Consider the following 576,716-nt stretch of genomic DNA (forward strand, 5'->3'; position numbering starts at 1 on the left):
TGGGGTATATCGATGTGCTCCTCAACATCTTGTGGGGTCTCATCATCATGCTCAACCTCCTCCTCAGGCTCATAATATCTAAATCCAAGTCCTCACCAGCAAAAGCACTCCTTGGTCTCACTGTCTAACTATCTCTGTCTTGCTTGCTCCTTTTCAGGAGATTTAGTCCCCTAATTTGGCCGACTTTTCCCACATGATGTAGATGGCTACATCCCCACGACTTGCTAACCTCTAACGTATTTATTCTAAGGGTGAGGATGGTTTTGGTCTATCACCCTCCTCAATTGGGCTAACCACTCATCATCCCAATGAATTCTACCATAGAATATTTGCATATTAGATTTCACCTGAGCCATGGATTTGTCTTTGATTTCACCTGTCACTGTGCACTCATACCAAAATCTTCCATGATCTTCTAGTTACTTTCCCACAGTTGGGCTAAGCTCATGCTCTGATACCATTGTAATGTTCCAAACTTAAACAAATAGTGATATGCAAAGCAAAATAGAGTTATAGCACAAATTTTTTAAAGAATTAGTAAATGCTCATAAAAGCTCTGGAATTAAGAACCATCTGAGCCATTTTATTAATGGAGTGGAGCAAGTACAATAGTGCAGAAAATTCACCTAGGCTTGCCACATGGGCAAGCTTGACATAACTCAGGTGTCAAATAGTAATCTCAATGTTCAAAAGAACTGCTCCTCTAATGCTCTACAATGTCTTCAGTAACTACAACTGCTAGCTGGAAAGGAGCTGCAAGAAACCCTGCCTCCAATGCCCAGAAAGTAATGAAAATTCAGCCACAAATGCCTTGGCCAAAACTGACCAAAACCCAGAAATGGTTTGGGCCGATTTTGGCCTCCCAAAATTTACCCCCAAGGGCACTCTATAATCTCCAACAATTCTACGATGTTTGTTGCAAAGACATGGCTATAAACCCCACTTCTGGTGCTTAGAAAATTTTGAAACTTTAGATCTAGGATCCTTGTCAAAAACCTAGAAATGGTTTGGCTGGATTTTGACCTCCCAAATTCGACCTCTTCTATGGCCCACATGCTCCAAACAACTCCAAAAATACAACCTGCAAGGAATGACCACAAAGTCCTCCTCCAAGGTCTAAAATGGAAGCAAACACTACTCCAAATATCTCCTCTAACTTGTATGTTAAAGCTCAGCCTCAAGGACTGATAGTCCTACTGACCAAATGAGCTCCCACACACTGCCTCTGCGCTAGCCCAAGTAGTGTGAAAATCACACTACCAAGCCAGAAGCTCAATCAAGTCCCAAAATCTCCTAGACACTAACAATCCTCCCTAGCCTCCTTGCTGGAAAATATCATGTCAAATCTCCACTACTAGTCACCACCAATGAACTCGACCTCCTCTCCACTGTGTCCTCCAGTAATACGCACAAACTGGAAGGGAATGCTACTGCTGAGAATCACAACGTGATCCTCCTCCTGAAGAAATGAATAAAACCTTCCTAGGGTGGCACTCAAAGTTCCTTGAAGAAAGGGTGAGCTCTTCACCTGATGAACTCATGCTAAACAACCAGTGACTCAACTAAGCAGCTCGAGCAACCAAAGAGAAATCGATATACTCCAATAAGATGATTGAAATGAGGAGAGGTAGCTTCCTTATATAGATTTCATGGATAACTTTTCCCTCCAATTTTACCTCAACCATGGGTCCTCACTTAACCACATACATACAAAACTAACCACCTTCATGCAAACCGAACTAGGAAGTGCATATTTCCCTAGTGTGGGTGGCCCCTGGGTGTAATTTAACCACAACAAAATAAATTCTCCTTAGTCTAATCTCCTAATAAAAATTAATGGGCCCGTCACCTCCAAAATTAGCCCCAAAATATAGAAATTAATCCTATTCCAAAATAATTTAGGAAGGGACATGAAATTCAAAATCTCTACAGCAACTTTTGCGAGAAGCAGACACTGAGGATACAAGATTGGATTGTGGAAGCATTAGTCACAAAATTCACAAGGAAAATAATTTTGGCTGCAGGTGTGGAGGTAGATGGATTAAATGTAGCATTCATTGGTACAATTGTTGGTGGTGTTGGTGTTGCAACATATTTGGTTTTGATAAGTTAGTTTTTGTTATAAAAGAGGGTAAAAAAAAACAGAATAAAAATGAAAATGTAATATAAAAAAGAACGATCAAATGAAACCCCATCAAAAGAAAAAAATTGTATAGGTGAGAAAAGTTAAATGCCACTGGAAAAGATTAAAATTACATTGCAAATAAAATAGGGTCTTGTGTGCAGTTTGTTTAAAATTCCACAACCTCATGTTTCAATTTGAATCATATAGCTTAACCATGATCAAATCATTTAAATTTATGTCTCCGGATTAGTGAATAAGTTCACCAAATTGTTTAATCTTGGTAGAACATGATTAGATAGGATAGAATAGAATAAAATTTGGCCTCATTTGCTCAAAACATGGCCAAATGATGTATTACAATAGGATTAGGGGAAAAAAATGATGTTAGATCAAATGCGCCAATTCATAGATAATTTTTCTTTAATTAGGGTTAATTACCTTTTATAGGTGATTAATACTGTATAAACAAAGCTTTATAAAGTTTACATTAAAGTCATAAAATGACAAAAGAATTTTGTCGTGGAGCACTATCAAGTCGAAACATTTTGAAGGTGATCCCACCCAGATCAATTTTGGGGAAGCCATTTCGCACCGCCTTCTACCATTTCACGTTAACGAAAAGGGGGGCATCCGAAAAGTGTTTTCGTTCTTGGCAAGCCCATTGCATTACAACGTGTCACCCCCTCATCACTTCGCACCCCCCAACCCCCCGTGCAATACTATTTACCACTACCCCCCCTCCAAAATCCGCTCATCCCATCTCATCCATACATCACTCCACTAATGGATATCCCCGTTTCTTGTGCTCTTCCTCTTGCTAATCGTTTTCTTACACATATCCCTATCTGTTACACCCATATCTGTTAATCTCATCCCTACTCCTCTTACTCGTTTCTTGTACTCGTTACCTACCTCCTGTTGTCCATTTAATGCACACTAATCATGTAGGATAATGGTGTGATATTAACGGTAATCGCTAGACTATTATAAATAAGCTTTCCATCCCTTTCACACAACTCCATTGTTTTCATTGCCACTATTTCAATTGCAGGTTTTTGAGCTTGGCTTTGGTTAAACAATCCCACAGATTGCACCTATAATTCAAGCTGATAGTGCACTCACCAATTGTTTTTACAGTGGCTAATCTATATTTAGGTACCCATTCATTAGCATCTTGTTACTCTTCTTCCTTATCTATTATAATATGGCACCCAAAAGAAAGGACCAATGCTCTGGTAGCAAGTCCCCTGATTAGGAAAATCCAAAAGCCACTGATTCCCTAGACCTTGACCACATCCCCTTAGCTGACCAATTTTTTAAAATTGTGGACATAAAGTGCAAATTCGATATTTTCGAATTGCACCATTAGTTAAGATAGACCTATAAAGACTCAGAGGATGAAATTAACCTATGTGAATCCCTATTTCCCATGTTCTTTTTCCCTCAAACTCATTCATTTCCTAATTTAGTTATGTGGTGTCAAGCTAGGTATAATCCCCTATAGAGAACCATGGTAGCTCATAATGGAGACATTTTGATATCTATTGCACCTGAAACCATAAATAAAATGCTTTTGATTCCTGAGAATGATTCCCTTTGTCATTTTTTTGTTGTTGTCCTCATGGATCTATACCATAAGCTTACATGCCCCCAAAGAGCTTAAATTTTTTATATCTTTCTTCCAGAATATGTTGATTTTCCCAAAAGGAACCCTCCATTTCCAGCCTCAATGTTCCCAGAAAGAGCTAAACACATGATCTCTCTAGTTTCTTTCCTATTAGGTTACCAGACAGACCAATGGGTAGATGAACCTATCCTGGGTTATCTATCCATCTTCTCCAAAGAACACAAGCCAACATTCATGTATAATTAGAGTCAATTTTTGGTTGAAAATATGCATGGATAGTTAATGAAAATCACTACTGAGGGTGTATTCATGTATTCTTCTGTGATAGTTTATATGTTCCTTTTTCAATGGGCAGACATCCTACCAATAACCTTACATAAGAAGGATGATCAACAAATAAGTCAATTAGTTACACAGTGGAATTCATTGGTCAGGAGAAACTCAACTGAGTTTAAATTTTCAGATTTCATTGACTATTTTATTTATCCAATTGCACAAATTCTTAGTAGCCAGAGTGAACCAAGAATTATCCTAGAGATAAAAAGGATCCTGCACCTAAGCGACCAAGCTAAAACTGGAGACTGATATCTTTACAATAATTACATGGAGATTAAGGTATATGGATATGAGTTAGCTCCATATAAATTGCCTAAATATGTTCCAATGAGAAATTTCTCTTTGGAATATATAAGGAAGATGATCAACATGGACGAGCTACATTTTGTTTCAGGGAAAAGAAAATCTCAACCCAAGATCAAGTCCTGAGTGCGACCCTTTATTTGTAATACTAGAGCAACAGGAATTGAAGTAGATTCAATTTTCAAGCAGATGGGATTTCAACCAAGTTTTACCTAGTCTTATGACACCTTCAATATAATCACTAATTTAAGGGTGAAACTTAAAACCACACCTTACAATCACACTCCAAGACCAGAAATTGAGAAATACAGGAATCAAGAACAGTGGGAGGATACCACACTTTAGGAAGCAGAAGAGAAAATTCTACTTCCTTCTACCCTCCAGACTCCCACTTCTCAAAGTAAGTAAGATAAGAGGCCGAGAGAAGAATCATCATTTTCAGCAAAGGGTGCAAAAGAGTTTCTCATTTATCAAAAGAAAAACAAGACTGACTCTAAAGTTACCACTGTTCAGGGTTAGAAAGAACCCATAGTTATTAATCTAGATGATTCATAGGTTTCTACAGGATCAGTGGAAATTGTCCTTAACACTCCATCTTCCTCTTCTGCTTCACAAAATTTATTGGAAATTACACAGTCAGTAGGAGAAGGTGAACAAGAGGAGCCAAACATTTTCACAAATTTTCTTGAAATTAAGCAAAAGAATGAATCTTTGAAGGCCAATGCCTATGCTCAATTGTAGAAGCAGACTTCTACTTCACAGCACATATTTTTGAGAGCATTTGATGGTGAAAATGGAAGGATGCAAATGACATTCTTACAGGCTCAAGTGCCCTTCCCAAAGGCTTCTTCAAACTATAAGAAAACCATATATTATTTTGTTACAAATCAAATGCATCCTATTGACCAAATGTACATGCATATATAGTCCGGGGAGATTCTTTTCTCTACCATCACTAACACTGCCATGGCATTGTCAAAATTGAGAACAAGTCTTTCAAATGTACAGTCACAGTTGCAGATAGAGAAGATATCCTCCTTAGCAAAGGATAACAAAGTCAAATAATTAGAATATTTAGTGATCAATATTAGATATGATCCTACTGATATTAAAGTTGCAGAGGACATCATTAAGAAGAAGAATGCAGACATCGCAACACTAAGGAAGTAGCTTAAATTACCTTCTAGAGAGGGTCCCCAAACCAAGGAAATTGAAGAAAGTGAGCAACACAAAGAATAAATGCTCAAACTAATCGTTGAGTAGAATATACAAATAAGGAAGATGGAGGAACATATAGAAACTTTTCTCAAAGAAAAGGAACAGTTTGCAAAACTCTCCATAGCTCCAATTATAGCTATACCAATCACAGTGGCAAGGACAACAGTGGAATCGATATCAAAAACAATAGAGTCTACATCAACTACAGGTGATCTGAATAATGTTATGCAGGAATTGTGTCTCCACAAACGGGAAAATGAAAATTTTTAAAAGAAATTCAAAAACCTGGAGACACAAAAGATAAAGAATGATACTCTTTATGTTGAATAGATGCAAAAAACCCACAAACTAACCAACAAGATTCAAGAGTTGGAAGATGAGTCATTAATGGCTCCGAACTTGGCCCAGGCCAAGGAAAAAATTTAGGCAAATATATGTCAAGCTATAATTGAAATTTGGCCCTCTATACAAATTATCTTTGAACATGAAGAGTTTATTACTAGATGCCATGATCTAGATTTAAACAGGAACGCAAAAAATTACAGATATAACCATAAATACAAAGATGCAGTAGAAATAACACTTCTTTTCATTAATATCAAATACTAAAATATGCTTACAAATAGAATGGAAATGAGACTAGCTTGAGCGATGGTATCTTATCTCTAAGAAGAGACGTGGCAATTACATGCCTCTTAACTGCATTACAATGAGGCTCAAGAGCCTTCTTATTATTGAAAATAAAGAGAAAACCCTAAACAACCAAATCCCTAACCCGAGGAAATGTAACACCAAGAGTTTATCGGCCTCGTTGGGATTAGTTGGACAACCAACTTCCCGAGGTCATGACTTGCTCATATTATCTCCATTTGATGTGCATGATACCCCGTTGGAAAGATCTCTCCGAGGACTATGACAAGAAACATTATTTTGGGTAGTGAATCACTGGTACAAGATTTAAAAAAAAGGTCGTTTAGGGCCTCAAAACGGATCGGGAAGTTTAGGACCTGAAAAAATGCTAAAAATAGTAAACTATGCTACAATTAAGGAAATTGAAAAATTGAAAGAAACAATGGTGGGGGTCCAAGTGAAACTGGTGGGTGGCCACCAATATCCACCTGGATCATTCCTCCCCCCTTAGGAAGCGATGGTCCCCATCGTGTTGAGTTCCTCCATGAGATGGGTAAACTTTTGCTGAACTTGGTCCCTATTGAGCCACTTGCCTTGCTGAAGGAGTTGGCCTTCTTTGACAACTTGATACAGTTGGATCTTCTATTGGTGAGTGTGCTTGATCTGTGTGTCCATGATTCAATCATTTGTGGCTTGTTCCACGCAATCTGGATTCAACTCTGTAGGTGTGAGTTGTTTTGTAATGTCTAATGTGTTAAGCAATGGTGGGAAGTATGGTCGAAGGCAGTCCACATCAAACACTAGGTGCAGGGCAAGGAATGGGGGAGTGTTGTGCTCAAATGTATTGTCTCCCACAACCTTGGTAATGGTGTAAGGACCATATCAAAATGTTCTCAGTTTCTGATAGGCTTCGGTAAGGCATTCCTTTTGCAAATGAAACCAGACTTTGTTGCCCACCTGAAACTTGTGTGGCACCCGATGTTGATCATGTCGCTGCTTGTACTTGGCATTTGATTTCTCCAGAATTTCATGGACCTACTGGTGGATATGTTGGATGTGCTCAATGAATTTTTTACCTTATTGGCTTCAGGCTGGACTTGAGCCAAATCTTCCTAAGTAGTTGCAAATCGCATCACCACATCAATGGGATAGAGTGGCTAGAATCCTAAGCCCACCTGAAAAGGGTTGTGGCCAGTTTAGCTATGGAGAGCTCGGTTATAGCTATGCTAGACATACCGAAGGCTCTCATCCCATGTGTATGGATGCTTTGAGTTGTACATCTGCAAAATGTGTATGTTCATCTTGTTGACAACCTCTGTCTGGCCATCAGTTTGGGGATGGAAAGATGTGGACTTAGTGAGCTTGGTGTCTAGCATTGAACAAAGACTAACCAAAATGTACTAAGGAGCCTACTATCCTGATCTGAGATGATAGACTGTGGGATCCCAAAGTGTACCCACACTTGTTCAAAGAAGAGTTTAACAGTGGCTTCCCCTATGATATTCTTCTTACAGGAAGCCATAATGGCCATCTTCGAGAATCTGTTGACGACCACAAAAACACAGTCATTGCCATGATTAGTAGAAGGAAGGTCCAACATGTAATCCATGGAGATGGATTCCCAAGGTTGACTAGGGGTAGGTAGTGGAGTATAGAGGCCTTGCTTCTTGATGGTCAGTTTGGCAATGTCGCAAGCAATGCAGGATCTGATGTACTTCCTAACATCCTGTCGAAGATTGGGCCAATAGAAATTATTTTGCAATACTACCACCATGTTCTCGACCCTGAAATGCCCAGCAGACCAACTGTAGTATCCTTCCCAAATCATCTTGGCACGCTTGCTTGAAGGAACACAAAGGTGTCCCAAGTGGCATAATCGAGCATCCTGGAGGTGAAAATATGGAACTTGCTGACACTCCAAGAGTGTCTATTATGTGTGGTCAAATTTTGTGTCACTTTTGTAGAGAAGTGGCCAATCAGAAGTCTCATGCCCATAAGAGTTGAACACAATGGTTAACACCATGATCAGTGGTCTGCTGAGGCAATCTGCAACATTATTAGTGATACCCTTCTTATACTTGATATTCAAATGGAATTGTTGCAGGTATGTGGACCACTTCTGATGGTGATCATTCTACAACTTCCCCTACATCTATATGAACTGCAGAGGTCAGTGGTCTGTGTGGATGATCGTTTCCTTCCCCAAAATGTAATGCTTCCATTATCTACAGGCCTACACAATTGAATACATCTCTTTGTCATAAGTGGAATACTTCCAAACTATGTCTGAAAGTGTCTCACTGTGATATGCCACTGGATGCCCCTGTTGAGTAAGGACTGCCCCAATAGCATATTCAGAGGCATCTGTCTTGATCTCAAATGGTTGTTGAAAGTTTGGCAATGTGAGCACTGGTGCAGAGTAGAGGCAATGTTTCAACTCTATGAATGCCTCTTGTTGAGATTCAGACCAAAAGAATTTTTCTTTCGCTCCCCCCTTGGTGACTTGACTCAAGGGCCAAGTGATATGAGAGAATCCCAACATGAACCTACAGTAGAAATTGGCAAGACCTAGAAAGCTATAGAGCTCTGTCATAGTGGATGGAGCTGGCAAATCCTGAATGACTTGGATCTTGGCCGGATCCACATGCACCCCCCGTTCATCAATAATGTATCCCAGATACTGAACTTGGGTCATGCCAAAAGTGAATTTCTCCAAATTGGCACATAGCTTGAGTTGTGACAGTGTTTGGAGAACCTGCCAGATCTGGTGGAGGTGCTCTTCCTAACTTTGGCTAAAGATCATGGTGTCATCCAAGTATACCACTACAAATGAGTTGGTGAATGGCCACAATATGTCATCCATTAGCCTCATGAAGGTTGTAGGAGCATTTTTCAACCAAAAAAGCATAACCAACCATTTGAAAAGGCCCTCCATGGCTTTTAAGGCAATCTTCCACACATCGAAGGGTTTGATTGGTACTTGGTGATATCCTGATTTCAAGTCCATCTTGTTAAAATATTTTCCCCCCTTCTATTGGTCCAGAATGTCATCAATCTGTGGGATCGGGTACCTATTCCAGATATTGATCTTGTTCAGTGCTCGATAGTAAATATAGAGTCTCCAAGTCCCATCCTTATTTTGTACCAACACGATCGGGCTCCCACAGGGTGATGAACTCAGACGTATGTGGCCTTCCTGTAGCAGCTCTTGAATCTGCCTCTTGATTTCATCATTCTCCATAATGGAGCATCGATAGATTGGTCCATTGGGTAGTAGCGCACCTGGGGTCAGATCCATGGAGTGCTTGACCTGACATTGTAGAGGCACTCCTGCGAGGGAGGTGAAGATGTCCACTTACTCCTCCACGACCTTGTCCATCTGTTGTTGTCATATGGAGGGGCCCTGTCTGGAGGTCGTGGTCACCTTTTTCTTCTTTCCCTGAGGGCATATCATTAGGAAAACAAATTTCCTAGTTTTGGAAATGAACTTATTTCATTGTTTTACAGTAACCAAAGAGATGGCGGTAGGTGGTGCTACCTCCGCTATCCTAGACAACATATTTCAAAAAGTAACAATAAGAGCATGAGGCATTGATTCATATGTATCATGTCACTTGCATAAGTATGGTTGTGTTAGCTCTGCTACATGTTGCTGCTATTCAAGGGGCCTAAGCAAGCTGTTTTCCTCAGTTTCTGCACAGAAAAGGTCTATACCGATCACCTTCCTTATTCCCCTTGATCCCCGCTTATGTTTTCAAACCCGCTACCTGCATTCTACCTTTGAAACTCTGTGTAATTCCGTGTTTCCTTTGACCCCTGAGCACTAAGTTTTAGCCACCATACAACCATATTCACGTCAATGAACGCCTTTACCTGCCATTTCCCCATCACATCAATTAAAAACATGCATAATCAACCTCCACTGTCGATCGCATCCACAGTCATATCCAACGACGATCACATGTCCTGTGCCCGTAAGCTGCGCACACGTTAGCCAGCGGGGGAAGCGGTTTTCCGCCTATCCAATCGGCCATGCATCAACTAGTGAATGGGATCACGTGGGTCTGTACGAATACTGCCATTCTCTCGTAAGCGGTGCGGGGAATACCGCCCGCCTCCAAAACTGCCATCCCTGCGTGTTATCTCCCCCGTTATTTGTTCGCCCGATAACCGTGAGATTTGTGCGACCTCGATCCGATGGCCCATGTTTATCCATCCACATACCTCTCGATATCCCCTGTAAGTCAATCTCCACCGTCCATCTGCAGGATCCCATAGCTGTTGTTTACTCCCGAGCCCATTCATTTGTTCGCCATGCAGTCTTCACGCCCATAACCATTCTATACACCCGAAGGATGAAATCATCGGCTACCCTATACCCGGCACAGTCACTCTTCAACCACCACATTCAAGGAAGAATGGCTGAGAAGAAAAGGACAACCTCGAGCAATTAAAGGCATTTATTAGTTATGGAGCTTCTTTCTGTACAACACTCCACCTGTTCAGGAAGGACAACTGAGCACCAGAGAATGTCAAATTCACTCATTGAAGTAGCAGATTGTATCAGAGACCCATATTAGATAGTTAATGTGGTTGGTGGTCCATTATGACCCCTCCACACATAGCATAGCAGAGATTTTTGTAAACAAACTCCATATATACCCAAAAAGACAATGTAATGGGGGTTGATGGTTGTAGTTTTGATGTAAGGTTCAACTTTTGGAGACTGTAACTACTATGATACTTGCAGCATCTGGTCTTTATTTTTAGCTAATACAAGCTTCTTTTGCTGTTAATTGCTCACTTTCCATTTCTACTATGTTCTAGGTTGTGCCTGTTGTGCATTTTTCATGTGCTCTTGATGTTTAGCATTAGAGGGGCTATCATCGCACCTCTGTGTTAGAATATGGTATGTATCATTGAATGTGTTATGCAAGTTTCTGTTTACTTAGTGCCAGAGAGCTATCATCCTATATGTGCATTAGGAAATAGATTTGCAGACCTCTTTACTGCTTGCAGCCGGCCATCACATGGTCTTGTGCATCTGCTGGTGTGGTCAATATTCTCCATGTTCACCTAATCCTCAAACTATGAGTAATTGGTGGTCTAAAGCCTTGTAGTCTGGGGGTGTTCACTCATGTCTAGGGTTAAGCATAGTAGAAGTGGTTATCTGGCTTGAATATACATCATTCCTTCCATTCATCCACCTATTTCCAACATTTTTGTTGAGTTTGTAATGTTCCCGAGCATCTCTAAGATACAACCTAAGATAGTTTCTTGGGGTGATAATAGGTTGGCCTAATAATACATCACAAACATCAAGGGGAGCTCTTATGGAACTCACACCACTTTCCCATCTCCTTCTTCTGATTTGCGGTGTTGTTCTTTGTTTGCAGCTTTGGGGGCTTTTGTTGGGCTGCCTGGCCTTGGCTTTGTCCATTTTTCTATGGTTTGGGGGCCCCTTTGCCTTGCTTTAGATTCGCAGATACAAAGTCTTGCTTCTTCTGTTTAAAATTTTGCTCGATCTTGACGACATATTGGTATGATGTGCTGAGCGAGGAGATGTCCAGGAATTCCATCTTGTCCTATATGTACCTATGTAGGCATTTGCGGTACTTGAGAACCAAATGCTTCTCAGAATCCTTGATACCAAACTTCGTGTGAAGGGTATAAAAAACATTGGTAAACTCTTGCACATCTTGGTCCCTTCCCTATCGTAGCATTGTCCACTTTATGTATTTATCCTCATAGCTCATGGCAGGGTAGTACTGCTCCTAGATGTCACCTTGGAATGAGTTCCAAGTGGGTGTGGCTAAAAACAGTGACTTTATACTTTCATCCTTTTGCTCATAGTAGGTTTCCCACCAGTCCTTGACATGGGGAGCTGCTTTGAGAAGTGCAAAAGTGATCTTTTCTCTGCTGGAAAAGTCATGAATGGAAAAATATCCTTCTAGCAGATTTAACCATTTATCTACAACGTCTGCATCTACCTGACCCTCAAATATGGGAATGTCAAAGTTAACTTGTACGTTAAAGGGTGTAGCACTTCCAGATTAGCTATCGAAAGTAGATGTGTCACCCTTGGGTAGCCGTTGAACGATCTGGGAAAATTTTTCCATCATCACGTTCCTTTGTCACTTGAGGGCTTCTTCAAGAAATATTTTAATAGGATATCTTGCCCCCTCATCTTTATTTTCATCTGCCATGGGAGGTTGTCAAGATTTGTGAGGCTGGTCTTGTAAAGGTTCGACCAGTTCAAGCCCTAACTCCTTATATCCCGACCTCATTGGGGACATGCAAAGAAGAACAGAGAAAGAGAAAACCCCTCTGATACCATTGATCCATATTAAATAGGAATGCAACAAATTACAGATATAACCATAAATACAAAGATGCAGTAGAAATAACACTTCATTTCATTAATATCAAACACTGAAATATGCTAACGAATAGAATGGAAATGAGACTAGCTCAGGTGATGGTAGCTTATGTATGAGAAGAGATGTGGTGGCTACATGCCTTTGAACTACGTTACAATGAGGCTCAAGGGATTTTTTATTATTCAAAAATAAGAGCAAACCTATAAACAACGAAAACCCTAACCCGAGGAGATGTAAAACCAAAAGTTTATGGGCCTCGTTGGGGTTAGTTGGACAACAAACTTCTTGGGGTCGCAAGTTGGTCATATTATCTCCATTTGATGTGCATGACACCCCTTTCGAAAGATCTCTCCAAAGAATACGACAGTAAAGATGATTCTAGGTAGAAAATTGCTAGTACAAGCTTTCCAAAAAAAACGTCATTTAGGGCCTCAAAACGGCTTTGGAAGTTTAGGACCTGAAAAACTGCTAAGAATAGTAAATTGTGCTACAATTAAAGAAACTGAAAAAATGAAAGAAACAATAGTGGTGGTCCAAGTGGAATTGGTGGGTGGCCACTAATATCCACCTGGATCATGTCAAACATATATTGAAGAGGTCAAAGAAGCCCTTAAAGATAAACCAATTGAGGCCACATATATGATTAAGGTGCTCAATTCAAAAGCGAGAGCTGAATTAGAATAAATTCATATTGCAGTTAGGACAGAAACCATTCTTGAGATTAAGAAAGTTTTGCAGAAGAAAAATCTCATGGCTCAGTTGGAGACAAAGTGCTAGACTTTGAAAACTGTTGTTCAGAGGTTTCATTTAAGTTAAACTTGTTCAACCAAAGAGGATTGCTAGGACTAGTAGCACCAAATGATAGATTGATCAGTTTGGAGGAGTATTACCAAAAGCTTTACACAATTGCAAATGATAATACTAAATTTGTTGGTATCAAAGGTCATCTTACAGGGAAGGATTTCGTAGAGGCTTTGAATTTTGATTTAATAATCAAACATAAAATTAAACATATATTTGTCAATAAGCCTACCTTTGAAAACTATACCATGGTGGATGAAGTCTACAGGAAATTAATTAATCTTTCTATACCAATTGAAGATAGATGGGATCACTTGTGTGAAATCATTGAGTAACTTTCATCACCAACTAAATGACAACGAGGCAACACACTTTGGGGGTGAGATCATCAACAACTTCCTTGAAGATAGTGCCACCAGCTTAGTAGTTTTAGGATTCCTATATTTTTGTAGTATTTTTATATTTTATTAATGGATATTTCTATAAAATCAATATTTTGTATAAATAACTCTTCCTTCTAGTTATTATGGGTTGAACCCTTGGATGAGATTTTCAAATCAGAATTGTAATCAACTAAAGATTTGCTTCAAATTAATGAAAAGATTATGGATTTGCCTCAAATAGTTTGTCTCCTTGTGGGTTTTTCTCTTGTTTTCATTTCATTATGTTATTCTTTATGTATTTAAGTTTTAATGGAGAACCTTGGGAAATATTAAACTGAATATCAGTTTATCTAAAATCCCGGTGAAGTTATAATCAATAATTAGAGATTAGTTTATAGAACTATCTGTTATTATAAACTCCTCTATATCTATAAATTTTCACACCCATCTTCAAAAAAATTAAATACATTTTGTGAGAAGGTAAACATTGTTTACCTGCACTCTATCTTATAATTAACTAAATACTCATTTTGTATATTTAGTAAGTTATAACCTTTTCAACTTTGTAATTCATTCAACTAAAACTCTATTAACTCTTTAGAGACAAACAAACAACCCTTTCATTAAATTCACAATTGTTAAGGTTTAAGAACCCGTCTTTAATTGTTCAGAACATTCGTCATCTAAAAAACCTTAAAACAACAAAACATTTATATGCTCTGGCACGATTAATTAACCTAGAATTATCTCATAGGACAACATCAGATTGGCGTCATTACCAGGGATCTAAAATTGAAGTATTTTTCCTTCGGACAATGATAAAAATTTTCCTTTAAGGTGAATAAGGGAATAGTAGGTTAAAATCTTTCACCTCGTGACTTCACAAATCCAAACTTGGTCCTTCAAGACATACCAGGTCTCATTATGGCTCTGAAATAGCCTCTCCATTATCTTACCTAGAGAGATTGGTAAGAGAAGACTCTTTAAGAAGGATACTTGAGGCTTCTACTTCTTCTTATGTACCCTTACAACCTGAAGATAATTCAGTTTCCGATCCCTTTAGGTCTATTCCATCTCCATTAGATTTTACTAATTTAACACCTAGGGTTTTAGAACTGCTATCCAAAGGAGTTGATCTACAGTTAACGCTTTTAGCCCATTCTTTGGAATCATATAAAATCCCTAAAATATTTTCATATTCACCCAAGTCAGAAGAAGAATTGGATGTACATTTACTAGAGTTAAAATCTACTAGTTTTATATCCCCCACTAATTATACATTTCCATGTACTTCTACCCAACCTCAAGAAACATTTTCTCTATATTCAAATCCTTCGTTTGAAAAAAAGAATAAGTTGAAACAGAGGTTTAGAAGTTAGTTATCAAAACACTTTTTAAAACTTTTAGAGATCCTCCACCCTATTTTCCTAATCCTCCTACTTTTACACCTCCATCTTCACCTACAGCTTCATTATCCTCTACTTCATCATTTATCTCATCATCTACCACATCTTCTACTGATTCATCTTCATCTTCAACTATGGCTTCTTTTCAACCTATTATTCAAGCTAGGTATGCTGATTTACAACTTCCTAATGTACTCAATAATTTTGTTGATGGGTATTTAAAACACCTATCAAGGTTTAATGGAGAAACTGGTTTGTCTGCTAAGGATCATTTAGCTGCCTTTTTTTATTTTGCTGATAACATGAACATAGAACATGAAGATGTATATATGAGATTGTCTATTCAATCACTAGAAGGGAATGTTAGGATTTAGTTCAAACAACTGAGAGCTAATTTAATTCGTTCTTGGAATGAATTAACTAGCATATTTAAGAATAAATGGGGGTTAAGAAGGATCCTATTTACTAGATTCAGTTTTTAGCTTGATTGTGGATGATATCAGGGATCTCTACTGGTTTTTTTGTTTCAAGGTACACTAATAACAATTTTTTTTCCACTCTAGATGTTGGTCTACTATGTGGTCTATTTGAGACACACTAGATGTTTGTTTACATGATCTTTCTTCTGAACCTTTTCTCCTCTTGATCTTCTTGCTCCTTCTCTCATTTGGGATTGGTCGATCAGGGGATTTTTGAGGATCTTTGATCCAGCTCTGGGTGTGACAAAGGACCCTTACAAGACCTTTTAATTTCGTGATGTGTTAAATTGTATTTTTAAAAGAACATAAATTAATACATCTGCATTGTGTAAAGAATAGGAATGTGACAATCATCAGCACATGAAAACATAAACCATTGATAACGGAGTTCGTCCAGGAGGGACTACGTCTCTGGGCCCCAGTGTTAAGATGGTGTAGGCTATTGCATTAAGTGCTATCAATAGTGATGATGTACATAAGAGATGATGTCGCTATTAGACAAGGAAAATGCCCTCACGCAGGAGTGACAACAAGAGATATTCTACTACAAGAACTCTCAGTCAAAAAGGATTCCTATCAGTATGACACAAACTCATGCATGATGATAATGAGCATCCCACCAAAATTGCATAAAAGGGGTCTTAATGCAAACATGAATGGTGACACATGAGTATCCGATCAACATACAACAAAGGGATCTCAAAAAAAACATGATGAATCATGACAATGAGTACATCACACAGCTGATTCTGCGTCACATTAAGTAGGAATCATGAGACAAGTAAGAAACATGATCGCACATCAAACATCAAACAGGGATCTGTGTAGCAAAATGCATAGCAAAAGAAGTACATGAATACACTGCATATACCTCACATCCAGGGGCCATCTGAAGAAAAGGATGTCAAGCTGTTGAAGTTGGTCGCACGTCGAATCTTGGGGCGTCGAATCTCATGGAAATGGTTGCTCGCACATGAATGTTGACACCTGTACTCCACTTAGAAAAGTGGCAGGAAAATGAAATGAGAAAATGGAAAATCTGAACACACCATCAGATTTGTGGCATCAAATAATGCAAAATCAATTGTCAAATTTCTGAATTCTAAGAATGTGAAAATCTGGGGCTTAAGGAATCTTTTAGATTCCCCCTATATTCCTTAAACATTCCCTCCTTGAGACCCTATTAAAATTTTCTTCTTAGATCAGGAAACTAACTGCACCATCGGGTTCGTGTCTTTGAGAGGTGTAAGATCAACATAAAATTTGTCCAATTTGGACAATGCAAAAATTTCACCCTCCTAGTATTTTCGCTCAGTCATGGTTCCACCTACAATAAAAAAAATAATTAAAAAAAACTCTGCCTTCGTTTCCATGCACGTTCCTGGTTCCTCCATGCCTGGGTGCACTGATGAAATAAAGGTTAATATAGATTTTCAAGTGAATATCCCAAAGGATTTGTTTGGTGTCATGGTAATAATAGCCAATAGTTAAGGATGCGTGGGGTGGTCAATCCCCGCCCCTCCCATTTTAATGCATTGTATTTTTAATTTTTAAATTGTATGACTCAATTTGGGGGTTGGGTCCGGATTGGATGACCCACTCCATACTCGCTATAACCATACATTAAATGGGGTTGACCATTTTATGTTTGGTTGCACATTAATATTTGGGGTGCATGTAATGGGGTGTACCATGGGGCCGCCGCGTGGGCGGGGCCGGCCCTCCCGCCAGCCATGGGTTCAAATCACACCGGCATCATTTGGAAAAGGTTGCATCATTTGGTTTAATTCTTACGTATGGTGAGGTGTGGGGTGGTGGGGGTGGTGGCCCACCACCTCTTTCTTTATATATTTTCTTTGTTTTTAATATATAACCATGTGAATTTGAAAATTATCAAACATTGACCGAAGGAGTCAATTTAATGAGGTGACAATTTTTCTCAGAATCCAACCAGAGTTGTCTAGATTCCGTCTGCCAGAAAAATTCTAAATTGTGTCTCCATTAACCTGCCTAGTCAGTAAAAGTCAACCAAAACTTTGACTACCTCTATCTTCCTCATCCTGATTCGGATTGACGAACCATTTGCACCACCATGATCATGATGACGATATCTTTAACATGAACCTAGTTTTAGCATAATCCAAAGACTTTGATTTTTGACCCTTCCTGAGTCCTCTTTGTCTTGTGTGTGTCTCTGGAGCCACCCGGATCAATCCTCCCCACTGAGGAGCTTTCGGTCCTACAAAAGCATGAAAAATAATCTGCAACTTCTTTGTACCTTGTTCACATCACAAGCGTTCTAAAACGTCTCGCTTCCATCTCCTTCACCCTTGTTCTTTAGAGCCTTATGACTTTCATGACCAACTAATGACCCAAGCATCCCACACATGCCACGAGTTTATAACACATACTCGGTGGTCAAGTTTACCTCAAGATGGACACAATGCCCCAGCTATGAAAACAAGGCCAATATATCATTATTGATTCAACAAGTGATGGAAAACTCATCATCACTGCAACACATGATTTACAAAGATAAGGCAAAACACTATTTTTCTTTGACAAGTGATGGAAACACAACATTACTTTCAGAGTGTAAAATGCAACTCAAAATAAGACCAGACATCATTGTTATTGAACAAGTGATGGAAAACACATCACTTTTACATTTTGAAATGCAACAAATGATTTACAAAAGAAAGACCATGACAAGCTAACATATCTAGAGACCATTTTTCACTTATCGCTGTGAATGGGTCATCCCCCTGTGGTAGTTTTGCTTGTCGAATAATTGTTTCACCTTGTTCATGCACCAACACTTTGTCTTTAAGGCGTTGCTCTCGATGGAGCCTCCAACATGTGGCTCTTTGATGGCCACTTCGGTCACAATGACTGCAATAGGTCTTCTTCCTCTAGATCTGTTTAACATGTTTCTTTACCTATTGTTGAGATGGTCTTTCATGCCTCATCCTTTTGTGTGTTTACATTCTTTTCCAACACTTAGAAAATGTATGGTTATGTAATCCAAAAAAGATACATGTTTTTGATGCCATGTTCTACGTTCATCTTTAAAAACATGATTATAATCGAAATGAACATTTGAATATCGAAATTGATTATACCTTTCCTTGTTGTCTCTGATGTGAGTATGGCGATGAGAGCTTGCAGCAACTCTTTCCCTGCCATGGGCACTGCCAAGGGATGATGGGGATGTGTTCCCATCATTCTCTTTCCTTGACGATTTCAACGATGTCTCAGAAGAATCTGACACCTTCGAGCATTCTCCCTCGGTGTATCTCAAGCCTACAATTTGAGGTATTTGCACAACCTCCAGAGGTTGAGTTATGCCTTTGTTATTAACACCGAGTTCTTTTTGCTCCGCATGCCTCGTCCTGGTAAGGAGCTTCATGTATGTCCCTATAATTGGGATCTCCAAATCTCTAATAGAAATCATACAATGTAAAGATGAAACCAAAAGGAAATCAACATATTTTACCTCCTCTGTCAATTTGGAAAGAACTGATTTCGGATTCTCATCATCTGTTGTTGGTGGTTCACTAGTTGTCTCGGCACATTCCCCAACTTACTTTCTGACATACCCAAGTCCTGTTTGACAGGGTAATTCTTCTACTTTGATGGGGTTGACAATGCCTTCGCCATTAACACCCAAGACTTCTCCTTCATACCCCATTTTATTCAACAGTTTGGAGCCAATTCCTGTGGTATGATTTTCAAAAATAGTGAGATCATCATTAGGACACATACATGAATTCAGAGAATTACATTTTACCTAACATGGGCCATGCTGTAGCTTTTCCAAGGCCTCGTCCTTTGCTTGCAACTATCATAGAAAACTATGTTACTCCTCTTTCTCTTCATGTAGAAGCATCTTTAATTTAGCATTATCTGTTTGGAGACTTTGGTTGTTGTGATTCAGTTCTCCCAGGGTCTCTTCTGTGGCTCACGACTGAAGTTGCAATCGCTCGTTTTCCTTGGCCTCTTTCTATAGAGTTTCATACATTATTTCCACTCTTTTGGAAATTTTGAACATGGTCTTGTACATCGCTTTTTCATCCTCTTTCGCTACACATTCCATTCTTCACACTTCCAATTCACATCCACACAAAGACCTCTCTGATACCACTTGATTCGGGTCTAGGTGTGACAAAGGACCCTTCCAAGACCTTTTACTTTCATGATGTGTTAAATTAAATTTTTAAAAGAACATAAATTAATACATCTACATGCTGTAAAGAAGAGGAACATGACAATCATCAGCACATGAAAAGATAAGCCGTTGATAACAGAGATCGTCTAGGAGGGACTACGTTTCCAGGCCCCAGTGTCAAGTTGATGTAGGCCACAACATTAAGTGTTGTCAATAATGATGAAGTACATAAGAGGTGATGTTTCTATCAGACAAGGAAAATTCCCTCACGCAGGAGTGGTGCCAAGAGATGTTCCACTATAGGAACTCTTAGTCAAAAAGGACTCCTATCAGTATGACACAAACTCATGCATGATGATAATGAGCATCCCACCAACATGGCATAAAGGGTGTCTCAATGAAAACATTCATGGTGACACATGAGTATCCCATCAACATACAACAAAGTGATCTCAAACAAAACATGACGAATCATAACAACAAGTACATCACATAGTTGATTCTGAATCACATCTAGCAGGAATCATGAGACAGTAAGAAATAGGATTCCACATCAAACATCAAACAGGGATTTGTGCAGCACAATGCATAGCAAAAGAAGTACATGAATACACTGCACATACCTCACATCCAGGAGCCATCTGAAGAAAAGGATGTCAAGCTGCTGAAGTTGGTCGCACGTCAAATCTCGTAGCGTCGAATCTCATGGAAATGGCTACTCACACTTGAATGCTGACACCTGCACTGCACTTAGAAAAGTGGCAGGAAAATGAAATGAGAAAATGGAAAATATGAACACACCATCAGAGTTGTGGTGTCAAATAGTGCAAAATCGGCTGTCAAATTTCTGAATTCTGAGAAAGTGAAAATCTCGGGCTTAAGGAATCTTTTAGATTCCCCCTAGATTCCTTAAAGATTCCCTCCCCGAGTCCTCTACAAATATTCTGCTCAGATCAAGAAACTAAATACGCCATCGGGTTCGTGTCGCTAAAAGGTGTAAGATCAACCTAAAATTTTTCCAATTTGGACACTGCAAAAATTTCACACTCTTGGAAATTTCGCTCAGTCATGGTTCCCCCCACAATAAATTAATTAAAAAAACTCTGCTTCGGTTTCCGTGTGCACTCCTGGTTCCTCCATGCCTAGGTGCACTGATGAAATGAAGGTTAATATACATTTTTCAGGCAGATATCCCAAAGAATTTGTTTGGTGTGATGGTAATAATATCCATTACTTGAGGAGGGATCCAATGGTCAATCCCTACCCCTCCCATTTTAATGCATTATAGTTTTTTTTTAAACTGTATTAATCAATTTGGGGGTCGGGTCCGCATTGGGTGACCTGCCCCATACCCTCTATAACCATACATTAAATGTGGTTGACAATTTTATGTTTGGTTGTGCATTAATATTTGGGGTGCATGTAATGGGGTGTATTGTGGGGCCGCCCATGGGCAGGGCCGGCCTTCCTGCCGACTGTGGGTTCAACTCCCACCAACCTCATTATATGTGATGGAAAAGGTTGCATCATATGGTTTAATGGTTACATATGGTGAGTTGTGGGGTGGTGGGGGTGGTGGCCCACCACCTCTTTTATATATATATATATATATATATATATATATATATATATATATATATATATATATATATATATATATATATATATATATATATATATATATATATATATAGATATAGATATATATATAACCATGTGGATTTGAAATTCTTGAACATTGTCGGAAGGAGTCAATCTAACGAGCAGACAATTTTGCTCGGAATTCGTCTGCAGTTGGCCGGATTCCATTCAGCGGAAAAATTCTAAATTGTGTCTCCATTAACCTTCCCAGTCAGCAAAAGTCAACCAAAACTTTGACTGCATATATCTTCCTCATCCGGACTTGGATTGATGAACTGTTCATGCCACCTCGATCATGACAATGAGATATTTAACATGAACCTAGTTCGAGTGTAATCCAAAGACTTTGATCTCTTACCCTTCCTATGTCCTCTTTGTCTTGTGTGTGTCTCTAGAGCCACCTGGATCAATCTTAGATGCTACCTATTGGTCTTCTATGTGGTCTACCTGAGACACACTAGCTGGTTGTTTTACATGATCTTTCTTTTGAACCTTTACTCCTTTGGATCTTACTACTACGTAGGTGCATTCATTTTGAATTTGATCATGAAGGAGTCTCTTGGGTTCATTAATTAGTTCGGGGGAGTATTTATTTTCCAAGTTGGCCATTGAATATATGAGGGACAATCCATTAATGGTTTGCGTCATCATTGAAGATCTTTGTTGATTGTGTGCTTGATGGGATTCTCTGAAGGACATTGGTCAATAGTGAGTGGTCAGACTATTTTATTTGAAGGGGTGTCGTAGTGGATTAAGCTAGTGATGACCTACACCAAGTGGCGTCTAAATTGATAAGTGACATTAATTTACCCTGTCTACATATTTTATAGAGGTTTTCTCAGACACTACTACATAAGGTATCTTTTGGTAATGTTATTTACTTTGGCACACATATAGGCGGGATTGCAGAGTGTCGAAGGTGTCAATTGTACAACTAGCCTTTACATATATTAGTATGTTGTCACTTGATACTAAAGGAAACTAGGGCGATGATGTTCCATTACTTGATGTGTTGGTACATGTGACTATTGAGGTGGAGAGTCATGATCGCACCAAGTCGGGAGTCTAGCCCTATAGCACATCTCATATACATGTAACTATACACGTGGATTCAAATGTTTTGGTATCCTCACTAGCTATTGAACTTGAATGTGGTATCCCATGGAAATTGTTTTTCAATTGTTCAAGGAAAAAAAGGCTACTAAGGTTGATCCAATTATTAGAAACTCATTTTTGGTTCTGATGTTTTTTGAGACCGGGTGGTAGGATTATATAAATAGGCTTTCGTGGGTAAGTGGTCTTATATGCAAATGGATGGCTCCTAGATGACATCCTATGTTAAAGAACATCAGTACCCTATTCTTAAGTACTCTCCTCTTTTCAGCATTTTATACAATCAGTGGTTCTACTTCCACTTTATTAATGATGACGATGTTGGGAAGATTTTGGGATCGTATTGGGTTCATGGCTATGGTTTCCTCTCTTTACATCATTGGCATGTGGATTTGATCCATAATTAGAATTTCCATGAAAGAAATTGGTTTGGGCTAAACTCCCTTGTTTACCCCTCGTACAATGGTCACGTGAATCACTAATGATGATCATAAATTCCATTAGTAAATTTACTTTCCTCTAGGAAGTAAGCCTGTTATAGAGTGATAAACGTATTGCATGGATATTGGTTGAGGTGGACTTCACTGATGGCCTTCATGGGGAGGTGGAGCTCAATTACGGTGGTTTCTCTACTAGGTAGGGAATTGACTATTGGGAAAATAATTTTCATTTCTTGGGTTGTCATAATGTTGGACATCGTATTGCTGAGTGCCAGCATAGATTTTGAAATCGATGACATGGAATATCAATGAGTGTTTGTGATGGAGGTCATCCATTGACATTTGTACTCTCTTCGGCATCTTAGTATATTGGTCAACGCTCTCTCTCGGGTAAACTTAAAATCACAACACCTATGACATGTCTTGAGAAACATATTTGTAATGATTTGGTATCAGGTATTGTTTATCTTAGTAATTCTACATTTCTTCCTTTACGTATTGTTTCTCTGCATATTCAACTAGCACATTCTAATTATATTGAGCATTCTTCATTTTTATATGTACCAAACATTTCTTCCTATTCATAGAATATGAAATCCAAGCACACTCTATATTTTTATTCAAATGGGACAAGATCCACTATTGATTACCCATTGATTGTTAACCTTGACCCTGCTCACATTCAATTTGGGACATTTTATGGAGACCTTTCTTCTACTAATTTGGGGGAGAGTGATATCAAGTTTCTTTTCCTTCACCCTGATATCCATGTGGAGACCCTGATGTTTCATTCACCCCCCTCTACTAATATCTATATCAGTCCCTTATCATTGTAATGTTACCATTAGGAAGGAATGGTGTTTGAAACCATCGAATAATTTGAATGGGGTTGATAATGATCTTCACAATCTTTCTGCAACACTCGATCCTGGTCCATCATCTTCTGGTACATCATATTATGGTTATGCTTTCTCTCCTATTTGGGGCCTTAGAGATTATATGTTCGCATATGAGGGCTTACCATGATAATCATGTCCTTAAACATCAAGGGATTAGGGAGTGCTAGAAAAATCCTCATACTTTGACACTTGATTATGGTTAATCACCCCTGTATTATCCTTTTACAAGAGATGATGATGATTGGAGACACAATTTGGACCTTTCTCCTATGCATCTATCCTAGGTGGCAGGTATGTTTTGTGGATGCTTTAGGTTTAACTGCGGGTCTTATGGATTTTTGGGATCATAAGGTCATGAATGTTTTTCTTATAAATCCTTTGCGGGTATCCTTCTATCTAGTTTCATTAGGGGCTTGAAGGACAAATTTAATATTCTTAATACATATGCACCATATTCTTCCATAAGATACTTCTGGGATAAATTGGAGTCTTATGGCCTAGTAAAGATGGGATCCCTTATTTTGGCGGGGGATTTGAACCTCACCTTTAAAGATAATGAGGTATGGGGGGATCATTGCAGACTGGACCCATTGGCAGGGTACTTCAACGATCTTTTTTCAAGGAACCACTTGGTAGATATTTTTTTGGCTCCCTTTATTCTGACCTGGAGAAATGGCTGGGTTGGGTCTATAGGCATTGCTAAGAGACTTCATGAAAATTTGGTGGAGTTCTTAGGGTCTATGAAATATTGGGTTATTCCATCCCAAATTTTAGACCATTTCCCTATCATACTCCAATAGCAAGCAAATAAATAGTGACATTATCAAGGTTTCTCTCCATAAATACCCATCTCAATCTATTCTGGCCTACTGTAGGCCTTAAGTAGTGAAGGAAGCCCAATATTATTGATATAATCGAACTAGTAGTGCTCAACCTAAATTCATATCAGTGTAACTGCAACAATGATTTGGTGGGGAGTAGTGATGGGAGTTGCAACCTTTGTAGTTTGGTTAATGTAAAAAAATGGAAAAAGTTGTGAAGGAAATCTAGGAGAGAAACCAAAGCTACTGATTGGTAGCATGGGATTTACATTCATTGGAGAAACTCTCGAATATATTTCTCCATTCAAGACCTTTGATGGTGGTCCCTTCCTTCAAAACATAATTTCACGGTATCAAATTTAGTTCTTCGTAGTCCTGCATTGTTGCACCCATATTAGTTTGTTTGTTTTTCAATTTATTTATTAATGTTGTTGCATTTGAGATATAATGAAAATATTTCTTGGGTATTGAATTAGTGAACATGTATGGAAACGTATTCAAAATCCGCATATTTGGGAAGCCTACCATCATAATGGCTAGTGTAGAAACAAACCAATTTGTTTTCAAAAACAAAGGTCGGTTGTTCAAGAGTTCTTATTTGTATCTTCATATTCTTGATGGGTTTACTTGTATCTTCCTGGGCGGGAGCTTATGTCCTCTGGTTTGGAGAATGGTTCATAATGAAAATGCCTCTTGTTAAACATATCTACTCAGTCTTGAAGAAAATAACTGCTACCATTTCTCTGGGTATTCTTGAGATTAGACATCATATATTGGGCTTTTTAAAAACATGTTATTGTCATGTTAAACTGTATAACTCCCTTTTAATAGGTGCACATGCATGTCTTCATTTGACTTTGAGAATCATAAGCATGATGTGGTCTTTTGCATTGATTTTAGAATTTAGCACATTTACATTTTAGAAACATGTTTTATTATATAATCAAGTATCAGGTCTGGAAAATGCTAGATCACTAACAGTAAGGAAATACTTTTTTCCTCTAATTTATAATTGGATTTCAAGAGAGTATGCATTCATGGTTTCAATACTAGTAATATTATTTTCTTATACCTATTTGATATTGCAGAAAGTATATCTAATTTAATTTCTAAAGCTTTTACAAAGATTGAAATATAATGGATTCCTAGCTTTTCATTCAATGAGATATGAATTGGTCAAATACAAAAAAAATTGGATACATGTATTAGTAATTTTTTTATTGTTTTGTTGGAAAGTGTTTTTAAAGCTTATACAAGGCTTATTATTTGCAAACCAGAACACAAGGGCCTTTAAAGAGGTTGCAATTATTTGTCATCCACGTGTAGGGGAATATGACTTTGGTTTTATTACATCCTCTCTTTTACTTCAAGTTTTTTCTTATGCTTTTGATATCCTTGAAGTTGATTTAATACTGAAGGATTTCAAGTGAATGTTGAAATGGAGTGGAAGATGGAAATGTTTCTTTCATATATGCAAATTGATATCTATTTTCGTATTATCATTATTGTCATAAATAAAACTCCATGTTTATTTGTAAACATGTAGTGTCTTTTGGCATGCTATAATTTAAATAAATATTATTTCAATTTGTATGGATGGTAGTTCTTACTTTTCTCCCATTTTCATATGAAGGTTAAGAGTGGAGATGAAGAACTATGTAGTGCCCATGTTTACATGAATCATCTATATATTGGTGATATTTTCCTTGTTAACTCTAAAGATATTATTTGACCAACCTTATATGTTCGTGAATTCATAGGTTGGTAGTCATGCATTTTCCTTTCATTACTGTTATTATTTATAGTGTATATGTTTCCATGATATATCTCATTCTTTTTCATTTTTTTTTCATAGATCTAGGGATGATACTTTACCCTCTTCTTTTCACTTTCCAAAACATGTTCTTGCCATTTTTTTTTATGATATAGTTTGCAATAAAATTAGCTATCCATTCTTACTTCCTTGGAGGCGTGTGTTGTGAATTCATATCCGAAGTTCATTGGAGACATACATTATGACTTCATATATTATTTTGTAGAAGTGGAAAGTAATCATAGGAGCAAGGAGAAGGTTATGAATGTGGAATGGAATCCCAACATAGGGATACTACATTGTAGTAGTAAGCCCTGCAATTCTTATGAGCATCACACAGATAAAAAGCACAAACCAAAGAGGGCCCACAAGGCATGACACTAAAACCACTCAGTGATGTTAATGGTAGAGTGAAGGAGGATGCTATAACATTGGGGACCTGCACTCCAAGGAATGGATTCCCAACATGGGAATGTGCCAGTTTGGTAATGAGACTTGAAACTATTACAAACACCATATATATAGTCATTATCATTATTTTTTCGAAGGAAAATATCATGGGGAAATACAAGGGATGCTTCCCCACATTTGTGGATAATATCCCTTGTAAACCTGTTGACATAGACTTGTTTGTTTAACCTAGGGGGATTTGGTTTTGAGCTTCAGAAGCAAAGGAGAAACTGTTGGAATGGCCCATTTTAGGAATTTTGAGCATTTTCAAGGGTGCGAAGGCATAATTTTTTCTCTTTCTTTCTCTTTGCAGAATCATGTGATTGCTTGTGGTTTGGATTTAGTGGGCATGTGTGTTTTGGTCATGCTCTTGATTTAGGATTGTGTGATACATTTTTTTGTTTTACATTCCCCTATCCTTAGCTTTGAGCAAGAATAGTTGTGGAATTGGATGGCCTCTTCCTTTTTGACAACTTAATGCATCTTTAGGGGGGTCCTGACCATGTTTGAGTGCGATCGAGACAAGTGTGGAGGTGGGGTTTGGTATATGGACATTATGTATTGTACATGTGTAGTAGTGTTATCCATTTGTCTATATTTTCTATTTTTTCTTGGACAAATAGTGTGGGTGTTGCCCAAGATGCTTATTGTATGATAATCCTTTGCAAGGTCACTATTGGGGACAATGATATGTTGGTTCAGGATATTATGAGATATGATTTATGTGCTTCCTTTAATTCTATGAAAAATGGAAAGTCCTCAAGATTGGATGGTTTGTGTTATGAAGTCTATAAGTTCACTTGGGACTTTATTAGGGATCATATTTGTTGTTTAGATGTAGATTTATTTTTTTTCTAGGTTCCTCTTTGAGTCCCTCAAGTTTCAATTATGTCTTGATGAAGCCTATTCCTAAGAATGCAATGATATATTCTATAGGTGGTCGGTAGCTTATTACTTTACTTACCATTGCTTACAAAATTGTGGCAAAGGATTTGCCTTTGAGGATATGGTCAGTTTCCAAGTATGTAGTGTGACCGAAGTGGACTTGGTTTGTCCATGGGCCTAGTTAGCCTAGGAGGCAATGGAGTCAGCCAAAGAGATAAGGAAACAATGCCTTAATTTGAAGATTGACTTTAAAAATCCTATGATTGAGTTGTTTGTTCTTTCATCTTTAAGATACATTGATTTGTTTAGGTTGTGATTCATAGTGTGTGGGTATAACGACTGATCTTTTCACCAGTCCCTTAACCATTGTTTTTGTCACAAAGCCTTATCCCTATGGATAGTGTTACATTAATTGACTCCATAGGGCCATCCTTTGGTTCCTTATATATATTTATGCATTGTTGATGCCTTGGGTTACTTTTTGGAGGCGACTTTCATTGTAAGGAAGATCAACATTATTATGATTTTATATGGTTGACAAAGGTTAAAACTATTTCGAAGATGACCCTTACCTACTTGGCCACCTTTTGTGCTGTCTTTGGTGACATTTTCAGCCCTAATCAAATTGATTTTTGGCTTGGATTTGTCTTTGGAGTGGACTCCTACTACCTAATTTATATTTGTCATGGAGTGATTGTCAGAGTTGATATTCTTTTTGGGACTAGGTTATCACCTATGGACTCATGAGATGCAAAAAAATTATCTATTTTATTGCATTTATTGAAACTCGACATTTTATTCATGTTAGTTACTTATATGTGACATCTCAAAGACTTGATTTGTCCCTAGCCTAGGAATTGAGTGTAAATAAAATTTGTTGTTACCAGGTTTTTAGGTTTTCAAATGGAAACTTGTGAATCTTCTTGTCTAGTTGCCTTACTTTTCAATTTGCATAGGTTGTTGACTTCAAAAATTCATTTGCTTGTTTCTAGAGCAATGAGGTTTTGGAAGATCTATTTCAATATTAGATGATGTTAATATCGGTATGGGCCTCATAAAATGTTGAGCTATTCTATTTGATGGGCCTCATAAAATGTCGAGCTATTCTACTTATTGGACTATATTTGTGATCCAATATATGGTAGAAATAACTTGAATTGTGCAAGGTTTTAGACTCCTTGAAGCCATGGTAATGAATGCACATGATATTGAAATGGAGGGAGGATATGGTTTCACATGGGAATAGATTCAGCTAAAAGGATAAATGCTCTTCAAGATTGAAAACAACTAATAACTCGATGCTCTACTGTTTGAGGTGAAAGTTTATGCTACCATATTTAGGGTTGGTATTTTTGGACCTATATGATTGTAGGCAGAGAATAGGTTTAGGTGTTAATGGAAGACTTAGCAGTGTTCTTCCAAATTTCAAATGCCATTTAAATGGATTTGATTTCCATGTAAGACAAGAAAACCCTTTTTAGAAGAAATGGAGGCACTAAAAAATGTAGGTTAAAGTAATTGTTTCTTATAATAGATATCATTTCATAGGAAATTAATGACTTCCTGCACACTTAGGCTACTAATGGTATTGCAGTCCTTTTTATTTTTTAATATAATTCTACAACCATGCTTTGGCATACCTTGTGCCTTAATACAAAGATTTATTGAAGCTTTCTATACCCGCAATCAAAATTAATATTTCCACCCAGAACTAAACTATTACAAAAGCTTCCTACCGAATGTTAATTCACCATCACCATCTTGTTTAATATGGTACTTCTGTATCCATACTACATGATGGGGTCTTTTAAGAAATTAGTTATGATGGGGTCTTTTATGACATTAGTTTGAGACAAAATAACAATTTGGTCTCAAATTGCCCAATTTTTATCAATTTGCACATTTTATAATTGATGAGGTGTTTTAAGACATTACATTAAGAAAAAATAACATTTTTCTCTAAAAATTGTCCATTTTGTCTCAACTTACTCCTTTGCAAAAAGGAATGAGGCCTTCTGCTAAAAGGAATGAGTAGGATGATTGAAGGGCATAGAAGAAAAAAAAGGAAGAATGAGCGGGATGATTGAAGGGGAAGGCAAAACGAATTGAAGGGGAATGAAGCATGTTGTCGAATGCTTTCTACAATGAGATTTACAGATGATAGCAACCCCCTATGGCAGTAATGGGAGAAACCCCCTTATAGAGGGCAAAGTGTATAGGAATATAAATAGAAAAGAGGGCAAAATGAGCAGGATGAGAGAAGGCAAAGAAATCTAGAATGGCTTCTACAACATGATCTACAGTAGTGACAACAAAAACCCCCTTTTGGAGGGCAACATGTACAGGAAAATAAAGAGAAAAAATTAGAATAGCTTATGCAGTGGGATCTATTGCGGTGATGGAACCAACCCCTTTCTAGAGGGAAACATGTATAGGCATAGAGAGAGAACATAGTAGAATGGATTTTGCAGTGAAATCTATGGCAATGACAACAACAACCTTCTTCTAGAGGGAAGTGTGTACAGGCACATAGAGAGCACATAGTAGAATGGCTTTTGTTGTGGGATCTACGGCGGTGATGGAAAAAACCCCTTTTGGAGGGTAGCGGGAATGACCTAGGTTTCTTATGCTAATGTATGCACTTCCATGCTCATAAATTTCTTGAAGGAGCCCTACAAATTCAATGCCATATAGCATGAGAAGATTCAGTATGCTTTCAACAGATGAGTCAAGGGAAAACCAAAAAAACCAATGGCGCAAGGTCTTCCTTCTCAAGACTGATGATCCATTTACAATGGAGTTCAATGAAAGGATTATTTGAGGAAGACAAGTCATTAGCAGGGTACTTTTAACTCCATTTTTTCCCCTCCCAATAGGGTCAGTTAGTTCAGGTGTGCCCCTTGTTGATATTCAATCTTAGGGGAAATTGAAGGGTCATAACGTGGTGTATGCACCTACTCAACCATTGTTACTTCGTATTCCAAACTAGATTCTAACACTTGTGATTCAGGTCTCTATTGATTCCAGCTAAAAGGGGGATTTTCATAACTTATAATGAGTAAGCCGATGTAGCAAGTCTAATATGTTCATCAATAGGGGTTTCACATTGTTCGTCTTCAAACAATTTTTCGTTAGGTGCCTTCCTATGGAATCTTGAATGAGGTAAAATTCTTCCCCACATAAGTCCATGATACGTTAATTAGTGTGGAATGATGAAGTAATGCACATAGACATGAAAATTCTTATATGTAGCTATTGCAAGTAAATATGTTCGTATGAAGATTATTTACTTTTTCATTCCTACTTTTCTTCTTAGGACTTGAATCCTAAGTAGGTGTAACTTACCTCCAAAACACCACTCCCTTGATACCATATAGGGTGTGATATTTATATAATTTAACTAGGCACAAGAAACTTATCAGGGGACAATTATTGTAAAAACCACAAAAATTAGGCATCGACATAAGCTCTATAATCAAATTTAGGCCAGGGTTCACAAAGATATTCAAATTCTGATTTGAATTCTTGTTGTTTTAAAGAATGGCCTGAAATCATGTTGTATTTCATTGCATTGTCAATATTTTTTTTTAAATAAATGCTTCAGATGGGCAACAAGCCCATGTAAATTTGGATTTGATATGCACTGAGAGATTGCTAGGGTTGAGAAATTTAGGGATCAATTTATATTGTGGCGGGGATATTTTTTAGATTCCCTTTTTCCTCATATTTTCCTCTATATTTTCAAACATTTTTTTCCAACTGGATCCCTCATGAAAACCATTTTATTTTATCTGGAACTTCTACTAGTTCTAGAATAGAGTATTTCCCTACCATAGACTCCTTAAACAAGATAGACACTGTAGATACTTTGTCTTCTTCATAATCAGGTTCACTTTTATGCAATTTCTTTTTCTTACTCTGACCCTCTGCCATTTGGAAGGTGGATCCTTTACACTCACATGTATTGAAAATATACCAAATTTAAACAATACTTTTCCCAGTTATAGGTATTTAAGCAAGTTTGTGATATAAACAGCCAGGTGGATGTGCTCCAACTGCAAGGTACTCACATTTAATTTAGTTTCCAACACCTTGATTTCCTTTAGGGCACCAATCCAATTCCCAGAGAGATCCACCCACATTTAGCACAAATTCATTCCAAAAGTTGGAGAGGTTAGTTTGGATATATTGTAATTAAAATATTGGATTAATGCCTACACCCCTAAAGGTTAGTATTGGATGTATTGTAATTAAAATCTTAGATAAAAAATGTTCACATGGGTGATATATTCAAATATTTATCATTTCCACCAAAGCATTTTGACACAGAGAGAAAGTAGTAACACTATAGTTCTTCAAATAAAGATTTTTTTTTTTTAGTGGATAGAGCTATTGCATCCAACTCCTCATCACTTCTTCTATCAACCAAAATAATCTCCTGATAATATAAGAAAAGGTTCTCCTTTTCAAATTTTATCACTAGCTTAAATTGGTGATCTCATCCAACATCATAGAAGCCATTAGGTAATTGATCATTAATGCCACAGAAAGACTCAATGCTATATTTTTTAGATGCCCAGGAGAATTCTTCCATGGATCTTCTTTCTTTGTTGGGCTTAGATTTTTTTATAAAAATACCATGGTGCTTACTCAGCATGGGAAAATCATCATTGTTGGCCTTAGAGCAGCAATCTAATTGACCACTCTCCTTCATAAGACCAAGGGATGTTCCACTCTGATCTATAATCAACATGACATTAGAAATGACTATTCCAAAATTACTACTAATGGAATTAGTAAACTTACAATTAAGATCATCCAAAGGCAATATTCCTTTTAATGTTGATTTTTTCACTAGAGATATGGAATCATTTTCTTTGGAATTAATGCACCTAGAATCACCTAGATGTTATAGCACCATTTACCACTCTTGGTATATGTGATGCTTTGTTTATGGCCTAGGGCAACCCCTCCTTCCAGGCTTGGTCCAAATATATAAAAAATAGTGTTTTATTCCCTGTATGCTACTTTGCCCTGAGCTAAAAGTGTGTACACGCAAGTCAGTCATTACCCAACCCGCGTATATGTATTGAAACACTTAAAAAATTTAAATTTCCTTAATTATGGGTGGAGTTCACAGGTTTTACCTAACCTCATATTTCCCATGGCCCATTTGTTTCCCAACTATTTCCCAACTAAAAAACTAATTGGGAGAGGTATAAATAGACCTCTATGGGAAGGCCTTAAGGAGGAGAAGAGATAGAGTTATTATACTGAGATTATCCCTGGCTGAGTCTGATGAATCCCTATTCCTCATGAACTTCCCCAAGCTTCAGGAAACCCTTGTTTCCTTGGTTATAGATATCCTTCCTTTTTCTTGAGATATTATGGTGTTGGTGATGGAAGAAGATTGTTGAAGGCTGGGATAGGACGAATCCAGAGGAAGGTTCCACTTGAAGTTGGAAAAAGACTCAGGTGAATTCTCTCCATGTTATTTATAGCTTACTGCAATAAAAGAAATGATGTCCTGTTTCCGAAATTAATTATGTTTATGATTCAAATTATGTTTTAATTCATATATGAATGTCATTTTGATGTATGATCAATCATTTCTTTATATGATACAAAGTCAACTTCGTGAATATGCTTTACTTATATACTGCTATGTATGTTCAAATTGAATGATTTTTGGGTTTGAGGAACATCGAGAATTGCAGAGGGTCTGCACCCTGTGGGACCTACTCGAATGAAGGAAATCTGGGTAAGGTCACTCTTACATAGTTTGATAATATAAGCATCTTGCTTGAGCTATATGAGTATTTCTTGTTGTAGTTTGCTTCTGCTCTATTGGGGTTCTAACCCAAAGCCCTAGGGTGCTTTCACCTGAAATAGAATTGGCGACTCCATTGGGGATAACAATCTTGTTATTCCTGGTTTGGGTTGTTCATTCTCAATCAGGGCTCAGTCTTTGTTTTCTTGTGGTTACAATCTTATTTGGTATACTAGAGTCCCAGGGCTCAAGTCTGAACTTTTGGATATGACTTTATTTTTTATTTTCTCTTACAAAGCTTTGTATATGCTTTTTACTTTGTTTACAGTAGTGTACACACACTTGTTTATGTAAAGTGAACTCATGTATATGCGAGTTTCCTATGTCAGAAGCGCGTGTGCATGCTTTGTGTTTGAACATAGTAGCGTATGCAAATTTTTGCATTGTTTTTTTCAAATCTTTCTGCCCGGATAGAATTGGTGCTTTGTCTTTTTAGTCTCTGTGTGGTCAATTATTGTCTGAAGAATTTAATTATTCTGCAAGCTTACTGTTTCAAAGTCTCTTCCTCATTGAAAATATTTGGCCTAGGTTTGCTTCTTTAACGAGTTTGTAATTTGTGTTTTGGCACACAAGAATTCGTTTTGAAGTTCTTGATTATTCTAGTTCTCTAGAACATGAGATTGTTTTCAGTTTTAGTGTCAAGCCCAAATTTCAAATCTACTTGCTTTCATCTCCTTTGTTTTGGGGCCTCATAGCTTTTGTTGCTTTTTGAAAGTCTTTTTGACGAAATTGGAACTATTTCTTTCGTCGCTTCTTGGTCAGTTTGTCAAACTCTTTGCTGCTATTTGGATCGTTTTGTACAAGTTGAAGTCCTTTTGATCAAGTTTTTGTTCATTTTCAAGTTTGTAACTTGCACAGACTCCTTGTGCTCTTTTTTTCGATCTTTTGAGTTTTAGTAGAATTTTGGTGATTTCAAAAAGTTGTTTTAGTTGCTTCTTTAAAAAGAAAAGATCTCAAAAACATTTGTTTTTGTTTTTCTTTTGCCAAGTTTGGTTTATGGTTTCTTTTTGTTGTTTGAAAGTGGATTGCGATCTTTTACAATTTTTCCTTCTTGTTTGGAGAGAATTTTGTGTTCAAAATTTGTATCCTCTTCAGTACTCAAGCTGGCTCATTGTTAGTTATAAACAATTTCTTTTTCTTTTTGAATGTTATTTAGGATCTTACGTCTCGATTATATCTTGCATTAGGGTAGTTTGCGTTGTTAAAGCATTCATAGTCTTTTAGTTTTTGGGTGTGTGAAGTGTGTTTCAAGAAAAGAAGAGAAAAAGTACTTTGCTTTGTTGAAGTTTCGTAGAACCCATATAGAGATCTCCTTTCATCAAAGAAAAAATGATTGCATTCATGTAGTTAGTTTTTCATTGATTTCTGTTGCATCATACAAACATCATTAGTTTCACTCCCATCGTTACCCTTGACTTAAAGAACAACCATTAAAATCAAGTGATTAATTAAAGTAAACTAGAACTTTTATGTTGACATCAGAATACACCAACAAGTTTAGGTTTATTAAGGCCTTGGATTAGGTGAGAGGAGAGTTAACTCTCCAAGGCTACTCAAAGTTACAAAACATAGTAGTTTGATTAATGAGCAAAATCCAATAGTGTTAGGGAGACTTGGAAAGATCCATAACTAGGAGTAAATCATGAGGGAGAGTGAATATAAGGATGAGAGATACCCCCTCTCTTACTTGTTGGATCCTGCCTCACGACTGTTCCGCCTGGCTTTTGATACAAGTTGGTGACCATAGTTGCCTATCCTAGGGATCACAGGTGGCTGTAGAGGGGAATCTTGTGGCACCTAAGGCTGACATTGTATCACATTCAGGAGAACTTAGGGAGGGTACCCTTTTGAAGCTTGGGCGCTTGCACCTACAAAGGCTATTGTCTGGAGATTAGCGTAACTACCTCTGATACCTTCGCTAGTAGGCCAGTGTCGTAACTACCCTAGTATATTTTTGAAAGGCCCTTGTTATTAACTTTCTTGTATTTTGGTGTCCGGTCCTAATCACCCGGAGCAAAAATACTCGAGAGTTGTATGATTGCTGATATCTTTAGGGACTTTTTAGTGAGTTTTCTTTTCTCCTAGTCGGCCTAACTTAATAATTTTTTGAGTCGTTAAGTAGATCTTTTAAATAATTCAAAGTCTCTGATTGACCATCTCTATGGTATAAGAGACTTCGTGGGCTATCGCCTACGAGTCCTAAGCCTTCCCCTAGAAAGCGTAGGAGCGATTCTGCCAGTGGTTTTCAACTAGTGGCAGTAGGTGCATCAGAGATTGATCCTCTACTTGGGGTCATTAATTCACAAGATAGACCTAACACAAGTAGAGAGTTAGAGAGGAACACACTAGTTCTTTCTCGAGTACTTTTTTAGTTGGAAGATAATATTGAAGCTGAAGAGCTTTTAGAGTCGGTTGCGATTCTGAATTCTCCTCTTCCTCCTAATCATCCAGATGTTCTATTGTACGGCGGAACCCCGACTCATAGGTTTTCAAGCCCAGGTTTACACCCATCTATTCCTTCGATGACCACTATTGGAAGCATGGCACCTACGATGAGTTTTGAGAGCATGCAGACTCCCATATCTGTACAAGAAGGAAGAACTATTTCCATCCCTTCTATTACTCCCAGCACGACTATATTTGGGTCTACTTCCATTCTTTCAACGAGTGGAAGGTCTCAGACTACTACAACCGGTTTTGGATTTATCCCTTATGGAATTTCATCTCACGAGATTCCTTCAATTCCTTTGAACATACCATTGACCACCTCTACATCCATAATGAGTGGATCAACTTCTTTTTAGGGTTTCCCTTTTGGAAGTGGTCATATACCACATTCCAATCAAATAGTAGGGTCAATGCCTTTTTCTTTTATAGGTCAAGGTAATAACCCATTACAGAGTTGAACAAACCATGCGGTTAGTGGGATAGGAGCTGGGAATAAATTTTTTGGCCAACAAGGGAATGTGTCGTATTCTTCAGTTAATTCGTTTCATAATTTTCCACCCTTTGTTAACGCATGGAATCCTTATCAGGGGCTGTTAGCTCCTTTTAACACTTCGTTAGGGGGTAACTTCACTGGTTACAGAGGATTTTTAGAAGGATTTAGTCAAACTCTGAATTTTGCTGGACCACAAGGAGCACCTTTTCGGTCGGTAGGTTGTACGAGTTACTTCGGGCAACCTGGTGTTTTTCAAAATCCAGGTCACTCTTTTCAGACCTTTGGGAACCCTACCCGCACTGGATGCAATTCCCAAGGTCCGCCATGACTCCATTTTCTGGCCATGCTGAACTTGCCATACTTAACTAAATTGACAAATGATCCAATTTGGTACAATCCGAACCCAACGAAACTTCCCGTAGATATCCAAAAATTCGAAGGGAAGAGTGGTGAAGATCTGGGAGACCACTTAACCACATTTCACTTATGGTGCTCATCCAACTCCCTGATAGATGATTCGATCAGTTGAGGTTATTTCAGTGCACTCTAACTAGAAATGCAGCCAAATGGTACATAGATTTTCTAGGGGAAACCTATACTTCTTTCTATGATTTGGCTAATGTTTTTTTGAACCATTTTCAGTTGCATGTCCGATATGAAGCTGGAACTGAACTTTTGGCTAACTTTTAGCAAGACACCACAACTCACATTTTGGATCACATCCAGGAATGGAGGAAGGGGAAAGGCTTATCAAAGCTGAAATCCCACTAGAGTTCCTTCTCGAATGGTTTCAAATCATTACAACCTCAGATCTCATAGGATGTGTCTCTCTTTAGTGTTTATATGGAAGAGTAGGCCATTTTCAGAGCCTAGCAATTGGAACTAATATATTCTCAGTCTGGGGTTCTTCAAAGAATTCTACCTGATGCTCCTAGATCTAAGGTCGATTTAGCAAAACCGAAACTAGGTCCCCATGCTGATGGTATAGTTATATTGATTGAAATTAATGTGGTGAACCTATTGAATCAATTAGAACAGTTGTCTCTACAAACAGCCTCTTCTACCCATGCAGCACCATCTATACCTACACCTTCCCAACCTACCTCCATAAACGTCGTCCAGACCACTAACCCCAAAGGAAATCAAAAATCTAATGGAAAGAGGAAGGGACAAGGTAAGAAGAAGAACCAGGGAGGGAAAGGCAATGTAAACAAACCCGACAATGATGCTGGGAGAGGGTAGGAAAAAGTCCAAGAAAAAGGTAAAATTTCCATGTAAGTTATGCAATGGAGATCATCTGACTCACCTCTGCCCTAAGATGCAAGATGCTCAGTGCTTATTAGTACAACAAGGGTCCTCTAGCTCCCAAGATGTTCTAACTAACCCTTTCCCCAAGGGCAACAATTACTTGCTGGCGCAAATTCTAATACTGGTACCTCCACTAGGGGCAACCAGGAAGGGGAAAATTCATCAAATGTTTATATGATGAGCTCTCATATCGACATCACTACGCGAGCACGTAGTTATGGTGAAGCAGAAGCATCTAAGGCTAAATCTATTCCCGAAGCCATGGAACCACTTCATATTGAGCAGCCCTCTGTTGAGTCTATACCTCGAATATCGAAAGGCTCCACAAAGCACTCAACTATTAACCCTAATGCTAGGGTAGCCTAGAACTACTCAATTGTAGAAGATTTGGCTCAAAGTCCTTATGCAATGTCAGCATTGGTGGTACTCCAGTCGTGCCCTTCTCAGAGAAGTGCTTTACTTTCAGCAATCAGTGCAATAGATCCAACGAATTCTTTAGTGCTCACTTTTGATATGTTGAATTTCAAAAAGAGACCTCCTCACCATATGGCTTTCCAGATAAGTCCACATATGAAAATACAAATATTTTTCGGACTGTTATAGATTAGGGAGCTTCCACATGCGTGATGTCTATGTCATGTTGGAAGGCCATTGGATCACCTTTAGCTGTTCCTTCACCGACTCTTTTGACGACATTTTATGGACATTCTCATAGGCTGCACGAGATTATCCCAACCTTTCCTATTTGTGTTGGGGGAAATGTAATGAATATTGAGGTAGAAATCGTCGATGCGAACCTCGATTATAACCTCCTCTTAGGTAGGAATTGGATTTACAAGACAGATGCCATAGTTTCATCATTATTCTGCATCCTTTGTTTTCCTCATGATGGGAGGATTATTAGAGTTAATCAGTTAGATTATTCTCCAGGTGACTCTCATGCAACTTCAAATTCTACCATTCCATTGGTGGACAATCCATGCCAACCTATTGAGAATTTAGGAGTTGGGATGTACTCTTCATTAATGGGTATATTTGACCTCCCTACTCCTACAGCTAGAATTAATGTGATTTCATCCTCTAGGGGACCTTCTCGAAAGAGTTCTTTCAAACTCATTATTTTTTAGACCCTTGGCCCTTACCTTCATCTACCACCACATTAGATGGAGGTCAAGTACGTGGAATGACATTTCCCATGTCTACAACGAAAATCACTTACGAATCTATCATTAACTCTGCATACAACTATCCTACTCCTTTTTCACAAGAGGAGTTAGATGGCGATGTAGCTCCAGCTTGGACCCTCGATTCTACTTCAACTCTGGATTGCTTGGATACAGTATTACCATCTGAAGAAGCAATTTTGGAAGAAATGATGGGTGTGGATCGACCATGGGAGGATTTACATAATCATTCATATTTTCTCCCTCCATTGTGTGAAGTTGAATCTAGTTTGTCCAATCTATCTATAGTTGATGTTTGTACAGTTTCAAACCCTTTGGCTCCAGCACAATTTTCTGCCGAAGGTAACATGTCGGCTATCTCATGAACTGTACCTATAAACATTTCTAGGAATCCTAACGTAATAAAAATGTCTTCGTCAGAGCTGATTGTTCCCGTGAAGAAATTCAAATCTACACCGATCTCTTTAAAGAATTTTGAGATGTGTTCACTTGGTCTTATGAGGAAATGCCTGGAATTGATCCATCTATAGTCCAGCATGAGATCAATACATATGAAAATGCCAAACCTATTCATCAAAAACTTTGACCTGTCAACCGTCTTAAAGTAGAAGCTATTAAAGTTGAAGTTGAAAAGCTGCTTAAGGCAGGTTTCATATACCCCATTCCTCTAACTGAGTGGGTTTCCAACCCAGTCCTGGTAGATAAGAAGCAAGGAATGATCCAAGTATGTATCGACTTTAGGGATTTAAATAAAGCTTGTCCAAAAGACAATTACCCCATGCCTTTTATTGATCAAATTGTTGATGAATGTGTGGGTAATGAAATTTTTTCATTCATGGATGGATGCTCTAGTTCAAATCAAATTACTATCCGTCCAGAGGATCAACACAAGGTAACCTTTATTTGTCCTTGGGGCACGTTTTGCATACAAGAAGATGCCTTTTGGCCTCAAAAATGATAGAGCTACCTTTCAGCGGGCCTTTCTTATACTTTACATGACATCAAACATGTTATCGAAGCATACTTGGATGACTTAGCTGCTCATTCTTGCAAGAGAATTGATCATCCCAACCACCTTCGATTAGTCTTTGAGAGATGTCATTTTTTATAAAATTTGGTTGAATCCGAATAAGTGTGTTTTTGCAATCATATTCGGTCAACTGTTAAGATTCATTGTATCGACTGAAGGGATTCGAGTTTATCCTTTCAAGTTTGAGGCAATAATTCAGTTGCCTTCCCTGTCTTCCATTCATCAACTTCAAAGTCTCCAAGGAAAGGCAAATTTCTTGAGGAGATTTATAGTGAATTATGCTGAGATAACCAAAGGATTTATGTGTTTGCTTAAGAAAGTAGTTCCATTTTTATGGGACGATTTCACACAACGATCTTTTATGCTTTGAAAAAACATTAATCTCTGCGCCATTATTGAGTCCACTAGATTATGGTAGAGATTTTCTTTTGTATCTAGCCGCGGTAGAATCAACCATCGGTATGGTTCTGGTTCAGGAGGATGATGCTATTAGTGAGCATTTAATCTACTACTTGAGTCGAGGCTTAGTAGGACCTATGATATGCTATTCTCCCATTGAGAAATTAGCCTTTGCGGCTGTCCATGTTGTCCAGCGGCTTCGTCATTACATTTTGTTTTGCAAAACGTTCGTCTTAGTAGCTGTCAGTCCTTTTCAATTTGTCGTCTGTAGGAGAGTGCTTGGGGGAAAGTATAATGGATGGATTGTTATTTTACAAGAGTTCCATCTTGAATTCTTGTCAGCTAAATCTAAGAAGTCATTAGCTTTTGTAGAATTCATTTCAGAGCTGCATTGTGAGGAAGCTATTGTTTATGAGGAAATTTTTCCTAATCAACATTTATTCCTCATTTCTTCACAGGATCCCTAGTACAGAGATATCATTATCTATCTCCATACTTTGAAGTTTCCACCTGCTTTCTCCAAAGATGAGCGTCGAAAGTTACGTCACCTTGCCAAAAACTATGTTATTATTGGTGATACATTATATCGTAAAGGGGTTGACTCAATCCTTAGGCGTTTCTTAACTTTGGAAGAAGCCTAGTCAGTACTTAATGATTGACACAGTGGAGCTTGTGGAAATCATCTATCAAGGCTTGCAACAGCCTAGAAAATTTTGCGAGGAGGCTACTTTTGGCCTTCAATTTTCAAAGACTGTATTGAAGCAGTCAAATGTTTCCATCATTGTCAAGTTTATACTCGGAAAATGTGCACACATCCAGCTCCACTTTTTCCTATTATCACTATTGGTACATTTATGAAGTGGGGCATTGATTTTACTACTTGTAATCCGCCTTCAGCAGGGAATCACAAGTACATCATTGTGGTCGTAGACTACTTTACTAAGTGGGTTGAGGCCACGCCTACTTTCAAAAATGATAGTGAGACAACAACTTTGTTTCTCTTCAACCAGGTTATTTCAAAGTTTGGTATCCCAAGGGAGATTGTCACTAACCATGGCAGTCACTTCCAAAATCAACTAATGACTGAATTGGCTCTCAAGTTGGGCTTCCAGCAGGAGCATTCATCTCCATATTATCCTCAGGCCAATGGGCAGGTTGAAGCCGTGAATAAGTCCCTTAAGACCATCCTGTAAAGGACAATTGATAAAACTCGATCCAATTAGCACATCATGTTTTACCCGGCGCTTTGGGCATATCGAACCTCAGTTAAGACTGCCACTGGTTTTACTCCTTTTTAACTAGTTTATGGGTTGGAATCTATCTTCCTTATTGAATATGAAATTTTGTCCCTTAAGCTAGCTGTAGAACTTCTTCCAGAGACATCTAGTCTCGAAGAATGCCTCATTCATTTGGAACATCTTCATGAGCAGCGTCAAGATGCAGCCATAATAAATAAAGTCCATAAGAAGAGGGTTAAAAATCAATATGATAAAGTTGTCCATCCTCGGGTTTTTTCTGAAGGCGACCTTTTCTAGTCTATGACCAAGACAAAGATGCCCTGGGGGCAGGCAAGTTCAAACCTATGTGGTATGGTCCCTTTATAGTCAAGTGCGTTTTGGAAAAAGCGGCTTATGAATTAATTGATTTTGAAGGGAATAAGCTGGCAGAGCCCAGAAATGGGCTCTACCTTAAGAAGTATTTTGCTTAGGCTTTGGCCGAGCAATTGCTTGTGTGTATATTGTATCTTTGTACATATTTGTCTGGAAATTTTGTGATATCGGTATTTTTGATCTGCTTTGGCAGGTATTCATGGACAATTCGATATATTTCAGATTCGTCGATGGTGCAAGTAGGCACACTCAGAATCTTGCTTCCGTGACTTGGGTGATTTATTATCCATCTGTCCAGTTGATGGTGTCAAGGGGAGTATGTATTGGTCATGCTTCAAACAACATTACTAAATATACTGTCGTTCTTAATTTACTATCCGAAGCAATATCTTATGGGATTGATTCGTTGGTAGTTTATCTAGACTCACAGCTGGTGGTGTCATAATTAAATAACACTTATTAGGTTCGCGAGACTTATTTATATCGCCAATCTTTGAGAGTGAGAGTGTTGCAATGATCGTTTATTTATATCACATATGTTCACATTCCACAATCTGAGAATTCATTAGCAAACTCTAATGCTAATCAAGCATTAGATTGGCACATTAATCATTCATCAAATAAAATAACATAAAAAAAATTGAATCTGTATATATATATCATAAAATCGCCTATATATAGATGGATTGTTCAAAAAATAATATACAAAATTGGGACAATATGCCCTCAAAATTTGGGATTATGCCCATAATCATGTCCATTCATACATAGATCTCAAGATGAGGGGCTAAAAAGTTAACCACAGCGTTGGCTACACGGCGAAGTATTCAGACCCAGTCCCATGGTACCCCTCACACATGGCGCTACATCTCCTCAGGCATATCCTCTACAACTATCATACGTACCTAGTGAGTTAGTCTCACCAAGTTTCTCTGAATAGCATAAAGGACTCTCTCTATCTCGGTTGTGGTTTCTTTGACCCCTCTTCCACGATGCTTGTGCCTTGAAAATTCATCAGGTCTCACTAGACCTACATCTGGAACATGGTCATTATATTTTGTTAGTGCTTTGTCTCATCAAAAATATTTTTTCTAAGTTCATTTCATATTAAAAAATCCAAAAAATATTTAAAAACTCACAAAAACTTAAATATTGTCACCTATGTCTCCCCATGCTGTATTTGGTGGTAACACTAAGTATGGATCTCCTCAGAAATCCATGTCAGCATATGGCTAGTCATCGACTGTGATGATCTGTTAATCCCACAAGGCAAAAAACTCATCATCAAAGGTCATTCTAGGCACATCACCACCCCCAAGGTGCTTCATCAGGTCTGCCCATCTACCCATTCGTGGATCTCTAATGCTGCTGATGGACACTGATACTTTGGGATGTAGCCCAGGTATCTTCTCGAAGAAGAATGAACACAAGATGGTTCCATATCCAAAATTCTTCATTTGACCCTTCTGTATAAAGGTTAATTGACTCTTCATGTTAGTTAGAAGAGGCGTGCACGAGTCAAATACTGTGGTAAGACATTCCACTGCCATGCTCATAGATACTCGTGATGCCTGATGCAGGGAAGCTGGCCCATTTACCCATGCAATTGTAAATAGAAAGATCTTCAAGGATAGACTTTCCACAAGTTTTATTGGAATTTGACTTCTAATCTTCTATGGATGTCAAGGACAATATATATGGACATAGTCTTCCACCGGAAGACTACCTCTCGTCCTACCTGTCAAATGCATGACCTCCCCTCTTTGGGAGAGACCAGTAATAAAATAGATATTCTCAACCTCAATCCATAGAGGCATTTGGTTAATCATGAAAGCTTCATCCTCTACACTCCAGAAGTGGATCAAAAGTTCTAGCAAGCACATATTGGCTTTCATATTTTGCATTTTGAAGAATTTGAGTAAGCCACAACCTCTCAAAGCATCCAATTCATTTTGGTCATTCATTACCTCATTATCTATAGTGATATGCTCTCTTTCCCTCCAAGTGATAGTCATCCTGTAAAAAATTGAAGTTTCAACCGTTAATTTACATGTTAAAAATTTAACTCGCGTACACACGGGTTCCCTTTACACACAGTCACGTGTAGGGTCATCGTATACATGGGTTACTCACATCCAACCCATGTGTATGCAAATTTGAATTTTTGGGCATAGTTTCCCATGGTCAGAACTTTGAAAAAGCTTTTTAAACCTATCATAAAGCATTACAAGTAGGACTTGATGATTACCTGGAGACTTTGAGGTGATTTGAACGGTCCAATTGTTTAGAGGAAAGCTTGCTTAGTTTTGCTCCACATCTCTTTGGTCCAAACAGAAATGAAAAAACTGAGTCCAAAAATCATTATATAACTTTGAAATTGCAAAATATTTTTTTAAAAATTGATTTTTGTCTCATGGAATTTTTGACCTATGGGCTTGGATTGTCGAGAGTGGGTTGTTTTTACAAGAAATTTTGGAGACTTCTTTGAGATGTTGTTTTGGTCCCATGACTATTGACCCGTCATGGCAGGTATCATTCTCTCACTAGCATTTAGTTTGGGGAAAACCATTTTCTGCTGCATCTTGTATACTGGCCTCCATTCAGCAATACATTAACCATAGGGTCGACCCCATTGTATCTTGGTTAGCAAACCATTTTCACTCGCCAATTTTGAAATCATGATGCGATGGTAGAGCAATCCTTTACATGGGCATATTAGTTAGAACCTCGCTGACATTGGTTGCCCATGTTGTTATACTGAGTAGGCTCAGGAGTCCTCTTTAGTCCCACCATGACTGATACATTGAAGGCACATTCTCCTTTCTTCCGCACTAATTTTTGGCCTTATACCCTCGAGGCTCCTTTGGGTTGAGTTGTACTACTGCATTGCATTTTGACTATTTGCACCTTTCAGCCTTGAGCTAGCTTCACTTGGACTTGTGTTTAAGCCACTTATTTGACCATGTCTTCTATAGAGTCAACTATGCAATCACTTAGCTTCTACAACTTGACACATCCTTTTACCCGTGGAAAGAGCATCCTTTTGAGTGTCCTTGACTAGTTTCGCCTCCCTGCATTAAGCATAGGAATGTTCCCCACCTAGGAACTAGACCACTTATTTCTCTGACACTCGTACATTCCATTGTACTATAGCATTCTTTTATTCCTTTTTCAGCTTAAATAGAAAGACAAAAAAAATTATATATTCCAAAAAGAGTGGGAACGGGACGACATTTCCAATTTTGTTGGCAGCTAGAGTTAGTCGTGTCACCCTTGAACAAAGCACTCAAAAGAAAGCCTCTCCTCCATTGGGGTGGGATTTAGTTTGACTTAGGAGCACCTTAACCTTGTTATTGAGTCAGTACTCCTCTAATTGGTTACCTCTTCCAATCATATGGAGAGTTTGCTTATGCCTCTTGCATGACAAACTTATATAGAGTTATCATATGTTTCCATATAGCCTTCATTAAGTCGTGCTTTTGTTCAAGGGAAGTAAACCTAAGTCGACCTCTCTGCAGTGTCTCTTGACCTATTTTTCAGTTGGCCATCCTTGGTTGTCAATGTCATATTTTTCATCACATTAGTTATATTGGTCCTTTGCTCGTGCCTGTTTGAGAAGGTCTCCATTGACTTCTTGCTAGCAGGTCTTGTCCTTATCAACTACGACATATTGCTCTAAGGGAAGATCTAAGTCTGCACCCTAACCCTATTTTCATTATTGATAAGTCACCTTGTGCTCAGCATCGATCAGTATCATGGGTCTTTAACTGAGTGGTTTCCCTTGTGTTCGACATCAGCTTTCATTATCACATATTTGGATTTCAACCTTCCATTGGTTGAAGGGGCCTGGGGTTTGAGGCTATTGGGATAAGGCGGTCGGGATCAGTTTTCTGGGGTCAGGCGGGATAAGGCAATGAAACCTTCCATTGGTTCGGGGGTCCTGGGGTAAGGCAATGATACTGGTTTTAGGCTATTGGGATAAGGCAATCTTGAACTATGTCGATTACGAGGTCAATGGGATAACATTAACTCACTTTCTGTCTCCTGTCTCCTGCCTTGGTTTCCATTTGACCCTATTGGTGGATTCCTTACCTCTGCTTTAGCTTTCATTATTGGTTGATTCAGAGGGTTTCTATCGTGCACTAGCTACATCTTGTGTACACCAGAAACATGCTTTGGTTGGGTTACTACATCTTTTTCATCTGATTCCTTCCACATTATTGGCCTATAGGTTACACTCATGCTAGGTTGATGAAGGATGCCTTAATACCTTCCTTCTAGCGGATCTTTTCCTATCGACTACAACTCATTTTCTCTGGGAAAAAGATTTAGAGTCCATTTGGCAGTACCTTGGGGATTGCAGTCATCAGTGGAAAATTCCTTCGCTATCGACAGTGGGAAACCATCATTGTCTCCTGATTGATAGATTCTTTCAACTGTTCAACTTCAGCTCATTCATTTGCACTTGTTAGATTGTAATGGGTACATTGACTCTCATTATCATTATCAGTGAGTAGTCTCGCATATTTTAACAGTATACATCAATGACTAGTAATCGAACAATTTCTCACATGGTTGACCTCAGATCATTCATTCCCATTATGTAGAAATGTACTGTGGTGGTCGGTGAAGACTGCGGGTTGCATCAACATGTTTTGGTTCACTTGTCAGTGCCTCCTATTGCTTCTAGTTGACACCATCCACCTTATATGTTGCAGTTCTTCACAGCGAGATCTTATATGTTGGCATCTGAGTTGTGATGTAGTATCATTTTATTCCATCATGTTCATTTGGTACTATTGGGATTAGTTTTTGACATCAGTGATCAACTTCATCCTTCAGCATCATTGGTCGTCTTATTATATGTTATATTCACACATGTACTTTTTCGATCATGATCAAATGATCCATTATGTATTTTCATTTCCTTTATACTATTATACATATTGGGTCTGCTTGTACTTGATATGCGTACATGCTTTACTTTCTCTAAGCATGGGTATTCCTGCCTCAGATAGCAGTTTCTTTATGATCTCTTTTGATGGCTTGGTAGGCTGAATTCTAGTGAAGTCCTTCGCAGTCTTGGCATGATTCTTTCCATACAGTTAATACATTTCGGCCATCATGTACCCCTTCTAACCTCATATATTAGGGGGCATATGTTATAGCACCATTTACCACTCTTGGTATATGTGATGCTTTTTTTATGGCCTAGGGTAACCACTCCTTCCAGACTTGGTCCAAATATATAAAAGACAATGTTTTATTCCCTGTACGCTACTTTTCCCTAATATAAAAGTGTGTACACTTGGTTTAGTCAATACCCAACTCGCATATATGTATTAAAAAAAATAAATTTCCTTAATAAGGGGCGGTGTTCACGGGTTTTACCTATTGATGACCTCCTATTGCCCGTGGCCCAACTGTTTCCCAACTAAAAAACTAATTGGGAGAGGTAAAAATAGACCTCTATGAGAAGGCCTTAAGGAGGACAAGAGATAGAGTTATTATACTGAGATTATCCCTAACTGAGTCTGATGAATCCCTGTGCCTCATGCACTTCCCCAAGATTCAGGAAACCCTTGTTTCCTTGGTTATAGATATCCTTCCTTTTGCTTGAGATATCATGGTGTTGGTGATGGAAGAATATTGTTGAAGGCTGGGATAGGACAAATCCGGAGGACAGTTCCACTTGGACCCAAAAAAAGACTCTGGTGAATTCTCTCCATGTTATTTATAGCTTACTGTAATAAAAGAAATGTTGTCTTGTTTCCGAAATTAACTATGTTTATGCATCAAATTATGTTTTAATTCATATATGAATGACGTTTTGATGTATGATCAATCATTTGTTTATATGATACAAAGTCAAGTTCATGAATATGCTTTACTTCTATACTACTATGTATGTTCGAATTGAATGATTTTCAGGTTTGAGTAACATTAAGAGTTGTAGAGGTTTTGAACCCTGCAGGACCTACTCAAATGAAGGAATCCGGGTATGGTCACTCTTAAGTAGTCTGATAATATAAGCATCTTGCCTATGTTGTATGAGTATTTCTTGTTGTAATTTGCTTCTACTCTGTTGGGGTTCTAATCCAAGGCCCTAGGGTGCTTTCACCTGAAACAGTAGATATTGGATCTTTTCCTCTCATTAACACATCCTATATCTTAGGATCCAGTTCTTTTTCACTGCAATAATTTTTCTTATCAATGCCTCACCACTCTCTTGTCCATGATATAATTTCCCATTTGACACAGGAACTAACTCTATTATAATTTTCATGTTCTGTCTTTCTTTATGACCTTCAACACAAAGCTTCCTACTATTATTCAATCACTCTTGACGAGCCTTTAATTGTTGATTATCATGGTGCTACCACTTCCACAATTTTCTTGGTCTAAATGTAAGAGAATATATAATAGTTGACATGCTCTTAGAGGAATGGTATGAATGTGAGAGAATATCTAATAGTTGACATGTTCTTAGAATAAAGGCTTGACAAAGACATTTTAGAATCTCCTTCAAATGGATTTTTTATTTTTTCCTTACGTAAATTTGAATCAAAGACCTCTTCCTCAATAGAAGAGTTTATTGGCTCACACTCAACAACCTCTTATTCCAATGCATCATTTCCTTCCAAATTACAACTCATCTAGACAAGAATTTTGCAGAGTTTATTATGCTGCTAAAAACAGTTGGCAATATATAATGCACATTAATCCATTAATTTAGAAGATAATATTTCCTCATGTATGTTAATTTCCCTAACTCACATCTTGGAAAACAAATTTATAGATTCCAAAGATGTCAACTATTGTTCAACACATCAATAGTTTGTAGGTTTGGTGGACTTGATAGCCCAAATGGCAAGTCCACTAGTTTGTTGCTTGCTACCTTCAAAATTTTTAAAGCCATTAAATTGGCAATATGATTTGGTAAAATTTTTAGTTTATTAAAGGATATCAAGCTCCTCTAGATGCTTGAGTGAACCAATATTAGATGGTAGAAATGATATCGAGAAGTGAAAACTAAGAGATACATGATGGATTTCAAGCTCAAAATCTCATTGGAATGATGAAAGATAGAAGTGCACAATGGTACTTTATAGAGCTCCATTTCCTCTAAATTATAACAAAAATCAAGAAATGAACTCTAATTTCATGTAGGAGTCATCTGAAACCTTAATTTTTGGGCTTAATATGATACTTTGAACATCCTTTTTCCATTTTTCATTTTTTGTTGCACAATGCATGTCACAGATTAATAGTTCAATAAATGCTACTGAGGTGGGAAAGTATTAGTTGGCGTTTAATATTGTTGAGGGTACTTAACACTTAGGAACCAAACTGTGTAGAATTTGAAGATTTTTTTTTATTATTATTGATATGCCATGCAGAGTAATCATATCAAAATCCATGTCAAACCTTCCCACTAGTCTCACATGTAAGAAAATATTAAAACAAGATATATTAAAGGTGCTAAAGCACATAATGCATACTTCACACATTTTCTGTGATCTGATATATATTATCTTCATTATTAGTAGACTTAATTGGTAATAACTCACTCTTCTGAAATGCATTTTGGTTATATTGCTCCAACATAAGGTGCATCATGAGGCACAAACGACTGTGAATCATGTATAGACCATTAGTTGTAGATAATACAAAAATATACATACCAGAAAAATAGTACTTTGATACACCAGATTCTCTCTTTTCAATAAGAAACATAACTTTAAACTATCTCTGCTGCTAGATAAATATGTACCCCACACAAGTATCAAGATACAAGATGAGCCAAAGTTTTGTGCATAAATTGGCTTATGCAAAGTGCCTATGGAAGTTTGCATTCAATCCAAACTAACAAAAAGTAAAGAATGTCCGTTGAGAGCCATTTAACTTGGAAGTGAATATTCATGATTGGTCAAATAGGGTGGGTGCCCACCTCGAAGGATTGATATGGAATTATTGACATGCATATTATTTGTCTGAGAAAAGGAGCATTCCCATTGGAATGACTGTTAAACATATTATTTGATTGAGAGAAAGGATAACTATTGTTGGAATGACTACCATAGATATTATTTAGCTGAGAGAAAGGAACACTCACATTATCTTCCTTAATGCCACTTCAAACTTATTGATTTGGATTCCCCTTAAATATAGGTGCAATCTATCGCCATGGCATGGGACATGGAAGAATATTTTGTTTAGGAAGAGATCCAATGCTACAAATATTCATTCTAATGCTGGTATACAATCATGAATTTTTTGCAACTGGAACTCCAACACAAATTTTCACCTGACTAAGTAATGTAGGGTTGGAAGCACTCTGATTTGCATCCAATGATGGTACTTGAAGCCCTCTAGCTACTTGGCTAGAGTGTTTTCTAGTCCAAGTTATGTTGGGTAAGCTAGGACCAATGTTATCATATTGTGTTGGTTCTGCAAAAAAAACAGAATGCATTGGTATATAAGAGAAATTCATGAGGTTGGAATTCATCTAGCTCCCACTAAGAATAACTACACCAAGAACAAGGGTTTGGACTTGGTGAACACCTCCAGTAGAGTCTAGGAAAGATGGCCTAGAAGAAGGTTTCCCTGGTTGAATCCCTCCAGTTGGCTGATGTTGACACCTCGAGCAAGTCTGGGACTAAAGAGTTTGTCCAAATAGATCATGAAAATTCTTAGGAGGAGGTTGTTGCCAAGAGAAGATTCCTTGAGCTTGATCATATACTGGGACAAAATGAACAACACTTACTGGGTTTTCCATAAATTTACTATCACAAACATGTCACCAGTAATAGGAGGCTAGGTAGGACACATCCCTTCAGTAGCATCTTGATTGGGCTTTGTATGGAATTCTCCCCAAGGAGGAGGTTCACTTGCAAACATAATCAAACCTTGAATTTGTTCTCTAGAGTATGCCAATAGAGTTGTAGGTGGTATTGAGGGACCACTTATGGAGCTTGAAAGTTGAGGAGGTTGTTATTTAAGGTTGTTTATCGTAGTTTAATGCATGCATTAACAATAGATAGATGGGGTCTATATGGAGTTGGGGTTCTAGGTATTTTGCAATTTTATGTCTGGCTTACAGCTGCAGATGGTGTCCAGCCAAAAAAACTATTATGAAATCATTTCTTCAAAGAAAGTATCATCTCCATAGAATTTACAAGAAAAAATTAGAGTGTCCTACTATGATCAATCTATAAATCTATTAAACAAGAATAAATATTTCTACATAGCTTATATTAATCCCTCAATCCATTTACACTATTCAAATTGTGTTGTAAGCGACCACCATGATCTTCTCTCTTCCTTATATCCACAAACTCTTGTTTTCTCCCACATTTTCCATTCTTTTCCTGGAGATTTTCTATTAAATTGGATCCCCTCTTCACAAGTAATCATACTTTTTATACTCTACCCTGTTCTCATCATTCAAGAACTCTACTTGATTAGAAATATCTTCATCATGTTCACCATAAGAATCATATCCTTTTCAGTACAAAATTGGGTTATTTTTTAGTTCAAACTTTACACATTTTGGAACATATGAAACATGTACCCCTTCCCTTGAATAATCAGGGACATCAGTAACAATATTATACAAACTAGGGAGTTTTTAGCTCATCGGTCATATAAAAAATCCTCATTTTAAGCACCTACTGGTTATTTCCATAAGGAATATACTATTATGTCTAGAAAGAAATTACAATAAGTATATCTCAATATCTTTTAACTTAAATCATATATCTAGATACTCTTTTTGATAGCCCTAAAAAGGCACTATTTTAGATAATAGAGATTGTACAATGACCAGGGATGACCAAAGGTGGGTAATGGGATTTTAAGTAATGTGAAGTGTAATATATCAAGGGGGTGCACTAGGAATATATAGGCTATGTCTATGAAGTGATGGAAAGAAACATATACCAAAATGCTATATATATGTGTACTCTAACACAACTATAAGCAATTGAGGAATTCACACACTCTTATAAATTATTATAATGTATCCCAATAGTTGTTGAAAAATATCATTTGAAGAACCCTCTGACTGCACTAGCCTTCACCACTTAGTGTTTGTAAATTTGTATTGTTGTAGACTTTGTGAAGACGCTCAATCATTTACCTTCTAAATTCTCAGTGGTTGCTTTAGAGTCTATTATGATTTAGGAAATCCTATATACATGTGTAAATGAAAGGATTACTTAATTAGAGACCCACTTCATCATTTCATTTTATCTTTGTTATTATTGTTGCTTTGTTAATTCTTAGATTTGATGATTCTCAGTGTCTGACTATATTATCCTATTGTAGCAGCTACAACCACCCTCCAAAATTTTTCCTTAGCTTAGTTTTGGAGCCTCCCTACCAACCTTCACACCAACATGTCTTGCTTCATCAAGTACACAAGCTCTAGTGATTTTCTTGTAGAATGACAGCCTATCCAGCAAACCTTGATGCATTCCCCTCATAGGTTGTTCATCTGGACTTGGTCCTGTAGCAGGCTAAGTAGCTCCTTCAATAATTTGTGCAAATCTAGAGGGCAACCAACCTTCCCTCCAGAAATTACACAATCCTGACTAGCAGCTTGCTGGGCCCCAGAATTGTGTAATTCTGCTGAGCAAGCTTCACCCAGAAAATTATGCAATCCTTCCCATCTGGGATGCTCAACCCAGAATTTGCACAAATATTGGTAGAAATCAGTTACTCTTCCCAGAAATTGCATAAATCTTCTGAGCAGTCAACCCAATTCCCAGCTAGAAATGCACATTTTCTCCCAACAGTTGAGCAGCCTCTTGCATGTGCAATTGAGTTGACCGATTCCCTCTGGGACCGAGGAAGACAGACTTGCATGCATGGACCGCTCCTCCCAAGGTAGCATGCAAAGGCATCGCTTGTTTTAGGGATCTATTTTTGGCAGTTGGAGGTTACATGCAAGGATCATTTCAGAAACCTCCCACCAAGTGTCACTTTCCCTAGATTTGTGGCATGCACGTCACAACCTTGATTTTATCAAAACTCATCAACCGAATGTTGAAGGGCTGATTACTCATGTAAACCTTGCATCTCTGACATCCCACATTGCATCTAGGAGCTATCAGGACATTCAACTCAGTTATTTTGGGGTAAGCCCGCTTTCCATGTCTTGTGTTGCATTTCTAGATTTTTTTGTGTTTTGCTTCGTATGAACGTTGTCTGCTTGATTTCAGTGAGTGCTTGCTATCATTTTGATACATACTAGCTTGTACAAGCACTGGTTTAGTTTTCATTAACATCTCACTATTGTCACATGCATGAAAATATTTTTCACGAACGGTCGTCGATTCGATGACTCGCCTCACTCACATTCATGTTTTTCTGTCTTTTGAATCTGTCATCCACCATTTGCATGAATGATCATTCACTTATGCTTACACTTAGCATCACCATGCATCTGCATTAAATTTCTCTTTCAGTTGCCCGTTGGCGAGTCTGGGCATCCTTGGCATGGACTCCGCCTCACCAAGACAACATTGTGTAATCCTGAGAGGGAATGCTTTGTCTTGCTCTCAAGAAATGCACATTTCTACCTAGTGACTATCCTCCAGTATTTCATTGCACAATTCTGAGTGACAGTGACTACTGGCCTAAAAAATTGAGCAATTCAGTCATTGAGTCTACAACCATTTCCAGTTGAGATTACCCATTGCGCAATTCCAACAGTCAGCAGCTAGACTAGACTATGAATTGCATAGTTCCAACAATCAGTCAACCTCCCAGTAGCTCAGACTGTGCCTTGCAGTCTTGGCATCCAGTCTCCTAACATCCTGACAAAAATTGCACAACCTTCATGATCAGTCACACACGTATGTTGCAAGTCAGTTCTCAAGTTCATTTTGGTTTTCGACTAACAACCTTCTTACCATGAGTGTTGCCATGTATCCAGGTATTGCAGGTGTTCATCTACCTCTCAGAAGCACGGGTATAATTGTTTCCAGGAGAGAAGAGTCAAAGACATTGTTCAGAGCACACTTGGGGATGTGGTCGATAAAGTCTCTATGATCTTGCCTACTCACGAAGACATCAAGTTGTTCGTAGACAAGGACATCAAGATATGATGTAGTAGAATCACATCGAGCAACATCATGAAAAGTAGCTGAAGGCAACATACTGGATGCAATGAATGAAAGAGGAAGGTTGTTTATAACACGGAGGTGGAACAAAGTTACAAGCTCAAGCAGATCAACTGATGATGAAAGCAACTTTGGAGACTTGGGCTATGAGGTGATGGCGCGATCATGCGAAGACAGAGAATGGAACAAAGAAGGAGTTGCATGTGTTGAAGTAGCAACTCAAGGAAGAACATGAGTTGCTCAGATAAGCGAATGAGTTACAGTAGGAACAGGAACAATAGGGGGCACAACATGCACTCATGGATGAAACTGCACCCGTACTAGTTATAGATCCATCCCAGTAGTTGGCATAAAGCAGACATGGTGATTAGTGTTGTTGATTGCATGCAATGGATTCAGTGACATGCATTGTATTGTGTGCATGGATGCGATCCAAGCCATTCAACACACTCACCAAGGCGAAGACAAGAAGCATGTCTGACTGGAGCTGAGCATGTAGTTGATAGTTCATGTGCATGACCACCAGCACACACTAGAAGATCAGCACAGACATTATGCATCACTCTGTTACCAGTTCGATTGCACCAAGAAGACCATGTGCATGCTAGTAGATGAGTTGGATGAAGGAGCCACAACAATGCACACGGATGCAATGGAGGCAAGAGTTTGCTTCAGCAAGATGTCACCATGAGGTGCATGCGAATCATCATGGATGACCAAGCTTGGCATCAGCTCAACACCTTCACCATCACAAGCATGACAATGATTTGGCCTCACCACAATGGACCAAGTTTTAGTGATGTCTTAAATGGCTTGCTGAAGCCATTTTGTCTCACATGAGCACATGTGCATTGTAATGTAACATCGTGTCAAGTGGAAGTTCAAGTGTCAATAGTTGGATGTAACGGTCATATAGTAGATGAAGATTCATGAGGGTAGATGAACTATGACAAAGGGGAATGTCAAGGGTCACCCCACCCTTTGCTATAAATAGAACCTCATAACTCATTGTAAAGGATTTTGGACAGCCAAGCTTCTGATAAGACTATCTTATAGAGAGCTTGGATAGTATTGTAATGAGCCTTGGCTTCTCCACTACACAGAGCTAGTACATCTCTTTGGAGGAGCAGGCGGTTGTGGTTGTAATGTTTCACTATTGGAACTAGTGGTTGGACATGGATGTATTGTATGATTGGAACTGACACTTCTTAATATAACAGAGCCAACGCATTTCATGCATATGTTGTATTTTATTCTATGTTATCTGGATTACTCTAAATGATATATGTATTGTTTGCTTATGCATGCATGTATGGACTATTTTGTATAAGTATGTATGAATCTTTATGAAATGTGTTGTTGGTTTAACCATCACTTTGGATTTCTCGCTAATTTTCTTTCCATCTTCTGTTGCATCTTCACTTGTGTGTTCCCTTCCAAGCTTAGTACTATTACAGGTTTCCAAGGGTTGCACTCATCTCAACCCCCATGTGTTAGAACCGCTCATGCACCTTCCTTAGCTCGTTGCAGCTATCATACCCTTGCTACCAACAGAGTTATCTTACTTGCCTCTGTGTGAAATCGTAGTCAAGGCATTATCATATAACCCACTGTTGGGACTCCTACACCAAATGGTCTAAGGTCTAATTGGGAATTATTACTAGGGAGATCCCCTGACATGTTGGTGGGTCCAACACCATCAACATTTCTGGTGCTAGAAGGAGGTATAGATGACAAGATGTGTCATATCATCATGTTTTAAACCTTTCCATATCTATCATGGATTCTTGCACTCTTCTTGCTCCATGATGTTTCGCGAACCATGAAGATGTCACCATCACAAGGAAGTTTTCGATCACTAATCCACTTACACGTATGACGGTGAAGGTGAAGTGCCCTGGCCTGAGTACTTACATGACTTTCTTTCCATGCTTCATGAGGAAGATGGGTGTTCTGATGAATAGGCCAGCCTGCTACTTTCATACACACTTCACAAATCTCCACTTTGATGGTTGTTCAACCTACCGGCTGACAGTGTGCACTCACTTGAGCACATTTGTGATCTCATTGAAGAAACTTTATATCATTTTGATCCAGACCATCTTCACCAAAAACTTCTATAGCAACAGAAGGCTTCGCATGAATCGATTATGGATTTTTGGTAGCACTTCTGTGACTTCCAGTTTTAAGCTCCAAGGAGCCAGGGGAAATTTATCTATCTTTGGTACCAATTAAGGTATTGCATTAAGAAATCTTCTCGTCCCAAGAAGAAGTTTTAAATCAAGCCTCGCTCAACATTCTTAAGTGACGGAGCTGTGCAATCTCAGCTGGATGGGGTCACTGTCACAAGTGGCTATCTTCCATCCCCTCATCAAACAGCTCCACCACTATCGAGTGATGTTGAGGATCATGCTCACACACCTGTTCAACTTTCACATCCTCCCAAAATCACCTCACTTAATTTTCATGCTGATTTGGTTGTGAGTCCTTCAAGTTGTCATATGCATTCTATTCCATAACCTCTATCTTCGCACTCGGTTGTTCCTCCAGATGATACTATCTTTTATTCTTCCATTCTGGACTCTTCACTTGTTGTGAATGAGGAACAAGCCACTGATTGGTGTTACACAACCAACGTGCAATGTCATTCATGAAGAGTATGAGTGGGAGCTTGAGCATCAACACTTGGCGAATGATGACTACCTTTCGTCCGAGACTCCTCCATTCTTTTCTAACATCTTTGGTGAACCTTCCATCCATGATTTTGCATGTGTATCTCCATCCACTTATGCACCCATTGTTGATCACTCACAGGACACACCATGTAGTATACCTAGGGGGAGAGTATGGGGTATAGAAGGAGGGACCCAAGGGAATAATGTAATAATGGGATGGGCCATTACCATGGTTCCCTCAATACCATCTATCTAATACATTGGGATTATTACATTATTCCTAACTAGTGGTGGTCACTTACATGATACAGGTTAACCACTTTATTTATTACTGTGGCCCATCCCATTATTACATTATTCCCTTATGTACCTCCCTCTGTACCCCATACTATCCCCCCTAGGTATACTACACACCAAATTTTGGTCCATCATTCGATAATGGAGAGAGTAAGTTATTCATTGAAAATCCACTTCATCTTTTATCTGTCTTTCCTGGAAACACAGAGGATGAGTTTGTTCACTTTTCATCTACCCCTCTTTTTGATTCATCTGATCATGAGGATGCTGATGAAATCATTAATTTTTCTGATCGTGGTTGTCGTGATCCATTCACTTCCATATTTGATCAAAATTGTGACTTTATCATAGTTGAGCTTTCGAAGCCACCGGTTTATGATGATCTACTTGATGATGAAGTTGAAACACCCAACGTTGTCGAGGCACTTCAACCTGAGCTAATGGTTATGCCAGGTCCTTACTCTCTTGGAGTTAGTCACTTTCGATCAGGAAACTTTTCAGTCACCCAAGGCTCATGATCACCCATCTGTATGCATTGAAGATCAATCTCACACAAAGATCATGCTTCCTCCACTAGAACTACATGGTCCTATCTCTCATGCATTGGAGGAGTCTTACATTGCAAGCATGCGTGCATGATGCAAGTTATCTTTGCTTCTTTCATTTGCTTGCATGTCACAGTCAAGAGTGTGCATATGATTCAAAGATGCATACAGTATGCTACCAGTGAAGCCTTCACCATGTTGCTCACGGAACAAGCCTTCACCAACATGGGTCAACCAATGTGCTGGTGTCTACATTGGAAATATCACTTCACGTGATCAGGCCCATGTACCGTCAGTTTAGGAGTAGGAGTAGTGTTTGCTTTCTATCAGTTTTCTGGCATGCTTGTTTCCTTACTAGATTTTTTTTTGTTTATCTTCTTGCTTGTTTGCTTACTTTCTTTTCTTTCCCTTTTTGCTTCTTGTCTTGCTTTCCTTTGTTGTTTTTTAGTTTTCCTATTTTTTTCGTAGGTTAGTTTCACATGAAACCATTCATCACTCTTGAAATAAACTGGGTAAAGTACAAGAGGCCTTGTGCAGCTATCACTAGGTTATCTGTCATCCTACCTTTGTATGAAGAACTTGTTACTTTTATTCCATGATACGTCGATGGAAAATACATATTGTTCAAAGTGAACTTTGGTGAAAACACAACACTTGCGTGCTAACTAGTATCACCTACTTTAGTTGGTTGCTTTTGGGTTAACCCTTGTCAACTCAATGAAGTAGAGTAAGGTGAGGGGAAAAACCTTAGCAGGCACTTCAAAGGTATAATAAACTACTTCTCTGTTGTAACAACCTCTTCTTCTTCCCTCTTCCACCTCTTGAAATGAATAAGTGCTATGCACAGTTACGAAAATGAAAAAAATGGAAAAGTAAAAAAAAAAAAAAATTGAAAAAATGAAAATGAATAAGGAGAAATAAGAGAAAGGCTTCCTGCACAGAGAGGTGATGCAATTAACTCTGTTGGGGTATTGACCAGGCTTGTTGGTAGCGGAACCATGCTTGTGTTCCTATGTGACTCCGCTAGAGTACTGTCCAGGCCTGTTGGTAGCGAAGCAACACCGAAGATGAAACTAAGAATCTGGTGACTATAATGCTTGTGCATCAATATACCCCTCAACCCCAATCAAAACAAGTGTTCTGACTTGGCTTCGAATATGTGTCAATCGACTAAGATCCTTGCGGATTCTACATCTTACAATCAAGCTGGTGTGAAACCAAGACAAGCTGAGAATTGAACAATACTTCGGGAGGTGTTAGACTTGCTTTTCACGAACAAGGTCCATTCAAAGAGTTGGAGTTATACCACTCTGTCACCAAGTGTTGTAGCAGCTACAACCACCCTCCAAAATTTTTCCTTAGCTTCGTTTTGGAGCTTCCCTACCAACCTTCACAGCAGCATGTCTTGCTTCGTCAAGTACACAAGATCTAGTGATTTTCTTGTAGAAAGACACCCTGTCAATCAAACCTTGATGCATTCCCATCACAGGTTGTTCATCCGGACTTAGTCCAGCGGCAGGCTAAGCATCTCCTTCAAGAATTTCTGCAAATCTAGAGGGAAACTAGCCTTCCCTCTAGAAATTGTGATATCTTGACCGGCAACCTGCTCGGCCCCAGAATTGTGCAATTTTTTTGAGCAAGATTCACCCAGAAAATTGTGCAATCCTTCCCATCTAGGCTCCTCAGCCTAGAATTTGTGAAAATATGGGTAGAAGTCTGCTACTCTTCCCAGAAATTTCACAAATATTCTCAGTAGCTAGCCCAATTCCCAACCGGAAATGCACATTTTCTCCTAGCAGTTGAGTAGACACTTGCATGTGCAACTGAGTTGATCAGTTCCCTCCAGGACCGAGGAAAACAAACTTGCATGCATGGGCTTCTTCTCCCAAGGAAGCATGCAAAGCCATCCCTTGTTTCAGGGATATATTTTTGGCAGTTAGAGGTTACATCCAACGATCATTTCAGAAACCTCCCACCAAGTGTTTCTTTCCCTAGATTTGTGGCATGTGCGTCACAACCTCGATTTTATCAAAACTCATCAACTGGACATTGCAAAAATCATTCCTCACATCAACCTTGCAGCTCTAATATCCCACATCTCATCTAGGAGCTATTGGTACATTTAGCTCAGTTGTTTTGGGGTAATCCCGCTTTCCATGTCTTGTGTTACATTTTTGGGGATTTTTGTGTTTTGCTCCATATGAACACTATCTGCTTGATTTCAGTGAGTGCTTGCTATAATTTTGATACATAGTAGCTTGTAGAAGCACCATCTTATTTTTCATTAACATCTCACTATTGTCGCATGCATGAAACTATTTTTCACGAAAGGTCATTGATTCGGCGACTCACCTCACTCACATGCATGTTGTTCCATTTTCTGAATCTGTCATTAACCATTTGTATGCAAGATCAATCACTTATTCTTACACTTGGCATCGCCATGCATCCGAATTCACTTTCGCTTTCAGTTGCCCATCAGCAACTCTGGGTAGCCTTGACCCAGACTCTACCTCACCAAGATAGCATTATGCAATCCTGAGAGGGAAGGCTCTATCTTCCTCTTAGGGAATGCACCTTTCTACCCAGTCACTGTCCTCCAGTCTTGCATTGCACAATTATGAGGGACAGTGACTACTGGCCCAGAAAATTGAGCAATGCAGTCACTGGGCCTACAACCATTGCCAGCTAAGATTTCGCATTGTGAAATTCCAGCAGTCAACAGCCAGACTGGACTGTGCATTGTGTAGTTCTAGTAATCAGTCGACCTCCCAGCAGCCTAGATTGTGCCTTGTGCAGTCTTGGCAGTTAGTCTCTTGACCTCCTGATGGAAATTGTGTGAACTTCATTATCAGTCACACAGGTATGTTGCAAGTCAGTTCTCAAGTTCATTTTGGTTTTGACTAATAGATTACTTGCCATGAGTGTTGTCATGTCTCCAAGAATCGCAGGTGTTCATCTGCCTCTCAGCAGCACAGGTACAATGGTTTCCAAGAGAGTAGAGTCGAAGACACTATTCAGAGCACACTTGGGGATGCAGTTGATCAAGTGTCTATGAGCTTTCCTACTCACAAACACATCAAGTTGTTCGTAGACAAGGAAATCAATATATGACGATAGAAGCATCAAAATGAGCAGCATCATAAGCAGCAGCTGAAGGGAGCATACTGGATGCAACGAATGCAAGAGGAAGGTTTTTGACAACATGGAGGTAGAACAAACTTGCAAGCTCAACAAGATCCACTGATGACAAAAGAAAATTTGGAGACTCAGGCTGTGAGGTGATGGTGCGGTCGTGTGAAGATAGAGAATGGAACAAAGAAGGAGTTGCATTTGTTGAAGCAGCAACTCAAGGAAGAACATGAGCTGCACAGACAAGTGAATGAGTTGTAGCAGGAATAGGAATAGAAGGGGGAGGAACATGCACTCACGGATTAAATTGCGCCCGTACAAGTTATAGATCCATCTCAGTAGATGGCATGGAGCAGACATGGCGAGTAGTGTTTTTGATTGCATGCAAAGGATTCAATAGCATGCATGTCATTTTTTGACGCATGTGATCCAACCCATTTAGCACACTCACTAGGGTGAACACAAGAAGTAAGTCTGACTGGAGCTGGGCATGTAGTTGATAGTTGATGGTCATGACCACCAGCACACACTAGAAAATCAACATGGACACTATGCATCAGTATATTTCCAATTCGATTGCACCAAGAAGACCATGCACATGCTAGTAGATGAGCTGGATGTAATAGACACACCAATGCAACTAGATGCAATGGAGGCAAGAGTTTGCTTCAGCAAGATGTCACCATGGGGTGCATGTGAATCATCACGGATTACCAAGCTTGGCATCAACTCGCCACTTTCACCATCACAAGAATGTCAAAGAGTTGGTCTCACCACAACAGACCGAGTGTCAGTGATGTCTTGCATGGCTTGGTCAAGCCATTTTGTCTCACATGAGCACATGTGCATTGTAATGTAATGTCGTGTCAAGTGGAAGTTCAAGTGTCAATAGTTGGATGTAACAGTCATAGAGTAGATGAACATTTGTGAGGGTAGATGAACTGTCACAAAGGGGAATGTCAAGAGCCACCCCACCCTTTGCTATAAATAGAACCTCATAACTCATTGTAAAAGATTTTGATCAGCTAAGCTTCCGATAATACTATCTTAGAGAGAGCTTGGACAATATTGTAATGAGCCTTGGCTTCTCCACTGTGGAGAGCTATTACATCTCTTTGGAGGAGCACGCAGTTGTGGCTGTAACATTCCACTATTGGAACTAGTGGTTGGACATGGATGTATTGTATGATTTGAACTTACACTTCTTAATATAACAAAGCCAGCACGTTTCATGCATATGTTGTATTATATTCTATGCTATTTGGTTTACTCTAAATTATATATGTATTGTTTGCTTACACATGCATGTATGGACTATTTTGTATAAGTATGTACGAATCTTTCTGAAATGCATTGTTGGTTTAACCATCACTTTGGATTGCTTGCTAACTTGCTTTCTAGCTTGTGATGCTTCTTCGCTCGTGTGTTCCCTTCCAAGCCGAGTACTATTATAGGTTTCCAAGGGGCACACTCATCTCAACCCCTGTGTATTAGAACCTATCATGCACCTTCCTTGGCTTGCTGCAGTTGTCACACCCTTGCTATCAACAGAGTTATCTTACTTGCCTCTATGCAAAATTGTGGTCAAGGCATTACCGTATGACCCACTGCTGGGACACCTACAACAAAAGGTCTGAGGTATAATTGGGACTTATTACTGGGGAGATCCCCTAACATGTTGGCAGGTCTAGCGCTGTCAACATATCCTTTTTGTCTTGCTGGAGACAATTATTTACAACCAAAATTGAAAGGAGGTTAGGGCATTGGAAAATCTCCTCCCTGTGTTTTTGAATTTTGTTTTGTAATCCAAATTAGTCAAGAGTGCTTAAAACCTATGGGATAAAAAAATTACAAATGCACAGTAATTATTGTGACAAATTATTGGAACCTCACTTCAACATTTGATGTACTGAGTTATTTAGGCTTGCTTGTTGAATGGTCTTGTAGTTGATATCATGAAGCAAGAAACCACAGTTATCTTGTTTAATGAAAATATTGATATGGTTAATGCAAAGATTGTTATGTTTAGGGGTTCAATGAGACTTGTTGTTAATAAGTGGGGAAGAATTGAGGCAACTAAACCTGCAGATTTGATTGTGAAGGAAGACAATAATTATTTGAAATTGTTATTGTGTTTTTTTTAAGAGAATAATTGGGTGGATTGGCATTGAATTGCAAGTAATTTTAAAACACATTTCTTAGTCCAAACATTGAGATGACAACCTCAGAATTAAAATTTTAGCTTTGAATATGCTTTGCATTCATAGCTCCTGCAATTATTTATTTGATTGGAATATGTTCTGATGGATAGTAGTTGTTTATTGAATCATACATTTGTCATTTAATGGATTAGGTCTATCAATGTTATTAGTTGTTTCACAGAGAGGTGAGGTGTTGTTGCTTCAGAATTTAGTGATATAGATTATTATTATTATTATTATTATGAGGATGCTACATCATTATTGACCCATTAACAACCTCAATGCATTGTACAAAAAGGATAAATGTAAATACAAAATTGAGTGTCTCATCAATGATCACTTTATTGATATGATGATCTAGATTAGGTCTAACTACATATCCATAAATGATTCTACATCCTCATCCTCATCATTCTGGTTTTTGCAGGATATTGTTTTTTCATCAATGGAGTCCTAAATATAGGAGATATCTTTTTGTATTGGGGACTATTTGGGCATCACAGGGATTGCATTTAAAGCATACTAGTTGTGTTTAAGAGTCCTATTTTGGCATTCCCAGGGAATGCATTGAGAGCCAAACACTGGTTTGTTTGGATACATAGAAGGATTTGATAGAATATCAGACCTTCTTGGGTATTGTGGGGAATGAATTGAGAGATGAAAAAAACAATAGATCCTTTCTAATTTGTGAAGGTTTTGGTTGGAGGGTTGGCATTGAGGATTCTAGTCTCATCCAAGCCTACCAGAACATGCATCCATCCTACTAATTCTCCATGATTTTGTGACATTAGGCTTCCAGCTCTTCCCTCTCAGAATCTACTAATCCCCCTAATTTTCCCAGGGTCATTTAACCCAAATGTCCATAACATCTTAGCCACCTTCCATCTTGAGCAGATTGAGTTGAAGAAGTTGTCTTCTTCCTATTTTGGGTCCTTGAAACCATGCTTGGAGATCGTAGTTATGCGAGAAGGCAGAGGTCAACCTATGGTGTGTATCTGGAGAAGCTTTTGAGGAAATTTAGAGTGCCTTTGGACCTTGAGGGAACCAACGAGAAAGCCATTATTTTCCATAGTGGATAGATCTCAATTGGAAAATCTAAGCTAGATAGTGCAAAAACATACCTTAGATATGTGTTTTAATTTGATGGGGACATCACATCAACTACTCAAGTTTTTTAGATTCGGGGCAATATCAGACGACCAATTTTCAGCCACAAGTTCAGTTCTCACCTAAGCTCAACATTAGGACAACGTTTTGAGCACTTGTCAACTTATCAGCCCAACTAAAATCCATGATAGATCTATTTTAGTAAAATTCAACCAGTAGAGACAAAGAGGTGGACTGAATGGCTTGGGGTTTTATAGTTCATACAAAGACCATTGGATCTTTTTGGGAGAGTGATAGAGTGCCTCAAGTCTCGAAGGCTATAGTCAGAAAAATTGCAAGCAATTAAACTTTGATTTTGCTCAAGCCCTGTTCTTGCACCTGCCAATCCATGTTCCTATGCCCCCCAACCCATGTGAAGAACATGGATGTCTAATAAACATGGAGTTATGTTTGAACCTTGAACTACATCTCCCCAAAATCAAAAGGGCATCTAGTTTCTGAGGTAAATCCTAATGTTACAGTCCTTCAAAGGGTATTCTTCTGTGGTGCTAAGAAAATCAGTGTTAGAATTTTGGTAATTTTGTACCTTGCTAAGTTGTGTTTGTGAGATCTCTTAAGGTGTATAGGGTGGTTTTGAAGGGCATTACAATAAAAAGAGATATCGAGTGAAAATTTTTGTTAATATTCTCAATCCATTTTGACAGGGAATAGCTTGAGTGTTGGAAGTACAATATCTGATTAGGTTTTATTATGTAGTTTAATGCAACATGATAGTAGCAACAAGAAACACTGGTTTTTCCCATTCTGAAATGTTCAATATTGAGAATGAGATAGGAAGGAATGAAAAGGATGGTTAGTAATGATTCATAATCTGTCTGCTTCTCATGTAACAATTGCATCCATGTTCACACCCTTTATTCCTTCACCTAGCTTTGATCGCGTAAGCCACTCAAATCTTGTTGCCTAGCTCATTCTCAGAACTGACCACACCGGGGTGAAAACAGTTGGATACCATGGGGTCACCTGGAATCTTGGAGAGAATTAAAAAACAAGGGAGCAGTGGTGGATTAGGGTGTGTTGGCTTGAGGGGGCCTAACCCAGGTTTGGAGTTAATTATCTAAACAAATACATGTACTACTGGCCCTTTCGGCAATAGCCCACGGAGCGCAGACTGAGGTCTCACCTGAAGCAGTATGGGGGAGATGCTAAAACCAAGTTTCCACACCCTAGAGATGTCTGAGGGGTTGATTTACTCCAACTGTGAATACCTTTGCACACCTTCCTAACCTGTGAAGCCTTCACGCTCTGTTATATTCACCTTCGCACAACCCTAACTAGGGGTTGAGGAGCCATCGCGCTAATAAAGTAGCGATCTACACTATTTCCCCAAGTTACACCGTACATCTTACTATCTTCTTATAACAGTTAGTCATCTTCACGTAAACAAATATTCTATCTTATATTCACTTATTAAATGCATTCATATAAGTTCGCGCAGCAAATAAACAATAAACTTGCAATTCATACCCAATATATTTCAATGTATAAAACAGGAAAAGATACACATAAATAATGTAAAACTTCTCTTTATTAATGCTTCAATTGGTTACAGATTCAACCTTCCCTGCACACTTAGCTGCAGAGCCTTCTCCTACTCTACTACCCAAAGACTTGATCGTACACTTAGACTCAATGCTTCATCATTAGATCTTCTGTTAAATTCTCTGATACCTCTTTACACTTAGAGCCTCGTTCTATTTATACAATCCCATGGTTCGTGGACCATGGGTAGAACTCTCAAGTCAACATTACATTACAAAAGTAAGGGCATACAACCCTATGACTTAATTACAACTTCGTGCTCTGCGCCCATAAATCTTGGAGACTGTACATCGGACTTAGTCAAAATTTGGGCTTTAAGCCCCAAAAATTTCCTTGGGGGGATCCCACGCCCAACAGGTCCCCAACACAAACATCATGACTCACCCTCGAGTCACTCTGTCAGTGCGGAGATCTTTATGCAGAGACCTCCCAATTCTACTTAGACTACTGCAAGGTTGGAAACACACTGAGCGGCTACTTGCTGTATCTCCTGGACACGTTGTTCGGAGACTGCGGTATCTAAACTACTTCCCTGTATTTGATCCTGTGTCCCTTGCATCTGCAGGAGCTTGCCTTCAATTATTGATGTGAATATGAAGGCCTCGTCGATCCAAGGTTGGACACGTGCTTTCAAAACCGCTTCTTTATGTCGCACTGCGTCTACCTGCTCCTTAAGCGCTTTGGCCTGCTGCATCCGCGCAAGCATTTATGTAAGGGCCACCATCTGCATGGTCCCTTTGACATTGTCATACTGTTGTTGTAGCTCACGTGCCTCTGTTTCTATTCACTGTATGTTTGGGTCCTCCTACAGAGCGGTGAGGACCTCAAACGATTCTTACAACATTTTGGTGTGATCTTTCATTGCACTGCTGATCTCCTTCATCCCCAATGTAATGGCGCTTGCGCGCTATTCCCTTACCTCTAGAGGATTTGAAGGTTGCGCCTTCAACCACAACTCTACTATCTGAAGGTTCAGATCTAGCTGAACCTTGGCCACCTCTTCTTGTGCCTCGTGCACTCCTACTGCTAACCTTTGGATGCGGGCCTCTGCTGGGATGGCCAGCTAAGGGACCACCTGGCAAGGCTGCTCAAGCACCTGCAACATCTGTCATTTTTGCACCACAACCTCATCATGTTTCAGACTCAGTTGCTCCATGTTAATTCTTTATTTACTCAACACCTGTAGCGTGCAGCCCTCCATAGCCCGTAGTTCTGTAGTCACTCCTTCATATAGGACATAGAGCATCTCCCGAGGGAGCACATCCATGTTGATTCCTACCCCTTTCAATGAAATAACCATAGGCCTATTGGCCTTGTTTTCTATGACGAATGCCAGCTCTGGCAGCACTATTGTGTTGGTCGTGCAGGCACGTAACATTTCCTTAGCTATGTTTGTTCCTACTGCGAGGCTGGTCGAGAGAGTACTAGCTTGGGGAGTGCGCACCTACAACTCCTGAATCTGTGCCTGGAGGGCCCCCAACACAATCAGATTCTCCTCCACCAATTGCTAGAGGGCCTTCACAGTGAATTTTTGCACCATCTCCCCTATATAGTTCAGATCTCCCTCATTGAGGGTGATCAGGTCGAAAGAAGTCTTAGACACTTTCAACTTCTTTCGCGACCCCATCTTCTCTCTTAGGTGTTACCACTTTAACTGTGTCGTCATTGTTTCTAGGTCCATGCCACCCTCCTCTATGTTTGTCTCCATTTCTTGTTCCTTCTCAGGTGAAGTTGACTTCCAGCCCTCGCACTCCTTCTCTGCTACCTATTGTGCTTCTACTGCGGCCTCTTTTCTTCTCTTCTTTTCTAACTACGCCATCTACATTTTTGTCTCCTCCTTCTTCCGCAGTGCAATAGAGTTTTTCGTTTCCTTCATAAAGATGGATGGAGTGCGCCACTCCGATGGCCATCCCTCAAGTACATCGAAGATAACATCATCTGTGGCTAGGTATGGTAGTCCATTCCACTTCTTCGCGGGGTCCTTGCATGCCTTGATGTAGACGTGGCAGATGTCTGCCTTGAACTCCGCAAAGCTTTGTAGGTTACTGTAGATAGTGGGCGATAACCGCAAATTACAGTTAATCGCCATTTTGATGTTCATCTCCATGAACACCCAAAATATATTACTATCTCAGATCTGGTTCACATCTTTAGTGGCCCACAACGAAGCATATTTCGCGGCCTTCGTGAGATCCCTCACAATTCTAGGGAATTGACTGTCCTCAGGCAATTCCCCAGCTACCATCACTATGGACAGCAGAAGCCATGCATAGTGGAAGGTTTTCCCCTGTTCCTATGCCTCGCAGCAATTCTCTAGGAACTCCTTGCACAAGAATTCAGACATGTTAAACTGGACCCCCTCTATGCACTGCTCGATCAGTGCAACCACCAGAATGGGCACCTCATCCGTGCGGCACTTCTGCATGACCTTACTTGCCAGTATCTGAGTCACAACTCTGATTTCCTTGTTGTTGATACTAGAGATTGTGTAGCAACTCCTTTTCTTCTCCACCTTATATTTCCTTTTCATGGCCTTTGCGATGGCCAAATCACTGCTTTTAACCTCTGAAATGTCTACTAGGTCTTCCCCTTTACAAGGGAGTCGAGTAATTCTATGCATTAGGTGGTCCATGATGGGGACGGGCTCCTCTAGCCACAAACACCCATAATGCACCAGGCAGAGAAGCTACCTGATGACGAAGATAGTCACTGGAGCACGATGGTAATGCAGCACCAAGAGCAGGTTCAACAACCCTATCTTTTTTACTTCGCGTAATCACTTGCAGGGCTCCAACTCTATGACTCCTGCCCATTTTTCTTTGGCTTCATGAGCTGTGCGGTCACAGACTGAGGAAATTTCTCCTGGTTAGCAAGCTCCCAATCTTTGAGCTTCAAACTCGACACCTGTCCAAGGTGCGCTCCTTCAAAAATTATATCGTCAGGTAGCAGTGGAGTCTGCAGAGAGCTCTTGCCCTCATCTATGTCCTTCGGCACCTTTGCCTTCCTCTTCCGTGGAGCAACATACGTGGGTAGCCTGGTTGGAGGGTCCGCACCCTTGGTTTCTTCCTCCATGTCTTCGTCCTCATTCTCTTCTATCGAGATGTCCTCAAGGTCTTCCTCCTCATCGATTTCCAAATTAACCGCTCTCCCTTTTTCTTACATGGCCAATTAAGTTCTTAGCAGGTTTCGAGGGGACATGCACACCAGAATCATGGGTTGCTTATTGTTCTTGGGCCTCATCATGCATGGTGATTTAGGGATTTCCGCAACTATCCCGATGCTCTCAGGGGCATCTTCTACTGTCATGGCTTGCATGGCCTCTTCAGCAGTCATTACTTTGATTTCCATGGCTTCTTCAAATTCTGCCATTTTTTTATCAAGAAATCTCTCAACTGCTCAACCAGGTGTTCAAACAATGCTCTCAACAGGTTAAACAGGTCTCAGTTTAGAATATTTTGGGCGCACAACAACTCAATTCTCAAATGACCAAGTGTTGTTTGCTGGGCAGCCCTTTGCAAATTATAGCTCCTTTTGAATTCAAATTCGACAGCTCCCCAAAAATCTGCTCCATTAATTCTCCCTTGGCGGCAGATTTTCCCAAATCTTGCCCATAAAGCTTGTTAACACCCAGGTTGTTCCCTTTGACTCCCAAGGGAAAACGGCCAGGGTAACCACTAACCAATTTTTGGATTACAGCTTCTAGCCAAACTGTAATCAGAGAGGGCTCTCTCTTTAAGGTTTATCTCTGTTTTGTGAAGATTTTAGGCTAGTTATGAATTCAGGTTTTTGGTTTTATGTTTTGGTTGAGGGATATCTTTCTGTACCTAAGGTGGAAATCTTCAGATAGTTCTAATCCATTGGGCAATGGAGTCTGTGGCTATAGGTTGTCTGAAATATTAGGTTGAGTTGCTGAAACTATAGGGCCATTTAAATACTTCATGAGAAAAAATTGAAATTGTGATTATGAAGTGTGTTCAACCAGTGAAAATCAATTAAGAATTTTCCACTAAGCTGGGAGTGTGAGAAAGAGATATACTGCACAGGAGCAGACTTGAATTCCTGAAACAGTAATCACTGTGAAAGATATAGTGTGGAGGTGTAGCAACTAAGAATTACACCTTTATTACTATAACTGAAGAAAACATTTATAATAGCATAGATTGAGTTCAGGGTAATCTATGATTAAATCCTAGAACTATTCTTTTTCTTTGCCATTAACTACAAAACATAGAAACAGGAATGAGATATGTAAAGATAACAAAACACATAACGTAGAGTTTTTAAGGAAAACTTATTGTGCCAAGAAGTACGCAGGAATCCTATAACATTCAGCAAAACACCACAATGCCTCAGATAACGCAGAGCTTTGGAAATTCCATCAGTTTTGTATTAATTCTCTGAAAATTTACAGCATAAGAACTCTAGAAGAGAAATCAACAACCCCCTGCAAGCTTATGCGAGGGGGGAATATATAAAAACGGTGATACAAAATATCTGAAGCGTTGAGTCATCTGAGAAATAAATATGTTCACCAACTTGTACAGAACAGCAGATAAGAAGTTATTACAGCTTTGAATATAACATAAATGCTCTTTAATTCTGTCAAAAGACTTTTTTGACCTTTGGAGGTCACTGAGTCGGTTTGGACGTTCTGTTTTTAATGCTGGATGATGTGTCTTTATGGCTGTCGTGCTGTAGCTTTCTCGGCCCTGTCACCTGTGACTGTCAGTGCTGCTTTGGTGGCCGAATAGTTTTGCTGAGTTGGCTCAGCCTATTCTTCTCCATACATGCTGAATTTATCAAGTTTTCCTGTGCATGATAACTTATATTTTTTGATGAAAAACTTGGTGAATGGCTTCTTGTCTATAATATCATCTGTATCATCTTAGTCCACCATTCCTGTGTGGGAAATTGATGTCTCAGAATTGCCTCTAAGGTCTCATCTGCCTCTGTGTATTTGTAGAAGTTTGGAGGCACTTCAAATAAATGTTGAATTTCATTCATAATGAAAAATAGGTTCTCTACCCTGTTGTAGAGATTTTGCCCTGTTGCTGGTCCTGTTTCTTCTGAGGTACTGGGCCTTTCAGTGATCTGATTAGTAGCAAATGTATTGACCCTTTTGGCATAATGCTCATGTGAAAGTAGTCTCCCTGCGTTGTTCAATAAGCTAGGAAGACCTTTGCCCTATAGTGCTGTAAACTTGTCCATGAACTTATTAACCTCTGTCTACATGTCCTGGCTTCTTCTTTCCAATGTCTGTACCAGGCTTTTTAATGTCAGGACCCTCTTTATCAGCTGGATGGTCTCGGTCCTGTTTGGAATTCCCATTGCTGCCAGCTGAGCACTTGTTCTGTTATTAAGCACATTAATCATTCTATTGGCAACCTCAGGCATATTGCCTAGAGATGCCCTTGCTCTCTGGATTTCCCTATGTGCTTTCCCTATGAGCTCAATCTGCTCATGAATGGTCTCAATGTATTGCCATTGATCAGTGATGGATTGGCCAATGTTGGCCCATAGAACTGTTTTGAGCTCAGCTGTCACTTTGTCAAGGGTGAGCTCCTTCTCTAGCTCCTTTATCCTCTCTTTGAGAGCCTTTATCTCTCTTCCTTTCTCAGCTACATTTTGTTTTGATTTATCATATTTTTCATTAAACTTGACTAAATTCTCCCTGGCCTCATTAAGTTCTGTCATTTGGGCTTCCAGGGCTTGAATTTCACTCCTTAGCTTCTGCATATCTAGGCATGGAGCCTGCTCTGTTGTTGGTGCTGGTGCTGTTTGTTCAGTAGGAGGAGCAGTAGTCTGAGGAGGTTCCTCCAGATTGATTATTTATGGAGGGGGCTGAGAAGTTTGGCCTGCTTCCTTCTGTTGTAGTGCTGCCTGCAGTGCAGCCTCAGATTCTCCCAATTTTTCTTGTGTTTGGATCAGCTGTGTATATAATGATACCAGCATGGCTGCTGCATCTTGGTCATGTCTCAGCTGGGCAACCTCTTCTGTTTGAGGATGAAGAGTTGCTGGGATTTTGATCATTTTCCTCAATGCTACCATATCTGCATCCCTTAATTTCAGCAGTGCTTGTACAGCCTTGATGTCCTTGGGATCATGCCCAAGCTCTATTATGATGTCCTCCAACGCTCTGATTCGGTTGTCCTTTGCTTGGGAGGATGCTCTCTCCAACTCAAGTTGGGCAGTTGTGTTGTTTAAGCTATTTTCTAGCCTGTAGTTCACCAATGTCTTATCTGCCAAGGAGGCATACACCATCTCACCCGTTTGCTTATGTAGTTCAATCTAATCCATCGGGTGGATGTCCTTGGTAAGGACCTCAAGATTGGTCCTCAAGTAGTCTGCTGGGGACTGTGGCTGGAACGCGGTTGGCATGAAGTGGCTCATGATCATTTTGCCTTCGTGTACATCGTATGCAAACATCAACCTTTGTTGGTTAGTAGGAGCCATTTTCAACAAATGATTATAGAGCTGTATCTTGAGTGGCTCATTCCTCCTTTTGATATCAATGAATCGCTATTTGATGCCTGCTTCAGCTTCCCTTTGCTGGCTGGAGGAGCTGACTTCTCCTCCCACTGTCCTCTCTTGTCCCCGCTGGAAGGAACTTGCAGATGCTTCCAGGCTAGGTGGGCCCATGCCCAAAGATTTCCCTATAGGCATTTCTTCCTCGGAGAGGGGATTCATCCTGTGTCTTTTCTCCCCTTGAGTTGTTGATGTTGTGAGGGGAGTCTCTCTGTCCCTCTTTCTACTTATGTCTTCTTTTTGTGGGGTTTGGAGGACTGAGGCCTCCACTGTTGTCTCCTGCCTAGGAGGCAGAGTGTCCTGAGCTTGCTGCCCGGTGGATTTTGGGGCTTCAACTGTTTGCTCTTGTTGAACTGGCTGCTCTTTTTCTTGCTGCCCCTCTTGTTGCTGTTGTACCTGTTGCTGTTGTTGCATTTCCTGCTGCTGTACCTCTTCATGCTGCACCTCTTCATGAGGTGGCTGCTCTGGCTCCATCTCTTTCTCTTTGCCTTTGCTAGCAGTTTGATCAGTAGGTTTGGCTGATTGCTGATGTGTTGTGGAGGATGAGGCAGCTGCTCCCACTTGAGTGCCTGGAAGAGCAAATACCTGTGAACAAAGCTCCAAGTCAGCCAACTTTTGGAGGTTTTTTACTGCTCTTTGATTTAATTCTTCTTGTGTGGTAGCTTCCTCTAAGGTTCCTCTCCTCCACTTAATTTGATTTGCATACTTTTCTAAGTGAGGCAACCTTACGTGGTCATAACCGGACAGCCTATATTTGACCCTTCTTAAAGTTATGAAATGATTGGGGTCGTAGGGTTTCCAAAGGAAACTGGTCTGTAGGCCAAGGGATTCTAGCATTCTGTCTGCTTCTTGCCAACCTTCCTCCCTTTTGTTGTAAATGAAGTGGCCTAATTGGTTTCTTACTTTGAGCTGTGCTTTCTTGCCTTTGCCTGAAAAATGTAGCACATCAGCATTCCCAAATTGCCTGAAGTATTCAAGGGCAAACAATCTCATCGGCACATATTTGGGTAATCTGTATGGGGGCAACTCACACCCATATATCCTGATAACTGTGTGGTTTTGGTAATAGTACCAATCCCCAATGCTATATACCTTAGATAACTGAAGGACTCTCTGCATCTCATCAGTTAGTCTTGGAGGAGGTGAGTTCATAAGCAAAGACATGGCTGGGTGGATGAAGAGGTCTATAAACTCACAATAAGTGTATGGAGAACGAGATCTGCAGTGGAAGACAGAGGACCAATAAACCACTGACCTTGGATTTCCTTGTGCATCCACTCTCTTCATAGCAAAGTGAAATTTCTCATGTTGATAATACAAAATTAAGTGGTAGATGTAGGAGGTGTATCTGAACACCTTTTCTCTTGACAAGTTCATTAGTTGCTCATGTATTTTGTCAGATATGTAAGTGGCATAGTCATAACAGATTGGGGACTTGCCAGGGGCAAACATGAGCATCATCACTAGCACAGTTTCATCAACAAACTCAATTGAATTATAGCCCGGAATGGGACTGATCATGTCTACAAGGTCCCTGCCCAATTGGTTGAGGTAAACATGAGAAATGGGAGGGTACTTCACGGTGTCAGAGTCAATGTACAATTGATTTAGTTTGGTGACCTGAGCATCTGTCAATTTGGCTCCTTGCTTTATCAGATCAATCAGTGATAAAGGAACTAATTTCTTCTTAGTTTTGAAGTGCAGCATCTCTCTGATGGCTTCAGGGGTGACATAGAAAACAACTGAGCCTGAAGGGTCAATCATAGCCCTCTGAGTGGGGTCATAGCATTCAGCACATAGGTGGATTAGGTCAAGAAACTGATTGACCCGAGGGAGCTTGAAGATTGGGAGGAAAGAGTCCCAAATCCCCAATACATTTGTTCCACACTCATGTTTAATCTTCAATTCGTTTAACAAGTGGATGTGGTACTTGCTGTGCATTAGCATTTCTTCTGATATCTGATAATCTAGGTCTGCTAATGGTTGCCATTCCAATTCTCTCTGAGGGGCATTTAATGGAGCAATATTCAAGGCTACAGGAGCTACTGGTGCATCCATGGTTACTTTAGGGCTCTGTTTGTATGTGAACTAGTGTTAATGAACAGAGCAACACAGAGGAGTGTTTTTGCAATATAGAGGTGAATTACAAGGGAGAGAGGGTAAATTGTAACAGCAGCAATTGAAATACTGCACAGAGGACTACTAGAGCAAATTCTCGGCCTTAAAACTCTCTTCAGGGTGAATTGGTGCGGCTTGGGTTCTTAGTTCACGAATGCGCGAACAAACTGTATGTTTTGTGAGAATTTGGCTAAACAAGGCTCTGCATGTGAATTTCGACTTTACAATTGAAGATGGAGGCTAGCCACAGGGGATTTGCCGGTAAATTATAAGCTCGCCTACTCTTTTAACTTTGTTTCAGACAATTATGGACACAACCGAGTGCAGGGGAGGTAAATTTGATAAATACCTGGTGAATTGCTTGGCAAAGTTTGTAAATGCAAGTGGGATAGAAGCGCCGACGGTCTCCTGGTTGATTTCAGCTGGTTGGCGATGGATTTGGACGTAAAATGCATGCAGGGGGAGTAACAGTCTTTTTTGCAAAAGTAGCGAAAAACATGAATTTTGGCCAAAATATAGACTTTTGGGTTATTTGGCGCCTTTTTTGGATGATGTCAGCATGACGTCATCAGGTGGGGTCAAGGTCGGATGACGTCAGCATGACATCATCGAGTGACGTGGCGGCTTAAGAGTGGTCCACGGGGATGGTGAGGTGGCGGGCAGGTCAGAGCAGTGGCGGACGGGGGCGCTGACGCGGCGGTGATGTAGCAATGACGTGGTAATGACGTTGGCATAGCGGGTTAACGGAAACCGGAAACGGTAAGCGGTTTGATATCGCACCGCCTTATATACGGAAGCGGAATTGTCAGAGGGCGCTCCGATACGATTTGGGGGTGACGCGTGGCAGAGGCCTGACGTCACCCTCTGACAAATTTCGGAAGGTAAGTTACGGACGTCGGGGCCGCTCCGATATGCATGAGAGCCGTCGGATGAAAAGGGCCAGATCCAACGGTTGACGGATCGTTGAGATGCCAGGTTAATATGGATGCGGGCAGGGTTTAAAATAATATATTTTTTGGAAGATGCACCCGACGGGAACCTTTGGAGTTTGGCAAACTTATATGGCTTTCAATGTATTTTTATAAAAATGCGCATAGCGCCCAAACTTTGGGTAAAATGAAAAAGTGGGTTTTTCATGCGTTTTTGCAAATAAAGCGGGTTAGGGGTGAAAATGGGACTTTTTACAAGGTTCTTTTGCAAATGAAGGGGTTAATGGTTTAGATAACTTCTGAAGGGGAAAGAGGGGTTGGGTTTGGGTTCTTAAACTGACCGGATGTCGATTTAATGCCTGACAGTGAACATATGGCTATAATGCCAAGGGGAAGGGATATTTATAGAATGTTTGGGTTTTATACACCATAGTGTTTATAATAATAGGGAAAGGGTAACATAGGGGATTTAGATAATAAGAAGTTAGGGGTTAATATGAATGGAAGAAGTGAATGAGGGGTGATATTACTAAGTTTATGTGAAAACAACTTAGCTTAGGGAGTAGATCAAAATGAAAAGAATTTCAGACAAGAAATGTGGCTTTTAAAGGAATAAGAACCAACATAAAACCTTAAATTCTTTCATGAACACAACTGATGAAGGGATGTTAGTAATGAATGTGAAAGGGGGGAAAAGGAAGTTAGTCATGCTCCTTTGCTTTGCTGCAATATGATGGAGAAGAGGAGCTTCTCTATGCACTGATGTTTACTTTGTGTTAGACCAGCAAGATTCATTTGAAAGAAATGACATTTCTGCAACCCCATCTGCCTACCCATCTACTTGTCTAGCATTTTTTGTTTCTTCATGGAGGGTGCACTTAGACTTGCAGACCCTTATTTGCCTTTTCTTTTCTTTTGGCTTTTTCTTTTGATTTTCTATCTAGAACTACCCTTATTGCTTCCAAGGTCCCAGATTAAGCAGTTGGGAACCTTACTTCTCTACCTCAGCTACTGGTCTGCCAAGATTAAACAGTTTGGACAGACTTCTTTCTCTATTCTATAATAGAAAATTAAAACATGGCATGATCCAGATTAAGTTGTTGGACCACCCATCAAAATTTAGTCAACATCAAGCTATATACACACATTGTCTTCTCTTGGAAATATGGGATCTTTGCATCACCAAAGCAGAGCATATTTGGCACTTTCTTTGCCAATCATGAAATATGAAACCTATTGGTATAGGTAGCTAACAGTGGCTCCACATGGGGATGGTTTTTCTATTTGAAAGACCAAGAACAGTAGGTCAGAATGCCTTGGCCCTTGATTTCTTGTATCAAAAATTGGAGTATTCCTCTTTGAAATGCCAAAATTGTGCTCTTCCCATCTTGGTAAATCTCTGAATTTATTTGCCTTTTGCTGATAACTTATAAAACTTGAGAAACTGCATTTTTACATTTTTAACAGAAAGTAATATATACACCTGAATATGTACAAGGGAAACTCAGGCTGCACTTATGGATAGTAGTCAAAATAGTGCTTCAACATCCTGCCATTCACAGGACCTTCATCCAAATCAGCTTCATCAAGACTTTTAAGGAAGTAAGTATTGTTTCCTTGTAATGCTTGCACAGCAAATGGTCCTCTCCAAAGGGAATCAAATTTTCCATGTTTTCCTTTATCTTCCCTTCTTGAATCCCACTTGAGGACTTTATCACCAATGTTGAAATCTTCAGCCTTAGTCCTTCTGTCAAAGGCTTTCTTTAACTTTTCTTGTAAAACTTGAACTCTGTGATAGACTTGGTCTCTAGTTTGCTGCAAACATATAATTTGATTTACCCTTCTTTGCACATCATTTGGTTCAGCCTGGCTTTCTTGAAGAAGTTTCATGACTGGAACCCCTAGTGATGAAGGAAATTTGGCTTCTAATCCATAGACTAACTCATATGGGTTGATCCCAATTGATCTCTTGGTTGTCAGTCTATCTGCCCATAAGGCATTGACCAGTTTCTTATGCCAATTCTTCTTATTTTTTTCCAACACCTTCTTTATGATGTTTACAAGGCTTTTATTTGATGATTCTGCTAGGCCATTTCCTTGGGGATAGTATGCAGTAGAATGGCCCAAGGTAATGTGAAATTTGTGGCAGAAATTCACCATCTTCTTAGATCTAAAGGCAGCAGCATTTTCTGTTATTATCTTATCAGGACAGCCAAATCTGGAAAGCATATTGGTCTCAAGGAACTGAATGATAGTGGAATCATTTTCTTGTCTGCATGGAACAGCTTCAATCCATTTAGTAAAGTAGTCTGTAGCTGTTAGAATCCATCTATGTTGGCCTGAAGATGAGGGATGAATTTCCCCAATGAAATCCAAGCCCCATTGTTGAAAAGGTCTCTCTGTTGCAATAGGCCTCAGAGGCAGTGGCAGTAACTTTCTCTTTCCCTCAAACACTTGACATTTATGACATGAGATGGTAAATTTCTTGACATCAGAGAAAACAGTGGGCCAATAGTAACCAGCCCTCAGTATTTTATCCACAGTGGACTTCCAATACAAGTGTCCACCACAGTCACCTGCATGAAATTCTTTGGTGACATTGTTAGTCTCATTCTCAATCAAGCAGTTTAACAGTATACCCTCATGGTTTTTCCAAAGCAAATTGCCATCCATAACACAAAATCTTGAAGCTTTCATTTTTAAGAACCTACATTTAGTTCTGGACAATCCTGGGGGAGCACACAAGTTTTGTAACACATAACAGATATCAGAATACCAAGGGGATTGTTCAAAGGCTACATTGATCTTTGGAGTCGCCAGCTCTAGTTCATTGTCCAGCTGGTTTATGTCTAAGGCTTGGAAGTTTGCTTCTGTCATCAGTTTGGCCAAACCTTGCCCTTTTATTAATTTTGTAGGTTTTATTTCAATATCAAATTCCAAAACGTTGGCAATCCATTTTCCTCTTCTGCCCTCTAAGTTTTCTTGAGTGAGTATATCTTTCACAATGGGACTTGGCACATAAGCTATAACATGGGAATAAAGGATGTAAATTCTGAAGTCTTTAATGGCCTTGACCAAAGCATAAGCTTGTTTTTCCATGATCTGATATTTCAGAGGTGCATCTCTAAGAGCTCTACTAAAGAAAGCAATGGGTTTCTCATTTCCTTGGTCATCTTTTTGTAATAGAACAGCAGCAATGGTATGCTGGGAGGCAAAAGAGAAAATGATAAATTCTCTATCAAATTGAGGATTTGTTAAGACTGGGGTTTGGGTAAGGGCCAATTTTATACCTTCAAAGGCTTGATTTGCTTCTACTGTCCATTTCACTTTTGAGTCCTTCTTTAGCATGTCGTTCAATAATCTGATCAGTTCTGCTAAGTTTGGGATAAACCTTCTTAAGAAATTGATCTTCCCTAAGAAAGCCTGCAATTCTTTGATGTTTCTTGGGTGGGGCATTTGTAAGATAGCTTGTATCCTGTCTGGGTCAATTCTTATGCCATCCTTTGAAATGATATGCCCTAACAGCTTACCTTCTTCCAAACCAAATAGAGACTTCTTGGGATTCAAGGAAATTCCATATTTCCTACATGTTAAGAAGATCTGCCTTAAATGCTTCAAATGTTCTTGGTCAGATTTTGAGAAAGGTGTGAGGTCATCCAAATAAATGACAAGGAAGTCACGAATCTCTTTGGCAAAAGCAATATCCATGGCTCTTTGAAATGTTGCTCCTGTATTTTTTAACCCAAAAGGCATTTTTACATATTTGAAAGTTCCCCAGGGGGTTGTAAATGCAGTTTTGTCTTGATCATCACTGTGCACTAGGATTTGATTAAAGCCTGAGAAACCATCAAGTAATGAGATCCTTGAGGCTCCTACCACTCTTTAGAGAATGTGATCCATCTTAGGTAAGGGATAGTTGTCCTTGAGGGACACTTGGTTTAGATTTCTAAGATCAACACAAAGTCTTATCTCACCAGTTTTCTTTCTTGTGGGCACCAAATTTGAGATCCAATCAGAAAACCTGATTGGTGCTATGATACCAGCTTTAAACATTTTTTGTTCCTCTTTCTCAATTGCAGGGAGAAGCATGGGGTTTATCCTTCTCAATTTTTGCTTGAATGGCTTTTGATTTGTCTTGAGAGGGATGGTGTGTTGGATAACAGAGGTGTCATAGGATTTTAAGTCCTCATAACTCCATGCAAAGACATCTTGGAACTCTTTGAAAAGATCAATGTATTTGGGCTTCTGATCAGGAGGTAAGGACGCAGACAGTTTTATTATCTTAGGCTTTTCAGCAGTTCCAATGTTGCATTCTTCAATGGCAGAGTTAAGGGGCTGCATTTTTGGTTTTCTAGGGACATCATTTGAGTCAAAAATATCCTCTAATGGAGTTAGGCCTGTTGGAAGAAAATTGTCTTTCAATTGTATCACCTCAGCTTCAGCACCAGCTATTTCTTCACAACTGATTTGTTGAATTTCTTGTATGTTGTCTTTGTTGAAAATTGTTGGATATAGCCTTTGGTTAGCTGTTTTGGGTGATATTGGCCTGTGGTTCTGTTGATCTAGTATTTGTGATTGACTTGCTCCCTGAGGTATTTGTGATTGACTTGCTCCCTCAGTGTCAATATTTAGTCCTGCAAACTCCTGTTGTAAGGTCAAGAAATTATTTATTTGTGTATCATCTTCAAATACTTGCCAGTCCTTGACATTGTTTGGGACAGAAGGTCTGTGCTTTACCTCAGCTGTAAAGCAATGGTGGGGCTCAAAAGGTAGCTTGCAGGTACTTGCAAATGTGGCCAGACTATGAGCATGAAGATTATGATCTCTAGAGATTTTGGTGATTTGGAATTCGGTGAAGGAGTTTAGTATTTCAGCAGCAGCAGACCTATAAGATCTCAACCTTTTGTCATTAGTGACAAAATTTCCCTTTACCTATTGGATAATCAAGTCTGAATCTCCCATAATTGAAACCTTTGTGGCTTGTAAGGATTTTACTAGTTTGAGGCCTAGTAAAAGAGCTTCATATTCTGCCATGTTATTAGTGCATCTAAAATTTAGTCTATAGGCTCGCCCTTGTGCATGACTATTTAATTCATTATGTAACCAAACTCCAGCTCCTGCCCCTAATTTGTTGACTGACCCATCAAATTCAAGGAACCATAGGATCTCTTGTTCTAGGGGAGACTTAATAACTTCTCTGTGATCTGGGATTGTGAGTTGAAGTTCTTGTTTTTCATTTAGTTTGTCTTTTACGACAGTCTCATCACTTGATTGGATCAGCTTTATTTCTAGAGCAGCAGCTTGTTCATTAATGTCCTGATCTTGTTTGAGTGTCTTGGTTTCATCATCATTTGTAAGACCTGAATTATCATTGAAGAGAATATATGAATCTATATCAGAATGGACAGCATATATGGGAAAGTTTTGAGGTTTTTCTTCACTGCTGACCATGTATTTCATAAGTGACTCTCTATATAACCTCTTGGGTTGACCAAAGACTGAGATGGTTGCATACGACATGTCTAATTGTAGGGAACCTTGGAGTTTAGCCCCCCATGATCTTGATAACAGCATCCCATATTTGGGTGGGATATCAGCAACTACAACATCCATCAGGATTGTCTTATTGGGATATTGGACGAGTGAGACACAGAGATCTTTTATGAGACCTAAACACTTAACTTGGCTGGAGTCAAATGAGAATAGGTCCTTATATGGTCTTGTAATATCTAGATTCAATCTTTCCATGACTGATTTAGGCATCAAGTTGTGAGAGGCACCTGAGTCAAACATTGCATTGTGTAGTATCTTATCATGAACATGCAGGCTGACATAGAAAGGTAAGATCCCTGTAACTGCTATCTTTCCATCAACCTCTGGACCGAAAAGCAATTCTGGGGTGTCATCCAACACATTGACATTATCTTTATTACGAGTAAGTTGAAGGGACTTCTTGATTTGTTGTCTATAAATGTCATGCTTGGCTAGTTTTGAAAGAGGAATAGCTACCTTCAATTTGCCAATTTCAGCTTCTAGGTCAAAGGGTCTTTCAGATGGGATCTTGGTGTTGTGGGTGACAGCCTTTTCCTTGTTCACTAAGTCTTCTTCTTGATTCTTTTCTTGATCTTGAGGCTTGTCCTTCTTACTCATCTCTTGAGGAGTATTACTTGGGTTGTGTTGGAAGGGTGTTGTATCTGCTGGTTGCTGTTTTGAGGGGGATGTTTCAGTTATTTCCTCAACTGTTACCTCATCTGTAATTGGGCCAGTTTTGTCACTTGGTTCTGTGACAATAGCTTTCTTAGGCTGTGGAGTGTCCTTTGTCTTGTCAGGGTGTGTCACATTTATAGTTCTGCTTCTTAGCTTGTATTGCTTATGAACTTCATAAACAGCTGTGTCATATCCTTGTTTAAAGTCAAATGACTCACCTGACCTGGTTTGGAATTGCTGAATGTCATCATCCTTATGATCTTCTTGACTCAGAAAAACTTGCTGCTCATCATTCAGGCCCATCAGGTTAATGTGGGTGTCATCTGTTTGCTCATTCGGAGTGGATGTCTCAGTATAGTTTTCCTGGAATGGAGGTCTTATGTCTGGATCAGAAACAGCCTTGCCAGCGTTTGGGTTTTGATTTCTCCTAAAATTGGGATTCCTGATAGGGTTATTTTGTGGTGCTTCCCATGATGACTTTCTCTCAACTGATTCTACTCTATCACCCAATCTCTTCATACCAGTGAGTATTGCATCCAGTTTTTGATCAAAGGCTGAGGGTTCTTCTTTGAAGGTGGTTCTCTTTTCCAATCTTGCCCTGTTTCTTTTGGCAATCAGGTTAGCCTCTACTGTGACAACAACCTTTTGGGCATCTTCAAGGGTTTCAGGGGCTCTTTCCTTCAATTGATATGCCATATTAGGGTCAAAACCATCAGGAAATTTGTACAAGGCTAAATCAGGAGGTGGTCTTAAATTCTGTGGTATTGCATTATATACGTTGTTGAATCTTGCACAATACTCCAAAACGGTCTCTTGAGGACCTCGTTTGATTGTATCATATTCACCAAGTATGTGTAGGGGATCTTTTTTTTTCTCCCATCTGTTAGTAAAGGCTTGATAAAGCTCATCAGGAGTTGTGATAGTATTTACAGCCAGTGATCTAAACCAAGTTCTTACATCCCCTGTCAGGCTCTGAACAAAGATTCTCATTCTCACACTATCATCATCTATTTCGTAGTTCTCAAAATGGTCTTGCATCCTCTTGGCGTGTTGGATTGCTGTGAAAGGGCCAGTGGAGTCAAAATATGAGATCTTGGATTGGTAGTCCTGGGGTAGAGCTGCAGCATTAGCAGGCAAATGCAGGGGTGCATATATATTAGCCATATTTGCAGGATTTATAAGGTTGACAGGGATAACTGGGATAAGATGAATGACTGGTACAACAGGGGTAGTGGGAACGGTAGAAACTAGAGCGTTGGTCAAGGGAATATGTGCAGTGGATGGGGGTGTATAAGAAGGGCTTTGAGATGTGGATGGTGAACTGGGGGAATCAAGGGTAGATCGAAATAGAACCTTGATTGGAGTTGGAACAGGATTTGGATAAGCTGTCTCAGGACTTAAATCAGCAAGAGTTTCCTGTCCTTGCTGCTTCCTAATGATCTTAGGGATTGTGTTAGGATTTTCAAAAACAGTTGGTGGATTGGGGTCAGGATTTGACCTTGTATATCGCGGATTCTTCTTGGGAGCCAGCTTCTGAACTTGTTTTTGAGTATGTTTTTTGGAATATTTTTGTGTCTACAAGGGCCAGACAAGATTTTGGAGTGACTGTGTATATCTTGAAGCTAGCATGAAAATAGATTGAAGCAGCTTAAAGAAATATACAGAAATTAGAAAATCCTGAGGAACTCCCCAGTGGAGTCGCCAATTATGTTAACACCCAGGTTGTTCCCTTTGACTCCCAAGGGAATACGGCCTGGTAACCACTAACCAATCTTTGGATTACAGCTTCTAGCCAAACTGTAATCAGAGAGGGCTCTCTCTTTAAGGTTTATCTCTGTTTTGTGAAGATTTTAGGCTAGTTATGAATTCAGGTTTTTGGTTTTATGTTTTGCTTGAGGGATATCTTTCTGTACCTAAGGTGGAAATCTTCAGATAGTTCTAATCCATTGGGCAATGGAGTTTGTGGCTACAGGTTGTCTGAAATATTAGGTTGAGTTGCTGAAACTACAGGGCCATTTAAATACTTCATGAGACAAAATTGAAATTGTGATTATGAAGTGTGTTCAACCAGTAAAAAGCAATTAAGAATTTTCCACTAAGCTGGGAGTGTGAGAAAGAGATATACTGCACAGGAGCAGACTTGAATTCCTGAAACAGTAATCACTGTGAAAGATATAGTGTGGAGGTGCAGCAATTAAGAATTACACCTTTATTACTATAACTGAAGAAAACATTTATAATAGCATAGATTGAGTTCAGGGTAATCTGTGATTAAATCCTAGAACTATTCTTTTTCTTTGCCATTAACTACAAAACACAGAAACAGGAATGAGATATGTAAAGATAACAAAACACATAACGTAGAGTTTTTAAGGAAAACTTATTGTGCCAAGAAGTACGCAAGAATCCTGTAACATTCAGCAAAACACCACAATGCCTCAGATAACGCAGAGCTTTGGAAATTCCATCAGCTTTGTATTAATTCTCTGAAAATTTACAGCATAAGAACTCTAGAAGAGAAATCAACAACCCCCTGCAAGCTTATGCGAGGGGGGAATATATACAAACGGTGAAACAAAATGTCTGAAGCGTTGAGTCATCTGAGAAATAAATATGTTCACCAACTTGTATAGAACAGTAGATAAGAAGTTATTACAGCTTTGAATATAACATAAATGCTCTTTAATTCTGTCAGAAGACTTTTTTGACCTTTGGAGGTCACTGAGTCGGTTTGGACGTTCTGTTTTTAATGCTGGATGATGTGTCTTTATGGTTGTCATGCTGTAGCTTTCTCGGCCCTGTCACCTGTGACTGTCAGTGTTGCTTTGGTGGCCGAATAGTTTTGCTGAGTTGGCTCAGCCCATTCTTCTCCATACATGCTGAATTTATCAAGTTTTCCTGTGCATGATAACTTATATTTTTTGATGAAAAACTTGGTGAATGGCTTCTTGTCTATAATATCATCTGTATCATCTTAGTCCACCATTCTTGTGTGGGCAATTGATGTCTCAGAATTGCCTCTAAGGTCTCATCTGCCTCTGTGTATTTGTAGAAGTTTGGAGGCACTTCAAATAAATGTTGAATTTCATTCATAATGAAAAATAGGTTCTCTACCCTGTTGTAGAGATTTTGCCCTGTTGCTGGTCCTGTTTCTTCTGAGGTACTGGGCCTTTCAGTGATCTGATTAGTAGAAAATGTATTGACCCTTTTGGCATAATGCTCATGTGAAAGTAGTCTCCCTGCGTTGTTCAGTAAGCTAGGAAGACCTTTGCCCTGTAGTGTTGTAAACTTGTCCATGAACTTATTAACCTCTGTCTGCATGTCCTGGATTCTTCTTTCCAATGTCTGTACCAGGCTTTTTAATGTCAGGACCCTCTTTATCAGCTGGATGGTCTCGGTCCTGTTTGGAATTCCCATTGCTGCCAGCTGAGCAATTGTTCTGTTATTAAGCACATTAATCATTCTATTGGCAACTTCAGGCATATTGCCTAGAGATGCCCTTGCTCTCTGGATTTCCCTATGTGCTTTCCCTATGAGCTCAATCTGCTCATGAATGGTCTCAATGTATTGTCATTGATCAGTGATGGATTGGCCAATGTTGGCCCATAGAACTGTTTTGAGCTCAGCTGTCACTTTGTCAAGGGTGAGCTCCTTCTCTAGCTCCTTTATCCTCTCTTTGAGAGCCTTTATCTCTCTTCCTTTCTCAGCTACATTTTGTTTTGATTTATCATATTTTTCATTCAACTTGACTAAATTCTCCCTGGCCTCATTAAGTTCTATCATTTGGGCTTCCAGGGCTTGAATTTCACTCCTTAGCTTCTACATATCCAGGCTTGGAGCCTGCTCTGTTGTTGGTGCTGGTGCTGATGTAGATGGTGTTGTCTGTTCAGTAGGAGGAGCAGTAGTCTGAGGAGGTTCCTCCAGATTGATTATTTCTGGAGGGGGCTGAGAAGTTTGGCCTGCTTCCTTCTGTTGTAGTGCTGCCTGCAGTGCAGCCTCAGATTCTCCCAATTTTTCTTGTGTTTGGATCAGCTGTTTATATAATGATACCAGCATGGCTGCTGCATCTTGGTCATGTCTCAGCTGGGCAACCTCTTCTGTTTGAGGATGAAGAGTTGCTAGGATTTTGATCATTTTCCTCAATGCTGCCATATCTGCATCCCTTAATTTCAGCAGTGCTTGTACAGCCTTGATGTCCTTGGAATCATGCCCAAGCTCTATTATGATGTCCTCCAACGCTCTGATTCGGTTGTCCTTTGCTTGGGAGGATGCTCTCTCCAACTCAAGTTGGGCAGTTGTGTTGTTTAGGCTATTTTCTATCCTGTAGTTCACCAATGTCTTATCTGCCAAGGAGGCATACACCATCTCACCCGTTTGCTTATGTAGTTCAATCTGATCCATCGGGTGGATGTCCTTGGTAAGGACCTCAAGATTGGTCCTCAAGTAGTTTGCTAGGGACTGTGGCTGCAACGCGGTTGGCATGAAGTGGCTCATGATCATTTTGCCTTCGTGTACATCGTATGCAGACATCAACCTTTTGTGGGGCGATAAAAAGGTGTCTTTTGAACTCCTAATTACCTTCACATTAATTATCAACCCAGGGACGACTTTTTATTTCAAGAGTGTACTCAGTCTGAGGCGGCTATTTACTCAAGAGTAATGTTTTGCAGTATAGTGCTTAAAACCCAAAAGTAAATGAATGCTTGAAAAAGAAATCTAATTGGAACAACAAGAAACTGAAATGTTCTAAACTAAATCATTCATTCAAACAACCATCAATCGAGGATACAGTAGCAATAACTCATTCCTCTAGAAATTGATGGAAAGGAAATTAGAGCATGGACCAAAGATCTGGGAGCTAAGCAGCGACTTGCTGACTCAATACAACTTTAGACCTTCTCTCACACCAAAGCAGCAATTGCAAGTAAATGGAATGGCAGCAAGTAAAATGAAATAACAAAAGGAAATAGAACAGCAGTAAATGAAACAGCAATCAAAAGAACTAAATCTCGCGAGTCAAAACCAACTTACTCACACTCTGCTATGAAATAACACTCTTCACTCCTCAAGCAAACTGGATGGAATATACTTTATGGAACAACACTCATTAATGAATTATGGAACGGCAATAATCGATCATATATGCACACCTCACACTAATATAGTAATCTGACAATTAAGGATAATACGGCTATGTTTCCAAATAGAATAACATTACTTTCGGATTCCCATAATCAGGATTTCAAATGAATCAAATGACAGTAATATTCAATACAGACGCTCTGTAACAGAAATAACTGGTTGAGACTAAAAGCATGCGATCAACTCTGAAAAGATTCAATTATACAATGCAGAGTCATTACACAGATTTCCTGAGAAAAACCATTAGTGCATTGATCATAACAGAGCATAACATAGCATATGAAAGATATATCAGATTACCGAGTAATAAAGATAAGCAAACCACGCATAAATCACAGTATAATGATACAGCAGCAATTGTAAAGATATGATACACAACAGCAGCAGTGTACTCCACCAGAGGCTGGGCCCTTAGCCGCCAACGGACGCTGCTGGGTTACTTCAGAAGGAAAAGAGTGAACAGCAACGCCCAAATTATGTATTAATCATTAAATAGTGAAATCATTACAATAGTTGAAGCTTTGAGACTTACAGCATAAAAAAATCCTTCCTTCCTCCTATCCTATCATGAATCCTTGCTTATGAATCTCTAATTCAAATCATCAATTCGCCATCATTCAAATCCCCAAAGTCATCCTGAAGTCTCCCCCTCTCTGATCTTTGTTTTCATTTAAATAGAGAAAGATCAGAGAGCAGTTATAACATAGATAATTACAACATGATTTCTTTTACAAATTTGGGTTGATTTTAACCAGATGATCAACAAGAAAATATATTTCCTTTCATCTCTCAACAAAAGCAAGACGAATTTGTGTTTGCAGCTGAGATTTGGAGGACGGCCGCAACAGGAAATTTGAGAAAATTGTGCTCAAAGAACCCTACGTTTCGCTCTGTACAAGCCAAATTTGGGCAAACAGTTCTTTGTTAAAGTTAATTGGGCCCGTTCTGGACAAAACCCATGTTCCAAAAATCTCAAATTCATCTTCATTTGCTCAGAATCTCAACCGAAAAACTGTCACTCCTTAAACCAACGAATTTCTGAGTTGGCAGATTTAAAAATCAAATCTTCAATCTGGAAGTTACCTTGGAGGCTAAAAATGGTGAATAATGTTATAACCAACTTATTAGAACTATCATTGATAGAATAATGCATAATCATCAATTTATTAGAAATAAAGGAGAATAAATAACATTAATTCATAAAAGCACAAATCATTTATAAAATGGATTTAAATGATAAATTATAACAAATGATATGATGAAGAATAGTGGAAATGGGTGGGATAAGTGTTGAAAAGTGATAATAATAATGGCATATTAACGACCCAACATACCCCCACACTCAATATGTTGCATGTCCTCATGCAACGAAAGACAAAAAACCATGTGTTAACCAAGCAATAATGATTTGAGAACAAATAAATGCTTCCTTAATTAATGAATATTCAATTTTAGCAATCTTGATGAAGGCATGACATTCAACTATATGTATGAAGTTGCAACAAAATATGACATAGATAACAGCAAACTTCTTTAACCATTTTCCCAAAAACTACAAACCAGATTTTGTTGAAATGTTGCAAGTAGATTTGTAATATATGAAGGCTTCTATGATCCAAAAATCAGATCGTTTTGATGCATGGATCATGAGATATAAACAAAATGGTTGTAGGTGAGAGTGCATGATTTCTGAAATTTTTATGAACCAATTTATCTTGAATTTATCTAGGTATGTGTATTTTAATAGTATGTCTGTGTTTCCTAGAGATCACAAGAATGGAGTTCATAGTTTTAAAAATATTAGGGAAATCAATTTCTACACTGAAATTGTATGCCTTAAAGGAGAAAGAAAATAGAAAACATCCATCATGCATAGCAATTCCTCCCCCTCTCTGAAAAATTAGCATGTCCTCATGCGATGCTAGAAAACAAAGAGAGGTGGTTGCTACCAGCTGTTGAATTTTATGCTTGGTGTAAAACAGCATGGCATAAGGGAGGTGTTGAGAATGAATAAGAATAGCAATGGATGATAAAGAATATGAATGGCGTGGTCATAAGAAAGAAATGAATGAAAAGAACACTCCCCCACACTCGAAAATGACATGCTGCTGAAAAAGGGGAAGTGGTAAAGATGTGGAATGAAGGATGACAAATAATGCTCAAAATGGATTGTCATTAGATTCTCCTAAATTGATAATAAATTAGAAAACTATGCAATTTTACCTCAAGTTTTACCTCTAAAAATGTGGAATGACATATATGGACTGGCAGTTGTTGAAGTTGATGTAGGCAGAGTTGGTGCTGAAAGTGATGCAAAAGGTGGAATCCAGGGAAGCACATCATGTCTGGAGAATTGTTCACGTTCGCGAGCCTCTACTGTGAAGTGCAATAGTGTGGTCATGCTACGAATAGAATTCTGCCCATACTTTTTGTTCGCCTGTAAACAAAGCACTATTTTGCATACAATGTTCTTGAATCCATAGTGTTAGTTTTGAATAGAAATAGATAAGATGCATGCAAAACTTTCAGTCAGAAAAACTTTTGTCAAATCAAGAAGTTATGGCAGAGTGTAGTAATCATATCGCATGAAATTCTATAATGCATACATTCCCCCCCTCTAATTGGAAAATGAATTCCATGACCATAAAGCATATGAGAGGGGTTATGCTGATGGCAAGGCAAGGGAATGAACAATACAGTAGTAGAGTACACATATCAATGATAGGACGACGAGAGTTATGGTTATAATGAGAGCAGAGTGTGTAAAGATAGTTATGAATAAGAGATAGGACGCTTTGAATTCATGATAAGTGATGAAAAAGAGAAAAAGAACAACAATATGTCAATAAGATGCTTTACTGATAGTATTCGAGCTGAAAATGATGCAATTGATCATAAAACAATTTCTCATGCATAAAGGTTCAAAACAGGGAAAAAGTTAAGGAAATAACTTCTCTGATAAAAAGAAAAATAAGAAAAGGTTATTATAATAATAATTGACGATAAGATATAACTTCAATACCATAAGCAGAGCCGCTGCTGCCAGCAGGCGTCCATAGCCTCGGCAGGGTTGCTTTTTAACCCATATGAGCCAGAATCCTCAATTTATAACTAGAGAGTTTCAGTGTTGTTCTACAGAAGAGATCAATGTGCTGGCATGGTAACCAGATAACCACACTGCCATTCACTAGGATGTAGCAAAAGTGATCAGGCCGGCTCGTGATGAGACCTCCTGTTCCATGGATAATTTGGCTATCCAATGGATCATAACCCTGGTGTGGTGGCCATAACGGGAATGTCACTCTGTTACAGCCTTATGAACATGGTAGGCTGGCTCGTAATGAGACCCCCTATCCTCCATCTGCGAACAAAATTTTGTTATTATTACACCTGTTGATGATAAAAAGAGGGAGGCTCAGTACTCCTTAAGAGCAGGGATGGTGGAAGAAGTTGAACATGTCAATAGAAAAAAAAAATATACCCATAATCTCATTTATTACAGACAGAGAAGATTATAACCAGGAAGGGTGGAACCAACATGGTATTAAGATAGTCAATCAATATCATGTTCAACAGAAAACAATGCAGTAAAGTGATATAAAAAAAAATTGTGTCCCTTCTGAAAAAAATCTATCATCAAGGAGCTGTCCGGTTAAAGATTATAACGTGAATGATATTAACTTTGCTTCAAAAGAACCCATAATTCTTGTCCTCATAAAAATAGTGTACTTCATGCCATGAAGGGAAATTAGTAAAATGTGGTTGAGATGGATTAGGAATAATCTCACAAGAAGAAAGAAGCGTTGCTCTTGAAAATAATCCCAAAGTGTTGCTCTTTTGCATGAACAGCAAAAACACTCAAAAAGTGGTGTTCCGTGTAGGAAACAGCAAAGAAAATGCACACCAAAAAAACAAAAATACACACAAAAAAAAGCGTGAAAATGGAAATGCCATTCCTTTGGAAAAAGGAACAGCAAAAACGCAAGTGCCGTTCCTTTGAAAAAGGAACAACAAATGCAAGTGTCATTCCATTTCGAAAAGGAACAGCAAAAACATGAAAGTGCAAAAGTGTTGTTCCATTTCGAAAAGGAACAGCAAAATGTGAAAGTGCAAAAGTGCTGTTCCATTTCGAAAAGGAACAGCAAAACGTGAAAGTGCAAAAGTGCTGTTCCATTTCGAAAAGAAACAGCAGCTGTTCCATTTCGAAAAGGAACAGCAAAATGTGAAAGTGCAAAAGTGTTGTTCCATTTCGAAAAGGAACAACAAAACGTGAAAGTGCAAAAGTGTTGTTCCATTTCGAAAAGGAACAGCAAAACGTGAAAGTGCAAAAGTGCTGTTCCATTTCGAAAAGGAACAGCAGCTGTTCCATTTCGAAAAGGAACAACAAAACGTGAAAGTGCAAAAGTGCTGTTCCATTTCGAAAAGGAACAGCAAAACGTGAAAGTGCAAAAGTGTTGTTCCATTTCGAAAAGGAACAACAAAACGTGAAAGTGCAAAAGTGCTGTTCCATTTCGAAAAGGAACAGCAACTGTTCCATTTCGAAAAGGAACAACAAAACGTGAAAGTGCAAAAGTGTTGTTCCATTTCGAAAAGGAACAGCAGCTGTTCCATTTCGAAAAGGAACAGCAGCTGTTCCATTTCGAAAAGGAACAGCAAAACGTGAAAGTGCAAAAGTGTTGTTCCATTTCGAAAAGGAACAGCAAAACGTGAAAGTGCAAAAGTGTTGTTCCATTTCGAAAAGGAACAGCAAAACGTGAAAGTGCAAAAGTGTTGTTCCATTTCGAAAAGGAACAACAGTTGTTCCATTTCGAAAAGGAACAACAAAACGTGAAAGTGCAAAAGTGCTGTTCCATTTCGAAAATGAACAGCAGTTGTTCCATTTCGAAAAGGAACAGCAAAATGAACTGTGAAAAAGGAACAGCAAAATGAATGGCTGAACCAAAAAGTGCTATTCCTTTAGAAAATAAATAGCAAAACGAAAATGATGTCCCTTTGAAAAAGGAACAGCATGAATGACAAAAATTCACACAAATGCTGTCCCTTCAGAAAAGGAACAGCAAAATACACAACCATAAAATGCAAACACGCAAAGAATGAATTAGCTGTTCACTGCATTGATACTGAGAATGAGTTGCACTTTGAATGAAGCAACACCTGAAACACAAAATATAAGAGAAATTAGAAAAAAAACAACAAAAAGCAGTATGTAAATAAATAAATTGAGTTACAACAACTATGATGTTATGTCAAAAAAATGATCTATTTGAAAAATGTTTTGGCAACAGTGACAAGACATGAATCTTCAAATGGAAATCAATTCTTCATTTCTTCTATTATGAATCTATTGGGTAATGATTTGGATGAAATTCCTTTGTTTCATTTAAAATTTCTTTCAAAAATCACTCGTCCATAAATTGACCTTCTTTATTTTCCCAAGACCTGCAAAAAACGAATATCTACCTGCAATAAAACATTAAATCATGAAGAAAGAGAGGTGTACAGGCTCCCCTAATCCAAAAATTATGTAAAAAAACTAACAAGTAGTTACTCTGTAGAACAAATCCACAGAGAAAATAACAAAGTAAAATTTATTTGTTACCTGCGGGAGAGCAGTGGCCAATCATACTAACCTGCAGTGTTTTAATCACAACTTCTTTGTTTTTCGTCGAAATTGAGTGATTCCAAAGCCAAATGAGAGCTAATTCAAAGGTTTATCTCCATTAGAAACAGGTTTTAAAGATTCAATGATATGATATGTCAATTTTAGTTAGAACAACCTGCATAATAGAGTTATTGTCGATTACCCGGCTTAGACCAACAGTTGATATTTCAAGCGTAACTTTTTCGTTTGATGTCGGATTCGAATGATTCAAATTGGAAATGAAAATAAATTCATTTATTTATCTCCAATAGAAACAGGTTTTGAAGACAAGAAGAATTGATAGGTCAAATACTGTAAGGAACAGCCAGAAAGACATAGTTTTAAGAGTGCTGATTTACAATAGACAGTCAGTATTTTGATCATAACTTCCCCATACGATATCGAAAATGAGTGATTCAAATTGCATTGTAAACTAGATTCATAGGGGAATCTACCATAGAAATAGGTTTTAAAAATATGGTCATTTAGGCCTCCAAAAATTGACTGTCCCAACTCTGTTCCTGAGCTGCCCGCTAGATATCCGGTCAATGTTTTGGTTCTAACTTTTTCGTTTCAAATCCAAATTGAGTGGTTAAAATTGGGTTAGAAAGTAGACATCAAGGGATACCTAGGGTAGAAACAGGTTTTAAGAATATTTACTTTTGGTCCCTCAAAACATGATTGTCCCGACTGTTTTTGCAGAAATTCCATCAAGCCCACAAGCCAAAAAAATATGATATTCAAGCATTTTTTCAAATTGGTGATAAAAGTTAATATGAGTGTTTGTAGAGCTATTATTTCCATTATAAGTCATCTACATACACAAAAGAATTAAAAAATTATCACCAATGTTGATTTGCATAGCATGTTGCAACAAAAACACTAGTTTTACATGGAAAAACAAAATGCATTTATTTATTCCCTTATTTGTTTTATTTTCTACACTAACCTATTTTGATTTGAAAAATGAATATGACTACGTATATGAGTACTTCCAGTGAAGCCATTTTCGAAATAAGGCTTCATGTATACACATACCCAAATTTGAAAAATGCATATTAATGAAAATTAGGGTATGAGAAGCCATCTTCCCTTGAAAAAATGATATCAAAAATTGTTGAAGCATGGAGTGATGTTGCAAACAAATGATGGAGTGAAACCAATCTTCAATGTATCCTTTATTTTCTTGATTTCCCATATCCATCATATCATGAAGTTCTTGAGATTTTAAAATAGTTTGTTGATGCATAATAAAAGAAACCTCATTTTCTTCCATAGCTTCTACAATTTTTGCATTTGAAACATTCTGACTCTCATTGTAGGTTTTCTCTAATAACACATGTGAGATAGAATGGGTGGGAAGGGTGGGTAAATTTGCCAGTTCAACATTGTAAGTATGTTGTACTGGTTTATTATGGTGAGGGTGTGGAATTAGTTGAGCAGGAAAATGTGTAAGGAATGGAACATTTTAATGATATGGTTGATTGGGTTGTGTGAATGGTTTTGATGGGCAAGCAAGATATTGTGGAAGAGCTGGTGGAGAATATGGAGAATGTGCTTGTGCTACAAGATGAGGGAGAGTAGTCATGCAATCATAAGGTGAACCATGCCAAGCTTGTAGAGAAAATTGCTGGTGGTTATATTGAGATTGACATGGCTGCCCTAACACATTAGTATTCCATAATGGATTATGCAAGTAAGAAAGTGGAGAGGGAGTGTTTTGAACCATACCTGTAGGCCATGATTTCCGTGGTTTTGACCTTGTTGCAGCTTCCTTACCTCTTTGATATGCTACTTCCATCCTAGATAAGGAAGAGTGAGTATCTATGAGATGCTCCTTTTGGTCCTGAGGGTAAAACACTTCATCCAATTCTTGATTTTTATGAACCTGCAAAACATCCAATTTTTCATTTAGAGAGCTAATAAAATCAACTTTAAAATTTTCAAATAACACATTGATTTCAGCTCTTATGTCTCCTATTCTTGTAGCAGATTTGGAAAAGAAAGAACAAACATCTCTAGAATTCTTACCAGCCTTGGAGATTCCTCTTGAATACCTTATGCACAACTCACAAACATCATCATATGATAACTGAAAAACATCACCTTTTCCTATTAGATTTAAGAGTTCTAAAAATTCATCTTTGATCCCTTTAAGAATGAGTGTTTTTAAGGTCTCTTTCTCCAAATGCTTATATTTTGATTTTTGAAGGTTGTATTGAAATCGATCTACATAGTCCTCCAAACTTTCATCTTCCCCTTGTATCATATAGAAAACATCTTCATTGGATTTGCAATAATCTCGGTACTTCTTCAAGAATATGTTCTTCATGTCCTCCCATGATTGGATGCAATTCCCACCTAGGCTCATGAACCATCGGAGAGCTGCTCCTTTTAGAGTAAGAGGAAACACTTTCAATCTTTGATCATTAGTACAATAATCATATCCTCTACAAAGTATTTCGAACTCAAATAAAAATGTATCTGGATCTTCATTTGCTAAACCATGAAAATTTGGTAAAGATGGGGGAATTATGTGCATTTGTGTCACTCCTCCTAGATCTTTGATAGGAAATTCAAATGTAGAAACGTGAGCCATTTCTTACCATAATATAAGATGTTCTTCATGTGTTTTCTTCGAGGCCCCTTCTTCAAATGTTCCTGTCAATCGGTTAGTGAAATGGGTGGTGCTTACATCACCACTTGCGTGAGATCATGTGATTCATTTTTTTAAAAATTTCTATCTTTTTCCTAATCATTCAAAAATTCAAACATCTATTTCTACCCTAGGTTCTTTAACAGTCCTGCTGGAAAACGGACGGGGGAGCAGGGCTTTTACATGCTCCGTACGCAGGTTCTTACCTTCCGTTTTTAAGATCCAACTCTTCCCTAGCAGGCACTCATCAGATTCACACTACTCTTTAGAAATGGCTACACTCTCCCCGGCAACGGCGCCAAAATGTGGGGCGATAAAAAAGTGTCTTTTGAACTCCTAATTACCTTCACATTAATTATCAACCCAGGGACGACTTTTTATTTCAAGAGTGTACTCAGTCTGAGGTGGCTATTTACTCAAGAGTAATGTTTTGCAGTATAGTGCTTAAAACCCAAAAGTAAATGAATGCTTGAAAAAGAAATCTAATTGGAACAACAAGAAACTGAAATGTTCTAAACTAAATCATTCATTCAAACAACCATCAATCGAGGATACAGTAGCAATAACTCATTCCTCTAGAAATTGATGGAAAGGAAATTAGAGCATGGACCAAAGATCTGGGAGCTAAGCAGCGACTTGCTGACTCACTACAGCTTTAGACCTTCTCTCACATCAAAGCAGCAATTGCAAGTAAATGGAATGGCAGCAAGTAAAATGAAATAACAAAAGGAAATAGAACAGCAGTAAATGAAACAGCAATCAAAAGAACTAAATCTCGCGAGTCAAAACCAACTTACTCACACTCTGCTATGAAATAACACTCTTCACTCCTCAAGCAAACTGGATGGAATATACTTTATGGAACAACACTCATTAATGAATTATGGAACGGCAATAATCGATCATATATGCACACCTCACACTAATATAGTAATCTGACAATTAAGGATAATACGGCTATGTTTCCAAATAGAATAACATTACTTTCGGATTCCCATAATCAGGATTTCAAATGAATCAAATGACAGTAATATTCAATACAGACGCTCTGTAACAGAAATAACTGGTTGAGACTAAAAGCATGCGATCAACTCTGAAAAGATTCAATTATACAATGCAGAGTCATTACACAGATTTCCTGAGAAAAACCATTAGTGCATTGATCATAACAGAGCATAACATAGCATATGAAAGATATATCAGATTACCGAGTAATAAAGATAAGCAAACCACGCATAAATCACAGTATAATGATACAACAGCAATTGTAAATATATGATACACAACAGCAGCAGTGTACTCCACCAGAGGCTGGGCCCTTAGCCGCCAGCGGATGCTGCTGGGTTACTTCAGAAGGAAAAGAGTGAACAGCAACGCCCAAATTATGTATTAATCATTAAATAGTGAAATCATTACAATAGTTGAAGCTTTGAGACTTACAGCATAAAAAAATCCTTCCTTCCTCCTATCCTATCATGAATCCTTGCTTTTGAATCTCTAATTCAAATCATCAATTCGCCATCATTCGAATCCCCAAAGTCATCCTGAAGTCTCCCCCTCTCTGATCTTTGTTTTCATTTAAATAGAGAAAGATCAGAGAGCAGTTATAACATAGATAATTACAACATGATTTCTTTTACAAATTTGGGTTGATTCTAACCAGATGATCAACAAGAAAATATGTTTCCTTTCATCTCTCAACAAAAGCAAGACGAATTTGGGTTTGCAGCTGAGATTTGGAGGACGGCCGCAACAGCAAATCTGAGAAAATCATGCTCAAAGAACCCTACGTTTCTCTCTGTACAAGCCGAATTTGGGCAAACCGTTCTTTGTCAAAGTTAACTGGGCCCGTTCTGGACAAAACCCATGTTCCAGATTTCTCAAATTCGTCTTCATTTGCTCAGAATCTCAACCGCAAAACTGTCACTCCTTAAACCAGCGAATTTCTGAGTTGACAGATTTAAAAATCAAATCTTCAATCTGGAAGTTACCTTGGAGGCTAAAAATGGTGAATAATGTTATAACCAACTTATTAGAACTATCATTGATAAAATAATGCATAATCATCAATTTATTAGAAATAAAGGAGAATAAATAACATTAATTCATAAGAGCACAAATCATTTATAAAATGGATTTAAATGATAAATTATAACAAATGATATGATGAAGAATAGTGGAAATGGGTGGGATAAGTGTTGAAAAGTGATAATAATAATGGCATATTAATGACCCAACACCTTTGTTGGTTAGTAGGAGCCATTTTCAACAAATGATTATAGAGCTGTATCTTGAGTGGCTCGTTCCTCCTTTTGATATCAATGAATTGTTGTTTGATGCCTACTTCAACTTCTCTTTGCTGGCTGGAGGAGCTGACTTCTCCTCCCACTGTCCTCTCTTGTTCCTGCTGGAAGGAACTTGCAGATGCTTCCAGGCTAGGTGGGCCCATGCCCAAAGATTGCCCTATAGGCATTTCTTCCTCGGAGAGGGGATTCATCCTGTGTCTTTTCTCCCCTTGAGTTGTTGATGTTGTGAGGGGAGTCTCTCTGTCCCTCTTTCTACTTATGTCTTCTTTCTGTGGGGTTTGGAGGACTGAGGCCTCCACTGTTGTCTCCTGCCTAGGAGGCAGAGTGTCCTGAGCTTGCTGTCCGGTGGATTTTGGGGCTTCAACTGTTTGCTCTTGTTGCACTGGCTGCTCTTTTTCTTGCTGCCCCTCTCGTTGCTGTTGTACCTGTTGCTGTTGTTGCATTTCCTGCTGCTGTACCTCTTCATGCTGCACCTCTTCATGAGGTGGCTGCTCTGGCTCCATCTCTTTCTCTTTGCCTTTGCTAGTAGTTTGATCAGTAGCTTTGGCTGATTGCTGATGTGCTGTGGAGGATGAGGCAGCTGCTCCCACTTGAGTGCCTGGAAGAGCAAATACATGTGAACAAAGCTCCAAGTCAGCCAACTTTTGGAGGTTTTTTACTGCTTTTTGATTTAATTCTTCTTGTGTGACAGCTTCCTCTAAGGTTCCTCTCCTCCACTTAATTTGATTTGCATACTTTTCTATGTGAGGCAACCTTACGTGGTCATAACCAGACAGCCTATATTTGACCCTTCTTAAAGTTATGAAATGATTGGGGTCGTAGGGTTTCCAAAGGAAACTGGTCTGTAGGCCAAGGGATTCTAGCATTCTGTCTGCTTCTTGACAACCTTCCTCCCTTTTGTTGTAAATGAAGTGGCCTAATTGGTTTCTTACTTTGAGCTATGCTTTCTTGCCTTTGCCTGAAAAATGTAGCACATCAGCATTCCCAAATTGCCTAAAGTATTCAAGGGCAAACAATCTCATCCGCACATATTTGGGTAATCTGTATGGGGGCAACTCACACCCGTATATCCTGATAACTGTGTGGTTTTGGTAATAGTACCAATCCCCAATGCTATATACCTTAGATAACTGAAGGACTCTCTGCATCTCATCAGTTAGTCTTGGAGGAGGTGAGCTCATAAGAAAAGACATGGCTGGGTGGATGAAGAGGTATATAAACTCACAATAAGTGTATGGAGAACGAGATCTGCAGTGGAAGACAGAGGACCAATAAACCACTGACCTTGGATTTCCTTGTGCATCCACTCTCTTCATAGCAAAGTGAAATTTCTCATGTTGATAATACAAAATTAAGTGGTAGATGTAGGAGGTGTATCTGAACACCCTTTCTCTTGACAAGTTCATTAGTTGCTCATGTATTTTGTCAGATATGTAAGTGGCATAGTCATAACAGATTGGGGACTTGCCAGGGGCAAACATGAGCATCATCACCAGCACAGTTTCATCAACAAACTCAATTGAATTATAGCCCAGAATGGGACTGATCATGTCTACAAGGTCCCTGCCCAATTGGTTGAGGTAAACATGAGAAATGGGAGGGTACTTCACGGTGTCAGAGTCAATGTACAATTGATTTAGTTTGGTGACCTGAGCATCTGTCAATTTGGCTCCTTGCTTTATCAGATCAATCAGTGATAAAGGAACTAATTTCTTCTCAGTTTTGAAGTGCAGCATCTCTCTGATGGCTTCAGGGGTGACATAGAAAACAACTGAGCCGGAGGGGTCAATCACAGCCCTCTTAATGGGGTCATAGCATTCAGCACATAGGTGGATTAGGTCAGGAAACTGATTGACCTGAGGGAGCTTGAAGATTGGGAGGAAAGAGTCCCAAATCCCCAATACATCTGTTCCACACTCATGTTTAATCTTCAATTCGTTTAACAAGTGGATGTGGTACTTGCTGTGCATTAGCATTTCTTCTGATATCTGATAATCCAGGTCTGCTAATGGTTGCCATTCCAATTCTCTCTGAGGGGCATTTAATGGAGCAATATTCAAGGCTACAGGAGCTACTGGTGCATCCATGGTTACTTTAGGGCTCTGTTTGTATGTGAACTGGTGTTAATGAACAGAGCAACACAGAGGAGTGTTTTTGCAATATAGAGGTGAATTGCAAGGGAGAGAGGGTAAATTGTAACAACAGCAATTGAAATACTGCACAGAGGACTACTAGAGCAAATGCTCGGCCTTAAAACTCTCTTCAGGGTGAATTGGTGCGGCTTGGGTTCTTAGTTCACGAATGCGTGAACAAACTGTATGTTTTGTGAGAATTTGGCTAAACAAGGCTCTGCAGGTGAATTTTGACTTTACAATTGAAGATGGAGGCTAGCCACAGGGGATTTGTCGGTAAATTATAAGCTCGCTAACTCTTTTAACTTTGTTTCAGACAATTATGGACACAACCGAGCGCAGGGGAGGTAAATTTGATAAATACCTAGTGAATTTCTTGGCAAAGTTTGTAAATGCAAGTGGGATGGAAGTGCCGGCGGTCTCCTGGTTGATTTCAGCTGGTTGGCGATGGATTTGGACGTAAAATGCATGCAGGGGGAGTAACCATCTTTTTTGCAAAAGTAGCGAAAAACGTGAATTTTGGCCAAAATATAGACTTTTGGGTTATTTGGCGCCTTTTTTGGATGACGTCAGCATGACGTCATCAGGTGGGGTCAAGGTCGGATGACGTCAGCATGACGTCATCGAGTGACGTGGCGGCTTAAGAGTGGTCCACGGGGATGGTGAGGTGGCGGGCAGGTCAGAGCAGTGGCGGACGGGGGCGCTGACACGGCGGTGATGTAGCAATGACGTGGTAATGATGTTGGCATAGCGGGTTAATGGAAACCGGAAACAGTAAGCGGTTTGATATCGCACCGCCTTATATACGGAAGCGGAATTATCAGAGGGCGCTCCGATACGATTTGGGGGTGACGCGTGGCAGAGGCCTGACGTCACCCTCTGGCAAATTTTGGAAGCTAACCTACGGACGTCGGGGCCGCTCCGATATGCATGAGAGCCGTCGGATGAAAAGGGCCAGATCCAACGGTTGACGGATCGTTGAGATGCCAGGTCAATACGGATGCGGGCGGTGTTTAAAATAATATATTTTTTGGAAGATGCACCCGACGGGAACCTTTGGAGTTTGGCAAACTTATATGGTTTTCAATGTATTTTTATAAAAACGCGCATAGCGCCCAAACTTAGGGTAAAATGAAAAAGTGGGTTTTTCATGCGTTTTTGCAAATAAAGCGGGTTAGGGGTGAAAATGGGAGTTTTTACAAGGTTCTTTTGCAAATGAAGGGGTTAATGGTTTAGATAACTTCTGAAGGGGAAAGAGGGGTTGGGTTTGGGTTCTTAAACTGACCGGATGTCGATTTAATTCCTGACAGTGAACATATGGCTATAATGCCAAGGGGAAGGGATATTTATAGAATGTTTGGGTTTTATACACCATAGTGTTTATAATAATAGGGAAAGGGTAACATAGGGGATTTAGATAATAAGAAGTTAGGGGTTAATATGAATGGAAGAAGTGAATGAGGGGTGATATTACTAAGTTTATGTGAAAACAACTTAGCTTAGGGAGTAGATCAAAATGAAAAGAATTTCAGACAAGAAATGTGGCTTTTAAAGGAATAAGAACCAACATAAAACCTTAAATTCTTTCATGAACACAACTGATAAAGGGATGTTAGTAATGAATGTGAAAGGGGGGAAAAGGAAGTTAGTCATGCTCCTTTGCTTTGCTGCAATATGATGGAGAAGAGGAGCTTCTCTATGCACTGATGTTTACTTTGTGTTAGACCAGCAAGATTCATTTGAAAGAAATGACATTTCTGCAACCCCATCTGCCTACCCATCTACTTGTCTAGCATTTTTTGTTTCTTCATGGAGGGTGCACTTAGACTTGCAGACCCTTATTTTCCTTTTCTTTTCTTTTGGCTTTTTCTTTTGATTTTCTATCTAGAACTACCCTTATTGCTTCCAAGGTCCCAGATTAAGCAGTTGGGAACCTTACTTCTCTACCTCAGCTACTGGTCTACCAAGATTAAACAGTTTGGACAGACTTCTTTCTCTATTCTATAATAGAAAATTAAAACATGGCATGATCCAGATTAAGCTGTTGGACCACCCATCAAAATTTAGTCAACATCAAGCTATATACACACATTGTCTTCTCTTGGAAATATGGGATCTTTGCATCACCAAAGCAGAGCATATTTGGCACTTTCTTTGCCAATCATGAAATATGAAACCTATTGGTATAGGTAGCTAACAAAGCTCACCTTAATTTCCTATCGCCCACTCCACTTGGCCTCAAACCAAGCATCACATCGTGAATAATGACTATAATGGTCACTTTCCAACCAAACCATGCGGCAGCGCAGCCATCATTGCGCTGTCGTGGACCTTGTGACACTTTGCTTCTGCACGCAGCCCTGACATTGTGCAACTCTCGGGTAGAGTAGTTTATAGTCCATGCCTCCTTTCAACTGCTTGGAGCACTAATACTATGCTTCTTATGGCTAGTAAGGTGGCCAGGCCACCTGTATATGGCTTCAACTGACCATCAATCACTTTTCCTAGAAAAAATCTATCATTTATTTTTACTGTCTGCATCGCGCACTTCACCATCTGCATCGCGCCACCATCCGTGATCCCTTTAGTAATATACAGTCCAATCCAAGGCATCAAGTTGATAAAATCTCAATGGTAGTCCCTAAATTTTTCAATGTAATCATGCACATCCTGTTTTATTACCACAGTTTTCTTATGGAGAAAATCCTTCTTTATTCCTTCCTCAAACTTCCTGACTTTTGCTTCCACCAGAGCGCTTTTATCCCTTAACCTAGCTCTTCCATTCATGAGTTCTTGGAACCTAAGATTACCCTGTTGGATATCTTCATCAGGTCCCATGCATTCTTCTTCATTCAGCTGCGCAATCCCTTCTTCCAAGGCTCCATGAACCGTCATATCCATAGGTACTTCTATGCACGAAATAGGCATAATACACTGTATTGGTATTACAATGGTTTCTCCATAGGCTAGCCTAGAAGGTGTCTGTCCTGTCAGTTTCTTTCACGTTGTCCTATAAGTGCACAGAAATATTGGTACGTGCATGTCCCAACCACTTTGCTACGCATTATATACCCTGTTCAGTGCTTCACACACTTCGTTAAAGGCTTATGCGTGGGTAACCTTCTGCACACTCATTCTTTCCACACTCTCTCATTCCAACTGGAGGGACCATTCATGTAATTGCCCCCCCAGCACATGCTTATTGACCGTGTTCCCCAATGTGAAGTCCATGTGCATCCGCGCAGGTTGTTTACCATATGCCTATACCCACCTAGATAGATGCATGCGCGGACCATCCCGTACATTGTATTTATATGTTAGTCGCATCTTAGGCTTCCCAAAATGCATGTGCATCATTCTCTTACATTCTTGCTAATCCTCAAAGCTTCCTCGGTGCGTACCCCACCACCTCATAGGCGTAGCACGTAGTACCCACTTCAAAGCCTAGAAACGTTTCTTTTTGAGCACCTCCCTTTTGAATCTATCCAAGAAAGCATCTACCTTACCTAATCCGTCATAAGTAGGCAAATCTCTCACTTCTATCGATACGCAGTGCAACGATCTTGTCATCATGTTACAATTCAGTGTGGTTACCTCATGTAACTGGTTCTGCCATTGCTTTATCTCTTCATCCGAATTCGACATACAGGAACTTTCGCGCTCCCATGAGATTCTTCCATCCGTGTGGGATTTACCCAGTATTGATCTCATGTGGTTATTTTGTAGATGCAGTCCAAATATTCGTCGCTTTCATAGTCGTGCAGTGGATCTATGCAGTGTGATCCTTTCGCAAGTTCCAGAGGTACGACTATGCGCAAAGACTTTTTCTCAAAAATCATCTTGCACTTCTTCATATTAATCACCTTGTTCATGTCAGCGGCCCAATCGATTCCTAAGAATGCAGGGTAGGGATTGTTGTCATCAATAATCTCTATCACTTCAAAGTCTGCTAGTGCACTTGCCCCTTCAATATCCATGGTGATTCCCTGCAATCTCCCCATAGATATTTTTCTAGTCCATCATTCATAGCTGGATAGGAGATCATTGCAACGTAGACCTTCCCATGCACTCCCATGTCTGGTTCGGCAGAACATTCGCGTCTGATCCTAAATCCAGAATTACCTACTCCATCTTATATTCTCCAATCTGCGCGATCAACCTCATTTCTTTTCCCATCCTAGTCACATGCTTTCCAATATTTCAGACTACGCGTGGCTCTCCTAGCACAGTCCCAACGAATCTGTTAATGAGTTCCTGCAATCCCTTTATAGCCTTACTGTCACGCAGTAGCTTCATGCATGTTTCTAGGAACATTGTAAGTATAGATGGGTCCATTTTTGACTCTGATCTATCTTTGCTTCCTGAAGTAGAGGCATCAACGAAGCTCTTCTTAGCTTCCATGAAGGTTTCCTTAGTGCGCTCCAACTCAAACTCTGCTTCCTTTGTCGGAGCCTTGCGAACCCAAGTACTATATTTGAGCTGTTTTCCTTTATCATCTCCCATCATAATTCCACTTCAAAGCACAATTTCCACATTTGGATCTTCCTCGCGTAGCTCAGACCTCATCATCTATAGGTTCTGAGTCGGGAGAGGTTGTAGTGCTCCCTTGTTGCACAACCTAGCTATCAGCGTAGGACAATCCTCCGTCTCGTGATCAAACAAGGTACAATATAGACATGATGGATGCATTGGATTCATACAATCACGGGCATAATTTCCTGGCCCTCCGCAATTGTAGCATATCAGCTATTTGTGACCTCTTCTAGGTCCTCCTCCACCTTGGCCCTATCTACACCCCTGAAATCTGGTTCACGCCACTACTACATTCTGGTCAAGGGGGCACATTTTGGCCTGAACCCTGTAGGTGGGAGTTCTATCCATCATCAGCTCATAACTTCTATAAGTGCAATCATCGTGTCCAACCGATCTACAAAAATTATAGAACAACTATTACGAATTTTGTGTGTACTCATGTAACAAATGGCAGTTGTATGTAGCATGCTTTCCTCCTATTAGACAAATCACACACCACAAAGTAGGTGCTACACTAGGTCTTGCTTGTGCCTCTAATATTAACAGAATCAGTCCTCCTCCAATGAGGTAATTCACAAGCACCAAGAAATGGTCCTTGTCATGAGCCTGACCCTTACATTTAACACACCATACCTCTTCAAGCACTTTTGGTCAGGCTGTCCTGTCTTGTTTCAAACTCTGCATGTCAAGGCATACGTTTTTCAACTGCGCGTGGATCTGTTGAACTCCCAAGATAGGATCCTATATCGAGGTCTCATGCAGCCTCATCATGACCTCCAAGGCCTCTTCTTGAGTCATTAACCTCTGTTGTGACGGCGCATTCCTCAAATGTGGCGTTAGCGATGCTACAAACCATTCGTGGTGTTTTCCATCCATCAAAGTCATATTAGCTTCATGAATTATGCACTTCAGTCTCTGATCCAACTCCCAAGGAGTCTCACCTAGTAGCATTGTGGTCTCTTTGAATCCAATGATCGACTGTGCCTCTGACTTTGGCCTGCTATGTAGAAATTCCCAATGTAGATCAATAGATTATGAAATAGACTAAAGAAAAATACAAGATTTACTTCTACAACAAACTTTGTGGAAGCTTAATTGAATTGAGCAAGATCAATGAGAACACATATAACTAAGAATGAGAAATCAATCACACATAACATAGAAGAAATAACCCAGGGAATGCCTCAACCTAAAACCCCAACCTCTTTATTATCATACAAGTTGAAATATGTTCGAGTTACAAAAAGAATCAGTTCACATGTTATCCTTCTCTCTCTGCAATCAAACAATGCTGCTCATAGACAGTCAAAGGCTTCTCCAAACCTCCTCCTCTGCCCTCCAAGCCTCTTATTTCCTTGGGCAGTTTTTCCTGGTGTCCAGTGCTTCCACTTGTGTGAATTCCCACCTCACACAGCTCACATGGCTCAGAATTAACTGCACAAACTTGAAGGAGATAATTCCTTCTGTATGGATGAGTTTCCTATATAGGAAAAATCCTCCAACTGATAGTGCATTGTCCCTTCCTATTATCTCAACTAAGTCTTTGTCTGAACTGAAATGCATGAGTTATTTATGAGAGAATATTTAGTTATTTGAAGTACAGTAGTTACATACATGCATGAATTAACTAACTGAACTCACAATTAATTCAACAAACTGTTTGAATTAATCTAACTAGACTTGACTCAGTTAACTGAGCCAACTAATTACAACTCAATATTACAACTCATCCTTATCTCTTTAACTGATGGATAAATTCCTCAATTAATGGAGAAACTGTTGCATGTCCCCACATTGACTTTATGTTTGATTTGCTACAACTAATTAAATCAAGATGAATTAACTAATTATTTTACAAATAGTTGCTAAGATCAAATTCGAATTTTGCTTCTCTATTTTAGTTCAGGGACTAACTAAAATAGGATTCTAACCTAAAATGTTATTTATAGCAATGCTATTTTTAGCACTTCCATTTTTCTTTCCTTATTGCTATATCCAACACTAGTACCTGGAATGCTATTTATAGCATTTCTATGTTTAGCATTTCTTGTTTCCATTTCCAACACTCTCTCTCAACAAGAAAGGCATTCAACTCGAACTCAATCCTGAACCTTTGGAATGTTCTACATGCAACACTTCCCCCAAGTGTTGTTGCTCCAACAACTCCATAAACAAAAAAATCTCCCAACTGACCTCCCTATTAGGCTAGAAACATCCTCTGATGCTGAAGCTTCCTCTGCCACTGACAAGTGCTCCCTCTATGACCTCTGAACTGTTGCAACACTTCATGCATCTCACACTATTGCACACCTCTCTGTGCCATCTTGCATTAGTGCAACACTCATGTTCCTCTCGCATTGTTGCAGCCTGCTAGCTCTACAATGTCTTGGGATTCCTGCACTGTAGCTCTCTCTGCCGCTCCATCTGCATCTACCTCTACCCACTTAGCCAGTTCTACTACTCCTCATCGAGGCTCCTATAGCGAGGTCTAACCAAAGAGGTTGGGTATCTCAATGATCCCGCCCCTATTCCAACCTTCTTGGGGTTGTCACTCCACGTCGCCCCACCTCCTACCGGGATTTATGGATGCATGTGATCCCTCTACCCACTTGACTTGAAATTTCCCCCTACTAGAGGTCTCTGCATGAGTAGATGTCTCTACTCGCTCTCCTCTCGACTTCTATAGTTGTGGCTACTCCACAACCTCCTGAAGCTACTTCACCAATTGTGGCTTCTCCACAATTGTCTGAGACTTCTTCTGGCAATACATGTTGAGAGGTAATTTACTCTCCCTCTCAACCACCAAGTCTCCATCAGTTGCCTTGCTCCTTAAGGTTTTGCATGCATATTGAACCTCAAGAGCGTACAGGTTCTTGACTCATGAAACGATCTACTTCACCTGTCTCATGGTGATGTGTCGAAGGAAAAACTTTCCCTTACTGAAGACTACATCATAGCCTTTGCCTTCCAACATTGCAATCAACACCAAATTTTTCCTCAATCCTAGTACATACTTTACATCGGTCAAGGTAATGTGATTTCCATGCTCCCTCTGAAAAACAACCGTGCCTACACATGAGACACTATACTTTTCATCATTACCCATCACTATGAGTATCTGGAGATCTTTCTCCTCCAAGGTACTGAACAAACTCTTGCCGCCAGTCATGTGGAAATAAGCTCCACTGTCAAGAAACCAACCACATCCCACCATGGATGAAGCCATGCATGAAAATAGTCTGAAATCCAACTCTTGAGTGGACAATTTGTAGCAGAATGGCCCACCTCATGACAACGAAAGCATCACACTTTCGATTTGTCAAACTTCTTCCCACCATAGGAAGAACTCGATTTGGGATGAGAATCCTTCTCCTTCCCTTTCTTTGCCTTACTCACTAAGGTGTAGTTTTCTTCAACCTCCTTGGATGAAGAAGATCCATCTCTAGTGCTTCTTCTTATCTCCTCCTGCATCAGATCCGGCCAAAGTCGTTCCCAATCTGGAAATTTCTCTCTTCCATTTACGGATTCTTGGTAACTATGCTAGCTCTTAAGAAGACTGAGGAGAGCAAGAATCACCATGTCATCATCGGCTGTCATGATCCCTACACTTCCAAGCTCATCCCTACAGGCGGTGAGCTTGTTCAGATATGTAGAGGTCGTGTTGCCCTTTTCACACTTGATCTTCCGAAGCTTGTCTTTCAGCACCAGCTTCCTCTGATCGGTGTTATTCTGATATAGATATTTCAATGTTTTCCACATTGAAAACAATGTCTCCTTCCCATGGAGACTCGAGACTATGTCGTTTCGAACTCCCTCCAGAAGGATTCTCCTTGCTCTAGCCACACATTTCTTCCATTCCATCAATTGAGTAGCATCAGTCAGCTTGGGGACTTCTTGATCAATGAAGTGCCTTAGACCATTATCCTCTAATACTGCTTCCATGTGATCCTTCCAGGCTATATAATTCGAGCTGCCACCAAGGGCATACTCGAGTCTTAAACCACTAAAAGCCTTTGGTGAAATTGAGATGTCATAAGAACTCGATTTCTATATTCAGGAACCACAAAATTCGAACTTCTCCCTTCTTGTATACTGTTCTTCTCCTTTGATCAACTTTTCTTTGATACCATGTAGAAATTCCCACTGTAGATCAACATATTATGTAATATACTAAAGAAAAATACAAGATCTACTTCTACAACAAACTTTGTGGAAGGCTAATTGAATTGAGAAAGATCAATGAGAAAAAATATAACTGAGAATGAGAAATCAATCACACATAACACAAAAGAAATAACCTGGGAAAGCCTCAGCCTAAGACCCCAATCTCTCTATTGTCATACAAGTGGAAATATGTTCGAGTTATAAAAAGAATCATCTCACAAGCTATTATGCTCTCTCTTCAACCAAACAATGTTGTTCATAGACAGTCAAATGCTTCTCCAAACCTTCTCCTCTGCCCTCCAAGCCTCCTATTCCCTTGCACAGTTTCTCTTAGGGTCCAGTGCTTTCACTTGTGTGAATTACCACCTCACACAGCTCACTTGGCTCAGAATTAACTGCACAAACTTGAAGGAGATAATTCCTTCTATATGGCTGAGTTTCCTATATAGGAAAAATCCTCCAACTGATAGTACATTGTCCCTTCCTTTGATCTCAACTGGATCTCTGTCTGAAATGACATGCATGAGTTATTTATGGAGAATATTCAGTTATCTGAAGTGCAACAGTTACATGCATGCATGCATTAACTAACTGAACTAACAATTAATTCAACAAACTATTTGAATTAATCTAACAGAACTTGACTCAGTTAACTGAGCCAACTAATTACAACTCAATATTACAACTCATCCTTATCTCTTTAACTGAAGGATAAATTCCTCAATTAATGGAGAAATTGTTGCATGTCCCCATATAGACTTCATGTTTGATTTTCTACAACTAATTAACTCAAGATGAATAATTAATTATTTTACAAACAACAGCTAAGATCAAATTTGAATTTTACTTCTCTATTTTAGTTCAGGGACTAACTAAGATAGGAATCTAACTCGAAACTTTATTTATAGAAATGCTATTTTTATCACTTCCATTTTTCATTCCTTGTTGCCATATCCAACACTGGTACTTGAAATGCTATTTATAGAATTTCTATTTCTAGCATTTCTTGTTGCCATTTTCAACATGCTAAATTCTCTGTTCAACACAATTTGGATATTTGTGATCCCCGCATTTGGATTTTCATTAGAATGTTTAATATACCAAGCCAATGCATGATCCTACAGAGCGCTAACCAACATCGTTTTATTTATATTATCATCAGTCACTCCCTGTGCTTCCCATACGGCTCTTATCACGAACCAAAACTAGTTTGGATCTTCAATTCCTACTCCCTTGAACATAGGGAACTTTATCACGCTTGCCGTATTGACTCGCGATGGTGGCGGAGGTGGTACGGGAAAAGATGGAGGTGAAGGAAGTGAAGCTGGTGGTGGTGTGGGTGGGGTTGGTATGTGTGGATTCCTCTGCCTTATCAAATTAATCACACTTTTTGGTGAGACCTTCGCGAGCTCTTCCTCATTCCCTCGTGGAGGTGAAATCAAAGGGATATTCTCTGGCCCCTTACTTCCTTCGTTTCTATAGGTTTTTCACTTCGCGTGGCTTTGGACATCAAGGTAATTGCATAACCCTCTTTTCACACAATAACATTTTAATCCAAGTATTCAGAGACTTTACGTACTTACCTTGCGGTCCTTTGAGAAAGCATCACTTAGCCTCGCTATAGCTAACAGAAGTATCTACTGTGAACTCAATAATGAATCCTCCTATAATCCGATCGATCCAGTGATCAACAGTTTGCACTATCTTATCCTCCGATGCTTCCAATATGCACACCAACTTTGGGGTCCACACAATAGGATTGTTGAGTTTCCACCTTCCTTGGCTATCTGCTAGCTTTGCAATCCACTCGTACATCTTAGTAGGGAAAGATGCGAAGAAAATTTTGTGGATCTTTGTGTACATGTAGCAGTTTAATGACTCTTCTTTTTTCAATCACAGATTCTTGTTCTCCTACACCGCAATCTCGTGAATTCTCCTCTTCAACCAACCGTCAATTTCTTTCTTAGTTGGATTCCAATGATACGACATCAAACATCTCTATGTAGATTCTGATCCTGACAATGGACCCATTTGTTGGCTTGAGGTGGCCTGACCCAAGATTGGAGTTATTTAGCCAACCAAATCCCTGTACCACTGGCCCTTTCGGCAACAGCCCGTGGAACGCGGACTCAGGTCTCACCTGAAGTAGTATGGGGGGATGCTAGAACCAAGTTTCTACACCCTTGAGATGTCTGAGGAGTCAATTTAGTCTAACTATGAATACCTTTGTGCAGGTCACATCGTGCACTTTCCTAACTTACGAGACCTTCGTGCTCTGCTATATTTGCCTTTGCGCAGCCCTAACTAGGGGTTGAAGAACCTTCACGCTGCTAAAGTAGCGATCTGCACTATTTCCGCAAGTTACACTACGGATCTTACTTATGTTCTTATAACAATTAGTTATCTTCACATAAACATATACTTTATATTATATTCACTTATTCAATGCATTCATATAAGTTTTCACAACAAATAAATAGTAAACTTGTAATTCATACCCAATATACTTCAAGGCATAAAATAGGAAAATATATACAAAAATAATGTAAAACTTCTCTTTATTAATTCTTCAATTGGTTATAGACTCAACTTTCCCTATGCACTCAGCTGCAGGGGTTTGCACACTCAGCTGCAGACTACTAGGCTTTTGTACACTCAGCTGTAGAGCCTTCTCCTACTGTACTACCCAAAGACTTGACCTTACACTTAGACTCAATGCTTCATCATTAGATCTTCTCTCAACTTCTCTGATATCTCTTTACACTTAGAGCCTCGCTCTATTTATAAAATCCCATGGTCCGTGGACCATGGGTAGAATTCTCAAGCCGACATTACATTACAAAAGTAAGGGTGGACAACCCTATGATTTAATTACAACTTTGTGCTCTGCACCCACAAATTGTCGAGTCTGTACATCAGACTTAGTCAAAACTTGAGCTTTAAGCCCCAAAAATTGCCTTGGGGGGATCCCACGCCCAACAAGGTGTAAATTTTAGCTCATGGAAGATGGTGGTGGGCTGGCTCAAATGGGTAGTGGACTTCTACTAGAAAATTCAATTATTAATGCTCAATAGGGTGGAAAGTTTTGTATAAATATTGGTAATGGAAAATCAGACACACCTATTGGAGCCTTCATCACTATATTGGATCCTTCCACCAAAAATGTTGGTTAGAATGCAACATCTTGCTGCCCTCTAGAAGGAAAACATTGAGATAAAAGGAGGTAAGGAAATACAAAACAGAACCCCAATGGGCGTCTCTTCTTCCTTTCCACCACCTTCAATGAGAATGTAAATAAACTATTTGATGGTTATTGCAGACAAAACCATTGTCCCTAAATCTGGTGGCCTCAAGGCGCAACAACCTAATTTATCTGATCGGAAAGCTCTAGCCACCATCACGAACAAGGTGAGGCCTCCAAATTTTGGACTAGAAACCTCCATCTACCCTCACAAGGTGGATAATAATACTAAGGGTGGAGTCTCTAGATCATTTTCTTGTTCTAAGAATGGGCGAGTGGGGATTGTAGCTTAAGCTACACTGGGTGATATTACGAATGGGGTGGATCATTTAAGGCTTCGAAAATTGCACCTAAATAGAGGAAGGGTCAGGGAAATATTATGAAAATGGGTCCTCATCTGAGAAATTAACTTACTGAGGAGGAATAGTAGAACACCTATGTGTGGGCTGGTGAGGGAATCTAGAGGATTTAGTTTAGCGGTAAAGATATCAAGGCGATGAAGGAAAGTGTTGCAAAAGAAGGTAAGTGGGTTTTTCAAGGCCATATCTATTTTTTTCTTGGTATCTATGTGTGTTTTTGGGTTTTATGCTTTGTAGGCATTTTATCTTGGGTATATTTTCCCTCTCCACTTATGGGAAGACTCATATATCAAATTTGTAATGGGTCCAAGTTTTGCGAGAGACTTTTTTTTTACTCAATTCAAATATCTCCATGACCAATAGACACTCACATTATCACCTTCTCTTAGGAGGTCTCGACGAATTTGAAATCATCACATTCTTTTTGCTTACAATTAAATTCACTAACACTGCACTGACTACCAGAATACCCATTTCTTATCCCATCCTTATTCTCATCCCAGTTCCATAATGACACTATAGTAGTACATGAATAATCAAGTGGAGTGGGATAACAGTTATTATCCCCAAAATCCTCTGTCCCTATTTCTTATTTCATTCTCATTTCCCTTTCGAGTTCCAATCTATGATAACATCACTACCTACAAATGACCTGTCCAACACTTCTTCATATTTTGTGCATCTTTGGATGTGCAGTCAAATTTTCTCTTCTTTTGGGATGCACGAAGGTCAATAAGACCCCATAAATGAAATTCTCTAGTCTCACTCACCCGTTTGAATTTCTAAACAACTACTCAAAATTCTATTGTGTTTGGTGGATACTGGTGTTATAGACATATTTGGGCATTGCAACCCCAATCACATATGTCCATAAACTGAGGGCTTCTAAACCCCTATAAGTGTTGTTTCATACCCTAAAGGAACAAGGTCAGCTGATTACATCATCTTCCAAAAGTTCTCCATGAAAAACTACTCAAAACTAGTCAAAACAGGACCATATAGACTGCTCCATGCATAGGGTGTGATGCATCTCACCTATTACACACGGGGGGTGCGATGCATACTAGACAACCCTTCTGTGGGGTGCGATGAGTGAGAGTAGACAAATGGCAAAATCAGTTTGCTAGGTGGAAACCCAGAGAATCTTCTAGAAACTGCTCATATGACACTTGCCTCTCTAAATTCGCCCAGGGATGAGTAAGAGATCTAAAATCTCCAAGTGGAACCAAGAACTATCAGTGAAATGACACTAATCAAAATCCCAGAAGCTGACTCACTCTCCTATAAACATCTATATATGGATCCCTCATCCTAGAGATCCAAAGGCTAGAATTTTGTAATTTGCAAGTGCTGTTGGTTTCTCTTTGAAGACATTGTTGGGTGATCTTCATTTGTATGAGGTGAAGAGGGCTTTCATGCTGGAAGAATGATGCTGGATCAGATGGCCTGGTTGTAATCCATTCTTCTACTACTTCTATCAATAAAGTTATTTGAGTTTTCCTCCATATACTTGTATATCTCTTAATCTTGTTTGTGTATGCATTTATATGGTGAATGTACATCTGATCTTACATTATTTATGGTTATAGATCTCTATGCTTTTATGGTATTTTGTTGCCTTGACTCTATGGGTGTTCTTTGAAGTAGGACAAGTGAGAAAGGAGTGGTGAAAGCTCTATCAAAGGAGAGAGGAAACAAGCAAGGAGACTAGTGAAAGACTGAGGTTTGTGCTCTCTGCTTCTCTCTCATCTATCTCTCATAAAGGAAAACACAAGTAACTTTAATCTGTTTGTTTCTAAGATAGCTACCCATCTTAGTGGGACTAGCAGCTCTGAATGGACACTAGTTTTCCCGATAAAAAAATGGCGACTCCACTGGGGAACGAATAGTTTGTTTGTTTTGTTATTGTTATTTGCTTTATAAACCATAGACAGAGCCTAAAGTTAAGCCAGCTAGCCTTCGAACTGCTTTTGCTATGCAACTGCAAAGTAGATAAACGCTGCCTCAGTCAATCTCCAGGTTGGTTGATGAACTGAACATCTAGATTGCAAACATCCCTGGTGGTAGCTCAAATAACCTCATTAGATCAGCCCCTATACTTTGTGTTTACTGACTATCATTAGCTAAGCTTAAACCCCTGAATTTAGTTGCAAACTGTGAGTGAAAACCAAGCACAATCTCATCCCTGGTCCATCGCACTATCTCTTCTTGGCAACTTGGATGCATCGCACCTCCCGTGTGTTGTAGGTGAGATGCATCCCTGTTTCCCTGTGTTACAGGTGCGATGATTGACTAAGACTGTTTTTGCCTCCAGATTTTGGTTTTTCCTTCATTGTCTTCAGCTTTATTCAGTAGTTTTGTTGTTTGTGATTAGTATATCTATGCTGAAACCATCTTCCTCTACATTATTCAGCCTCCATCAGAAGGAATTGTGAATGTTTTTTTATGTACTTTTCATCATTTACAGTTCTCCTTTGCAAATTGTAGCTTAATCGAACTGTCATCTTTTCATTTGAAAGTGTCGCAAGTGTCGTTTTCAGTCAAGAAAAAGAGTGTCACAAAGCATTCCTCTTTTAGATAGTCGATTAAACTTTTTCCATTGTATTTGATTTGAATTAATAGTATTTTAAGTGTCAAAAGCAATTTAAATTCAAAATCACAAAGTGTCATCTTGACCTTACTTTGGTTTTTTGAAAAGAAAATTGTTAGTACTGTTGCTTTGGAAAGAGATAGTTTAGATCTATACTTTGTTTTCTTTTTGTCATTCTCACATTAAGGAAACTGAAAAACAATACATGCATGTGCATTTGCATTAAGACTGCATGCTAAAGTTGATTTAGTAAAAGTGCATCTAGTGTGTGTTCTTTGCTCTATTTTGAAAGAATTTCATTTCTTTTTCCTTTGTAGCTAGGATTTTCATTGCAAAAAGAAAATAAACGACTATTTATCATCTTAGATTGCATATTTAGGAATAGTATATCTACATCACGTGGTGAACCTTAAAGGCAAACTTCTTAAGAAAGATAAACTCTAAAATAAACTTCAATGAACATAAAAACACTTTGGAACCTAACACACAACGTTTAGAAGTCTAGGCTAGAGACGTATTCCAACATCGTAAAGCCTGGTAACTATCGCTTTCATCATAGGTTGGATGATTCCTCCTCTTTGAGAAAACAAGTGACAGTATGGACTTGTGCTCCCATGTACCATCGAGTATATATTGGGACACCACAATAGGCTACATACTTTATCCTTAGGAAGCCATGTCTGCCACCCTATTAATCGCAATGCGCTGAACACAGCATTCGGGAAGATTGACTGCTGTACCGTAAAAGGTATTTTGCAGCTTTGTGATTGGTCTGGTAATCCCTCTGTATAGATCTCCAGAATAGTCACTTTCGTTCCTTTTTAGACTCCCTAAAAGAAAAGTTCCATCTGAGCACTTGTCACTTCAGGCTCATTAAAAATCAAAGGCGACTAGAGTCATCTTTAGCTTTTTCTCGACTCTTAAATATTGAAAAAGAAAGTTGTGTCAAAACGTCATAAAATTTATTTTAATGTGAATAATGTCACTATTCCCTCGTTGGTCTTTAGGTTGAGAAATGGAGTCTAGCAATCAAGGATTTCCCCTTGGGGGAAATCCTATTCACTTCTCCTCTTGGGGGGATGTTGGTGCTCCACACATGGCCAAATTGTCCCTTCCAGGACTCATAATTGGCCTACCTGTATGGCTTTTCTCGACCTCTGTCGTTCAAAACACCGCAATTCCTTAACAGTTCAATCAGCAATCAGATGAAGTTGCTCCCCCAACTTCTACTTCGTTTGTTTCTCCCTCGCCTTCTTCCTCTTCACTTGGTGAAGCTAGTAATGCTAAAAACCAAGTGACTGAAAAGAAGAAGAAAGGGAAGGAGAAGAAGAAGAAGAATCCAACCACGAAAGGGGGAAACCATGCATCATCTAGTGAAAATCCACACAGTACACCTCCCAAACCTAAATCTCCATGTGTCATTTGCAAGGGAGACCACTATCATCGAGATTGTCCCTGCATCCCACGGATCCTGAGGGATTGGTCCCCCTACTTGCACAATCTGGTGTCTTCAACCTCTGACGATCATGTTGAGAGAACACCATCAACTTGTGAAAGCAAAGCCAATGGAAAGAAAGGAAAATCTAATTTTCCTTGTAGACTGTGTGAAGGCGATCATGTCCTCCACCGTTTTCCTTTCCTAGATGAAGCTAAAAGTGTCTTGGATAACCGTCCTGCATCACCGCAACGACTTCCTCGTGGATACAAGAAACTCTTGCCAAGTCCATCGCTAGTTGAAAATCTCACTGACACACCATTGTTGTCGGTTGAAGCACCTATCATTGATGATAAACCCCTTGAGTCCACACTGGACCAAAGTCAATAGGTCGAGATGGCAGTCGACCTAATCTTGTCTTCAAAGGCTCCACCTTCAGATGATACTATCACCAAAGAGAATGAGAACAACACTGTTCAAATTCTTTTCATAAACACAGAATCTGATGAAAATGGGGGCAATCTACCCATTCCTTTACCGTAGGAAGGAAGTTCGTCAGAGATTTATCCAGTCATTTATTCGGTCCCCTCTGAGTAATCTAGTCATTTCCTTCGATTGGAATCTACTAGGCAGACCCCGCCTACTATCTAATGTACCATTCTGAATCATAGTACAAGCTTACAGAATGATCATGGTTTGTACTATCATAGATGAAGGGGCTTCTATGAGTATCCTTTCCTCAACTTCTTGGAAAGCACTTGGTTCGCCATCGCTTCTGCCTGATATTCGAAATCTGACAGGCTTCAACAAAGGAACTGGTCGACCGTTAGGGATCCTTCCGAATTTTCCTATAACTTTGAGAAAGAAAATCATTCATCTAAACATGATGTTATTCCAAGGACTTCTAGATTACAATCTAATCCTTGGGCGTGACTACATTTATAGCATGGGAGCTATTGTTTCCTCACTCTTTCGAGTAATGTATTTTCCGCATGAAGGCAGAGTGGTCCACCTAGTTGACTAGCTTTCATTCCATGGTTCAAACACAACCATTAGTCAAATTCCATCCCTAATTGGTATTTTTGCACAAGGAATGTCTCATTAATCTCCAGTCCATCCACCTAATGATCGCAAGTGATTCGGTGATTGTGACAGAAACCCAGGAGGCATGCATCCTGGTTTGTTTCTGTGTAGGAATATGACTAGTTTAACAATCCTGTCCGTTTAGGAAAATAGATCAGACTGGAAAAGGATTCCCGCATCAAAGGTTATGTAATTGGCACTAACAACAGTCACCTCTGTCCATTTCGATGGACATCACCAAGGAAGTTTTTTGTCTACGACGCAGATGGAACAATCTCGCTATTGCAAGAACTTCCATATGGTGACCTGGAAACTCTATTTTATACCTTGGGGCATGCAAACCTTTTTGCATGCAAGTGAAAAGAGACCATTTATTTTCATAGTTTATAGGCTCTTAACCCTTTAAACTCGTAGGTTGGTCGTTCCTAGCTTGCATAACGAAAGGCTCCGGAGCAAAGTTTCGAATGGTGCAAGCTCCCTAAAAAATGAACCTATCGATGAGACATCCTTATTATATGACTGGCACAAGCAGTTTTATGCAAAGTTCAAGCTTGTTAAAAAATAAACCTAGCCATGAGCAATTTTACGTGAAGTTCAAGCTCGTTAAAAAATAAACCTAGCGATGAGCAAGTGTTCCCATAGAGTTTAAGCTCATTAAAAAATGAACCCCACCTTCAGTAAATAACCTTTGTGATCGCATAATTATCAGCTTTTGAACCTTGATCGTGTTCTTACCATCACCTCCACTCTTTTTTAGCCAATCATATGCCTCCATTTGATTATTTAACCTTCTGAGGAACAACTATGACGAGTGATCCTATTAGCCACCTTCTTTACACTGTCATGATTGAAAAGTTCCAAACCTTACTTGGAACCAGTTGCTATCCAAAAAAATCACTCGTTCCTCAAAAAACGAGTCTCCTTTAAGCTCTTTTCATCTGACTCATAAAATATGAAAATATTTCCTAGAACTTGGCCTCTCCAGCTCGTTAAAGCGATCAGGAGTGGCATCCCTCCTCTAGATTTTAATCTTTTTGGACCTGAGGGATTATTACACAAAAATATGGAGTGCTTGTCTTGTTCAGCTCTTTAAAACTATCGAAAAAAGTCATCCCTTTCGTATTATTTTATACTTTTTTGGACTTAAGGGATTACATTATGAAAAAGGACCACTGGAGTTGCCTTTCCGTCCCTTTTAGACTCTCTAAAATTGAAAAGGACTGAGATATCTTTGTCATTAAATTCGTTAAAACAATAGCGACAAACTTGTCCATGCAAACAAGAGTGAGTTTCACTGTCACTAGGCTCGTTAAAACATAGTGACGGGTTTGCCCGAAGGGAAAATTATAGAACAAGCACAAGAGGTACTAATCAGCAATGACTGGGGAAAAAGGGAAGAAAACTTGAATAGCTTCATTGGTAGCAGGTCGCTCTTGAACATGACATTTTCACTCCGTCACCATGATTGAGTCAAGTTGGGTTATTTCGTTCACCGGTCATATCACCATTGGTCCACCGTACCATCCACCTTAGGGTTAATGCTACCAATCCATTTCAGTGTCATTGATATGTTCAAGAGAAGTCACTCAGAGAATTCACCAACCTAGCTAACACCCCATCCGCTGCAATACCTTCACTCTCCATTTTTCATGACCGCCACCCTAAACCTTATATCATCAGATCATTTTCACCTCCACAAAATCATTTGCTCCGTTCTATGTCGTAGATGTGGGATTCATTAAGGCCCTCCTATGATGGGTCACTTCTTGTCGACATCAGCTCATTATCTAAGAAGTCAACTTAGGAACAACCCTTTCAGTACTTTGAAGCTTGCATGCCTCAATGGCAAGTCTCTCACTTCCAGCGACAGGTTTACATCAATGGCCTTGGACCGAAAGATTTTACGTGGTGTTTGACATCAACTCATGTACTCACACCACGTGAATTGTATTGCAATACCTTGAGGGTCATCATCATTATCAATGATTCCTCTCGTGCCTGTTAACAACTTATATCATTGGCTGGTAATCAGGTGATGTCTTTCCATTTTCGACATCAGAACATCTTTTCACATGGATCGACTTGTACTTTGGGTGAAGATTGAATGATTTTGAAGACCACGGATCTAGTTTCATCCATCTGGGCTGCGATATATTCAGGAAAATAAAGACATCAATTGTACATCACAGCTGCACAGATAATCATCCAAACTAAAGGATGATGGCTCTACCAGAATCATCAGTCTGCCACACAGATGATTGTCTGTCTTATGTACATGAATATGAATTTATAAAGCTGAGCATGGGAATTCCCACCTCAACTAGATCATGAAAATATTATGAAGATAATTTATTGTATTGTATCTTATTACAGGTCACCTTCCAGTTCGAAAAACCTCGGATCCTCATTATAAAGCATTTCAGTGGACATCAAAAGATTTACGACCTCATGCTTTAGGGGGCAAATGTTATAGACATATTTGGGCATTGCAACCCCAATCACATATGTCCATAAACCAAGGGCTTCTAAACCCCTAAAAGTTTTGTTTCATACCCTAAAGGAACAAGGTCAATTGATTACATCATCTCCCAGAAGTTCTCCATGAAAAACTACTAAGAACTGGTCAAAACGAGACCATACAGACTACTCCATGCATAGGGTATGATGCATCTCACCTATTACACGGGGGGGTGCGATGCATACTAGAAAACCCTTTTGTGGGGTGCGATGAGTGACAGCAGACAAATAACAAAAGTAGTTTGCTAGGTGGAAACCCAAAGAATCTTCTAGAAACTGCTCATATGACACTTGCCTCTCTGAAGTCACCCAAGGATGAGTAAGAGATCTAAAATCTCTAAGTGGAACCAAGAACTATTAGTGAAATGACACTAATCAAAATCCCAGAAGCTGACTCACTCTCCTGTAAGCATCTATATATGGATCCCTCATCCTAGAGATCCAAAGGCTGGAATTTTGTAATTTTCAAGGAAGTGCTGTCGATTTCTCTTTGAAGACATTGTTGGGTGATATTGCTTTGTATGAGGTGAAGAGGGCTTTCATGCTGGGAGGATGATGCTGGATCAGACAGCCTGGTTGTAATCCTCTCTTCTACTACTTCTATCAATCAAGCTATTTGAGTTTTCCTCCATATGCTTGTATATCTCTGAATCTTGTTTGTGTATGCATTTATATGGTTAATGTACATCTGATCCTACATTATTTATGGTTATATATCTCTATGCTTTGATGGTATTTAGTTGCCTTGACTCTATAGGTGTTCTTTGAAGCAGGACAAGCAAGAAAGGAGTGGCGAAAGCTCTATCCAAGGAGAGAGGAAACAAGCAAGGAGACTAGCGAAAGACTGAGGTTAGTGCTCTCTACTTCTCTGTCATCTATCTCTCATAAAGGAAAACACAAGTAACTTTAATCTGTTTGTTTCTAAGATAGCTACCCGTCTTAGTGGGACTAGCAGCTCTGAATGGACACTAGTTTTCCCGATAACAATAGGGGTGCCCTGCTAATGTTAAATGTTGTAAGTGAAAATTTTGCAAGCCTTTCTAGAAGAAGGTTGCACTTGATTATTGGCATTTGATTACTTTTGGCCAAATAAATTTCCTTAGTGTCAGAGACTTCCATGACATATGGTGACATAGTAAATATGATCTCTCTTCTAGCTCTACATTTCATCATCTTTGTTTCAACTTTGTATTTCATCATCTCTGCTATTATTTATAGAAAAAAGGATTTGACTTACTTGGAAACTGGGGCATAGGCTGGACATTCCCATTGTTTGTAGTACATAATATTTACAACTATATAATGCTTAAAATTCTGCATTTATTTAGGAGTCGAAGTCATTGAGAAGTAGCATTTTATCTCCTTAGTGTTATTACAAAATTTCTATAAAAGCATATTATAATCATTATCCAAATAAATCGGCACAAACATGATTGATAGATTGGAGTCACCCCCTTTCCTAAATGTCCACTTTAATAAGTCCAAAATATCTTGGATTTGAGATGCTTACATTTCCGGAATCGTCATTCCCATTGCTGAGACCTCATGGGTCTTCTGGTACAATAGTGTCAATGATTAACTCTCACTGTTCTTTATTTTAGGATGGGGTCCTTTCCATAGGTTCAAAAGTGGGAGTGCTCTTTCATTAGCATGTAAGCTAGTTTTATTCCACCAGAATTATTGGTTCAACATCTAATTTGATCTCTTCTTACAGAAAATTTTGAGTATGGCCTGATGAAATTTCCTTAAAGTTGTTGCCGATTTATAAGAACCTTTCATGCAATAACTTAGAAATTAATTTTTAGTTTCTAGTAGTGATACATTTTTTATCTAGAGTTATTTACAGTCTGAGTGAGGTGGGAATATCCTTCAATATATGGTTCTTGCGTATAAAGGATTGTTTATGTATAGTAGTGATGAATTAAATCTAGATGGCCAATTGGATGCAATTTAAAACATGGATGCTAGAGGTAAAATATTGAAATTAAAAATTACACAACCTCAAGCTTGGTGACTACACTTTAGCTTGGCAACCTTGGGGCGCATATCAAAACTCGATTCATATTGTTCTATTATAGTATTAATTTAGCCACCTTTTCTTTGTTTTTGCAAAACAAGAGTGAAAGTATAAAAGCCTGTCTTATTTAAGATGGGGATGGTGGATGGATTTATCTTAGGTTGTGTCTGTTGTGATGCTACAAAGTTTTCCAAAAGCCTCAATAGATATTTAGTGTGTTAGTTACAGGTGCTTAATGTTACTTTGGCATTCATGTTTGTGAAATAATAGCTAATATGAAGATATTGTAATTCTCTATTCAAAATAAGGGAAGATGGCCTATGTTATGGGTAGTATGACAGCAGTTGCCACTTTTGTCTCCCTAGGTAACATTGGAAAGGAGAGGAAGTTGGGTGCAACATATGAAAAAAATGCTAGGCAATTCTCTTCTCTTGTTTCTTTTTGACCCATCTCCTTTAATTTCTTAAGCAGAAGGCAGACCACAAGATTATGTAGCACAGACCAGGTAGTCAATCCAAGATCTATGGCAAAGGAGTTGTACTTCAACCAAGATGGGTCAACAACAAAAAAATTGTAGGTCAGAGAAAAAAACTCCATCTAAAGGAACGTTATTTTCGCATAAAACTTTACTGTGGTAGATCTTTCTTTGTCCATATACATTTGATGTTAATGTGTGGTTTGTATGTAGATTTAGTATGACATATATTCTAGCATTTTATTGTGCATCTAGTGAAATTATTTTCAAATTGTCTTGTAGGAAAGTGTCAACAATCTTGCTATCTTTTTAGAGTCACCCTTGGACCGAAGGGCAGCAATTCTTTTTTGGAGAGAAATTATGGTTCTCCGAAGATCATCAATGATGGTGTGACAATAGCTAAGGACGTAAATTATAGATGTGGGTTGTAAATTTTTTATATTCTATATTAGTTTTCCTTGCCTAAATGTCTTACTATCTTATACCTTGGAGGAAAAATTCTCAGAGGTCATAGACAACATATTGCTCCTTTGATGATCTACCTGGTCTATGAAGTAGCCATAGTAGAGTAATGAATCAAGCTTTAAACAATTGAAAATAAAGACTTGTGTGTTATATGTTGATGAGCCAAGGTAAATGTTATTACTAGTCTAGTTAATGCATTTCAATGTTGCACTATGCTTTTGACAGGTTGAATTAAAGGACCGAGTTGAAAATAGTTTGGCAAAGTTGGTAAGACAGTATGCAACAAACATAAATGATTTAGCAAGTGATTGAACTACCACATATGTTGTACTTGTGCAAGGTTTAATATATAAAGGTGTAAAAGTAATTTATTTATCCCTACTACTTGCTTAAGTATTTATTCATTTTTATAGGTCCTTATGGTGGTTGTTGTTTATTTATTTTGTTTCTCAATTTTCAATGCTTCAGTAGGATCAAGATAGTATCTAAGTTGGAAAATAGCCTTGTTGAAGATGATATTGTGATCGTGTTGTCAATTGGTATGAGCTAGTTCGGAAAAATCCCAACATATAAAGCTTGTTGGTATTTTTAAGATTTGTGAATAAGAATCTGAATGATAAACCTATTCAGGTTGTTGCAGCTAGAGAAAATCCTATTCAAATTAGTAGAGGCCTTGACAAGACAATAAAGGCTCTTTCTTTTAACTCAAAAATTTGTCAAAGGAGGTAAATGCTCACAATTTGAGTAAGTTTTTTCTTATTAGTCTTCTTTCTTCTTGACTTAGTCTACGGTTGAGGTTCACTTTCATTAGGGGAATAGTTGATTCAAAAATGTCAGCTAGATTTTCTTAAAGACTCCAGGGTAGAACGTTGAAGAGTTACTTGTGAAACATCTAGGACGGATGTTATCTGTAAGAGAGTGTACATGCTAAAACTTAAGACCCTATAATCGACATTGTTCTCCATGTTCAAGATAGTGAATTAGCATATGTTACTATAGTAAGTGTTGGGAATAATTATGAAATAGGAAACATGATAGCAGAGGCTGTGAGTAAAGTTGGAAGGAAAGGTGTTGTGACACTTGTAGAGGGGAAAAGTGCAAAAAAAAATTGTATGTCAAATTTGATCATGGATATATTTTTGTGTACTTTGTGACAAGCAATGAGAAGATGTCTGTGGAGTATGAAAATTGCAAGGTAATTGATTTGAATTTAAAGCTTCTTGTTTCTTTTTGTGTTGTTATTTGTTAGTGCTCCTTGTAATGAAAAGAGAGTGGATAGAAATTATGTGTAACATTTTTAGAATAAACTCTCATTTGAGTTGTGGAATTGTTTCCCAAGTACCTCCATCCATCATATATTCATGGTACATCCTCTTGGTTCAATTTGGGTTGGTGTTGGTTTTATACGGAATTTTAAAATTTGTGGCTTATGAACCTTCTGTTATTTCTCGAATCTGCACAATATTGGATTTAGAATATTGATCAGAAGAAATGTGACCACTACTAAGCATGGGAAGAGGGTTTCTAAATTTCTATTTATTTGCACTTTATTTTTAAAATTCATTGATCAGGAATTTGGAAATGTAGTGGTTGATAAAAATATGACAACTACAAGAGACTTTATCACAATATTGGAAGAGGCCATCCATGGGGGGTATCCTACATTGATAATTTTTGAGTGAATTGAACAAGAAGCCTTGGCTACTCTTGTTGTGAACAACTTCTATGGTGCATTGAAGGTTAGTACTTTGAATGCTCCTAGATTTGGAGAGAGGAAAAGCCAATATTTGGATGATGTTGCTATATTGACTCGAGGTATTTTTCAAGTTTAGCTACATTAAGGACTTACATGCACTAAGAGCTTAAGTATAAAAGTAAATGTGTATATAAGTAGTCTTATATCATTTTTCATGGAAACAATCTTTATTTGGTATGGGTTTTCTCTACAAGTTCAAGTTTTCATGTTCATAGGATAAATCACACTAAGTGAGAGGTATTGAGAATAAAACCTCTCCATTGTTTCTATATTCATGAGTTTCTAATATATTATGTAGATACTATTTTGTTTATTCTTTCTCTGTGCAGGTGCTATTATCAGGGATGAAGTTGGATTTACCCTTGGATAAAGTTGGAAGTCAGGTTTTGGGTACTACTTCCAAGGTGGTACTTACCGAGGATTCAACAACGATAGTTGGTGATGGGAGCACTCAGGAAGTTGTTAATAAAAGAGTGTTTCAAATTAGAAGCTTGATTGAGGTGTGTTATTTCTCTATAACTTAAAAATAGGTTGCTTTATCCAAATGGAGGCTTGAAATTATTGTCTTGTTTTCTCTGTATAGCCACCATATATTTTAAAGTGGCCATCACCTTATGGATAGGAATCTCCTCATTAATATCATTCATGATGATGGTACTAATCTCAAATCTGACTTGTGAGTTGTCAAGGCAGGAGTGTGGAAAACAACAATTTTGATGCATTGTTTATAATTTGAATATATGTGCCTCTAAAAGAACATGAAACAATAATTACAAACATTAAATTTAAATAACTTAAGGTTTCTTTAATATCATTTTATGTTTTACTTGATAGTTAACTTCCCTATCAACTTGTTTTATTAAGGATTTTCACCAATGATATCATTCTCACTTTCTTTGTAGGTTACAAAACAAGACTACAAGAAAGAAAAATTGAATGAAAGAATTACCAAGATTTCTAGTGGAGTTGTTGTTATCCAGGTAAGGTTTGGCATGGTTGAATTAATGGTAGCTATTTGTAACAATTCCTTGTTATTGGAATTATAGCAATCTGAATCTAGTTGATGGATGTTGGTGACTTCATTTCAATGTATATTTTTCTAAAGTAAGAATGGAGGGTATATGATAGTGTTCATAATTGTTGATAGGTGGGAGCACAAACAAAGACACAGTTGAAGGAAAATAATTTAAGAGTGTAAGATGCATTGAATGCAACAAAGATATGCATGCAGAACATTATGCATAATCAATTACAGAATCCGATTCATATTTGCAAAAACATGTTGTGATCTAAAATAAAGGTGAATTGAATCTTATCATGAATGGAGCTGCTATTATATCATAGGGGTGTAGGAAACAAGTTCTTGTAGCTTGGACTTATTTGGAGTGATGAATTCAATTGTTGCTATGTGGGATTGGTGTTTGCAACAATTTCAAGCTAAGAATCATGTCCAACAACATAAGGATCTATGTTTTTAGTAATTAACAGTGGTCGGGAGGATGTATTATGTTTCACGTTAGCTTTCCAAGCTAAGCACAGTGTTGGTCTTTCGAATAGATCTCACATTCCTATTTATGGTCAAAGTATGGTGGAGAGAGGGTCGATTGCCCAAGAATGAGAGAGAGATTGGTTTGATTGATTTGGCTACTTGGAACTTGGAAGTGTATCCTTGCTATGAAATTGTTTGAAGGGGAATTCCCTTGTAGGGGCTATTACAACATCGACTTTCTTTAGTGTAGCATGTTGTCAAGGTGTTGGTAGTCTTTTTTCTTCCCACCCATTCCAGCTCTCTTGTTTTTTATCTTCAAAAGTGTTTGGATGATAGTCAACTTGTTTAGATAGAACATGGATGTGAGTAGAGAAGGTTGTGATTTGGTGAGATTCCTTATTTGGAGTTGGAGGACAAGGTAGTTGTATCTCTTTTGGGCTCATCATATAAGTAGACAGGGCATTTAGTGGTTTGATTTTCTCTCGAGTATAAATTGAGAGAAGGATAATAAAAATAGATTAAAGATGTTAATTATAGATGAAACATTATGTAATGTACCCTAATATTGGTAGAAAAATCATTGTTTTGGTTTGTGTCCTCATGTGATAGAAACTTTCATTCTCTACCCATTATCTATATTTGACTCCCTATTATCTTTCCTCTATGCTCCTCTTTTATCTAATCTCTATATATCTATAGAACTTGAAGGCAATTTTCTAATTATCATTGGGTGGTTTGTTGGGAAGTTAGGGCCAATGCGATATTTCATTTTCTTTTTCTTAATTTAATTATCAAATCCAATTACAAATCAATTAATGGGTGGCTTGAATTGCTTGATTGGCCATTTGAGTCTATGTATTGTTCGTTTTGAGGATGTGATTAGCCTCCAAACTGTCAAATGACATGAACAATATCTTTCGCTCTACTCACATTTATTTCAATTTGGATACTGGAAGCTTGAGAGATACTAGTGAGATGGTAGATTATAATTTGAGGAGTCCCAAACATTGCAATGTTTTCTGCAGTAACATTTCTCAATAATGGCACTCCTTTTAGAAGGGTTGATTATTTTGCCATATTATTTTTTGTTTCACTAATATTCCATGAATATTTCAACAATGTGCGTACATTTGCAATATATATGACTCTTTGTGAGCTTGAGAGGCCCTAGTTACCTTTTGAGTCCAATGAATGATAATGCATGCATCCTTTGACTATAGATCCACTTGCTAATATCACTATTTTATGGGTTATTTTGGGAGGATTGGTTGTCTTGAGTTGTTCTTGATTTATGATGCCTTGATTTTGAGATATTGGTTTAATATTCCAAGTTGATATCCACTTTTTGTCGCTTTGAGTTAGATTTCTGCTACAAATTTATCTGTGAAATTTATAATGATAGTTTATGTTGTCAAATTAATAGTATATTTTTATATGCTTTTCAATGAGACTTCAAATTTACAAAGTATTTTAACAAATTTGAACCCTAGTGGCTCTTGGGAAGGTTTTCCATTGTCTCCTTAGCAACTCTTCCACTTACTTTAGGCCAATGCTTTTCTTACTTTGAATTATTATGTGAAATGGGCATTTTAAATCAATGTCTAGATGGACTATGTTAGATCTATTTTTGTACATATACTTCATTGTAAATGGGTTGAAATTTAGGTTGCAATTATTATGTAAGATGGGCAATTTAAATCAATATCTTGGGTGATTAGGAAAATTTCATTCACCTGCAGCATATAGTATGTTGGCAATATGGAAACAAGGTTGTTAGTAGGTTTTGTGGATGATTGATATTATTGGTCCTTTCGTGCTCAAATTCATTCTTGTGCTAATAATATGGCATTGTAGAAATACATTGAATGGACTCCACAAGTTGTGTGGGTCATGCTGCAGGGTGTGACATTCAGGTAACTCCCTTGAGTTATTTTAGTAAGTTAAAAATAGGGTCTACATGATTATATTTTTTATAAAGATTATAGATCATGTGTTAAGATTTATTTATTTATTTATTTTTTAAATCAATGCCTATAAAGGTAATTTTAAGGATTGCCATAACTCTTCACATAATTCTTTAAAGTGTGCTACCGAGCACCTACCTTACAAGAAGGAGGTTGGTGGTTCGATTCCACTGTGCCCTAACATGAATTAATCAACAATTTTGTAGTTTGTTTTTAATTAAATAATTTTTATGTCGATTTATTTCAATAGTGAGATATTTTTGGATTCATTGTTTTATATTGTGTCTAGAGAGACAAAAGTGATCTTTAAATAAAAATTTTATTGTCTCCAGACAGACAATCGCTAGTATTAAAGACATATTGTTTCTAATCCCGAGTGTTGTCATTAGAGAGACAAAAGTGAAATTGTCTCCTAAGAGACAATAATACTTCTGTTATATATTGTCTTTATAGAGACATGTTGTTAAGACAACAATTTTTTAGAAACCCCCTTAAAGACAATACACAACGTTTTTTTGTCTCAAATTAAGACAATTTACTCAAAAATTATCTCAAATATTATTTTAAAACCCCAGTGAATTATAAACATGTAGAAAGCGTTAATTAGCGTAGGAAGAGATTTCTCGTTCTTTATGTTGTTTTTATTTTCTTCTTTATAAGTCGCATGCAAGATGTTAGGGGCAGCCAATACAATGTAAAATCAGGGCAAGAGGGGTCAAATACGATGTAAGAGGGTGGTCAAACTAGAGTGACCGCATCATTCTTGTTTATTTGAGACCTGCTTGTGCTTTCTTCCATATGGTTTTTGTCCATCCTCTACACTTATGTTTTGTCGAGAGCCATGAGAATTACGAGAGTGCGGAGAGTTCGTAGGGACGTTGTCGTCATGGCTGTAAGGATGTTGCCAATGGTTGCTAACAACCGTCGCCAGGAGGACGAGGATGTCGGCATATAAAGAAAGGAGGACACAACTGAGACCAAGTCAAAGGCGGCTGGAAACGAAAATAGTTTGACCCCCGAGTAGAGCCACTAGCCGACGCCAACTCAGATGGGGTCCAGTTGGCTTAGTCGGGCCTCAAAGTCGATGGGCCAACTGTAGAGAAAGAATAAGGGGTGGATAGGAGCCATAGCGCCGACCCCTGACTAAGTTGGTGCCCAGCCCAAACATACTTGAACCAGACCAACCTGGAATGTAGTTGGGACAAAATCACCGGTGGGTCCCAAAATCATCAATGTTGTGGGTCTGATCTTTGACTGCCACCGAATTGAGTGGATGTTGGATTGGAGGACTGCCATGGACATGAAGCCAAGTAGGGATTGAAATACTATTGAGAAATTCGTTGCCATCAAAAATTGGGAGAGTTTCTTATGCATCGCGGTTATGCATAAGTGATGGAAGGGTTCACGCATGAATGTGATTCCTGCGATGTTCTGGTAGGGCCGACATGGTTAATATTTTGAGATTCATAGGTTTGTGAGTTTGTTGCTGCAAATAAAAGGCCGAGAGAGCTAACATCATGGGCCCTTAACCCACAGGCTTCCAAAGTTGAACCGTCTAGGGATCAAATTTGACAGACGCCAGAATCAATATTCAATCACTTTAAAAGGCATAAAAAGTACTTTCAAACATAGTTGAATTATTGGACGGTTACAAGTGTAGTAACATGACCTTTGCTACAAGTACCTTTAGAATTTCAGAAGCTAAGCAACATTTTGTTCATTTATTATTCCATTCCTTTCATAAAATGGGGAGCTTAGAGGGTCGAGAGTTAAAGAAGTAACGCTTGACAAAATGTATGTTGCTAGCCAAACGAGTAGATATTCTCATTTTAAATTTAAGTAATTACTAAACTATTGGGTTTGATTTTTCTGATTTGTTACTTAAAATGTTTTAAAAGAATTTAAGAATGATATTTTTTTTCAAATACGAACGATTACATTATTAAACTTGAGTTTTTGTTATATGATTCGTAACTTTAAAATATTATATTTCAAAAATAAAATAATTCAAAAAAATTAGGAATGTTAGTTTTTAAAATAATTTAAAAAAAATTGCGCTCTACAGGTCTCCGTAGCGGCTAGGGAAGGGATTTTGCTTACCCATCTTTTTGTTTTGCAGATCTTCCCATAGACCTTCGCTCAATGATGAATTTCTGTGAACCTACGGTGAAATCAATCTCTCTTGAAAGAATGGCGATTGAATCTACAATTTCTTCGGTTCAGGCAACTCAAGCCAAGGAGAAGTCAGTTAGTCCTGAAGGAATGGCAGGTGGTTTTGATAGCTCTTCTTTTCAGGGTGTTCAAGCTAGGGTTTCTTACAATGACATATTGAAAGCTAGATTTGTTCTCCTGATAGTTCAAGAAGCTCATGTTGTTGATGTTCCCATGGGGATGAAGCCTTTAGTTGTGCAAAATATCTTTCAAAATAAAGTTTTGTTTATAGGTTTAATGGGTTTTGGCCATAGTTGGTTTATCTCCATAAGTGGAATTTTGATTCTTGGAAACCTCTATTGTCTAATGATCTAAATATTTACCCTTTGCCTCAGGATTTTATTATTGTTTCCTTTAATAATACTGAGTATATGAATAGTATTTGGCCTTTTGGGCCCTAGTTTGGGGGTAGTGTTGGTCTCTCCTTGCAGCCCTAGTCCGCATCATTTGAGTTGGTTATGGTTTTAGTCTCCTCGTCTCTAGCTTGGGTAAGCGTCTTGAAGCTTCCCTTGCATCTTTGGAATCTCCCTTTGTTAACTTTTATTGGAAATTAAATAGGGAAATTTTATTGCAATAGTTCAAAAACTGAGCATTTCCTCAAGACCTGTGCTCAAATATGCATGGAGAAGGATTTTAATAAAGGTTTTCCTAGTGAGAGAAACTTAACAACTAGAGATTATGTATGGGTTCAAAATATTGACTATGAAATTTTTTCGTTTCAATGTTAAGTGTGCTATGAAATAGAGCATGTTATCAAGAATTGCCCCAAGCAATTGCATAATAATAGTCTGAGCAAATAGTCAAAGGCCCAAATGGTGGGAGGGTGCTCAGACAGAGCACTACACTATATTCAAGGAAGAAGAGACCCATTACAAGGAGGAACTAAAAGGAAATCAGGAGGAATTGCATGTCAAAGAGTAATCACCAAAGGAAGAACAAGGTAGTCAGGAAGAAACACATGTCATAGAAGATCCACCAAATTAAGAAATAGAGGAGGACCAAGCCCAACAAAACCTTGTGAATTTTGGATCATGCATTGATCTCTCATGAAACAAGAATAGAAATTCAATTTCTTGGGCTAATAGGACATATGGAAAAAGTGATAAAGATGATAAAGATGACTCTCATAAGAGAAAATCAGTTCCACCAGAAAGCACATGATGGATTCTGTTAGAAAATTATATATTACGGAGCAATGGAACACATAAAATATTGCAGAAATATAAACACAGAAAACGCACAAAACAAGAGAGACACAGATATATGTGGTTCACCCAGTTTGGGCTACGTCCACCCTGAATAGCCAGTCCTTCCTTTCTATTATCCAGCAAAATGAAGAGACACAACCTATAGCAAATCCATTGTAATATCCTCTGTTTTCTCTCACAGTATCACCTCTCTGTTTCTCGCTCACAGAATACACATCTATCGCACAGCCTCAAATACAATACCCTCATACAAAGAGAGGGGTTGCCTTCTAGGGCAAAAAACCCTAAACTAAACATAAGTTCTACCGTCAGATCATCCACCTAATGAACGACCCAGATTGACTAGAAATTACTATACTTTTACAAGGCAATTTTACAGCTATTTTTAGCTTCGGGGGCGCTGCCCCCGAAACCCCCCCCCCCCCCAAGGGGGGGCTCCCAAAGGTCGCAGCCGCTCCCCCCGTGGACCCCCCCTGCAGCGAATATTTTACGGGTTGCCCATTTCGAACTGGGGTCCTATGTGGCGATACCTTTGAATATAGAAGATAATCAGGCTCCACACCCAACAGATTCATGTTGGGAAAAGTGTAAAAACGTCTCACCAAGAAAGATAAGAAGTTAGCCAAATTCAAATCAATAAGAAGTAAGAACTGAAAAGCAAATGTCTTTGGATCTTGGGAGTATTTTAGAAAAACTATAGTTATAAAGGGAATACATTTTTTGTATTATGGAGTTCTCACTTGAGGGTTTGGATTGAGTCACCATGCTCAATACCAAACCCATAAATGATATTGACAACTCAGAAGAGATGTAATGGTTATGGGCCGGATCCCAAGCTTCTTTTTGATAAAACTCTCCTATTTGTTTCATTAAAAATTTTAAATAAATAAATAAAAATTATAAAAACTTTAAGTCTTTCTTTTCTCAGTTAAATTTCTATTGTTAATTCATAAAATTACAAGTGTCATGTGCTCTTATTGTCTCTAGGATGCCACATGGAAAATTGGACCATAGATAGAATAATTGTTTGACATTCAGAGTCCAAAAATGGGTTGCAAAAAGGAGCACCTTACAAACATAAAGATTAGTTGTCCCTTTGTGGGTAGCTAGCCAAAAGAAAACCAAAAACATGGTCGGGAGTTTGAAAATATATTCCAGGAACTAATAACAATGGCTTAAAAAAGAATGATGTTGTTCCATGAGTGGGAATCCAGTGTTTAGAACTCCCATAAAAATAACCAAGATTCTCGATATATTGAACAAAGAAATCGTTGAGAAGAACATGAATCATGAAGATAAAAATGTGTTAAGATCTATGGGCTGGTATGCATCCTTACAATGTGGTGTCACCGTCGAACTAGGAGGGGAGCCTATTTCAAGGCACTCCATACGTCCTTCCATGCCCATCAACATCATCTTCAGCGCTTCCAACTTGTGTATGGCATTGTCCTAAGCATCCCTTTGATTGAACAAAACCTTCCCCAATAGAAATTTAACATGCTAATGAAAATAAAAAATATAAATAATGTTTCTGATAGCCTCTGGTATTCCCAATATTCAAGATCCAGGTCACAATGTTGTCCACCATCTTGGATTCTTGTATACCATGATATTTGTAGCATACTTCTTCTTTAGTTGCATTGATTTCTACTTGGATTTTCGAAGGAATGGGAATCTAAGAACTATGAGCAAAGGACTCAACTCCAAATCCAGCCCAATTGCCCCAATACTCCCACAACCTCCACCACCCCTTTGATTGCAAGCATGCTAGTGTGTCATGTTCGCTAGCAGAAGAAAAAACTTGCCATGATCGAGTACAGTTAGAGCTGAAGGGAAAATGAAGTGCATGCTAAATAAGATAACATAAGCTAAGTCTGTAATCACATGTGTATGTCCTCCATCATTAATTTATGTTGACGATGGTAGGAGAGAAGCTAGGGAGAAACAACATGATAGAGAACTAGGGAAGAGAGAATTACAATCAAAAGTCATGGCGAGAGGAGGAAATAGGGGGGAGGAGACAAACATGTCAAGAATGGGAAACATAGTTGCCAAATTTGAGATAGTGCTCTCAGTGAAGGCTCTAAAGAAATTAACACAAGTCGAGTTACTAAAGTTCATCATGCAAGAAGGGTCGCAGTGGAACTAATGTTATGTTAATTGCTTATGCCAAGATATTTTCATATTGAGAGGGAGAGAGGTCGAGAACCGTAGCCCAGCGTGTGAAATACACTCTACACCCAATAATGAACACCCCGTCATAACACCCCATCATGGAAAACAAAATCTTATCCTTAAAAAAAAAATTCCTTAGAAAATATATTTTGTTTGCACAAAATAAATAAGCTACTACTAAGCATGATTAGTTTAAATAAAAATGATTACTAACTACTACAACCGAGTTTCATTTCAATATGATTTAAAAATATTCGATGTGAGTTTCATTCTTATGTGATTTAAAAATATTGCTTTAAATATATTTTTAAACAATACTTTTATTAATACTTTTTTGATTATAAACACTATAAAATATACATTCAATCAATAAAATCTTTTATACTTTTAATTATAAACACTATAGAATATACATTCAACCAGTTGAATCTTTTATACTTCTAATTATAAACACTATAAAATATGCATTCAACTAGTTAAATTATAGTGCAACAATAAAAGAAATTTACACTTTTAATTATAAATGTTAAAAAGCCATGCATTCAACGAGTAGAATTATATTTAAACAGAAAGTGAGACATAATTTTGTGATAATGAAACAACATGACTGCCAATTATGCACAAGAATTTAAATTATAATGCAACAATAAAAATATTTTTACACTTTTAATTATGTGTTAAAAGGTCATGCATTCAACGAGTTGAATTATATTTAACAAGGGAAGCTGCGAGGCAGCAAGTCCCTGCATCAAGTTAAAACTAGTCTCCTGTGCGTAAAGGAAACTAAGTTGTGCGTAAAGGAGACTAAGTTGAGCCAACTTGCTACAGGCATCAATAAGTGAAAGCATCTAAGCTTTAATACAGTCATAGGAAACTTCAGTAGCAGAGCAGTCTAAAGGAATGGTCTTCCTGAAAGTATGAAGACCTGTAGCTATCAAGGATAGAACCCTGTGCAGTGAATATTCTTGGTTATATGTGGCATGAGTTTGTGGCACTGCCCTAGGTATAACATCCCAGCATATGCATTAAGTCAGCTTCTAGTGGACAGTGGATATACTGAGATGCAAGTTTCAAGCTTGAAAATGTCGTGCTCACAAATAACATATGAAGCACTAAAGCAATCGCTAAGGCTAAGTACAGGTACTGTGTGAACTGTGATGCATAGTATTGAACTGTTTAATAAGGCCTTAGAGGAGGTCCCACTGGACTAAGGCCAGAGGCTAACCTCCCAAGCAAAGTGTAGGAACAAGGATACAATCAGCAATGGTCAATCATCCAGTTTGCCGCTTGATTCATATTAATATCCCCTTAACATTAAATGAAAGCATATGATTGTTAAATTGGTTAAAGTACTTGTTGATAGATGACCCAACTTCCTTCAAGAAGAATGCTAGCTGGGAGAGAACACAGACCAAAGCAATAGGTGGAGAGCTCTGACATAAAGCTACCTGAAGACCATTGTAGGCCTGCTGGTTGGCTGGCTGTCAGATGAGGATAAAAAATTTCTACTATGGGTTACCCACTTTTGGTGGGTAATAGGACCTATCATGCAATTTGATTCACCAATATTTCTTGAAACAGAAAATCATACATGTTTATATAGCTACAATTCTTATACAATCTTTAAGGATTTGAGGTCTGCATAATGTTGTCATCATAATGACTCAAGTGACTCTCAATTGTATAAGTCAATCCTAACATCCTTCTTTGTTTTATAGAAGAGTATGCCTTAGTGGCATAAGCACAAGCATTATCTGACTCCAGAAATTCTCAAGGAAAGAAAAAGAATGACCATAGAAACATATGATTTTAGGGAGTCTGAAACATTGGCAAGTAAGTAATTACATATTAGATAGATATTGTAGTCAGTATAAGCCTTAAGGTGATCAGAACCAAGAATTTAAAAGAATAGAAGACAAACATGTTAGAACTTTTTCAAAACGACTAAGAGTTGACTATTGTAATCTGTTCCATCATCTGCAAGGATTTCACATAGGCATTAATTCTTTTTGCAAATCCCATCTACCGGTTCCCACTATCCCTCTTAATCTCACTCTCTATCTGCCAGGGGAACTCCACTATCTACAATGAATTTCACAGGGCTAATAGAAGAGAACACATAGCTCGACTGAAAAATATGATATGAAACTCGAATGTGAACAGAACCCTGCCTTGACCAGTACCAAACATAGTACTGGATCTTTTAGTTATGAGTTGTTTTTCTCCACCTCTCTTAAAAATGATGCTTTAATTAGTATGAAGCCACAATTCTTGGTTGTAATATGAAAGTTGAAATAACCACTTTATTGAATTGTGCAATGAACGTGCACAACACTGCTTCCTTATTGTTGAATCTAAAAAAACATAGTAACAAGGAAGGAAGAAATAAACCGAACTGGAGAAAATTATTCTTAGAGTTTGTTGCTGGAAAAATTCCACGAGGAGTTTTAAGATGAGAAACCAGAAATGGCAGTACTTACCGAAGAAGTGAGATCATCTGCCTTAAGCAATTTGGCAAGGCCAAAATCACCTGCACATGCTCCACTAATTAATAGAAGCCCTTTGGTATAAAAGAAGAAAATACTAAAGGTTCATGAATTTGTTAATGTGTATAATCTCTAATTTTCCTTATCCTTGTCCTCAAATAAAAAATGAAGAAATTGAAACTAAAGCTACTTATCCAACAAGAAAGTATGTTGTTCTAACCAGAACATGCTGCAATTTAATTGGAGCAATCATAACTCTAGAAACCTAATGATTGTCATTTAACATTTGACTTACTAAGACGAATGTCTTGCTCCTTTGTTAGAAAGATGTTAGAGCACTGGACCAAAGAAAAGCTTCATCAATCAAACATACTTCAAAATATGTGGAATGTAAGAATATCTCTAGCTTGTAAAGGACAGATGACCGGCGATGGTTGTAATATCACATTCATCAAAGTAACAATCTAAGCCAAAATAACTGTCGTCCTACCTTGAGATCTCGATGGAGGACATGGTTTGTGTGCAGGTAATCCACAGCTTACCTATCATTTCAGGAAGCAAACCGAAGCCTGATTCATACTTGTTAAGGATTTACGCCTATATTGTCAATGCTGAAGTTCAGAAAGAAGTTTGCAGCAGCTGGGGTACTGTAAATTCGTTTCAGCATGAAGTATTCGCCGCATTTAGGGACCAATAAATTCTTAGGCAATTTAGTTTCAAGTAGTGGATTCTAAAACGCAATAAGAACTCCCAACTGGAAATGGTTCCCTGCTGCTGGGGGTTACATTGTAACCCCATGAAACGATGAAGCTAGTTCTGCAGACCATAGTAGGTGAGTTCTTAATCTTGCCATTGTACGATTTTATTGGTTTGTTGACAATTTTCCAACCGAATAAAACACCTATGTAAGCCAGCCCTCTATGGAACAAGCAGCCTAGTATTTCAGACCTACTGAATGCATGCTAGGTGGGTATCCAACATCACCACGATTGCTGTATTGACGGCATTGCGCTGCCCAAAGAACCCAATACACTCTGGAATCCAAAAAGTTTGACTCGCATTTTCTTCATAATAAAATAATCAATTAAAAGAGGAAGAGCATAAAAGCCAGGGAAAAGTTCTTACTTTTTCCGTTCTTCCTTGTGAAGAACCAAGATAGCAGCACCGAATGCTCCTCTACCAATCTGCTCCATGATCTCATACTGATCCATTTTCGACTCCATTGTCCTCAGATCTATTTACACGCACCTCTACTTCTTCAGAGCTCCCACTGTATACTTGAATATTCAATAAACACTGTAAAAAATACCCCAAAACAATCAGAGCCCCCTCACACGCAAAAATAAATCTCTGAATCTCTTTCTGCAATCTGATCCCAAGCTCGTTGCCTCAAAATCTTTGTGGGCATGAAGAGCTTCTCACATGATAGCCCCCAAATCGTCCAAATAGCACCAAGTTCTCCTCTTTTCTCCCCTGCATTAACAGATCAGCTTCCTACATCAATTATTAAGCACTTCATATTTCCTGTGAAACACCTAGAGCCATTACAAACTTCACAGCCCATCAGCTGGATTGAGCGCCAGTACCAACATAGCTATAGTAACCGTGGATCCGAAAAATAAATGTAACAAAAGCAAAGATAGAGGGGACACGTAAATAGAAGCAATGCAAAAAATAAATGTAACAAAAGCAAAGATAGAGGGGACAGGTAAATAGAAGCAATGCAATACTATTCAGAGTCTCATATAGACCCATGATAGCTGGTTAAGCTAAATAACTTCCTCAAAAACACCCAGAGACATTCGGAATGGTTCGGAATGCAGCTAATTGTTAAGATGCAGGCCCCCATGCATACCAGGATGGAAGAAAGAAAGAAGGCGATCAGATCAATTCGAGTATTGTCACCAGTTCCGGCACAACAAACAGGATCAGAACCAACCGTTGTAATGCAAATTCCAAGTGACAAATAATCGAATGAAACACTAATTTAATTTATTTCAAATTATCTGGCATTTTTTTTGGGCTTCGTTTAATACAATGCAAATTAAAAAATGGTGTTGCGGCCATTGCGAGCATGAAATGAATCTGGAGAAGCCATTCACCAAAAATTAGTATTTCCATACCCTGAGTGGAAGAGATATATTACCATTGAAGGCTCTGGTAAGAGAACACAGCTTTCTAGAAATCCTGAGATTGCTACTCTTCTTCCAACTTAAGGAACCTCCCCCAACTCTCTCGAGACACCAACGACTTGTTCGGTTGAAAATGAGTCCTCCACGAAATTGGGAATCCATTCTAGCTCTGCCAGATCATCGCACTGTTACATAAAGAACAAAAACCCATCTCAGCAAACATATCATCATCCATGAAAATATATTCCCAAAACATAAAACCCTCTCATTTGGTGATTTATTAGCAATTAGATATAAAATGCACTCAAGCCCATGAACTATTCTTTGTCCAATTCGTGCGCAACCTATGAACATGGTTCACAATGTGTAACAGACCTTAAACAGAAGAAACCCATTCCAAATTCCTCAAAAAGAGAACTGAATTGACAAGTTGGAATAAACCTTAAACATAAAAAACCCATTCCAAATTTTTCAAGAAGAGGATTCTATTGAAAAGTTGAAATGCACATTAAACAGAAGAAAGTTAAAACCCATTCCAGATTCCTCAAGAAAAGGATTGGATTGAAATACACTTTAAACAGAATAAACCCAGTCCAAATTTTTCAAGAAGAGTTTTGAGAGGTAAAACAAATGGCAAGGCTAACATCATGCATTACCCAGAGTTAAACTGAATACTATATGCAGAAATGAAGTTAGTAATTCGTACTTACCAGAACACAGAGATGACCATTATTGTTTGCATCAGTTTTCAGAACATTGTACCCTTTGAAGCTCTTTCCTGTGCAAAAGTGAAAAATCAGAAATTTATAAATTTTTGAAATTTTAATTTATCGCAGCAGACTCACCTGCAGCAAGGTCCCATAACTTGATCTGGCTATCAAACTCAGTATTTCCAGGATAATAGAAACCGAAATACTATTCAGAGTCTCATATTGACCCATGATAGCTGGTTAAGCTAAATAACTTCCTTAAAAACACCCAGAGACATTCGGAATGGTGGCCAAATGGCAAAACAACTGAATTTTCCCTACTTGACATACCAATTCAGTCTGGCATAGTTAAAGTAAAATTACCTATATTCCTTTGCATAGACAATGAAAAAATATAAGCTTTGGATAATGGTTTTATTTGCAATTCATGAATTCGGGTAACGAAGGCACAGTTGACATGAAAATATTAACTAAAATAAAATTACAGTGTCTGTGTGAAGATGCCATTACCAGAATGCAATGCAAATTCCAAGTGACAAATAATCGAATGAAACACTAATTTAATTTATTTCAAATTATCTGGCATTTTTTGGGCTTCGTTTAATACAATGCAAATTAAAAAATGGTGTTGCAGCCATTGCGAGCGTGAAATGAATCTGGAGAAGCCATTCACCAAAAATTAGTATTTCCATACCCCGTGTGGAAGAGATGTATTACCATTGAAGGCTCTGGTAAGAGAACACAACTTTTTAGAAATCCTGAGATTGCTGCTCTTCTTCCAACATAAGGAACCTCCCCCAACTCTCTCGAGACACCAACGACTTGTTCGGTTGAAAATGAGTCCTCCACGAAATTGGAAATCCATTCTAGCTCTGCCAGATCATCTCACTGTTACATAAAGAACAAAAATCCATCTCAGCAAACATATCATCATCCATGAAAATATATTCCCAAAACATAAAACCCTCATATTTGGTGATTTATTAGCAATTAGATATAAAATGCACTCAAGCCCATGAACTATTCTTTGTCCAATTCGTGCCCAACCTATGAACATGGTTCACAATGTGTAACAGACCTTAAACAGAAGAAACCCATTCCAAATTCCTCAAAAAGAGAACTGAATTGACAAGTTGGAATAAACCTTAAACATAAAAAACCCATTCCAAAATTTTCAAGAAGAGGATTCTACTGAAAAGTTGAAATTCACATTAAACAGAAGAAATTTAAAACCCATTCTGTTAAAACCCATTCCAGATTCCTCAAGAAAAGGATTGGATTGAAATACACTTTAAACAGAATAAATCCAGTCCAAATTTTTCAAGAAGAGTTTTGAGAGGAAAAACAAATGGCAAGGCTAACATCATGCATTACCCAGAGTTAAACTGAATACTATATGCAGAAATGAAGTTAGTAATTCGTACTTACCAGAACACAGAGATGACCATTATTGTTTGCATCAGTTTTCAGAACATTTTACCCTTTGAAGCTCTTTCCGTCCATAGAGGAATTGCCGCTGACAGTCTCCGCAAAGGTTATGGTAGAGGAATCTGCTGCTACTGGAGCTGCACCTGCCATCCATGCACACCCGCTCTCACATCTCTCATTATTAAAGGCGCCACATCCATAAAGAAATACAAGAAAAGACCTCCGTTGGAACTTCCTAGAGCTGCATGGTGTCATCATGCACAACGAATGTCATATTTCTCATTTTAATATTTGAAATAAAAATTATATATTCTAATAATAAAAATAAAATAGTGTTAATAATAAATAAAATCAGATATCGAAACGCTAAAGTTTGCAGAGCTGCATGGTGTCATCATGCACAACGAATGTCATATTTCTCATTTTAATATTTGAAATAAAAATTATATATTTTAATAATAAAAATAAAATAGTGTTAATAATAAATAAAATCAGATATGGACACGCTAAAGTTTGCATGCAGCCACTTGCTTCTCTAACACGATTTTAAATCTCAACTCTCAACGCTGGAGGCTTATTTGCTTCATGATTATCTGCGCATCCAGCAGAGAAGCTATGGTTCTGAAGTGCTTGAGCTCTGGGACAGGCTTTCTTGAAAGCCCTCTCATTAGCAATCGAGCGTACTAACGTACCTTGACAGAACAGAACAGACCTGGATCTTCCTTTGAAGCCTCGAAAGCCTTGCCCCTCCGTCAGATGGCTACAGTTCGGCTCGAGTGGATCCCCTCTTTGGCCTACACGTTCCATCATAGCCGAGCCGATCATGCTCGGGTGAGCGATGGGCGTTTGGTCCACTTTAACCCTCTACTGGCTATGCTTTCTATGTAACTGATACCGGGTCAACCATTAAGAGAGACGATTAGCAATGCTGCAAGACGCCCACAGCTCCAAGGTAGCAGGGCATTTCGGAGTACACAAGACATTGATTCATCTACAAGTCATCTATTCTCTGGGTCTGCTGCTGGTCCTTCCCCGTTCTTTCGCTATGCTCAGGCTTTATTCAGCTTAGGTACCCCGGATTGACCTGATCCACGTGGAAGCGGGCCGAGCGCTCACATTATATATGATCGAGCGCATACTTGAATAGGCAAGCATAGAGCTTGACAGGCATTGACGCACCGGCCCCTGTGAGTGAGATTGCCGCAGGGTTCTTTCAAACGTTCTTACGTTATGAAGCGGATAGCAGGTGACTTCAAGGAGTGGTCAATAGAGAGAGGGTTCTTAGCAGGTGTGGTAGAAACCTATAAAATAGCCATTTTAGTGCCCTGTCTCACCCGAAGATGGAGGAAAAGGCTTTATTCAGCTTAGGTACCCCGAATTGACCTGATCCACGTGGAAGCAGGCCGAGCACTCACATTATATATGATCGAGCACATACTTGAATAGGCAAGCGTAGAGCTTGACATGCATTGACGCACCAGCCCCTGTGAGTGAGATTGCCGTAGGGTTCTTTCAAACGTTCTTAGGTTATGAAGCGGATAGCAGGTGACTTCAAGGAGTGGTCAATAGAGAGAGGGTTCTTAGCAGGTGAGGTAGAAACCTATAAAATAGCCATTTTAGTGCCCTGTCTCACCTGAAGATGGAGGAAAAGGTAACAAGTTTCTCCATTGAGGTGTCTTTGTTGTGTCACAGTGCATACATTTCCTGATTTGAGTCTGCTGGTCTTGATCTCGATTTTGGTTTCCTTTGCTCATCTTGGCAAGTTTCTTTGCAGGGAAGTAGGTTTTGGCGGCTCATCTTGGCAGGTACTTTTTGCAGGGAAGTAGGATTCTGCAAAGAATTCTGAATCTGAAGATAGCACATAAGAACCGAGTTCTGAAATACAGAAGAACCGAGTTCCAAAATGCGAAAGGTTAAGAGGAGATGACCTGAATATTGAAGGAGCCTGACAGATATGGATGTTGGAAAGGAAAGCAAGCCCAGAGAACTTAGCTAGGCAAGTCCAAGGTAAGATTGTCCTTCGTCTAAGCTGTTTAACCGTCTAACATCCATGCCCTGTAGGATTGTCCTTCATTAGCTGGACAGAGATTAGCTACTGGACTGCTGGACCATCCTTGTGAAGTATGGTACCTCCCTTTCAGTCTCAGTAAGCCTGTCATCGCTTAGGTTTCATTTTTTCTGCCCTCATTTAGATCTCAACACAGACTAGCTTCTTCGAGTGCCGGTTCATTTCTTCTTCCAGCCCACCTCCTCAAGCAGCCCATGGTGCCAAGGATGCCCTGTTGGTTGTTTAACAGTCTAACCGCCCTGACTGAGTGCTTCCCTGCACTGTTACTATGAGATACATAGTCAATTCCACTGCCAGAACTTCCTTGCGCTGTTACTCAGTTCCACTGCCAGCACTTCCCTGCGCTGTTACTATGAGATACATAGTGGAACCTCCCTGACTGAGTGCTTCCCTGCACTGTTACTATGAGATACATAGTCAATTCCACTGCCAGAACTTCCTTGCACTGTTACTCAGTTCCACTGCCAGCACTTCCCTGCGCCCCTGTTCCTTTCCCCGCCCGGGTATGGATCTTGAACCTTCTCTCAATTTCATGGCCTTCAATCTGCTCTCTACGGTGAGTAACCCGGATAATAGGATAACGAAAGAGATCTGGAGCGAAAGCGGGTACCTGATCCAGCAACAGTTGATTCGGCTGCGCCATGCACGGACAGCTGCAGCCCCTGCATGCAGAACACCTGCCTGCCAATACGCCCAAACCAAAATTGCAAACAATACAAACTGCAAACCATCCAAACTAATGCTAAGAAACGCTAACATTAAAACACGAAATCCTCTGACGGTCAGCAAAAATAAACAAGGCTAAGGAAAATAACCTAAGCTCCGGCCTCTCCCTCCTCAGGAAGAGGCCAAATAAGATGGCAAACCTGAGCACTTTGGTCAACCTGGCACGGAGGGACTAAAAACCTTGATCTAACCAACGCATTTTCGGAAATAGCACTTGGAATTAATGCTAAATCAACCAAATCTGGTTACTATAGTCCTTGGCCATTGCCAGATGGCAGGGATTAATAAGAACGTGAGACATATAATTTGTGATAATGAAACAACACGACTTCCAATTATGCATGTATGTAAGTATTGCATATGGTTTTAGTTGAATTATATTTAGTTAGAAAATAAGACATATAATTTTGTGATAATGAAACAACATAATTTCCAATTTTATATATATATTCTATGGTTCTAATAAACTTATAGTATGGCACATGTTCTTAATAAAATTATAATATGAGATTTATAACAACTTGATAATTCATTTGGTTCTTAATAAAGTTATAATATGAAATTCATAACAACTTAATAATTCTTTATGCAAAAACTAAAGTAAATGCACACGAGTATGTGTGTATGTATATAGTTTTAATAAATTTGTATTCTAACATTTATAAAGGCCTTATAATTTAGTTTACATAAGTAAGAATATTGGTAAACGAAATTATTTAAACGAACTTATTTTATACTTTTTTACTATTGTATAGATTAATTAATGGATGAAATGTTTTTGTTTTTTAATTTTCTTCAAAATTTTGTATAAATTTTAAATCATAAATTTAAAATATTTAATTTGAAAAGGTCTTTTAGAATTTTTAGGGTGTTAACTTTATTTATATATTCAAACTTGTATTTTAGATTATAAGAAATTATAATTTAATAATAAATTGTATTATAAAAATTACATTTTTCTATTTTTTTTTTCCGAAGGTGGTAAAACCTATCAACTCAGGGGTCAAACCAACAGTGAGGACAGCCATCTCTGGCTGCTATCCGCGAATGCTGGGTTTGACTCATCACTGTTAAATAGGAAAACCACGCCACCTGACATAACCCTGCTGGTGGTCCGTAATCGGGAGCAAGCTCTCACTCCTGCCAGATGCCTCTGGGTCTTGGGCCGTTAACCTGTGTCCTTACGTCCGAGGAAGACGAGCTCTTAGCCAAGCAGAAGCAGTTTTACGGCATACTCCATTAAGTATTTTATATAAAAATTTATTTAATATTTAAATAATAATGGTAATTTATAAATTTAAATGTTTTTTCCTAATAATTTATTAAAAATAATTATATGTTTAATTTTTTTATTATTTCGAATAAAATTATTAATGATGTAATTATAGTTAAATTTTAATTTTAAATAAATACATTGATTAATAAAAATTTTTAAAACGTTCCTGCGTTTTGATTAAAAAAGGGTGGGTTGGGTTACCACCATCTCACTAAGGGAAATGCAATGAGAAGTGATCACATAATAAACATTTCGGGGATGTCTGCATGATAGTATGCTCCCAATAAAGGTTTTGGTGATGCATGTATGAGGCACAAGGGAACTTCATATCCCATCGTCATCTACCCATACGACGAATCGACCTCGCCTTAAATTGCGATTCAGTGGCTCCTCGTACAGTCATAGAGGATTATGCATCCCATGAGGAAATTCTCCTACCTAGAGAGCATGTCTCGCAGGCATTAATAAGACATTTAATAAGACATTCAATGATTATCATGCAAAACAAGATTGCAATGACATGTGGATTAATGGGTGGTCTCGACATTATTATAAAACCAACTCTCTGCTCCATCTCACGCTTCAGAGCTCTTGTTGGGGACGAAGAGTTGGGATTTTGTGGGAGGAAAGTGCATTTTATTTATTTCATCCATTGCAAGATTGATTATGCTTTCATCTCATTAAATTGGTTAGCAGTATGATCCCCATTTTGGTTGAGTTCAATCCTAGGAACAAAAGTAGAAACAACGAGCCATCAACGGTTGTTTCCTTTCCCCGAGCTTCTAATTTTCATAGTTGTTTCACTTATTTCTTATCTAAGTTTGTCATGTTCTAGGAAAGTTTTCTTTCTAGTCGTGAGAAGTCTGAGAGGTTTCATTTTGCCAAGACTATTGCCTAGAAAGCACATGGTCGGGGTAACAAATGGGGCAAGTTTGTTATATGGTTCACAATGCTTTCTTTTATTTTGTTACTCGCTTCTAGTTTTGTGACAAGTAGAATTATTGGCAAGAGGCGACAAGCATGTCCCTTGGAGGCTAGTGCATCCGTTGCATCATTTTAGGTGGATCATACTTGGGCTATATTGTTGGCTCCTAGGTCGCTGGTGGGGAAAGATTTTGTGCCTAAAGACCACTCTTGGAATGGGTCTCTCCTTCTTTCTCAATACTCTGTCAGTGGGTTCGCCCATCTGATATTGGGTCCATCTCACTCAAAACCTCTTCAAAATGCCATGTAAGATGGCTTGGAGTTTGTTTAAGGAGTGGTCTACTACCAAGGGTGTGGGCGCACTCTAGCGCAAGTGATGGACTAAAGCTCACAATAAATTTTAGAGATTTCACTCCTTAACCTATTCAAGAGGAACCAGCTCAGATTGATTGAGAATTGGCTAACCAACAATAACATCTCACAAGCATAGAAATATAGTGGCTAACTGGTGAGGAACCTTCTCAAATTGAGTGAGAGTTGGCTAACCAACAACACCATCTCATAGGCATAGAAATATAGTTGAAGTGGCTAACTAGTTTCTTGATGTTGGGCACACTCACGAACGTTACAACCAATTATGTACATAGTGCACATACATTCACACCTCAATTTCCTTCTTGGCCAGGGCTTGATAGACACAAATGAGAGAAAAGAGAATATTCTCGTCTCTTTAGATCACACGCAACATCAATTGATAGCTCTGAATCGTAGGCTAGGTGCATTCCTCTTGAACCGCTCTTGAACCAGGTCGCTCTCTAGGCAACATTAAAAAGCACATTCCCATGTAAGCTACAAATTCAAACAAATCTCCTTAACGAGTCTCTCTTTATCTCATTCCTACATAATATCTGTTTGTATCTCTAAATTTGTAAACTACCCATGTGACCTTGTTTTCAATTTTTTACTTTGTTGAAATATAATTCCAACTGCCGTGCATTTAATTCCAGAAAAGCACCTGTTCTCCATCGCACCGCTTTTCACAATTTGGTGGTATTTTCTCAAACGGCCCTGATACTGTATGCCAGCTGACGCGTATCCACAACATTTTTGAAAACCACTTTTTTCCCGGAACGTAAATCTCATTTGTTTTGACCGAGCGTCAGTCGTTGGATTGAAAGGATGGTGGATGTCCATTGATTAAAGCCAAAGCTGCGTTCAGGTCTGCAGCAAATGAATATTGCGTGAAGTGAAAGTCTTTGACCGCCAGTAAAACAATAAGTAAAATTAATTGGCGTTCGTAAATATAGGTAAAATATTTTAGTTCATTTTGTACGGGAGTATGGCACGATTAAAAGAAAGGTATGGGCATGTTTTTTTTATTGTTAAAAATATATGCAATGAAATATGTAATATGAAAAATGTTTTCTTTGTTGTTCGTGGAGAGAACAAGGTAAGGGAAGCACGCAGAAGTGCGTGAGAATTTTTATGCACATAGCAGTGTGAAGGTAAGGAAAATGTTTTGTTGAAGAGAACATATATGCAATGTAATGAAAAATAGATGCAGCAGCGTAAATGGGATTTTTTGTGCTGATCGTTGAAACAAAAGGAGAATGCGCAGTAGCGCAATTGTAAGGCAATTTTTGTAGTTGCATATGAAATGCATTAGAATCAGCAAGCGAATGTAAGAAATTTTTACAACAGTAAATGTAAGTTTTATTTTTACACATAGTAGTGTAAAAATTTGGAGCTGAAGCAGAGTAATTTTTTTTTGTGTGAAGCTGAAAGTTCTTGGTGAATCCCTCTGTTAAGAGGAATATCTTTTTGTAGCAGGTTGTTTAATGAATACAATGTTTTTATGAGTGTGTGAAACTCTGTTCTTTAGCAATCAAATTTAGCTTTCCTGTGTTAAGATCCTGAGAAACAGAGCATTATTTTCTGTTCAGATTTTTGTTTGAAATTACCAGAAATTTCCAACATGGTTTCAGAGCTTGTCTAGGCTCTTTGAAGGTGTCAAAGAAGGTGAAGGAAGGATTTTTTTTGCAACAGCTTCTCCAGCAAAGTGAAGACTCAGTCAAGAAAAATCCAAGGTATTTCTCAAGATAGTTTTTGTGTGTTGATGTTGAAGACACTCAGTGATTTTTAAATACATAGTCAAGTATTTTGAAGAATAGTTTAGAGTGCAAGAATGGTTGGCTCCAGCACCAGCATCAGCACCAGCACTAGCATGGGTATCTGTAATACCCATCTCCCACAATTTAATGGGGAAAACTATGACTATTGGGCAATAACCATGAGAGCCCTATTTGCTTCTCAAGATTTAAGGGAATTTGTTGAGGATGTTTTTGAAGAACCAGTAGATGAAAATGAGTTTAAAAGGTTAACTCAGGCAGAGAAAGATCTGTTGAATAGCTATAAGAAGAAGGATTCTAAAGCCCTCCTCTTCTTATATCAAGCAGTGCATGAGAGTGTGTTTCCAGGATAGCAACAGCCAAGACATCCAAAGAAGCATGACAAACTCTCAAGACAGCCTATCAAGGCATGGAGAAAGTGAAGACAACAAAACTACAGTTGCTGAGGAGAGATTTTGAGAATCTTTGCATGAAGGAGTCAGATAATATTGACTTATTCTTCACACATGTGATTGGTCTGGTCACACAGATAAGGTCTCATGGAGAAATTCTTGAAGAAAGGAGGATTGTGGAGAAACTATTGAGGATCTTACCCTCAAAGTTCGATGTGATTGTCACCACCATAGAAGAGACAAAGGATCTCACAAACTTCACAGTTGATGAACTACATGCATCACTGATAACACATGAGCAGAGATTGAGTAGAAATGAAAACTCATCTCTAGAGCATGTCTTTAAGACTCGGATGTCCTTTGGAAGAGGAAGAGGTCAAGGCAGAGGAAACAAGAGAGGAAGAGGCAGAAGACAAAACAGAGGTGGAAGAAACAGTCCAACAAATACTCAAGGAAGAGGCAACAATCCAAGTCAGAACCAAGGCCAAGGTAGCAGCCAACAAAGTGGACAACATCATGCTCAAGGACAAAGGTATGAAAAATCCAATGTCCAATGTTATTATTGTAAACAATATGGGCATTATGCAAATGAATGTAGGAAGAAATAGCATGATATGAACAATAGAACTAATGCAAATCTCACTAAAGAAAATATCAGCCAAAATAATTTATTTTTAGCTTGTAATATGGCTGAAGAAAAGAGTGAAGATATATGGTTCCTAGACTCTGGTTGCGGCAACCATATGACAGGAAATATAGCCCTGTTTTCAATGTTAGATCAAAGTGTGAAGTCACAGGTCACACTAGGGACTGATAATAAAGTTTCTGTTATGGGAAAAGGAGAATTAAAAGTTTTAACAAAGAAAGGTGAAAAGAAAACCATAGCAGATGTTTATTATGTTCCTGGAATGAAATGTAACATCTTAAGTATTGGACATCTTGTTTAAAAGGGTTACAATGTTTTCTTTGTGAAAGATGTATGCACCATCATGGATAGAGCACCCAAAAAACAATGTATCGCTAAAGTGATGATGACAAGGAACAGGATGTTCCCTCTCAGAATGAAGGCAGATTTGAAAAATAAAAAAAAGTAATAGCAGCAGTGACTCAAGAGGCTTTCCAAAGTGAACCAAAGGATGAAAATTGGTTGTGACACTTCAGATTTAGACATCTCAACTTTGGAGGTCTTAACTTGTTGAGTAGAAAAGGAATGGTAAGGGGATTACCATTGATAGAGAAACCAGACATCCTTTGTGAAGGTTGTATCTTGGGGAAACAAAACAGAGAAAGTTTTCCATCAGGGAAAAGCATAAGGGCAAAAGTACCCTTAGAGATTGTCCACTCAGATTTATGTGGACCAATGCAAACTCCATCACTTGTAGGCAGCCACTACATACTAACATTCATTGATGATTTCACAAGAAAAACTTGGGTTTACTTCTTGAAGAACAAAAGTGAAGTGTTTGAAAGATTTTGCAATTTCAAAGCACTTGTGGAAAACTAAAGCGGGCTACATATCAAAGTTTTGAGAACTGATAGAGGAGGTGAGTATATCTCCAAAGAATTTCTACGGTTTTGTAGAGAAAATGGAATTCATAAGCAGTTTACAGCAAGGTACACTCCGCAGCAAAATGGTGTTGCTGAAAGGAAGAATAGGACAATCATGGATATGGCGAGGAGTATGTTAAAGGCAAATCACTTGCCAAATGATTATTGGGCTGACGCTGTACATTGTGGAATGTACATTTTGAATAGGTGCCTTACAAAATTAGTGATGAACAGAGTGCCGGAAGAAGCATGGAGTGGGACAAATCAAACAATCACCCACATGAAAGTTTTTGGATGTGTGGCTTATGAACACATTCCAGATTAGCTAAGGAAGAAGTTGGACAGCAAAGGGGAGAAATGTGTTTTCATTGGATACAATGAGGAATCCAAAGCTTACAGGCAATATAACCCATCCACCAAGAAGCTCATTGTGAGTAGAAATGTTCAGTTCATTGAGGAGGAAACTTGGGATGGAAGCATAGAGAAAACAATGAATGTTAAAAGCTCTTTGTCACGTGATGAACATGATGAGGAGATGGCTGAAATATATCCCCAAACAGCAGCACCAACGCAAGGACAGCAAGGGACACCCTTGAGAAGAAATGTAAGTGCTTCTCCAAGCACATCACAAGGAGGAAATTCAAGTGCTTCTTCAAGCACTTGTACACCAAATGAAAGAGATAAGAAGTTCAGAAATTTAAGTGATATTTATGAACAAGAGGCAACAAATGAAGGTATTAATTCTTTGTTTGCATTATATTGTCATGCCGATGACCCTATTCATTTCGAAGAAGTAATTAAGGATAAGAAATGGATAGAAGCTATGGATGAGGAGATCAATGCCATAGAAAGAAACAAGATATGGGATCTGGTTGAACTACCAAAAGGAAAAGAAGTCATTGGAGTTAAATGGGTTTAGAAGACCAAGAGTAATGCTGAAGGAAAAATAGAAAGACACAAGGCAAGGCTGGTTGTCAAAGGATACAAGCAGCAATATGGGAGAGACTATGAGGAAACTTTCGCACCGGTTGCCAGAATGGAAACAGTGAGAGTAGTGTTGTCCATAGCAGCACAAAACAAGTGGAAAGTTTACCAAATGGACGTGAAGTCAGCATTCCTAAATGGAGTGTTAATGGAAGAGGTTTACATTGAACAACCTCTGGGCTATAAAAAGAAAGGCCAAGAGCACAAAGTGTGCAGATTGAAGAAAGCTCTTTATGGGCTGAAGCAAGCACCAAGAGCGTGGTACAGTAGGATAGATTCCTATCTACTGGAAAATGGATTTGAAAAATGTGAGGGAGAACCCACCCTCTACATCAAAGAAAAGGATGGTAAAATTCTAATTGTTGTGTTATATGTTGATGATGTTATTTTCACAAGTAATGATGATTATCTCATTGAAAATTTCAAAATAGTCATGAAAGAAGAATTTGAAATGATTGACATGGGTTTGCTGAGATACTTCTTAGGAATAGAAGTACAACAAAATGGAAATGGAATTTTTATTTCACAGGCAAAATGTGTTAAAGAAGTGTTGGAAAGATTTAATATGCAGGAGAGCAAAGCAGCAATCGCTCCATAGTGATGGGATTAAAACTCAGCAAAGAGGACAGCAGCAAGGATTTTGATCCTAGTTTGTACAAGAGCATAGTTGGCAGCCTCATGTATTTGACTACAACTAGACCGGATATAATGTATGATGTTATTTTAAATTCCAGATTCATGGAGAGACCAAAAGAAGCACATTGGCAGGCAGCAAAAAAGATCTTGAGGTATGTTAAAGGTACTAAAAAGTTTGGAATTTTATATACTGTTTCAGAATGTTCAGATTTAATTGGATACACTGATAGTGATTGGGTTGGAAGTGTAGATGATCGGAAAAAGCAAATCTGGTTTTTTTAACATGGGTTCAGGAGCTATTTCATGGGCTTCTAAAAAACAGCCTATTGTAGCATTGTCTACAACAGAAGCAGAATATGTGGCAGCTACAGCAACAACATGTCAAGCAGTTTGGATGAGAAGGATGTTAAGGAGCTTATGCCAAGAAGAAGTAAAAGGAACTGTGATTTTTTGTGACAATAGCTCAGCTATTGCATTATCCAAGAATTATGTGTTTCATAAGAGAACGAAACACATTGACACAAGGTTTCATTACATCAGGGAATTGGCAAGCAATGGAGAAATTGTCTTAGAACATTGCAGAACTCAGGAGCAGGTTGCAGATATTCTAATCAAACCATTGGGGCAGAAAAGCTTTGAATTTTTGAGGAAATGTTTGGGTATGACTGATAACCCAGCAGTTGAAATTAAAGGGGAGTGTTGAAATATAATTCCAACTGCTGCGCATTTAATTCCAGAAAACCGCATGTTTTCCATGGCACCACTTTTCACAAGTTGGTGGTATTTTCTCAAACGGCCTCGATACTGTACGCATTTGAAAACCACTTTTTTCCCGGAACATAAATCTTGTTTGGTTTGACTGAGCGTCAGTCGTTGGATTGAAAGGATGGTGGATGTCCGTTGATTAAAGCCAAAGCTGCGTTCAGGCCTGCAGCAAATGAATATTGCGTGAAGTGAAAGTCTTTGACCGCCAGTAAAACAATAAGTAAAATTAATTGAGGTTCGTAAATATATGTAAAAGATTTTAGTTCATTCTGCACGGAGTATGGCACGATTAAAAGAAAGGTATGGGCATGTTCTTTTTATTGTTAAAAATATATGCAATGAAATATGTAATATGAAAAATGTTTTTTTGTTGTTCGTGGAGAGAACAAGGTAAGGGAAGCACACACCAGCGCGTGAGAAATTTTATGCACACAACAGTGTGAAGGTAAGGAAAATGTTTTGTTGAAGAGAACATATATGCAATGTAATGAAAAATAGACGCAACGGCGTAAATGGGATCTTTTGTGTTGATCTTCGAAACAAAAGGATAATGCGGAGTAACCCAATTGTAAGGTAATTTTTGTAGTTGCATATGAAATGCAATAGAATCAGTAAGCAAATGTAAAAGATTTTTACAGCAGTAAATGTAAGTTTTATTTTTACACATAGTAGTGTAAAAATTTGGAGCTGAAACAGAGTAATTTTTTTGTGTGAAGGTGGAAGTTCTTGGTGAATCCCTCTGTTAAGAGGAAGATCTTTTTGTAACAAGTTGTTTAATGAATACAATGTTTTTATGAGTGTGTGAAACTCTGTTCTTCAACAATCAAATATAGCTTCCCTGTGTTAAGATCCTAGAAACAGAGCATTATATTCTCTGTTCAGATTTTTATTTGAAATTACCAGAAATTTCCAACATACTTCTCATCTTTATATTAACAAAAATAAAACATTTACTATATTCTTTTAAAGAGATTGAAATTCTAAATTTCCAACATACTTCTCATCTTTATATTAACAAAAATAAAACATTTACTATATTCTTTTAAAGAGATTGAAATTCTAGATTTGATTTTCTCAATCACCAACGAGTTCGACTTATATTCACTTCAAGTTGTTCGTCAATACAAAATACTTAACCAACCCAAAAGAAAATTCTAAAAACCCTTTAACACAATCAAATTTGTGCGACCTCAGCAAAATATTTAAAATTTTAATGAAAATAAAATTGAAAACATAAACATTGAGGAAATTTTAAAATTAATAACATGTATAATATAATAATTGAAAACTATAACTAAACAATTTTTTTTCCTGGGAGACATTCTCGACTGAACCATAAAAGGTAACTGAGAAGGATTTAATTAATCTACACCATTCACTATATTTTTCGCGACCTAGACACATCACAGTAAAACACCTCCTCATTTAGTAACGCAAATTATCTTTCGTAGTTTACCAATAAATTGAGAAAAAAAGTGTTTCTATATTAAAACGATAAAAGTTCGGTAGAAACAGAATGGTATTTTATCAACAGGTGTGCAGTAAATGAAGTGAAGTTATCTATGGTCAGTTTGATAACAGCGAGCAGAGTGTTAGTGTTAGTGAGATTTTTAAAGAGACAAAGCTTCACAAAACAGCGTTTTTTTACTCAAAGTCCATAACAGCCGAATCAACTTAAAAAAATCTAAATATAAATTAAACTATAGTGGGTGGTCCTTAGACGCTAGGTCTAATTAACCTCAATAAAAACCATTTCATTTCACAGCTCTTGGATACATTTCACGCGCGGCTTACACTATCCATGCCTCAGAAAATTCTCCGTCAAATAACGTGCCCGGGATTATACAATCTGTGTTTAAATAATCTTGCACCAGCCTCTCATTCCCGGCATCTTCGTACACTGGAAACTGCTGATAACTTTCAAAGTCATCCTCGAAGTCCCAATTTTCACTAACGTATTTGAGATTCGGGTTCTCCGACAAACCCTTAGATGCTACGTTCGGAGCTAGACAGACTTCCCCCTTCAAGTCTAAAGCGGTGCTCTGGGGAATGCCGAGCTCGTAGTCTGAAGCCTCCACGAGATAAGAAAGATCGACCCCCGTGTTCGAATCTAGGGTTTGGACTTCATGGTCTCTACAAATAACAGAGGCCGCCGAAGTATCCGCAGAGTTGGAGGCGAGATAAGCGGTGGAACACGTGGCAGCAATCTCTTCCTCCAGGCTTCTCATGACTTCGCTTACGAGCTCTTCACTGGAGCGGAGTCCTCTGCTTCCTCTGCTAATGTTTGGTCTAGTTGCAGTAGATCAAGAAACCGGCCTGTTTCTTCGCCTTCGAAGCGTTTCGGCTCCTGTAAGCCGTTGGAGTCCACCAGAGCCTCGGGCTCATAGCTGCCTTTTCTGAGTGTCTGAGACATGATTGAGAGGTGGCCCGGGGATTGGAACACGGACCACAACTGTGATGCAGAGACAAGAGGAGGATGATGATTAGGCTGCAGCGAAGAATAGCTTTTCCTTCCTGCCTGCTAGGATTGCCTGATATGGGTATGGGAGTGGAGACGATAGCAAAAATTTATTTAGAAATAAATAGGCATAGAGCGCTTCTCAACTTTTTCTGGTCAAAGCAGGGCTAGACAACAATGCCTTGTATCTGTACGAAAAGTGTACGAAAAGTCTGCAGGATTTGGCTAACGTTAAAAAAAAAAAGCCTGGCGAGTTCCAGAATACATTGCATGCGACGGGCATCGGTCGGGATTTAGCGAAAGTTAACAACAATAAAAAACAGTCTGGCGACTTCTAGAATACATTGCATCTGGCGGGCATCGGTCGGATCTGCCATCTGCCATTCTTTATTTGTCATCTCGACGGCAGAGGTCAATTTTTCAAACAATCGTTGAGGAAAGACTTTATCAGATTACAATTTCCACGTCAGGAGGCGGTGCGAAATTTATCTCGTGTTTTATTGCACAAATATCCTCAAGGATTTTACACCTCTGCTTTGTTTTAGTTATTTGATAAAGCCATATTAAAAATAAGTTCATTTATTGTCTTTAAATAATGAAGAAATCGTTTTATTTGTGCGCTTTATTTTTTCCAAGTCATTATTTTCGAAATCGGTTTATTTGTGCGCTTTGCTTTTTCCAAGCCACCGTTTTCACATGTAGAGCCACCATTTTCACATGTAGTAAATATATAAAGGTTTTTTCAAAAAACTCACATTAAACATTTTAATCGACGCGTCGCGTTTTACTTTCTAGGAAATGTGTGTAACGTTTTACTTTCTTTGCCTTCAAATGTTGAGGTCATGATGAAAGAGTAAAAAACACATGTGACGTTTTAAATCTATTTGCTGCATGTTAGCTTCAACAGTGACACTTTCTGAAACGGGTATTTGCTGCAGGTTAGCTTCAACAGTGACACCTTGGGTAGTTTGATGAGCAGGGGAGTTGTCTAGAAAATTATGGAAATTTTGGTTATATTTAGAGAAAATCGGTAAAGATTTTTGTAAATCTAAGTTAGAATTGTTAAACTTCAAATTTTAAGTGTCTTAGACGCTTTTGATGGTGCTGAATCCATTTTGACCATAAAAACACGATTCAAACACTGTATCTACATGATTTTTTAAATTTTATACCAAGATTCTGTCCACTTTTAGCTGTCCAAACAATTCCTCATATTTTATGGACATATATACTTATCGATTATATATTTGTTTAAATTTAATAATTAACCTATACAACCCAACGGCACTAATAGCCTTTAACCTTAAATATGTTTCGCCCCGAGTCACGTACAACAAATCTTCCATTACAAAATCCATGTGACCCTAATCTCATGGAGATGATAATTACCGTATGCGATGACATAGGCAATACAATTTTCAACATAGGCAATACAATTTTCATTGGTCCATAGAAAAGGTATTGCTCAAAATGATGGGCTTAGGAAATATATATAACTTATTAATATATATTTACTTAATTCTGAGAATTTTTTTGGGGATAATTACCTTATCGATGGCATGTGCAATATCATTTTCATTGGTAATATAAAATGTATTGCTCAAGCATGGCTGGGTTTAGAAAATATTTATAATTAATTGAGATACATTTATCTGAATTCAGGCTTAGAATATTTATTAGAATTTAGATTTAGAATTTTTTTTTTTCAAATTATTTTTAGTACGCCTTTTTTGACAATTTTATTAAAGACAATTGTGTCATTTAGTCTTTATCTTTTAAAATAAATAAATAAAAAATAAAATAAAATATTTCTCTATTATATTTTTAATATTTTAGAATATTTTTAAATATAATATTTTAGAATATTTCTTTTTTTATATTTTAGAATATTTTTAAATATAATATTTTAGAATATTTCTTTTTTTTCTTTATTAGTTAGTTTTTATTTATTATATTTTTAAATATATTATTTGGAATAATTTTTTAATAAATATCTTTTATTTTATTTTATTTAAACTAGCTATTACATTCTAAACGTTAGGTTTAAGTTTTTCTATCTAGTTTTTTTTTTTATTTAATTCAATGCTAAGATTTGATTCTCTATCTTATTTTGAGAATGAATCACATGGAATGGTTCAAAACTAGTGGACAAAAACTCTTATAATGTGGTTTTCTTTTAACAACATTTTTCTGTAAAAATCACATAAGAGATATTCTCGTCCACCTTTTTCGAACCAGCCAGTGTGGTTCATTTTCAAGACAAGATGAGGAATCAGATCCAGGCGTTGTAATAAATAGATGTAGAGGGCTGCTAACTAGCCATTAAAGAGTAACAACTAGTTTGTTTAAAGACAGAAATTAGAAATAAGTCTCTACATCTCTTGAGGAACACTAGATCTAATTTAATGTTGGATACTTGCAAATATGTCTTCTCGAAAAGATTAATCTTGATTACAATGATCATCCCGGTTGAAATTCTGAAATGTGATTTTCATTAAAAAATTTCCCATTATTCATTTGAGATATATTTATTTAATTTTGAATTTTTTTTAACCATTATAAATAATGTTAATATTTTTTAATTTAATTTTTAGGTTTAGTTTAATTAGAAATAATTATGTTATTAATTTATATTTATAAGGAAGAGATATTTAGAGTTTATGATAGTCATTGGAAACTAATTTAATTATTAATTGCTTCACATAAAAATAAAAGTACTCATTTATTTTAATATATACAAAAAATTGTTAATGCTTTTTTATTTAGGTTTTGAGTTTAGTTATTGGAAATGGCTGTGTTGTTAATTTATATTTATAACGAAGAGGGATTTAGAATTTATGATAGCCGTTGGAAATTATTTTATATATATATATATATATATATATATATATTAAAATAAATAATTATATGTATGTATGTATGGATGGATGGTATACATTTTATGCTATAAGTTAAAATTGTTTTTAAAAAATAAAATATTGCAATTTAAAATTTTATTAAAATATAAAGTTAATTTTATTTTCATTATTTTATATATATATAAAAGTTGTTTATAAACTTTTAAGTTTGATTGCTCTGCTCGATCATACCCAGCCCCCTCGAAGATCATACCCAACCCCCTCAAAGATCATACCCAATGTTGGCCACACCAGCCCTGCCCTTAGCTGACTGGATTTTTTAGCATGTCTCCTCCCCCTAGCACAAGGCAAAACAACCCCCGTAAGGTTTGATCTTGGACCGCCTTGATGACGAGGCCCATCTTCAACTAGTTGTGCTAGTGAGCCCATCTTCAACTAGTTGTGCTAGTGAGACCTGACACACACACATGACACTTTTAAACAAAGTTTGAATTTGTAAAATAGATTATATAATTATTGTTTCAATAAATAATATAATAAGACTTGAAGATAATGTTTACATGATTTAGAGTTGGTTTGGGATTTTTATGAGAGAATATCTCAATCTGCTTATACATGTTTGGAATCTATTTGATCTCAATCCAAGTATATATTTGTATCATATTTGTCAATGAATTGGATGAAAAAAAATATTTTGGTATTCATTGTGATTTCTTTACTGATATCAAAGCCCATATGAGAAGAAAGATATTAGGATTTAGATCCTCTTAGTCTATGCAAGGCAGTCCAGCAGGTCAAGGTCGAATGATTCCAATGATCTAGTGTGGACACATTTAGGTTCTAGCTCCCGTTCAAAAAAAAATTATGAAAAGAAGCCACAATATTCATTGAATGTTTAAGTATGTTGTCCACGTTATGGGTGTTGGAGAAGAAGCGGAAACCTGACCCATCCAAATTGGTATTCTGCATTGCAGTTGGCTCCTCTTTGATGATGATGAAATTATGGCCCGTGCAGTTCATCGCAAGAAGTGGACGAATCGGTTTTACCATGTTATTCCAAGATGTAATACATTCTCTAGAATATTATTGGCCTTTGTTGTCCCTTCCTGGGCCCGCGAAGCAACTGGAGATTTTCCAAGCAATGATAATCAACAAGGACGATACACACCAGTGCGTTGACAAGTTGGAGATCAAGTATTAGTAATGTCACAATTTGAAGATCAAAGACATTTGTGCATGAAAGTGTTGCCTTCATCGAACCTAAAACTGTGCTACTACAGAACTAGAAGTCACCCCTACTCGTTAATATCCTAAGTATTCAAAATTCAACGTCATTAATGTGTATGTAGACAGACTAGCTTCTGGAAGTTTGATTGGAGGGAAAGGGAATGTTTTGGTTGTGGGACGTTTGATAAATCACCTCATGCAAGAGTCCCTTGTTCACATGCTTTGGGTGGAAGGAGTTGCGGTAATCTCTAGCATTAAATTATAATCAGCCTCAATGACTCAACAAGCCCTTTCACATTTAAAAGTCAAATTTGTGCTAGATCCGGCCTCCAATTATTGTGATATGCATCAATTTCAACCAAGCTCTGCTAAATCTTTCCATATTGCACTTTCAGTTCTTTGCATCTATGAGCGATCTAGGTTTGTGCAATAGAGGAGATCATTAACATATATTTGCCGAAATTTATTTAGTGATGTATTCTAATGTGTGTTATGTTTGAGTTTGTAGAATTTTACATTCCGAAGAACCAACAATAAAACAAAGTAATATAATTAAAATAATTGGCTCTCATTGTATATCGCGTCATAAGAACATATAGCTTATCTCGTTATGTTTACCTTCTGTTATAAAGTTGATGGATCATGTAAAGCTAGGAACGGAAACTGCAATTTATCCTTATATGTTGTTATGTGTGTATGTGTAAAATATAGGTCAAGTTGTATGATCAAATTATGAACAAATTCAGTACCCAAACAACTATCCTAGATAACTATTAGATACATCAAACTATGTTATCGGATAGATGGGAGTTTGTCTATTGGATGGTTCGGTTACTTGGCTACTTTTTCTGAAAACTGCAGTGAGCTATGTAACTTGGGAAAATAAAGTATGTCAATATTGTTGATCATGTAAATTCGTCAACAATGTTTGGAGACAATTGTACCTTAAATGAGCCAAGTGGGAATCTCGAATATTGTGGTGGAGAAAGAGCATGGTCCATGAGATTTCAGAGTGGGTACAAGTGCCATTGAACACCATACTAGACAGATGTGACATGTATTTGAACTGTAGTTTGTCATTTTTTGTATTGATTTTTGTGATGTTAATTTTGATATTTAAGTATTAAGAGAGGGTCTTAGAGATAATGCTTACATGATAAAATTTGAGTGGATTGGGATTTGGTCGAGAGAATATCTTAACCTCCTTATCCATTTTTGGAATCTGTTGGATCTCAATTCAAATATATATTTGTATCATATTTGTGAATGAATTGGGTGAATTTTTTTTTTTTTTTTTTTTAATGAATTCTAATTTAACCTATAAAGTGCTTCAAAGTTAAGAGAAAAGGACAATCTATCAACAAACCAAAAAAAACATCAATTAAAAACAACAAAGTTAATTTTAAATCTACATTATATATAAATATTTAGATAATGTGGTTTTTTTGAAAGGATGGTCAGAGAGTGAAAAGTTGGACCTGTGAAATAGACCTTGTTTATATAATTGAACTTATTTGATAGCTTTGCATGATAGGAGAAATAACTAAATATGTAAGTTGACAACACAAAATATTTTTTATAGACCATATGCATTACCCTTTTCTAAAGGGTGGTGAGAATGCTTGGGATAATAAACATCTATCTCATTTTTATTTGGGATTACCTCTTCATAGGACATCAAATATTGTTGAATTGATTAATTCCTTGAGAATGCAAGGCATTTGAAATAAAGAAAATGGATAAGGAGAAGGAATTGGGTACCCAATCCATTTTAAAGAGAATCTACAAGATAGGTACCATATCCCCAAGGAACCAAGCATATTAATTTTCTCCATGGAGGAGCTCATAAATATTTTAGTAAGTAATGAATGTAATTTCTTAGAATTTTTGGGGATTGGGAAGCAAAAGGAAAATTTCAATTGTTCATGATTTGATGAAGGAAGAAAAACCTTAGATCATCCTTTTCTAGGACATAATGTTGGAGGGACATGAAATCCTCCAAAGGATTAAAATAATTTTAAAAGAAGTGAAGAAAAGGTAGTTAGTTTCAAAGGAGTTGGCCTTTGCATCCTTTGTCTCCCATAAATGTTTGAATTAATTGAAGGTCATGGCACATAGCATTGGATTGCTATCAGTTTTTGCAATATGACCATTGATAAGTCCTACACTATAATAAATGTCTATATGCCTATAGCTTATCAAGAGAAGAACGACTATTGGTATTTGTTTAATAACATTAAGGATTCAAATAAGGGGCCCAATTTCATTCTTCTTATTGCGGGGTGATGAATTCAATACTACTCTACATCCTTGGGAAATGAAGGGTGATCCCTTGTTATAAATATTTTTAGGGAAAAAATGGAAGATTCGATCTCCTCCTTAGACTTTATTGATTTTAGGCCATCAAAATTAAAATTCACTTTTAAATATTGTAGGCTTGGGCCAATGAATATAGTGAACAACTTGAATGTATTTTGGTCCATAATTTATTCTTAAATGAAAGATTATCCTTATCCTCTCACATTTTTCCATGGTGTGGTTCTTACTATTGTGTTACGGTTCTCACCTTGCATAATAAGAAGAATATGACCCCCTTCCCTTCGCATTCAACCTTTTATACAGCCAAAATCTTGTTTTTATTGGAATTGTCTCTCAAACATGATGTAAATGTGTTGTTTCTCCTATGTATATTTGGGGTGAGAAAATCAAGACAACTAAGGTAGCACTTTAGGAATGATCAATGTTTTTCTTTCATCCAAATTACTAAAAAATCCCCCTTAAAATACATTACTAGAGATTTAAGAATGGATTAAGAAAGGCCCAACTTCATTCAACCTATTATTAAAATAAAGGAAGGACTTTCATCAGTAGAAAAATGCATCGAGAGAAGGGAAAGTATACCAATGTTTGAAGTCTTTAAGACTATGATTGTGAGATGGAGATATAAGCACAAGCTACTTTCGTTAGCAGGCAAAGATGAGGCAGTAGTGAACAATGTGTAGTCAATATTGGTTAATGGAGAATTTATTCATTCCTATAACCAAATCCAGGGGGCTACCTGATGAGTCTAGGTATTACAAAAAGAATGTTACAACTCCTAGGGCTACTGATTTTAATTTATAAATCTGGTTTTCATACAAATTTAAGAGGTGGTAGTGTTATATGCACAATAGCCAATATTCTACGTAAGCTTCTTCAAAGGAATGAATTGAACTGAGATGTGCAGAGACCATTTGAAGAATTCCAAAGAAGGAAAGCCATTGAACTTAACTTTGCAAGAAATGGGAAAATTTAGACATTAGTTGTCATATTTCATAAAGGAAACACTAATCTATTTTCATGGAAAGAAATGTTGGAAAGGAAATCCTAATATGTTTTGCAAAAGATAAATAACAAGAAAGTAAACCCAAGCTAGTTGCATGAAAGTAATGACTCTAATCTATCTTGCAGGAAATCAAATCTATACTATTGTAATCAAATTAAATTATATTCTATTTACAGAAACCATCAAATGCTCAAAAGTGATCAATTTAAACTATATTTATGCTACTTAACTCATAACCAAAACAATAAACCCTAGTTGCAAAATTAAAGCTACAATGATGGAAGGAAGATATACAAAGGGTCTATGGTCTTTTCAAGTTTGTTTTCAAGGCTTAGAGGATGTTGTGGAGTGATGAGAAGAAATAAAAGCTTAAGAGGCAATTCTAGCTGCGTTCTGATGAATTCCATGGAGTGCTACAACATTTCTACAAGATGCCATGTATTTCTATAGGATTGCATCTGAGAGAAATATAAAGGTTCTATGAGCGTTCTGAAGGTGGGAGGAGGTTGTAGGAGGTTGTAAAAAAGTGGAAAGGACCTTTCCAAGCTCATACCTACTCATTATCCCAACTTGCACAAGGAGAAAAGAAAACTAACAATGTCTTGTAGCTTTGTAGTGTAATTTTTGGTTCATAGATAGTTTGGAGAAATGGATGAAGATGGAAGGAGTGTTGAAAGAGATGGTGTTGGTTCTTGGAAAATGATGCCACACTTCCCTATGATCCAATAGATATGACCTGCACATAAAATGACCATTCAACTAAAAAAGACAAAGTGGTTAAAGGACTACTAAATACCAATTGCAGAAAACAAAAATGCATGTGAAAGGATGAGTTGAATTTGAACTAGAATCTAACTATTGCATAAAACAAAGACTATATTTTTCTGCTTTTCCACACATGATACAAAACCAAGATTCTCAAGAGAGCTTGCTTATCAACTTGCAAAAAAAAGAGAGCTTTCTTATCAACTTGCAGATTTTTTTTTTTTGATAAAATATATTTGCAGAAAGAAACACAAGGAGGCTAAGTGTCAGAAAATAAATAGGTAAAAAAATATACAAAATAGGGGCTTGATTTTTTGGGTTGGAACCTAACCTAAGGAAACTAAGCTCCCTTAAATAAAACTTAGACTGGAGGAAAACTGATGCTTTTCATTAATCTCAGAAATTGTTCAAATGTATAACATGACAATGGGAATAATAAGTAGAAATCTCTTACTCTGAGAATCACTATCTTCCTCTGAAAGATGAATCCTACTGAGCTTCTAAGCTCCTTTAGTTATACAAAAATGAATTAGGGGAAGCCTCCTTGAAGGGAGGGTGGTTTCCCTCCAAAATTCCTACAAAAGTGGATCTGATCTCCTATGGTTCTCACAGTCACTGAGGGGTAGTAACTACACATAAGCCATCCAAGTTTTTGATGAGTTGATGCAATGAAAAATCCTCCTCAATCTTCTCTTGTTGGCCTTCAAATGTTATGTATAATAAAATCTCTTTGTCTTGCACATTCAATTCATTATGCTACATGATATAACAAAGATTACCTAAACTTCCTTGTGAACACATTATAACTCCAAAAGGTATTATCAAATGCAAAAAGAGAGGTTAAATTGTTATAGACATATTTGGGCACTGCAACCCCAATCACGTATGTCCATAAACCAAGGGCTTCTAAACCCCTAAAATTGTTGTTTCATATCGTAAAGGATCAAGGTCAACTGATTACATCATTTCCGAGAAGTTCTCCCTGAAAAACTGCTAAGAACTGGTCAAAACTGGATCATCTCACCTACTCCATGGCTAGGGTGCGATGCATCTCACCTTGTACACATGGGAGGTGAGATGAGCGAGAATAGACAAATGACAGAGATAGTTTTCTAAGTGGATGATCAAGGAATGTTCTAGAAACTTCTCATATGACCCTTGCCTCTCAGAATTCGCCTAGAGATGAGTAAGAGATCAATGAAATCTCCAAGTGGAACCAAGAACTATCAGTGGAATGACACTGATAAAAAACCCAGAGCTGACTCACACCTCTACAAATATTTATATATGGATTCCTCATCTTAGAGATCCAGGGGAGAAGAGGTTGGAATTTGGTAATTTTCAAAGAGGTGCTGTTGGTTTCTCTTTGAAGACATTGTTGGGTGATCTTGCTTTGTATGAGGTGAAGAGGGCTTTCAAGCTAGGAGGATGGCACTGGGTCAGACCAAGTGGTTTTAATCCTCCCTTCTACTACTTTTATCAATAAAGCTATTTGAGTTTTCCTCCATATTCTTGTGTATCTCTGAGTATTGTGTTGATATATGCATTTGTATGGTCAATATATATCTGATCCTATATTTTTTACAGTGATAGATCTCTATGCTTTGATGGTATTATGTTTTTGTGACTTTATAGGTGCTCTTTGAAGTGGGACAAGTAACGAAGCAGTGGCGAGATTGTGTTGAAGGGGAAAGGAAAAAAGCAAGGAGCCAAGCGAAAGATTGAGGTTGGTACTGTCTACTTCTTTCTCATCTATCTCTCGTAAAGGAAAGCACAAGTGACTTTAGTTTGTTTGTTTCTAAGATAGCTACCTGTCTTAGTGGGACTAGTAGTTCTGAATAGACACTAGATTTCTCGGTAACAAAATGGCGACTCCACTGGGGAGATCGAATAGTTTGATTTCTTGTCTCTATTTGTTTTCTTCATAAACTACAGACGGAGCTTGAAGTTAAGCCAGCTAGCCTTCGAACTACATTTTCTATGCAAGTGCAAAGTAGATCAACGCTGCTTCAGTCAATCTCTAGGTTTGTTTATGAACTGAACAACTGAATTGCAAACATCCTAAGTGCCCTAGAGGTAGCTCAAGTAACCTCATTAGATCAGCCCCTATACTTTGTATTTACTGAATATCATTAGCTCAGCCTAAATCCCTGAACTAGGCTGCAAACTGTGAACAAAAACCAAGTTAAAGTCTCGTCCTGGACCATCGCACTGTCTCCTTTTGTAGACTGGATGCATCGCACCTTCCATGTGCAGTAGGTGGGATGCATCCCTATCTCCCCGTGTTACAGGTGCGATGATTAGATAAGACTATTTCTGCCTCCAGATTTTGGTTTTTTCTTCACTGTCTTCAGCTTTATTCAGGAGTTTTGCTGTCTGTGATTAGTAGACCACTATTGAAACCCCCTTCCTTTGCATTATTCAGCCTCCATTGTACAAAGAATTGTGAATGTTTTTGTGTATTTTTCGCCATTTACAGTTCTCCTTTACAAAAAGTAGCTTAATCGAACTGTCATCTTTTGATTTGAAAGTGTCGCAAGTGTCCTTTTCAGTCAAAGAAAAGAATCCTCCCCTTTTTGATAGTTGATTACAGTGTTACTCTTGTATTTGATCCGAATTAATAGTATTTCAAGTGTCGAAAGCAGTTTTCAATTCAAAATCACAAAGTGTTGTCCTTGTCCTCCTTTCGTTTTTTGAAAAGAAAATCGTTAGTACTGTTGCTTTGAAAGAAAAGATAAATCAGACTTGTACTTAGCATTCCTTTTGTCATTCACACATTAAGAAGAAGAAAACAAATACATGCATGTGCATTTGCATTTAGACTGCTTGTTGATTTTTATTTAGGATAGTGCATCTAGTGTGTGCTCTTTGCTCTATGTTGAAATAATTTCGCTTCTCTTTCCTTAGTAGCTTGGATTTTCATTGCAAAAAGAAGAGTAAACCATTGTTTATCATCGTAGATTGCATATTTAGGAATTGTATATCTACATTACGTGGTGAACCTTAAAGGAAAACTTCTTAAGAAAGATCAACTGTAAAATAAATTCAATGAACATAAAAACGTTTTGGAACTTAACGCACAACATTTAGAAGTCTAGGCTAGAGACGTATTCTGGTATCGTAAAGCCTAGTAACTGTTTCTTTCATTGTAGGTTGGGTGATTCCTCCTCTTTGAGAAAACAAGTGCCAGTACGGACTTGTGCTCCCACGTACCGTCGAGTATATATTAGGAGACCACAATAGGCTATATCCTTTATCCTTAGGAAGCTGTGTCTGCTGCCCTATCGATCGCAATGCATTGAACATAGCATTCGGGAAGATTGACTGTCGTACCGTAAAAAGTATTCTGCAGTTTTGCAATTGGTTTGTTAATCCCTCTGTGTAGATTTCCAAAGTAGTCACTTTCATTCCTTTTCAGACTCGTGAAAAGAAAAGGTCCATCTGAGCACTTGTCACTTCAGGCTCATTAAAAATCAAAGGCGACTAGAGTCATCTTTAGCTTTTTCTCGACTCTTAAAAATTGAAAAAGAAAGTTGTGTCAAAGAGTCATAAAATTCATTTAATTCGGAATAACATTTTCCCCTTTTTATTTTGAGTTGATCAAGTAATCCGCAATCGTGGAAGAAATTCAATCAAAACCACATCATTCGTGGAGACTAGCGAGTCAACTGTCTTTGACCCTGGAAACGAAACCATCCTGGGCAAGGCATTCTCGTTTAACTGAGTCGAATTCACCTGATTTATTTGAAACTTGTGTTTCAACATCGTCAGAGACTACAGTTACTCCAATTATTTATGGTACATCTACCTTTACAAAAAAAGTTCCATAGTTACAAGAGGACATTAGAACTAATCCTATTGTAACGGTAGACACCTCTATTCTTGAAACAGCTCCACCTAGGGTTGATTCAGAAGGTGCCACCCCTCCAACATCTGTCGTTGTAGAGTCTATACCTTCTTTGGCACCAGAAATATTTTACGGACTTGACGGTCTACCTCTTCCACCTGGATTGATTGTTATAGAAGAGATAGTGGAGGATCTTCCACCTAGTACTCCAGTGCATTTTGGAACTGGTATCCACTTACATCCTTCTACTACAGAATTTAGCTCTTTTTCATCGCAAGTTCCTGTCGAATCACTAGGAAATCTTTTGGATAGACTAAACATGTCTAAACAAACATCAACATCTAGGATTGTGTCAACTAACACAGCTATGGCAGAGCTTCCTGCTGTTGTTCCTACAATGATTGCTGGTATACCATCTGTCTCAGCAAGTTATCAAAAACAAGCCGGAGTCTGATTAGGGAATATTTTGACGACATGGTCAGTTCCTATTTCTTCATCTGGATTCTCATCTAGTATTTCTTATGTTGAAACTCAACAAATTGATCCAATGTGTCTTAAAAGGCAAATCTACCCTTTAAGTACTGGATTGCCACCATATGGGGGGTAGTATGCCTTTTCATTGTTCCCTCCTGGAGAACAACCATATGGGAGTTTACAACAAAGTTCAGGTCAAATTGGAATTACATCCAGCAGTTGGGTACCAATACTGCCTCAACAACCAAGGGTTGTATATTCAATGCAACCAGTCCATCCTATGTCAAATATTCCCACTATACCTGCTATGGTGACTGCATCGAAAGTACAAGCGCTACCTATTGTATGTCAACCCCAAGTTTCTCAGGTTGCAATACAACAGCCTCCCGTCTCAACGATTCAATCACAACCTCAGGTTAGTGCCTACTTATCTGGAGCGACTTAGGCTCAAACAGGTACCATGACTCCTCATCTTGGTCAATCATCCAGTATTGGACAACAGAAAATGGTCCAACAACCATGGTTGGTTCAATATCACCAACCGCAATTCCAGGAATCCTATCAAGGACCTGAGCAACAAGTCTTTGTAAGTAATGGGCAACCGCATTTCCAAAGCAATATCAACAACCATACTATAATGGTTATGCCCATTAACCTTATCAAAGTTACCAGCATCAAATACATTATGCTGGTATGCAAAGACCCACTGCTCAGGCGATTCCATCTTATCTTGGGTATGCTTCACCTAACTTGAATCAACAATTTCCCTTTGTAGCAACTCTAGAATTCTAGATCTAAACCAGCTGACGAATGATCCAATTACTTACGCCCCTTGGTGGCCTACGATTCCTCATAAAATTCCCTCTAATATTCCTAAATTCAATGGAAATCCAGGTGAAGATCCGTCGAATCATGTGATGACATTCCATTTGTGGTGTTCATCCAACACCCTGAATGATGATTCAATCAGGCTTCGCCTTTTTTAGCGAACGTTAACAGGTCTGGCAGCTGAATGGCATATAGAATTTCCTAGAGCTTCGTTTAATAACTTCAACACCCTTGCCACCACCGTTTTAACCCATTTTCAGTTACCAATAAGGTACGAAACAGGAACGGAGCTTCTTACAAATTTTAAGCAGACGACAGCCACTCACATATATGATCATATTCATGAGTGGCGATGTCGTCATCGAATGGTAAAAACATATGTTCCTGATCAGCTGCTAGCTGAATGGTTTATTAAGTCATTGTTACCTTCTATTACAGAAGATATGGCTAAGGGGGGAGTTGTCACTGAAGAGCAAGTCATTGCTCGTGTGAAATATCTAGACTTGATCTATACTCAGTCTATCATGCTCTATGACAAAATTCCTGATGCTCCTAGACCATAGTTTTCCATTCCTCCTCCTCCTAAATCAAACAAATACTCTCATGTCGGTGATCGCATGATAGGTACGACAAGCACAAAAACCACAAAGGCTACATCTAAGAAAGCCCGTATGGTTTCTAGTCAAAATGCAAATGAGGAACCTCTCACCTTAGAGGTCAATACTGTGTCGACTGACAAGGGAAAAAATCCAAAGCAACCAGGGGGCAAGAAGAAAGGGAAAAATAATAAGAAGAAACAGGAAAATTCACCTCCTGAAAAATCTTCTGAAAACCCTACTGGGCAAAAGAAACCTCATTATCCATGTTACATATGCGACGATGAGCATTTCACGAAATATTGTCCACATAAAGCTAAGGTTATGAAATTTTTAAAAACTTCAAATACCCCGACAGTGTTGACTAATCCGTTTTCGAGCCTAGAAATAAACCTGGTTGCTAGTGATCGTGCTTCCCCATCCCAAGCGCTTATGTTATCCATCTCAAAACACCAAAATGATGCTTTGATATCAACAAGGAATAAAGATTATGGAAATCCACAGTCATCGAATGACAAGGCTACAGATCAACCCGATAGTTTGACAACAACTTCGCCAGAAGTTGTGCCACCAATCATTCCTGAATTAACAATAAAACTGCCTCAGGGAATATTACATAAATCAACGTTTAATCCTCGTGCTTGAGCAACACAGAATTATAATATAGTGGAGGATTTGGCCCAATCGCCATCTGCTATGTCGACACTTGAAGTACTGCAGAATTGCCCCTCCCAAAAGCAGGCTTTGTTATCAGCGATAGGTGGGATTGATCTAGCAGATTCTGATCTAGTGGCCTTTAATCATAAAGGATACGAACCTCAGTTATCGGCTCATCTCCCTTTCCTCATACAGGTAAAAGCTCTCAACAAAACTATTCATCGAATAATCATTGATGAGGGGGGATCTACCTGTATTATGTTAATGAGTTGTTGGAAAACTTTAGGCTCTCCACCCTTGTCACGATCATCAATGACATTAAAAATGTTCGATGGAAGAACATACACACCGTATGGGATATTAAGTAACTTGCAAGTTGAACTGGGGGGCAAGACAGTAGAAATTGACGTCGAAGTTATCGATGGAAACCTCGATTACAATATCCTACTGGGAAGGCCCTGGATTTATGCTATGGCTGCTGTTGTGTCAACTTACTTTAGAAAGATTGCATTTCCCTTTCAAGGAGGAATTACAATCGTTGATCAACAAACCTTTCTCCCCAACAGTTCTCAAGTTACCGGAAGCATTCCATTGATCCATGGAAGCTCTCAATCGCTTCAAAATATCAGAGTAGGTCTCCTAAAAGACCCTTCCTTAATGGGGACTTTTTCCCTTCCGCCTCTGAGTAATCTGGCAGAAGTGGCCACAGTGGAAACCTGTCACATGATATCTTCTACATCAACAAAGATGAAGAAGAACTCTGAACATTCTGATAGTGTGGAACATCGTGAGGTATTGCCTCCAAGCCCTACCATAGATACATCATCTAACGATCAATTCAATGATGTTGTACATTATGTACTGCGGGCATTGGAACCAGATCTTTCCTTCATGACCCCTTATGAGTTGTGATCAAAGGTCACCATGAGGATAGTTATTTTACTATGTCAACCTCATTAAAATATGAAACAACTCCCTTTCCAAATCGAGTCTTTGATTATGATCTCGTAAAATCCGAGTTGAGTCTTTCAAAAATCTCGAAAGTGAACCTTCATTCCATCCACCTCGTTGAATGCAATGAATCTTGGGGGGCATGCACCTCACTTTGCGTCATTATGCTAGGGGCATGCGAACTTATAAAAAGTATAGTTTTTTATTTCAAGGTTGTGTAAACATGAAACTGAATCTGAGCATATGTTGTCGCATGGTTCAAGCTCATTAAAAAATGAGCCAGTCCACGAGCAGTTTTACTCGAAGTTCAAGCTCGTTAAAAAATAAACCTAGCAATGAGCATATGTTCCACCAGAGTTTAAGCTCATTAAAAAATGAACCCACCTTTGGTAAATAACCATTGCGATCGCATAATTATCGGCTTTTGAGCCTTGGTCGTGTTCTTACCATCACCTCCAGTATTTTTTAGCTAATTGTACGCCTCCATTTGATTGTTTACCCCTTTTGAGGAACAACTGCGACAAGTGATTCTATTAGCCATCTTCTTTACACTTCCATGATTGAAAAGTTCCAAACCTTACCTGGAACCAGCTGCTATCCAAAATCATCACTCGTTCCTAAAAAAATGAGTCTTCTTTAAGCTCTTTTCATCTAACTCATAAAATATGAAAAGATTGCCGAGAAATTGGCCTCTCCAGCTCGTTAAAGTGATTGGAAGTTCTATCCCTCCTCTGGATTTTAATATTTTTGGACTTGAGGGATTATTACACAAAAAGATCGAGCGTTTGTCTTGTTCGGCTCATTAAAAATATCGAAAATTCATCCCTTTCGCATTGTTTTATACTTTTTCGGACTTAAGGGATTATATTATGAAAAAGGAATATTGGAGTTTCCTTTCCCCCTCTTTTTAGACTCTCTAAAATTGAAAAGAACTGAGTTATCCTTGTCATTAAACTCATTAAAACAATAGTGACAAACTTGTCCATGCAGACAAGAGCGATTCTCACTATCGCTAGGCTCGTTAAAACATAGTGACAGGTTTTCTCGAAGGGAAAACTATAAAGTAAGCATATGTTATCATCCTCAAGCTTGACAAAAATAAAGAGGTACTGGTCAGTAATGACTGGGAAAAAATTGGGAAGAAAACTTGAAGAAACTTTATTGGTAGTAGGTCGCTCTTGAATATGACACTTTCACTCTATCACCATGATTGAGTTGGGTTGGGTTGTTCCGTTCACCGGTCATATCACCATTGGTCCATCGTACCATCCATTTTTGGGGTTAACGCTACCAATCCATTTCATTTTTACCGATATGTTCAAGAGAAGTCGCTCGGAGAATTCACCAACCCAGCTTGTGTCTCATTCGCTGCAATACCTTCACCCTTCATTCTTTCATGACCGCCACCTTGAACCTTGTATCATCAGATCATTTTCACCTCCACAAAATCATTTTCTCCGTTTCGTGTCGTAGATGTGGGATTCATTAAGGCCCTCCTACGATGGGTCGCTTCTTGTCGACATCAGCTCATTATCCAAGAAGTTGACTTAGGAACAACCCTTTCAGTACTTTGAATCTTGCATGCCTCAATGGCAATTTTCTCACTTCCGGCGACATGTTTACATCAATGGCCTTCGACCGAAAGATTTTGCGTGGTGTTTGATGTCAAGTCCCATTTTCACACCACATGAATTGTACTGCAATATCTTGAGGGTCATTATCATTATTGATGATTCCTCTCACACATGTTAACAACTTACATCATTGGCTGGTAATCAGGTGATGTCTTTCCATGTTCGACATCAGAACATCTTTTCACATGGATCAACTTGTATTTCGAGCGAAGATTGAATGAGTTTGAAGACCCCAGATCTAGTTTCATCGATTCGGGTTGTGATATATTTAGGAAGATAAAGACATCAAAATGTACATCATTGCTGCATAGATAATCATCCAAGCTAAGGGATGATGGCTCTACCAGAATCATCAGTCTGCCACACAGACGATTGTCTGTCCTATGTACATGAAAATGAGTTTATAAAGCTGATCACGGGAATGCCTGCCTTAGCTCGATCATGAAAATATTATGAAGATAATGTATTGTATTGTATCTTATTACAGGTCACCTTCCAGTGCAAAAATCCTCGAATCCTCATGATAAAGCATTTCACCCGACATCAAAATATTTACGACCTCATGCTTTAGGGGGCAACTGTTATAGACATATTTGGGCACTGAAACCCCAATCACATATGTCCATAAACCAAGGGCTTCTAAACCCCTAAAATTGTTGTTTCATACCCTAAAGGATCAAGGTCAACTTATTACATCATTTCCCAGAAGTTCTCCCTGAAAAACTGCTCAGAACTGGTCCAAACTAGATCATCTCACCTACTCCATGGCCAGGGTGTGATGCATCTCACCTTGTACACATGGGAGGTGTGATGCATACTGAAAAGGCCTTCTGTAGGGTGTGATGAGCAAGAATAGACAAATGGCAGAGATAGTTTGCTAAGTGGATGATCAATGAATCTTTTATAAACTTCTCATATGACACTTACCTCTCAGAATTCGCCCAGGGATGAGTAAGAGATCAATGAAATCTCCAAGTGGAACCAAGAACTATCAATGGAATGACACTAATCAAAAACCCAGAGCTGACTCACACCTCTGCAAATATCTATATATGGATCCCTCATCTTAGAGATCCAGGGGGAAGAGGTTGGAATTTGGTAATTTGCAAAGAGGTGCTGTTGGTTTCTCTTTAAAGACATTGTTGGGTGATCTTGCTTTGTATGAGGTGAAGAGGGCTTTCAAGCTGGTAGGATGGCTCTGGGTCAGACCAAGTGGTTGTAATCCTCTCTTCTACTACTTTTATCAATAAAGTTATCTGAGTTCTCCTCCATATTCTTGTGTATCTCTGAATATTGTGTTGATATATGCATTTGTATGATCAATATATATCTGATCCTATATTTTTTACAGTGATAGATCTCTATGCTTTGATGGTATTATGCTGCTGTGACTCTACAGGTGCTCTTTGAAGCGGGACAAGTAAGGAAGCAGTGGCGAGATTCTGTTGAAGGGGAAAGGAAACAAGAAAGGAGCCAAGCGAAAGATTGAGGTTGGTACTCTCTACTTCTTTCTAATCTATCTCTCGTAAAGGAAAGCACAAGTGACTTTAGTTTGTTTGTTTCTAAGATAGCTACCCATCTTAGTGGGACTAGTTGTTTTGAATAGATACTAGATTTCCCGGTAACATAAATGTGATGAAGGATGGTTATATGTGCCTTGAATTGTACCTATTTGGGAGGCCCATCATACCCCATACTAAAATTGTTTCTTGCCATCTGCGAAACTTAGTCACTTAATTGTACCTCACTCATTTCCCTGGTGGTCTCCCTGACATCCCAAGCTACCTTTGAAGGAATGGTTTCTTCAACATTGAAACATTCATTCCTTTCAATCCTTGCCCATTTTGTTTGTTCTTCTATCTATTCTCTATTTTATTGCAATATGAATAATAGAGGAGGACTAAACTTGAGTCCAATCCAATTGATCCCCAATCTTTGGACTATCACTTTGTACAGAGGGGTTATATCCAAAGAGTTCATTATCATTTTTGGGGAGTGATATTATTTCATTTTTAAGCTTCGTGGCAGAGTATGCCACCTCCATTGATAGGATTAAAGGATTTCATTCCCTAATAACCTGAAGGTGTCTTCAATGTGAAAGATTTCATGTTCTTGTTTTTTCGTATAGGTTGGTGCCAACCTAAGGTATCTAGAAATGAGTTTATCGTTATCGGTGACAAGGAGAGGACCTCTTAACTATGCTTCGATCCATAAGGGTTCATTCGTCTCCCTGTCCGTGAATCTTTTGACTTCTTCAGCTCTGGTATATTCATGGGTAGGCCGAAAGTCCAAGGGCAATAATTGCACATCTCTCATTCTTGAGTTGGTGTCCCAAATTTTCATGTCAGTAAGTATCAAATTATGCAAGTAAAACTTATACATTTGATATCTATCCTCAACATTATGTTTATGACAGAACTCAACGAATTTTCTGTAATCTTGAAGAGAGCCTTGTTACACCAAGGTTTTGATCTAGAATTAGTACCATTGTTCCTTTAGGAAAATTCAATAAGTTTTTGATGGATTCCTGCACTGAATGTTTTCTGATGGGCCTCCAAAGTAGACCTAAATTAAGGCCCATATAACCATCATTCAACATACTAAACCTTTGTTTTTGAATTAGATGGCATATTTTTAACTTTAATATGTTCACTAGGAAGGTTAAGAGATAATTGCATATTTTTGCCTAATATTATTTATTTTTGTAGAATATTGTGAGAATATTGGGCAGATTATGAAGATTTGGAGGAACAGATAATCTATGGACTTGCTCCCTATTACAAGAGGATCAAGATCTAATAATGAATGAACAAAATATCATGAAATCATTGAAAAATTATGGAGCTCCAGTGATTGAGAAAATTTAGGAATGTGTTCCCTCTCATTTAATGCAGATTGCTAGTCTTGGGAGCCATATCCACTATTTGAGGGATTTAAAAGGGGAAATCTACCTCCTTTCAAAGATAATGCTTCCTCGTCATTTTTTATCAGTACCAATTCGAATTTGCCTCTAGAGGATGTATTTCTTAGTCTTCCTATGGAGAGGAAATGTATTTTTTCATCTCCACTTTCATTTATAGTAGGGATGTACTTGGATTGATATAAATAATGAAATTTGGTGGCATTTTGGCTTCTAAATCTTGGTATCTGATCCAGGTGGCTCGAGGGACACACAGGACAAAGAGGGCTGATGGAAGCTTGAAAATCAAAGTGATCGGAATGATTTTGAACCAAGACCAAAGCATAGATCTCGTCATCCTAATCGCAGTAGTGTGAACAGTTTGTCAATCCGAGATCATATGAGGAAGAACGATCCAGTCAAAGTTTTGGTCGACTTTTGCTAACTGGGCAGGCTTAAGGAGCCAACATTTTGGAAAAAATCCAACCGCTGGATTCCACCCAACTTGGGCCAGATTCTGGGCATATTTCTAACCTGTTTAATTTGACTCCTTCGGTCAGATTTTGAAATTTTCAAAAAGGCATTATTATGATTAAAAATAAAAAATAAAATAAAATAAAGGAGGTGGTGGGCCACCACCCCCACCACCCCACACATCACCATATGCCATACATAAAATTTATGTGAGGCTAGCGGGGATCAAACCTACTCGACCCAAGTGGGCCGACCTCCATCGGGCAACCCCTTGTGGTGGCAACCAAACCACTAAATGTGGCCATCAAACCATTAATGCACCAACGATACACCAACCAAAAATGTTATGTGCACAAACATTAAACGCGCTAGAAATGAATTGCGAAGGTAAGGGGCAAGCCACCCAACGTAGACTCGACCCCTGAAACATGCGATTTTTAAAACTATAATGTGTTAAAATGGGAGGGGTGTGGATTGACCACCCGACGCCTCCTTAAGTAACTCCTATTTTTACCATTACACCAAACCAACCCACATGGTAAAGTCCACCCGAAAATTTATATAGACCTTCATTAGTGTGCCTAGGCAGCATGGAGGAACTAGGAGTGGGCACGGAAATCGAGATGTAACATTTTTTTAATTAATTTATTACAGGTGGAACCATGATTGAGCGAAATTTCTAGGAGGGTGAAATTTTTGCAGTGTCCAAATGGGACAAATTTTATGCCGATCTTACACCTCTTAGTGACATGAACTTGATGGCACAGTCAGTTTCTTGTCTGAGCAACTGATTTGCAGAGGACCCGAAGGAGGGAATCCTTGAGGAATCTAGGGGGAATCTAAAATATTCACTAAGCCCCAGATTTCCACTTTCTCAGAATTCAGAAATTTGACAGTCGATTTTGCACTATTCGACACCACAAATCTGATGGTGTATTCATATTTTCCATTTTTTCATTTCATTTTTTGACCACTTTTCTAAGTGGAGTGTAGGTGTCAGCATTCATGTGTGAGCAGTCATTTCCATGCGATTCGACGCCATGAGATCGATGGTATGAACAACTTTAGTAGCTTGACATCCTTTTCTTTAGATGGCCCCCAGATGTGAGGTATATTCAGTATATTCATGTACTTCTTCTGCTATGCATTGTGTTGCATGGATCCCTATTTTTTGTTGGATGTGGGATCTTGTTTCTTACTTGTTTTCATGATCCCTGCTTGATGTGATGCAGAATCATTTGATTCGTCATAATTTTTTTAAGATCCCTTTGTTGTTGTTGATGGGATACTCATGTGTCACCATGTATGATTGCATTGAGATCCCTTACATTCCATGTTGGCGGGATGCTCATTATCATCATGCATGAGTTTGTGTCATAATAATAGGAGTCTTTTTTGACTGACAGTTCCTGTAGCAGAACATCTCTTGGAACCACTCTTGTGTGAGGGAATTTTCCTTGTATGATAGTGACATCACCTCTTATGTATGTCATCACTATTGACAACACTTAATGCAACGGCCTACACCATCTTGACACTAGGGCCCGAAGATGTAGTCCCTCCTAGACGAACTCCATTATCAATGGCTTATGTTTTCATGTGTTGATGATTGACATGTTCCTCTTATTTACAACATGTAGATGTGTTCATTTATGTTCTTTTAAAAATGTAACCTAACACATCACAAAAGTAAAAGGTCTTAGAAGGGTCCTTTGTCACACTTGGACCTAGATCAAGTGGTATCAGAGTGGTCTTTGCTTGGATGTGAATTGCAAGCATGAACAATGGAATGTGCAGTGATAGAGGATGAAAAAGCGATGTATGAAACCATGCTCAAAATTTCCCAAAGGGTGGAAATAATGTATGAAACTCTACAAAAACAGACAGAGGAAAAGGAGTGATTGTAGCTTTAGCTGTAAGCCACGGAAGAGGCCCTGTAAGAACTAAAGCACAACAACCAAAATCTTAAAACAAATAATGCTGAACTGAAGACGTGTCTACATGAAGAGAAGGAGGAAAAACATAGTTTTCTACGACAGCTGCAAGCTAAGGAAGAGGCCTTGAAAGATCTACAATGTGACCCATGTGAGGTAAAAAGTAATTCTCTCAATTTATGTATGTGTCTTGATGATGATTTCACTGTTTTAGAAACTAATACCACAGGAATTGGCTCCAAACTGTTGAAGAGAATGGGGTATGAAGGAAAAGGCTTGGGCATTAATGGCCAAGGCATTGTCAACCCCATCAAAGTAGAAGACTTACCCCATCAGGCAAGTCTTGGGTATATTAGGAAAGAAGTTGGGGAATGCACCGAGCCAACAAGAGAACCATTAACAACAGATGAGGAGAAACCCTCATCAGATCTTTCCAAATCGATAGAGGAGGTAAAAGATGTTGATTTCCTTTCGGTTTCGTCTTCACATAGTATGATTTCTATTGGTGTTTCTAGGAAAACTAGTGTCTTTTTGATCGACTAGCCCTCTAGGATTGGCAGCTACCCTAGAAACAAACAGTTTAAAGCAATTTGTGATTTCCTCTATGTATAACAGATAAAAGAGAGGCAAAGGAACCAACTTGGATCTTCTGCTTAACTCCTTTCTTGATCTCTCTCCCCATTGATAGAGCTTGCACCTCCTCTTGTACTTATCCCGCTTAGAGAATACCTGTAGAAACAAAGTAATAAAATACCATAAAAGCATCTTGATCTATTATATCATAAGCATTGCAGAATCAGAAATGCAATGAACATACAATGGCATTCACAAATAGCAACATTCACAAATACACAATTGTATGGAAGAAAAACCAAAGAACTTTATTAAAATAGAAGGGAGAATTACAACCCAGCTGTTTGATCCAGCATCATCCTCCCAGTGTCATATCCCTCTTCACCTCATGAAAAGCAAGATCACCCAACAATACAATGCTCTTTCTCTGACACAAACTATCAGCACTTCCTTACAAATTACAAAATTCCAGCCTCCAGATCTCTCAAATGAGGGATCCATTTATAGATGTATGCAAGGGTGTGATTCATCTCTGGGTTTTTGATTAGTGTCATTCCACTTGTTGTTTTTGGTTCCACTGGGAGATTTCTTGGATCTCTTACTCATCCCTGGGCGAATTTAGAGAGGAAAGTGTCACAGGAGAAGTTTCTAGAAGATTCCACGAGCATCCACTTAGAAAACTGCCTCAGACATTTGTCCATTCTCGCTCATCGCTCCTCACAGGAGGCCTCTTCAGTATGCATCGCACCTGGCTAGTGTAGAAGTCAGTATGCATCACACCCTGATAGTGGAGCTTTTAGTATGGTCCAGTTAAGGCCAGTTCTGGATGGTTTTTTAGGTGGGACTTTTGGGTAATGATGTAATCAGTTTACCATGATCTTTTAGGGTATGAAACAACACTTTTAGGGGTTAAAGAGCCCTAGTTTATCAACATATAAGATTGGGGTTGAAGTGCCCAAATATCTCTATAACAGTTGGATATTTGGAGATCCCAATTACAGGGACAAACATGAGGCTCCTTACTAGGATGACACACAAGGAGGAAAAAGAACTTAGTGTTAATAACCAAGACATAACACAACCATTGGAGGTTGCGCAGAAACCTCAATTTGCAGGCTTGAGATACACCCAGGGAGAATGCTCGAAGGTGTAAGATTCTTCCGAGACATCATGTAAATTGTCGAGGAAAGAGAATGATGGGAACACATCCCCATCATCCCATGGCAGTTCCCATGGCACAGAAAGAGCTGAGGCAAGCTCTCATCACCATACTTACACCAGAGACAACAAGGAAAGGTATAACCACTCTCAATATTCAAATGTTCATTTCAGTTATAATCATGTTGTTAGAGATGAACGTAAAACATGGAATCGAAAAACATGCACCTTTTGTGGATTACATAACCATACATTTTCTAAGTGTTGGAAAATAATGGCAAAACAAAAAAGGATGAGGTATGAAAAACCCTCTCAACAGTAAGTAAAGAGACAGGTTAAATAGATCTGGAAGAAAAAAACCTATTGCAGTCATTTTGATAGAAGTGGCCATCAAAGAGCCACATGTTGGAGGCTCCATCCAGAGCAGCGCCTTAAAGACAAAGTGTTGATGCATGAATCGGGTGAAACAATCATTCGACAAGCAAAACCACCATAGGGAGATGACCCATTCACCTTGATAAGTGAAAAATGGTTTCTAGATATGTTAGCTTGTCATGGTCGTGCTTTTGTAAATCATTTGTTGCATCTTAAAATGTAAAAGTGATGATGTGTTTTCCATCACTTGTTCAGCAACAATGATGTCTGATATTATTTTGAGTTGCATGATAAACTATGAGAGTGATGTCGTGTTTCCACCACTTGTTAAAGCAAAAAATAGTGTTTGGCCTTATTTTTGTAAATCATGTGTTGAAGTGATGATGTGTCCATCACTTGTTGAAGCAACAATGATATGTTGGCCTTGTTTTCATAGCTAGGGTATTGTGTCCATCTTGATGTAAACTTGACCATTGAGTATGTGTTATAAACTTGTGGCTAGTGTGGGTTGCTTGGATCATTAGTTGGTCATGAAATTCAAGCATGTAATTTGCAAAACAATGTACTACATGTTGCAGGTATCAGTACATCACTTAAGGCTCCAAAGAACAAAGGTGAAGGAGATGGAAGCAAGACATTTTAGGATGCTTGTGGTGCAGACAAGGTACAGAGAAGTTGCAGATTATTTTTCATGGTTTTGGAGGACCAAAAGCTCCTCAGTGGGGTGGATTGATCTACGTGGCTCTAGGGATACACACATGACAAAGAGGGCTAATGTAAGTTCGAAAATAAAAGTTATCGGAATTCTTTAGAACCAAGACCAAAGCATAGATCTCGTCATCCTAATTGCGGTGGTGTGAACGGTTTGTCAATCCGAGCTCGTATGAGGGAGAACAGGCCAGTCAAAGTTTTGGTTGACTTTTGCTGATTGGGCAGGCTTAAGGAGGCAATGTTTTGGACAAAATATGGCCACCTGGATTCCGGCCTACCTGGGCCAGATTTTGGGCAAATTTGTGCCCTGTTTAATTTGACTCCTTCGGTCAAATTTTGAAATTTTCGAAAAGGCATTATTATGATTAAAAAAAAAAAAAAATAAAGGAGGTGGTGGGCCACCACCCCCACCACCCCACACCTCACCATATTCCATACATAAAATTGATGTGAGGCCTACGAGGATCGAACTTGACTAGCCTAGGTGGGCCGGCCCCACCGGGCGGCCCCATGTGGTGGCAACCAAACCACTAAATGTAGCTCATCAAAACATTAATGCACCAACAGTACACCAACCAAAACTGTTATGTGCCCAAAATGAATTGTGGAGGTAAGGGACAGGCTGCCCAATGGAAAGTCGACCCCCGAAACATGTAGTGTTTAAAACTATAATGTGTTAAAATGGGAGGGGCGGGGATTGACCACCCAAACCCTCCTTAACTAACTCCTATTTTTTACCACTACACCAAACCAACCCACATGGTAAAGTCCACCTAGAAATTGATATAGACCTTCATTAGTGCACCCAGGCAGCATGGGGGAACCAGGAGTGGGCACGAAAATTGAGACATAATATTTTTGTAATTAATTTATTGTAGGTGGAACCATGATTGAGCAAAATTTCTAGGATGGTGAAATTTTTGCAGTGTCCAAATGGGAAATTTTTTATGTCAATCTTACACCTCTCAGCGACACGAACCCAATGGCACAGTCAGTTTCCTAATCTGAGCAGCCGATTTGTAGAGGACCCAGACGAGGGAATCTTTGAGGAATCTGGGGGAATCTAAAAGATTTGTTAAGCCCTAGATTTCCACTTTCTCAGAATTCAGAAATTTGACAGTCGATTTTGCACTATTTGACGCCACAAATCTGATGGTGTATTCATATTTTCCATTTGCCCCTTTCATTTTTATGGCCACTTTTCTAAGTGGAGCGCAGGTATTAGCATTCATGTGCGAGCAGTCATTTCCATACGATTTGATGCTGTGAGATTGATGGTACGAACAACTTCAGTAGCTTGACACCCTGTTGTTCAGATGGCCCCTGGATGCGAGGTATATTCTGTATATTCATGTACTTCTTTTGCTATGCATTATGCTGCACGAATCCCTGTTTTATGTTTAATGTGGGATCTTGTTTCTTACTTGTCTTCATGATTCTTTCTTGATGTGATGCAGAATCATTTGTGAGATGTACATGTTGTCGTGATTTGTCATGTTTTGTTTAAGATCCCTTTATCATTGTTGATGGGATACTCATGTGTTACCATGTATGATTGCATTGAGATCCCTTTCATGTCATGTTGGTGGGATGCTCATTATCATCATGCATGAGTTTGTTTCATACTGATAGGAGTCCTTTTTGACTGAGAGTTCCTGTAGTGGAACATTTCTTCGAGCCACTCCTGCGTGAGGAAATTTTCCTTGTATGATAGAGACATCACCTCTTATGTACATCATCACTATTGACAACACTTAATGCAGTGGCCTACACCATCTTGACACCGGGGCCCAAAGATGTAGTCCCTCCTGGACAAACTCTGTTATCAATGGCTTATGTTTTCATGTGTTGATGATTGACATGTTACTCTTCTTTATAGCATGCAGATGTATTCATTTATGTTCTTTTAAAAATGTAATTTAACACATCACGAAAGTAAAAGGTCTTGGAAGGGTCCTTTGTCACACCCATACCTAGATCAATATCATTCATACGACTCTAAGTACCCTTGGTCTTGGACCATCCCAAGAGCTTTAGAGTCCTTCTGTATAATTTGGCTTTCTTCATTTCACTTCTTATTCACATGCATCTAAAATTCTTGTTTTCCTATTTCTGCATTTAATATTGATGATCCTTTTGTTGTATGATCAGGGTTAAATGATTGAAGTGAGTTATTTTTCAAGTTATTTACATATTTTCAAGAATGATGCATCCTTAGAATATATTTAAAATTCATATTCATCATTGAGCTACTTGGATTGGTTTACTAGTTCACAAATCTATAATTTCCAGAATTCCCTTATAGAAAAAAGTAGTAATTTTCTGCTAATTTTTAGAACATGTTAATGAAATTCAATTAATTTTATTCCAATTTTATTAGGTCATAAAACATTCAGGTTAATAACAAAATTTACCCCAATGCATTTTCACTTGATTAGGCTATGCATTTGATAGGTTAACTAACTCACTAGTTCTTGAATTTCTAGTTAATTTAGAGTAGTAAATTTATGTTATTTTTTAGCACGTGTTAAAAAAGTATTTTGGAGTGATTCCACTGAATGGAGTCCTAAGACATCATACTTAATAAAAAAAATTGTATCATCCCATTTTCATTTGATTTACTTGTTCATTCAGTGAATTATCTCCTCCTATAGCAATTATGTTCCGCTTGTAGTAGTTTTGTTTGGCCTATACCAACCTTCTGTAGCATGTGTGAAATTAAACAAATTTGATCCAAAAGATTGGATTTTTTCTCTTAGGCTTGAATCATAACCTCACGCTCTAAATCCATGATTGAGGAAGAATAAACACCAATTAGGACATGCCTTTTTACAAAGTAGATTAGGCCTATTTATTTGAATTCATGCTCTTAGGATTTCAATTACAAATTGTTGTTCGTGACTAGGATTAATTTATTTTAAAAGTAACATTTCCATTTTTTCAATTAGTTTACACTTTGATTTCATGACATTCACTCCATTACACCAAATCAACAAAATAAGGACACATTGTACGCTGCACATATAGTGTCGACACCTCTTAAGTTTGTACAAATCATGGGTTGATAATTTAAGTTGGTAGCCTTGGGAGTTGCAACAGTATTGTTAAAATACTAGGGCTCATCACTTTTTTGCACTGTTTCTAGGGAGTTGTCAAAGTATGCATTATTTTCTTCCATAGTCTATTCATTTCTTATACTTCATGCAAAAGCAAAAAAATTGCATTAACAATTTCATTTCAAAAAATTGCAATGCATTAGCATTCTTATTCATTTTCTTTTATAAAAGCATAATAAAATTACTTCTCCAACACCTAATCCCCCACTTGATGAGGTGGTAAAGTAAGAGACACGTCACCATCCACTTTTGTAGGTAGAATAAGAAGAGATGGTAGAGAATATTGAAGAAGTGGATGGAGATGATCATAGTGAAGAAGATCCTATTGGATTTCCCATTCAAGATATTGATATCAGTGTGCATATGAAGAGCATCCCTCCATATTTCCTTCCCAAATTCCATGGTATGAGGTCAGAGGATCCATAAACCTTTGTCTTTGAATTTGAAATTGTTTGTAGATCTTATGGTTACTTATTAAACACTCAAAAATTGAGATCGTTTCTGACAATATTGAAGGATAGAGCTCTTAAATGGTTCACGAGATTAGGGACTAATTCAATAAGATCATGGAATGATATGCAAAATATATTTCTAGAAAATTATAAAGATCATGATATTAAAGAAGAAATATTTAGAATGAATAAAAAATAAGATGAGAGCCTTGACGATCCAATAGAGAGGTTCATGTATAATGTTAAGAGGGGAAAATTACATCATTTAAAATATAACACACCAAAAACCCTCTTACTTATAACAATTAGGGATGAGTGGATTGATATCCTTGATCTCATGAGTAGAGGTGATGTATTCCACTTATCATTTGAAGGAATTTGTGAAACATGAAAACACATATCAAGAGGAAGGGAAGGAGTAAGTAAATCAGCATCAAGATCAGTAAGTCAAGCTAAACTTGGAAATTTGTTTGATGATTTTAAAACATAAATTCTTAGCAATCTAAATAAACAAATGGAAATGTTAAGAATGCAAGATGAGGAAAAGTAACATGTTAATATTTGTGTTGTCCATGTAGAATCACATGCTATTAAGTATCTCCCATCATTACCAAGGTTGAAGGAAGTTTACCAAGAGGACAATGGAGTAAGTCAATCACCAAGGAAGCTATGTTATGTATGTTGGGCCTTAGTTTTGGTCTTATTTTTGCTCTAAGAAACTTACTAATCCATCTATTTGCCATCCATTTTCCCTTCATTCATCCCATTTTGATGTATATTTGATATCCATTCAGGTATTTAATTTTAATTTTTCAATTTCTAAAGTTTTTATGAAAGTTTGGTTTTTAGTGCAAAATTCGCAGATTCAGAAATTCCCATAATAGCTCTATGGTTGATATGGTTGCAGGACACTTGGGAATGAATTGAATGCATGGATGGACAGCTTGGGAACTAGGACTAAGCCAGCTATGCTTAGTTCGAACAGAACAAGCCTTATTAGGTCCATTTGGTGCTAGTCAATAATGACTAGTCATTCAGAAATCCCATAGAAATAGGGCAGTTTTGAGATTCTATAGGATTGGTCATATTTCTTGGGATGGGAGTAATGAATTCGACTTAGATAGGTGAATGAGAGTAGATGGGTTTTTTTGAGTGAATATAGATCAGTTTGTTTCATGAGAATTCTTATTTAAAAACCAAAACTTTGATGGCTTAGGTATTGACTTATTATACTTTTATGCTGTGACACCTTTGGATTGAAGAGTTAATTTGAAGAATTGTGTTATTATTATTTTGTTGTTCAATTCTATGGATGTGTGACTAAATTTAAGCTTCTGATATCACCTCTCAAGTGTGCAAGGCAAGGGTGGAGGGCCCCCATTCCAAGCTAAGTACACTTCCTTGTTAACTAGTTTTATTTCTTGTAATCTGGTTATTGTAGAACTGGTTTTTCAAAGCTTTACTTCAGATTGCTTTATGGTTCATGCATAGTGATTGATTTCATTAGTTCTTAGCTTATTCATCACTTTATTAAGTTGGAAAAACAAGTGTTCAAGTTGAGCATCCCTTCTACTAAAATGATGAATTAAAACTAGTTTCCTTTGTTTGCATGCAAGTAGTTTCTTATTGAGATTTTGATATTGAGATGAGCTTCTTTCATTAATAATTTATCCATGTTAAGTTCTTGGTTTTAATCTCTGATTCATTAAGTGGTAATTGAGGCAAAAGTGGACTTCTTGAGTCAAGAACCATTTCAATGTTTTTCCTCTTTTAAACTAATTGAATTAGAGTTGTAGGATGTATTACTTTAAGCTTTTGAATAATTTATCTTTCAAGGTTTGATTACATCTAATCTTCACATATAGTGAACTTGCCTCAAAGCATAAACAACCCGGATTGATAAGAAATAATTGTGTTAATTTAGGTACACAAATTAGCTCAACATTTTGGCGCCGTTGCCGGCGAGGCAAATATCGGCATAGTCAATAGAAAGATAAATTTCAAAACAACAAAAACATTAGTTACATCCCTTTTTAGTTATGTTTCTTTATGCCTAGATATAGAGATCCTCAAGGTAGATTTATTAAAAACCCCCCACAAATAGAGATAGGATCATCAAACACCCTAGTTATTGGTAATCCGATAATTGAGGAATTGGCAGAAAAACAAAGAACTGGACAAAGATTAACTTTGATTGAGAGGCAAACTTTGTTAGCTTGGGAAGCAAAGCAAAAACAATCTTCAATTTCTGGAAAACAAAAAGAAATTATCAAAGGAAAAAAACCTGTCTTTCATCCATAAATCCTCCTATCTTTCAACAACCTGAATCTCCACTCAAAATTGAAATAAATCAACCAATGGCAGAAGAGGGACATGGATCTGTTATTTTCACTCCTGAACAACGTGCTGAATATGAAAGACAACAAAGAGAATGGAGAAGAAAGAGATAGGAAGAGGCAAAACAAGAAAATGATAGAAAGATAGAAAACGATCGGAAAAGACAAGAAGATGGTAATGATCAAGAGGCTACCTTTGGCTTTCCAATAGTAGACACAAGTGCAATATTAGGAGAAGAAGTGAAAATGAAAAATATTCCACCTTCTGTATTGCCAAATTTTTATGGAATGTCCACGGAAGATCTTGATGCATTTATGTTTGAATTTGATATTTTATGTAAAACATATGGATACACTGATGACATTCATAAACTTCGTCTCTTCCCTGCAACATTAAAAGCAACAGCTTTAAAATGGTTTATGGGTTTAGGAGAACAAACAATAGCTTCTTGGGATGATATGAGATCAGTCTTCCTTAAAAAATATCAAGCTTATTGTAGATCTAGAGATTCAAAGAAAGATGTTTTCAAAATGACACAAGAAGAAGATGAAAGTTTAGAAGAATATTTGGAAAGATTTGCATATAATCTACAAAAATCTAAATGACACTCTCTAAATCAAGAAGCCATTCAAACAATATTTCTCAAGGGTGTAAGGGATGAATACCTTGACATTTTGAATGTGATGGGTAAAGGAGACATTTCAAACCTACCATTCGAAGAAATTGTTGAGTTATGTCAAAAATATTCTAGAGGAAGATCAAAAACAGGAAAAAGAGAAGCAAGTTCAAAAGAAGCAAAGTCAGCTGCAGGAGGGATAACAAGAGCTGAAATAGGAAGCTTATTGGAAAACTTCAAAACATACCTCTTGAGTACATTAGGGACACCAGTAGATGTGCTAAACGCAAATAAGAAGAAAGAAGAACAAGAACAAGCTCTAACAATCTTTTGTTCCAAATGTAGAAAGAAACATCCATTGAGAGAATGTCCTTTGGATAGTGTTCAGGTTTGTGGTCTTTGTACAGAAAATCATTCCACAGAAAATTGTCTAAGATTGAAAGAATTACAAATGAACTCAATGGAAGAAGTGCCAGGAATAGAAGTTTTTTATTATGTAGCACCACGAAGGCCATGGCAACCTAGGATGCCTCAACAAAATCAACAAAAATTCCCTCAACAAAATTACCTCTATCCACCTCAAAATCCTTGGACCCCTCCAATGCCATGGCAAGCTTGGCCTCCACAACAATATTCACAACAACCTGCACAAGGTTGGAGAGGATATGGTTATGGAAACCAGCCACCTCAACAGTATCAACAACAATACCAGCAACAATACCAACAACCATTTGTATATCCACAATATTCACAATCCATACCATTTCAACAACAACATTCTGCATATCCACAGTCCATGCCATTTCCACAGCAGAATCCACCACCGTTGTTGACCCAACCACAACAGTTACAACTACCCACAAATCAACCCAGACCAACTCAATTACCACCCCAACCAATGGCAAATCTGAATAATAAGGTGGACAAATCTGCATACACTGTAGAGGAAGCAGCATGTTTTCCCACATATTCGATTCTTCCTCTTAATGATGTACATCTAAGGTCTGGAAAAGTGCTTAAAAGGGATTCTCCTCCAATCATAGAAGAACCAAATGAACAAGGAGAATCACCTGAAACATCACAAACTGAGATACAAATTCAGAAAGGAAAAAACATTATAACACAAACACCACCTTATCCTGAAAGGTTAGTGGAACAACAAAAAGAAATAACCCTTCTTGAATTTGATATTTTAGATGAGTTAAAAAATGCTTATGTAAAAATTTATTTGTTGAAGGAAATTAAAGAAATACCAATATATGCTAAAACAATAAAGGAATTGTGCATTAAGAAATCAGGGAAAAAGAAGAAGGATCCTACTACAATCCAAGTCATTGGTAAACTAGCAAGCCTCATGTCTACACAAACCATAGTAGAGAAATATATTGATCCTAGTATCCCTATGGTTACTATATCAATAAATAATTTCTCAGTACCAAACACAGTAATAGACCTGGGAGCAGCCATAAATGTAATGACAATGGAGACAATGAAAACTTTGCATTTAAACAACATTAGATCAACTTCTACAATTTTAGAACTAGCAGACAGATCTAAAGTTGTTCCTGAAGGAATATTAGAAGATATCATAGTCTCTTTGGATTCATGGGAGTATCCTGTTGACTTCCTTATCTTGCAACCAAAAACAAATTTGGGAGGACATCCTCTAATCTTAGGCAGACCATGGTTAGCTACCGCTGATGCCTTCATAGGATGCAGATCAGGAAGCATGATTATTTCACATGGAGATGAAAGGAAACACATTGCTCTTTATTCACCTGCACAATCAACTTCTTTAGAATCAGTGCTTGAAACTCAAGAAAAACAGCAAACTAAATCAGTTTTAAGTATAAATCAATTCTTTGATTTTAGAGAAGAAGAAGAGAATGAAGACTTAATGGATCTTTTCATTTCAGAACCAAGTATTTCAGAGCAGCTTAGAGAAGTCCAATATGAAGCTGCAAGTAACCTTTTGAATCAATGCTTTCAGGAAACTTGTACTGTTCAAACTTTGCAGAAATCTTTTATAGACATCTTTCCTGTAAACACAATCTCCAATCCAACAATAAAAACAATTGAGGTATATCTTGGAAAACATTTAAACATTGGAAACCAGTTGCAATCAGCACAAGAGCAAGAGGTAATTGCGTTATTACAGAAATATTCAAAAGCTTTTGCCTGAGATTATACTAACATGCAAGGAATCCATCCTAGCACATGTATCCACCACATCTATACAGATGATCAACTCAAACCTGTAAGGCAACCTCAAAGATGAATGAATCCCATGATGAAAGAAATAGTGAAAGAGGAATTGCAAAAATTGTTAAATGTTGGATTCATCTATCCTATTTCAGATAGTCAATGGGTTTCTCCATTGGTTATTGTACCAAAGAAAAATGGAAAGTGGAGGGTATGTGTGGACTATCGGGAACTAAACAAAGCTACACTAAAAGATCATTTTCCTCTACCATTCATTGATCAAGTGTTAGACTCATTAGCTGGAAAGAAATTTTTCTCCTTCTTGGATGGGTTTAGCGGATACAACCAGATAAGAATAGCAACAGAAGACCAAGACAAGACAACATTCACTTGCCCATGGGGAACCTATGCATATAATGTTTTGCCATTTGGTTTATGCAATGCACCTGCAACTTTTCAACGAGCAGTGCTTGCAATATTTGCTGATCTAATTCATGAATGTGTAGAGGTTTATATGGATGACTTCACAGTTTATGGAAACACATATAATGATTGCCTAAATAACCTTGAGAAAGTTCTAAAATGATGCATTGAAACAAATTTGTCATTGAGCAATGAGAAATTCTATATGATGTTGACAGAAGGAATAGTTCTGGGACACCATATTTCCGCTTCAGGAATTAAGGTGGATCCAACAAAAATCCAAGTCCTAGTTAACTTAATGCCTCCTACAACACAGAAAGAGGTAAGAAGTTTCTTAGGCTATGCAGGCTATTATAGACGATTCATTGAAAACTTCAGTAAAATAGCCCAACCTCTGTTCAAACTATTAGCAAAAGATATTGAATTTCACTGGACAAATGATTGTTAAAATGCATTTCAAATTCTGAAAGAAAAATTATCAGTTGCACCAATTCTCCGTGGGCCAAACTGGTCTTTGCCATTTCATATATCAACTGATGCATCTGATACCGCGATAGGTGCCTCTCTTGGGCAGAAAGAGAACTTGTTCAATTATGCAATATACTTTATAAGCAAGAATCTAACACCTGCAGAATTGAACTACACAGTCACAGAGAAAGAAATGTTAGCCATTATACATGCAGTAAACAAATTCAGACACTATATAATAGGATATCAAGTTTTCATTCATACAGATCATTCAGCAATCAAATACTTGATGAATAAACCCATCACCAATGGAAGAATAACAAGATGGTTACTGTTATTGCAAGAATTTAATATCACAATACAAGACCGGCCAGGCAAGGAAAATCAAGTGGCTGACTTTCTGTCCCGCATACATTCACCCAACGATCCAAATCCGGTTGTAGATAACTTTCCAGACGAACACCTGTTTGCCATAACAGTAAAAACACCATGGTTTGCAGACATTGCAAACTATTTATCTTCTGGAAAGTTTCCAACTCAATTCTCTAAAAAGCAAAAACGAAAAATTGTTAGAGAAAGTTCTAGGTATAGTTGGGTAAATGGTGATTTATTTTATACTGGTTCAGATCTAATGATTAGAAAATGTGTGCGAGAAGATAAAATATTAGACATTCTGAGAGCATGTCATGATGAACCATGTGGTGGTCATTTTGCAGACAAACGAACAACATATAAGGTGCTGCAATTGGGCTATTACTGGCCATCCATCTTCAGAGACTCTAAGGCATATGTCAAGCAATGTGACAGTTGCCAGAGAACAGGGAGACCAATCACATCAGATGAGATGCCGCTGAAGCCACAGGTCCTCATAGAACCATTTGAGCAATGGGCACTTGACTTTGTTGGACCTATCAATCCACCATCAAATGGAAAGAGGTACATCCTAGTATGTACAGATTATGTAACCAAATGGGCAGAGGCTAAAGCAGTGAACAGAGCAACAGAAGATACAGTGGTCACCTTTCTTTTTGAAGAAATCTTTGTCAGATATGGAGTACCTAGACAAATTGTAACAGATCAAGGAGCACAGTTTACATCAAAGCTGGTACGAGATCTAACAGAGAAATACAAGATCAAACACAGGAAATCTACACCATATCATCCTCAAGCAAATGGGCAGGTTGAATCAACAAATAAAGTCCTAGAAAATATCATGACAAAAATAGTACAGCTAAATAGAAGAGATTGGTCTGAAAAATTAAAAGATGCACTATGGGCCTACAGAATCACATGGAAGAATACAACTGGTTTTAGTCCATACCAGTTAGTATATGGAAAAGAGGCCTTATTGCCTATAGAGTTTCAGAAACAAACATACAGACTAGCAGCTGAGCTAGGACTAGACCTGACTGAAGCAAAGCAGCAGCGGATCATGGAATTGAATCAATTGGATGAGCATCATCAACAAGCCATAGAACATACTACATTGGTGCAACAACAAAGAATGAAGTGGCACGACAGATATATCAAAACAAGGACATTTCACAAGGGAGACTGGGCATTACTTTTTGACTCCAAATTCAAAGACTTCAAAGCAAAGTTCACAACACACTGGCTAGGCCCATATGAAATTGATGAAATCTTTGACAATGGAGCAGTAAAGATCAGGACAATCGACGAGGACTCCACCTCATTTATAGTGAATGGACATAGGCTCAAAGTTTATAATAGGCCTATCAGTAAAGAAGCATTTATGAAACAACTGATAGAAGATACAGAACTGGAAATCATGGCACACCAGGCTCAGCCATCTTCGAGTCTTGTAGTTGAATAAAATATATATATATATATAACATATAAAAAAAAACAAATAATTTGTTTGCTAGTGAAAACTAGGAAACTGGCACTTAGCAAACACAAATTCATAGGGGAAAACCAGGGCAACTTGGACTCTATGAATTCCTTATTTTTGTTCTATTGTTCTCACATAATTTCAATGCAGGAACTCCCCACAGACAACTGACTTGAGGACAAGTCACATCCTAAAAAGGGGGAGAATTGCATCAGATCTTTAGCTGGAAAGCTGAAGTATAGAAGGAACTTGTATTGTCAACAAAGGGACTTGAAATAAGAAATCATTGCAGAGGGACCTGAAAGACCTGCCAATGTCAAAACAACATGTACATATTCCATAAGCATTGTAGAGGGACCTGAAACAAGAAATCATTACAGAGGGACCTAAACAACAATTCAAGAACCAGAGCATGAAGAACAAGGAGCAGCAATAAAGTTTACTTTTTAATCCATCTACAACATTTGATCAATTGATTTCATCCCACTTGTACAGACATCATCCAGGGGAGTATATGTATAGTCATTTTGTGCTTGAAAATTCAATTTTTTCTTAGAATTTTTTAGTCTTTGTTAAGTTGAAATTAGTACCTGAGGATATTCATTATCATTTCATATCCTATATTCCCTATACATACCCTATAACCCTTATACATCATATTCCATTTCATTTCCATACATATTCCCTATTTATTTCATGATCATTAACCCCTAAGTATTTTTCTTTAGAAGCTTAAAAAGACCAAACTGGGACAACTTTTCAACCTGCACATACAACTCAAGAATTAGTGATGGTGATAATTTTAAATATGACCCAAGATGGTCATTTTAAAATTATAAAGATGTGCTATATAATCAAAACAAACAAAAATCATGCGCTATATGAAAATCAAAGCAAATATATACCATATGAAACTATATGCCATAGTCCAAATGGTTTGCATGCGCTATAGTCATACATATATCATAACCCAAAGCGCATATATATATGATATAAGTTAAAGCATATATATATATGGTATAAACTTAGGGCATGAAAGGAAGGGCGCATATAATACAAGGTATGGTGTATGAAGGGAAGGCCGCGCGCAAACCATATGGCACGACTGCGCATATAAGTTAGGAGTATTGCGGCGGGGTATTGTTTAAATGGTAATTGCATATCAAACTCATTGCAATACAAACACATGATTGAATATCATTGCATATGAGAACGCATGAGGAGCACGGGAATGAATACACGACGGTGGCAATTATATTGTATGCAGCCAAAGGTTAAGCAATGAATGAAACAACATCACCAAAACGACAAATACCGGCCAGCACACAGGTACGGGGTCAACACCGTGGCATGGCAACTGTTTGTCATTGGACAGTGCACTGTACAAGAGTTATGCGCATGCCTTTCAAATTAGAACGATGATTCGGCCATCCTCATGACACAGTCGGGCGACTGGTCAAATAGGACACCCATACCAACCACGCACTGTAACACCAATAAACGAGAAGCGCACAGTACACCCATGAAACGGTCATGAACCGACCGAATTCTTGCACTGTTTAACCTCATTCTTCATTGCCGAATAGCTCAGAACGATGGTGTTTGGAGCTGCAAACTAGTGAAAAGGAGAGTGAAGCGGGTTTAGGCGGATTTAAGAAGGAAAATTATCCCGGCTTTAACGACAAGTGATCACCGATTTTTGGGATTCATTCAGGTAATGGAATAGTTTGTTTAAGATTAGCAAACAGTGGAGTATAGTTGTGAACTGTCTGTTATTAATGGTTATATTATTCTGCCCTTGCCACCAGTCAGTTGAACGATTGAACAGGGATTTGGAGCGCTGGTTAATATTCCTCAGTGCTCGTTGACAACTAGGTAACGCCGAAACCACAACAATAAGTCGGTTGATTCACTGCGTAAATTATGGCATAAAATACTAGTGAATCGCGCAACATTTAAATGTAAACTCATTGCATGGATAACACGTTAGGGTATGGAATCATATGTGAAGTTTTAACGGCGTGCAGTGTTGTAAATCACAATGAAATCTATGAACAGAGGAGGCACTGAAATGTGATTTTTGTGGCGTGTTCGTGTTGCATGACACTATTTGTTGTTGGTTGGAGGCACGCTGTTGGTTGAAATGTGCACCATTGACTGACTGCGCATTGTTTTGATTGCACATTTTGTTTTATTGCGCGCTGTCCTCATTCATATCCCTGATATATCATATGCATGGAAACGGCCGAATGGTAAAAAACTTAAGGCATGTGTCTCTGTTATGAACCCTTGCTGCTGCGCATTTTTGTTTTGACCAAAACAATGAATTGAAGTTTATGTGGGCCGAACGAGCCATGTCATGCTTAAAACAGCTGTGCGATTTAGTTGCTGTGTAATGTGTTTAAGACCGAGCTTTGATTGCCAAAGGGAGTAGGGCTGAGCCATTTAAAACTCATTTTAAATGCGCTATTTTTTATTTTTGTTTTGAGGCCGAGAGCATTTTGGCAATTTTCAAAATTTTTATGATGAGGCCGAGAGCCATGTGCATGCGCTGTAGTCAAAACACTGCTTATTTTTAATGATTGTACATACACAGTGAAAATATGGCTTGATTTTGGTGACAGTATACACAGTGTAGGGCGATGAGCATACATGGAACAGTATGAAAAATTGTTTTCATATGTATTTTGTTTACAAGAACAGAGATTAGCATATTGACAGGGATATACAGGTGTTTGATTGCTTGAACAAGGAATTAAAACAATGATGCTGCAGAGAAAGAGTAAGCTTCTTTGCTTTCAAAATTTCATTTTGAAAAAAAAACAATAGTTATAAATTTTTATTGTCAAGATGAAATTAGTAACAGCAGAGGCATACATTCACTGGTTTTCAGAAACAATGTCAGCCAGAGTAGAGCCAAAATTTTAGATAGAGAGCTGGGGGAAGGTATAAAAACTTTACCAAGCAGGGATGATAGGCTTTTTACAAAAATTTGATGGCCACTCTGAAGAGATAACCAGGGACTTTATCAATAATTTCAGTCAGGACCAGACACGGGTAGGAGATGTTATTATTCCTGTAACTCAGGAATATATTTCTCAAGCTTTAGATCTACCCATGATAGGTGAAAAATATTACAAAGACCTGCACTTCAAGGAGAAAGCATGGACTTTCTTTCTTGAGAAGAACCGGAAAGGGACTTTTGATAGAACAAAAGGGATACCAAGGGAATGGTTCAATGAACCATGGGGTGAGTTGGTTTTGGTCATCTAGAAGTTTTTGACTTGTGATAGAGGATATAGCGTTGCCCACTTGTATCATGTCAGGCTTCTACAGCATATTAAGGGAGAGGATAGGATTAACTTGCCATATTTCCTATATAGGAGCCTCTTGAGAATGATTGAAACAGTAAAACATGAACATAGGCCTAAAGCAGGACAGATTTACCACCAAGGATTGATCAAAATCCTAGTTGAGTATCAGGTGAGGTCACAAGGCATAGTATGGAGAGAGTTCATGTCTAAAAATCAGTTCGTTGAATATATTAATGAAGTACAGGATAAAATAGAGTAGGAAAACATAGGATTGATGAACTCACCCTTGTATCCCAGAACAAGAGCTAAACAGCAAAATAACATGGCCATGCAGGAGAATGAAACATCTATTATGTCTATTCCTAGAAGATTTAGGAATAAAAGTCCCATTGACTTAGACAAGGAAGTAGAAACATATTCCCCAAGACAACAAGAAGAAAATGACATTGCACAAGAAGTATTTGAGAGGGATTCTTCATATGATGATGCAGCAGCAACATCATTAATGAAAACAACACAAGATTTTGAAAAAGAAATCAATTTGGGAAGAATCAGGGACTTAACTGACCAATTGGAAATTAGCAAAATCTTGGAAAAACAGTTAAAAGAGGAAAACAAGGCAAATAAGAAAGATAATGCTAAGTTGGTCAAGGCAAATGAAAATTTAAATGAAGAATTGGGGAGACTGAAATGGAAAAATGATCTACTTTCTAAGCAAGCATTTAAATGGCTAAAGGAAAAGAATATGTGGCAGGCAAAGTATGAAAAACAGAAGGTAAAAGCAGCTTTGTTCAAGGAAAGACATGACACAGGTTTGGATTGTTTGGTCAGGGCAGCACAACAGGAAGCATCTATAGGTACAACATCTACTACAGAGAGAAGAAGGTCAAAGAGGAGTAAGCAAGCATGGGGACATGCTTGATGATAAGCAAGGGAGAGATGTTGGGCCTTAGTTTTGGTCTTATTTTTGCTCTAAGAAACTTACTAATCCATCTATTTGCCATACATTTTCCCTTCATTCATCCCATTTTGATGTATATTTGATATCCATTCAAGTATTTAATTTTAATTTTTCAATTTCTAAAGTTTTTATGAAAGTTTGGTTTTTAGTGCAAAATTGGCAGATTCAGAAATTCCCGTAATAGCTCTATGGTTTATATGGTTGCAGGACACTTGGGCACGAATTGAATGCATGGATGGACAGCTTGGGAACTAGGACTAAGCCCGCTATGCTTAGTTCGAACAGAACAATCTTTATTAGGCCCATTTGGTGCTAGTCAATCATGACTAGTCATTCAGAAATCCCATAGAAATAGGGCAGTTTTAAGATTCTATAGGATTGGTCATATTTCTTGGGATGGGAGTAATGAATTTGACTTAGATAGGTGGATGAGAGTATATGGGTTTGTTTGAGTGAATATAGATCAGTTTGTTTCATGAGACTTCTTATTTAAAAGCCAAAACTTTGATGGCTTAGGTATTGACTTATTATACTTTTATGTTGTGACACCTTTGGATTGAAGAGTTAATTTGAAGACTTGTGTTATTATTATTTTTCTGTTCAATGCTATGGATGTGTGACTGAATTTAAGCTTCTGATATCACCTCTCAAGTGTGCAAGGCAAGGGTGGAGGGCCCCCATTCCAAGCTAAGTACACTTCCTTGTTAACTAGTTTTATTTCTTGTAATCTGGTTATTGTAGAACTGGTTTTTCAAAGCTTTATTTCAGATTGCTTTATGGTTCATGCATAGTGATTGATTTCATTAGTTCTTAGCTTATTCATCACTTTATTAAGTTGGAAAAACAAGTGTTCAAGTTGAGCATCCCTTCTACTAAAATGATGAATTAAAACTAGTTTCCTTTGTTTGCATGCAAGTAGTTTCTTATTGAGATTTTGATATTGAGATGAATGAATTATGATGGAATACCTTATGTGTCTCTTAAGTTAAGAGCTTCTTTCATTAATAATTTATCCATATTAATTTATTGGTTTTAATCTCTGATTCATTAAGTGGTAATTGAGGCAAAAGTGGACTTCTTGAGTCAAGAACCATTTCAATGTTTTTCCTCTTTTAAACTAATTGAATTAGAGTTGTAGGATGTATTACTTTAAGCTTTTGAATAACTTATATTTCAAGGTTTGATTACATCTGATATTCACATATAGTGAACTTGCCTCAAAGCATAAACAACTCGGATTGATAAGAAATAATTGTGTTAATTTAGGTACACAAATTAGCTCAACAATGTAACTCCAAGAATACCATGGAAGCCTAGTCAACATGATATGATTTAAGAGTCTAATTCCAAATTTCAAGCTTTTGCTCATCCATATCGAAGTAATTGGAACACACTCTTTCCATGGAAACGTTGGCCATCTCAACCCCAAAACCAATCTTGGCAACAAGATTGGCAAGGAACTTATTGGAGAAATCCACAATATCCTCAATATTTTTATCAATATTCTCCACACCCAACTCCATGTTATCCCTACCATCCACCACCACTACAAACACAACCACAACCACATCCATCTCAAAGATCCTCTCCCACTCAACTACTTATACCAACATTTCCAAACCCACACAGGGAAGTAGCTCATCCCACTTACAATGCTAAGGTACAACACATCCTAACATATCCTCTTGATATAAAGCATATTCATATTAGCTCAAGAAGAGTATTAAAAAATAGATATTCTCTTGAATTCAGTGAAGGAAAACATTTAAAAAAAGAAGATTCAAATGAGGAAACCAAAGAATCGTGGGTTGCACTTGATGAAGAGAAGACATCAAAATCGGATATTGAGAAAGTTCCATTATGTTTACCATAAGATCCTCCATGTGCTCTAGAGAATAATCAGCAAAAAGAGGAAGATTTGAATGTCATGATGGAACATGACACATAAAGAGATCCAAATGTGCAAATGGATCAGGGGCATCACAACTATATTGAAATATGGTTCCAGACAATCATTACATTGCAATAACACACCCTTCTTCAACAATTCATGATCTCATCTCAATCAAATCAGTTGGTCCCTCATATTCAGGTACATGTCAAAGCATATATTCTGAGCCTACACATGATTTTATCTATCATATTAATGTGCACATGACTCCATTGGATGTATTCCTATACTTGAAAGAAATTATGTTTTTTAAAGTAGAGTAGGATAGAAAAAAGAAAAAGGAAAAAAGAATATAAATAAGAGGAGGAAAGTAAAATCTCAGGTGAAAATGTCCTTTGAGGTGCATGAGATTGGCTCACTGATTGAAAACCTCCATGAGGCAGTCAATGGGTTGGAAAAAGAAAATATCATAGGTGAAAACCTCCTTTGAGGTACCTAGGAACACCTATTAGTTGGAAACCTCATTGAGGAAACTAGTAGGCCTAAAAAAAAATTGAAAAATTGAAAAAAATTATTTTCTCCATGTATCTGTCTCTGATAAATGCAGGTGCTCTCCAACCTCTGCAAGCAACCAAAAAAAGCTAGCTACCAAAAGAAAAGGTTATCAATAGCCTGGTCAAAGAAATTCAAACTTGGGCTTTCTCTTCCTTTCCTCAAATGCTCCAACATGACTAAGGCCATGTCAGTTCACTACCGTTATCCATTTCCAAAATCCATCCACCATTCCCAACTATTTCTCATTCATTTTCCTTGTTGTCCTAAAATGCTACAAGAGGGCTCTGTTTTGCTATAGGAGGTCAAAATACACAGAGCAGAAAATTGTTTTTATTGTTATCACTCAGGTTGTCCCTTTTGACTCCTAAAGGGATACGGCCGAGGTAACCACAAACCAACTTTGGACTGCAGGCCCTAGCCTACCTGCAGTCAGAGAGGGCTCTCTCTTTATGATTTAGCTTTGTTGAAAGGGATGATTTTAGGCTAGATATGATGCACAGGGGTTTTGATTGAGTTTTGGTGGTGTTGAGGGCGCTGAAATCGGGTCAACAACAAGGGGGATACCCAGCCGGTCGGGAACCTGGTTGGCAGCTCCGTGCCCGTTTGGTGTAGCGGGTCCGACTGGGGATGACAGGACCAGCTTCCCGATCTAAGGGGTGTGTGTGTGTAGAGTTTGGTGATGTGTGTGTGTGTAGGATATGATAATGAAAATCTGGAATTATTTCTAAGCTAATTTAATTCTAAACTCTGAGACTGAATTTTATACTACTTTAATCTATCAAGAACAACACATCTAATCTACGCTAACCCGGGATAGAACTTTTTCCATTATGCGATCTAGAAAGATTTCACACAATAACAGGTAATGAAGATTATTCAGCTATTATGAGAATATAAATCAATTAAGATGAACCATCCTGCATAAAAAGTTAAGCAAAATGGTTGTGAACAGCATATCGCATAATCATTTATTCATGTATTAAGCACAAATCAATGACTCCACCGTACAAAAGTGCCAAATGGTAGTCCACTCATTCATACATTAACATATAAACAACATCAGCTGTATATTACTCTAAGAATGCAAGCAGAAACTCGTCAAGAGATAAAAGTACCATTTATGACTGATTTTATACTCACAGACCTTAAGCAATAACGATCTATTTCTACTTACTTCTAATGCCTACTAAGAGTACAGAAGTGCAACATCAGTAGCAGGTATTAAAATGCAAACATAAATAAATCTTGATCCATCCATTCATCAAAAACCCCCTCCGAGGGTGCAAAAGTGCATGTTCTGAGGACAAGATTTTTGACAAATTTCCGGACCCTTCTCCAATGCAACGAGAAGGGTTAAATACTACTAACCGGCTAATTTTAATTACACAAATTTAGGGAACGACTTCAAATGACCGCCCTTTTACTAAAACAAATTTATTTCTGAAAACTAAATCTAATTTCTAACCATTTATGTATCTGCTCCTTAGTGCTGTAAGCGATGCGCTGTTTGCCGTGAAAGAGTCGGCTGCTTATCCTTTCCTTTAGTTCGAGCTTGAGAATTAGAAATAATAAGAGCTGGCACCTCTTTCTGACAAACTAGAAGATATTTTTGAAAGTGTTCTTCTGGAGGAGTGTCTTCACGGCGTGTATACTTAGTACAACTCAGATTTCTTTCAAATTGATTGTGCTGTTGCTATTTCGGTTTCCGGCCGTGCAAATGACTCAATGAGCTGGGGATTTTGTTGCCTGAACGATTTTCTCAATTGAAACTTGTTTCCATTCTTTGTTCCAGGCTTTTCTGAGACGTCTTTCCCCTTAAGCGTTTTTCTTTTTGCTTTACCCAATTTGGGACTCAGGATCTTTCATAAACGCTTTGCTTTTGTGCGCCTTTGACTCTGAGTCCTAGATAGCCTATTCCCATCAGCATTTGTTGAGTGATACTCTGGAATCCGCGGCCCTGCTGTATGCGGTATCCATCTGCGAAGTCATCTCCTCTCTGTTCTTCTAGCTCTGGCGCTTTTCCTTAAATGTTTCCTGCATATAGATTTATATCAGTTGCTGACTTATAGTTGACGTAAATGAAAAGAGACAAAAGAAAAGATTGACATGAAAGCAATTAAGTTCTAATGAATGCATAATCATGTCACCCATTATGACTTGACTCTTCGAAAAACGCAACATAATCATCTTTGGATACACAGGCGTACAATCATTAATTTCCCGTAAGGTGCGTGCCTAATTTTGGGCTCACAGATCATGCCGAGGAATGCCTGCGACGAATGGCTTCTGCGATTTGCATCACAGCATCGAAGATTGCGATGTAAATAAGTGGTATCGCAACAATTGATGGTCTCATTCATCGCAAACCATAGATCGCAGGTCGCAGCTTTGCATGGTCGCAAATCGCATATCGCAAGATCGCAAGGTCGCAAGGTTTTTCGCTTTGTCACTTTGTGCTGCTTATGCGACATTGCGACATGCGACGTCGCATATCGGCCGTCGGCGGTTCTTTAGGTTTTCCCCTTTTGAGCGCTTTTAATGCACGCGGTGCGATGAGTTCTCGCGTCGCTCCCTTTCAGTGTATTTATGCGCTTTGGGAGAGCGCCTCTTTTTCCTTCGCGATGCGATATAGCTCTTAGGGAGTTAATACAAAAGATTTTTCAAACAAAAATATTTTTTTGGATTTTTTGGTTAAGGGTCCCCCTTTGCTTGATGTTATTACTAATATCAAACAAAGAGGGGGGTTGTTGGTGACCACAACAATGGCGATTCACTGTGAAGAACCAGTTATCTTTGCATTTCTATTGACCGTTCACTTCCGAAACAGCAAAATTTTTATATGTCTAAATTTTGTTATGGACAGATAGAGTAGTTTACCCCTCACCTTGTCGACGATATTTTGTCTCAACCCTTTTTATATCCCAATTTCTTGCTTCCTCAGGTTTTTTCTTGCATTCGCATCAGACATTACTTGGTCTTGATAAAAGATAAAATAAGGTCTTCTCTGCGTACTGGCTTAAAAGTATGCTCATTTGTCGTAGGTAGAGCCTCTGCTGCCCGCAAGCATCCATAGCCTCGACAGGGTTACCATGTTATCCAGCAATGATCCTTTTTCCTGTTTGAGGTTACTCACAACATTCCAGAGAAAAATCATTTTTGACACACTTTTCCTTTTTTTAATTCTCTAAAGAGCAATGTCTTGGTTTGGTGGCCAAATTATGACACAGTCATTCACTTGATTTACACTTTTTCTGAACAAGTCGGCTCGTGATGAGACCTCTTGTCTTTTGATTGCAACAATCTTAAGTCGTTGCCCTGTTTTGATAGACAATATTGGCAAAGTCAGCAAGTTATAATATCTGTGATCATGATAAGCCGGCTCGTGATGAGACCTCTTATTCTTTGAGATATAATGTTTTCCTTGGATTGTTTCTCTAAACGTTGTAATTTCCTTTTAGCAGGGAGGAAGTCATTGTTTTTCCTTAAGAAAGCTCTGGACGACAATAATAGAGTTTTTGAAAACAACAGTTTTGCAGAGAATGCTTATTTTATTATTGATGATACCTTTCATGGTGCTGATACAAAACAATTCTTTTACCAGAGGTTGCTTTTGTCAAAGTTTTTTAGAGGTCGAAATGAGTATCGTAATCAAAGTGAAGTTAACTCTATTTGTCAATAATAAAATTCAGATTTTCAAAAATTTTGCTATTTGTACAAGCAAAATCAAAATCTGATAGAGAATTGGTGTGCTCTTTCATGAATCCTTTTTAAATGATCATTTACAACGGGTTTTATTCATAAAAAGAGAAAAACAAAACAAAATAAAAACTAAAAACTAAATCTATCCTACAAAAATTAGAAGAATTCTCTTCTATGGAAAGTATAATTTAAGAATCAATCCATTGACAGGTAAATAATCTCTCCTTCCTGCCAGATCCTGCAACACGAATGTAGACGGGCCTACGACTTCTACAATCTGAAAAGGGCCAAGCCACAGCTTTTGAAATTTCGTATGTTTGCCCTTTTCTTCATGAGCCTTATCCCATTTCAAAACTAAATCACCCATCTGAAAGTTTTTTCTGTTTATGATGCTTGAGTCAAAAGAAGATTTTATTAGCACTTGGTGATGAGCATGGGTTTTCCTAGCTTGTTCTCTTTGTTCTTCTAGTTTGATTATTTCCATTTGTCTTAATTGTAAAGAGGAAGTAGATACTTCATCGATATATTGCACTAAAGACAAAGAGGGAATAACTAGGTGAGTCGGAAGAACCACTTCTCTTCCATAAACTAAATTAAAGGGAGAAGTGCCGATTGAAGCTTTCTTTGTGATTCTATCAGCCCATAAAGCATTTACCAGCGCTTTGTGCCAATTCTTTTGGTTTTGGTCGACTGTTCTTTTGATAATTCTGATTAGGTTCTTGTTTGTTGACTCAGCCAATCCATTACCTTGCAGATAGTAGTTTGCAGAATATTTCAATTTGAACCCTCTTTTAAGCGCAAACTCAGTCATAGTATTTCCAGAAAAATATGAAGCGTTATCAAACATTAATGTTGTTGGCAATCCAAACCTAGTGATGATAAATTGATCTATGAATTCAATAATATTTTCAGAATGAACTGTCTTGAGAGGAACTGCTTCTACCCATTTGGTAAAATAATCAGTTGCCGTAAGGATATACTTATGCTGCTTAGAAGAGTGAGGAACGATCTGACCTATTATGTCCAAGCCCCATTGACTGAATGGTTGGTCGATGATGACTGGTTGTAGCGGCGTGGACGGTTTCCTTTGTTTTCCTGCAGCAGTCTGGCAGACTTGGCATTTCCTTACATGATTGTATGAGTCTTTGAACAGTGTGGGCCAATAATATCCTGCACGCAAGATTTTATGTGCAGTCGTATCTCCGGCATAGTGTCCGCCCGCTGGTCCATCGTGGAGTTCCTGCAAAACCTTTTCGGCTTCAGTTTTCTCAAGACACCTAAGAAGCATAGAATCGTAATTCCTTTTAAACGAGACATCATTTATGAGCTGGTATTGTTTAGCTTTTAATCTCAGAGCTCTTTTCTTGGTATGATCCAGACGCGATGGAGCATACCCGTCCTTAAGAAAATAAATGGTGTCAGCATATGATGATTCTGCATCGTTTAGGCTTACCTCATACGCTTGTACCTCTTCAGATGAGTTCTCCGGGATTTGCGATGCTCCGGCTAACATCTTGCAGAAGCCTTGACCTCTTACGATGTTTGCTGGTTTGATCTCAAGATCATATTCTTGTAAAGAGGTAATCCAATTAGCTCTCTTTTCGCCCACGTCTTTCTGCACCAAAAGGTTTCTTACCGCCGGAAACAGTACTACGACTTTAGTGTGGGCTTTAAGCAAGAAAGGTCTGAAATATTTGATCGCTTTGAAAACAACATATGCTTGTTTCTCTACGTCTGAGTAATTAATTTCAGCACCTTGTAAGTTCGAGCTAAAGAATGCGATTGGAGCTTCCGCTTTCTCTTGATTTGCTTGGGTCAAAATCGCGGCATAGTATTTCTCTGAGGCAAAAGTGTACAAGATAAAAGATTCCGAAAAATTTGGGGTGGCCAAAGATGGAGCATCGATGATAGCTTGTTTGATTAAGTTGAACGCTTCGTGCTCATCTAGACCCCATTTGAAATTTGAATTCTTTTTTATCATATTTTGTAAGGGAGAAATAATACGTGAAAAATCCGGGACAAATATTTTGACAAAATTGATCTGTCCAAGGAAGGATTGCATGGCTTTCTTGTTATGGGGTATGGATATTTCGGAAATTTCCTTGATTCTGTCGGGTTCTATATGAATACCAGATTTCGACACTATGAATCCGAGCAATTTCCCTTCGCTTAATGCAAAGAAATATTTCTTTGGGTTGAGCGAAATCCCATACCTCAAGCATCTTTGAAAGATTTGCTTCAAATCTTTGAGATGGTTTTTTCGTTTTTTGGAGTACACTGTTATATCATCCAGGTAAATCACTACTGATTTATTTACTAACCCTTTAAACGCGATGTCCATGGCTCTCTGAAAGGTAGCTCCGGCATTGATCAGACCAAATGGCATCTTCCGATATGCATAAGTGCCCCATTTGGTTTGGAACGTAGTTTTTAACTGATCATCGGGATGCACCAGTACTTGATTGTATCCTGAAAATCCATCCAGGAATGACATTAATTCTGAGCCTGCTACTGCCTGTAATATTTGCTCCGTAGGTGGGAGAGGAAAGTTATCTTTCTGACAGGTTTTGTTGAGATTTCGGAAATCGATACAGATTCTAATGTCTCCGTTTTTCTTCCTAACGGGCACCATATTGGATACCCATTTAGAATGCCTTATGGGGAAGATTATTCTGGCTCTCAACAACTTATTAAGCTCAGTTTTTATCTGATTTTCTAGGTTAGGGTGTATTTTTCTGAGCTTCTGTTGGACAGGTTTTTCATTGTCAATCATAGGGATAACATGTTGAATGATAGAAGTGTTGTATGTCTTTAGCTCATCGTAATTCCAGGCAAAAACGTTTTTGTATTGTCTGAGAAGATGGATATATGCTGATTTCTCTTCAGGGGCTAGGCCGTGACCTAGGTTAACGTTTTGTGGCTTCTGATTGGTCCCTAGGTTTACTAATTCATAGTTCAGGGTAGAACTACAAAGTTTAGCATTGGCGGACCTTTTAAACCGACTTTTCAAATCATATAAATCTTCTAACTTGACCACCGATTTCGGTATAGCATTGTCAGAGCCATTTTGTTGTATTTGGTGATCATGATGGTCTTCGTCGATTATCTGATTTGAGTAGGATCCTTCAGAAGTAAGGAAATTTACGATGTCAGGATCGTTGTTGAACACTCTCCAATTGGTGATATTGTCAGGGATGGATGGTCTAAAGATTAATTCTATTGAAAACCTATCAGGACTAAAATCTTCAGAAGGGATAAGTCTAGAGGCTACGTTAGCTAACAGGTCTGCGCTCGCGTTTTGAATTCTTGGAATTGACGAGATGTTGAATGCTACGAAATGTGCAGTGAGATCTTGAACTAATGATTGATAATGCTTTAAATGACTTGACAGGCAATGTATGGTGTTACGTACCTGTTTTATGACGATCTCCGAATCTCCAAAGACTTGAAGATACTTAACGTTTAATCCGATTGCTTTGTATAGGCCTTGAACCAAGGCTTCGTACTCCGCTGTGTTGTTCGTGCAATCGAACTCAAGTCTGCATGTGAGCATAACCTTGTTCCCGTTTGGGTTAATCAGAATGCATCCTGCTCCTGCTCCCTCATTGGATTTAGATCCGTCAAAATATAATTTCCAAAATAAAGATGTATTTACAGAATTATCTAAAAAACTAAAACATTTTGAGTCATCAGTTTGGGGGAAATTTTCAACTTGGGATAAAACTGAATTCTCTAAGTATGGTGAAATATGAGCATTGAAATTACCTAGGAAAGAATCTATTGCGTAATTGCCTACAATGCTGCTATTGTATGTTATGGCTTCATTTTCTCCTTCGAGTTCTGTCACTATGTATTTTTGGTGCAACTCTCGTTCAACCTTTATCTGATTTGTTTTACCATTGTATGGTAACCACATGTGCGACCAATCGGTTGAAAAATATCCGTGGAGTTTTTCCGACCAATCCCTGCTAAGAATCAAACCATAGAACTCAGGGATATCAGCTACTAGAATGTCGATAACCTAACACACTTTTGTGTTAGACGACAATCTTATGGTCACCTGATTGAGTTCACCAATCACTTCGACTTGGGATCGATCAAGTTGAACTATACGTACCGCGTATTTTTGAGGTTGCACATTCAATTTGGCACATATTGACCTGGGTAAAATATTCGTTGAAGCACCAGAATCGACCAAGCAATTGTGCACGTTTTTATTGAAGATTTCATATGTGAGAAGAAAAGGAGGAGTATGGGATCTCGATCTTCCTCCAATCAAGGCGATGTCATTTGGATCAATTTTATTGATCGTGTTCGTTGGAGGTCTTCCTAAATTGTGGGAAGGTACAGCTGTAGGTAAAGATGTAGTAGGCACAGCATGTAATTCTTTCATCATTATTTTCTGCTGGTGTTTCAATTTACTCAATTCGTACAGAGTGATATTAGCCCTAGTCTTCTTCATGTCATCAATGATGTTATATTCCATTTCATACGACACTATTCGTGTTCTTGATGGAGGCGTTAGATCAGATTGGACTGGGCTAAGCTGGGTCGCTTTAGCTGTTGTCTTTTTTGTTGTGACCTTTTCTTTTGTTGCAGGGTTTGCGCCCTTTTGTTTTGGGGTAGTTAGGGGAGGATCAAGTTGATTTTTGCTTCTCGTGCTAACAGGAAATGCTTCTTGATCCTCTTCTTGTGGGAGGATGAAGTCCCACATTCCTTGTAGTTCTACGACCTCTTCCTCGTCGGTCTGCCCTTCAGTGGTATTCTCTTCTTCTTCGTCTTCTCCAGATTCAACGTTTGAGACAACACTAGGTGGTCTTACCTCCATGGGAGGATTTCTTTTAAAAGTCCTAAAGGGCTTTTTCGAAGAAGTCTCAGCTACTTGTTTCTTAATATCAATCATCTCATTGGACATGGCTTTCAACACTTTTTGTAATCCTTCCAAATCGAAAGGGTCTTTCGTTTGCTTCTTCTTGGTGTCTTCTTTGAAAGAGATCTTCTTAGATTTGCGTTCTTCTATAGCAGATCTCTTTTCTAGGGCTACCACGCGTTTTTCCACTGCTAACGTTTCTGTCAAGTTGTCGACTAAGGTGGTCTTGTTTTCCCTATCTACGAAGATAGCGAAGTTTGGAGGTAAAGCCGTGATGTACCATTCACATCTTACTTCCTCGCTGGGTTGTGAGGCAGCGGGAATTTTGTTGAGGATCTTATTGAACCGTAAGTTAAAATCTTTAATGGGTCCTCTAGCCTCAGCCTTAAGATTAGATAGGTCATTGATCAATGTTGTCGTGGATCTGTCATCACCAAACTTGGTGAGGAACTGACTTTGAAAAATGTCCCAGCTTGTGATGGATCCGGAAGGTAAGGAAAAGTACCATGACCCGGCTGTTCCTTGCATTGTGTAAGGGAAAAGCCGGACAACAACGTCTTCGTTAGTGACTCCGTTGAGATTAACAGAAAGCATGAAATTATTGATATGTTCCTTGGCTAGCATGCCTGCTTCCGGATTGAATTTAGGCAGCCATTTCTCAGGATGGGCCGGTATAGGGCTCAGGGGTGGAGGCATTAAAACCGCCCCAAGATTGTTCCATGGAGACTGGGCCATCGTTGAGCTGCTAGTTAATGGAAGTGCAGAAGATGATCCCTGATGCTGAGAAGATGAAGATATTAAGATCTTTGATGTTTGAAGAGGAAGGTTTGTAGAAGATTGGTGAGTGAGTTGATATGGACGAAGTGGATGAAGGAGTCTGACTGTCAGACTCTGGTGGTGTTTTCCTTGCTCTTTTCCTGGTAGGGAGAGGGAGTTCACTTGGTTGTATGCCAAATTTTTCACTCTTTAATCTGGTAAGGGGATGAGCAGGGTTGTACTGCGAAGTCACGCTGCTTTTAGATTTATCAGACTTCTGGTTAAAAATAGAGAATCCCTGGAGTTTACGAATCAAAGTTTGAATTTCAGGGGGTTCAATGATAGATTGGTCTGATATATTCGAATATGTAGCAGTGGTAGATACTCGAGCGACTTCAAATTCCGGGTTTAACCGTGTTGGAGAAGTCGAGGGAGTTGATGAGGGTGTATTACTCTCAGAATGGTATTTAGATGTTCCTTTAGGTGCCATTCATAGTTCGGGCCCTCCTTCTAGTGCCAAATATGTTGAGGGCCCTGAAATCGGGTCAACAACAAGGGGGATACCCACCCGGTCGGGAACCTGGTTGGCGGCTTCGTGCCCGTTTGGTGTAGCGGGTCCGACTGGGGATAACGGGACCAGCTTTTCGATCTAAGGGGTGTGTGTGTGTAGAGTTTGGTGATGTGTGTGTGTGTAGGATATGATAATGAAAATCTGGAATTATTTCTAAGCTAATTTAATTCTAAACTCTGAGACTGAATTTTATACTACTTTAATCTATCAAGAACAACACATCTAATCTACGCTAACCTGGGATAGAACTTTTTCCATTATGCGATCTAGAAAGATTTCACACAATAAATGGTAATGAAGATTATTCAGCTATTATGAGAATATAAATCAATTAAGATGAACCATCCTGCATAAAAAGTTAAGCAAAACGGTTGTGAACAGCATATTGCATAATCAGTTATTCATGTATTAAGCACAAATCAATGACTCGACCGTACGAAAGTGCCAAATGGTAGTCCACTCATTCATACATTAACATATAAACAACATCAGCTGTATATTACTCTAAGAATGCAAGCAGAAACTCGTCAAGAGATAAAAGTACCATTTATGACTGATTTTATACTCACAGACCTTAAGCAATAACGATCTATTTCTACTTACTTCTAATGCCTACTAAGAGTACAGAAGTGCAACATCAGTAGCAGGTATTAAAATGCAAACATAAATAAATCTTGATCCGTCCATTCATCAAAAACCCCCTCCGAGGGTGCAAAAGTGCATGTTCTGAGGATAAGTTTTTTGACAAATTTCCGGACCCTTCTCCAATGCAACGAGAAGGGTTAAATACTACTAACCAGCTAATTTTAATTACACAAATTTAGGGAACGGCTTCAAATGACCGCCCTTTTACTAAAACAAATTTATTTCTAAAAACTGAATCTAATTTCTAACCATTTTTGTATCTGCTCCTTAGTGCTGTAAGCGATGCGCTGTTTGCCGTGAAAGAGTCGGCTGCTTGTCCTTTCCTTTAGTTCGAGCTTGAAAATTAGAAATAACAAGAGCTGGCACCTCTTTCTGACAAACTAGAAGATATTTTTGAAAGTGTTCTTCTGGAGGAGTGTCTTCACGACGTGTATACTTAGTACAACTCAGATTTCTTTCAAACTGATTGTGCTGTTGCTATTTCGGTTTCCAGCCGTGCGAATGACTTAATGAGCTGGGGATTTTGTTGCCTGAACGATTTTCTCAATTGAAACTTGTTTCCATTCTTTGTTCCAGGCTTTTCTGAGACGTCTTTCCCCTTAAGCGTTTTTCTTTTTTGCTTTACCCAATTTGGGACTCAAGATCTTTCATAAACGCTTTGCTTTTGTGCGCCTTTGACTCTGAGTCCTAGATAGCCTATTCCCATCAGCATTTGTTGAGTGATACTCTGGAATCTGCGGCCCTGCTGTATGCGGTATCCATCTGCGAAGTCATCTCCTCTCTGTTCTTCTAGCTCTGGCGCTTTTCCTTAGATGTTTCCTGCATATAGATTTATATCAGTTGCTGACTTATAGTTCACGTAAATGAAACGAGACAGAAGAAAAGATTGACATGAAAGCAATTAAGTTCTAATGAATGCATAATCATGTCACCCATTATGACTTGACTCTTCAAAAAACGCAACATAATCATCTTTGGATACACAGGCATACAATCATTAATTTCTCGTAAGGTGCGCGCCTAATTTTGGGCTCACAGATCATGCCGAGGAATGCCTGCGACGAATGGCTTCTGCGATTTGCATCACAGCATCGAAGATTGCGATGTAAATAAGTGGTATCACAACAATTGATGGTCTCATTCGTCGCAAACCATAGATCGCAGGTCGCAGCTTTGCATGGTCGCAAATCGCATATCGCAAGATCGCAAGGTCGCAAGGTTTTTCGCTTTGTCACTTTGTGCTGCTTATGCGACATTGCGACATGCGACGTCGCATATCGGCCGTCGGCAGTTCTTTAGGTTTTCCCCTTTTGAGTGCTTTTAATGCACGCGGTGCGATGAGTTCTCGCGTTGCTCCCTTTCAGTGTATTTATGCGCTTTGGGAGAGCGCCTCTTTTTCCTTCGCGATGCGATATAGCTCTTAGGGAGTTAATACAAAAGATTTTTCAAACAAAAATATTTTTTTTGGATTTTTTGGTTAAGGGTCCCCCTTTGCTTGATGTTATTACTAATATCAAACAAAGAGGGGGGTTGTTGGTGACCACAACAGGTGGGAAAACTGACACTTTCAGGTAGAGAGGCAGAGTATAGTCTGAATCTTTCAAGCCATTGGGCGTGGAGTCGAGGAGGGGAACTGCCGGTGCGTTTTCTAAATAACAGTGAGGGAACATGGAGCAAGATAGCAGAGGTTTGAAGAAATCTTCAGATTTAAGGGATGAACTGAATGCTAAAGAAAGAGAGGCAGTTAAGAATCTCTCGAACAGATTAGCAGAGAAAATAACAGGGCGCTACCTAGGGGCAGTTAAGAATCCCTAGATAATTGGCCAACACAGGTGAATTGGGGTAAACATGAGCTGGGAGGAATTCAATGTTCATAACCAATTCTTTTAGAGGAAAACATCAAGAAACAACAGAAATTGAGCATAGAGAGTATTTAAACTAATTCTAGGCTATTCCTTTTTTATGCTATTTAGATAATGGCAAACACATAAACAGAGATAAGAGGCACTTATTGCTTCAGGCCGCAACGCAGGAATTCTATCTTCAACTCTTCAGAACATTCATCAACAATAGACAGTTCGCTCTCCAAGCTTTAAGCAATCTTTGATTACAGAAAAGTTCAGGTATACACAGCGAGTCTCTAGTGAAAATTCTCAATTGACCAACCCTTAAAACTATACAGAGGGTGGTATATATAGGGCAAAAATTCTCTGCAGAGTTCCTTTATTACATCTTGACCTAATTAGGTCATAAAAAATGACGACCTAATCCTATCCTGAAATAAATACAAAAAATATCTCGGGCCGTGCTCAGGGCCGATGTATCAAAACTGAATAAATGATGCTGTCCTTGGTGGCTTGCTGCAGTGTTTTCTGCAATAAATGAGTATGGGTTTCTGCTTCCTTGCTGTCCTGGTGCTTTGAATGCCTTAATGGTGATTTGAAGGCAAGGATGGGCTGATGCTTATTGATTTGACTTTCTGGGGGCTTCATCAATGTTCAGGTGCCTCGAGCCCCTAAAAAATCTTGATTGATACTCTCTGGCGTCTTTTCTTCCACTGATACTCTCTGACAAAATCTGGACTGCTGATCTGATATGCTGTGGGTCTAATCACTAGTAAATGGCTGCTGTTCGGCCTCTGTATCATCTAGAATTGTCTTCTGATCCTTTTGGTATGCTCTGTGAAGAAAACGGATCATTTTTGCGCCTTTTCGGGCTTCCTGGGGCCGCATGGTGAGAGGATTCCTTAAAGATTCCCTGAAGATTCTCCATTTCGGCCCTAAAAATCCTGCAATGAGTGATTTGCGCTAGGCGATAGACGCAAATCGCTCATCAAAAACTGCCTGAGAATTGGATTCCAGGGCTCCGAAGTGCGACTTTTGTGCCTCTGTGTCCAAAAAAGAGCTGATGACGGCATCATGACGTCAGCATTGTACGGCGGGTGACGTCGGCATGACGTCAGCAGGGCGATGTGGCGGGATGACGTCAGCATGACGTCATCACGTACGGACGATGACATGGCAGGTACGGTGGCGGGGACACGTGGCAGTGACGTGGTAGGAGGCCACGCAGGCAGGTGACGCGACATGTGAGTGGGCAGGGGGGTGACTCAGCAGGTGACGTCACTGGGCAGGGCGGTTAGCGGCATGTGGCGCACCGCTTTTCGGGGATGGCGGTTTTGGAGGGAGGGGCTCTGCCACAGCCCAGCGCCTGATGCGTGGCAGGAGTACGGTGGCAAAACCGCCCATCTCTTGGACGTTAAATGCTGGGCGGTTCGGGGATGGGGCGCCCCGCCCACCGTCAATCTGCAGGGCTGTGGATCGGACGGCTGGCGGCGGATGCGAAGGGACGGCGGGTTAGGTGCGGGGTATATGCGGAGTATATTCGTTTTTTAATATTTGCACGGGTGGGTTAAAAACTTAGGGAAACGGGTTTATGTGGGTTTTACAGGCGCGGGCTTAACACTTATGCACAGAAACTTTGGGTTAGGGGCGGAATATGGGTTTTTTAGGGGTTTTTGGGGTTAAGGGAGAGGTTACTAGCTGACAAGATGTCAGACTAGTTCCTTAATGACTCGGATGGGCTAAAAACAACCCCAAATGGACTGTGATTTCCCGGACTTATAGAGAATATGGCTATATTGCCAGGGAGGGGTACTTACATAGGGGAGTTTATATACATGATTAAAATAGGGGAAGGGGGAAAATTGTTAGGGAGTTATATAATAAGGGTGATGAGAAGAAGGGAGGGGTTAGTGAATTCCAGCCTGAGTACCTCCAACTGAAAAACTGCCTCGAACCGAAAAATGGATTTCTTATCAAAATTGGAACACAGCAGTGGCACTTAGACTAGCACACTCTTATGGACACTTCTTTGGCCATCTGTAGCAAATATGGAGCATTGCAGCATGGATAGTACGACATATTTGGCATGTAAAAATGTCTATCATGAAAGATGATTAACCTGCTGCAGCAGGAGGCTAACAGTGGCTCCACTTGGAGATGGCTTTTCCTTGTGAAAAGCCAAGAACAGCAGGTCAGACTGCCTTGTATTCAATTGTTGCTGTGTTTTGTAAATTTCCCTTGGCTGGCTGCCTTATTGATCCTACCTACCTACCTACCCTAATCAGTACTTACTTTGCTGTTAGGTGAAGTGAAACAGCCAATGCAGCCACTTAAGCAATAATAACATGAGTGGGCTTTGCTGCTTGTGCTTGCTAGTGGGACCAACTGAGATTTTGCAATTTGCTATGGCTTTGTCAATATTTGAGAAGATCAGGAAGCTACTGACCTCCTTTGCGGTGTTTGAATGCTGTACAAAACTGTCCTACAACATATATATACAATTTCTAGGCTGAATTAAAGAACTGTACAAAGGTTGAGGATTGCTACCATGCCTTGGAGTCGGGAGATCATCGATAACTCGATACTGAGCCTTGCAGCTTGTTAACAGCGAAGAGCACTGATCTCTTTCATCATTCTGCCTGCCAGCGGATAGGTCATTTAGAACTTGCAGAGGTGCTTGTAATTTATTACAATCTGGCTCGAATAGGACTTGACTGATCTGTGCAGGCTGCTGGTCTTCTTCTTCTTTGAACAACTCAGATGGCTGAAAACAAAGAGGCAGGGGATCCACTTGGATTATTTGGTCATATACTGCTGCTTCTGGATCCACCTCAATCTGATATCCAATGGCTCTTTGGGGCTACAAAACTAAAGGCAATACCTTTGGAACAATATCTTGATTGACCTCCAGACGGTCAATAGCAACACGCGGTGACACTTGATCATATATAGCATGATAGTTATCCTTGATAAATTGAAAAGATTCAAAACAAAAGGGTAAAGTTCCTTCACTGAAATCAACACACTCTGCGTTTTCTTCCTTTTCTTCATAGCTGAGATGGGCATGCTGATCATTGGGTTCAGGTTGCTGAACCTGAACACTGCTTTCTGCCAAAATAGGATCTGATTCCTCTGCAAGGCTGATTTGGTCGTTAGGCTCATAATCGTCATCATATAGATCATATGTGGGCAGACAGTTGAAAGAAGAGAAGCTATTATATTCACACAGTATATCAGGAGACTGCTCCATCATGTATGGCTGGATGAATATGTCATCTGTTTTGTGGCAGGTTTGTTCGTGAATGTCACTACTTTCCTGTTGTGAAACAGATCTGTTCTGGTGCTCTGAACATTCCACTTTCATTGTGATCAGCTGCATCATTTCCTCTGTCTTTTGTAACACACTATGAAATCTTTCTTCTTGCTCTGCTTTGCGCTGTTCTTCCCTCCTTCTTAGATTTGCCTCTACGTCCACAGCTATGTCCTGCATCTGTTTCAAAGTGGACGGGCATCTCTCTCTTAAACAGAATTCCATCTCTGTGTCAAATGCTCTAGGATATTGCAATAGAGCTAAATCAAGGGGAGGTCTTATATTTAAAGGCATGGACTGATAAACTTGATTGAATCTGTCTGAAAACTGCTGAACAGATTCATCTGGATGCCTTTCTAAATGATTGTATTCTTCGATGAGCACGAAGAGATTACCTCTGATCATCCATCTATCCAGAAAAAGCTTGGCACACTGCTGAAACTTAGAGATGCTCGCCTCAGGCAACGCTTTAAATCAAGTCCTAGCGTCGCTTTGCAAAGAAAGGGCAAATAGTCTAAGACTGACATCTTCATCTTCCACTTCAAATGTATTAAGATAATCTTCAAAAGCTTGGATATGTTTCTGGGCAGTGATACCATTTTCTCCATCAAATCTAGGGAGATATTCAGGATGATTTGCCGGTAGAGGACCAAGCACAGGAGGCAGGATGAGCGGCTTATATCTTTCAGGAACTTTACGAGGCACGGGAGTATGTACAGGAACTAGAAGACTGGGCTCTATTTTTGTTTCCTCCTTGGCTGTATGATGATCTTCCATAGCATTTGAAAGCTGCTTCTCTGATGTGCAAGGGGGCTTTTCAACAACCTTTTCCAAAGGAAAAAAAAAAAAACCTGACATAAATCGTTTTTAAAGTACAATATGCACAGCAAAATCTGGTGCAAGAGAAAGAACATGATCTCTTGGATGGTAGTCCAAGTCAAGAGCCTGATCTGCTTGTATAATTCCTTCGGGTTCATTTCCCCAGTGGAGTCGCCATTATGTTATCACTCAGGTTGTCCCTTTTGACTCCTAAAGGGATACGGCTCAGGTAACCACAAACCAACTTTGGACTGCAGGCCCTAGCCTACCTGCAGTCAGAGAGGGCTCTCTCTTTATGATTTAGCTTTGTTGAAAGGGATGATTTTATGCTAGATATGATGCACAGGGGTTTTGATTGAGTTTTGGTGGGAAAACTGACACTTTCAGGTAGAGAGGCAGAGTATAGTCTGAATCTTTCAAGCCATTGGGCATGGAGTCGAGGAGGGGAACTGCCGGTGCATTTTCTAAATAACAGTGAGGGAACATGGAGCAAGATAGCAGAGGTTTGAAGCAATCTTCAGATTTAAGGGATGAACTGAATGCTAAAGAAAGAGAGGCAGTTAAGAATCTCTCCAACAGATTAGCAGAGAAAATAACAGGGTGCTACCTAGGGGCAGTTAAGAATCCCTAGATAATTGGCCAACACAGGTGAATTGGGGTAAACATGAGCCGGGAGGAATTCAATGTTCATAACCAATTCTTTTAGAGGAAAACATCAAGAAACAACAGAAATTGAGCATAGAGAGTATTTAAACTAATTCTAGGCTATTCCTTTTTTCTGCTATTTAGATAATGGCAAACACATAAACAGAGATAAGAGGCACTTATTGCTTCAGGCCGCAGTGTAGGAATTCCATCTTCAACTCTTCAGAACATTCATCAACAACAGACAGTTCGCTCTCCAATCTTTAAGCAATCTTTGATTACAGAAAAGTTCAGGTATACACAGCGAGTCTTTAGTGAAAATTCTCAATTGACCAACCCTTAAAACTATAAAGAGGGTGGTATATATAGGGCAAAACTTCTCTGCAGAGTTCCTTTATTACATCTTGACCTAATTAGGTCATAAAAAATGACTACTTGACCTAATCCTATCCTGAAATAAATACAAAAAATATCTCGGGCCGTGCTCAGGGCCGATGTATCAAAACTGAATAAATGATGCTGTCCTTGGTGGCTTGCTGCAGTGTTTTCTGCAATAAATGAGTATGGGTTTCTGCTTCCTTGCTGTCCTGGTGCTTTGAATGCCTTAATGGTGATTTGAAGGCAAGGATGGGCTGATGCTTATTGATTTGACTTTTTGGGGGCTTCATCAATGTTCAGGTGCCTCGAGCCCCTAAAAAATCTTGACTGATACTCTTTGGCATCTTTTCTTCCACTGATACTCTTTGACAAAATCTGGACTGCTGATCTGATATGCTGTGGGTCTAATCACCAGTAAATGGCCGTTGTTCGGCCTATGTATCATCTGGAATTGTCTTCTGATCCTTTTGGTATGCTCTGTGAAGAAAACGGATCATTTTTGCGCCTTTTCGGGCTTCCTGGGGCCGCATGGTGAGAGGATTCCTTAAAGATTCCCTGAAGATTCTCCATTTCGGCCCTAAAAATCCTGCGATGAGCGATCAAAAACTGCCTCAGAATTGGATTCCGGGGCTCCGAAGTGCGACTTTTGCGCCTCTGCATCCAAAAAAGAGCTGATGACGTCAGCATTTTACGGCGGGTGACGTCAGCATGACGTCAGCAGGGTGACATGGCAGGATGATGTCAGCATGATGTCATCACGTACGGACGATGGCGTGGTAGGTACGGTGGCAGGGACATGTGGCAGTGACGTGGCAGGAGGCCACGTAGGCAGGTGACGCGACATGTGATTGGGCAGGGGGGTGACTCAGCAGGTGACGTCACTGGGCAGGGCGGTTAGCGGTATGTGGCGCACCGCTTTTCGGGGATGGCGGTTTTGGAGGGAGGGGCTCCGCCACAGCCCAGCGCCTGACGCGTGGCGGGAGTACGGCGGCAAAACCGCCCATCTCCCAGACGTTAAAGGCCGGGCGGTTCGGGGATGGGGCGGCCCGCCCACCGTCGATCTGTGGGGCTGTGGATCGGACGGCTGGCGGCGGACGCGAAGGGACGGCGGGTTAAGTGCGGGGTATATGCGGAGTATATTCGTTTTTTAATATTTGCGTGGGTGGGTTAAAAACTTAGGGAAACGGGTTTATGTGGGTTTTACAGGCGCGGGCTTAACACTTATGCACAGAAACTTTGGGTTAGGGGCGGAATATGGGTTTTTTAGGGGTTTTTGGGGTTAAGGGAGAGGTTACTAGCTGACCAGATGTCAGACTAGTTCCTTAATGACTCGGATGGGCTAAAAACAGCCCCAGATGGATTGTGATTTCCCGGAATTATAGAGAATATGGCTATATTGCCAGGGAGGGGTACTTACATAGGGGAGTTTATATACATGATTAAAATAGGGGAAGGGGGAAAATTGTTAGGGAGTTATATAATAAGGGTGATGAGAAGAAGGGAGGGGTTAGTGAATTCCAGCCTGAGTACCTCCAACTGAAAAACTGCCTCGAACCGAAAAATGGATTGCTTATCAAAATTGGAACACAGCAGTGGCACTTAGATTAGCACACTCTTATGGACACTTATTTGGCCATCTGTAGCAAATATGGAGCATTGCAGCATGGATAGTACGACATATTTGGCATGTAAAAATGTCTATCATGAAAGATGATTAACCTGCTGCAGCAGGAGGCTAACATTTATCATATCTTAAAAACCATGCATCCATTGGCCAATTTTTTTGATGGGGAGATGCATATGGATGATGGTAACATGCTCAAGCAATTTCAGCAAATTATAGGACACATGTTTCGAGAAATCGACATCCATCACCTACAACCATTTTTATTTGTTCGCAAGATTCATGCATCCATTGGAAAATATTTTTTATGGGGAGGTGCATAAGGATGATGGAAACATGCTCGAAAACTTTCAAGTCAATCTTGTCTACCATTTGAGAGATATGGATTAAACAATTTCGCTACAGGAGGTTATCCTTAAATGCTACATGAGGGACCAAAATTGCTATAGGAGATAGATCCAATTGGAGGAAGGGGTCAAAAGGTCATCTCCTATTTAGGCAAGGTTGAGATAGGTCCTCCAATGATTCACTCATCAACCATCCATCACCTATATATTCCATTTCACCAAAACTTCCTCAAAATTTCCGCTTTGTCCTACCTCTTAAAAAAAAAGAGAGAGAAAATCCACAGAAGCCATTATTTTCTATTTTTCCAATGTATACTCTAATCCCTCATGACTCCAACCCTATCATCATGGCTTTTCATAATTACCCTGAACACCATCATGCAATCTAAATACTTCAAGGGAGAATTTAAAGGCTACTACAGGAAGAAAACTCCTCCTTGGCAACTTGTGCAGTCACAATAGAAAGATATGGGATATTTGTTTTCCACTAAAAGAAGCATGATAAAGCCATGTGTGCAATTGGGAAGGGACACATCATCATTGCAAAGGTATTCCACTGGTAGCATGCATACCTCTCCAACAACCATCAGGTAGGCACAGGTATGCAATATTCTTCGCCTCTTCTCTTGAGTGTATTATGGTGAGAAATTTGTTGTTAATGCATGAGAGATGAGGTTTTATAAGCTAAGAATGGGTTAGTAATTTCGGCCACTCTCCACCAGTTAAGTGCATCTAACTCCCTCACTCATGTAATGTGGAAAAGAAAAACTAAGAAGGGTGATGATTACGAGGAGTGGGGAAAATGCTTAAAAGAGGAAATTTTGGCATAGGTCAAGTCACCAAAGCACTCCGAGGCACTACCAAAAAAGGGAATAAAAGTACAAGGCTAAAATTCACTTGCACACTTACTCATTCCCAAGAAATAGTTGGAGAAACCAGTCAAGATATAAAATTAAGAGCCAGATGCTATGAGAGACTACTTAGGGTGCCACTGAGATGGTTTGAACAATGTTTGTAGATGCTACAAGAGGATCTTCATTACTACAAGAGGCCTAAAAGGAAGCTACAATAGAAAATTGAAGGTACAAAGGGACCTAAAATTATCCAAAGTTGTGCTCAAACCCTCATGCACTTGACATAGTTATCTTGAAAGGAGTAAGTGGCTTTCTCCCTCTTTAATTTCCATACATCTTGAAGTGCATTAGTTCCCTTTGGAAATTGTTATATGTGAAGGAAATATAGGGATAGAGGAAATTTTGTTTTGATAAAAAATATTAGCATCATTTTCTCTCTCAGATAAAAAGGAAAAATTTGACACTCTCTCTACAATCGAGACTACTCTAAGAAAAATATTAAAACCCCAAGAAGGAGCAGTAGGAGAAATGGGGGGAGGTTTCAACCAAAGGGGAAGCAACTTTTGACACCCATGAGAAGGCCAACCACTAGAGAAACCACATCTAAGTAGCTCAAGGCACAAAATTCCCTGCTATAGGAGAAAACAGAGTTGGTACAGGAGAAACAAGGTTGCTACAGGAGATAGTCTGCCTACTACAAGATTGTCCCAAGAGGAAAAAAGGGGCCCTATCTTGAGAATTTTGGCGACAAAACGCTATAATTTTGAATGATTCTACAAGGAATGGGTAAGTACTTGATATCTCACCTCTTACAAACAAAAATTCTATGATTTTTTTCAAAATTCCTCAACTAAACACAAAGTAGCAGAACCCTTAGAATGAAAATAAAATAAAATTGTGAGGATGAGAATTATTATGGGAGAATTAACTTGTTTCAAAATTGGAATACCATTTTTCACCTCAGTCATCAACATGAAGCACTCCTCCTCCTTCCATAAGTGAAAATCCTAAGTGCTCTGAAATTGATAATTGGTAGTAAGGTTCCCTTGCAAAAACCTTGAGAACACATGGAAAAAGTTTGTTGACATGGATAAAGAATCTTTTATGGACTTAAAGAGATAGTTAGGGATGGCTCTGCAAAAGAAGAAGAGGGTGGAAAAGAAAATGTAAAGGTTGAAATAGAAAAAAGGTGCCTGAAAAAAATTAGAACAAGGGATAAAAAGAGAGTAAGAAGAAACTAAAGAGATAACCTCCCTCTCATCCAAAATAAAGGATCCCCAAGCCTCTCAAAATAAGCCAAAAACCATGGGAGCCATGACCAAACAACTAAAATAATAATATGCCCTACTAAAGGAAGCCAGAAAGTTGCTACAGAAAGCCATAAAGTTTCTATAGGAAAGCATAAAGTTGTTATAGGAAAGTGTTGGACAACTACATGACATATCAGAGAGGCCACCAAGGTCATGAATGAGGCACAATTAGGTCACTAAGTTGCTCAGAAGATGAGCAACACTTTAAACAGGGGGGTATGATGGGCCTCCAAATTAGACATAAATTAAGGCCCATGTAACCATCCTTCAACACATTAAACCTCTCTTTTGCATTAGATGACCTATTTTTAACTTTAATATGTTCATTAGGAAGGTTTAGAGATAATTGCATATTTGTACCCAATATTATTTATTTTTGTAGAATATTGGATAGATTATGATTTGGAGAAAGAGACAATCTATGGAATTGCTCCTTGTTACAAGAGGATCAAGATATGATAATAAATGAACAAAATATCATGAAACCATAGACAAATTATGGAGCTCTAGTGATTGAGAAAATTGAAGAATGTGTTCCCTGTCATTTAATGCAGATTCCCAGTGTTGGGAACCAAATCCACTATTTGAGGGATTTTGGAGGGGAAATTTTCCTCATTTCAAGGAGAATTCTTCCACATAATTTTGTATAAGTACCAATTCAAATTTTCCTCTAGAGGATTTATTTCTTAGTCTTCTTGTGGAGAAAACTTGTATTTCTGCAACTCCACTTTCATTTCTATCAGGGATGTACCTGGATTGATTCAAATAATGAAGTTTGGTGCCATTTTCAACGTCTAAAGCATGGTATCCTTCATAGGAATCTGATTATACTTGGGCTAGGTCATCCCAGCAGCTTCAGAGCCCTTTTGTATATTTTTTCTTTCTTCATTTCACTTCTTATTCACATGCATCTCTTATTCTTGTTTTTCTTATTTCTGCATTTAGTATTGATGTTTATTTTACTGTAGGATTGAGTTAAATGATTGAAGTGAGTTATTTTGTAGGTTATTTACAGATTCACAATAATTATTCATCATTATAATAATTTTTAAAAGTCATATTCATGATTGAGCTACTTGGATTGGTTTACTAGTTCACAAATCTAGAATTTCTAGAAGTCCCTTGTAGCAAAAAGTAGTAACTTTCTGCTATTTTTTAGAACATGTTAATGAGATTCAATTGAGTTGGTTCCACTTGTATTAGGTCACAAAAAATTAAATTTAATAAAAAAAATTTAACCCAATCCATTTTCACTTGATTATGTTAGGCATTTGATAGGTTAACTAGCTCACTAGTTCTTAAATTTCTAGTCTTTAGAGTAGTAATTTTATGCCATTTTTTAGCACGTGTCATGAGGGGTATTTTGGAGTGATTCCACTTGGAATGGAGTTACAAGAAATCATAATTAATAAAAAAATTATCCCATCCCATTTTCATTTGATTTACTTGGTCATTCAGTGAATTATCTCCTCCTGTAGCAATTTTATTTTCTTGTAGCAACCTCCTGTAGCACTCTTGTAGCATGTGTAAAATTGATCAGATTTTCTCTAAAAGCTTTGTTTTTTTTCTCTTTGGCCTTAATCATAGCCCATATGATCTAAATCCATTATTAAGGAAAAATAAACACCAATTAGGACATGCATTTTTACAAAGTAGATTAGGCCTATTTATTTGAATTCATGCTCTTAGGATTTCAATTACAAATTGTTGTTCTTGACTAAGATTAATTTCTTTTCAAAGTAACATTTCCATTTCTACAATTAGTTCAGGCTTTGATTTCATGAAATTTACTCCATTACATCATATCAATGAAAGGACACATTGTATGCTGCACATATAGTGCCAACACCTCTTAAGTTTGTACGAATCTCGAGATGATAATTTAAGTTGGTAGCCTTGGGAGTTTTAGCATTCTTGTTGCAATACTGGGACTCATGAGATTCCATAGTCAAGATTTCCATGGTAGAAATATAACCCTCTTTCTTGTATAGTTGGGCCTTTAGCGTTATATTATGTATTTATAGATGGCCCTCATATTAACTTCCTTGAATGTAACATCAACCATTTCTTCTCCCATATTTTTCATCTTCTCCTCCATTAGACCCACATCTTCAAATCCTTTGGATTTTGCAATTTTCATCCACTTGTGGGTATTATTCCTTTCCCTCTCTAGCTCAAAGAAGAGTGGGATTGCAAAATTGTAACAACCTAAGTTAAAAATCCATGTAATAAAGTTAGTAAAGGAAAAATAAGACCAAGGTCATGGGACACACATTCCAAGATGAATGTTGGGAAAAACATCCTAGTGGCTGTTAATTTGGTTTATTATGGCTAAGGGGAAATTGGAAAAGTCGTTGACAAAGGCTTTAAAAATGCATGAGTCATTAATTCGCATTTTATTTATGAAAATAATGGAAAATATGAGAAAATGAAGGTGAAAGGTCACAAGTTGCATGTGAGGAGGAAATTGAAGGAAAATAAAGGAAATTGAAGAAAATAGGGGCCTCAATGATAAAAAGGATTCCGAGGATAAGTTCACAACCTTTTTTAAGCTAAGTTTTGGATCTCTCTCTCTCTCTATTCTCTCCATACTCTCATAATCATTCATACTTAGAGCATTCTTGGAGCACTCTAGAATTAGAGAAAGGAAGGCAAAGGAATGACACGAAAGAAAAGGGAATCAAGGATCAAGCAAGGAAGATTCGGATTAAGCAACTATAATGAGATTACATTGCAAGTATCGAGTTGCATGTGTGGTTTCCCTGCTAGTTTTGGCATACATGGTACATGCATGGGTGTACTTGGTTCTCTTGCTATCATTGGCATGGGATTTTCTAGGTGTTACATTGGTTTCAACTTTTCCTTGTCATTTCTAGATACCCATGGTGTGTTGGGGTTTTGTTGATGGTGCTAGACCCACCAACATTAAGGGGATCTCCCCAGTAAGAAGTCCCAACTAGACCTCAAACCGTTTGGATTAGGAGACCCAACAGTGGTTGGTAATGTAATGCCTTGACCATAGTACTGCGCATACATAAGAATGATAACTTTGGGTTGAAGGAAGCGTGTGACCTTGTAGTGAGTCAAGTGAGATACATGGGAGTTCTAACACATGGAGGGGAAAATGAGGTGTGCCCCTTAGAATCCTGTAATAGTACACAACTTGAAAGGAATACAAGAGCAAAATGAAATCACAAGATAAAATGCAGAATAGTACACAAATTAAAGTGACAGGTTAATCCAATGACATGAAATCAACAAGATTCATACAATTGCATACAAAGTATTTCATAAGAAAATGTGTAAGTTAAATACATTGCTAAAGCAACCTGAAGAGTCCAACTACAATAACCACATATGCATGAAAGCGTGTTGGCTCTGTTATTATTATTATAAGTGAAATTTGCATCCTTACATACACCATTGACAACCACTAGCCCCAATACTAAAACATTACAGTCAAGAACACTTGCTCCTCCAAAGAATTATACTCTCTCTATGCTGTGAAGAAGCCAAGGATCGTCAGAATACTCCCAAGCCTAGCCAAAATTTTGGCTCCCAAAATCGTGTTCTATGAGTAGTGAGGTTCTATTTATAACAAAGGGTGGGGTGACCCTTAACATTCCCATTTGTAACTCTTTCACTACCTGCATGACTCTTCAACTTCTTTACAAATAACTCATTACATAATATGATGACCTTTCATATTCTACTAATGACATTTGGAATTTCACTTACAACATATTTACAAATAATATTACTTTTTCCACATGTACCCATGTGAGAAAATAGGCTAGAGATAGCCTAACAAGACAAAAAACTATGACTTCAAATTTTCAAGAAAGACCAACTCGAAAACCTCCACTTGGTGCTTATCGTTCATGTACTCATGCAAAGCTTGGTACTGTGAGATAATGTCCCCAAATTGCTTAATGTTTTCTTTCTGATAACAAAATCTTTCCTCAATAACATCTGGGTGTACGACCTTGGAACCTATATCCAAAGCATCTTGGAGTACATCTAGCATGGTGTTGACCGTGATGGGACCACCAATGTACTTCTGAATGTTATGTGCGTTGAGCTCCAGGTCATCCCTAGTGGCCTCTCACCTTAGTTTCTCCATTTACTTGTCAATCTCTAGCCACACTTGGTTCTTGTGCTAGCCTCGGTGAGGGAACTGATTGAAGGGATCTTATGCATTCTTACAATGACATCCAAACTCTTATACAACCATGCATATGAGGCTTGTATGTTGGTGATGAATGGGGTGCACTGCTCATAGTTCTGGATCAACATCTTGACCTTTTCTTTCTCTAGCTCTGCCTGAGGCTTCATCATCTTTTGCAAGTGAAGCAAGGCTCCTTTGTACCACATTGTCCACTATTTCACATGGGCGATGGCAGCATGTATGTCTAGGAGAGTTTGAAAAAACTTCTTGCTCCACTGTTGTAAGCCATGCACATGGACAACTGCTTTATGCACGGTGATGAATTTTTCATAAAGCTTCCACATGGTAGCCTCAAGTGTTTATACTTCATCAAGTATTTCTTTCCTCATATATTCCATTGCAGAAATTGTGCTCTACTCTCTAAGTTGTTTTTCCTCTTACGTAACCTCCTATAAGTTCATTTCCATTTGTTCATTCTCAGCCAATAGGAACTTAAAATTTGAGCTCCTGGATCCTGTATAGTCTAAGGTGGCATTTTCAATGGAAGTTAGATGCTTTATGACATCTCACACTAACACCCTTCCCTTAATGAATGAAGGTGATGCGTGATCATCCGGAAAATGTTTACTCTACGTCTATACAATATTCTTCCATAACTCATCGAAGGAGGAATTATACACATCCATAACCGGATCATCATCAAGGAGAATAACCTCTCCTTACTCACTCGGGATTGGTTTCGACACTGGAGGTGGTGGAGACTGAGAGGTGACCTTGGGTGCTCTCTGCATGAGGTTGGTCTCTTCATTATGTAGCTCCCGATCCTACATCTGTTCAACCTCTTCTTTAGCTGTCGGATGTTCTAACTCCTCAACCTGTATAGGCATTGTTCTATTTGTCATCACGCCTTGCCTTTCTTCTTCCTCATACTTCTTCTTCTCTTTCCTTTCGATCATCCTCATCTCCTGCTCTTCCTTCAACTTCTTATCTATTTCCTACAACTTTCATACTACTTCCTCTAGCCTTTTATTTTCTTTCTTCCTTCACTCTTCCCTCTTTATCCACTTCTCCCTCTTCACCTTCGCTACCAAAGATACCTTCTCAGTGATATGATCTTCTCTCATATTGTAACTTTGCTTAGCCTCTGGGTTCTTGACAAACTTCCTCTTTCCCTTCTCTTGCACTGGATTGCTACGTATTACTATTGTTTTTGTTGCTTCCTCCGCTACTACTACCTATAGAGAAGCCTTCCATGTTGTAGCTATATTGGTCAGCTCATGGAGCTTGGAGTCATTATGGCAGTATCTCCAAGGGTCCTCCTCGTTCCAGTGAAATGTCTCATGGATCCATGTATAGTATACATTTTCACATTAGTTCTTGCAAATACTGTGGGGATCATGCGGACTAAATTCATTGGTGTTGAACTCGAACTTCAATATCTCTTTATCTTTGGCATCTGCATCTTTGAAGCTCTTAATATAGTATAACCCGATCCACAAAGGAAGAGTGGGCCATGGTGTCTTCTTCTTCCTATGCAGTCCTATTGATAACCCTATGGAGAGGTGATATGAGACCTCTTGCATTACCGGCTTATCCATGGCATACCTTGGTAGAACATGCAGAGGCTTCTCTCTGCCAAAGACTCAGATGAAGGTGCCAACGATTTAGGCATACTAATCTACAATGTTAAGTATCGCCTCCATTGCTCCTCAGTACATGCAAGGTGATCTAGCTGAAAGATCAACTTGTACAATGGGATCATGAAATGGTCAATCAACCTTACCATTACTGTTGTGGGGAAAAGTATCCAACACGGAATGACCCTATCCCACTCTAAGGGTGATAGTTCCTTAGCAACAGCTGAAGCAAAGCTATCTGAAGTTACTTCTTTATGACATGCAAGAGATGAAAGGAAGAGATCCACTTACCGATGTCTTGCGCAAATGGTCGATCCAATCTCCTCTATTTGCCGCTTGCTCCCAGCTCCAAGTCTTCTCACGGGCCCAGCTACACGAGATCCTGCGAACAAGACAAGAAAAGGAAACTACAAGAAGCATGCATTCATAATTGATTCAAGGATTAGCATAAATCAAATACGCAAGTAAGACAATACACCATTGAAACACATGCGAATAGAAGAACCTCAAATGCTTTATTAATATAAGGAAGTAAGGTTCAGGCAGTGATACAACCGTGAGAGGTCCAATCCAGCATCACCTTCCCGACGGAAAGAAATCTCCTCTTCAACTCCCTCAAGCAATCACCCAATACTCACAACTGTAAACCAACAGCAATTCTTTGCACAAAATTCCGCCTCCAGATCCCATGGGATGAGATCCTTATATAGAGTTTTGGAGTGAAGATAAGTCAGCTTGATGTGTGACTTGTTGTCCTCTTCAACTCCAGTTGTTCTTCAGTCCTTGAGTCCACTCAGAGTTTCTACCTTCCACTTGGAGTTTTAGAACCTCTTTACTCATCATTAGGCGAATCTTTTGATCCAAGTGTCATTTTGGAAGCTTCCTGGGCACTAGCACGTTGAGAAAAGATTCCTCCACATGTCAAAGTACGCCCAGCGCAGGTAGCCTTTGTTGCACTTGCTATGCAGCGCAGGTACACCATAGAGCTTTTGACATTCAGCGCAGATGCTTAGTGGAGCAGCTGCTTTGATTAAAAATTGACCTGTTTTTGAGTGTTTTTCAGTGGAGAACTGATCTGTAGTGCTGTGGTTTGCTGACCTTGTTCCTCTAGGGGTAGGAACAACATGTTTAGGGACTTTGGATCCCTCAGATTATTGACATTTCATGCTCTATGCTGTAAGGCACAAAAATGTCTATAACAGTTGCCCCCTAAAGTATGAGGTCGTTTATCGGGTGAAACGCTTTATTAGGAGGATCCGAAGTTCATTCAATCGTCGGGAGGTGACCTGTAACAAAATACAATACAATACATTATCTTTTCATACTTTCTTTTCATGATCTAGCTGATGCGGGCATTTCCCATGCTCAGCTTTATAAATACATTTGCTATACATAAACAGACGATCGTCTGATAATAGACTGATAATTCTCTGCTTTTTAATTATCATCCTTTTAGTAGGATGATCATCTGCTGCACATGTCTATGTTTTTATCTCCTGAATATATATCGCAGCCCGGATGGATGAAACTAGATCCGGGGTCTTCAAACTTGTCCGATCTTCACTCTAGTACAAGTCGATCCATGTGAGAATTTCTTGAAGTCGAACATGGAAAGACATCGCTTGATTACCAGTCAATAATGTAAACTGTTAACAAGCGCGATAGGAATCACCGATAATGATGATGACCCTCAAGGTACTGCAGCACAATTCACGTGGCGTGAATATAGGATCTGACGTCGAACACCACGCAAAGTCTCCTGGTCGAAGGTCATTAATGTATACCTATCACCGGAAGTGAGAAACTTGCCATTGGGGCATGCAAGCTTCAAAGTACTGAGGGGGTGTTCCTAGATCAACTTCTTGGATAATGAGCTGATGTCGACAAGAAGTGATCTGTCAAAGGAGGGCCTTAATGACTCCCACATCAGTGACACGGAACGGAGCTAGTGATGATGGTGAAAACGATCTGTGAAATATGATTCAGGGTGGCGGTCATGGAAGGATGAAAGATGATGTATGGTAGTGGATGGGACCCGGTTGACACTTTCTGAATGACATCTCTTGAACATATAATGACACTGATGTGATGGATCGGTAGCATTACCCCATGTATGGATGGTATGGCGAGACCATGGTGAAGGGACCGGTGAATGATAATAACCCAACCCGATATTTACGGAGGCAAAAGTGTCATGTTCAAGAGCGACTTGCTACCATTAAGCTTCGAGGTTCTTCCCAATTTTTCCCCAGTCATTTCTGACCAGTACCTCTTTATTTTTTTCAAGCTCGAGGAGGATAACATATGCTTGTTCTATAACCTGCCCTTCGGGCAAGCCCATCGCTATGTTTTAACGAGCCTAACGATAGGGAAACTCGTTCTCGTCTAAAGACAAGTTTGTCGCTATCTAATATTTTTAACGAGCCCAGCGACAAAGACAACTCGGTCCTTTTCATTTTTAGAGAGTCTGAAAAGGGTACATAAAGTGGACTCCAGGGGTCCTTTTTCGTCATCTAATCCCTTAAGTCCGAAAAAGTATAAAACAATACAGAAGGGATGAATGTTCGATATCTTTATCGAGCCGAACTAGTCAAGCGCTCGATCTTTTTGTGCAATAATCCCTCAGGTCCAAAAAGATTAAAATCTAGAGGAGGGATAGCTCTTCTGGTCCTTTTAACGAGCTGGAAGGCCAAAACTCGGCAAACTTTTCATATTTTACGAGTCAGTGAAAAGAGCTCAAAGAAGACTCGTATTTTGAGGAATGAGTGATAAACAGGGATAGCAGCAGATTCCAGGTACAGGTTGGAATTTTCCAATCATGGCAGTATTACAAGGATGGCTAAGTGGAATCACTCTTCGCAGCTGTTCCTCAAAATAGGTAAACAATCAAGTGGATGTGAATGATCGGCCAAGTGAAAAGTGGAGGTGACGGTGCACAAACACGACCAAGGCTTTTATGGCTGATGAATTTACGGTCTCAAATGGTTATTTACCGGTTCATTTTTCTTAATGAGCTTGAACTCTGGGGGAAGCTTGCTCACATGCTTATGTTTATTTTTTAACGAGCATGAAGTCCGCGTTAAAACTGCTCGGCTTTGCGTTTATTTTTTAACGAGCATGAACTATGCCAAAACTGCTCGTATCTTGCGTTTATTTTTTAACGAGCATGAACTTTGCCAAAACTGCTCGTTTTTACCAGTCATAAAGTAGGAAGGTCTCATGGAAGATCGCTATTTTTTAAAAGAGCTTCATCTCCCTACGTATTGCTCCATATCCTCTCTTTGTGCAAGCTGGGTATCGGCTAATCCTATGAGTTTAACGGGTTAGACCTACAGGTTTAAAGGGGGGACCTAAAAAACTAAAAAACAAAATAGCCGCCCGTGCTTGCATTCTAAGAGGTTTGCATGCCCCCAGGTGTAAGTCTAATTTCAAGGTCGCCCCTACTTGTCCGTCGAAAACCCTTGTTTTCAATGGGTGAGGCTTACCTCTTTCAGGTTATCCAAAGATCGTTCAGCTAATCCTTTCAAACAGAAACTTTCTTCGGCGATGTCTATCATTAGGTTACACAAAGATGGTTACAATTTGTTGCAGCAATAGAATCTCTTTCTTTGGAGGCTGCCCCTACTTATCCTTTGAAACATTTGTTTTAATGGGTGAGGCTTGCCTTTTACCCAAAGATGGTTACTACTTGTTGCCGCAAACGGATCCCCTTCTTTGGCAGAGCCTACTTATTTAGACAAAGGTGAATGACGATGCTCCGCCACACACTTAACTTTAACAAAAGAATCTTTTTCCAGAACAACCCCATTCCTAACTGCCCCTTCTTCTGCATGAGAGCTCTTGCCGGCTCTTCTGTTTTACGAAGATGAAGGAGGGGACGGGGTACGGACTAGTCATATTCTCCCGCGGAAATTCTACTTTACACCCAAGGTTTTCTCTGACCCCAGTAGACCAGGATGCATGCCCCCTGGGTTCCGGCCCTACTCTCCCGAATCACTCGCATTCATCAGGAAGAAGAACCGGAGGTAGAGACCTTTCTTGATCGAATAGACCATTCAGGATAGGTATGTGACTACTTGCAATGCGTGATCCCGGAAGTGAAAGTTGGTCTACGAGCTTGACCATTCTTCCTTCGTATGGAAAACACATTATTCGAAAGAGTGAGGAGACTATTGCTTCCATGCAATATATGTAGTCTCATCCAAGGAGTAGGTTATAATCCAAGGGTCCTTGGACGACCATCAAATTCATCTTGACAGCCTTCCCTTTCAATGTAATAGGCACATTAGGTATAATCCCTAATGGTCGACTGGTTCCTTTGTCAAAACCCGAGAGATTCCTTATCTCAGGCAACAGCGCTGGGAAACCCAGTGCTTTCCAAGCAATAGAGGACAGGATACTCATAGATGCCCCTTCATCAATGATAGTCCCAACCATCACCATTTTGTATATTTGGACTATAATTCTAAATGGTATACTGGCTGGTAACCGGGGTCTGCCTAATTGGTTCCAATCAAAGGACACAACCAGGTTGCTTGGTGGTGGGACCGAATTCACGGCCGGGTATGATCCTGACGATGCTCCTTCCTACGATAAAGGAGTGGGCACATTGCCCTGATGTTCATCAGAATCAGTGTTGATGAAAAGAATCTGGACGGTGTCATCCTTACTCTCTTCGGTAGGGGTGTCAACTGAAGATGAATCCTCAGTGACTGTGGTATTTGAAGATGAAACTTCTGAAGGGAGAACCGGGTCAACTGCCATTTCGACCTTTGGACTTTCGTCCGGTCCGGATTCAGTAGGTTCATTTTCAATGACTGACACTTCAGCTGGCCCTATGAGCGGGGCAGCTGTATTTTCAACCAATGAAGGACTTGGCGCGAGTTTTTGATATCCAGGAGGAAGTAGCAACGGTGCAACCGGTTGATCTTCCAAAACTCTCTTTGCTTCGTCTAAAAAGGGACAACGGCGGAGGGTGTGATTGCCTTCACACAGTTCGCAGGGGAATCTCATTCCCCTTCGTCATCTAGGACCTTCACTTTCGTTGGTCGACGGTAAGCATTCCACCTGGTTGTCAGAGGTTGACGCTTCCGAACTGTGCAAATGAGGGGACCAGTCCCTTAGTATCCGGGGAATACTGGGACAATCACGGTGGAGGTGGTCTCCTCTACATATGACACATGGCGATTTGGGCCCGGTCCATGCTGTGTGTGGATTTTTGTTAGACGCCTTTTGCTTGCCCCCAGTCGCCTTTGGCTCCTTCTGCTTCTTTTCTTTCTTCTTCTTTTCCTTCTTCTTTTCTATGGGAGCTCCGCTTTCGGCGGCTTGACCTTTCGAAGAAGAAGGATTGGAGGAAGGCTTATAAGAAGTGGAAGGCTGGAGGGTAGCTCTAGACTGGTCTAACTGTTGACTCGACTGTTCAGGAACCGTGGTGGTCTGAACTAGAGTGGTTGAGAATAGCCAAACTGGCAGGCCAATTGTCAGTCCTGGAAGCGACAATGTGGCCATGTGGGGCGCACCAACTTCTCCCCAAGAGGAGAAAGGGCTAGGGGTCCCATCACGTGGAATCCCTTGGTTGGTGTGTTCCATGTTCTCAACCTAAAGATCAACATAGGAATAAGGGGTGATTATGTTCCGTTTAGAATGAATTTTATATGACGACGCTTTAGACACAACTTGCTTTTTCACTTTTTAAGAGTCGAGAAAAAGCTAAAGATGACTCTAGTCTCCTTCGATGTATTAACGAGCCCGAAGTGACAAATGCTCGGATGGACTTTTTCAGTTATAGAGTTTGAAAAAGGCCAAAAGAAACTACTCTGGAGTTCTAGGCAGAGGGTGTGCCAAACCTTTCGCGAAACCACAGAATACGTTTTACGATACGAGTGGTCGATCTTCGTGAATGCTGTGTTCACTGCATCGCGATCAGTAGGGCGGCCGACACGGCTTCCTATGGATAAAGGCTTTGTTCCTATAGGGGTCCCCCAATATACGCGACGGTACGCGGGGGCACAAGCCCGTATTAGTGCTACTGTCCCTCAGGAGGAATCACCCACCTTCGTAGAGATCGACAGTCACTATGTTTAACGACGCCGGTTCACGTCTCTACCTAGACCTCTACTGTGTTTCATTATGTTTCAAAGCGTTGTTATGTAAATTTAGTTCGTTTTAGGTTGATCTTGCTTAGCAGTTTGCCTTTATGGATCACCACATGATGTATGATACAACTCCTAAATGCAGTCTAAGAATGATAAGCAAGCTTTTTCAATTCTTTCAACTTATGAAAATCTTAACTACTGAGGGAAAAGAAAGACATCATCTTTTCAAATAGATCATAGAGCACACACTGATGCACTTTCCTAAATCGACATGCAAACTGTCAAAATGCACATGCACAATGCAAGTATTTCTTTTCTTCTTCATTAATGTTGATGTATTATAAAAAGAAAGCTGTTGTATAATTTCGAATTCAATTTCAAGCGAAAGCAAACAAGTTTTTGTCCAATAATCAAAAGAACACCTTAAGATTCACTCATTTCGACACAAGAAATACTGAAATTCGAACCATATAACGAAAACAAATGTTCAAGCAGCTATGAACAACAATAAACTAGCTCTTAGAATCACAACGACACTTTCTCACAGGTCTAGATCCAAGAGGTCACAGCAAGACTAGTTCACTTTCGCTATGGGAAACTGTGAATGAAAGCAAGAAATACAATAAGAACAATCACGGTTTCTTCATACAACTGAGGCGGAATGAAGGCAAAGAAAGATAGTTTCAGCTGGGTATACAGGTTGACAACAGGCTGCAAAAACAATATTGAAAACTGGGCAACAGACAGTGGGGAACCCCAGTTGCGCAAGGCAAAACTGGATCAGTGCAGGTGCTGCACTGTCAATCTGACATGCAGCGTAGGTAGCCCCTTCGGGACCTGCGTTGCAGCGCAGGTAGCCTTTGCTGCAGCTGCACTGAAGAGACAACTCTCGTCTCTCTCAGATTCCGGGTCACAGTTTGCTCAAAAATCAACTGTTTTTGGCCAAATCAGAGGCTATCAATAAAGTATACACTAGAGGATGATTAAGGAAGATGAACACTATCACAAAGAGCTAAAAAGAGTCCTTGTGGATCAGCTCTTCAAATCATAAACATGCCCAGCACTGGGCTAGAGTAGCTGCCCTCTACTTTGCATTCGAAGGATTCGGATGCAGTTCGATTCGGTACTCCCTTTGTTTAAGAAATGAATAGCAAGAAACACAAGCTACCAACAAGACACGGTCCCCAGTGGAGTCAACAGTCTGTTGTGGGGAAAAGTATCCAACACGGAATGACCCTATCCCACTCTAAGGGTGATAGTTCCTTAGCAACAGCTGAAGCAAAGCTATCTGAAGTTACTTCTTTATGACATGCAAGAGATGAAAGGAAGAGATCCACTTACCGATGTCTTGCGCAAATGGTCGATCCAATCTCCTCTATTTGCCGCTTGCTCCCAGCTCCAAGTCTTCTCACGGGCCCAGCTACACGAGATCCTGCGAACAAGACAAGAAAAGGAAACTACAAGAAGCATGCATTCATAATTGATTCAAGGATTAGCATAAATCAAATACGCAAGTAAGACAATACACCATTGAAACACATGCGAATAGAAGAACCTCAAATGCTTTATTAATATAAGGAAGTAAGGTTCAGGCGGTGATACAACCGTGAGAGGTCCAATCCAGCATCACCTTCCCGACAGAAAGAAATCTCGTCTTCACCTCCCTCAAGCAATCACCCAATACTCACAACTGTAAACCAACAGCAATTCTTTGCACAAAATTCCGCCTCCAGATCCCATGGGATGAGATCCTTATATAGAGTTTTGGAGTGAAGATAAGTCAGCTTGATGTGTGACTTGTTGTCCTCTTCAACTCCAGTTGTTCTTCAGTCCTTGAGTCCACTCAGAGTTTCTACCTTCCACTTGGAGTTTTAGAACCTCTTTACTCATCATTAGGCGAATCTTTTGATCCAAGTGTCATTTTGGAAGCTTCCTGGGCACTGGCACGTTGACAAAAGATTCCTCCACATGTCAAAGTACGCCCAGCGCAGGTAGCCTTTGTTGCACTTGCTATGCAGCGCAGGTACACCATAGAGCTTTTGACATTCAGCGCAGATGCTTAGTGGAGCAGCTGCTTTGATCCAAAATTGACCTGTTTTTGAGTGTTTTTCAGTGGAGAACTGATCTGTAGTGCTGTGGTTTGCTGACCTTGTTCCTCTAGGGGTAGGAACAACATGTTTAGGGACTTTGGATCCCTCAGATTATTGACATTTCATGCTCTATGCTGTAAGGCACAAAAATGTCTATAACAATTACTCCTTGGTATTTGTAGTTGGAAAGGAACTTAGAATAGATATTGATGACAATCTCTTTTGGTGTCGATGTCCAGCTCATGCCAGGAAACTACTGCACAACATAAATTGTATCCAGTAAGTATGCAGACATGTAGAATCTCACTTGCTCATACTTGGGCAGATTCCAAGTGTTAATCACATGGACTTTCAACTAATAAGCCAACAAGTCTGACCAGTTGAATGGCCTTCCATCATTCACCAACTATTCCAATACAACTACCCAACATTGTGGAAAGGTCTCAGTGCTTTCTTGACCATATATTCAACATGCAAAGATGATCAAGAACTGGTAGGCCTTCCTCAATGACCTTTTCTTGTAAACATGATTGGGTTTCTATCTAAACTTTGTCAGCTCTTTCACCCAGTGCTTACCTGGATGTGGGTGGAATAGAAAAGTGTGTCTATGTGCCTCTCCAGTTGAGGTAAATGATACATCTGATGATAGTTCTCTGCTCTGAAGGTGGAGAGATCTATCCTGCTGGCACTGCTTAATGTCATAGTCTCTGGATCTGTATGTGAGACAATCCAACTGATAATGTATGCACATGGACAGGCGGGGTACCTACATGAAACCTTGTAAAAGCCAGACCGTTGGATACTGATATAAACATGTCAGTCCTTTAAGTCTTCCTTGAAGTCCTCTGCAAAAATATCCTCAATTTTCTACCATGTCAACTTCATGCCCTTCTCAATAAACATTAGAGTCTCTGCGTAAATTAGCAAGTTAACTGACACGTGCTCAAATGCTTCACCAATACTATTCTCGACAGTTTCCTTTAATACAACTCTCTTGGAGGCCATGTTAACTGTAACTGCTAGAGAGATGCTCAACAACTATTGTACCTAGAGACAAAGGGGACACTCATGGCATGAAAATGTCAGCTTAAAACCAAAATAGCTTGAAGACAAGACAAAAGCTACAAATTGGGCGAATGTTGGGAGAGATTGCGGAATCATGGTTCACATAGGTGATTGGATGCCTACTGGAACTATGCATTGAATAGTCCCAACAGTCAATAGGGGAGGCTTGCTGACTGGAATTGTGCAATGCGCAGTTCATTATGGGAATAGGCCAGGAGAGACTATGCATTGTGCAGTCTCAATGGCCAGGACTGGGAGGCTAGCTCCTGGAACTAGGCAGTGCACAGTTAGGACAAAGCCAAGGTAACCTATGCTTAATTTCAGAAGCCAAGGCTGAGGCTTTGATCTCCTAGAATGCACAATGCATGCAAGGGAAAGCAAGATTTGGGCAAGGAAAGCCCATATCTACCCAAGAGGGGTGTGTAAATGAGAAGATATAAAGGATGGTGAGATGCTAGGTGGAGATATGACTAAGTGATGATGCATGCAAGTGAAACAAGTGCAAGAACCAATCAAACTGAAGGAAAATGAAATATGTGGAGAGAGTCGTCGCAACGGTGACCATTAGTGCAAAAATTGGGTAATGCATGCGACACTCGAGAAAGGAAATGAAAAACTTAAAACAACACTTCTACAATCCAAAACAAGCTAAAATTCTAGTATTCGTTCAACAAAACAAGTGAAATAACACCCTCACAAGGTAAAAAAAAAAGCGACAGAAAAGAGACAAAAGACTAGATAGGAAAAGTGACAGTGATCACACTGAAGGTTCCTTGATGTCCTCAAGAATGCCAGATCTCCAAGATCGAATGTGAAAATGAGATCTAGCTGCACCGATTAAATAGATTTGGCCAATTTAGGGTTTATGACACGAAGGCTAAAAATCAAGGAAAAAGAGACACTTGGTGGAAGTTTCCAAAATTACTCAAGTGTCTCCTCTGGGTTGCCTCTTAGGCTCTACCCAATTTCCCAGCTTAAGGTTGGATGTCAACTGGATCTGCAAAATTTTGGAGTTGAAGGCTCACTGTCAGCTTGAACTATGCAATTCCTAAGAGCGAGGCTAGTTTCCCTCAAGGATTGCACAGTTCTCTAAGGTAAGCCCAGAACTAGGTGGAAATCATGTCAAGAGATTGACTTGTGGGTTAGATAGAAAATGTAGTAAGAAAACACAAGACTTCATGGAAAAGATGATGCTCAATCAAAGCACATGTACCTAGGTCAGTGCAGGATTAGTTGTTATAATTTAGAAGGGAGGCTCCAAAACGAAGCATGGGAAAACTTTTGGAGGGTGGTTGTAGCTGATACAACAAGTTATTTACTTGGTTGAATTTTGGATTTCTGGATGGTTTCAAAATTGGGTGAGGTGGTCTCAGGAAAATTCCCAAGGGCCTAGGAATCCCTAGGCCGATAATGTGAGATTGCAGTAAAGTCTCAGTGTGGAGACGGGAAAATTATTCAAGGTATTGGTGAAGAAATCCAGAGGCATCCAAGTTTGTTTAGTGCCTAGTAATATCTTGATTGGTAATGGTGGGATTATGGTAAATCCTAGTAGTTTATGTTTAATGTTTGGATACAAGAATCCTTTGATTGGTAATGGTGGGATTGCGATAAAGGCTAGCTATATAGGTGAGGGTTTCGAGCCTAGGAGTCTCTTGACCGGTTTTGGTGGGATTACGATAAATCCTAAGGAATCCCTGGTTGATTTGTTGTGAATCCTACATTCATGCTTGTAATATGATCGGGGGTGTGGGATTGGCTGAAGGAAAGATTTGGTTTAGCTCAATCTATGGTCGGGTGGTACATGGAAGTCCTGACTTGGTTGGATTTTGCATATATCAATAATAGCTTCCTTCCTCCTGTATTTTATGAGTAAATGTACTTCTTATGATGTGGATTTTATGTTTGTTCAGTCAATGTTATTATTCTCGTTATATGTTGGATGTAAGCATGGTTTATGAAAAACTCTAGTCATGGCTCTTAACATGTTTTGATTACTAAATGAATGGTTAATGAATGCATGACCTAATAGATGTTATTGCAACTATTTTCAGAGGCCATCAGACCTTCTTGATGGTTTTCAAATACATATGATAACCCTACGTTCAGATATGTAATTATGACATGTAAACTACATGTTCAGTATGTGTTTAACGAAATGCTTGTCATGGTTAGGCATAGTTATTTCAAGTTCTTGTCTAATATTTGCATTAATGGATTTTTCCTTGTGTCATTCATCATTCTGGAAAGTTTTATCAAGTTCTGGGCAGAGGTCTATATCCTAGCTATGAAAAAGTGGCTCACATCTCGAGGTCACATGCACAAAACTCGGTAATTTAGAATACATTCACTAGGAGCAGGGTTATCCATGCGAATGGAGGCTTACATTCATTGGATTTCATTTTCATGAAAGCAACTAAGAGTCCAAGTCAATGAAAAAGAGATGTAATTGAAGGTTTGGGTAGCTGGGTTGATTGTCTAGCTCCTGTGGGTCCTGTAGCTCCTCAAGGAGGTCAATAAAGTTTTGGTTGGATGATTCCACTTCCTTAATTGTACCTAGGAGGCTGAGTCATATCATAGTAACTATTCATCAAATATTTATCCTGGTGCTCTGATGAAATTGGGTAAGTGTGGGAGGATGGTGTTACAGAGTGGTATCAAAGCATGGTTCAACACTTGGATTGGATGGGTATAATGTGTTTTTCATACATGCATGTCAGTTGTATATGTATTTGTTATGCATTTCATTTGTCTATATGGCTGTTATGCATGCATTTTCATGGTGAAGGTTGTCATGCATGAGGTAATGGTATGTAGTTGATATTGTCATGTATGATGTCATCATGTTGATATGATTATTCATATATATATGTATCATGCTAATCTTGATTGATCCTGCATACGAGATAGGCTCCCCTAAACTTAACTAAGGTATGTTGATTATGTTTATATTTTGCTTTAGTTGACATGGTATAGTTACAAGAAGAATAATATCAAAGATGACTAGAAAAATGGTGGATTATAATTCACGAGACTCTCCCTAAAGATCAAATGAGCAACATGGTGATGGGTACTCTCCTAACATAGCATAAACTTTGAGAAGTTCGAAGGAAGAAATGAGAATTTTCAAAGTAGATAATGATAGAATCATTCAATCACAAGAGATACTTGTCAGGGCATAGGAGAAACAAATATAGGTGCAGCTATCCTTTAGATCTTGTCAGACTTACAGAGACAGGAACCACCTAGGATCAGTCATGGATTTGAGGACTGTATTAATGGAGCATATCGCAGTGGATATCATGGTGGGAATAGGTTGGATAGAGATGAAAAAGTTATAGATAGTAGGTTCTTGGATAAACTTGATAGAAGAGGCAGTGGACATGGGTTGTACTCTAGTTTTAGTTTAGACAAGCATCATGGTCATCATTGCAATCATCCCTGTAGGAGGAGTGATAGGGGATATTTGCTGGATCAGTTCAAAAAAGCCAAGCCACCTACATTTGATTGATAATTAAAGAAGTCAAAGTTGCATAGGAATCATTTCTTGGGGTGAAGAAGTTATTTGAGTTGCATGATTACACCGAGAACATGAAGGCCATGATAGCTATTTTTAGGCTCAAAGGGAAAGCAAACATCTGGTGGGAATATGTGAAGAGGGTCAGAGACATTAGGATAGAGGAGTTGAATTGGCATGAGTTCAAAATGATTTTTTAAAAGAATTAATTGTTAGAGAGGTACTATGACAGTAAATCTAAGGAGTTCAATGATTTGAAGATGGGATCAATGAAAAATGAGGAGTACATGACTAAGTTCTTGGAGTCATTGAGGTATGTAACACATCTTAAGGATGAGTAAGCCAAAGTTCATATATTTGTCAATGGATTACCATTAGAATTCAAGGATAAAATTGTGTATGATGAGACTTTTACATTGGAAGAAGTCATTGGGAAGTTGAAACACTGTTATGAGCAATCGAGGTATTAGCAGGGTTGGAAAGGGAAAGACATGACTAAAGGTAAATGGCCACTAAATGGAACAAAACCTCAGGTTTGTAGCTTTGGTTGTTTAGACATTTTCAAGTTTGCAGGTTTGGTTGTTTATAGGTTTGTAGGTTTTGATTTTTACAGATTACAGGTGTAGTTATAGGTTACCGGTTTTAGGTTAGTGAAATTGGCTACATGTACAAAGAAGATAATTCATCATTGGGTAAGAGCTTGTGCCTTTGACTTAATTGGTATGGCTACATCAATGCATCTGAATGTACATCCATTGGGATCATACAATATGATATTGGGTATGGATTGGTTTTATCTTCACAAGGCTAAGGTGGATTTTTCTAAAAAGGATATTGCGTACTTGGATTACAATGGAGAACAAAAAATATTACACGGTAAGAAGAAGGAAAAATTAGTTGAATGGTTACAACTATGCAGACAAAACATAGTCACAGGAAAGGGTGTGTATTATTTGTAGAACATATTTCTAGTGATAAAGGTAATGATGTTGATGATACAAAAGTTTGCAATAAGTATTCGGTCTTGTTGTAGTTTTAGGATGTATTTCCTATAGATATTTCAGAGTTTCCACCTTACAAGGAAGTGGACTTTTCTATTGAGTTGGTGCCAGGGGAAACACAATAATCCAAGGAACCTTACATGATGAGCACACTAGATTAGTGGAATTGAAGTTGCAGTTGAAGGAAACGCTTGACAAGGGATACATTAGGACAAGATTGTCGTCTTGGGGTGCACCAATGTTGTTTTGAACAAGGAGGATGGTACTCTTAGGTAATGTATTGATTAAACGTGGTTGAATAAGGTAACCATCAAGAACATGTATCCTTTGTCGAGGATCTATGACTTGTTGATCAGTTGAAGGGAGCAGTAGGGTTCTTGAAGATTGATTTTCCATTAGGATATCATCAAGTATGCATCAAAGAAGAGGACATCTTCAATATTGCTTTCCAGACTAATTATGGGAATTATGAGTTTGTTTTGGTTCCTTTTGGTTTGAATAATGCTCCAACTACTTCTACATGCTTGATGAATAGTGTATTGCATCCATATCTAGACAAGTTTGTTATTGTATTAATTGATGATATATTGATATATTCTAAGAATGAGGAAGAGCATCCTCAACACTTAGAAACAATATTGAGGTTGCTAAGAGAGCATCAATTGTGATCCAATCTTAGTAAACTCAGTTTCTTTTAGATAGAGGTACATTACTTGGGACATGTTTTTTCCAAGGAAGGCATAGCAGTGGACCTGAAAAAGACTCGAGCTATCATGGAATGGGTAGCTCCTAGAAATGTGGATGAGGTTATATCATTCATGGGGTTAGTAGGTTATTACAATCATTTCATCAGGAAATTTTCACAAATTTCCTATGCTATTACATCATTCTAGAGGAGAGGAAATAAATTTGAATGAACAAAGGAATGTGTATAGAATTTTGAGCAGTTGAAGTAGTTTCTTAAAAATTCTCCAATTCTAAAGATTGCAGATCTAGATAAAGAGTTTGTGGTGTGCATAGATGCTTGTAAGAGAGGACATGGTGGAGTCTTGATGCAAGAGGGATAGGTGGTATCGTACGAATCAATGAAACTAAATGAACATGAGAAGAACTATATGCCACATGATCTTGAGTGGGCAGTGATCATTCATGCATTAAAGATGTGGAGGAACTATCTTCTTGGCAGTAGGTCTATGTTGATGAGTGATCACATTGGGCTGAGTTACTTGTTTGACCAACTAAATCTAAATTATAGGCAAGCTAGATGATTTTCTATAATTAGTCATTTTGAATTTGAGATCAAGTACCTCAAGATTAAGGAGAACAAGGTTGCATATACTCTTAGCAAAAGAGTATAGGTAAATCATGTAGAAACTATGAGTTCTTATGGGAGAGATTTACATGATCAAATCTTATAGGCATGGCGGCAAGATGAGAGGTACAAGGAGCTTAAGAATGGGTTAAAGCAACAGGGCACAGGTGAACATGATGTGGATTATCATCTCATGGAAAATGGTTTAGTGAGATTTATGGTCTGGATCTATGTGCCAGACAATAGTGAGCTCAAGAAGCTTATCTTTTGGGAATTTCATGTCAGGTCGTATTCAGGTCACTTGGGACATCAGAAGTATTGAAAATAGTTAAGAAGTTCTACCACTGGCCGAATATGAAAAAATAAGTGGCAGAGTTTGTTGCGAGATGCTTGGAGTTTCTAAAAGTAAATGTAGAGTGTAAGAATCCAGGTGGTTTACTATAGATGATTTCGATTCCAGAGTGGAAATGGGAGGTCATTTCCATGGATTTCATTATAGGTTTTCCGAGGTCATCTAGACAACATGATTATGTCATGTTTGTTGTTGAAAGGTTGAAAAAGGTAACTCTCTTCAGAGTGATTACGTCTAATAATTCTACTAGTGTGGTAGCATAGGTATTCATCTGTGAGATAGTCATGTTACATAGTATTCATAGGAAGATTGTGTGAGATAGAGATTCTAAGTTGGCTTCCAAGTTTTGAAAAGATTTATTTGCAAGTTTGGGGACACGTTGGCCTTCAGTACACCTTATCATCTACAAACAGATGGATAGATAGAGAGGGTCAACAAGATTTTGGAGGACATGTTGAGAATGTATGTTATGCATTAGTAGCGAATGTCGGAAGAGTATATTTCACTGGTGGAGTTTACGTATAACAATTGGTATCAGGAATATTTGAAGATGAGTCCATTTGAGGCACCTTACGGGTGGAGTTGTAATACTCCTATCAGTTGGAGTGATCTATTGAACACGGTATTGATTGGACTGAACATGTTGACAGAGATGGAACCAGAAATGCAGGTAATAAAGAAGAATCTAAAGGTAGCATAGGATAGGAAGAAGAGCTAGCCATATCAGAACAAGTTTTTTAAGGAGTTTCAGGTTGGCGAATAGGTGTACATTCACATCAAGCCCAAGAAGAGATCCTTGAGGATTGGGTCTTAAGTGAAGTTGGCACCTCAGTATTGCGGGCTTTTTGAGATCCTTGACAAGATTGGACCAGTGGCTTACAGACTGCACTGCCACCAACAGTGAGAGTCCATGATGTTTTCCATGTTTCATTATTTAAAATATATGTGAAATATGTTGATCATGTGATTGATTGGTCTATATTGTAGGTGGAGCTAGAAGGATAATTCCAGTTGGAACCTCGGTGCATTTTCCTATGGAAACATCTCATGCTCCATAATCGAGCAATTGTGCACGTTAAAGTGTAATGGAAGCACTTTTGGCTTGATAAAGCTACATGGGAGGTGCATGATCAGATGTAGGCTATATATCCTTCTCTATTTGGTGGTTGAGTGGAGATGCTTTGATATATGTTTTGTAGCTGTGTTTTTGTTATGTCTATATATGTATAAGTTGTAAATACCGCATCGAGTTGTGTTATAAAGCACTAATAAGCAGTATGGTGTTCACAATATATTGGTTATCCTTTCATCATATGGATATTATATAAATGTTGTATCAATATATGTTATAAATCTCCATAAGGAACATTTGTTTCATATTTTATAAGTGTCATTGAACATTGAGGATTGTGTTCCCCTAAGGGGAAGGGTTCTGTAACAACCCCAGTTAAATATCCATGTAATAAAGTTAATAAAGGAAAGCTAATACCAAGGTCATGGGACACATATTCCAAGATAAATGTTGGTATAAAAATCCTAGTGGGTTTTCATTTGGTTTATTATGGCTAAGGGGAAATTGGCAAAGGCTTTGAAAAGGCATGAGGCATTAATTAAATTTTTATTTATGAAAATAATAGAAAATATGAGAAAAGGAAGGTGAAATGTCACAGGTTTCATGTGAGGACAAAATGAAAGGAAAATAGAGGCCTCAGTGATAAAAATGCTTCTAAGGATCAATTCACAACCTTTTTTCAATTTAGTTTTGGAGTTCTCTCTCTCTATTCTCTCTATCCTCTCATACTCTTGCACACTTAGAGAATTCTTGGAGAAATCTAGCATTGGAGAAAGGAATGCAAAGAAAGGACAAGAAATTGAAGGGAAGCAAGGATCAAGCAAGGAAGAGTCGAATCAAGTGGCTACAATGGGATTATGTTGCAGGTATCGAGTTTCATGTGTGGTTTCTTTGCTAGTTTTTGCATGCATGGTAAATGCATGGCTATATTTTGTTCTCTTACTATCATTGGCATGGGATTTTCCTAGTGTAATAGTGGTTTCAACTTTCCCTTTCCATTTCTGGATAGCCATGGTTTCTTGGGGTTCTTTACTTGGTTGAACTAAAAATTTCCGGATGGTTTTGGAATTAGGTGACGTGCTCTGAGGAAAATTCCCAAGGGCCTAGGAATCCCTTGACTGGTAATGGCGATATTGTAGTAAATCCTACAGGTGGAGATGGGAAAATTCCTCAATGTATTAGTGAAGAAATCCAGAGGCATGCAAGCTTGTTTAGGGCCTGGTGATCCCTTGATTGGTAATGGTGGGATTGTTGTAATTCTTGACAGTGTATGCTTATTGTTTGGGTCTAGGAATCCCTTGATAGGTAATGGTGGGATTGTGGTAAAGCTTCATTGTATAAATGAGGGTTTTGGGCCTAGGAGTTCCTTGACTGGTTTTGGCAGGATTAAGGCAAAGACTAAGGAATACCTAGTTGATTTGTTGTGAGTCCCACATTCATGTTTGGAATATGGGATGGGGGTGGGGTGCGGGGGATTGGATGAAAGAATGATTTGGTTCAACCCAATATATGGTTGGGTCGTACGTGGAAGTCCCTGAATTGGTTGGCTTTTGTGTATGTTAATAAGATTTCGTCCCCTCTTGTATTTTATGAGTAAATGTACTTGTTATGATGTGGATTTGATGGTTGTTCTATCATTGTTATTATTCTAGTTATATGATGTATATAAGCATGGTTTATGACAAACTTTAGTTATGGATCTCAACATATTTTGATTAGTAAATGAATGGTTAATGAATGCATGACCTAATAGTTGTTATTGTACCTATTGTGAGAGGGCATTAGACCTTCTTGATGATTTTCAAATAAGTATGAGACCCCTGTGTTTAGATATGTAATTATGACTTGTAGAATACATACTCATTATGTGTTTGATGGAATGATTGTCATGGTTAGGCCTTGTTAGGTAAAGATTTTGTCTAAGCTTTACATTAATGGCTTTTTCCTTGTTTCATTCATCATCCTGGAGAGCTCTATCAAGTTTTGGGCAGAGGTTTGGATCATAGCCCTTATAAATTAGTTCATATCTCAGGGTCACATGCATAGAACTGGGTAATTTAGATTGAATTCACTGGGAGGTAGGGTTATCCATGCAACTAGAGGCTTACAGTTGCTAACTTGCCTTGTTATGCAAGTGAATGAGAGTTCAGGTCAGTGAAAAACAAAGTTAACTTAGGGTTTGGGTGCATGGTGTGGTTGTCTAGATCCCAAGGGTCCTATAGCACCTAAGGGAGGTCAGTAATGTTCTGGTTTGATGATTCCACTTCCTTAACTATACCTAGGAGGTTGAGTCATATCATATTAACTATTTATGACATATTTACCCCGTTGGATCGGTAAACTTGCGTAAGTGTGGGAGGAGGGTGTTACAAAAATGTGTAGGGATTATCTTCCCTTCTTCAAAACATTTATAGTAGGATCCAAGATCTTTCTTGGAATCTGAATCTCTTAGGGTTATATTTTTCTCTTGTACCTCGACAACCCCATCATGTAGCTTCCATTCTTGTTCCTATGTCTATGTAATGCCTTCCTATAGCCTTTTTGTTTTTCTCTATAACACTATTTTTCCTTCCTGTAGCACTTTTGTGCCTTCCTACAACTCTATAGATTTCTCTTATAGCTTGATGTTCTCATTAGGGGTTTTAATCCCCTTGGTACTTGGCCTATTTTATAGGGTCTATGGTTTTTCCCCCTAGTTTTGATGGAGTTTATCTATTATCATGGATTCTTATGTCTTTCCAATTTCCCCCCTTACTGGATGGATGATTCCTCAATGAAGATAGGGGTTGGAGAATGTGGTTGAGGATTCCCTTTCCTTATTTTGTTGATTTTTATACTCTCGAAGTACATAGGGGGTTGTCTTGGCCTCCTTCCCTTTGGTTTAATAGGGGTGTTTATGGATTCCAAGGTGGAAACATCTTCCTCTTTTGTATTCCCCTCTGAAGTACTATCCTTCTCCTCCCTTCTCCTTCTCTTTTGTGGCCTAGATCATGTCCCAATGGACTCTAAATTCCTATGTTCTCCTATTTGTGTCACATAATACTTGATTGGGTCTTCCTTATGCACTTTTGTTTTGTTTTTTAGTTTAGCTTGTGCCTCTGCTTCTTCTTCTTCCTCCTCTACTTCATTTTCTCGTTCTTCTTTCGGATCTTCTTCTTCTTCTTAAACCTCTTCTTCTTCTTTATCCACTTATTCTATAGATCCCTTGTTTTTTGTTTCTCCTCTAAGTCCCAATTAGGCTTGCGCATGGGTTTCTAGGAAGGACTCCCTATCCATGTCCATAAATTCAATCCAAGTTACAAGGTTTTGAAGACCCTCTAGAATAGACATGATTATTATTATAATGAGCCCATGGTGTGCTATGTTTTAATGTTTCCATCCTTTTACTTTCTGGCTCATTTCCTTGATGGAATTGAAGAGAAAGTGAGGAATTGTAAAACCCTCCTCCCACATTTACCCAAGTTCACCGATCCACTGGGGTAAAATGTGACGAGAGGATACAATGATCTAATTAAAATCCCCATGTATAGTTAAGGAAGTGGAACTAACAAAACACAAGCAATCTGACCTTCTACATATGTTATAGAACATTCAGGAGCCAACCAACCCTTCCAAGTGATGAATCCTTGAGGTAACTTAACATTTTACTGACTTAGAGCCTCAGTCGCTCCTACGACATGGACACGCATGTGTCTGGGACCCTCCATTCACTCCCACAACAAGGGCATGCTAGTGACTGGGGAAATTTTCAGCTAGTTCTAAGCCAGAGAATCTAGATTCTGTGCCACTTTTTAGGGTTAGGCCTCAGGCCACTGCCCATAACTTCACGAAACTTCCAGAAATGAAAAATAATATAAAAATATGGTACTAATGCAAAAAAATTGAACAAATACATGATCTAACCCCTACTAGCCATGACATGAATTTCGTCAAGCATGTCACAAATATGCAATCTATAGTTCACATCAACATATCTGAGTATAGGGGTCTCATACTTATTTGAATCTCGCTAAGAATAATTGGTGCCTTATCACAATGGCTGCATTATCATCTATTAGGTCATATATTGATTTTAAATTCATTTAATAATCAAAATATGATGAGAGACATACATCGTCACTATCATAAAACCATGGAAAATTGTAAAGGATAATGTTCGCAAGTGGGCTAATTTTCCATGGTTTTTCAAAAAAAAGGATTTGCCAATTTCCATTTTTTTCTAAAGATGATTTGCCAAAAATTTATAGTATAAAATAATTTTACCTTAAAAATTGCCAAAATTGTATAAAGACTATATATAAAACTATTAGAAATTTGCATGCTTTTACAAAGATATCAACAAATATTTTATAATTTGCAATTTGGGGACTAGTAAGATTCACCAAGGTTTCTAAACTTTAAGACAATTTTTCATCCTTAAAATTTTGCCTACATAAAACATACTCATGAACAACATAAAAACAATAGAAAGAAAAAGGATATAACAACCATAAAAACCACATATGAACAAGTATATTTACCCATCGAATAAAAGAGGAAAGAAAATCTTATTAACATATGAAAAATGCAACCAGGTTTGGGACTTCCACGTACTACCTAAACATAGATTGGATGAACCAAATCTTTGTTTGAGCCAATCACCACCATGCCATATTCTAAGAATGGAGCAAATCGAACAAAAGAAAACCAAGGCTTCCAAAGGTCAAACCACCTCAACCCTCAAGTAGTGATTCCATCTCAAGGTCGAACATAACTAACCATCACCATATTGGTCTCTACCAAATTTTTCCAGTGCTTCAAAGCATTTATTCTAACCAGGGCTTCAAGTACCAGTAACTCAACCCACAGTTGTTGTCAGGCTTCAAGAATGTTTGTCAAGTCAGGGCTTCTAGTACTAGTAACTCAACCCACCAAAGGCTCCCAGAGAATTTTTCCAACCAAGGCTTCAATGACTAGTAACTCAACCTAAGCTGTTACAGGGCTTCTAGAGCGTTTCTCCAACCAAGGCTTCCATGAACTAGTAACTCAACCCACAACATAAGGAACATGAGAACCAAACAAAAAAAAAGGAAATAAACCCACAACACCATGGATATATAGGAAATGGAAAGGATAGGAAAAACCACTGTAAATATAGGAAATCCTCCATGCCAATGACAGATCATAACCAAGAAACCACATGCATGTGCCATGCATGCCAAAACCAGAATGGAAATCATACATGCAACATGGTACTTGCAAGAAAAACCCATTGTAGTTTTTGATCCTCATGTCCTCTTGCACTTTCTTTCTCTGTCTTTCCCTTATTGCTCCAAATCGCAAGTATGCCACACTCCTCCAAGATGTCTCCAATAAAACTCTAAGTGTCCGAGATTATGGGAGAGAGAGTAGAAAATGAGAGCTCCAAAACTAAAACTAACAAAAGTCTATCAACTGATCCTCATAAGCCTTATTTTTAATGAGGCCTCTATTTTATTCAATTTTCCATTATTTTCCTTCATTTTCCTCCTCACATGCAACTTGTGACCTTTCATCTTCCTTTTCTCCTATTTTCGATTATTTTTATAAATAAAATGCCAATAAATTCTTCATGCCTTTCCAAATCCTTTGACATTACCTTTGACAATTTCCATAGCCATTAATTAATCACAAGTGACCCCCATCACTATGTTTTCTCCCAACATTCAACTTGGAATATGTGTCCCATGACTATGGTTATTATTTTTACTTTATTAAGATTATTACATGGATTTTTGACTAGGGCCTTTACAGAACCCTCCTCCTTTGGGGAACACTATCCTCAGTGTTCAGTGAAACCTACAACCAACAAGACTACTGAAAAGAAAAACATACTACCCATGGAGCTTTATAACTTAGCTCGTTGAAATATTCAAAATGGACAACCTACTAAGAAGAAAACTAATATGAGAAACATTACAACATGACAACCATACTGCTTATTGGCACTTTATAACACAGCTCATGGTGGTATTCATATACACACACACACATAAATATATACCAAAACATCACACCAAAACATATGCCAAAAAAAATCGCTCAACTAGTGAATAAAGAAGGATACATATCCCACATCTGATCTACCATCTCCCATGTAGCTTCACCGGGCCCAAAATTGTTCCACTGCACTTTAACCTACTTGATTGCTTAGTTCCAGAGCATAAGAATATTTCTCTGCAAAATGAACTGAGGCTTCGGCTATAATTCTCCATCCAGTTCCACCTGCAATATAGACTATTCAATCACATGATCAACATATTTAGCATACTTCTTAAGCAATGAAACATGGAAAACATCATAGACTTTCATTGTTAGAGGTAGTGCAAGTCGATAGGCTACTGGTCACATCCTCTCAAGTATATTGAATGGTACAAAAAACCAAGGTGTCAACTTGGCACATGATCCAATCCTCAAGGAGATATTCTTGGGCTTGATGTATAAGTACACCTATTCCCCAACCTGAAACTCCTTAAACATCATGTTTCATATTCTTCTTGATTACTTTCATTTCATGTTCCATCTCTACCAACATGTTTGGTCCAATAAAAACCATGTTCAATGGATCACTCTAACTGATGGGAGTATTAAAACTCCACCCATACAATTCCTTGAACAAACTCATGCTCAAAGGTTCTTGGTACCCATTGTTATAAGAGAACTCAACCAGTAGAATATACTCTTCCCACCTCCATTGTTGATGCATAACCTGAGAGTACCATCCTTCTTCTTCATAGACAACACTGGTGCACCCCAAGGTGACATGCTTGGCCTGATGTATCCCTTGTCAAGCATTTCCTTTAATTGCAACTTCAACTCTACTAACTCTGGTGTGCTCATCCAATAAGGTGCCTTTGATGATGGTATTTCCCCTCGTACCAACTCAATAGAAGATTCTACTTCCTTGTGAGGTGACAACTCTGAAATATCTACCAGAAACTTATCCTGAAATTGTTGTAGAATTGGGTACCAACTCAATACATTTGCATCCTCAACTTCCTTACCTTTTTCACTGGAAATATGCATTGTCAATAACACACACCATTTCCTATGATTGCGCTTTACTTGCATAGTTTTCACCATTCTAACTGATGTTTCCTTCTTCTTACCCTGCAAGACTCTTTGTTCCCCATTGTCATCCAGGCACTCAATAGCCTTGTCATAACAATCCACATTGGTCCCATGAATATACAACTAGTACATACCCAAAAACATACTATATGATCCCAATGAAAATACATTCAAATGCGCTGATGTAGGCATACCATTCAACTCAAATGCATAAGCTCTTTCCCAGTGATGAACTCTCTTATTTGTACCTATAGCCAACTCCACTAACCAAGATTTTGCATGCACTTCTTTATTCAAACCACACTTATCCACCAAGTCAGGGTTAACATAAATATAATTAGGTCTAGGTCCAATCACAATAGAAACAACTTGATCACAAAGCTTACTGTCCATCTCGATAATAGACACATGGTGATTTGATTTCCTGTTGTCCAGTGCTGCATAAATTTGTGGAATACTCTATCCAACATCTCTGACTGTATGTGCCTCCTATGCAATGTATATCTGCAGTCTACCACCTTGATTTTTTTGAAAATCTCTCCTACGATGATTTCCTCCATAATTCCAACATTGCAAGGGGTTCCAACCATCACCCTTGTTCTAATCTTCAGAGTGAAATCCATGTCTTCTATCAAATGAATTGAACTCTGTATGTGGGACTTCATTATTTTTGTTACTTGTATCTTGAGGTCTTGTTTCCTTCTTGTCCCATTTTCCTTTATTCTTTGCATTACCTTTCGAGTCTAACTTAATTTCATTTATGCGCTTTAATTGGTGAAAGCAATTCTTTAGCTTCTAGATTGCCTACTCCAATAATCTAGGCTCATCAAACTCAATCCTGTCCTTGAATGCTAACGACAACCCATTGATGAATCTCATAATATTTTCCTTCTCCTCCTTGAGGTAAGGCACACACCTCAATAACTCCAAGAATCTACTAGTATACTCCTCATCGTTCATAGATCACATCTTCAACTCATAGAACTATTTTTCCCTGTTGTCATAGTATCTCTCCGATAGATTCTTCTTCATGAATAGTACATCAAGCTCATTCCAATTCAAATCCTCTTCATAAATGCCTATGATATTCTTTATATCTTCCCACCAGATATATGATTTACCATTTAGAATGGATGTATCTATGATGCCCTTCATGTTTTCTAAGTAATCATGCAATGTGAAGAACTTATTCATACTAAGAAACCATGCTTCTGCATCCTGTGACTTCTTCATTTCCTCACAAAATGTAGGTGGCTTTGTTTTCCTAACCAGAATTAGAGTAAAGCCCATGTCCATTGCCTTGTCTATTGAGTGTATCTAATATTTTTCCATATCTGACTATGTCATCTCTATCCAAAATGTGTTGACCATGTGACCTGCTACCATATGCTCCATTAGTCCTATTCTCTTGTCCATGACTTATTCTAAGCGGTCCCCGTCTCGACAAGTCTAACAATCTCTAAGGAATACTGCATTGACATCTGCTTGTTTCGTTTGTGCCCTAAAAAGTCTCTCTTGTGATTGAATGATTTGGTCATTATTTTCTTTCCAACTCCTTATTTCTTCCTTCAAACTTCTCAAAGTGTCTCCTATGTCAGGAGAGTATCCCTAACCATACTGCTCATATGATATATAAGGCTAATCTCATGAGTTGTAGTCTACTATCTTGCTAGTCATCTTTGTTCTTCTCTTCCTACAAGGCATATCATGTCAACTAAACCAAATCATACATAAACCAACGTACCTCAATTTAGTTTAGGGGAGGATATCTCGTCTACAAGACCAACTAGATTAGAACCATACATATACAAACATAATCATATCAACATTTAATTACTCTTTCAACCATTATCTAGTCATCAATGCATGACCATACCAAGCACATACGAGACCTCATGCACGAAAACTACAACCATGTCAATGTATGCACAAAAATATATAAGCACTGACTTGCATAACCAATGCATAACCAAGATATACTCATGAAAACCACATTCAACAAAAACACCATCAACTTTTCACATGGCAACACCATTTTAACTATGACCAACGCCATGAATATTCAATAAGAACATAGACCACAAGCATAAGGAACACATATGCAATCGACATGTATGCATGACCAACATACACCACCCATCCAGTCGAAGGGGTTAACCCACTCTGATACCACTCCATAACACCCTCCTCCACACATTTACATAGGTTAATCGGTCTGTTGGGGCAAACATGTGACAAGAGGCTATTATGATCTGATTCAACTCCCGATGTATAGTTAAGGAAGTGGAACTGACAAAACATAACCAACCTAACCTTCTACACATGTTACAAAAACTTTAGGAGCCAATCAACCCTTCTAGGTACCAACCCCTGAGGTATCTTAACATTTTATAGACTTAGAGCCTCATTTTCTCCCATGACATGGACATGCATACGACTAGGATTCTCTAGTCGCTCCCACAAAAAGGGCATGCTAGGAAATGGGGACTTTTTTAGTTGGTTCTTAGAGAACAATCCCAGATTTTGTGCCACTTTTTCAGGGCCAGGTCTTAAGCCACTACCCAAAAATTCATGAAACTTCCAAAAATCAAAACTAACACCGAAACAATGATACTAATGAAAATACTTGAACAAATAACTCTACTAGCAATGATAGGCATTTCACCAAACATGTCACAAATATGCAATCTATTGGCCATATCAACAGATCTTAGCACAAGGGTCTCATACTTATCTGGGAGTCACTAGGAATAATTGATTCCTTATCAAAATAACTCCAATATCATCTATTAGGTCATATATTAATTGTACATTCATTTACTAATCAAAATATGATGAGATCCATACAACATAATTGTCAGGAAACATACTCATAACTAACATAAAAACAATAGAAATAACAAGGATATAATAGCCATAAAAACCACATATGAATAATTATATTTATGAATGAAATACAAGAGGAAAGAATATTTTATTAACATATGAAAAATGCAACTAGGTTTGAGACTTCCACGTACCACTCGACTATAGATTCGCTGAACCCAATATTTCTTTCAGCAAATTACCCTTGTGCCATATTTCAAGCATGAATGTGGGATCTCATGGAACAAATCCAACAAAACCAAACCATGGCTTCTAGAGGTCAAACCACCTCAACCCTCAACCAATGATTCCACATCACAATCAGATATCACTAAACATCACCAGATTGGTCTCTACCCAAGCCATCTAGTGCTCCAAAGCATTTTTTCCAACCAAGGCTTCCAGGACTAGTAACTCAACCCACCAAGGGCTTCCAAAGCATTTTTCCAACCAAGGCTTCTAGGACTAGTAGCTTAACCCAAGATGTTACAGGGATTCCAAAGTGTTTGTCCAACCAAGGCTTCTAGGAACTAGCACCTCAACCCAAAACCACAAGGAACATGAGAACCAACCAGAAAATAAAAGGAAAGAAACCCATAACACCATGGCTATCTAGGAAATGGAGAGGCTAGGAAAAACCACTGTTAATCCAGGAAATCCTGCATGCCAATGACAGATCATAACCAAGAAACCACATGCATGTATCATGCATTGAAAAACTACAAAGGAAATCATACATGCAGCTTGTTACTTGGAAGAAAAACCCATTTTAGATACCAATCTCGATGTCCTCTTGCACGTTCCTTGTCTTCCTTGGCCTTATTTCTCCAAATCCCAAGTATGCCACACTCCTCCAAGAGTGCTCCAAGAAAAATCTAAGTGTCTAAGAGTATGAGACAAAGAGTAGAAAAAGAGAGTTCCAAAACTAAAACTAACAAAAGTCTATCAAATGATCCTTATAAGCCTTTTTATTAATGAGGGCTCTATTTTCTTCAATTTTCCATTATTTTCTTCATTTTCCTCCTTCCATGTAACTTGTGACCTTTCGCCTTACTTTTCTCCTATTTTCCATTATTTGTATAAATAAAATACCAATAAATCTATAATACCCTCATCCCACATCTACCCAAGTAACCACCCAACTGAGGTAGATATGCAATGAGAGTCCACTATAATGGGATTAAACCTCCTAAGTCACCTTAAGGAAGTGGACCTTCCACATTAGCAAAAGAACTCCTAGGAGCCATCCCAACCACTCATGTAACTAACCCCTGGGTCCCACTAATTTTTTAGACCATTAAACCCCCAGATGCTCCCTTGATATGGAAAAGCATGTGTCTAGGAGGCTCCAAATTCTCCCACAACATGGGTATGCATGCATATGGGGACTTTTCACCTCAAACCTGTGCCTACATCTTCGGGATTTTTGCCACTTTTCCAGGCCCAGAGCCGAGGACACTGCCCAAAACTCAATGACACTTTCAAAAATGAAAGATAACAACAAAATAAAGAAACAAATGCAATTACTTGACCAAAGACATGACTAGACCCGCACAAGTCATGATAGAAATTTCATTAAACATGTCACAAATATATAAGCTACAAGTTTAAACAATAGATCTAAGCATAGGTGTCTCATACTTATCTAAGAATCGCTAATAAGAAGTGTTCCCTTATATCATTAGTTACATTATCATCTATTACATCACGGATACATTTTTCATTCATTTACAAATCAAAACATGAGGAGTGTTGGGCAGCAGATCCCCCGCGTAAGGGTTTTGGGGTTTAAAGCCCACAATTTTGGGTAATGGTATTGTAAAGGCTCTGCGAAGTGCACGAAGCACAAATTGTAATGAGTCAAGTCAAAGGGTTGTCCACCCTCAAATATTGTAATTTAATATAGATTGGGTTAGCCTACCCATGGTCCGCAAACCATGGTAATGTATAAATAGAGCGAGGTTCTAAGTGTAGAAATCAGTTTTTGTGAAGTCTTGATATGAAGTAATATGGGTTGTTGAATATGATATTCACTCTATCTGTAAGTCCGAGTTGTGGTCGTAGTAGTAGAATAGGCTCTGCAACTATGTGCACAGAGGCCTCATAGAGTCTGCAGTTGTGTGCGCGGAACCCTATGACTGAGTGCGCAGGGTGGAATTGGATTGTACTAGAATAGAAGGTTAATAAAAGATAAGTTGATTTTGGAATATTGTGCATCTGATGTGTCTGTCTATGTTTCGGTTATATCCTTGCATCTCTTTACAGTTTATGATTGTGCACACTAGTTATAAATGTTAAATGAATAAATAAGAATAATGGGCCCACAAAATTAAGTTAGATTTATAATAATAACACTGTAAGGGTAAAGGATCTAGGTAGTGCCTCTTTGTGCTTTGTACAGAGCTACGTGAAGGTCAGGCAGCTGCGCGAGGCAGTGCAAGCATGAGGGATTGGTTCACGACCTATTTAGACCTCATCAAGACATCCCTAGAGTGCAGAAACCTGGTTCCAACACCATCCCATACTACTTTGGGTGAGACCTCAGTTTACGCTCCACGGACTGTTGCTGAAAGGGCCAATAGTTTCGGGATTTGTTTGGCTAAAACACTTCTGAACCTGGGTTAGGTCCCAATAAGCCAGCAAATGGTTCCATTGTCGAGATCGGGATTTGCCTAAGGGATATCTGATGTCGGAACATTGGAACCCTACAAAGAAGAAAATTGAAGATTAGTTGGATCAGAAGCTTCACGAGTTCATGACACAGGAAAACAAAACTCCGTAGATATCCATGAAGAGGTGGCTGGATCGCTACGTATATACAGAAATCCATGAGATATTCTTCACATCCTTCCCTTCAGATCTGTATGATTGGGTCGCAAGGTTAGCTGACAACCAAGGAAGGTATAAGCTTGATAAACCTATAGTGTGGACTCCGAAGTTGGTGTGCAGGCTAGAGGCATCAGAAGATAAGATCACGTGGGCCGTAAACCATTGCCTCTACCAGATAATAGGAGGATTTATCACTGAATTTGAGATAAACATGACTATAAGCTACAGCGAAGAAGAAAGACGTTTTCTCAAGGGACTGTGAGGTAAGTACATCAGATATTTGAATACCTGGATTAAGATACTGTTATGTGAAAAACGGGTGATGTGAATACATTAATTATTGGAACGACGTGAAGCGGTAAGGTCTACAAAGGTATCGAAGGGTTAGGGAACAGTCCTTTAATTTCACCTCCACGAGCGAGCGAGGAAGAGCATGCTCGGGTTTCTCCAAGAAGTGCGGTTAGTTTGATAAAGCAGTGCATTCTACAGTTACCATCCCCACTTACACCACCACTTGCATCGCCTCCTTCATCTCCATCTTTGCCCACACCACCTCCACCAAACCAGCAATTTAGTATGTTGAGCGCGATTAAGCTACCTGTATTTAGAGGAGTAGGAAATGAGGACCCAGATTAGTTTTGGTTCATGGTAAGATCAGTGTTGGAAGCAGAAGGGGTTACGGACAATAACATTAAGAAGGCTACATTGGTAAGCGTGCTGCACAATCACGCATTGATGTGGTATATCAAGCACTCAAATGATCGCCCCAATGCAGGAATAACGAAGATCCAGAATGCGCTAAATAGAGAATTTAGCCAGCCGAAATCAGAGACATAGTCAATCATCGAATTTAAGGAGATCTGGAACAACGGTTGAAGAGTACGATACGTGAGGCTAATATGACGCTAATGTATGTGCAACACCATGCATGGTTTGTGGCATCTTTGACACCCCACCTAAGGATGGTGCTGTCGTAATAGAAGCTTTCAACCTAGGCCAAAGCATTGGAAATGGCGATGAGGTTGCATGAAACATCGATACAGGATCCAGGGTTAGGAGTTCAACAGGTTCATGCGTAGATACAAAATCTCTGCCTGGAAATGCAGAGCTTGAAGTAGGGTAGGGCATCGTGGCCGAAGGGATGCGAGGAAGTGTGGTGTATAAAATGCAAAGGCCAAGGCCACGATAAGGATCACTGTCTAGTATTCGTGAACTACTTGGCGGGAGGGGGTCTAATGCCACTAAGACTGGAGGCGCAAGCAAGGTTGAGTGTGACACCCCCGCTATGGTGTGCGATCTATCAAGTAGGAGGAAAACACACAATGGACAACTGTCATTTGTTGTAGAAATATACACAGACCCCCCAACAACTGTTTTGCAATTTCTGTAGATCGGCGAGCCATGATGAGTGTACTTGTCGGAGCTATAAGTTAATGATGGATAGAACCCCAGCCTATCGGATGCAGACAGAAATGTGAGCCCTCAACGCAACAGTAGGGATGGTACGCAGGGAATTTCAAGGCTGAGGTTGAGGACGAGGAGGAATGGGACCAGGAAGGGGCTGAGGACAATTAATCTGCTACAATTGTAGAGGACCAAGGCACTACGCTCACGATTGTACCAATCCGACTAGACTATCTTGTTCATATTGTTCTTAGTTTGATCATGAAGCAGTAGATTGCCCTACGTTGATCGTGCAGATGCGCGAGAAAGGGGTGCTTCAGCCTACTTCGATGTAGAATATTCAAATGATGAGGTCTGAATCATGCGAAGAAGACCCAAATTTGAATATGGTGCTCAGAACTGGTGCGACCACAGGGGAAGATAAGGGGAAGTAGCCTGAAGAAGATACATGGGTTCGCAAGGCCCCTACAAAGGAACCTAAGTTTGACTTCGAACATGCAAAGGAGACGTTTATGGAAGCTAGGAAGAGCTTCGTGGAGGCCTCTACTTCAGGTAGTAAGGATCAACTAGAGCCAGGAATGGATCCTTCTATGCTTATTACCTTTTTAGAGACATGCATGAAATTGCTATGTGATAATAAGGTGGTTAACGGACTACAAGAACTGATAACTAGGTGCGCAGGGTCAGGGGAACCACACGTATTCCGAAAACTAGGAAAGCATACATTGCGCACCAGGAGGGAGATGAGATTAATGACATAGATTGGCGAATATGAAATGGATCAAGAATTGTAGACCTAGGTTTAGACATGAATGTGTTACCAAAGTAGACATGGGAATGCATGGGTAGGCCTGCATTACAGTGATCCCCTATTCAATTACGGATGGCAAACCAACAAAAGATCTTTCCCATGGGGAGATTATAAGGAGTAATGGTGGACATCGAAGGCGCGAGAACATAGACAAACTTTGAAGTAATAGAAATTGTTGATGACAACAACCCTTACCCCGTGTTGCTAGGGATAGATTGGGCCACTGATATTAATGGAGTCATCAACCTGAAGAAGCGGAAAATGATATTCGAGAAGAAGTTCCTTCGTGTAATAATTCTGCTAGATCCAGCCGAGGGAGCGCGCTACACTGAGCCTGTGCGCGACAATGACAACGATGATGAGTTAGATTGCATTTGTTTTATTAGATTTTAAGCTTCTGTGGTGGTTTCTTGGAGTAGCATGATCTGGATTATCCACAGTATCATGTTTAATTTGTCGACGTTGCATTTACCAGATAATGGCGCAAGACCAAGATCGAGTGAACCCGACTGAATATGGGAGAATCTCATGGGAGCGCGACAGTTCCTTTACTTCGGATTTAGATGAAGAGATAGAACACTGGCATAATCGATTGCGTGAAGTAACAATGCTGAATTGCAGCATGATGATTAGATCATTGCGGTGCGTGACGATTGAAGCAAGGGAACTTCCAACATATGATGGGGTAATAGGAGTGGATTAATTCTTAGACAAATTTGAAAGCGTGGTATCAGAACAACAGCAGTATGGTGCGATGGAATGGGCATTGCATGTGGCACCTGCGGAATGGTGGAAGACATATCGAGGAAGTTTGGGAAGTTAGAGCGAATGTTGTAGGATGATGTGCAGACCCCGAATAAGGCGGATTGGTGGGAAAGGGAAGAATAGCTTGCAAGAACACCTTTGCCGATGGGTATAGACGTAAGCTGAATGGACTGTTGCAGCGCACAATAGTATTACAATAGCGGGCCCAAACAGGGCACATTGGTGGAAGAAAAGGATCAAACTACCAAGTGTCAGGAGGGAAGTGTTCACCAAGGTATGTGAAGTCATGAATAGGGGACAATGGATACAATGTACAAAAGGGGACCTGTGTGTCCCAGCGGTCAGATGGGCGTATATAGCGCTATGCAAGAACCCGCCCGTGAAGTCGAGTCCGAGGCTGTAGAATGGTATAAGAGCTGAGGTCCCTGAAGAACCTCCACAGAAGGCTGTGGATGTAGCAATGTCGGTGAAAATAACAACGCATGAAGTCTGGACTAAAGAACTCACAAGACTGCACAAAGAGGAGTATGAAGGGATTCAGGAAACCATTTGGCAAGGAAGATTAAAACTGCAAAAACTCGATGAAGATTGGGCACGGCTAACGAAGAAAAGTGTGACATTGGATGAAGAAATTAGCGTACTAGACACTAAAGTCGTGAAAGTGAGCCACAAGAAACTAAGCATGATAGGGCCCAGTCTAGCAGGCCCTACTACTACAATAGAAGGAGCTGCGACCTTGCTAACATGGCCATGACCGCACCTTACTAAATAGGGGAGCATACTATACAAAGAAGAACATGACGCACTGACGGACACAAGGGTATTTGAACGGTGCCCACGGCCCAGGCTAGCAAGAAATTTGAAGCCTCGCACCGGGGGTGCAATCACCTGACTATCTGTAGGAAGCATAGTCTCGCCACTCTAGACAATTGAAAGAGAGTGCAGGACTATAACATAGTCTGTTAGGGAGCTACGCGACAATAGGGGTGCGCGTAGGGTCGTTATGTCACAAGGGTTGCGGTCGTGCAGAAGGGGCTATGCTACTATGCGATTAACAAGGACGTGACCATTGGCATCAATGTTCATGACAAGACGTCCAAGTTAAGGCGAAAAGGAGCAGGCAGTGGGCATTTAAGACATAGAGTCAGAACTAGATTTGAAACGGTCAATTGCCAATATAGAATTAATGAGCCAGAAAAGGGGGGAACGATAAAATTTAAATTTCAACAGGCCTATAAATCACAGCTAGTCATCCACTGAACAAACCGTGGCATCTTGAGAATTAAGTTATTACACTATCCAATAAATATGGACCCGTCGAACTTCAACGCTTTAGGAATAAGCCCAGTGTTTGCAACATTGCAAAAAGAGACACAGGACCTTCTGGATAGCATAATTTTGACAACCAAGGACACCGTGCCAAACCTAATGCCAACAGCGAGAGATGTACTAACAATTCCCAGATAGGTAGCAGGACCGGTCCGGAGGTTGCCGTGGAATCTGCGGTCTGGTAAGCAATCTATGAAAGATAAGGGCAATATGGTGAATCTTGAGCCAAAATATGGAATTCCGTTTAAAAAATCATCTCTGGGCCGCATGCCCATGATGAAATTTAAAGATTGGGACCTCGTGGACAGCAACAACTCTCTTGCAAAAATGCAACACAAGCTTCAACAGACATTGAGTATAGTAAACCGGAGATCGCAAGGTTGCTGATCTTGCACAAAAAAGTTCACGCATTTGACATCTCAGCTAGAGTTAAAATCCTATGAGTGGTCGCTTGTTGTTAACCTAGTAGAGTAGAATGAGCATCATTCATTAAGAGAATTAGTAGGGGCAATGGAGCAGGAGCTTGAAGAAGTGGTGCAGGAGGAAATGATGAAGCAACAGATTGTAGTGCGTCACTCAGAGGGATGGCGGACCATGAAGCCTTGGCAGCGCGACTCACCACACCGACAGGGTGACTCGAGGGTGAGTCATGATGTTTGTGTTGGGGGCCTATTGGGCAACAGATCCCCCGCGTAAGGATTTTTGGGTTTAAAGCCCACAATTTTGGGTAATGGTATTGTAAAGGCTCTACGAAGTGTGCAGAGCATGATTTGTAATGAGTCAAGTCAAAGGTTGTCTGCCCTAAAATATTGTAATTTAATATAGAGTGGGTCGGCCTACCCATCGTCTGCGGACCATGGGAATGTATCAATAGAGTGACGCTCTAAGTGTAGAAGTCAGTTTTTGTGAAGTATTGATCTGAAGCAATATGGGTTGTTGAATATGATATTTGCTCTGAGTCTATAAGTCCGAGTCGTGGTCGTAGTAGTAGAAGAGGCTCTGTAGTTGTGTGCGTAGAGGCCTGGTAGAGTCCACAGCTGTGTGCGTAGACCCCTGCGGCTGAGTGCGCAGGGTGGAATTGGATTGTACTGGAACAAAAGGTTAATAAAAGATAAATTGATTTTGGAATATTGTGCATCTGATCTGTGTGTCTATGTTTCGGTTATATCCTTGCATCTCTTTATAGTTTATGATTGCGCACATTGTTTATAAATTTTAAATGAGTAAATAAGAATACTGGGCCCACAAAATTAAGTCAGATCTATAATAATAACATCGTAAGGGTAAGGATCTAGGCAACACTTCTTCGCACCCTATACAGAGCTACGCGAAGGTCAAGCAGTTACGCGAGGCAGTGCAAGCACACAGGATTGATTCGCAACCTATCCAGACCTCATCAAGACATCCCTAGGGTGTGGAAACCTGGTTCTAGCACCCTCCCGTACTACCTCAGGTGAGACCTCAGTCTGCGCTCTGCGGAATATTGCCAAAAGGGCCAGTAATTTTGGGATTTGTTTGGCTAAAACACTTTTGAACCTAGGTCAGGCCCCAACAAGCCAACAAGGAGAGCCATACACCATTACTGCCATGATACATGCTTATAACCAACATAATAACAACATAAATATCAAGGATACATCAACCATATAATCCACATATAAACTAGTACAATTACACATAATATACGAAGGAAATAACTTCTTATTAATGAATGCAAAAGCCAACTCGGGATGGGACTACCACGTTCCACCCAACCATAGAATGGTTTAGCCAATTCTCTCTTCAGCCATTCACCCCCATTAGATATTCCAAGCATGAATGTGGGACTCAAACCAAAAGAACCAATGAGAGGACCCTAAGGCTACACCACCTCACTGTCATCAATAGAAGCCAATCTTTATTGCAATCCATCCCAGATCATTAGGCCAGACAATAAACATGTAATAACAACCTTTACCATGATCTCCACCAAATCACCAGGCCAAAAAAATCATGGACGCCATTAGATTTCTCCACCTACACCATGAGGAATTTTCTTATCTCTTAGTCTCTCAATATTTTCTGCAACCCACAGTCTGATTCAAGGATCACCAGGCCCTAAAATGAGACTCCATAGACTTTACCGTATATCCCAACATTCACCGACAAGGATTCCTAGGCCTAATAAAGGGAAACTACCTCTAGGATTTACTGTATATCCTTACATTAATCAATCGAGGATTCCTAGGCCCACCAAGGCACTCAATACCTAGATTTATCATAGCCCACAATCCAGTTCAAGGGTCACTAGGCCAATGGATTTACCACAATCCACATTCATGTTCAGGGATCACTAGGCCATGTGTTATTTCTTTCAATGATCCACTTCACTGTACTTCAAATCCATCCAAAAATCTAGCCCAACCAAAACATGAGAACCCCATCACACCATGGCTATCTGGAAACGGCAAGGTTAGGTTGAAAACGTTGTCACACCTGGAAAAAACCATGCCATAACAACAAGGAACCACATGCAATACCATGCATGCCAAATATCTATAGGAAAACAATGAATCTTGTTGTTGCTACTTGATCCTGCACTTCCTTGCTTGCTCCTTCCTTCCTTTGGCCTTCTTTTCCTTTCCTGATCCAATGTCAAAGTGCTCCAAGAAAAATATAAGTGTTCAATAGTGAGAGAGAGAGAGAATAATGAGAGAGGTCCAAAACTAAAATAAGAAAAGGTACCAATTGATCCTCATAAGCCTTTTTAGCAATTAGGCCTCTATTTATCTCATTTTCCATTATTTTCCTTCATTTTCCTCCTCACATGCAACCTCTGACTCTTCACCTTCCTTTTCTCCTAATTTCCATTATTTTCATAAATAAATATGAAAAAAATGCCATTTTTCCTTTCCAAATAATTTTCCATTTCCTTAGCCATAATAAACCAATGTGCAACCACACTATGATGTCTTTCCCAACATTCATCTCAGAATAAGTGTCCCATCAATCGTGGTTATTATTTTTCCTTTATTAACTTTTATTACATGGAATTTTCACTAGGGTTGTTACAAAACCCTCCCCGTTGGGGGACACCATCCTCGTTGTTTAACCACAAATATACCTCAGTGAAACCACTGAAAAGAAAACATATTGCCCATGGAGATTTATAAAATAACTTGATGCAGTATTTACAATGATGACCCTGTTGAGAATAAAACCAACATGACAACTATAATGACATGATAGCCATACTGCTTATTGGAGCTTTATAACTTAGCTCATGGTGGTATTTACATCCATATACATATGCACATATACTGAACATCACCAAAACATGTTCCAAAACATATACCAAAGAAATATACCGAAACATATGATCAACCAACAAATAAGGAAGGATACATAGCCCGCATATGATCTGCCATCTGTCATGTAGCTTCATCAAGTCCAAAATGCATCCATTGCACTTTAACCTACTCAATTGTTCAGTTCCGAAGAATGAACATCTTTCCTTGCAAAATGAACTACGGTTCCGATTGGAATTCTCCATATAGCTCCACCTGCAATATAGACTAGTCAATCACATGATCAACATCTTTAACATACTTCTTAAGAAATGACACATGGAAAACATCATGGAATTTTACTAGCGGAGGAAGTGAAAGTTGATAGGCTACTTGCTCAATCCTCTCAATAATCCTGAAAAGTCCACAAAATGAGGGTGCTAGCTTGGAACATGATCCAATCCACAAGGAGCTCTTCTTTGATTTGATGTGCAAGTACACCTATTCCCCAACCTGGAAATCCTTGAAAAAACTATTCTGATCTTCATAGCTCTTCTGCCTATCCTGTGATGCTTTCAAATTCTTCTTGATTACCTGCATTTCCTATTTCATTTCTCCTAACATTTTCGGTCCAATCAACACCCTGTTAACCAAACCACTCTAATTGATGGGAGTATTGAAATTGCCCATACAATGTCTCAAACAGAATCGCATTCAAAGATTCCTGATACCCATGGTTGTAAGTGAACTCTACCAATGAAAGATGCTCTTCCCTCTTTCGCTACTGATGCATCACGTACATCCTCAACATGTCCTCGAATATTCTGTTAAGCCTCTCAATTTTTCCATCTATCTGAAAATGATAAGCTATTGTTGGCTTGAAGGGGCCTGACCCAGGTTCAACATTAGTTAGCTAAACAAATTCCTACACTACTGGCCCTTTCGACATCAGCCTGTGGAGCGCGGACTGAAGTCTCACCCGAAGCAGTATGGGGGGATGTTGGAACCAAGTTTCTGCACCCTTGAGATGGTTGTGATGTAGGTTTATTCCAACTATACTTGCCTCCATGCAGTTTTTTTCATGCTTTGTTCTACCCTTCAATACCTTCGTGAAACGTTACACTTGGCTTCTGCGCAACCCTACCTAGGGGCTGAAGTCTATTCGCGCTACTGGGGCAGTGAACCACACTATTTTCCCAACCTAGGGTAAGTATCTTACTTATCTTCTTAACAAATCTTGACTATCTTCACGTAAATAGATATTCTAAGTTGCATCCAGTTAACCAATACAATTATACACATTCGTGCATCATATAAGCATTAGAAGTGAAATTCATACCCAATATAACAGATGCATAAACAGGAAATAAAGACGTAGAAATGATAGAAACTTCTCTTTATTAATACTTCCAGATGATTACAGACTCGACTCGCCCTGTACACTCAGCTGCGGACTGCCAGGCCTCTGCGCACTCAGCTGCAGAGCTTCTACCTATGCTACGACCCAAAACATAGACTTACACTTCAGAGCTATCTCACATACATCTTCATTACTTCGACATTGTGTTTCTTATTTATTTTTATCTACTTAGATCTTAGCTCTATTTATACAATCCCATGGTCTGCAAACCATGGGTAGATCTTCTACAACTGACATTACATTATCAAAACAAAGGCAGAAAACCTTATAACTCCTTAACAACTACGCGCTACGCGCCCACAAAATGCAGATTCTTTACAATGGAATTACAAAATTGGACCAAAATATGGGCTCTAAGCCCCAAAACTACCCTTCGGGGATCTCGTGCTTAAAAAATCCCCAACAAAAACATCATGACTCGTCGTCGAGTCACTCTGCAGGTGCAGACATCTTAGTGCGAAGACCTGCAATCTCTATTTGGATTGCTGCAAGTTCGGCAACACACTGAGCGGTTTCCTGTTGGACTTCCTCCATGCACTGTTGGGTGACCACTACTGTTGAACTGCTGCCCTGAATCCTCTCCTGAGTTGCTTGCAGTTGAGTGAGATTTGCTTCAATGGAGGTTGTAATTGTATAAGACTCGTCAATCCATGGTTGTAGGTGCACTTTCAAGGCCACTTCTTTGTGCTGAGCGACATCCACCTATTCCTTGAGCGCCTTTGCCTGCTGCATCCTTGCAAGCCTCTGTGTAAGGGAAACCGTCTATGTGGTCCTTTTTACCTCATCGTATTTCTATTGTAGCTCGTGCGCTTCTGTCTCTAGGCGCTCTATGTTTAGGTCCTCCTGCAGGGTGGTTAGGACCTCGAAGAACTGTTCGTGAATAATGACTTTAATGGTCACTTTCTGGCCGACCTTCTTGCCACCGCAGCTATCTTCGTGTTGTCGTGGACGCTGTGACACATCACTACTAAACATAGTCCTAACATCGCGCAGTTCCTAGGTATAGTAGTTTATAGTAACGTGCCTCCTTTCAGCTGCCTGGAGCGCTAAAACTATGCCACTTTCGTATAGTCACATTGCTGGATTGTCGATGTATGGCTTCAAACAATTTCCATTCACTTTTCTTGGGAAGGGTTCTCCATTTAACTTGACCAACTGTACGACACCTCCATTGGTAATCTCCTTAATAATATACGGTCCTAACCAGCGCATCCTAAATTTTCCAGGGAATTTATCAAACTTACTATCATAGAAAAAAACCAAATCATTTACCTTGAATGTGCGCAGCTTGATGTGGCGGTCGTGCCATGCCTTCTCAAGCTGCTTTTGGACCTACTAGTGAAATCTAGCCAAAAATCATTCTTCTTTGAGCTCATCCAGCTCCACGAGCCTCTCCTCTAGGGCTCTGTGATCTGTCATATCTGTGAGAACTGTTATGCGCATAGTAGGCATGATGTATTCCGTAGGCATTACGGCTTCAACCCCGTAGACTAGCCTAAAGGGCGTCTGTCCTGTCAGCTTCTTGCATGTTGTCTAATAGGTCCATCAGACTGCAGGTATGCATAGATCCCAATCACTTTGCTGCTCATTGCATACCTTGGTCAGTGTGGTTTCCATTACTCTGTTGAATGCCTCCACTGTCCTGTTAGCCAGTAGTGATAAGGTGTGCTCTTTTGATGGTACACCTAAAATTCCTCTGTTAGTGTGCTGATCATCTCATTCAGGAAGTGGGTACTTCGATCACTTATTAAGATCTTTGGACATCCAAGTCATGTCAGTACATGTTCAAAGAGAAACTTCGCGACAGTTGCGCCCATGCAATCCTTCACCTGCTATGCTTCTGCCCAACGAGGCAATTACTCTTGTCGCAGTGATAATGTACCTCGTGCTTGTCTTTCCTTGGGGCTGAATCGGTCCTACAAAATCTATTGCCCACTTTTTGAAAGGTTGCAAAATCATTTGTGGATTCAAAGGCATCTCGTCCCTCTACGATGGCATGCTTATTCTTTAACATACATCATAGGCCTTGCAATATGCTTTTGAATCTTGATGAAGGGTTGGCCACCAGAACCCTACGCGGAGAATCTTTTGCATAGTTGCTCTCCCTGCATAATGTCCTCCTGCGGCACCCCATGAGCATCCACGAGGATGCTAATTTGTTCAAATTCAGGTACATACCTTTGCAGTATTTCATCATGCCCCGTCTTGTATAGATGCCCAACAATGACAGAGAAATCTTCTGCGCATACCACAAATTCCTTCTTTTGCAGGATAGAGTATCCTTCCAGTGCAGTTCTAGTTGTTAGAAAGTGTATTATATCTTCAAAATGTCCATTTGCTATGCGCATAGCAAAGAGCTGCGCTTCGGGTAATCCTTCCTCCAAACTAGTAGTTTCCTCCCCTATCTCGATGTGTGACAGGTGATCTGGTCTCGCATTCAATCGTCCAGGCTTCACAACAACTTCAAAATCATATTCTTGGAACAATGAAATCCATCTCCAGATGCACCCCCCCAACATAGGCTTATTGATTGGGTACTTTAGTGCAGAGTACAGGTGCACCTGCTCAGGTTGGGGCTCTTCTCCATAGGCCTGCATCCATGTGCGCGGATCATTTCACCCATCATACTTGTCTGTCAATCGTATCTTAGGCTTCCCAAATTGTGCTCACATCATTTTCCTACATTCGTGCTAGTCCTCAAAGCTTCCTTTGTGCGTACCCCACCATCTTGCAGACGTAGCATGCACTATCCAATCCAAGGCTTGGAAATGTTGTTTTCCTAGCACCTTTTTTTCAAACACATCCAAAAAGATATCGACCTCATTCAGTCCATCATAATTAGGCAGATTTCTTATCTCTGACGATACGCAGCGCAACGACCTGGTCTTCATATTGCAATTTAGCATAGTTACTTCATGTAATGGATTCTGCCATTATTCTATTTCTTCGTTGGAACTCAGAGTGTAGGAGCTCTTGCGCTCCCATGTAATCTACCCATCCGCGGTGGAATTCACCCAATATTGTTCTTGTGTTGTTATCTTATAGATGTATTTCATATCATCATCACTCTCATAGTCGCAGACCGGCTCTGTATAGTGCAATCCTTCAGCAGGATCCAGGGGTATAATTACATGTAGTGATTTCTTCTCAAAGGTCATTTTTTGCCTCTTTAGATTGATTAACCCTTTCATATCACTAGCCCAGTCCATTCCCAAGAGCGTGGGGTAGGGATTGCTGTGATCAACAATCTATATCACTTCGAAATCTGCCAACGTGCTCACTCCTTCAATATCCATGGTTACTCCTTGCAATTGCCCCCTAGATATTATTTTCTATTGATTCACCATCCTTAGCTGAACCGGAGACCATTGGAGTGCAGGTCTCCCCATTCTCTCCCATGTCTATTTCGGTAGAACATTTACATCCGATCCCAAATCCAAGATGACTTGATCCATTTCATATTCTCTGATCTGCGTGGTGAGTCTCATTTCTCATCCTGTTCTTGTCTTATGTTTTCCAATCTTGCGAGCTATGTGCGGTTCACCTGGTGTGGTCCCAACACATCTATTGATAAGTTCTTGTAACCATTTTATAGCCTTACTGTCACACAGTAAATTTATACAGGTTTCGAGGAATGTTGTTAGCATAGAGGTGTCCATTGCCGGCTCCGGTTTATCCTTGCTTCCTAAAGTGGAAGCCTCAACAAAGCTCTTCTTATCTTCCATGAAGGTTTCCGAGCGCGCTCCAAATCGAACTCAGTTTCTTTCGTCGGGGCTTTGTGAACCCATGTATTGTCTTCCAATTATTTTCCTTTTTCATCTCCCATCGCGATTCCACTTCAGAGCACTATGTTTACATTCGGATCTTCCTCACGCGGCTCAAACCTCATCATCTGTAGGTTCTGAGTCGGGGGAGGCAATAGCGCTCCTTTGTCACGTATCCTAGCTATCAGTGTAGGGCAATCTTCTGTCTCATGATCAAACAGCGTGCAATACTTGCATGACAAGCACGTTGGATTAGTGCAATCGCAGGCATAGTGTCGTAGCCCTCCGCAATTGTAGAAAATCAACTGTCTGTGACCTCTACTAGGTCCTCCTCTGCCTCAGCCTTGTTCGAGCCCCTGAAATCCTGTTTGCACCATCCCTGCATTCTGGTCAAGGGGCCACATTTCAGCCTAAACCCTGTAGGCAGGCGTTCTATCCATCATTAATTCATAGCTTCTACAAGTATTCATTAAACACATAAATATATATGGAGCATTAGTAAAACTGAATGGAACTAAAAGAAACTCATAATGCCCATACCCAATCTGGAACATTTTCTTGTAGATGTCCTCCTCTTTAATGTGTACCTGATGATATTCAGATCTCAGGTCAATCTTTTAAAACACTGCTACTCCCTTCCACAAATCAAATAAGTCATCAATCCTTGACATTGGATAATTGTTCTTGATGGTGACTTTGTTCAACTGCCTATAGTAAATGCATAGCTTGAGATTACCATCCTTCTTCTTCCTAAATAATATCAATGCGCCCCATGGAAATACACTTGGCATAATGTATCCTTTTTAAGGCATCTCTTTCAATTGCAAATTTAACTCTACCAAATCAGGTGTTCTCATCCAGTCAGGTGCTTTTGATGTTGGAGATGGCCCTAGCACCAACTCAATAGAAATGTCTAGTTCCTTGTGGTGGTAAATTTGAAATATCTATAGGAAATACATCTTGAAAATATGGTAGAACTAGGTACCTGCTCAAAATATCTGCATCGTCAACTTCCTTATCTTTGTCACTAGAGATATGTAATACAAATAACACACACCCTTTCCTGTGACTACACTTGACCTCCATAGTTGTCACCATCCTAACTGATGTGGATTTCTTCTTTCCCAATAAGACTCTTGGTTCACGATTGTCATCCAAGCACTCAATGGCTTTGTCATAAAAATCCACCTTGGTGTTGAGCCTCCATTTTGTCCATATTTTCATGATTTTACTGAATAATTTTATGTCTGTACTAAGTGTCTATAATCATTATTATTCTTTTTACGCATTATTAAGTTATTATTTAGAGACATTTAGAGCTAACAAAAGTTGATGTATGAACTCTTATTCTTTTGTTAATTTGAAGAGTATTTAATGTGTAAATGTCATTGATGATAGGCTCTTTGTGACAGGTGAGCAGTTCCTGCACCAACAGTTCTTGTACCAGCTATTCCTGTACCAATAGTACAAGAGATACTAATGCTTCTGGCTTTTATAGCTTAGCATGGACCTTGGAATTGCTCGGGAGAACTCGTGCTTACCATTTAATTGTTCCTAGATGTGACAAGAAGTTGCCACATCCATTGTAGTACAAGATTATTCTCAAACTACTATTTGACACTAAGTTGATTATGTTTTTATGCATATGCCAACAAGCCTTGCTCCTGCATTCACCTTCCCATATCATACAACGTTCATGCACCACACATCGAATTCCTACACCAATTCAAATTTTACAGCATTTCAACACTAATTCACATTTTACAGCATTCCTACGCCAATTCAGTTCTACAACAACATTCCCGCACCAATTTGGGGCTTTTATGCATTGACACATTTCGAGGAAAATATGAAAGCATTTTGTTTTCAAAATGTTGTTTGAACACTTCCACATAAGCTAAGATACACCCATGTCGTATGGATTTATATTTAGGGAATAATTAATGCTTCAGCCCCAAATTCATAGCAGTTTCTACACTACCAAATTCCTCCTCGTTGTCCATGCAGGTGAAGGCGAATAGAGAAATTATGGAAAATGGGTTTTGGTCCCAGTATAGAAAATTGGATAAGCATCAAAAATGGTTAAGGAGATACAAAGAGTTCTTTTGAGGAAGTTTATTAAAAATACCATTTTTTCTAGAATTCTAGAAAACACCCAGATTTGGAAAATTCTTATCAAATATTTATTCTTTCAATAGGAAAATAGTCGTACTGATATCCTATTGATGAGAATCAGTTGGGACTCAATCCCCATGTTGTTTACTAAAGAAACTATCATATAAAAATAATATAAAGAGAGGAGTTATGTAGGTGTGGAGGATGGTAGATTGTAGATTCTAAATCATATTGTTGGCAATGTAGGGGATCGACTTTGATTGTGTAGGGAAGGAGGACTTGCATGCTAGTGGGATTATCCCTGGAGGGGACCACTGGAGCCAGCATTGCATCATTCCATAACTATGTAACAAGACTTCCAAATTTATATATTATGGCATTCGATTTATATTTTCAGTTTTCTTTCTGAATCTGCTGGCGCTATGACTTAATTGCTGCAAGGGCAATGAGCTGGGTGGTTGGGCCCACCTGCCAGTCTATTGCCCCATTCCTCTTACGATTTCTTTGCATTTTTCTGATAGTTTTATGGTGTTTAAGTGTTATTTGATACAATTTATGCTTTGATTGCTTGATTTGTAATGTCATTCCATTGCTTTCGAAATTTGAAGTTAATGATATCGTTAAGCATTTTTATGACTGAAGGATATTATGGTTTACTAAGAATTCTGATTAAACTCATGATGGCCTTAAAACTATTTGGGATATGAGACTGATTCCTGCACTTTGAAGAAATGACATTAATTCTTGAAATTTGATAATTAAATTCCACGATCAACATAAGGAAAAATTATCATATTGTTTTATTTGCAAGTGAATTTCTCATAACAATTCTTGGAATATTTTAAGGTTAAAAATTTATAACCCTTCATCATAATTAACTGCTGCTTCAGGCTGATATACTCAGTGCAAGGACATGACATTCTTCTGGTGCAAGAAGATCATTTCAGTACAGCAACAACATTCCAGTGCAGGAACGCTATTGCAGTGGATGAACGATGATTCAGAACAGGGAGGAAAACTTGTAACAAAGACAAATGCACACTTTCCTTAAACTTGAGAATTGAATAATTTCCAGAGAAGCAATATAATTTAGATCTCTTTTAAAATCTTTCAATGGTTTCATTATATTAATTGGAAATAAGTTTCCTTATGTTTTATTTCATTCTTTTGATCTTTGCAACATAGAAGTAATTTTTAAGAGTTTTTTGCATTCTTTATTTCTTGAATCACTTTATTTTGAATGGGGCCTAGATTCCTTTGTCACCTGGACAACTGAGGAATACTTTCTGTAGGAGTCAACTCAACCCAGAAGAGGAGCTAGAAGTAGATTCCCAGAGTGTGTTTATTTACTTTCGAAAAGTCTTGTGTCTTTTCTTCAATAATGTTTCTTTTGAATTTATTGCAAAAGCTTGTTTTTTATTTGACAGGTTCCTAAGGTCCTATTATGGCATATATTTTGCTACACCTCTAAGTTTACTTACCGGGATTCACAAATTAAATGTTGGACTACCTGACATGATTGTGTCGTTGCGGGGGAGGCATTGTAGGATAAGGCCTCCACGATTTGTCATGCTTTTCCCTTTCCTTCACAATTAAATTTCTAGATTAACGAGATTCCCCTTTCTTGCTGAAGCATACTAGATGACATTCCTAGAGAGCTCACAAGCCAGGTTTTCCTTTCTACAAATGAGTGATTTCATTAACTGCAAAGTGTGATGCCCGATTTGTTTCTTTTACTGTAATTTAGTTTTTATGAGTAATTTTTCTTTCTGCAAAGTGTGATGCTTGATTTACTGTAGTTGAGTTTTTTATGAGCAATTTATTTTACTGCACAGTGTGTTATTTTGTTTTTTTTGCAATAGAGGTTATTTAATTTCTGCAAGTGTGATTTCCTTAGTTTACAATCTTCGTTTGTTCTTTTTACTACAATTGTTCTTTTGAGTTTTTCAGGTGCTAAAATAATCCCTCGCTCTCAATCCAGGTGCTAACAAGACTTTACAGCTAGTAGGAAAATTCCAGGAAGTGTGATCCTATTGAAAGAACTATCTCAAATTCTCACAGAAGCTGGGGCCTCTATTTCACAGAAAGAACACATCTTGGCATCAATTAGAAATCAGTCTACTCCTGTGGAAGAAGAGAATCGTAAAGAACTAGAAGATCTTCCTACGGAGACCAAGAAGCTATAGATAATTCTTGATGAGGAGAAGCCATCAGAAGTAGAGATTGGAGAACACTAACTTGTTCCAGCTTGCACTTTAGAGGTGAACAAAGAAAATTGGAGGATGTGCATTATGCACCAGATGTGGCCCATGAATCAAATGACCAAGAGTATATGGATCCCATAGAATCTTGGTTTAATATGACTGTCAGTATTCATCCCCCCTTTATCATTCAACAATTTTTAGCATCACATCAGTTAATGCAGCTGATACCTCATGTTTTGATATTTTCTGGCATATACTTTCTAAATTTGAACATGAATATGATTATCCTCTTGTTGCGCACTTGGTTGCACTAGAAGTCCTCCTATACTTAAAAGGGAGTATTCCACTTCTTGGGGTAGAGTAGGGTAGAAGAATAAAGAAATGCCATGAATAAAGTTGTTACAACAATGAAATTTGGGTTTTGACTTTCAAAGCATAGCCACTGAAACTGCGTTTGATCCGCATAGGTTGTTAACACACACATCTATGACAAATATTGTTGAGTATGATTCACTCTAATACCTCATGATTTTGCAAAAGTAACCATGATTAACCACTCCAATGAAGTTTTCATATGAGATATATATTTTTAGTTTCCCTTAGAAGGTCCCCTATGCTGGACCACTCTTATAAAGATCATAATAAGCTATTCATGAGAACACTATCATTATTAACTTAAAGAGTCTTTCAGTCATTATCTGGGATATTTTTAATAAGTCTTTAGGGTAGAGGAAATAGCCAGTAATGATTAGTCTTTAAAAACTTTTCATGCCATCCTGTACTCTTAAGAAGTAGATCTATCTCCCCACTTATTAAGTAACCTTTGAAGTTAACTACAATCCAAATTTATAAAAGATTTTGGCGAGGATAGGAGGTCTCATTATGAGATGACCTACCACAATCACGAGATCTAACATGCGTGACATTACTGTTGCTGGTCACCAAGCTAGAGTAATTGCTTTCAACTGAAATGCTGGAAGACAGTAGGTCTCATCACGAGCTTACCTGTTCATACATGTTACTTCTTGTGAGTGGCACTATCATCAGTTGGTTACCAAGCCAAGACAATGGCCTTCATCAAATTTTTAAAATTAAATGAGTTAACTCTGGATCTATATCTAGTAAGTGGGACATAGGCACTTCATTGGGTTAAAAGACATCGATGCCGAGGCTATAGATGCCTACGGGTACCAGGGCCATGTCTATGGTATTAAAGTTAATTGCATACTAATATTTACTTGGTTATCTTTCTATTTCCCTAAAAGTATTCATTTTATTTCTTAGACAATGGTTTTAAGATGATTTCATCATGATGCTTTGAGTTATATCTTTCAAAAATTAGGAATCTTTAATGATGTGGTACCCTTAGTGGAGGTAATTAGCTGCACTGGATTAGGAGGAAATTCAGTTTTGCATCTCGATGACAACAAAATTTAGAGTGCTCAATGAATAGGTTCCTGATTGGTCCAAGAAGGTGTCATTTTTTTCTATTTTTATTTCCCTCTTCTAGTATCATAACTCACCTCAATTCTTTATGGTATTTAGAGTGATGAATTGCTTAGCGAGGATTACTCACTAGATGTCGATGGACAACAATGTGTGTTGATTATGGCTGCCTCTAAATAAGCACTACATGACCTATTAATAAGACTTAGGGCAGAAATAAGAGCTCTAAAATCTATGACAAGCAGGGAGTTCATTTGAAACAGGACAACATGTATGTGATGTCTATCATAAAGGTGCAATACTCTTTTTCCATAATGTATGGTACAAAGCATTACTTTCATGTACCTGATATTGTTGCAATTTTATCATTCCTACACTTGATACTTTCATAAGGGTTGTAACATGGTTTTAGTTGGCACTGTAATAGTGATGTTGCAGACTTAATGAATGCTTTAAAAATGATGACATACCAGGTGTGTTAATATTTCCTTGTTGATATTTTTGCTGACATTTTTATCGGGAAGCATAGTATGATCTTTAAACATTCCCCTTGCCTTCTTCCATGGTTTTATAATCTTATGGTTTGGCTTGCATGAGGACATGCAAGAAGGTCAACATGGGGGAGTGTTGAGCCTCCATTTTGTCCAGATTTTCATGATTTTACTGAATAATTGTATGCCTGTACTAAGTGTCTATAATCATTATTATTCTTTTTATGCATTATTAAGTTCTCATTTAGAGGAATTTAGAGATGATAGTTATTGATCTATGAACTCTTCTTTTTTTGTTAACTTGAAGAGTATTTAATGTGAAAATGTCATTAATGATAGGATCTTTGTGACGCTGAGCAGTTCCTGTACCAACAGTTCTTGTACCTGTTGTTCCTATACTAGCAGTACAAGAGATACTAATGTTGTTGGCTTTAATAGCTTGGCATGGACCTTAGCGTTCCCAGGGAGAAGTCATGCTTACCCTTTACTCGATCCTAGATGTAACAAGATATTGCCACATCCATTGCAGTACAAGATTCTTCTCAAACTAATGTTTAAAACTGAGTTGATCATGTTTCTATGCATATACCAACAAGCTTTGGTCATGCATTCACCTTCCTATATCATACAATGTTCCTACACCAATTCAGATTTTGCAACATTCCTGCACTATTTTACAACATTCCTACACCAATTCAGTTCTACAGCAACATTCCCGCACCAATTTGGGGCTTTTATACATTGATATATTTCTAGGAAAACATGAAAGAGGTTTTTGTTCAAAATGTTTTTTGAACACTTCCATATAAGCTAAGATACACCCAGGTCATACGGATTTATATTTAGGGAATAATTAATGCTTCAGCTCGAATTCGCAATAGTTTTTCCAGACTGCCAACTTCCTCCTACTTGTCCGTGTATATGAAGGTGAATAGAGAATTTTTGGAACATGAGTTTTGGTCTCAGTATAGAAAATTGACTAGGTCTCAAATAAAGTTCTAAAATTTGTAATGGTTTAGGAGATACAAAGAGTTCTTTGGAGGCAGTTTGTTTAAAATACCAATTCTTCCAGAATTCTAGAAAACACCTAGATTTGGAAAATTCGTATCAAATCTTCAATCTTTCAATAGGGAAATGGTTGTCCTAATATCCTATTGATGAGAATAAGTTTGGATTCAATCCCCATGTTTTTTTCTAAAGAAACTATCATGTAAAAATAATATAAAGAGAGGAGTTATGTAGGTGTGGAGTATGGTAGATTGTAAATTGTAAATCACATTGTTTGCAACGTAGGTAATAGAAATTGGTTTTGCAGGGAAGAAGGAGCTGTGTGCTAGTGGGATGATCCCTGGAGGGGACCACTGGAGCCATCACTGCATCATTCGGTAACTATGTAACAAGACTTCAAAATTGATATATTATGGCATTCGATTTATATTTTCAGTTTTCTTTCTTAATCTACTGGAGCTGTGATTTAATTGCTGCTAGGGAAACAAGATGGGTGGTTGGGCCCACCAGCCAATTCATTGCCCCATTCCTCTTATGATTTGTTTGAATTTTGTTTTGATTGTCGCATGGTTTTTAAGTGTGATTTGATACAGTTTTGCAATCTCGTTCCATAATTATGTTTTATGATTGATTACCTAATTTGTAATTTCATTCCATTGCTGTGGACATTTGAAGTTACTGATATCGTTAAGAATTTTTATGACTGAAGGATCTTATGGTTTACTAAGAATTCTGATTAAACTCATGACTACCTTAAACTATTTGGGATATGAGACCGATTCCTGCACTTTGAAGAAATAACATTCGTTCTTGAAATTTTAATAATTAAATTCCAGGATCAACATAAGGAAAAATTATCATATTGTTTTATTGGCAAGTGAATTTCTCACAATCATTCTTGGAATGTTTTAAGGTTAAAAATTTATAGCCCTTCATCATAATTAACTGCTGATTCAGGTAGATATACTCAGTGCATGAATAGGATATCCTTCCGGTGCAAGAACATCGTTTCAGTAAAGGAAGATTGTTTCAGTACATGAACAACATTCCAGTGCAGGAACATTGTTGCGATGTAGGAACGATGATTCAGGATAGGAAGGAAAACTTGTAACAATGGAAAATGCACACTTTCCTTAAACTTGAATATTGAATCATTTCCAGAGAAACAGTATAATTTAGATCTCTTTAAAAATCTTTCAATGGTTTCATTAGATTAATTGGAAAGAAGTTGCCTTATGTTTTATTACATGCATTTTATCTTTGCAACATAGCAGTAATTTTTAACAGGTTTTTTCATTCTTTATTTCTTGAACCACTTTCTTTTGAATGAGACCTACATTCCTTTGTCCCCTAGACAACTCAGGAATACTTTCTGCAGGAGTCAACTCAACCCAGAAGAGGAGCCAGAAGTATATTCTTGGAGTGCATTTACTTTACTTTTGAAAAGTCTTGTTTCTTTTCTTGAATGATGTTTCTTTTGAATTTATTGCAAAATCTTGGTTTTTATTTAACAGGGCCCTGAGGTCGTATTCTGGCATATATTATGCTATGCCTCTAAGTTTACTTACTCGGGTTTACAAATTAAATGTTCATGTAAATCTTGCATTTTTATCGCCTGACACTTGGTCCTATGAAAGTATAGCCAGTCCATACCCAATAGCATACTATATGATCCCAATGACAATGTTTTCAAGTGAGTTGTTGTAGACATAACATTAAACTCAAATGAAAAATCTCTTACCCAATAGTGAACTCTTTTCTTTGTACCTGTAGCCAACTGCACTAACCAAGATTCTTATTCAAACCACACTTATCCACCAAGTCAGGACTAACATAGCTATAACTATATCCAGGGTCAATCAAAATACAAACAAATTGATCTTAAAGCTTACCATCCATCTCAATGATAGATGCTTGATGGTATGTCCGACTATTATCCAGTGTAGCATAGATCCTTGGAATACTCTGTTCAACATCCCCAACATCCTGTGCACTATATATATGAGGCCTACCACCCTGATTCTTTGGACAATATCTCTTAAGGTGTTCCTTACCACATGTCCAAAACTCCAACTGTTAAGTACTGTCACCTCTATGTTGCTGATGTGATCCATGTCCCTATCTAGCTACATTAAAATCATTTTGTGGTGCCACATTTTCTTTATCTTTTTCATTCTGAGGCCTTGTTCTTTTTGGATGCCATTTACCTTTACCTTTATCTTTCCCTTTCCATCCTTGATGAGATTCATTATAATGATTCTAATACTCATAGAAATGCTTCCATTTCCCAATAACTTCCTCAAGTGACTGAGGCTCATCATAGTCAATCTAATCTCTAAATGGTAATGTAAAACCATTGACAAATCACTGAAATTTAGCTTTCTCATATTTAAGTTATGGTACATACCTCAATAGCTCCAGGAACTTAGTCATGTGCTCTTCATCTGTAATTGATCCCATCACTACCTCATAGAATTATTTGGCCTTACCGTCGTAGTAGTTTCTAACAAGTACTTCTTCCTAAAACGGCTCTTGAACTCATGCCAACTCAAGTCCTTGATCTTGATATCTATAACTTGCCTCACATATTCCCACCAGATATCTACTTTACCTTTAAGGCTAAAGATAAAATTTCTGGTCTTGATGTTTTTTGTGTACTCATGCAACTCAAAGAACTTTTTCATCCCAAGTATCCAGGCCTCTGCATATTATGGTTTCTTCAAGTCTCCATCACAAGTAGGTGGCTTTGATTTCATAAAATCATCTCAAAATTATCGCTTATCACTCCTCCTATAAGGGTGATAATGATGACGATCATGATGCCTGTCAGAACCAAAACTAGAATAATACTTGTGCCCATCACCTCTCATATCCGAAGTATCCAACAACCCGCCATATGTCACTGTGTCATCTCTATCCGACCTGTGACCATCATGAGACCTACTACCATATTCCCCATTAGTTTTTTCCTCCTTCCCATGGATGATCCGAAGTGGTCCCTATTGCTACGATTTTGACAAACTCTAAAGGTGTATTACATTAACCTCTGATTATTTCTCTTGTGCCTGCACGATTTTGTCATTGTCTTCCTTACAACTACTTATTTCTTCCTTCAAGCTTCTTAATGTGTCTTCTAAGTCAAAATAGTTCCCAACACCAAGCTACTCATCTACTTCATAGGGAGAATCTTCATAGTGTACCATCTTGCCAAACATTTTGATCTCTTTCCTGCAAGGCATACTATGTCAAAGAAACCAAACCATAATAAACCAACATACCTTAGCATGATTTGGTGAGGATATCTTATCTAAAATATCAACCAATCAGTGTAATACATGTACAAAAATAATCATAACAACATATAAACATATACTAAATAGGTGTATAAACATATAAACTTCATTCTAGCTAAAGTCCAGTCATCAATGCATGACCATATCAACTACACATACCATGACCTCATGCATGACAGCAACAACCATACCAATTTACATTAACAGTATGCAACCATAAACAACATATAACCAATCATACACTTAGGAAGACATGCTTCACAAAAACAACATCCTCTTTCACATGGTGACATCACTACAAAAATGACCGATACCATGCATATGAAACAAGATATAGACCATAAGGATGATTAAAACATGGAAAACCGACATGAATGCATGACCAACACACACTGCCCATCCAGTCTGAGGGGTGAAACATGCTCTGATACCACTCTATGGTGTCATATATGAACGAAACAGAGTACAACCTGGTCTAATACCACTATGTAGCACCCTCATCCCACATCTATCCAAGTAACTAGCCAATCAGGGTAAATATGCGATGAGAGGCCACTATAATGGGATTAAACCTTTTAACTCACCTTAAGGAAGTGGAATTGATGGAAAGACACCATACAGACCTTCCACATCAGAAACAAAACTCCCAAGAGCCATCCCAACTACTCAGGTAAGCAACCCGTGGGTCCTACTGAGTTTTTAGACCATTAAACCCCCATACACTCCCTTGATATGGACAAGCATGCATCCAAGAGGCTCCAAAATCTCCTGCAACATGGGTATGCATGCATCTGGGAACTTTTCTCCTAAGACTTGTGCTTGTGTCTCTAAGATTTGTGCTACCTTTTGAGGACCAAAGGCTAGGTCACTGCCCAAAATTCAATGATACTTTCAAAAATGAAAGATAACAACAGAATAATGATACAAATGCAATTACTTCACCAAGTACTGGACTAGGCCCTCACTAGGAATGACAAATATTTTGTCAAACATGTCACAAATATATAATCTACAAGTTTAAACAATATATCTAAGCATAGGGGTCTCATACTTGTTTGCAAATCTATAAGAAGTATCATTCCCTTATATCATTAGCTACATTATCATCAATTAGGTCATAAATACATTATTCATTCATTTACAAATCAAAACATGAGGAGAGCCATACATCCTTATTGTCATAATACATGCTCATAACCAACATAATAACAAGAGAAATATCAATGATAAATTAGCCATATAAATCACATATAAACCAGTACATTCACACATAAGATGCGAAGGAAAGAACCTCTTATTAATGAATTAAAAAGCAAACCCAGGATGGGACTACCACGTTCCACCCAACCATAGAATGACTCAGCAAAATATATTTTTGGCTATTCACCCTCGTGCCATATTCCAAGCATGAATGTGGGACTCAAACCAAAAGAACTAACCATGGCACCCTAAGACTACACCACCTCACCCTCATTAATAAAAACCAAACTTTACCACAATCCATACCAGATCACTAGGCTAAACAATAAACATGTAATAACCTACTTTACCGTGATCTCTACCAAATCACTAAGCCAAAACAAGCATGGATGCCACCATATTTCTCCACCTACACCATGAGGAATTTTCTTGTCTCCTACTCTCTCAAGAATTACCACAATCCACAGTTTGATCCATGGATCACTAGGCCCAAAACTGAGACTCCACTCTCTAGGCTTTACCATATATCCTGCCATTCACCAGTAAGGGTTCCTAGGCCTAATCAAACGCAACCACCTCTAGGTTTTTGTTATAGAAATTTTTGGGCACTACAACCCCAAGCATGAAATGTCCATAAACCAAGGGCTTCTCAGTCCCTAAAAGTGTTTTTCTAACCCCTAAAGGAACAAGGTCAACTGATTACAGCTTCTCCCAGAAGTTCTCCATGAAAAACTGCTCAGAACTGGTCAAAACAGGATCATTTCAGCTGCTCCATAGGCAAAGTGCGTTGCATCTCACCTAAAAACATTGTGTGGGTGCATTACATTTCAAAAATCCCTTCTATGGGGTGCGATGGGCGAGAAGTGACAAATGGCAGTGTCATTCCACGCGGTGGAGAGGCATGGAAACTTCCAGAAACTTCTCCTGTGACACTTGCCTCTCTGAATTCGACCAAGGATGAGTAAGAGATCATCAATCTCCAAGTGGAAGCAAGAACTATCAGAGGGAAGACAGTAATCAAATCACAAGCTGACTCATCTCCCTTACAGATATCTATATATGGATCCCTCATCCCAGAGATCCAGAGGCTAGAATTTTGCATATTGTAAGGAATTGCTATTGGTATCTTGAGACAACATCAGATTGTTGGGTGATCTAAGCTTTGCATGAGGTGAAGAGGGGCTTCCTTGCTGAGAGGATGATGCTGGGTCAGAACAACTGGTTGTAACTCCCTTGGCTCTTTCTTGTTTATCAATAAAAGTTATTCAAGTTTTCCTCCATACTCTTGTGTCATTTATGTTTGCTGCATTTGTGTGGTCAATTTACATCTGATCCTAGATTGTTTATGATTATAGATCCATGTTATTGTATAGTGCTATGCTACTATGATCTTACAGGTACTCTGTGAAGCTGGGCACGCAAGGGAACAAGTAGCAAAAGACTATCAAGAGAGAAAGGGATCGAACTAGGAGATTAGCGCAAGACAGAGGTTGGTCTTCTTCGTTCTTCTCTCATCTATACTTCATAAAGGAAAAATGAAAGTAGCATTACTTTGTTTGTTTCTAAGGTAGATATCACACCTTAGTGGGATAAGCAGTTCTGTGTAGACACTTTTCCCTGTAACAAAATGGCGACTCCACTGGGGACGACTTAGTTTGTTTGTTTATCTTCCTTGTTGTCTATTTTATAAACTTACAGACGGAGCCTGAAGTTGAGCCAGGTAGCTTTCAAACTGCATTTGCTATGCAAGTGCAAAGTAGATAAATGTCGCTTCAGTCAATCTATGGGATTTGTTTATAAATTAAACAATTGATTTACAAACTCTCTGATTTCCCCTTGTGATAGCTCTTAGATCCTCCTTAGATCTACCCCTGATTTTTGCATTACTGATTACCATTTTCTCAGCCAAAACCCATGAACTGAACTACAAACTGTGACCCGGAACCCAAGCAAAGTCTCGTCTCTGGCCCAACGTAGGTACTGTTCTGTGAATCTGAAATTCAGCGCACTTCTCGAGTGTTGTAGGTGTGCTGCATTTCAAATTCCCTATGTTACAGGTGCGTTGATCAGACTAGGCATTGTTCAGTTTTGGTTTCTGCGATTCATTCTTTCCAGTTCTATTCATGAATTTTGCTGCCTATGATCAGTATATCTCTGTTTGAAACCCCTTTTCCTTGCTGTTATTCTGCCTCCTTTGTACAAAAGAACTGTAAATGTTTTTGTGTATTTGTTGAGTCATTTTCAGTTCTCCTTTGCAAAAGTAATGTAATCGTATTGTCGTCCTTTGATTTGAAAGAGTCGCAAGTGTCATTTTCAGTCATAGGAAAGAGTTTGGTTGTTGTAGATAGTCGATTATACTGTTACTATTGTATTTGGTCTGAATTTGTAATTTTTCTAGTGTCGAAAGCAAGTATTCATTTCCAAATCATAAAGTGTTGTGATTGCCTCCATTTTTTATTTCGAAAAGAAAGTTGTTGATAATTGTCGCTTGAAAAGTAATTCAGATTTGTGCATTAGCTTTCTTTTCTCCATTCACATACTAAGAAAGCCGAAAACAAATACATGCATGTGCATTTGCATTTAGACTGTTTGATTGGTTTGATTTAGGAAAGTGCATTTAGAGTGTGCTCTTTACTCTTTGTGAAAGAATACTATCTCTCTTTCCTTAGTAGCTAGGATTTTCATTGCACAAAGAAGATAAAAGACTGTTTATCATCTTAGATTGCATTTTAGGAATTACACATCTACATCTCGCAGTGAACCTGAAAGGCAAACTTCATAAACAAGATCAACTATAAAATAAATTCAATGAATCTAACAACGCTTTGGAACCTAACGCACAACATTTAGAAGTCTAGGCTAGAGATGTATTCCAGCGTCGTAAAGCCTGGTAATTGTTGTTCTCACTGATGGTTGGGTGATTACTCCACTTTGAGACGGTAAGTGCCAGTACGAACTTGTGCTCCCACGTACCGTCGAGTATATTTTGGGAGACCACGATAGGCTTAATCCTTTATCCATAGGAAGCCGTGTCTACTGCCCTATCGATCACAATACACTAAACACAGCATTCGGGAAGATTGACTACTGTACCGTAAAAAGTATTCTGCAGTTTTGCGATTGGTTTGGTAATCCCTCTACCTAGATTTCCAGAGCAGTCCTTTTTGTTCCTTTTCAGACTCCTTAACGGAAAAGGTCCATTTGAGCACTTGTCACTTTAGGCTCATTAAAAATCGAAGGCAACTAGAGTCATCTTTTGTTTTTTCTCGACTCTTTAAAATTGAAAAAACAAGTTGTGTCAAAGCATCTAAAATTTATTTTAAATGGAATAATCATCACCCTTTCCTACGTTGATCTTGGGTTGAGAAAATGGAACCCACCAACCAAGGAATTCCCCTTGGAGGAAATCCTAGTCCCTTCTCCTCTTGGGGAGATGTTGGTGCACCCCATATGGCCACATTGTCGCTTCCAGGATTGACAATCCGCTTGCCTGTATGGCTCTTCTCAACCTCTGTCGTTCAGAACACTGCAATTCCTGAATAGTCGAGTCAGCAACTAGACGAATCTAGAGTTAACCACCAACCTTCTACTTCCTCTAATTCTTCCTCTCCTCCTTCTTCTTCGCTTGGTGGGGTTGGTAAAGCCAAAAATCAAGTACTTGAGAAGAAGAAGGACAAGAAGAAGAAAGAGAAGAAGAAGGAGCCAAAAGCGAAAGGGGGCAACCAAGCGTCGTCTAGCGAAAATCCACACACTGCACCGACTAGGCCTAAATCGCCATGTGTCATTTGCAAAGGAGACCACTATCATAGAGATTGTCCTTGCATCCCTCGGATCTTAAGGGACTGGTCTCCTCGTTTGCACAACCCGGTGTCGTCAACCTCTGATGATCATGTTGAAAGCACACTGTCAACTAGTGAAAGTGAAGCCCCAGGACAAAAAGGGAAATATAGATTTCCTTGTAAACTGTGCGAAGGCGACCATGCCATCCACCGTTGTCCCTTCTTAGATGAGGCTAAAAGAGTTTTGGACGATCGTCCAGTCTCACCGTTACGACTTCCTCCTGGATATAAAAACTCTTGCCAAGTTCGTCACTAGTTGAAAAGCCAGCTGACCCGCTCAGGTGGTCGGCCGAAGCATCTATCATTAAAGACAAACCATCTGAACCCATACCAAATGAAAGTCAAAAGGTCGAGGCGGCAGTTGACCCGGTCTTGCCTTCAGAGGTTCCATCTTCAGATGATACAGTCACAGAAGAGAATAAGGATGACATCGTCCAAATTCTTTTCGTAAGCATAGACTCCGATGAACATGGGGGCAATTTACCCATTCCTTTACCGTAGGAAGGAAGTTCGTCAGATTCGTACCCAGCCATCTATTCAGTCCCACCTCCAAGCAACCTAGTTGTTTCCTTCGACTGGAATCAACTAGGCAGACCCCGTTTACTGGCTAGTGTACCATTCTGAATTATTACTCAAGTATATAGAATGGTTATGGCTGGTACCATCATAGATGAAGGGGCTTCTGTGAGTATCCTTTCCTCGACTGCTTGGAAAGCGCTTGGTTCGCCATCGCTTTTGCCTGAGATGAGAAATCTAATAGGCTTTGACAAAGGAACCAGTCGACCGTTAGGGATCCTTCCCAATGTGCCCATAACATTGAGAGGGAAAACCGTTCACATGAACGTAATGGTCGTCCAAGGACCCTTGGATTATAATCTACTCCTTGGATGAGACTATATTTATTGCATGGGAGCCATTGTCTCATCACTCTTTAGAGTAATGTGTTTTCCGCACGAAGGAAGAGTGGTCAAGCTTGTAGACCAGCTTTCATTTCCCGGATCACACAGAGCAAATAGTCATATGCCATCCCTGAATGGTCTTTTCACACAAAGAATGTCTCATCAATCTCCAGTCCATCCACCTGATGAGTGCGAGTGATTCGGGAGACATGACTGAAACCCTGGGGGCATGCACCGTGGTCTGCTTCGGTAGAAAAACTTCGGGTATAGGGTAGGTTTCCACGAGAGATATATGACTGGTTTGTACTCTCGTCCGTGATTGGAAGAGGGAGTTATTCTGGAACAAGATTCTCTTCTCAAAGTTACGTGAGTGGAGTAGCCTCCTCCACTCACCTTTGTCTATTTCGGTAGACATCGCCAAAGAAGTGTTTTGTTTGCGCTGTGAATAGAACAATCTTTGGTAACCTGAAAGAGGATTACCTTTCCTGATAAAACAAATGTTTTGTTGGTAGAACAGAAGGTGGACTTGAAACTTTATTTTATACCTGGGGGCATGCAAACCTTTTGGCATGCAAGAAAAGAGCGACTATTTATTTTTTTAAATTTGTAGGTCCTCTAACCCTTTAAACTCGTAGGATTGTTCGTTTCCTAACTTGCATAAAGAAAGGATGTGGGGCAAAATTCTAAAAATTGTCGTTTTTAAATGGGACATTCTTATTATACGACTGGATTAATCGAGCATTTTTAGCACACAGTTTAAGCTCGTTAAAAAATAAACATAAGCCATGAGCAAATGTTTCCCCCCACGTTTAAGCTCATTAAAAAATGAACTATTTCCCGGTAAATAACCATCGTGAATGTAGTACTTCAGCCTTTAAAAGCCTTGATCGTGTTCTCATCATCACCTCCACTCTGTATCGGCCGATCATTCACCTCCATTTGATTTTTTACCCCTTTTGAGGAACAGCTGCGAAGAGTGATCTCACTAGCCATCCTTGTAACACTGCCGTGATTGGAACATTCCAAACCTTACCTAGAATCAACTGCTACCCAATTTTATCACTCGTTCCTCAAAAGACGAGTCTCCTTTAAGCTCTTTTCAACTAACTCGTAAAATATGAAAAGATTGCCGAGCCATTGGCCTCTCTAGCTCGTTAAAGGGATCGGAAGTGCTATCCCTCCTCTAAATTTTAATCTTGTTGGACCTGAGGGATTATTACACAAAAGGATCGAGCGCTTGTTTTGTTCGGCTCGTTAAAAGTATTGAAAATTCATCCCTTCTGTATTGTTTTATACTTTTTCAGACTTAAGGGATTAGGTGAAGAAAAAGGAATTTTGGAGTTTCCTTTACGTTCCTTTTTAGACTCTCTAAAATTTAAAAGGACCGAGTTATCTTTGTCGTTAAACTCGTTAAAACTTAATAGCGAAAAACTTGTCCATAGCAGGCAAGAACGAGTTTCACTATCGCTAGGCTCATTAAAACATAGCGATAGGTTTGCCCGAAGGGCAAATTATAGAACAAGCATATGTTATCCTCCTCAAGCTTGACAAAAATAAAGAGGTACTGGTCAGCAATCACTGGGGAAAATTGGGAAGAAAACTTGAAGAAACTTTGTTGGTAGCAAGTCGCTCTTGAACATGACACTTTCACTTCGCATCCAAGTTGGGTTGGGTTGTTTCATTCACCGGTCACATCACCATGGTCCCATCACACCATCCACATTTGGGGTAATGCTACTAAGCCATCATGTCAGTGTCGCCGATATGTTCAAGAGAATTCATTCAAAGAATTCACCTGTGTCTCACCCGCTACAATACATTTACACTCCATTCTTTCATGACCACTACCCTGAACCGTATGTCATCAGATCGTTTTCACCTCCATTAAAATCATCTGCTCCGTTCCGTGTCATTGATGTGGGATTCATTAAGGCCCTCCTGTGACGGATCGCTTCTTGTCGACATCAGCTCATTATCCAAGAAGTCGATCTAGGAACACCCCGTTCAGTACTTTGAAGCTTGCATGCCTCAATGGCAAGTTTCTCACTTCAGGTGACAGGTTTACATCAATGGCCTTCGACCGAAAGATTTTGCGTGGTGTTCGACACCAAGTCATTTATTCACACCACGTGAATTGTACTGCAATACCTTGAGGGTCATTATCATTATCAGTGATTCCTCTCATGCCTGTTAACAGCTTACATCATTGGCTAGTAATCAGGCGATGTCTTTCCTTGTTCGACTCCAAAACATATCTCACATGGATCGACTTGTACTTCGAGTGAAGATCGAATGAGATTGAAGACCCCGGATCTAGTTTCATCCATCCGGGCTACGATATATATTCAGGGAAATAAAGACAGCAAATGTACATCATTGCTGCACAGATAATCATCCAATCAAAGGGATGATAACTCTACCAGAATCATCAGTCTACACTAAGACGATTGTCTGTCCTATGTACATGAAAATGAATTTAAAAGCTGAGCATGGGAATGGCCGCCTCAGCTAGATCATGAAAATATTATGAAGATAATGTATTGTATTGTATCTTATTACAGGTCTCCTCCCATCTTGAAAGAACTTCGGATCCTCATAATAAAGCATTTCACCCGACATCAAAAGATTAACGACCTCATGCTTTAGGGGGAAACTGTTATAGACATTTTGGGCACTACAACCCCAAGCATGAAATTTCCATAAACCAAGGGCTCCTAAGTCCCTAAAAGTCTTGTTCTAACCCCTAAAGGAACAAGGTCAACTGATTACAGCTTCTCCTAGAAGTTCTCCATGAAAAACTGCTCAGAACTGGTCAAAACAGGATCATTTCAGCTGCTCCATAGGCAAAGTGCGTTGCATCTCACCTAAAAACATTGTGTGGGTGCGTTACATTTCAAAAATCCCTTCTATGGGGTGCGATGGGCGAGAAGTGACAAATGGCAGTGTCATTCCGCGAGGTGGAGAGGCATGGAAACTTCCAGAAACTTCTCCTGTGACACTTGCCTCTCTGAATTCGACCAAGGATGAGTAAGAGATCATCAATCTCCAAGTGGAAGCAAGAACTATCAGAGGGAAGACAGTAATCAAATCACAAGCTGACTCATCTCCCTTACAGATATCTATATATGGATCCCTCATCCCAGAGATCCAGAGGCTGGAATTTTGCATATTGTAAGGAATTGCTATTGGTATCTTGAGACAACATCAGATTGTTGGGTGATCTAAGCTTTGTATGAGGTGAAGAGGGGCTTCCTTGCTGAGAAGATGATGCTGGGTCAGAACAACTGGTTGTAACTCCCTTGGCTCTTTCTTGTTTATCAATAAAAGCTATTCAAGTTTTCCTCCATACTCTTGTGTCATTTATGTTTGCTGCATTTGTGTGGTCAATTTACATCTGATCCTAGATTGTTTATGATTATAGATCCATGTTATTGTATAGTGCTATGCTACTATGATCTTACAGGTACTCTATGAAGCTGGGCGCGCAAGGGAACAAGTAGCAAAAGACTATCAAGAGAGAAAGGGATCGAACTAGGAGATTAGCGCAAGACAGAGGTTGGTCTTCTTCGTTCTTCTCTCATCTATACTTCATAAAGGAAAAATGAAAGTAGCATTACTTTGTTTGTTTCTAAGGTAGATATCACACCTTAGTGGGATAAGCAGTTCTGTGTAGACGCTTTTCCCTGTAACAGCTTTGTCGAATATCCCATCATTAACCATTCAAAGATTCTTAGGCCCACTGAGGTACATAATACCTAGCTTTACTGCAACCCACAGTCTGCTTCATGGGTCACTAGGGTAGTGGCTTTATCGCAATCTATAGTCTGGTTCAGGGATCACTAGGCCATCTATTATTTCTTTTGGAGATCCACCTCACTCAGCTTCAAATCCATTCAAGAATCTAGCTCAACCAAAACATGAGAACCCCTTCACACCATGGCTATCCGAAAATGGCAAGGCTAGATTGAAAACATTACCACACTTGGAAAAACCCATGTCATAACAACAAAGAATCACATGAAATTCCATGCATACAAAATCTAGCAAAGAAAACACACATTAAAATCAATACCTGCAAAGAATATTGTTGTAGCTGCTTGATCCTCCTCCTCCTTTCTTGATATTTTCTTCCTCTTTCCTTCTTTGCCTTTCTAGATCCAATGCCAAAATGCTCCAAGAAAACTCTAAGTGTCCAAGAATGAGTGAGAGAGAGAGAGAGAATAATGAGAGAGCTCCAAAACTAAACTAACAAAATGTACCAACTGATCCTCGAAAGACTTTTTATCAATTAGGCCTCCATTTTCTTCATTTTCCATTATTTTCCTTCATTTTCCTCCTCACATGAAACCTGTGACCTTTCACCTTCCTTTTCTCCTAATTTCCATTCTTTTCATAAATAAATGTGCCTAAAATTCCATTTTTCCTTTCTAAAGCCTTTACCATTACCTTTTCCAATTTCCTTAACCATATTAAACCAATGAACACCTACATTAGGATGTCTTTCCCAACATTGATATTGGAATAACCGTGGTTATTATTTTTTCTTTATTGACTTTTATTACATGAAATTTTACCCATGGTTGTTACAAAATGTCTCATGACTTTCCAAAGTATTTGCCATTTCCTTTTCTGATTTATGTATCCATTAATTAATCGCAAGTGATCCCCATCACTATGTTTTTTCCCAACATTCATCTTCAAATATGTGTCCCATGACCATGGTTATTAGTTTTCCTTTATTAACTTTATTACATGGATTTTTGACGAGGGATGTTAGAGGAATGCTCAATTAGGTAGAAAAATTCATTTGAAACCTCAACTGGTAGAGTATCCTAAACTGGTATGCATAAACAATACTAAGTCTTCCTTATAAACATATGTATTTCAAAACATGGTATGGTTCCTTGTCCCAAGCGTAAGGTAAAATTTCTCTTCAGACTCCATTTTTGTTCTCCATGGGTTCTTCTAGAAGGGAAAATTTCTTTTATGATGAAACTGCACCCTTCACTTCCAACTAAAGTGCTAAACCTTTTGGATATACTTTTCAATCATCTCTAGGAAAGCTCAAGAAATATGTTTGATCCAATTTGAAAGTTGTGGTATGATTTTTTGATATATATGGAATCTAAACATATGAAGGTGATGAGGCATTGTAAGGAAGCCTATTCTGCAATTTTGTCACATTGATGCATTGTCAGTTGCAAATTTGATGAGGTTAAATGTCAGTTAAAATGATAACAATGGTTCATATATCTGGCACTTGTCAAATGTCACATGCTCTGGTGTAAATTTTAATAATCATGAGTTTGTGGTTATGCCATCGACTGGTTTTTGTTTAGGACTTCTACCACCATTATGTCGACATGTGAATCCTAATTAATATAGTCAAGACTTACTCCAAATAACATTTACATATTCTGCTATTCTAACACCATCGTGCTTTCCCAAAACATCTGGGATAGGAGATTCTGGGATATTTACAATCTCCCTCCATTACCAACATGACATGATTACAATTTGTCTTGTTTACTCAATAGTCAAATGTTGCATACAAGTACAACGAGCTTGTTTCTTGGAAATTTATTCATTTCTATCTTGAAGTTCACTGAGGATACAAAATTTTTACAAGTTTCACAGTTATAGTATACCATGCAAACCCTTGAAATTTTTAAAATTTTCTTTATCATCTTGGATGTTAAATAATTGTTAAAATTCTTCCACTAAATTCTCCTTCAGATGTGAAAACCATTGCATCTTCCAAAAATGAAGGTGTTTCTATGGCAAAGGAAAATTCCAAGCACTAGAAGACCCAGGGTTAACCTATTTAATGGGGCAATTTCTGCTTCTGATAATGTTTCCACTCACCTTTTCAGTGAAAATTGAACTAACAATTGTTTTGATTAAATATTTGGTAACTGCTATGTAGAACCCATAATAACTAACATAACATCCTTTGGTTCATGCAATGAAGAAATAAATCTAGAAGCTTTTGTTGGACCTCCACCACCGATGGGATCTGTTATCAAAATATCCACAATCTAATGTCCCTGAAATTATTGTCATAGTTCTATTGATAAACCAACACTTTCATCTGCTTCTAATGTTGTCAACATTGTACCGTTCATTGCCAACCAAAGTGCCAAACCTTCTGGATTTGGTTTGTAAACGACTTCAACATCTTTCTCGCTGTCAAATTCACGATCTGCACATATAATATGATTGTATTTATGTAGTTCTTGCTTCATACGAAATACCTTAGACCTAAGCGGGTCACCTTGGAATAAATGAGAACTACACATTTTGAATACATCGATTACCACATCCAATTTCCAATGGTGAAAATACTTTATAGCCAGGGTGGTAGCAAGACTTTTGTCTCTAAGCTAAATACAAAATTGCCAACAATTGCTCCAAAGGTTGCAATGTGTTCCATAACTATGCAATTGACCAAGATTTAAATAGGCCTCCTCTCCTCGCTCAATTAAAAATTATGAAAAATGGTCTGAAGCTTCATCACATAAATACATAATAGAAACATTGATTGGAAATGATTGCGCTTGACGATATGCCACAAAAATTAAATACATTCTTCACTCCTGCAACACTATTTGCATGGGCTGATTTGACACTATAACCTTAAAGCATGGGTCCAATCTTTCCATTCGACAAAATTTAACAATCAAAATGACTACTTCATGTAATTTTTAGAGTTTTAGCTTACAAGTAGTCATTTACATGGCTTCTAATGCAATACCCAAAACTCTCCAAGATATTTCCTTTTGTTATGAACTGATGGGATATATCCCATATTTGTGTGGCAATAAATTTATATATAGTTTATAACGACTGTCACACATAACCCTATTTGATGGATTGTTGACTAATATGAACTGCTTGGTGGGATACTCACTTGGTTTGATGCCTTATGTGGTGCTGCCTTATGATTTAATGTTAACTAGTGGACTTCGGTGCTCGACTTGGGAGTTGTAAAATTGACTTGGATATTGGAGTGATCTAATGAAAATGTTGGATCCTTGGGAGTTGTAAAACTTGACTTGGATATTGGAGTGAACTGATAAAAATGGTTGCATCCCTGTCAGGAAACAGTGAACAACAAGACCTACTACCTTTCTTTCCACATTCCATGAGTAAATTTTATCATTTTCAATTTCTATCTTGTAGCAACATCCTACAGGTCTTGTAGCTTCGTTTTTAGTGGTCTATGAAAGTGATGGCATGGGTAGCTCGTCCTTAAATGGTAGTGGTGGGCCTCCCTTGTCTTTAAAATATGATTTTTATGCCAAGTGAGGTTCGAGGGCTCAACTAATGATATTGGTGGTTGAGTGGTTGGGCTTAGCGAGTTATGTGAGCTAGCCACCACCTACCACCTTTGCATACCAACCCTAGGGATGTTGGCACACTCTTTGGATTCATCACCCTATTTTTGTTTTTTTTTCCTCCATAGGCATAATGGGTGAGGAAGATGATTATAGTTCACCGTCAAAGGTCAATGAGACTACAAAAACAAAATTAGCTTATAAAACCTCTTCCTTTACGCATTGATAACACTTTTTAAACTAAGATGCATTCATAAGGAAGGGTTAGGACTTTGCATACCTGAGCCTTACTTGATGATTCTCATGTTGGAGGTGTTGTAGCTAATGTTTTAACCTATTGATGTTTTCATGAGGCTTCTAGAACACTGATGAGGTTGTTTGAGTCCCCTCCAAGGTAAAAGCTATTGCCTTCATTTATCTTTCTATTTTCTTGAATTTTTTTTATGTTCATTGCTAGTTGAAATTCCACGATTCAGGTGATCAAAAAACATGTGCCTCCAATAATCAAATGTTGTTGTTTTTGATGATTTAGGATCCTGTAGCAATCTATAGGGTACCATGTAGCTACCTTGGACTAGTGTTGGAGCTTCTTGAAGCTTCATAGTACTCAAAACGCTCAATCTGGTGATTCGAATGTGATCATGTAGGGTTAATGTAGGAAACTACATGATTGTGTGTCTTCTTGTAGTAGTCATGTAGACCCCTTAGGATCACAATTTATATGAGTTCTTACTTTAAAAAATATTCATAATTTGTGGGATGTTTGCTGATCGAGGATATGGATATTTTTTATGATGAGAATGGGTGGAAATGAGATGAAGGATTAGGTTTTTAATGGATGGTGAATTGAATAATGGTGGAAAACGTGACAACTAATGGAGTGGATGGTAGATAGGACTCTCATGGGTCCCCTACCTTATTCTTAGGTGAAAATTTTCCAAAATTCTTCTTCTTTTTATGTTGATCAACTTCCTTTAGCAATACAAGGAATTTCTTATGGAATTTCAAAAAATTGACAAAGTCGAGTGAGAGGGGCTAGGGGATGATGTAAAAAGCTTGAGACAGGTCAAGGGATGAATGGAGTGCACAAAAATACCTGGGTGGAAGTGTGAGTAGTAAATTTTCATGTTGCTTTCTAAAATATGCTGACTTTCTTTCATTGTCTTTGGAACCCTATTGTACTAGAAAAAATGCTAGAATAGATAATGTAAGGGTTCCCTTTCACTTTCCTTTTCTTTCCTTTTTAATTTTTTTTAGACCTATAGGCTACCTCAAGGGAGGTTTTCAACCTACTATGACTACCCTAGGTCTCAAAGGAGGTTTTCAGCTAGGGATCTATTTATTTTCCTTTATCATTTTTTGTTTTTTTTTCCAGACTCCTTGGCTGCTTCATAGAGGTATTTAGCCCAAGAAATTGCCTCATGGAGGTTTTCACCTAAGGATTTTCCTTCTTTTTTCACCTTTTTATGTATTTTTTCTTCCTTCAATGTTCATTAAGGGATGAACATATTGGGAGCTTTGAGGCTCCCAATAAAATTCAATTCTTTAATTATTGAATTGGTAAACTCATCCTTTGACAGGGGTTTCTTCCAGGGTTTCAACCTATAACCATTGACCAGAATTGGTATCTTTTACTCATAAATTGTTCAAATATGAACAAAATAATTGTCATGGAACTTTTCCACCATGCAGAGACCCAACCATCTTATCATAAGTTTCCATTTGAATTCCTTAATCTGTAGTCATATAATAGGTCCCAATCACCTTCTTGGAAGGTCTTCTCCAAAATGTGCTTATCATGGCAAACCTTTCTCTGCAATTGAACTACTACAGTAAAGTATGTTCATCAATGGAATTCAACTACTACAACCTCTCTTCTTGGGATATTCTAATGTCTAGATAAAGTTGTGCTACTATTCTCAAGGGGTTATATTCAAATTCAATGGAAAACAATGCTTTCTTACCATAGAATGGCTCGGAGGGGGTGAATCTAGTTGTATTCATCCATGGATTATCGTAGGCCCAAGTGGCCTCACAAATATGGATTCATAATCCTTCTTATTGATACCAACAACCTTGTTAAATATGCCTAATAATTATTCGTTGGTCACTTCGATTTTCCCATTTGCTTGAGGGTAATATGGGGTGGAATTCCCTTGCCAAATGTGGTGTTGATTCATTATCTCTTCTATTAAATTAGAACTGAATTGAGTTCCTTGGTGAGTGACTAGTTCCCTTGGAAAACCAAATTTGTAGAAGATGTTCTCACTAGAGAATTCTACTTTGAATTCCTTCGCTTCATCCCACTTTGTTAGATTATTTGTGCATACAATAATGTACTTATTTTGTCTAGATGGAGGGTCAATAGGTCCAATGAAATCCATGCCCTATTTCTCAAATGGGTCAAGAGTCATTTGAGGTTGTAGTGGAATTTTATCCCTTTCTGTGGGCTTACCCATCCATTGGCACTCATCACATCGAGCAATGTATCTCCTAGTGTCTTGATGTAGGGTAGGCCAATAATATCATGTTTGGAGAATCTTGAAGGTTGTCCTCTTAGTAGAAACATTTTGCCAACAGGGTCCATAATGACATGGTGAGAGGATATCAAAGACTTCACCTTCCCATACACATCTCCTCAAAATCTAATCTGGTCCCAATCTAAAAAAAAATCCCTAATCCAAGTGTAAGGGGTGTTGTTCTTGAAAAAATTTCTCTTTTCCGTTGAGGACAAATTGGGAGGAAATTGTCTAACAACCAAGAAATTTGTTATTTCAGCAAACCAATGTGACAAGAATGTTATGGTGAAGAGGTGCTCATCTAGGAGCTAATAATTTATCATATCTTCATTCTCTATAGGAGAGGTTAGTCTAGACAAGAAATATGCAACCACATTCTCTATCCCTAGCTTGTCAACAATGGTTAGATCAAATTGTTGTAACATAAATAAGCACCTAATAATCCTAACATTGACATTAGGTTTTTTCATCAATACTTAATGGTTTCATAATTAGTGTGCACAAAAAATTCTCACTTTATAATGTAATGTCAAAATTTATTCAGGGAATGTATAATAGACAAGAGTTCCTTTTTAGTGACTATATATTTGAGTTCAGCCTTTAGACAAATTCTTACTAATGAAATAGATAGCATATTGCATCTCACCTCCCAACTATTTCGAGGCTGACCCTATATATTTCTCTCATGGATCTGTGTGAATGTGGAAAGGCATGACCCAATTTGGTACCTTGATAGCTAGTGCAGCTGTCAAGTTCTCCTTGAGATCTTTAAATACTTCTTGACATTGGTTTGTCCAACAAAAATATTATTCTCTTACTAGAAAAACCAAACAAAGGTGGGGCCATTTTACTAAGATCCTTGATAAATATCTTATAATATCTGGCTAGTCTTAGGAAGCTCCTAACATGCCTTTGTTTCTATGGAATGGGGACCCTTCTGATAATGGAAATATTGTTTGGTTAAACTTGAATCCCTTCCTTAGAGAGGAAGTGGCCTAGAACAATCCCTGTATTCATCAAAATTTCATATTTTTCTGGACTTAAAGAGAGATTCATTTCAATGCATATTTTCAAAACTTTACACAAGTTAGAGAGATCTTCCTCGAAATCATCCCCATAAGGAGTGAATGCATCCATATAAATTTCAACTGAGTCATGAACAATATTAGTAAAAATATTCAATACTTTGGGAATTACACAAACCAAAAGGAAGGTCACTATAGGTAAACATACCCCATGGACGTGTGAAGGTATTCTTATCCTAGTCTTAAAGACTAATTTGGACTTGATTGTACCCTAATTCGAGCTTAAACAAGAATGCAACAAATTATAGGTATAACCATAAATACAAAATGCAATATAAATAAAACTTCATTTCATTAATATCAGGATAATGAAATATGCTTATAAACAAAATGGAAATAAACTAGCTCGAGTAATGGTAGCTTATCTTTGAGAAGAGATGTGGAAGCTACATGCCTCTAAACTGTGTTAAAATGAGGATCCAAGGCCTATTTATTATTGAGAAATAATGGAAAACCCTAAAAATATATAAATACAACCCTAGGAGATGAAGCACCAAAACTACGGGCCCTGTTTAGGTAAATCGGTACATCAATTTCCCGAGGTCATAACTTTGGCATACGATCTCCATTTGGCTATCATAATACCTTTTTTTGAAGATACCAAAGAGTAGGTTAACAAAAAATGGGTAAAATTGTTTGGGACTTTTTTTGTATCTTTTTTCCATAAAAATGTCGTGTAGGGCCTCAAAATGACTCTCGAAGTTTAGGACCTGAAAAACTGCCAAAAATAGTAAACTGTGCTACAATTAAGGAAATTGAAAAACTAAAAGAGACAGTGTTGGGGATCCAAGTGGAATAGGAGGGTGGCCACAAATATCCATCTAGATCAGTCCTACCCCATTAGGCAGTAATGGTCCCCATTGCATTGAGTGCCTCCATGAGATGGGAAAACTTCTGCTGAACTTGGTCTTGGTGAGCCACTTGCCTTGGTGCAGGAGTTGGCCAACTTTGACAACCCATTACAGTTGGATCTTCTGTTGGTGAGTGTTATTGATATATGTGTCCATGATCCGATCAGTTGTGGCATGTTCCATGCAGTCTGGGTTTAACTCTCTTGGTGTGAGTTGTTATGGAATATTGTATGTGTCCAACAATGGTGGAAAGTATGGCCGAAGGCGGTCTACATGGAACACTAGGTGAAAACCAAGGAATGGTGGAATGTTGAGCTCGAAGGCATTGTCCCCTACAGCCTTTGTGATGGTGTATGGCCCATATCAGAGTGGGAAAGGCTTACGATGGGTCCAGTGAGGCGCTCCTTCTGCAAGTGTAGCCAAATTTTGTCACCCATCTAGAACTTGTGCGGAACCCGATGCTAATCATGGCGCTACTTGTATTTAGAATTGGATTTGTCTACTATATCGTGGACCTCCTGGTCGATGTGTTGAATGCACTCAATGAAGTTGTTAGCCCTATCAGCTTCACTGGACATGAGCCAAATCTGCCTTAGTAGTTGTCAATGGTATGGCCACATCAATGGGACATAATGGTTGAAATCTCAGCCCTACCTGAAAGGGGTTGCAGCCCGTTGAGATGTGGAGAGCTTTGTTGTAGATGTGCTAGACATAAGGGAGGGTTTCATCCCATGTGCGTGGATTCTTTGAGTTGTACATGAGCAGAATGTGTATGATCATCTTGTTGACAACTTCTGTTTGGCCATCAATTTGCGGATGGAAAGCCATGGACTTAGTGAGTTTGGTATCCAGTATTGACCAAGGACTTGACCAAAATTCGCTTAGGAATTTTTTGTCGTAATCAGATACAATGGACTGTGGGATCCCAAAGTGTACCCACACTCACTCAAAGAAGAGCTTAGTAGTGGCCTCTATTGTGATACTCTTCCTACAGGCCACCATAATGACCATCTTAGAGAATCTATCAACGACCACAAAAACACAGTCATTTTCGTGCTTAGTGGAAGGAAGGCCCAACATGTAATCCATGGATATGGATTCCCAAGCTCAACTAGGAGTAGGAAGAGGAGTATATAGGGCTTGCTTCTTGATGGTTGGTTTGGAAATGGCAGAGGAAGTGCAATATTTAATGTACCTCCCAGCATACCGATGAAGGTTTAGCCAATAAAATTACTTCTCTAGTACTTCCACTATTTTGTCTACTCCAAAATTTCTAGTGACCCAACTATAGTGCACCTGATAAATCATCTTGGCATAATCGCTTGAAGGAACAAATACATGTCCCAAGTGGCATAACAGTGCATCCTGGAGGTGAAAAATTGGAACTTTCTTACCTTCCAGGAATGTCTCATATGTGTTGTCAAATTCTTGATCGCTCTCGTAAAGATAGGGCCACCCCGAAGTCTCATGCCCACAGAGTCGAGCACAATGATCATTTCCATGACTGGAGGTCGACTGAGGTAGTCTACAAGATTATTGGTGTTGCTCTTCTTTTACTTAATGTTCAAATGGAATTGTTGCAGGTATGTGGACCATTTCTGATGGTAATTGTTCTGCAACTTACCTTGTGTCTATATGAACTGTAGGGGTCGGTGGCCTGTGTGGATGAGAATTTCCTTCCTCAAAATGTAATTCTTCCATTGATGACATGCCTGCATAGTGGAATACATTTATTTTTCATAAGTGGGATACTTTCGGACTGTGTCTGAAAGTGTCTCACTATGGAAATCCACTAGATGCCCTTGCTGAGTAATAAATCCACAAATAGCATAGTCGGAGGCGTCTGTCTCAATCTGAAATGGTTGCTGCAAGTATGGTAATGTGAACACTGGTGTAGAGAAGAGGTGATGCTTCAAATTGGAAAACAATTTCTGTTGGGTTTCAGACCAAAAAATATTTTGTTTCTCTCAACCCTTGGTGACTTCACTTAAAGGCAAGGTGATATGAGAGAACCCCAACACGAACCTGTGGTAGAAATTGGAAAGACCCAGAAAGCTGCAGAGCTCTATTAGAGTGGTTGGCCAGTCCTAAATGACTTGTAGCTTGGTTGGGTCCACATGCACACCTTTCTCATCAATGATGTACCCCAGATATTGAACCTTGGTCATGCCAAAAGTGCATTTCTCCAAATTGGCACACACCTTGTTTTGTCGCAAGGTTTGAAGGACCTGTCGAATATGGTGGAGGTGTTGTTCCCAACTATGGCTGAAGATCAATATGTCATATAAATACAACACCATGAATAAATTGGTGAAGTGTCGCAGGATGTCATCCATCAATCTTGTGAAGGTTGCGGGGGCATTCATCAACCCGAAAGGCATGACCAACCATTTGAAAAGGCCCTCCTTGTATTTTAAGGTAGTCTTCAACACATTAGAGGGTTCAATAGGCACCTGGTAATAACTGGACTTCAAGTCAATCTCTCTAAAATATTTGGCCCCCTTGAGCTGGTCGAGAAGGTCATCAATCCATGGGATTGGGTATCCATTCCAGATACTGATCTTGTTTAGCGCTCGATAGTTGATACACAGTCTCCAGGTTCCATGCTTCTTCTGCACCAACACAATCAGGCTCCCATGGGGTGATGAGATTGGCATGATGTACCCTTTGTGGAATAGCTCTTGAATCTACCTCTTGATCTCATCATTCTCCATAATAGAGCATCGATAGATCAGTAGGTCCATTGGGTAGCGGCATGCCTAGGGTTAGATTGATGAAGTTCTTGACCTGACAGTGCATAGGTAGCCCTATGGGTGAGGCAAAAATGTCCCTATACCCCTCCATTACCTTTTCCATCTGCTACTATTCTGCAGAGGAGCCTTGTCTTGAAGCCATTGCCACAACCTTCTTCTTGCCTTAAGGGTGAATCATAATGAAAAAAAAATCATGGTATGGGAAACGATCTTATTGCATTGGTTTGTGGTGATCAAAGAGATGGTGATAGGTGGGTCTACCTTTGGTATCATGTACAACATATTTCCCAAAGTAATAATCATAGAGTGAGGTCTAGACACATATGCAGTATGTCACTTCCCCGAGTATGGTTTTCCTAATAATGCATCACAAAATTTAAGAGGAGCAACATCACACAGTATCTCATTCATGAAGGGCTTCATGTTGTAGGGAAGGCGACACTGTTGGTTGATGTGGAGATATCGTCCTTGGTGAATCCAACCAATGGTGTATGGTTGCCAACTTTTTGTCATCGATAGGCCCAGCCACTTCACACCCTCTATTGAAATGATGTTCTTTTGGTTCTCACTTTGATAATGAACTAAATCGGAGAACCTTTCACCCACATCTATGAGTGGAAGATGTGTTCGCCCTCTAATGGATCTTCAGGCTCATTCTTCTCGATTTTTGTGGTGGTCACGATAGCACTGGCCTTTGCGTCAATGATATGCTTCCATTTGTAATTCCCCTTTTAGGGTTCTAACTCAGAGTCGGAACATGCATCTGATTCACAAGCCTTCAAATCATCTTCCAATGACTGCTTGGCCCAACACTTACCTGTGTTGTGACCGAAGCTCTTATGGAACTCACACCATTTTCCCATGTCCTTCTTTGTCTTTGTGGTGTTGTTCTTTACTTGCGGCTTCGGCGGGTTGTCCTGGGCCGCCCCGCCTTGGATTTGTCCTTTTCTATATGGTTTGGGGGTGTGTTTTCCTTGCTTCAGATTTGTAGATCCAAAATCTCACTTCTTCTATTTAAACTTTTACTCAATCTTGAAATTTTATCGGTATGTCGTGTCGAGCAGGGAGATGTCCAGGAACACCATCTCGTCCTAGATGTAATTGTGCAGATACCCATGGTACTTGAGTACCAAATGCCACTCAGAATCCTTGATACCTAACTTAGTGGATAGGGTATGGAAAATATTTGTGAACTCAAACACATCTTGGTCCCTTCCCTATCGTAGTGTGGTCCACTTTATGCATTTATATTCATAACTCTTGACAGGGTAATATTGTTCCTTGATGGCATCTTGGAATGAATCCCAAGTGGGTGCGATTAAAAACTTTGAGGATTCCATGTCATCCCTTTTTTTGCAATAGGCTTCCCACTAGTTCTTGACATGTGGGGTTGCTTTGATAAGTGCACAACTAGTCTTTTCCCGTTTGGAAAAGTCATGTAACCACTGAAACCATCCAGAATTGAAAAGAAGTTTTTCCTTGCAAGGCCATCCAAAAATGGATCAGTAAAAGGTAAGGGAAAATGATCTTTCTTGGTAGCCTTATTAAGTTCCTAGGGCTATCAACTTTAATTGATCAATCTAGAGTTCGTACAAACATAAGAGGCGACAATTTTATATGCACAGTATGAAAGAGTCCGCCTAAGGTACTTTGAAGCAATGAATTGAACTGAGATGTGCATAGACGATTTTGTAAAACTACAAAGAAGGAAAACTACTGAACTTATTTTTTCAATAAATGATACAATTGAAGCATTACTTGTCCTACTTCATAAAAAAAACACTAATCTATTTGCATGGAAATAAATGCTAGAAAAGAAATCCTAATATATTGGTAGAAGATAAATAACAAGAAAGTAAACCTAAGCAAGTTGCATGAAAATAGTGACTCTAATATATCTTTCATGAAATCAAATATATACTATTCAAGTCAAGGTAAATTCTATTCTATTTGTAGAAACCATCAAATTATCAAAAAGGATAAATTCAAACTATTTTTATGCTACTTAACTCATAACTAAAATAGTAAACCCTAGTTCCAAAATTAATGCTACAATGATGGAAAGAAAACATACAAAGGGTCTCTAGCCTTTTCAAGTTTGTTTTCAAGGCTTAGAGGACGCTTTGGAGTGATGAGAACAAAAAAATAATCTTTAGAGGAAATTCTAGACATGTTCTGATGAATTCTATGAAGTGTTACACAATTGCTAAAGGATGTCATGTATTGCTACAGGATTTCATCTGAGAGAAATATTAGGGTTCTAGGAGCAGTATGGAGGTGGGAGGAGGTGGTAGGAAGTTGTAAGACAATGTAAAGGACTATTCCAAGCTCATATATACTCAGTATCCCAACATACACAATGAGAAAAGAAAAGTAACAATCTCTTGTAGCTCTGTAGTGTAATTTTATGTGTGCATGCATTTTGGAGAAACAAATGAAGATGGAAGGAGGAGTGTTAAAGGAAATGGCATTGGTGCTTGGAAAATGATGCTAATATACCCTATTAGATAATATATATCAACTTCACACGAAATTACCATTCAAATAACAAAGACAAAAGGGATTAAAGGATCTCTAAAATATCGAATGGAGAAAACCAAAATGCATGTGAAAGGATGAGTTGAATTTGAACTAGAGTCTAACTATTACATAAATGAAAGACTATATTCTTTTTTCTTGTCCACACAAGATACACAACCAATATCCTTAAGAGAGATTTCTTATTAGCCTACAAAGACAATTTTTTTTTTTTTTTTATAAAACATATTTGTAGAAAGAAACTCAACTAGACTAAGTGTAGGAAAGGAAATACGTAAAAAAAATACAAAATATGAGCTTGAGTGCTTGGGTTGGTCCCTAACCCAAGGAAACTTAGCTACATTAAATAAAACTCATATTGGAGGAAAAATGATACTTTCCATTTTTCTGAGGAAAATATCGTAACTTTCATTAAAGGTATGAAAAGTACATTTTGTATGTGCTTTAACCACTCTAAAAAGAGGCCTTTACCAGGTTGCATAAAATGAAAATGGAAATAATAAGTAGGAGTATCTTGCTATAAGAGTCACTATCTTGCTCTGAAATTTGAATCTTACTGGGCAGTTAGGCTCCTTTATCTATAAAAAATGAGTGAGGGGCACCAACCTTGAAGGGAGGTTTTCTTCCCTCCAAAACTCCTACAAAAGTGGATCTAGTCTCCTGGGTATCTTGCAATCGCTAAAGGGTACTAACTAACCATTATCTAGTCGAGTTGTTGATGGGATGATGTGAGGAACATGCCTCCTAAATCTTCTCGTGTTGGTATTAAATATTTTTTGTACAATAAATTCTCTTTTTCCTACACATTCAACGCATTAGGCTACATGATATATTAAATATTCCCATACCTTCCTAGTGAACACATTATAGCTAAAAAAGAAATTATCAAATGCAAAAATCGAGGTTAAATGTGATGAAGGATGGTTAGATGGGCCTTGAATTGTACCTATTTGGGTGGCCCATCACTACCCTTCAACATGTTTTCAATTTGTACTCAAAATAAGGTACATGGTCTTTTGAGGACACTAAAATCATGCTCAAGCATATCTCGCAACTTATCTTTTCAAGACACTAAAATCATGCTCAAGCATATTTCACAACTTATATCTCCAAAGGAGAATTCCAAGCTTATGCAACTAATTTCAAAAGAGGAAATATATAATGTTTTCCCCTCTTCCAATATATATAAGGTCCCTACCATTGATGGATTTCCATCCAACTTCTATCATAAACGAAAGTAGATCATGAAGTTTGACCTAGTTTGAATGGCACATGGTGGGTGGATTTCATCTAGTATCATTATGAATGTGCCTTATAAAATTATCTCTAATTTTATTTCAAATCATCACAAACCCTTTCTTCCTAAATTGATCTCAAAAAATAAATTTAGTTTTGTAAGTGGAAGATAAATCTTGAACAACATAGTTTTGGTCCAATATGACATCCACTCCAGTAGATAAAGTTAATAGAAGGGAATAGTTCTAAAATTGGATATGAAAAACTTTTTGGACCATGTATGCAGTAGCTCTATATTTGTAGTTCTTGTCTATTTTTGATTTAGTGGTGATTCTTTTGCACGAGGGCTTCACCGAGGGAGAAATACCATACCACGTGGGTTCATATTGGGGGATATATATTGAGGAAAAAATGGCATAATATATTGGGGGATATATAGGTAGTAAAGGGTTTTTACATTGGCAGGTATAAAAATTGGAGCTCAAAGTTAATGAAAAAATATCAAGGGGTATAAAGAATGTTAATGAAAAATGGATACCTGCAATATCTAGTGGAAGTAGGGGTATTTAAGCTGGGAAGTTGTATTGGGTATATATTGGTAGGGGATTAAATAATTTGATTTTTAGGGGTATTTTCCAATATGTAGTCAAATTAAGGGTATTGTTTAATATGTCGTGATGAATGCACGTGATAGGTCAAACGTTTATTGAGTGAAGCCCCCATGGTTTTTGGCTTGTGTCTTTTCATGTATAGATATTCCATGGATCCCCACATTGGTTAATGGTATGTTGACAGACTGCTATAAATACTCTATGAGATTTAGGTATGTTTTTCACTTATCTCCTATACTTTTTATTCTAATAGAAAAATATTTAAGCTAGAAAGTAGATTGTAAAAGGCGAGATGATTATCTCTTGGGTATGATATTTATCCGAGTGAAAATATGAATCATGCTCAATTCGTAGATGATAACATATTAATGGTAGGGGCCAAAGCTATCATAGATTCTCATTTTCAATTAGTTTTGTAGATTTTTATCAATCCTTCTAGAGTTTTATTTAACACTTAAAAATTCCACTTGTATGCATGTATTTCTAGATTAGCTTCTCTTGCTACCCTATTTCAAATCTTCCACCTCAATTCCCATATAATATGGCTATCCTTTCGATAAATTGGAGTCTTATTTTTCTGAAGCTATATCCCCACCATTATTGGTTTTCGATCCTCTCCAAGTTTATGACCAATTTCTCTCAATGGGTATCTTAATGCCTAAACACTATAGGTAGATTGGTTGTTATAAAATCTAACATTTCATCCCTTCCACTATATCAATCCTCTACTTTGATTTCCTCTACAAGTATTAGGTATTCAATAGTCCAAAAGCTCCAAAATATACTATGGCAAGGAGGTAACTCAAACTATAAATTCCTTCATCTAATCAAGTGGACAATTGTTAACATGCCAAAAAGTAATCGAGGCTTGGGGACTAAATACCTCTTACTCATGAATATTTCTTTGGGAACCAAACTTCTTAGTGTCTCATCTCAAGAAGAAATGAACTATGGTGGAAACAAATTTTTCACATGAATTATATGGAAGGAGAAAGAAGTTGGTGTTGGGACTCTTTTGGTACATTAAATGAGATTCCCAAGTTTAGTGGCTCCTTGTAGTGAAATTCCTTTGATCAATTCCAAGCTTACATGGATCCCAAGGAATGGAAAGCTCCTTAATATATGGAATGACAACATCATGGGTTGGCCTCCATTAAATATGTTCTTGCTTTGTACGCCCTTTAGTCATTCTTACGCAATTCTTCAAAATCCTCCCTCTTTGACATTCTTCATGGCTTCCAAGTGTGAATTGATATGGCTGAGAATTGATCTAGGTCAATAGTATTCTTGAATATCTCTACCTTCTTTTATTAAACTTTTTGTCAAGGTGTGTACCAGGACATGCTGGTGCATCTAATCCTTGTTGTTTGGGTAGCTTTTGATTCTATATCTTCCATGGCAATGTAGCCTTTATCCTCCTAGATAACCCCTATAAGATACCCTATTTTCTTATGGGGTGTTGACTTGTAGGGGCCTGACCCAATTTCAGAGGTGATGTAGCCAAACAAATCCCTATACTATTAGCACCTTCGGCAACAACCCGTAGAGCGTGGACTGAGGTCTCACCCAAAGTAGTACGGGAGGGTGCTAGAACCAGGTTTCCACACCCTAGAGATGTCTGATGATTTTCAATGGTCCGCGGTTTGACCCTGCACACACGTCACTATGTGCACCTATCAGTACCTCGCAACCTATGATGCTGCCTTCGCGCAGCCCTACTCGGGGCTCGATCCATGTTATTACCCAATCCCTTACTATTAACCCGATATTAGTTGATCACTTAGCTTATCTATATGATTTGAGTTATACTTAAAAGTGTTCATCCTTCATACAAGAACGCACGATAAATGAAACAGTACAATTGCAAAAGATATCAACCATATAATAAATTAAAATAGATACACAAGATTTGGAATCAAACTTCTCCTTATTATCTCTTTCCCTTGTTACAGACCCGACTCTACCCTGCGCACTCAGCTGCAGGGGTCCTCGCACTCAACTGCGAACTCTACTAGGCCTCTACGCACTCAGCTACAGAGCCTCTTCCTATTACTACAACCCAAGATACTAGACTCTTGCTCCATGCTCACTATCTTCTTGACTCCATCTGTTTGTCCACTTATTTCTTTCTTACTACTTTAGAACTCAGAGCCTCGCTCTATTTATATAATCCCATGGTCCATGGACCGTGGGTAGGCCGACATTACATTCAAAACTTAGGGTGGACAAACCTATGACTCTAACATACAATTTGCACTCCACGCCCGCAATTCACGGAGTCTTTAAAATAATAGTACTCAAAACTTGGGCTTTGAGCCCCAAAACATGTTGTGGGGAGATTCCATGTCCAACAGGCCCCCAACACAAAAATCGTGACTCGTCCTCGAGTCACTTTATTAGTGCGGCGATTTTCGCGCGGAGTCCCTGCAGCTGGTCCCGAATGATCTGAATGTCGACAGTGCACTTAGTTGCTTCCTGCTGAACCTGTTGCATTCTTGCTTCTGAACCCTTTATTTCCAGTGTGCTACGTTGCATCTGTGCATGCATTCCTTGAATCTGCACAAGCTTTCCTTCAATATCCACCGTGATTTTGAAGGCTTCATCAATCCATGGCCGGACGTGTGCTTTTATAACTGCTTCCTTGTGGCGCGTTGCGTCCACCTACTCTTTTAAAGCCTTGGCTTACTACATCATTGCAAGCCACTGAGTAAGGACTACTCTTTGCGCAGTCCTTCTAATGTTGTCATATTGTTGATGGAGTTCACGTGCCTCAGTCTCCAGGTGCTGGATGCTGGGGTCCTCCTGCAACGTAGTGAGGACCTCAAGTGCCTGCTCCAACATATTGGTACAGTTGCAGACTGCACATCCAATCTCTTCCATCCCTACTACAATAGCACTGGCATGTTATTGTCTGACCTCTAGGGGAGTGGAAGGCTTCACCTTCAGCCGCAGCTCGATAATCTAGAGATTCAGCTGTAGCTGCACTCTTGTTGTTTCCTCGCACACGTTGCATATGCCACTTGCGAAACAGTGGATCTGCACTTCTGTCGGTAGCTCTGCTACAATGGACAACTCTAGGGCACACCGACAAGCGTCATCAACTGTCTGCACCAACTATCGGTTCTGCGACACCAACTCATCATGCTATAAGCTAAGCTATTTTATATTAATCTTTTGCTTGCTCAAAACCTAGATCGTGTGGCTCTCTCTGGTGCGGAGTTCTATTGTTATCCCATCCTACAGCTGATAAAGTGTGTCATGTGGAAGGGAAACCAAGTTAAGGCCAATGCCTTTCATCATATTAAGCATCACCCAATCCATTGTGTTTTCCACACCGTGCAAGCATTTTCACCGCTTTAGCATTATCACTGACCCCTTCATATTCCATTTCATCAGGTTTGTTGTTTCTAAGTGCAAGAACTTATCACTGTCCACGAGGTCCCAATCTTCAAATTTCAAGGTGGGCATGCATCCTAGGAGCGAGCCATCAAAGGTAATTCCATCGGGGAGGAGCGGGGTCTAGAGTGCACTCTTCATTGCATCTACATCCTTTGGTATTTTGGTTTTCCCTTTTCACGGAGGGACATACTCAGGAAAGTTTATTACAGAGCGCAATGGTTGGATTTCTTCCTCCATGTCTTCCTCTTCCTCTACGGTAGCAACCAGATCCTGCAAGTCTTCTCCCTCGTCATCTGTTTCAATGGTGACTTCCTTGCCCTTCTCTTCCATTGATAACTTACTGTGCCACGGATTCCTTCGGGACATGCGTACTAGTCCCATTGCCTACTTATCTTTCTTTGGTATCGGCGTCCAGGGTGATTTAGGCATTTCTATCACAACCCCAGTGCCTTCAGGAACATCGTGGACCATGGGGGCCTGTGCAGCCTCATCAGTGGCTCCTTCTTCAATGCCCAACCCATCCTTAGTGGCTGTCATCATTTCTGCACTATATCCAGTCTTTTGCGAACTTAAGGGCTCTATTATTTCTCGGCTCTCAACACTTTGCACTCTGTTCAACCGCTCAAATCTCAATAAACCAATTGTTGCTTTCTTGATAGCCCTTGGAGTTTTATAGTGCCTTTTCAATTCGAATTCGACCATTCCCCCCAATTTCGAGCCATTGATGCTTTCTTCGTGGCATATTTTCCAAAATCTTTCCCATAACTCTTGTCTTAAATGCTCACCGCCTGCTCCATTTGGCCTCAAATCGGACATCCCATCATGAACAGTGACACCAACTATCACTTCCCAGCCCACCCATGTGGCAGTGCATCCCTCCATGCACGCGCACAAACCTTGTGACAGGATGTTCCTGTGTGCATCTGTAAGAGCATGCAACTCCTACGAAGAATAATTTATAGTCCCGTGCTCCCTTTCACCTGCCTCGAGTGCTAAGACTGTTCTTCCTACAGCTAGTCAAGTGGTCACACCACCTGTGCGAGGATCCATCTCGCCCTCCAGTATAGTCAGTGAAAAATCCTCATCTGTCCTCGTGGTGATTGGTGCCGCATGCCCTACTATTTGTAGTGCACTCCCTTGGTTACTGCATTTGGTAATATTCAGTCCTAGCCACGACAACAGACTAATTAATTCTCGGCAATAGTCTTCTAGTTCATTAGAATGATCATCCACACATTGCCTTGCCATCCTTGGTTTATCGACGAGACATGCTCCCTTGATCTCCTTTTCCAACCTCTTGTCCTCTGCATCCATGAAAATTCTTTTCTTCCTTAGCCATACCCAGTACTTTTCAAGTTCATGAAGTCCAAGATTCCCTTGTCGAATGGCTTCCTGAAGTCTTACGTGTTCTACTTTGCGTAGGTGTGTGATTTCTTTGTCCTGGGATTCGCACACTATCGCACCTACCGGTGCTATTACGTGTGGATTCATCTTTGCATGCTCCTCATAGATTACTATCTCTACATTACATAACCTAGGAATTGTTTTTGCGGTCAGGGTTTTGCACATGGTCCCATAGGCCCATCGAACCACTGGTACGCGCAAGTCCTAGTCAGTGCATCTCACCTGGTGAACCCTATTCAACACTTTGTACACCCTATCGAATTCTTCCTGATGGATAATATTTGGTGTGCTTTGCCTTTCCTACCGTTTCTTTTTGTTTTGATTCTCTATTCTGGGAGTGGTGTGCGCTTGTGTAGGTTGCATGTCATATGTCTATATCCATCAGGAAAAGTGGGTGCATAAGTCGTTTTTTTCCCTCGTAACCAGCTCTCATCCACAGTTGGGGTTTTCCAAATCGTAGGCACAACATCCTTCTGCATCTATGCAAGTCCTCAAAACTTCTCTAATGTGTACTCCACCACCTTATGGGTGTCGCATGCAGTGCCCATTTCAGAGCATCGAACCGCTGCTATTATGGCACTGTGCTTTCAAATTTGTTCAGGATTTCATCCACAGCTGTCAACCCATCATACATAGGTGGATCCCTTACATCTGTTGTCATGCAATGTAGTGATCTTATCATCATGTTGCAATTGAGCTTTGTTACTTCGTGCAGCTGATTATGCCATCATTCTATTTCTTCGTCCCAATCTGAAGTGCAGGAGCTTCGCGCTCCCACAAAATCCTACCATTTGTTGTTGGATTCATCCATTCCTGTTCTCACATGGTTATCTTGTAGATACAATCAAGATAATCATCACTATCATCGTCACGCACCGGTTCAGTGTATCACGCTCCTTCGGCCGGATGTAGCAGTTCTACTACGCATAGTGATTTTTTCTCAAAAATCATTTTGCGCTTCTTCAAATTTATGACTCCATTCATATCAGTGGCTTAGTCTATGCCCAGTAGTGTGGGATAGGGATTGCTATCAGTGACAATCTCTATTACTTTGAAATCTGGCGGCACGCTCACACCTTCAATATCCATCGTTACTCCTTGCAATCTTCGCATGGGTAAGATATTTTGCTGGTTCGCCATTCGTAATTAGATAGGAGACCATTGTAATGTGGGTCTGTCCATGCATTCCCATGTTTGTTTCGGTAGTACATTCGTGTCTGATCCATGATCCATAATTACCAGATCAATTTCATACTCTCCGATTTGCGTAGTCAATCTCATTTCCATTCTTGTGCGCAATGCATGCTTTCCAAGTTTCTGGACCACGCACGATTCTCCTGACCTCGCGCACGTAGTGATAAGTTCCTATAGTCCTTTTATAGCCTTGTTGTCGCGTAGCAGTTTCATGCATGTCTCTAGAAAGGTAGTGAGCATTGAAGGATCCATCACTGGTTCTAGTTGATCCTTACTACCTAAAGTGGAGGCCGCCATGAAGCTCTTCTTAGCTTCCATGAATGTCTCCTTTGCGTGCTCCAAATCAAATTCAGGTTCCTTTATAGGAGCCTTGCAAACCCACACACTTTCTTCTGACTGCTTACCTTTATCATCGCCAGTGGCGATACCGCTTCTGAGCACTATGTTTACATTTGGGTCTTCTTTGCACAGCTCATACCTCATCATTTGGAAATTTTGAGTTGGGGGAGGCTGGAGTACCCCTTTCTTGTGCAACATTCTATCAGTGTAGGGCAGTCCTCTACCTCATGATCAAACTGAGAAAAGTATAAACATGATGTTCTCATTGGATTCGTACAATCGCAGGCTTAGTTTTATGGCCCTCCACAATTGTAGCAAATTATTTGTACGTGACCGCTTCCTGGTCCCATTCCCCCTCAACCTTGTTCGTGCCCTTGAAATCCAGTGCACGCCATTCCTGCATTTGGGTCGAGGGCTCACGTTTTGATCTGTACCCTATAGGTAGGAGTCAAATCCATCATTAGTTCGTAGCTTCTGTAGGTGCGTTCATCATGGCCTACCAACCTGCAGAAATTACAGAACAATTGTTGGGATGTCTGCATATACTTTTGCAATAGATGACAATTATCCGTAGTGTGTTTTCCTCCTATCTGACAAATCACGCACCATAGTGCAGGTGCCATGCTTGGTCCTGCTTGTGCCTCAGGTCTTAATGGCATCGACCCTCCTCCCGCCAAGTAATTCGCAAAAACTAGACAATGGTCCTTGTCATGCCCCTAGCCTTTGCGTTTTATTCACCATACCTCCTCGCACACCTCTGGCCGAGGTGTCCTGTCCTATTTCAAATTTTGCAGTTGCACATGGATTTTTTGGACTCCCAGACCAGGATCTTGTAGGGGTCTCATGCAATCTCATTTCCATCTCTAAAGCTTCGTCCTAGGTCGAAAGCTTTTGTTGTGACAGTGTCGCCTTTAAATGTGGTGTTAATGATGCTACAAACCATGCGCAGTGTTGCCCATCCATCAAAGTCATGTTGGCTTCGCGAATCATACTCTTTAGTCTCTCGTCCAGATCCAAGGGGGTCTCACCTAGGAGCATTGTGATCTCCTTAAACCTGATGATTGATTGTGTCTCTGACTTTGGCCTGCTAAATTCCATGTTTAGCTCGGCCTGGATTTCTGCGATTCCTACATTTGGATGGTAATTAGAATGTTTAATGTACCAGGTCAATGCGCGATCCCGCAACGTGCTTACCAGTGTATCCTTCTTTATATTTTAATCCATGACTCCTTATGCTTACCATATTTACCTTACCACGAACCAGAATTGGTCTGGATCTTCATTCCTTACTCCTCTGAATACCAGAAGTTTGATTACACTCGCCATACTGAACTGTGGTGGTGGCGGAGGTGGGGTGGGTGGAGATGGAGGTGAATATGGTGAGATGGGTGGTGGTGTAGGTGGATGTGGTAAGTGTAGAATTCGCTACCTTATCAGACTGACCGCGCTTCTTGGAAGAACTTTCGCGAGCTCTTCCTCACTTTCCCGCGAGGGTGAAATTAAGGGACTAGTTTCTAATCCTTCACTACTTCCGTTTGTATAGATCTTCCCACTTCACGTAGTCCCAAACATTAATTTATTCACATAACCTGCTTTTCACATAATAGCATCTTAATCCAAGTGTTAAAAGATTTAATATACTTACCTCGCAGTCCTTTGAGGAAGCGTCATTCCACCTCACTGTAGCTTACGGTTGTATCTACTGTGAACTCAGTGATAAATCCTCCTATAATTCGATCGAGCCAATGGTCCACAACTCGCACGATCTTATCTTCTGATGCTTCTAGTCTACGCACTAATTCCAGAGTCCCCACGATTGGTTTGTCAAGCCTACACCTTCCCTGACTGTCTGCTAGCTTCGTGATCCACTCATACAACTTAGAAGGAAAGGATGCAAATAAAATTTCTTGGATTTCCATATATAACTAGCGCTCCAACCGCTGTTCTTTAGATACTCGCAGATTCTTGTTTTCATACGCAGCGAACTCGTGAATCTTCTTGTCCAACCACCCTTCAATTTCTTTCTTCGTTGGATTCCAGTGGCACAACATCAGACATCCCTTACACAAATCCTGGTCCCAGCAACGAGACCATTTGTTGGCTTGTAGGGGTTTGACCTAGGTTCAGAGGTGATTTAGCCAAACAAATCCCGCTACTACTAGACCTTTCGGCAACAACCCACAGAGCATAGACTGAGGTGTCACCTGAAGTAGTATGGGAGGGTGCTATAACTAGGTTTTCGCACACTAGAGATGTCTGATGATTTTCGGTGGTCTGCGGTTTGACACTGCGCGCACGTCTCTACACGCACCTATCAGTGCCTCGCAGCCTGTGATGCTGCCCTCACGCAGCTCTACTCAGGGCTCGATCCACGTTATTACCCAATCCCTTACTATTAACCCAATATCAATTGATCACTCAGCTTATCTGTATGAGTTTAGTTATACTTAACAATGTTCATCATTCATACAAGTGTGCGCGATAAATAAAACAGTACAATTGCAAAAGATATCAACCATATAATAACTCAAAACATATACACAATATTTGGAATCAAACTTCTCTTTATTATCTCTTTCCCTGGTTACATACCTAACTCTACCCTATGAAATCAGCTGCAGGGGTCTGCGCACTCAGCTACAGAACCTCTTCCTATTACTACCACCCAAGATACTAGACTCTTGCTCTATGCTCGCTATCTTCTTGACTCCATCCATTTGTCAACTTATTTCTTTCTTACTACTTTACAACTTAGAGCCTCGCTCTATTTATACAATCCCATGGTCTGCGGACCATGGGTAGGCTGACACTACATTCAAAACTTAGGGCGTACAACCCTATGACTCTAACATACAATTTGCACTCCGCGCCCGTAATTCACAAAGTCTTTACATCAATAGTACTCAAAACTTGGGCTTTGTGCCCCAGAACATGCTATGGGGGGATTCCATGCCCAACATAGGGGTCTGACCCGATTTATCAAAACAATCCCAGTACTACTGGCCCTTTCGGCAACAGTCAGCAGAGAGAGGACTAAGGTCTCAACCAAAGTAGTATGGGAGGGTACTAGAACCAGGTTTCCGCCCCATCCAGATGTTTGATGAGTTCAAGTGGTCCGCAGTTTGACCCTGTGCACAAGTCGCTATGCGCACTTTCCCTTACCTCGCAACCTGATATAATGCCTTCGCGTAGCCCTACTGAGGGGCTGAACATTGCACTCTACGTTATTACCCAAGACCTCAATGGTATTCCAACATTAGTTAATTAACTTTTCCTACTTGAATGCTTTAAGTATACTTAACAATATAAACCATTCATAGAGGTGCGCGTAGTAAATAAACAATATATTTTCAAATCATATCAAATATGCATTAACCCAAGAATAGATACACATAATTATGGCAAAACTTTTCTTTATTAATGTCTTCCTTGGTTACAAACTCGACTCCGCCCTATGCACTCAGCTGCAGTGGTCCATGCACTCGCCTGTGGACTACTAGGCCTCTGCGCACTCAGCTGCAAAGCCTTGTCCTTCTCTTCGACTCAAAGACACACTTTGCACTTGTGACTCAATAACTTAGACTTGTTACTCATCTCTATTCTTCTTATCTTTTACACTTAGAGCCTCGCTCTATTTATACAATCCCATGCTTTGCGGACCATGGGTAGGTCTATCTAGCTGACATTACATTACAAAACTAGGGTGGACAACCTTGTGAGTCTATTATACTTTAGCACCCTGCGCCCACAATTCGCGGAGATTTACAACAAAATTCAGTCAAACATAGGCTTTAAGCCCCAAAACATACCTTGGGGGGATTCCATGCCCAACAAGCCCCCAACACAAACATCTTGACTCACCCTCGAGTCACTCTGTCGGTGCAGCGATCTTTACACAGAGTCCCTCCAACTATTCGCGAACTGCACGGAGGTCAGCAGCGCACTGAGCTGCTGCATATGCTACTCCAAGACCTCTGTGTTCGAACTACTTCTCTACATCTTTGTCAATATCCCTTTCATTTGTTTATAGTCCCACACATTTGTTCGGAAACTCGGAGCGTGAAGACTGTGCTTCCACCGATTAGTCAGATAGTCGTGCCACTCGTGTAGGGCTTCAAGCGGTTGCCATTCACTTTGATTGGTAAAGGCTCTCCATTTAGTTTGACTAGCTGGATTGCATCTCCATCTGTGACCTCCTTAACCATGTATGGTCCTAGCCAATGCATTCTGAAATTTCCTAGAAATTTTTCAAACTTACTGTCATACAGCAGCATTAAGTCATTTACCTTGAAGGTGTGCAACTTAATATGGTGATTGTGCCAGGCCTTTTCACGCTGCTTTTGTACTTGCTGATGAAAACCAGCCAAGAACCATTCCTCCTCAAGTTCTTCTAATTGCGCGAGCCTTTCTTCTAGAGCTTTACGGTTCATCATACCTGTGAGTGCTGCTATGCACAGACTAGGTACAATATACTCCATTGGCATGACAACTTCCATGCCATAAACTAACCGGAAAGGTGTTTGTCCTGTCAATTTCTTGCAAGTTGTCCTATAAGCTCATAGTACGGCAGGTATGCAAATGTCCCAATCGGTTCGCTGTGCATTGCACACTTTGGTTAGTACAGTCTCTAGTATTTTGTTGAACGCTTCTACCGTCCCATTGGCTTCTGGGTGATACGGTGTGCTTTTCTAATGATACACTTGGAACTCTTCTGTGAGCGCGCTGATGGTTTCGTTCAGGAAATGTGTACCGCAATCACTCATTAAGATTTTGGGACAGCCAAATCGAGTCAGCACATGTTCAAACAAAAACTTTGCATCCATGGTGGCCGTGCAGTCTTTAACCAACTGTGCTTTTGCCTAGTGAGTCACGTACTCCGTCGCAGTGATGATGTACCGCGTGCCCGTTTTTCCCTGAGGTTTGATAGGTCCTACAAAGTCGATTTCCCATTTTTCAAAAGGCTACAGTGTCATTTGTGGACTCAACAACTTCTCATCCCTTCGCAATGGTTTACTAGTCCTTTGGCATATATCGCAGGCCTTATAGTGTGCTTTTGAATCCTGATGAAGGGTTGGCCACGACAACCCTGCACGGAGAATCTTTTGTGCAATCGCTCATCTTGCATAGTGTCCTCCTGCAGCACCCCCATGTGCTTCCACAAGGATCTGACTTCGTTCAAATTCAGGTACGTATCTTCGCAATATCTCATCATTTCCCATTTTGTATGGGTTCCCTGCGATGATAAAGAAATCTGCCGCGCACACCAAAAATTCCTTCTTCTATTGAATGGAGTATTCTGTCGATGTAGTCCAAGTTATCAGAAAGTGGATTATATCTTCAAAGTGTTCATCCGTGACTCGGACAAAAAAGAGTTGTGCATCAAGTAATCCTTCCTCCAAACTAGTATGTTCCTCACCTGTCTCAATATGTGACAAGTGATCCAGTCCCGCTTTCAGGCGTCTAGGTTTTACCACGACCTCAAAATCATATTCTTGGAACAATAAGAGCCACCTACAGATGCGCCCCCCCGACACACGCTTATTAACCAAGTACTTTATTGTGGAATGGTCTATATACATCTCGAAATGTCCTCCTAGCAAATAGTGCCAGTATTTTTGGAGTGTGTACACCTTTGCCAGTCACTTGCGCTTGGTTTTGGAGAAGTTCTTTTTGGCTTTAGACAATCTTCGACTTGCAAATGCGATAGGCTGATCCAAGCCCTCTCCACCTTCTTGTGTTAGCACCGCTCCCAGCACTATGCATGATGCATCAACATGGACATGAAACTCCACATCCCATTTTGGGAAGACCAAGATCGGGGCTGAGGCGAATTTCCCCTTTAGGACATCCAAACTCTTCATGCAGTCATCATTCGAGCAGAATGTGACATCCTTTTTCAATAGTTTCTCCATCGGTGTGGTGATCTAGGCATAAATTTTGATGAATTTCATACAGTACCCTGTGTGTCCCAAGGTAGTGTGCAACTGTTTAACACTTTGCAGTGCTTCCAAATTCAGAATTATTGCAATATTCATGGGGTCGACCATTAGTCCTTGTTTACAAACCACATGTCCTAGTAGGTTACAAAAGGGAACGAGGAACATACACTTCTTAAGGTTCAAAGCAATCTGGTGTCATCGGCAAGTATCCAGCATCAAGCGTAGGCTTGCTACATGGTGCTTAACCAATCTAAAGACAATCTAATCATCCAAATAGACCTCCAGGAATTTGTGGATATATTCTTTGAAGGTGGAAACAACTATGCCTGAAAATATGGTTGGTGCATTTTTTAACCCAAAGGGCATGACGATGTATTGAAAGCAGCCCCATTCAGTGGTGAAGGTGGTCTTGCTCCTGTCTTCCGGCGCAATTTTAATCTAGTGGTACCCTGAGAACCCATTGGTGAAAGAATATGCCTCTTGCCTGCCGACATTTTCTAATACTTCATTTGTGAACGGGGTTGGGAATGGGTCGTGTACACAAGCATCATTTAACTTTCTGAGTTCCACACATATTCTTATCTCACCCTTCTACTTTTTTTCCTATACTACCATAGGGCTTACCCAGTTGGATTCTTCCACCGGCTCAATAATTCTGGCTATGAGCATTTTGTCTAGTTCTACGCAGACCTTTTCCTTGTACTTCGGATTCAAGCAGTACGGCATCTGCTTAATCAGTTTCGCATTGGGTTTTAGGGTGATCTTCATCATCCCTAAATCACCAACGATCCCCTTTAAGTCCATAATCTTGGTTGGGAATATGTCTTGGTACTCGCAGAGTAACTCAGTGACCTTATCCACCGTGGCATCATCCCAATAGTCATCGAGCATTGCATACATTGGTTCAGTCACCATCCCAATGTTTACCTGCTTCGTTTTTAGTGGTGCGGTGATGTCAGGATCTTTAATCAATGGTCCTTGAACCTCGCAATAGCCTTCAATTTCTGGAATGTTAATTTTTCATGGATCCTCATCATCCTCTTCAATATTTACATTGTAACACTCCAGTGTGTAGCTCAGCTGGGTCACCCATTTCGGCTGAAGAACTTCCACTAGCTGCTAGGGTATTATGAAGATAGCTACTTTTACTACTTGTAGCACATCATCAACAGTATCCCACCAATGATCCTCAAACATGAAGGTCAACAGGAATCCTTCACGCAGATATCCCAGTCGCTCGTGCCATGGCGGAGCTCCATCTCAGTATACCAATTCATGGGTATGATATCCAGGGTATGACAGAATAGGTGCACCCACTCAAATTGTGGCTCTTCCCCATAGACCTTGGTCCATTTTGCAAGATGTGCATGTGGACCATCCCATCCATCATACTTGTCTATTAGACACATCTGAGGCGTCCCAAACTATATGCGCATCATCGTTCTGCATTCGTGCCAGTCTTCAAAACTTCTTTGATGCGTACCCCACCATCTTGCAGGCATAACACATAGTACCCACTTCAGAGCATCAAACCACCACTGTTCCGGCACTTCTTTTTCAAAATTTTTCAAGAAATAATCCACCTCGCTCAACCTGTCATACATAGGCAGGTCTCTTACCTCTATTGCCACGCAGCACAGTGACTTTATGATCATGTTGCAGTTGAGTGTGGTTACCGCATGTAACCAGTTCTTGCATTGTTCTATTTCCTCATCTGAATCTGAGGTGCAAGAGATTTCGCGCTACCATGATAGTCTACCATCCGTTGTTAGATTCACCCAGTCCTACTCTTGTGCAGTTATCTTGTAGATATAGTCTAAATCATCGTTGTTATCATAGTCGTGCACGGGCTCTGTGTTGCACAATCCTTCCGCAAGTTCTAAAGGTACCACTACGCGTAGTCACTTTTTCTCAAAAATCATCTTGTGATTCTTTATATTCATCACTCCGTTCACGTCAGTGGTCCAATCTATTCTGAGTAGTGCGGGATATGGACTGTTGTCATGAACAATCTCTATCACTTCGAAATATGCAAGTGCGCTCGCACCTTCGATATCTATTGTTATTCCCTGCAATCTTCCCATAGGTAGGATCTTTTGCTGGTTCTCCATTCTCAATTGAATAGGAGACCATTGCAGCGTAGGCCTGCCCATGCATTACCATGTCTACTTTGGCAAGACATTCGCGCCCGATCCTAGATCCAAAATCACTTGATCCATTTCATATTCCCCGATCTACGCAGTCAATCTCATCTCTCTTCCTGTTCATGTTGGGTGCTTCCTGAGCTTCCAGACTACACGCAGTTCTCCTGGTGCGGTCCTAGCACATCTAGTTATGAGTTCTTGCAGCCCCTTCACAGCCTTGCTGTCGTGAAATAGCTTCATGCATGTCTCCAAAAAGGTAGTGAGCATTGATGGGTCCATTTCCGGTTTCAATTTGTCTTTACTACCTGAAGTGGAGGCCTTCGCGGTACTCTTCTTTGCTTCCATGAATGTCTCCTTAGCATGCTCCAAATCAAATTTTGGTTCCTTTGTTGGAGCCTTGTGAACCCAGGTACTTTCTTCGAGCTGCTTACCTTTGTCATCTCCTATCATGATACCACTTCGGAGCACGATATTTACATTTGGGTCTTCCTTGCACAACTCAGAACTCATCATTTGCAGGTTCTGAGTCGGGGGAGGTTGGAGTGTTCCTTTATTGCACAACCTTGATATCAACGTGGGACAGTCCTTTGTCTCGAGATCAAACTAGGTACAATATAAACATGATGGTCTTGTCGTATTTGTACAATCGCGGGCATAATGTCCCGGTCCTCCGCAATTGTAACATATCAGTTGTCCGCGACCTCTTCCTGGTCCCATTCCACCTCGACCTCGTCCATGCACCTGAAATCTAGTGTGCGCCATCGCTGCATTTTGATCAAGGGCCCATGATTCGGTTGGAACTCTGTAGGTAGGAGTCTAATCCATCATCAATTCATAACTTCTACAGGTGTGCTCATCATGGCCTACTAACTTGCAGAAGTTACAGAACAACTACTGGGAACTTTGTGTATACTTCTGTAATAGATGGCAATTATCTATAGCATTCTTTCCTCCTATCTAGCAAATTGGGCACCATAATGCAGGTGTCGCGCTCGGTCCTGCTTGTGCCTCTGGTCTAAATGGCATTGGTCCTCCTACTCTGAGGTAGTTTGCAAAGACTGGACAATGGTCCTTGTCATGTCCCTAGCCCTTGCACTTTACGCACCATACCTCCTCGCGTGCTTCTGGGCGAGCTATCCTATCTGGTTTCAAACTCTGCATCTCAAGACACAATTTTTTCAATTGCACGTGGATCTATTGAACTCCCAGGTTAGGATCTTGTATCAGGGTCTCGTGCAGTCTCATTGCGATCTCCAAGATCTCAGCCTGAGTGGATAGCTTCTGTTGTCACAGCGCGTTCCTTAAATGTGGCGTTATTGATTCTAAAAACCATGCACCGTGTCGCCTATCTATCAAGGTCATGTTGGCTTCACGAATCATACCCTTCAGTCTCTTATCTAGCTCCCAGGGGGTCTCCCTTGGAAGCATCACGATTTCCTTAAATCCAATAATCAATTGCGTCTCTGATTTTGGCATGCTAAATTCCCTATTTAGCATGGCTTGGATATCCATGATCCCTGCGTGTGGGTTGTCATTGGAATGCTTAATGTACCAAGTCAGTGCGCGATCCTGCAAAGTGCTGACCAACATTTCTTTCTTTATATTGTCATCCGTGACTCCCTGTGCTTCCCATATAGCCTTTACCATGAACCAAAATTGGTCCAGATCTTCATTCCCTACTCCTTTAAACACTGGAAATTTTATCATGCTTGCCATATTGAATTGTGGTGGTGGCGAAGCTAGTGTGGACGAAGACGGGGATGAAGATGGTGAAACTAGAAGTGGTGTAGGTGGAAGTGGTATGCGCGAAATTATTTGCTATATCAAATTGATCGCACTTCTTGGCGAAACCTTCACGAGCTCTTCCTCACTTTCTTGCAGAGGTGAAATCGAGGGGTTGGTTTCTAGTTTTGCACTACCTTTGTTTCTATAGATCCTCCAACTTCGCGTAGCCCCAAACCTCAATTTATTCGCATAACCTGCTTTTCACACAATAGCATTTTAATCCAAGTGTTCAAAGATTTAACGTACTTACCTCGCAGTCCTTTGAGGAAGCAACGTTCTGCCTCACTATAGCTGACTCAAGTATCTACTGCAAACTTAGTGATAAATCCCCCTATTATTTCTTCGAGCCAATGATCCACAATGCGCGTGATCTTATATTCTAATGCTTCTACTCTGTTCACCAACTCTGGAGTCCACACAATAGGTTTGTCGAGCCTACACATTCCTTTACTGTCTGCTAGCTTCACGTTCCACTCATACAACTCAGAAGGGAAGGATGAAAAGGAAATTTCATGGATTTCCATATATAAGTAGAAATCTAACCACTCTTCCTTCGATAATCACGGATTCCTATTTTCCTGCACTGCGAACTCATGAATCTTCCTATCCAACCACTCTTCAATTCCTTTCTTTGTCAGATTCCAGTGATACGACATCAAACATCTCTTATTCAGATCCCAGTCTGATCCGGATTTAGACAGGAATGCAATAAAACACAGAGATAACCATAAAGACAGATATGCAGTGGAAATAATACTTCATTTCATTACTGTAAAATACTCAAATATGCTTACAAAAAGAAATGGGAATAAACTAGCTAGGGCGATGCTAGCTTATCTCTGAGAAGATATGTGGCGGCTACATGCCTCTGAACTGTTCTGAACTGTGTTACAATGAGGCTCGAAGGCCTATTTACTATTGAGAAGCAATGGAAAATCCTTAACATTCCAAAACCTAACCCTAGAAGATGAAACGCCAAATTGTGGGCCCCGTTTGGGTAAATTGGTACATCAATTTCCCGGGGTCGTAACTTTGGCATATGATCTCCGTTTGACGCGTACAATAGCTCGTTAGAAAGATCTATCCGAGCACTACCACTTTGGGAGGCAACATCAATCCATGGACCCATGTTGCCCCAGATTTCCCAAAAAACGTCGTTTAGGGCCTCAAAATGGCTCCGGAAGTTCAGGACCCGAAAAACTGCTAAAAATAGTAAATTGTGCTACAATTTAGGAAACTGAAAAAGCTGAAAGAGACAGTTGTGGGGGTCCAAATGGGATAGGTGGGTGGCCACCAACATCCACCTGGATCATTCCTCCCCCCTTAGGAAGCAATGGTCCCCATTGCGTTGAGTTCCTCCATCTGCTGAACTTGGTCCTTGGTGAGTTGTTCTGCAATCTCTGATGTGTTCAGAAATGGTGGGAAGCATGGTCGACGATGGTGCACATTGATCACTTGGTGCAAGCGAAGGAATGGAGGAATGTTATGCTTCAAAGCATTGTTAACAATAGCCTTGGTACTGGTGTAAGGACCATGTTGGAGTGGTCTGAGTTTCTGATGGGTTTTGGTAAGGCGTTCTCTCTACAGATGCAACCAAACTTTTTCGCCCACCTGAAACTTGTGTGGTACCCCTGTGGATGAGGAGAAGTTGTTCTTGTGTCTTGTCATGACTGTATCCCTTTGCTGCTGCTGCTGCATGGAGGAACCCTTCGCGGGGGTCATGGATGTGATGAAAATCTTCCCCTTACTTTGGGAGTGAAGCAGACATATGAATTTCCTGGTCTGGGAGATGAGCTTGCTGCCTTTCTTAGCTGTGATCAAAGATGTGGCGGTAGGTGGGGCTACCTCTAGTATCCTGTATAATGAATTATTCAAAGAAATAATGACAGCATGAGGCCCGAACTCATACACAGCATGTCGCCTCCACAAGTATGGCTGGCCTAATAATACATCACAAACATCCAGAGGTGTAACATCACACAATACCTTGTCTATGAAGGGTTTGATGCTGTAGGGAAGGCGGCACTGCTGGCGAAATTTTAGATCTCGTCCTTCGTGAAGCCACCCGATAGTGTACGACTGCGAGTGTGGTGTAGTCAGTAGGCCCAACCGCTTCATGACCTCTGCTGAAATGAGGTTCTTTTGGCTGCCACTGTCGACAATGAATTGTAGCGGCGAACCCTTCACCCACATTTGTGAGTGGAAAAGATGCTCCCCTTCTTTTGGATCTACAGGTTCATTCTTCTGGATCTTGGTAGTGGCAACAGTGGCGCTGGGATCCGCATTAATGATCTACTTCCCTTTGCTATTCCCCTTGTCAGATTCTGGCTCAGGGTCAGAACATGCATCTGATTCGGAAGCCTTCAACTCGGCCACCAGCGACTGCTTGGTCCGACACTCACTTGTGTTATGAGTGGGACTCTTGTGGAACTCACACCACTTTCCTGTGTCCTTCTTCAGCTTCGTGGTGTTGTTCTTTTCTTGCGGCTTTGACGGGTTGTCTTGGGTCACCCCGCCTTGGCTTTGTCCTTTGGGCTTTGAATTTGTAGATCCAAAGTCTCGCTTCTTCTATTTGAACTTTTGCTCGATTTTGACAGCGTATCGGTATGTTGTGCCGAGTGAGGAGATGTTCAAGAACCCCATCTCTTCCTGGATGTATCTTTGTAGGCAGCCACGGTATTTGAGTACCACATGTAGCTCAGAATCTTTGATACCCAACTGTGTGTGAAGGGTATGAAAAATGTTTGTGAACTCCGGTACATCTTGGTCTCGTCCCTGCCGCAGTGTGGTCATTTTGATGTATTTGTCCTCATAGCTTCCGACAGGGTAGTATTGCTCCTTGATGGCATCCAGAAAGTCATTCCAAGTGGTTGCGGCTGAAAATAGTGAGCCTGTACTTTCATCCTTCTGCTCGCAGTAGGTTTCCCACCAGTCCTTGATGTGGGGGGCTGCTTTGAGAAGAGCAAAAACAATCTTTTCCCAATTTGAAAATTCATGAACAGAAAAATACCCATCTAGCAGATTTAACCATTTATCTACGGCATCTGCATCTATTTAACCCTCGAAAATGGGGATTTCAAAATTAACTTGTACCTTAAATGGTGTGGCATTTCCAGAGTAGCTGTTGGAAGCCGATGGTCGCCTCTGGGTAGCCGCTGAAGGATCTGCGCAAAGCTATCCATCATCGCATTCCTTTGCCGCTCGAGTGCTTCTTCGAGCAAGATTTTGATAGGATCTCCTGCCCCCTCATCTTTCTTCTCATCCGCCATGGGAGGCCATTGGGATTTGCGAGGTTGGTCTTGCAAAGGTTTGACCAGTTCAAGCCCTAAATCCTTATATCCCGACCTCGTTGGGGACATGCAAATAAAAATAGAGAAAAAGCAGACCGCTCTTATATCACTGATCCGGATTTAGATAGGAATGCAATAAAACACAGAGATAACCATAAAGACAGATATGCAGCGGAAATAATACTTCATTTCGTTACTGTAAAATACTGAAATATGCTTACAAAAAGAAATGGGAATAAACCAGCTAGGGCGACGGTAGCTTATCTCTGAGAAGAGATGTGGTGGCTACATGCCTCTGAACTATTCTGAACTATGTTACAATGAGGCTCAAAGGCCTATTTATTGTTGAGAAACAATGGAGAACCCTTAACATTCCAAAACCTAACCCTAGAAGATGAAACACCAAATTGTGGGCCCCGTTTGGGTAAATCGGTACATCAATTTCCCGGGGTCGTAACATTGGCATATGATCTCCGTTTGACGCGTACAATAGCTCGTTAGAAAGATCTATCCGAGCACTACCACTTTGGGAGGCAACATCGGTCCATGGTGTTATAGACAATTTTGTGCCTTACAGCAACAGGCATGAATTGTCAATAATCCAAGGGATCCAAAGTTCCCTAAACATGATGTTCCTACCCCTAGAGGAACAAGGTCAGCAAACCAACAGCTCTCAGATCAGTTCTCTGCCTGAAAAAACTCAAAAACAAGCAATCCTGAAATCAAAGCAGGTGCTCCACTAGGCTTCTGCGCTGAAACTCAAATCCTCCATGGTGTACCTGCGTTGCAAAGCAAGTGGAACAAAGGCCACCTGCGCTGAGCGAGATGGGACAAGTGGCACACTGAGTCATTACTCCAAAAATGACACTTGGATCAGGGATTTCGCCTTGTGATGAGTCAGAGGCTCTGTTTCTCCAAGTGGAAGCAAGGTTCTCCAAGTGGACTCATGAACTGAAGATCAACTAAAGATTAACTGAAGAGAGAGAGGACACAAGGCAGCTACACATCAGTTGCAAGCTGACTTATCCTTTCTCAATTCATCTATATATTGAGCTCTCTCCTATGAGCTCAGGAGGCTGGAATTTTGTGCAAAGTAATGATATGCTGTTGGTTTCACTATAGAGCTATTGGGTGATTGTTTGAGAGAGGTGAAGAGGAGAAATTCTTTCTGCTGGGAGGTGTTGCTGGATTGGAGCCTTCAATGGTTGTAATACTCTCAGAACCTTTACTTCTTCATTAATAAAAGCTATTGAGGTTCTTCTATGTGCTCTTGTTTCAATAATATATTGTGATAATTGCATGTTTGGTTTACACTAATCCTTGAACCAGTTATGGTTGCATGCTTCTTGTAGTTTCCTTCTTTGTTATTTTGCAGGATCTCGTTGTAGCTGGGCCAACAAAAGAGCAAGGAGCTGGGAGCAAGCAGCCAAAGAGAAGAGTTTGGATTCGACATTAAGCGCAAGGCAACGGTTAGTGCATTTCTCCATTCTCTTTTTCTTTCATAAAGAAGTAAACCTTAAGTAGTTTGTTTTACAGTTGTTGCTGAGGTACTATCACCCTTAGAGTGGGATAGGGTCATCCGAGTCGGATACTTTTCCCTACAACAAACTGGCGACTCCGCTGGGGATCGTATCTGTTTGATTGTTTGTAGTATTTTGCTATTCATTTCCTGAACAAAAGAGTACCAAATCGAAAAGCTTTTGACTATATCAAAAGCGAAGTAGAGGGCAGCTACTCTAGCTCATTTCTGAGCATGTTCATGATTTGAAGAGCTGATCTACAAGGATCCTTGTAAGCTCTTAGTGATAGCTTTTCACCTTCCTAATCATCCCTTTGAGTGTGCTTGACTGATTGTTTCTGATTTGAGCAAAAACTGTGCATTTTTGAGAAAATTATGACTCGGAAACTGTGAAAACGCAATTCTCGTTTTCCAAAGCAGGTAGTACACAGGCTACCTGCTTTGCAACGCAGGTCCTGAAGGGGCTACCTGCACTGAGAGCCAGACTGGCTGTGCAGCACCTGCGTTGGCCCAATTTTGCCTAGTGCTGTTGGGGTTTCCTCCTTTTCTCTTGCCTGTTTTCACTATACATTTTGCAGCCAGTTACCAGTCTTGTACCTGTTCTGAAACCAACCTTACTTGCCATCATTCCGCCTCTGTTATATAACGAAATTGTACTTGTTCTTTTTTATTTCTTAATCATTTACAATTTCCCATAACGAAGAGTAAACTAGTCTTGCTTTTGGCCTCTTAGATCTAAACATGTGTTAGGCATTTTGCTGGTCTAAAGAGTTAGCTTGTTTGTTGTCCATAGCTGATTAGTCATTTACTTTCGTCATTATGGTTTGATTTCATGCATTTCCAGTGATTAAGCAAGTAAATCTTAAGGTGTCTTTTGATTTTGGACAAACTTGTTTGTTTTCGCTTTAAATCGAAATCAAAGTTATATAACAACTTTCTTTCTGTAATACATCAACATTAAGAAAGGGAAAAGAAAATACATGTATTGTGCATTTTGCGTTTGACTGTTTGCTTGACGATTTAGGAAAAATTTGCATTTAGTGTGTGCTCTATGATCTGTGTGAAAAGATTTGCCTTTCTTTTCCCTCAGTAGTTAAGGTTTTCAAAGTTGAAAGATTGAAAAGTTTGCTTCTCATCTTAGACTGCATTCAGGAATTTGTTACATACATCTCGTGGTGATCCTTAAAGGCAAACTGCTAAGCAAGATCAACATTAAAATAAATCCAATTTACATAACAACGCTTTGTAACATAACGCAAACAAATAGAGGTCTAGGTAGAGACGTGTTCCGGCATCGTTAAACATAGTGACTATTGATCTCTACGAAGGTGGGTGATTCCTCCTGAGAGTCGGTGACACTAATACGGACTTGTGCTCCCACGTACCGTCGCGTATATATTGGGATACCCCTATAGTCAATTATCCTTTATCCATAGGAAGTCGTGTCGGCCGCCCTACTGATCGCGATGCAGTGAACACAACATTCACGAAGATCGACCACCCGTACCGTAAAACGTATTCTGTGGTTTCGCGAAAAGTTTGGCACACCCTCTGCCTAGAACTCCAGAGAAGTTTCTTTTGGCCTTTTTCAAACTCTATAACTGAAAAAGTCCATTCGAGCATTTGTCACTTCGGGCTCGTTAAAACATCGAAGGTGACTAGAGTCATCTTTAGCTTTTTCTCAACTCTTAAAACATGAAAAAGCAAGTTTGTGTCTAAAAGCGTCGTTAATAAAACTTATTTTAAACGGAACATAATCACCTGTTATTCCCACGTTGATCTTTCAGTTGAAAAGTATGGAGCCCACCAACCAAGGAAGTAACCTTGGTGGAAGTCCAAATCCCTTCTCCTCTTGGGGAGATGTTGGTGCGCCTCATATGGCCACATTGTCACTTCCAGGATTGACAATTGGCCTACCTGTATGGCTCTTTTCAACTAATGTAGTTCAGATCGCCACTAATCCTGAGCAGTCGAATCAACAGTCAGACCAGTCTAGAACTACCCACCAGCCTTCCACTTCTTATAATTCTCCCTCTGATCCTTCATCTTCACAAGGTAGAGCCGGCAAAAGTCAGCCTCCCATGGAGAAGAAGGAAAAGAAGAAGAGAGAAAAGAAGCAGAAGGGGCCTATGGTGAAGGCGACTGGGGGCAAGCAAAAGACAGCTGACAAAAACCCACACACTGCACCGACCGGGCCTAAATCGCCATGTGTCATTTGCAAAGGGGCCCACTTCCATCGTGATTGTCCTTGTATTCCCCGGATACTAAGGGACTGGTCCCCAAGGTTGCACAATCCGGTAGCATCAACCTCTGGTAGTCATGTTGATTGCAGTCCGTCAACTAGCGAGAGTGAATGACGAAGAGGGAGACCAAGATCACCCTGTATGTTGTGTGAAGGCGATCACGCCATCCACCGATGTCCATTCTTAGATGAGGCGAAGAGAGTTTTGGAAGATCGTCTGGTATCACCGTTACGACTTCCTCCTGGATACCAAAAACTCGTGCCTAATCCCTCGATAGTTGAAAATCCTGCTGGCCCGCTCAAGTGGTCAGCTGAAGTGTCGGTCATTGAGAATGAACCTGCTGAATCCAGACCAGACGAAAGTCTAAAGGTCGAAACGGCAGTTGACCCGGTTTTTCCTTCAGAGGTTTCATCCTCAAATGACTCCGTCATTGAAGACCCATCTTCAAATGACACCCTCACTGAAGAGGATAAGGATGACACCGTCAATATTCTTTTCATCAACACAGACTCTGATGAGCATCAGGGCAATGCGCCCATTCCTTTATCGCAGGAAGGAACATCGTCAGGGTCGCATCCGGCCGTGTATTCGGTCCCACCACCAAGCAACCTAGTTGTATCCTTTGATTGGAATCAACTAGGCAGACCCCGGTTACCAGCCTGTATCCCATTCAGAATCATAGTCCAAATCTACAGAATGGTGATGGCTAGAACTATCATTGATGAAGGGGCATCTGTGAGTATCCTTTCCTCTATTGCTTGGAAAGCACTGGGTTGCCCGGCGCTTTTACCTGAGATAAGAAATCTATCAGGTTTTGATAAAGGAACCAGTCACCCGTTAGGGATTCTTCCCAATGTTCCAGTTACATTAAAAGGGAAGACAGTTCATATGAACATCATGGTCATCCAGGGACCCGTGGTTTATAACTTACTCCTTGGACGAGACTATATATATTGCATGGAGGCAATAGTGTCCTCGCTCTTTAGAGTCATGTGTTTTCCGCACGAAGGAAGAATGGTCAAGCTCGTAGACCAACTTTCATTTCCAGGATCACGCATTGCAAATAGTCAAATACCATCCCTTAACGGTTTATTCACTCAAGGAATGCCACCACCCCCGGTTCTACTTCCCGATGAATGCGAGTAATTCGGAAAGAAAGAACTGGGACCCAGGGGGCATGCACCTTGGCCTGCCTTGGGCAGAGGAAACCTTGGGTATAAAGTTAATTTCCGCAGAAGAATGGACTAGTCCGTACCCCGTCCGAAAAAGGAAGAGAGGGTTGTTCTAGGATAAAATTCTTTTGTCAAAATTATGTGAAGCGGAAGAATCGCTCCCTTTGTCTAAAAAGTAGGCTCTCCTAAGGAGGAGATCTATTTGTGGTAGCAAGTAGGCACCATCTTTGAATGTCAAGCCTCACCCATTAAAACAATATGTTTTGAAAGAGAGTAGGGGCAGTCTTCAAAGAAAGAGAGGAAATTGCTGCAACAAGTAGTCACCATCCTTAGCAACCTAATGATAGACATTGCCGAAAAGAGAGTTTAGTTTGCGGCAGCAAACAAAACCATTTTTCGGATAATAAGTAAGAGGACAGAATCTCGAAATTATACTTTATACCTGGGGGCATGCAAACCTTTTGGAGTGTAAGCACGGGACGACTATTTATTTTTTAAAATTTTTAGGTCCTCGCTTTAAACCTGTAGGTCTAACCCGTTAAACTCGTAGGATTAGCCGTTTCCAGCTTGCATAAAGAAAGGATGAAAGGCAAAAGTTAAAACCTGCCAAATTGGAGTAATTAGTGAGGTATCGCTCCTTAAATAAGATTACCTCACCTAAGACATTCCTTGTATTAAGACTGGTATAATTTGAGCAGTTTTAGCAATGTTCATGCTCGTTAAAAAATAAACGCAAGAATCGAGCAGTTTTTGTACAGAGTTCATGCTCGTTAAAAAATAAACATAAATTGTGAGCAATCTTTCCCTAGCAGTTCAAGCTCACTCAGAAAAAATGAACCGGTAAATAACCTTGAAGAATGTAACCTTTGAAAGCCATGTTAAAGCCCTTGGTCGTGTTCTTGCAGTCTCACCTCCATCCGTTCATTTGGCCAATCGTTCACCTCCATGTGTTTGTTTACCCATTTTGAGGAACAGCTGCGAAGAGTGATTTCACTTAGCCATCCTTGTGACACTGCCGTGATTGGAGAATTCCAACCTGTACCTGGAATCTGCTGCTATCCCTGTTCATCACTCGTTCCTCAAAAGACGAGTCTTCTTTGAGCTCTTTTCACTGACTCGTAAAATATGAAAAGTTTGCCGAGTTTTGGCCTTCCAGCTCGTTAAAAGGACCGAAAGAGCTATCCCTCCTCTAGATTTTAATCTTTTTGGACCTGAGGGATTATTGCACAAAAAGATCGAGTGCTTGTTTTGTTCGGCTCGTTAAAGAAATAGAAAATTCATCCCTTCTGTATGGTTTTATACTTTTTCGGACTTAAGGGATTAGAAGACGAAAAAGGAATTTTGGAGTTAACTTTTCGTACCTTTTCAGACTCTCTAAAAATGAAAAGGACCGAGTTTTCCTTGTCGTTAGACTCGTTAAAATGATTAAATAGCGACAAACTTGTCTTTAGACGAGAACGAGTTTCCCTATCGCTAGGCTCGTTAAAACATAGCGATGGGCTTGCCCGAAGGGCAGGTTATAGAACAAGCATATGTTATCCTCCTCAAGCTTGACAAAAATAAAGAGGTACTGGTCAGCAATGACTGGGGAAAAAATTGGGAGAACCTCACAGCATTAATGGTAGCAAGTCGCTCTTGAACATGACACTTTGTCCTCCGTATCACATCGGGTTGGGTTGTTTCATTCACCGGTCTCATAACCATGGTCCTCGCCACACCATCCACAATTGGGGTAATGCTACCAATCCATCACATCAGTGTCGTTATATGTTCAAGAGATGTGGTTCTGCAAAGAGTCAACCATGTCCCATCCACTGCCATACATTATCCTTCATCCACTTCATGGCCGCCACCCTGAATTATACATCACAGTTTGTTTTCACCTCATCACAATCACTAGCTTCATTCCGTGTCACTGATGTGGGATTCATTAAGGCCCTCCTTTGACGGATCGCTCCTTGTTGACATTAGCTCATTATCCAAGGAGTTGATCTAGGAACAACCCCTTCAGTACTTTGAAGCTTGCATGCCTCAATGGCAAGTTTCTCACTTCCGGCGACAGGTATACATCAATGACCTTCGACCAGAAGATTTTGCATGGTGGTCGACGCCAAGTCCTTTATTCCCACCATGTGAATTGTACTGCCGTACCTTGAGGGTCATCATCCTTATCGGTGATTCCTCTCGCGTTTGTTAACGGTTTACATCATTGACCGGTAATCAAGCGATGTCTTTCCATGTTCGACTTCAAGAAATTCTCACATGGATCGACTTGTACATCGAGTGAAGATCGGAAGAGATTGAAGACCCCGGATCTAGTTTCATCCATCCGGGCTGCGATATATATTCAGGACATAAAGACATTTGATATGTACATCATTACAGCAGATGATCATCCTTCTCAAAGGATGATAATTTCAGCAGAGAATTATCAGTCTACAATCAGACGATCGTCTGTTCTATGTACGAAAATGTATTTATAAAGCTGAGCATGGGAATGCCCGCCTCAGCTAGATCATGAAAATGTATGAAAAATAATGTATTGTATTGTATCTTATTACAGGACACTTCTCAGCAGATTGAATGAACTTCGGATCCTCTCAATAAAGCATTTCACCCGATAAACGACCTCATACTTTAGGGGGCATCTGTTATAGACAATTTTGTGCCTTACAGCAACAGGCATGAATTGTCAATAATCCAAGCGATCCAAAGTTCCCTAAACATGATGTTTCTACCCCTAGAGGAACAAGGTCAGCAAACCAACAGCTCTCAGATCAGTTCTCTGCCTGAAAACACTCAAAAACAAGCAATCCTGAAATCAAAGCAGGTGCTCCACTAGGCTTCTGTGCTGAAACTCAGATCCTCCATGGTGTACCTGCGTCGCAAAGCAAGTGGAACAAAGGCCACCTGCGCTGAGCGAGATGGGACAAGTGGCACACTGAGTCATTACTCCAAAAATGACACTTGGATCAGGGATTTCACCTTGTGATGAGTCAGAGGCTCTGTTTCTCCAAGTGGAAGCAAGGTTCTCCAAGTGGACTCAAGAACTGAAGATCAACTAAAGATTAACTGAAGAGAGAGAGGACACAAGGCAGCTACACATCAGTTGCAAGCTGACTCATCCTTTCTCAATTCATCTATATATTGAGCTCTCTCCTATGAGCTCAGGAGGCTGGAATTTTGTGCAAAGTAATGATATGTTGTTGGTTTCACTATAGAGCTATTGGGTGATTGTTTGAGAGAGGTGAAGAGGAGAAATTCTTTCTGCTGGGAGGTGTTGCTGGATTGGAGCCTTCAATGGTTGTAATACTCTCAGAACCTTTACTTCTTCATTAATAAAAGCTATTGAGGTTCTTCTATGTGCTCTTGTTTCAATAATATATTGTGATAATTGCATGTTTGGTTTACACTAATCCTTGAACCAGTTATGATTTCATGCTTCTTGTAGTTTCCTTCTTTGTTATTTTGCAGGATCTCATTGTAGCTGGGCCAGCAAAAGAGCAAGGAGATGGGAGCAAGCAGCCAAAGAGAAGAGTTTGGATTCGACATTAAGCGCAAGGCAACGGTTAGTGCATTTCTCCATTCTCTTTTGCTTTCATAAAGAAGTAAACCTTAAGTAGTTTGTTTTACAGTTGTTGCTGAGGTACTATCACCCTTAGAGTGGGATAGGGTCATTCGAGTCAGATACTTTTCCCTACAACACATGGACCCATGTTTCCCCAGATTTCCCAAAAAACGTCGTTTAGGGCCTCAAAACGGCTCCGGAAGTTCACAACCCGAAAAACTGCTAAAAATAGTAAAGTGTGCTACAATTTAGGAAACTGAAAAAGCTGAAAGAGACAGTTGTGGGGGTCCAAATGTGATAGGTGGGTGGCCACCAACATCCACCTTGATCACGATCCCAACAACAAAACCACTTGTTGGCTTATAGGGACCTCACCTAGGTTCAGAGTTGATTTAACCAAACAAATCCCGAAACTATAGGCCCTTTCAGCAACAGTTTGTGGAGCGTGGACTGAGGTCTCACTCGAAGTAGTATGGGAGGGTGCTAGAACAAGGTTTCCACACTCTTGAGATGTCTGATGAGTTCAAGTGGTCCGCGGTTTGACCCTGCACGCGAGTCGCTACGCGAACTTTCCCTTACCTCACAACGTGATATACTGCCTTTGCGCAGCCCTACCGAGGGGTTGACATCATGCTCTACGTTATTACCTAAGACCTCAATGGTATTCCAATGCTAGTTAATTAACTTTGCCTACGTGAGTGCTTTTAGTATACTTAACAATATAAACCATTCATACAGGTGCGCGCAGTAAATAAACAATATATTTTCAAATTATATCAAACATGCATTAACCCAAGAACAGATACACATAATTATGGTAAAAATTCTCTTTATTAATGTCTTCCTCGGTTACAAACTCGACCCTGCCCTGCACACTCAGCTGTGGACTACTAGGCCTCTACGCACTCAGCTGTAGAGCCTTCTCCTACTCTACGACCCAAAGACAAAATTTACACTTGTGACTCAATCACTTAGACTTGTTACTCATCTCTATTCTTCTTATCTTTTACACTTAGAGTCTCACTCTATTTATATAATCCCATGGTCCACAGACCATGGGTAGGTCTATCCAACCAACATTACATTACAAAACTAGGGCAGACAACCTTGTGATTCTATCATACTTTTGCACCCGGCACCCACAATTTGTGGAGCTTTACAACAAAATTCGGTCAAAACTTGGGCTTTGAACCCCAAAACATGCCTTGGGGGGATTCCACGCCCAACATACCCCAACCGTTATCGACTCACTCTTTCCCATCTTGAGGCCCAATTTATGTGCTACATAACCCTTGGAAACTTGTTCTCTGAAAGTTTTCCCTTGTCTGGGAAATACAAACATATTGTAATGCATATCTAAATGCACACTCATATGAAAAACACAACACAAACACATTCTAGCATAATTATTCTATGCAAATACATTTCACAAGCATAAGGAAATAAATAAATAAATATATGTATATATGTATTGTTGTAGGGAAAAGTATCCAATACGGAATGACCCTATCCCACTCTAAGGGTGACAGTACCTCAGCAACAACCGAATGCAAAGTTATTCAAGATTACTTCTTTATGAGATGTAAGAGAGAGGAGAAGGAAATCCACTAACCGTTATCTTCCGCTAATGGTTGATCCAATCTTCCCTCTTTGTTGCTTGCTCCTAGCTCCTTGCTCTTTCACTGGCCCAGCTACACAAAGATCCTGCAAAAGAACAAGAAAAGGAAACTACAAGAAGCATACATCCATAATTGATTCAAGGATTAGAATAAATCAAATATACAAGCATCAATACGCCACAGAGACACATGCATATAGAAGAACCTCAAATACTTTATTAATGGAAGAAGTAAAGTTCTGAGAGTGTTACAACCATAAGAGGCCCAATCCAGCAACACCTCCCAGCAGAACGAAATCTCCTCTTCACCTCCTTCAAAGCAATCACCCAATAGTTCTATACTCAAACCAACAACACTTCCTTACATTCACAAAATTCCAGCCTCCCTAGACCTCATGAGAGAGCTCTATATATAGGAGTTTTGGAGAAAGGATGAGTCAGCTTGAGGCTGGCATGAAGCTGACTAGTGTCCTCTCCCACTTCAGTTATACTTCAGTTCTTGAGTCCACTTGGAGTTTCTTGCTTCCACTTGGAGATCTATATCCTCTTACTCATCACAAGGCGAATTCCTTGATCCAAGTGTCATTTTGGAAGCTTCCTGGGCATTTGACACCTTGCAGAATGACTGTGCCACTTGGCCAATCTCGCCCAGCGCAGGTAGCCCTCATTGCTTTTGACATTCAGCGCAGGTACAGAGTGGAGTAGTTGACATTCAGCACAGATGCTCAGTGGAGCAGTTGACATGATCCAGAATTAGCTTGTTTTTTAGTGTTTTCAGGTGGAGAACTGATTTTTAGTGCTGTGGTTTGCTGACCTTGTTCCTCTAGGGGTAGGAACAACATGTTTAGGGACTTTGGATCCCTTAGATTATTGACATTTCATGCTTCATGCTGTAAGGCACAAAAATGTCTATAACATGTATGTATTTTTGTATATATGTATATATGTATGTATGTATGTATGTATGTATGCATGTAAAAATTACATCAAAAAATACATTAAAATGCAAAATAAATCTTCTTATATTTTAAATGGCACAATTGGCTACAAGCCTTCAACGTTCCACCCAACCTAGATCACATTGTTCATTTTTTTCAATAACAGGTCACCCCTGAGATGTGGCTTTGAATCCATGCCATCAAAAACATCTTGCTCGAAAGCCTTGTACATACCCAATACCAAAAACTACTAGTCAAGGTACCAACCTTGGCAGCCTCCAAATAATACTATTGTTGCTTCTAGGAGTTCCACTGCCCTCACAAGCCTTCTATGATTCACAAAACTAAGGTACCAAGCTCCATAGCCTCCAACCATCAGTCTTTCACTTTGAGAAGTTACACTACCCTCACAAGCCTTCTAGGTACCCTTGCAATCTTCCATTTTCACCATACAGTCCATGCTTCCATTACCATCCTTCCATAATCTTTCACTAGAGTCATCTATACTCCTCCATAACATAGGAATCTATTATATTGATCCCCTTCATAGAGATAACACATTCATTTTTATTTACATACCCTCCCCTTTCCACTTGGCATTCACCCAAACCCATAATGGATTTTGGTTATATGCATGGGAACATTTTATGATTATTATATCATATAAGCCCATTTAACTAACCCATCCATGGAGTCTCAACCCCCCATTACTATTTATGCCTTTTCAGTTTGCATCCTTTTTATTTTTATTACTAGTGTAAATAATTACATTACCATGCCTTCTAGCCTCAAAATATACAACATATGTACATGGGAATATCAACACCAAAACATAACATATACCTACTTGGGTACATTCCAACTCACTAGCCTAGCTTTTCATTTACATTCTAAGGGTTGAGGAGGGGTGTTACAACACCCTTTTGAAATCTATAAATTTAGTCACAAATTTGTCATGTGAATGGTGTTGGACAATTAGCATTATCTGGATGGCCAGTGGCCTAGTGAAGGAATCTGCAAGTGTGTTGGCATTGATGGCAACAACCATGCTGGTGAGATGTGTTGGGTTGTTGGCATTGCCTAATTTTTGGTAGGGGTGTTTTCATTGATGTAAACCAAACTAGCTTAGATGCTTGTCACAACAGATGTTGGCAGTGATGGCCCAAGAGGAATCCCATGGTTGTTCATGGGTCAAAAGGATTACTATGATAATTGAAAGCTTTAAGTAGGGAATCATCATAGAAGTAGGCTTAGTTGAAAAGCCATAAAATGATGATTATAGTGATGAGATAGACAGAAGTCCATGGTAGCTACAGGCTTCATGGATAGGATCACCTTGGTGGTTGTGGTTCTAGCTGTCCTAAGAGTCAAGGAGAAGAAGAGTGGCAGAGAGTTTGTAGCCATCTTAGAGGTAGTACATGGGCTCAAAGCCTACATAGGACCCCGTCTATTGGAAAGTTCTCTAGAAGATTTTTCCATCAATATGTGGAACTCCTAAATGGATTTCTCGTTCAAAAGTTATGGCCTTATCAAGTTTAGGGATTTGAAGCCTTAGGCAGGAAGGAATATCAACATATCAGACATCGACGATCCAGAATATTGGAGGTCAGAGATATCGACAGTCGCATTATAGGTACATTTCATTATCGATGATCGCATATCGAAGGTCATCACATCATCCATATCAACTATCAAAAATAAGGAGATAAGCCACATTGGCAATCACATATCTGAGCTCTGGCATACTAGTGCATCACAACATCATAGTTTGGTGTATCGAAAATCAAAGATAGGAACATTGGTGTATCATCAATAGGAGGTCCAGAGACATCAGAGATAATTGGATTGACGCATAGAAATTTTGGAGATTGGCATATCGAAATATCATAACATTTCAACTGAAGAACCTTTTAAAAGTTGTGGCATGGTTAAAACGACGATAACGTTAATAGCCACCAGGAATGCCAAAAGAAAATAAACAAAGGGTTTCATTGAAAAACCAAAGGTGTGTGGGTCCTTTTCTCTCTCCTCTAGCAGGACACATGATGGCATATGATTGGCTCCAAAAAGGACACATCGTACCATGTAACTAGCTCCAATAAGGACACATGGTTGTGTATAGTTGGCTTCCATAAGGGATAAGTGGCAGCTAACGTCAGCATGACATGGCGGTACAGAAGGACACATTGCAAGAAGTTTTGGCATTTTGAGGTGGCCTAATGGGCCACATCTGAGTGACATGTGTCACCATTCAGGAGTCACCATGTGGTAGTGATGACGTCATATTGGAAGTCGATGGTCGAAGGATTAAAGATATCAAAAATTTATAAAAGCTTGTTCTTAAAACGTTCCCATGAGAGGGACTCTGATATCTGGCTAGCGCATGGTCTAGATAAAACTAAGAAAACCAAGGGCACAAAGTAATAAGATGAGCATAAAGGGTCCCATTAGGATGCTAAAGGTCTTAGCACTTAAATGCTATACCGATGATGATAAGAAGCAGTTATATGGTGGAGATTTGATAAGGACCTAAGACAAAGGGGCTAAAGGGCAATCAAAACTTCCCGTTAAGTTACAATACTAAAGAGGCTCTGATGTGGTATTAAGCTAATAATCATCGGACCGGTCATATAACAAAATGAATGCCAAAGGACAAAATCACACGAGACTGAGGAGAAGCAGTGAAGCATGAGGTGGAATTTCTCTGATAAGCATGGTAAAAGTAGTATTGAAGGTTGGATGAATCGGCAACTAAAGAGTAAATAAGCGCAAAACCATTAGTCACTGGAATAAATGGTGATTGTCAAAGATCAACATAAAACTCTGAGATAAGGAAACAAGGACAATGGTCCACAAGGAAGCCATTATGAAGTATTTTGAAATCATGAATAAGCATGGAGAGTCTTAGTGATAGGAGATCTATTCATAGACAGGTTTGTGCCTGGTGGAGTGTGCAGGTGGACTGAGAATTAATTCTCAGTATGGAGAAACAATTTGGTGCACATTCTCATGGTTAATGCAGTGGTAGATAACAAGACAGACACAACTATAGCATGGAAGAGCCATGCTGAAGTATAGTGCGTAGTGTGAACACAAGACTGTGTGGTAGCATCATTTGGGAGCAATAGAGGAACAAAACCCAGGAGCTCAGATGAGAAAGTGGGGGAAACCATCATGGTTGCAAGAGAGATAAGTGGAAAAAGCTCTGTGTGAGTGCACTATTGCGTAAGGCTAAGAGAAAGCCTTCTCTGCATAAAAATACCGAGAGTGCCTATGCGGAGGTAAGAGACCCCGAGAGTTTCATACTTGTGTGTAAGGTCAAAAGTTGCATGTGTAATGTGTAAGCAAGAAAACTTTGATTGTCGATTATGTATAAGGCTGAAGTGCCTATGCGCTATGATAAAGGCCAAGGGTGCCTATGTTGTGGGAGTAAGGCTAAAGGTGCCTGTGTAGAGAAAGAAGGTCAAGAGTTGTGTGTGCATTATGGAGATAAAGAGGCTGAGAGCTGAGTGCATGCCTATGAAGAGCAGAGAACAAAGAGTTGCATGGATGGTGATGAATGACTTCTATTGAGAAGATCAATGGTCTACTGTAGAGTGTGTAGAGTGAGGAGAGTGAGAAGAGAACAAAGTTTTTATAAGGCAAAGTGGCTGCCAAATTATAGAGAACATTCAATTCTTATTTGAGTGTGGGATGGTGCCTCAATATAGGAAGTTTTTGCTTCCATTCTCTAGTTGGTGTTTGAGAAAGCTTTGGGGATTGGTGCCTCCTGTAAGTTGGTGCTTGCATAGATCCAAGGTGATGCAATTTGGTGCTTGCAAAAAATTCATGAGGTTGGTGCCTCACATGGTGCTTCTGGTAAGATGGATAGGTGTCTACAAAAATAAGGATTTATTGCTTCCTGCTATTTGGTGCTAGCAGACAACAAAAGGTAGTTGGTGCTTCTTGTGAGTGGGTTCTCACAAAAAAAATTGATGTAATATAGTAGGTGGTCTTATTTTACATCAAGAACAACAACAAGCTTGGTTTATTTCCTGAAAGAGTTTCCACGTGAAAAACCTTGTGTCTCATGTGTATGATACTCATGGTGTGTATGCTTGTATGTTGATTTCATGTTGCTTCCGCATTACATATTGCTTCTGATTATATGGATGGGTGCCAAGCTTGAATAAGAAAAGTAAATAGGCATAATAGTTCAAAATTAGCCTTAATACTGATTCATCCTCCCTCTTAGTATTATCAATATTTCCAACATTTGGTATTAGAGATAATTTCCTTAAGAAATAAATTAATCGCTAGAAGGTAAATAAAACAGAAAAAATGGTTAATAAAGTTTGGCTAACAACAAAAGGAGTTCCATTTTTAAATGAGTCAGACCATGGACTCGAATATGATGTCTGGGAGGTTTTAATGAAGGAATATTTAATGGCCTTGAATGTTGACATGTACTGCTCCGTAATACATGAAGAAAAGAGTGAGCAGAATGAAGAAGCCCAAAATATTATCATGAAGGGGCTATCTAAGTCAAATCTTGATAAAGTGAGGCATTGTGTGTCAGCAATGGAAGTGCTGGATAGACTACAAGTTTTGTATGATGGAGATAGCCATATGCCTTAAGAAAAGGTTGAGGAGCCATACTGCCATAGCAATGAACCAGAACATGGAGAATTTGCTGCTCGTCACACCCTTGTTGTTGATGAAGAAGTCTCAAAAGAGAGACCATGCTACTCAGAAGGTAAGATATTTCTTTGTGATAAATTTAAAGAAATGGGTCATTCATTATCTAGATGTTCAAGTGAATCACTTGAAGATAGAGAGAGTCATGTATCTAGTAGTTTTAATGAAGATATACCAATTCTAGTAGCAACAGCAAATAAGTGATCATCAGAAGGAGAGGAGAGTACATACTATGGAGAGAATAAGGGTATCACTAAAATTGATGAAGAAGGGACAACCCTTAGACTTGTGGAAGACTCTATGGGCATAGAGATGGGCTTAGATCTCTATGGCAACTTAGCTAACACCTATTATAATGAAGAAAAGGATCTAAATTAAAGGTTCTTTTTTAGAAAGAAGTTGGTACCTACTCTAAATGAGATCAAAGACCTATCAAAGGAAAATGTCAAGCAAGAGGAGAAATTGAAAATATACAAGCTTGTGAATGATAATTTGAGTAGAACAATGGTTGATCTAAATTATCAACAAGAAGAAGCTAGTAGACTGAATGGAAAGTTAACTAATGAGCTGGGTAAGAAGAAAGCTTATTGTGGGAGACTAAAACATGAGGTAGTCTCATTAAGACATAACTTAGAAAAGTAGAAAATAGATCTGTCTCAATATCGGAAGCTTGAAGAGAGAAAGAAAGTCTTAGATGAGATGCTTGGAAAGAAGATATCCCCTCTCATTATGACTAGTGTGGGTTTCAAGGAAAAACCAAGCTCCAAGTTTGTGAAGGTTGAAGGGTCAACATACCAGATAAAGGGAGTCCAAGATTCCAACAACAACAAAGGAACGAAGGAAGTTGGATAGTAACCACAACATGGAAAGAAGAAGCAGCAAAAGAAGAAAAGACGACAGTAGAAGGCTAAGAAGCAGCAGTCGGTAGTGCAATAGAAGGCTAAGAAGTAGCAGTAGGTAGTGCAGCAGAAGAGGGCGAGGCAGTAGTAAGGAAGAGTGAATGATAGCAATGCAAGTTGTCATAAAAGGCACATGAAGAGCCAATAGAGGTCCTTTCCTACTCAAGGACAAAGCCTACAAAGAAAAGGTAACCTCCTTCATCAAAGTCCTTTTCATGGATGTTGTTTGTCTTGCAATAAGTTTCGACACAAAGCCACAAACTGTAGATGGCATGAAAGGAAATAAGATGTGCTAGGTAACAAAAACCCAAGAATGCACAAAAAGGCTAGAAGAAGGCACGCTAGAAGCAATAGGAGTTTTGACAAAAGCATTGTAAAAAAGAGTAACTCCTCTACCCCATTCTTAGGCCAAATAAAATGTTACAATTGTGGAAAATTTGGGCACAAGCAAGCTTGTTGCAGGCATGGGAAGTTGATGCATACATTCTAGATGATGCGATGAAATGAAGCCAAGAATGTATTCAGTGCTCTGTGTCAAAAGAGCAAGATAAAAAGAGAAGGAAGAAATAAGGACAATGATCTCTTACCCATGTGATGGACCTCTCTATAAGGCAAAAGGCTTCAAAAGGATTTTTGTAGAAATTCCCACCTATAGATCACCTGATAATGCAATAGACTAAAGCAAAATACTTGATCTACTTCTACAACCAATTTAGCGGAAGCTTAATCGAATATGAGCAACATCAATAAGAATGCATATAGCTGATATGGAGAAATCCATCACACATAACACAGAAGATATAACCAGGGGAAAGCCTCAACCTAAAACCCCAACTCCGTATTATCATACAAGTGGAAATACTACCAGTATTACAAAAAGAATCAGCTCAAAAGATATCTTGCTCCCTTTGCAATACCTCTGCTAATCATAGACAGTCAAAGGCCTCTATCTAACCTCTGGTCTACCCTCCAAGCCTCCTATTTCTTTGTGCAATTCTGATTGGGGTCCAATGCAGCCACTTGTGTGAATTGGCCTCTTCACACACTCACTAACCTTTGATCTAACTACGCAGTCCTGAAGGAGATAAATCCCTCTCCATGGATGAGATTCCTTTATAGGAAAAAATTCATTCAACTGATAGTACATTGTCCCTTCTTTGATCTAAACTGGGTCTCTGTCTGAACTGATATGCATGAGTTATTCAAGAGAGAATCTTCAGTTATCTGAAGTGTAACAGTTATATGAAAGCATGCATTAACTAACTGAACTCACATTAATTTAAACAAACTTTTTAAATCAATCTAACTGGACTTGACTCAGTTAACTGAGCCAACTAATTACAACTCAAATTAGAACTCATCCTTATCTCTTTAATTGATGGATAAATTCGTCAATTAATAAGAAACTATTGCATGTCCTCACATAGACTTCATGTTTGATTTTTCACAACTAATTAAGTCATGGTGAATTAATTAACTTATTTTCAAATAGCTGTTAAGTTCAAATTCGATTTTTACTTCCTATTTTTAGTCCAAGGACTGACTAAAATAGGAATCCATCCTGAACTGCTAAAAATAGCAGTTCCATTTTTCATTCCCTGTTGCTCAATCTAGCACTGGTACCCAAAATACTATTTATAGTAGTGCTATTTTTAGCACTTCTATTTTTAGCATGTCTTGTTGCTATTTTCAACACTACCTCTCAACAAGAAATGAATTCAACTCGAACCTGATCCTATACCTCTGGAATGTTCTGCATGTAACACTTCTACCAAGTGTGGTTGCTCCAACAATTCTCAGAACAAAAAAACTCCCCACATACCTCTCTGTTGGGCTAGAAACATACTCTGATGCTGAAGCTCTACCTATCGCTGACAAGTGCTCCCTCTCTGACCTCTGAGCTACTGCAACACTCCATGCATCTTGCATCATTGCACACCTCTCTGTGCCATCTTGCACTGGTGCAACACTCTTGTGCCTCTCGCATTGTTGCAGCCTGCTAGCTCTACACAGTCCTGTGACTTTGAACTGTAGCTCTCTCTGTCGCTTCATCCACGTCTATCTCTACCCAATCAATCAGTCCTGCCGAGGCTCCTATAGCAGAGTCAAATCAAAGAGGTTGGGTACCTCAAGGATCCTACCCCTCCTCCTTGGGACGATCATCCACATCATCCCACCTCCTACTTGGAGGTATGGCTGCATGTGATCCCTCTACCTACCTGGCTCGAAGTTTCCCCCTACTGGAGGTCTCTGCATGAGTAGATGTCTCTACTCGATCTCCTCTCAGCTTCTCTAGTTGTGGCTACTCCACAACCTCCTGAAGCTGGTTCACCAATTGTGGCTCCTCCATAATCTTCTGAGACTTTTTCTGGTGCTGCATGTTGAGAGGTAATGTACTCTCCCTCTCAACCACCAAGTCTCCATCAGTTGCCTTGTTCCTCAAGGCTTTGCATGCATCTTGAACCTCAAGAGAATATAGGTTCTTGACCCATGAACCGATCTTCTTCACCTGTCTAGTGATGATGTATCTAAGGAAAACCTTTCCTTTATTGAATACTACATCATAGCCTCTGCCTTCCAGCATCATGATCGATAACAAGTTTCTCTTCAGTCCTAGTACATACTTGAAATCGGTCAAGGTAAGGCAAGATCCATTCTCCCTCTGAAAAATAACTGTGCCTACACCTGAGACACTATACTTTTCATCATTACCCATTGCTATGAGTATCTAGAGATCTTTACCCTCCAAAGTACTGAACAAACTCTTGTCACTGGTCATGTGGAAAGAAGCTCCACTGTCAAGAAACTAACCACTTCCCACCATGAATAAAACCATGCATGCGAACAGTGTGAAATCCAACTCATACTGTGAGGCGAGTGCGTCACCTTCTGATCCTTCCACGAATCCCTTCCTAGATTTCCTCAATGAACAATTTGTAGAAAAATGACCCACCTCATGACAACGAAAGCATAACACTTTCGATTTTTCAAACTTCTTCCCACCATCGGAAGAACTGTATTCAGAATGAGAAACCTTCTCCTTCCACTTCTTCGCCTTACTCACTAAGGCACAATTTTCTTCATCCTCCATGGATGAAGAACCATCTCTGGTGCTTCTTCTTATCTCCTCCTACATCAAATCCAACCAAATTCATTCCCAATCTAGCAATTTCTCTCTTCCATTAACTGAGTCCTGGTAGCTATGTCAGCTCTTAGGAAGACCAAGGAGTGCAAATATCACCATGTCATCATCAGCTATCTTGATTCCTACACTTCCAAGCTCATCACTACATGTGGTGAGCTTGTTCAGATACGTAGAGATCATGTCACCCTTTTCACACTTGATCTTCCGAAGCTTGTCTTTCAGTGCCAGCTTCCTCTGATCACTGCTATTCTAATATAAATCTTTCAATGTTTTCCACATTGAAAATGGTGTCTCCTTCCCATGGAGACTCGAGACTATGTGATCTCAAACTCCCTCCAAAAGGATTCTCCTTTCTCTAGCCACACATTTCTTCCATTCAGCCAATTCAGCAGCACCAATCGGCTTGGGGACTTCTTGATCAATGAAGCCCTTTATACCGTTATCCTCTAGTACTACTTTCCTGCGATCCTTCCAGGCTATATAATTCAAACTTCCATCAAGGGCATATTCAAGTCTTAAATCATTGAACACCATAGGTGAAATAGTGATGTGATAAGAAATCTATTTCTATATTCAAGAATCACAACTTCAAACTTCTCCTTCTTGTATACTGTTCTTCCTTAATCACCTTTTCTCTGATACCATGTAGAAATTCCCATCTATAGATCACCTGATAATGCAATGGACTAAAGCAAAATACTTGATCTACTTCTACAACCAATTTAGTGGAAGCTTAATTGAACATGAACAACATCAATAAGAACACACATAACACAAAAGATATAACCAAGGGAAAGCCTCAGCCTAAAACCCCAACTTTGTATTATCATACAAGTGGAAATATAGCCAGTATTACAAAAAGAATCAGCTCAAAAGCTATCCTACTTTCTCTGCAATACCTCTGCTGCTCATAGATAGTCAAAGGCCTCTATCTAACCTCTGGTCAACCCTCCAAGCGTCCTATTTCTTTGCGCAATTCGGATTGGGGTCCAATGTAGCCACTTGTGTGAATTGGCCTCTTCACACACTCACTAACCTTTGATCCAACTACACAGTCCTGGAGGAGATAAATCCTTCTCCATGGATGAGCTTTCTTTATAGGGAAAAATTCGTCCAACTGATAGTAGACTGTCCCTTCTTTGATCTCAACTAGGTCTCTGTCTGAGCTGACATGCATGAGTTATTCATGAGAGAATCTTCAGTTATCTAAAGTGTAGCGGTTATATGCAAGCATGCATTAACTAACTAAACTCACATTAATTTAAACAAATTGTTAAAATCAATCTAACTGGACTTGACTCAGTTAATTGAGCCAACTAATTACAACTCAAATTAGAACTCATCCTTGTCTCTTTAACTGATGGATAAATTCCTCAATTAATAGAGAAACTGTTGCATGTCCCAACATAGACTTCATGTTTGATTTTTCACAACTAATTAACTCACGGTGAATTAATTAATTTATTTTCAAATAGTTGTTAAGTTAAGATTTGAATTTTACTTCCTATTTTTAGTCCAGAGACTGACTAAAATAGGAATCCATCCTGAACTGCTAAAAATAGCAATGTTATTTTTAGCACTTCCATTTTTCATTCCTTGTTTCTCAATCCAGCACTGGTACCCAAATTGCTATTTATGGCAGTGCTATTTTTAGCACTTCTATTTTTAGCATTTCTTGTTGCTACTTTCAACAATTTGGGTGAAGAAAGAGGAGGTAAAAGAGAAGGTTCCTCTACCCATGTGAGACCAAGAAAAAGACCAAATAGGGGCAAAGAAGAAGCTAGAGAGAAATACTTCTGTCAGGACTCGACCATTGAAGGTTTGGAGGAAGAAGGAGGATTACCTCCTCAAGGGGAGTAGATCCTCTGTTTCTCTTCAGTGAAGGAAGAGAATGGCCTCAAGGGAGGCTGAATAAGTCATATGCAGGAAACCAAAAGGAATAAACATATTGGTGCATATGATTGTAAATGTATGGTTGTATTTTCTTGTTGATGACAAGAATAGATTGATTTATTTTGAATGTATCACAATTGAAAAGGAGAAGTGCAACCAACATGAGGAGTACACAACAATATCTTATGTTGTGGGAAGCATATGGGCCACAATGGAAGCGTGGAATGATAGAAAGCTCACAATCAATTCAGGTCCACAAGATTAGTCCCCACGCAGAGGTGAGAAAGATGTTGCAAGAGATCAAAGAGCATTGGCTCAGGGGGAGTTTCTTTGATAAGCAGTAGCAGGAAATAATGGAAGCCTCAGAAAGAAAGATTGCTAAGCAAATGAAAGGTTTGCATCTTTCGTGAATTACCCTTATTTCATTTAAGTTGTGATTTTGATTATGAATAACAGTCTTGTGTTTGTGAAACACAATTGGTGTAAGATTTTTCATTTCCCTTAACCCTCAATTGGTATATCTATGTCAATTGGTTGCGTTGGGCTCATGTTGAGTAACCATGTGTGCAAATGGACATTTCTTTTTGAGAAAATAAATATTAGAGTTTTCCTGGTACATATTTCCATTTGTATCATTTATTTTGGTGCAACTGGTATAAGAAGAATTCCCTATTTTAAAGATATTATCTCAAGGGGAGAAGTGGAGATGTTGAAATAAAGTAAGCACAGTTGCAGAAGCAGCAGTAGTAGTGAAGTCCAAGGAGAGATGTATCCTCATTAATTGGTATTTGCAGCAACAACAATACCATGAGAATTTTAATGGGTATCAATATTTTTGATACAAAAGATGTATTAGTGGAGAAAGTGCTCAACAATAAGCCATAAGGTGTCCAAAACTAGAAGGACAAAGAAGAGGTAGTATATGTTCAGGGGGAGCATATCAAATATGCCATGTTTTTGGAGCACTGGTAGTGACAGTCCTAGAAGAGATTTCCGCGAAGCATAACACCCATCTCAACAACTATACTTTGGTATTCACATCCAAGTGATTACGAGAGAGAGAAAGTAATCTTGTAGCCCCTTCTCATTGATGTGAAAGGGGAAGAGAATTTGTGGAGAAGTTGTGATGGCATGTGTAGACGAAAGAAGACCATTGGTGTCTCATGCAATGAGATGTGTGGAAGCAGCATGAGGTTTGGCCATTACATGAAGAAAACGATGGAGTGTTTCCATCAATTCAAAAGGGGGAGATTGTTGGAAAATTGACATTGTTTGGATTGCCAGTGGCCTAGTGAAGGCATCTTCAAGTGTGCTGGTATTGATGTCAATATTCATGCCAGTGAGATGTGTTGAGAAGTTTGCATTTTCTAAATGATGGCATGAGTGTTGGCATTGATGTCAATGTGACTATCTTGGATGCTTGTCGTAGTAGATGTCAGCAGTGATGGCATAGGAGGAATCCCGTGGTTGTTTATTGCTCAGAAGGATTCCTATTATAGGTGAAATATTTAAGTAGAGATTCATCATAGCATTAGCTTGAGTGGAAAATCCATAAAATGATGATTACATTGATGAGCCAGATGGAAGTCAATGGTAGCTAAAGGCTTCATGCAAAGGATCACCTTGTTGGTTGTGATTCCAACTATTCGGAGAGTCAAGGAGTAGAGGAGTGGCAGAGAGTTTGGATCCATATTAGGGGTAGAAAATGGGATCAAAACCTACATCAGAACCTCTCCATTGGAAATTGATCTAGAAGAGATTTCCAATGATATGCAAAAGTCCAAAAAATTATTCTTGGTTCAAAAGTTATGGCTAGCTGAAGTTCAGGGATTTGAAGCCTTAGTCAGGAAAGAATATCAACATATCGGAGATTGGCAATCCAGAATATTGGAGGTCAGATATATCGGTGGTCACATTATCGCTACCTCGCATTATTAGTGATCGAATATTGGAGGTCATCATATCATCCATATCGATGATTGCAACCCTGAAGATCATCCATATCAATGATCGCATATGGAAGGTCTCGCATACCAATGCATCACAACATCGTTGCTTGGTGTATCAAAAATCAGAGATCGACACATTGGTGTATCAGAAATCGGAGGTCTAGAGAAATTAGGGATCATCGTATCGGTACATTAGAATGTTGGAGATTTACATATCGCAATATCATAACTTTTCAAGTGAAGAACCTTTTAAAAGATGGGACATTGTTAAAACACCGATATCATTAAAAGCCGCTAGGAATGCCAAAAGAGAATTAACAAAGGTTATCATCGAGAAAACAAAGGTGTGCAAGCCCTTTTCTCTCTCCTCTAGCAAGACACATGGTAAAATATGATAGACTCTAATAAGGACACATGGAAGCATGTGATTGGCTCTGATAGGGACACATGACAGCGTCTAGTTGGCTCCAATAAGGGAAAAGTGGTAGTTGATATCAACATGACATGGCGGTATGGAAGGACACGTGGTAGGATGTTTTGGCATTTTGAGGTGGCCTAATGGGCCATATCTAGGTGACACGTGTCACCATTTAGGAGTCACCACATGGTAGTGATGATGTCATATCAGAAGTCAACTATCGAAGGATTGAGGATATCAAAAGTTTATAACAGTTAGTTATTAAAAAATTTTGATGAGGGGGGCTACGATATGTGGCTAGCGCATGGTCAAGAGGAAACTAAGAAAACCAAGGGAATAGAGAAATAAAATGAGGATAAAGTCTCCCGACAGGATGCTAAAGGTATTAGAACCTAATTTTTATGCCAACAGTCATAGGCAGTGGTCCTATGGTGGAGATTCGATAAGGAGCTAAGTAGAAGTGGCTAAAGGCCAATCATAACTTTGCATTAAGCTACAATACAAAAGAGGCTCCAATGTGGTATTAAGATGATAGTCACTAGCCTGGTCAAATAATAAAACGAATTCAAAATGAGAAACATGAAAGCGACTGAGGAGTATCGGTGAAGCATGAGGTGGAATTTCTCTGAAACACATGGTACAAGGAGTATTGAAGTTTGGATGAGTCGACAGCTGAAGAGTAAGTGAGCACAGAGGAGTTGGACACTGGAATATATGGCGATTGTCAAAGATCAACAAAGAACTCTGAGATAAGGCAACAAGTACAATGGTCCATAGAGAAGCTATACTGTACTTCTAAACCATGAATAACCATGGATAGCCTTAGCGATAAGAGATTTGTTCACATATAGGACTATTCTTAGTGGAGTGTGTAGGTGGACTGAGAATTAATTCTCAGTGTGGAGAAACAATTAGGTTCCCATTATCATGGTTAATGCAAAGTAATAGACCAAGAAAGATGCAAAACAACATGGAAGAGCCATGTCGAAGCATAGTGTGGAGTGTGAACACAAGACAGTGTGGCAACATCGTTCAGGGGGCAACAGATGATCAAAACCTAAGAGCTCAGACGAGTAGGTGGGGGAAAGAAACATAGTTGCAGGAGAGCTAAGTGGAAAAATATATGTGTGAGTGCAGTGCTGTGTAAGGATGAGAGAGAGCCTTTTCTACAAAAAAAGGTCGATAATGCCTATGCAGAGGTAAGAGACATTGAGGGTTGTGAAACTATGTGTAATTCCAAAAGTTTCCTATGTGTTGTGTAAGAAAGGAAATTGTTTCCTGTGCATTGTGTGTAGGGATTAAGTGCCTATGCACTATGATAAAGTCCAAAGGTGCCTGTGCTGTGGGAGTGAGGCCAAAGGTGCTTGTGTAGAGAAATAAGGGCTAAGAGTTGTGTGTGTGTTGTGGATAGCAACGGGCCGAGAGATGAGTGCATGCTGATGAAGAGAAAAGAGTAGAGATCTAGTTGCATATATAGTGATGAATGACTATTGTTGAGTAGATCAGTGGGCTGTTTTATAGTGTGTAGAGTGAGTACAGTGACAGGAGAAAAATGTTGTTATCAAGTATAGTGGCTACCAAATTACAGAGAAAATTTAGTTCTTATTTTAGTGTGGGTTGGTGCATGCATGCTGGAAGTTGGTGCTTCCATTCTCTAATGGGTGATTGATAAATATTGGGGGTTGGTACCTCCTGCAAGTTGGTGCTTGCATAAATACAAGGAGATGCAAGTTTGTTCTTGTAATAAATTGTGAGGTTGGTGCCTCACATGGTGCTTTTGGTAATCTAGACATGTGTGTACAAAAGGAGGGATTTGGTGCTTCCTGCTAGTCGGTGCTAGAAAGAAATCAAAGGGAGTTGGTGCTTCTTGCTAGTCGGTGCTAGAAAGCAATCAAAGGGAGTTGGTGCTAGAAAGCAATCAAAGGAAGTTGGTGCTTCCTATGAGTGGGTGCTCAAAGAACAAATTGATTTAATAGAGTAGGTGCTCTTATTTTACATCAATAACAACAACAAGCATGGTGTTTTTTTCCCGAAAGGTTTTCCACGTGAAAAGACTTGTGTCTCATGTGTATGATACTCATGGTGTGTATGCTTGTATGTTGATTTCATGATGCTTCCATATTACATAATGTTGTTTATTATATGGATGGGTTCCAAGCTTGAATAACAAAAGTAAATAGGCATAAGAGTTTAAAATTAGCCTTAATACTAATTCACGCCCCCTTAGTATTATTAGTATTTCCAACAAATGGTATACCAAAAATAAACACATTCTAGTAGACATTAGCTCAAATGAAGATTCTAAGTGCAGAAAATTGTTGAGCTTAATGTTTAATAGTTTTATAATGACTATTTAAGCCTAACATAACTTAATTTACCATGAATTTATCATTAATCTCACCATATGTTTCCCACTCCCACTTCATAAGAGATTAATGACTCAAGTGATTATCAATACCAATGATCTCCCAGGTTTTGATGACTACCTATAGTGGATTTTTTGATTCCTAGTTACTTTAGAGGATCAACAGTTCTTTATGACAAATGATAGAAATTGGTATTAGACACAGGAAATCTGATAGTAACCATAGGAAATCTAATAACAACTAAAGGATATTTGATAGCATACGCTTATAGGAAATCTAGTAGTGGAAAAAAATCTCCTATAGGAAATCCAATTGTGCCTCAATGCTTGTGATAGTTCAACCATGTGTGAAAAAATTTAGGCATCTAGAATTTGTGAGGAATTATATACTTCTATGTTTTTCAAATGAATCAAACAACCCTCCATTCAATTCTAAAGCTCTAGTGAAAGTTTCAATCAATCCACTCCATCCAAGTAGGGATCGGTTAATTCTCTTCCAAGTTGATCCACTCTAATTTGGATGCTCCACATCACCACAATGATCTAGTAATCAAAGAAATTTTCTTTCTTTTCATCCAACCAATGGATGTGACCAATATTATTTTGATTTAAATGATTAATGGTTGACCAACCATTATATGTAAGGGATAGTTTGCATGGGTGTTAATGCCTTCCTTTTTCAACCATTCGATATGTAATTTTAAATATGCATATTCTAGCCTTATGGGGGGGTATGATAGCCAACTTATTGTAATTCAAGTTCTCAAGAAACAAGAGACCTAGTTTCAGAGGATTTGTTGTATTTCTCTATCATTTTGATGTTGAAATAAAGATTGCTTTGTTACACATCTTCAACAACATAGTGTAGTCTTCTTGCAAAGTGAGTTGGATGAGACAATGCCCCCTCTCTCTTTTATAACCTATGTTATCATAATTTCCTATTGGTATATTATTTAGTTAACCTTATTAGTTGTGTGTCATTACTTTCCTTCGGAATATTTTTTGTTTGCTTAACTTATTATTTTAATTTTTTCTCCATTGAATTTATTCATCAATTTTTATTATTAAGTAGCGCGATAACGTAATATAATTTAGCTTGTTCTATTTGTAGTAAAGCATCTAAATGTTATTAAACTAAGGAATCTTAAGAAGGGTGAAAAAGGTCCTTAGACCTAAAATGACAACCATGATATCATTCGGATAGAGCTTGATAGTTTAATTACTCTTTTGATTATAATGTCAAAGTATGATAAAGCTATAATAATTGCTTAAGTTTAGGATAAAGTGAATGCTGAGAATTAATATTTCAATTTTTAAGTGAACCAACATAAATCCATATCAAACATTAAATAACAAAGCATTCTCCACTTGAATTTGGTTTTTAGAAATGATTTATCATACAATTTGATTATAATATATTATAATTTCCTTAACTTATATTACATATATTTTTCCAACACCTCATAATCTTTAAAGCATCTCACTTGATAATTTATTGATAAAAAATTTAAAGTAATTAAATTGCTCAACATTTTTTGGCTTCATTGTTATGAATGTGTCAAAGTACTAGGTTTTAGATTTACTTTGAATTTACTTTTTGTTTTCTTTTTCTTTAATTTTTCCTAATATTTGTTTTGGTTCCAATATTTTAGAAGATGTAGGAAAATTAAGGGTTCTTAACCATGTTGGTACCATATGAATAGAGAAAGGGATGATAGGGGAATACTTCTTCATAAAGGAACAAGAAAATGAGGAGAGCTTTCCACACCAAATCATCCCCTTTCATTCACTAACTTACTAGTAGGTAATTCAATAGAAGGAGGACAGGAACACTAGATTCCAGTGATCTAATCAAACATAATTTGTATGGTGAGTAGCTGAAGCAAGTAGAAACCTACAAACCAAAATATCTTGAAGTTGAGGGTCACTCCACCTGACCATAGATATAAGTGATTGCAATAGATATAAGTGAGCTAAAGCAAGGTGTAGAAAAGGAGGATGAAGAAACAATGGAATCATAATCTTTTCGTCAAGAATATGAATTCATTTGATTCAGAGGTAGAAATATGAAATGAGGACAAGGAGATGTATATCTCAATAATAATTGTGAGATATAAACAAGCATGGAATAATATGTGAATTTTGACTTCTTGATTGTGGATCCTACTACCATAGTTCAAATGAAGAATATAGATGCCTTAGTCATGCTACACTTCCATGGTAAAGTATCATAATATTTCAATGCTTTTCCTTTTGAATTTGATATCTTCTTTCATAGTTATGATTACCCTAATGATGAACAAAATCTTAATGGATTCTCGACTACTCTTAACCGGTCATCCTTATGTTGGTTCATTGGACTAGGGGGGAGAAATATTCAAACAAGGGAGGAAAATGTGAAAACCATTCCTTAAAAGTACCAACAATATTGCAAAACCATCTAAGGGAGGAAATATTTAAAATGACACAAAAGGAGGATATCATCAAAATTTGTGTTATTTTCATATTATATCATGCAAAAGAGGACTGTCCCTTATTAGTAGATTTAAGCTGGTATATCAAGAAGAAAATGGTGTGAAAAAATAACTTTGTATGACTACTCCTAAAAGACCTTGGGCACTGCGAAGTATGCCTCAAGAATCTACCTATCAATTTTCTCCATGCTATTCTAGTTAGCAATATTCTCAAACTTTGCACTCTACCATAACTTGGAAAACATGTCCCTAGTAGTAGGCCAAAAATCATCCTTTGCAACGAGGGTGGCGATGATAGGGATATGGTAACATGCCTAACTATTCCTACACTATGCAATCACAATAATCCCTTCCATCATAATTCCAACAGCAATACTTCACACATCCACCACAATGCTCATAGCGCCATCATCCTCTCAACTGTATCCTACGTAGTCACAACATCAACAATTATAGATTCCATCAACCTAACCTCCAAATACCACTCAAATACATGTTCAAACTCTCCCTAACCCACAAAATAAAGTAGCACATTATGTTTTTAGCATTGGGTTACAAGCTTTACCCACTTACCAAGTTGCATTGATAGGATTGCAAGATGTCCGATTTTGATTACGAAAGGAGCTCCAAAAGTAATCCCCCATCGCCACTGATATAGACTCGAAGGAGGAAACTCACAATCAAGAATTTAATGATGGTGCCCCTATCATAATAAAGCAAACAAATAATCATTCAGAGAAACTCCACTCATCCAAAGAGCCTCCCTATCTAGAGAGGTTAAATATGAATAAAAAGTAGCCCACTCTATGTATGATCTTATTACTAAATTGAAAAATGTTTGCATAAAAAATCCTTTGATGCAAGCCCTTAAATACATTCCTATTTATGAAAAAATGGTCAAAGAATTGTATTTAAATAAGATAAGAATATATGAGAATGAACCACCCACCATTCAATCCATTGCAAAATATGAAAACTTGATGTCTTCAGAAAACTTCATAGATAAGTATGTAGACCCCAGTAACTCCATTATCTCTATGCACATGAATGGGATCTGTGTTCCAAATATTTTAATTGACATTGGGGCATCCATCAACATCATGACCATGCAAACCACGAAGTAAATAAGTTTTCATAATTTTTCTCTAACCCCTATTTCCCTTGTACAGGTTGATATATCCATGATAAAACCAAAGCGAGTATTGGGTGATGTTATTATCTCTTTTGATTCCTGGTATTATTCTACAGACTTCATGGTATTGCATCCTAAACATACTTCCATAGGACACCCTAGAACCCTAGGGAGGCCATGGTTTACTAATGTATATGCTTTCATAATTTACAAATCTGTAAATATTTGTATTGTACATGGGGATTATAAGGAAGCAAGTGACCTTATATCCACTTGTAAAATATCTCGCTAAATTTAAAAATATGAATTGGAATGATGACATAAAAAATGATGACGAGTTTGTACATCCTATTATTGCAATAGATCAAGTAATGAATTTTAAATAAAACACTAAGGAAATTCAACTAATACATTTCTTTTCAATTATGATTTTACACAAAACTTTGATTCATTTTCCCTGCCATTAGAATAATTTTTAAATGTTTATGTGCATGAAACTAGTGATTTAAGAGCATTGTTTCCATTTTGTAATATTGTGGTAGACCTCACAAAGACATAATGCTACAACTAACCTATTGAAATCAACCAATCAAATTTTTTGCATATAGGTTCTCAACTTACTAAATTTCAGTAGGAAAAACTAATCCAATTTATATAAAAAAAAGTCAACTTTTACATGGGACTACCATGATATGAAGGGTATACACCATGAAAATTGTTCTAATCATATTCACATTTAGAGTGATTTGTGTCCTATCAAGAAACCCTAGAGATATATGATTCTAGTCCTTAAGGAAGTATTTAATGAAGAATTACAAAAACATCTTGATGCTAAATTTATCTACCCCATTTCTGACAATAAATGGGTTTCCCCTCTCATAGTAGCACCTATTGGTTGCTAATTTTGCCCACTTTTTAGTCACCTTTTTATCCCTTTCATGTACTCATTTCATGCCCTTGTTGGTTGATTTATATTCTAAACAACAAAAGTACACTTATTGTTATGTATTTATGAATTGTTAATCCATGAAGCATAGTCGTAGGGGATTATTGCCTAATGCGACTTGCTAACTTAAGCTTTCGTGCAAATTTGAAGAAATGATGATCAAAGATATGATTCAACGTATGATCACTATTGGGATGGTAGTGCTATCTTTGGATATCAACTACAGCAGTGGTTAAACCTATAGACCAACACAAGTGGTATATTTTTATTCTATTATATCGCAAGAATCGTTATGTATTTGCAGGCAGGCAACTGTTGTAATCTTAGGCACTATCAGTTGTTAGTGAAATTGATAAGTAGTGATTATGGGGTTGGGAAAGCCACCACTAGGAGATATGCGATATTTATGAGTTGTAACAACATACCTCTGTAATGATATTTTGATTAATACAATTGTTGATCTTTTGAGTATTTTATAGATATTGATCTTGCCACAGCCATGATCAAGGAGTTGGGCCCACTCTCATGACTAGAAACATTTCTATTAGATGTGTGTGTAGGTTTATTTTTTGTTGTGTTATCTATTTGATTTCCAATGATTTCAGTGTGTTGTTGTGAGACTTAACTTGTTGTTACTCTTATTGTTGTTACAATTATAACTTGTTGTTACACAATGTTATGTTCTAATTAAATGTTCAATGCCAGTTAGGGAAACTATGGCTTGCATAAACCTTGCATGATAGCCTTGAAATAACCAGTCAAGCCTCGGGTTGACAATTAATGTGGAATTGAGAAAATTCCATGATTCATATCTAAACACAAACATTTTGGTGTCATTGACGGGGAGGCTATCGAAGGCATAAAAGTACAACCAATATTGACAACAGGACATCCTCTCACCTCGGAGAGGGAACTTTTTTTTACCCTGCTCTAGGTCCTGAGCATTAGATTGTTTTGTTTCTTTCATAAGAATTGCTTTGTCATCCTAGGAAGGGAAGTTTTATTTTCACCCTGTTTCAGGTCCTGACCTTAGAATTTTGTGGTTGGTTTGTTTTTCCTTTATCTTTCTTTTTAGGGGTAGTTCTCTCATTGTGGGGAGGGAAGTTTTCACCCTACTCCAGGTCCTCAGATTTCAATTTCCTTAAACATTTTCCTTTTATTTTCTAATTGTATGAACAAAGATACAAATAAAAGGGGACTAAAGCGAACCCCAACCAAGGATAGCATGAAAGACAAGAAGGGAAAGAAGCCTGCCATATCGGTGTGCGCATCGCCAAGAAGAAACCTGCCAAAGCCCACTACATAGCAGAAAGGTAAGGCTATAAACCTAGAACCAGAGGAGGAAGATATATAAGACATCCCGATGGACAATGAGGATGTGGGAGCTGAAGTAGAGGAGGTTGAAACCCAGGATGATGACCTTATTACGCGGTTGCTGGTGTATGTCCCTCCATGCGAGCCTATGTCCAAGGTCCCAAAGGACATTAATGAGAGTAAGACTCCCCTGCAAACCCCTTTGCTGCCAAACGAAATTGTTTTTGATGGTCCGCGCTTGGCACAATTGCCCCTACTAAAGATTGAAGATTGGGACTTGGCGGACCAGAAAAAGTTCCCACACCTGGCGATTGAGGAGCTAATGCACTGCATCTTTTACACGGATAAGAGAATGACCACATTGGAGCTGTGGAGGTGGCTCAAGGGGGTAGAAAAGGCAGGGTTGCTCAACCTACTCTGGGTGCCACACTATCACCGTACCCCAGTGACAATTTTGGTCATCAAGAAGCTGTTGTGCTTGGTGCATGATGGGTGTTTGTGGCTGGAGGAGCCGATACCCATCAAAGATAGGTTGATGCAGTGAATAATGCACCTGCCACATAGAGGTGAGAATCCAGTGATGATCTTTGGTGGCAAGGGTGGTCAACAGGCTCTCGCAGAGTCAATAAGGAAAAATTCAAGCTGGCGAGGAAGCCACGTGGGTACTCAATATCCAGCATCTGCGACACCACTCTGAAAGTGGCCACACAGATCCTTGTTGGGAAGGTAATGAGGAAGTGTCATGCCAATGAGGTGTTAGTGAATGTCGTCACGCTCGCACAACAGTTCATGGAAGGAGTCCACTTCGACTGGTCGGACTGGCTTCACAGAGAGTTCCTGGCGAACTGCCGTCAAGCATAAGAGCTCAACAAGACATTCCACTACATGTGGCTCTTGTTTTTTATTGTGCTGGTAGCAAGGGAGCTACAGAGAATAGCCAGTTCCCTTCAGTCACACCATACCTCCCTAAAGCAGCAAAGTATGCTTCGTTGTGGGCAACCAAGGACACATAGTGAGTTCGGGATAGCAAGATCTTCTGGATCTTGATGGAGATGAATATCAGGATGGCCATCCATTTCAAGTCACAATTGTTGCCCACGGTGTACACCAACCTATAGGTCTACACTGAATTCAAAGCTGATTTCCATCAAGTATCAATCAGGGTGCGGAAGGATCCTGCACAGAAGTGGTACGACTTGTTGTATCTGGCCATGGATGATGCCATTGATACGGTGCTTGATCAATGGTTGGCGAAGTGGCACACTACCACGGACTTGGCAGTGGGTGAGAGCAAGTTCGTCATGCAGAAGAAGAAGAAGAAGGCCAAGGTGAAGCTGGCATAGCTGGTAGAAAAGATGAAAAAGGAAGCCACTAATAAGGCCTAGGTGGAACAGACAGGAAAGGAGGAATGAAAGCAAACAAGGGGAATAGAGCATAGCTCTGACAAAATTGTGAGGTCACCTTCGCCTAAGACAAAAGAGGAAGAAATGGAACAACAAGGCGTGGACCCTCAGGAAATGTCCACCCGCATTAAGCGCCCAAGAGAGCTGGAGAAGGTAGGGTCCAGGAAGAAATCAAAGGTGACCAAGACATCGATGGACCCCATCACACTGACCAAGGGTTACTTACATGATATTGGTGACATAGTCAGGGATGTCACCACGGAGGCCCTACAACAATTTGAGCAACAACAGCAGATCATACTAGGGACTATATAGACCGGGTTGCAGGAGTTGCAGACCCATGCATCGCAAGCTAGCACAGTGTCTACCAGCTTGGCTATCAGCACTTCAGAGGCTTCCGATATGCTGCACACGAAGGCTTCCAATGTGATAGTGTTGTCAGATGGAGCACTGACCATGAAAAATGAGGCTAACAGGCCCACTGTCAGTAACTTGAAGGGAGTTGGGCTAAACCTAACAATGCTTCCGCGTGAAGCACTCCACCTCTTGCAGGATAGAGTAATTGCAGAACTGAGGGCCCGCAAGCATGTGTCGTCTAGGTGATCAACGAATAGCATATCAACAATGAGCAGATGGCCCTATAGAGAAATGTTGACATCGCTATTGAGACAGAGGAAACCAATCAGAGCAAGAAGATTATGCAGGTTGTTGAGGAAGTGTGATGAATGGTCCCAGAGTTGGCCATTCCAAAGGAGGAGCCAGTCGAGGTCTGCATCCACAAGTTGGCAATGGGGTGCACGACACTCTGACTGAGATGGTGCGGGTTTAGCTGGAGTTGAACCTGCAAACTATAGAGCTACAGTTGAGGGCCTAACCTTCAACACCACCATAAGTAAAGGAACAACGAGTGACCGCTGTCACAGAGGTATTAGCGATGGTGGAGAGTGCGGTAGCAGACTACATGTAGTTGTTCGAGCAGACATTTGAGGTCCTGACAAGCTTGTAGGAGGACCCAAATATACAGAGGATTGAGATAGAAGTGCATGAGCTACAATAGCACCACGATGAAGTTAAGGGCACAACACAAACCGTTGCACTGACACAGAGACTCACCAACCTGCAAGAGGCCAAGAAGTTAAAGGAACAAGTGGATGCAGCGCTGCACAAGCAAGCAGTGCTGAAGGCGAGACTAAAGTCCTAGCTAGACGAAGCTTACGCAATCATATGAAATATTGAAGGCAAGATTGTGGCTCTACAAGCGACGGAGCAAAAGCTTCAGCCTGACAGCGCAAGAGAAGTGACCGAGTAGACAGTAGAAGACGTCAATAAGGCGACAATTCAGTGCACGACCAAGGTTGTGCTAGATGGGATTCGTACAAAGATCTCTGTGCCTACTGATTGACTCGAGGACGAGTCACGATGTTTGTGTTGGGGGCCTATTTGGAGCAGGATCCCCCAAGGGCAGTTTTGGGGTTAAAAGCCCATGTTTGAGTCAAATGTTGTAATAAAATGGTAAAGTCTCTGCATTTTGTGGTTGCGAAGTCTGTAAAAGATCTACCCATGGTTTGCAGACCATGGGATTGTATAAAAGGAGCTAATCTCTAGGTATTTTTAGATGCATAGCATGTAAGAGAGTCGTAGCTCTAAGGTAAGAAGTCTAAGTCTTTGGTTTTAGTGTAGGAAGAGGCTCTGCAAATGAGTGCACAGAGGCCTAGGTTAAAAGTTCGCAGCTGAGCGCGCAGACCCCTACAGCTATGTGTGCAAGGTGGACAGAGTTTGTAAACACTTGGAAGATATTAATAAAAAGGAGATGCTCTGCAATTTCTGTGTCTTTGTTCTGTTGATGCATCGTGATATGTTATATATGAATTTCCTTTATTATGCTTATGTGATGCATGAATGAATGCAAATACATTGAATAACTGAACACAATTACGAATATATATCTACGCGATGGTAACTATTATTATTTGATAAGATAAGCAAGTCACTTAGATTAATTTGGTAATCTGCACGACTTGTTGCCATAGCAGTGCAAAAGTACCCGAGTAGTAGGCGAAGGCTACGCAAAGGTTGACCGTACTCTTTTGTGGAGGTATTAAAGGTTGGAATAGAGGGCTCGTCTTGCAAGCCCTAGAGTGAAGCAACCTACGCGAAGGCAGGCATAAAGAGAAACAAATGACATCACAACTATCTCAGGGTGCGTAAACTTGGTTCCAACATCCCCCCATACTGCTACAGGTGAGACTTCAATCTGCACTCCGTAGGCTAATGCCGAAAGGGCAAGTAATGTAGAGATTTGTTTGGCTAATTAACACTAAACCTGGGTCAGGCCCCTTCAAGCCAACACTTGTCACACAATAGTAGGGGCAATCTTGGGACAATAGGAGAACAAGAAATCATACATGATTTATTACTTAATAAAGAATCTGACTCCTGCTGAACTGAACTATACGTTAACTGAAAAAGAGTATTTGGTTGTTATTTGTGATATTAATAAGTTTCGGCATTACATTATAGGGTATCCCACTTTTGTGCACAATGATCATACACCAATCAACTATCTTATGAATAAATTGATAACTCTTGGTTGTATTATGAGATGGTTATTATTAATTCAATAATTTGATATTACCATTGTAGATAAGCCAGGGAAAGATAATGTAGCTGTAGTTTTCTTGTCTAGGATGGATATTAGTGATTAAGGTGCACCTCTAGAGGATAATTTTCTAGATGAAAATAATTTTGCAATTTATACTCACACTCCATGGTATGCAGATATTGCTAACTATCTTAATACAATAAAAGTACCTCAAGACTTACCATGTAGACAAAAATGAAGGATTTTCCATCATAGTGCCCATTATTTGTGGACATAGGGATACCTCTTTTATACAGGACCTAATTAACAAATCTAGCAATGCATAGGGGAAGATCGCATCTATGATGTCCTGAAAGATGCTCATGATGGCCCTTGTGGAGGAAATTTTGCAAATAAGAAGAAAAGTCATAAGGTGTAACATATGGGGTACTATTAGCCCTAGATTTTTCATGATGCAAGGAAATATTTCTGAGGGTGCGATAGCTGCCAGCGGATGGGAAAACTTGGTCGATCGAATGAGATGTTGTTATAGCCTCAACTAGTTCTTGAGCCATTTGATAAATGGGCTATTGGTTTCATTGGACCATTCAATCCATCCTCACATCAGAAAGTCCACATTCTGGTATGCATAGATTATGTGACAAAGTGGGTAGAGGTAAACACTATTGAGAAAGAAAGAGAACGGGTTGTCTTAGACTTCTTATTCGAAGAAAGTTTTTCTTAGTACGGAGCTCCTAGAGAGATATTTTGAGATGGAGGGGTGTTGTTCACATCACATCTAATAGCAGGACTTACGAAGAAGTACGAAATCAAGCACAGGGTGACATGTCCATATCATCGTCAGGCGAATGGTCAAGTCAAGAGTATAAATAAAGTGTTGGAGAATATTCTTACGAAGAATGTATAAAACCATCGTCGAAACTGGGCTGGAAAGCTTCTTGAGGCAATTTGGGCATATAGAAAACCATGACGAAACAAAGCATGACTTTTGCCATATGAGCTTGTCTATGGGAAATCCCCTTTGTTTCTGGTGGAATTCAAAATTAAGACGTTCAGGAGAACCCTTGAAGTAGGTTTGGATCTTTCAAAAGCCCAGAAACACCAACTGGAACAATTAAATGAGTTGGATGAAATTCATTTGGTAGTTATCTAGAACACTGCGGCAATTCAGTAGCATCGAACTAAATGGCATGATAAATTTATCAAGAAAAAAGTGTCTTAAATAGGAGATTGAGCGTTGCTCTATGAATCTCAGTTCAAAGATTTTAAAGGAAAAATTTGCTCTAGATGGATGGGACCATATGAAGTTGACACATTATTTGATAACGAGACTGTTAGACTCGCAACAATCGATGAGGCACATACTCCCCTGATTGTAAATGGACATTGCCTCAGATTTTATCACCATCCAGTTTCTAAAGGATCCTTTTTTAAACATCTCTATGATAATTCTGCTTTTGAAATTGTTAGTGCAGAGAATCCTTCTTCTGCACCTCTTGAGTAATATATACATATACATATACATATACATATATGTATATGTATATATATATATATATATATATATATATATATATATATATATATATATATATATATATATATATATATATATATATATATATATATATATGTATATGTATATGTATATCCAATAAAATATGGTTACAACTCTATCATTATTTTTCTTGCAGGTACCTTGTTGGTGTTGTTACTCCTCTAGGGTTGTTAGTCCGTCAAGGTAAGTCACCAGGTACATCCCCAACTGACTTCATGGATTTTATTGACATTTCACCTATGACATGACTAGACATAGCCGTGGACAATCATCCCCTAGTTCGGGGGAGGTATTGTATTAATATTAAACATGTCATATTTAGTAGCAATAATGATCCTTCATTATTTCTATTGAAACTCGCGCCAACTCATACATTCCACAACATCATTCTGATCCCCACCATACCTTGTGGATTTATCCATATGCATTGGAACTTGAACTACATACGATTGTATTGAATTATAGTCCTTTCAAATGCATTGTAATAATTTCCATTATTTACCATAATCCACCATGGATTTTTCCCATAATATCCACCCGGATTTCCCTTTCACGGCATCCCTTACAACTGGAATCCCTGTCATCACAACTTTACCAGCTAAGACTCTCCACAATGTCTTTGCTACTACTTTGAGTGCTGCTACAGAGAAACTTGAAAAATGGGTGCAAAATCTATTAGGCATGAACTTGAAGACACAACGTAGATCTGACACCATCCAGATGAATGGAAGGTTATTCAAGATGTGGGATGGCATACCTATTTAGAGAAGTTTCGGGGATTCGATGGAGCTATTACATTCGAATTCTCATTGAACTTGGACGGGAATTATTCCAGAGTCCATGGGATAGACATTCCTGTTACAGCGGAAATTATTTCGACTGTTAGTGGGTTGTCACAAGGTGGGCAGAAATGGTTCTCCCGGAAATCTCCCTTACTAGAATTTTCGGAATTATTCTTGCAAGTAGGAGAAACCATGGTTCAAAAGGGAAGGGGATACGATCAGAAATCCTTGCCACATCCATGGGTCGAGGTCATGTGTTTTGAGGTGCGATACATCACTTGTGAAGGACGGTTCGCTACCCTATTCAAATACCGTTTTAAACTTCTTGCATGCCTTGAGTTTGTCGTGTGCATTCTCTGGATATGCCATATTTCTTATGGAGTAACCTTCAATTAATGGCACAATCTGCTCGTCGGTTGCGTCAATCGTTGGTGGTCCTCACAAAACATGGGCTTGTCAGGCTGCTAGTGGTGCATGCCTGTCATAGACTTTTCGTGGCTTGGCCACAATTCACTGAATTAGCAGAAGAAGAACTTATGACCATGATGTTGGCAAGAGGGGAAGAGGAATTAGTGGCATAGGAAGAAGTCATAGAACCAACATCAACTGCTAACCTGGAAGAAGGAGAAATTGAAGAAGAAGGGGCAGCAGGCGATGTTGTTACACGTGAACCAACATCAACCACTAAACTGATGGAAGAATTGCTGGCAGTGGAAGAGATTGAAAGCGATGGTGTTACACACAAACCAGTGTCTCCTGCCAAAGTGATGGAGAAACCAGTGGAAGAAGTGGAAGTCGTAGTCAATTCTGTTACACAAGAACTAGCATTGACTACCAAGCAAGCGGTCGGGATGGAAAAATAGGTGGCACATGAAGAAAAGGAGAAGGAAAGTGCAGAATATCCAGGGGAAGGACAAGGAATTGAAACAACAGGTGCAGAAAGGGTGGAAATTGAGGAGGATATCCCTCGTTCTCTATTTTCTGCCTCCCTACCAAAAGGGGCAAGGAAATTTCTCACCCCTAGATGCTCAGTGAAAGAAAAGGTCTCTCCTCCGATACTAAAATTTCTAGGTACAACTAAGGAAAAATCAAAGGACTCGTGGTCGACACTGTTACATAAGAACCAATGTTGACCAAGGGGCAAGTTGAATAAACTGTGGCTATTGTTGTTCACACAGATACATTGGAAGAGAACGTTATTGTTGGTATTAACCCACAAGGGCCATAACCCACTTTTTAGAAAATAGAGGAAGAAATTGTCGCTAGTGTTTTTCAAATAGAGCCATTGCAAGAAAATGTTGCTGTCGGTATCAACCTGCAAGGGTTAGAACCAATTTTTGAGCAAACAGAGGAAGAATCTGTCATTGGTGTTGTTTGCACAGAGTCGTTGGAAGAAAACACTACTGTTGGTATCAACCCGCAAGGGTCAGAACCATTTTTTGAGAAAATGGAGGATGATAACTGGGCAACAGAGCAACTAGAGGAAAAAAGTGTTCAAAATGTTATTCCACAAGGTCCTGCAGTGGCTCTAGAGTCATTCATGGAAGATGTGGAGGTTTCAAGACTTGTAGAAGAAGATACTGGTGCTGCCCACCGAGTTGAGGAGCAGAGAGAGGAAATAAGGGTGAAATAGGAACTCGTGGATGAGTTTCCTGGCATCAACCCGCCAAATCCAACATTGGCTGCAAGACCAATGGAAGAGGTCTTTATCAAGAAAGAATTTATTGAACAGTGCACAAAAAGAAGGGTCCCCATCCAAGAAAGGTACTGGTCGCAATTTAAAGAAAATATTCAATTAAAATTGGAGATTATCAAGTTAAGGAAGTAGGTGTTACACTTATGGAGATGGGTAAGGAAGCATAAGAGGAATTCCATTTAGGCTGTTGCAAATCCCGCAGCCGAACCACTTCAAAAGCAGTACAAACCGAACCATTTTTGCATTTGTTTGAGTCGTGAGAATTCTTGTTCATCGCTAAAATTTAGAAATGACAGGCCACCACATCTCATCTTCAACAGGGGTCTATCTCTTTCGAAGCCCACCGGGAAGGAGTGAGAGGAATTTGAGAACAAGATGCAAGATTAGTGACTGATTATATGACCCAGATGGTGAAATCAAAGCAGAAAAAAGAAAAACATAAGAAAAGGATTGAGGAACTAACACATATTTCATTAAATTTGGAAAAATGTTATTGAAATGAGATTACGAGAATTGGTTTTTTTAGTTAGTTTGAAATTATATATCCACTATTTACTTCCAAATTTAATAAAATATGTGTTAACTAGAAGAACAAGTGCAACTACTGAAGGCTGATAAATATGAAATGTTTTCTCTGGTGCAACAAGTAATGATGTGTTGACCTCCTGCTCATAGTTATGCTCTGCTCCTCCATGAACAATACCTATTCTTATGCTTGGAGAGCATCCATTAGGAGGTAAGCCACGAAATTGAAGATCTAATACAGTTTCTGTGGATCCTGAGGGGTCACAATATCCTAAACCAACACTTGATGTGCAAACTCTACATGCATGATTATTTTCCAGGGACCGATCAATCATTCAATATAGTGCCATATGTGGGGGATATTCAGTTGAGAGCCTTCACCTCCTTCACGATTAAACAAGTTAAGTGGAAGAAACCCTTTGAAACGTTCAAAGAGAAACAAGTAAACAAGCCACTTGTAGTTCGACCTGATCATTGTCAGGATGTGAATATTTTTAACAAAATCATACCTTTCTGGAAATAGAATGACAGAAGGGTCATATGCTGGCAACGTAGAAGTGGTGTGTTGACATGTGTACAAAGAAAAATTTTACTTGTGAGGAGGAGGCCTAGGCCAACTGTTAGAAATGATGGGTGTTGTCATCAATTGCAGTAAGGATATGCGAACCTTTTGGGGCCCCTAATTTTTTTTGGGCTTTTGAAAAAATACTACGATATATCTCATATATTCAGACTTGTGGGACCCGATGGATGGGTTTGAGATTTTGTTTTTCCATTGTTTGGTTTCTTGTTGAGAAGTATAGACTAGTTAACATGGTATAGAAGGATTGGTGGAAGGAAGTCCTTCAGACAGTTTGATACAAGGTTCTCGAGTCAGAAATGGCTGCAAAATATGACCTTACACAGCTCCATGCTGACCACAATGTCTCTAACACAAATCTGCGTAGGAGGCAAGCTACATGAGGACACGCAGAAAGGCTAGTTGTGGGGAGATGTTGGTTGCTAATTTTATCGACTTTTTACTCGCCTTTTCATCCCTTTCTTGTACTCATTTCATGCCCTTGTTGGTTGATTTGTATTCTAAACAACGACGGTACACCTATTTTCATGTCTTTGTGAATTTTTAATCAATGAAGCATAGTTGTAGGGGATTATTGCCTAAAGAGACTTGCTAACTTAAGTTTTTTTTATAGATTCGGAGGAATGATAATCAAAGGCATGATTCAATGTATCATGACTATTGAGCTTGCAGTGTTATATTTGGATATCTACTGCAATGGAGGTTCAACCTATCGAACAACACAAGTGTTATCTTTTTATTCTACTATATCTCAAGAATCATTATGTATTTGTAGGCAGACAACCATCATAATCTTAGGCATTGTGATTTGTTAATGAAATGTATAAGTAGTGATTACAGGGTTGGGAAAGCCACCGCTAGGAGATATGAAATATTTCTAAGCTGTAACAGCAAACCTATGTAATTATATTTTGATTAATAAAATTGGTTATATTTTGAATATTTTATAGATCTCGATCTTTCCACAACCCTGATCAAGAAGTTGGGCCCACTCTCCTGACTAGGCATTGTTGGATTAGATGTGTGCATAGATTTATTTTCTTCTGTGTTATCTCTCTATTGTGTAATGATTTCAATGTGTTGTTGTGAGTCTTAACTTCTTATTACTCTTATTGATGTTACAATTATAAATTATTTCCACACATTGTTATGTTATGATTAGATGTTCGATGTTAAGTAGAGAAAATGTGGCTTTCATATACTTTGCATGATAGCCTTGAAATAACCAGACGAGCCTTAGGTTAAATAATGTGGAATTGGGTGAATTTCATGATTCATATCTACACACCAACAGTACCTAAGGAGAATGAAAAGTTGAAAATATGTGTACTTCCCAAGGAGAATGATAAGTTGAAAATCTATGATGGTTGAGAGTTTAATAAAACCACCATGAAGGACTACTTCCCTCTTCCTTTTACTTACCAATTTCTAGATACCCTAGCAAGTAAAAAATAATTTTCATTTTTGCAATATTTTAGTGGTTATAACTAGATTCAGATCACACCCAAAGATCATGGCAAACCACATTGACATGTAAAAGGGGTAAATTTTCCTACCAAATGTTTCCCTTTGTATTATGTAATTCTCTAGCCACACTCCAAAGAGCAATGCTAGGAATATTTTCATCTTTAATCGATGATTGTTTGTAGGTATATATGGATGACTTTACTATTTATAATGATTCATTTGAATAGGCATTGGATAATCGTGAAAAAGTATTAATTTGATGTCAATTAACCAATATTTCCTTAAGTCATGAAAAAATATGTGAGTTGTTAACTAAAGGTGTTGTTCTTAGACATATAATTGTTTCTCCAGGAATTGAGGTAGATATAGAAAAAATAGAAGTACTTTCAAAGCTTTCAATTCCAAAAACTCAAAATGAGGTGAGAATTTATCTTGGTCTTGATGTTTATTATTGAAAGTTTATTGAAAACTTTATAGAAATTGTTGCACCTTTCTTAAGCTACGTTTTAAAGATACTAAGTTTTCTTAGGATCATCATTATCAATAATATGCACTTGAAACTTGAAAAACAAATCTTTCCATTGCAACTTTTGAGGGGTGGAAAATTTGTCCATGCCCTTTCACATCTCCATGAATGCTTCCAAGCTATCTTAGGGTAGAAAGAAAACCTTTTTATTATTTCATTTACTCTACAAGTAAAAACCTTACAATGTTCAACTTAATCACACCATCACTAAGAAATAAATTTTAGTTGTTTCACATGAAATTAACAAGTTTACACATTATATTATTGGATATGAGATTTTAATTCACACTAATCATTCTACCATTCTTTATTTAATGAATAAAATAATCACGAATGATAATATTTCTAGATGTAATTCAGTATCACCATTGTTGACTGCTTTGGTAAGGATAATTTAGCTACAAATTTCCTTTCTAGAAATCATAACAAAGGTGAAATTATTATTGTAGATTATATATTTCTAGAAGAAAACTTATTTTCTATATCCACTCATTCTTTAAAATTTGTAGATATTTCTAATTGATAACATTTGTCATCAAGGAAGAAACAAATAATTATGAAAACAACTGCTACCTTCTCATGGGTTGATGGTAATGTTTTTAGTGCTCGATTTGATCTCATTGTCTGAAGGTGTGTTTGAGAAGGCAAAATGATTGATGTCTTGAAGACATGCCATGATGAACCATAAAGAGGTAACTTTTTTTCCAAAAGGACAACTTATAGGGTATTTCATTCAAGGTAGATGATTGGTCAAGCCATTTTAGAGATACCAAAACATACGTCAAAATTTGTGACAATTTCCATGGACTCGATTGACCAATATGAGATGATGAAATGCCTTTGCATCCTCAAGAACTTATTGAACCATTTGAAAAGTGGCCTTTGTACTTTTTTGCGTCTATCATTCCAATGTCATGAAAGAAAAGGTATGTTCTCGGATGCATTTATTATGTTATTAAATGGGTAGAAGCTAAGGATTTATTTAAGGATAATGAGCAATCAATTACATATTTTCACTATGATGATATTTTCATTCTATTTGATGTTCCTAGGGAAATTGTTACAACTCAAGGGATGCAATTCACATTAAAACTCATCCAATCCCCCACTCAACAATAGAAAACTAAACATATGACATTTTCTTTGTACCATATGCAAGCTAATGGACAGGTAGAATCCGCTAACAAGTTAGAAGCCATTTTAACAAAAGTAATTAAAAATCATCATAAACATTGGGAAAATTGATCATATGAGGCATTATGTTCTTATAGGACTACTTGGAGAACACTACTGAATTCGTACCTTATGAGTTGGTTTATGGGCAGAAAGTTTTCTCTCCATAGAGTTTCAAGTTAAAAACTCCAGGACTATGTTCGAAAAAATGTTGTCATTGATATCAAAGATGTGGGTTCCATGGAGAGTGCTAAGGAGTATCAAGTTGAGGGGGAGTCCTTTGATAGCCTTGTTGTTTTTAGTAGAAAACCCTCACAGTATAAGGTTATGTGAGGAAGCTAAAAATATTATAACTATGGTGGTTGGGTGGCCCAGTCTTGGAAGACACTTTTGTCAAAGGGTTTTGATGAATTGCCTTTGCAATGTGCTCAAATGGATAGACCTTGTAAAGACCTTTCCAATGGTGCACATAAACCTGAAAAAATCCTAATGATGATGGAGCTATGGTCAGTTAAAGTTTAGTAATGTTTCAGGCTTCAAGGTTCAGCATAGACCATGTGTTTTTCCTAATAAAGTAATTTCAAATTTAGGTGAATTTGTGAATAAGTTGGATTGTTCGATACGGTTAGGACCTGGGCCCTAATGGGACATTGTTCATTGGAAGTGTTCGACAAATGTACAAAGGACCAACCCCCAACCCTTGACATGTGTGGGACCCAACACGAAAAGTCTCTCTATGCAAGTTAAGTGGACCCGTCGACAATCTTGTAGATAAACAATTTTTCCCACTAAATGATCTACAAACCCCCGAGTTATGGTGTAAAGTGCTCAGTAGTTAGGCCACTGGATCTAGCCCTGTGGGCACATGGTGGAAATTCTCTGAGTACAGTATGGAATGTTTGTTTGAAGTCACTAAATCTGGCCATTAACCAACTTTAGATATATAGCTATAGACATTGCTAAAAAATAGTGATACATTAGATTTGATAAACTAAGCAAGCTGACTAGAATTCAATGCCGAGAATAAATAACATGGTACAAAACTGAATTGTTCTAATTGAAAGCACCAGATCACAATTACTGATGTAGGTATAAAAAATTCATTTGAGTTATGGGATTTTTTTTATCATGGAGGGTGGTTGTAGCGGCTATGACCACCATCCAAAATTTTTCTTATGCTTCACTTTGGAGCCTCCCTCCTAAATCATACTAGTTCATCTCGCACTGGCCCAAGTACTTATGCTTTGATTGAGCTTTATCTTTTGCATTGTGGTTTGTTTTTTCTTACTTGATTTACTTTTTAACCCACAATTAGGTCTCTTAACTTGGTTTTAGCCTAGTTTGAGGCTTGCCTTAGTGAACTGTGCAATCCTTGGGGGAAACTACCCTTGCTCTCGAGAATTGCATAGTCCAAGCTATCTGTGAGCCTTTAGCTCCAAAATTGTATAGAGCCAGTTGACATCCAGCCTTCAACTGGGAAATTGCATAGAGCCTAAGAGGCAACATAGAGCCACTCAACCCAGAAATTGCAGAAAAGCTTCCCCCTCAGAAGTTACTCAATGCATGAGTTGGTGAGTTTCCCACTCCTTCCCAGGATTGCGTAATCTCTCTGGGAAATATATGGAATATTTTCCAGAGAAATAAAAAATAAAAAAGATAAAAATCATCGCTAGAAAATATAGATCTACTTTTAACATCCCGAAGGAAACACTTGGGTTAGTTTGGAGTTTGCGCCAAGTCTTTCTTTTTCCTTGATTTTTGGCCTTCGCATCATAAACACTAAATCAATCAAATCTATTTAATTGATGCTACCGGAGATCATTTTCAGATTTGATCTGGTAGGTCTATAATTCCCGAGGAGATCAAGGAACCTTCGGTGTGATCGTCGTTTCTTTTCTAGGTAAGTCTTTCTTTTCTAGTCCTTTCCTCCTTTTTTTGTCACTTTTCTTTGCTTAGCTTATGAGAGTGTTGTTTCACCCATTTTTTTTGAATGACCATTGGATTTGTAACTTGTTTTTTCTTGTAGAAGTGTTGTTTTAATTTTTTCATTGCCTTTCCCAAGTGTTGTAAGCATCACCCATTTTTTCACTAACAATCGTCGTTGCGACAACTCTCTCCACATGCTTCATTTTCCTTCAGTTTGATTGATTCTTGCACTTGTTTCACTCACATGCATCATCATTCACTTAGATCTACACCCAACATCACACTATCCTTCATATATGTTTGATTTCTCACTCCCCTTGGGCAGATCTGGGCTTCCTTGGCCCAGATCTTGTTTTCCCAAGCATGCACTGTGCATTTCTAGAGCTCAAGGCCTCAACCTTAGCTTCTAGAATTGTGCAAAGGTTTCCTAGGCTTGGCTCCAACTATGCACTGCATAGTTCCATGAGCCATCCTCGAGACTTGGCCACTGAGACTACGCAATGTGCAGTCTCTCCTAGATTGTGCCTAGACTTAACTATGCATTACATAGTTCTCGTCAACATGTCCTCCCCATTGACTGGTGAGAGTGTGAAATATGCAGTTCCAGCTGGAAGCCATTCACCTTTGTGAGCAAAGATTGTGTAACCCCCCCAGCATTTACCGAGTTTGTTTCTTGGTCTATTCTTGAAGTGCTTTTGGTTTCAAGCTAGCATTTTCATGCCATGAGTGTCATCTTTGTATACAAGTACAAAATTTTTTGAAAAAATCTCTAATACTTACAGGAAAGATGACTGCCAAGAGAGGTGCATCAAAGGATATTTTCTAGAGTAGCACTGGGGAAGCAATTGAGCAAGTGTTAGTGAATGTTCTAGTTTATGCAGACACTTAGTTGTTCATTGAGAAGGATACCTTTGCAGAGGACTTTAAGGAAGAATTAGAGGATTGGTAGGTTTACATCAGTATCCATCAATCAGGATTACATAAATTTTCATTTTGGTGCCCCACCTTCCCATCTGTGGACATCATCCACTGGATTGTCTCAAACACAGATCCAGAGACTATGACATTCAATAGTGCTAGTGGGATAGATCTTGCCACCTTCAGGGTAGAGAAATATAAGAAAATGTATCATTTACCTCAGCCGATGAACCACATTGACACACTTTTCTATGCCACCCATAGCTTTGTGCACACCAGAGATATTGTAAAGCCCAGGGTGAAAAATTTGTCGAAGTGTAGAATGACACCCAATTATATTTACAAGACGAAGTCTCTCAAGAAGGCGTACCAGTTCTTTATCATATTATCATGGAAATTATATGGTCAAGAGTGCATAGACACCTTTCTTGAAAATTGGGTGGTTATGTTGGACCATTTGGTGAGTGATGGAAATCCATTCAAATGGTCGGATTTATTGGCTCTTCTGTTGAAATTCCATGTGACTAATTCCTAAAATCTGCCCAAGGATTAGAAAGTAATATTCTACATGTCTGCATATTTATTTGATACAACTTGTGCCCAACATCAGTTTCCTGGAATGAGTTGGACATGGACACTGAAAGATACCACCATAAAAACTTATTGAAAGTTGATTTCTAACTGCTGCTACTGAGGAGTTGTGGTGAGGTTGACTGAACATTTCATCATCCCGTTGTACAATTTGATCTTTGAGCAGGATCTACCTTGCATGTCCCAAGAGGTGATGGAGGAAATACTTGACATTGCAAATTGGTATGCCTCACTCGGTGACACCTTCATCAGGATGTTTGGCAGAGAGACGCCTCTGCATGGTATACCAAAGTATGCCACAAACAAGTTGGTCATGCAAGAGGTCTCATACCACATCTCCACAGGGTTATCACTAGGGCTGCATAGGAGGAAGAAGGCACCATGGCTTGCTCTTCCTTTGCATACTAGATTGTACGAGATTAAGAACTTGAAGGATGCAGATGCTAAAGCTAAGGAGATATTAAAGTTCGAGTTAAACACCAAATAATTTAATCCATATGATCCCCATGGCATATGTAATAACCATTGTGCAAAGGTGTACTATCCGTGGATCCACGATACTTTTGATTGGCACAAGGAAGACCCTTGGAGATACTATTACAATGGATCCAAGCTCCACGAGCTAGTCAATATATCCACAACATGCAAAGCTTCTCTATAGGCAGCAACAACATAGGAAGTAACAACAACAACAACAATAAGAAGCAAACCAGCACAGGACAAGGGTAAGAGGAACAATTTTGAGAACCTGAAGGCTGAGCAAAGCTACAAGATGAAAGCAGATCCTATCACTAGTAAAGAAGCTTTGGGGGTGGAGGAAAAGACGGAGTAGAAGCTAAAGAGGGAAGAACAAACGAAGAAAGAGAAGTAGAGGTTGGAGGAAGAATAATGAAAGTTGGAGGAAATAGAGAAGAAGTTGAAGGAAGAGAAGGAGATTAGAAGGAGAGAGAGGGAAGAGAAGCAGATACAAGAAGAAGAAGAAAGGCAAGGCACAATGACAAAACAAACAACTCCCATACAGGTTGAGGAGTCAAAGAAGCTGGCATCTGATGTAGAGGGTGAGAAGATGCACGATCGAGAGCTTGCTCAACAGATTGAGAAACTGATTGAAGTAACGAAAATTGAGTTGGGGTAGGAGCCAAAGGACCAAGACACTAACCTAATTCCTAGAGAACCCAAAATCACCTCTCAGTCTCCACCACCTCCAGTGTCAGAACTAGTCCCAAGTGAGAAAGGAAAGGTTGTTTTCCTTGATCATGATCTATTGACTGATTTGTAGAGTTTATCATTTGACAAGTTGCAGAAGAATATTGTACATGCATGGAGAAAGAATTTCCCAGATGATCATGCATCACCTGCATCCATGAAGGAAAGGGTGATAGTGTCAAATGTTAGAAAGCATCCACTTTCCATGGATGATGCCACTTTTGCTTATGCAGGACCCACGAGCTCAAATGTCAAGTTCATGTTAGCCAATAATGGAGAGATGGCAAAAAAGCTTACAGGCAGCCAGGTAAGAGGTAGAACAATCTAGAGAGTAGAGCGTAGGTTCCACAATGGAAGAGATGATGAAAGTGATACTTGCTTAAGTATCAACACTTGAGACTACTATCAGGAAGCTCTATGATGGTTTTGTCACCGTGCATAAGGCAGTTTTCCATCTACATGTCTTACAACAACAGAGAAAAATGTTTATCCAAACTCTTATAGAAATAAATACTTTCATCACCCATGTGCAAGAGTGGACAATGTAGTACAAAGGGGCCCCACTTTACTTGCCAAAGATGATGAAACCACAAGCATTGCTAGGAAAAGCAAAGATCTGGATGTTGATCCAAAACTATGAACAACTCGCCCCGTTTGTCAGAAGAATACAAGGTTCATATGCACAGTTGTATAATAGCTTGGATGTCATGGTAAGAATGCACATGATCCCGTCAATCTGTTCCCTCACTAAATCTAAGCACAAAAACCAAGTATGGCTAGAGATCGACGGGTACATGGAGCAGCGAAGGTGAGAGGTCACCAACGATGACTTGGAGCTGAGCACACAAAACATGCAGAAGTACATTGGTGGTCCTGTTATGGTAAAAACTATGTTGCACATTCTTCACGATGAGTTGAAAAATGGTTCCAAGACCATATACCCAGAAGCTATGGAGGCAAGAGTCTACTATCAGAAAGACATCATCATGTAGTTTTGGGACATCATCGCACAATACCAAGCATGGCATTAGTACATGACCAAGAAGCATAAAGTTGAGGTTGCAGAGTTGGTATTTTCTTAACTTCGAAGTCATAGTTTTTTGTCTTGTTAGGCCGTCTCCAACCTATTTTGTCTCACATGGGTACATGTGGAAAATGTGTATTATTTATAAATATGTTGTAAGTGAAATTCCAAGTGTCATTTATGGAATGTCAACAATCACTATATAATGTAATGAGTTATTTGTAAAGAAGTTGAAGAGTCATGAGGGTAGTGAAAGAGTCATAAAAGGTAATGTCAAGGGTCACCCCACCCTTTGTTATAAATAGAACCTCATAACACATAGAAGAGGCTTGTGGGATCCAAGCGTTTGGCTAGGCTTCGACTTAGAGAAGGCTTGGGAGTATTATGACAAGCCTTGGCTTCTCCATAGTGTAGAGATAGTACACTTCTTTGGAAGAGAAAGTGTTCTTGATTGTAATGTTCCACTATTGGGGCGAGTGGTTGTCAATGGTGTATGTATGGATGGAACTTTCACTTATAATAATAATAATAGAGCCAACATACTTTCATGCATATGTTGTTATTGTAGTTGGACTATTCTAGTTGCTTTAGCAATGTATGTTGTTTAACTTACACATTTTATTATCAACTACTTTGTATACAATTTTATGAATCTTTTTGAATGCGTGTTGTTGGATTAATCCATCACTTAACTTGTGGACTATTCGGAATCTTAGCCGATGATGTCATTCCACTTGTGTGTTCCTTTCAATCTACGTACTATTACAGGCTTCTAAGGGGCATACTTCCTTTTCCCCTCCATGTGTTAGAACCCCCATGCATATCACTTGACTTTGTGCAAGGTCACACTCTTGCTTCCACCCAAAGTAATCATACTTATCTCTGTGCACTACCATAGTCAAGGCACTATATTACCACCCACTGTTGGGACTCTTACTCCAAACTATCTCAGGTCTATTTGGGACTTCTTACCGGGGAGATCCCATGAATGTTGGTGAGTCCACCACCATCAACAAAGACATAATATTAGAGGAAAAGTCTCACATAATTCATATTGAGAATGTAGTCTTTGTTGGAAAGATCTAAACAAGGATTGTATTAATTTAACTAACAAGGGAATCCATCCTGAGAATTCTAGGGTCAATTGTATCGTGCAAGAAATAAGTTGTTGATAATGATTAGAAGTTTTGTTCTCGAGTGTTTACTTTCCTACAAGTACTAATACATTAAATTTAATTCTTGAACTAAGTGACAATGTGGTAGGAAAATCTTTGTATAGTGTTTTAATAAAACATCTAAATGGGGAAATTTTTGTAGAGAGAGTGTGCGATGTGAGAGAGTGTAGTGAGTGTGAGAAATTTTTGTATGAGCCAAAACATAGTGGAACAATAGAGTAAGATGCATAAAGTATTTTTTATGATTTTGTTCCAATGCTCTATATGTTGAGTGAAGGGGAGAGAGTGCAACAAACCAAAAGCAACTGAGGAAGAGACAATTGAGTGTGTATGGTTGCAAAGCAAGGGAAGAGTTGTAGAAAGACAATATACCTTAGTCACAATTTTATTGTAATAGTGAGGTAGGTCAATTATCTCAGTTTCAAAAATGTATGAAATAGTAGAACAACAGATTGAAGAAGGTTGGGGCCTCTAGTTATAAGAGGTTAGAGCCTCTAGAAAAGTAGTGGCTTGCTAATATGAAGGGGGTTGGGGCCTCTTATGAGTGGGTGCTCATAAACATATGATGTAATCAGAGTTGGTGCCTTGATTATCATCATAATTCAAAACAAGCTTTGGTGGTTTTTCTCCAATAAGGATTTCCTCATAAATCATTGTTTCAAATCTATGTGAATGTTGGTCTCTCATGTGTTGTGTAATTGTTGGCATTGAAACTTCAAGTGTTTAACTCTAAAAGAAAGAAAGAAAAATTAGTTACCGATTCAACCCCCCTCCCAAATCTCAGTAATTCCTAATTCCCAGCAATTGGCATCAAAGATTGGCTCCTTCAATAATAGCTTAACCACTAGAAGGTAGATCAATATGGAATCATGGCTATACAAGAAATTTAGGATGCCTTCTCAAGTAAGATACCAATTTTTGATGGTTCAAATTACGTGTTATACAAATTTAGGATGGAAGCCTATCTCATTTCCTTAGGTGTAGGTGTTCATAGTTCTATATTAGTTGACTATGTTTTTCTAGATACCCCTCCTACAGATGTAGATGGTAAAAGGGTTTAAGGGAACAATGCAAGGGCCAAGAATGTCATTACCTTTGGTCTGAATCTTGACCTGAACTTGTAAACATTATGAATTGTAAGTCAGCCAAGGAAGTATGGGACAAGCTTAGAAATAGTTATGAAGGAGATGAAAAACTCAAGTAAGCCAAGCTATAAGCCCTAAAAATTAGGTCTGGGATCTTAAGAATGAATGAAGAAGAGAAATATAGCTTACTATTTTCTTAGACTTGATGAGGTAGCAAATATTATTATGGGACTTGGAGAGGACCTAAAAATTATGAAGTTTCCCAGAAAGTATTGACTTCTCTGCTTGTGAGATTCAATGCTAAAATATTATCCATTGGAGAGATGATAGACTTGCATTTTCTCACAATGGAGCAGTTGAATGAAAACATTATAACCTATGAGATGAGGATAGGAAAGGAGAAGGTGGAGCTTAAGGAGGAAATTTTCAAGGTGATAATGAATAAGAAGGAACACAAATATCACCAAGTATTCCAATTTTGAATTTGATAAGGAGTTCTCTCAGTCTCCCATAAGGCTAAAATTTGGCTTAGGTAAGTACAAGGGAAAGTTATCCTTCAAATGCTTTTACTGTGGAAGAGTTAATAATTTTTCCTCCAAGTGTCCATAAAAGGAGAAGCTAGAAAAGGAAAAGGAACAAAATCATGGAGATAAAGCTAAAAAATATTAGAGGAATAAATCCTTCCAAAATGGGTTGTACTCAAAAGAAAACATTTCTACTTCAGAAGCAAACAAAGAAGGGTCTTCAGAAGGTGAACCTGATTAATTCCTACTCATGGAATTTGAATATGATTCTAAGTCCAATAAAGATTCAGACATTGAGGAAGAAGAATAAGGCATAGTGGATCTTGAAGGAGATCCCATCAATTCTCTTGGTGAATTAAAGAAGACTAGGAAGAAGAAATAACTACTAAAAGATAATTTCTTGTGAGTTGAGGAAGTTGTGTACAACTTTGATAATGAAGAGTTCGTTTATCAAAAATAAAAACTAGAAGAAGAAATTAAGAGAAAGAACATTCTAGCACAACAATTAGAAGAAAAATAAATAAAGGTAATAAACTAGATGAGGAGAATAAACTTTTGAAATAAGAGTTGACTAAGGCATAGGAGAAAATTGTCCCACAAACATATAAATATGAAATCTTGTCTCTAAAACTCTATCTCAAGGAAGCAAAGAGGAAATAAGAAGTCCTGAATGAATTAATCTTTGCATGGAAAAAGCACTGCCATAGTTTAAAATTCAATATAGTGTCTCTCAGAACATAAATTTGGAAATCCAAATATGAGATGGATTTGGAAAAAAAAATTGTTCAAGGAAGAAAGAAAATATACCACATTCTGAGAAGTCAAATTTTTGTAGCAAACAAGGCAGATCTAGGATACTCTAAGTCATAAAAACATTTGAAAGGAAAGGTTAGCAATGCTTCCATGGGATTCATAAGTCTCCAAAGCCATGTAGAAGCACTGACAGGAAGATCTAGTAATGTTAAATTAAAGACACGTTTGAAAAACACTTAGCAACAAATTGAGGTTGTTAAATTCTTAAATACTCCCCCACACATGTATGTGAATCATCCAACAAAGAAACTGAGGTGAAATCAATAGAGTCAATTCTATCAATTTTCAAATACTAGGTACCCAAAGTTGTTCCATGAACATTTATTTTCATGTCATATTTTTGGACATTAAGCCATTAACTGTATAACTATCAAAGTTGAAAGAGATGAAAATTTCAAATCTAGATACTATCAAGATTCCAAATCTAGAAATCCATCCTCTCAAGGTAGAAATCCCTCCTCCCCTTTTTGGAATGAAATTGAGTTTTTGGTCAAAGGGAAAAATATTGCAGAAGAAATTTTGTTTGTCCATGTAGACAACATATTTCTAAACAGTAAGTACATCTAAGAGACATGAAGAGGTGGAAATAGAAGAATGAAAAATATGAGGAATTTGGAATCGTTTTATCTACACACTAGGAAAGAAAATAGTATGTAGAAAGTGCTTTTTTTATGATTATGACTGGAGATAGGAGTAGGTATTTCTTTCTAAAATAATAAAGTAAAGGCAATGTTACTTTCAAAAATAATGCTCCTAAAGAAATTGAAGGATAGGGCATAGTATGTCTAGATGAAAAGACCAAGGCATGAAATTTCCTATATGTGGATGGTCTTAGGAACAACCTATTGAGAGTAATATAAATGTGTGACATTGACTATGATGTCAATTTTCGCTCCAAGCATTATGAGATACGAAAAAAAAAGGAAAACTGATAGGAAAGGTAATGAAGACTCACAAAAATGTGCATGTGTTTGACGACTCAAGGGTGAATTTCTATTTGATAAAAATAGATCAAAAGTTTTTATGTCACAAAATGATGAGACATGTAATTTTTGAAATATTATTCAAGATCATTAATCAGAGGATTACGAAGACTATCAAGGTCTGATAGTCCTATTTGGAAGTCTTGTCAATTTGGCAAACAGACAAGGACACGGCTCAAAATGAAGCAGTTCTCATCTTTCCTACCATTAGATCTGGTTCACACAGATATCTAGTGTGCCACAATAAGAATATCCCAATAGGAGAAAGGTACTTTATATTATTTATTGATGATTTTACTAGAGTTTCTTAGATAACGTTGTTGAAAAAGGAGTTGGAAGCCCTGAGTAAGTTTAAAATATTCAAGCCTCGAGTTGGAAATGAGAAGGAACTAAATATTAAATTCTTGATATCTAACAAAGGAGGAGAATTCACCTCGAAAAAGTTTGAAGGCTTCAGTAAGAAAAATGGAATAAGGAGGAAACACTGAGTAGCAAAAACACCATAACATAATGGGTTAGTTCAAAGGAAAAAACAAAACCATTCAGGAGATGGCCAAGGAAATGATGGATGAAGGGTATTTGAACACACATTTTGAGGAGAAGTATCCCAAGTAGTTTTTTATATAAAAAAACATAACATAGATTAGGTCTAACAATGATAAGGCATCCTATGAGCTATGGAAAGGAATACCGTCATCTGTAAATTACTTCAAGGTATTTGGGATTATATGTTATATCAAAAGAAATAATAAAGACCTTGGAAAATTTGAGTGTCGAGAAAATGAGGACATATTCCTTGAATACTCAGTCAGAAGTAAAGGCTACAAATGCTTCAAAAAGAGGACAAATAAATTTGAACATTGCATCAATGTTGTAGTTGATGAAAAACTACCTCATTCGGTGAAGTCTAAAGAAAATAAGAAGTTAGATGATGATGAATATTTTTCTCTAAGATATATAAATCAATAAGAAGAAGAAGAAGAAGAAGAGGAAGAAGATGAAGAAGAAGATAGAATATAAAGGCATAAGATCCCATCCAAGTACATACAAAAAAAACATCAAGAAATTCAAATACTTGGTGATCAAATACTCGGTGTCCAAACAAGGAGGAAATTCATTGGAAGTTCTAGTCATGCAAATATTTCCTTTCTCTCGCGAATCAAGCCTAAAAATATTGGTCAGGCCATTGAAGACAACTTTTGGTTGAAAGAAATGAAGGAAGAGTTAGATCAAATTGAGAAAAATGACACGTAGGAACTTCTACCTAGACCTGAGGATAAGAATTTTATTGGAACCAAATGAGTTTTTAAGAGTGAGTTGAATGAGAAAGGTCGTGTGGTGAGAAATAAAGAAAGATTATTTTGGAAGGGTTATACACAAATTGAGGTAGTATACTTTGAGGATACATTTATGCTAGTAACAAGACTAGAAGCCGTCATAATGTTTCTATCATTTTCCAACTACAATAAAATTAAGTATATCAAATGAACATAAAATCAACCTTCATCATTGGAGATTTAGAATAAGTTTATATTGAACAACAAGAAGCTTTGTTTCTCTTAGGGAATGAAAATTATTTCTTCAAAATGAGAAATGCTTTGTATGGGCTTAAACAAGCACCAAGAGAATGGTATTCCAAACTAGATAAATATCTTCGACTACGAGGATTTAAAAGAGGGACTACTGATATTGATTTGTACATTAATTTTGAATATTATCACCTTCTAATTATTGTGGTTTATCTAGATGATATTATTTTTAGTGGTGATTTATAACAGATGGGTCAACAATTTGCTGAGGTAATGTGAAAAGAATTTGAAATGTAGATGATTGGGGATTTTTCCTTGTTTATCAGTTGCAAATTACCCAATATAAAGGGGATATATTCATCTCTAGATCCAATTATTTAAATGAAACATTGAAGAAATTAGGGATGGAAGACTGCAAACCTGTTAGTACCCTCATGGTGACTGGCTATAAATTAGGTAAAGAGGATGAATCTCCACTTGTGAATCAAATAAAATATAGATCAATGATTAGAAGCTTTCTATATCTAACTACTTCAAAGACAAACATAATGGAAGAAGTGGGCTTGGGGGCCAGATTCCAAGCAAGTCCCAAAGAAATTAATGTAAACGCAATTAAGATATTTTTCAAATAACTCCAAGCCACAACAAAATTTGGATTATAGAATGCTAAAGGTTAATAGTTTCAATTTAATAACATATATGCATGTCGACTAGGATGGTAGCATTGATGACAGGAAAAGTACCTCTAGAGCAACATTTTTCTTGGGGGAGTGTCCTGTTTCGTGTTGGAAACTTGATCACTACTAAGAAGGGGGAGGGGGCTGAATCAATAGTGATGGCATTTATATCAATTCAATTTTTTTTTGTTGAATTAGCAATTTGAAACACACAACCACAATATTATCTTATCAAAACATGAAAGCAAAAATAACTATTAACATAATAAATGTGTGAGACATCAACGCAAGCATGCACACATAGGGACACAAGTATTTCTAGTGGAAGTCCTTTCAAGAGGAAAACCACCTTGATACTATTGTGTTTCTCAATTATTCCATTAATCTGTTCAACAAATTATGTATGGATTAGCTTACAACTATAAGCCAGAAGACTTGGCTTTCTTCACAGTATGATGGAACGTATCATTTAGGAAATATTTTTCTCTCACGGATCTATGGAAATATATCTTGTGGAAGCCCACATGACCAACGATCCTTGCCAAACTCCCATTAGACTATCCAACTACTATTGGATGGAGAAATTTGTTCCTTGTACTGAATACACTGAATCATTTTCTACTTTGAGGTGTACACGCCTTCACTTCCTCCATGTAAACCACATTTCATAAATGTTTCATACTAGGCTCCCAATCTACTTAACATGAGCAACCCAACATCACAATTGTTCTGCACATAAAATATGAATGAAAATCTCTAACGCGAAGGAGGGAAATTCTCTCTTCTTCTCACACAAAAAATCTTCTCTCTAACACACCATAAGTTTCAAATTCTCTTCCACTTGTAGCACATAAAATCGTAATTTACTTCTCAATTCTATCTCTGATTTTTGTAGACAACACTCTGATAAAACACTGCAAAACCATGCGAGCAACTACTGCAACCTCTACTAATGCTCAATGCCCTCGCAATGGCATGCTCTTACAATCTCAAGAATACTAACCAAATAGGCTCAAAACCTTCCTTTATGTATCATTTTCTAATATGGTTAACTCAATAAATGCTACAGGTTATGGATCACTGCATAATTCTTTTCACATTTCCCAATTTTCTTTGATTCAACTCCTTGATTTCAAGACACTCTCTCCACTAAATGATGGATATTTTCAATTTTAACTAACTTCTAGAATCTCCCTTAACATTTTTGACCATAGACTATAAATATTTGATTAAGAACGTCTCCATAATACCAAAATTAGTTGAGATGCACGAGGAATCTGGAGAAATTCTAGCTAAATTCTCAATCAAATGCATAAAACTAGTTGATTATGGCTACAACCACATGCACAAGCTTGTCTGCATGTGGTTGGAGCCTTTCAATCACATGAACAAGCTTAGCTCCATGTGGTTGGGGTAGAGGATGGGAGAAAACTAATGAAATCACATTAGAACCTACCCAAACATTTTCCCAGCTTGAAAAGCCTATATAAGACCTCCGGAAGCCATTGGCACCTCTTAAAAACATTTCCAAGTCACTTCCACATCACCATTATCATAAAAGGTCAAAATATATTGAATTGGATTCCAACCAACAAATATACTAACACCTGGGCCATTAACCTGCTCCACAACAATTCTACCATCCATATGTAGCTCCAGAACATGTCAGACATCTTTCAGGACCTATACAACCAATTCAAGAATCATTTGATACGTTTAGGTGCTCTCCAGGCTCTATGTATCATATCATCAACATGAGGACCTAATCGAGGACATGGAGACCTAGTCTTCCAAACTCCTCAACTCTAACTCCTGTAATAGTAACCAACACCTGGATGCAACAACATAAACAAGGAGATCATCACATCTCTACTATGTACTAACCATGTAACACCTATAGACGACTAATCATCAAGCAAAGTGGAAAACACCACCATCCAAACCAACAACAACAACATGATCATGAGGACCATAACATTCTCTGCTCACACTCTGTATGTAACACTTTCAAATCACTCCTCGATCCTCACATCTCCATGCAAGTAGACATGCCAAAACCAATGCAACACATCATCCATATACAAACCACCTGCAACCAAACATGCATGTGCTAACCAACTCTCGTGCAACTGATGCTACTAGGTTGACATCAATGTCAACCAACAACACATCTACAACATTGCAACACACATCAATTCCAACAATCTTCCCCTTTGGCGTCGATGGCAACCCGAATTGAAACAACCATTTGAAACTCTCCTCTAAAAATTGATCTTCATCCTCACATTCTACCCCACTTACATCAATGGCAAAGGGATAAACATGTCAAGGAAAAATTCTATATGCTCATCTCCATGTAATGGGATCCTTCAACAAAAGCATGAAATATACTCAAAAAACCATATGCAAGTGATGAACAGTGGGATACAGTACTGAAAACTGACAATAATAACAACATTGCCCCAAATAACTGAAAAAATATGTGCAATAAACTCTCCCTTGACACAAGCTATGCAAAATCAACAACACACTAGAGCAGAAATATGCATCTCCTATCAACAACAAAATCCATGTAATATAGTAGCAACAGATTAATCACCAACACGTAGTAGCATTAACATAAATATGTGACCAACTATCAACAACATCTCTGACAAACATTATAATAGTAGCAGCATATATCCAACCAACTCTGAAACAAAAACAACCAATACAACCTCTCCATAGTGTACTATCCCGCAGTAGAAAACTGATACATTAGTAGCAACAATGAATATTTGGAAGCAACATCTCTCACTCCTATCTCAATGAGTAGCTATAACATCCTCTAAGGAAAACATGGTGGTATAAAATACATGACAAAAGGGTCAAAATAGCATGAACAAACATATTCCACTGAATGCAAACATCTTCATGGATGAATGTGTACTGATATATATATATCTATATATCTATCTATATATCTATATATCTATATATATATATATATATATATATATATATATATATATATATATATATATATATATATATATATATATATATATATATATATATATATAGATATAGATATATATATCACTGCTAATGCCTCCTTTCCATATGCAAGAGGTCACTCCACATGGACCAATGGTTATGACCAAATGATATGCAATAGAATATAGCGTTTCATAGACTTATCACATGGCTATAAAATATGATATATGGTTTTACAATGACATCAATAAGCCTATACATATGGTTGAACCATGACTCACATGACTCTCTCTAAATGCATACATGACTCTAGATGTCCTACTATGATAAGTATGAGAGTGTACATGAGTAATACATGAAATACATGGTTGTTCCAACACTAATAACAAGCCATACATATTTGCACCAACTCTCATGGCTCTTAACTCTAAGCATGATACATACACGAAATGGTACTATGACTGTCATAAAATCCTCTCATCAATGCATGTCTAGTACAATGTCACAATCCAAATTCATAGAGAATATGATCAAGAGCATGTCCTCTTCATAGTAGTAAGCTAATGAAAATAGATATCATATAGAGACATGTGTCAGCCTCTCCAAATGACCAACCATAAATCAACATCTCATTACAAGCATTCAATAACTTATAAAAATGCATAGTGTCACACCAAAAGGCATATATCAGTAGCATCATGAAACCTCTTTTCAACATGTAATGCCTCATAATAGTAGCATCAATAACCAACAACATATAACAACCCTCAATATAAATTCATAGAAACAACAACAACCACCGTATGGAGCATGAATTTATTCAATATAAATTGTACTAACAATAGTAATATGCACATAATGATGTGGTGGTAGTAGCAATACATATCACATCAACAACCATGCTCATAAATATAACCATCATACATCATCAAAAAAAATCATTAACAACACCATATGTAGCAGCAACAACAACATGAAAAACATCCATCATGAACAACTTCTATATTTTCTACATATAAGCTGCAAATCTCTAACACATGAATGCAAGTAGCTATTAACATGCATGGCATCATCAACCGAAAATCATATTACAAGTAAATTTCATGTCAAATCATATAGGCAACATATAATTCATGCAAAACTATGTTTCAAGCTCCTGCGACAACCTCATGTCAGATAAGCACATAGCATGGAACATATAGTAAACTCCTCCAAGGAATAGTGATGCCATCAAAACCATCGAAATAATGGAAGCATATAAAGTGCTCCCCTTGAACATGTGCCATCACATTTTTTCAAGCTTCCCTCCTTCAGATATTTGTGCTCAATCTCACATCACAAATCCTTTACCATAATATTATCACAACAGCTTTGGAAAACACAACATTAGTAGAAAAAATAAAATCCATCATCATGAAATCATAAGCATCATCAACATCACATCCTAATTGCATGCATAAAAAACAACTCCTCAACAGATAGATATATTCACACACACTTCACTAGCTATGGAAACACCATAAATGATTCTACATGCATAACAAGATGTGCCATATACTCCCTCTGAGCTCATTCGAGCCTCAGTTTCTCCTTGTGGGCTCTTGCTGCTCTTTCTTCCTCCAAACTTTTAGTGGTTGATCTCTTGCACGTGGATGTCCAATTCTTCACCTGTTTGGCCTTCTTTACATATTCCTCATTCTTTGATTAGGTGGCCTTAAGTGTCTTGGAGTCTTTCAATCCTTGGCCATATGACCAATATTATCACATATGTAGCATCTAATATGACCAAGAAATGGAGGAAAATGTTTGAATCTCTTGATCTCCCTTTTACTCCTCATTGCATGTAACTTTCATTCAATAGACTTATGGCCAAAATAATTACATGAGTATTAATAACCATAAAAATTACCATTATATTTGATTTTGGATGAACTCCGTGAAGTGGGTTATCTTCCTTTCCTGTTTTCTTAATGGGATCTTCTATAACACTACTTCTCTTGCTATATGGAAATACAGTTTTCTGCAATGTGTCCTAGCTTCTGGTAGTTGAAGTAAATCACATATCCCGAAGGTGAGATTGATCTTATAGCTGCTTTTCTTGGTATCGCCTTTGGATTTTCTTCCTTGAGTTGCTTGTTTGGCTAATTTTTCCACTGATGGCTCTCCTTCTTGCTGCTTTTTCTAATGCTATCATCGATTATACTTATAGTTGCAATTAAACTAGTTTCTCCTTAGTACATGCAGAAATATAGCTTAATAGATGAGGAAGTGGTTATCCCCTTTAATTCACTCCTTAGTGAAACCACTTATGATTCTATTCTCTCACATTCCTCAACCTTTTCTCAATATTTTTTTCTCATTTCTTCCTCATTATTCTTTTCCTCCTCAAGATGAATCTTCAATCCTTTGATCTCTTCTCTCGGGTCATTTTCCTTATCATTGGAAATATGCAAAATTCTTTTATAATCCTTACATATAGAGCTTAGCTATCCACTCCAAGATCTAATCATTTTATTACAACCATTAATAATTCATATTCAGCCTTAAAAAACATCAACATCATTTTCGTATTCACTATGTAACTCAGTAGAATCATCAGAACCATATTTAAAAAATTCTTTCAACATATTACCTCATGAAACGATAGCTTTGGCTAAGATTTTGGAATTTGATGCTTCATTTGCAATGTGATGAATATTTACCTTCTTCAAACCCCTTGTCTTTTGAGACATCCTCTTCTTACTTATGGCCATGATCCACAATCTACTCTCCAAGTGGTCAAGCTTCACTGAAGACCACTGACTCTAATAGTAATTGTTGGAAACTAGATCATGATTGAGAGAGGTGGGGGGGTCAATTAATAGTGATGGTCTTTATATCAATTTAAAATAATTTTGTTGAATTATCAATTTGAAACACACATCCATAATATTAACTTATTAAAACATGAAATAACAAATAAAAAATAACAAAATAAACATGAGAAACATCAATGATGCACACATACGGACATAAGTATTTCTGGTGCAAAACCTTTCAGGAGAAAAACCACCCTACTATTGATGCACTGCTTAATTCTTCTATTAATATGTTGAACAAATTTATGTGTATTAACTTACAACCATAATCTGAAAGAGTTGTCTTCCTTCATAGTATGGTAACCCCTATCAGTTAGGAATTTTTTTTCTCTCACGGATCTACGAAAATCTATTGCTAGAAGCCCCCATGACCAATGATCCTCTCCTAACTCCCATTGGACTATTCAACTACTATTGGATGGAGAAATTTGTTTCATTCTACTAAATCCAGTTAATCACTATCTACTCTAAAGCGTCAATGCATTCGCTTCCTCCATGTGAACCATGTTTTATAAATGTTTCATATTGGGCTCCCAATTTGCTCAACATGAGCAAGCCAACATCACCATCATTCTACAAATAAAATATGAATCGAAATATATGACCTAGAGAATGGAAATTCTTTATTCTTCTTACACAAAAATTCTGCTCTCTAGCAAATCATAAGCTAGCAATTCTCTACCACCCACAACACATAAAATTTGAATTTACTTCTCAATTCTATCTATCATTTTTCCATACGACACTTTGATAAAACACTACAAAACTATGTGAGTATCTATTGCAATCTATACTCACTCTCAATGCCCCCACAATGGCATGCTTTAACACTTCAAGAATACCAACTGAATAGACTCAAAACCTTCTTGTATTTATCATTTTTAGATATGGTTAACTCTGTAAACGCTACAGGTTATGGAGCACTGAATTTTTTTTTCACATTTTTCAATTTGCTTGGATCCAACTCCTTGATTAGATCAAGAAACTCTCACCACTAAATGATGGATATTTTCAAGTTTAACCAACTTATAGAATCTCACTTACCATTTTCGACCATATACTGGAAAGATTTGATCAAGAACATTGCCATAATACCAAAATTAGTTGAGATGTGCGAGGAATCTGGAGAAAGTCTAGCTAAATTCTCAACCAAATTCATAAAACTAGTTGATCCTGACTGGAACCGCATGCATAGGCTTGTCTTCATGTGGTTGGAGCCTTTCAACTGCATGCACAAGCTTAGCTCCATGCGGTTGGGGAAGAGGATATGAAAAAACCAATGAAATCACATTAGAACCTGCCCAAGATTCTTCTATAGCTTGACAAACCTCTATAGTACCTTTAAATGCCACTGACACCTATATAAAAATTCATCAATTCACTTCCATATTACCATCATCATCACAGGTCAAAGTAGGTTGACTTGGATTCCAACCAACAAATATACTAACACCTAGGTCATCAACCTGCTCCACAACAACTCTACCATCAATATGTAGCTCTAGAACATGGCATACATCCTCTAGCACATATACAACCAACTCAAGCATCATATGAAACTTGTAGATATTCTTCAAGCCCTATTTATCATATCATTAACCTAAGGACCTAATCCGGGAATGGAGACCTAGTTTTCCAAACTCCTCAACTCTAACTCTTGTAGTAGAAACCAACACTTGTATGCAACAAAACAAACAAAGAGATGATCACATATCTACTCTGTACTAACCATTAAACACCTATTGTTGTGGGGAAAAGTATCCAACACGGAATGACCCTATCCCACTCTAAGGGTGATAGTTCCTTAGCAACAGTCAAAGCAAAGCTATCTAAGATTACTTCTTTATGACATGCAAAAGAGGAAAGGAAGAGATCCACTTACCGATGTCTTGCGCAAATGGTCGATCCAATCTTCTCTCTTTGCCGCTTTCTCCCAACTCCAAGTCTTCTCATGGGCCCAGCTACACGAGATCCTGCAAACAAGACAAGAAAAGGAAACTACAAGAAGCATGCATTCACAATTGATTCAAGGATTAGCATAAATCAAATACGCAGGTAAGACAATACATCATTGAAACACATGCGAATAGAAGAACCTCAAATGCTTTATTAATGGAAGAAAGTAAGGTTCAGGCGGTGATACAACCATAAGAGGCCCAATCCAGCATCACCTTCCCGACGGAAAGAAATCTCCTCTTCACCTCCCTCAAGCAATCACCCAATACTCTCAACTGTAAACCAACAGCAATTCTTTGCACAAAATTCTAGCCTCCGGATCCCATGGGATGAGTTCCTTATATAGAGTTTTGGAGTGAAGATAAGTCAGCTTGATGTGTGACTGTTGTCCTCTTCAACCCCAGTTGTTCTTCAGTTCTTGAGTCCACTTGGAGATTCTACCTTCCACTCGGAGTTTTAGAACCTCTTACTCTTCACTTAGGCGAATCTTTTGATCCAAGTGTCATTTTGGAAGCTTCCTGGGCACTGACACATTGAGGAAAGATTCCTCCACATGTCCAAACTCGCTCAGCACAGGTAGCCTTTGATGAAGTTGACATTCAGCGCAGGTACACCATGGAGCAGTTGACATTCAGCGCAGATGTTCAGTGGAGCAGTTGCTTTGATCCAAAATTGACCTGTTTTTGAGTGTTTTTCAGTGGAGAACTGATCTGAAGTGCTGTGGTTTGTTGACCTTGTTCCTCTAGGGGTAGGAACAACATGTTTAGGGACTTTGGATCCCTAAGATTATCGACTTTTCATGCTTCATGCTGTAAGGCACAAAAATGTCTATAACAGTTGCCCCATAAAGTATGAGGTCGTTTATTGGGTGAAATGCTTTATTAGGAGGATCCGAAGTTCATTCAATCGTCGGGAGGTGACCTGTAACAAAATACAATACAATACATTATTTTTCATACTGCTTTCATGATCTAGCTGATGCGGGCATTTCCCATGCTCAGCTTTATAAATTCATTTTCTGTACATGAACAGACGATCGTCTGATAGTAGACTGATAATTCTCTGCTTAAATTATCATCCTTTTAGTAGGATGATCATCTGTTGCACATGTCAATGTCTTTTATCTCCTGAATATATATCGCAGCCCGGATGGATGAAACTAGATCCGGGGTCTTCAAACTTGTCTGATCTTCACTGTAAGTATAGGTCGATCCATGTGAGAATTTCTTGGAGTCGAACATGGAAAGACATCGCTTGATTACCAATCAATAATGTAAACTGTTAACAAGCGCGAGAGGAATCACCGATATGATGATGACCCTCAAGGTACTGCAGCACAATTCACGTGGCATGAATGTAGGATTTGGCGTCGAACACCACGCAAAGTCTCTCGGTCGAAGGTCATTAATGTATACTTGTCGCCGGAAGTGAGAAACTTGCCATTGAGGCATGCAAGCTTCAAAGTACTGAGGGGGTGTTCCTAGATCAACTTCTTGGATAATGAGCTGATGTCGAAAAGAAGCGATCTGTCAAAGGAGGGCCTTAATGAATCCCACATCAGTGACACAGAACGGAGCTAGTAATTGTGATGACGGTGAAAACGATCTGTGAAATATGATTCAGGGTGGCGGTCATGAAAGGACGAAAGATGATGTATGGCAGTGGATGGGACCTGGTTGACACTCTCTGAATGACATCTCTTGAACATATAATGACACTGATGTGATGGATCGGTAGCATTACCCCAAATGTGGATGGTATGGCAAGACCATGGTGAAGGGACCGGTGAATGAAAACAACCCAACCCGATGTTTTTACGGAGGCAAAAAGTGTCATGTTCAAGAGCGACTTGCTACCATTAAGCTTTGAGGTTCTCCCAATTTTTCCCCAGTCATTTCTGACCAGTACCTCTTTATTTTTGTCAAGCTTGAGGAGGATAACATATGCTTGTTCTATAACCTACCCTTCGGGCAAGCCCATCGCTATGTTTTAACGAGCCTAGCGATAGGGAAACTCGTTCTCGTCTAAAGACAAGTTTGTCGCTATTTAATGTATTTAACGAGTCTAGCGAAAAAGACAACTCGGTCCTTTTCATTTTTAGAGAGTCTAAAAAGGTACGTAAAGTTAACTCCAAAGGTCCTTTTTCGTCATCTAATCCCTTAAGTCCGAAAAAGTATAAAACAATACAGAAGGGATGAATGTTCGATAGTTTTATCGAACCGAACTAGACAAGCATTGGAAGGCCAAAACTCGGCAAACTTTTCATATTTTATGAGTCAGTGAAAAGAGCTCAAAGAAGACTCGTATTTTGAGGAACGAGTGATAAACAGGGATAGCAGCAGATTCTAGGTACAGGTTGGAATTTTCCAATCACGGCAATGTTACAAGGATGGCTAAGTGAAATCACTCTTCGCAGCTGTTCCTCAAAATAGGTAAACAATCAAGTGGATGTGAATGATCGGCCAAATGACGAGTGGAGGTGACGGTGCAAACACGACCAAGGTTTTTATGGCTGATGAATCTATGGTCTCAAATGGCTATTTACCGGTTCATTTTTTCTTGATGAGCTTGAACTCTGGGGGAAGCTTGCTCACATGTGCATTTATTTTTTAACGAGCATGAACTCTTGCTAAAACTGCTCGGTTTTGCGTTTATTTTTTAACGAGCATGAACTTTGCCAAAACTGCTCGTTTGATAAGATCAAATTCATATTTTACCATGACTAGCTTTTCTTTTTTAGAGATAGTACTGTATCATCAATTGCTGCAACAAACTTAGTTAGAAATAGATATCATGAGGTAAAATACTAATATTTCACTTTGAACTACGTAAAAAGCAATTAAAAGATGTTTTTACCTCTCATTTTACCATTTCATTTGAATTTGGCTTGTTGGAGCTTTGGAGGTGCCTCTTCCTCTTGATTTTTCACCAGCTAATTTCGGGAGATTCTGTGGACGATTCTCAGCGCCGCTTGGACCAGGTAGGAGCTAAACCTTAGCTCTCTCTTTTCATGGCTTCATTTCCCAGTTTTGTGCCTGTTTTCTTGCCCCCATGAGCCCCTGGGGTTTCATTAGGGCGCTCTGCCATCAGCGCAGGTGCCCTATTCGAAACCTGCATTGGGGTTTAAGCTGTTTAAGGGCATTTTGTCCTCCAACGCAGGTGGGACCCTTCTCTACTTGCGTTGGGCGTAGAGAAGCTTCTTTGTTGCACAATTTTTCATGAAAATTTTGCCAGTTTCTCACCAAGTCAGGGATCTTACTCCTCCTCTTGTTTGTTTTGCAGAGTTTATTGGAGCAGAATGACTCTTACATGGCGAGAACGAGAGCAAGAAGAGGAGGACATGATTGCCCTCCATGATCCTGTCACAGTGAACGCGCTGCGGAACTGTGGCTTGCTAAAATTCTTCCGCATTTCTAGCATGAGGGCACAGATACTTTTACTGCAGTACCTGCTTGATGCTTGGGATCCTGTTAACCAAGTGTTCCAGATTAGGGGCAAGTCCATCCCCTTGACCATAGTGGACATTTACTTCTTGACTGGGTTGTCAAGGCGGGGTGCCCCCATTTCCTTGTCCAGTTCGGCCCGAGGGAGTGATTCCGTGAGAGACTATGTCCGTCAGTATTGTAGGGAAGGATCCCAGCCGAGCAGAGACGGCAAGGTTACTATCCGTGAGGTCACTGACAGGTCTCTCAGGTCTATTCTGTACATGATTTGTAGGATGGCCGGTAGTGCATCCGCTCATGTTGCCCACGGGTCTTATGTGCAGCACGCCCTGGAGTGTCTTCAGCCGAATGTTTTTAACTGGTGTGATGCAGTACTGGTTCAGATGAAAAGCCAGTTGACCAAAGTAAAGGACGGGAAGCTGAAGAATTTTGGTTTTGGTTCAGTTCTGACTGCCTTCGCTTTGGAGAAGATACCACTGATGCAACCTCAGTACATTGCACTCGACTTGCCTTCTCCCACTGAGCCACGCATGTAGAGGTGGGTTGACCACATGTCTAGACATGCAGCTCAACCTCATATTACCTTTACTGACACCTTCTTTAGGTGGTTCGAGCGGCAGGATATGGCCTTTTCCGAGTATCCATATATTGGTATGGATTTCCGAGGTGATCCGGATTTGGTGTTACCGGATGGCGAGCAGTGGGGCGATCTTGGTAAAATCTTGACCTTATCACTGTTTACTGTTTATTTATTTATTATGTCCTTGTGCTTTACTCTATCAAGACTCTAATCAAACTCATGTGTGCATGCAGATGTTGGTCCTGTCCGTCCAGCAGTTCGTCCGAGAGCTCCGGCCGCTGCCCCAGTAGGGGAGGCTCCTGGGAGAGCTATTCTCCGTGACCTTGACTTGGCTGAGACTCTTGCAGCTGTGCAGGAACAGGTCGAGGGTCTTACCCTTGGGATTCCGGATGTACGGATCGACGAGTTGCCTCTACGATTGCAGCGACATACTGCTGGTGTTCCTAGACGATGGACTCGTCTTCTGCTCATGATTGCACAGGCCGTGGCATGTTATCATGAGCATCACTAGGCTAGGGTGCCCCCCAGCCGTTTTTGAGTTTTGGGGTCATATGACCGATTTTGTCTTGGTTACAGAACATTACATGTAAACCGTAAACAGTTATATATATTTTTTGATTTTCGGGGTTTATTCCAGTTTTTATGTGATCCATGTATGAAACATCGGTGATGCTTCTCTTTTTATCAATTTTGCAAGTGTCTATCTAACACATAGTTTGCTAATGAGTCGGTTAATGTGTTTAAGTTTCTGGGAATGTGTTGATATTGGATAAAATCAAACTGTCTTTCCAAGATTTTAACTCTTAGGAACTTGCGATAAATAGCTGGATTTCGGACAGAGTAGGTACCATTGAGTTGTAGTACCACGAGCTGTGAGTCTAACCTGACGACTAGCCGGCGTATGCCATGGGTGATGGCATCAGAGAGGAGCTCTATCAACGCGCTATACTCAGCGATGTTATTCGTTGATTGACCAATACATACCCCCCTGAAACTCACTAACTCGCCGCTTGGGTCAAAAATGGCCCATGCTGCAGAGGATAGGTTCCTCGAACTACGACTCGCTCCGTCGGCATATCCAACCCACGGTTCCAATGGATTTGACATCTGCAATAAGTGCAAAGAGGCGGATTACTTAAACCGAAACAAACGCTCTAGCGAAAACAAAAATGTAACAAAAGCATACAGGTTACTATTAGGCATAGTAACGCTTAAGGTACAACCCGTTGCGGGGTTGCGCCAGTGGAATCCCGTCATAATCTACCAACTCGTAGGCTCCTTTTGCTAATACACTCTTAACAATATAAGGGCCCATCCATAAGGACTTAAATTTCCCAGCTCCCAATTTATCGGATTCTTAGTCATAAAGCAAGACCAAATCACCTTCTGAGAAGACACGAGGTTTGACATTTTTGTCAAACTGCGCCTTGACTCATTTCTTATGGGTTTCATTAGCCAAAGCAGCATCACGACGAGTTTCATCTAACTGGATTAATTCCAAGAAACGAGCCTCTTCTTCCGAAGTTCTAGGGAGGAGATCAATTGCGAGTTTAAGGGACGAAATTTCACACTGGATTGGTAGGATCGCCTCCAGGCCATACACCAGTTGGAACGGTGTGAACCCAGTGGCATTCCTTACCGATGTTCGGTAGGCCCACAAAGCCGAGTACAGGATCAAATTCCATCTTCGTTTGTGAACCCCCACCATCCTTTGCAGCATGCGCTTCAGGACCTTGTTGATTGCTTCAACTTGTCTGTTAGCTTGCGGATAGTACAGGGTAGAGCTGTCGTGGGACAATCCTAGTTTGGCAGTTAATTCAACCATCATGTGATTGCGAAAATGTGATCCATGATCTGTTACTATGGCCTGTGGTACGCCAAATCTGGCGACTACATGATTGAAAAAGAATAGGGCTGTTGTTTCACCAGTATTATCCAATGTAAGCATCGCCTCGGCCCATTTGGTAAAATAGTCAACTGCGACTATAATATACCCATGCCCCCCGGTCGAGGTGGGGTTACATTGCATGAAATCGATGCCCCATTTGGCGAAAGGCCCTACAGTTATTATTGGCTGTAAAGGAGCGGGGGGTCTTCTGGTTTTGCTATCAAAAATCTGACATGCATGGCAACTTCTAACTGCGGTTATGCAATCTTTGAAAATGGTTGGCCAGAAGTATCTTGCTCGTAAGATTATTTGTGTTGTAGCATATCCAGATTGATGCCCCCCACAGGTTCCTGAATGACATTCATTCAAGGCTTTTTCGGCCTCTTCATGGGTGAGACACCTTCTCAGAACCGTATCGACACCACGACGGTAAAGCGTATCACCAACGATCATGTAGTCTTTTGCTTGGTATCGAATGCGTTTTTGTTCTGAGTGGGAGGTGTCTGGCCGAAACTTTTGGGTTTGGAGATAAACTATTATATCTCCATACCACTCATCACTTGCTGATATCAGAAACAAACTTTCATCCACGATCGATTCTTTGGACGTTTCATCGTTGGACGATGATGGGAGATCGCATAATAATTCTGCGAAAACTAAAGCTTTCTTTGATTTGGATTTCACAAATTCCAGATCAAACTCTTGAAGGATAGCTATCCATTTTGAATATTTTCCCCCAAGCAACTGTTGCGACAGTATATAAGTCATGGGGTTGCAATCTGACAATACGGTGGTCTTCCTGAAGAGGACATAATGCCGAAATCTTTGTATCGCTTGAACAGCAGCAAGTGCTAGCTTTTCAACATGAGAATATTTACTTTCTGTATCATTTAAGTTTCTACTTAAATAATATATAGGGTGTTCATTTCCGTTGACTTCTTGAACTAAAACCATTGCGATGGTCGTATCTGCTGCAGCCAGATACAGGTTAAAGTCTCTTTGATAGTCCGGGGCATACATTAATGATGCTTTTATTAACGCTTCTTTCAAAGCATCAAAGGAAGCTTGCGCAACCTGGTCCCAGACGAAAGGCACATCCTTTTTCAAGAGACGGGTATAACCTTTAGCAAGTTCTGCATATTTTGGAATGGACCTCCTCAGAAAGTTTGCTTTCCCTTGGAGTTTCTGAATCTGAAGCAAGTTCGAAGGTGGAGGCAAATTAACGATTTCCTGCACCTTGCAAGGGTCGAGACGAATCCCATCCTTGGAGACTATAAAGCCAAGTAAATGACCAGAACCGACGCAAAACACACATTTGTGTGGATTGAGTCTTATCTTGTAGTGTCGGAAACGTAGAAATACTGCTCTTAAATGCTGCGGATGATCAGTCCGCTTTTGCGAATGAGCCGGAAGATCGTCGAGATAGGGTTGAACGATGTTCTTGATGTCATGGAAAGCATAATTCATTTCTCTCTGAAACGTCGCTCCTGCGTTCTTTAAACCAAAGGGTAATTTTTGATAAGCGAACGTGCCCCACGGACAAATAAATGCAGTCTTTGACTGGTCCTGTGGGCGGATATTAATTTGATTATACTTGGAAAATCCGTCCATAAAAGAAAAGATTTCACATCCGGCGCATTCATCAATTATCTGGTCGATGAAGGGTGTAGGGTAGTTGTCCTTTGGACAAGCTTGATTTACATCCCTATAATCGACGCACACTCGTATTGTTTCTTGTTTTTTCATAACCGGGACAATATTCGATACCCAATTGGTTAGGGGAATCGGGTAGATGAAACCAGCATGGAGGAGTTTTTCAACTTCTGCCTTAATGGCAGCGGCTTTCTTGGGGTGCACCTGCCGAAGCCGTTGTCTTACTGGTTTGAAATCAGGATACATCTTAATTTCATGTTCAACGATACTCGAGTCAATGCCTGGCATTTCATCATATGACCAAGCAAAGACATCTCTAAATTCGCGGAAAAGAGCTTTATATATTTCCTGTTCTGAAGGGGAACAACCTTTGCCGACATAAATATTCTCTACAATGTCTGTTTTGGTCGAGATATTTATGGCTATAGTCTCTTCTATATTGGATAGGCTTCTCTCGGAATCCACCGTATTTACAGTATTTGTTAGGAATTCAAATACTGAAGGGTGATACAGGTCGCCTTGAGTATCTTCCTGAGGAAGGGAACGATGGTGGTTATCATCCCATGGTGTCCCTTCAATCAACATTGACTGCAGGATTCCCTCGTCACTTACATGCATTCGTGACCAAGGATCCAAAGGGGTACCACATTCTCCTGACCTGTCTACCCAAACGCTTGACGAGCGTTGATTTGGGCTCGCCTCCCATGCCTGAAACATTGATTGCTACAATATTTCGACTGGGCTCGGGTGCAACACCATTGCACGATCCATGATGACTTTCTCTTTTGTGACTTTCGTGGAAGATATCATGTTGCAGGTTGCTACCAACGGTACATTTCCTATGTACATAGGATTCGGTAGTGAGAAAGTCCCCATCATCGTGGGGTCTTTCAACAGGCCTACTCCGATATCTTGGATTGAATGGTCGTTCTCATGGATCATGGGAATGCTTCCCGTAACTTGTGAACCATTAAGGAGGAAGTTCTGTTGGTCGACGACCGTAATCCCTCCTTCAAACGGGAATGCGATCTTCCTAAAATAAGTCGACACGACAGCTACCATGGCATAAATCCATGGTCTTCCCAGTAGGATGTTGTAATCAAGATTGCCATCTATGACTTCAACATCAATTTCTACTGTTTTTCCACCTAGTTCAACCTTCAAGTTACTTAGGATACTGTAAGGGGTATATGTCCTACCGTCGAATGCTTTTAGTGTTGTCGAAGATCTTGACAAGGTTGGCGACCCTAATGTTTTCCAGCAACTCATCGACATAATACATGTAGATGCCCCCTCATCGATAATTGTTCGATGAACAGTTTTGTTGAGGGCTTTCACTTGAATAAGGAAAGCTAGTTGAGCTGGTAACTGAGGGTCATACCCTTTGTGATCAAAAGACACGAGATTGGAATCCTTAGGATCAACCCCCCCTATTGCTGATAACAACGCTTGCCTTTGGGATGGACAATTTTGTAGTACCTCTAGAGTTGACATAGCGGATGGCGATTGGGCCAAATCTTCTACTATGTTATAATGTTGCGCCGCTCTGGCGCGAGGATTAAACGTCGACTTGTGTACTACTCCCTTAGGCGGTTTTATTGTTAATTCTGGCATTATGGGTGGGACAACTTCTGTCAAGGTTGTTGTCGAACTACTTGGTTGATCTTTACCTTTTTCGTTTGACAGTTGCGGATTCCCGTAATCTTTGTTTCTTGTCGAGATCAAAGCATCATTTTGCTGCTTAGAGATCGACAACATTAGCACTTGCGACGGGGAAGCATTTCCACTATCAACCATATTTTGACCTGGATTAGGAAATGGATCAGTTAACACAGCTGGGTTCTTTGGACTCTTAAAGAATCTCTTGAGCTCAGATCTGAACGGACAATCTTGTGTCCAATGATCCTCGTCACATATAAAACATGGACTTTTTGGCTTCCCTTTCCTAGGAGAGGTTGAAGAAGTTTTTTCAGGTGACGGATCATCCTGTTTCTTCTTCTTCCCTTTGTTTTGCTTCTTCTTGCTTCCTGGTTGATTGGTTTCTTTGCCTTTATCTGCTGATATGGCATTTACTTCCGAAGCAAGAATCTCTTCATGGGCATTTTGATCTGAAGTCTTACGGGCTTTCTGAGATGAAGCCTTTTTCGATTTCGCGCTTGCAGTGCCAATCACGCCATCTCCGGCATGAGAGTCAATATTCGATTTAGGAGGGGGAGGAATTGAAAATTCAGGTCTAGGGGCGTCAGGTATTTTGTCGTAGAGCGTGCCAGACTGAGTATATACCAAGTCTAAATATTGAGCGCGAGCGATGACTTGCTCCTCTGTTACGACTCCCCCCTTGGCCACATCTTCCGTTATAGCCGGAAGTAATGACTTTATAAACCATTCAGCTAATAGCTGATCAGGAACGTATGTTTTCACCATCCTACGACGGCGACGCCACTCATGTATATGATCGGATATGTGAGTAGCTGTCATCTGTTTGAAGTTGGTCAGTATCTCGGTTCCTGTTTCGTACCTGATTGGTAAGTGAAAATGAGTTAAGAAAGTTGTGGCTAAGGAGCTGAAATTTTCGAAAGAGGCTCTTGGCAATTCTATATACCATTTGGCCGCCGGACCTGTCAATGTCCTCTGGAAGAGGTGAAGTCTTATCGAATCATCGTTTAGAGTGTTCGACGAACACCACAGATGAAACGTCATGACGTGATTCGACGGGTCTTCACCTAGATTTCCATTGAATTTAGGAATGTCAGAGGGAAGTTTGTGAGGAAACGCTGGCCACCAAGGGGCATAAGCAATCGGATCGTTCGTCAACCGATGTAAATCGGGTAACTCTAGAGTTGCCACGAATGGCAGCTGTTGACTCAGATTAGGCGAAGCGTACCCAGGATACGATGGGATCGCCTGAGCAGTTGGTCTTTGCATACCGGCATAATGTAATTGATGCTGGTATGATTGATACGGTTGGTGGACTACCCCACTGTAAAGTGGTTGGTTTAGACCGTTTTGTATGTACGGTTGTCCACTGTTCGCAAAAATCTGCTGCTCGGTACCTTGGTACACTTGCTGGAATTGCGGTTGTTGATACTGCACCAACCATGGTTGTGACGCCATGGGTTGTTGTGCTATACTAACCACTGGACCAAGATGAGGGGTAATGGTACCCGTTTGTACTTGTGTCGCCCCGCCAGTTGGCGATTGTGGTTGAGTCGCAGGGTCAAAGGGCTGTTGCATTACAACCTGAGGAAACTGAGGTTGACATACAACAGGCATCGTTTGAACTTGTGACACGGTTACAATCGCTGGTGTCGTCGGGATGTTCGTCACAGGCATTTGTTGTTGCATAGAATACACAACTCTTGGTTGTTGGGGTAGCATAGGTATCCAACCACTTGTAGTTATTCCAGTATAACCTGAATACGGTTGTGAACTCCCGTATGGGTAACCTCCCGGAGGGGGTAACGAAAAGGCATATTTCCCCCCATACGGTGGTAGTCCGGAACTGAAAGGATTTATCAAACCTTGAGGACTGGATTGCCCAAACTAATTTCCGAAAGGATCAATTTGTTGAGTTCCAACATAGGAGTTACCGGGTATTATCCCGGGAGAACAAACAGGAACAGACCATATTGTCGTCATGGCCCCCGAAGGGGCTCCCTCCAGCTGTTGAGAGCTGGGGACAGATGGTATGCCGGCGAACATTGTCGGAGTGACTGCAGGGGGTTCTGCTGTCGCTGTGTCATTTGGCACAGTCCTAGATGTTGACGGTTGTTCAGACATTTTGAGTCTATCCAGTAGATTGCCTAGTGATTCTCCAGGAACCTCCCTGGGTGATAGGCTAGCTTCTGATGCAGAAGGAAATAGAGTGACCCCTGCTCCAAAATGGGTTGGAGTAGTTGCTTGCGGATCTTCTACAATTTCCTCTATTGCGATCAGACCAGGTGGAAGAGGAAGACCGTCAGGTCCGTAAAATATTTCTGGTGCCGAAGAAGGGGTTGTCTCGACAGCGATAGTTGTTTGAGGAGCAAGACTCTCTGAACCGATCACCGATGGAACTGATTCAGTAACACAAGTATTTGCTCTCAGACTAGGATCAGTGTTACCGTCCTTCTGGGGCTGTTGAACTTCTTCAATATGGGCAGGGTTTCCAGAAATGTTTGGAGTAACCGGAACCTCAGATGTCGTTGGAACACTTGTTCTAACTTTGACAGGAGATTTGGAACCGGTTGAACGAGTTCGCTTTGCCCGGGTTGTTTTCGATTCCGGAGATAAAGACGGTTGACTCGTAAGTCTCCGCGAATGACGGGTCATCGATTGACTTTCTTCCACGATTGCGGATTACTTGATCAACCAACAATACACAGAGTAAAATGTGTTTTCGAATTGAATTAATTTTAGACACTTTCTAAGACACAACTTGCTTTTTCACTTTTTAAGAGTCGAGAAAAAGCTAAAGATGACTCTAGTCTCCTTCGATGTATTAACGAGCCCGAAGTGACAAATGCTCGGATGGACTTTTTCAGTTATAGAGTTTGAAAAAGGCCAAAAGAAACTACTCTGGAGTTCTAGGCAGAGGGTGTGCCAAACCTTTCGCGAAACCACAGAATACGTTTTACGGTACGAGTGGTCGATCTTCGTGAATGCTGTGTTCACTGCATCGCGATCAGTAGGGCGGCCGACACAGCTTCCTATGGATAAAGGCTTTGTTCCTATAGGGGTCTCCCAATATACGCGACGGTACGCGGGAGCACAAGTCCATATTAGTGCTATCGTCCCTCAGGAGGAATCACCCACCTTCGTAGAGATCAACAGTCACTATGTTTAACGACGCCGGAACACGTCTCTACCTAGACCTCTACTGTGTTTCGTTATGTTTCAAAGCGTTGTTATGTAAATTCAGTTCGTTTTAGGTTGATCTTGCTTAGCAGTTTGCCTTTATGGATCACCACGTGATGTATGATACAACTCCTCAATGCAGTCTAAGAATGATAAGCAAGCTTTTTCAATTCTTTCAACTTATGAAAATCTTAACTACTGAGGGAAAATAAAAACATCATCTTTTCAAACAAATCATAGAGCACACACTGATGCACTTTTCCTAAATCGACATGCAAACTGTCAAAATGTACATGCACAATGCAAGTATTTCTTTTCTTCTTCCTTAATGTTGATGTATTACAAAAAGAAAGTTGTTGTATAATTTCGAATTCAATTTCAAGCGAAAGCAAACAAGTTTTTGTCCAATAATCAAAAGAACACCTTGAGATTCACTCGTTTCAACACAATAAATACTGAAATTCGAACCATATAACGAAAGCAAATGCTCAAGCAGCTATAAACAGCAATAAACTAGCTCTTAGAATCACAACGACACTTTATCACCGCTCTAGATCCAAGAGGCCACAGCAAGACTAGTTCACTTTCACTACGGGAAACTATGAATGAAAGTAAGAAATACAATAAGAACAATCACGGTTTCTTCATCCAACTGAGGCGGAATGATGGTAAAGAAAGATAGTTTCAGATGGGTATACAGGTTGACAACAGGCTGCAAAAACAATACTGAAAACTGGGCAACAGAAGGCAAGGAACCCCAGTTGCACAATGCAAAACTGGTTCAGCGCAGGTAGGACACTGTCAGTTTGACATTCAGCGCAGGTAGCCCCTTCGGGACCTGCGTTTCAGCGCAGGGAGCCTTCACTGCAGCTGCACTGAAGAGAAAACTTTCGTCTCTCTTTGGTTCCGGGTCACAGATTGCTCAAAAATCAACTGTTTTTGGCCAAATCAGAGGCTATCAATCAAGTATACTCTAGAGGATGATTAAAGGAATATGAACACTATCACAAAGAGCTAATAAGAGTCCTTGTGGATCAGCTCTTCAAATCATAAACATGCCCAGAACTGAGCTAGAGTAGCTGCCCTCTACTTTGCCTTCGAAGGATTCGAATGCAGTTCGATTCGGTACTCCCTTTGTTTAGGAAATGAATAGCAAGAAACACAAGCTACCAATAAGACACGATCCCCAGTGGAGTTTCCAGTCTGTTGTGGGGAAAAGTATCCAACACGGAATGACCCTATCCCACTCTAAGGGTGATAGTTCCTTAGCAACAGTCAAAGCAAAGCTATCTAAGATTACTTCTTTATGACATGCAAAAGAGGAAAGGAAGAGATCCACTTACTGATGTCTTGCACAAATGGTCGATCCAATCTTTTCTCTTTGCCGCTTGCTCCCAACTCCAAGTCTTCTCACGGGCCCAGCTACACGAGATCCTGCAAACAAGACAAGAAAAGGAAACTACAAGAAGCATGCATTCATAATTGATTCAAGGATTAGCATAAATCAAATACGCAAGTAAGACAATACATCATTGAAACACATGCGAATAGAAGAACCTCAAATGCTTTATTAATGGAAGAAAGTAAGGTTCAGGCGGTGATACAACCATAAGAGGCCCAATCCAACATCACCTTCCCGACGGAAAGAAATCTCCTCTTCACCTCCCTCAAGCAATCACCCAATACTCTCAACTGTAAACCAACAGCAATTCTTTGCACAAAATTCCGGCCTCCGGATCCCATGGGATGAGATCCTTATATAGAGTTTTGGAGTGAAGATAAGTCAGCTTGATGTGTGACTGTTGTCCTCTTCAACCCCAGTTGTTCTTCAGTTCTTGAGTCCACTTGGAGATTCTACCTTCCACTCGGAGTTTTAGAACCTCTTACTCTTCACTTAGGTGAATCTTTTGATCCAAGTGTCATTTTGGAAGCTTCCTGGGCACTGACACATTGAGGAAAGATTCCTCTACATGTCCAAACTCGCTCAGCGCAGGTAGCCTTTGATGAAGTTGACATTCAGCGCAGGTACACCATGGAGCAGTTGACATTCAGCGCAGATGCTCAGTGGAGCAGTTGCTTTGATCCAAAATTGACCTGTTTTTGAGTGTTTTTCAGTGGAGAACTGATCTGAAGTGCTGTGGTTTGCTGACCTTGTTCCTCTAGGGGTAAGAACAACATGTTTAGGGACTTTGGATCCCTCAGATTATCGACATTTCATGCTTCATGCTGTAAGGCACAAAAATGTCTATAACACCTATGCACAACTAGTCATCAAGGGAAGTGGAACACACCACCATCCAACCCAACAACAACAACATGATCATGAGGACCATGACATCCTCTACTCACACTCTATATGCAATGACTACAAATCGATGCTCCATCCTCACATCTCCATTCAAGTAGACATTCCAAAACCAATGAAACACATCATCCATATACAAACCATCTGCAACCAAACATGTATGTGCTAGCCAACTCCCCTTAAACCCATGCTACTAGGTTGATATCAATTCCAACCAACAACGCATTTGCAACATTCCAACACACATCAATGCCAACATCCCGTAGGTTAGAAAAGAACATGACTCAATGTCCTTGTCTAGAATGAATGTTCAATATATCATTGCTTCCACTTGCTGCACTCAGATTATGTGGATGAAGAAGACCATCAAAGACATCAAGGTTGACTTAAATGAACCTATTCCAACCTTCTGCGACAACACAAGTTCTATCAACATCTTCAAGAATCTTGTTATGCATTCAAAGACAAAACATGTTCTAAATAAATATCATTTCTTGAGAGAATAGTTAGGCTGTAATGGCATTCATCTTGACTATGTGTCCACCAATGAACAACTTTCGAATGTATTTACAAATCCATTATCGCAGGAGAAATTTGGATATCCTAGGAGAAAACTCAGAGTAATATCTCAAATATTCTGTTAACTTAGCATAAGAAATTTTCCAGAACTAATTATTATGCTGATTAATATAATAAGTACGCTACAAATGAAGAGCATTATATTATGGCATTCCCTAAGGGGGATCTAGTACTACCCTTTACCATTTATGTCAAAAGGGGAGATAAAGTGTTGGGAGTAGTGGCCCAAACATTGCGACATGGAAGTATCCAAAGGGAAGAAGTGGTTGAAAAATACTTGTAGGTCTAACAGTTTAGGGGAGAGTATTTTCAAGAGAAAAATAGTATGAAAGATATTAGCGAGCATGTTTTTATTTGATTAGAGACATCAATATCACAACAATTTTTCTAGTATTTCCATCGATGCCAAAGGGGAGATTGTTGGGAAAAGTTTTTTCAATGGTTTCAAAGATGCAGGTTCCATGTAAAGTACTAAGGAGTGTCAAGTTGAGGGGAACTACTCCGGTAGATTTTGTGTTTAGTAGAGAATCATAATAGTAACATGTTATGTGAGGAAGATAAAGATATTATAACTGTGGTGGTTGGGTGGCCTAGTATTTGAAGACACTAATGCCAAAGGGAGTTTGCTAATTGTCTTTACAATGTGCTGAGATGGATAGACCTTTCAAATACCTTTCCAATAGTACAAGGAAACCTAAAACAACTCCAAATGATGATGGAGTTATGGTCAATTGAAGTTTAACAATGTTCTAGGCTTCAAGGTTCTGCATAGACCATGTGTTCTCCCTGTTAAAGGAATTCCATACTTAGGTGGATCTGTGAAGAAGTAAAATTGATTAGAAAGATCGGGACCTCGACCCAGTCAGGAGGTCATTCATCGGAAAGGTTCAACATATGAACATAGAACCAACCCCTGACCCTCGACTTGTGTGGGACCCGACGCAAAAAGTCTCTCTATGTAGGTTAACTGGATTAGTCAGAAATATTTCAAACAACTTTTTTTCCCACTAAAACAATCTACCAACCCCCAAGTTATAGCGTAACGCACACAACAACTAGGCCACTAGCTCTTGCCTTGTGGGCACATGGTGGCAAGTTTCTAAGGAGTTACATGATGGCATGTTTGGTAGAAGTCATTGAATCAAGAATTTAATCAATTCTAGAGATATATCTATAGACACTAATAAAAACTAGTTATACAATATATTTTCTAAACTAACTAAGTAAATAAAAATTCAATGTCGAGAACAAAAAACATGACAAAAAACTACATTTCTTTGATTGAAAGAACCAAATTAGAATTAATGTGGTAGGTATAGCGCATTTCTTTAATTATGTGATTCTTTTGATCTTGGTCAGATAATATTGGAGGAAACGTCTCAGATAGTTTAGATTAAGAATGTAGTCTCTATTGGAAAGACTCTAAAGATTTACTATAGTCATTTAATTGACAAGGGAATCCGTCCTGATAATTCAAGGGTCAATTAAATTGTACAAGAAATAAATTCTTGATCATGATTACTGGTTTCATGCTCTGGTGTTTACTTGAAATTTCTAGTTCATTAAATGAGGTTCTTGAAATACATGACAATGCCATAGGAAACATTATGTATAGTGTTGTAATGAAAAATTCTAAGTGGGGTAATTTTTGTAGACAGAGTGTCTGGTGAGAGAGAGATTGTAATGAGTGTGAGAAAGTTGGGTATGAGCTAAAATAGAGTGGAATAACAGAGTAAGTTGCACAAAGGATTTTGTATGAATATGTATGTTGATTGAAGCAAAAAGAGTGCAACAACCCAAAATTAGCTAAGAAAGAGACAATTGAGAGTGTGTGGTGGCAAAGAAAGGGATGATTTCTAGAGAGATAGCTCACACGAGTCCTAATTTTATTATAATACTAAGGTAGGCCATCCTTCTTAGTTTGAATATTGTATGAAATAGTAGAAAAAATGGCTAAAGGAGGCTGGTGCCTATAGTTATAATAGGTTGAAGCCTCTAGGAAAGTAGTCTCTTGATGATCTGAAGGGGGTTGAGGTCTCCTGTGGGTGAGTGCTCACAAACATGTGATGTAATCAGAGTTAGTTCCATGATTATCCAAAATTTGGTGGTTTTTCTCCCAGAAGAGTTTCCACGTAAATAATTGTGTCAAATGTATGTGATTCTAGTATCTCATGTGTTTTGTGATTGCATGACATTGAAACATCAATTTCTCAAAACTAAAGGAAATAAAAATTGATAATTACATATTCAAACCACCCCTCTCAATAATTCTTGATTCTCAACAGACTATAGCTCAATTGGGAATGAACCTTTTAAATGTGAAAAAACAGAGGATGATGAAACTCAATAAATTACATGAGATTAGACAAGAATTTATTCAGAAGACCACTCTCATCCAACATGAAAGGACCAAGTGGTATAATAGATTGATTACAAGGAATCAATTCAAAGTAGGTGATTGTGCTCTCCTTTTCAACTCTAAGTTCAAAAATTTCAGAGGGAAACTATCCACTCATTGGTTAAAACCCTACAAAATAGAAACTTTTTTTGAATGGATCAATCAAGATCAAGAAAATTGATAAAGAATAGTTATCCTTCCTAGTGAATGGTCACCAATTAAGGTTGTATTACATTACCATGACCATCGAATAATTTATCATAGATGTTTGTCAAAAAAATGAAATGGAGGTGATAAGTGAGGAGGGAAATCTTACCACTCCTTCTTCTTCACCATTATTCTTTCCATTTAAAAGATAAAATAAATATTTAATTTTTTTTAGAAAAGTGGAGATAAAAATATGCCTAGCTATGGAAACCATTTATTTGATGAAGCCAGACACAAGTTCTATTTGAAAACTAGATTATTGTCTCGTGTTGATTAATTGCATACAATAATTATAGGCTTTAATCTTGTACATAAATTACCTGCACATGAATTCTTAAAATAGAAAAATATACAACGAAAGAATATAAAAAAATAGACAGAAATATTTTCCCTTGGATCCAAAAACTAGGACTACTAGATTGATTTTTCATTATATTCATTTCAATGTTACAATACATATATACATGCTGAAGTATTCATAAACCTCAATCCACTAACACTTGATGAGAAGATAACCATAATTCTCTTGACTGGATCTACAAAATACCATGGGCATAAAACAGTAATGCTGAAAACCATGTGCAAAAACCGTGCACAAAACCATAGGTAGGTTTTCTCACCATCATTGGGTTCGACCCCCATCCTTGGGTTTGCCGAAATATTATTGGGTTTGCAAAAAAAGACTAGGGTGCTACCCTAGAACTCATGATGCGTGGAAAGAATATAAGACATGCCCAAGAATAATGGCTTGTAATCTAATAAATTTTGTCATATTTGACAACAACATATTTATTGGCATGAAGAACATTATGCCATAGGATTGGGAATGTATGAAGACTTCATGGTTCCATCTTCTCTACAATAATTGTAGAACTTTTATTTGATCCAGGTGGATATTGGTGGCCAGTTGACTATTCTACATGGACCCCAAACACTCTTTCCTATTAGTTTCGTATTTTTCCACACAATTTTCTATTTTGGCATTTTTTTTTATTTTTGGTTGGTTTTCTAGACCTGAACTTCGACAGTCATTTTGCGGCCCTAAATATATATTTTTTAGGGAAATGGGAAAATGTGTGTCAAAGGCTATGTTTGCAGTTGAAATTTATTTTCATGGATAGACCTTTGTAATAGGCTATCGTGTGTGCCAAACATATTATATGCCAAATCCATGACCCTAGGAAGTTGACGTTCCAAGTAACTCAATCGAGGCCCATAATCTTTTGGCGCTTCATCTCCTATAATTAGGTTTTTGGGTGTTTAGGGTTTCTCATTGTTTCTACATGATAAAAAGTCATTATAAACTCACTGTAACATAGTTTGAAGGCATGTCTCCATCACATATCTTCTCAGAGATATGATACTATTTCCTGAGCTAGTTTTCTTTCATTTTACATGTGAACTATTTCTCACATTTGTTATTTATGAATTGAAGTTTAGTTTCATTGTATCTCTATGTTTTGGTTTAAATCTATATTTCATTTCCTTCCTTCATAAATATAGATAAGTGGTATTAGAGTGGCTTACTCTTTCTCTATTTTTCTATGCATGTCCCCAACGAGGTTGGGATATAAGGAGTTGGTACTCAAACTTTTTAAACCCTTGAAAGACTGTCCTCGACAACCTTGATGGCCTCCCATGGAGGAAAAAATAAAGATGAGGGAGTAGACCAATCAAGTTGTTTCTCAAAGAATCCCTCGAGCGATAGAGGAATGAAATGATATTTTCCTAGAGCCTTCGGCGATTACCCATAGGTGACGAATCAACACTTATCAATAGGTGACAAATCTTCATCCAACAATCACTTTGGAAGAGTCGTCCGTTTTAAGTTACAAATTATCTATGATATTCCTATATTCTAAGGCTATATAGATGAAGATGTTGTAGATATATGGTTATATCAGTTGGAAGGATACTTTTGGTGCATAATTTTTTTGATAAAGAGAAGATTACTTCTGCATTACTTAAATTCATCTCCCCATATAAAGAACTAGTGTGAAAATTACTGTGAGAAAAGGGACACAAAGGAGTCTGCATTTTTTTCTGTCACACCCCCTTGGAACTCTTTTAAGGATGTTGTTAAGGAACAATATTACCCCATTGGAAGCTATAAATACAAATATATAAAATATACCACTCTACGGTAGGAAAGGGACCAAGATGTGCCAAAGTTTATGAATATTTTTTATACTTCACGCATGAATTTTGGCATCAAGGACTTTGAGCAACATATGGTGTTCAATTATCATGGTTTTCTTCACAAATGCATCCATATGGAGATGGAGTTACAATACATTGCCTCACTTGGTGCAACATATTGATATGCTACCTAAATCTAACAAAAATTTAAACAGAAGAAGTGAGACTTTGGTTTTGCTAATCCAAAGCAGGGTAAGGGTACCCCCAAACCACAGAACAAAGGACAAATCCAAGGTGGAACAACCCAAGAAAACCCATTAAAGCTAAAAGGAAAGAAAAATATTGGGAATACAGAGAAGGATATAGGAAAGTAGTGTGAGTTCCATACGATCCCCACTCATAATACAAATGAGTGTCATGTAAACAAGTCACCGGTGGCTTAGCCAAAAGCTTCAAACTCAAATGTAGATTCTGAATTTGAACTAGACCATGAAAAGGAGAAAAGGATCATTAATGTAGAGCTTAGTACCATTGTTACTACTACCAAGGTCTAACACAAGGATCCCAAAGATTCGAAGGAAGGTGAGTGTCTCTTCCACTCACAAATGTGGGTAAAGAGGGATTTGTTGCATTTAATTGTAGATATATGGAGTCAAAAGAACCTCATCTCAGTAGAGGTCATTATGTAGTTGAGCCCACCGACAACACCACACAAACAGCCATATACCATCAATTGTCTCCACCAAGGGTGATATATCTGCATCAGGAAACAATGCCACCTTTCTTATTTCATCAAGCCTTTCACGAATAACATATTTTGTGATGTTGCTCCCCTTGAGGTTTGTGATATTTTATTGGGCCAACCATACTTGTGGAACCATAATGTTGTGAATGAGTCCAAGCCTCATACTATTATTGTTACTTTGGGAATAAACTTATATATGATACCAGAGGTAACCTATCATACTACTCTTTCTGATCTCTTCTAAGAAATGGAGTAATATCATCTCCAAGACTCAAAAAAAATTATTCCTCCTAATTCACTCTCAAAGTAAGGGGAAGCTCATGGTCAAATCCATGGCCTCCACAGAGGGCTCCTCTGTGTGACAAAAGAAAGTGAATAAGATCATGGAAGAGTACAGAGATATCTTCTCCTCACCAATAGGGTTACCTCTGCATTATCAGGTTAAGAACTCCATCAATCTTCCCCTAGTGTACCTCTACCTAGTAGGCCAATATACCACCACTATCTTATGGAAAATGAAGAAATCATGTGGTAGATCCAATATTTTCTACAAAATGGGCACATTTGATGAAGTTCCTTATGCTGTGGGAGCCCAATTGTACTCATGCAGAAGAAGGATGGGACCTAGAGCCTCTGTATTGATTAACGATCACCAAACAAAATCACAATTAGGAACATGTATGTGATTCCATGGATTGATCAACTTGTTGATCAACTCTAAGGGGGGAAATACTTCAGCAATACTGATTCGATGTTTGGCTATCACCAAGTTCTAATAGAACACAAGGATGTGTGGAATACCACTTTCACGTCACAGGAGTGCCTTTTTAAGTGGTTAGTCATGCCCTTCGATTTGACAAATATCCCCACAAATTTCACGAGGTTTATGGTTAAAATCTTGTGGCATTTCACCAACTCTTTCATGGTTTTATATATCGATGATATCCTCATCAACCACAATATCTAGGAAGAGAACTTGCAACATCTTCGACATGTCCTAGATACTTTGGAACAACACAAGCTATGTGAAAACTTGAAAAAATCTCCTTTAACATCATCAAAGTCCAATATCTACGTAACAATATTGGTGGGAAAGGTGTGCACGTGGATCCAACTAAGCTCCAAGTCATTCAGGTTTGGCTGACCTCAACGAGTCTCATAGAGCTTCACAGTTTCTTGGGCCTTTCTAATTTCTACCAAAATTAATTCGTGTTGGGATTCTCTCATATCACTTGGCCCTTAAGTCTAGTGACCAAGGGTGGAATGAAAGAAAAGTTTTTTTGGTCCAGGTCACAAAACAAGGCATTCGTTGAGTTGAAACGCCCCTTTTTCTCTACACCAGTCCTCACATTGATAGACCTGCAACAACCATTTGTGGTTAATATAGATTCCTCCAACTATGTTATTTGTTCACTCCTCACTCAGTAAGGGCATACAATGGCCTATCATAGTGAGACACTCTCTGATACAATTCCTCGATACCCCATATATGATAAGGAGATGTATTCCATCTTCTAGGCTTGTCAATAGTGGAAGCATTACATTATGGGGAAGGAGATGATCATCCACACATATAACCAACCTCTTCAATTTATGTAGACACGAGGAAAGTTACAGAAAGATCACCATCAAAATGGTTCGCACATCTCCAACAATTCCATTTGAACATTAAATAAAAGAAGGGTAGCACTAATCAAATAATAGATTGCCTCAGTTAATCGTCAGTTATGACATTGACCACTATTCTCAACTATTTTGGGAAAAATAATTTTGGATGGTCGTAGCTATACAAAAATTATCCAAAATTCACCGCCACATACCAGATGTTGATGGAAGGATAGAAAGTTCTAGACTTCCACCTCCAGGATGCACTATTGTGCTATTTGGGACACCTTTCTGTTCCTTCAAGTGAGTGTTCAAAACTAATTTAGGAGGTGCATTACAATAAAGTTACATGGAACTTCAACATGGAGAAGATAATGGTGGTACTACAAAAGTATTTCCATTGGTCGAAACTCCATCAAGATGTTTGCAAATATATTAGATTCTGCATTACCTATGCCATAGCCAACACAACCATTAAGTAGTAAGTCCTGTACACCCCTCTTCTAACTCCTAACCATCCTTAAGAATCCATCTCCATGGACTATATTTTGTTTCTTCCTTGTACCAAGCATGGTAATGACTATGTGTTTGTGGTCGTTGATTGATTTTCTAAGATGACCATATTGGATGCTTGTAAGAAGAGTGCCACAATAGAGGCCACTTCCAATATATTCTATGAATGGGTGTGATTACATTTTAGGATCCCATAGACCATCATATTAGATTAGGATAACAAGTTCCTAAGCGCATTTTGGTCGATCCTTTGGTCATTGTTGGATACCAAGCTCACCAAGTCAACTTCCTTCCACCCTGAGGTAGATGACTAGACATATATCATCAACAAGATGGTAGTGCACATACTACGGATGTAAAAATATAAGAATCCACAAACATTGGATGAGAGCCTCCCGTATATTGAACACATCTAAAACATAGTTATCCATAACTCAGCTAGCCATAACTCCTGTTTGGTAGGTATGGATTTCAACCATTGTGCCCCATTGATGTTGCAATGCCTATTGTAACTTAGAACCTACACATGTTTAATCCAAAGCTTATAAATCCATCAAGTTTATTAAACACATTTAGTGCATATTCTAGTAGGTTCATGATACCTTTGATAAATCCAATACTAAGTACAAACAATGTCCTGGTCAGCACTAGGTTCCACACAAGTTTTAAGTGGGCGATAAGATTTGGTTGCATTTGTAGAAGGAGCTCCTTCCATGAGGCAATTGAAAGCTTCAACCACTCCAGTATAGGACTTACACCATCACCAAGGTTGTTGGTGACAATTATTTCAAGCTAAGTATCTCCCAATTCCTTTGAATGCACCTAGTATCCAATGTGGACCGCCTTCGACCATATTTTCCACCATTGTTGGACACATAAACTAAGGACTTAGACCATCGCCAAGGTTGTGGGTGACAATTATTCCAAGCTAACTATCTCCAAATTTCTTGTACTGCACCTAGTATTCAATATGGACCACCTTCGACCATACTTTCCACCATTATCGAGCAACTGACAGCAGTAGAACTCAAGCTAGATTGTATCAAACAAGCCACAACTAATCAGATCATGGACACACATATTCAAAGCACTCACAAACATAGGACCCAACTGTATTAGGTTTTCAAAGTCAACCAACTCAAGCACCAATGCAAGTGGCTCACTAGGGACCGTGTACAACAAAAGTTTCACCATCTCATGGAGGTACTCAATGCAATAGGGACCAATGCTTCCTAATGTAGGAGGACTGATCCAAGTGGCTATTGGTGGCCACCTACCTATTCCACTTTGAAATCTAGTACTATTTCCTATCGTTTTCCTATTTTTCAACATAGTTTCCCATTTTGGAAGTTTTCTATTTTTGGTAGCTTTTTGGTCCTAAACTTCCAAAAAAAATTGAGGCCCTAAACGAGATTTTTTTGGAGATATGGTTAAAGTTAAGTCAATTACTATATTTTTATTCATAAAAATTTCTTGGACAGGCCTTTCTAATGAGTGCCTATCTTGTGCACAAAACCTAGATAGTATGCTAATGTTATGACCCCAAGAAGTTGACATTTCAACTAAGCCCATCGGGGCCCATAAGATTTTTCCGCTTCATCTCATAGGGTTAGGATTTTGGATTTTTAGGGTTTCTCATTGTTTAGTCATGATAAAAGGGCCTTAGAGCCTCATCGTAACATAGTTCAGAAGGCATTTAGCCATCACATATTTTCTTAGAGATAAGCTACTACCACTTGAGCTAGTTTTCTTTCATTTTGTAGTAAAGAACTTTTAGAATTTCCTATTTATTAATTAAACTTTATTTTTACTATATATTTGGGTTTTGGTTTAAATATTTATTTTATTTCGTTCCATCATAAATCTGGATCATTCTTTGTAAATAAAAAAGAAATTTGATTGTTGCAATAACTAGGGAAATTTGCTTCATGTAACAACCTCCTCTGACATTTACCCACTTTCACTAGTTTTCTTGGGGTAAACATGAGTTTAGGATCACTATGATAAGACTAACCCTCCCATATGGCCTTAAGGAAATGGATTCAACAACTTAAGACATTACTGTCCTCCCTTAGGTGCCACAAGACCTCCAAGAGAAACCCAACCCCTCCAAGTATCCAACCCCTAAGTTAAGTCTCTATTTCACTGATCTACAACCTCAGTCACTCCCTTTCCAAGGTATCCAAGTGAAAATAACCCTCTTTTCATTCCCATAGGCTTTCTACCCAGTGACTGTGGACCTTTTCAGTCAGTTCTATGTCAGTGACCCCAAATTTTGAGCCATTTTTTCAAGGCTAAGACTCAGACCCCTACTTAGAACTCAATGAAAGTTTAAACAATGATGAATCACATAGAAACAAGGATTCCAAACCAAAAATTAAACTAGGAATTGACTTGACCTCTCCTAGTAAAGACCAAAAATTTCGTCAAACACATGATGAACATGCAACCTACAGGTCATACATGCACATTTGAACATAAGGATCTGAAAACTTATATGAGGTTTAACAGGAAGGATCTATGCCTTATCATAATAGCTATTATAACACCAATTAGGTAATTCATTCATTAACTATACATTCATTGAATTAAATGTGATAATATCCATACTCAGATCTTTCATATTGCCATGCTTATAACCAACATATAAGCATGTAGATAACAATCATAGAAAAACCATTAAAGCCACATAATGATAAGTGTAATTATTCACCAAAGACAAGAGAAAATTAGCTCTTATTAACCATATATTAAATACAACCAAGTCAGGGACTTCCATGTACCACCCGACCATAGATTTGGCTAAATGAAATATTTCTTTCAGCCAATCACCTTCGTGCCATATTCCAAGCATGAATGTGTGGTCTCATGGCAAAAAACAATCCATAAAAACCCAAAGGAATCCAAAGGTTAAACCTCTTCCACCTTCATCATATTGTGATCTCACCTAAGCTAGTACCAAGACCACAAACTAAACCGAGCTTGGATGCGTCAAAATTCCTTCACCATCCCTTGTAGAATTTTCCTGTCTCCACCCACCTGTTAAGGGCTTCCCGTAGGAAGCCATCTACATTGCCAACTCTTGGGATTTTCCTAAGGCCACCTCACCCAAATCCAAAAACTTCTAGAAATCCAAATCTCAACCGAGAAGTAATCCCATCACACCATGGCTATCTAGAAATGTTAAGGTGAGGCTAAAACCACTGTCAAAATCTAAAAAAACCCATGCCAAATACAAAAAAGAAACCAAATAGTCACATGCATATGCCATGCATGTCAAAACCAGCTAGGAAATCATACATGCAACTTGTTACCTAGAAGTATTCCTACTGAAGCTACTTGATCCAACATTTCCTTGCTTTATCCTTTCCTTCCCTTTCTTTTCTTGTCCTTCCCTTTCTTTTCTTGTCCTTCCTTTGCTTTATTGCTTTCCTTATCCTCTTGGTGCTCCTCTCCTCTCTAAAAGACCAATTTTGAAAAAGAATTTACAAAAGGATACCAACTGATGCTCTGATGTCTTTTTATTATTGATACCTCTAATTTCCTCATTTTTCCTTAATTTTCCTTCAATTTACTCCTCACATGCAACCTGTGACCTTTCACCTCCCTTTTCTCCTATTTTCATTTATTTTCATAAATAAATGTTAATTAATGTAACTTTTCCTTTTTAAAGCCTTTGCCATTTTCCCCTTATATATAATATATCAGTGATTCCCACTATGGTATTTTTCCCAACATTCACCTTGGAACAATTGTCCCTTGACCTTGGTCTTATTTTGCCTTTATTAACTTTTTATTTTATGAAATTTTAACTGAGGGTTGTTACAGACCCCTCCTCCTTAGGGGAAGCTCATCTTTGGTATTCTAGGACACATATAACTAGCAAGACCACTAAAAAGAAAACCATATTCCCCATGGAGCTTTATAACTTAGCATGATGTAGTATTTATAATGAACAACCTGCTCAAAAGAAAAGCCATCATGACAACATGAAAACCATACCTCTTATTGAAGCTTTATAACATAGCTCATGGTATTATTTACATCCATGTACACATATACATATACCAAAACTCTTTTCCTCAACCTACAAACAATGAAGGATGCATAGTTTGCATGTGATCAACCATCTCCCATGTAGCTTCATTGGGCCCAAAGTGCTTCCTCTACACTTTATCTTGCCTGATTGCTCAGTTCTAGTGCATGAGTTGTTTTCACTGCAATATGCATTGAAGTTCTGACTACAATTATCCTTCTAGTTACCTCTGCAATAAAAACCAATTAAAAACATGATCAACATCCTTTACATATCTCTTAACCAATGAAACATGGAAAATATCATGGAATTTCATTGTCAGAGGTAATGCAAGTCTGTAGGTCACTGGTCCAATCCTCTCAAGGATCTCAAAAGGCCCACAATACCATGGTTCCAACTTGGTACATGATCCAATCCTTAAGGACCTCTTCTTGGTATTGATGCACAAATACACATGCTCCCTGACCCAAAACTCCCTAAATGCCTTGTGTTGGTCTGCATAACTGTTATGCATATCCTGTGCTACCCTTAGATTCTTGTTTATAACCTACATCTCCTATTCCATTTCTTCCAACATATCTCATCCAATGAGTACCCTATTCACTAGATCACTCCAACTAATTGGAGTATTGCAACTTTGTCGATAGAGTGCCTCAAACAGACTCATCCTTAGTGAATCTTGATAACCATTTTTGTAAGAAAGCTCAACCAATGGGAGGTACTCCTCCCATATCCTTTGTTGGTGCATGACATACATCCTCAACATATCCTCCAGAATCCTATTATCCCTCTATGTTTGTCCATCTTATCGAGGTATGATAAATTGTACTGAATGCCAACGTTATCCCCAAACCTACAAACAACTCTGTCCAAAGATTGGAAGTGAACTTAGCATCTTTGTCTAACACAATCTTCTTCGGAACACCATGCAATCTCATGATCTCCCTGATGAAGACTTGTGCCACCTCACTAGCTGAATAAGTAGTCTTCACTAGAATGAATTGATCTACCTTTCTCAACCTGTCAACCACAACCATGATATAATCATTGCCTTAGTGTCCTCAAAATACATGTAATGAAATCCATGGAAATGACCTCCCATTTCCATTATGGAATCAAAATAGGTTGTAGTAGAACACCTAGATTCTTACACTCTTATTTCACCTGTTAACACTTCCAAACATCTAGCCAAAAACTCTTCCACTTTCTTCTTCAAATTTGGCTAATAGTAGAACTCATTCGCTATTTTCAACATCTTCTTATATCATGGGTGTCCTGAATATGGCTTGACATGAAACTCCCTCAAGATAAATTCTTGAGCCCACTTTCATCTAGCACATAGATCCTATCCCTGAATCTCACTGAACCATATGTCATGAGATGATAGTCTGCATCTTGATCACCTGTACCCTATTGTAACTTTTGTTTAAGCTCCATGTACTTGTCGTCAAGTTTCCTTTCGTGTAAGATCCAATCCTATAAATGTGTCCCATAAGAGCTCACTTCTGCAACATGGTTCATCTATACTTTCCTACTGAGAGCATCTGCAACCTTTTCCTCCTTACCCTTAATGTATCTGATCCCTAAGTCAAACTCACTGATCTTGGCTAACCACCTAGCCTACCTGCCATTCAGATTCAGTTGCTAAACAAATATCTCAACCCACTGTGATCACTCATCAATATAAACCTCTCACCAAGAGGAGAATGCCTCCACATCTTCAAGCATGAATAATAGCTTCGAACTCAATATCATGAGTCACATAGTTCTTCTTATGCTCATTTAGCTTCCTGGACACATAACACACCTCTTGTCACTCCTGCATCAATAGCACACCAAGTCCTCTCTTGCAGGAATTTATACACACCACAAACTCTTTGTCTATATTTGCAATGTTAAGAACTAGAGCATTGGTTAACAACTCCTTCAACTACTCAATATTCGTCAAATGCTCCTCTTTCCATTAAAATTTCTTACCTTTCCTTTGCAATGATGTAATAGGATATGCAATGCATGAGAATTTCCTAATAAACCTCTTGTAGTAACTTGTTAACCCCATGAATGATTTTACTTCATCCACATTTCTAGGAGTTTCCCACTCCATGATAGTTCTCATCTTTTCTGGATCCACTAGTATGCCTTCCTTGGAGATAACATGTACCAAGTAATGTACCTCTTTCTAAAAGAGGCTACACTTGCTAAGATTAGCATAAAACTTATTCTCTCATAGCAATCTCAATACTACTGCTAAGTGTTTGGCATGCTCTTCTTCGTTCTTAGAATATATCACTGTATCATCAATGAATACAATAACAAACTTGTCCAGATAAGGACGCAGCACAGTATTCATCAAGCACATAAAAGTAGTTGGGGCATTAGTTAAACTAGAAGTGTTATAGCACCATTTACCACCCTGGTAGATTTGATGCTCTTAGTGATGGCCTTGGGCAACCCTTTCCCTTTAGACTTGGTCCATTTACTAAAAAACATTATTTAAATTCCATACGTGAATCTTCCCTTCAAAAAGTGCATGTACACACAGGTCCAACTATACTCAACCCGTGTATATAATTTAAAATATGAAAAAAAAAACAATCCCTATTTTATGGGTGGGGTTTCTGTGTTACATCGGAAGCCTACCTACAAGATCCCGTGGCCTAACTGTATCCCAACTGAAACAAATTTTTTGAGGTGATATAAATACACCTCATGGGGAAGGCCTAAGGAGAGAGAAATATATGATATTGATATTATATCCAATTGGTCCTTAATCAAGTCTGATTTACCCCCATGCCGCCTTCACTCCTAGCTATAGAAACCCTTGTTTCCTCATACAGATTTCCATATCCTTTATATGACGTGTATGTGTATGCACTTGAAAGAGGATTGTTGAGGCTTGGGCATGACGGATACAGAGGAAGGTTTCACTTGGAGCTATGGAAAAATCAGGTTGTATTCTTCCACATTATTTTGCAGTCATCAATAAAGAAGTTCTGTCTTGTTCCTGATGTTATGAGCTTTATGCTTTAACTCATGTTATGATCTAATTATGTATGATTTCATGTCTTATATCTATATTCTTATATGATCTAACATTTATATCTTGAACATGCTTTTAACTAATGCTAGTATATATGCTTTTCGTAAATGATTTGTAGGTTTTGAAGAATTGGAGGAAACAAAGGGTTTGGACCCTACAGGAACATCCCCAAATGTAGCACCTACGGGTACTATCTCTTCATCCCGCTTTAGTAGTTTAAGCTTTAGGACTTCTTGTTTGCTTCCTTCTTGTTGGTGTATTCCCTTTCATCTGTTGGGGTTCTCAACCCAGACCCTAGGGTGTAATATTCCTGTAACAGAATTTGCAACTCCACTAGGGAATATAATCTTGTATTTCCTAGTTGGGTTTTTTCTCTTCATCTGGGCCTTCTTTTTTGGTTTCTTTGTTTTTCTATTATCTTTGACTTGTTTGCAATCTGGGCAAAAAGTCTAATCTTCTGGATCAGGCCTAAATTTTGTTTTTCTTTGCTAACATTTTTATATGCAAGTTTTAATTCACACAGTTGCATATACACGTGCTTTGGTCCAAAGAAACATGCATATACGCAAGTTTCCTTGAGAACAGTCGCGTATACATGCAGGTATTTCACTATACAGTCGCGTATGCTTGGTTTCAAATGAATTTTTCAAATACTAAGTCTAGTAAAGGGTTTGACCTAATTTTTATTACTTCCGTTTAGTCATTGATTGTCTGGGAGCGTCTTTCTTGCAAATTTTTAGTATCCTATCTCTCTTTGTGGAAAAACCTAGTCAACCTAGGGTTTGCTTTTTGTTGAAGCATTAGTTTCTGTGTTTGGGTTCAAGGCTTCTCAGTGAATTTCTTGGTTGTTTGAGCTTTTGGAATAGGGAATTTGTAGGTTTTAACCCCGTAGAGAAATTACCTACATACGAATTCTAAAACACAGAAAATAAACAATGCGAGATCATAACACATAAAACACATATACACAGAGCTTTTCCCCTGGATCCAAAAACCGGGACTACCAGCTTGATTTTTCATTATGTTCCTTTCAATGTTACAATACATATTTATACATGCCGAAGCATCCAACACCATGGACCGAAAACCATCGCATACAATACCATGGACCGAAAACCATCGCATCCAATACCATGGACCGAAAAACCATCATGTCCAAAAAACATGTGTGAAAATCATGCACAAAACCATAGGTGGGTCCACCCAACGTAACATAGGGTCCAAAACCAAAATTTTCCGGGGCGCTGCCCCGGACCCCATAAAGTGGGGTTATGGGTGCCCTTCAAACCCCCTGTTAACTAGGTGGAAAGAATATAACACAACCCAACATTCTCCCACTTGTGTTTTTCTTTCCACACGGGGCCACAAGAGAGCTTAGTCATTTTCCTGGCCCTAAAATTCCCATTGTCTCTTTACAGCAAGAGAACTTCTCAGAGCTCACAGATTTTGTCAATGCATTTGCAGTATTCTTCAAAGTGTCCACCTTTACCAGCAACACCTTTTTCTCTTCTATCATATCCCTCACAAAGTGATACTAAACATCACTGTGCTTTGTCTTTGAATGATATGCAGGGTTCTTTGCCAAGAAAATTGCACTTTGTCTATCACAGTCTATCCTTATAGCTTCCTGTACTAACCCCATACTTGAAGACAATCTCTACAACCAAACTGCTTCTTTGTTGGCATGAGTGGCTGCCATGTATTCTGCCTCTGTAGTTGATAGTGCCACCATAGATTGTTTCTTACTCATCCAACTAACTGCACCTCCAAATAGGTTAAACACATACCCACTTGTACATCTTCTCTGATCCAGATCTCTAGCCCAGTTTGCATCAATAAAGCCATGAATATCCAACACTCTATCCAATCCTGGTCTTCCTTGGTAGCACAAACCATAATCACTAGTGCCACGCAAATACCTGAAAACCCGCTTCACTGCTATCCAATGCTCCTTTCCTGGTTTTAACATAAACCTGCTCAATACTCCCACTGCATGTGCAATGTATGGTCTAGTGCAGACCATTGCATACATTAGGCTACCAAGTGCACTTGCATATGGAACACGGGACATGTCCTCCTCCTCTTCTTGTGTCTTGGGACATTGTTCAGCAGATAACCTCACACCTATAGAAATAGGAACCTTCACCGGTTTACTATCTTGCATATTAAACCTCTGCAGTATTGTCTCGACATACTTCCTCTGTTTTAACCAGAGCTTCCTCTTTGCTTGATCTCTTTTAATTTCCATGCCCAAAATATAGTTTGTAGCACCAAGATCTTTCATGTTGAATTTGGAAGACAATTGGGTCTTCAAATCCTAGATAATTTCTTTGTCATTTCGAACTAGCAACATATCATCCACATACATGACCAGATAAATAACACGGCGACCAATTAATTTAAAATACACACAGTGATCTACTTTGCTTCTAGTGAAGCCAATTCCCCGTATAAATGTATCAAATTTCTGATACCACATCCTTGGTGACAATTTTAACCCATACAGAGACTTCTTTAACTGGAATACTAGTTCCTTCTTAACCTTCGCTACAAAGCCTTAAGGTTGTTTCATGTATATTTCTTGTTCTAGATCCCCGTGAAGAAACATTGTCTTCACATCCATCTGTTCTACCTCAAAATCAAAATCAATAGCAAAAGATAAAAGTAATCTAGTAGAAGTTACCTTGGCAACAGGAGAAAAAATATCACCAAAATCAATTCCCGGCACTTGGGAATAACCTTTCGCTACCAACCGACCTTTGTATTTGTCCACCTTTCCTTCTGCATTTGTCTTCTTCTTGAATACCCATTTGCTACCAATGGGTTTCCATCTAGCTGGCAACTCCAGCAGATCCCAAGCCTCATTTTTGTGCAAAGATGCCAATTCATCAACCATGGCCTCTTTCCAGAGTTTTCCATCCTCTGAATCCACTACTTCCTTCACAATTTTGTGATCATCATCAATAATAAATAAAGCAAAATTCAAATAGAAAGTAGATGGACTATACCTTTCTGGCTGCCTTCTTTCTCGAACTGATCTTCTCACAGCCGGAGTTTGTGGCTCTTCATCTTTTGATTCCTCCTCTGCTGTAGAGTCTGATTCTTCCTCCTTTAGCTCAAACTCTATCTTCTCAAGTTCCTTTGGTTGGACTTCATGTTTAATAATATCTTTCACCTCTATGAACACCACATCTCAGCTGTACACAACCTTCCTTGTTACTGGGTTCCAAAGCTTATAACCCTTTAAACCATCCTTATCCCCGATAAAGATGCACTTTTCAGATTTACTATCCAACTTGGTTCATTTATCCTTTGGAACATGTACATATGCATCACATCCAAATACCCTCAGATGTGAAAGAGAGCATTTCTTACCAGTCCATACCTCTTGTGGAGTCTTATCCTCCAATGTTGATGAAGGTGACTTGTAGACTATGTAACATGTAGTATCCACCTTCTCTACCCATAATTCCTGTCCTAACCTGACACCACTGAGCATGCTTCTTGCCCTTCCCATCAACGTCTTATTCATTCTTTCTGCAACTCCATTCTGTTGAGGTGTATATGGAGTAGTCTTTTGCCGTGATATACCACTCCTCTTATAGAATTCTTCAAATTCCTTACTAGAAAGCTCTCCACCATTATCTGTCCTCAGCACCTTTATATTCTTCTATGTTTGGTTTTCCACCAGAGCCTTAAATTCTTTAAACCTGTCTGTTAGCACCTAAATCTGCCTTAGGCTGAAAGAAGGCAAAATTCAGGGTAACCACAAACCACGCTCAGTCTGGTAGCTAGCCCTACCAGAACAAGAGAGGGCTCTCTCCAAGTCACGCTCAGTGAATAGATAAACGAAACGGTCTGAGATGACTTACAGTGAAATATTGATCTTAGGCTAGTAAGTGAATATGGATACAAGAAACAATTTTTATGAATAACTGAGTTTCTAGGATGGTATGGGACCAACGGACAATAATGAACAGAGAATTTAACACAAAGGCACAGATTACTTCGTGAGGCAAGACAGGCGGAAAGTCTAGCAATTAAGTTTGAAGTAATGCGGAATGGAAAGATTGTTTAGGAAGGTGAAAAGGGCATGAAAACATGAATCCTTTTCAACAGAAGAAGAACACATAACATGAAACTTTCCCACAGGCAGAGCAATAAACATGAATTCTACCTCATCTAACTTAGAAAATTTCACTGGAAATGAATATGAATGAAATGTGAAACATAACGAAATACATATGAAACATAAAAAGAACACATTTGCTACACTCACAGCCACATGAATCTCATGAAACAGAGCCGCTGCCTTTCATTAATCCTCTGTCAAAATATACAATGAAGAACTGAGTTTCTCTCCCACATTCTCCCAGAAATTACAAGTCAACCAAACCTTTGCAAATGGTTTACATACAATATATAGAATGTGCCATGAAGAGATAGAATGCCCAAGGGTTGGGGAGTTACTCGAATCATTAAAAAATGGAGATGAAGAGCCAACCATCAGCTACAGGTGCAGCGTTACAAACATGAAAAATGGCTTGGGTGACCGTTTGCCTTCCTTCGCCACTTAGATAGAAGCCAATCTGGGGAAAAAATACTTTAAATGTTGCCTTAGGTGCCAAAAAACCGAAGTGTAGATGAGCGGGCCCACTTGGAGAACTCGTGAATCAAAATTTCGAGAAACGGAAGCAAATATGGAAATTTTTCCTCTGTGTGCCACGCTACTTTCGGGCCTGTTTTGAGGCACTTTCAGGTGTCCAAAATGTGCCCAAGTGTGCTTGTTGGAAAGCCTATCCTGTCTACTTTCTAACCCAATTGGAATTTCTGAATTTGGTGCTCATTTCCCCCTCTAAATCTTCCTTCTCCCAAGACTGCTTCCTGTGTGTCAAAATAGGGGCAGAGAGGTCATTTTTTGGGTGTTTTCGACCTCCTGGAGACTCAGATCTTGCCCAAATTTCTTCTCCAAGCACCAGTAGTCGTGAGTTTTCATGCTGAATCCAAAAATGCAAACCATTCTTCATTTGGATCTCGCGATTTTTAGAAAAAACCTGTGTTTTGCCCAAAAGTTTGTCATGTGACCAAAATTTCCCTGAATTTCTTGAAATTTGGGCTGGAGGTCCTCTATGAAGTGCTATGTTGTGCCAAGGAAACTTCAGCCAAGATTCAAAGCCGATCTTTCTCTTTTGCCTCTTTTGCCTCTTTTGTTGCTTTTCTCAATTTTGCATTCAAGCTCCTTATCCGGGCCTTTGAACTCATGCCTCACAACTGAAGTACTTCATGATCAATTTCATGAGTGGAGCATACTCATCTTTCAAATATCTGAATGGAAAGACTCTTGTGAGCTGACTTAAGAATCTGGCCTTAATGTAAGGCTCATAGTGTTTCCTATCCACCTTCTTCTTCTTATGCCACTGTTCTCCAACATTTGGTATGCCTGTTGCCACTGAGATAGTTTCAGGTGTCAATGTGAAGGTGACCCCGGCCAAGATAGACTGACCTCCATGTAGGTGAAGCACAAAAAGACGGGCCAACTCATGATGAACTCTAACATTAGCCACCCTTTGACAAAATTCAAAACATGCTAGGTGCTGGAAACATGACATGGCAAGAGGGCATGCTTGTAATTCAGTGAGGGTAGTGGGCTCATCCCTAACATGTTTGCCACTCTTGTGATGTCTCCTGGGAGCCTGCTCTTCTGAGGATGAGTCACTTTGTGTCTCCATCTCATACTCTGATGAATGTTGTGATGCCATGACTGTTGTGTGTACTGTATTTAGGCTGCCCTTTGATGATGGTGTGAAGCTAGGTGTTGTTTGTGATATCTGCCACCAAGGGGAACAATGAAAAAAAGGGAGTGTTAGGAGGGGGATAATATGATGGGAATAGGGGTCACGGGGAGAAGTTTTGTTTAGGGATATATAAGAGGGTTTTGGGATTTCATAGGGTAGGGTTTTGATAACGTATGGTTTTGGGGTGTATATTTGAAAAATAAGAGGAGGGGAAAGAGAATAGGGTTTGGTAGTGTTTTAGGGTAGGGATAATAGGAAAAAAAGAGAAAGGGAGGATAGGGAAAAATGGAGAGGAGGGAAAAGATGAGAGTTGAAAGAGGAGCCTTGGCATCAACACCACAATTTGCAACCCTAGCAACAATGGCTTTGGCGTTTTTAGGTGGTAGGGTTTAAGAGTTTTTGTGCAACCATAAGTCGCCATGAACTATCATCATACTAACATAAAAATGGATGAAACACTGAGAGATTGACCCCACCTGGAAAATTAAATGGATTGAAGGTAATTGGTTGCATATTCTGAGCAAAATCAACCTTGGCAACTCTATGCGCCGCACCTTCCATGTGTGCCGCGGCAATGTAAATTTACACTGGAAATTTTCTCCCAATGCGCCGCGCTCCCTCTGTGCGTCACGCCCTTTTCCAGGTGACTTTTGGATGCCTTCCTGGTGTCCAAATAGGGTGCAGGATAGCTTTTTAGAAAGGTATTTGAGTCTACTTTCCAACCCAACTAGAATTGTTCAATTTGTAGTTCATTTTCTCTATAAAAAATCAAATCTCCCAAGACTGGTCAAAATGTGCCAAATGAGGCTGCCTAAAGGTAGAGTGTTGTTACAGTCAATTTTTGAATGCCTTCCTCAACTCCAAATTCTGCTCATGATAGCTCATTGGAAATATATTTGTGTATAGTTATCATTTGACTCATCAAGAAAGTCGTTTGGCCAACGGAGCTAGGAGAAAATTGGACATTCCCAAGGTCACTTCAGAGGTGCATCAATTCTCCCGAGGCAACTATATTTTTGACATTTCTCCAAAACCATGACACCTGTGCAAAAATTGAAGGAGGTTTTTATTCCTTGGAACTTTTTTGAAAACAACCTCTCTCAATTTTCTCAAATTCATCTTGTATTGCTTAGAAACAGCATTTGAGTGAAACCTATCCCGATGTGTGGAACAAGGGATTTGTCGAAATGAAGCGAAATGAAGGGGATAAGCGGCTTCTAAATTCTTGGGAAAATTCTTGGAAGTAGGGATGGATGTTAAGAAATAGGGGAAAGTGGAATTTAAAATATTTAATGAGGGGAAGGGGTCCAAAAGGGCAAAACACGGGTCCAACCTAGAAAATTGCCAGGTTGTAGCAAGAAACTAGGGTTTGTGCGAAAATGAGGAATTTGGGGGATCTCAGTGATGGGAAGTGTTTTATAAGGTACTTTAATGATAGGGGAATGTGTATGAACATCAGGCTACAATTTTTGCTGATGATTTGACCGTCTAAGAGAAATTGCCTTCAAAACCCTAGGAGAGGGAAACGACTGTAGCTAGGCACAACTGAAGCATGAACAAGGTGTAAAATGACCCATTGGAACTTGACATGATGATGAAAACCCTCTGGATGATGGTAGGCTCAGCTGAATAGTGACATAGACCGACATTTGGACAACTTTGAAATGAGTGAAAGCAAACCCTAGACCTAATGCCTAGTGACCAAATTTTACTTGAAGACTCACCGAAATGACAAAATTTGACCTTAACACCTTAAAATCACTTTGTAAGAGCAAGTTTGATCACTGGAGGAAGGCTGCAAAGACTGACACTAACATTGGCTCCAATGGGGGATGGTAGCTCCTTGGAGGTGCCAAGAACAGCAGATCTCTGGAAGAGCTAGACAGTGCCTTCGTCCATTGGGCTATGGAGTCATTATTTCAAAAAACAACACAAGACTTCGACTCATTTATTGACTGAAACTTGACTTAAACAGACTTAATTATGAAACCAACATGACTGAAAAAACTGACTCAATGCAAAAGGAAATGACTCATGACTGACTTAACTAAAACAAGAACTGACAAAACTTATTCAAGGGTAGCAGTCCATCAAGATTCGAGGGTTTCAAATCATGAAGATAGCCACCTGCGTAATAATGCAATATGTACAATAATGTGTAATGTGTCTTCCAATGTAACCAATTAAGTAGATGCCTCCTTGATTGATTCTCCGGATCAGATCTTCTAGTCAACAATAGATACTGGTAATTGGGCCTCCAAAAATATAATTGACCATGATCTCCTTCATCATTGAATACCGCAATAATGACCTTCACTGCTGACTGTAACAGATTTTCCATTGGATCATGAAAAACATGAAGATTTACCTCCTGCTAAGGAAACAAGATGTCTTTTTCTTTGATTCTGATCTTCCTTCATAATGTACTTCAGAAAATGTATGTTCCTGGTCCTCAAAAAATTCTGAACAAGCAGATGAGCGGATTTCCTCTTCAAAGAACACTTCAAAACATGAAACATATGAGGAAGAGTTTGAAATACAATCCTGAATGTTCTGCTCTTCGGTAGCCTGAATGTATTGTAGGTCACCTTCATATGATATGACAGCCAGATTGTCTTTGCATTCATCAATCATGAGAAAAGAAACTTCAAAGGATTCTTGAAACCCAAGCATGACATTTATATCATCTACCAACGATTCATCCAAGGAACCTTTTTCACTTACTTGAACAAAATTCTTATCTTGCTGTTCATGAGTTGATTGGATTACCTCGTCATGAAGACTGTGTTCTGATGACATGAGAACATTTGGATCCAAAACTCTATCTTCTTCATCCCAGATGATTTTAGCAGCAGAGTTCTCTTTCATGGGACTTGGTACAAGGTTTTCTTGGTCACCATAATCCAAATCTGGATCTAAAAGGGTTGACTTAATGTTATCACATTCTGAAAGTAGAACTGGACTTCCCTACATGCTGTCTTCTTCTATGGACAGATCCAAAACGACACTTTTTCTTTCATCACTTTCAGCCATATGGAATTCTTCAACCTACTGATCTATAACGTTGTTCACTGGACTGTCATCCTTTTCAAAAGAGGAAGAACTTTCACCAACACTTTCTTAACCATGTGTGCACTGCAAATCCACTTTAGCTTGAGCTAGAACATAACCGTGCAAGAGTTGACCTATCTCGTTTTCAGACAAAGGAGATAAGACCTTTTGTTTCCTTTCACTCAAACAGTGATTGTCTTCATTAGTTTCAAGTGAAGGTGTATATAAATATTCCTCATACTGCTGATCCATTTCATGTAATTCTTGTTGACTTTCAAGATGCAAAATTCTTTCCTCTTCCACCGTACTACAATCTTGATCATGCTGCAAATTTTCATGATCGTCTTTACACTGCTGAAAGGGATTTTCATCCAGGGCTTCCATGATCTCATCATCCATAAAATTATCATCCTCATAGTATTTTTCAAGGCTTTCAATAAAAGTAGAAGCATATTTGCAATAGTCATGAACTAGATTTAATGATGGATAAGAGTCTTTATATATTTCAATGAACATAGCATGAAAATCCTTTAAACTGTAAATACAAGCAGGCGGCAAACTTTCATACCAAGATTGGGCTTCACCTTCTAGAGTGGCAATGAATATCTTCATTAAGCAATATTAAGGAAAATCAACCTTCAACATGCGAATATGCATGTGAAATTGAACTAGATGTAAAGCAGTGTCCTTCTTACCATCATCTTTAAACGTAGGCAAATTCCTTGACCAATATACTTTCGAAATCTTATTTGGAAAGCCTGGAATGTGATATCGGCTCATGGGAGCGTATCTTCTTGCTACCTGATCCATCTTGAAAATCTCAAAGCTACTGGCCTCTCTGTAGTGGAGTCACCATGAAGCACCGATTGCTAGATTCTTCAGTGAATGGAGTCACCAAGTGAATGATTTCTACCATCTTCTTATGTGTGATCCTTGTTCACCATCAACCATCAGATCTGAGCTTGATAGATGTACTGGGGCAAAACAATCTTCAAGCAAACCATTTTCATCCCAATATGGTCGCCACTATATTAGCACCTAAATCTGCCTTAGGCTGAAAGAAGGCAAAATTTAGGGTAACCACAAACCATGCTCAGTCTGGTAGCTAGCCCTACCAAAACAGGAGAGGGCTCTCTCCGAGTCATTCTCAGTGAATAGATAAACGAAACGGTCTAAGATGACTTACAGTGAAATATTGATCTTAGGCTAGTAAGTGAATATCAATACAAGAAAAAAAAATTATGAATGACTGAGTTTCTGGGATGGTATGGGACCAACGGACAGCAACTAATAGAGAATTTAACACAAAGGCACAGATTACTTCATGAGCCAAGACAGGCGGAAAGTCTAGCAATTAAGTTTGAAGTAATGCAAAATGGAAATATGCTTTAGGAGGGTGAAAAGGGCATGAACACATGAATCCTTTTCAATAGAAGAAGAACACATAACGTGAAACTTTCCCACAGGCAGAGCAATAAACATGAATTCTACCTTATCTAACTTAGAAAATTTCACTGGAAATGAATATGAATGAAATGTGAAACATAACGAAATACATATGCAACATAAAGAGAACACATTTGCTACACTCACAACCACATGAATCTCATGAAACAGAGCCGCTGCCTTTCATTAATCCTCTGTCAAAATATACAATGAAGAACTGAGTTTCTCTCCCACAGTCTCCCAGAAATTACAAGCCAACCAAACCTTTGCAAATGGTTTACATATAATATATAGAATGTGCCATGAAGAGATAGAATGCCCAAGGGTTGGGGAGTTACTCGAATCATTACAAAATGGAGATGAAGAGCCAACCATCAGCTACAGGTGCAGTGTTACAAACATGACAAATGGCTTGGGTGACCATTTGCCTTCCTTCGCCACTTGGATAGAAGCCAATCTGGGGAGAAAATACTTTAAATTCCGCCTTAGGTGCCAAAAAACCGAAGTGTAGATGAGCGGGCCCACTTGGAGAAGTCGCGAATCGAAATTTCGTGAAACGGAAGCAAATTTGGCAATTTTTCCTCTATGCGCCGCACCATTTTCTCTGTGCGCCGTGCTACTTTGGGGCCTATTTTGGGGCACTTTCATGTGTCCAAAGTGTGCCAAAGTGTGCTTGTTTGAAAGCCTGTCCTGTTTACTTTCTAGCCCAACTGGAATTTCTGAATTTGGTGCTCATTTTCTCCTCCAAATCTTCATTCTCCCAAGACTTCTTCCTGTGTGTCAAAATAGGGGCAGAGAGGTCATTTTTTGGGTGTTTTTGACCTCCTGGAGACTCAAATCATGCCCAAATTTCTTGTCCAAGCACCACTAGTCGTGATTTTTCATGCTGAATCCAAAAATGCAAAGCATTCTTTATTTGGAGCTCCTGATTTTTATCGCCATGCCACTGGAAGAAAAAACCTGTGTTTTGCCCAAAAAATTTTCATGTGACCAAAATTTCCCCAAATTTCTTGAAATTTGGGTTGGAGGTCCTCTATGAAGTGCTATGCTGTGCCAAGGAGACTTTAGCCAAGATTTGAAGCTGATCTTTCTCTTTTGCCTCTTTTGCCTCTTTTTTTGCTTTGCTCAATTTTGCCTTCAAGCTCCTTATCCGGGCCTTTGCACTCATACCTCACAACTGAAGTACTTCATGATAAATTTCATGAGTGGAGCATACTCATCTTTCAAATATCTGAATGGAAAGACTCTTGTGAGCTGACTCAAGAATCTAGCCTTAATGTAAGGCTCATAGTGTTGCCTATCCACCTTCTTCTTCTTATGCCACTGTTATCCAACATTTGGTATGCCTGTTGCCACTGAGATAGTTTCGGGTGTCAATGAGAAGGTGACCCCGGCTAAGATAGACTGACCTCCATGTAGGTGAAGCAAAAAAAGACAGGCCAACTCATGATGAACTCTAACATTAACCACCCTTTGATAAAATTCAAAACATGCCAGGTGCTGGAAACATGACATGGCAAGAGGGCATGCTTGTAATTCAGTGAGGGTAGTGGGCTCATCCCTAACATGTTTGCCACTCTTGTGATGTCTCCTGGGAGCCTTCTCTTCCGAGGATGAGTCACTTTGTGTCTCCATCTCATACTCTTATGAATGTTGTGATGCCATGACTGCTGTGTGTACTGTATTTAGGCTACCCTTTGATGATGGTGTGAAGCTAGGTGTTGTTTGTGATATCTGCCACCAAGGGGAACAATGAAAAAAGGGAGTGTTAGGAGGGGGATAATATGATGGGAATAGGGGTCATGGGGAGAAGTTTTGTTTAGGGATATATAGGAGGTTTTAGGGATCTGATAGGGTAGGGTTTTGGGATTTTGATAAGGTAGGGTTTTGGGGTGTATATTTGACAAATAAGAGGAGGGGAAAGAGAATAGGGTTTGGTAGTGTTTTAGGGTAGGGATAATAGGAAAAATGTGAAAGGGAGGATAGGGAAAAATGGAGAGGAGGGAAAATATGAGAGGTGAAAGAGGAGCCCTGGCATCAACACCACAATTTTGCAACCCTAGCAACAATGGCTTTGGTGTTTTTAGGTGGTAGGTTTTAAGAGTTTTTGTGCAACCATAAGCTGCCATGAACTATCATCATACTAACATAAAAATGGATGAAACACTGAGAGATTGACCCCACCTACAAATTCAAGGGATTGAAGGCAATTGGTTGCAAATTCTAAGAAAAATCAGCCTTGGAAACTCTATGCGCCGCGCCTTCCATGTGCGTCGTGCTAGTGTAAATTTACACTGGAAATTTTCTCCTAGTGCGCTGCACTCCCTCTATGCGTCGCGCCCTTTTCCAGGTGACTTTTGGAGGCCTTCTCGGTGTCCAAATTGGGCATAGGATAGATTGTTGGAAATTGATTTGAGTCTAATTTCCAACCCAACCAGAATTTTTCAATTTGGAGTTCATTTTCTCTATCAAAAATCAAATCTCCCAAGACTGGTAAAAATGTGCCAAATGAGGCTGCCTAAAGGCAGAGTGCTGTTACAGTCAACTTTTGAATGCCTTCCTCAACTCTAAATTGAGCTCATGATATCTCATTGGAAATATCTTTGTGTCTAGTTATCATTTGACTCATCAAGCAAGTCATTTGGCCAACTAAGCTAGGAGAAAATTTGATTTTCCCAAGGTCACTACAGAGGTGCATCAATTCTCCCAAGGCAACTATATTTTTGACATTTCTCAAAAACCATGACACCTGTGTAAAAAGTGAAGGACGTGTTTCTTCCATGGCATGTTTTGGACAAAAACCTCTCTTTTTTTTCCCAAATTCATCTTTTATTGCTTAGAAGCTTCATTTGAGTTAAACCTATCCCGATGTGTGGAACAAGGGATTTGTCGAAATGAAGCGAAATGAAGGGGATAAGCGGCTTCTAAATTCTTGGGAAAATTCTTGGAAGTAGGGATGGATGTTAAGAAATAGGGGAAAGTGGAATTTAAAATATTGAATGAGGGGAAGGGGTCCAAAAGGGAAAAACACGGGTCCAACCTAGAAAATTGCTAGGTTGTAGCAAGAAACTAGGGTTTGTGCGAAAATGAGTAATTTTGGGGATCTCAGTGATGGGAAGTGTTTGATAAGGTAATTTAAGGATAGGGGAAGGTGTATGAACACCAGGATATAAGTTTTGCCGATGATTTTACTATCCAAGAGAAATTGCGTTCAAAACCCTGGGAGAGGGAAATGACCGTAGCTAGGTGCAACTGAAGCATGAACAAGGTGTAAAATGACCCATTGGAACTTGACATGATGATGAAAAACCTCTGAATGATGGTAGGCTCAGCTGAATAGTGACATAGACCGACATTTGGACAACTTTGAATGGAGTGAAAGCAAACCCTAGACCTAATGCCTAGTGACCAAATTTTACTTGAAGACTCACTGAAATGACAAAATTTGACCTTGACACCTTAAAATCACTTTGTAAGAGAAAGTTCGATCACTAGAGGAAGGCTGCAAAGACTGACACTATAACTGTCAAAGAGTTCATATTTCTTCTTAACGAAATATATCCATGTATTCTTTGAGAAGTCATCTATAAATGATACATAGTACACAGACTTACCTAGTGATGGAACCTTCACAGGTCCAAACACATCACTATGCACAAGCTCTAATATCTGTTTTTCCCTCTTACTACCAAAGGGGAAACTCACCTGATTCTACTTCCCATATACACAATTTTCACAGAAATCAAAGTCCAAAGAGCTATTACTCATACCTTCTACCATACCTTTACCATGAAGTATTCGAAGGCCCTTCTCTCCAATATGTCCAAGCCTTTGATGCCACAACATGGTCTTCTCTCTAGAGACCACTAGATTTTCTGCTCCACTTTCAGGAACCACAAAACTATTGCACCCATCAATAATAGTGTTACCTTGTAGCTTGTACAGAGTTCCAATCTGAACTCCCCGCATCAATATCAGTTCTCCCTGAACCATCTTACAGGTATCCTTCTCGAACACTGTTTTTACACCTGCATCATCCAGCTTGCTAACAGAAATCAGATTTCTGGCTAATGGAAGAATATGTAGAACACCTGGAAGCGTTCTAACCCTTCCACCTTTCAACTTCAACTTTATTTTTCTGCGACCAATGATTTTAGCCTTCTAGTCATCCCCCAAGAAGACATCACCACCATCATATTTGTCATACTCGCAGAACCACTCTCTATGGGGAGTGAAGTGAAAGGATGCACCTCAGTTAATCAACCATGCCTCATGATCTACATGTGTACTTGAAGAAGCCAAGTAGACATCCCCACCTTCATCTGAGGTGGTTTTCACCTTTGCAGAAAGAGCCTCATCAAATCCCTTTCCTTTGTTAGGAGCTTTAGATTTACAGTCCCTTTTGAAGTGGCCTTCCTTTCCACATTTCCAGCACACCACCTTTACAGGTTTTCCTGGAGATTTAGATCTCCCTCTAGATTTAGATCTCCCACTCGATGAATTTTTTTTTTCTATTCTGGGACCGTCTTCGTACAGACAAGTCATCACCATTCTGGCTCTCCATATTTTTCCATCTCATCTCCTCCGTCAGCAAGGCTGAGACTATTTCATCAAACTGCAAGGCAGTTGCATTGCTACCTATTGCAATAACCAGACTATCCCACGAATCTGGTAGAGAACACAACAAACTTATGCACTTACCTTCATATGAAATTTTAATATCAACAAATGATAACTGACTTACCACAATATTAAATGCATTTAGATGCTCTATCACCGAGTCTCCATCTTTCATCCTCAAGTTATACAACTTTTTCTGCAGGAACAATTTATTCACCAGAGACTTAGATTGGTACAAAGTCCCTAACTTGTCCCACAAAGCCTTCGTCGTAGCTTCCCCTGATACATTCAACAATACCGAATCTGAGACACACAATCATATTGTGCTCTTTGCCTTCCGATCCAACTTCTTCCATTCTTCATCAGTCACTCCCATTAGTTTAGTACCTGGATCTACCGCAATCCACTAATCTTTATCCACCAACAGATCCTCCATCTTGAGTTTCCACAACTCAAAACTCTGACCATTAAATTTCTCGATCTCTATATTTCCACTGCTCGCCATCTTCTTTCACCACTAGAATCGATCTCGCAGATCTCCCACGGAACAGGGTCTGCCACAGGCCCGAGTGAAACCCCTCAACAACAAAGGCGTCCCCTTGAAGCCAAAACAGCTCTGATACCAAATGTAGGTTTTAACCCCGTACAGAAATTACCTACATACAAATTCTAAAACACAGAAAATAAACAATGCGAGATCATAACACACAAAACACATATACACAAAGATTTTCCCTGGATCCCAAAACCGGGACTACTAGCTTGATTTTTCATTATGTTCTTTTCAATGTTACAATACATATTTATACATGTTGAAGCATCCAATACCATGGACCAAAAACCATCATGTAAATACCATGGACCGAAAACCATTACGTCCAATACCATGGACCAAAAAACCATCGTGTCCAAAGAACATGTGCGAAAATCATGCACAAAACCATAGGTAGGTCCGCCCAACCTAACATAGGGTCCAAAACCAAAATTTTCCAGGGCACTGCTCCGGACCCCATAAAGTGGGGTTACGGGTGCCCTTCAAACCCCCTGTTAACTACATGGAAAGAATATAACACAACCCAATAGAATTGGTCTCAATTCACTTATAACCCAACCTTTACATTACTTTGCCTTTCTTTCTTGAAAGTTGAATTTTTTGGTTTTTTCTTGGTTTTTGAGAAAGTCCTTTGTGCAATCTTGAAAAATTTTCTTGGTAGTTTTGAAATATTTCTTCTTTGTTGGAGTTTTTATGCTACTGTTTAGATCATTTTGTTTGATTTTTTAGCCTCTTTTCATTTTAATTCTGATCACGTTAATGATTCTTATGGCTTGTGAAATTTGAGGTTCTTTATGCTTGAATGTGATCTTGAAGTCTTTAGTAGTTTTTGTTTTCTCAAGAAATCTTTGTGTCCTTGAAAAGGACAAAGATAAAACACATCTTTTGTTTCCTTTCTTTTTCCATTTGGTTTATTTTTTGGTCTTCTTATCATTTTAGAGAAAGTGTGAAGTCTTTTCATTAGGTTGAATTTGCTTGATTTTGGGGAGAAGTTTGTGATTGAATTTGTTCCTCCCTTTTGTCATGTTTTGGCCTCTTGAGAAACACATTTGCTTGATTTAAGAGAAATCCTTAGAATCTTGCAATAAGCATTTAGTTTGCATTAGGATAGTTGCACTGTAAGCATTTTTATTATTTTTATAGATTTTGAGTGTGTAAGTGTGTGTCTTGAAAAAGGAAAAAGAATTTTTTTCTTTCGTAGTTGTTCGTAGAACCTTGTAGAAATCTCTTTCATCAAAGAAAAAATGTTGCAAATGCATGAAGCAATGTTTTCTATTGATTTATTTTTGTGTTGATAACATCATAATTTTCACTTCCATTTTACCCTTGACTTAAGAAAAGCCATTAAAATCAAGTGCTAAAATTAAAATGAACTAGAAGTTTTTGATTTGTCGTAGTAACATCAACTAGTCTAGGTCAGTTAGGGCCTTGGAATAGTTGTGTGGAGAGTTAACTCTCTAAGGCCACTCTGAATTTAAACATTGAAGTTTATTAAAAGAGTGAAATCCAGTGTCGTGAAGTTGACCAGGAAAGCCCTTCTCATCTAGGAGCTAAGCACGAGGGCGTGTGAAGGTAGGGAAGAGAGATACCCCCTATCTTACTTGTTGGATACCGACCAAAGAATGTTCTGCCCGACTTCCGATATGAACTGGTGACCTTACTTTCCTTTCCTAGGGACAACATAAGTGAGTGCGGGGGGGAATGCCAGTGATACCTGAGGAGGATGTTGTATCACTCTCATTAGTACTTTTGGAGGGTGCCCTTGCGAATCTCAGATACTTGCCCTAGCATAGGCTATTGATTGGATGTCAGCGTAACTATTTTTGTTACCTTCGTTGGTAGACTTGGGTCGTAATTATCCCAAACTCTCTACGGAAGGTCCTTTACGTCGCTATCTTGTATTTTGGTGTCCGGTCATAATCACCTAGAGCAAAAATACTTGGAAGCTGCTTGATTGATTGTATCTTTAGGGAAATTTCAGTGAGTGCTATTCACTCCTAGATTTCCATAACTTTATAATTTTTTGAGTCCTTACAAGTTCTCTTAATAATTAAAACTTGTTAACCAACTAGTTCGTTGGTCCAAAAGGCTTCGTGGGCTCTGACCTACGAGTGTCAAGCCTTCTTTTAGAATGTGTAGGCGTAATTCTGCTAGTGATTTTCAATTAGTAGTAGTGATGGCATCAGAGATTGATCCTCCACTTTAGGCTATAGTTTCATAGGTTGGGCCTAGTGTAAGTTGTGATTTGGAGAGGCAAAATCTAGTCCTTTCTGAGTTCTCTTCCAGTCAGAAGACGAAGTGAGGTTGAAGAGATTCCTGAGTCCGCTGTGACTCCTTCTTTACCTCTTCCTCCCAATTATCTAGAATATTATACATTGGGACCCCAACTTGTAGGCTGTCAATCCCTGTTTTTATTATCCTTTTCCTTCTATGGCCACTATTGGGAGCACGAATCTGGATAGGAGTGCTACTAATGTGCATACACCTCTTTCAGTTGAAGGAGGAGGTATTATTGCTATATCTACTATCACTCCTAGTACTGCAATATTGGCTCTACCTCCATTCCATATTCGAGTGGGGGCACCCAAGATTTTGCTTCCCATGCTGGTTCTTTCCCCTTTAGGATTCGTTCTAGGACAATTCCCTTGGTTCTCCTAATCATCGCATCCGTTCTTTCGACAACTATGACTTCTATGGCTAGTGGTTCAGCCTCTTTCCAGGGTTTTCCTTTAGGAAGTGGTCATATACCTCATTATAATCCTTCCTTAGGATCAATCCCTTTCTCCACTCAAGGTCAAAGTTATAATCCGTTTAAAGGATGGACTAACCCTACTTTTAGTGATTTAGGAACTGGGAATCAGTTTTCTTTTGATTAGCATGGGAACATGCCTTACTCATCCATAAATACCTTTCAGGGTTATTATCGCTTTGCCAATTCCTGGAATCCTTACCAAGGGATCTCCTCTCCTTTTAATACTTCAATTGGGGGAAATTTTCCTGGTTATGGTAACCTTTCAAACTCCAATTTTTTCCTAGACCACAAGGTTTTCCTTACATTACAATTTCTTCTACGAACAATCATTGGCAACCTGGTGCCTTTACAAATCTAGGATATTCTTTTCAAAATGTTGGGAATCCTAATCATAATGGCTGGAATTCTCAAGCTCCTCCACGCTTACCATAACTGGCAACCCTAAATTTTCCATATCTCTCAAAATTGACAAACGATCCGATCAGATATAATATGGCTTGGCCTCGGTTCCCACCAAACTTCCATTGGATATTCCAAAATAAGAATGAAAGTATGGTGATGATCCATCTGACCATAAAACAACATTCCATTTATGGAGTTCATATAACTCCCTAATTGATGATTCAATCAACTTGAGATTGTTCCAACGCAACTTAACTGGAAATGTTTCCAAGTGGTATATAGAGCTTAATGGGGGTACCTTTCCTTCATTTGGTGAATTGGCTACTACACTTTTGAACCATTTTCAATTTCCCTTTGATATGATGTTGGATATGATCTATTGGCTAGTTTCCATCAAGATAAGGCAACTCACATTTCTGACCATATTCAGAAATGGTGAAGAAGGAAGAGGTTCATCAAATCATATATTCCTAATGAATTCCGTGAATGTTTTTTAAAATCTCGAGAGCCATAAATTTCTAAGGATGTATTACTCTCTGGGGTATTCACTGAAGAATAGGCTGTCTTTAGAGCCCAACAGTTAGAAATTATATATTCTCACTCTGGGATTTCTAAAAAGATTTTGCCTGATGCTCCTCAATCCAAGATCGATTTAGCCAAACTGAAGCCAGGTCCCCATGCTGACGGGATAGTCATATCGATCGATAACAACATGGATAACCTATTAAGTCAATGACAATAGTTGTCTTTAAAAAATGCTTCTTCAATTCAGGCATCGTCATCAGTGCCTATGGCTTCTCAACTGTCAGCTATTAATGTTGTCTAAACTTCTAACCCCAAAGGATATCAACAATATGATGGGAAGAAAAATGGACGTGGTAAAAAGAAAGATAAGGATGGAAAGGGTAATGTGAACAAACCCAGTAATAATATTAGGGAGGGTAAAAAGGAGTCCAAAAAGAAAGTTACGTTTCACAGTAAATTATGCAATGGAGACCATTTAAGTCATCTTTGCCCTAAGATTCAAGATGCTCAACACTTGTTAGTGCAGAAAGGTTCTTATAGCTCTCAGGTTGCTCTGACTAACCCTTTTCCCCAAGGGAAGCATATGTTTTTTGACGTGAATACTAATACTGGAACCCCAAAAAGGGGCAACTAGGAAGGGGAAAATCAATTGAATGTATACATGATGAGTTCTCATGTTGATGTTGCTACAAGATCACAAGATTATGGTGAAACAAAACACTATAAAGCTAAGACCTCTCACAATGTTCCAGAGCTGCTCCATATTGAGAGGCTCGCATTTGAGCCTATACCTTGAATGCCAAAAGGCTCTGTAAAACATTCGATGATTAACCGTAATGCTAGGGCTGCCCAGAATTACTCCATTGTTGATGATCTGGCTCAAATTCCTTGTGTGATGTATGCCTTAGAGGTACTCTAGTTGTGTCCATCAAAAAGGAGTGCATTTCTCATTGTGATCAGGGCAATAGATCTGAAAAGCTCTCTTATTGCTACATTTGACATGTCAAATATTAAGAAGATACTAGCTCATCACATGGATTTTCAGATTAAATCTACATATGAAAAGATCAATATCTTTCGAACTGTAGTTGATGAGGGAGCTTCCACATGTGTCATGTCAATTGAATTTTGGAAAGCTATCGGATCTCCTCAATCTGTTTCTTCGCCTACTCAATTGACTGCATTTGATGGTCATTCTCATAGGCTGCATGGAATTATTCCATCCTTTCCCATCTGTGTTGGGGGCAAGGTGGTCAATATCAAGGTGGAAATAGTCGATGCGAATTTGGATTATAATATTTTATTGGGAAAAAATTGGATTTATGAAATGGATGCCATTCCATCATCATTATTTCACATCCTATGCTTTCCCCATGAAGTGAGAATTGTCACTATTGATCAGATGGAGTATTCTCCGAAAGAATCCAATGTATCATTTGATTCTTCCATTTCCTTGGTGAATAATACCAAGCATCCTGTTAATAATTTAGGAGTCGAAATGTATTCCTCGTTGATCGATACTATTGATCTTCCTTGACCTATTTGCTCGAATAAATGCCATTTCATCATCCAAGGCCCCTTCTCAAAGAGAGTTCTTCAAAACTCAATAATTTTCAGATCCTTAGCACTTACCCTCTTCTACCACCACATTAGAAGAAGGGAAAGCGGGTGGAATGGCATATCCTGTGTCTACAACTAAAATTTCTTATCAATTTATAGTTAACATTGTAGATTTCTATCATAATCCTCTTTCACCAGAGGATTTGGATGGATATGTGTCTCTGTCTTGGAATCTTGACTCTACTTTTTATATGGATTGGCTTGATATAGTTTTACCATATGAGGAAGCAATCCTAGAAGCAATGACGAGTATAGAAAGACCGTGGGATGATTTTCATCATCGGCCATATTTTCTCCGAGACTTGCATGAAGTAGAATAAAGTTTGTCTAGCCCTTCATCAAGTGGTGTTGTTCACACAATTTTAAACCCTTTGGCTCCAACACATATTTTAAAGGTTTTCATCAAAGCCAAATGGTCCACTGAAGAAATTCAAATTTATACCAATATTTTTTAAAGAGTTTTGTGATTTTTTTGCTTGGTCTTATGAGGAAATTCTTGTAATTGATCCATCAATAGTCCAACATGAGATCAAGATACAAAAAAAGCTTCAACAGGTAAACCCTATGAAAGTGGAAACTACGAATGCCATGGTTGAGAAGCTGATTAAGGCAGGTTTCATATACCCTGTTTTGTTGACTAAGTGGGTCTCGAATCCAGTCCCAGTAGATAAAAAATAAGGAATGATCCATGTATGCATAGACTTTATGGATCTAAATAAGGCTTGTCCAAAAGATAATTTCCCCACACCTTTTATTAATCAGATTATCGATGAATATGCGGGAAATGGGATTTTCTCCTTCATGGACAGTTTCTTGGGTTATAATAAAATTACTATTCATCCTGAAGATAAGAATAAGACATATTTTATCTACCCCTGGGGTACTTTTACATACAAAAATATGCCTTTTGGCCTTAAAAATGTTGGAACGACTTTTCAGAGGGGCAATGTACTACACTTTCCATGATATCAAATATATCATCGGATATTATTTGGATGACCTAGCTAATCGTTCTCGAAAAATAATTGATCATCCTCATCATCTTCGATTAATTTGTCATTATAAAATCCAGTTGAATCCGAATAAATTTGTTTTCATTGTCACATCCAATTGGTTATTGGGATTCATAGTATCTACTAAAGGGATTCACGTAGATCCTTTCAAGATGGAGGAAATACTTCAATTACCTCCCTTTTCTACTGTCCATCAACTTCAAAGTCTCGAAGGAGAAGCTAATTTCTTGAGGAGATTTATCATCAATTATTCTAAGATCACAAAGGGATTTATGAGATTGCTGAAGAAAGGAGTTCCATTTCTATGGGATGATTTCACTCAGTGCTCGTTCGATGCTTTGAAAAAAGCATTGACCTCTACTCCTTTATTGATTCCACCTGATTATAGCAGGGATTTCCTCTTATATCTCGCTGTGGCAGAATCAACCATCAGTATGGTTCTAGTTTAGGAAGACGATGCTCTCCATGAGCACGTGATTTATTATCTGAGCTGAGGCTTGGTAGGTCCTGAATTACGATACTCTCTTGTAGAGAAATTAGCTTTGGTAGCTATTCGTGATGTCTAACGACTTCAACACTATATTCCACTTAGAAAAATGTTTGTATTAGTGATTGTCAACCCATTTCAGTTTGTTCTCAATAGGCGAGTGACTGGGGGAAAATATAACAGATGGATTTTTATTTTACAAGAATTCAATCTCAATTTCTTGTCAGCCAAATCTAAGAAATCATTAGTATTTGCAGAATTAATCTCAGAGTTGCCTTGTGAAGAAGAAATGGTTTATGAGGAATCATTCCCTAATGAACATCTTTTCCTTATTTCTTCACAAGGTCCTCGGTATGGAGATTTTATAATATATCTTTGACTTTGAAGTTTCCCCTCATTTTTTCAAAGGATGAGTGAAGAAAATTGTGTCACATAGCTAAACGTTACTTTATTATCAGTGACACTTTATATTGTTGTTGGGTTGATACAATCCTTAGATGCTTCTTAAACATAGAAGAAGTTGAATCAGTGTTGAATGATTGCCATAGTGGAGCTTGTGGTGGTCATCTATATGGGCTTGCTACAACCCAAAAAATCTTGCGTGCAGGTTATTTTTGGCCTTTGATTTTCAAAGATTGTGTTGAAGCGGTCAAAAAATTCCATCCTTGTCAGGTTTATACTCGGAAAATGCGTGCTCATCCAACTCCTCTCTTTCCTGTTATTACCATCGCTCTATTCACAAAGTGGGGCATTGATTTTACAAATTGTAATCTACCTTCGGCAAAGGGTCATCAATATATTATCGTAGTAGTGGACAACTTTACTAAGTTGGTCGAAGCTATGCCCAGTTTTCCAAATGATGGTGAAACAACAACCATGTTTCTATTCAACCAAGTCATTTCCTATTTCAGTATTCCAAAGGAGATTGTTAGTGACCGTGGTAGTCACTTCTAGAACAATATCATGGCTGGATTGGCTCTCTAGTTGGGTTTCTGATAGGAGCACTCATCTCCTTACTGTCCTCAAGCCAATGGTTAGGTGGAAGCCATGAATAAATCCCTGAAAGTTATCTCGCAATGGACAATTAATAAAGCTCAATCCAATTGGCATATCATGTTATATCCTGCTCTTTGGGCGTACCAGATGTCGGTTAAGACTGCTACAGGTTTCACTCATTTTCATATAGTTTATGGTTTGGAATCGATATTCCCTATGGAATGTGAAATTCCTTCTCTTAAATTAGTTACATAACTTCTTCCAGACACTTCTAGTCTTGAAGAACGCCTCATTTATTTGGAATGTCTTCACAAGAAGCATTGAGATGTAGCCACAATTTATGAAGATCATAAAAAGAGAGTGAAGATCCAATATGATAAGTTTGTGCATCCTAGGGTTTTCTCTAAAGTTGACCTTGTCTTGGTCTATGACCAAGACAAAGATGCCTTGGGGATAGGCAAGTTCAAACCCATGTGGTACGGTCCTTTTATTATTAAAAATGTCTTGAAAAAAGGAGCTTAGAAATTGGTTGATTTTGATAGAAAAGAGTTGGCGAAGCCTAGAAATGGGATCTATTTGAGGAAGTATTATGCCTAGGCTTTTGCCTAGCATTTGCTTAGTTGTAGATGTTGTATATATTTGTGCATATATGTCTATAGGTTTCATATTGATATCGATACTTTTGATCTTCTTTGGTAGGTATCGATGGATGATTTGATATATCTAGGGTTTGCCAATGGTGCTAGTCGACATACCCAAAATTTGGCTTCCGTGGCTTGGGTGACTTACTATCAATCCAGTTAGCTTTTTGTTTCAAGAGGCATATTTATCAGCCTTGCTCCAAACAATGTTGCCGAATATAATGATATTGTTAACTTACTATTTGAAGCGATATCTCTTGGTATTGATTCGTTAGTGTTATACTTGGATTCACAACTGGTAGTTTCTTAGTTAAGCAACATCTATCATGTGATAGATCCTTATTTATATCGCCAATTTCTGATAGAGCATTTATTACAAAGGTCATTTAATTTTATCACATTTACTCATATTCCACGATTAGAAACTCATTTGTTGATTCCATAGAAAATCAAGCATTAGATTGGCATATTAATCATTCATCACATTAAAAATAAAAAATAATAAAAAATCATCTATATATATGGTCACCACATCATGAAACCATTTGTATATAGATAGAAGTTTTATGTTAAAAATATTATACAAAATCGAGACAAAATGTCCTACAAAATTAGGGATTAAGCCCAATCATGTCTATCAAAAGTATCTGGACATCTCTAATCTATATCTATGGGTCTGTTGTGGTCACCAACAACCCCCCTCTTTGTTTGATATTAGTAATAACATCAAGCAAAGGGGGACCCTTAACCAAAAATCCAAAAAATATTTTTGTTTGAAAATTTTTTTGTATTAACTCCCTAAGAGCTATATCGCGTCACAAAGGAAAAAGAGGCGCTCTCCCAAAGTGCATAAATACACTGAAAGGGAGCGACGCGAGAACTCATCGCAGCACGTGCATTAAAAGCGCTCAAAAAGGGAAAACCTAAAGAACCCTCGATGGCCGATATGCGACGTCGCACGTCGCAATGTCGCATAAGCAGCACAAAGTGACAAAGCGAAAACCTTGCGATATGCGATTTGCGACCATGCAAAGCTGCGACCTGCGATCTATGGTTTACGACGAATGAGACCATCAATTTCTGTGATACCACTTATTTACATCGCAATCTTCGATGCTGCGATGCAAATCGCAGAAGCCATTCGTCGCAGGCATTCCTCGGCATGATCTGTGAGCCCAAAATTAGGCGCACACCTTACGGGAAATTAATGATTGTACGCCTGTGTATCCAAAGATGATTATGTTGCGTTTTTCGAAGAGTCAAGTCATAATGGGTGACATGATTATGAATTCATTAGAACTTAATTGCTTTCATGTCAATCTTTTCTTCTGTCTCTTTTCATTTACGTGAACTATAAGTCAGCAACTGATATAAATCTATATGTAGGAAACATCTAAGGAAAAGCGCCAGAGCTAGAAGAACAGAGAGGAGATGACTTCGCAGATGGATACCGCATACAGCAGGGCCGTGGATTCCAGAGTATCACTCAACAAATGCTGATGGAAATAGGCTATCCAGGACTCAGAGTCAAAGGCACACAAAAGCAAAGCGTTTATGAAAGATCCTGAGTCCCAAATTGGGTAAAGCAAAAAGAAAAACGCTTAAGGCGAAAGACGTCTCAGAAAAGCCTGGAACAAAGAATGGAAACAAGTTTCAATTGAGAAAATCGTTCAGGCAACAAAATCCCCAGCTCATTGAGTCATTCGCACGGCCGGAAACCGAAATGGCAACAGCACAATCAGTTTGAAAGAAATCTGAGTTGTACTAAGTATACACGCCGTGAAGACACTCCTCCAGAAGAACACTTTCAAAAATATCTTCTAGTTTGTCAAAAAGAGGTGCCAGCTCTTGTTATTTCTAATTTTCAAGCTTGAACAAAAGGAAAGGACAAGCAGCTGACTCTTTCACGATGAACAGCGCATCGCTTACAACACTAAGGAGCAGATACAGAAATGGTTAGAAATTAGATTCAGTTTTTAGAAATAAATTTATTTTAGTAAAAGGGCGGTCATTTGAAGCCGTTCCCTAAATTTGTGTAATTAAAATTCGTCGGTTAGTAGTATTTAACCCTTCTCGTTGCATTGGAGAAGGGTCCAGAAATTTGTCAAAAAACTTGTCCTCAGAACATGCACTTTTGCACCCTCGGAGGGGGTTTTTGATGAATGGACGGATCGAGATTTATTTATGTTTGCATTTTAATACCTGCTACTGATGTTGCACTTCTGTACTCTTAGTAGGCATTAGAAGTAAGTAGAAATAGATCGTTATTGCTTAAGGTCTGTGAGTATAAAATCAGTCATAAATGGTACTTTTATCTCTTGACGAATTTCTGCTCATATTCTTAGAGTAATATACAGCTGATGTTGTTTATATGTTAATGTATGAATGAGTGGACTACCATTTGGCACTTTTGTACGGTGGAGTCATTGATTTGTGCTTAATACATGAATAACTGATTATGCGATATGTTGTTCACAACCGTTTTGCTTAACTTTTTATGCAGGATGGTTCATCTTAATTGATTTATATTCTCATAATAGCTGAATAATCTTCATTACCAGTTATTGTGTGAAATCTTTCTAGATCGCATAATGGAAAAAAGTTCTATCCCGGGTTAGCGTAGATTAGATGTGTTGTTCTTGATACATTAAAGTAGTATAAAATTCAGTCTTAGAGTTTAGAATTAAATTAGCTTAGAAATAATTCCAGATTTTCATTATCATATTCTACACACACACACATCACCAAACTCTACACACACACACCCCTTAGATCGGGAAGCTGGTCCCGTTATCCCCAGTCGGACCCGCTACACCAAACGAGCACGGAGCCGCCAACCAGGTTCCCGACCGGGTGGGTATCCCCCTTGTTGTTGACCCAATTTCAGGGCCCTCAACATATTTGGCGCTAGAAGGAGGGCTCGAACTATGAATGGCACCTAAAGCAATATCTAAATACCATTCTGAGAGTAATACACCCTCATCAACTCCCTCGATTTCTCCAACACGGTTAAACCCGGAATTTGAAGTCGCTCGAGTATCTACCACTGCTACCTATTCGAATATATCAGACCAATCTATCATTGAACCCCCTGAAATTCAAACTTTGATTCGTAAACTCCAGGGATTCTCTATTTTTAACCAGAATTCTGATAAATCTAAAAGCAGCGTGACTTCGTAGTACAACCCTGCTCATCCCCTTACCAGATTAAAGAGTGAAAAATTTGGCATACAACCAAGTGAACTCCCTCTTCCTACCAGGAAAAGAGCAATGAAAACACCACCAGAGTCTAACAGTAAGGCTCCTTCATCCACTTTGTCCATATCAACTCCCTCACCGCGAAGTCAACCACCCACTCTTTCATTCCAACTCACTCACCCATCTTCTACAAACCTTCCTCTTCAAACATCAAAGATCTTAATATCTTCATCTTCTCAGCATCAGGTATCATCTTCTACACTTCCATTAGCCAGCAGCTCAACGATGGCCCAGTCTCCATGGAACAATCCTAGGGCGGTTTTAATGCCTCCACCCCTGAGCCCTATACCGGCCCATCTTGAGAAATGGCTGCCTAAATTCAATCCGGAAGCAGGCATGCTAGCCGAGGAACATATCAATAATTTCATGCTTTCTATTAATCTCAACGGAGTCACTAACGAAGACGCTGTTGTCCGGCTTTTCCCTTATACAATGCAAGGAACAGCCGGGTCATGGTACTTTTCGTTACCTTCCGGATCCATCACAAGCTGGGACATTTTTCAAAGTCAGTTCCTCACCAAGTTTGGTGATGACAGATCCACGACGACATTGATCAATGACCTATCTAATCTTAAGGCTGAGGCTAGAGAACCCATTAAAGATTTTAACTTACGGTTCAATAAGATCCTCAACAAAATCCCCGCTGCTTCACAACCCAGCGAGGAAGTAAGATTTGAACGGTACATCATGGCTTTACCTCCAAACTTGGCTATCGTCGTAGATAGGGCAAACAAGACCACCTTAGTCGACAACTTGACAGAAGCGTTAGCAGTGGAAAAACGCGTGGTAGCCCTAGAAAAGAGATCTGCTATAGAAGAACGCAAATCTAAGAAGATCTCTTTCAAAGAAGACACCAAGAAGAAGCAAATGAAAGAACCTTTCAATTTGGAAGGATTACAAAAAGTGTTGAAAGCCATGTCCAATGAGATGATTGATATTAAGAAACAAGTAGCAGAGACTTCTTCGAAAAAGCCCTTTAGGACTTTTAAAAGAAATCCTCCCATGGAGGTAAAACCACCTAGTGTCGTCTCAAAGGTTGAATCTGAAGAAGACGAAGAAGAAGAGAATACCACTGAAGGGTAGACCGACGAGGAAGAGGTCGTAGAACTACAAGGAATGTGGGACTTCATCCTCCCACAAGAAGAGGATCAAGAAGCATTTCCTGTTAGCACGAGAAGCAAAAATCAACTTGATCCTCCCCAAACTACCCCAAAACAAAAGGGCGCAAACCCTGCAACAAAAGAAAAGGTCGCAACAAAAAAGACAACTGCTAAAGCGACCCAGCTTAGCCCAGTCCAATCTGATCAAATGCCTCCATCAAGAACACTAATAGTGTCGGATGAAATGCAATATAACATCATTGATGACATGAAGAAGACTAGAGCTAATATCACTCTGTATGAATTGAGTAAATTGAAACACCAGTAGAAAATAATGATGAAAGAATTACATGCTGTGCCTACTACATCTTTACCTACAGCTGTAGCTTCCCACAATCTGGGAAGACCTCCAACCAACACGATCAATAAAATTGATCCAAATGACATCGCCTTGATTGGAGGAAGATCGAGATCTCATACTCCTCCTTTTCTTCTCACATATGAAATCTTCAATAAAAACGTGCACAATTGCTTGGTCGATTCTGGTGCTTCAACGAATATTTTACCCAGGTCAATATGTGCCAAATTAAATGTGCAACCTCAAAAATCCGCAGTACGTATAGTTCAACTTGATCGATCCCAAGTCGAAGTGATTGGTGAACTTAATCAGGTGACCATAAGATTGTCGTCTAACCCAAAAGTGTGTCAGGTTATCGACATTCTAGTAGCTGATATCCCTGAGTTCTATGGTTTGATTCTTAGCAGGGATTGGTCGGAGAAACTCCACGGATATTTTTCAACCGATTGGTCGCACATGTGGTTACCATACAATGGTAAACCAAATCAGATAAAGGTTGAACGAGAGTTGCACCAAAAATACATAGTGACAGAACTGGAAGGAGAAAATGAAGCCATAACATACAATAGCAGCATTGTAGGCAATTATGCAATATATTCTTTCCTAGGTAATTTCAATGCTCATATTTCACCATACTTAGAGAATTCAGTTTTATCCCAAGTTGAAAATTTCTCCCAAACTGATGACTCAAAATGTTTTAGTTTTTTAGATAATTCTGTAAATACATCTTTATTTTGGAAATTATATTTTGACGGATCTAAATCCAATGAGGGAGCAGGAGCAGGATGCGTTCTGATTAACCCAGACGGGAACAAGATTATGCTAACATGCAGACTTGAGTTCGATTGCACGAACAACACAGCGGAGTACGAAGCCTTGGTTCAAGGCCTATACAAAGCAATCGGATTAAACGTTAAGTATCTTCAAGTCTTTGGAGATTCGGAGATCGTCGTAAAACAGGTACGTAACACCATACATTGCCTGTCAAGTCATTTAAAGCATTATCAATCATTAGTTCAAGATCTCACTGCACATTTCGTAGCATTCAACATCTCGTCAATTCCAAGAATTCAAAATGCGAGCGCAGACCTGTTAGCTAACGTAGCCTCTAGACTTATCCCTTTCGAAGATTTTAGTCCTGATAGGTTTTCAATAGAATTAATCTTTAGACCATCCATCCCTGACAATATCACCAATTGGAGAGTGTTCAACGACGATCCTGACATCGTAAATTTCCTTACTTCTGAAGGATCCTACTCAAATCAGATAATCGACGAAGACCATCATGATCACCAAATACAACAAAATGGCTCTGACAATGCTATACCGAAATCAGTGGTCAAGTTAGAAGATCTTTATGATTTGAAAAGTCGGTTTAAAAGGTCCGCCAATGCTAAACTTTGCAGTTCTACCGTGAACTATGAATTAGTAAACCTAGGGACCGATCAGAAGCCACAAAACGTTAACCTAGGTCACGGCCTAGGCCCTGAAGAGAAATCAGCATATATCCGTCTTCTGAGACAATACAAAAACGTTTTTGCCTGGAATTACGATGAGCTCAAGACATACAACACTTCTATCATTCAACATGTTATCCCTATGATTGACAATGAAAAACCTGTCCAGCAGAAGCTCAGAAAAGTACACCCTAACCTAGAAAATCAGACAAAAACTGAGCTTAATAAGTTGTTGAGAGCCAGAATAATCTTCCCCGTAAGGCATTCTAAATGGGTATCCAATATGGTGCCCGTTAGGAAGAAAAACGGAGACATTAGAATTTGTATCGATTTCCGAAATCTCAACAAAGCCTGTCAGAAAGATAACTTTCCCCTCCCACCTATGGAGCAAATATTACAGGCAGTAGCAAGCTCAGAATTAATGTCATTCCTGGATGGATTTTCAGGATACAATCAAGTACTGGTGCATCCCGATGATCAGTTAAAGACTACGTTCCGAACCAAATGGGGCACTTATGCATATCGGAAGATGCCATTTGGTCTGATCAATGCCGGAGCTACCTTTCAGAGAGCCATGGACATCGCGTTTAAAGGGTTAGTCAATAAATCAGTAGTGATTTACCTGGATGATATAACAGTGTACTCCAAAAAACGAAACAACCATCTCAAAGATTTGAAGCAAATCTTTCAAAGATGCTTGAGGTATGGGATTTCGCTCAACCCAAAGAAATCTTTCTTTGCATTAAGCGAAGGGAAATTGCTCGGATTCATAGTGTCGAAATCTGGTATTCACATAGAACCCGACAGAATCAAGGAAATTTCCGAAATATCCATACCCCATAACAAGAAAGCCATGCAATCCTTCCTTGGACAGATCAATTTTGTCAAAAGATTTGTCCCGGATTTTTCACGTATTATTTCTCCCTTACAAAATATGATAAAAAAGAATTCAAATTTCAAATGGGGTCTAGATGAGCACGAAGCGTTCAACTTAATCAAACAAGCTATCATCAATGCTCCATCTTTGGCCACCCCAAATTTTTCGGAATCTTTTATCTTGTACACTTTTGCCTCAGAGAAATCCTATGCCGCGATTTTGACCCAAGCAAATCAAGAGAAAGCGGAAGCTCCAATCGCATTCTTTAGCTCGAACTTACAAGGTGTTGAAATTAATTACTCAGACGTAGAGAAACAAGCATATGCTGTTTTCAAAGTGATCAAATATTTCAGACCTTTCTTGCTTAAAGCCCACACTAAAGTCATAGTACCGTTTCCAGCGGTAAGAAACCTTTTGGTGCAGAAAGACGTGGGCGAAAAGAGAGCTAATTGGATTACCGCTTTACAAGAATATGATCTTGAGATCAAACCAGCAAACATCGTAAGAGGTCAAGGCTTCTGCAAGATGTTAGCCGGAGCATCGCAAATCCCGGAGAACTCATCTGAAGAGGTACAAGCGTATGAGGTAAGCCTAAACGATGCAGAATCATCATATGCTGACACCATTTATTTTCTTAAGAACGGGTATGCTCCATCACGTCTGGATCATACCAAGAAAAGAGCTCTGAGATTAAAAGCTAAACAATACCAGATCATAAATGATGTCTTGTTTAAAAGGAATTACGATTCTGTGCTTCTTAGGTGTCTTGAGAAAACTGAAGACGAAAAGGTTTTGCAGGAACTCCACGATGGACCAGCGGGTGGACACTATGTCGGAGATGCGACTGCACATAAAATCTTGCGTGCAGGATATTATTGGCCCACGCTGTTCAAAGACTCATACAATCACGTAAGGAAATGCCAAGTCTGCCAGACTGCTGCAGGAAAACAAAGGAAACCATCCATGCCGCTACAACCAGTCAACATCGACCAACCATTCAGTCAATGGGGCTTGGACATAATAGGTGAGATCGTTCCTCACTCTTCTAAGCAGCATAAGTATATACTTACGGCAACTGATTATTTTACCAAATGGGTAGAAGCAGTTCCTCTCAAGACAGTTCATTCTGAAAATATTATTGAATTCATAGATCAATTTATCATCACTAGGTTTGGATTGCCAACAGCATTAATGTTTGATAACGCTTCATATTTTTCTGGAAATACTATGACTGAGTTTGCGCTTAAAAGAGGGTTCAAACTGAAATATTCTGCCAACTACTATCCGCAAGGTAATGGATTGGCTGAGTCAACAAACAAGAACCTAATCAGAATTATCAAAAGAACAGTCGACCAAAACCAAAAGAATTGGCACAAAGCGCTAGTAAATGCTTTATGGGCTGATAGAATCACAAAGAAAGCTTCAATCGGCACTTCTCCCTTTAATTTAGTTTATGGGAGAGAAGTGGTTCTTCCGACTCACCTAGTCATTCCCTCTTTGTCTTTAGTGCAATATATCGATGAAGTATCTACTTCCTCTTTACAATTAAGACAAATGGAAATAATCAAACTAGAAGAACAAAGAGAACAAGCTAGGAAAACCCATGCTCATCACCAAGCGCTAATAAAATCTTCTTTTGACTCAAGCATCATAACCAGAAAAAACTTTCAGATGGGTGATTTAGTTTTGAAATGGGATAAGGCTCATGAAGAAAAGGGCAAACATACGAAATTTCAAAAGCTGTGGCTTGGCCCTTTTCAGATTGTAGAAGTCGTAGGCCCGTCTACATTCGTGTTGCACGATCTGGCAGGTAGGAGAGATTCTTTACCTGTCAATGGACTGATTCTTAAATTATACTTTCCATAGAAGAGAATTCTTTTAATTTTTGTAGGATAGATTTAGTTTTTAGTTTTTATTTTGTTTTGTTTTTCTCTTTTTATGAATAAAACCCGTTGTAAATGATCATTTAAAAAGGATTCATCAAGGAGCACGCCAATTCTCTATCAGATTTTGATTTCACTTGTACAAATAGCAATTTTTTTTGAAAATCTAAATTTTATTATTGACAGATAGAGTTAACTTCACTTTGATTACGATACTCGTTTCAACCTCTAAAAAACTTTGACAAAAGCAACCTTTGGTAAAAGAATTGTTTTGTATCAGCACCATGAAAGGTATCATCAATAATAAAATAAGCATTCTCTGCAAAACTGTTGTTTTCAAAAACTCTATTATTGTCGTCCAGAGCTTTCTTAAGGAAAAACAATGACTTCCTCCCTGCTAAAAGGAAATTACAACATTCAGAGAAACAATCCAAGGAAAACACTATATCTCAAAGAATAAGAGGTCTCATCACGAGCCGGCTTATCATGATCACAGATATTATAACTTGCTGACTTTGCCAATACTGTCTATCAAAACAGGGCAACGACTTAAGATTGTTGCAATCAAAAGACAAGAGGTCTCATCACGAGCCGGCTTGTTCAACAAAAGTGTAAATCAAGTGAATGACTGTGTCATAATTTGGCCACCAAACCAAGACATTGTTCTTTAGAGAATTAAAAAAGGAAAAGTGTGTCAAAAAGGATTTTTCTCTGGAATGTTGCAAGTAACCTCAAACAGGAAAAAGGATCATTATTGGATAACATGGTAACCCTGTCGAGGCTATGGACGCTTGCGGGCAGCAGAGGCTCTACCTATGACAAATGAGCATACTTTTAAGCCAGTACGCAGAGAAGACCTTATTTTATCTTTAATCAAGACCAAGTAATGTCTGATGCGAATGCAAGAAAAAACCTGAGGAAGCAAGCAATTGGGATATAAAAAGGGTTGAGACAAAATATCGTTGACAAGGTGAGGGGTAATCTACTCTATCTGTCCATAACAAAATTTAGACATATAAAAATTTTGCTGTTTCGGAAGTGAACGGTCAATAGAAATGCAGAGATAACTGGTTCTTCACAGTGAATCGCCATTGTTGTGGTCACCAACAACCCCCCTCTTTGTTTGATATTAGTAATAACATCAAGCAAAGGGGGACCCTTAACCAAAAATCCAAAAAATATTTTTGTTTGAAAAATCTTTTGTATTAACTCCCTAAGAGCTATATCGCGTCACAAAGGAAAAAGAGGCGCTCTCCCAAAGCGCATAAATACATTGAAAGGGAGCGACGCGAGAACTCATCGCACCACGTGCATTAAAAGCGCTCAAAAAGGGAAAACCTAAAGAACCACCGACGGCCGATATGCGACGTCGCATGTCGCAATGTCGCATAAGCAGCACAAAGTGACAAAGCGAAAACCTTGCGATATGCGATTTGCGACCATGCAAAGTTGCGACCTGCGATCTATGGTTTGCGACGAATGAAACCATCAATTGCTGCGATACCACTTATTTACATCGCAATCTTCGATGCTGCGATGCAAATCGTAGAAGCCATTCGTCGCAGGCATTCCTCGGCATGATCTGTGAGCCCAAAATTAGGCGCGCACCTTACGGGAAATTAATGATTGTACGCCTGTGTATCCAAAGATGATTATGTTGCGTTTTTCGAAGACTCAAGTCATAATGGGTGACATGATTATGCATTCATTAGAACTTAATTTCTTTCATGTCAATCTTTTCTTCTGTCTCTTTTCATTTACGTGAACTATAAGTCAGCAACTGATATAAATCTATATGCAGGAAACATCTAAGGAAAAGCGCCAGAGCTAGAAGAACAGAGAGGAGATGACTTCGCAGATGGATACCGCATACAGCAGAGCCGCGGATTCCAGAGTATCACTCAAAAAATGCTGATGGAAATAGGCTATCTAGGACTCAGAGTCAAAGGCGCACAAAAGCAAAGCGTTTATGAAAGATTTTGAGTCCCAAATTGGGTAAAGCAAAAAGAAAAATGCTTAAGGGGAAAGACGTCTCAGAAAAGCCTGGAACAAAGAATGGAAACAAGTTTCAATTGAGAAAATCGTTCAGGCAACAAAATCCCCAACTCATTGAGTCATTCGCACGGCCAGAAACCGAAATAGCAACATCACAATCAGTTTGAAAGAAATCTGAGTTGTACGAAGTATACACGCCGTGAAGACACTCCTCCAGAAGAACACTTTCAAAAATATCTTCTAGTTTGTCAGAAAGAGGTGCCAGCTCTTGTTATTTCTAATTTTCAAGCTTGGACAAAAGGAAAGGACAAGCAGCCGACTCTTTCATGGCGAACAGCGCATCGCTTACAGCACTAAGGAGTAGATACAGAAATGGTTAGAAATTAGATTCAGTTTTTAGAAATAAATTTGTTTTAGTAAAAGGGCGGTCATTTGAAGTCGTTCCCTAAATTTGTGTAATTAAAATTAGTCGGTTAGTAGTATTTAACCCTTCTCGTTGCATTGGAGAAGGGTCCGGAAATTTGTCAAAAAACTTGTCCTCAGAACATGCACTTTTGCACCCTCGGAGGGGGTTTTTGATGAATGGACGAATCGAGATTTATTTATGTTTTCATTTTAATACCTGCTACTGATGTTGCACTTTTGTACTCTTAGTAGGCATTAGAAGTAAGTAGAAATAGATCGTTATTGCTTAAGGTCTGTGAGTATAAAATCAGTCATAAATGGTACTTTTATCTCTTGACGAATTTCTGCTCATATTCTTAGAGTAATATACAGCTGATGTTGTTTATATGTTAATGTATGAATGAGTGGACTACCATTTGGCACTTTTGTACGGTGGAGTCATTGATTTGTGCTTAATACATGAATAACTGATTATGCGATATGCTGTTCACAACCGTTTTTCTTAACTTTTTATGCAGGATGGTTCATCTTAATTGATTTATATTCTCATAATAGCTAAATAATCTTCATTACCATTTATTGTGTGAAATCTTTCTAGATCGCATAATGGAAAAAGTTCTATCCCGGGTTAGCGTAGATTAGATGTGTTATTCTTGATAGATTAAAGTAGTATAAAATTCAATCTTAGAGTTTAGAATTAAATTAGCTTAGAAATAATTCCAGATTTTCATTATCATATTCTACACACACACACATCACCAAACTCTACACGCACACACCCCTTAGATCGGGAAGCTGGTCCCGTTATCCCCAGTCAGACCCGCTACACCAAACCGGCACGGAGCCGCCAAACAGGTTCCCGACCGGGTGGGTATCCCCCTTGTTGTTGACCTGATTTCAGGGCCCTCAACAGGGTCCTACACTAGATGTGCATCTTGGAAGAAGAAAATGGCAATAGCCACCCGTCGGAAAATTCGCACCCAATCTCATGGTACTCCTACCATGTGTCTCTGCATTTCTTCTGGTAGATCCTCTATCACTCTCATAGGTACCTGGTGAGTCAATACCTCCAAGTTCCTTCGTATGGTATGGAGAACTCTTTTAGTCTCATTTGTGGTAATCTCCATGTCTCTTCCATGATGTCTATGCCTAGGTAGACCCTTAGGTCTTACTAGTCCCACATCTATATCATGATCAGACAATTTTTTAAGAATTTTTGTCTCGTCGAAAAGAATTTCAATTCATAATTTTGAAATTCCAAAAAACTAAAATAACATTAAAAATATTAAAAACAATTTTACCAATGGCACCCCATAAAGTGTCAAGTGGAAGCACTAGATCTGGATCCACTCTAACACCTATGCTTGCATAGGGGTATTCCTCGATGGCAATGACTTGTTTTTCCCACCAAAGGGAAAAATTGTCATCACATGTCGTTCTAGGGACCTCACCACCGCATAGTCCCTTCATTAAGTCAGCCCATCAACCTATCTGTGGATCTCTTGGGCCGTTGATGGTGGAAATTACTTTGGGTCGAAGTCTTGGTAGTCTCTCAAAGAGGAAATTGCATAGAATAGTACCATACCCAAAATGTTTGGTATTACTCTTCTTGATGGAAATAAGTTGTTTTTTTAAATTGGTTAGGAGGGTCATGCACCAATCAAAAACTATAGTGAGTAAATCTATGTCTAAGCTCATTGTCACAGGAGAAGCTTGGTGCATTGAATTTGATCCTGCTGCCCTCACAATGGTAAAAGAGAGAATCCTTGGGGGTAGAATCTCCACATTATTCATTAGGATCTATGTCCCTAACTTCTCATTGTTTTTGGGGTAATAGATGCAAATGTAATTGTCCAAACTGAGGCTTTCTTGAGCCTTCCATTGCAAATTTACTAGCTCTCCTCTTTGACAAAGTCCAGTAATGAAGTATATGTATTCTAATTCGATACGTAGGGGCATCTGATCAATCATGAAAGTATATTCTTCTAGATCCCAGTAATTAACGAGCATCTCCAACAACCTTATGTTGTTTTTCATATTTGGCGTTTAGAAAAAAATTAACAATCCATATCCTCACAGTGCATCTAGTGCCAATGGATAATTCATCACTTCATTATCTATTATAGTGTGCTCTCTTTCCTTCCAAGTAATTGTCATCCTGCAGTTTCAAGCGTTTTCATCCATTAAAATCCATGATTTAAAATTTTTTACTGCAAGCACGTGGGTTCACTTCATACACAGTCACGTATAGGGCTTCCAAATACGTGACTTCAATATACCCAACCCACATACGCGTAGAGTAGAAATATAAGGTACACTTCTTGAAAAAATACTTGAAATGCATGAAATTTCATTAAGAAATCGAATTAGGAGATTACCTAGAAGTTTGATGGTTGATCAGGCTGAGAAATTTGGTGGATTGTGATCATTGGTTTTTGCTCCAAAGCTATTTCACTCAATTATTCAAAACAAAAATGAGGCTTGGTAAGTCAAAAGGTCTATTTATAAGCTGTAATTTCAAAAACTTCTAAAAAACCCACTTTTGCAAAGTTTATGTTTTATATTTTAATTTTATAAACTTTGCGACCTTTTGGCTTTGAGTGTTGGGATAGGTTGCTTTTTAGGTTAAATTGGATACTTTGAGACTTTTTGTACCACTTCAATTCCATGACCACTAACCCATCATGGCAGGTATCATTTTCTTCACTAACATATAGGTTAGGGAAGATCACTTTTTCTGTTTCATTATGAATTATAGCCTCCATACTGCGATATGTTTCCATAGGGTTGACCCCATTGTGTTATCATTCTTAAACAATTTTCACTCGCTGAGTTATAAAATGATGACATCATGGTAGATCCATCCTTTACATGGGATTCCTAGTTAGATCCTCACTAGCATATGTTTCCCATGATGCAAAGATTGAGTAGGCTGGGGAGTCCTATTTAGTCTCGTCATCAATTTTGAGATGAAGCTTCATTCTCCTTCTTCTTCTCTATCTTTCTAGATTTATACCCTAAAGGATCCCACATGTTGAGTTGTATTGTTGCATTGCATGTTGACTATTTGTACGTTTTGGCCTTAAGCCGGATTCACTTGGACTCCTGTATAAGCCACCTTTTAACCATCTCTTTCTGAAAAATCAGCCTTGCAATCATGTAGAATCTGCGACTTGACACCGTGTGCTTATGGAAAGAACATTCCTTTGAGTCTCATTGACCAGTTTCTTCACCCTAAATTGAGCATAGGAATGTTCCCCTCCCAGGTACTAACACATCTATATTTGGACACTCGTTCTTTCCATTGTACCATTGTTATGAAACCAGCTCACAAAAAGATAGAAAATATAGATAAACGCCTTCGAAATAAGCCTCTTCGAGGTGGAAACCTCATTTACATTACAAAAATGAAAAATTCTTGGATGATACAAATGACAAGAGCTTCTTTCTATATATAGGAGTCTAAGGGATCATAATATAATCAGAGCCTACATAACAATAATAATGTAAGGGCACAATAATAAAAATAGTGGGCTTGCACAATAATAACAATATGGGGAATACATGGTCACAAAAATATAATAATGGGGTTGTACTAATAACAATAAGGGGTTACACTAGTAGTATAGGGACCTAACATGCCCCTCTCCTTCAAAAAGTGTTGTCCTCAACGCTTGAGTAGTTCTTGATGCTTCTGTATAAAATTCATGTCCTCCCATGTGGAATCTTCAGCGGGTAAGTTCTTCCACTTGATGAGATACTCTGAAATTGATCAATTTCGTAGCTGTCAGGTTCTTGTTTCTGTGACTACTCAAGGTTCAAATATGATTTTTCCTTCCTTGTCAAGTTTCGGCAATATTGTTTGAACTGGGATCTTCTGCAACTTTTGAATGAGTGGCCACACTTCTTCATCCTTCTTCCATTCATCTCTTACTTCGTTTGTCCAATCTGGTTGGATAATAGGAATAGCACAAGACAATGCTTCCACATCCTCATCCTTTCTTGAGAGTGCATCTGCAACAACATTTTTCTTCCCTTTTTTGTAGATGATTTCAAAGTCATAACCCAACATATTTGTGACCCATTTTTTTTGTTCTTCTAAAGATAATCTTTGTTATAAAAAGTATTTAAGACTATCATGATCCATTTTTACCTTGAAGTGTCTTCCCATTAGGTAAGGTAACAATTTCTTAAGTGCATGTAGTACTGCCAACATTTCCTTCTCATAAATAGCTTGCTTGAGATGTAGCTGTAAAAATACCCATTCGTCTACATCAAAACTTCTTTCACTGCGATGTTGATATGCCTGTTGTTTCATTCAATTCTGCACCAAAGTGGCGCTATCATTTAAAAGTTGGAGAGCTTGTTGTTAATGCTCGATGTGATCTTTCACTGCTTGAATCTTCTTCTTCTTGATATGTCCTTCTATCTTGAGAGTTTGAGCAGTGGTAATTTCTTCCAATGCATTGAAAGATATGGTCAGATTCATTTCTTGATGCTTGATGTGAGCTTTCACTTCTTGAACATTTTTCTTCTTGATATGTCCTTCTATCTCGATAGTTTGAGGAGTCGTAATTTTGTCCAATGCATTACAAGATATGGTCAGATTCATTTCTTATTCCTCGATGTGATCTTTCATTTCTTGAACCTTTTTCTTCTTGATATGTCCTTCTATCTTGAGAGTTTGAGGAGTGGTAATTCTTACTAATGCTTTACAAGATATGGTAGGGTTCATTTCTTCTTTCTCTGGGGTTGGTTCCTAGTGTATATCCTCTTCTTTTGATGTTTCTTGATCCTTTTCTTCCTCCTCTTCATAATCTATGTAAAATAATTTCTTCACAGCACACTTATGACCTTTAGTGTATTTGCTATCCCAATTGTAATAAAGCCTGTTTTCTCTTTTTTCTTCCAATTGTTGTGGTGTAAACCTTGTAGGTTGTGGAAGGCTAGGAGAAAAAACACTTCCATAATTATAGTCATGAGTGGTGGGATTCCTTGTTTCCATAATTTTACTTTCAATTTTCTTGCCAACCTGAATGCCTTCTCCAATGAATCAGGTTCCCAAAGACGAACCTCATCTTGAATGTTATCCTTTAAAGTCCCTATGAAGAAACCAATCCTTTGCTTCTCTAGAATATCATTTACCCTTATATTAAATTTTTGAAAGTCATCAATGTGCTCTGCCATTGAACCCTTTTGTTTGAGATTTATCAATTGGAAAAAGAAGATGTTTCTCTTTTATCATCATAATGTGTTATCATTTCCTCCATGAAAATTGACCACGTAACAAGTGGTTTACGAGAACAAAGCCATTTATACCAGAAAAATTGATTTGGTTCTAAATATGAAGATGCAATATGTACCTTTTGTAACAGTTGCACCTCATGTAGATCAAAATATTGCTCCATTTGTAGTATCCAATTTACTATATCCTTGCCATCAAACTTCCTCATATCGTTTTTTCTTGATTTTATGAGCTTGATATTGCAAAGAATGTAACTCTGTAATTTCAGATCTTTAAGTTCTGATATTTTTCCCTATAGTAGCCCTCTGAGTCCTCTTTCTAACTCCGCAAGTCGGATTACAATTGGATTCCCGAAGAAAGATTTATTCTCAATCTCCAGTAATGAGCTATTTATAGATTGGTTCAGTAGAGTGAAATTGTACTACATGCCACGTGTCACTATTTCAACCTTAGATTCTAAAACTTATACCCAAACAAAATAAATGTCATCCTCTTTCTATAACTTCTTAAAAAGTTTCAATCTGATGCTTAGAGAGAAAGTTATGACGATTTTCTCAAGGTCACCTATTTAGGATGTAATTCGGGAGTTTGCAAAAACCCTAACTTCCTCAGATGATATATCCGAAAATCTAGAGAGACAAGATCTTAAATTCAGACCCAAGGTTCAAACCAATTTCTTCCCAAATGGGTTATTTTTTTAGCTTCTGAAGCTTTGTAGAGAAAACATTATAGTGAAACTTCCGTGATGACCTGTTTTAGATGAAATTCTGGAGCTTGCAAAAACCCTAACTTCCTCAAATCATATATCCGAAAATATAGCGAGAAAAGATCTCAAATTCAGACCCGAGGTTCAGCGAGATTTATTCTCAAATGGTTTTTTTGAGCTTCTGAAACATCACATAAAAAAAGTTATAGTGATAATTCCGTGATGGTCTGTTTGGAGTAGCGAAACCCTAGAATCCAAAGCTCTGATACCAAATGTTATGAAACCAACTCACAAAAACATAGAAAAGATAGATAAACACCTTCAAAATAAGCCTCTTTGAGTGGGAAACCTCCTTTACATTACACAAATCAACAATTCTTGGATGATACAAATGATAAGAGCTCCTTCCTATATATAGGAGTCTAAGGGGTCATAATATAATCAGAGCTAACATAACAATAATAATGTAAGGGCACGATAATAACAATATGGGGACTACATGGGCACAACAATATAATAAGGGGGTTGTAATAATAACAATAAGGGGTTACACTAGTAGTATAGGGACCTAACAACCATATGAATTCTTTTATTCTTTTTCAGGCTTTTCAAATAGGAAAATGACAAAAAAATTATAGATTGCAAGAAAACAGCGGGAACGCGGCTTTACTTCCATAATTGATGGCAACAAGAGTCATTTGTGTCACCCTTGAACAAAGAACTCAAAGCAAGTATTTCCTCCATCAGGATGGGCTTTATTTTGACTTAAGAGAACCATAACCTTATCATTGAGTCAATACTCCTCCGGTTGGTTATCTCTTCCAATCGTATGGACAATTTTTTTATACCTCCTGCATGACAAACTTATACAAAGTTAACATATGATGCCATACAGTCACATTTGAGTCATTCTTTTGTTCAAGGGAAGTAAACTTGAGTCGACCTTTCTACTGTGTCTCTTGATTCATTTTCAGTTGACCACACTCAGTCTGTTAGAGTTATGTTCAGTATCACATCAGCTATTTGGTCCTTTGCTCATGCTAGTTAAGAAGGTCTCCATTGACTTCTTGTTAGCGGGTCTTCTCTTATCGACTTCGACAAATTTCTCTGAGAGTAGGCCTAAAGTTGCACCCTAGCCCTATTTCCATCATTGATAGGTGACCTTGTGCTCAACATCGATTAGTATGATGGGTCTTTGACTGAGTGGTTTCCCTTTTGTTCAACATTAGCTTACATTATCACACATTGGGATTTGTGCAGTACCTTGGTTTCCATTTGACCCTATTGGTGGATTCCTTGCCTCTATGTCATATTTCATTATTGGTTGGTTTAGAAGGTTTCTATCATGCGCTAGCCACATCTTGTGTACACTAGAAACATGCTTCAGTATGGTTACTTCATCTTTCTTCACTTAATTCCTTCCAAATTATTGGCTTATGGGTTACACATGCGTGCAATCGATTTGGAATGCCTTAATGCCTTCATTCCAACATATATTTTCCCTTCGACTCCAACTCATTGCTCTAGGAATAATGTCTAGAGTCTTTTTTCAGTACCTTAGGGTTTGCAGTCATTAGTGGTAGACTCCTTCGCTATCAACAGTGAGAATACATCAATGTCTCTTGATTGATATATTCTCTTAAGTGTCTGACTTCAACTCATTTATTTTGACCTGTTAGATTGTACTGGGGTACCTTGACCCCCATAATCATTATTGGTGAGTTGTCTCAAATGTTTTAATGGTATACCTCAATGACTGGTAATCAAACAATTTCTCACATGGTCGACTTCAACTCATTTATTCCCATAGTGTAGAAATGTACCATGGCAGTTGGTGAATACCTTGGGTTGCATCAACATTTTTTGGTTCACTTGTCAGTTCCTCCCCTTTGCTGCCAGTGACACCATCCACCTTATATGTTGTAGCTCATCACAACAGCATCTTTTATGTTAGCACTCGAGTTGTATGCAGTAACATTATTCCACTTTTTGACATGGTACTTTGAGGATTAGTTATGTGACATCAGTGATCATATATCTCCTTCAGCATCATTGATCAATTATTTTATATCTCTGTTGTAGCCACTACAACACCACCCAAATTTTTTGCCATATATAAAATATCAGGTCCCCCGCTGCACACCTCAAGCCATTTAGGGATGCTCCAATTGTTGTTTGGCTAATTTCCCTATGGATTGTTCTTATCATACCTTGTCGATGCACTCAATCATGCAATCATGCAATATATGATGTGTTATTTTGGCACGCCCCATCTCGCGCATCAAACCTACCATTGCATTAGGGTTTTCAAAGTGTGATGTCTTTGCCATGATGTCAGAGATTATCCTTATGCCTTTTGATAAGTGGCGGCATCGTGTGTGGGAGGACATGACTCCAATCTGGCTTTCATTATGTTGGCCATATATGGGTTTGGGAAGAAACCCTAAATTGACATAAGAATGCTTCTCTACATGTTTTAACCTAATTCACGTATCTCTATGGTTCCATTCTCATCAACACTGCTTGGAATCATGGTAAGAATCGTTGAATGTCGTCTTTTCCCTATGTTGATAATTAGTTCCCCATCTCAACGTGCAAATTAGGGTTTGTATGTTTGTCAACTTTCCCATACGTCTTTGAATGAACTTACTTTGCATTAATCCCCACCCTCCAAATGCATGGTCATGAGCATTTCAAGGAGCACGCTTTATGAGTGCATCATCACCTTGGGCATCATGAAATATCAAAGACATCCACAATTAATAGATCCATGGAAGCACCTAGATTTTGAGTCGATCTCTAAACTTGAGCAAACTTGACCAACCCATATAATGTGCAACACCTTGATTTGGATAATTCATCATTTATTCTCCTAGAGTGAACTAGTTATTTATCCATTTGTCTTATCTGTAAATTAATGTGTTCTTTTTATTTTGTAGGGAATCTAGAGTGGGCTCGGATACACATCAATCAACGCATACCTACACTAGCAATACCATGAAATGAAACTAGTCAAGCCTCGTGAATTATTTCCAAACCGTGGTATCGTTCATGACTCTAAAGACAAGCTAAAGGGCCCTTCAATGATTCGTGTCAAGTCTTAGCTCATTATAGGATATTTTGGGAAGCACACATCAACATGATATGGGAGTAAATTTTATTTATGTGCTTATATCCACCAATTAGATGGCGAAGGAAAATGCTACGCAATTCGCATTTTAGGGCATCACTTGGCAACCCTCAAAGAATGCACATGGCATGCATACGCATGGTTAGGTCACCTCAAAAGCACCCATGGCAAGTTACCAATAGAACATTTTTCTAAACCAATTACCAGCCAGATGATTTTGAATAATTCAAGGGCACACTTAATAGATCGACTCCTCACACATGCAATAGAGAGATGTAACATGAGCCAAAATACTTATGAAAAAGGGTAATCTAGAGGTGTAATGGGACGGCAAGCAAATGTTTGATTTTCTCTTATATATATACTTGTATATATACTCAAGTAGTTTCCAAGCCAACACTATTGAAAATTTCACCTAAATCAACCGTTATGGCAATGTGATATCTCTATGCGTATTATCAATATCCCATACCAAAGTCGTGGAACATGATAAACATAATGTTATGGCTACAAGGAGGTGTAATGTCAAACATCGTTCAGGTTCGTTGATGTATTTAAATTGGAATAAGAAGACAGGTATGGGATTTGAAGTGCAATGTTAGAGCCCACTATAAATGGTGAAATCCTAGTAATCTGCAATTATATGCCTCACTAGCACTGTTGTAGAATGGGAGATTCTCAAAAGAGCATGCGTAGTAGTACGCAAGGTTGGACATATCCATGTTACTACATTTAATATGGAGTGAAAAGCTTTCATTTGATATGTGATCTCCTACTTCTTCAAAAGAATGCGACCAATAGGTATTCACAATGTTGTTGTGGCTATTTGGTTTGATTTTGACGACAAGCTAGAAAAAACAAGTGTCAACCATCGATATGAAGACTGAGGGAAGCGAGTCAACACCTCCACAGTGGGAATTATTGTGAGAAATTCATGGGAATATTAAAATTATGCAGAGGGACCCGACTTCTATACATGTATGTAAAGGGTGGGGCACGAGAGGGTGCTCGACAAATGCAGGTATCAAGAGGCTCAGAAATACCGCTTTGGGGATCGGCGAATGATTGTAACCCTACTTCTTCATATCTAAAAGAGCATGACTAGCACCATGCATGCAGATCATCAATACTGGACAAAATGCTACAAGGGACAATCCACACACAGTTGTAATAAGTGTTATCATTGCTATGACAGGTTCTAATATGATGGTGAAACCATGCACTCAACACAACACATCGCCTTCATGTGGAAATGCATGAAGCATTCGAAGAGCTGAAGCATTGGTCATATTGCAACCTTCCCCATAGTGGTGAAGTCACCCTTCAGAGTCGTAGCTGGATAGCAGGAATTGTGACCCAACCAAAATTGTGACTAGGCAAACTCCCCCAACGTCGGTAAGTCGCAGAGACATTGTTGCATGGAAGCCAGTGACCAGTGCGATTGGTTCGACTATGCAACCCGGTGACTCACCTTGCCCTCGGTTGATCTAATTGGAACTTTTGTCCCCCTTCCCTAGAACCTACGTCATGTGAACAACCCATATGCACGTTTCTGCCCACATACTATGGGAGGAAGTTGATTAATTAAAAGTGGTGTTGAATGTTTCACATGCACAAACCACTGGTGAAGAGGTGAAATTTGACAAGGTTCTTTGAATGATGGTAACGCATTATTATGATTCAATTTGGACTAAAAACTAGCCTCAACATTGAATTATCTCCTCCAGAAAGTCACGAGGTTGCAGGCGTGACTACACATCGGAGTTGTGACTTCCAATAAAATGCAACTATGTGACTGATTTTCAGATATCTCCTCTAGGAAGTCATGAGGTTGCAGGCATGACTAGACATTGGAGTGCAACTTCCAACAAAATAGGATTATGCGACTTCTTATTCGTGATTCTGTCCCCCTTATTTAAGTCTCACTTATAAAATGAGATTGGTTTACTGAGTGCCAAGGTATTGGATCTACGATTGGGTCATCAGATCCTAAAGATGAGGAAGTGTTGTGGGGAAAAGTATCCGACTCGGATGACCCTATCCCTACTCTAAAGGTGACAGTCTTTAGCAACAACTGAAAGTAAAGCTTTGATATTTTCCTTTATGAAAGTACAGAGAGAAGGGAGAAAAGATTAACCAACCTGGTGTCTTTCGCTTAGTCGATCCTTATCCTCTCTCTTTGTCTCTTGTTCCCAGCTCCTTGCTCTCTTTGACGGTCCAGCTACACACAGATCCCGCACAAAACAAGAGAGGAAACTACAAGATACATGTACTCATAACTGATGCATGGATTAGAGTGAATCAAATATACAAGTAAATACAATACATCAATGCAATACAAGTATATAGGAGAACATACAAAACTTTATTGATAGAAGTAACAGGGTTCTGAGAAGGTTACAACCAATGATGGCTCCAATCCAGCAGCACCTCCCCAGCAGCAAGAACTCTCCTCTTCACCTCTAGTAAAACAATCACCCAATAGCTCTAACTGTAAACCAACAACACCTCCTTGCTTTACACAAAATTCCAGCCTCCTTAGACCTCATAGAAGAGCTCTATATATAGGAGAGAAGAAGAAAGGATGAGTCAGCTTGAGACTGACATGAAGCTGCCTTGTGTCCTCTCCCTCTTCAGTTAATCTTCAGTTCTTGAGTCCACTTGGAGATCCTTGCTTACACATGGTGATCAAGTACCTCTTACTCATCACAGGGCGAATCTCATGAACCAAGTGTCAGTTTGGAAGCTTCCTGGGCAGTTGACACCTTGCAGAATGACTGTGCCACTTGGCCAATCTCGCCCAGCGCAGGTAGCCTTCATTAGATTTGACTTCCAGCGCAGGTACAAGGAGGAGCAGTTGCATTCCAGTGCAGATGCTCAGTGGAGCAGCTGACATGATCCAAAATTAGCCTGTTTTGAAGTGTTTTCAGGTGGAGAACTGATTGGAAGTGTTGTTGTTTGATGACCTTGTTCTTTTAGGGGTAAGAACAACATGTTTAGGGACTGAGGATCCCTGTAATTATTGACATTTCATGCTCCATGTCGCGAGGCACAAAAATGTCATAACAGTTGCCCCCTAAAGTATGAGGCCGTTTATCGGGTGAAATGCTTTATCTAGAGGGTCCGAAGTTCATTCCAGTGCTGAGGAGGCGCCCTGTAATACAATACAATACAATACATTATTTTTCATTCTATTTTCATGATCTAGCTGAGGCGAGCATTCCCATGCTCAGCTTTTATAAATACATTTTGGTACATATGACAGACGATCGTCTGAAGGTAGACTGATAATTTTCTGCTGAAATTATCATCCTTTGAATAGGATGATCATCTGCTGCAATGATGTACATGGCAAATGCTTTTATATTTCCTGAAAATATATCGCAGCCCGGATGGATGAAACTAGATCCGGGGTCTTCAAACTCGTTCGATCTTCACTCTAAGTACAAGTCGATCCATGTGAGAATTTTGCTGAAGTCGAACATGGAAAGACATCGCTTGATTACCGGTCAATAATGAAAACCGTTAACAAGCGCGAGAGGAATCACCAATAATGACGATGACCCTCAAGGTACTGCAGTACAATTCACGTGGCATGAATAAAGGACTTGGCGTCGAAGGCCACGCAAAATCTTTTGGTCGAAGGTCATTGATGTATACCTGTCGCCGGAAGTACATGCAAGCTTCAAAGTACTGATGGGGGTGTTCCTAGATCATCTTCTTGGACAATGAGCTGAAGTCGACAAGAAGCGATCCGTCAAAGGAGGGCCTTAATGAATCCCACATCAATGACACGGAACGGAGCTAATGATTTTAGTGGAGGTGAAAACAAACTGTGACATATGATTCAGGGTGGCGATCATGAATGGACGAAGGATAATGTATGGCAGTGGATGGGACACGGTTGACACTTTCAGAATGACCCCTCTTGAACATATAACGACACTGATGCGATGGATCGGTAGCATTACCCCAAAAGTGGATGGTTTGGCGAGGACCATGGCGATGAGACCGGTGAATGAAACAACCCAACCCGATGTGGTACGGAGGAAAAGTGTCATGTTCAAGAGTGACTTGCTACCATTAAACCTTGATATTCTCCCAATTTTTCCCCAGTCATTTCTGACCAGTACCTCTTTATTTTTGTCAAGCTTGAGGAGGATAACATATGCTTGTTCTATAACCTGCCCTTCGGGCAAGCCCATCGCTATGATTTAACGAGCCTAGCGATAGGGAAACTCGTTCTCGTCTAAAGACAAGTTTGTCGCTATTTAATCATTTTAACGAGTCTAACGACAAGGAAAACTCGGTCCTTTTCATTTTTAGAGAGTCTGAAAAGGTACAGAAAGTTAACTCCATAATTCCTTTTTCATCAGCTAATCCCTTAAGTCCGAAAAAGTATAAAACAATACAGAAGGGATGGCTGTTCGGTACTTTTAACGAGCCGAACAAGACAAGCGCTCGATCCTTTTGTGCAATAATCCCTCAGGTCCAAAAAGATTAAAATTTAGAGGAGGGATAGCGTTCCGGTCATTTAACGAGCTAGAAGGCCAAAACTCGGCAAACTTTTCATATTTTACGAGTCAGTGAAAAGAGCTCAAAGAAGACTCGTCTTTTGAGGAACGAGTGATAAACAGGGATAGCAGCAGATTCCAGGTACAGGTTGGAATTTTCCAATCACGGCAGTGTCACAAGGATGGCTAGGTGAAATCACTCTTCGCAGCTGTTTCTCAAAAGAGGTAAACACACAAATGGAAGTGAATGATCGGCCAAATGAACAATGGAGGTGATGGATGAAAACACGATCAAGGTTCTTATGGCTGATGAATTTACAATCTCAAAAGGTTATTTACCGGGATAGATTCATTTTTTCCATGAGCTTGAACTCTGGGGGAAACTTTTGCTCACACTTTTCTATTTTTTAACGAGCATAAATTCAGTCATAAAACTGCTCGAATTTTGCGTTTATTTTTTAACGAGCATGAACTATATGCTAAAACTGCTCGATATACCAGTCATAAAAAGAACGCCTCCTATGAGATAACTATTTTTTAAGGAGCTTTATCTCACAAAGCTATGCTCCAATTTTGGCAAATTTTACTTTTGCCCCACAGGCTTTCTTCATGCAAGGTCGGAAACGGCTAATCCTACGAGTTTAAAGGGTTAGACCTACAGGTTTAAAGGGAGGACCTAAAAATTTAAAAAATAAATAGTCGTCCCTTGCTTGCATTCCAAAAGTTTACATGCCCCCAGGTATAGGATAGAATCTCGAGGCTGCCCCTCCTCTCCCCTACCCCTGCTTTTCTTTGGGTGTTCACAGTTATTTGTCATCTTGCTAATCTAATGTTAACGATACTTGTCTTCTCGTTATTCTAAGGAGTCTTGCCCACTTTTAATAAACAGCTATTTGTGACAATAGAAGAACACTACTCAAAGACAAAACATTGGTATTATTGAGGGAGGCTTGCCTCTTTCTTATTATCCGAAGAGGGTTCTATTCGCTGCCGCAAATCAATCTCTTTCTTCGGCGGTGTCTATCATTGGGTTGTCCAAAGATGGTTACCCTCTGTCACAACAATATAGTCCCCTACTTTGTAAGCTACCCCTGCTTATCCTTCAAAACTTATGTTCTAATGGGCGAGGCTTGAATTCAAAGATGGTTACTATTCGTCGCAATAAGGGAATTCCTACTTGGGCAGTGCCCACCTCTTTAGACAAAGGTGAATGACTCTTTTGCCAAACACATAATTTTAACAAAAGATTATTATTCCAGAACAACCCCACTTCCTTCCACGGACGGGGTACGGACTAGTCATATTCTTCTGCGGAAATTCTTCCTTATACCCGGGGTTTCTTCTGCCCGAAGCAGACCAGGGTGCATGCCCCCTGGGTCCTAGTCTTTCTTTCTGAATCACTCGCACTCATCGGGAAGGAGGACTGGGGGTGGAGGCGAATCTTGAGTGAACAGACCATTTAGGAATGGTATTTGACTATTTGCGATGCGAGATCCCGGAAACGAAAGTTGGTCTACGAGTTTGACCACCCTCCCTTCGTGTGGAAAACACATTACTCTAAAGAGTGAGGAGACTATCGCTCCCATGCAATAAATATAGTCGCGTCCAAGGAGTAGGTTATAATCCAAGGGTCCTTGGACGACCATCACGTTCATATTAACGGTCTTCCCTTTCAACGTGACAGGCACATTGGGGAGGATTCCTAATGGTCGACTGGTTCCTTTATCAAAACCTGAGAGATTTCTCAACTCAGGTAAAAGCGTCGGGGAACCCAGTGCTTTCCAAGCAACAGAGGAAAGGATACTCACAGATGCCCCTTCATCAATGATAGTACCAGCTATAATCATTCTATAGATCTAGACAATGATTCTGAATGGTATACTGGCTGGTAACCGGGGTCTGCCTAGTTGATTCCAATCAAAGGATACAACCAGGTTGCTTGGTGGTGGGACCGAATATACGGCCGGATATGACCCTGATGATGTTCCTTCCTGCGATAAAGGAATGGGCGTATTGCCCTGACGCTCATCAGAGTCGGTTCTGATGAAAAGAACCTGGATGGTGTCATCCTTATTCTCTTCAGTGAGGGTGTCGCATGAAGACGACTCTTCGGCGACGGTGTCATTTGAAGACGGGTCTTCAATGACGGAGTCATTGGACGATAGAACCTCTGAAGGAAGAACCGGGTCAACTGCCATTTCTACCTTTAGACTTTTGTCTGGTCTGGATTCAGTAGGTTCATTCTCAATGACCGACACTTCAGCTGACCACTTGAGCGGGCCAGCTGTATTTTCAACTATCGAGGGATTAGGCACGAGTTTTTGGTATCCAGGAGGAAGTCGCAACGGTGAAACCGGGCGATCTTCCAAAACTCTCTTTGCCTCATCTAAGAATGGACATTTGTGGATGGCATGATTGCCTTCACACAATAGACAGGGTGATCTTGGTCCCCTTCTTCGTCCTTCACTCTCATTAGTCGACGGATTGCAATCAACATGACAACCAGAGGTTGATGCTACCGGATTGTGCAACCTTGGGGACCAGTCCCTTAGTATCCGGGGAATACAAGGACAATCACGATGGAAGTGGATCCCTTTGCAAATGACACATGGCGATTTAGGCCCGGTCGGTGCAGTGTGTGGGTTTTTGTCAGCTTTCTTCTGCTTGCCCCTAGTCGCCTTCGCCATAGGCTCCTTCTGCTTCTTTTCTCTCTTCTTCTTTTCCTTCTTCTCCTTGGGAGGCTGGCTTTTGCCAGCTCTACCTTGGGAAGATGAAGGATCAGAGGAAGTATCATAAGAAGTGGAAGGCTGGTGGGTAGTTCTAGATTGCTCTGACTGTTGATTCGACTGCTCAGGATTAGTGGCGATCTGGACTACATTAGTTGAAAAGAGCCATACAGGGAGGCCGATTGTCAACCCTGGAAGTGTCAATGTAGCCATATGAGGCGCACCAACATCTCCCCAAGAGGAGAAGGGATTTGGACTTCCGCCAAGGTTACCTCCTTGGTTGGTGGGCTCCATACTTTTCAACTGAAAGATCAACGTGGGAATAACAGGTGATTATGTTCCGCTTAAAATAAATTTTATTAACGACGCTTTTAGACACAACTTCGCTTTTTCATGTTTTAAGAGTCGAGAAAAAGCTAAAGATGACTCTAGTCGCCTTCGATGTATTAACGAGCCCGAAGTGACAAATGCTCGGTTGGACCTTTTCAGTTATAGAGTTTGAAAAGGGCCAAAAGAAACTGCTCTGGAGATCTAGGCAGAGGGTGTGCCAAACCTTTCGCGAAACCACAGAATACGTTTTACGGTACGGGTGGTCGATCTTCGTGAATGCTGTGTTCACTGCATCGCGATCAGTAGGGCGGTCAACACGGCTTCCTAAGGATAAAGGATAATTGCCTATAGGGGTCTCCCAATATACGCGATGGTACGCGGGATCACAAGTCCGTATTAGTGCTATCGTCCCTCAGGAGGAATCACCCACCTTCGTAGAGATCGACAGTCACTACGTTTAACGACGCCGGAACACGTCTCTACCTAGACCTCTATTGTGAGCGTTATGTTACAATGCGTTTTTAGATTCATTCAATATATTTTAAGTTGATCTTGTTTATCAGTTTGTCTTTCAGGATCACCACGAGATGTATTGGTACAAATTCCTAAATGCAGCTAAAATGATAAGCAAGCTTTTACAATCTTTTTAGCTTTGAAAATCCTAACTATTGAGGGGAGAGAAAAACAATATCTTTCCACACAGAGCACAAAGCACAAACTAATGCACTTTCTCCTAGATCAGACACACAAACTTATCAAAAATGCAAATGCAAGATGCATGTATTTCTTTTCTTTTCCCTTAATGTTGATGTAGACAAAAGGAAATTGTTGTATAATTTTCGAATTCAATTTGAAGTGTAAACAAACAAGTTTCGTCTAACATGAAAAGACACCTTACAGGTACTTGTTTTAACACTAAAAATATACGAATTCAAACCATAAGATGAAAAACAAACAAACTCAAACAGCCATGAACAGTAATAAAACTAGCTCTTAAGATCACAAAGACACTTTTACAGTTCAGGATCTAAGAGGTCACAACTATACTGGTTCGCTTTTCACAATGGGAAACTGTAACTGAAACAAGAAATACTGAAAGAACATTCACAGTTTCATCACACAACTGAGGCGGAATAATGTCAAGGAGAATGGTTTACAGCAAATACAATGACCAGCAAGCAATCAACAAAAAATCAGTGAAAACTAGGCCAAGACACCAAGGGAAAGCTGAGCAAGACAATGGCTAACTGGACCAGCGCAGGCTCTGGTCTGTCAGTTTGACTCTCAGCGCAGTTCCCGAAGGGAGCACCTGCGCTGTAATGCAGACTGCCTGTGGACAGCCTGCACTGACACACGAGAGTTGCGTCTACAAAGAATTCCGGGTCATAAAAAGCTCAAAAATGCACTGTTTTTGCTGAAATAAAAAGCTATAGGTCAAGAACAGGCTAAGGGATGATCAAGAGGATGAAGATCTATCACAAAGAGTAAAGAGTCTTTTGTAGATAAGCTCTTTAAATCTTGAATTTGCTCAGTAAATGAGCAAGAGTAACAGTCCCTCTACTTCGCTTTTGATATAGTCAAAAGCTTTTCGATTTGGTACTCTTTTCTTCAAGAAATGAATAGCAAAATACTACAAACACCAACAAGATACTAGGCTCCCCAGCGGAGTCGCCAGTTTGTTGTGGGGAAAAGTATCTGACTCGGATGACCCTATCCCTACTCTAAAGGTGACAGTCTTTAGCAACAACTGAAAGTAAAGCTTTGATATTTTCCTTTATGAAAGTACAGAGAGAAGGGAGAAAAGATTAACCAACCTGGTGTCTTTCGCTTAGTCGATCCTTATCCTCTCTCTTTGTCTCTTGTTCCCAGCTCCTTGCTCTCTTTGCCGGTCCAGCTACACACAGATCCCGCACAAAACAAGAGAGGAAACTACAAGATACATGTACTCATAACTGATGCATGGATTAGAGTGAATCAAATATACAAGTAAATACAATACATCAATGCAATACAAGTATATAGGAGAACATACAAAACTTTATTGATAGAAGTAACAGGGTTCTGAGAAGGTTACAACCAATGATGGCTCCAATCCAGCAGCACCTCCCCAGCAGCAAGAACTCTCCTCTTCACCTCTAGTAAAACAATCACCCAATAGCTCTAACTGTAAACCAACAGCACCTCCTTGCTTTACACAAAATTCCAGCCTCCTTAGACCTCATAGAAGAGCTCTATATATAGGAGAGAAGAAGAAAGGATGAGTCAGCTTGAGACTGACATGAAGCTGCCTTGTGTCCTCTCCCTCTTCAGTTAATCTTCAGTTCTTGAGTCCACTTGGAGATCCTTGCTTACACATGGTGATCAAGTACCTCTTACTCATCACAGGGCGAATCTCATGAACCAAGTGTCAGTTTGGAAGCTTCCTGGGCAGTTGACACCTTGCAGAATGACTGTGCCACTTGGCCAATCTCGCCCAGCGCAGGTAGCCTTCATTAGATTTGACTTCTAGCGCAGGTACAAGGAGGAGCAGTTGCATTCCAGCGCAGATGCTCAGTGGAGCAGCTGACATGATCCAAAATTAGCCTGTTTTGAAGTGTTTTCAGGTGGAGAACTGATTGGAAGTGCTGTTGTTTGATGACCTTGTTCTTTTAGGGGTAAGAACAACATGTTTAGGGACTGAGGATCCCTGTAATTATTGACATTTCATGCTCCATGTCGCGAGGCACAAAAATGTCTATAACAGGAAGCTATATGTGAGTGGTAATGTCCCAGATGAAAGAAGAGGGCTAAAAATTTAGTTGCCCATTGTTGATTCTCACGAACCGTTGTGAATTTGAGAGGCATGTAACAAGTTGGCTATTGCTTGTTGGACCTTATCCAAGGTAAAAGGGAAGTTGTGCATTGATTTTTCTATTGCGGAGAAACTTGAATGATGATGAACAAACCATCACCAACACTCATGAAAATCGACTCTTTCATTCCCCTAAAATTGACCATTCATTAATTTATCTTATTTACTTCATTTTTATTTTTTTTTATCACTATATGTTTATCGTCAGTTTTAATTGATGATTTTGTCCTTGTAGGACTATAGGGCATGAATGTGTCAATCATATAGATTCGCCACAAGATGGAGAATGATTCAAGCTTATGAGGACTATGGAGAATTTTGTCCCAAAGGGTTGTGACCATAGCACATCAAGACAAAGCCATGCATTCATCGGTTGCTTAAAGTTGCCTCAACCACAAAGTTAGAAGGAAGGAAGTAATATGTTGGTCTATGCAGAAGGATTACAGTTTATCATGAAGCTTGCTTGGCTACAGTTCCCCTTTAGCAAGCCATATGGTCCCTTGAAAGCTTCAAGAAACCCTTAATAAACCCCAAGGCACATCACCATAGGATTGATGAATCCGAGTGAGTCATAGTGGCATGAGAACTAGCCAATTCAAGGACCAAGCATCTCCATCATTGCCACATATAGGAAACAAGAATTTTAGGGTTTCGAATAACACTCTACATTCCTCCCCTCTCTCTTTCATCATAATGTAAATTTCACCCACTATTATATCAACTACTATGTTGGGACTAATGTGGGCATGTAAAAATCATTCTTGGCTTGAGAAACAAGTGGGGAAGCTCAAGAGTCAGGAGGGTAACCGAAAAGGAATGAGGCAACGCCAAGGATCATAGTAGGTGAATAGTCACCTGACCTCTATAAATGTGTCCTCATGCCTCATAGTAAAGGACTTTAGCACTTGATTTGAGGCCAATATAAATAGCTTATTTACTCTTGAGAGCTAGGGCCACAAAGCTCTTGGTAGCTAGTAGAGTGGATTTGTAGTGGGGCCAAGGTTTTGGCATCAGGTAATGGTATGAACAGTCCATGTTCCACTATTGGTTATTGACAAATTGCATGGTATGTATTTGAAGTTGCATCATATTAATGAGATGTTTTCTTTTATCCTTGGCACTGATTCTCATACTTACTCATGGTGGCTGTAATAGTTTTCTGGTACCTCACCATATTTGTATGTGTGCTTTCATATAAGCAAGATGTTATGTACTGATACATATTGGTTGGATGTTTGTTTCACTCTCAAATATGTGTTTACTTGTTCCTTTCCATGTCGGTGACCTATTGTGAACTACTTTGCAATTAACTTCTGGCATGTTCCTGGTTATTATGTCTGGTGGGGTTTTAGCTCACTGATCCCTCTCATTGTATATCTCTTCTTATTGTTGTTGAGACTTGTTCGCACCTCTTTTTGCAATTTGTCAATCTTGGGTTGATTTTGTTTCACTACCCGATCATTTCATTCTGGCCCCACTCTGACACCTTCTCATTTGATAACGAAGAGAAGGAAATATTCCTAGTGATAGTCAGGCCCACATACCAGATGGGGCTCCTATCCTAAAAAATGTGAGGTCTAATTGGGACTTCATACTAGGGGGACCCCTTTGTTGTTGGCGGTACATTTTGACCCATCAACAAGTTGGTGCTAGAAGGAGGGCTAGATGAAAATCTGATCCCTTGGAGCTTGCAGTTTAGTCTCATATCTGTTAATGGCTCCAACCATAATTTTGTTCTCGGGGTGTTTATTTAGTTTGTCGATTTTTTGATTTTCAAACCTCGAGGAGAAGCTCCATCACTTCTCTCAGTCAAAGTTTGATGGTGAGGATGGAACATCCATAATCCAACACATTTATGACTTCCTCGAGTTTTGTGAATCTTTTGAGATCGACGATGAAGAGTTTTCTTGTGTGTTCTTCTCCCTCACCCTTGAAGGTCGCGCCAAGCAATCATGCCATATGTTGTTGGTGGTGTCCATTCATTCATTCTAGAAACTCATCAGTAAGATACACCAAGCATTTGACATGTATTATTTCTAAAATGTGTTAAATAGGGTAAATGAGCTTATGATGAAATCTAAAGAATCTGTAGAGGATTTTTCTTTTAGATTTGTGCATCTTTGTTTTGAATTTCCCGAAAGAGATATCAACTAGGTGTACTTGAATATAAATTTTGAACGGCTCATTCTCATTTCGTTACAACATTTTCAATTAGAAACAAATCCTGTTTCACATGAATATCATCATATTTTGTGGGTTCCAAAGTATCGAGATTCTACTGCTAATCTTGTTTTTCCTATCTCTCTGAATCTGCAACAACCTCAAGCCCCTAAGGAAGAGATTACTACTTATGGGATTTCTCATGCTCCTCTTGGCTTGTTACATAATAATATTTTTCTTGTAAATGGTTCTAATGATGAACAATGCTTTCTGGGAAATGAATCTGATGATCTCAGCTCTAAATCCCTCGTACATCCTTTTGATCTTGAATCTGAAAATTACATAACATCTCTTCCTACTGATGGAACCCTGATCGAGTCCATTCAGCATAAATCTCACTATTTTCATGGATCTCATTCACCTCCCCATGATGCCTTTGATATTTTCTCTGGTAAAGTTGATTGTCCCATCAAATCCACAGACCATATCAGGCCTGCAAACCCATCTTTCCCTTTGGTGAACATAAATGGGCAGGATGTGAGTCTGGGTTTGATGGGTGCCCCTTCATCAGACCTTCTGCATCCATTCTACCATGATTTAGTACATGGGTCTACTACACTCACAGTTCCTTCAAATAATTCACATTGTTATCTTTCTAGCGTTGATTGCAATCATGTACATGGGGGTGATGTTTCACAGTCAAGAGATGCAGATTCTGAATCCCTTATGCATGATCATTGCCACCCATAGTCTTTAACAGCTGAAGAAGAGAGCTATGTGTCTCACCCATCTCAAGCTAGTTCTCTCATTAATCCCTCTTCACTCCCAATCCAAGAAGAGACTTATGTGTTACATACTCGGCTTGATCAAACTAGTGGTTTTAGTGATTCTCATGTTACCAGAAATATATTCACTCACACCTATGGTGATTATCCTAAGTATCTATCTGTGGATCCTATGAAGCCACCAAAATTTGATGACCCACCTTTCTAATGTTTAGGAATGTAGGTTTTAACCCCTTACAGAAATTACCTGCATACGAATTCTAAAACAGAGAAAATAAACAATAGTGAGAGCATCACACATAAGACACATATACACAAAGATTTTCCCCTGGATCCTGAAACCGGGACTACCAGATTGATATTTAATTTTGTTCCTTTCAATGTTATAATACATATATATACATGCTGAAGCATCCAATACCATGGACCAAAAACCATTGCGCCTAGAACCATGTGCGAAAACCATGCTCAAAACCATAGGTAGGTCCACCCACCTAATATAGGGTCCAAAAAAAATTTTCTCACGGTGCTGCCCTAAACCCCATAGAGAGGAGCTAAACACCCCCCTCAAAAACCCCATACAAGGGGGGGGCTACGCGCCCCCCCCCCCCTCCCAGTGACCCCCCCGGCTGCGCAATCGGCACAACAAAGGGGGTTCTTCGCTCCCCCTCTAACCCCCTGGTTCACTAGGTGGGCTAGTCGTGGAAAGAATATAACACTACCCAACAAGGGACTCATCAGGAATTTGAGGCACTTCATCTTCTGCTGATGGTTATGTCAGGTTCTCATGTTCTTGATGAGACCCCTAAACCAAGTCGAATTGGGGTTTTGGAAATTAGGGTTTTTGCACATCACGCTCCTCTCAACATCATCTTGTCAGATGTGAGATCATCTTGGAAATCCTCTGATTTGGGCGATGCCTCTCTGAGAAAATATTTCCATCACTTCTCAACTGATGTGCATCAACCTCTATACCCTAATTTGTTGGCTAAAGGGAGTGCTCTGGCCATTGTCTCAAATCTTTTTTATTATTGTCGAGCCAGTACAATCTGTCAACATACACTATCAAAGGATGTCTTACAATCTCATATATGGGAAGATGTCGATCGCCTGACCTCCCCTCTGCATAAGATTCTTTTGGTTGATTCAGTCCATTCTTGGGAATCTTGGGAATCTAGAGAATCTGATTTATCGAGCTACCAATCTATCAATATTCGGACATTGGATCTAATACACAATATTTTCACTGATAATTGTTCAGTCACAACCCATGATAACCATATACCTCCACTTACAAATCTGCAAAAGCTATTTATATTTGATGGTGTGTCATTTGAAGGTTTAGAGTTTTGTCAAGATAATGAGGCACTTCAGCTTCTGCTGATGCCCATGTCAGGTCCTCACGCCCTGGACGATGTCTATGAAAAATTTCAAACTAGGGTCTCTAAAATTATGGTTTCTACATTTGAATCCTTAGGGATCTCAGTTACACCCAACAAAAGCTGCTCTTTTTAGAGTTATCAATTTGATCGTGCTCTACATCATGACAGGGTTGCTAATCAAATTAATTTGGCAGATTCCTTTGCTAGCTGACAACATCTTGCCTCACTCACATTGGATTTAGGCTTAAGCATGAATGGATGTATGTCATGGATGGATGACCATAAATTTCATGCTTGAGATTTGGTTTACCGGGATTGGGTTGTAGTTTGCCTTGAAAGGTTTTTTCATGCACATTTCCCTGTAAGTAGATGGGATTTTTTTTTTCTATTGTGCGTTCTTTACAAGTAAGAATTTTATTTTCTATACAAATATTTTCAAAAATTATAATTGTTGTCATCTTTCTTTTTGCAGGTCAAGATTTGCTGCAATGGTTGCACCGGAAGTTTGATTTCACATGACCCGACCTCTTTGGTTAAATTAGGATTTAGGGTTTAGACTAGTTAGGTTTTAGTTTTTCTTATTACTTTGCTGATTATAATTTTCTTTTTGATTAAATTTTGTCATGTTTCACTTTCCTTACAGTAAGTAGTTAGTTCCCTACATGTTTACTTTTCACTCATGTCCTCGCATTTGTTTATTGTTGCATGGAATCCATGAAATCTTTGCATGTGCATTGCATTGATCATTTAATTGTAGTTCGTTGATCTCTTCTACAGATAGAATTATATTGCATCATTAGCCCTATTTGTTGCCTTACGTCACGCACCTTCCTTCTCGTTGGGCACACACTCACCTTGGACCTAGCCTCGAAATTCCCTCTGTGTTGCATACTATTGCATGAGCCCTCATGAACCTGAAGTTTTCAAACCTTGGGTACTGGGAATAACTTTCTCATACCTTTTTTGTACTTGACCAAACCCTAAAGTGATTGCTTCAATCTCTTCGCACATGTTTTAAACCCTAGGAGAGTTCCTTGTTTATTTAAGCCTAGAACTTAAACCCTAGTGCTAATGTGGTGTGAAGTGATCATTACACCAATGGGTAGCCTCTCTTCGAACTAGTCATCAAAGTTGCATCCTGGATATCTCTCCTATGAGTCTAACTTATTAACAAGGAAGATAAGAACATATTGCTCATGGGGAACCCTAATCAATTTGAATGACCTATACCCATAACCTGAACCTTGTGCTCAACGTGGTCTTGACTGTTCCAATGACTTGTGTTCTTTGTTCACTTGCTAACTGGAAATGAGATGTGGAAGCTTGGCATAAGGGAAAACCTAAATCAGGATATCTCTTAGTTTTTGTTAAACAAGAAACAACCTCTCTTACTTGTAAAATAAGTCGATATCCCTCATCTGCCCTGGTGCAATGAATGCCCAGTAATAAGTGCAAATGCACACATAAAAGAAGGTGAAATTAAATAAAGGGAAAGGATCGAGAAAGGAATCCTGCGTAGAGAGGTAACGAAACTGACTATGCCAGGGTACTGACCAGGCTCACTGGCAATAGAGAAACATTTTTTATTTCTTGAAGTGATTCCACCAAGGTACTGTCCAGGCCCAGTGGCAATGAAGCAAAACCAGAAAATTACTTTTAAAATTCTGAATACAATAAGTCCTCTGCCTTGTTCTTTTCATCATCATCAACTGCCATCACGTCTGAAATTTTAATTGGGTGTTTACTGACTGGAAAACACCTAGCTGAGACACAAAGGGAAGGCATATCTGGAGAGGTCGAGGAAACACAAGAGGTTCCCATAGAATATTTTCAATATTCCCTTGCATCATTATTCACAATCAAACTACTGCAGGGATGTTGACAAAGATACTAGATTCTACTAGTGGTTCGCTAATTGTCGTAGCAACTTCAACACCACCCAAAATTGTGGGCATATCTAAAATTTCAGGTCCCCCGCTGCTCGCCTCTAGCCATTTAGGGATGCTCCAGTTGTTCTTTGGTTAATTCCCCTATAGCTTGTTCTTATCATACCCTGTCAATGCACTCACTCAAGCAATCATGCAATATATGTTGTGTTCTTTTGTCATGCCCCATCTCGCGCATCAACCCTACCATTGCATTAGGGTTTTGGAAGTTTTATGTCTTGCCCATGAATTCAAAGATTATCCTTATGCCTTTTAGTCAGTGGTGGCATCATGTGTGGGAAGAAATGACTCCAATTTGGCTTTCATTATGTTGACCACACTAGGGTTTGTGGAGAAACCCTAAACTGACATAAGAATGATTCCCTAGATTTTTTAACCTAATTCACGTATCTCTAGGGTTCCATTCTCATCGGCACTACTTGGAATCATGGTAAGAATCATTGAATGTCATGTTTCCCATATGTTCATAATTAGTTTCCCATCTCAATGTGTGCATTAGGGTTTGGAATTTTGTCACATTTCTCATACATCTTTGAATGACCCTGCTTTGCATTAATCCCCACCCTCCAAATGCATGGTCATAAGCATTTCAAGGAGCACACTTTATGAGTTTGTCATCACCTCAGGCATCATGAAATATCCAAGACATCTGCAATTAATAGATCCATGGAAGCACCTGGATTTTGAGTCGGTCTCCAAACTTGAGTGCACTTGACAAACCCATATAATGTGCAACACCTTGATTTGGATAATTCATTGTTTATTCTCCTGGAGTGAATTTGTTATTTATCCATTTGTCTTATCTGTAAACTAATGTGTTCTTTTAATTTTGTAGGGAATCTGGATTGGGCTTAGATACACATCAATCAATTCATACCTACACTAGCAATACCCTGAAATGAAACTAGCCGAGCCTCGTGAATTATTTCCAAACAGTGGTATCGTTCATGACAATAAAGACAATGTAAAGGGCCCTTCAACGATTATTGTCAAGTCTTAGCTCATTATAGGATGTGTTGGGAAGAACACATCAATGTGATATTGGAATAAATGTTCTTATTGTGCTTATATCCTCCAATTAGATAGCGAAGGAAAATTCCACACAAATCGCATTTCAGGGCCTCGCTTGGCAACCCTCAAAGAACGCACATGGCATGCATACACGTTGGTAGGTCAACTCAAGAGCACCCACGACAAGTTACCAACAAAACATTTTTCCAAACCAATTACAAGCTAGATGATTTGAAATAAGTCAAGGGAACAATTAATAGATCGACTCCTCACACATGCGATAGAGCGATGTAACATGAGGAAAAAGACTTGTGAAATAGGGGAATCTAGAGGTGTAATGGGACCATAAGAAAATGTTTGATTTTCTCTTATATATATACCTATATATATACTCAAGAAGTTTCCAAGCCAACACTACTGATAATTGTACCTAAATCAACCATTATGGGAATGTGATATCTCTATGCATATTATCAATATCCCATACCAAAGTCACGGTAGATGATAAATAGAATGTTATGGCTGCATGGAGGTGTAATGTAAAACATGGTTCGGGTTAGTTGATGTGATTAAATTGGAATAAGAATATAGGTACAGGATTTGAAGTGAAATGGCATAGGCCACGAAAAATGGTGGAGTACTGGTAAGCTGCAATCGTATGCCTCACTAGCATTGTGGAAAGGCTGGACATATCCATGTTACTACATTTAATATGGAGTGAAAAGGTTTCATTTGATGCATGAGCTCCTGCTTCTTTAAAAGAATGCGACCAACAAGTATATGCATTGTCGTTGAGGCTATTTGGATTGATTTTGACAATAAGCTATGGAAAACAAGTGTCAATTGTTGATATGAAGACTTAGGGCAGTGAGTCAACAACTCCACAGTGCTAATTATTGTGAGAAATGCATGGGAATAATGAAATTATGTAGAGGGACCTAACTTCTAGACGTGTATGTAAAAGGTGGTGCTTTGGTTGGGGCATGACAGGGTGCTCGACAAATATAGGTATCAAGAGGCTCACAAATAACACTTTGGGGATTGCTCAATGATTCAAATGTTGCTACTTCATAGCTAAAAGAGCATGACTGGCACCATGCATGTGAATCATCAATACTAGACACAAAATGCTATAAGGGATGATCCACACACATCTTAAATAAGTGTTATCATTCCTATGATAGGTTATAATACGACGGTGCAACCATGCACTTAACACAACACATCTCCTTCATGTGGCAGAGCATGAAGTATTCGAAGATTCGAAGCATTTTTCAGATTGCAACCTTCTCCAAAGTCGCAAATTTGCACTTCAGATTCGCAGTTGGATAGCTGGGAGTGAGACCTAACCAATATTGGGACTAGGTGACCTCCCCAAACATTGCTAAGTCATGGATACATTGTTGCATGGAAGCTGGTGGCCAGTGCAACTGGTGCGACTATACAACCTCATGACTCACCTTGCCCTTGGTTGATCCAATTGGCACTTTTTTCCTCTTTTCCTGAAACCTATGTCATGCAAACAACTGATTTGTACATTTGTTGCCACATACTATGGGAGGTCATTTGATTAGTTAAAAGTGGTTTTGAATGTTTCAAATGCACAAAAAACTGGTGAAGAGGCGAAATTTAACAAGGTTCTTTGAATGGTGGTAACGCGTTATTATGATGCAACTGAAACTGCAAACTTACCTCAACACTGAAGTATCTCCACTAGCAATTCATGAGGTCGCATGTGTTACTAGCCATCAGAGTTGCGACTTCCAATAAAATGCGACTATGTGACCAATTTTCAAATATCTCCTCTAGCAAGTCACGAGGTCGTAGGCGTGACTAGTCATTGGAGTGAAACTTCCAAAAAATGCAATTATGCGACTTCTAAGTCACGATTCTGTCCACCTTATTTAAGTCACACTTCAAAATGAGATCGGTTTACTGAGTGCCAAGGTGTTGGATCTACGACTAGGTCATCAGATCCCAAAGATGAGGAAGCTATATGAGAGTGGTATTGTCCTAGATGCTAGAAGAGGTCTAAAAATTTAGTTTCCCGTTGTTGATTCCCATGAACTGTTGTGAATTTGAGAGGCATGTAATAGGCTGGCTACTATTTGTTGGACCTTATCCAAGGAAAAAGGGAAGTTGTGCATTGATTTTGCTGTTGTGGAGAAACTTGAATGATGATGAACAACCTATCACCAACGCTCATGAAAATGGACTCTTTCTTTCCCCTCAATTGGGACATTCATTAATTTATCTAATTTACTTCCTTTTTATTTTGTTTTATCGCTATATTTTTATCATGGGTATTAATTGATCATTTTGTCCTTGTAGGATTATAGGGCATGAATGTCTCAATCATATAGATTCACCACGAGTTGGATAATGATTGAAGCTTATGAGGATTATGGAAAATTTTGTCTGAAAGGGTTGTGACCATAACACATCAAGAGAAAGCTAAGCATTCATTGATTGCTTAAAATTGCCTCAACCACAAAGTTAGAAGGAAGGATGAAATATGTTGGTCTATGTAGAAGCATTACAACTTATCATGAAGCTTTCCTGGCTAAGGTCCCCCTTTAGCAAGCCAGATGGTCCCTTGCAAGCTTCAAGAACCCCTTAATAAGCCCCAAGGCACATCACCAGAGGATTGATGAATGCAAGTGAATCATTGTGACAAGAGAACTAGTCGGTTCAAGGACCAAGCATCCACATCATTGTGACATATGGGAACCAATAATTCTAGGGTTTCCAATAACCCTCTACATCCCTCCCCTCTCTCTTTCATCATAATGTAAATTCCACCCACCATTATATCAGCCACTATGTTGGGACTGATGTGGCCATGTGTAAATAATTCTTGGCTTGACAAAGAAGTGGGGAAGCTCAAGAGTCCGAAGGGTAGCCAAAAAGGTATGAGGGAACGTCAAGGGTCATGGTAGGTGAAAAATCACCTGACCTCCATAAATGTGTCCAGGTGGAGTATGAGGTGTTTGTTTGGATGTAGAGGACGAAGAAGAAGTAGAGGAAGAAGATGGTGATTTAGGGGTTGATGAACTAGTTGGAGGTGGAGGAGTAGATATCCTGAAATAATTCAAAGGAGTCCTAAGAACTAACTTTGGGACCTTTAAAGGAATACCTTATTTTTTTTCAAAGAGAGGATTGGAATATATAGAGAAGGTCTCCTCAAATTGTTTCGAAGAAGAAGCTTCAGATCGGTCAAAAATGGAAGGAAAATAATAGGTGGTAGGGGATATGAAATATGTGGGTTTATATTCTGGTAGATTAATATCCAAATCAGATTCAGTTTTAGGAGATCCTGGTGGTAGTGGGAATTGGATGAAATTCTAATGAATGAATAAGGTATGTTGACTTAAAATCAACTCCTTTATCTAGAAGTTCAGCAACCCTAGGTGATAAATGGCAGTAATCAGGATCAAATGGGATATTACTATAGCGGTCAAATGATTCTAATTCTTCAGACTATAGGACTGAAGAGGAAGAAGAAGATGGATGGTGTCCCCTTTTAGAACTGGATTTTCTTAGAAACCTTTCAAGATTTGACAGAGGACTAACTATGTTAGCTTCTGAACGAGATCTGGTATGTTAAAATGGTGCCAGCTTGGGAGTGTGGAGTCACCTAGGTGAATGATTTTAACCATTCTAAACCTTTAATCAGCTTTAAAGGAAAGAATGAAAGAATATCATTGTCCCAAGGGAAACTTAAATGAAATTCGAGTCCCCGGCAACGACGCCAGTCTGATGTTGTACCTCTAAGATAGTAGTAGGTCAACTACCAATGCGAGAGCATCTAAAATAATTGTTTTGGGGTTTTTGTTTTTAGTTTTGGAAGACCAATGAATGAAGACAAATGTAGAATTAAAGTAATTAATCCTTTGGGTTATATTAATATCTCAGCATAGGGCTGCTATAAAGCTTTACACAGTGATATAGGTCAAAATAGTGGTGAGAAGAAGACAACAAAAGATATGATTATCATAGTTTCCAGACTGTAAAACAGAACAATCGTAAGTAGGAAAACATTCTAAACTATGTTCCAAAGGTTCAAGGTAGTATACTTAATCCTTACACAAGATGTTGATGATTTATTGATTAGAGGGGATTAGCTAAACAAACAGTTCATTAATCCATTATCTTAATAGATGATCACTTCAGGAGCTTATAGGAAGTAATTGAGACACAATTATTCCTACCTAGATATCTCTATAAGTCATAAGCATATGAAGAAAAGCATAATGATTGATAACTAGAAAAAATTACAAGATAACACAAATTGTGTAAAACCAAATTCAGAATCCTCTTCTTTGTATTAAGGTTCCAGAAATACTGAGTACATCAAGCGTCTAGAAATGCTTCCTTCAAAGGTGGCTTCTAGGTTCAAAGAAGAATTAACAGTCAAGACTTTACAAGCAATGAGCTATGAACCTTCAACTTTGAAACATTAACATCTCGGGAAGAGAGTTATTTATACAATAATGAAACTAAGGAAATATCCTAAAACTGATTAAAATTTATTCTAGGAAAGGAAAGATCTTCATACAAGAAGATATGGGCAGTTGTTTAACTACTTCTTACTATCCCTTTTATTCAGGTTGTGCTGGCTCTATTGTTTGATATTTTTCCCCTTTAAGCTGCTTGACTGTTTGAATCCTTTATGCTTGTTTGATTTCTTCATTTGATCTTTCATCTGATACTCTTTAAACTCTGTGAAAATTATTTTACCCAATTGATTAACCTTTATTGTGTTCCTTTTTCTTTTACTGTGCATTTCAGGTATTTACTCTGTATTTCAACAGTAAATCCCTTTAGATTTGTCTTCAAACTGTATGCAAGTTTTTTCTTTGTGAGCCTGGAATAGGGGTTTTTACCTGCAAAACACAGAAATCGTTAAGAAATCATAGGTGATAGAGGATGTCTTCAATGGCTTTATTGAACTTGAAAGGATATTGGAAGGAGTCTAGAGCATATTAGAAGGTAAAACCATGGCTTAATTGGTCACAGAGGCTTATGGAGGGTTTACTGTGAAAATAGGAAAAACAAAGGAAAAATGGTTATTTTTTAGTTTAAACGGAGAATGGCTTTATTTTTGAAATATGAGGCAAAGTGAAGAGTGGTCATTTTGTCATTACACAAGAGGCGGTTTTGGTTTTCTTCGCAACACTTTAAAGGTGTGGGCAGTTTTGGGAGGGGGTCACCCAAAGTGATTTGAGATAGACACGTAGCAAGGGGAGTTTAATGGAATACCGCCTTTTGGGTGGGTAACGCTCGTACAGAGAGCCAACCCAAAATCGTCGAGGGCTGTTGGATCTCAATGGTCGTAATTAAATGGTAGAGGAGTGAAAGAGAAGTGCGAAAGAGCAATGGAGGAGCCCAATGATTAATTATGGTGGAATGGTTTTATCATAGTTAAAAACCTAGATTAGTGGTGTTTTATAGTTAAACAAAGGTTTTAGTTTAGTTCTTTGTTAAAAACATAAAAAGGAAACAAAGAAAACCTTCGCAAGAAACATATAGCAGACCTAAAATAAATGAACTCAGGCAGATAATTGATATCGGGTCCAGTTTCATATCGCATATCGCAATCGGGGTTTAGCAGAGGAAGGCCCATCGTGAAGGAATGCAATAAGCGCTGAAAGCGATGCAGAAATATATCATGGTTAATACTACATCGGTTTCGGGTTCCCATCGCAATCAGAGATCACAACTAGCAGAGGTTTATTGCTTTAGCAGGACTTGCGATGGAGGCAGACATGATATGGCATTGAGTTATGATATATATATACATTGGGTCTAGGTATATCGTGCATCGCATATCACAATGGCGAAGGGTAATGTGACAGTTGGGACCTGTGATGGAGGTGGATGCAATATGAATATGGATTATAATATAATTGGTTGGGTCTAGGCCCATCATTGATCACATATTTCAATCTGGGAAAGTGGATGCACGTTGAAAGGTTGTGATCCACCAATATTACGATGCAATATGAAAATACATAGTTTTATTATAAAACTAAGGTTTTGGGTTATTTTATAAAGGAGTTAATAATATATGGGAAAATGATTTTTTTAGGGATTTAATACTATAGTTAGTGTTAATATGAAATATGTGCAGAAAAGGGTATTATAGGTGTAAAGGGGAAAATACTAAGTATTATGCTTTTTATGAGTTTATTTCTTTTTCATATATATGCATCAATACTTAGGGTAAACACATTTTGTGGGTTTTTCGGGTAAAAGGGGATTTTACATGGGATTTTCATTTTTCTTAGGCAAAAAGGGTTTTGACCTTAGGAAAAATGGGTTTTTTGTGGAAAATGAATGAATATGAATGTATGAAGGTAGGAAATGGAAATTAGTGAATATAGGGATGAATGGGGATTAATGGGAAGTTAATTAATCTATCTTGTAGCCCTTCTTTTGCTTTGTGTAATTTCCTCATGGACATAGAAACATATGGTAAAACATGATAAATGTACATTTGTCCAATGAATTATCAAACTTTTGCAACCTTTCTCTACTTACCCCTTTGCTTTTCCTATCATTTTTCTTCACTTAATGGGTGCATTTAAGCTAGCAAACCCTTTTGCTTTCTTTTTATTTTTACAAAAGAAAACTATCTAAATCTACCCTTATAACCTCTAAGGGCTCAGATTAAACTGATGAGAACCTTATTATTCTCTACCTAAATATTGATCTGCCAAGATTAAACAGATTGGCTAGATCTTTATTCTCTAGCTATAACATCAAATTTAAAGCATGAAGCAGTCAAGATTAAACATTTTGACTATCATGGGTTGTGGCATTTAAAACAAGCTGCACACAACATTATTTTGCAGGAAAAATAGTAGTGGCATTTAGACTTGCTCACTTTCAGAGTTTATTTGTTTTCTTTTCTTTCTAACATAACATTTTCTTTTTGTATTGATTTTTTAGGACATCTAACCTAACATTTTCTTTGATATGGACATCATCATCAAGACTTTTTTTTTTACTAACATTTTATTCACTATTGTTATGTCCATATCCTAACTTAACATTTTTTCAAAATATTTTTTACTTTTCTGACTATTTTATTCTATCTTATCAAAACCAAAAAATTCTACAACACATACTTACCCTTGTCACTGCAAATATGGACTACAAATAGTACACACCCCATTCTATAATTTTGCTTAGCCTACATAGCGGTGACCATCCTCACTGATGTAGGCCTATTCTTTCCTTGAAAAATTCTCTTTTCCCCATTATCATCCAGGCACTCAATAGCCTTTTCATCGAAATCTACCTTGGTCTTTTGAAGATACAACCAATCCATGCCTAAAATAATATTATATGATCCCAATGGAAGCACATTTATATGCACTATTGTAGGTATACCAATAAGCTCAAATGCACAATATTTTACCCGATGATTAACTCTCTTCTTTGTACCCATAGCCAATTGCACCAACCAAGACTCTACATGAACTTCTTTTCTCAAACCACACTTATCGACTAGGTCAGGATTAACATAACTATAACTAGATCCAAGGTCAATGAAAATAGAAACAACTTGACCAGATATCATACCTTCCATCTCAATAATGGATGTTTGTAGATCCAATTGTTTTTTATCCACATCTGCATAAATTCAAGGAATGTTATTGCAAACATCTCCAACTATTTGCGCCTCCTGAGCACTATATATGTGAGGCCTACCACCCTAGTACAATGGAAAATCCTTCTTGCAATGATATTTCCCACATATCCAATGCTGCAACGGTCAACTACCATCACTTCTAGTATGCTTCTCTCTAGGTTGTGACCCATGTCCCTTCTCAACTGTATTGGACTTCTTGTAAGGAACAACATGTCATTTCTCACCTGCATCATAAGGTCTTCCCCGCTTCGGTGGCCACCTCCCTTTAACTTTTCATTTCCTTTCAAATCATGCTTAGATTCAATTTTGTGCTTTGACTGCTCATAACAATACTTCAACTTCTAGATGGCCTCCTCCAATGATCTAGGCTCGTCAAACTCAATCAGGTGTTTATATGTTTCTAGCAACCCATTGATGAATCTCTGAATCTTAGCCTTTTAATCCTTGAGGTAAGGCACATACCTTAACAACTCTAGCAACTTTCTAGTGTACTACTCATCTGGAAGACAACCCATCTATAACTCATATAACTCCCTAGATCTGTAATCATAGTACCTCTCTGATAGGTAATTCTTCTTATAGAGTCTCTCGAAATCATCCCAAATCAACTCTTCTTCATGAATGCCTGTAATGTTCTTCACATCTTCCCACCAAATATTTGTTTTCCCTTTGAGACTAAAGGTGCCTATCTTCTCTTTCTTTTTCTCTAAATATCTATGCAATCTGAAGAATTTATTCATCCCAAGAAACCATGCCTCTACATCTTTTAACGTCTTCATCTCTCCATCGAATGTAGGATTATTGACTTTCTTGAAATCCTAAAGCAAGTACTCACTCCTCCTATAAGGATGGTGACGATGATGATGATGATAATGTACCCTAGATGAGTAAATATAATTATGCCCATTCATAACAGTCCTCTGGTCAGTTGTATCCAATGATCTGTCGCATCTGCCTGTATCCCCTTTATCTAACTTGTATCAAAATCAAGACTTGCTACCATAGGCTCCATTAGATTTCTCTTCCTGTTCTTGACTAATCCTCAATTGTCCCTGTCTCTGCAATTCTGACAAGATCTGAATAATTGTTGCATTGATTTCTACCTACATTTCCTAAACCCTTGCAAGTCTTTCCTAAGCCTCAACCAACCTGTCATTGTCTTCTTTGCAACTTCTAATCTATGCCATGAAAATACTCAATGTATCTTATATACCAGGAGAATACTCATCTCCTTTCTACCCAACTAATCTATAGTGAGCTTCACGAGAACTTTAGTCTACCATTCTACTCATCATTGATTCTCTTCTTCCTCCATGTAGGCCATGTCAGATAAATCAAATAGATTCCAAAATTGAAACCATACATCATTGATGTTCAGGCAAGGCTTATCTCATCTGCAAAATCAGTCCACATTAGCATGATACATGTATAATCATAATCAAATCAATATAAAAACATCATGCATGACCACACAAACTATGTACCATGACCCCATGCAAAAAAACCATAACCATGAAAACATCAGACTTTACCTAAAGAGAGAACAACTTGTCTCTGATACCACCATGTAACCTCTTCTTCCCACATTTATCCACTTTCACCAGTTTTCCCAAGGTAAAAATGAACTAAGGTTCACTATTATAAGACTCAACCTCCTATATGACCTTAAGGAAATGGATTTGACAATGTAAGACTTTACTAACCTCCCTTGGGTGCCACAGGACCTCCAGGAGAAGCCAAACCCCTCTAGGTGTCCAACCCATGAGCTAATTCTTTGTTTAATTGACCTAGAGCCTTAGTCGCTCCCTTTCCAATGCCTCCAAGTGATTTCAACCCTCCAGTCGCTCCTATAGGCTTTCTTCCCAATGACTATGGACTTTTTCAGTTAGTTCTATCCCACGTTTTTAACGCTAAGACTTAAGCCCCTAACCAAAACTAAGTGAAATTTCCAAAAATGATGAATCACATAGAAACAAGGTTTCCAAACAAGACTTCACCTGAAGTCTCCCAACCAGGACTGACATTCCTTCAAACACATGATGAACATGCAACCTACAGGTCATGAATGCATATCTAAACATAATGATTTAAAAACTTATCTTAGGTTTAACAAGAAGGATCTATGCCTTCTCAAAATAGTTGTCATAACACCAATTATGTCATGCATTCGTTAACCATACATTGATTAAATGAAATGTGATAAGATCCATACTTAAATATGTCTTATAACCATGCTTATAACCATCATATTACCAGATAGATAACAATGATAGAACAACCAATAAAGCCACATAATGATAAGTGTAATTACTCATCAAAGACAATAGAAAATTAGCTCTTATTAACCATATGAAAAATCCAACCAAGTCAGGGATTTGCAAGTATCAACAAACCATAAATTTGGCTGAACCAAATATTTCTTTCAACCCATCACCCCCATTGCATATTCAAAGCATGAATGTGGGATCGCATGGGATAAACCAATCCATAAAAAAACAGGGGAATATAGTGGTTAAACCACCTCCACCATCACCATACTGTGATCTCACCTAAACCAGTCCCAAGATCACAAAACCAAACCGAGATTGGATGCCTCAGAATTCCTTCACCATCACTTGAGGAATTTTCCTATCTCCATGCACCTATTGAAGGCATCTCAGAGAAAACCATGTGAACCCCCAACCTTTGGGATTTTCCTAAGACCACTTCACCTAGATCCAAAACCTTCTAGAAATCCAAAGCTCAACCAAGAAATAATCCCATCACACCATGGCTATTCGGAAGTGGGAAGGCAAGGATAAAACCACTATTCAAGTCTAGAGAAACCCATCCAAGGACAAAAAAGAAACCAAATACTCACATGCATATGCCATGCATGTCTAAACTAGCTAGGAAATCGTACATGCAACCTGTGAATTGCAAGTATTCCTACTGAAGCTTCTTGATCCAACCTTTCTTTATTTGACCCTTGCTTTCCTTTTCTTTCCTTTTCTTTCCTTTTCCTTCCTTGTCCTTCCTTTGCTTGCTTACTTTCCTTCTCCTCTTGGTTCTCTTCTCCTTGTTAGCCTCCTGCTGGAGCAGGTTAATCATCTTTCATGATCGACATTTTTAGATGCCAAATATGCCGTACTATCCATGCTGTAATGCTCTATATTTGCTACAGGTGGCCAAAGAAGTGTCCATAAGAGTGTGCTAGTCTAAGTGCCATGTTGTGTTCCAATTTTGATAAGCAATCCATTTTTCGGTTCGAGGCAGTTTTTCAGTTGGAGGTACTCAGGCTGGAATTCACTAACCCCTCCCTTCTTCTCATCACCCTTATTATATAACTCCCTAACAATTTTCCCCCTTCCCCTATTTTAATCATGTATATAAACTCCCTTATGTAAGTACCCCTCCCTGGCAATATAGCCATATTCTCTATAAGTCTGGGAAATCACAGTCCATCTGGGGCTGTTTTTAGCCCATCCGAGTCATTAAGGAACTAGTCTGACATCTGGTCAGCTAGTAACCTCTCCCTTAACCCCAAAAACCCACAAAAAACCCATATTCCGCCCCTAACCCAAATTTTCTGTGCATAAGTGTTAAGCTCGCGCATGTAAAACCCACATAAACCCGTTTGCCTAAGTTTTTAACCCACCCGCGCAAATATTAAAAAATGAATATACTCAGCATATACCCCGCACTTAACCTGCCGTCCCTTCGCATCCGCCGCCAGCCGTCCAATCCATAGCCCCGCAGATCGACGGTGGGCGGGCCGCCCCATCCCCTAACCTCCCAGCCTTTAACGTCCGGGAGTTCGGCGGTTTTGCCGCCGTACTGCCGCCACACGTCAGGCGCTGGGCTGTGGCAGAGCCCCTCCCTCCAAAATCGCCATCCCCGAAAAGCGGTGCACCACATACCGCTTACCCCCTCCTGCCTTGTGATGTCACCGCCTACGTCACCCCTTGCACAGTCACATGCCCACGTCACTCCCCTGCCGAGTTACCGCGTCGAGTCACCTGCCTGCGTGGCCTCCTGCCACGTCACTGCCACGTGTCCCTGCCACCGTACCTGCCACGTCATTGTCCGTACGTGATGATGTCATGCTGATGTCATCCCGCCACGTCGCCCTGCTGACATCACCCGCCGTACAATGCTGACGTCATCAGCACTCTTTTGGGCGCAGAGGCGCAAAAGTCGCACTTCGGAGCCCCGGAATCGAATTCTGAGGTAGTTTTTGATGAGCGATTTGCGCCTATCGCTCATCGCAGGATTTTGTAGGCCGAAATGGAGAATCTTCAGGGAATCGTTAAGGAATCTTCTCACCATGCGGCCGCAGGAAGCCCGAAAAGGCACAAAAATGATCCGTTTTCTTCATAGAGCATACCAAAAGGATCAGAAGACAATTCCAGATGATACAGAGGCCGAACAACGGCCATTTACTGGTGATTAGACCCGCAGCATATCAGATTAGCAGTCCAGATTTTTTCAGAGAGTATCAGTGGAAGAAAAGATGCCAGAGAGTATCAGTCAAGATTTTTTAGGGGCTCGAGGCACCTGAACATTGATGAAGCCCCCAGAAAGTCAAATCAATAAGCATCAGCCCATCCTTGCCTTCAAATCACCATTAAGGCATTCAAAGCACCAGGAAAGCAAGGAAGCAGAAACCCATACTCATTTATTGCAGAAAACACTGCAGCAAGCCACCAAGGACAGCATCATTTATTCAGTTTTGATACATCGGCCCTGAGCACGGCCCGAGATATTTTTTGTATTTATTTCAGGATAGGATTAGGTCAAGCAGTCATTTTTCATGACCTAATTAGGTCAAGATGTAATAAAGGAACTCTGCAGAGAAGTTTTGCCCTATATATACCACCCTTTGTATAGTTTTAAGGGTTGGTTAATTGAGAATTTTCACTAGAGACTCGCTGTGTATACCTGAATTTTTCTGTAATCAAAGATTGCTTAAAGCTTGGAGAGCGAACTGTCTGTTGTTGATGAATGTTTTGAAGAGTTGAAGATGGAATTCCTGCGCTGCGGCCTGAAGCAATAAGTGCCTCTTATCTCTGTTTATGTGTTTGCCATTATCTAAATAGAAGAAAAAAGGAATAGTCTAGAATTAGTTTAAATACTCTCTATGCTCAATTTCTGTTGTTTCTTGATGTTTTCCTCTAAAAAGAATTGGTTATGAACATTGAATTCCTCCCGGCTCATGTTTACCCCAATTCACCTGTGTAGGCCAATTATCTAGGGATTCTTAACTGCCCCTAGGTAGCGCCCTGTTATTTTCTCTGCTAATCTGTTGGAGAGATTCTTAACTGCCTCTCTTTCTTTAGCATTCAGTTCATCCCTTAAACCTGAAGATTGCTTCAAACCTCAGCTATCTTGCTCCATGTTCCCTCACTGTTATTAAGAAAACGCACCGGCAGTTCCCCTCCTCGACTCCACGCCCAATGGCTTGAAAGATTCATACTATACTCTGCCTCTCTACCTGAAAGTGTCAGTTTTCCCACCAAAACTCAATCAAAACCCTTGTGCATCATATCTAGCCTAAAATCATCCCTTTCAACAAAGCTAAAGCATAAAGAGAGAGCCCTCTCTGATTGCAGGCAGGCTAGGGCCTGCAGTCCAAAGTTGGTTTATGGTTACCTCGGCCGTATCCCTTTAGGAGTCAAAAGGGACAACCTGAGTGATAACATAATGGTGACTATGTTGGGGATCGAGCCATGTGTTTATTAGTGTAAATCCTCAATTTTGACCATTTCGCCTCGTTTTCTAGAGAAAATGTTCCTTTTCTTCAGGGCTTTTCATGTTCAACTCTGATCTGTGACGGTGGACAGAGATCAGACACTTCAAGGTTGATTCATCCACCTGGCGACTCCACATCATCCTCATAATAAAGACTCCACTGGAGAAATGAACCCGAAGGAATTATACAAGCAGATCAGGCTCTTGACTTGGACTACCATCCAAGAGATCATGTTCTTTCTCTTGCACCAGATTTTGCTATGCATATTGTACTTTAAAAACGATTTTATGGCAGATTTTTATGTTTTTCCTTTGGAAAAGGTTGTTGAAAAGCCTCCTTGCACATCAGAGCAGCAGCTTTCAAATGCTGTGGAAGATCATCATAGAGCCAAGGAGGAACCAAAAATAGAACCCAGTCTTCTAGTTCCTGTACATACTCCCGTGCCTCGTAAAGTTCCTGAAAGATATAAGCCACTCATCCTGCCTCCGGTGCTTGGTCCTCTGCCGGCGAATCATCCTGAATATCTCCCTAGATTTGATGGAGAAAATGGTATTACTGCCCAGAAACATATCCACGCTTTTGAAGATTATCTTAATACATTTGAAGTGGAAGATGAAGATGTCAGTCTTAGACTATTTTCCCTTTCTTTGCAAAGCGAAGCTAGGACTTGGTTTAAAGCGTTGCCTGAGGCTAGCATCTCTAAGTTTCAGCAGTGTGCCAAGCTTTTCCTGGATAGATGGATGATCAGAGGTAATCTCTTTGCGCTGATTGAAGAATACAATCATTTAGAAAGGCATCCAAATGAATCTGTTCAGCAGTTTTCAGACAGATTCAATCAAGTTTATCAGTCCATGCCTTTAAATATAAGACCTCCCCTTGATTTAGCTCTATTGCAATATCCTAGAGCATTTGACATAGAGATGGAATTCTGTTTAAGAGAGAGATGCCCGTCCTCTTTGAAACAGATGCAGGACATAGCTGTGGACGTAGAGGCAAATCTAAGAAGGAGGGAAGAACAACGCAAAGCAGAGCAAGAAGAAAGATTTCATAGTGTGTTACAAAGGACAGAGGAAATGATGCAGCTGATCACAATGAAAGTGGAATGTTCAGAGCACCAGAACAGATCTGTTTCACAACAGGAAAGTAGTGACATTCACGAACAAACCTGCCACAAAACAGATGACATATTCATCCAGCCATACATGATGGAGCAGTCTCCTGATATACTGTGTGAATATAATAGCTTCTCTTCTTTCAACTTTCTGCCCAAATATGATCTGTATGATGATGATTATGAGCCTAACGACCAAATCAGCCTTGCAGAGGAATCAGATCCTATTTTGGCAGGAAGCAGTGTTCAGGTTCAGCAACCTGAAACCAATGATCAGCATGCCCATCTCAGCTATGAAGAAAAGGAAGAAAACGCAGAGTGTGTTGATTTCAGTGAAGGAACTTTACCCTTTTGTTTTGAATCTTTTCAATTTATCAAGGATAACTATCATGCTGTATATGATCAAGTGTCACCGCGTGTTGCTATTGACCGTCTGGAGGTCAATCAAGATATTGTTCCAGAGGTATTGCCTTTAGTTTTGCAGCCCCAAAGAGCCATTGAATATCAGATTGAGGTGGATCCAGAAGCAGCAGTATATGACCAAATAATCCAAGTGGATCCCCTGCCTCTTTGTTTTCAGCCATCTGAGTTGTTCAAAGAAGAAGAAGACCAGCAGCCTGCACAGATCAGTCAAGTCCTATTTGAGCCAGATTGTAATAAATTACAAGCACCTCTGCAAGTTCTAAATGACCTATCCGCTGGGAGGTAGAATGATGAAAGAGATCAGTGCTCTTCGCCGTTAACAAGCTGCAAGGCTCAGTATCGAGTTATCAATGATCTCCTGACTCCAAGGCATGGTAGCAATCCTCAACCTTTGTACAGTTCTTTAATTCAGCCTAGAAATTGTATATATATGTTGCAGGATAGTTTTGTACAGCATTCAAACACCGCAAAGGAGGTCAGTAGCTTCCTGATCTTCTCAAAGATTGACAAAGCCATAAAAAATTGCAAAATCTCAGTTGGTCCCACTAGCAAGCACAAGCAGCAAAGCCCACTCATGTTATTATTGCTTAAGTGGCTGCATTGGCTATTTCACTTCACCTAACAGCAAAGTAAGTACTGGTTAGGGTAGGTAGGTAGGTAGGATCAATAAGGCAACCAGCCAAGCAAAATTTGCAGAACACAGCAACAATTGAATACAAGGCAGTCTGACCTGCTGTTCTTGGCTTTTCACAAGGAAAAGCCATCCCCAAGTGGAGCCACTGTTAGCCTCCTGCTGTAGCAGGTTAATCATCTTTCATGATCGACACTTTTACATGCCAAATATGTCGTACTATCCATGCTGTAATGCTCCATATTTGCTACAGGTGGCCAAAGAAGTGTCCATAAGAGTGTGCTAGTCTAAGTGCCACTGCTGTGTTCCAATTTTGATAAGCAATCCATTTTTCGGTTCGAGGCAGTTTTTCAGTTGGAGGTACTCAGGCTGGAATTCACTAACCCCTCCCTTCTTCTCATCACCCTTATTATATAACTCCCTAACAATTTTCCCCCTTCCCCTATTTTAATCATGTATATAAACTCCCTTATGTAAGTACCCCTCCCTGGCAATATAGCCATATTCTCTATAAGTCTGGGAAATCACAGTCCATCTGGGGCTGTTTTTAGCCCATCCGAGTCATTAAGGAACTAGTCTGACATCTTGTCAGCTAGTAACCTCTCCCTTAACCCCAAAAACCCCTAAAAAACCCATATTCCGCCCCTAACCCAAAGCTTCTGTGCATAAGTGTTAAGCCCGCGCCTGTAAAACCCACATAAACCCGTTTCCCTAAGTTTTTAACCGACCCGCGCAAATATTAAAAAACGAATATACTCCGCATATACCCCGCACTTAACCCGCCGTCCCTTCACGTCCGCCGCCAACCGTCTGATCCACAACCCCGCACATCGACGGTGGGCGGGCTGCCCCATCCCCTAACCGCCCAGCCTTTAACGTCCGGGAGTTCGGCGGTTTTGCCGCCGTACTCCCGCCACGCGTCAGGCGCTGGGCTGTGGTGGAGCCCCTCCCTCCAAAACCGCCATCCCCGAAAAGCGGTGCACCACATACCGCTTACCGCCTCCTGCCTGGTGACGTCACCGCCTATGTCACCCCTTGCACAGTCACATCCCCATGTCACTCCCCTGCCCAGTCACCGCGTTGAGTCACCTGCCTGCGTGGCCTCCTGCCACATCACTGCCACGTGTCCCTGCCACCGTACCTGCCACGTCATCGTCTGTACGTGATGACGTCATGTTGACGTCATCCCGCCACGTCGCCCTGCTGACATCATGCTGACGTCACCCGCCGTACAATGCTGACATCATCAGCACTCTTTTGGGCACAGAGGCGCAAAAGTCGCACTTCGGAGCCCCGGAATCGAATTTTGAGGCAGTTTTTGATGAGAGATTTGCACCAAATCTCTCATCGCAGGATTTTTTAGGCCGAAATGGAGAATGTTCAGGGAATCTTTAAGGAATCTTCTCACCATGCGGCCCCAGGAAGCCCGAAATAGTGCAAAAATGATCCGTTTTCTTCACAGAGCATACCAAAAGGATCAGAAGACAATTCCAGATGATACAGAGGTCGAATAGTGGCCATTTACTGGTAATTAGACCCGCAGCATATCAGATCAGCAGTCCATATTTTGTCAGAGAGTATCAGTGGAAGAAAAGACGCCAGAGAGTATCAGTCAAGATTTTTTAGGGGCTTGAGGCACCTGAACATTGAGGAAGCCCCCAGAAAGTCAAATCAATAAGCATCAGCCCATCCTTGCCTTCAAATCACCATTAAGGCATTCAAAGCACCAGGACAGCAAGGAAGCAGAAACCCATACTCATTTATTGCAGAAAACACTGTAGCAAGCCACCAAGGACAGCATCATTTATTCAGTTTTGATACATCGGCCCTGAGCACGGCCCGAGATATTTTTTGTATTTATTTCAGGATAGGATTAGGTCAAGTAGTCATTTTTTATGACCTAATTAGGTCAAGATGTAATAAAGGAACTCTGCAGAGAATTTTTGCCCTATATATACCACCCTCTGTATAGTTTTAAGGGTTGGTTAATTGAGAATTTTCACTAGAGACTCGCTGTGTATACCTAAATTTTTCTGTAATCAAAGATTGCTTAAAGCTTGGAGAGCGAACTATCTGTTGTTGATGAATGTTTTGAAGAGTTGAAGATGGAATTCCTGCGCTGCGGCCTGAAGCAATAAGTGCCTCTTATCTCTGTTTATGTGTTTGCCATTATCTAAATAGCAGAAAAAAGGAATAGCCTAGAATTAGTTTAAATACTCTCTATGCTCAATTTCTGCTGTTTCTTGATGTTTTCCTCTAAAAGAATTGGTTATGAACATTGAATTCCTCCCGTCTCATGTTTACCCCTATTCACCTGTGTTGGCCAATTATCTAGGGATTCTTAACTGCCCCTAGGTACCGCCCTGTTATTTTCTCTGCTAATCTATTGGAGAGATTCTTAACTGCCTCTCTTTCTTTAGCATTCAGTTCATCCCTTAAATCTGAAGATTGCTTCAAACCTCTACTATTTTGCTCCATGTTCCCTCACTGTTATTTAGAAAACGCACCGGCAGTTCCCCTCCTCGACTCCACGCCCAATGGCTTGAAAGATTCAGACTATACTCAGCCTCTCTACCTGAAAGTGTCAGTTTTCCCACCAAAACTCAATCAAAACCCCTGTGCATCATATCTAGCCTAAAATCATCCCTTTCAACAAAGCTAAATCATAAAGAGAGAGCCCTCTCTGACTGCAGGTAGGCTAGGGCCTACAGTCCAAAGTTGGTTTGTGGTTACCTCGGCCGTATCCCTTTAGGAGTCAAAAGGGACAACCTGAGTGATAACACTCCTCTCTAAAAACTAATTTTGAAAAAGAAATAACAAAGGGCTACCAATTGATGCTCTGATATCTTTTTATTATTGATGCCTCTAATTTATTTATTTTTCCTTATTTTTCCTTAAATTGCCTCCTCACATGCAACCTATGACCTTTCACCTCCCTTTTCTCCTATTTTCCTTTATTTTTATAAATAAATGACAATTAATGCCACTTTTCCTTTTCAAAGCCTTTTCCATTTTCTCCTTAGCCATAATACACAACAAGTGATGCCCACTATTATATTTTTCCCAACATTAAGCTTGGAATAAGTGTGCATTAACCTTGTGTCGACAGTGCTGGACCTGCGAAGATTCAGGGGATCACCCAGGTATGAAGTCCCAACTAGACCTCACACCATTTGGTGTGGGAGTTTCATCTGATATGATGGTTTGGTTTCCATTGTCTTAAGGATTTGAATCAACTCTTTCTTGTTAGCACAGGAGAGTGGTATGCTTTGTCTTTGAAAAGTGATGTTCACATGCCTAGTGATTGCTAGTGTTACTTGCGTTAATGGGTCTTTCACTGTAAAGGGAGAGGGTGAGAGTGAGTCCCAAGTCAGTTGGGAGGAAGCTCCAACTTTGCTAGGAACGCACAACACAATAGGACATGCACAACTTCTGGAGGAGCAGTCCACATGGATGCCACAGTCACAACACATAAGGGAAGATAACACATACAACACTCAGTGGATGAGTCCACACGAGTGCAATGGTTGTTAAAGCAAGATTTATGTGAAATGTTTGTCTAATGTTCGGGGAAGTAGCCACCACGGGCAAGATATCGTTAACCGCATATACAACACATTTTCATTAACATATTATGTATTACAAAAAGTGAAATAAGTTCAAGTGTTCAACATAGGTTAAAGAAACATGAATTACAAGTGTTCAAGATTAGTCTTACAACAGTTAAAATACATGTGTGAAAACGCATTGGCATGTTAGCAGGCTTCTGAATTAAGCAAAAGTTCCAAGACACATCGTTACACCATACATCACTAACCCCATGTGTGGGGCATTCAAGACACTAGTTAATCCTCAAATAAAAGATTACAGACTCTCTTGAGTATGTGAGAGGAGCTGAGGTGAAAAGTCCTTTGCATGTACAAATGAGGGGGTATTTATAACCAAGGGTGAAAATAACCCTTGTGGTTGTTCGAATACCCTCATGACTATTTGACTTCCATGAATTTTCGACTTTACATGACTCTTTGTACAACAAGTGGGTCTCTTAGGCTTCCATGCTACAATACATTGATTGGAAACATGGCCCACAATCAAGATGTGGAAAACATGACTCATGACACAATTTGACATGACAATGCGGGTACATTCATGCTGCTACTAGAGTGCATGTCGAGCTACAGTGCTGCTAGGTGATGGATGTCTTCATGGTGTGTTACAACTTCACCTCTGCATGGAAAAGTGCGCGGAGTCTTCAATGGTCATTGGTTCGCTTGATGTTGCTTTGGAATGTTGCTTCTTTTTTGTATGTTGGAAGGCTTAATAGTCTCATTTGTTCGTGAAAGGTGCATGTTCATTCATTCATTCATCCGTAAGCACATCTTGCATGTTTTCTCATCCATCCGTCTGCAAGCACATCTTTACATTCTCATCCATTCACGAGCACATATCTTCACATGCATCATTTGTTCATCTATTGGTGAACCTGTCCTTTTGCATGTGCTCCCTTTGTTCATCCCATTCATCGTCGTGACATGTTTGTTGGTGTACCTATACCTCTAGTAACTCATGTTGAGACAACATCAAATCAAAAACACTCATAGTCTACCATGACACATGATCATTTTGGATGCAGGTGATTGGGAGAGACAAGAAGGATGCGAGGTAGGATGATGGCTCCTAGCACGTCTGATGACAAATACGCAAGGGTCACTAGGTGATGAAGATGGGAAATCTGAGAAGATATTGACTGTCTGCGAGACCTAGCTTGACTGGAAGGAAACATTGCACAAATTTTGGGAGGGACAGTTGAGGATGACCAGAACATGGTCGCAAGCATAACTTTGATACAAACATGCAAAAACTTGGATGAAATGAACAACAAAGACAGATGCAAATAATCACATGGGCTCATGAAGTGGACCCGAGTGTGTGTAGTCATCAAGTGAAACTCTCAAGGGAGGCTCTGAAATTGGGTGTAGGCCAAAATTTTGGAGGGTGGTTGTAACCGCTACAACACTTGGCGACACACTGGTAGAACTCCAGTTTCACTGTTTTGGTTCATTGATAGCATAGGGCCTCGGTCTCTCAGGGATTATTTGTTGGACACCTAATCCTCAATGGGTTAGTGTGGAAGCCGAATGGACAAAAGGAGTCCAAGAGACCTTGGGATGTGAAACCCAACGGTCACATAATGTACTATAAATGTATATCTCTTGTTAATAAAAATTGTACTGTCATGATTTATCTTTCATATTGTTCTTGCTCCCATGTGCGTTTAACATGGTATCAGAGCGGGCAATTGCTAGTCCTGCTCCAATTCGAGCCACTTGTTTTGTGGTCTCTATATATATGTTAGTTCTGCGTTACCTGACCTCTGACTCTGCCTTATTCCCCTCAGACCTGAAATAACCTACCTCTGCCAGCGCTGCACATCTGTCCATACTGTCAATTTTTTATAGCACTGTCATTTCCTGTTTTAGCGCTGAGGCCTGACGGTGCCACTGCAGAGATACGCCACCATCGATGAAGGTCCAGCTCCTGGTATGCGTTATTGAATCATATTAACGCTGAATGGTATATGCGTTGAAACTGACTTTGGTATATGTGTTGTTCAAATGTGGTGTTGAATACGTTTGAATGCGTATGGTTTTTTGAATATTAACGCAGTTGAGTGGTAACGCTGTCCATAACAGTTGAATGCCTGTTGAATATTAACGCTGTGCCGACAAAAGGAGTTCATTCCAAATCTGTATATGCGTTCATTCCAAATGCTGTGCGTTTGAATGGTATGCGTTGAACTATACAACGCTCTGTTGGTGTTGAATAATATTAACGTTGTGCGTTATGTCAGAGTTTGTCTTTGCGTTGAACTACAGTGGTATATGCGTTTGGTAACGCTGTCTAGTGGTATCGACGTTTGGTTTATTGAATGGTATCATGAATGCGTATTATTGAATGGTATGCGTGGGAGACAGATGCGAAAAAGGGGCTCTGTTGAATGCGTTGAAGGGGGTACTGCACTCCGATATACCTGTATTGCTTTAACGTTGAATGGTATATGCCCGTCCAAATTTGAATGCGTTGAATGATGGTATTTAACGCTGTTGAATGATGGTATTAACGTTGTCCCATAACATTTTATTGATTGGTATATATGGAATATGAACTGCTGTGAGCTATATATGAACTTGTTGAAATGTTGTGCGCTGTGGAATATTAACGTTGTTTTTATTAAATGCGTTGAATAGTCCAGCGTATATATGGAATATGAACTGTTGTGCGCTATATATGAACTTGTTGAAATGTTGTGCGCTGTGGAATATTAACGCTATTTTATTGAATGCGTTGAATGGTCCAGCGTACATATGGTATATGGTATTGAACTGAGTTTGTAGAATGGTCCAGCGTATAGTCACAAGTTTTGTGGAGTCCAGCAAAGTGTTGAATTTTTGAAGGGCTGTTGTGAGAAGTCAGAACAGTAAGCGCTGGAGAATTCAATGTATGATAGCGTTGAATGCTGAGTTGATAATGCGTGTTGCGAGTTTGAATAAGGAGAGATTGGGAAAAGGCGCATTTTTAATATTTGGTGCAGAAATAATGAGCCAGAAGGCGCAGTCCAGAGATTGATTCAAACGGGTAAGATATGATGGTGGTTGCATAAAGTTATAATGCATGTAAATGATATATGATCGTATTAAATTGCCAGACTCAGTCTTAACGCATAGGGCATTTGTTTGGTTGAAATTTGATTGTGAAATGAAATCTGATCTTAAAAGGCGCATGTACAAGATTGGACTTTGGATTGAATGATGTTTATTTGATATGAAAGCATGTAAACGGGGATTAGAAATGCAGATTGTAATTTGGGATGATGTGTATAAACACATGTGAATGTTGGTGATTAAAGAATGAGGGAATTAAGACATGGGTATGAATAAAGGAAGTATTCATAATTTTGATGCTTAACGCTTGCATTCACCTGGTATCGACATTTGAATGCGTTGAATGCGGTATATTTGAATGCATTTCCATTTGAATGCGTTGAATGCGATGTATGGTTCTGCCTGCGGTATATCAGTTGAAAGCGGAAGGGTCTCTGCGTTTCCATTTTAACGCTGTCCCATATTTTAAACACTGTCCAGCACTTTAACGCTCCCCATTTGGTATCAGAGGCATGAATGAACGATTCAGAGCTCGTGTGATTGAACCGGCCTAAGTCTATGATCGTTTCACAAGGTGGTGATGGATCTATCTTGCAAAGAACATTTAGTTTTGCAGCATCCGACAGGGAGTCATTTCCAGGCCTTTTGGTATCAATGAGAATGCCAAAACTGAGAGAATTTGTGGAAGTGACACAGTATTAATCAGTAAGTGGAGTTCTGGCTTTATCAGTGGCCAAGATGGCTGTTCTCATGAAAATCCTTGTGCGTTTACGGTCTTTGTTTTGATTGTTACACCCAAATTGACTGCACCTGTTCTTATCATTCAAAGTAAAAGTTGTAAAATCATTTGGTCCATCGCCAGATCCCTCAGAAAAGCTTTAATACATTTCAGCTGTCTTCATGCTGTAATGGACACCAAGACTATTATATGTCATGTAGGTTGGCAAATGGGCATGCTTACCTGTAGCTGATGGAGCATGCCATCTTTCTACTTCGAGTCTTGCTTTCTGTTTATGAGCCTGGAGTATGTATTTCATTTTTTTAGCGTAACCATGGCTTAGCCCATCAATAGTCGACGCCTTCGCATTAACCAGTGCCAATTATTATTGCTTAGATTACTAGATCCGTTAATGCTTCATGCTATTCTACCCCCAATCAATAAGCACCGCATGTTTTTCTCAGCACACAAGCAGTTGTGGAAGTAGGCATATTCTTTTAGGACAACTTGATAATAATAGCTAATATTCTTTTAGAACTGCCCAACAATATTGTACTTAAAGTTGTGGCATTGAGTCAGTTCATCCTATCATCTGGGATCTCCTTCAGCCACATGGTAAAGATAAAAAATTGGGTGTCTTCGGCGGGCAGGCATGCTTGAACGATGGAAAAGGTACATGATAGTCGCTATTATCAATGTACAAAAGTTGGCAACTGCAGGTTCATATCCTAGTGTATGATATTCGTTTATGGTGAATACGGTGTCTTAACAATTTCTGTTGGATTGTGGTACTAGACAGTGTATGCTCTGCGGTTGTTAGAAGACTTCTTGGTATTATATGAAAAATAATATATGTTGCAGGCCAATATATTATTAAAATAAAATGTTTTAAAAGAATTTTCAAATCAAGTTCTATCAGTTTGTGTTCGAGTTGTCCTTTGTGGGCAGATTTTATCACTGTCAAAGAGTCAAATCTCCTTAATAATTGGCTGCATATACATCTAAAGCAGGGGAAAGTATTCTCTAATCTCCTGGAGGTTTTCTTGAAACTGTGCATAGTTGGAAGGCTCTTGAAAGGACATGGTAAAATGCTATGGTATATATGACCAGCACTATACAGTTTGCTAAGTATTTGGACATGTAAGGAGGTCTATCACTGTTGTTTCAGCATGCTAGAGATTCATTCCAATACCCATGACATGGTGTTATAATTATTGAAGTTTTGATATCCATCATTTCTGAAGGAGTACTTGAAGGATCCAAGTAAGTTTGCAGTTGTTGCTGCCCCAATTATGGCATTGTATTTAAAACCCATTATAGTTTCTATCTACATATATATGCATTGATTCCCTGATTCATTTGCTGCACATTTATACAAGATATTGTTATGTACTGTGAGTGGATATTACTTTTCTGCATTAAGTAATAACTGTGATCAGTTTTTAAGGTGTAAATCTGATATTGAAGAAAAATGGCCAGAATCAGTGAAGTATTAGAGTTCATGAAAACTCTTATACAATCTACTGTTGATGACACATTACAAATCAGCATAGGATCTCTCTCAGAAATTTAGACATGTCTACAAAATGCACAGGAAAAGATTGATTTTTTGCAGCTTGAATCTCAGCTACAACAAGAAGAATTAAAACAGAGGAATCATCATTCTGGACATGTTTCTGTTCATAACATTGAGACTGCAACCCATCAGAAGCAAGTCAATAATGTTACCGTTCATTCAAAAAAAGCAGCAGTTGTACATGCAGATGCAGAAACTCAGTCTGCACTTCCCAAGCCCATCATCAGACCTTGGGAACAACTTGTCCACAACAAGCACAGAACTAGTCTTGGATATGACAAGGACTTGTCCTTTCATATTCTAGACTACTCAAAGCCCATTCAGTTTCAGAGTGTTGGATTCATTCATGACGTTCACCTGCTCCTCATGACAGTTCAGCCTCAGCCGTTCCAGATCCTGCCCCTCTTCCACAACAACAACAGATCGTGAAATGCCAACACTGTGACTGAGTTCGCCATTTGAAATATCACTATATTGATCTTCATCCATGTAAGCACTGTCATAAAACCAGTCATTCTTCACATAGATGCTTTAGAAATAAACGTCCTACAAGAACAAAGATTCATCTTGGATGGATCGCTTCCTGGCAATGGGCATCAACAACCAAGAAGATATTCCAAGCACATGTCAGAACTTGTTCCAGAGTATTGAACAGTCTTGCAGTTGAGTTTTCTCCATCCTCTCACCTTGTATCTGACAAGGGGGGAAATGATGGTCATCTACAAGCTTCAAAGCCACATCAAGCGAGCCTGAGCCACAACCTGCCACACCAATTTTAGAGTTGTAGCCAGAGACTAAGATGCCCGTGAACATGCCTTCAGTTGGTAATCTGGGACACTTCCTCTAGTAGAAGACTTCAGCTTCTTGCCAGCTTTGGAAGAATTCCAGGAACACAAATGAGAACACTTCCTCTAGCATAAGACACCAGCTTCTTGCCAGATTTGGAAGAGTTCCAGGAATTGCATTAAGCATTCTAGAGTTGTTGGTCATCCTTAAACCATCACAGGTTGAGACTTCCCTTTTCAGGTTGAAGTTCTCCTTTTTATGCGGGGTGAGACCTCCCTTTCATTGTTGAAGGTTTCCCTCTTCAAAACAATAGGAGCACTTCCTCTAGCAGAAAACTTTAGTTTCTTGCCAGTTTTGGAAGAGTTCTGAGAATTGCACTAAGCATTCCAGTGTTGGTGGTCATCCTTAAACCACCGCCCTTTATACCAACATTTCAGAGAGCACATTCAGCCTAGTGTTGCCATGCATTTTTTGCACATTTTGTATTACAGCTCTCTTCTTCGACTCATACATAACCCTTCGGATTAAGGGGGGGAATGTTGGACACCTAATCCTCAATGGGTTAGTGTGGAAGCCGAATGGACAAAAGGAGTCCAAGAGACCTTGGGATGTGAAACCCAATGGTCACATAATGTACTATAAATGTATATCTCTTGTTAATAAAAATTGTACTGTCATGATTTATCTTTCATATTGTTCTTGCTCCCATGTGCGTTTAACAGTATTGAATCATTGTGCAGGTTACTCTAGCTTCCCCACTTACCCCATGGACATACATGGTTCGCCTTTTGCCAACTCAGTCAAACACAATCAAAAGTTCAGCTTGATCACAGTGTTTCAAATATGGGAAGGGTAGTTTAGTTCGCGAGTTGAAATTTTTTAGAGTATAAGTTTTAATCTCTGGTGTTGCTCCGCTGCTAGAAGGCTTGGACAGTACCCCGAAGGAGTCATTCAGGAACACACATATTGCTCCACTGCCAACGAGCCTGGTCAGTACCCCGGTGGAGTTGCATGCTTCACCTCTCTATGCAGGAGGCCTTTCTCTTCTTTCTTCTTTGTATTTTTGAAGAGCACTGTGCATAGGCACTTATTTATTTTTGGGGCGGAAGAGGGATCCTAACTTATTGAGGGTAGAAGAGGTTGTTCATTCAGAGAAGCATGTAAGACCTCTTACATAGGTTTGCTCATTTAGATTTTCCCCTTCTTTGTTTCTACTAGTTGGATGAGCTTGAACACATAGAGCAGAAGGTCGAGTACAGGAATGGGACTTACTAGTGTGGACACAGGTTCATGGTTGGACCAAAACTTCCCTTGCTGACGATTCATACTTTCCATCAAGACTTCATCATCCGAAGGTTATAACTAAGCACAAAGAAGACGGACAAAAGACTGGCCAAGTGCTGCAATGTCGCAAGTCTCTTCGAGTTTCAGCCACATACTTTATTCAAAAGCTCGAATGTAGTGGTTGAAAGCATTTATTTCAGGAAACAAAAATAGCAACATATCAAACAAACCAAACAAATGTAAACAAAAATAGTAAGAAGAAAAAAAAAAGTAAAAACAAAGATAATAAGAAAAGAAAATGATCTTACGGGGTGTGGCGAGGCCTACTAGGAGTGATTCTTCAGATATTGGTTCTTGACAGGAAGGTTGTCAATCCTGCTATCATGTGATGATAGATGGTACGCGTGTGGACCAAGCTTCTTGTGGACCAGGATAAGACTACCAATGTCTGCTACCAGAATCTGGCGGTATCCCAAAAGGCCTTTAGGTGAGGATTATATTGCTACTTCAGACATTGCGTGCAGCACAGGCTTTGATGATGTCACGAAGTAGTTGTTTTTATTCTGGAAGCGGTTCAAGTTTCTGAAATAGATGCATAAGATAATTTCCCCGGATTTCCTACATGCAGAACTTAAACTAGAAACCCATGTATGGTGATGAACTTTGTAAGTAACCCAAACATCCAACAACTTAGTTAATTCTTTTGTATAAAGAGTTCAAATGACATATGTGTTTTACCTGAATTTTGCTGCAATGGTTTGACTCCTCCTTTACTTGGAATCCCATGTTAGGTTATTCGTGTGTCGTATGTGCATAGGTCGTCATCTACCCACATGGACACATCCTGGTACTATTTGATTAGGCTGTCAAAAGCTGACCACTGTTGTGGCGTGCAGTTTGTACCGAGACTAACTATCTTCAAATTGTGATTGGTCCCCAGGTTGCTTTGTTCATTCGTAGTGGTTGGCTTTTGTGTTCTATCGTTTCTTGGCCCTTAATAAAAGTTCTACAAATCATAGAGCTTGTCGAGAGAAACCAACCCCTTGAGGATGGGGTTGTCTTTCTTTCCCTCAGTTGCAGTTTTCAGAAGATGCACATGCTTACCTTCATCAATTGTTATGTCCTTGAAAGTATCAACATTGTTCACGGAGTGTAGTATCACTTTGAGTGCGACCATGTTGGGGTTGATGGTCCTTTGTAAGCCCAACACGAGTGCTTCATACTCAGCGATGTTGTTTGTTTATTCAATCTCCAAGCAACTTGAAATCATGCATTTCCTATTGTTTTGTGCGATTGAGATATACCTGGTCCTTGAGTTGTCATGTGTCCTTAATTCATGAAAATCCATGGCCCATAGCTTGTTTATACATGGACCGTTTGACATGCTTGTACTATTGCTACTACTACTAGTGCTGCTATTATTTGTACAATGAACTGTACAAGTTTCATTACCATCATTTGGGCAATGAAGGAGTCCCAACTATGCGTCTGGTGGAGTTGGAGCTGGCAGTGTAGGATAACACTCCAAAGTTGTCTCCAGGAGGCAGTTGCCAAACATGAGTTCTGCGAAGGCCAGTGGTTCATTCTCTCCATTAAGGGGAGTGACATTATGTTTCATATACCTCTCGGATAACACCCAAATTTGGTTGCATTTTCCCTTGTATGGAAGCCACATGTAAGACCAGTCTGTAGCAAAATATTCATCTAGCTTGCTAGATTAGTCTTTGCTGAGTAATAGACCATATGCTTCCAGTATGTCCACAACAACTATGTTGATGCATTGGTGGACTCGACTGTCATGAGATAGTCAGATGATCATGTCTCACAGTTAACCAATGGCTGGTACCAATGTTTGATTAATTTTTATGATTCACGCAGATGTCTCACTCCATTATGCATTGATTTTCTTAGCAATGGAGAGCGGCATGATGTTGGCTGTTGTGCCAGAATCAACCAAGCAGTTGTCAACATTGTAGTTAAGAAATTCGAATGAAATTAGGAATGGAGGGCAACCTGAGTTTGCTTCTTCCATCTGGAGTGTTTTGAGCACAATGTACAGTGATCCAAGAGGTGTGCTTTCTCCCTGGTAGGGGTTGCGTTGTCTGTTGTTTTTTGTCCCAATGCATGCAACAAGATGTCTCGCTAACTTTGGGTCTTAGCTAACTTGAAAAAACTAATGTTCATCTGAGTTTTCTTCATGTCATCTACAATATTGCAGTCTAGAGGTGATAGGCTCACCAAGGTGTCTGAGGTAGGATTGATGTTCATGTTATCCAACAGAGTGTTTTGCAGTTTGCTTCTCATGGAGGTACTCTTGTCTGTCGTGTCTTCCCATATTTGTTCTGTGTTTTCTACTTTACGGCAGTTGGTGGGTCAGCCTTCCTCATCAGCAGTCTCACCTTTTCTTGTTCTTCCCCAAGTGTAAGGGGATCCCCTTTCCTCCTAATATTGTAACGATCATTTTTCTTTTAGGGCTATTTCTTATTGTTCGTCTTCGACATTACTTGTTAGCACTGAGACACATTTACCACATGCCCAGAACTTGATGCTTCATTGAGTGACACCTCTTCATCATCATTAGTGTCTTCCGGTTGCTCCTGCATATTGCATTCTGCGTCGAGTGTATGACTCCAGACAAAGCTAACAACTCGCTTCCAATCTGAACAAGAGTTCTCAGGGTGATGGTATTCATGGAAAGAATATAACATAGGATCTGCACAATGTTCAAGCTATAACATAGGCTTCTGCGCAGTTTTTGGAGTGAATAGGTTGCTGCCTGATGAGCTACTTTCCTGTCTCTACCTGGGCAGATGGCTACTTCTAAATGTGTCTATTTTTTGTTGTTTGAGCTCGGACACTTCCATGGACAAGTTCTTGATGAGGTGAGTGAGGGTCACAATGTCAAGTGCCTCCTTATCCCTACCCTTGCTCATCATTGCTTGGTACATCCTACTTGCTTCTTTGGATTTCTTTGTTGGTCCATCATCCTTGATAACTCCAATAGCACGCAGGTCATTCTCAACAACAATAGCCTCTTCAAAACTTTCTAAGAGTGTTGGTTTCCCAGCTCGCTTGATGAAATGCCCAATGCTAGTTGACAGTGTAGACATGTAGTAATCAATAGTGATGGAGTCATGAGGTTTAGTGTCCACTGTAAACTTTTTCAATATGCGTGTAAACCTCTTATTGAAGTCTTTTACCCTTTCTTTTCCCTCCATCTTGAGGCTTCCCAATTCATTGAGTAGCATGGCTAGGGTCTTGTCATCAACAAAATTTTCAAGGAACATGCATTTGAATGCACCCCAGTTCTGTATAGAGTTTGGTGGAAGGCTGTGATACCATGTAGTTGCACAATTGTCCAAGGTACATGGGAATAATCTACATTCTACATCGTCATACCGTACCTCAAGGGTCTACAGCTGTAGGTAGAAGTTGTGCAAGTGATATTATGCCTTCACCGAGTTCTCAGGGTTGAACTTTATGTTCATTCTCTCCGCTCTCTTCAGCATACTGAGGAAAATAGCCAGGAGAGCTAATGGTCCCTAAGTCATCCATTCCAAATTTGGGTCAGCCATCTATTCTTCTTCTTCATCCTCCTCCTCTCTTTCAGAATCAGATGGTTCTGACTCTAAGTTCGTTGGTTCGTCTCCACCTCCACCTCCTCCACTGCCTTCCCCTTCGCCTCATGTACCAGAGTTCGATCCCAAGATCACAAGATTGTCTTGTTCACCTTGCCGGAAGACCAGAGGTTCCTCTCCATATTCAATTGCTTCTGTCAGAACTTCGAGTGTGGCAAGGATTGCTTCTTCCACCGATGATACAAAAACTCATGTAGGAGTGGCTTTTGGCTTTCTTGATGCATATGGAAGATGATGTATGCCTAGGATCAGTCAAACTCCTTTCACGAACTGACGAGCGATGGGACAGACAGAGTGAAGGTGTTGATACAAATCTCGTGTTCAATATTGGGTGGTGAGGAGTAACCAACTACAAAGTCACATGTAGGTGAGAGGGAGTGTGAGTTACTTCCTTGACCAGATGGTTGATGAATGAATGTGAGAGGATGTTCAACCATATACAATTGGCTGCCCTCCTTCTAAAGCTAGAAATGTTGATGGTGTTGGACCCACCAAAATTTATGGGATCACCCCTATATGAAGTCCCAACTGGACCTTACACCGTTTGGTGTGGGAGTCGCATCTAGTATGATGGCCCGGTTTCCATTGTCTTAAGGATTTGCCTCAAATCTTGCTTGTCAACATAAGAGAGTGGTCTTCTTTGTCTTCTAGAAGTGATGTTCACGTGCCTCATTATTGCTAGTGTTACTTGTGTCAATGATTCTTTCACTGTAACGGGATAGGGTGAGAGTGATTCCCAAGTCGATTGGGAGGAAGTTCGAACTCTGCTAGGAACATACAACACAATAGGACACGCACAACTTCTGGAGGAGAAATCCACATGGATGTGGCAGTCATGTGCTCATGGATCTGGCTCGACTAGAAGGAAAAACTATGAATATTTTGGGAGGGATAGTCCAGGCTGTGGGAAGGCAAGGGAGAGAAAATCTGTGCATTTTCTGAAACGAGTGGGCAGTGGGGCTTTACAGTAAAATTTTCACAATTTCTTAGAGAAATAGGCCGAGCTGTAGGGAGGACTGGCAGACAGAATTTGTACATTTTTTTGGAGGAGCTGGCCGGGATCCTGGCAGCCAAAACTATGCAATTCTTAGAGGGAACTGGGAGCTGGCTGCTGGGTCACTCACAGCAAAAACTACATAATTCCCAAGGGGAATAGGTGGTGACTTACTGGGAGCTTGGCAGAAGAAACTACACAATTCCTAGAGGAAACTGGCAGTTTTCTGCTGGCGAGAGAAACTACACTGAGGCTGGGAGGCTGGCCTGCTGATCATCTCTGTGCAATTTCTAATTTGAGCGGACTGCTCGGCAGCAGAGGGCCTGCTTATGAAAACTGTGCCATTTTCAAGATGAGAAACTGGTCGAATGTTAGGAGGACTGGTTGGAAAAACTACGCAATTTTTTTAGGGAGATAGGAATGGGCATTGGGTGTCTATCCGGCCTACCTGTGCCATTTCTTCAGTTAGTAGAGCAGGAAAGGTCAGCAGCCTCTATGTAATTTTTTAGGGGAGTCAGTCCCAGGGTGGCTGTCGAGTCCAACTCTCTGGGTAGCTAGCATGAAGTTTGATTGAATCGCTTGCAGGCAGTGCAACTTAAAATGACTTGCTTGTTTCTTCTGCACTGTTCTAGGTGATAGTCGATCAAGTCGATGGAGGGGTGATCGTTCAGCTGTAGAGGGGAGTCTGGTCATCCAAACTTCAGTAAAATGACTGTGTGTGAATGTGTGAAAGATGCACATATGATCTTGCAAACACACACCAACATGACTTGACAACGAGATGACCCAAACCGTACAGACACACATGTTCGACATGACTGATTGACGTTGTGAGTGACAAGTGCAAAACTTTATATTGATCATTGATTGATCATGACAACACTTGTGTGATAGTGAGTGTGACTCCATGTGCGAGTGCGACAGATTCTTTCATAGTGAACACAACATGTACACCCAAAGTGAAGACCTTGAGCATGACTAGAACATGGCCGCATGCATGACTTCGATACCAACATGCAAAAACTTGGATGAAATAAACAAGCAAGGAAAATGCAAAGACTCACACAGGCTCACGGAGTGAACCTGAGTGTGTGCAATCATCAAGTGAAACTCTTAAGGGAGGTTTCAAAATTGGGTGCAAGCCAAAATTTTGGAGGGTGGTTGTAGCTGCTACAACACCTTGGTATTTTTTCCTTTATTAACTTTTATTACATGGAATTTTAACCCGGGGCTATTACACTTCAAAAATACAGAGTCAATGTAATGTTATAATAGATATTGTTTCAATCTTGTAAAGGATTGTCTCTTTATAGAGATCGAGGTAGCCACCCTTACTTATCCACCTAAAATTCTATTTTCCCTTTACATTTATATTTTTAGCCTTTCTCGTTCAAATTTCAGCATTAGCAACCTCATTTGAGCCATCCACAAAATGTATCTAGTATTTGTACAACATCCTTGTATCCAAGTTCCTTCAGCCAATTTTCAAATAATTTTTCAAATTATGCAGCCAAAGTCTCAATACTTATTTTATTTAGATCATACAATAGAAAAGGTAATTACGTAAGAAATTTTTCGACATTGGATAAACCAATTCTCCCTGTTTGTTTCACAACATGGACTAACCTCCTCTCATTAATCCTTATCTTTGGTAATGCAATCATTTATTGACACTTGCAGATTTTTGTCTAATGACAATTGTGATTCCCAACAAGCGATATCAGAGTGTAGGACATGAATTTTATACACACCTAGGTTGTGATAGGGGGAAGATTGTTTGACATTGGATAAACCAATGCCCATCATGTCTTTCGTGACTTGGCCTAAATCCCTCTTGTGGGATCCTTATCTCTAACGACATGATTGTTGACTAACACTTATAGGTTTTGGTCTAACGATAATCACGATTCCCAAGAACATTGTATATTTCTATGTGGTTATATAAGTTGGTAATGTATGCACAATGAACCATTAAATATCATTTCCTTCATCTATTTATATCTCACTTGCCACTCCCTTCCATTTAATTCCTTTTTGTACACCACATTACCATTTCCTTTGACTCTATTAAACTTCAAGGAAGCCCGAGTGAAAGACATAACTCTTATATTCAAAGTCCTGCAACATATCACTACATGAATGATTTTGTAGTAGATGAATTTTTTTGAAGATCCCTATTTCATATTAGAAATACATCTCTAATCTAGTTAGAATGAAAACCTCCCTTTCCTCATAAAAGAAATAAAATGAAGAAAAAAGAAAAAAGAGAAATGAAAAGGCAAAAAGCATGTCACATCAAAAAATATATTAAAAATTGCAAAGCACCATCATGTCCCTAACAATATTTATCTCACTAGTTCACGAGTATATGCAAACACTTGAGTGTCGAGGGGGGGATGTTGAACCTCAACTTTGATAGGTTTATAACGACTATATAAGCATAATATCACTTCATTAATTCATTTCCAGCCATTTATCATTCATTTTAACATATTTTACCCACTCCGACATCATATGAGCTTAATGAGTCAAGTGATTATTAAACCTAATGATTTCCCATGTTCATGTCACTACCTTGAGTGCATTTTGTGATTCTTAGCTACTTTTGAAGGATAAACAACGTTTTATGAAAACCTATAGGTAATTTGGTAGAAGATATAGGAAATCTAGTAGGAACTATGGGAAATACAATAGAAAACAAAGAAACTCTAGTATAAATTGTAATTAATATGGTGGCAGACACCCATAGAAAATCCTGTAGTGCTAGAAAGATAGTACATGAAATCCAATAGTGCCTTGATGTTCATGATGATTCACCCACATGAGAATAACTATGAATCTAGTGACCTTCATGCTAACATTCTACGACTTTAGGTTAACAAAATAGAATTATTAGCTTTGTTAGCCACAATCATGTAAATTCTCATAGAGCATAGGAAATGAATGCAATGCATGAAATATGAGCTCAATAACCTCATAATAACCTACAAAATTAGCTTGAGTATTTTCAGTGCGATAAGACACAACAAAGTTGTGAGCTTTTACCTTTCCCTTTCTACTTCTTTTTGATGTCATACATATATTCCCAAGCACATATTTTTTCCTAATAAAGCATTCTTCAAATGTTGTTAGGAATATTATTGAACCAAAGGTACTTTCTATAGCCCAATATGAGGGAAGTGAATTGTCCAATTCCTTCTATGCTTAATATAGAGTCAATATTCCACATTTAAAAAATGTATGTATATATATATATATATATATATATATATCTATATATATATATATCTATATATATATATATATATATATATATATATATATATATATATATATATATATATATATATATATATATATACATATACAGAGAGAGAGAGAGAGAGAGAGAGAGATGTCTTATTCTAATATGAGAACATATGTAATTTCTTCCACACATAATATGGAGTTGATGTTTGGCATTAAAAACATATTAATAATTTTTTTTTATTCAGGTGTCCACTTTAAAAAAATATTCCAATATCAAATTTTTATATATAATGCAATTACAATTCAAAAGTGTTGTTTAGTTTGAGGGGAAAGTTTTTAATTTCATCCATGCTCAACATAGATTTGACAAGATTGTTTGTGTAAAAAAAGTTATGTTTGTCTTAACTATGGATTTATCATATACCTAGCAAGATTAAACCATTATCTATCTATATATATATATATATATATATAGAGAGAGAGAGAGAGAGAGAGAGAGAGAGAGAGAGAGAGAGAGAGAGATTGTAAATTTGATGAAAAATTTAAATGTTATGTGATCATGTCTACTCATCTTCGAATTTATTCTAGTTTAACATCACATGAAAATACATGAATAATTTATATTTATATGTTTCAAAAATTAAGAATATAAAACTAAACTGAATATTAATCATTTTAAAACACACACACACATATATATAATTCAATTATTAATCCTTTTTATTTTTTATTTTTTTAATATAAACCTTCTTCAACACTCTTAACAACCATTTCCAAATTGTAACAAGGCTATCGAAGATATGAAAATCCATTTAGCTAACATCAATTTCCAAAAAATTAATACATATATTAAAAAAAACAATAAAGATAAAATATAACTTTTGAAAATGACTTTACAAGTAAAAACAAGGTGGGTTTTGGAGCATGAAGTGCCTAAGGGCATGATGCCAAGAGAAAAGACTGTCAGAATTGTCACAACAACTTCAATAGAAAATCCATTTGGGCAGGTTTGCGCTAGAACTTAACTATCGGAGGTTCTACTGAACATTTGTGGTAAGATGTGGGACCACCTGTTGGTCATGTATCAAATAGAATATAGACCCATGAGTAGAACAAAGTAACCTTGTTAACTTCGTGATTCAAGAACATGTTGAATAGATACCTGTGGGAATTCTTTGAATTGGTATAGTTGTTTGAAAAGAATAACAAGGTAAACTTATTAACCGGGTTATTCAATAACAAGTTGAATAGATACTTGTGGGAATTCTTTGAACTAGTACACCTTTTTGAAGAGAGAACATATTGACTATAGCCCCGTGAGCAATAGGTGGTAACTGAGTTTTTTTGGGTGGGTTGATTAGATAACAAAGTTCATTCGGGTAGGTTCAATAGAGAATAAAAATGGTTTCCACGTAGAATTTATGGTAAGATTGTTATTGGTTTTTTTATTTTAATAGAGACTAGGTTCAATAAATACCCATACTTTCCTTACCATAACACTCACTTGTGTTTCTTATGATTGTACCAATGACAAGAAAGAATAGCTATATAGTCTGTCTGATTAATAATAAGGAATTTTTGGAATATAATCCTAACATCTATATTTATTTTTTAGCCTAAGTATCCTTGACTTAGCCACATGTGCTAAAAATCATGTTCACACTTGGGTTTTGGTAAACTAGCTCGGTGGACCAACTTTCCCTTGTTTTCTGCCTTTAAAGGCTTAATATTCTGGAAATATTGGTCCAACCACTTTCCTAAACCATTTAGACATCTAAGTGCATGTTCACACCTAACCACACATCATACACTTGAGTTATTTGAGGATTGGTGCCCCACATGAAGATTCCCCCTTAAATCAAGGGGTTTGGTCCCTCAGACCATTTTAGCATGTTTTAAAGTTGCCTTCCTTAGGAAATGTGCCCCTCCTCATGCTTGCCTCGTGGCTGATAGTTGGCATAGGTTGTCTTTAGTCATTGTTGCTATTTTAGGCCTCCCTTTAGCTTTTCTTAGCCTTTTCTACTTTTTTACTAGTTTTTTCCTAGTTTTCTAGATTCGGCAATTTCTATATAACCACCTCCCTTTGGGATTAGAGGTTTGGTTGCTAATGTATTACTATTGTTGATTAATTTAATACATTGATTTTATGGAGCAAATTCTTTCTCTCCTCTCTTGAATGTCAGCAAATTACTTGTGTTTAATTTAACTAGAATTCTAGATCTATTGAAGTTTCTGTAGGACTTCTACATGGTATCAGAGCTAGTTCAAATCTAGTGGATTGTACAAGGTTTTATTTGCAGGTATAGGTCATCAGGAGGCACAGAAAGCAGTAGTTGATCATCTCTCTCAGCCCATAAAACTCATTCTAAATCCTTTCAATTACTTTGAATAGAAGACAAAGATTGCTCTGCTCCTCCGAAGAAAAGGGCTTTACAGGGTAACAATGGGAATGGAGACTGAACTGACTTCTGCAGCCGAGAAGATCAAGTATTTCAATAAATTAGATGAAGCAATTGGGCTGATATGCCTATCAATTTCCAAATAACTCCTCTTTCATGTCAATGAAGCCACTACTCCCAATGCGGTTTGGACCACATTGGAAGGATTATTAGGCAAGTAGGATAAAATGAGAGTGCATCAACTGGAGAATGAACTCATATCCCTCAGTCCAACTCATTTTAGAAACCTGCAAGAATACTTCACCAATTTTAAATCTATTGAACTTGATGCATGTGGAGTCAAGAAAGAGGAAGATCAACTCATCCTTTTGATTCTCTCGAAATTAGGCCCTAAATATTTTGTATTTGTATCGTCTTTTCAAGCATCTAAATTGACTCAGGAAAAATGGAAAATGCCTCGATTGAATGAATTCATTGTAGCATTGACTCAAGAGTAAGCTAAGTTAGTCCAAAAGGGTTCCATCAAGAGTTCAAAGAACCAAGCACTTGCGGCTACTGATGCTCCAAAGAGCAGTGGAAGAGAGAAGCAAAAAGGGAAGGGTAAATTTAATGAATCAAAGAAGGAGAGACCCATACAATCTTTAGAGAGCTCTTATTTGCCTAAGGGTAAGAAGAAGAAGGAAAGAACACTTTGTAGCTATTGTTCCAAAGGTTTTCATCTAGAATAAAATTGCATGAGGAAAACAATCGATGAGATGGCTAAGCAATTACAGCAGCACAAACTCACCGTGCCCGAGAACACAAAGAAGAAGGATGATAATAGAACGGAAGATGGGAGAGGGAGAGCACAAGATGGTCATGCTTTAATGGTTTTCATATCCACTCCATCAGCTTGGATCCTTGATTTAGGTGCATCGAACCATATGGCTGCATCAAAAGATGATTTTTCCTGCATCGAAGGAAGCACCAGATCCCCAATTTACTTGGGAGATGCCACACCCGCAAAGGTGTGCAGAGAAGGAGTTGTAGACCTTGAAGGGGGATGCTTCACAAATGTGCTTCATGTTCCCTCGTTGTCTGCAGATCTTCTCTCAATATATCAAATCACTCATTCCGGCTGTAGAAGGAAGGTGGAGTTCACTTCAAACTCCGTAGTGATTACCGACATTTCCACGGGCTCACAGCTTGCACATGGAATTGCAGATCATGGTTCTCGTTTGTATTTCTTCTCCCACTTTGTTCCTAAATATATTAGCACTATATTTATATCACAATCTAATGATATCAGTAGGTTATGGCATGAAATATTTGGCCATCTAAACTATAAGTACTTGCATGAACTCAGCAAGGAAAACATGGTAGAAGGATTTCCTACTATTAAATTCACAAGCTGTGTATGTCAAGGATGCATTCTTGGCAAGCATCTAGAGAAAAAGTTTGAAAAAGGTAAGGGACAGAGAGCTTCTTCACCTCTTGGGCTGATTCATAGTGACATCACGGGCCCTTTCTCGTAGCCTTTAATCAGTAAGGCTGGATATGTACTCACCTCATAGATGATTTCTCTCGCTTTACTTGGGTATTTTTTCTAAAATTAAAATTAGAAGTATTTGAATGCCTTATAGAATTTAAAGCACTTGCTGAGAATGAGTCTGGGTGTAAGATTAAGATACTCCATACTGATTATGTGGGAGAGTATGTCAACAAATATGTGCAACAACTTTGTATTGATGCAGTTATACAACTACAACACATAGTGCCATATACACCAGAGTAGAATGGTGTCATGGAGAGGAAAAAACGATCGTTAAAAGAGATGGCCAATTATATGCTACAATCCAAATCATTAGCTCCTAAGCTATGGTCTGAAGCTATTAATTGTGTAACATACATTCAGAACCACATTCCTCACAAAGCACTCAATGGCACCACTCCATTTGAATGTTGGACCAGTAAGAAACAAAATGTGCTGCACTTTCGCTTTTTTGGTTCACGAGTATGGGCTCACATTCCAACAGATAAGAGGAAGCCTTTGGAGCCTCAAAGTGCTGAATGTATCTTTGTTGGATATCCTAATAGTGTCAAAGGATATATGTTTCTGGACTCTCACACTGAAAAGTTCCTTGTAGCTCGAAGTGTGAAGTTTGAAGAAGAATCACTGCATGATTTTTTAGCAGACCCTGTCGAGGAACTGCTTGTTGCCACTCATGAGGAGGAGTCTGAAACTTCTTCGAGCACTTTAGAACAGCCATCGAAGAAGCCTCTTGGGTCTGATTCAGAGGATGAGGAGTAGATCATGGCTGCTCCAACTCAGCTGCCAACTTGGGTAGAGAAAACCCTACAGGAAGCAGGTGAACTTGTCAGTGATCTTGCGGATGCGAGAAGGACTAGATCACATTTTTTTGGGGCTCCTCAAGCCATGGCTACCACCAAACCATTTCTTCCCATACATTGCTATAAGACACTTGGTTCATATCCATAGTCACACTCTGAGGCTACTGGAAACCTGCTTTGGGAGGCTGTCATGGATGAAGAGTACTCTGCTCTCATGGAAAACAACACATGGGACTTGGTTCCACTTCCGAACGGAAGAAAGATTTTCCGATGCTGATGGATCTATCGAATAAAGATTGTTTCAGATGGTGAGATAATAGAGTACAAAGATCAAATTTTTGCAAAAGGATACTCACAGGTACATGGCATAGACTACACAAAGACATTTGCACCTGTTGCAAAAATGGACTCCATTCGACTAGTTTTAGCCATTGCTGCTTCTCGCAGATGGGAAGTTCATCACATGGATGTGAAGAGTGTATTTCTTCATGTAGATCTCAAGGAGGAGAGATATATGGATCATCCACATGGATACATTCATAACTCTTCCCTCGTTTGCAGATTAAAGAAATCTTTGTATGGCCTAAAACAGGCTCCCAGAGCCTAGTATGCAAAGATGGATTCTTTCCTACTTTCCATTGGATTCATTCGATGAAAATCTGATCCAAATGTTTATTTTATGCAACATGATGATTCCCTTTTTCTGATAGTACTTTATTTAGATGATTTACTAATGATAGGGAACCTTACCTCAGCTATTGATTTGGTAAAATCAACATTGCACGATTGATTTTCCATGACAGATTTGGGACTGTTGCACTACTTTCTTGGTCTTGAAGTTTCTCAATCTAATTCATGGATCAAGATGTCATAGTCTAAGTATGCAATAGATCTACTTGTCTACTTTCAGATGACAAAATGTAAGCCAACAACATCTCCCTTTCTTTCAGGGATCAGATATGAGGATGTGGGTACAACACCTTTGGTGGACAGTACACTGTATCGACAGTTGGTTGGGAGTTTGTTGTATCTTACTCACACCCGACCTGATATATATTTTGTAGTAGGAGATTATTCCAGATATATGCACGAGCCCCATGAGCGTCACTGGAAATCTACAAAGAGAATCCTTAGATATGTGAAAGGTACTTCCAGTTTTGGTATCTTTTATGCTGCAGATTGCCCACTTTCACTGATTGGGTACACAGATTCTGATTGGGCTGGTGATGGTACAGACCGCAAGTCCACCTCCGATTATGTTTCCAGCTTTCATTTAGGGAATTTTTTCTGGTCTAGCAAGAATCAATCCATGATTGCTTTATCTACAATTGAGGCGGAGTATAGAGGTGCAGTGAATGTAGCTACACAGGCTGTTTGGTTGCAGGGGCTTCTCTCTGAGTTTGGTATTCAGTATCCACTTCCAACTGTCATATTTTCGGACAATCAGGGGTCCATTTAGATATTGATTGATCCAGTTCAGAGGTAGAGGACCAAGAACATTGAGATTCACATGCATTACATCTGCGTGCTGATCCGTGACCTAGTCATATCACTGCAGTACTGCCCCACTGAGCAGTAGTTTGCAGACATCTTCACCAAGTCTTTCACTGAAAAGAAATTTTCATAACTGAGAGCTATGCTTGGAGTGGTGGAGAAAGCTGAGTAGGCCCTTCTAGCCACTTAATGCTTTTTTCCTCTTTTCGGGGGGGGGGGGGTGTTTTCCCATGAGGTTTTCCCTCTTTCTTCATTTTATGAGGATCTTTTATTTATTGTACCTGAGTACCTAACATGGCATCTTGGTCGGGACTCAATTTAGATAAGTGAGTTAGGATAAAGGGGGGTTTCACAATATAATCCTAACATCTACATTTATTGTTTAGCCTACGTATCCTTTACATAGCCACATGCACTAAAAATCATGTTCACACTTGGGTTTTGGTAAACTAGCTCGGTGGACCAGCTTTCCCTTGTTTTTTGCCTTTAAAAGGCTTAATATTATCGAAATATTGGTCCAAACACTTTCCTAAACCATTTATACATCTAAGTTCATGTTCACACCTAACCACACCTCATACATTTGAGTTATTTGAGGATTGGAACCCCACATGAAGATCCCCCCTTAAATCAAGGGATTTGGTTCCCCAAACCATTTTAGCATGTTTTAAAGTTGCCTTCCTTGGGAAATGTGCCCCTCCTCATGCTTGCCTCGTGGCTGATAGTTTTCATAGGTTGTCTTGAGTCATTGTTGCTATTTTAGGCCTCCCTTTTGCTTTTCTTAGCCTTTTCTAGTTTTTTACTAGCTTTTTCCTAGTTTTCTAGATTCAAAAATTTCTATATAACCACCTCCCTTTGGGATTAGAGGTTTGGTTGCTCATGTATTACTATTGTTCGTTACTTTAATACATTAATTTTATGGAGAAAATTCTTTCTCTCCTCTCTTGAATATCAGCAAATTACTTGTGTTTAATGTAACTAGAATTCTAGATCTATCGGAGTTTCTGCAGGAATTCTACAGGAATAATCATTTCTAGTAGGTTTAAAATAAGGATTAGTTGTACTCTCCCTATTATTTTAAGGTCTGGCTTGCCCAAGAATAAGCACCAGAAGCATAAGCGTAGCAAGGCATCAAAGAGAAGCGACATGTTAACTCTTTTGTTATTAACTTTACTTGTTTTGTTCTTACCTAAAAGTCACAAACCCACTACCTGGATTGCTAAAAAAAGGTTAATGTTACCCATTATTTATCCCCTTGCCTTTACTATCGATATTAGATCTTACCAGGATTTACTTACACACTTACCCTACTGAACTAATTTGTTGTAAGCATTTCGTTTTGCCAACATTGTTTGTCTAGTGGTGTTGGGAGAAGAAAGAAAGGAACACTAGAACACGGTGGATTGGACGAGCCAAGAAATAGAAGCAATACCGCCTGATTTAAATACATACCTCACATCAAAAACTATGATTTCAAGCCACAGAAAGGGTGAAACGTTCGATCTTCAAACAAACAATCAATCATAATGCCTTGATAATTGTTGGGCATGGAATCACCCCACAGCAGGTTTTTGGGGCTCAAAGCCCAAGGGTTGGTCAAAGGTTTTGTAAGACTCCATGCGGGCGCGGAGTATGAAGTAGAGGATGAGTCATAGGGTTGTATACCCCAAATTAATGTAATGTAATGTAAATTCATGTCGGCCTATCCCTGGTCCATAGACCATGGGATTGTATCAATAGAACAAGGCTCTAAGTTGTAAAGAAAATAGATAATAAAATGGGTAGCGAAGGAATGGGTCAAGCTTAGAGAAGAGTCTAAGTGTCTTGGGTCATATAGGAGGTAGAGGCTCTATAGCTGAGTGCACAAAGGCCTAGTAGAGTCCGCAGCTAAGTGCACGGACCCCTATAGCTGAGTGCGCAGAGCGCAGTCGAGTCTGTAATCGAGACAGAAAACTAATAAAGAGAAGTTCATCCTAATTCTATGCATCTATTCTTGAATCATTATTTCGTTGTTATGTATTACTTTTACTATGTTTATTTTATACGCACACTTGAGTAAATACTTGTATGGTTCGGAATACTTATATATGAAAATAATCTAAGCAATCAACTAACAGTGCATAATTAGGGAGGACTTGGGTAAATAGCAAGAACCGCGCTGCGAATAACACTGTGCGAAGATGGCATCACAGGCAGCGAGGTGCCCACTGGTGTGCGTAGCACAGTGAGCACAAAGATTGGACTGCGTACCAATCCCAACATATCAGACATCCCTAGGGTGTCGAAACCTAGTTCTAGCACCCTCCCATACTACTTCGGGTGAGACCTCAGTCCGCGCTCCACGGAATGTTGCCAAAAGGGCCTGTAGTACCAAGATTTGCTCGTCTAAATCACCTTTGAACCTGGGTCATGCCCCACTAAGCCAACAAATGGTTCCGTTGCCGAGACCAGGATCTGCCTAAAGGATGTCTGATGTTGTGCCACTAGAACCCAACAAATAAAGAAAGTGAAGAGTGGTTGGACAAGAAGATTCACGAGTTCACCGTGCAGGAAAACAGAAATCTGCAAGTATCTAAGGAATGTTGGTTGGATCACTACTTGTACACTGAAATCCACGAAATTTTCTTTGCATATTTCCATCTGAGTTGTATGAGTGGATCGCAAAATTATCAGACATCCAGGGAAGGTGTAGGTTCAACAAACCAATAGTGTGGACTCCGGAACTAGTGGGCAGACTAGAAGCCTCAGAAGATAAGATAGTGTGAGTTGTGGACCACTAGCTCGACCAAATAATAGAAGGATTTATCACTGAGTTCGCGGTAGACATGACTATCAGATACAATGAGGTAGAGCGACATTTTCTCAAGGGAATGCGAGGTAAGTATATTAGATCATTGAACACTTGGATTAAGATTTTTTTTGTGTGAAAAGCGAGTTATATGAATAAATTAATGTTTGGGACTACACGAAGTGGAAGGATCTACAAAAGCAGAAGTAGTGAAGAACTAGAAAACAATCCTTTAATTTCACCCTCGTGAGAGAGTGACGACGAGCTCGCGAAGGTTTCTCTCAGAAGTGCGATCAGTTTGATAAGGCAACAAATTCCGCGTCTACCATCCCCACCCACACCACCACCTGCTTCACCCCCCTCACCTCCATCTCCACCCACTCCACCTCTGCCACCTCCATAGTTCAGTATGGCAAGCACGATCAAACTACCAATATTCAGAGGAGTAGGGAATGAAGATCTAGACCAATTCTGGTTCGTGGTAAGAGTAGTATGAGAAGCACAGGGCGTTGTGGATGATAATATTAAAAAGGCTACACTGGTGAGCATGCTACAGGATCGTGCATTAACATGGTGTATCAAGAATTCTAATGACCACCAAAATGAATGAATTATAGAGATCCAGACCGTGTTGAACAGGGAATTTAGCAGGCCAAAATCACAGACACAATCAATCATTGGGTTTAAGGAGATTGCAATGCTCCTAGGCGAGACTGCTTGGGATCTAGACCAAAGGGTGAAGAGTATGATCCGTGAAGCCAATATGATGTTAACAGATGCACAACATCGCACATGGTTTGTGGCCTCACTTACGCAACACTTAAGGACGGCGCTATCACAGCAAAAACTTTCCACCCAGGTCAAAGCATTGGAGATGGAAATGAGGTTGCATGAGACCCTTATATAAGACCGTAGGTTGGGAGTCCAAAAAATCCACAGGCAACTGTAGATCTGTGTCTAGAGATGCAATGTTTGAAACAAGACAGGACAACTCGGCCAGAGGAGTGCGAGGAAGTATGGTGCATAAAATGCAAAGGTGAGGGCCATGATAAAGATCACTATCCAGTGTTCGTGAACTACTTGGCAGGAGGAGAGCCAATGTCGTTAAGACTGGAGGCACGGGGAGGGTTGAGTGCAACGTCTACATTATGGTGTGTGATCTGCGAGATAGGAGGAAAACATAGCATGGATAATTTTCATCTGTTGCAGAAGTATATGCAAACGTCCGAACAATTATTTTGTAATTTCTGCAGGTCAATAGGCCATGACGAACGCACCTGCCGAAGCTATGAACTAATGATGGATTAGACTCCTGCCTACAGGGTGCAGACCGAAACGCGAGCCCTTGACCCAAATGCAGGGATGGTGCGCACTGGGTTTCAGGGCCACGGTCGGGGTCGAGGTGGAATGGGACTAGGAAGGGGTCGCAGACAGATAATTTGTTACAATTACGAAGGGCCAGGGCATTATGCCCGCGATTGTACGAACCCGACTAGGATATCATGTTGGTACTGTAATCAGTTTGATCATGAGGCAAAAGATTGCCCTTCGTTGATAGCGAAGATGCAAGAAATGGGGGTACTCCAGCCCCCTTTGACCCAGAATTTACAAATGATGAGGTCTGAACCGCGTGAAGAAGACCCAAATGTAAACATGATGGTCAGGAGTGGTATGGCTATGTGAGATGATAAAGGGAAGCAGCTAGAAGACATCACATGGGTTCACAAGGCTCCTACAAAGGAACCTGAGTTTGACTTAGAATGCACAAAGGAGACATTCATGGAAGCTAAGAAGAGCTTCACGGAGGCCTCCACTTCAGGTAGTAAGGATCAACCAGAACCAGGGATGGATCCTTCAATTCTCACTACCTTTCTAGAGACATGCATGAAACTGTTGCGCAACAACAAGGCAGCCAAAGGGCTACAGGAACTTATCACTAGGTGCAAGGGGTCAGGAGAACTGCACGTGGTCCAAAAACTTGGAAAGCATGCATTGCGCACTTGAAGGGAAATGAGGTTGACTGCGCAGATTGGTGAGTATGAAATGGATCAAGTAATCCTAGATCTAGGTTTGGATGTGAATGTATTACCAAAGAAAACATGGGAACGCATTGGCAAACCCACATTACAATGGTCCCATATTCAATTATGAATGGTGAACCACCAGAATATTTTTCCCATGGCAAGAATGCAAGGGGTGAAAGTCGATATTGAAGGTGCAAGTGGACAGGTGGATTTTGAAGTGATAGAGATTGTCGATGATAGCAATCCCTATCCCCCGCTACTCGGGATAGACTGGGCTACCGATATGAGTGAAGTCATAAATATGAAGAAGTGAAAAATGATCTTCGAGAAAAAGTCACTACGTGTAGTAGTACCACTGGATCTAGCCGAAGGAGCGCGCTACACTGAACCAGTGCGCAATGATGATAGTGATGATGATCTTGATTGTATTTACAAGATAACTACGCAAGGAGAGGATTGGGTGAATCCAACTACAGATGGAAGGATTTCATGGGAGCGTGGAAGCTCCTGCACTTCCGATTTAGATGAAGATATAGAGCAATGGTAGAATTGGCTGCACGAAGTAACAACACTGAACTACAACATGATGATCAGGTCATTGCATTGCGTAACAATAGAGGCAAGGGAGTTGCCGATATATGATGGATTGTCAGCGTTGGATGAATTTCTATGAAAATTCAAAAGTGCAGTACCAAAACAACATCGATTCGATGCGCTGAAATGAGCACTATGCAAAACACCCGCACGATGGTGAGGTACGCATCAAGGAATTTTTGAAAAATGGTGCAGATGTAGAAGGATTACTCACCTATTTTTTGGAAAACCCCAGCTTCGAACAAAAGCTAATCAACTGGGGCGGAACAACTTGCACGCCCACCTTTCCCGATGGGTACCAACATATGTTGTACAACTCGCACAAGTGCACCCCAACCCCAAAATAGAAAATCGAAGAAAATCATAGTAGCAGGAAAGGCGATGCGAACTACAAATTTTCAGTGTGGAAGAATTCAATGGGGTGTGCAAAGTCCTAAAAAAGGTTCACCAGGTGAGACAAACTGATTGGGACATGCACATGCCAATGGTTCGATGGGCCTAGAGGACAATGTGTAAAAATCTAAGCGTAGAGATGATTCTAAAGATGCGGAATCGAGTTGCAACCATAAGTTTAGAAGAAAGGAATATACACGTAATAGCTCCCACAGTTGGGACAGTGTGTGAAGGCTAGGACGAAGGAATCACATGGCTATGCAAGGATGAACATATAAGGATTCAGGAAGCCATTCGGTGAGGGAACCTTAGACTTCGTGAACTCAAAGAAGATCGGGTATGATTGAGGAAGAAAAGCATGTTGATGGACACTGAGATCAAAAAACTGGAAAATGAGATCACACAAGCATGTCTCGTCGATAAACCAAGGATGAAAAGGCAAGATACGGACAACCATACCACTACATTAGAAGATTGTCACCGAGAATTTATGACTCTACTACCATGGCTGTGACCGCACCTTACCAACCATAGTAACCAGGGGAGCACACCGCATAAGGTAGAATGCGCGGTGCTGACTGTCACAAGGGTAATTGAGGAGTGTCCACGGACTATACTGAAAGGCGAATTGAAGTCTCGCACAGATGGTGCAACCACCTGACTAGCGATAGGGGGCACAGTCTCAGTGCTCCAGATAGTTGAAAGAGAGCACGGGACTTTAAATGAGTCTGTTTGGGAACTGCGCAATGAAGGAAGTGCGCACAAAATCAACATGGTACAAGGTTCGCGCCCATGCACGAGGGGCACTGCCGCACAGGTAAACTGTGAAGTAGCCTTTGGTGTCACTGTTCATGACGACATGTCAAATTTAAGGCAAAAGGGAGTAGGTGGCGGGAAATTAAGACATGAATTAAGAGCTAGATTTGGGACGATCTGCCGCCAAGAATGCATTAATGACTCAGAAGTGGGGGGAACGGTCAAATTCAAATTCAAAAGACACTATAAAACTCCCAAGGCTAGCCATGAGACAACACTTGTTCATTTGAGATTTGAGCTATTACGAAGAGCACAGAGTGTTGAGCGCCAAGCAGTATTTGAGCCCCCAAGTTCACGAACAACCACAGACAGTTCAGACAAGATGACAACTACCAGGAGAGGTGTCAGTTTTGTAAAGAGTGCCACCGAGAAAGCCACGCAGAGCCCTACAGTATGGGTGGCGGATGCGCTGGAAATTCTGAATTCACCTCGGACGCCGAGGCCCAAGAAGGATAAATAGGCAGCGGGACCAGTCCACATGTCCCCGTGAAATCCACGGTTTGTAAACTTTCCATGAAAGAAAAAGGCAAGGCTGTCAACATTGAGACAAAGGATGAGGAGGAGTACCTCCAGGCTCTCATAGATGAGATAGAGGTCGATGAAGAAAAGGAAGAAGACATCCAGCCGATGCGCGCTACAACAAAACTACCCGAGTACGTTCCTCCATGGAAAGGGAAAGCTAAGGTACCCAAGGATTTCGATGCCGCTAAGAGCATACTCCAAACCCCGCTCCTCCTAGATGGAATTATGTTTGAGGGCTCACCACTGGGCCGCGTGCCCATAATGAAATATGAAGACTAGGACCTCGTGGACAGCGAAAAGTTCCCACATCTAGCGACTAAGAACCTCATGAAACAGAGCAAGGAGGGGTCAGTTACAGCACTAGAGCTGCAGAAATTGCTGCGTAGTGTGGAGAAGGCCGAATTACTCCACCTACTATGGATTCTGCACTTTCACCGCGCACCTATCACTATCTTTGTCATCAGGTAGCTGCTTTCCCTAGTGCAAGATGGGTACTTATGGCTGGAGGAGCTTATTCCCATTACGGCAGAGCTTATCCATAGGATTTACCGACATCCGTGTAAGGGAAAGGACCCCACGGAGATAGTGGGCAAAAGCAGAGATTTGGCACTCGAAGAGGCCATGAAGAAAAAGTATAAATTGGAAAAGAAGAAGAGAGGCTAAACAATCAGTAGCATTAAAGACAAAGGGGTGTGTGTAGCCACCCAACTACTGGCTGCGAAAGTGATGAGAAAATGCCGCGGAGATGAGGTACCAGTGCTAGTGGTTGTGCTGATAGAACAATGCACGAACAAGGTCCAATTCAACTGGGCTGAGATCCTTTGCAAAGAATTCCTAACCAACTGCAAGGAAGCTCAAGAGTAGGGCAAGACCTTCCACTACGTGTGGTTGCTCTTATCTATTTTATTGGTGACAGGGGAACTGCCTGAGGACAGTCAGTTCCCTCATATTGAATAGGACCTGCCAGAGGCTAAAAAACACGTGTCGCTCTAGGATATGAAGGATGCCACACGGATCCATGAAACTAAGATCTTTTGGGTGCTCATGGAGGTGAGCGTCTGGATGTGGATTAACAAGAGTTCACGCCTATCCCCCACAGTGTACAACAGTTTGCGGATCTTTCTAGACTTCAAGGCAGATATGCACAATGTTTATATCAAGGCGTGTAAGGATCCGGCACAAAACTAGACCAAGCTTCCTTTCATTGCAATTGACGATGCCATATTCTCCATGCTCAAATCATGGCCTCCTGAGTGGCGTGTCCCAAATCTGGCAGAAAGGGATAAAACAATAGCACAGAAGCAGAAGGATGAAACCAAGTTGCATGTCACGAAGTTTGCCCAGTAGAGGCATGATGAACAAGTGGCCGCGGAAGTAAGGGCCGCCCGCGAAGCAATAAAGGTAGCCGCAGAATAGGGAAAGTCCGCCAAAAGAGTAGCATTAGTACAAGCAACAGGGGCCACCGCGACGCAGGAGGAAGGGTGCCAGAACGTGTCTACAGGATTGGGACCAGATATAGTGGAAGGCGTGGACCTGAGTACAATGACCACCCAACTGAAACGGTTACACGTTGCGGAGCAGTCAGGTCCACGAAAGAAGGCCAAGGCTTCCAAACTAGACATCGAGACAATTACATTGAAAGAGGGTGACCTATATGACATCGGCGACACAGCTCGTGAGGTCACCTGTGAAGTGCTCCAAGAAGCTATGACGGAGCAACAGAATTTGTTGGGGGCCCTAAAGGCACAACTGTAGGAACTTTAGGTGCGGGTCCCACAGGAAGGAACAATGGCTACCTATGGTGCCACATGTACATCAGCAGTGCAGTAGTTGTTGCGCACAAAAATGGCCAACACCATAGTGCTACCGAAAGGAACGCTAACAGCAAAAAGTGAGGAGGACAGATCCGTGTTGGGTAGGATTAAGGGACTTGGCCTAAACTTGGGTACCCTTCGACCGGATACATTATATCAGCTACAGAACGGAGCGATAGCAGAACTTCGCACTAGGGAAGGACACGCAGTACAGATGCTCAGCGAACAGAGAATCAACATTGAGCAGCTTAGTCTACAGCACGATGAAGTGCTTGTGCAGAATCAACAACTGGAGAAAATGGTAGAGGAAGCATGTCACCACATTCCAGAGCTAGAAATCGCGATAGACCTACCAGTTGGAGTGTGAATCCACAAATTAGCCAGTGGATTCTGCAAGGCAAAGGAGGAAGAAACAAGGGTACAGCTGGACCTCAACCTTTAGATTGTTGAGTTCTGATTAAAGGCATAGTCCTCTACACCCCCGTAAGTTAGGGAACAATGCGTTGGTGTTATGCAAAAAGGGCTAGAGGAAATAAGCCAGGTAGTACAAAACTACACTGCTATGTTTCAAGAATCCTTCGCAGTCCTCACTTCATTACAGGAGGACCCCATCATACAACACCTAGAAATGGAGGCACGGGAGCTTCAAGTACAATTTGACAGTGTGCACAGAATGGCGCAGACAGTTGTCCTGACCCAACGACTTGTGAAGCTACAACAGGCAAAGGCATTGAAGGAATAGGTGGATGTCGCACGGTAGAAAGAGGCAGTCCTTAAAGAGCGCGTCCAACCTTGGATTGATGAGGCCTTCCTCATCACTGTAGAAATCGAAGGAAATCTCACACAGATGAAGGCGATGCATGCCTTAAGATAGGGATTTTCCCTTGACAGTGAGACTTCAGCCGAAAGAGTGGAGCAGATCCACTAGACTGCAGAACAATGCACTGCGGACCTCCGCATAGTGTAGGATTGGTTGGAAGGGCTCCGTGCCAAGATTGTCGCAGTAGTAGAGTGACTCGGGACGAGTCATGACGATTTTGTTGGGGGCCTGTTGGGCATGGAATCCTCTCATAGCAGGTTTTTCTGGATCAAAGCCCAAGTTTTGGTCAAAGGTTTTGTAAGACTCCGTAAATTACGAGCACAGAGCGCGAAGTAGAGGATGCGTCATAGGGTTGTCCACCCTAAAGTAATGTAATGTAATGTAAAGTCATGTCGGCCTACCCATGGTCCGTGGACCATGGGATTGTATAAATAGAGCGAGGCTCTAAGTTGTAAAGAAAATAGATAACATAATGGGTAGCGAAGGAATAGGTCAAGAATAGAGAAGAGTTTATGTGTCTTGGGTCATAGTAGGAGGTAGAGGCTCTGCAGATAAGTGTGTAGAGGCCTAGTAGAGTCTGCAGCTGAGTGTGTGGACCCATGCAGCTGAGTGCACAAGATGGAGTCGAATCTATAATCAGGACAGAAAGCTAATAAAGAGAAGTTTATCCTAATTCTGTGCATCTATTCTTGAATCGTTATTTTGTTGTTATTCATTACCTTTACTCTATTTATTTCCTAAGCGTAGTTGAGTAAATACTTGTATGGTTCATAATACTTATATATGAAAATAATTTAAGTAATCAGCTAATATTGCATAATTAGGAAAGACTTGGTAAATAACAAGTATCACACTGCGAATAAGACTGCGCGAAGACAGCATCGCAGGCCACGAGGTGCCCACTGGTGCGCGCAACACAGTGAGTGCAAAGACTGGACCGTGTACCAATCCCAACATATCAGACATCCCCAGGGTGCGGAAACCTGGTTCTAGCACCATCCAATACTACTTTGTGTGATACCTCAATCCGTGCTTCACGGACTGTTGCTGAAAGGGCCAGTAGTACTGAGATTTGCTTGTCTAAATCACCTCTGAACCTCGGTCAAGCCCCACAAACCAACAATAACATCTTTTGGTTTGTTCTGTATAGTCTCATAGTTCCGCATCTTCTCGATCAAGTGTTGTTTTGCTAGGGGAAGTTAATACCCACAAAGGTAGTATATTTCTCTATATTATGGTTAAAAAAGCTATGGTTAAAAAACAATTCTAGCAATATGGCCATATATGTTCTTAATATTGATACGTGGTAGGAAAGATAATTTAAAAGTGTTAGCTGAGTTAGTAATTGGCCAAAAGTATCAAACTATTCAAATGTAACTAAGATTGCAACATGACAATACAATTGAATGGACTACAAGTGTCGCTTATCTCACTTTTCCTTATCATTTTGTTGCCACTTTGTTTGTCTCACACATAGTAGAGCCCATTCCATACCTACTAGTCGAGATTTACAAATTAGGGCCAATGCCCCATAACTAGTATCGATGTATTCAGACTAGAAATCCGATATGGAATTGATGGCATCTACTCTAAGATTCTTCATCTAGAAAATATGGTAAGTTGTTTACCCATCATTTATGTTCCTAATATTAGTAGACCTGGAGATTGATTTGGTGTTATTTTGTGTGTTTGTTATTTTTCTCTTCATATCTATCAGAATACACCAATACCAATTTGAGACCCATTAGGATGAGTGATTGGCAGAGGTAGAACCCATACCAAATGTGTGAGTGAGTTAATTGCATCTTTAAATGGCCTCCTTGTGTCAAAAACTTTATTTGAATGGATTATGTGAACATATCCATTTGTGCTATTAGTGTGGCAAATGTGAATGGAAAAAATCGCCATGAGCCAAAGTTTCTAAATGATTTATATACATGTGTTCACCAATAGATAGATTGTCTTTTACATGGAGGGGGAGGTGTGAAGCCCTAGTTTAATAGTATTCCAGGAAGAGGGAGCCTTACAACGCTTAGAACACTATGAATCATGCCACATACGTACCCTCAAGAAATAAGCGAGACACTAGCCTATTTATCATTAACCAATGTGATGCCTTAACCATAAAATTTGTATAAATACCCTTAACATTTATTGTCTCCCTCTTCTATCTGTTGGTTTCTCAAGACCCTCATCAATCAACTATAACCTAGTAGACCACCAATAAGCGATTTCACCCATGAGTGGTGTTTAACTCTCTTAGTTGACTTGAATTTTACAACAATATAGGACTCTCCCTTACAGTAGGCATAAATATGCTCCACACACAACAACAATAAGGAGCATTCCATATGCATTGACCAAGTCTTTGCTAACCTAGATTCCTAGAGTAAGAGCCTTCCTTGCCAGAGGCTCCGTAAGACACAACAGAAAGTGAAAGCTTTAAGTTGGAAAATGAGTTCAAAACTTCCAAATAATTACATAGAACATGACTTTTAAATATATTTCTCCCATTTAAAGATATTATGGGTTCATAAAATCAAAAAAGGAAAAAAACATATTTCACTATAGAAGCTAGCTTAATAGATTGATATTAATGCTATATTTTTTTGCTAACACCTAGTATTTCCAGATACCTAAAATGGGGAGGTATTATTTGGGAAAAACCCATTCATTTACACTCCTTTGTGATCCAAGAGAGGTGTTTTGCATGTGAATTACTATACTCTTCTTTGTTCTAGCAAATTTCAGGTACTCAAATTTAGTCATGCAGTAGTTTCTCAAGTTTTATTCTTTATTTTATCCTTCTATGAATTATGAATGTTAAGTGGTAGTAGTATATTGATGTAATTAAACAATAGATCCTAAGCCTATCTATGGGAATAGGGAAGTTAGCTTACAAGTATATTATAAATGATGTAACCAAAATTGCCTACCAATTTAAAACAGTGAATAGCTTCATGGGAATTTCAAAGCATAGAAATAACTTACCAATACTTTTTCTAAAACAAGCCCCTCTTCATAATTGTTTCCATAATATATACAACACATGTCGAGCTAGTGGAGCCACATGTTGTTGAGAAATATAGGGCTTTCATTAGGGTAAGTTAATTACATGATTTCTCTTAAATAATGATGTTTATTTGTGACAAATAGTTGCTTCATTATAATCATTATAGTTTTCTTTTCATCATCAAATAAATTCCCAACACATAATATCAAAAAAAATTAAGAGAACGCCAAATATAGGCTCCAAGGCCAGGAAAGAACCCCTCCAAAAGGTGAAAACCCATAGAACTTCTTCTCATAGAATTTCATCGAAGACCTCCAAGACCATTAATCAAGATCAACTCACAAAACCAAGGATCTAGTCAGCCACCAATAGAAATGATTTTCACCTCCAGATTTGAGGAACTTACATGTGTGGGTAGGATTGAGAGAAATCCATCTAAGAGAGAGAAACCATTCTTTTTCTAGTTGCCTTCCTTTTCTTTGCACCTCTATTTCTGCCTCAAATCACTTTAGAGAGATCAAACTTCTTATCTGTTTCTTGTGGGGGATGAAGTCTCCTCTTCATATAGTATTTCATGTGAGTTCATAGACCTCATCTATGCTGACTTTCATGGCTAGATGACCTGATCCTTGGATGTTTCTAGACTTGAATTTTACATAAAATAAATTTCTTTTACGTTGATACATGAGACTTGAAGGGATCTCTTCAACATGACCTTGATTTTGACTTTACATAAAGACTCTAGAGCACTCAATGGGAGCTTGAATTTAGGACCAAACCCATGGGCACGAAACCCATTTACAATAAATGATTTTTATTCTATAAAATGAATATCAATTCATGACATCATCACAATTATGAACATTGAAACTAATTACAACTTCCGATACTCCCTCTTAACTAGGGAGGTATTCATAATTTAATGCGAGTACAAGGACAATAGTTCCATTAAAAATTTCTCACAAGAAGAGTGGGATTGATAAGCCATCTTGTAAGCATCAACATTATGATCAATCTCATCATAACCAACATTGTTAACATAGTAAGGCCTTGAATAACAAGCTCTATCTCTCAATCTATCAGAGCACAATGCTAGAAGGATTTATGTGGGACACCATGCTACCTCTGAGGGTACATAACCCACTTGGATGTTCATCGAGTATGTCCCTTTAGGTCTATTCTTATCCTGGATTCCAAACCCTCAAAGGTTATTGGTCACCTTCACCCACTCTCATCTTGGATACCCTGTCAGATCTTCAAAGAGTGTCAATCACAAGACTACTACGCATCTTGGATTCTTAATCCTCAAGAAGTATCGGTCTCAAACGCTTACCCAATCCTCCATACATAATTCTCCCTTATTTTCCTTCTCTAAGACTTACAATTGTTAGTCCTGGTCTAGTGCATGACACATGAAGTAGATAACCATATCCGCCACTCCCTCTCCAATAGCAAGGGGTGTCCAACATCATCATTCTCTCTCAACCAGAGAGGATATATCCATTCCTTGCATACTAGGGAATGCAACCAAAGCTCCCTCTTAACTAGGGAGGCACATCAATCAATAATTACTCGATTTCCAAAATCATGATAATAATTTTCAAGGCTTCTATCATTGTCACATGTGTGATATTTGACCTTATAAAGCCCTCTTCATATACAACTTCATTATCAAAGCATGTTACGCCATCAGTTTCCATATCATCAATCTGTATAATCTGCATCTTCACATTAAAAGAAATATTAGCCTAAAAGTGGCCTCCAAAGGAAAAATAATAGAATAATACTAAAATAATAAAATAAGAGCTATGAATTTTGGAGTGAAAAAAAAGAAAATTTCTTTTTTCATTTTACTTTTGGCTTATCTCCTTGAAGGTTTACTAAAATTTCAAGTGTAGACACTTGTTGGATGCAGAATTAAATTTTGGATCAAATGAGTACCCATTACGCATAATGGGTACTCGTTTGATGTGGAATTAAATTCTGCATCAAATGAGTACCCATTATGCATCATGGGTACTCGTTTGATGAAGAATTTAATTATGCATCCAACGAGTGTCTACACTTGAAATTTGAGTAAACCTATAAGGAGATAAGCCAAAAATACAATTAAAAACATAGGTTTTTTAAATTTTCCCTAGAAAATATTTACATCTACCTACTTTTAAATTTAAATTATTTTGATTGGTTTACTTATTATGTACGTGAAAGTTTCATGGGAAATTTTAGGCTAAAAGTTCCTCTAACGTGAATCGGTCGTCATATAGCTTGGAACATGGCTCCCTCTAAACATCATGAAAGTGATCTACCAAAACATACACATCGATTCATCTGGCATCTGCTATCACATTTGTTAGTGTGGTGTACATCAACTCTGTTGGACCAAGTATCAAGGAAACATCTTAGTGGAATAGATTCATCACTTCATGTGTGTCATGGATCTTCTTCATATAGCATGCATAATCGCATAAAAATTATCAGAGTCACGTGTCCTTATGTTCATCAATATTATGACCTTTCCTCAATTATTATCATAGTCTTCAATGGAACATTTCATGAGATCATATCGAATGATCTTATTTTTGGAAGAGTTAAAAATGTATCAATGTATCTGAGTAAATATCATATAACCTATTATTCCTTCAAATAGAAGACTTGATCTAATATATGAATCCCTATGCTTTCAATATGTTAGTCAGTCATCTAATTCTTCTTCAATGCTATTCCTTGTTTCCAAGATGATATCTCATCATGTTGTAACTATATCAACAAGCTTCCTTAGAAGTCTACTCCAAAACATAGAGAGTATATATAAATAGTGATACCACCATGGTCATCCTTCCCAATATGAAAAAATAACTCCATGACATCACAAGGAGGATCCTTAAATGATCCTTTCATAACACTATTTAGCTTGCAGCATGATTTCTATACCTTCTATATGCCTGCTACAAAATGCATTCATTTATGCATAAATAATATTTCTGTGTGTTGTTATCAATTCTTCATTTTCATTAATCAGCTCCTCATGATTACCTTCTCATCTATGCATCCACATTCATGTGTCCAATATATCAGATTTTCCATGGATCCAAATTGATTACCAAGCTACCATTTTCAGGGTCCTTATAGTTCCCTCCTTCCATCATGCTTGCCAAAACATCAATTCTTCTTTACTTAGTCATCTTTATTTTTCTTCATGAAGCACCCGCAATACTTATTGAGAAGTACAACCAAGAAGAATATGCAATACTAAGCATGATGTAAATAAGGTTTTCATGTAACAATGGAGGAGGGAATCCTAGGGTTTGTAGATCCAAACCTAGAGTTAGGAACTTGGTGTAATGTACAACTCATCACTCTCATCCAATCATACTAGGGTTTATCATATGCTCTATACTATTCTTAATCCTTAGAGATCAAGACATAGGGTTCTTATGGGGGAACAAGAAACTTAGGATTAGAGTTTCTCATCACTGGTGTTTCTCATGAACTATCTAGGGTCTATATTCTTAGACATTAATAAATGAAAAAACGAACCCTAGAACTGTATGAGAAACTAACCCTAGACCATTTCTTGATAGACCCTTAACAAATAAACATTCGATACATACCTCATGATTACATACCTCTCAACTTTGTGATCATGAAGGTTTCTACAAGTCCTATTGTTGGATGTCATACTCTTGCAACTATTCTCCAAGCACCATGCTAAAGTTGTAGCTTCTTCCAATGTTGTTTCTTTTAGTAGTATGTTGATTCCTTTCTCCTATAGGTCTTCAATATGTTGTGGATTCTCATATCATTTTATAGATGATTTTTAAGGAGTCTTGTTCTCATAGATTCCTTTCTTATCACCGATAAAAAACACAATTTATTTTACTGAAGATGCTTGAAGATTCTCCTTTGGACGTAGATGAATAAACTATAAGACTTCTTATGAGGTTATATCTCTCCTTAAAATACTGGTGTACACTAGACATGCTCAGGATGTTTTCAGAAGTGTTTCACTTTAGTGTAATGGTCAAACTTCTTCAAGTCTTCAAGAACACTTGTATGCCTTATCCAATTTCTAAAGATTCTTCTTGTCACACAGCCCAAAACTTGGAAGATATATTCTTACAGTGATGTGAAAGGATTGATATACATATATAGGTCAATGAATTTCTCTTTATGTAAGGTGACCATTGCTAGAAGTATATACTTCACAATTCGGATTTTCCTCTTGCTGTTCCTGCTTCCTTTTCATAAGATCCTAGTCTCCATACCATAGTACAAGATTGCGATATTTTTATTCAAGATTGAAGATAATAGATGAGAGATAGATCCACCAAATCTACTCAATATTAAGTAGATCATATAGTTCCTTGGCTACCTTTATAGCATGTACATGATTTCTATGATTCTCTTCAAGAAACATACAGGACTTTGACTCCTCTTATAGGATGGCATGGATGACAAGCCTTAAACAATTCTTTCTTCAATACCTTTTAATGTACAAATCTCGAAAGGGTCTTGGTCTTGTCATAAAATGAATATGGCTATACCTAAGACCTTCTAAAATACACGTGAGGTTGATGAGGAGTCTTAGATCCATTTTTCAAGTGATTGAAGTGATCCGAAATTTATTATAAAACTTCAATATGGGAGACTTGGTTCCTATTTTTTAAATTCATTGAGATTGAGATAGATCTTATGCCCATAAATTCTAATCTCAATATTATGATGATTCTCAACACATTTTTAACTCCTTTACTGTCTATTAGGATTGGTATTTTTCCATAAATACATACTTATGAAAAATCAGCTCTAAGGCACCACAAAGATTCTAGACTTCTTATGACTGTGATTTTTAGATATTTTAGAGTATGCCTAGAGGTTCTATCTCTAACTTGATGGATTCAGTCTTTCTTGAGCTATAAGATAGGCCTCTCAGAACCAAAGAGTAGAGGTTTTAAGCCTTCCAAGAACCCTCGCTTTATTACAAGAGGACTTCGGTCTTTTCTCTATGATAAGTGTTTCAAAATTATAATCCTTTATTTCTAGGAGCTTGACCCTAGCTAGAAGACTTCCATTGACTATCTTGAGGCATTTAATGATCTTCTTTTTCCCTCATGCAAAATGAACCATAGCTCTGATACCATGTTGAGAAATCTAGGGCTTTCATTAGGGTAAGTTAATTACATGATTTCTCTTAAACAATGACATTTATTTGTGACATATAGTTACTTCATTATCATCATTATTGTGTTATTTTCATCATCAAATAAATTCCAAACATAAAAGATCACAAAAAAAATGGAGAACACTAGAGTTATTCTCCAAGCTAGGGAAAAATCCCCTCCAAAAGGGGAAACCCAAAGAACTTCTTCTTATAGAATTTCAATGATGACTTCCAAGACCACTAATCAAGATCAACTCACCAAACTAAGGGTCAGGCTAGTCGCCAATAGAAATGATTTTCACCTTCAGATCTGAGGAACTAACATGTTTGAGAAGGTTTGAGAGAAATTCATTCAAGATAGAGAAACCCTCGTTAGGTCCCTTCCTTTTCTTCGCACCTCTATTTCTATCTCAAATCACTTCATAGATATCGAAATTATTACCTATGTCTTATAAGGGATGAAAGCTCCTCTTTATATAGTATTTCATGTGAGTGAATGGGCCTTATCTAGGTCGGATTTCATGGCTAGCCAACCTGATCCTTGAATATTTCTAGACATGACTTTTAAATTTAATAAATTTCTTTTACATTGATACATGGTCCCTCAAGGGATCTCTTCAACATGACCTTGACTTTGAATTTACACAAAAAATCTATAACACTAAATGGGTGCTTGAACTTAGGACCAAACCCATGAGAGAGAAACCCATTTACAATAAATGATTTTTCTTCTAAAAAATAAATATAAAGTCATGACATCATCACAATTATGAAGACCGAGACTAGTCACAACTTCCAACACATGTCATGGTGGGTGGTGTTGTAGCGGCTACAACCATTCTCCAAAATTTTGCCTTAGCCTCGTTTTGGAGCCTTCCTTCCAACCTTCACAGCAACTTGCCTTGCTTCGTCGAGTTCACAAGCTTCAGCGTCTTTCTTGTAGAAAGGAAGCCTATTGGTCATAGCTTGATCCATTCCCCTCATAGGTTGTTCACCCGGACTTGGTCCAGCTACAGGCTGAGTAGCTTTCCCTTGAAAATTGCGCATTTCTAGAGGGCAACCAGCCTTCCCTCCAAAAATTGTGCAATCTTGCCCGCCAACACTCCCAACAGTATTTGCACAAATTTCCCCAGCAAGGATGCTTAGCCCAGAATTTGGGAAAATCTTGGCAGCAGTCAGCTGCTCTGCCCAAAAATTGCACAAATCTCCTCGGCAGCCAGCCCAGCTCCCAATCAGAAATTCACATTTTTCTCCAGCAGTCAAGTAGTCTCTTGCATGTGCAGCTGAGTTGACTGATTCCCTCCGGGACTAAGAAAAATAGACTTACATGCATGGGCTGCTTCTCCCAAGGTAGCATACAAAGGCATCACATGTTTCAAGGATATATGTTTAGCAGTTTGAGGTTACATGCAAGGAGAAATTATTAAACCTCCTACCAAGTGTCGCTTGCCCTAGGTTCATGGCATGCACATCACAACCTCGATGTTATAAAAACTCATCAACCGTGAACTGCAGAGCTCATTCCTCACATCAACCCTACAACTCTGACATCCCACATCACATCTAGGAGAAGTTGACACATTCAACTCAAATGTTTTGGGGTAAGCCCACTTCCCATGCCTTATGTTATATTTCTCTTGCTTTTTGTGTTTTCTCTTGTGGGAGTACTATTTGCTTGATTTCTTTGAATGCTTTCTATCGATTACATATATACTAGCTTGTCCTACCTCTATTTCAGTTTTCGTTGTTATCTCACTGCTATCGCATGCATGAAACTATTTTGCACGGATGTTCACCCAACCGGTGAACTACCTCACCGACATGCATGTTGATCTATTTACTGAATATTTCATTCATGTTTTTCATGCATTGTTAATAAATTCTTCTATCACTTAGTGTCACCATGCATTCATTGACTTACTTTCTTTCATTTTCCCATCGACAAGTCGAGTCAACATCGGCCCGGGCTATCCCTTAACCAAGGCTGGATTGCATAATCTGGGAAATGAAGGATCACCTTCCTCTATAGATTTGTGCATTCCCCCCCAGTACTACCCTCCAACACTATCTTTTTCATTTCTGGAGGACAGTGGCTTCTTGGCCCAAAAAATTTCTCAAAATTTTTCCCTAGGCCAGCAATCCTTCCCAGCTAGAATTGCGCATTGTGCAATCCCAATAGTCAACAGCCAGAATGGAATATCCATTATGCAGTTCCAGTAGTGGTTCAATCTCCCAGTAGCTATGACTATGCCTTGTGCAGTCTTGGAAGTCGGTCTCTTGACCTCTCGACCAAAATTGCGCAACCTTCGTGATCATGCATCAGGTATGTTGCAAGACAGTTCTCATGCTCATTTTCGTTTTCGACTGATAGATTTCTTGCCATGAGTGTTTCCATGTCTCTAGGTATATCAGGTATTCATCTACCTCTCAGTAGTATAGGTATAATGGTTTTTAGGAGAGCAGAGATGAAGACACGATTCAGAGAACACTTGGGGATGCAGTCGATCAAGTGTCCATTGACTTGCCTACCCACAAAGACATCAAGTTGTTCATAGACAAGGACATCAAGATATGACAACAGCAGCATCACAACAAGCAACATCATGAACAACAGCTCAAGACAACATACCAAATTTGATGAATGCAAGAGGAGGGTTGTTGACAACACAAAGGTGGAACAAGGTTGCAAGCTCACGCAGGTTCATTGATGATGAAAGAAACTTTGGAGACTCCGGCTATGAAGTGATGGTGTGACGTGAAGATCTCACGAAGGCAGAATATGAAACAGATAAGGAGTTGAATGTGTTGAAGTAGTGACTCAGGAAGAAAATGAAGCTGCACAGACATACGAATGAGTTACAACAGTAACAGGAACAACAGTGGGTGCAACATGCACTCACGAATGAAACTGCACCTGTACAAGTTAAGGATCCAACCCAGCAGCTGACATAGAGCAAACATGGTGAGCAATGTTTTTTATCACATGTAAGGAATTCAAGAGCATGCATGTCATTGAGCGCATGCATGTAATCCAACCCATTCAACACAATCACCAAGGTGAAGACAAGAAGAAAGTCCAACTGGGGTTAAACATGTACTTCGACAAATTGATGTGCATGACCACAAGCACACACTTGAAAATCAGCATAGACACTATGCATCAGTGCGTTTCCAATTCAACCATGCCCAAGAAGACCATGCGCATGTTAGTAAATGAGTTGGATGAAGGGGCCGAACCAATGCACCGGTTGCAACAAAGGCAACAATTCGCTTCAGCAAAATGTCACCATGAAGTGCATGCACACCATCACAGACGACCAAGCTTGGCATTAGCTCACCACCTTCACCATCACAAGAATGTCAAAGAGTTGGTCTCATCACGATGGACCGATTGTCAGTGATGTATTGCAAGGCTTTCTCAAGCCATGTTGTCTCACATGAGTACATGTGCACTGTAATGTTGAGTCATGTCAAGTGTAAGTCAAGTGTCAATGGTTGGATGTAATAGTCATAGAGTAGGTGAAGAGTCATTAGGGTGGTTGAAATGTCACAAAGGGGAAAGTCAAGGGTCACCCCACCGTTTGCTATAAATAGTCCCTCATAACTCATTGTAGAGGCTTTTGGTCAGCCAAGCTTCTGATAAGGCTATCTTGGATCAAGCTTGGACAGTATTGTAACGCGCCTTGGCTTCTCCACTGCACAGAGCTAGTACATCTCTTTGGAGGAGCAGGAGGATGTGGTTGTAACGTTCCATTGTTGGGGATAGTAGGTTTACATGGATGTATTGTATGATCGTGTCTTACACTTATTTATATAATAAGAGCCAACACATTTTCATGCATATGTTCTTATTGTAGTTGGACTGCTTCAGTTGTATTAATGATATATGTTGTTTAACTTACGTACTTGTGTATGAACTAATTCACATGCAATTATATGAATCTTGTTATTAATGTGTTGTATGTTGTTAATGCTGTCACCATCCATGTCAACTACTCTACCGCACATCAAAGCAAACCTTTGACATGAGCCTTGTTGTAACAACATTCGCACTCATCTCAGACTGATCTGTGAGTGTTCTACATGTTATGTTACCTTGTATGATGTGATTACTACATCTAAGTGGACTGATCCACTAGAATTTGTGCATGTCCTTTTGTGTTGTGTGTTCCTAGCCGAGTTAGGACTGGTCCTTTTCAACCTGGAACTCACCTTCACCTCCTTCCCCCTTTGAAGTGTTAGAACCTCTCATACACCTTCCTTGACTCACTACATCAGTCACACCCTTGCTACTAACAAAGTTATCTTACTTGCCCCTGTGTGACATCGCAGTCAAGGAATTACCTTACGACCCACTGCTGGGACTCCTACATTAAACGGTCTAAGGTCTGATTGGGACTTCTTACCAGGGAGATACCCTTGACATGTTCACAGATCTAGAACCATCAACATTTCTAGCGCGAGAAGGAGGGCCTGATGACAAGTTGTGTCCTCTCATCAAGTTTTGAACCTTTGCATATTTTTCATGGAGTCTTGCACTCTTCTTCCCTCAAGGTGTTTTCCGAATTGTGAAGATGTCTCCATCTTGGGAAGATTTTCGATCTCTTATACACTCACACATGTGGTGGTGAAGGTGAAGTGGCCTGGCCTGAGCACTTGCATAACTTTCTTTCCATGATTCATGAGGAAGATGAGTTTTCCGACGAACAAGCTGGTTTGCTGCCTGCATACACAATTTGTGAATCTCCATTTCATTGGGTGCTCAGCCTATCGACTGACACCATGCACTCATTTGATCACTTCTGTGATATTATTGAAGACACGTTCTATCATTTTGATCTAGACCATCTTGACAGGAAATTTTTATAGCAATGAAGGGCTCCACATGAATCCATTATTGATTTCTTGCAGCACTTCCATGAATTGCAGTTTCAATCTCTGAGGAGCCAGATGAAATTTTCTTATCTTTGGGACTGGTTCAAGCACTGCCTTAAGAAATATGCCTGTCCCAAGAGAAAATTTGACATCAAGCCTCTCTCAACATTCTTCATTAATGGATCTACATAATCTCATGTGGAAGCAGGCACTGCCTCAACTAAATGTCCACCTTCCTCTTATTCAACAGTGCCACCACTGAGCAATGATGTTAAGGATCATGCTCACACACATGTTCATCCTTCACACCCTCCCAACATCACTTCACTCAAGTATTGTGCAGATTTGGTTGTGAGTACTTTCATTCTTCATATACATTCTTTTCTACAACCTCCGTCTTCACACCTGGGTATTCCTCTGGATGATATTGTCTTGTGTTCATCCATTCCAGACTCTTCACTTGTTGTGAATGAGTAACAACCCACTGATGGAGTTGGTGTTGCACAAACAACATGCGTTGTCAATTATGAAGAGTATGAGTGGGAGCTGGAGCATCAACACTCGGCGAAGGATGACACCCTTCTACCTGAGCCCCCTACATTCTTTCCTAACATCATTTTTGAACCTACCATCCATGATTTCGCATGTGTGTCTTCATCCACAGATGCACCCATTGTTGATCTTTCGCTGGACACATCGTATGTTAGCCCATCAGCCAACAATGAAGAGGACCAATCATTCATTTGAAATCCACTTGATCTTTCATCTGCTTTTTCCAAAAATGCAGAAGGTGAGCATCCTTCCTCCTCATCTACCCCTCTGTGTGATTCATGAAACGATGAGGATGCCGACCAACATCCTAAATTTTTTGATCTTGGTTGTCGTGATGTCTTCAGCTCATCATTTGATCACAATGTTGATTCACTCATTGTTAATCCTTCTAAGCCACTGGTCTATGAAGATCCATCTGTCAACGAAGTCAAAACCCCACAGACCGTCGAGGCACTTTAGCCCGAGCTGATGGTTATGTCATGCCCTCGTTGTCCTGATGTTGGTTTCGCTTTTGATTAGGAAATTGTTCAAACACTCAAGGCTCCTCTTCACTCATCTGTATGCACTCAAGATCAAGCTAACGCTTAGATTTTACCTCCTCGACTAGAACTACATGATCCCATTGCTCATGCATTGGAGGAGTATTACATTGCAAGCACTCGTGCGTGATGCAAGTTATATTTGTTTCTCTCATTTTCTTGCATGTCATAGTCAAGAGTGTGCTTATGCTTCAAAGTTGCACGTAGTGTCACATACCACCATGAAAAGTCCGCAAACTGCCCTTCATGAACATGCGCTCACTTATGTCCCGTGGGCACTTTGAATCACAAAGTGTGGTTGTCTTCATTGTTATATCTTTCTTGCTTGCTAGTTCGCACAACTAGGTTGCTCGTGAACCAAGACTTCACCAACATGGGTCTACCAACGCACTGGTGGCTACATTGGAAGTATCACTTAACCTTATCAGGCCCATGTACGGTTAGTGTAGGAATAGGAGTAGTGTTTGCCTTCAATTGTTTTCTTATATTCTTGTTTTCTTACGTGCTTTGTTTGCTTGTTTGTTTGCTTTCTTGTTTGTTTACTTGCTTGGATTTCATTTTTGGTTCTGCTCTTGCTTTGCTTTGTTTATTGTTAGTTCATTCACTTGTTTCGTTCATATGTTAGCTTTGCATGAAACCATGTATGACTCTTGAAGCAAGATAGGTAAAGTACAAGAGGGCTTGTACAACTATCACTACTTGGTTATTTGTCATCTTGCCTATGTATGATGAGCTTGTTACTTTCAGTCCATGATACGTCGAAGGAAAATATGTACTATTTGAAGTGAACCTTGGTGTATACACAATGCTTGCACGCTAACTAGTGTCACCTTCTCTAGTGAATTGTTTTTGGGTTAACCCTTGTCAGCTCAATCAAGTAGAGTAAGGTGAGGGAGAAAACTTTAACAAGCACATCAAAGATATAATAAAATACTTCTCTGCTGGAACAACCTCCTATGATCTCAATAAGTCAGGATCCATCTTCCGCCTCTAAAATGAATAAGTGTTATGCACAGTGAAAATGGAAAGCCAAAAAATTCAAAATTCAAAATGAATAAGGTGAAAGAAGAGAAAGGCTTCCTGCGTAGAGAGGTGATGCGAGTAACTCTGATGAGGCACTAACAAAGCTTGCTGGTAGCGGAGCCATGCTTGTGTTCCTATGTGACTCCACCGGGGTACTGTCTAGGCCTGCTGGCAGTGGAGCAACACCAGAGATGAAACTAAGACTTTGATGACTATACTGCTTATGCGCCAATATACCCCTCAACCCCAATCAAAACAACTATGTTTCCTTGGCTTGGAATTTGTGTCAATCAACCAAGGGTTTGGCAGATGCTTCATCTTACAATCAAGTTAGTGTGAAACCAAGATGAGCTGAAAACTGAACAATACTTCGGAGGTGTTCGACTTCCTTTTCACAAAAAAGGTCCATTTTGAGAGCTGGATTCCTACCAATGTGTCACGAAGTGTTGTGGCAGCTACAACCACCCTCCAAAACCTTTCCTTAGCCTCATTTTAGAGCCTCCCTTCCAACCTTCACAACAACTTCCCTTGATTCGTCAAGTTCACAAGCTTTAGTGTCTTTCTTGCTTAAAGGAAGACTTTTGGTCATAGCCTGGTCCATTCCCCTCACAGGCTACTCACTCGGACTTGGTCCAGCTGTAGGCCGAGTAGCTTCCCCTTGAAAATTGCACATTTCTAGAGGGAAACTAGCCTTCCCTTCAAAAATTGCGCAATATTGCCTCCTAACACTCCTAGCAAGATTTGTGAAAATTTCCCCAGCAAGGCTGATCAACCTAGAATTTGTGTAAATATGGGCAGCAATCAGCTGCTATGCCTAGAAATTGCATAAATCTCCTAGGCATCCAGCCCAGCTCCCAGCCATAAATGCACATTTTTCTCCAGCAGCCAATCAGTCTCTTGCATGTGCAACTGAGTTGACAGGTTCCCTTCAGGACTGAGCAAAACAGACTTGCATGCGTGGGCAGCTTCTCCCAAGGCAGCATGCAAAGACATCCCTTGTTTCAGGGATCTATGTTTAACAGTTGGAGGTTACATGCAAGGAGCAATTCTGAAACCTCCCACCAAGTGTCACTTCTCCTATATTTGTGGCATGCACATCACAACCTCAATGTTATGAAAACTCATCAACCAGATGCTACAGAGCTCATTCCTCACATCAACCTTTCAACTTTGAGATCCCACATCACATCTAGGAGAAGTTGGCACATTCATCTCAGCTGTTTTGGGGTAAGCCTGCTTCCCATGCCTTGTGCTGCATTTCTGTCATTTTTTGTGTTTTCTCTTATGGGAGTACTGATTTCTTGATTTCTTTGAATGCTTGTTTTCATTTATATATATACTAGCTTGTCCTAGCTTTGTTTCATTTTTCTTTGCTATCTCACTATTGTTGCATGCATGAAACTATTTTGCACAGATGTTCACCCAACAGGTGAACTACCTCACCCACATGCATGTTGATTTGTTTGCTAAATCTTTCATTCATTTTTTGCATGCATTGTTAATCACTTATGTTGTCACTTAGTGTCACCATGCATTCACTGACTTACTTGCTTTTAGTTTCCCATCGGCGTGTTGGGCCAACCTTGGCTCGGGCTCTGCCTTCACGAAGGTTGCATTGTGCAATATGGGAAATGAAGGCTCACCTTCCTCTCCAGATTTGCACATTCCTCCCCAGCATTGGCCTCCAGGAATTTTTTGCGCATTTCTGGAGGATAGTGGCTGCTTAGCCCAAGAAATTGCGCAAATTTATCCCTAGGCCAGTAGTCCTTCCGAAATGGAATTGTGCATTGTGCAATCCTAATAGTCAACGGCTAGAATGGACTATGCATTACACGGTTCCAGCAGTCGTTCAGTCTCCCAGTAGCCCAGACAGTGCCTTGTGTAATCTTAGCAGTTAGTCTCCTGACCTCTCGGCCGAAATTGCGCAACCCTCATGATCATGCAACAGGTATGTTGCAAGTCAGTTCTCATGTTCATTTTGGTTTTTGACTAACAGATTTCTTGCCATGATTCTTGCCATGTCTCCAGGTATCCTAGGTGTTCATCTGCCTCTCAGCAGTATAGGTATAATTGTTTCCAGGAGAGCAGAGACGAAGGGACCGTTCAGAGCACACTTGGGGATGCAGTTGATCAAGTGTCCACTGACTTGCCTATCCACGAAGACATCAAGTTGTTCATAGACAAGGACAGCAAGATATGACAACAACAACATCACAACGAGCAACATCATGAACAACAGCTGAAGACACCAAATGCGACGAATGTAATAAGAGTGTTGTTGACAACATAGAGGTAGAACAAGGTTGCAAGCTCAAGCAAGTCCATTGATGATGAAAGAAAATTTGGAGACTCCATCTATGAAGTGACAACGTGACATGAAGATTGCATGAAGTCAGAAGATGGAACAAAGAAGGAGTTGCATGTGCTGAAGCAACGACTCAGGAAGAACATGAAGTTGCACAGGCAGATGAATGAGTTACGAAATGAACAGGAATAGTAGTGGGCGCAACATGCACTCACAGATGAAACTGTGCCCATACAAGTTAAGGATCCATCCTAGCAGCTGACATAGAGCAGACATGGTGAGCAGTGTTGTTGATCGCATGCAAGGAATTCAATATCATGCATGTCATTGAGTGCACACATGCAATCCAACCCATTCAACACACTCACTAAGGCGAAGACAAGAAGCAAGTCCAACTAGAGTTGAACATGTACCTTGGCAAATTGATGCACATGACCACCAACACACACTTGAAGATTAGCACGAACACTATGCATTTGTGTGTTTCTGGTTCAACCATACCCAAGAATACCATGCACATGTTAGCACACTAGTTGGATGAAGGGGCCAAACCAAATGCATCGGTTGCAACAGAGGCAAGAATTCGCTTCAGCAAGTGCATGCACACCATCATGAACAACCAAGCTTGGCATCAGCTCACCACCTTCACCATCACAAGCATGTCAAAGAGTTGGTCTCATCACATTGGACCAAGTGTCAGTGATGTCTTGCAAGGCTTTCTCAAGCCATGTTGTCTCACATGAGTACATGTGCATTGTAATGTTGAGTCATGTCATGTATAAGTCAAGTGTCAATGGTTGGATGTAACAGTCATAGAGTAGGTGAAGAGTCTTGAACATGGTTGAACAGTCACAAAGGGGAATGTCAAGGGTCACCCCACCCTTTGCTATAAATAGTCCCTCAAAACTCATTGTAGAGGGTTTTGGTCATCCAAGCTTCTGATAAGGCTATCTTAGATAAAGCTTGGATAGTATTGTAATGCGCCTTAGCTTATCCACTACACGAAGCCAGTACATCTCTTTGGAGGAGCATGCAGATGTGGTTGTAATGTTCCACTGTTGGGGCTAGTAGGTTTACATGGATGCATTATATGATTGTGACTTACACCTCTTTATATAATAAAAGCCAACACATTTTCATGCATATGTTGTTATTGTAGTTGGACTGCTCCGGTTGACTTAATGATATATGTTGTTTAACTTACGTACTTGTGTATGAAATGATTGACATGCAATTATATGAATCTTGTTGTTAATGTTGTCACCGTCTGTGTCGATTTCTTTGTTGGACATCAGACAAAACTTTCACATGAACCTTGTTGTAACAATAGTCGCACTCATCTCAGACTGATCCGTGATTGTTGTACGTGTTATCTTACCTTGTATGATGTGATTGCCACATCCATGTGGACTGCTCCACCGAAATTTTTACATGTCCTTTTGTGTTGTGTGTTCTTAGCCGAATTGGGACTGATCCCTTTCAACCTGGAACTCACCTTCACCTCCTTCGCCCTTTGAAGTGTTAGAACCTCTCATACACCTTCCTTGACTCGCTGCATTAGTCAGACCCTTGCTACTGACAGAGTTATCTTACTTGCCTCTGTGAGACATCGCAGTCAAGGCATTACCTTACAACCCACTGCTCAGACTCACACACTAAACGGTCTGAGGTCTAATTAGGAGTTCTTACTGGGGAGATCCCCTTGACATGTTGGTGGGTCGACCACCGTCAATAGGTGGGAGAGTTAATTCAGAGTAAATTTGCATGATTTAGGATTTTTCTTACGATTTTTGTCATAAGTGGTCTTAAACATCGTTTTATATTGTCTTGTCCCAATTTGTTGGAACTCAGTTGCCTCAATAGTCATTTGACTAACCTCCTTCTCTAGTTGACCTACAAATTTATCTCTACGTCGTTAGAGGGGCACTATTGTTTCACCTTGTTCGTGGGGGATTTACCATGACATCTATTTTGATTGTTGATTTATTGTTTTTTTTAGTGTTCCCCATACCCATGACACATATTGGAAATTTATATTTGAGTGCATTGAAGCCTATGGGATATTTCATTTGGTTATCATGGTTGGCTCTCTAGTGGTGCACATGGAGGTTTCATGCTCCAACCTATTTTCATGAGGGTAAGTGGGATTTTTACAAGTTTTATCCATGAAATGTTTGTCAATTTTTTGCAGTTTTCTTCAGAACTAACTTTACCATCTATCTCTATTGCAAGTAATATGAGTCTCCATTGTAGGTAAGCTATGGCAAGGTGTTGGGATTTTGATGAACGTTGTATTGTCTTTTGGGCATGGCAATGGCTTCATGGTTGGCTCTCTAGTACGATATCTTATCCTAAAAGCTACCAATGTTTATGTTTATCAACACATTCCATCCATCTACTGGGAATTGTAGTCCATTCTTTGGGTGTTTTCAAAATGTGTGTTATTGCATGTAATTTTTTTTGTGGATGTAAATTTCAAAGGATTAAATTTTTTTATAATATTCCATTGTCGTGTAATGGTTGCATTTTTTAGGTGAATCTCCATGTTAAATATTTTTCATTCTGGAATAATTTTTACCACTATTGTGATTTAGGAATGTGTCCTACCCACATTTGTTATTTTAATCCTTCCTTAATGAGGGTCACTACATAACCCTACAAACCATGTGGAAATCCCTATCAAAGGAAATTAAATACTTTCTCTTCAAAAGAAGTTGGTCATCCTTGAGAGCGCCGATGTAATCTCTGGGAGCTTATGTTTTCTCGACCTATATCTTTGGGTGATTTGAAAATGTTTTTTTATGTAATTATTTTTTTTTATTTTTTTTTTGTGGATGTAAATTGTGAAGGATTAACATTTTTCATAGGATTTCATCGTTGTGTAATGGTTTCATTTTTTTGTTGAATCTCCTTGTTGAATGGTTTTGAATCCGTAATAATTTTGACTGTTATTGTGATTTAGGAATATGGTCTACCCACATTTGTTATCTAAATCCTTCCTTACCAAGGGTGACTACATAACCCTGCAAACCCTCCCATAATCCCTATCAAAGGAGATTAAATAATTTATGTTCCGGAGAAGTTGGTCATCCTTGGGAGCACTGATGTAATGCAAATATAATCACTTGGAGCCTATTTTTTCTTGACCTGTAGCTTTGGGTGTTTTGAGAATGTGTATTTTTGGATGTAATTTTTTGTTGTGGATGTAAATTATGAAGGATTAACATTTTTCACAAGATTTGATTGTGGTGTAATGGTTGCATTTTTGTGATAAATATCCCTGTTGTAAGGATTTAAACCTATAATAACTTCGAGAGCTACTATGATTTAGGAATTTGGCCCACCCACATTTGTTATTTGAATCCTTCCTTTCCAAGGGTGACAAAATTATCTTGCGGTTTTTAAAATTATGCACAATTTTTTGTAAATTATGCATTGGTAATTATGCACTTGTAGGTTTTTTAAAAAGACAATTTTGATAATATGAATGTGGGTTTTCTTAGGTCTGTGTTTTCTTCTAGAGCTCTCTGTCTCACAGCTTCTATAGACAAAATTAACTTAGCGTTTTTTTAATTGAAAGGCAAATAATTATATTAGCTCTCTCTCTTAGAGCTTCTCGAGACTTTTCTTTAAATATCACAATATTATTATTTTATCATTTTAAATACAAGCCAGTGTTAAACTAATAGGTTTGAGTTTTATGATATTTCATTTTTAATGTCATTTTTCAATAATAAAATAATTTGGAAAAAAAATAAAAAATAAAAAATAAAATTATAATTTTTCAATAAAAAATAAAAAAATATTAATTTTTTTATTAAACTTTTAAATTTAGATTTTCTTTACAATTTATAGCTTTAAAATAAATTAAAAATATTATTTTTAAAATAATTATCCAAATTAAACTTTTATGCATTGGTAAGTTAAACTATCTTGAAACAAAATATGAGAGATACAACTTTATGATAATGAAACAACATGACTTCTCAATCATGCACATATACAAGTATGGGATAAAGTTAAATGTGCATATACATGTATATTGTTCTAATATATTTGTCCTCTATGATTTAAAACAAGTTAATAATTAATAACAAGAGAGGCTACGTAACAGCTAGTCCCTGCTTTGAGTGGGGAGTGGGGCTTGAGCTCGTTGTTTATGCATAATCAAGAAAACAGTGTTGTGACCAACTTGTGATGAGAGGCCAGTATCAACACGTTTTTCAGCTAGAATCCTGACTAAATTTGTTTAGCAAGAATCCTGGCTACCTTGCATTGCAATTGACCCACCAAAATAACTAAATAGGATTATGGTCCCCACGACCCAACGGTTCCTTCGAAGTGATTGACCCACCCTCGTGAAAATGTACACCAAAATAACTAAATAGGGGCATGGTCCCCATGACCCAATGGTTCCTTCAAAGTGATTGACCCACCCTCGTGAAAATGTATTTCTTGCCTCCAGTACCCCGATCTCAGTTGACCCTCATCCGATCCAGCAAGGTACCCCGATCTCAGTTGACCCTCGTTCGATCCAGCAAGAAGTACGACAACTAGACATTCCATCCAACAATTTCTAACCGTGCCCCAAAACCATATAGTAAGATAACCAGCCATTCCATCCAACAATTTCTAATCGCACCCCAAAACCATATAGTAAAGGGCAGGGTGTGATCTATTTCTTGGTAACAAAAGGTTGCTTGTGTAAATCCGATTGAAGTGGTGGATCCAGGAGGTATTTGCTTCTGTGCATAATTGCAGGTAATGTATGTAGATGTATTGGATACAGGCTCATTTCCGATCCCTGCAAAAATTTTTGTTATCAAACCAACTCAAGAAAAAGATAGAAAAGATAGATCAACACCTTAGAATTCAGCCTCTTCGAGGAGGCAAACTCCTTTACATTACATAAATGAACAATTCTTGGATGATTCAAATGACAAAACCTCCTTTCTATATATAGGAGTCTAAGGAGTCACAATATAACCAGCCGACCTAACAATAATAATATAAAGCCACAAAAATAACAATAGAGGGATTCTATGGGGCACAGTAATAACAATATGGGGACAATAGGGGCACAACAATATTAATAAGGGATACAACTACAATAGTAATGGGGTAATCACTAGTATTATAGGTACCCAAGATGCCCCTCTCCTTCAAAAAAGTGTTGTCCTCAATGCTTGAGTAGTTCTGGATGTTTCTGTATAAAATTCTCATCCTCCCATGTGGAATCTTCAACGGATAAGTTCTTCCACTTGATAAGATACTCCGAAATTGATAGATTTCGTAGCTTTCGAGTTCTTGTTTCTGTGACTGCTTCCAGTTCCAATATAATTTTTCCTTCCTCGTCAAGTCCTGGAAATATTTTTTAAACTTGGAGCTTGTCGCCTATAACCTTCTTTATACATGAAACATGGAAGACTGGGTGCAATCGAGAAGCTGCAGGAAGCTCCAATTTGTATGCCATAGTACCAATCTTTTGCAACACCTTGTACGGACCATAATAATTTTGTGATAATTTATTATCCTTCTTAGCTTTCTTGAGGGACATTTTCTTATATGGTTGTAGCCATAGGAATACCCAATCACCTACATCAAAAATTCTTTCGCTGCGATGTTGATCTGCCTGTTGTTTCATTCTATTCTGTGCCAACACAAGGTTATCCTTTAAGAGTTGGAGGACTTGTTGTTGATGTTCGATGTGATGTTCCATTGCCTAAACCTTAGAATTTTCTCTTAAATATGATGTAATGGATGGTGGATGATATCCATAAAGTGCCATAAATGGGGTCATTTTTGTTGCTGTATGGAAGGAAGTGTTATACCACCATTTAGCCAGAGGCAACCATTTGACCCATTGTGTCTGTTTATCGGATACAAAGCAACGAAGATATCCTTCCAAACATTTGTTTACTATCTCAGTTTGCCCATCAGATTGAGGATGATAAGATGAGCTATGAGCTGACTGAGTACCAAGACAAGAAAATAATTCTGTCCAAAAATTTCTAGTGAAAATGGGATCTCTGTCACTTACAATAATCTTTGGGTTTCCATGTAGCTTTTGAATTGTTTCCATAAATGCAGTAGAAACTGTACTCGCTTTAAATGGATGTGATAATGCACAAAAGTGTGCATACTTGGTAAGTCTATCAACTACCACCATGATGACACTCTTTCCCTCAGAATTGGGTAAACCTATGATAAAATCCATTGAAACCTCCTCCCAACGTTGGCTTGGAATGGATAAAGGTTGTAATAGACCCGGTGTCTTAATTGTTTCAACTTTATTTTGTTGGCAAACCAAACATGCTGCCACAAACTTTTGAATATCTGATTTAAGGCCATCCCAAAAAAAATCCTTCTTAACCCTGTGGTAAGTTTTTAAAAATCCCGAGTGCCCTCCTAAGCGAGAAGTGTGCAATTCCATAAGAATCTTTTGTTTTAGCTGAGAATTCTTACAGAGGTATAAGCGATCTTTGTACCATAACGAATCATTTTTCCAGCTAAATGTATTTGACGTACTGGAATCTCGTTGTAACTTTTGAATAAGTGCCCACACTTCTTCATCCTTATTCCATTCCTCCCTTGCTTTGTTTATCCAATCTAGTTGGATAATAGAAATGGCACACAATAGTGCTTCCACATCCTCATCCTTTCTTGAGAGTGCATCTGCCACCACATTTTGCTTCCCTTTTTTGTAGATGATTTCAAAGTCATAACCCAACATCTTTGTGACCCACTTTTGTTGCTCTTCAGAGGACAATCTTTGTTCTAAAAATTATTTAAGGCTATGGTTGCCATTTCTTAAGTGCATGGAGTATTGCCAACATTTCCTTCTCATAAATAGCTTTGTGTAAAAAATTTCCCTTGATTGGACGACTTTCAAAAGCAATGGGTCTTTCATCTTGCATTAAAACAACATCAATTCCTTTTCTTGAAGAATCACATTCCATAATAAAGGTTTTTGTGAAGTCTGGTGTAGCTAACACCGGTGCTTGGCACATTGCCTCCTTAAGATGTTCGAAGGCCTTTGTTGCTTCTGGAGTCCATGAAAATGCATCTTTTTTCAATAATGTTGTTAGAGGTGCTGCTATTCTCCCATAATTCTTAAAAAACTTGCAATAATACCCTGTCAACCTGAGAAATCCTCGTAGATGCTTTATGGATGTGGGGATTTTCCATTCCTTAATGGCTTTAATTTTGCTAGGGTCTACCTTAACTCCTTCATGAGATACAATATGATCCAGATATTCCACGTCTTGTACTCCAAAGAAACATTTAGATCTTTTTGCACATAATTGTTTCTCCTCCAATATTTGTAGCACCCTGTCAACATGTTCAATATGATCCTTCCAAGACTTGATGTAGATTAGTATATCATCAAAAAATACTAACACAAATTTTCTAAGGAATGGTTTGAAAATGGAATTCATCAAACCTTGAAATGTTGAAAGTGCATTGCTAAGGCCAAAAGCCATGACCAAAAATTCATAATGACCCTCATCAGTTCTAAATGTTGTTTTCAGAATGTCTTCAGTCTTCATTCTGATTTGATGATATCCTAAACGAAGATCCAATTTGATGAAGTAAATTGATCCATGCAATTCATCCAATAATTCATCAATGATAGGAATGGGAAACTTATCTTTAATAGTGAGCTTTTTGAGCTCCATATAATCCGGACACACGCGCCATGATCCATCCTTCTTGTGCACCAAGACAATTGGAGCATAGAAAGAACTTTGACTTGGTTGAATTATACTAGCCTCTAGCATTTCTGCAACCATATGTTCAATTTCACTCTTTTGGGCATAGGGATATTTGTACAGCCTGATGTTTAGAGGAACACTTCCTGGAATCAGATGAATAGCATGATCATGATCATGAATAGGTGGGAGACGTTTGGTAGTCTCAGATACCTTGGAATGATTGTCCAAGACTTTTTGGAGATCTGGAGAAATAGATGATTCTAATGTGGAAACATCTAGCAAACATGATTGTGCAATTACACCTCTTTGTTCCTTTCTTAGAAGCTTTATCATACCGTTAGAGCTGATTATCTTTCCCGGTTTCCCTGCAATACCCCTTAATTCAACTTCTTTTCCTTCCACAGAAAATTTCATGAAAAGTTTTTGAAAATTAAAAGTTATTGTACCCAATGATTGTAGCCATTGGACTCCTAGTACAACATCAGCACCTCCCATTGGAATGGAAAGTATTGGGCTAGTCAATACATATTCTCCCATGGATAGCTTCATATTATGGCACTTTCCAGAGCAATTTATTGTTCCTCCATTTTCAACCATCACTCGACACTCTGGTGTTGGATATAAGAAGCAATTCAATTCTTTTGCTACCTTACAATGAATAAAATTGTGGGTACTTCCTGAATCAATCAACACTATTACGTTTTTCTTCTTGATTTATCCTTCTATTTTGATGGTTTGAGGAGTGGTAATTCCTGCCAATGCATTACAAGATATGGTCAGATTCATTTCTTCTTTATCTAGGCTTTGTTCCTAGAGTATATCCTCTTCTTTTGACCTTTCTTGCTCCTTTTCTTCTTCCTCTTCACAATCTATGTAGAATATTTTCTTCTCAACACACTTATGACCTTTAGTGTATTTGCTATCACAACTGTAACAAAGCCCTTTTTAAGTTTTTTCTTCCAATTGTTGTAGTGTCAACCTTATAGGTTGTGGAAGACTAGGGGCAACAACACTTCGATCTTTATAGTTGTGAGTGGTGTGCTTCCTGGTTGCCATAATTTTGCTTTCCATTTTTCTTGCTAACCTGAATGCCTTCTCTAATGAATCAGGTTCCCAAAGGCGAACCTGAGATTATCCTTTAAAGTCCCTATGAACACATCAATCCTATGCTCCTCTGGAATATTTTTTACCCTTATGTTCAATTTTTGGAACTCCTCAATGTGCTCCATTATTGAACCCTTTTGTTTGAGACTTATCAATTGGCTTAAAAAAGTGTTTCTTTTTGTATCCTCATAATGTGTTGTCAATTCTTCCGTAAAAATTGCCCAAGTGATAATTTGTTTACGAGAGAAAATCCATTGATACCATACAAACTGATTCGGTTCCAAATATAAAGTTACAATACATACCTTTTGTGTGTTTTGCATATTATTGAGATCGAAAAATTGCTCCATCTGTAACATCCATGTTGCGGGATCCTTGCCATCAAACTTCCTCATATCGATTTTTGGAATATGGTGGGTCTTCGATCCCACATTAGAGTCTATGAAATCATGATTAACATTTCTTTTGTTCGCATCATGAGTTTCCTTTACTACCTTTTCACCATTAGTAAGTATTTCTTGTAGAAAATTTGTCAAATCTGTCTTCAACTCTGCCATGTCTCTCTTCAAATCTATCTTCAAATGTATCTTCAAATCGTACATCTTAGCTTCCACGCCCTTTATCTTAGTTTCTATTAACTTTTGTGAGAGTGACATTTGTTGCACTTGGTCTTGTAATTTTTATATATCATGTAGCATTTCTTCCTCTTCTTCATGAGTCATGCTAGAGCTTTCAGGTTGCTTACTAGGTGTTTGCATTTTCTTTCCTCGGGGAATTAGTTACCGATAATAGTGCTCTACTATTCCCTTTGAATTCCTTCAAAATAAATTTTCAAACCAAGTTTAAGCAAAAATTTAAAAAAATGTACACACCTTTTTTCACTTTGTAGGAGCTCGATATTGCCTCTGATGTATCTCTGTACTTTCGGATCATCCAGTTATGAACTTGTGACCTACAATATCCCTCTATGTCCTCTTTCCAATGCCACTAGTGTGATCCAAATTGGATTTTCCAAGGAAGAGTTATGCAAAATCTACCACAGTGACCTGATTATAGACTAGTTCAATAAAGCGAACTTGTACGACGTGCCACGAGTCACTGTTTCAACCTTTGGCTCTGAAAAATATTTACAAGAAACTACAGCCCGTACTATTCCTGTGCCTTCTTACGAAATTTCAATCTGATGCTCAGAGAGAAAATTATGACGATTTTTCCCAGGTCACCTGTTTGGAATGTAATTCAAGAGTCTACAAAAAGACCAACTTCCTCAGATAATATCTCTAGAAATATAGCACAAAAGGCTTTGAAATTTGGATCCGAGCTTCAATGTGATTTCTTCTCAAATGGGTTTTTGTTTTAGCTTCTAAAACATCGCAGAAAAGAAGTTATAGCAAAAATTCCATGATGACCTGTTTGGAGCAGCGAAACCCTAGAATCCAAAGCTCTGATACCAAATGTTATGAAACCAGCTCAAGAAAAAGATAGAAAAGATAGATCAACACCTTAGAATTCAGCCTCTTCGAGGAGGCAACCTCCTTTACATTACATAAATGAACAATTCTTGGATGATTCAAGTGACAAAATCTCCTTTCTATACATAGGAGTCTAAGGAGTCACAATATAACCGAGCTGACCTAACAATAATAATATAAAGCCACAAAAATAACAATAGAGGGATTCTATGGGGCACAATAATAACAATATGGGGACAATAGGGACACAACAATATTAATAAGGGATAAAACTACAACAGTAATGGGGTAATCACTAGTATTATAGGGATCCAACAGCTTTGCAAGAGATGTTGGTTTGGAGTACTTGGGTCTCAACTCGTTTTGGAAAAATAATGAAGTAGCCAATCCAAATAAATTTCCAAGCTACAACCCAACTGCATTCTGTACTTTCCCAGATTGTCATTCCATCTAGCAATTTCTAATCGCACCCCAAAACCATATAGTAAAGGGAAGAATGTGATCTATTTCTTGGTAACAAAAGGCTGCTTGTGTAAATCTGATTGAAGTGGAGGATCTAGGACATATTTGCTTCTGTGCATAATTGTAGGTAATGTATGCAGATGTACTAGATACAGGCCCATTGTAGGTAATGTATGCAGATGTACTAGATACAGGCCCATTGTTGATGCCGGCAAAATCTTTGTAGGAGATGTTGATTTGGAGGACTTGGGTCTCAACGCGTTTTGGAAAAATAATGAAGTGACTAATCCAAATAAATTGCCGAGCTACAACCCAACTGTAGTCTGTACTTTCCCAGATTTTCTGAAGAGGGAGTTTCTAGCTAGAGGATGCATTGTGCCTAACTGCAATAGCCAAAATGGTGTAGTACTAAGAGAGCCAACATTAAATTTTTCTTATAAAGAGGATATTAATGGAGAAGAGCATTTCTGGACTAGACCATCTAGCTTGGAGGAGATATGGACAACTTTAAAACTCAAAAAAGTTGGCAATGAAGATCTTGAACATAAGCTGGTTGTAGGAAATACAAGTGCTAGAATCTACAAGGGAATGAAACCTAAAGTATTTATTGATATCAGCAATATCCCAGAGCTACAGGTTATCAACAGACTGGATTCTTCGATTGAGGTTGGAGCAGCAGTAACAATTGCCAAGCTTATCGAAGCTTTAGAGGATAGAAAAATCGTTGATAGTATTGAAGGGCATTTTCAATCACCTGAAAAAGGTTGCTTCTGGATTCATTAGAAATACAAAAAGTATTGGTGGTAACGTAGTTATGGCCCAAAAGATGTCATTTGATTCAGATGTTGCGACCATTCTACTAGGAGTTGGTGCATATGTCAAAATTATTTCAGCTAAATATTGCAAGTATTCTTCCAGTGCTTGATGGCTTAGCAACTCTGCAACAGGGTAAGGATATCTATGATTTCATGGTGAGAAGTGGGTTTGAATCTGATACTTCTGTAGTAAATGCATTTCTCGATCTGTATATGAAATTGGGAAGTGTTGAGGATGCACGTCAGGTATTTGATAAGATTACTCGAAGAGATGTTGTTTCATGGAATCTGATGATCGCTGGTTATTCTCGGAATGGGCAATGTGTCCAAGCTTTGGAATTTTTTAAGCAAATGCAACTGGCAGGTGTAAAGCCAAGCGTGATGACATGGAACTCTATCATTACAGGATATTCCCAGAATGGCCATTATGAGGAAGCCTTCAAATCCTTCAGTGAAATGCAACTGGCGGGTATAAAGCCTAACTCAATCAGCTTGACAAGCCTTCTCTTGGCATGTACCAATAACGCAGCTCTGCAAGAGGGTAAACATATACAAAATTACATAATAAAAAGTGGGTATGAATCAGATGACTTTGTGGTGAGTGCCCTTCTAAACATGTACACTAAATGTGGGAGTATAGATTCTGCATGACAAGTGTTTGACACAATGCCTCAGATGGATGTGGTCTCATGGAATGCAATGATCACAAGTTATGCCCAGAATGGGTTTATTGATGAGTCGATTGAACTCTTTCATAAAATGAAGCTGGAAGGAGACTCGCTTGTCATTTGCTATGTAATGGGACCCTCACTGAAATATTGGAGCACTTCGATATGCTCTGATCTTTAATGACAATAACAAAAGAAAATTCCAACCACATAGAAACAAAATAAAGAAATCCACAAATAACAAACACATAAAAATACAATACTTCATGGCATTATGACTCAGTTTATAATAAGGCTTTATCATCTTTTGATCCACTGTAAAGGCCATATAGCTTTTACGAAGCAGTAGTAATAAGCCTTTTCTTGATTTACTATTTAACCATTTTTATAGTAACATTTTATCTTTGTTTACATTTACTAACCATTATAGCTCCACCACAACTAATTTAAGGGAATTTTTATAAGTTCTCAGATCTGTGTGTGACGTATGACCTATGTGTGCTTTCCTAGGTCACGTGTGTCTCCTAAAATAGCTCAAGAAAATAGTTCAATCTTTTGCCTAATGCAGCTAGAAGGTGTGACATCAAATTCAGTCACAATTTCCAGTGTTCTCCCTGCATGTACCCAATTAGCAGCTCTACATCATGGCAAAGAGATTCATGTTTATATACTTAAAATTGAACCAGAGTTGGATGTTTTTGTCAGAAACAGCCTCATAGACATGTATGCTAAATGTGGCATCATACAAAATGCATATCGCGTCTTCAACGAAATGTCTGTAAGAGATGTAGTTTCATGGAATGCGATGATTGGAGGGTATGCAATGCACGGGCATGGTGAAGGGGCATTATTGCTTTTCCACCAAATGCAACAGGCAGGCATGAGTCCTGATAATATAACATTTTTCGGTGTACTCTCTGCATGCAGCCATTCAGACCTAGTGGATGAAGGATGGAAACATTTTCACAGCATGAGTCAAGACTTTCACATTGAACCAAACAGTGAGCACTATGCTTGTATGGTTGACCTTCTTGGCCGCTCTGGGAACTTCAATGAGGTGTAGAATTTGTTTAGCAAAATGCCAATAGAACCTAGTGTCAATCTGTGGGTTGCTTTGCTTGGTGCCTGCAATATACATAACATTTACACACTCTAACACATGAAGATCCCAGGTACAATTTTTATAGCATCATTTATGTACCAACTCAAGCCAAAAAATAGAAGACTACTATCATTAGGCATTATGACCAATCTCTCTAAAAGTAGGACATTCTGTATGGTGTTTATATTAGAAATACCTAGTTGTTACGCAACTAAGCTTTATGTCTGTATGCTCGGAACTAAGCTGTATAGAAAGAGAACTAAGGCCGAACATCTCTTCAAGTTAAAGCTAGTTATTTAGTGAAAGAAGATAAGGACAACGATACCACTGGAGTTTATGGCGAATTTTTGTTCAAGACATATAGAGTAGCATGTCGTCTCCTTGGCAACACAATGTCTTATTTTAATGCTGCCTTCTTGGCTCGAATTTCTTTCAATAATCCTGGGGGTAATCGCATTATTGAGATGCCTTCTTGGCTCGAATTTCGTTCAATAATCCTGGGGGTAACTGCATTATTGAGAGTGTTCAACTTGCTTTCGGTGTGAGCCACGCCATAAGGGTTAATAATGTGGATGAATTCTTAGTTGGAAAGGTTATAACTTATGCTATTCTTTTGGAAGTAGTTCCAATGCTTAAAGTCACATAATCCCTGCGATTCACAGTGAGGCACCTGTAAGCCATGCAGAGATTATAAGTGACAAAAGTTCTTTGCCTAACGAAAATTATAAATTACTAACTTCATGCGCCATGTGGACCCCACATGAAGGCCACACGCCTTACTCCTGAGTTCCCCAGTTCCCCAAAACAACCATGCAATACATGGAGGATTCCATGTGATTACTTGGAGCCTCTGTTGAGCTTGATTACCTCGATTTTGATCGAGCCCCGCCATTGAAATTTCTTTATGCACTGCGATTGAAATCTGCAATTGAATATATTATCTACAAATATTCCGTAGTAAACTTAAGAATTAGCAACATACTTTCTTGCAGGAGGGTAGTGAATAACAACATTCATACTTGGTTGCAGGAGGATAGTCAATAGCGGCATTCATGCACAGGGAAAAACAAGGAAAATGGCTCCATAAGAGAACTTGCATACAAGATGGGTATTCGCTACATGTTATTCCTGAAGGCGTGAAAATGAAATGAGGATTGTTTCCTTCCTATTCATGCAAGTAACCAGCAGCAACCTGCATTTCTAGACTGATCCACTAAGAATCGAAGGTTATGCTTGCACTCTCTCTTTGGTCGAGCAAGTAACTTCGAGGCACGGCTTTGCCTTTCTTCCATGCCCTAACCACTGGTTAATTGGTCAAGTATGCCAAGAATATAGGTCTCTTTACCAAGAGAAAATGCACGATTGTACATAGCAATCATATCAATGTTTGAATGTATCACACTTGGATGAAAAGAAAAATTCTTACATCCACCAAAACACTATGCCTGATTCGCCCTCTAAAGGTTTTGTCCTCGCTTTAGTTCTGGCTCTAAGCTGGCCCATCGATGCCTACCTAGATTGACTAGCAGCAATGACTCCTGTCATCAGCAGCACAGGTGTTTGTCAATAAGGTGTGGTTTTGCTATGCCAGACAACAAGTGGCAACGCTAAAAAAATGGTGGGATTATGCTGGACTTAGAAGAGAACTTGCATACAATATGGGTATTGGCTACCACAACAGTTTCTCAAAACTCATGATATTCGCTTTGCTAGCCGACCTACATCCAAGGTAAAACAAGAAACATTTCTTAGCGTACTTTGTAGCCACGATGTTTGCTTAGTATTCAATTCGAGTCGGTGAAAAGTTGAAAGGGCATAGATTTAAGATTGTGAATGATATTGTGGTTGCAGTGGATGAGAGTGAGGAGAGTATGCACACCTGTGAATGATATGTTTGAGACTACTTTGTAGCTTTGTTCAGACTTCAGAAGAAGCAGCTTTCTTTAGACTTCTGAAGAAGCCAAGCTAATGCCTCCTGCAGCAAAATGAAAAAGGAAAATAAACAGAAGCTGGAAAATGTTGGGGGAAGACATGTATTACTCTTCATGAATCATTAATGTCTGTCTTGCTCTTATTAGAAAATATTTGCAGAATCAAAGTATTAGAGAAATATTAACGTCTGTCTTGCTCTTATTAGAAAATATTTGCAGAATCAAAGCATTAGAGTTAGAAAATATTTGCAGAATCAAAACCTTAGAGAAAATATTTGCAGAGCATTAGAGAAAATATTTGCAGTGTGGCTTCAATATCCTGCCATCCTAAAATGAGAATCAAAGCATGAGAATCAAAGAATTAGAGCAAATTCTTGTTTCAGAAATCTGCAACACGAGCAAATTCCTCTTTGAGAAATCTGTAAAAGGGTCGGCTGCAATAGAGTCTTTGGAAGGTTGGCTACCATATAGTCTTTGAGAATTTTTTGAGAAATCTGCAAAAAGGTCAGTTGCGATAGAGTCTTTGGAAGGCTGACTGCCATATAGTCTTTGAGAAGTCTTTGAGAAACCTGCAAAAAGGTCAGTTCCGATAGAGTCTTTGGAAGGTTGATTGCCATATAGTCTTTGAGAAATATGAAAAAAGGTTGGCTGTGAGAAATATGAAAAAGGTTTGTTGAGAAATCTGCAACACGAGAAAATCCCTGTTTGAGAAATCTGTAAAAGGGTCGGTTGCGATAGAGTCTTTGGAAGGCTGGCTTCCATGTAGTCTTTGAGAAGTCTTTGAGAAATCTGCAACAAATTTAGTTGCGATAGAGTATTTGGAAGGCTAACTGCCATATAGTCTTTGAGAAATATGAAAAAAGGTTGGCTGCGATAGAGTCGTCGGCTGCCATACAATATTTAGAATTGAAGAAGAACTGAAGACAAGTGGCCACAGTCTTCAGAACTAAAGACAAGTGGCTACTGCCATGCAAAATTCATGTTACTGCCCTGCAAAGTTGTTTTCAATATGTGTGATGTCTACAATCTTGTAACCTCTTAATTTTTCCAAACATGAAATGTCTTCAAAACTAATGTTAGCATTAAATAATTGAGATTGAAACTATCAAGATCAATTGACATTTATCCTAACTTTTAAGTACATTTTGCCTCGATATGAGGCCAAATAAGATGTTTAAATCACAAATTTGTCAGATTGGTCAAAATAACAGTGAGAAGAAACCTATAGGTTGATGAAAAGGTGTTTAAAAATACTTTATAAAATATAAATTAAAAACATTAGGTTTATGTGAATTAAGTAACTTGGTTCCTGTGCCAGACTAATGAAGCAGCTGAAAACTGATTACAATAGTCCCTGCAGCACTAAAGGGGCAGGGACTAATAACAATATAATAATAATGTAAAAGTGAGAATGCTAATATATTGAATTTATTATTATTTATTTATTTATTTATTTAAATTAACAAATTATAATACATAACAATTTTTTAAATAAATATTATCTATGTCATATTTTAATATAAATTTTATTGTTTTTAATAATTATAAATTTATTATTTTCTATGGTACTTTAATATAATATTTAATATTTTTTATAACTACAATTTTTTTAATACACAGTTTATTGTTTTCTATAACTTTTTTAATATAGAAATTATTGGTGCGAGTCTGCAGAATATCTTTCTTGGGATTTGTCTAATGGTTAAGGTGACGGGGGTCGTTGGGCCGCAACAAAGCCCTCCTTGCATGTGTGGATGGTGGGATGGTAAGGTAATGGGAATGAAAGAGTTTAATGCTTGTGGTGCGAGATGCGAAGCGTATAACCTCCAGAGGGAAATGCAGGGTAACATTCTGTGTGGAAGCATTTGAATATTGTATTAGGTTCTCTCAATCGGGCCAGCCCGAACAAGGTAGTGGAACGAGCCTCAGGCCGCATACTCACTGACCGGTTGATGGAGCTTGAGTTTGGGTATGTATTCCTCCTTTCAATACCTCCCTGTCCATGGCATTTACACTATAGCCTTGTCTGTATCCTACATGTGAGTTGGAATGGAATTTGGTGTCCTGAAAGAAGAATATTTTCTGTAAATTCGACGCATATGATGTAGGGTGTGTTGTTTCTATTCTCGTGACTATTATCTATGCCCTTTTTCTGTCCCACATGGGAATGTTTGTCCATCTCTGACGTAGACATGGTAGGCTCAAAATCTGTATGCTTAACAAAGCAAAGCTTTTTAATTTGCTTCTTGTCTTGAACATGGATATGTATTTAAAATCTCTGTTTATGAATTTTAATGATAATGTTGTGGTGTGTATGGAGTTTTGGCTCAGGGAGTGGATCTTTATTGTAATTCATGTAAAGGGTTAGAACAGTTTCAGAAATTTGGAGCATCTTGGCCTCCTGAGCATGAGGTGTTATGCGGGGGATATGAATGGTGGTGCAAACCTCCTGTTTCAAATTTAACTCTTATCCTTAGGCTAAAGCCTAGCATAATTTGTATCTTGCTCCTTCTTAATGTACCTATAGCAGGTTCTTATAATTTGGGTTTATGTTGTGACCACGGGATAACCATTGGGCATTGGTTTGAGGTCGACAACATTAGTTGGACAAACAATGGTTTTAGGGACACGAAGGGTTTGACAATGGCTCATGGTGCTAGTTCGTCGGGCAATGGCAGTCGGGGCAATTGTCGTAATCCTTGGAAACGAGTAGTAGAGGCTCCTCCTCTGTCTGACCCACGAAGATGAGTGGTCATAGAACAGATGCCCAAATCCTCTAGGAGGAAACTTAGGCCTACAATGTTGGAACTCCAGCCAAAGTCAAACAAATGATATCAACTTGGGAAGCAGAGCTCAACCAGAGAGCAGAAGTTGAAGTGCAGGTTGAAGATTGGTGGGTTCTAGTTCCCGATCCTCAACGTACTCGTGGAAAAAGCACCCATTATAAACAAACAATACATTTATATTAGTTAATGAAAAGTTTGGTTACCAAAGGTATCATGACCTTACCGGTTGATGTTGGTAAACCTGATCCTGGCTTCAAGGAATTTAGAAGGAATTCCAGTTGATTCAATTCAAGATTCAACAACAAAACATGTGCCTAGGACGTATAGAGAAACACATTTCATGTCTCCCACAATAAAAAATTCTAGGGTCTAGTACAAAAGACCCATCTCCTGTGGAGTCCTCCAAGGATTAGATGTTATTTCAGTTTAGTTTTGGATGTTTTTTTTGTTTCTTTTCTTGTTATATATGTCTGCTAGTACTCAATATTGTATCTTAGTAGACAAAAATTGCTTGCTAGACATTTAGGCCTATAAGGCCTTGTATGACATGTTGTACCTGTTTCACATAGGCAGTCCTTGGCTGCAAAAACTATGCCAGGAAACCAACTCAACCAACCTTGAGGTTCAAGCTGGCCCTTGAACCAGAGGGGGCTCCCTCAGTTGTTACAAGGCTTTGTTTAACGATGTTCACCTGTCACTAAACAACAACCTTTGAAGCACAATGGCCAGATTTATGGTTTTAATTGGGGGTGGTTGGCGATCAATGACAATCCTTAATCATAATTAAAGGCCTGTTTCACAGGGTCCCTTCTAAAAGTTTCAGCTTCCAGCTTGACAGAATGACTTAGCTTTTCAAGGATTATGATAGAAGAATATAAGGAGATTCCTAATAATTGAGGAGTCAGACAGACTACTTAAGAACTAGGGAAATTTGGATGCGTGTAGAAAATTTCTACAGCCCAAAAAAACATATTCAGAGTATTCAAGAAGGCCAAAATGAAATCATTTTAAAAGGAGCTATTTCAAACAAATAGTCCAATAAGCTAATCTCTTTTAATGGTTGTCAGAAAGCACAAAACAAAACCAATTAAAGAGGATTTATGATGAAAAAACAGTCCAATAAATAAAACTCTTTCTAAAGATAATGATTTTGCAAACATTCCTATAAACACTTTTATCATTGTAGAAATAAGATATGAAAAACTGAAAAAACATACTCGAAGCACAAAATTCTGTCAAAACTAGAGCCGTAAGGTTTTCATTAGAAAAACTACAATAAAAGCTTTATTACAGAGTGAATAGTCTTGGCATCAAAATCCAACACCAATTACTTCAATTAATGAAGTATTTATACAAATTCTAAACTAAAATATCTTGAAAAAATATCAAGGTTTGTTTACAAATATGTTAAACTATTTTACACAAATAGAACTGAAATATAGGACATTAAAAACTAATGCATCTACTTGGCACTATAATTATGCATTGTTGTTTACAAAAAAAGAGACATTCGAATTGAATTGAAACTCTTAGTTGATGAGGTGGCCTAACTGTCTTTGAGCATTTTCCTCCCAAAATCCTGCAAAATAAGGTCCAGTCATGCCTTTGTATATCTCAATCCCAGATGGTTCTATAAAATTGAGTGAGGTTATTGTAGACGAATATGTTCTTGAGATAAACCTCTCTCTGTTTCTCAAAATTCGTCTCCAGTTGTTCACAATACTTTCTGCAAAAAGATGTCTAAAAAGGAATTTGCACATTCCAAAAAATAGGCCGTGAAGGTGTACTTGTATCTCTGATTATGTAATAGCTGAGTAAAATCTGAAGTATGTTATTGTACTTTAGCATCTTAGGAACACAAACCTCCTTCAGTTTCACAAGAATCATCTATAATTATCCACAATAGTTTCTGCAAAAATGTGGCTTAAACAGGACATCATGTAGTCGGAAAAATAGGCTAAACATGATGAGAGTGTATATACCAACCCCTGACACCTGTGTGAAAAGTGAGATAGGCTTTTGTATTCAGGAATCTTATGAACCAAAACCTCTTCCAATTTCCAAATATTCATCTTTGTTTAGTCACACTATCCTCTGCAAAAAGGTGACTAAAACAGGAAATTTCTGGAAAACATTCCTTCAAAGATGCATTTGCATCTCCCAATCCATAATAGTTGTTACAAAACTGAGAGAGGTTTTTGTACATGATGATGTTATGATGTAAGACTTTCAGATTTTGGATGGATTACAATGAGTTTTGGTGGCCAACAATGTTAGTTTCCCAACCAAATGGTAGCATTTCCTACCTTACCTTTTCATGGGTCAATACAGTGGAATTTGGAAACTTTGATAACTATGGCATCCCTATATTTTAAATAGGCATTAATCTTTTTGCCAATTATAAATTCCAATTCTAAAGTTGAAAACTAAAAAATATATATTTTTGTCATCTTAATATATAAAATTCTCAATGATAACTTCCTTACATATCCATATTCAGTGTTTTTTAAATATTATTTAAAATACCGAAGTACTATTAAAATTTCATTTAACTTAATTGAGCCTGCTGTGTGATTATATATGATATATAAAACCTGCATTGAAACGTGTATTAAATTTTGAAACGTATGCCTGTCATATTTTGCAACGTATGCCTGACAACAAGATTTCGCTGGCTGCCAAATGAATGAGAAAAGAAAATAGGAGCGGCTATGCGAGTCAAGATATTTTTTTTGTGATGATTACTGCCGAGAGGAGCAGGTCGATATTTTGGCGTTTAAAGATTTGAGTTAAAGAGTTTAGGTTAACCAGAAGAAGATGATCCATATCCACAGCTTTTCCACTGACTGGTGATGGCGAATTCAGGGCCTGCGTTGATGAATTCATACACCCTGGTTTCTTCGTTTGTAAGCATACCATCACCAGTGAATTCACAAAGCCAACACTACTGCATACGCTTCGGATATATTTGCAGTTTGGAATTCTATATCTTATAGATTATTTGTGATTAATCATCCAGGGAGCTCAGAAATTGAACATATCACATATTTGTTATAACGCTTCGTGTATATTTGCAGTTTGGAATTCTATATCTTATAGGTTATTTGTGATTAACCACCCGGGAGCTCAGAAATTGAACATATCACATAATTGTGATTGTTGTTTGGTTGATCATATAATAATTAGGATAAGTTGCAATAGCTGCCGAGTGCTTTGAAAGCTGCAAAGGTCAATTAATCCTGGGGATAGATTCAAGTGCCTCTCGGATTCTTGTTAAAAAGAATATATGGTTCTTGGAGAGAGCCAGTATATTCATCGATTGATGGTGAATTCATCCATTTCTATATAAAGTTTGGATAGCAACGATTCAACCTGGCTTTCAGACTCTATATGCCTTTCTTTGTATAAACTTCCTTGTCAAAATCAGTGGTTAAAAACCGATATGCTTCCAATTAATTGGAATAATAATATTCCAGATTTCCCCCATTTGTTATGAATAGCTAATATTTTAGCATACTTATCTTGGCACGTGTTATTACTTTTTTTTATTGGCATTTAAAAGTTTGCAGAAGTTTATTGAGTCTAGAAGTTTATTTTACAACTTGAGTCTAGAAGTTTATTTTACAATTTAGTATAGGGAATATGTAAGTTTGTTCATCTCTTTGTCCCTTTTAAATAATATCCCCTAAACTTAATATAGGGGATATGTAAGTTTGTTCTCTCTTTGTTCTTTTTAAATAATATTCCCTGTACTGTAAAATGAATATGCTGCAAAATGTAGTTTAATAAAATGAATATGCTGTAAAGTAATTAGAAGTAAAAAAATTATGTCACTGAAATATTAATTTTTATATTTTTCAAAAATATTTCAATAAAAGATTTAAATAAACTAATTGAAAATCTATATTAACTTATTTATGTGATATCAACTTCATATATATCTATATATAAAAAATTTGTTAAAATAAAATATTTTAATGTTGTATATAAAAAATGTTCAATGTCACTTATCAATAAAATATTTTAATAAGGATTAATATTGACATATATTTAAAAAGACATTAATAATAAAAAAAACATTTTAATTTGGATGTAGGTAATATTAATGCCAGTAAAATATATATTATTTATTATTTATATATATCATATATCATTTAAAAAAAATTATGTGTATATCGTGAAAACATTAAATTTTATGGTTGATTTATTAGCGGCCCCCAAAGGGAAGGGCTGGGATGGTCCACCGAGTACTAACTGATCAATGGCATCCTGTTTTGAACAAACTACAATGGAGTACTTCTGAGATGCCTTGATAAACAAGATGCCCATAAGGTCCATGAAAAGCTATTTAATATTTAAAAGTACAATTTAAACAATGAAAACTAACATTAGATTTTACACTTTAAATAAATTTTCATATAAAAAAATGTATTTCTCTCTAATTCTTCATCTCTAATCTTACTTTAGATCGATCCCATCTTAAGACTCATGGAATTTAATCTCTCTAGCTCTTCATCTCTAATCTTACCTCCCAGACTCATGGAATTTTATCTCTCTAGCTCTTAATCCCTAATCTTATCTCTCTTTATCTCTGGACTCAGGTTCATCCCTAATCTTATCTCTCTTTATCTCTGGACTCAGGTTAGATCCATCCAATCCATACTTAAAGGTTAATTAAATAAATAAAAAAGAAATACCAATAATGCGGGTTAATTAAAGAAAACAAAAAATGCAAATGATAATCGATCCGTTTCTTTGTATATACTGGTTAAAATCGTTTGTGAAAACCCTATCTGCTTACAACCCAATGCAATAATATATTATATATGTCTACCATGTCTAACAGCCGCGACACAGAGGCAAATTACAGCAAAACATCTCATTTAGAAGAGCAGTTTCACAGTTTACCAATAAATTCAGAGAGAAAGTGTTTCGATGTTAAAACCATGACAGCTCTGAGTTACATGTCACGCGCAGTTTACAGTTTCCGTCCTCAGGAAAATCTCCCTCAAATAACATGCCCATCCCCGGGCTTATACAATCTGTGTTTAAATAATCTTGCTTCCAGGCATCTTCGTAGAGTGCAAACTGCTGATAACTTTCAAAGTCGTCCTCGAAGTCCCAATTTTCACTAACGTATTTAAGATTCGGGTTCTCCGGCAAAACCTCATATGTTTCCTTCGGATGTAGAGAGATTTCGTCCTTCAAGTCCAAAGTGGTGCTCGGCTGAATGCCAAGCTCGTAATCTGAAGCATCCACGAGATATGAAAGATCCACCCCCGTGTCAGAATCTAGGGTTTGGACTTCATGATCTCTACAAATCTCAGAGGCCGCCGAAGTATCCGCAGAGTTGGAGGCGAGATAAGCGGTGGAACACGTGGCAGCAATCTCTTCCTCCAGGCTTCTCATGAGTTCGCTTACGAGCTCTTCACTGGTAGCGGATTCCTCTGCTTCCTCTGCTAATGTTTGCTCTAGTTGCAGTAGATCAAGAAACCGGCTTGTTTCTTCGCCCTGGAAGCGTTTCTGCTCCCGTACGCCGTCGGAGTCCACCAGAGCCTCGGGCTCATAGCTGCGTTTTCTGAGCGTCTGAGACATGATTGAGAGGTGGCCCGGAGATTCGAACACGGACCACAACTGTGATGCAGAGACAAGAGGAGGAGGATGATGATTAGGCTGCAGCGAAGGATTGCTTTTCCTTCCTGCCTGCTACGATTGCCTTATAGCGGAGCGGATACGATAGCAAAAATTTAATTGGAAATAAATAGGCATAGAGCGCTTCTCAACTTTTTCTAGTCACAGCAGGGCCATGCCTTGTATCTGTACGAAAAGTCTGCGGGATTTGCCTAAAGTTAAATAAAAAGTCCGGCGAGTTCCAGAATACATTGCATGCGGCGGGCATCGGTCGGGTTTAGCGAAAGTTAAAAAAAAAAGTCTGGCGAGCTCTAGAATACATTGCATCAGGCGGGCATCGGTCGGATCTGCCATCTGCCATTCTTTAAGTGTCACCTCGATGGCAGAGGTGTCAATTTTTCAAACAATCGTTGAGGAAAGGCTTTATCGGATGACAATTTCCGCCTCAGGGGGCGGTGAGAAATTTATCTCGTGTTTTATTTAACCCCTTCATTTCATCCGGTAGCCGAAATAGGTACAGTGAAGTGTCATAGATAGAAATGTCCTCAAGGATTTTACACCTCTGCTTTGTTTTGTTTTAGTTATTTGATAAAGCCATATTAAAAATAAGTTCCATGATTGTCTTTAAATAATGAAGAATTCAGTTTATTTGTGAGCCCGTCTTTTCCAACCACCATTTTCACATGTAGTGAATGTGTGTATCGTTTTACTTTCTTTGCCCTCAGATTTTGAGATCATGATGAAAGAGTGAAAAACACATGTGATGTTAATGGGTTGATGGACTATAGAATATCGCCATCTTATACACGTTTGTATCATGATATCTCTCCGTTTTTAATGTATTTGCTGCAGGTCAGCTTCGACAGCGATACTTTCTTATTACAACCATACTCGCCTGTAACAAATTCTCCGTTCTAAAATCGATGTGACCCTATTCTGATGGAGGGGACAATTACCTTATGCGATGACATACGCAATACAATCTTCATTGGTCAATACAAAAGGTATTGCTCAAGCATCACGGGTTTAGAATATGAATATATATATATATATATATATATATATGTATATATAATTCTGAGAATTTATTTAGTTTTAATTATAATAATTAATGGGAATGCTTTTTTTATTTAATCCTTGGTTTTAGTTTAATTGAAAAGGTTGCTAAACTAATTCATATTTATAACAAAGAGGGATTCAGAATTTATGTTAGCTATTGGAAACTAATTTCATTATTAATTCCTCTACATAAATAATAAAAATATTTAAATTTTTATTTCATATTTTTAATATATATCAAATAATATACCTTAGTTAAAATGGTTTAAAAAAAATATTGTAATTTAATTTTTATATCTAGAATTTAGTTATTTATAATTATAATTAATGAGAATTTTTTTTTTTTGCTGTTTTAAAAAAGTTTGAGTTTCAATTAGTTTTGAAAAAATTAAATAGATTTTATACAGTTTATTAAAGAGTTGAAAAAAATAAATACTAAACTAAATATTTTGAAAATCAAAAATAAATTTTTAAATTTGAATTTCTATTTTGTAATTGGTTTATTTACATGAAATTATTAATTTCATGGTGTTTAAAACTAAATTGTCAAATGTATTTAAAAAATAAAAAATGAGAAAAATATTGTATACAACCGAGTGTCATAACATTTAATAAAGAATACACTTATCCAATCTAAATATTTATAGTTAATCATTTATTTTTACACAATTTTTTAATATTAATTTGTGCTATGTACTTTTACTAATGAAAATATAGAAAACAATAAATATAATCATTCATATATTATATTATATTATTTTTAAATTGACAATTTTTAATTATTTTTTAATTAATAATTAGATGATAAATTAAATATAAAATAAATAATAACATATTTTTTGAGTTATAATATTTATTTAAATTAATTTATTTACCTAAACCATTTAAATTCATTTTAAAAATAATTAATTCATTTGGACCATGTTTTATTTATTTAATTTTTATGTCTTTTCAGTGACTCTGCAAAGGATTTGTGACTAGAACTGAGCTTAAGTAATAGCTTGAAGCTCTAATACGTTTCCGCCTAGCCAACTGCTACTCACTGGCCGGTATAACGGGCTGAGAGAAGATGCCTTCGTCCAGAAGATGCCATTCGTCCAACGGAGGATGTCAGCGTGAGCATCCCTTGGCTTGGCTATTGTCACACTCCGTTACAAAAGTAATTTTTTTTTTATCATTTCTTACCAGCTTACAATATGCATATACATGTGCAATGGAAGGAGTCCCCACGTACCTCTGGAACATATACTAGCATTTGCACCAAATGTTGCAAAGGAAACGCCATAAGGCATAAATTGAGGAATAATTAGGACATGGAATGGGCAAATCTAAATGAAATGTAGAGATGTAGTAGAAATGAAATTGATTTAGGGTGCCTTGCACTATTTTTTATTAATTATTGAATTAATATTGCATATAAATTGTTGTTCATGACTATGAAGGTACCAAGTTGCTCAATGGGAAAGCTATAGCCAAAGGAGAGGAGAGGTAGGAAGAACACTATAAATTGTACATGTGAGTTAATTTGAATTTACTTTAAAATCATAGTAATTTAGTTTCAATTTGAATTTGTTTATTTCTAAAGTCACCTTTTATTCATAAAAAATAATTAATGGTTGTGAAAGACATGAGCATCCTATTGATTGGTTGTATATCACTGAGAAAATAACTTGTAATCAGATATGCCAATCAAGAACAAAGAACTGGATGAAGGTTGAACACTTTCTCTGAGTGTGGACAACCGAAGAAGAACCTCGTGAGTAAGCCCCAACTGAATCATGGAATTCGAAAAGGATGAATAAAAAATAGCTGCCAGTTTTCCTCTTCTACCAAATCCCCCATTCTTATTATAGATGTCTCCGCAACTCCAATTTCTGACAGGACTTTGTGATTCCTTGAACTTACAACGAGTCTCTAGTTGGAGTGGTGGGTTAGCAGCAACAAACCAAATTTCTTCCATCAACTGGGAACCATCTCTCCAAACTTCATCCAGAAATAAAGCAAACCTCTGAGTTTGCAATCTCTGACTCAACCACATCTTTGCATATTCATCACCATCATTTCTATCTAATTCTATCTTTGTAAGAGTGGCTATTTGCATACACAGTTCATTTCTAAGATTGTAGAAGATGGATTATTGGAAACAATGAGCCAAAGCAATAAGTCATCTCTGAAGAGATTTCTCACCTTTGGACTGTGGAAGACTGATATGTTTGCTGAGGGTTCTTGTGGAAGAGTATTGAAATTACTTACGATTATATGAATCTTTTGGTAGATCTGATGAGAAGACAAGGGTTTCTAGTATTTTTGGTTTCTTCATAAAGGGTGTCGTTGGGCTTCAATTTGCAAGATTATTTTCCCTGGAAAAATGCTCGTAGCATGGATCTGTAGTTGTTCTCCATATTACTCAATCATCACGATGATTTTCCTCTGAAATACTCTTTGGTGAATTTGAATTTTCAGTATTAGATTTTGCTGGTGATAAATCTAACAACACTGATGGTTATGGATGTTTGATTTGTCATTTCTGAAATCTAATCATATTTGCCAAAATTTGAGGAACAAGTTTTTTTCAAGGTCCTTCCACTATGAATCCTTCATCAGAGAATGAATTATATAGAGACATAATAATTGAAATCGATTCCTGATTCCGTGATCTGAAATTGTTTGAAGCAGATTGTCCATTGAAACACCCATCTCCATCTTTTTCTATTGAATATCTCAAGCTCTTGTTTCTCAATAAGTCTGAGCATTATATTGACCTCAGAGCTCACTGTTTTAATATCACAAGTGGCTACTCATAGTGTACATTTCCCCTAAAAAAATAGAAAGGAAGCAATGTACAACTTTGTGTTGTCATGCCTCAGTAGCAAACTCAGAAGCACCATTACTTGAGAAGACCGAGCTTTTCTTTGGGTATCTGTGATATTTATGTTCATATTAGGAGGCTCTACCTGTTTCTTCTCTTCAAGTTGTGATCCTAGGTCTAAAGCTTCACCAATAGCACTAATAGCTAAAGACCTTGACACAGGACAGAAACCTTGTGTGACAAATCCTTGACGATTTGTTGATACTGTAAGAGTAACACTGGTTGCATGACATTGACTTATGTGTGACTGTAACAATGATAGCAATGAGCATCCTATTGATTGGTTGTATATTGCATATTCATCACCCTCATTTCTACCTAATTCTATCTTTGTAAGCGTGGCTATTTGCATACACAGTTCATTTCTAAGATTGTGAAAGATGGATTATTGGAAACAGTAAGCCAAAGCAATAAGTCATCTTTGAAGAGATTTCTCACCTTTGGACTGTTGAAGACTGATATGTTTGCTGAGGATTCTTGTGGAAGAGTATTGAAATTACTTACGGTTATACGAATATTTTGGTAGATTTGACGAGAAGACAAGGGTTTCTGGTGTTTTTGGTTTCTTCATAGAGGGTGTCGTTGGGTTTCAATTTGCAAGGTTTTTTTCCTTGGAAAAATGCTGGTAGCACGGACTGTTGAACATATATATATCGACCTCTCGCAGAGGGACGCTCCATCAAGAATATGTGAGCATTACAAGCATCCTCAGTGTGGACTAATAAAATGGAACCCATGATATCATGAAGCTCCCTTAACCATTCAAAATGTTCAGCGTTGCCTGAGAGATGTGAAGATCAATATAAGAACAGGAAAAATGGGCATTTTTCTGTTAATGGCAGATCTGAAAATTATGCTCTTACCCATTGGATACTGAGAATCAAAATGTTCAACATTGATACAGAAATGCGACTTTAATATAAGATTAGATGAAATGAACATTTATATATTGATTTCAGATTTCATGTATCTTATTGATATGTAACAAAACTATGCTTATACCCATGAGATACAGAGAATCCATAATCAACCTAAACTCAATGAAATAAAACAATCCATAAGAGAAACACCAAGCCATGAAAATTTACAAAAATAAGATCAAATATCTAATGAACGCATACCATACGTGTGACAAGATAAAAATGTAAATTACATTTTTCTAAATATCAAGAGATTTGCATTTCAAAGTAATTTCAAAATAATGGTTGAGAAGCTCATTTTACAGTAGAGTCAAAATAATGATTGTGTTGGGTAAGAGATTGTGTTAAGAAGCTCATTTTATTGTGGAATATGAAAATTATTTGGGATTTCATCACTTTTTAAAACCGGTCTACATTTATCTAATTCTAAATCTATTATGAGCATACAATTTTACAACTCATAAATTTGATCCTCTGCAACCTAACCCTAATAAATCCAGATTGATTAGATTTATCTAATTCTAAATCTATTATGAGCATGCAACTTTACAACTCATAAATTTGATCTTCTGGACCCTAACCCTAATAAATCTAGATTGATTATATTTGAAGTTAAGATAAACTTACGGATATTTTAATACAAATCATTGAAGTGAGTAGTAACAATGAACTTACCCAGAAAATAGGCTTTTCACGTCTCATGATATCGATTGGGGTCCAGCAAGATTCATCGAGGCAGTCCCTGAATTTGCCATCATCATTAAGTGGCGAGGCTGCAGTTATGGATGATGTGTAAATTACACGCCTCACAGACTTTGCCTGACTGCAAGTCCTCAAAATATCAAGAGTACCATTCACCTCAGCTTCGATAACATTCATCTGTGTCTGAAGAAAAAGGACATTAAAAGGGAAAATTTATATCCAAAAAAGGGGTCAAAATCCAGTAATAAATTCGTTGTTTCCGGAAGTTGTGCATTCGGGTGGTTGTTAAAAAATACCTGTGCTTCAATGGCGAAATCCATTATAGTTTCCAAATGAAAAATGTACTCACAACCCTCAACGGCAGCATGGAAGCTTCCCTCTTGGCGGAGGTCGGCTTTGAAGATTCTGAGCCTCTCTTTTTCTCCTGGAAGGCACAGAATACGGCGAGTTTTGCTATCGTTGCCTGCAGCATGTGAAAGATGGTTGACGGTTCGTATGGACCGTCGCGCCTGGCATTGCTCAATTCAAATCAACGGTTAATGATTACCTGATCATCTAACAACCAAATCAAATGGCACATATTTTGACACGACAACAGTTTGGAGAGTTCATTTCAGAGGGAAATGCCTTACGACGTAAATATGTAAAGAAATAAATATGCTAGGCAATAAATATGTAAAGTAAAACTGAATATAGAGCCGCGTGACGAGACACATCAAAAGGATGGATGGGAGGCTGAATTTTTATAAACAATTCATACTCCAATTTTTATAAACAATTCATCCTCCAATTTTTATTCTGTGTAAATATAGACACAGTGTGAAACAATTATCCACAATTATTTTCTCTAAATATCCTAATGGCACAGGAAAAAAATATCACCTAGAAATTCCAAACTTATTATAGATTGATTAGTGGAACA

At 39.0% G+C, this 576,716-nt stretch overlaps 1 protein-coding gene and 2 pseudogenes across 1 annotated transcript; 1 reads left to right on the forward strand and 2 right to left on the reverse strand.

Annotated features, from left to right (window-relative positions):
- Positions 1 to 121,815: 121,815 nt before the first annotated feature.
- On the forward strand, positions 121,816 to 125,486 carry LOC149170903 (chaperonin 60 subunit beta 2, chloroplastic-like; annotated as a pseudogene).
- Positions 125,487 to 153,169: 27,683 nt separating this feature from the next.
- LOC149170904 (uncharacterized) lies at positions 153,170 to 153,985 on the reverse strand (annotated as a pseudogene).
- A 415,463-nt stretch (positions 153,986 to 569,448) lies between these two features.
- LOC149170905 (uncharacterized) lies at positions 569,449 to 570,452 on the reverse strand. Its single transcript, XM_089427382.1, has one exon. It carries the CDS (start codon positions 570,206 to 570,208, stop codon positions 569,552 to 569,554), a length of 657 nt encoding a protein of 218 aa, XP_089283508.1. The 5' UTR covers positions 570,209 to 570,452; the 3' UTR covers positions 569,449 to 569,551.
- Positions 570,453 to 576,716: the final 6,264 nt, after the last annotated feature.

Source organism: Pinus tabuliformis, chromosome 4_2 (assembly GCF_031772625.1).
Source record: "Pinus tabuliformis cultivar Carrire ecotype Pingquan chromosome 4_2, CPIR1, whole genome shotgun sequence".
Taxonomy (NCBI): domain Eukaryota; kingdom Viridiplantae; phylum Streptophyta; class Pinopsida; order Pinales; family Pinaceae; genus Pinus; species Pinus tabuliformis.

What these genes read in the sequence shown, in the direction of transcription:
- LOC149170905 (XM_089427382.1), bottom strand. Translation starts at nt 570,208, where the DNA reads ATGTCTCAGACGCTCAGAAAACGCAGCTATGAGCCCGAGGCTCTGGTG.